Below are 576716 nucleotides of genomic sequence, written 5' to 3'. Positions count from 1 at the left end.
GCTGCACAGATCTGGAGAACCTGACTGAGAAGAAGGTAATTATTTAACTCATGCTGAGTTCTGCGCTGCTGCTCATTTAATGTTACAACACGATGGTCGACAGTGATGACAAGAGGGAAGGGCAGACACGACCTGCAAGTCGACAGCTCCAGGTAGACATGTCCTACAAGTATCAAAACCTCTCAGGATCAAACTACTAAACCAGCACACCTGGGTTTGCCTAGGCTCATACCCCAAGGTGGGCATGGGACTCTGAATTTGCACAACAGCTAAAATGCCTGGGAGTCTGCACACACTGCCAGAATATACAAACCCAAGTCTTCTGCTGGCATAAATCAGCACCATCCTATTGTCTTCTGTAGGGGAACCCAAGTATACACCACCTGGGAATCTTTCCCCCCCCCAAAATTGGGAAGAGGATTCATAGTCCTCTTCCACCACACAAGTCCAAGACTTGTGAGGCCTCTTTTGCTTGTCAGTTGGTTGTTAGGTGACTATAAATATACAGCCTGCAACCTCCTATCTCCCCTTTCTTTCCTTGGATTGGACAGTTGTCTCACTCCCCTTTCCAGTGGTAGCAGATAAGGACTATGTCATTTTAAAGTACTAATAGCCAGAAGAATGATGTGCTTTCCTCTCTGATTTGAAGGGCTGATCTTCAGGAGAGTAGACTGCATCATCTTGCATGACCAGGAGTGAGCAGGACCTTAGTCTAATGACCCAGAGGCAGCTTTCTAATACTCTGGTATGGGACTGATTATAAGTGAAGTGTAGGCTAGTGTGCTACCTACTTGATATTCACAATGACTTAGATTGCACTTAAAAACCCACCAGCAAAATGCTGTCCAAACCCAACCAGACTAGCTTGCAAGAATATTCTTCTTTGTTCAAGCAGTGAGTGCCCTTGCAGCTTGATGGTGACTGACTTAGGAAAGCAAAGTTTCTGAAGGCCCTATTTTGAGGAGCAACTTTCTCTGGCCATTATCATTATTAGTATGGATTTTTCATTCATTCATTATTCCACCTCCCTCCCCTTCCCAGATACACTGCTGGGCATGGATGCAGCACAGGGTTGTGCCTGGGAGGAAAGGGCTATCTGAGCATCCCCTCTAAGTCAGTGGTAGGGGCTGATGCCCCCTAGTTATGCTACTATGCTATGGTAGCCTCGCTGCTAGCTGTCCATGTTAGTTAGTGTGAAGCTAGTTTGGTAGGTCTACCCAAAGATCAGTCACAGCAACAAGTATGTAGGCATTACACCCACTGGATACACAGTGCCTGCATCTTGCATGTGGACATGAGTAAGACTGTTGTGGAGCCAGACGGAGAAGAAATTCTGTAGGAAGGTAGGACTTCACAGTCAGCTGCCAAGGACAGGGTTAAACCCCATGGTTATGTGCTTTATTATATTTGGTTTTTGTTTAGGGTAATTTGCTTTCATACACTGTTTTAGAGTTTGATCTAAGCCACTGAAGTTAATGGGATCCTTCATATGCAGGGACTGTGGGTCAGGGCCCTATAGAGTTTCTCTTGACAGAGAGATCTTGCTGAGCATTGCTGCTTGATAATATTGCTGTGTCATGGGACCATCCTTTAGTTCTCTGCTTGGGTTGCCTATCAGCAAATAGCCTAGCCAAGGAGTCTCCTAGCTGGATTATTAGCAGAAACAGCACGTTAGGCGAATATTACAAAAATGAGTGGGAAGAGAATTTGGATTTTGAGTTTGACAGTGTATTTTCTCTGGAAGCCTGATTCCAAAAATGAAAATTCAATTAGATAACATGTATATATTAAAAAAAAGAAAAAAGAAAGAATGAAAAAGAAAGGAATGTGAGCACAGCACTGCTAACCCAGCACTGCTAACCCTCGGCAGTCAAAAGTCATCGTAAGCCAACAGTTATGAAACTGCTTAAAACTATGATACTTTAAAAAACATTAGAGCTATTTTTATTGGCGTCTTTTTTTGAGCTTTTTATGTTTACTGCACATTTTCATGCTTTTCCTCAGTGGTTATAAGGATAATGTAATCTGAGATTCTTGAAGAGCTGGAAATGCAAGATGTGAAAGTCAACCACTGACAAACATGAGATCACATTTTGCCTTGTGACTACTGGATTTTTGCACCGAAATGTCCATGCCCAGTGGCAACTACATTGCTAACATTGTTAATCTTTTTTATTTCAGTATAATATTTTTACAAATTATAGTTTACCACTAAAAATATTGCCATCATTTTGTGATTAGGTGGGAGATTTCTGTGTTTGCATGTTATTCCAGCATTGCTTATTGCAGGACTTTTGTACTTTACTCTCAGACATCTTTTATAGAGCCCTCAGATCACTAGTCACTCTGACCTGGTATCCAGAGACAGATACTAGGTTAAATGGACTAGTGATCTGGTCTTTAGAATACATGTTGAAACAGAGACAACAGTCATTGGGTAATTATTTACTTTGACCTGGTGGTTCAATTCTACACTGCATTTGTAAATCTGGCCTTTGAAGGGATGTATATAACAACATGGAAAAAGGTGTCCACAGAAATATTCAGGGACACAAGCTGGAGTCAGTACCATTGAGAAACTTGAAATATTCCGTGCTGTTGTTAAGATGGAGCTGTTGTTCATAATACTGTGCAGCATTAAGTCTGAAATTGTCAGATTTAGGATGCTGCAGCAGGGCCTGGGGAGGAATTTCAATCTAGAGAACAGCTGTTCATCAGTTCCCAAATCATGAGCATCAGTACAATGCAGTTGCAGTGAGTAGATTCTAGGAAGTACAGTATAATCCAGATGTGGGACCTTACCCACGGTCATTGAAGTCAGTCAACAGAATCTTAGGCCTCTGACAGATGTAATATTTAAGATGTGATTAACTGGTTAATCATATGTTAAGGCATGACCTGATCACAAGTTTTATCAACTAGTGGTGTCATAAAATGAGGAATAAGCCACAAAGTTATTACACACAGGCTAGGTAAAGATATTCAGAAAGCCCAAGGCAGAACAATAGTTTCATAGATTCATAGATGCTAGGGTTGGAAGGGACCTCAACAGATCATCGAGTCCAACCCTAGATGCCTATCCAGCCTTCTCTTAAAGACCCCCAAGGTAAGGGAGAGCACCACCTCCCTTGGAAGCCCATTCCAGATTTTGGCCACCCTTACCATGGAGAATCAATCTAAGTTACTCTGTTTTCTGTAGGCAGCAAATTTTAGATTGACAGCAAACAAAACACACCTTCACCCTTCAGTGCGGGGGGCAAATCTCAGGGTGGGTTCTACCATGCTTAAACCAGTCTGTGTGTGCCAAACTTCTGTTATGAGTATAGATCAGTTTTGTGCGTCTAACTTCCATTCTTTTATGGATATAGATTGGTTTCTGATGACTCATACCGGTAAAAGTGTAACGTCTCTACTTGGCTAAAGTATGTTTAATAACTTTGTGGTTGGTTCCTATCATGGCTTTGATTGAATGTGTGAGCAGTGCCTTACTGACTTCAGTAGGCAGTGTTTCAAGGCCCAACCATCAAATTCAATGTGCAAAACACCTCTGCCTCCCGTAATAATTTGCTCTTTAACTAACGCAAAAACATAGTAAACTTCGTACTCTGTTACGAATGACCTAGGAGTCAATGGCAGTGTAAAAATCTTAATGCCAAGTATAAAGTGTAAGTGTAAGAGTAATGTTGTAAGAGTGTAAGACTGATGTTGTAGCTATGATGGTCCAGAACCCAAGAAATACTTGCCTCTCTAGTCAGCGAAGTTATGTTGACTGTATCATTTGCGTAGTTTAAAAAAGTTTAGAATCAGGCCTAAAATATTGACTGAAGCATTGGTCTACATATGATTCATACGTTCTTCATCTTTATGCATTGTGTTTTGACACGGGGACCTTTTCTACCATGAGAATTAAGGCTCCACTTTGGTTACCCTATAAAGGCAGAATGGCGATTGATTGATTAATTATTGCTAAAAACCTCATGGCTTCAGCAAGACTTTCACATACAGTATAGAAAGCAGGATTAGTCCATCTAAAGATGAACAGTACTCCTGAGAAATATTTATTCAACAATAGAGGGATGTGGAGTTTAGCCAGAACCACTGAGTTTGGATGTTAGCACTGCCTCTTGGCTAAATAATAGCCTTTCCTTCACTCTGGCATCATCTATTATCTTGTATGTAATCTAATGAATAATACTGTTATGGCCACAGTCCTCTATAAACATAATACATCTTTGTGAGCTTACAAGGTTAAAGGCGTCAGAGCTCACAACAGGTGTTTGTTTCCCTTTTTTATTTTGGCAAGTGGATTAATGATAGAACTATCAAGTTTTACTAACTCTGACTTCCTATTCAAATTTGAAGTGATACTAATAGCGTAGACTTTAATTATGAAGATTCCAAAACCAAAATAGGTTTTGAAATTTAGGGAAATATTACAATTTACCCCACTTTTTTTTTCCTGGACACAACTTTGTCTGGAAGCCCAGACTTAAAAACAAAACGCTATTATTGATGCACATAAATTTACTTACTAATGGATGTTCATAACTGTGACTCTGCTCTTATGCAAAACAGGTTGAAATAATAGCTTTAAAAATGACTGTACATGAAAGGAGGTTTCCCCCTTTAAAAACTATTTGGAACAAAATGAATGCTGTTCCATCTCATAAAGACAGATGATTGACATCATATAATGCAAGGAATTTTTCTTTTCAAAATCATGACATTTTATAATAAAAATAGCGATAATGCTGGGAGCCTAGTAATTATACGCTATACTCCCCCAACAAAAAAAGATCCACTGGGACAAAATGAAACAATATGTCTTACAAAGAATGCAATTAAGTAAAGCTAGATTAGAAAACCCACAGAGGATAAGTCATATGCCTTATTATCTCAAATGTGTAAATTTAATTTTCTTTTCCCCCTATAATTCTTATTTCCATCCCCCACGTTTTTTCTGACTCCGTGGAGATCAACTTGCAACAGCTTCATTTTCCTATTGATCTATTTAATATTTCCTACATTATGCATAATAAAATACTAAACAGAATCTGCTATCAATCAGCAAACAGGCTTTTTACTGCAGAAAGGGGAGAGAGAATACGGCTGTGGAAACCTTCTCCCCGGGGGCAGACATGACATTAACGGTTTTGTTAGGGGAGGAGTGGCTTGAAATTAAATCTTGAAATTACAAGTATTTATCAGAGCCATGCACAGAAGCGGGGGGAAGAGGCAGGATGATTTTGTTAGGATTGGTACAATTTATTAGCATTCATTGCTAAATGCAGTGATAAAAATGCATTCAAGTAAGAGGTCTGAGAAGCCTTTCCTGGAAATCTGAAATGTTGTTTGTCTTGGTGGTAAATTCAAAAGAGGCCATGCATGGCTGTACCAGGTGAGGTGATAAACATGGGATTAAGTTTTAGTTAATATAAAACTTCCCTTTTAAAAAAATGCATTAAAATTGAGGCTATGAGGTCTCCCCTTCTTGTAAGTGAAATGGTGCATTAAAGAATACAATGTTGTAGTTAGACAAGAAAAGGAGCAAGATCACTTGCTAAATAAGGTAAGTGGTCAAATGTTAGTGCACAATGTGTGTATGTTCCTACTCCCTCTGAAACCAAGAGCAAAATATTCTCTGTATGCAGCGATCGAGGGGCAGACTTTGCAAGCAAGATGCAGAACAAGTTGAAGAAAGGGGTTCTTTCTCAACTTTGGGTTGGTGCGAGATGACAATACTAACCCTTATAGGCTTTAGTACCAGCTGGATTTCCCACGCTGCCTCTTTGCAGCTGCAAGCCAGGTGCAGTCATGTAACTGAGGGCCTGTGAACAAAGAATGAAGTTTTAAATTTAATGGATTTTTTTCTTCCCCTTTGTGCTTGTTCGATGTGGAAGCCAATGCGGGAGTTCACAGAGAAAGAATCTTGTGACCTATGTATCTTATAAATCCTCAGATTTAAAACTGCAAGTCTGAGGATATTAGTAATTTGAGAGCCATCTGCAGGCCAAGATTTATTCAGCCAAGAAGCTGGTGAATCATTTTGAATTATGACTACAGCTGAAAACGTTGCAATCTGTTCACGGACAGGTTAACATTGGTTGAATGCATTCTTGGTAGCCGAGTTCCTCATTGACTGGTATTCAGTATTGCAGCACCATTGAATGGCTTTATCCACAGGGGTCATGATGAGGCAAGATGACTTTCTGCCATTATCATACTGCTTTCCCAAAGGGGTCTGGCATAGCAAGTGATTCTGGAATTTAAGTTTATAGCAGTGTAGCAGATAATAGCAGCACAAATCGTAATGGTCTCATTCATGATCTGCATCACGGAAATAATATACAGGTACCAGCTCTTCAATTTATCTAAGAATAGTTTTGGTACATTGACTTCTGCTAACTATGAATGTTGCATATTTAGTCCAGCCAGTCATGAATCTTGGCACTGAAAGAGTAACAGAAGACTTTATAAATGAGATTCATTTAGGCAGCATGTCTTCAAATGGCCTGATAACTAGGGACTCATCTGTATAATGATTACATTTTACATACTATTACAAGAATTGATGTACTATAAAAGAAGAGGAGTGAGCAAAAAAAAAATTAAATCTATATATGATTTGATCTGGCATAGCAAAATGCCTGACAAGATACATAGTCTGTGGTGTTCTCAAAGGACTGGGTTTTGACTCTTGTACTCAAACTGTCTAGTGCCTGTGCCAGAACCAATCCAACTTCCTATGTGGGGCCTGTGTACAAGGGCAACATGCCTTTTCAACAAGGATATCAGAGTCCAAAGAACTGCAAATCTGCTTTTATCAATCTGTGCCAAAATAAAGAGCCCACTGGGGGTGCTGGTACACAAAGTGTTCCCACTGCCTTAAACTGGTTTTCACAGACTTTAAGAAAAGGTCTAAGAACAGGGAGCTATGCTCATTGAAGCCATGGCAAGGCGTCCATTGATTTCGATGGTTCAGGATCTGGTGTCTTTGGCCATAGGAAATGTGTACTTATAGGCCAAAGAAAATACTGAGGTGATAACCTCCAAATTGGGCAAATCTGAGAGTCTAAGATGGCCTTTGGTCTATCAGAAAATAAGCAGGTGGTGTCCATCCTCATGGGAGAAGATTTGGGGCAACTCTGGCCACATTTCCAAATCCAGCTCCATACATCTTCAGTGGGCTCTAAACCAAACTATTTGCTTCATATGTTTGCCTACTCATCCAGACACCAAACTGCCAGCTTGTATTTGAATCCAAAGCTCTTATCTGATTTGGCTTACAGCCTTTGGCCAGTCTAATATGCCTTGATATTTGTTTTCCATAAATTAACAGGAATAAGCTTCTGTGAGTTAATGTGGGTTCTGCTCTACATGGGAAATACCTCTCCTGTAGGAATGGTTAGAAGTTATATAAATTAACATAGCTGTATCGTCCTTCTTCATGAGTGAACAAAACTGCTCCTGGTCTTTAGGAACCAGAGATATGAATGTGTCCCTCCAAATAAGGAGTGATGTACAGTATCATCTCAACATAGCTTGTGTGGAAAAAAATCTTGAACTGGTTATTTTCCGTTTTTGGGCTATGTCAGATAAACAAAGGCATATTTAATTGGCAACAGGCTAGTAATCCACAGTTGTTTTATGCACTCTTGTATTCCTTTATCTCTGGAGGATTTCTTCCATTCTGTTATGATAGATGATCTGACTGCTTTGCAGAATTGTTTGTTGATATTAGATGGGGCAATCCTTTGATAGCATTTGCTGTGAGCAATGATCAGATGTGTAAAAGCTGCCCTGGGTCCTCTCTTGAGTATAAACAACAGATTTTAGGTGACATACTTACCTTTTACTACATTTACTTGGAGAAATATCAAAGAAAATGTTATGTGATAGCTTTTTTCACTATTAACATCTGCCTAGGTTGTGTTTTAAATGAAAAGACTCCTTGAAGCAGTACTTCCAAGGTTTCTGTGTGGCTTTTCCAGTGATTCTCAAATATGGTAGGCATGGTAAAGACAAATGACCCAGAGTTGGTTTATATTGCTAATGCCCATTCCAAATTTCACCGCTCCCCCATCGGAATAGACCCGGAGATTTGCAAATGCCAATTTGCATGAAGCGCCCATGTTTCCAAAATGCCCAAAATACCAAAAATCAGTTCCAAAAATACTGTAATGTGTTTCCATCGTACTCGTGAGAATAAGTGATAGACTGAGTAGTGCAGAATAGCAACAAGAAAAGAGGCAGATTCTTTCCATCATACTTGTGGATTTTTAAACAGCTTTTCAGATATGTTTCTTTTAGCTAAGGCAAAAAGTGTGTGTTGAAATGCTAAAATCTCCCTCCCTATTGTGAATACATCCCCCCCCCCCCCCCCCCGTAATTATTTTGGCTTCAAAGCTCGGCGAAAGAGAGAAAAAAATTGAGAAACAAAGGCTGATCTTTTCTTGCAGTGCTGTCTCTAGGCTTTGTGTTACATAAGCAAGAACTGCAAACTCGCCCTGGCTAGAATTAGACTGGTCTTTCCTTTAAGCATTATATGTCATCTCCTGTGATCCACACCCACTGACGTTCTGGAGAGCATGTCCTGCGACTTCGGCAAGCTTTGTATTAGATTCACAAACCTTGGAGTCATACATTTGAATTAGGACACAGTGTAAAGAAGTTTTTTCAAAGGCTCGTTCTCAGCCACATGAGTTCAAAGCCATTCTGTTGCTAAGTCCTTCTATCACGTTAGTCGGTGGATTGAATATTGCCTTTGTTGATGTATACTGTATCTTCTAGATGTACAATTGAAATTTGTGACACTGATATTTCAAGAGCCGTGTGAAGTCCTTGATAATGTTCTATCTTCTTTATGACCCTCCCTGCTACCCAAGTGACTTCACTCTCATTCCTTTATTGTGTGAATGGAGCTACAGAAAAGCTGTGAAGTACTGTAGTGTCGCTTTTTATCTCTGTGCTTCTGTTGTCCTAACATGACTAATTCTGAGCAGTACGATTTGTTGTAACCTTAAAGTATATATTTGAGGCCACTTAGAAAACTGCTTGGAAACCAGGATTTTAGATTGCATCTTCAAGGATTCTTTGTATTTAAAATACAACCAAGGCAGATGTTAATAATGGAAAAGGCCAGCAAATGACCTTTTCTTCAGTTTTTTTCCGAGTAAATGCAGTATTGAATTTTTCATTTGATGTTTTCTTTCTAAATGCGAAAGATCGCATAAATGAAGGCAGGTGAATTAGGTTATATTCTCTACAGACATGACCTTGATGACTTAGTGGCATTTAGTGAATACTTGAGAATTAGTATATTTTTCTATCTATTTGTTTCACACCACGGCAGCATTCGTCTGTAGGTTGGAGAGAAGTAGTTGAGTGTTATGTCATTTTATTTGATTTTTAAGAAATGATGATGTCTTTTCTACATCAAAAAAGGCATCCTGGGTGATTACAAAACCTAATGATAGTCCAGAAATCCTCATGTATATTTAAGAAATTGCCGTTTGATATCACATGGCAATCGGTTCTTTCCTTACATTGGTATGAATCAGGAGGAGCTTCATTGAGGTGCTACCAGCCTAAAGTAGAGGAGAATCAGATTGATTAGTTGTAATAGCCAAAAATTGCTTTTATTATTCTAACGATTATGCAGATTTCTATTTGTAAGTTCATGTGGGGGGAAAAAAAGAGAGATTACCTAATTGTCTATTTAGTGGGCGAATATCGCTCCCCTTTATCCCCCTAAAAGCAAAGTGCTTTGTGGCTTGCAGGGCAGCATGAGATCAAAAGTTAAAAAAACTGAGTTATTTGGACAATTTCTCAATGAATACAAATCAAGCTGGCTCCACTGAGTTTAGTGGAGACACCCTAGTTTACATGTGCTAAGAATCTGGTCCTAGATTTATAGTTTATATTGAATTATTCATAAGCACTGCTTGCATCTCAGTAAGTGATCTCCCAGTGCTGTACCAACTTTCACTAATTACTCTTTATGACACCCTGGTGAGGTGAGTAAATGAGCATAAAGAAAAAAATTAGCAGCAAAAGCTAGTAATGCTTTGGCTAATGAAACAATTCTCAGTCCAGTAGAGTAGATTCCAGTAAGGAGGGGAGGTTGCGGTAACTAGCTCCTGCTGTGCACCCTTTTGCACTGCCCTGTATGCAGAGAGTGGTACCAGCTGCAGATTTTTGCCAGCCCTCCTGTGTGTCAGAACTTCATTGCAGCCTTTCATGTGTCCATCCTTTAGCCATAAAACATGACTTGATTGGACCAGCTGTTCAGCTCTCGTATCAGTCTGTAGGAGGGTTTTTAAAGCAGTAGCTTTCTAACTCGTTGGAAACATGATGGGGTTCAGTAAGTAGATTAGGAGCTTCTCATGCTGGATTGTTGAGGAAGAAGACTGGTTCGGCAAGGTGGCCTGTATCAGTACTTACTCTAGTGCTCCTCTCTGCTGCACCATGGAGGAGAAGCGCTATGAGCTGCAGAGGGGATACTGGCCACGCTTTCTTGCAACTATGGGGTATGGAAAGGTGCATAGGTGAGAGATAGATAGGCTGTCACTCTTGCAGCTTTTTCTTCCAACCTATTTGGCCTATTCTGATGAGTTACATACATTGTTAGCTTTTTGCTCCTTTTGTTACTTAATTTGTTTTCAAGTAAGACCTTAAATCAGTTCTGAACTCTGATTCCTTTTTTGACCCGCCTGCCCTTGGTGCCTCTGCAGCCACTTGCCTGTCCTATTGTCAGAAAGAAAAAGCCATAGGGAAGACGTGAGCAAGGGGAAAGAGTATCCCTTCGGCAAGCTTGTTCTTAGCAGCATGAGTTCTCAAAGCTGGATGTACTGCCTACTGCTTGCTGGTGATGAGTGCTGGTCAATAGGGAAGAAATGTGGCTGCTCTCGCTGAGATGTCTTGGAGAGACATCTTGGAGAGGATGTGCAATCACTCACTGAGTGATTGCACATGAGAACCAGAGCTCATACAAGGAAATCCTTTGTTGGGAATTCATCAACTTGGGTTGTATTATCATCCCTGAAGGCGGAGGGCTTCCTGGAAGGCATGCTGTTAATCAAGTGTTTAGAACCTGCGGCAGACTGAATTGGGAATGAGAAGAGCTAATCACTGGGCTGGTTTTTGATTCGCCAGTGCCATGCTTCACCAGAAATTTTAGGGTACTTTGCGTTTCCTAGAGTCGGAATTATGTGAAATGATTTGCTTCAATTTAAAGACAAAACAGTAAAACCACAGTCTAAGGCTAGGAACAGACATTCAAAAAAGCCCAATGCAGAATCAGTCTAAATTACACGGTTTTCTGTTAGCGGCGTAGTTCAGATTGGTAGTGAACAACACACACCTTGATCCTTTGGTGCAGGGGGAGCAAATCTCAGACCAGGCTTTGCCAATTTTAGACCAGTCTATGTGCACTGAACTTCTGTTATGGGCATAGACCAGTTTTTTTGTGCTGAGCTTCTGTTCTGGTGTGGGTATAGACCCATTTACAGTCACTTGTATGGGTAAAAATTTAATCTGGATTTATGGCACATTATAACCTGCCTGCCATCTGATAACCTCAGGAAACCTGTCTGTATTTTACCAGCTACATTTTATCACCTTCTCCCCCTACTCCCCCAACTGCCTTTCCACACCTGTTGTCTCCCACTCCCTCTGAAACACAGACTGACCCATATTTGCATTTTCACAGGCCTGTATTTTGCATTTTGGCTTCGGTTCAACCCAGGAAAGCACACAAAAACTAACAGATTTTCCTTATGCCTGAAGAAAAGTGTCTGTGCCTGAAAGCTTGCAAAGAACAACTTTTCCAGCTGTTTAGTTGGTCTAATAAAAGATATCGCATCTACCCAAAGAACCTTGTCTATCTATGTATGTACCTGGCCTAAGTGATTAGTACTTACATGATTGCTGAAAAAAGCTTGAAAGCATCATAAGCCAAAGAGTAAATACCGCTTCTTCACCCAACTAGTATGCTTTTAATAGAAAACCCTCTTGTGATTGCCTTAAGCCAGTCTTGCATGTTTTGAGGGCTTGGGGTGGGCAGTGCAAGTGTATGAAACTCAGTGGAGTTACAGCAACTTAAGGCCAATGTAAGGGGAACCAGGTCAGGATTTTTTTTTCCACTGAAGGGCTTGTATCATTAATAGTCTTCTTCCTTAGGGTATAGAATATGTACTTACAAGCTAGCACTGTCTAGCAACGTTTTCAGAATGGGTTGTCTGTATATTCCAGTTCTCATACCTATTTGAGAGTACAGAAAGACCTGGCTGCTGAGTTTCAATGGCCCCTAAAGGCAGTGGATGGAAGTCTATGGGAGCTGGATATTTAAACTGCCCTTAGGGTCTTGAAAAAGTACAGGTTTAACATCTTCACTTATATAGTTGTATTTTCAGTCTAGTGTTGATAGGACACAGCAAGAGAAAGACCCTTTGTTAAAAAGGGTTTGTTGTATATAAAGAACATTATATATCATTCTAATATTATTTATGGTATCTATAATATATATGTTTTTTTCAATGGATTGCCTTTTGAAAAAGCAGATGGGGAAGGGAAGGAAGAAGGGCCAGGAGCCTCTTCTGTGCTGGAGAGGGATTAAGGGAGCAGAGGGCTTCTATGAACCTTATGCTGTGGTTTCTAAAGCAGCGTGAGACTCGCATGCTTTGGGGTTTTGCTAGCTCAAGATGAAGGTTGGTTGTGCTTGGTTTTGTATGAGCTTAGATTCTGAAATAATCTAGTTTTCTTTGTGAGGGCGGCATTTAAACCAGGGAAGACTCAGTAGCTTTCACACATTCCCTTTCTTTACCTCTTTGCATTTTTGGGATTGTACAAAAATGACACGTACGGCATTTGAAGCTACCTCAAAGAAAACAGGAGGAAGTGTTTGCCTGCAGCCTTCTGCACTCAAACTACAGCTCGGAGAAAGAAAGGGGCAAATGCAAAGTCATCCAAAGGAAGGCTGGGGTCATTGTGTTTTGTGAACAAAGGCAAAACATACTGTTGAGGAATTCTTCCCCAGCGCATGCCCTTGACATCACTGTGTCTGAGATCATTTATCTAAATAATGTGAAAAGGTAACAAGCACATTGCTTGTCAGTTATTGGAAGTGATATTAGCACATTGCTAATACTTGCATGTTTGCAGAGGCCTTGAGCAAAAACTCCCAGGAAGCTCAGTGAAAAGCAGTGGTGACGCATAGGAAGTGCACATGCACCCCCTGGGAGTACTGGTGCATCCCCTGACCGGCTGCATTTTCCACCTAGGCACTGGGCAGGTGGGGCAGGTGGAAGCGCTGGTACCCCCCCTGCAAGCGCTGACTGATCGGTCACAGCGATTGGTCGTTGTGGGATCAGCCGTGGGGGGAACTCAGGCAGTGAGATCAGCACCCCCCAGTTGGCAGGACTGGTCACAGGGGAGGGGAGGGGGCAGGGGGCACGTGCCCCGCTGACTAAGGTGGCACCAGTCACCCACGGTGAAAAGATTTGCATTGATTTCATGGAGTTTTCAATCAGGCCTGGCAGCCGAATGCCTGCCCATGCTTTAATGAGTGGGTTGATACAACTTTTTTGCACCAGGTGCCATAGGTAGAATTCCCTGTTGCCAAATCCACTGCCAACAGTGGCCACATGATCAGCAGGCATAAAAGGATATATTCTGTAACTTATTGGTTATACTTGCATAAAAAGTCTCTTCTGATTCATCCCCCTTACCAGAGTGTTTCTCCAAACAAACTGTACCTTTTGCTTCCCTTGATTTAGCATCTTATTTAATATTCCCTTTGTTTGCTTTTTGGTATGGCCTTTATCAAACATTTTTCTTTTAAGGCTCTGTGGGCTTCTTATAACCCTTAACTTTCATCTCCAGCAATATAACCCATGCATTTTGATCAGCAGGAATAAAGGTTGTTTCTATCTTTGTGAAAAATGTGATCTCTTTGCTAGTTTACATCGGTTTCTGGAATGTAGTGTCACATCTTCCAAGTCATGTTGGTTGGGAATATCATAACAAAGCCATAGCGTTGAAACAGCTTCTGATATTTCAATGGAAATGTGTTAAATCAATTTTTTTTCAATGTCGTTCTTCAGCAGAATATTTATTTATTGAGCAGCATCTGAATCAGGTTATTGTCTTATCCCATGAATTGGGTCGAGGAAAATGGTAAATTCTAAGCTGTACTTCAGCAGTGCTGCATTGCCAAACAGCTGACATCATCCTTGTTATCATTGTTATTCCAGTAGTATCTAGGAGCTCAAGTCATAGACCAAGATCTCAGGGTGCTAGAGGCTGCACAAACAGGAAGAGAACACGATCTTTCCCTAGAGAAATCCCGATCTTAGCCTCAGACCAGAGAGACATGAAAGATGAAAGTATAGGTAGTGGCACGCAGTGATCACAGCACACATATGGCATAAACTTTATCAAATTTTATGAAAGCATCACAGCAAAAGAATCCCCAAGAAAGTTTTTGGGTGGGAACAGATATTTATAACTTAAATATTTTCTCTTTTTGCCTCTGAAAATGAACCTCCTGCTCTAGATGGGTGATAGATCAGAGATTCTGCCTACTTTCAGCTTTTATCCACAAGTTACCAGAACACAAGCTGACATTATTAAGTCCTTAGAAAAGAAGCAAAGGTCGAGACTCCCCCGTACTCTTTGGGTGCATCCAGATGAGCACGCACGTGTGGTTTGCGGTGTCTCAAACCGTTCATATTTGTGGTGCCTCAAACCATTCATCGTACATGCAACCGTTTGCCATGATACAAATTTGCAGTGTGGCACCAAAATTTGGCACTGGTGATCCCGGTGTACAAAAAACCCCCAACAACCTGCCACAAAAAAGCAGCGCAATGAGGTGTACATGGCAGCAGCATAACCCACCAGAAGCGGAGCCTGATCAGCCAGAGCCATGCTTTAGCTGCCGGTCGAGCTCTGTGCAGCTAGGTTGGTGTTGCTGCTGCCCCAGGAGGCCCCCCGGGGCCCCAGGTTAGGCTGCTGCAGTCAGCACAAGTGTTGGCCCCAGCCTTCCCTACCCTACCCACCACTATTTGTATAGGGGCACACCCTGGGGCACAAAGAAGTGGTACAAATATGTGCCACTACTATTTGTGCTGCGGTAAATGTGCACCCCTACAAATGTGCCCTTTGAGTCCTTTGTATTAGGTTCCAGTGACCAAAGCAGCCAGCTGCCCACCTGAACAGGCCATTCCTTCCTTTTATTCCTGTTTCTCATCTCAGCAATGATAGAGGAGTTAAGTGAAGCCTTGACACTTATTTGGTTTCTGGAGTCCAGTATTAACCAACTGTTTGGCCCTGACACCTTGGCTTGTAGCCCCAGTGCCTGGGACTCTAAGGTAGTCTTCCATCCAAGTACCAGTAAGGTCCACCGCTGCTCAGCTTCCAAGATCAGATGAGATCAGGTGCATTCAGTCTGGCACAGCCAAATGTAGTTGGCCCTGAAAGCAGTTTTGGATAGCTCCACATTATTGGAAGAGGCCAAAGCAGCTGCAGCCTTCTAGTAGATCTGGCGCAAACAGTGTTCATCTTCTCCTTCAGCCTTTTGGGGCTTTTCTTTGGGATGCTTCCACCCAGTGTGATGCAGAGCTGGGGAAGACTGTTGAAAACCAAATATGCTCGAGACAATTACAGAAAAGTTTGCAATAGTGCTTGTGCGAAACTTAAATATTGAAAGTTTTAATCATATAGAATCTGGATTTTAAAATTCATTATTTGAAAGCTGTTATGTTTGCTGAAAATTACAAAATACCTTAAGTGTTTCATGGAAACCGGCCTCTAATGATTTCACAACAAAATGTGAGACTCTTCAGTGAACTTCATTGCAAATATATTGCATGACTGTCACATAGAGGTCACTGCAGATCACCTGATTTAAGCTCTGATCTTGCAAACAGCAAGATTTAATTAATTTTAATTAATTTTATGCCTTGAGAGTACTCCCACCGGTTTCAGAAAGATACTATGCACAACGCAGGGGCTGAAGCATTTGGAGACTTGTGGCCTCAGTTTGCATTATAAATATTGGGATTCACAGCACAAAATATTGGGCTTCCTTCTGATTCTTACCAGGACTTTTCCACATAAAGAGTGATAAAGGAACTCTGTGTCAAATGTTAAAGGAGTTTGCGGCCTCTTTAAGGCCCACCAGCGACCAAGAGGTGTCTGTGTAAAGGGGACGTCAGGCTGTCTGTATTTTATTATAACTGGATTCTCAGCTACTTCTTTCATGTGTTTTAATCTTTCACCAGTGCCGTACTTTGGACTGTGTAATTGAGTTTGTGAGGGTTGTCCATCGTGAACAGCGTAGCGAGTTACAAACTTTCAAAGTCATGGCTGGGTTGTCAACTCAACAAAACCTCGCTGCTTTTTTCCAGCTCGTGGCAGCCACTGCTGTCATTCTTTTTTGGTGTTTTTAATGCAGCGAGATAAAAGCGTACTTTTAACACTAACATTAGCATACTCCTACACACTCCCTTACCTCATACATAATCAATTCACTCGCACACCAATAGCAGAAATGAAAAGGCCAAAGCTTTATTTACTTAACCAGATTATAACAACAAACCGACAAACTGCAATCACATCATTGCAGAAATGCATGCAAATCACTGTGTTTACCATCTTGCCCACAGTGAACTACTTTAACTTGGAAAATGATTCCAGAAATAGTGGAATTCAAGTGCTTTAACAACATTTTTAGTACAGTTTTAAGGGTCCCGATGCTAAAGCATCCTGAGCACGGATTCTTGCTCCCATGGATGTCATGTCTAGAATATAGAGAGGACACATCTGCAGTACAACATCTGCTTTATATCTGAAGCAGACAGCACTATCCATCCAACTGTTTCAATATGTGGGCAAGGCAGGGCTTGGACAAAGATAAATTGTTTGAAACTAAACCCAGAGAGCACAAAGGGACGTTGAAGAGATGGAAAAGAGGAATTATTCTGATGAACTAGCCAACTCCACACAGTTTCTTTTACTAAGACCATCTACCATCTGATAGATGAGGCTGCACATGGACTCCAAATCTCTTAATTTCAATAGGACTGCCATGATATCAAGACCAAATTGTTCAAACATTAGATCACTCCGTGAAGTTAAAGACATCAACACTAAAAAGTTCATAGCATCTTCCCACAACACATCCATTTGACATCAAAATATAGACATGGCTCAGTTGAGATTCTCACTTGAGACTTGTAATGTGAGGGGAGGAAAAATATGTCCATACTTCCGTCATACTCTAAAATAAGAAAAGAGAGTTGGGAAAAGTGTGTGACTAAAAGTATTGGGTGCAAATTGGTTCATTTGTAGCATTGCTTTCTGTTATTTCTTGTATATAGAAGCCTGATGGGTATTTGATGGAGTTATGAAGGACCATGGCAAACCCTATGAGAAGCCCCACAGTCCAGCCCCATACTGGAGAGGTAACACAGCGTCTGAGTCCAGTAGGAATGAACTCCAAAGGATTTCATGTTGCAGCCAATTTGGCAACTCTTCCAAGCACATCCAGTCCAGTGGCTAGCTTCCCAGAAAGCAGCACCTGCCAGCTATAGCAGCAAAACACAGAGACGCGTTGTCCAGGTACTTCTAAAACCAGAGAATAAATTATTGGGAGATGCTAAAAAAAAGTTGTTTTTTATATTCTGAAATGCAGTGGAACACTACTTGTAAACCAGTCAGTATGCATACCCTCGACCTCCTTGGAAGTCCATTTCTGCAAAGTGAAAGTGTTTGCATAGGTTTTAGTGGGTGAGGGTAAGGAGTGTGAAGAGATGTACTGAGCCGTCCCGTGGAAGCTCTCTGCAACTTAACTAAGCACCGATGAGAAGAATGGTGATAGCACTTTGCTCCTCATCCATTATGTATGCCCTAGGATCCTCAGGGAAGCTCAAGACAGGCAGCAAGCTGATTAATCACCCGCCCCTCTCACACTGCCCCCTGATGTTTTATTACAGAATGACTGGGAGTTATTAATGGCTTTTTTTTTTCTATAAAGGCAGTATCACTCCTAGCACAAACACTGCATTCATAGTACATAAGTGCCAGTAACTTGCCAAGTTCAAACTGCGGTATAGGTGCAGATGGTAGTTTTCCTTCATTTTAATGACTTTGATAATAACTCAGCTGTTAATAAGGTGCAAGAATGGTGAAAGTTGAAAGGTTTGTACTATAAGTAAGAAATGGCTAAGGATTTCCAGCACATATATTAATTGACATCTATCATTTTGAATGGCCTTTCAAGCTGTGAGAATATGGTGCCAAGAGGGATTCATAGGGAGAGCTGCATTATACATGCAGTTCAGCTTAAAAGGTTTGTTGGCGGAGCCCCACCAGTGAGGGATCCACTAGTATAGTTGTACAAATCCCCAGGGTATTCTTTGCACAAAAATCCTGTTGTTGTTGAGCTAATTTCACTTGTGGGATTATTCTAAATTATGCATGTAAGAGGACTGTTTTTCTGCTGCAAGCTCCATCTAGTTGCAGAGAGTTTGCTGGCATAGCTTGAACAGCAGTAGACAAAGCTTATGACCACTTGAGTTTTATAGTTTGTAGGGTCAGAAGGGATCTGAGCAGATCATCAAGTCCAACCCCCTGCCCTGGGCAGGAAAGAAAGAAAGCGGGGGTCAAATGACCCCAGCCAGGTGATGATCCAACCTCCTTTTGAAGACCCCCAGGGTAGGAGCCGGCACCACTTCTCTTGGCAGTTGGTTCCAGATCCTAGCCGCCCTGACAGTGAAGTAGCGCCTCCTGATGTCTAGTCTATACCTACTCTCCATCAACTTATGGCCTTGTTACTCCCAGTAGTGCTTGGGGGAACAGGAACTCTCCCCTAGCCTGGTGGTCCCCCTTGGCCAGTTTGTAGATAGCCACCAGATCTCCCCTCGGCCTTCTCTTATGGAGGCTGAACAGGTTCAGGCCCTTTAGCCTCTCCTCGTAGGGCCTGCCCTGCTGTCCCTTGACCATGCGGGTGGCCCTCCTCTGGACCCTCTGCATGAGGTCCACATCCCTCCTGAAGTGTGGTGCCAAGACCTGGATGCAGTACTCCAGCTGCGGCCTGACCAGTGCCGCACAGAGAGGGAGGATCACCTCTTTGGACCTGCTCGAGATGCATCTGTGGATGCATGACAAGGTGCGGTTGGCCTTCCTGACTGCGTCTCCACACTGCCGGCCCATGTGCATCTTGGCATCAATGATAACTCCAAGATCCTTTTCTGCCTCTGCCCTGACAAGAGGGGAGTTCCCCAGCCTGTAGGTATGGTGCCGGCTGTTCCTCCCCAGGTGCAGCACCTTGCACTTGTCGGTGTTGAATCCCATCCTGTTCTTATCTGCCCACCCTTGTAACCTGTCCAGATCTAGTCGCAGCCTGTCCCTCTCCTCCAGCGTGCTCACTTCTCCCACTTCTCATGGTGGGAGAAATGGGCACGTTACATGGGTTCATCAGAATTCTTCAAGGCTTGAAAAGCCAGGACTGATCTTTATTATATATTTACTATTCCTTTTCTTAAGTTTATTTAAACTTCAATGAAAGAAGGGGCGTGTGGTGACGCCAGTTGTCTTCCAGCAGGAACAGCTAGTACAGCTCGTCTCAGATTGTCAGGAGAAACTGTACCATATGGGAGAATTTACTTCTTGCTCTCCAGGTGGTGCACCTTGATTGTGCAAGCCTTGCACAATGGGCAACAAGGTTTTAGTGTAGGTGGGAGCAGGGAGTCCAGCTGGGCACATATAAGGGGAAGCTGTATTGAATTGAGTTTTCTGCACTGAATTAAGTCTTTAGCCCTGGGTGCATCTTGTTCCTCAGTCTGAAGAGTGTAAGGTTAAAAGGATACCAGAGAATGAGCCAGAATCCTAAACACATGGATGGAATCCTTAGCTACTGTTTCCCTTTCGGTCTTGAGTCTTCCTGCTAACTTAGCAGCAGTCTTCCCCTCAGTTTCCTTTCTGTTGGCTCAGTGGGGTTTTTTTGCTTGCATTTATCCGAGCAATGTTCACACCATCCTTGTGCAGGTCTGAGGCCACAAAAAGCAACACTGCTAATATAGCATTACTCAATGAAGTTTTACATATTAAAGAATGGATTGGTAGGTGGAGGCTAGCTGTCTGTCTGGCTCATACAGATGCTGATATGGAGCAACAGGGACCAGATGCTGCTGCCTATATTAGTCCAAATTTATTATAGTCAGTAGGAGTTTCATGTCAATGAGGGCTGCAGCACCAAGACTTAGTATATACAAGAGAGAATTGGTTAAATAGCTCAGCTGTCAGATCAACATGCCCAAGCGAGCAGGAGTTGCTATGATTTGTTTGAATTTGGTTAGTAATAATTGAATGAACGGTTAGGGAAGCCCCAGGACTCTGTCTGGGACAGTGAAGTTTCCATAGCTAGTGTTGAGAACCAGTGTCACCGGAGAGAAAGCGGAAGCATGAAAAATGGGTGTTGTGGAGCCTGGCTGTGAGCATGCTGGAAGTCTGTCTTCAAAACTTCTCTCTGGCTCAAAGTGACTCCCAGAGGCAGCTCAAAGATTGTGAAGGCAAGATATGCTGGAGGCAGCTCTTTATTCAGAGACAGGGTAGCATTTGTTGCTGTTTCCTTTCTTTTCTTTTCTGTTTTTTTTTTAGTAGTTTGAAAAGCACTCAGGGGACTAGGCTTCCAGCTCTTGTTGAAAGCCAGGGGGAGATGGGTGCATAATTGTTCTTCTCCTCTCGGAAAATCTCCCCCGCTTCTGGCGAGTGCATCATTTCATGCTGCGAAGGTACCAGTTTGTGCATCAGGCATAACAGTACAGTTAACAGAAGAACAAAGAACTTGAAGGATCACCCATTTTCTTTCAACTGTTGCCAATGCTTATCGCATCTTGATATGCAGATATAGATATGTCACTGCATGAGAGATGAGGGACAAGATACAGTGCTTCTGAAGGGCTGAGTGAAGCAACTGAACATTTCAGCAGTGGAGATTATTATGATTTGTAGTACCATAGCCTCCCCGTCATGGACCAGGACTCCTCTGTGCTGTACAAACCCAGAACAAAAAGTCTGTCCCCCAACACAGAGTTTACATTAATTTCCATGCTGAAAGAACCCAAAAAGTCCCAATAAAACCTGAGCTGAGATGGACAATGGACCAGATTTTGAATAGAAGAGTTTGCAGGGCTTGGATGCAAAACTATAAATGAACAGAAGTTTTCTTGAAAAGATTAAACATCCCTCCAGGAAGCGGGGCTGAGCTTTGCCTTTCTAGCAAAGCCCTGAGCCCGGGTAGCTTTATGGAGTTTTACGTCTTGCCATACCAGTTAAGTGCAGCTCTGCTCATCACTGCAGGGTCTCACTGCCCGTAGGGTTTAAGAGTAGGGAATCTTCTCAAGTGTTTACACACCTTCGCATCAACTGTAAGCTGCTGGTAAAGGTGGCTTTTAGTTTTAGTGTCTCCCTCTAAAACTTTGATGAGCGAGCAAAGTATTGACTCAAATAGCATAAATTCAGTGTTGAGACACTTTAAACACTGTAGTCCACTCCTATCAGGCAGAAAAGACGACGGCTTCCTGCAGAAGCAAGCCTTCTGCTCCCTAACGTGCTGATGAGGGAAAAATTCTCAATATGCCCCAAATCAGTTGGAAATTTTGCAGTGCCAATGATTAGTATGCCACTCCTGCATGAAGGGCCCTAGTCCTGATGGGATGCCTTCTATTTTTTAACTAATCCCATCCACAGTTGTTAAGCATGGTGCACACTTTCGTTTCCAGGAGAGTTAGCAGAGGCCAAAGCTCCCCATACAAATAAGGCCAACATTAATCTCCTTTATTTCAGAAAAAGTCAGGCAAAAAACCTCTATGTAACAGCTCCAAACCAATATCATTAATCAGTGATGACTGCAAGGTATTAACTAAAGCACTGGCTTTTTGCCTAGAAAATGTACTTCAAGGCATTTTTACACCAATAAAGTAGGCTTCATTAAAGGGCAATTAGCAGCAGACAACAATGGGGAAGTGTTCCACTGGATTCATCAAGCCCACAAACAAGACACTTCCACTCTTTCTCCCCCTCTAGCTATTATAAGTTTTTAAGTATTTGTATTTATAGTCCAGTATCCTACTCACTGAAATCTGGATATTGCTTGCATTTCAGTGGGTAGATTAAGAGTTTATGTTCCATGTTTTGGTTTTTGCAAAACTTCTTTGTATTAACTTCTTTGGGATTCTCAAACATTGGCATAGCGCAGGACACAAAGGGACACATGTACACATGCACTTCAATACTCATTAGCCTATTTTAATGTGCTTAGAGCATCACTAAAAAAGTGCTGTTTAGTTCATGTGCATTAAAATAAGGTAATGTGCATTAAACGTCACTTAAAAACTGTGCTCTTTAGTTAATACGCATTAAGAAAGGCTCATGCAAGTTTTCCTAGTACCTCATAATGGAGGGCATTTATACACATGCTTTTTCATTCCACGATGCATTGCAGATCTGGCGGGTCAGAGCAGATTGGATTAATCAAGTGTACTCCACACGTGAGCTGACGCACACTGTACTGCATTGCATGCAGTTGTATATGCGGTGAAATGCATGTCAGCGCACATAAAATGGCAGCAGAGCCATCAAAGGTGTTCTGCTTCAAAAGCGTGCTGCCTTCATTTTCTCAGTGCTGATGCATATTTTGCCACTTATACACTGCAGCGCCGGGAGCTTTTAAAAGTGCCGGCGCTGCAGCACAAACATGTACAAATGCCCAGAGGTACTATGCTTAATGTGCATTAACTAAAGCACATTAATGCACCTGTAGATACGCTCAAGGTAGTAGAGAAGTGACATCATGGATGCTGCCTCCCTTTTGCCATTGTAAACACTCACTCTCCTTCCATTAACTGTCATGTAACACTTGTGTAGCCAATAATGAAGTTGCTTGGATAGAAATATTACGTTAGCAAAGTAGCTGCATGGTTTTGAGTATACTCAATGCAATGAAGAATTGGGACCCTTTTACAAATAAAGAAGACGACCCAGTACTATATGATCAGCTGAACTGCCACAGATCACATTGCAGAACCTCTGACTTAGGTACTAAATATCTGGTAAGTTTTACTCTATTTTAACTTTTACTCTTCAGTCACCTGTATTGCAACTTCCACCTCTCCTAAATCAAAAGGATCCAGGACACACAAATTAAATATATGGCAGAAAAAGTCACTCGTTGGGAGTAATATTATGAACTCTAGTTCTGAAGGTGAATGCAGCTTTCCCCCAGTGAAATCAGTTTATGTGTCACTGGAGATAAGGGAGGGAATGAAAGAAAATTCTCACTTGCTTGACTCCATTTGGTCTAGTCAGCCCCAAGCATCTTTATATGAGTCACGATTTTGAGGGTGGAAGGGACCACTACGATTATTGAGGCTGACCTCCTGCGTAGAACAGGACACTGGATTTCTTCTGTTAGTCTGCAGAAAGCAGCACATTAAATTCCTTGCTAAAAGTCATGTTTTTGCTAGCAGCGGCTCTGAGCTGGTTCCCTCCAAGCATGAATCTGTTCTGCAGATGCATTTGGAGTTTTCCACTGAAGCCACAAAGGGAAGTGATAATATGGCATGGATTGCAGCTCCTTTTTTTCTGATGAGGTTGGTAGGTAGGTCATGTACCTGGGAAGGAAATGGACCTGGGTTCATCCTTTGCAAGGGCTGTTAGGGAGCTTGGTAGCTGCAGTCTGAACCCTGCTAAGGCAGGGGAGAGTACCAAACTCTGGTGCTAAGTGCTCTTACCAGGGAGCTGTTGGGATACAGCAAGGAGTGTTTCTACCAGTGACCTCTGCTGTTGTAGACAGAAAGGGGGTAGGTAGGTATTTCCCTTCTGCAGAGGGCTCTAGGCTGTGAATCCTGAGTGCTGGGAGGCCCATTCCTATACTGCAGGGTATGAAATGAAGCCCCAGAGACACAGCGTAGTCCATGTTGGCTGGCTCTGGGTTGTTCTTGATTCAGAGCCCTGTTTTTTGTAGATCCTGTTTTGAGACCCCGAGGTCAGTCTACAACAGTGGTTTTCAACCTTTTTTTCATTTGTGGATCCCTAAAAAATGTGGAATGGAGGTGTAGACCCCTTTGGAAATTTGGAATGGAGGTGTGGGCCCCTTTGAACTGTAAGTGTGGGTATTCAAATAGTTTTGATTGATCATAGTCATTTTTTGTGGACCCTGTAGACATAGTCAATTGACCCCAGAGGTCCACTGACCAGAGGCTGAAAACCACTACTCTGGAAGGAGCCCAGGCACCTAACGCAGGGGATGGGTGCCTAAGCCTGTAGCAGTAGCTATGTCCCATTTTTGATTTAACTCAAAGCCCTTTGTCTTCATGGTGTTTTATCTGAGGGAAGCTCACAGTCATTAGCTACCTCAAGGTAAAGAAAAAAAAATGCCATTTTAGCTGTGTATAGACAAGCCCATAATGATAGTGTCACCAACATAGATAAGTGAAGACAGTGTACAAATCCAAAAAGGAAGAGAAGTACTTTTGCTATGGTGGGAAGAATGGGACTTGATTGATCTTGATGACTCATTAATGGCCCTTTGTTTTTGTGGAAGATACTGCAGAGAATAAAGCACTAGTCAGTGCAACTATAATGGCAAGGGCTGTTGTTTTTTTCTGAGCTAATTCTCCCTTGACACCAGAGAGGGATTTGTCCCTTTATGGTATACACGGTATGCAATGCATGCACATCATATTTCAGAGCTTTATTTTCAGTTTCTTCCTATAAACAATACTGAAGAAATAGGAAAATCTCCCAGCAAGTTGCAAGTTTAGCCCAGAGTTGTGGACTGTAATCACTCTGTAACAATATCTGGTATTACCCTGTAACTTCTCATTTATTCGCTGGAACAAGATAGACGCCTACTACATAGGCTTAGTGAGAGCATTTCCTAGGGCAGGCTTACTAACTCAGGGAGGAAATTAGTCTTGATATTTCTGGTCGGAGAAAGTGAATATAATGCTCAGTTTAATTCATCATAGCCTGTCATCTGACTGATGCCCGTCATTCTTTTTCACTAGCTCAAAGTGAGGTTGAAAGAGAAGCTAACACACACATTACTTACATTTTTTGCCCCCAAAAAAGGTAATGTCTCACTGCACCTCGTTCCACTCCACAGCAGCTCAGAGGATGGAGCACATGGCTCGAGGAATGGTTGGCCAGCAAGTGCATTTGCATCCATCATTCCCAAATACACTCATATCTGAACTGTCGCTCCCTCCCCTTCCCCGCTTCTAGCTTAACTTATAGCCTTTCTACAAGAGTTTGAGGGGGGTCGGTTGGGAGGAGAGATTTTTAGAGCTGAACACATGATCCTAAGCCAGAGACAGGAAGCTAGATTGCTGGTTATGACAAAATTGCTTTGATCTCAAGTTGTCTCCAGGCACCTGCATATATCATCTCTGTGTGTATTATCTGGGGTATTTGTTTCCGTGAATTCTCGTAAAGCAAAACTGTAGCACCTCATGGAGCTCTACCATTGTTAATAGCAGTGCCATATGGACAAAAACACTGGGTATCCAGGTTAATATACTTGGAAAGAGCTTAGAATCATAGAATGGCAGAAAATAAGGGTGGAAGAGACCTCAGGAGGTCACATCTAGTCCAACCCCCTGCTCAAGGCAGGACTTTCCCCAACTAGATCATCCCAGCCAAGGCTTTGTCTAGCCACGTCTTAAAAACCTCCAAGGATGGAGAGTCCACCTTCTCTCTGGGTAACCTGCTCCAGTGTTTTACTACCCTCCTAGTGAGAGAGTTTTTTCGTAATACCTAACCTAAACTTCCCTTGCTGCAACTTGAGCCCATTGCTCCTTGTCCTGTCGTTTGCCCCCACTGGGAACAATCTAACTTCATCATTTTTGGAACCGGGTTGAAGGTTGCTATTAAATCCCCCCTCAGTCTTCTCTTCTCCAGACTAAATTAGCTCAGTTTCCTCAGACTTTCCTCATAAGTCATGTGTCTCAGCCCCCTGAACCGTTTTTGTTGCCCTCTCCTGGACTCTCCAACTTGACTAATTTGAATACCACATGGTTTTTCCATACAGGTGTGTCCTTTACCATCATGTGGCATTTCATAAAAATGTTTGGGTTGGCACACAAATGTTCAATGAGGATAGTGTTATAGATGGAATATTTTAACATAGCTTATTCTATCGAGTTGCACTTATTTATTTTAATATATCTTTACACAAGTTCAAGTTATACCATGGTCATCCTTGGTATTTTTTGCAGAAGAAAATTGTTCAGGGTAGTTTTGAACTCCAGGGAAAGGAGGATGCCGTTGGTTACAGTATGTAATAATGATTTTATAATGCATCATGTGGCACACGATCAATCTTTTTCTTAGTTTTCACCATCAACTTCAAGGAACCATTTTCAGTATGGTTGGCTGGTTTTTGTAAGAGGTTTATGAAAGGGTCATTTTCTGGTCATGGGATTCATTCTAATTTGGAGAAAACAAGGCCACAAGTGGCATCATTTTAAGCCTGGTTTCTTTTGCAGTAAGATTTAATAATAAATAAGTAATAAATAAATAAATAATAATAATTTTAAAAAATCACTCTCTTGTCCTCTTTTACCTGTTCATGTAAAAGGCCCAAGTTTGTAAAATAGGGAGGATTATTCTTCAGTAACAAGACTGACTTTTTCATTTAAGGGAAAAACCCTCAGAAGCTGGAGTTATTGTAACAAAAGTCCAGGATGTGAAAAGCGTCCTGCTTTAGTTAGCAATGGTAGTTCTAAAGCAAAAAGATGGCTTCTGTTTTGCAAGGCATCTGAAATTCCCAGGACATACAGTGGTGAGCAATGCAGCATTTCTGTAAGATCCCTCTCTAGATAAGGATGCATCAGACAGTGTATCAAAATATAGTCTTCCTTGATTCTTTGAAGAGCCTCAGGACTGTCTCTAATCTTTTCCTAAAAGACTGCTTCTTGGATGTATTTGCTTTGCAAAACTGATTAATGAAAAGGCAGAGGGTTTTCCTTCTGCCTACGTTTTCTATACCCACAAGAGGAGACTGATGAGCAAATCTAAACTGCATAGTTTTTCATGTGGCCATTAAAATTATTGCTGCGTTTTAGGTTCTTTGAAAACATATATATGTTTCTGATATTGTTCTCTCCTCCTCCCCCATCTCATTCCTGCCATATTATTTTTGCAAAGCTGCCCAAATGAAAATCCCAGTTTTTTCTTTGCATAAAGAATCGTCAGATATACAGTGAACTGTTTTACGTGCCAACAAATTACGTGCACGGACTGCGTTCCTTCTGTGGAAACTGTGCAACGGACAGCAGTGCGAACTAGTGTATCAGACAGGAGATGTTACATAAAGAAAAAGCAGGTAAGGTACAAATGTAGGAAACAGAACTGAGGTGCAGTAGTGGACTCGGGGAAAGCATTGACAGCTCACAGAGGCTGCCCTATTAGGGAGAAAACTATGTTTAGGAAAAGAACAAATAGGCCAGATGACAAGAAATTGCTTAGAAGTGTAAAGAAATATCAGATCAGAAGAGCACATCACAGTGATTCAAGGGGAAGCTGTTAGAGGAACCTATTTCTCATGAATGAGAGTAAAAGTTGTAAAGTGGTTATGCGGGTGGCATAAGTGCTGGTACAAAACAATCCCCATGTTAGTATGAGCAGATATATGGCATTGTTTATGTTGTTTTGGGTCTATATAGCTCATAGCAATTCTCCTCCCCTTGGATTTTTCTTTGCCAAGTGAAATGTTGCCTATTTCACTAAAACACCATAGTGTATGTTCTGCAATGCAAATCGAAGAGCTAACATTGTGCAGTGATAAAGAGGGATGAGGTGATGCTTAAGTAAATGGAGAAGTGTCGACAAGAGAAACTCAACAAAGACATTGGAACTACAAAAAAAGTCTTTGGGCAATAATTACTATGGGTGTGCAAAGCGGGCCCTATTCGATTTGGATTTGGATTTGGTCTGAATCAGGGACAGTGATTCAATTCATTGATTCGGATCACTGTCCCTGATTCGATTAGATTTGGCCAAATCCCAATCTGAAGATTCGATGCTGATTTGGAGAACTAGCGATTCAGGCATAGATACAACTTTAAATGTTTTTTCTACATACCTCAAGGTACCAGCATGGCTTGTGATTGGTGTGATGCTGGGGCACATGAAGCATCCCACAAGAGTGCGGGGGGCCCCTCCATGTGCTAAGCGGTGAATCCAGAAGTAGACCAGAAGTACTTCCGGTCCACTTCTGGGTCTGCTGGGGAGCATGCTGGGGTGCCTGCGCCTCCCTGGCTTGGCAGTTGGCCATGGGGGGGATCCTCGGTGCCCTCCCAGTCCCAGCACACGCCCCAGCAGACCCAGAAGTGGACTGGAAGTGTTTCTGGTCACTTCTGGGTCTGCTGCCAAGCGTGCTTGGGAGCCCTCCGCGTTGCTCTGGGACGTTCCATGTGCCCCAGCATCGCAGCATTCACAAGCCGCTTGGTACCTTGAGGTATATAGAAAAAACATTTAAAGCTGTGTCTACATCCGAATCTCCAAATCTTTCTGAATGTCTCGGAATTGATTCAGAGGGTTCCGATTCGATTCGGGGAGATTAAAGGATCCTCTGATTTGATTTGGATTTGGAGATTCGGGCACCAAATTGGGCCAGATCTCTGCCGAATCAAATCAGGGACTAAAGCTTAGCACAGCCCTAATAATCACCTCTATGGCTTGGGCTGTGTATGCTGTTGATTGAGGTATCAGACTATGAGCCTGATAACTGAGCCAGCACTGGAGCTCTGCTTGCTACTGGCAAATCAGTGGTAACCCTAACTCTTATACCAACCCCCTGGCTTGGCCTCAGGGCAATTTGCAGCTGCTTTAAATGACAGCAGCACTCGGGCTGCTCTTACCTGGGTTGAGGAAGATCAGCTGTGCACCACCTATACACTTGCAAGTGCACTCTCCCCAGCTTGCATTACATTATCCAAACTGCAGTGTGTGCTGCTTACCTTACCTTCAGAAATTCAAATTACATCTGGAAATGAGACACTTTCCCAGTAGAAAGCCGTGAACCAGTTTCATCATTGTTCCTGACAGAAATGTGTTATTTCTGTTAAAGGACTTCTTTGCTCAAAGGAAAGAAAATCTCAGTAACAGGTAAGAGCTAAGGGACTATGTGATTCACAGAAACTGCATTTCATCATGTCAGATAGTACTGCATAGAAACGTAGCTGCCAATGATAAAAACAGATTATGGGCCACTCTTGGTGATCAGGGCCTATAGTGCTGAGGCCTATAGGACTGAGATAGAGTGACACAGCTCGATTGGGACTTGAGCATATGCTTAAGTATGTTCAGTCAGGACCTGAAACTGCCAATTTAGAAATTGCTCAGCTAATAAGGTGAATGCTAGTAACATCAACAAGACTTAATTACATGTGTATAGTTAAACATGGGCTCAGCGGTGATTCGGATAAAGGGATTTTTTTTTAATCAGCTGCTTTGCAAAGTTATTTGAAGTTTCAGTTCATATGAGTCAAACCAAAACATAGTTGAAACTTGAATTTTGTGTGGTTTGGAGTCAAATTTGCAAAACCATTGAGGTTTCATATGGTTTCCATACAAAACTGAACATGACTCTTTAAAGTGAGGCAAATGCTTTTGCACTGCTTTAATGGTGTTGGTGTCTGCACGCGTTGGCAGCGTATTGCACAGTAATTCCAGTCACTGTAGCAAATTCGGCAGTTTAATGCCCCTTAAATCACATGGGGCTGCTTTTTACAGCCACGGAGTGAAGCACCGGGCTCCGTGCACCTTCACGGCTCTGCAGGAAGCCCATGCAGGCAGCCTGGCAGCAGCCTGGGAAGGCATGCTCTGCCCAGGAAAAATATTGAGACTGATCTTTTTTTCCAACCCCCTGGAGCCTGCCTGCCTGCCTGAGCTGCACGGGGCCCAGTGCTTCCCTCTGAGGCTGCAGTGCCCCCTGGGACTGCCCAAGCCTGGCATCTGCAGGCAGGTGCCGCCTGGGGCCAGGGGCTGCCACTGCTGCAGAGGGAAGCACCAGCATCCTTCCACCGCAGCCCAGGGACCACTCTGCCCGCCGGCAGCTTGCCCCCCCCCCCCCCCCCCCCCCCCCCCCCCCCCGCCGCTGCCAGAGTGGCAGGTAAGTTCAGGTGTGTGCACAGCATGGGAGTTTAAAAGGCCCTAAATTAAAGCGGTGTTTTTAAAAACCCACCACTTCAATTTAGGGCCCTGTTTCATCTACACATACCCCAACTTTTTACCTTACAGAGATCATGGGTGAAATGTGCTGTTTATGAAGCAGTAAATATTATGTTATCACTTTCATCAGGGCCTTCCCATCTCATTTACTGCTTTGAAGTCAGTGGGAGTTAAGCACATTTTTAAAGCTCAAGTGTTTTGCTCAAATCCATATTGGACTACTCCCAGGCTTAAAATAAAGCAAGTTTAAGTGTTTTGCTGGACTGGGGTTTAACCTACCCTTAAAAGATGGGACTGAAACCACAGACTTCTCAAATGATGTGACATTTCAGCAGGATTGCTGCCATCAGCACCTGGCCTGGAAGCGAGTCTATCAACAGAAAATCTTTCATTTGTTACAGTTCTCACAGTTTGGGTGTAGTGTTTCTCACCGTTTCATCTGTCATTTACACGGAAGATGCAGCTGCCCCTGAAATGAGTTTGTTGCTTCTGTTTTCCCTTCAGCTCTGTCTGCTCCTTGCTCTTCCAAACTGCTGAAGTGTCATCTTTTTGTTTTGGTTATTTCTTTTTTTTTTTGTCATTTTGTTTGGTTTGTTTTGCCGAGTGGCAAAGCCTTGCTTTGTCTTGCAGATATTTTAATATTTAGAGGATTGTTGATGCCCACGTTTTGTGTGGGGTGCTGTTATGTAATACACCGTATTACTAAAACTCTCAGTCACATCCCAGGCTGAGATGCTACCTACCTTGGTGTTAGTACAGCTCTCATTGGCACAGTGTCCAAGCACCCAACCAGTAGTGATGGGGCATTACCCATTATCTTCATTTGGTAGGTTAGGAACAGAGTCACAAGGTAGAGTAAAGGACTTGGGGAAGTTCTTGCCAGAAGTCAGTAGCTGACCCTGGGTGCCTGATGCCTACCAAATATCCTAACCATTGGACCATATTGCTTTTCCTTACATCGAAGAGGAATTCAGCCTAAAGGAAACCGTGCCACCACTGCCTACAGGAACGTTGGTGAGCATGCTGCTTTGCAGGATGGCTTGGCTCTCTAAGGAGCTCCTCAGCCAGTCCTTTAAATACAAAAACCAAGTTGATGCATCGAACAAATAAACCAGCACACAAAAGCCTTTAGCCCTTCTCCATGCAGTAGGAGGGGCCCTTTGGCTCTGGCCCAGTGTAGTAGCCTGGCCCCTTCCTAATAGGAGACCTATCTGGTTTTCAGTTCAGCTCCTCTCTAAAATCTTCTCTTCACCCAGGTTGCTTTCCTCTGCTCTCTTCTCTGGGGTTTTTAAGCTACTAGTGTGATACGTCCTTATTACCTAAATCCCCACAGCTGGGCTTCTTCAACAGGGCTGCCTGCTTCCTCTTAAAGGACCTAACAACCCTGTTACACTGCCATTCTCTTTGCTGCCAGGTTGGGATGCCTTTGAAATCTTCCTCAAGAAAAGTTTTGAGAGAGCTGCTGGAAGAGGGAAAAAAAACATGGTCCCAAGTTGCAGCAAGGGAGGTTTAGGTTGGATATTAGGAAAAGCTTTCACACAGGAGGGTGGTGAAACACTGGAATGGGTTACCTAGAGAGCTGGTTGAAGCTCCATCCTTGGAGGTTTTAAGGGCCAGTTCAACAAAGCCTTGGCTGGGATAATGTAGCTGGGGCTGGTCCTGCTTGGAGCAGGGGGTTGGACTAGATGTGACCTCCTGAGGTCCCTTCCAACCCTCATTGTCTATGACTCTATGTGACGGTAGGATCATATAAGATGGCTGCCTGCTCAGTGTTGTCTTCTCAGTGGTCAGCATGCAATGCTGGGGAACTTGTGCATCCAGGAGTGTGGGTCTGTGTAAGCCAAGAGGGTAAAAAATTGTTGGGCCAGCTAACTTGTTGGGTTGAAAGCTTAGATTTGATTTTGCCTTTTAGCAATTCTTTTATGCCAGAGGAGAAGGTCCTTCATAAGAAGCCATCCCCTGATGGAGGGAGGGATATTGTGGCTTGCTTGAAAGACAGGCGAGCAACAGCCTCCTTCCCCAGAAGTAAGAGTATGTCTGTGCTGGCAGTGTGGCCCCTTGGAACATCACTTTTGGCAGCAAAGGGGCTCTTTGCTTTGAGTTTCTGCTTCATGCCAGTGCAAGTTCTGAAAGACCTCGGTAGCTTTTGTTACTATATGGTCTCAATCCTCTTTATTAGCAAACGTGGATTATTTGAGACTCTCCAGTAAGTGCAGATCTTTTAATACAGCTTTTAAAATGATACCTCTCATATTTTTTACAGCTGGTAATGAAATTCAACATAGGCTGAATGGCTTCAAAGCTGTTAGCACCTTTCACTGAGTAGCCTGCCAATTTTCATCATCTCTAAGTCCAATAGCTGTCCTTTGGTTTTTTTGGTGATTAGCTCCAGATAGTATAAAGTTTGCACGTGAAATCGCTGAAGCAGTTTGCTTCCATGGAAGGCTTCAGTGCATCAACTTTTCTTGTGTCATAATTTAAATACCTTGGCTGGAGCTTTTGATCATCCTTAAAGAAGAGAATGACCTGCTTTGCTTTGCCTGCAATGCTTATTATTTCTGAGGTCTCTCAGTTCTTCAAGGGATGTTTACAAACCAAATCGCTACTGCTTTGGCTACTATCAATCAATAGACCATGGAAGAAGGATCGTCACATTTATTTACAAACGTCTAAATAGCAGGGCAATTATGAAGATTGATTGGAATTTCACTTGCTGTTGTACTACTCTCTGTAATTTTAATAATATCCTCTGGCTTTTCATTTTTAATGAAAGATGCAAACATATACTCACACACTGTCAGAGGAAGGTCTGATTTGCCTCCATGATAGAGGGAAGAGGAGATCAGCAGAACGAGAAGTTCTAAAAAATAAGTCTCGCCCCTAAAAGTAAGCGTTTTATTCAGCTACAAACATGGGAGTCATTTCTAAAGATCTGTGCCACTGAAGAAGAAAGAAACCTATAAGTTACAGAATGTGAGATTTACTGAGGGTTTGCTGAAAACTGTATACTCTATTTTTGTTGCCTTGAAATACTGTTCTGCGTGCCTGAACACATGCTGTAGGTATACAGGAGATGTCTCATATGCCATACTTCTGAATGCCTAAGAGAACTGTGCTCATGTGCCTTGCCAGTGGGTGGGTAGCTATGTGAGCACAAGTATTTGGGTGGCAATGTATTGGCAAGCAATGGGCTTGAGCCTGAACATTCACCGAAGAAACCCCTTTCTTGCACAAGCAGTGCAGAAAACAAATCAAGCGTTTTCTGAAGATGGACAAATCACATTCAGGTTCAAATTTAATCAGGTCCATGGACATCTGCCACCATTATGTCCTGTGTTAGTATTTATATTGCAATTGCTCCAAGAAGTCCCCAGGAGAGACTCGGGTTCCATTAAGTGAGGTGCCGAACAAACAATAAAGCAGTGGTGTTTGCCCCAGAGACTAGGAATCTACATAAAACATGCTTGAAACTATTTTGCTAAAATATGACGATGAGTGACACTTCAACGCTCTTAAATTGGCATTCTCAGCACAGAGATGCTGAGGTGGTGGTTTTGGGGAAGATTTTTATAGTCTGACAAAGGATCTGCTGTTTCCGCCATGGGAAATGAATGATGGTGCTTGCAAATTGCTCCCATTATTCATGGATAAGCGGGCACTTTCCTATTCAGCAATTCTTGAATTAACTGGGAGGTTATTTACAGTCTTTAAAACAACAAGATTACAACCATCGAGTGAAAAATATGCTGTTCCAATACAAACGCTGAAGGATAAATTTCAGGATGGTGGTGCACGTGTACACCTGTCTATTCCTCGTCCCTCGATTGCACTCTCTCTTCGTGGCTGAAGTGCAGGGTGTTTTGTAATGGACATTTAAATACCTTACATACACTAAAATACTTTATATATCTTGTTAATTTGTAGCAACACTGGCCACTATGAGCTTATCAAACCTGTGTCCACTCTCTAGAGTAGTTTCGATAGCATCAAGTTCAGGGTCTTGTTCCTTGTCTTTAAGGTACTGCATAGCCTGGGCCCATTATAATTAAGATTATGTGAGGATACCGGATGAGGATTGATTATACCTCTTTTGACATAACTTCCTGCACGGATAAGCGTTACTCTTTTGGCAGGAGATGACTTCCCCAGGACCACTCTGAGACTGCTCCCCGAACTAAAGACATTGTGAACCTCTTTCTGCTTGCTTTTGGCGTGCCTCCTCTAAAATAAACACATCGTGTCATACACAGCGAAAAACAAATGCTACCAAAACCAAACATTATATGGCAAACACATTTCTCTCCCGAGGGAGAGCAAGAAAAAAAGAACAAACATGTGACAGATGTTAGTCATGTTGCTTAATACATTACTTAGATGAACGCTCAGAAACGACCAAACCTGAATAGACCAGGGATGAAGAGGGGCCTGAACCAAGATGTAGAGATGAGGAGCTAAACATTACCCCTCCACAAAGTCTGGGAGTGTTCAGAAATGGTGTTTCTCCAACAGAGTGAGGGCACTTTTCCTATTTTCAGTTAAAAGAGCTCAATCTGGAACGATAATATGTTAACTGCAAGTAAAATTCAAAGTAAATAAAAACTTCCCTGTCATTAAAATGTAGAGAACTTCCACCACATTTTCTCAAGTGAGTCCCCTTTGTTCTCTCTTTACACCGAATCTGATGCGATGTTCAGTTGTTTTCATGCACTGTGAAGAGAGGCGGAAAATGATACAGCATAAGCAGAAGTGCCAAGAATTGAAGATGGATGTAAGATCATCAAAGGGTAGCAGAAGCATGGGACTGAGCCAGAAGAATTTGAAAGACCTGGAAGAGATTTGAACACTGGAAGACATTGGAGAGAGTGAAAGGGGATCCTGGAGATATCTGCAACATCACAGGATGATAAGTGCATAGAGAGGGCACGCAGTCACTTCCCCAGTCATACTCTTGGGAGGGCATGAGAATCACTGCAAAGTACAGAGGCAGTGGGCCTGTTAAAAAGAAGTTATCCGCAGTCCCTCTATTCAAGGATGATCTCTACCGCAGCTCATTAATGGGTCTTGAGATGACTTAAGGGTCCCATTCTTGAGCCACAGATCTGTCCGCAGTCAGGCCTTAATGAGCAATGCAGTTATACCCATTATAACATTACCCAGCAGATATTGTAGAGCTACAGTGAAGTTTCCAAGGTGCTCGTGTGTTCTGAGATGGCATTACAGATTCGTTCTAGTGAATCTGGTTTTTGATCAACTTGTTCATGGACTAAGAGCTTAATCTAATGCCCCTCCAAGTCAAGGGAAACATTTCTATTGATTTTGTAACATTGGATTGACCATGAACTTTTCACAAGAGTGTTTTCAACCTTTTCTATTAAAATATATCACTGCAGGCTGAGAATGTGTTCGGCTTCATGCAGGTACAGTATATTGGTAGTAAATAGCCTGCCTTTCCACGCAGGTAGGCAAGCAGTAGTTGTCTTAGAAGGGATCCTGCTTCTATTCCTTAAATAAAATAATTGAATAGAATATTGATCTCGCGTTGTTAACATATTATGGCGTATTGAGTGTGGATAACTTGGAGACAGTTTAGCAGAGTGTTCCTCTCCCTCCCTTTCACCATAGCTGGCTAACTTTTCCCGTGCTTCTTGCTTACACAAAGCAAGTTTGATTAGCACGTGGGTTTAATTGGGAGTCGTTAGATCGATGGTAGGCATCATATTTTTTTTGTTTTTGGTTTTAAATTTCATGTTAAGTTAAACCACAGTCACGTTCCCTTTACATTTGCAGTTTACTTATTGGAGATTTCTCCCCCGATCATTAGATTCTCCTGTTAGTCACATGTCTGAGAACTTCCTTCAATCTTTTTGTAGGGTTTTTTCACTAGGGTTTTTTTAATCTGCAAAGCCTTGAGGGTTGTGCCTATTTTTTAACTGCATATTGGAAATGAACCCAATGAATTCAAGCTTACTAGCTTTCTCTCTAGTCTTGCCTTATATATTTTGATTTTAAAGCTTTTAGGAATAGTCAGTTATCAGCTCTGCACTGAGGATTTTGAGAACATGGCTGCTTTCAATGTTAAGGGTCTGTCTTTCTGTTTAGTTGAAGTCAGAAGACTCTCCCAGATTGCTACCTTTACGTCTTCTCTATGTTAGTGTTGCCAGATCATCCACAAGGGATGCATTTTGACCTATAATGGGTAAGATTATCAAGAAAACAGTAATTTGACTAATAACATAAAATTGAAGGATACAGAGGGGAAACTGCTATCTTAAATAAGTGGTAGTTATAAAGAAAGAATTGAATTTGCTTTTGCTTTTTCTTTCTTGTTAAAGTGTTTGGCTTGATACATAACGGGTTTGGACTTCTTTAATGTATAACATTACTTTAGAAATATCAGGTCTTGTGTTTTCTGGAGGACAGATGTAGTCATATTAAACAATTGAGAGAAGAGCTTTCAGTAATTTAAAAACTTAAAAAATTCTTCAGTGAAATATTAAAAATGCCTTACTCTGTCATTTGAAAGCTGAAAAATATGTACATGAGGTACTGGTATTCCAAGAAATCCTCTAGTGGCAAAGCTGGCAAAGACAGAAAGCTGATATTTCTGATATCCTGAAAAATGAAAAGGACCAAATTAAAAGAAATATCTATCTAGGTTACATTGGACAAGCAAACTTTCCCTTCTGATTCTGGACCATTTTTATTGTAGACCACCTTTTTCATTTTTGATTGTATTTGGAATATTTCGGTGGAGTTTCCTCAAAATTATATACAACAGGAAATTCTGTTGAATGTCATTTTACACATGCATCTCCAAAATCAGAAATCTAAATGGCAGTATCAGCATTCAAAGGATTTGTGACACTTCTAGGGAGGTTTTTGAGACCCTATTTCAGTGAGATTTATTAAGGTCTTTACTGTGACAGCAGTATTTCGTCTTTGAGGGGTGTTTGTCCTAGTTCACAAAAATGCAATGAAATTTAAGAGTGGGCAAACACTTAACCAAGTAGAAATATTGGTGGTGGTTATAGGTTCAAGAATGCTGAAAGATTCAGAGTCAGGAAATATGCGACAATGACATCTTTAAAAAGACCATGGTGTGTTTAGACAGGACAGAGAAAAACCTCTGGAGATAATCCTGTTTAGCCTGCCTTAATTAGCTGACTGGACAGCAGGGTAGAGATAGATACTAACTAAACCAGAGTTGCATAAGCTTGTGTGAGTTCAGGCTCTGAATTAGTTCTCTACTTTGCCTTCTTCCTGACTTCAGATTAATATTATTAGTTAAATCATGTCAAATCACCCGTAAGCATTAGAAGATAATGTTGGGGAGCTAGATCACTTATGCCAGGTACAGATATTACTCGTTTACTGGTATAAGTGATCGGAAACCAGTCTACACCTATAACAGAACAGAAGTTTGGCACTCATAGACTGGTTTAAAAATGGCAGAATCCAGTCTAAGATTTGTCCTTCCCTACCAAAGGGCAAAAGTGTATTCTGTTCACTACTGATCTAAACTATGTCGTTTACAGAAAACAGCATAACTTAGATCAGCTGCGCCTCAGGCTTTTTGAATGTCTGTACCTAGCCTAAGCCTTGAGAACACTAGAGAGCACTGTTGGGCATTTGGCGACCTCTTGGTAAATAAAGGTGGTACCTGAGCCTGCATTTAATATATGTTAATATCATTTCACTATTTTCCTTATTATATATACTTTCTTATGAGGACTACAAAGTTCTTGCCTTTCTAGACTTCATTCCATCATGAAACATAAAAGAAGGGAATTTACTACACTTAGGAGGCTGATCTAAGAAAATAGCATCTTGATGGAAAATCTTTTTCCCAGCCCAGTTTTCTATTTTTGCTGAATGTTCTGATCACCTGCAGGAGAGAACATTTCCAGCATAGCAAGCTGACAGCCATGCCAGTTGACATTAATGGGCGATGAGCAGCTACCGTCCCACATGTACTGAACTGAGAATGTAGTGTGTGGCTGCATCCCAAAATATTATGCTGAAGATTTACTGGAGCATGCGGGGGATCTGTCTGGTTGTTAGAACTAGTTCATCGTTCCTAACCTAAACCTTTGACCATGTAGGGTTTCTCATACATGTGTCACTAATTGAAGCTAAGCATTCTTTCCATAAGATAGCTGCATCAATTTAAATCTACTCTACTGGCTTATGTACCCCCTTTAAAAGTCTATTTAGTTTGTTCTTTGGCGTGCGTCACTGTAGTAGGCATATAAATCAACTTACTGTATATTATCTTCTAGTAGTACTTGTGTTTAGTGGGTATATAGTATTTATTCACTAAATATTATGGTTGTAAGTGCATCGTGTCTATTTTTTTTCTTGAGTGAAATAAACAGGGTTTATTTTAAATTAATCGGGATGCCTATTATCATTGGATATGGCCTTGATGCTATGCATTTCATTAACCTATTTCTTCACAAATTCTCCAGTTGGTTTCTAAGCAGCCAGATATGTGGCTCATCGGTCTAGGGGTATGATTCTTGCTTTGGGTGCGAGAGGTCCTGGTTCAAATCCCTGATGAGCCCCTTGGAGACCAGTGGATATGGTGTCCCTTCATTTGCAACAGCCTCTTGCAAGACTGTTTCAGGCTGGGTGCAATGAAAAGCTTCTTTACTGTCTGAGCCCCCAAGGCTTGGAATAAACTACCTCCAGACGTAGTGCAAGTACCTACTCCAAGCTGTTTTAAGAAACATTTGAAATCCTATCTTGCTGGGATCCTTTCACCCTACCTGACTTCCTGCCCCTGGGGTAGGGGGCTGGACTTGATGATCTTCCAAGGTCCCTTCCCTAATGTCTATGAAATCTATGGGGCTATATCTCTATAAAGGAAAGAAGAGCTTGGCTTAGTGCTTTTGCTGATAATGTTCCAAAATTATCTCTTTGAACAAAAAAAGGAAGTAGTTGACATTTTCTGAATATTCAAAACTATTTTGATTCCTCTTGTCCAAGTTCCCCAGGGTCTTACACCAAGCCTGAAAGAGATGTTAAGCACTTTAGGCTTCATATTCATTGCTTAAAAAAATACTACCAGTACTACTCCTCAATTCCTTATGTCTTTTTTTTTTGGTGTTGATTGACCTACTACTATTACAAGGGGAAGTCTCTGCAGGAGTAGGAGTTGGGTTTGTATTCAGTTTTTCTGGAGTAGAGGTGCCTGTAGGCTCCAAATAAGACTTGGCCCCATTATTAGACAGATGGGCATATAAGATGATCCCTGCCCAAAAGAGTGAAAAAGACAATTCTCAAGACTATAAGGAAAATGGATTTACAGAAAGGTGAAGTGGCTTATACGCATTGTTGCAGCATATCCCTGGCCAAGCCTGGAACAGAACTCTGATCTCCTGACACCCATTCTTGTTACTAAAGTCTACTGCCTTCAAAGGAATATCTTTTGTGGTCTCACTTTAATGTCACCTTTCCACCTGCCCCACCCGAATAGTTGAAAAGAACAGAGGTCCCCTGAAGGATCAGCATATGTAGACTTTGATTAATCAATGTAATAAACTGTCATCATTGACAACCATTTGTCTTGGGAACCCAACTGCAGCACTCAAGAAATTCACTAGTGTCACTTTCCTCTTGGATAAGATGAGGGCTTTCAGTTGGAGCCCCTCAGATAATCCTAACAGCCATGCTGGAATGCGGAGAGAAGAATGCAAGAAGATGGTCACCAACCCTACATATGTAAAATGAGAATGATTATTGTAATGAGAATACTTTGATTTTTCTGCATGGAACTTGCTTCAGGTGAATGTTATTATTGGAGGACTACTTCTATCAAATGGTAAATCTTTGTTCTGACAGAGGAAGTCAAGGTCTTGTCTTATTTTGGCTGTAATCATATTCTTGGGCCATTTTTCATAGTGCCTGTGCATGAGAGAGAAACTTGTCCCTTGTGTATGTTCCTAGGAACAACTGGAGTTACAAAATGAATGAATTTAGCTCAAGCCATCTAATCTTTCTAATAACTTTTCTCTATCTGGAACAGAAGGGTCTGTAAAGATATTGATCCAGCAGAACAGTACATTATTAACTTGCCGTGATGGTCTTTGTGACTGACAAGATGGTGGTAATAAGCAAATACTTATCAGCAATCAGCAGGATGAAGGAAAGAGACATCAGGACCAACAAGTGAAGGGAACCATGCCACAACCAGGAAATAGGATTTCAATCTCTATTCCCATAAGATCCATTATGTGGATGTCATATATTACATTCTTCATTTTATGCTATGAACTGACTAGCTTGAGCTCAGGTACTTAGTTTCTATTCTGGAATATCTGTATTGTGATAAAAGCAAATGGAGTAGCCATTATCTGCAAACGGTTTACCTTGAATAATGGCTCTTATGCTCATTTATAGGATCCCTTTTTTCTAGTTGACTCGACCTTTCCTAATTCCTTGTTCTGTTCCTGATTCATATCCTCTTATTTTATTCCAGAGATACAAAAGAGTTAGCTACCTCTTGAATACAAGAAATGATTGCTTCCAGTTTCATATTTCCTTCGGGCATTCTCCAATTATGGAAGTCACAAAAGAAGAGGGGAAAAAATAATAAAGAAACTATTTGAAACAGCATAAGAGAGTATTCGTGTGACCTGTGGAAAGATGACCAAATTCAAATCTCAAATGTACTGCAGAGCATAAAACTTACAGCCTTGACTGAAAACTATTCCAGTAATGCTATGTGCTTGCCACGCATATAATAATAAATGTGCACCATGTTTACTCCATGAGGAATGGAGCTTCACCTGAATTACATATTAATAAATTGTGCTGTATGAGCACACACAAATTGCATCATTAGGAGAAGAAACAACACTGTATAGAGGCTACCATAATATGGCCCCATTGCGATCAGAGTTGTTAGGTGCTGCTCCCAGTAAAGACAAGATTTCCATTCACAAGAAGATGTAAGTGAAATGCAGATTTTGTTGATACTGGATGACCAGTGAAAACTCGATTCTAGGATAGCCTCAGGTAGGGTGCTAAATCATCTATCCCACTTCAGTAGATCCAGAGCTGGTGAGAATGGAGCTGACAACTTCTACTAGCTGTGGAGACACATGTTGGAATTTAACACCTATCTAAATTAGGCAAGATAAGTCAGGGTCCCTATTCTATACTTGCTTATTCCTACCTGAACTTGTGTTATAAAGGTGGGGTTTTCTTCCTGTGTTTGACAAAATCCCCTATATTAGCAGACACCAAACCAGCAGCTGGTGTGTTCTGTAAGCCACATAATTGTGCACTGTTAAATCAATGTGTGCCTCCTTCACTAACATGGAATCTCAGGCTGTTGTTAGACATTATCTTTCCCACATATAAAGTGTTCATAAGACAGGAATGTCCACATACTGAGGCAAGAAAAGACAAGCTAAGTGTTGTCTGATCATCTCAAATTCTTGCCTCTTAGGGCAAGAATTATCTCCAGCTGGTGTCAGGCAGATCATGTTGCAGTAACACTAGACTAAAATGTGCAGTCCTCCAGTATCCCAGGATGCACAGCTTCCAGCCCCCCTTTGGCATGTGAATGATCCATCATCCAGAACTCTACAGCCAGAGACTTAGAGAGATCCAGGCATTCATAGGTCAGTAGTGAACCGCCATGGGACAAACTTCCTGCTCCTAGCCACACCCCTGCTTGCCAGTCTTCTAGTGGCAAGTTGGAGCTGTGCACATTAGAGAGGGTATTCACCCTTAACACGTGACTGCTCACAGCAGTGCTGTAGCAAGGAAGTTTGGGGCCTGGGGCAAAGCCTGCAGCAGCTGCCCACCCTCACCCTACGCACCGATCTGGGGGGCACATGCCCCTCCCCATGCTTGCCTGGGAGTGCATGCAGCAGCAGGCATCTCTGTCCCTTTCTGTCCCCCTGTCCTGGTGCTCCCCGAAATGAGCAGCTCATGGGTCTGTCCCATGCCCCTCTGCCCCCCACCCCCGCAACTGGGCAGAACCTTTTGGCACCCCTTTGCTTTGGCACTTGGGGCGGTCACCCCGCTCATCCCCCCCACCCCTTGCTATGGCACTGGCTCACAGTATGTACTAAGATTAATCCTGCCTAACATACTTTACAAGTGTTCACACATGAATTGTAATGTGTAACAACACACTCATTTGGCTTTTGTTTACTACTTGTGTGTGTAAATACTAATGAGTTTCTTGGAGTGTATGGGGTAAGTTCTGCTCAGCAGACCCAGGGATAGAAGAATCAGGTGAAATAGCTATGGCTCGCTAGGAAGTGCAAAGAAAGTGAAATTTAGGCAAAAATATGTGAAGTAGCATTAATATTTTTTTGTAATCATCTTTCTCTGCAATCAAATATTATTTCCCATGGAAAAAGTATGGAAGTAATTCTAGTGCATCTCAGAGGTTGGTGAGACGTTGAATTAGCTAATGCCTATGGAGTATGTTGCAGGTCCTATGGAGTATGTTGCAGGTGTAAACTGCTATAGTGTACGTGTTAAGTAAGAAGAATACCTATAATAGTACTAACCTTGCTGTTTTGTTTCGTTAGTTTTAATATACCAAATAAAATCGTCTCTGGTTTCAAGGGAATTGAGAAATGCCAAACGCACTCCCAAGCAGGGAGCAGCTGTGGGTGTACAGTAACTGTGACATTTTCTCAGGTCTTTGGCATTTTGTCCATTTATATAGATCATCACCATGACTACCGTGGTAACATTTAAAATAATTCCAATGTAAATCTGACAGCACCTCCTTAGATGTGCTTAAAATCATGTAATTAAGTAAGAAAGGGCTGCTGATTGAGAAGGTTAGAACTGCCTAACAGGAGATTACAGCACATTTCATGATTAACAATGAGAACATTCTTTTCCAAACCTCTACCTAATTTAGCAGACCAAGGTTTCAGCAGAGAATAAGGCTTCAGTCTTAAAGCTACGAGGAGGAAAAAATTATTTCCCCCTACTTTTACAGTATTTGCTCTTTTTCTATTCTCAGGTCTCCTTGGTTTTGGAGTCTGTTCATATTTTGGGGCTGTTCATATAAAGAATTATGAAAAGTTAGAAAAGGTGAAAAGATCAACTTTGTTGATTATAGTTCTATGTTTTACCTTGCCCTCTTGACATCTCACAATTAGGAAAGAAAAATGGCAGAAAAATCAATTCTCTCTAGTGGCCAAAATTCTGCACCTGTTGGTTAAGGAGATAAAATTGATCCATTCCCTTTCCAATCCTCAAATTATAGGTTGCTCTTAGACATAGAGAAAAGGATGTTTTCTTTCAAGCAAACATATTTCTGTGAACCATGCAGGTTAGTTGCTTGAAAGGTATAAAAGAGCTATTGGGATTGTTAGTTTGCCTAACGATACAGGCAGCACTTCAGGAATTTATCTGGAGTTTTATCTTTTTGTAATAGATTCAAGCAAGACTAGTTTAACCAACTAATAGCTGTGAAGGCGCTCAAAAAATCTCTCAGACTGCTCTGTGAACTGGATAGTACACCTTCCTTTCTAGAATAAAAGTATAGCTTGACAAAGTAACCAAAAAATATTTCTGGGGCTTCCCCAGAGATAAGACTTCAGCAGGGATGGAAGATAAGGAAAGTAACTGGGAGTAGTAATATTGGCATTAAAAGGAGGAGGTTGATCCCAGACGATATTGGGATCATAGAGCATCTATTGGGAAAAAGACTACAGTCTAGCACACCAAACATCAGCCATCTTTACCCAACTATTATATCTCATTTAACAGCCTGACCCTGTAACCTTGATCGCTGTCTCTTATAATGTCAGCTTCAATTAGATCTGCTGTAATAGGGGCTGGAGCTGCTAACCTCTCTTGGGAAGTCTTCTGGGATTATGTAGTAATACCTCTAATATTATTCACAGTACCAAGCACTGCCACCTTCCTATAGAATTTAACATGCCTTATGGGTAGGATTAAAAATGGGCAACACATTCCTATCGCTATAGGCTTGGAAACAGTACAAATTTAATTTGTTGTTTCTTTGTTTTTCAAAGCTGCTTCATAGATCTCTGCATGTTGTTCTTGCTGGGAAGATGATGATAGATCTGATTTAAAAAATAGGTGGGTGGGGTAGGGGCTGGGTGTGGGAAGAGTAGAGAGCTATCGTAAATATTGTTACCAGGAGATATTAAATTAGTACAAAAATATTCTTTGCAAAAGCAACTTCTGCCAGCCTTTTCCAATATTTCCATTGCTGCAGGCCAGCAGGTGCAAATCAACATGAATATTCAAGTATCAAATTATTCTCACTATAAGGTGAAAGGTTTGCAGAAAATAGATGCTCTGTCATGTATCTGTCTACCCACCTAACTACGTGGTAAGAATGGTTTGCAGTCTAAAGGAATTATTGCCTCAGAATAATAGGATAAGAGCATGAATAGGCATTTTTAAATTCAAGCCTACAGTTAACTTACCTGAAGATAATGCTACAAGGTTTATATCACCAGAAGGCTGCTGGGATAGAAAGCTGACATTGTATTAGAAAGCAGCAGTCATACATCTTTCTTATAAATATTGAAGCTGAAGGGTGAAGCACATCAAAATTTGAGCTTTAGATGCCTGCAATGAAGTATGGGAAAAGAAACTACTCAACAGATCACAGAATGTACCTCTTTCAATTACTTCCAAAAACGAAGGCGCATGCGCTGTGTGGATTGACTGACAAAATGAGGATTGTATACTATCTCCATTCCTTATTTGGAACAGGGACAAACTTTATTTAACCAAAAAGTGAAAGGACGCCTGTCAGTGACACTCAAATGCAGCTCTAGAGGGTATATGTAACTCAGGAGAAATCCCATGGCTGTTTTTTTGTGAAAAAAGAATCCTGTATATGTATATTTTTAAGGCGAAACCAAGGGACTGAACAAAAGCCACAAGTGAGCCATCTCCATGCCCAAAACTTTGAGAACTAGAAAGTTGACAGCTGCCAAAATTGTGGCTATTGGTGACAGATCCTATCTGCTATGAGGTAAGACCAAGAGATCATCCTTTGGAAGGTCATACCTGGTGGTGCCTGGTTTGAGAGCTGGGTGGAGGTGCTTAACAAACTGATTGGAGCAGTCATGATCCTTCTTAGTAGGAAGTGAGGTGGCCATAAATGACATTAAAAACAATATTAAAAGAGCATTATGGTTGCAGAGTCAAACACTCAATAGTTGGGAATGTTTGTGCAACCTTAATTTAGCCTCCTTACATATACGCTTTACAAGACAGTCTTTAATCATTAGGTCACATACTGGTTCTTCCACAGGAGCCCTACCTCAGTCACTATATAAACCTCACAGTGCTTACTGCAGGAGAAGCTTCAATATTTCTTTATATTCTTATTATGGTGCCTAAAGGGATGTTTTGCCAAGGAGTGCAAAAATGTCCCACTCAGCTGGGACTCTCTTATTCTTTTAGGTAGTAACAGTGAGAGTAACAGATGTGAACCATTTGAAGTACAAAGGAAAAGCAAATGAGATGTGAAGTTCAGGGTTGCAAAGCTTGTGTTGAGTCTCATTTGCTTAACTGTCTGAATGGCGTATTCAAGGCATTAAATGAACTCTATGCCTTTGAATAAAACGTGTAAGTAACATAGTCATGATTTAATGAGCTATGCCTGGCTACAACATCTAGCCTCCTCAACCAGGCATGTCTCACTTCGCTGTTAAGACAAATGTTCTGGTGATGATGAACTTTTAGTTCTGTTTTCTCCATAATATATCAGGGTACACAGTCAATTCTGTTTGTAATTGAATTAGTACAGTTCCTGCAGGATTCCTGTCAAGGTAGAGTTGGTAGTTGCTAATGATGACTACTTGCAATGCATATAGCTGGTTCTTTTTAAGGTGACCTAAAATTAAGCAATGATCCAGCAAACAATCTGAGCACATAACTAATTTCAAGTGCATTAGTAGACCCATTGACTTCAGTGAGTCTCCTTACATACTTAATGTCACATGCATGTCTGTACACTTGGCTGAATCATGGTAATAAAATGAAGGTTAGGTCGGAGAAAATGTCTGTATACAAAATGTCCCTCTACCACACACCATATCTGTTCCGGAATACAAATGTATTTTCTTGAAGGTGAGCTGGAGGAAAGCTAATTTTTTGTGTGGGGAAAATCTACAAATCTGAATTTTTCCCATTCAGTAAAATTTGTAAAGTTTTTCTGGGTTCTTTTTTTGGGCAAAATAGAATCTGCAGTCTCCCAGAATTTTGTTTTAAGACCAGTTAAACATTTCATTTAAATGAAAGGTGCCTGGCACATGGTACTTAAACGTACATGGATAGAGTGCATGCACTTGGTCATTTGCAAGTAGGACACAACTTTTCATGAAAGTTTACAGCAATTGGGGAAGTGTTTATAATGACAGTTTCAAATGGCAGAGGCAAAATGGAAAGTGTAGAGAAATTAGACATTTAGGTAAAATTCTAGGCATTAACTTTTGTAGTCTGAATCTGTGTTGTTGCCTGGTACCAAAGATGCGCTGTTGTTTTGTACTCATCCTAGCACTCTTTCCTGCCCAGGGCAGGCGGCCGGAGCCAATGACCTATTGAGGTCTCTTCCGACCCCAACTTCTATGAATCTATGAATCCTGAAGTAAACTAATGACTACAACATAAATATGGTACATCACTACTGGTCATCCCTGCTGTCTTTTATTCTCTTGCAGAGTCAATTCTCATGTCTGGGACATTTTTCAATTTCTGTGATATTTTAAAAATTGAGACTCTCTGAAGGCGAACAAAGCAAAACAACAAAAAAAGGTTACAATGTCTCCTCATATATGTCCAGCATCTTCCCTAGGAAAAATTTCAACTCTGTTAATGATGCTACGCTCAGCACCTGTCCCTCTGATTTAGCTTCACCAATTAGCACAGGTTGGAACATTTACTTTATTTGCATTAAGATCGGCTAAATGAAGATTGGCTTTTCCATATTTTTTTTTCCTTGCTGCATCATAGCATGTGCTGGGTTTTCAGACTTCCTGGCTTAGGCCAAATCATTGTACTTCCACAGTCACTCGCCATTGGCCTTATTCTGTGCACATGCTCCTAATATATTCCTGTTTCTCTCTATCTCACCAGCTGTTGTATCAGTCGGGATTTTTTGTTTAATATCTGCAGCTTTGTTGTAGTATTTCTTTGATTTAATACTACACCCTGTGTGCAGCTGCAGTTGCTATCATCTCCTCTTTTTCATTACTATTTTTGCTGCCAAACACCCACCCAATATGGTCTACAGCAGTTACGACACTACAGTTGCTGGGAGTCCCCATCCCCCCACCTTCTTCTTGTATTGGCATTTTTTGTAGGTCATTAACACTCTTGCTGATGTTGTCACTGGTCTATTCAAGTGTAAATTTTACATATGGCACTTTCTTTAGCTAGAAGCAAATTCCCATGACAAGCTGAAGGTCACTTTTGCAATCTGTCCCAGCTGGAGAAGGAACAAAATATCAGCTCCAACCCTATATCATCTCAGTTTTCCATAGGCATTTCAATCTGATGGTTCTCCCTCCTCCCTAAACCCCAAAGTTTCTGAGTAGAAGTTTAGTAGCAACATTTAAATCTCTTTAGGCCTGACTCTGATCTTGCCAACAGAAAAACCTGAGTGAACCCTTGCATCTTGTGCTGGACCCCATTTTCTTTAGTGGGATTTGGTAGAAATGTAGTGTCCTTTGAAGGCAGTGGCAGGATCAGTGGCTAAGGGCATTATTTTGGCCTCCCTTTTTGCAGGAGGAAGTCCACGCATGATAAGGGTATGTGCTAGTCAGATATCTAGATGGGCCAAGTGACTGTCATCTGGATCTGTAATTAACGCCAAGAATTGGATTCTAGACCCAGGCAGGAGTCTGCTGCACTTCCAAACCAAACCCTAAATCTCCATTGGGCAAACAGTCTTTCCCCAACTGGAGTTTAGGTTCATAGGTAAGTGCTACTCTGAATCTTAATGTCAGCTGCTCTGTCAGGGAGTGGTCTGCGTTCAGTTTGGGCCAAACCCACAACACATGTGTGTCTGTTATGTGTATAGGGCCTGGCTTTCTAGCTTGAGTTGTAGAAACTACTTGTATGATGTTCTCTGTTCTTAGTAGCACTCAGGATGGCAGCAATCCTATTAAATCGGAGTGCTCCACTCTTACTAGTGTCAGAACCTATCAAGTTGGGTAAGTGTTTTAAGTAACAAAAAGAAGAGGCTCAGTCTCTGGTTTCTGAAGCAATGTAGCTTTGCCTTGTTAGGAAATTACTGCAGGCACATCTGCACTGCAGACTGACTGTGCTGTGCAGCTGCCTACTGGGGCATGTGGGGCTGCTTTCCCTGCGCCACCTCCTGCAATGGAAGTGGTGTAGCTGCTGTCTCCTGACACTGCAGTGGGATAAATTAGCACCACCGAGAGGCAGAACTAATTGGCCTGCCTGGTGCAGCCACGTGAATTCAGCTGCGCCGTTTCTGGTTCAGGAGGTAGCACAGTGGGGACAGCACGGCGCACTGAAGCAGGTTCTTGCCTCGCACAGTAAATTTGCTTTATAGACGTATGCTGTGAAAGAACAACTTGCTAATATCTTGTCTTTGATTCCCCTTCCTGGAAAACCACAAGCCTTTGTTTCTTTCGAAACCCTGCCCCTGCGTATCTCATGTGTGGAAGCTCTGAAGTTGCATGCTGCAGACAGGAACGTTTTCCCCTAGGATGAGAACTACATTGCATTGTGTTTTGTGGGACAGCACAACTAAGCGAGCCTTTGGCTGGTGAGTGCTGCACCTGGGAGGGCCTGGTAAGCACAGTGTCAGCTGAAACAGCCTATGCAGATATGAGTGACTGATGTGAAGTGACTGATTGTTTGGGGATTCAGCCACTGGAACAGTCCAGGGAGAAGAGGCTACTGCAACCCATTGCTCTGGTGCTCACAAGATATTCCCAGAACCATGGAAGTTAGGAGTGGTGAAACGGCCAACTGAATGATGGCTTTTTATGTATGTCTATAATATACACAGCTCTATCTAATGCGTGCCATTGCTATGATCTGATGCAAGTCCTTGCACACTTTGTAGTTTTAAGAGATGCATATTGTCATATATACTTGCATGGTAGCTTACTAGTTAGATGTAAAGTTTCCTTTCACCCAATTTTTAATTCAGAACCTGATTGTCTCCTCTTTCACATCTGAGTTCCATTTGTTCCCTTGCCCAAGATTAATTTCCCAAGTGGTAGGGGTTGCAGAGGTTATTCAGTGAATGTGGAGATCTCTGAGTTCTCCCCCTCTCCTCTGGTTAGAGTAGCCAGCTGAAAACGGGGTAAAGGGGGGCAGTCTGTTCTCCCGACAACCACTGAAATGTTCAAGACAGAGCAGGAGAAGTATGAGGGCTCAGAGGGCATGTCCACCCTGCAGTCAGGGCTGTGACTACGGCATATGTTGATGCCTTAGCTAGATCATTTTGTTCAAGTGCCAGTCATAGTCTAACTGGGCCAGCCTAAGCCAGCTTCCTGAACACTTGTCTGGGGTCTTGGGTGGGCTTGCACAACCTACAGCTGAACTTCACCCTCCAGGGATTCAGCACTGGGGAGAGTAAAGCTAGCGTGGGTATGCCTACCTTGTCTGCAGTCATGACTCTAATGTGTTGACATGCCCTGAATCAAAGCTGCTTTTCAGTTCTGCTCCTTGGGTACATAATGGCCTGTATTGGGTGTCGGCGGAAAAGCTTACTGATGTTGTTAATCCGTTTTGATACCAGCTAATTTCTCCCTTGCTTCCTGTGTGTTTGGGTTGTGCCCCAGGGCAGATTTGCCCTCAGAAATTAGAAGGGCATTTGGAGCAGGATAACAAACACCTGTTTAATAGATAAGACCCAAATCGACAAGACTCGGCCTAAACAAAATCACAAAGGGACCAGATGGCTGAGGATTACAGCTGAAATAAGGTACATTGTTATTACATGGTTTGGGTTTTTTTTAAATGCTATGAAAAAAATATAGACGAAACCTGTTATTTCTCAGGGTGGAGGACATTATAGAAGGATTATGCTAATGCCTGCTGCCTTTCCTAGTTTCAGTTCAAATCTGCGAAGAGGTAGCAAGCTATAAAGAAGTTGTTTGGCCCTCTCGCTGGGTCTGTGGGAGAGAGATAGAGCTCTTTGTGCAATAAGGTACATGAGCAATGGGCTATAATTAGATATGCTGGGCCTGATTCCTTTCTCTTTTGCACTGCCGTATTGACTTCAGCAGGGTGATTCCTAATTCCCTTCTGTGCATTTGGGACCAGAACGAGGTTTTCAATGAACAAATTCCCGGTGGAATTTCACTTAATGTTGTCAGAACAGTAGCTTGAAAAGCCCCAAGTTTGCAAAAGCTGTGTCCGTTTAGGATCTTGGGACGTTCTGGGTCATCATCTCATTACCACTGCGATCTGCACCGGGTCACAACAGGCACTTTTGTACTTTTTACATGAAGGTTTTGTGCTGAAAAAGATTTTTTTCCCTCTAACCGAAAGTGGGAGCTGTCCAGACGCTTCCCTTGAAAAGAAAAAAGGCTGCTGACTGGTTTTCCCCTGCTGTTTGTTTAATTAAAAGCTTTCGGGGGTTTATGGAGACTGTAAGCTCTGTCAGGCAGGGGCCACATTCTTGTCCCATGTTTGGACATGGGCTCCTGATTAGGCACTGCTGCCATTCAAATAATAGCGTATGTGTGTATCTGCGCGCGCGCGCGTGTGTGCATGGATTTGCATTGCCAAAATAGGTTTTCCTTGTAAGTAAAATATATCACCCTCTGTTAGCTTAGTATCTCAGTTCCTGGGAAACTAAGACAAGGGAGAGGGCATGCACCCCTTGAGAGGAGGAGGTTAGTAGCATCCCGGCGGGGGTGGGAGTCTGCTCCCCCTTCCATGTCTTGTCTTCATCAAGAGCTAAAAATATCCAGAAGGAGCAAAAAAACAACGAGTCCATTTTCTTCAAAGAAAACCAGGGCACAGCTTGGAGAAGGTCTGACAAAATAGCAGGCGCTACTTCCAGGCTAATGTTGTCAGAAAGGAGGGTCTGACAGGGCCTGTCAAGATCACTTGTTTCCAGTGAAAAGGACTTGAAACTCAGGCTCGTCCGGGGTGGATCTCCGAAGGCTGAGTCGAGACGAGTGTCAGGAGTATGTCAGTCTGATGTGAGCTCCATGTCCTCTTTCTGTGACCTTGGTCGTAGCCCTCTCTGTGGGCCTCAAGTCCTTTTCTCAAAGATTAGGAATCCGCTTACCCTTTCCCTTACCACCTACTCTATATGGCCCCATTGCCCCTCTCACCAGTGTATCAGATTCACCTCAAGAACCATGTCTGCCTATATTGTTAGACCAACACAGCTACAACCTACACCCCATTAAAAAACACCCAGGTTTTGAGCCCAGCAGGCACAAAATGTACACCTCTTTGGACATAGGGTCCTGTGTGCAAAGGCTTTGCCTGTCAGCAAGGAGAGCTGCAAAACAGGACACGCTACAGCTCTATTCTTCTGACTTTGGTAGGGACTTCAGTTGGAGCATGGCTTGCATCAAAACGTCAGGATCCATCCATTGGCAAAGCAGGTGCGTTGGCGTGACTCGTGACGAGAAGGAAAAAAGGGATTCCACTGTCACTGCACCACTGGTGAGACAGAGAAGATCAGAAAGGAAACCCTGCAATAAACAGGCAATTTGGTTTTCATTCCTCCACCTCTCCCCACTGCTTATGAGAGGTAAGAGACTAGAAAACAAAGGGGAATTAATAGGGGGGGATAGGATTTCTCTTTTTGTCACAGTGATTCCTAAGTGCTGTCCATGCTGTGCTTGTCAAACAGCATGAGACTTGCTGGGGTTGGAAAGTGAGTGAAGCCACTGGAATAATATTGTGGGTGTGAAACACCAGCTAGTGCATCTCTGCTGCGTCTTGAAGGTGAATGGCATGAAAATCCCGCATCCTCTTCCCCCACCTCATTGCTTTTCTTCTTTTACTGTCTCTGGACTGCCTCTTTGACCTGTCTCTGTCCTCATCATGGAAAAGTCTAACAGCAGCTGAAGCTGCATTGTAAACACCTTTCAGGGGAAAGCAGCCTCGTTCCTTCTCTCTGTTCATAGTTTTCTCTCCTGCTGCCAAGTTTCCTTCACCCTCCTCAGTGTGCCCCCTGATGACTGCCACACAGGCTGTATAGGGAAGGAGGAAAAACCCTGAAGAATTATGTACCTAGGGCAGTGCTTTTCAAGACTCCAGCAACATCCAGGCATTTCATACCTTTGCCTGTGTAAATGTATTCAGTCCTGGGCAGATCATCCTGTTCTCCAAAATTAACTCATATCCCACTCCTGCCTTGGATGATGTGAGTGTCCATTATCTTCATCACCTTACTAGGACTTGATCCAGAGCCCTTTCCCCTGGCTTGAGTTTGCATTATTATTATATCATAAGTTTGCATTACGATTCCCTACATGGTTCACAAAAAGATCTGTCAGCACTGGGGCCCCGTCCTATAGGCGGTGGTCAGTAGGGGTGTGTGAATCGGGCCCTATTCAATTCAGATTCGAATTCAGCCTGAATCGGGGACAATGATTCGATTAATTGATTCAGATCACTGTCCCTGATTTGATTTGGCTGAATTTGAAGATTTGATGCTGATTTGGAGAATCAGCAATTTGACACAGAGACAGATTTAAAAGTTTTTTCTGCATACCTTGAGGGAGTAGCCCAGCTCATGATCGCTGTGATGCTGGGGCATATGGAGCGTCCCACAGAAGCGCAGGGGGGCCCTCCACATGCTCGGTGGTGAACCTGGGAGTGGACCGGAAGTACTTCTGGTCCACTTTCAGGTCTGCCAGGGAGTGTGCTGCCCTCCCCACCCCCACCTCTCTGGCTTGGCAATCGGCCACAGAGGGACCCCAGGTGCCCCTGCCCGAGACCCAGGAGGCACCAGTCGCCAAGCCAGGAGGGCATGGGGGGGTCCCCAGCGCACTCCCCGGTGGACTGGAAGTGCTTCTGATCCACTTCTGGGTCTGGTGCCGAGCTCGCTGGGGAGCCCCCCGTGCTCTTGTGGGACACTCCATGCGCCCCAGCATCACAACATTCATGACCTGCCCTGCTATCTAGACATATATAGAAAAAACGTTTAAAGCTGTCTCTATGTCTGAATCTCCAGATCTTTCTGAATCTCTTTGAATCAACTTGGGGAGGTTCCAGTTCGATTTGGAAAGATTAAAGTGTCCTTTGATACGATTCAGATTTGGAGATTCGGGCTAAATCTCTGCCGAATCAAACCAGGGACCAAATCTTCACACAGCCCTAGTGGTCAGGCCCCACCTACTCCAAACCAAGACTCCCTAGTCAGGGAAGAAGCTTTCTTTTATTGCTTCTGGCAGCTGTAGATATTTGCCTAAGCAGGAAAACCCCCTTAAAGGGAATAGGAGGTAATGAGCTTCAGCCTATGGAACTTCCTCCACAAAATTCAGACCAAGGTTTCTCCGTTACTCCCTTGCGGTGGGGAAGGTAAGGGTATCACAGAGCATAGTGGTGAAATCTGTTCCCAATATGGGTGCTTGAGGAGCTAACTGTTTTAGGGGAAAGCTTACTAGAAAAAGGGCCTCTAAAAACCAGTCCAAACCAGTTTAAAGTGATCGGTGGAAGGTGTCAGTTACACAGGATTTAACACTGAGAAAGGTCTTTCTTGTCTCTGGTAGCAAGCGTGATGGCTTCCACTGGCCCATAAATTAGCTCTCTCCCTGCCTGAGGAATATATCTTAACACGTGTTATATTAACAAAGGTGAACAAGGTCATCAGCATTTCAGAATTCTGTGGGAGGATTTGGCCAATGCCATGCATTCGCAAGCCAGCATGAGCGTACACATGTAACACAGCAGTGCATCAGCCATCTACATCTGTATAATTCACTACATGTTATCACTGAGCTCCAAAGCAACACTGCGGCATGCATATGGTTTGATTGCCTATAAACATAGGCCCAAGTGAAACCCAGGCTTCACTGCTTCACCTAGTGAGAGTCTAGTCTATAGATTTCATTCAAGTTGTCAGCTCAGAGATGTCTAGTTCAGTGGGCTTGGGACTGTTTTCTGCAGGGTTCCCTCCCACTGCTCACTTTGTCCTATGCTACGATTGCTGTTAGGATATGTCTGAGTGTAGTATGCCCTCTGCTTCTCCTGGGAACCTTCAAAGTCATGGAGCTGCAACCCTTTGCTGCCCTTTCAGCAAGTCTTCTGGGTCTGGGACAGAAGTTTTATAAACCAGGTTGACTTGAATCTATTAAGTCTGATACTACATTCAACCAGGTTTATCTTCAGCCATTTTGAAACTGGTTTATGTGCACTGAACTCCTATTCTGTTACAAATTTAAACCAGATTCTGATCATGTAAACAGGGTTCCTGCCACTTCCCCACCTATGCCTGGCCTGCTCCTCCTGTGCATCCAGTTGCAGTATGGGATTCTTCTGCTGGTCTTGTGCTTATTTATTAGGCACCAATTTCCTTACCCTAGTCAGGCTGATTATTTACTCATAAGGGTAGTCTCATCGAAATCAATGGGAGTTGTCTAATGTGTGAGCACCGGTATAAGAAAAGAATATTTGGGCTCTTTGTTTATTAATTAAACTGAAGGGAGAATCAGTTAACTAGATGTACACATTTTTCTTCTCTCACCTGACTTATACTTAGAAGTAGGGGTGTGCGAAATGGGCTGTATTTGAGTCAGATTCGACCTGAATCGGGGAAAGTGATTTCATTAGTTGATTCAGATCATTATCCCCAATTTAATTTGGCTGAATCCGAATCTGAAGATTCAATGCTGATTCAGAGAATCAGCGATTAGGCCACAGACACAGCTTTAAATGTTTTTTCTACATACCTTGTACTAGGCATGGCTTATGAACACTGCAATGATGGAGCAAATGGGGCATCCCACAGGAGTGTGGGCGGGGGGCACAGGATTGGCAAACCCTCCCACGCTCCTGTGGGATGCTCCATCTGCCCCAGCATCTCAGCATTCACGAGCGGCCTGGTACCTTGAGGTATGTTGAAAAAATATTTAAAGCTGTGTCTATGTCTGAACCACCGAATCTTTCCAAATCTCTCTGAATCAATTCAGAGGGTTCCAATTCGAATCAGAGAGATTAAGGGGTCTCTTGATTCAATTTGGATTTGGGGATTCGGCCACCAGATTGGGCCGAATCTCCACTGAATCGAATCAGTGATGGAAGCTTCATACAGCCCTACTAAAAGTATATCTTTGCCTGATGAATTTTTTTTTAAGGGTAATACATATAGACTTTAAAGATCCTGACAAGAGCAAAATATGCATCAGTTTCCTTGGTACAGACCTTTCATTACACCTAATGCCTCATATCAGACTCTCTGTCTCCTTGCTGCTATTTTAGCCAGGTATTAGAGCAGGAAACTCTTGCTTATTGCTATGTAACTCTTTCCAAATAGCAACAAAAAGGCCAGGGCTTTGAGTGCTTTCTTTCACTTAAGGGTTTCATTAAGAATAGAGTTCGGTAAATCAGTTCAGAAAAGGATACCATCCCCACTGGATTATGCCTTTGCTGCTTTCAGCACAGCAGCTATCTGAGTGGAAACTGCTCCACTTTTTTTAAGGGTCTTGGATAGTCAGTTAAAGAAACACTGGGTGCATCTACACATGCCATTAATGTAGTCGAATAAAATTTGGTGCAGTTTGCCCCAGAGTTTATTGCTTCTGGGTGCAGTGTTTACATGTGTGTCTGGGACTGCATCATCTTGAACTGGGTTGAAGCAGCCCCAGCTGGCAGGGGACCCAGGGGGTCAGCCACATGCTGTGGAAGGGCTGGCTGACGCATGAGGGTGCTCCAGTGTGGGCCAGCCCTGTAAGCATCTATACATGCATTGTGGTGCACTAATGCTGCCACAGGATAGTACTTGCATTTACAAGTATTAATCTATGGCAGAGTTAATTAGTTCAGTGTGGCCTAATAGGGTTGCATATGTAGATGCTGAGACTTTACTGTGGAGCTAATTAGCCAACTCCCTTATAGATGTGCCCACTGTTAGGTAGTTTTGGAGCAGAATTTGGGGAATGCTAACAATAACCACAGATTGCTGTGCTTCACCCATTTTGAAATGTCAGAAAATGATTCAAAAGAAGTTAGATACTTAAAACTGTTTAAGATTTAATCCCTTAGGAAGCTGGTGATAACATATGTATATACCTTTTTTGGACAGAAATAGTTCTTAAGCCAACTGTGTGCCTTTTACTTTTTCAAGAATTTTTTTTTATTGTCACCCTGTGCCTGATCATGTTCTGAAAGTGTTGAGGACAAGAAGAGCCAGGATACTGTGTAACAGGCTGCATGTCTGGCTTATTTGGCTAGCTGAAAGCATCAGAATTTTCCCAAGGGAGCGACAGCTAGCTAAATTGTGTATACTGAAGCGGTCAGGATATAAGCATCCATACCTGAGCCGAAACTGTGAACCTGAGAAGCTCATCCATTGCCACTGGACTCCCCGCTTGTTCACTGTGGTGTTTTTTGTCATTTTATTTCAAACAAATGAAGAAATCCCCAAAGAGCTCCACGGAATGGAAAACCTATTCTTTTTCAAAATGTAACATTCAAACAGAAGCATCTTTCCTCCATACAGAGGTTGAGGAAGACGTGATCTTCAAGGGAGAACCTCTGCTGTTCTCAGTTTCATGCAACTTGCAACCAATTTGGAATCCTTATGTTGCTTTACACAGCCTTTGCTATGACAGAAATATAAAGATGAAGGATGGGTTAATCAGAAAATTGCTAATCTAGTTTGTCGATAACTTCTTTAGTAAGCGCATGTTATTGAAAGAGCCACAATAAATGGCTTCTCTGTATCCCATTACTACTCACAGCAATCAACATGCTTACTCCTAATAAAATGGATTGGAAGTTTATTATCAAGATCTTGGAATAAGCTTGTATTCACCTCTGACTTGAGTTATTTCTGTTGTCTTCAACTGATATGATAATGGGAACTGTTTTTAAGGCTTTGGAGCAGACTTTTATGCCAGAGACCAGAAGGTGAATTTAATTGACACTTTCCAGATACTCAGACTTGCCTCATCTGTGCAGCTTACACATGAATTTTCAATTCAATTTCAACCTCAAATGGGAACAGTCACAAATACGAATGCCTTGTTGAAGCAGCACAAAATGAATTATGTGGATAACAATATTTCATCAAGCTCAGAACTCAGCTGTGTTATGTCCAGAGTAGTAAAACTGTGTAAATGAATTGCTAAGTCAGAGCGATATTGATGACTTATATCTCATCCTTTATAAGCAGGATGACTAGTGGGGGAAAAAAAAATCGCCTCTCTCACCTTGGTGGAATTTTTCTTTTATTTATAAGTACAAAGAAATATCAAAAATAGCTCTATCCTTCTGCGACTTAAGTAACTTTAAATATTTCCTGCTGAAACTTTCCATAAATATGTAAGAGGGCAATAGAATTTGAAGGCATGGTGTGCGGATTATAAACACCAGACTCTCAAAGCCACCCTCCTTGTTGTAACGTAACTATGCCATATTTCTTGAATGCATTAGCAGTGGAGCTGCAGCAAGCTGTGTCTCAGAGACAAGAGCAAGCAAGTCTTCCTTAAGCTTCGCTCCCTGCCATCTGCCAAAAATCATGCCACCAGGCAGCCAGAGAATTCAGACTGTGCCCAGCGCAGGACTCACCACAGCTGCTGAAACCATAAGATAACACTCAGATTGGATATTCATCAATAATTTGGATTCAGGATCTGTTCATCAATGATTTTTTTTTTTCTAAACATCTGAGAGCCACCACCTGAATATCAGACGTGCAAAGGCAGGAAGGAGAGCGGAGCAGTAAGCGAGCATTACTAACGTTCATATTCTGGGGCGTCCTCTGTCTCCCGTATTGACATCAATGAGAAATATCTTGTTGACTTGGCTGGAAGCATGGCTGAGCCCCACACAGTATTAAATACTTTTGAATTTTAGAGATATTGGGAGTGTGGGCCAAACCCAATGAGAAGCGTTTGAAGCAGAGATGACCCAGAAAGCTCATCTGTATATTATTCAGAGGAAATATGGCACTATACCATTCAGTTGCATAGCATCAGAAATGTGCATGTTGATATGTTTTATGTTTAAAGGAAAAAGCCTTCTTTGCAGCACCCGAGAGAATATTCATCATGTTTCTCTGCAAGCCAGGCACATGGCCTACTGAGAGCAGGAAGGACACAGTGCAAACCTATAGGGAGGAATTACAAGTTGTAAAGTAACAACACATGTTTGGTTGAAGAGTCCCTCAAGTCCTCCTTTGATCATAGCTATTTAGCTATGACCTTCTCTCTTTGGAGCTGCCTCTGTAAAAGGCTGATTCAAAGAGCAGGAGGAATCAGGTTGAATTCAATGGGCTTTGGAACAGCCCTGTGATCTCCCAGAAGCATTGTATACAACTACCATTCCTGTCTTTCACCACAGATAGCTACTTAGTTGTTTAGCTTGGTGTTTTCTGCATATTTCTTCCTTTTTTTTTTACCTTTGTTATATCCAGTTTATCCAGATTGAGTTCTGGTTATCACTCGCGTCTTTGCCACAATGTTAAGGAAAACCTGTTTGAATAAAAACAATCAGGAGCTGAACAATATTTCTTTCTTTACACAGGAACCCCCATGTGTTTTGATGAGTTAATCCAGAACGCGTGCATGCAGTCGCAGGGTTCAGAAACACTCAATACTGGCCTAACTGCCCTGCCTAATGAAGTTGGTGGAAACTTTACCACTGCTTTGAATGAGAATGAAGTAGGGTCCATGCTGACTGCTTCTGCAAATCCCAGCTATAAAGCCTTCTTTGGGGCATGTACAGTGCTGTGCTGATTTAAATCAGCTTCTTGTCCCTTGTAAGTGTGTCAACGTGCCTTCATGTCTTGTGGCACACTCTTGGGACATACTAAATGAATGGGATGAACATGACAAGTACAGCCGGTTGAAGGCATTTAAAAATCTGCAGTTAAAATAGTTTTTTTTTTCTTTTCTTTTCCTCAACCACATATATGTTCAATATCACTTCAATAAGGTCCAGTCTCTGACATGGATATATTCTTTACTGGGTGATTTCCAATCCATACAAAAAGAGCAGTCTTTATTCTTTTAATTGAACCTGTCTTGCAGGCTTAGCTAAAAAGGTGTCTGAATGCAGAAGACTGCAATCAAATATATTCTCTCCTAAATTCATCAGGGGCTGCTCCTTCTTAATCCCTACTTTTTGCTGCATAAACCAGCTTATCCTCCCACTCCCCATCCTTTGGTTCGGAGCTGTTCATTTTGTTATCAAAGTGAGGCTGCAAATTCCTGAGGTGAGGCTTGCATCTTGTCATCTTTTTCATTTTGGAAGGACCATGCACACGAGTGGTAAGATATAAATAATAGCCACACACTGCTTGAATAGAGTGAGGAAATTATGGGCTTCTGGTGAAAACTCAAAGTGGTTTCCAACTCCTGCTTTTCAAACCTAGGTTGGCTTATAACATAATGGCTGCTCGGTGGGGTTGCACTTCTGTAAATGAAGACAGATGTGGCCCTGTTTTGTCACTGCACAGCTTTAAGGCATATATCAGCTTATTCAGATATTATGGATGGAAAATCCCAATCCAAATTCCTCTTACAGTGGGAATGCTGCTGCCACCTGGTGCTAGTCAAGAAGCTCTGTATTGGCAGCTGTTCCTCTTTTTGTGGCACAGGCTATCGGTGATTTTGACCTACTTTGAAAACATTAAACATTTTATTTCCAGTGATGAACTTTTCCCAGTCAGCAAGTTTTAAACTCTTTCCATGCCCTCCTGCAACAGGACATCAACTTTGTGGCTTCTCTTCCTAGTTTACTCCCTCATAAAATAGGTCTGAGCATCAGTTTGGAATATAACAGTTTCATAAAAACGTAAAATATTTCCATAAACAGCAGTTGCATGTTGATGTCTTCCATTCGTGGTGGCCTGATTTTTGTTAGGGGCCGCAGCCTCATGATCGAATGAAGTTAGCTGAAAATAGTGTGTCCCAAAGCATAAGGCCTTTTCAGTGGAAGCATTTTGAATCTGATTTGAATCCCCTTGCCCCCTCATTGTGTAATGCATCCCGAGGTAGATCACCCATGGGGGGGGCGTTGAATCTCAGATTTGTCAATCTACAAGCTTGACCTCCTGGTTCTTGACCTCCAGAAGCAGAGAACCCAGAGGGGAGCTGAAAGTTGAAATGAGGGCAAAGAGTAAGGGCAGATCTATACTTTTGGAAAGGGGGGTTGTGGATGGTGAAGTACATCACATATAACACAACACATATGTTTCTCCAGTTAAAAATACATGAGAAACTTTCCTAATATGCTGGGGACCTAAGGCTGTATTATTCAGTTTAAGATTGAAGCAAAAACCAGTATAACTTCATTGGAATGAGGTAAAAACAATCTGCATTGCTATGCAATAAGAGTTTCACTACCAGCAGCAGCCAACAGACAGCAGAATTGCAGAGCAATGGATAGCTTGATGGGTGGACCATCAAGGCCATTCAAAAGAAGAGAGGTCCTTAACACCTGTACAATGAAGAATTTAGAAGGGATCAGGTATGTTGTGAGCTATGAAGCCAACTGACCTCCTCAGAAATGGTGCTGCCACTTCCAGGCAGTTGTTTTAAACCTTGGGTTCAGGAATCAAAGAGGGCGTAAGTGCACCAGTGCACCCTGCTGGATCCCTCCCTTGGGTAGTGCTTCCCTACTAGCAGCATGGCTTCACTAATAAAGTAAGCCCTTCCCATTTTCTCCCCCCTTGACGTACCAGAGATCTGTAGCTAGGTCGAGTAGGTGACTCAGGAGCAGCCCCAGAGCAGCTCAAAATGGGCCTGAGAAGCCTTCCTGCACTGTCCTCGGGCTCTCCTGCCCTAAAGTTTCTCTTCAGGGTTGCTTTGGTTCAGGCTCATCCTAGTGTCTGTTGCTCCAGAGAGGGAGCAAGTAAGCAGGACTTAATTCGTCATCAGTGGGCCTCGGATCGGGAGAGGTGTACAGATGTGCTTTCAGTTCCTCAGTAGCCTAAGTTCCATTTCCCCAGTGACTTAGGAGATGTAGGCCTTGTATCCATTCATGTTTTCCAGTTTAGTTATATCAGTATAGCTAAGGTAGCGAAACCTTCTTTCTCCGTGTGCTGTTACATTGGTATGAAAGTGCTTATGCTATTGCAGCTTATGCGGACACTTCCATACAAATACAACCCTCTTCAGCTAGATATTTACTAAGATAACTATGCTGACTTAAATAAATCACACCCCTTAACTCATGTTTCTGTTCTAATGCAAGACAAGACTTTTTTGTTGCCTAACCACTAGAGATGGATAAAGACACGTTACCTAACATATTGATATAAATACAGCTGGTCGTACATTCTTTTGCCCACTGAACAGCTTCTACCGCTTGTTGAAAAACTGCTTTCATCCTAAAACTGAAATGCTCTTATTTTCTTTATCCGACAAGTCTTTCAAAATTTCCACAGAAAAGTTCTTGTAAGTCGAAAATCCCATTTCTCATTTAAAAAAAAAAGTTTTGATGGAAAGATTTCAACCATCCCTCATTATAATGGCAAAATTTCCATGGGCAATATTGCCCATGGAGAGAGGACTTTGCCCTAAATTATTATAAATTGTTCTCATTGTGCATTCAGCAGCATAACATTTCTAATGCTGGAGTTTTTTGTAGGATGGTAACTTAGAGGGATGAGTTCTTTCATTTGAAATTGTTATGATTTCAGGCAAATTATAGATTTCATTTACTGGTAAACAAAGCACTACTCACTGACAAAAGAAAAGTGATTCTCGTTTCTTGAACTGGTCTTAAAGTATTGTTTGTAATGAGCAAGAGTGAAAGGAGGAGGTCTCGTAATTGCTTGTTGCCCTGAGACTGGAGCACAAAGGGGGCTTGAAGTTAACATTCAGCCCTCCTGAGTCTTGCACTGAGTGTGAAACTTGAATAGAATAATTCCTTTAAGCTGTTTTGGACTTTGGGCTTTTAAAAGAGAAAAGGACTGATTGCAAGGAGATTTGTACATTTAAAGGTCAAAAGGGACCACTATGATACTTAGTAGACTGACTTTCCCCTTAACACAAGCTAAGAACCTCACCTGGTAATTTCTTGATGAAGTTTGTAAGGATAGCATATCTCACAGAAAGACTGTAAATGATGGAATAATGAATAACCTGTGCACTCTGAGCTTCAGTTCTTGATTCATAGCATTGCTGGTAACTTTAAATGTAATTCATTTACACATGCCTGCATTGTTGTCTGAGATCAGACTAGCTAAGATATTCCTAACCATGAAGCATACATGAGGTGCTACTTCACTGTCAGGGCGGCTAGGATCTGGAACCAACTTCCAAGCGACCCCCTGGGGGTCTTTAAGACAAGACTTGACAATCACCTTGCTGGGGTTGTTTGACCCCAGTACTTTTTCCTGCCATGGAAGGGAGTCAGACTTGATGATCTGCTCAGGTCCCTTCTGACCTTACCAACTATGAAACATACCTAAACTTCTTTAAATAACCACTTAATTAGCTGCTACCAGTTGATCATCTAGGCAGTTTGGGGGCTCTGTACTCCGGCAGTTCTACTAGCACCTACATTACCAGAAATCAAATGAGTTAGTTGTTTTTTTTGGGGGGGGAGGGGTTGGGGGAAATATATGCAGTCCCATGCACTGTGTGCTACATAACGACACAAGAGGATTTTATAATTCTAAAATCATTTTAAGAATGATTTAATTTTAAGAAGTCAAATTGGGTAATTGCCTATTGCCATTTATTTGTGGGACTAATGATGGATTAGACCTAGACCTGTTCATTAGTGTTCTTCTGTTCTTGGCTCTTTGTAAGCTGCCTGCTTAGTTTGGCATGGTCTTCTGCTTTTGTGTCCTGTCTGGCATTTTTCTTTTGGATTGCAATGGGCTAGCCTGAATCTTGAATGGCTGGTCCGTTAGTCCCTATGCTGGGCTGCCTATTATTGCTTGAGAAGATGTACTGTGAGGTTTAGCAGTGCTAGATAAGGATCTTTTCCTTTTATTTCACCTTCACTAACAGATTCTTCATTGCTTTCACTACTTACTTTGTCTTCCTGTTGCTTAGTGTTTCTCCTCCAGAAGAAGTCTTGAAGCTCACATGCCATTCTGGTACACATCATTTGCTTGCTGCTGCGGTATATTCTTAGCGCAGCATATTAGCTTACCTTGCCTTCAGTTTCCAGACCACAGTTCTTGCTGAGGGGTCCAGGAATGGGAGTCGTCATATACTCTGATCATGTCATTCCCATCATTGAACATGAAGAGTCCTGTCTGGACCATTTCCAGGTCAGGCTGGGCTTTAGAGTCCCTTTCTATTGCTAATCACTGTATTCTTTGTATACCTTGCACTGCTCCATGGATACTTTTAACTGTGCAGTTATGCATGGCAAGTGGATGCAATCCTTGGTTTGTCCCAGACGTACCTCTATTGGGAGGCTTGAAATAAGCCTCTGTCTCATGATGTCAGCTCTTTAATATGCTGGGATTAGTGCTAGAACCTATTTAAAGAAAATCCCATCTCTTGCACATGCAGTTCATGCCTCACCTGTGTGTAACCTCCTGTGGCACATCCTTCTGTAGTTTAGCCAGCCTTCAAGTACTTCATGACTTGATGTATGAATTCCACTACTGCATGTAACACCTGGTTTGGTTCAGTGCTTTGCTGGATTGCTCGGGATTTCCCAACAGAGATGCAAACACTTATTTGAGATACAGTGAAATAAACCAATGAGTTCAGTGTGAGCAGTGTGTGTGGAGGAGGGTGTCATGAGAAGGGGGAAGCAGGGGGAAGGTCTCTTTGTGGTTATTGGAATGAATTGCCCTTTTACCGAAGGCTTCTTCTGCAGTGCCACCAGTCCGTGAATCTGCTACAGATCTTCACACTGTAGATCTTCTCCTCAGAAGTGCCCATACCTTTAATCATTGTGTGTCCTGCAACTCTCTCTCAACAGTTTCACTCTGCCGGGGGCTACAGTACTCATCAAACACTTTTATCAGCTGCACAAGTCTTCAAGCAATAGTCCCGGTAACAGCATCTCACTGTCTTCTTGTATTTTCCCCCCAATGACAAAAAAAAAAAAAAAGAGAGAAAGAAAAAGAAAAAGAAACCCTTTATTTTCTCATCTCTTCCTCTCAGTGCCAGCTCTTGATCCAGACTCAGGTTGTGTACCCACTGTTTCCTTGCAAAGTTGACTGTTGGAAATAGAGCGTTCCCAGTGGGCTATCCATCCCCCTCCCTGTTGCTCTGCTCTGCTTTAGGTACTGCTTGTTTTCCTCCTGATCACACTTGCAGTGAGTTTCACTAGTCCATCTGCTACCACCATGTCTGATGGACTGCCTGCTGGGGGATAGCATGCGACGGTTTCAGGTTTCTGAAATGAAACTGGCTTTTTATTGAAAGGGCTATTTGCAGAAATGCTGCAACTTCAGTCATGTACTCCCAGGCTAACCTCCTGGTGCCAGTCTCCAGATTGTCCCTGAGCTCCTCGCACAAAACCATTGCCTTCACTGAAAAATCTTGAATGGTCTGTGGGCCAAACTTTGTGTTTTACATATAAAAAGTTATAGTCAATGAAGTTAACTCTGTGAGCAAACATTAGATTAATTCTTTCAACTTTAGCAACGTTTGCTTTTATTCCTCTTCTTTAAGTAGATCTTCATAGTTCTCTCTAAATTACTGCCTGTTATGTTTTATCAGCTTGTACAGTAGTACACTTTCAGATAAATACTGTGATGACAGACGCTGGACATGTGTTAATCGGATACGGGGGAAAGTAGCAGCTTGCAATGGTCATGGAATCTGTGCAGATTGCTCTTCAGGTTAATGGCTATCTGACCATAAGTATCATTTAAAATTTATAACATAGTGTAGAACAAGAGCAATTTTTTTCAGTCAAATGGTCACACGAGATATTTTACTTGAGATTAAAGTTAATTACTGCAAAGTAAGCATCACCGCCTACACGTGCAGATGCTTACTGTGCAGTAATTTGCTCTAATTGTGTGTAAATTTACTACCTATAAATACAAGTAGCAGATTTACTCCCGATTACTTACTGTGCAGCATGGCACATGTAGATGCCCGACTGGGAGCAAATGTGCTTCTGGCCAGCTGGGCAGCAGGGGGATAGATCCCTGCCCCTGGGAGCTGCCTGTTGCTGGGGTGGGCTCTACCACTGGACAATGTCCACCTGCCCCAGCATCAGGGAGCACAATTAGAGAGCGGGGGCTGGAAGATCTTTCTCTCTCAGCCTCAGCCCCTGACTGTGGAGCTTGGGCTGGGAGATAAGAATCACCTATCCCCAGCCCCGCAATTGTGCAGTGGGGGCTGGGAGCTCCATGCTGCTGGGGCAGGGGGACAATGTCCCCACCCAGGCTCCAGTGGCAGAGCCTGCCCCAGCAGCAGGCAGCTCCCGGGGACAGGGAACAGTGCCCCAGCCCCTGCCAGGAGGCAGCTGTCTCCTGGCCCTGCGTTCCCTGTCAGCCCCTGGGCTAGCACCCCGGGGGCAGCCTAAAGCTCTCACTGGCTGCTGCAAGGGGCCTGTGCAGGGCCGGCTTGGGTGGGAACAGATGAGCAGCAAATCTGCTCTTGTGTCCCTGCACATCTAAACATGTGCCTGGGGCGCATTTACTTTAGAGTAAATTACTGTAGAATAAACCCACCCCGGAGTATTTGCATGTGTAGATGTCCCTACTGATTCATATTATATGCCATGCGCCAGTACTTCAGAACCAGAAGATGCTAGGGATACTTACTGTAATTAGGCAGGAAGGTTCTGATCTTGCTATATTTATGAGATTGTTCTATCTCTATTTCATTTCCTTTTCAGTTTCTGCTATGGCTTTAAGTGCAGCACTGATATGTATCCATTTAAGGACATTCAGGTTAACCATTGGCTAGAACCCATAGTGGATCTGGAACTTTTAGGGATTGCACTCCAGATCCAAAGCCCTTTAAAGTCAGGGGAAGATCTCTCATTGACTTCAATAGATTTCAATGATGTTCCAAAACCCACCGTTTGTTGGAAAGGCTAAATTCTCTTGTATGATTAGCCTGGAAAGGTAAAATTAAAAAAGAGAGAGTTCTGCAAGTTCTATAGATGGAGGTTGCTATTTAAATGGAGATAGGCTCTTCTTTTGTTGCCTTTTTTTGCTCTGATTTCTGATGGTCACTATAGCAACAGGAACTGGAGAAATGAAGAACTGGAGAACATACACTTCAGTATGACAAGTTCAATTTACAGCCAGCTCAGCAATGTAACAAATCTATGTCATACTTAATGAGACTCTATGCAGTAGGTATCCGATCAGCTGAAGGTTGCTATGTGCTACCAAGAGAGGAAACCTAAGTTTGACTGAACCCTCTGGTCTTCCTCATTAAGGACACCAGTAAGGGCTAAAGCATTATAATTAAGACTGGACTTCTGTCGCACCTGTCAGAGGATGTCATGGATGACATTAATTTTACATGTGGTTTTTTTTTTTCATACCTGGTTTCTGACACTTTGGAAATCTTTGGGTATGAGTAAGTGAGTGTCAAACTTCAACAACAGCTGCAAAGTTGAACATACCGGACCGTATGGAAATGTGACTGAACACAACCTGAGTTGCAGAACTATGTAACACAGACGACCAGATGACAAGAATTTGGCAAATCAGTTAAGTTGCAAAGGGCAGAAAATGTTAAAAAATGTAGGTCGACGGCAGCTCAAGTTACATATGATAACCAAAGAGCAGAAATTCTCCTTGGTGTCTCACCAAAACTAGACAATCACAAAGTCCACCCACACGTATGTTGCATTATTGGTATGGGATTTACAATGCAAATTATATGATCCTATTATAATAGTATAGACTCCGCTAATGTCAGTGTTCAAGGTATTGGGCATGCTGAAGGAGGAGGAGATTTTTTTTCAGAAGCTTGAGCTTGCTGAGCAGAGAGACCGGTGTCTAACAGCATTGCTGCACCTTGCAGGGCTTCTGTGTTACATTTTTTTCCTAACCCAGTTCATGCCCATTATCAGGAGTTATTATAGGGTTTAGCTCCTGGTTTTACAAAGGGTCAGTTTGAGTGCACTGCAAATTCTGACTCGCTTTGTTCCCAGTTCCTGTGAGATATGCAATAGCTGTGACAGCAGTCCAGTGGTAATTATACTGCTTCAGCTCTTACTGGATCTATACAGCAGCAATCCTACATACAGTGAGATCCGCTGGGGTTTTATAGGGAGTAGGAGCCTGCCCTTGTGGAGCAAACTACAGGATCAGAGTTACAGATATCAAGATAACACAATATCAGAAATTGGCTAATGTGGGATATTGATGGACTGTGGCAGGGCTCTGCAGTGCACCAGAATAAGGGTCTTAACTGCAGGACTGGAAATTGGGTCACAGAAAAAAAGCAGGTGTCTGTGTATGTTGTGGGGGACTGGAAAGATGAAAATACTTAAAAGTGTAAAAGAACTCAGAGGTAGGCTCTTTCTTGTCATTAACAAGTGTGCTAAAGTTCACACGCGAGGACCTAAGAGTTGAACAAGAACCTACTGTTTGCTTTGATTGGCTGTTCTTGATTAGAGACTCTCTTCACCTACACAGTGACCAGAAAGGAAGGAAGATCTTGTCTGAACTGGCTTGCCCAGCTGAGTGAAATCATTAGGAAGTTGAAAGCAAGATGAAAAATTTCCCCAGTTTATGACCATACAACTGTAACGTAACTAGGTCAAAAGTGCCTTTAGTTTGATGGGTAGTTTAATGAAAGGCCTGGTCCTCAGGGATGTTGAGTTTTTCAGTTCCTACTTCTAACTGATGTCAGCTAGAGGCACACCTCCCAAAATCAGACCCTGGGACTGGGTCCTGCAGAAGGACTGCTGTGAGACAAAGCTTAATTATTTCAGGATTAAAACAGCTCTCAGTTGATTCAAGAAAATAAAATGTGACAATATGACATTTGCGTGACAACATGGAGCCTCTTGTGGCAGGTCTTTGAAAGGCAATATTTTGGATAAGGAGGAGACGGAGATGGTCTTAGGGACTGGGCTGAGACTGTGCGGTCTGTGGCAGACTGTGATCTAAATCTTCAGAGGTGTTAAAGTGCCTAAATCCCAGACACCTGATTAGCTTTGAGGGGCTGGATTTCATTGATGTAGTTCCTAATTGTGTCTTTGTATGCTGAATCCCTTTAGCCCAACTTTTGCCTCTGTTCCCCTTTAAGGTGGTATTAAAGCTAAAAGCCTGAACAAAGCTAAAGGTCTGTCTGGAGTCATCCAGGCCCTGACTGGGTCCAGCTGTGCTCGACCGCCTTGCTATAGCTGTGCACATCTCAGCTCCAAGTGTGAGCCCAGCACTCCCAGGTGAATGTTGGCTGCTAAATGCTTCACAGGTTTACAGCTGTGCTTGGACGTCTGAACTGCTGCCTAGCTTTGGGCTGCTTCTGTGTAGTCCACAGCTCCTGGCTACTGACACTTGGTTTATTAACCTCTGTGCAGTGCCCTGGTTTTGCCTTTGCTCAGCACATCCTGTCTCCTGATCTCTGCTTGCTGTCCTGGGTCCTCTCTGACTCACTTCTCTTGCCTAGGACCTCCCAGCTTGTGACTCCAGGGAAGTGTTGATTATGGCTTCAAGCTCCTTTCTTTCACCTTGATGTGGCCTCTGTCCTCCAGGTTCATGTTTTGGCTGTCACCACTCATGTGGACCCTCCAGGTGCAGGTAAGTTCTTTGGGGTAGGGGCTGCCCCTTATTTTGTGCTGGTTTAGCAGTGGAAGTCCTGAGCTCAGCTGGTACCGGTCGGTGCAGCTGTAATCTAGATCATAAATAATAAAATGGCATGCATTGTGCTTTTGTGTGGTCTACTGGGATGCAGGATTATGTGTGTAATCACAGGCTGATTTAAAGAGTGATTTCTATGCAACATTATGTTTCGAATGGTGCTGTTAGACTTTGGATTGTTTTGAGGCATCCAGAATAGTAGGCAGCAAAGTAGGTCAGGTATTACCCATGTAAGATTAGGGGGCCAATCAGCAGGAAATCAGCTGTTGCAAGGTAGCTATTAAGACATCAGTGCTTCAAGGGCTTGTAAAACTTCTGTAAGAAAATGAGCCTGGGTGGTTCCTAAATCCATTTGTGTAAGAACAGCTCTTTCAACATTTGGTTACAATATACTGTCAGCACCAATGGAACTAAGCTGTGCCATCATGTCCTATTTATGTATTAGGCCAGCAAACAGCCATGTCTATCAGATTTTGTGTCCATCTTGATAACGTCACACAATGTGTTTGCTATGGTACCATCACGCAAAGGGCTAGATTGTGCCATTTAGATATCACCCTGGGATGCATCAGCGTCTAATTATTAGTTTTGCACTCAGCTGGTGGAAGCTCTCTGGCCTAGGTGGACCCCCCAGTTCAGACCACGGTGAGTAAATGGAGTAATAATCCTTTCCCACCTCCGTGCTGTGCAAAGGCACTGCACAGATTACTGGTGGCATTTGCCCCGCAGCGTGGAGTTCCCTCACGTGCAGGCTTGGGCAGCATATGAATCCCCTGTCCCTGGGTAGCTGCTTATTACAGGAGGAGATTTTTTCATTAATTCTGCACAGTAATTTCCATCTGTGTTTTGGAGTGTCTGCACACTGACAGGTGGAGCATTAAGCATTTCAGCCAACTGCTGTGTGAGTATGAATACATTTTCCCGTGGTTTTGCATGAGAGTAATGCGAGCCGGATTGTACCTGTCACACGTTGCCAACCAGGGTTTGTCTGTGCATATAGTCTGTCCGCTTGAAACTCAGCACTCCGGGTGTTCATTTTATAACCTTGACCTTCACAGCCATAGATACAGGTTCATTAGTTTTTCTGGTGGGTCTGCCAGCTAATCAGTCTCATATGTGGTTTTTATTTTCTTGCACATAGTAAAGCAACTTGGAAGGTGGATTCCAGTGTGAAAAAGCAGAAGCAGTTGTGCCTATTTATAAAATTCAGATCTCTCCCTAGGTCCAAGAGCGGGGGTGGAGATCCTCATACAAAACATTTGCTTCAGGTCTGCTTTATTAAAGGGTACTTTCATCTTCACTTTCTTATTGGTTACCAAAGCTTCACTTACCATTTCCAGACATTTATTTTAAAGATGGTCATTTTTTCTTCTCTTTTGGGAAAGTACACCGATGATGTACATGCATGTGTGTGTGCAAACACCACCCACCCACACACACACACCCTACCATGAATCAGAATAAGCAAAGATTGCTGGGGATAAAATGACCTCAGCATACCTTTTTATTTTGGGCTGAGACCTGAAATCCACATTGCTTCTTGTACCAATTTTGACTACTCCACCATAGCACGATTCCCATGACCCATCAAATATGCCCCCTCTCCCCAAACACTCCCTGTACCATGTGGAGTCAGTAGAGATCAAGAGGGCAATGAGCTTGAGAAGAACATCCCAGCAGGTGGGAATCAGGCTATCTCCCCTGCAGTGACTCAGATGTGTGTTAGTTTTTTTTTTTTTTTGTTCAGCGACTATGTCTGTGGGGAGGCAAAAATAGATTTGTGCTTAGAGGGGAATTTTCAAAAATAGATGTTTTTCACAAACCCAAATTTTTGCTAATGCTGCTATTATGCCTTGAACTCCTGAACGCAGCTGCAGCTAGTGCCTCCATTTGTTGCTCTATCTAAACAGATTTTGTGCAAATAGATCAGGCTACATCTAAAATGCTGTTATAGCAACAATTAGTATAGCAGAGTGATTCAGTCCTGTAGTGGATCATAACATAATCTACAGTTAAGCATGTTGCTTGCTAGTTGAATAGCATTCGTGGAGAGGGTGGGCTTTATGGGATAGAGGGTATAAAGGGGGCATAGGAAAAGGGGGATTCAGTTAAAGCAGGATTAGAGCAGTGAGGGTTTGAAAAGTCTGCTAGTAAAGCAGGCTCTCTTTCTAACTATAAACCTATCAAACTTGCAAGCTGAAGGGTAAAATAAGCTGGCTCGAGCTAATCCTACGTATTGGCTTGTCTTTCTCTCTGATCTCTTGGCTGTCTTGCTTCATCATACACTTTACATCACAAAGCTGAGCTCTTTCTTTTCCTCTCAGAGTTTGCCTGCATCTCTGCCGCTGTTGATGACCGCACCCCGGAGGACTGTAACCTGGCCATCAGTCTCCCCTTGTTCTCCTGACCCTCATACCCATCTAAAACCTACTGCATCTTTCATCATCTACCCACTTCTTTCAGTCCTTACCCTTGAAATTTATCTCGTCTCTTGATGCCAGGATTAATTGTGCCCTCTTGCCTATACACACATCCTTTTAATACAGTCCACCCTAAATGCTAAGACCACGTCCAGGCCTCTTGCCCATTTCATTGTCCTCCTTGCAGCTTATCACAACAAATTTGGGCTATTTCAAAGGTCTTCAGAATACTCTCAGCTCCTACTTCGGTCTTGGGTCTCATCACACCCGCTATCCACTACCATTTGTCTCTTCTCCATCAGCGATGCCTCTCTTGCTGCCAGTTTTCTCAGCTTGTCCCATGAAAGTCTCTATGCTTCCCTCAGTAGTACTCTTATGTCTCCTTTCCAGTTTCTGCTCCAGTGAGGGTTTACATATTGTATTGTTAGAAGTCACTAGATGAAGTAGTCATTGGAACAGTTACTTGGAACCCAGGTCTTCCTCAATCCAGATGCATGTCTTAAGCACTAGGCTAGGCAGGCCTGTTTCTGGTCCAAGGTATCTTTAATTATTCTAGGCTCAACAAGGGTGGGGATTGAGTGTCCCCCACCCCCGAATAGCTTGCATCTATAGAGAGGTGAGAGAGAGGTTTGCATCCTCTCAGGCAGAGGAGAAGATGGAGTCTCGTCTCCCACTTTCTAGATATGTGGGGGCTCTAATCGCTGACCGGATTGAGAGCTTAGGTGCCTTATTCCAAGAGAGGGCCTCCACTTGTGAGTTGAGGGGATTGCCTCCTTGTCCTAAGTTTTAAGGGCCAAAGTCCCAAGAAGGGTTGGCATTATAGACACACCTCTTACAAAGATCGTGTGACCAGGAATTGCACAGGAGAGACCAAGGAAAGACTGTGTGGAGCTTCCCTGGGCTCTGAGAGCTTTAATGCAGCGATTATCCGGTATGTAGGAATTCAAACTTGGCATCCTGATGTGTCCATAAGGAGGTCAGCTAGTGTTGACACCAGCCAGCTGTTTTAAGCACTATTGGCTGCTAAAACCAAGCTTTTTACAAGAGAACCTGGTTGCTGCAGGAGACCTGCTCAGTGTGCTTACTGTTGTGGATCCTGCTTTGAGGTCCTAGTTCGCTCCATACGCTGCATTTGTGGGACCTGTCCCAGGGCATAAGAGCCCGCAACACTCCTCACTGCTGTGTCTACAACACCTTTTGGATTTAGACCATGGACAATGAAGGCATATGCTTAAGTGCCAAGGCACATCCTTTCTATTCCTTTCTTTTGTATTGTCACTACCCTCAGCTATTGCATCTTGTTTCATATATTGTACAAATACAATAGTACAGTAGAGAGCAGGCCTTGAATGCCTGCCACTATCTTTAGGTACCCAAATACTTTTATACATCTGGCTTTTAAGCACAAGATTATGCTCCTTTCCCTTGTAGTAATAATGCATGGGCTCCTTTAAGTTTGTAAAGTTGTGAGCAAGAGACTTCAGCCGCGCACTTTTTTTGGCCACTCAAGTAAATGGGAATCATGGGGCTGGAACTACACACAATGCTCTGACAAGCTGCCTTCCATATTTTAAGTTCTGCTCTGATCTTATCTCGGGTGCAAATTTTATCCTCCTCTCTAAGTCGCCATGATCCTCCACATAAAACCTTAAAGAACATTATGAAATGGCTGTCTTTGGCACTAACAGTCCTGGTTTGTCCTTGCTCCCGTTCTCTGAGGGCTTGCGGGAGTTTCCTTGCAATTGCTCCTTTCCCAGAGCAGCGATTAAAGAGTGTATTTTTATGAATAGAAAATGTTGAATTTCTCCCTGCAATGTAAAAAGAGGTAGTGTCATACAGCTGAGTTCCCCACTATCCTCTGTTCGCTTCCACAGACTCCCTGCATGCTACTTACTGGGTTCCAGGGAACTCGTACTCCTCCCTGCTAGACTGCCTGAATGGCCCTTTATCTCCTCTTTCCCCTTATATTCTCATTCTCTCCTTTAACACCTAATCCCTGGGCATTACTCTCTTGCAGACTCCCATGCCTGTGGTTCTGTGCATTATCCTAGCGCAACCAGCCCCATGCCACTGACCTCTTCTTCTGCTTTCCTTTCATACTAGGCATTGCATTTTCCTTATACGTACCTCCCTTCTGCCTCAGACCACATGCCAGGGGCTCTATTTTATTTAGATAATTTCAAAATGGAAAGTGGGAAACAAAGAATGTAACTCATGCTACATTTTCAAGATTTTAACTCTGTACAAATTCCAGATGAAACATTTTGAAATCTCAAATTTTTGAGACACTCGTAGTTATATCTCTCTGACACGGATTAGCCAGTTTACTAAGTGGCTGTAGAAAAGTGTTTATTTTCTTTTACTTTATTTTCTATTTGTAATATGGAAAGGTGGGGGGGAGAAAAAAATGTTATAAGATATCATTTGCTCTAAAATTGGCATTTTTGTGTTGTGAAGCCAATTTAACTCCTACATATATCCTAAGATCTTTCATGTTTCAGGTAACAACAGTATTGTAAAATAACTTGAAATGGAATAGACCACAACAATTTGATGCATCTGCAACAACACCTTTATCTCAAGATGGGTTATTTTCAAGTTAAACTGAAGTCACACTTCATGTGTCTGTCAAACACGGAGGATAAATACAGACAGTCAGCAAGCTCAAGGCTGAATCAATCCAGTCTTTGCAGGTTAGTTTAAGCTGCGTAGATTGAACTGATAAGCAGGTGAACAGACATTTACTTCTGATTCTCAAAATGCAGCCACCTGCCTGTAGTGTCCCAGGCCTGAAGCTGGGGGCTCTGGAGCACACCTCCCTGCTTAACTGGAGCAGACAGCTGGGGGAGGAGGGGTTGCATGGGTATGTGCAAAGGATCCTGGGGGAATGTGAGTTAACTTGAATCTGAAGGGGATCTGGGACAGAAGTTCAATAAACCGCTTTAACCTAAACCAGTTCAGTCTGATACTACGTCCATCCAGGTTTATCTTATACCAGTTTTGGCCATTTTGAAAACATCTTATGTGCACTGAACTTCTGTTGCATTACAGATTTGAGCTGGTTTCTGATTTATATGTAATTTCTGTCCCTAGCCAGACTGAAGGAGACAGCAGCATGTGGCTTAGGTTCCCTGGCTTCATTTTCCAGATTTTGCCCCAGTTTTGCCTGTGACCTTGGGAATCTAGGTCTCCTTTAAAAAAAACACCCCAAAAAGAAACCAAACCTCTGTCACTCCATGATGGAGCAGCCATTATCCCTCCAAACAACCTTTCCTGACTTGTGGTACCCTGTCCTCCTAAGCCCAAACCCAAAGGCCTAGAAAAGCAAATCATTCTTTTAGCATTGCTAGAGGTTGCTAAATCTAGACTTTGAACTCGGGCAGGAAGCACTTTAAAAAGAACATGACCTTTATATTATGAATCCCTCAGTGCTCAGACGCTTCATTTTTGCAGCATTTACAAATCCTTACTTTATACTTGTATCTTTGATCTCCTTTGAGAGTGGTGTTGTTTGTAGTTTTAGTGACAGTTAAGCAGTATCTTTGTCTCAAAGTCCATATAAAAAGAGAAGCTGAAAATGAGGTAAGGGAGCATGAAGCAGAATGAGAAAAATGGAAAGGTTTGTAATCACAAATAGAAGTAGAGAGGAGCATAGGAAGACAACGACTGTGTACAAATCGATCATTCAGTCAACCAAGCTATCATGCTACTTAATGGTATTCATCCAAAGTCACTTTATAAAACAGTAACATTAACAGCTTCAGTAATAAGCCGGGTCAAACAAGTGAGTCTTCGGCAAGCATGTGATAGCTAAACTTTGATCGGCAAGACAAATTGTCAGAGACCAGGAAAACCAGCTCCAAAGCAGATAATGGCCTCTGCGCCCACACTCTATCATTTCAAAGAATATGCATTTCTACTGGCATGCATGATTCTTTACAGATATCTAACAAGTCAGGCAGACTACCCTCAAGGGAAGGAAGGGACAAAGGATGAATTGTGGTTAATAGGATAATTTTATAGTCAATAATGCACTCAACTGCAGCCTAGGAGAACTGAGTTCATTTCTCAGTGCTGCTGCTAACTTTGTGTGCCGTTTTGGACAAGTCCAGTACTTCAGTTCCTCATCTATCAGATGGGGATATTGGGAGATAGAGAAGCCCCTTAGAGTGGTATGAGGATGAATTCATTAATGTTTAAAGGTTCTTAGATATGCCAGTGTTTGGAAGAGGAGAGCAGTTTTCCAGTGATCTATGGAAAGAGAAAGGGAGTTAATTAGAAAAGATTATGTTGAGTCCCTCTTCTGTGAGGGGCTGACCAATGAGAGCTAAAGATCTTTAGCACTTCTTAGTGAAATTGAGGATAAAGCAGAAAAAAAGTAAAATTTTGCAATGAAAGCTGGCAGTAACCTGTTAATAATAATAATAATAAAAAAAGTAATAAGTATGTGAATGAGTGCCCCTGAAGAGAGGTGTACCAAAGGACAGGCCAGCATTGCAGTTATAGTGAATTTTGGAGAACGAAGCATGGGGTCAGTTGAGGAAGAATGCATCAATGAACACCATGAAAGAGGCAGAGAATTACAAGTGAGAAGAAGACACAAAATGAATGCAGAAGAGAGGAGTGGGTGGAGAATAGGACATGAGAAGAGAAGCATGAGGAGATGAGGGGCTGAGATACTAGTAGGGTCATTGCTGTGCTGAGTGGTGCAGATGACTAGAAGTTGTGGTTTAAAGAAGCCAGAAGCCATGAGAAGTGGCTCCAGAAGAAGGAGAGGAGGATGAGTTTGGCTTACCTGACTGGGATAATATATTGAAACAAAAACTTGAGGCTGGATAGGACGGAGTAGTAGAATAAAACAAGGTTTTAGCACCAGGAAAGAAGAAAAGTGCTGGATTTTTGGAAGTCAAGTCTGGATGGGGAATAGAAGGGGGCAGATATGACCATAAGGTTGCTGGCCCAAGTGGTAGAGAATATTGTGGAGTTGTAAGTAATGCAGTGTGGCCAAAATTAATCACTTAATTATCAATCCTATGGTACTTTGTCTGTGCAAGTGTCAAAATCTCCAGCTCTGCAGTCAAGTAATTTTATGAGAATTGGATCTTTTTTTAATTGAAAAGAAATAGTAAGTTTCTAGCCCTACTGGCGACAAAGAAAAACCTGAAAAATTGAACCACTAGGGTTCCAAAAGCAGAAGACAAATTCATAGATTATAGAGTTGGAAAGGACCGAATGGATCATCATGTCCGACCCCCTGCCCCTGGCAGGAAAGAGGACCAAGGTCAGACAGCCCCGGCCAGATGATTGTCAAGCCTCCTCTTGAAGACCTTCAGGTTACGTGATAGTACCACTGCTCTTGGAAGCCCATTCCAGACTCTGGCCACCCTTATTGTAAAAAATGTTTTCCTAATGTCTAACCTAAATCTACTCTCCACTAGTTTGCAGCCATTATTCCTAAATGAAAAGAAGAAAAAGCATTAAAACCCCCTCAATATTCTTATATCAGCTTCATACCTTTTGGAACCTGAATCGGGATTTTTTTTTTTTTAATTCTTGGTATTCACCCCTACTCTGTACGGTTTTAACCACGTGGCTTCCATTGGCTTTAATTATAGCCATGAAGCTCAATTTCCCTGTACCAGCTTCAGCATTCTTTCAGCAAGGGGAATTTTAAATGCAATACTAGAGTTAATCATCAGCCAGTGCAATGATCAAAGTATTGAGGAAGGATGTTGAAACGGCATGATGTTTAGTAAGGACCCTGGTGGCTGCCTTATACGTGTTTTAATCCAAGCTGTGCTCAATGACCTTGCAATAATGAAGTCTGAAGGGAAACGGAGCCTGAATCATCACTTCTGAACCTAACCGATTCAAGAGAGGAAGGTGCTCAGAGCATGGCCATAACATAGTATCTGTTGTTCAAAGGCAAATAAATGGATTTGTCAGCATGCCTGCATTCCTAGAAACATCTGCAAACCTGGTGTGATTGCCTATGGTCAGTGTGACAAGGAAAGCCATGGCAGGTCTAGACCCAGGTGCATATAGTTGGAGTTACTGAATTTTGTGATGCTTTTATTTGGGACACCTGCGCGCCTGTTCTGGGACAGAGACTTGCAATGGAGAAAGCAGTGCTAAAATGGGATGTGTGCTATTGGGTCCTTTAGTCCAGACCACTGGGATATAGAAATCACTCTTCCATCCCATTTCAAACATGGAAGTCAGGAAGCAAAGCACAGATCCACCAAGGGTTTTAGGGGCCTCATTTCTTTTGACTTAGGTGCATGAGGACCTGGGCTTAAAGTCCTGGGCTTCTTTAGCAAAGTAAAAGGACTCATGGGGGGAGGAGGGGATTTGGTATTTTGGCATGTTTAAGGGCCCTGTGATATTGGGTGGTGCCTATATAGACTTAAAGAAAAATGGCTCTCTTGCCTCTTGACCACAAATGGCCACCTCCCACCCCCTTCTTCAGGAACTGCAGTCCTGATCACTCCCAGCAGCTAAAACTTTCTTGGCATTTCCTCAAACTGCCTTTCAGCTTTCCAGAATGTCCTCGTAAAAAGATGCAGCCCTTCGGCTCCTCTTTCCAAGATGAGACCTTAGTGCTCCAACTCCCTGCCAAGATCCTGCACTTCCTTCCAGCAGCAAACCCCCCTTGCTGTCAGCATCCTCGGTGCTTAGTGGCTCCATGAGGCCCTGTGCCTTCAGCGCGCTGTGCTTTTAGTGCTCGAGGTGCCCAGGCTCAATGAAAGGAGCAGAAGGGCAGGCGCTTGGGAAAGCAGCCAGTCTTGCAAGCACTGCGGGAAGGGCCTGGCAGCTCTTCAGGGAGAAACTGAGGACAGTAAGTTGGGAGTCATTGCTACGAGCCTGCCAGCAATCGGCCTAGAGAGAGGCCAGCTGTTTCTTTGGACAGCAATAAGCCAATCATCTCCTGGGAAGCCATCCAAATCCCAGACCAGGCAAAGAGGCATGGCAGTAAAAAGAGCTATCTTGGGACGCTAGCGACTGTTCTCAAAATTAAATGGCTAGCTCCATACTTTTCATAAGGCAGTTGAAAAATTTCAGCCGCTGTGCTTAAACAATTAGCTATCCTGTGGCTTAATTATTCTAGATGCTACTGTTTAAATAATTAGAGCTGTCTTGTTTACTAGCTGATTTTCTGTTCTTTGCTCCAGGGCAATTTGTTTTATATTGAATTAAGTACCGAGGGTAACTAGCATCCAAACAGACCCAAATGGCAGCAAAGAATTGGTTTTGTTTGTTTTGCCCCTAGGCAGGTTTGACATGTTTCCAGAATGGACACTGGCTGTCAAGTCCTTCATAACACCCCCCCCCCCCCCGCTTCCCACCCATACTGTCTGGATTGGATTTGGGAGGATATTAATTTGAACCTGTGCTCACATACTTCTGGCTTAACTTTTGCTGTCCATCACATACGCAACCCACGTGGTGATATTAGCAGCTCACTAAAAATACATTTTAACTGCTGTATTGGGGCGTGACAAAGATATGGTCTGCGGAGCTCCATTATATGGCCCCCAGGATGTACACTTCATATGGCGTGTGTCCTGGACCGGCGCTGCAGACACTGCAGCATTGGACTGCCCATAGCCTGCTCACGGAGTGGCCCTGCAGCACTTGCCAGGCCCACGGGGCCAGATGAGTTTTTCACCCCTGTGCTATATCATCGATACAGGCAATCAATTGTATTTTTAAGTTCTTAGTGGCTAGTGCAATTACAGTCTCTTACAATGACTCCTACAAAGAATCAGGGATTCTTTTTGCTTAAAGTATGGATTAATCTTCAAAATAGCTTTTTGAGTCCAGGATGCAATTGATGGAGAGGGACACCCACCCCTGAACAGCCCCGTAATTGTAGCAGTTGACTGGAATATTGATTAATGTTCAAGTCTCTGTTTCCTAAACAGCAGCTTATCGAGGTGGTAGCTTAGCTGCTCCTGTTGAAGCAGCAGTTTATGCTGTGCATATTTAATTATCATTCTGGGGTGGAGCTGTCTCTTTCTGGAAAAGCAGCAACAAGTGAAAAGAGCATTTATTAACAATGGCATTTCCCCCTGTCCAGCCTGCTCTAAAGAGAACTTTGTATAGGGGATTTTTTGGGGGTGGAACAAAGCGGATACTTTCAGCAAGGTTCAAAAGAAGTAATAGCTCATGAAGGAGCTTGTGCGTGGATGTGAAAGAGAGAGAAAGCAGAGACATGAGACTTGTGATATTCTGTCTCTGATAGTGGCCAGTACCAGGCATTTCAGAGTGATTTAGGAAAGCCCATAAAACAAACAAAAACCTGTTCCTCTCTACTTTTATCCTCTCTAATATAAACACAACCAATGTTCTCATTATCCATATACATTGTCTTCTTTTTTTTAAATCCTCTTAATATCCCGGGGACATGAATTCATAGGTTCATTCTTCACTGTGCTCAGAAACCCTTTTCTTGCTTGATTGCATGGTCCATTCACATTCTTCAGGTGTGATGCAGAGCTGCTTCTTTGTCCAACTGTGCAGATGCTGGCACTAACTCCAGCTTTTACAAGTCGCACAGGGAGACTTTTTGTAAAGGTTTCCCTTGGAAAAAACAGTTTACACAGAGCTTCTTCCCAATGCATCTTCCGCAGTCACAGTCTTCACTTCTGCCGCCTTCAAAAATCCTGTGCCAGGCATTGGTTTGGAGGGCAAAGCTGAATTTTAGGAACAATAAGGTTATTTTTACTTTTCATCTGACTGGCAGGGCTTGGAATTTGCTCACTTTGAGCCAGTACTATCAACATACCCCGAACCAGTCCACAGCCGTGATTGTGACTTGCAGGGGACTGTTCCTGACAGCACATTAGAGGGAAATTGGGACCCTTTTTGCAACATCTTAATTTTTTTGAATGAACTCTGCATTCACTTCCTGCACTGGGGCCTTTGCTCAGAGTCCCTCTTGCTCTCCCAGTTAATTGAGTTTCTGGGACTAACCCAAAGTTTCAGTGTACAGCAGTCTCCGAGGCCTGTGACAATATTTCTGGATGTAGATTTTTCAGTGCTGCTGTTCTCCATGCCAGGAACACTGTGCAGGGAGCGCCACGCTCCTCGCTAAAGAGAGACAGTGAGGCGTGCTTGAAAGTGGTTTTAAATACTCAAGCGCACGGGAGAAATTAGACTGCCACGAAAACATTTTACTGTAGAGCAATTTACAGTTCGGTGAATTTATGGAAATATATTTGACTCCAAGTTAGTCCTGAAAGGTATAAAAGTGAATTGCAAGGAAAGGGTTCATCAGGGGAAAATTAAATAGAATGACTGCCCCAGGGAAGGAAGATAACACAGAAACCCAGCTAGCAGGATAATAAGTATTGGGGCCCGGCGAAGAAGCATCCGCACATGTAGATTGAGTGGGGTAGGGTGGATGCCTCTGTTCTCCTCATCACCATTGCTAATGCTGGCCACAAGAATAACCTTCTGCAGGCTGAGAGCACCAGGCACTGAGAAGGTGTGAACAAGAGGGCTGGCACAAATGTCATTCCTCCTTGCACCCTGTGCAAATGCAGAAGTGAGATTTCCTTAGAAGCCTCCCCCCCTTGAAACTGGGCCAACTGGGAGATGAAGACGAGTTTTGGGATCTTAGCATGTGACAGCAACCAGCACACAAACTCGGCAGGGATCTTGGGAGGATACAGGGGTCGCTAGCACATGCTATTTTGCTTTTGCTTCACTGCTGCTGTGGTGTTTTGGGCCCCTTCTCCCTGAAGTTGGACCAGCACATGCAGGAGGAATGTAGTGCCTCCTTCATCTTGCTCAGCCCCTGGGAGGGTGGTAGTTTGAGAAGCCACCATCTGGTCTGTCACTTGGATTCGCTCGCATCGAGTGGATTTTATGTATTCTGTGCTTTCCGTTGGGTCTTTGGAGGGGAAACATTGCCTCTTATCAGGGCAAAGAGCTCTTATGGAGGACCAAGGGAACTGACACCAGCAGGAAATAACATTTGAACTTACTTGTGTATCTAGCAGAAACAGCCCTCAAAAATACTTAATCAGACCAAATGAGCCCAAATATTGCTTGGGCCCATCACAACATTTTTCTGTTAGCTCCAATGAAGCAATGTGGGCTTCCCCCTTCATTCTGGCAGGCTAACTGGATGTGTTATTAAGCAAATGTATGCTGTTAGCACGTTAATTCCTTTAAACCAATGGAGAGAGGCTGCATGGATTAGACATTTGCATCATTGTGCTTCATGATTGTACTTCAATCTGCAGTGCATCAGGGGTCCAGTTCAGACCCTTGTGAACAGGTGCAGTTCCATTGCTTTCAGGTCAGTGGCTCACATTTTACACCAGGTCTGTGTTTGGCCCGCTCTAAACCGAACCGATATTGCATGAGTGGCACATTTGGTATCCATGCTGCTTTGCTGACACAGGGCTTGCTTTCTGGGAAAGGGACTGTAGTAATTGCAAGCTGCTTTAGCAGCTGAAATTAAATGTATATCATTCTAAATGATAGACGGTCGGTATTTCTTTATTTCGGCACATTATGGAATTTATGGCGTGTAAAACAGTTTCACAACGGGCAGCACTGAAATGAGAAAACACCATCTCACATTTGAACATTGAAAGCAATGCACCACTATTTCCAGCTGGGCAAGGTGTTATCAATTCCTTTCCCAGCTGTAATGAAAAACCTAATTGTTGTGGCACGCGCTTTAGTAATAGTCCGAGCAGTTTGCCAAGTTGTGAGCAGAGCAGCTTGGTCAGTGTCTGTGAATTATCCAGTGGATGATTCAGATTTTAATTGGGTCCAAGCATTTAATAGCCTCATAGAGTTATGTAAATACCATGTAAACAGAAACAAACTCCAATAATCGGAGGTATCAGCAGCAGTTATGATTAGACCGCATTTACATGTAAACAACTAATTGCCTGAGCTCAGCTATGGAGCGACATACAGCTTTGAGTGCTCTGCATGTTCAGTGCCCTTCAGCATTTGAAATCTCCTGTCACTTCTGTCAAGGGAGGTGCTGGCTGTGCCTCCTTTCATGAGCACAGATACCACAGATACTTGAGATCGGACTAAAGTCTTGGACCCATATTCAGTCATCATGATGATAGTCCCATTTAGCACAAGGGGAACAGACTTAAGTGACAGATGGTAATATGGGAAAGGGAAGTTTAAACTAGGAGTCCACTGATAATACCGCTGACAACCTCCATACACTGATCTTCTCCTGCGTGTGACCATGTGCTACAAAGGCCCAGCTGTAGAGATATGGGTATGCATTTTGGAAAAGGTGGGCTCACACCCCCTCTACAAACCTGCAGGGCACCTTTGTTATCACAGTCTGACCTTCTCTGCTGTGATGAGATCAAGGGTTAAGAAGAGAAGGAGGAGAAAACCCTGCTGGGCTACTTTCTTTGGATTTGAAATGCAAAACTCTAGGACTCTTGGTTCAGAGATGATGCCTGTTATTAATTATTACCTTGTCTGGATTTGTACTTCTAGGGTGGTTGAGTTGGGCAGGGGCTAAGCTGTTCCATGTGAGTGGCCTTGCTCTCTAGTGATGGGCCCTTTCTATCACAAGGAGCTGCTAAAAGTGCAACAGAAGTACTGCAAGGCAAACCTCATGGTAGTTTTCTTTCTCCTTGGCCACTTGCCTAAGACTATTCCCACCAAGGCTGACTAAGCTCTTGGAGTTGTCTCGCTCTCTGAATGATTTGGAGCCTGGGGGACTGGGTTTTTCTTTGGTCTAAGTTAAGTAAGCACCACTGAAGCCAAAAGCACTGTCTGGTTTATACCTCTTGCCTGTGATTTGCATTAGTTAGGACTGGCAGGGTTAAGCCACTTCTGCTACTTTTTCTGTTTTATTCCATTGCGGAAAAATGGGAGTTCTTGGTGCAAAATAGAGCCACAGCTGGATTTACACATAGCTGTGGGTCTGGAAGTAGGTTTGTAGGAACAAAACTGGAAGTGGGGTCTTTAGCTAGGCTCAGTGCATAAAGCAATTTCCCCCACAAAGACAAGTCTGTTTCTTTTGAATGTTAAAATCATACATAAGCCAGCATATGACACACTAGGCACGTTAAATTGCACCGAAGCTGATCCATAACAGACTGGGGACTAAGTATTGTCTGCTAGGAGCTAGGAACAAATAGCTGGGATACCTGTCACTCTTACCTTGGCCTAATAATAATGACAAATAACATGCTAAGATATGGGGGAGAAATTCATTCCAAAAAGGAAGGGGGAGGGGAAGGAGAACTTTTCTCCAGTGAAATTTAGAATAACTGGCAGACAATAGCCTAATGGCACCAGCATCTCTGTTAGACAATAGTCAATTAGACAATAGCCAAACGGCACCAGCATCTCTGCTCAACCATCCAGGTGATGATGATGCAGTGAAAGATAAAACAGGAGCAGACTGGATAGGGGCACACGTCCACCTCCGTGGCAGCAGCAGCAACTGCTGCTTGCTCTGTGTGGGGCTGCTCCCTGACTTTGCTTCCGCACAGAGCCGAGACATCCGCTGAAAGCTGACTTACTCCTGCGTGGGTTTGAAAGAGCAGGGAATGGAGGGCTATGTTACACCTGATAAGCACCAGCTTGCATTGGGGTCAGGCAAAATCACAAAACGGCTCCTGGCTTGGCTGAGGGATCAGGACTCCTCCACGGGCCCTGACATGGGTTGTGCAGCCGCTTGACAGAAGACATGCTGCTCCCTCAAGGGGAATTAAGCAGGCTCAATTAGCGTGCCCCTTCACTTCCTCCTCAGAGGGTGCCAGTCCAGATGCCAAGGCAGCAAGTCTCCTTCCCTGTACTCTGTAGGGTGCCTGTGCCTCAGGGGATGGAGGCAGGGAGCAGCATCTGCAATCTGCAGAGAACAAGGCTGCCACTGGCTCCTTATCAGGAGGTAGGGAAGCAGTATAAGCCAGGAAGGCTCCCTGTAACTTAACCCTCTGAGTATACCATCTGTGGACAACCTAAAGATGCAATGGCAGCAAAATTAAAAACAAAAAGCAGTGGTAAGATAGTAAAAGAAACACCACAGATTTAAATAGCAGGGTTCTTTTAGCTTCAGCCATCTTTTATTGCTCCTCTCAGTGAAACAACAAGTTGGGGTTTTGCTAAGCTGGATAGACAGGAGATTTGATCTGTGTTATAATCTGGTGGAGAGATACATCAGCCAAATCCATAGATTCCTGCCAGTTTAAGATGCAGTCTGTGTAATGAAGTGATCGTGAGCGGGAGATCCTCTCCCCTTCCCTTATTCTCTTGAATTTAAGGTTATAGATAATAAAATGCGGAAATCCTTCAGTGCCGCTGGCAATAAAACTTTTGCCATCTTAGGGGATTTCTTGCACTATCAGAAACCAAGCAAAAAGCATTTCAGAAGACATGCAGAAGATCTGTCTAGAGTGCTGCGTACCAAAGCCACATCAGATATTGGAAGCTGGTTCAAATTTCATAGGAAGAGGGAGAGGAAAGGGGAAACTGCAGTTGTGCACGGGGTAGAACTAAAAAAAGACTCTCTTAATATTGCTTATTTGGGTATGTCCCACAGTGTGTCCTCAAGGACAGATTGGTGTTTGATATTAAAAAGGAGAGAAATCAAAAACAGTATCTGGCAGGGAAGGAATTTGAATTAGTGACAGCAAAGGGAGCAGGAGCAACCAAGTTAAAAGGATGATGCTGGGAGTGCAGGGAGAGTCGAAGCGATGGAGCCGGGAGAATGAGGTGCTGGCGGGAAGGGAGCTGGGCCCCTGGGAGGGATTGCCACTGTCGAGAGGCTCATTTTGCACGTTGTCTGAATTTGAGATTACCCCAGCGGTGGGTCCACTGGGAGGGCTTTGGCAATGCTGAGTGGCACTGCACTAAATTTCCACAAGATAGGAGTTATTTAGGCCTTTTCTGCAATACAGGCAGAGAGGTCTGCATTTAAGACTGGGATCGACAGCAGCAGCCAATGCAGTGAGCAGGAAGCCACCTAAATTAACCTATAGCAAACGCTGAGGTGGGGGCAGCATTTAAGCCCAGACCCTGTCAAGACATAGGCCTCTTTCTCTTTAAGATTCCCAACCCTGGACCCTCTCCTGGAATTAGGCACCTACGCCAACCTTGAAAAACGCAGCTGCTGCCAGTGCCACCCATATTCAATAGCCACCCATATTCAATAGCTCAGCCTATTGGGAGGGGGCACACACCCAGATTCAGCTGCCATTGCTCATGGATGGATGTGGACCTTCCCTTCTTGCTCTGTAGGTGCCAGCTCTAAGTACCAGAGTAATCTGCAGCGTGACTCCGGAGCTGTTACACTTTCCATGGAATAATTCAGTATTCATTGTGTTGGAGACGGTGTGCGCCAACGTGTGGGGAGGGCACCCACACAGAAAAGGAAAGGCCAGTCCCATGTCTCATGAACACTTAATGAATAGTCATTGAAGCAGGGGTCTTCTCTTTTCCCAAGAGGCCACTCTAACTATGAGGCAACAAGGTCACGTTTACCCTTTCTCTGGCCCAAGGACTGAATAGAGAACTGGACTCAAAGGATTCAGACTATATCAGTGAGTTCCTAAGCCCTGTCCAGAAGCAAGCAGGACCCCTATCTTTTGATGCACACTAAAGCAATTGTTGAGTTGTAAGACTAGGTTTGCTCACAGAGTGATATGCTAGCTCCAGAGCCCTTGCCCTTAGAAGCTGACCATCTGTTGAGCTGACAGTTTTGCCAGGAAAGCCTGAGGTAGGGATATCTGCAGAACTGCTGGACCAGCAGACCAGGAAAAGAGGTCAGCCGTGGAGAGATGCCCTCTTACGAGCGAGACAAAAGCACCTGCTTCAGTAAAGACTACATCAGGCCTATAAATGAAAAGGGGAAAAAATATTTTTAAGTGGTCATTGACAGATCTAAAGGGTTACCTGGAATATCACCTTTTCCTTAACTCCCAGTTTTTTGGTATGTCGTGATCTCCCGTGGTCCCTTCCAGCCCTAATGTCCCTGAAATCTATGAAAGTTATTTGGCTTTCTTTTCTATTTAAAATCCTCAGACTAAATAATAAAATGAATTTATGCATTTTTTAATGTTTCTGCTTTGCTGGGGTGCGGGCAAGCTTCCAGCCAGGAGAGGGAGCTCAAGTGTACCTATAAATATGAAATATGGCATTAATTGCTGAATCTTGCACTGTCGGTGACATAGCCTGATAAACAACAGCTGGCCAGTTATGAGCCTTTTCTGAAATGAAATCCCAGGCAGGAAATTTCTTTTCTCCAAACTTTTTACTGTCTTCAAGGTGTGTGTCAACAGTGCCTTTAAACCCTTGGATGCTCAAGTGAATATTCATAATTACATTTATAATGCAGATTTTAAATGGGGAATTAAGAAATGATTATAGTAAAAGTGGTTCAAAAAATCTGACTCGGAGGTGAAATATGGATGAGTCATACAGCATTTCTGTCCTTGTTTATGCCATCTCATTAGGAAGTTACTGTGTGGCAAAAAAGTGAACTTGAAAACAGTTACAATTGTAACTTTTCTTGTCACCGTGAGCTCCATGCACGACACAGTCCTCTGAACTCTCTCCCCAGCGCTAAGTGTATTTTATTTTCCAAGAAACTTCCTAAGCAGTGATCTCCTTCACTCGGCGAGAGTAGTATGCAGACACACGAGCTGTCCCACTCATTTCAGTGAGACTACTTAACTAGGGTTGCCATATGCCCATGTTTTCTGGGACGTCCTTTTTTGGGGTCCTCCCGTCTCTGGGTGATTTAAAAACAAAAACAAACCAACAACAAATGTCTGGGATTTTGCTCTGCCTCTGCTCTGCATTGAAGTTTTTTTCCTGGCACTTCCCAGCTTGCCCCAGCAAGGAGCTGCTTGGGGCTGGGGGAGTGGGAAGGTGATGGAGACAGGGGTATTGCATGCATCTGCACATGCACCCTGGCAGCTACAGGCAGTAGGGGGTGGGGGTTGGAGGGCCAGGACTTGGGGGCCATCCGGGGGCGGAGCGGGGGGTGTGAGGGGATGGGCATGCAAGGAGGGCAGGTGCCTGCCGGCCGCGGGGCTGTAGCAGCGCGGGGAGGCAGAGGAGGTGTCTGCCTCTCCAGCAAGGGAAGGGGGTGCGGCTCTTCGGGGGCAGCAGGGCTGGGAGGGGAGCAGGGGGCTGCGGGTTGGGGTTGAGGGGGGCTGTGTGTTGGGAATGAAGGGCACCAGCGGGGCTGAGGGAGCTGTGGCTTGGAAGTGAGGGGCAGCAGGGGGTGCGGGACCATGGGCCAGGAGTGCGGGGCACAGGAAGGACTAGGGGGCTTAAGATTAGGAATGAGGAGTATCAGCAGGAATGGGAGGGCTTCAGGTTGGGAGTGAGGGGCACCAGCATGGTCTGGGAGGTGGGGTACTGTGGGTCAGGAGTGAGGGGCAGCAGCAAACCGGGGTGGGGGAGTAGGGGATGTGGCTTGGGGGTGAGGAGCAGAGGCAGGGCACAGGCATATTACTGCCAGCACCTCCCTTTGTCCTCTCTTTTTTTCAAACTGGAAATATGGTAACTCTGGGAGTAACGTGCTTACCCTTTTGAGGAAAGACCATATTTGCCAGCCTGGAAGTATACCTCAGTGGAAGAAATATATTGCCAGAAGAGGAAAGCCTTATCCTTTAAAAAGCAACCTAACGTTCCATGTCAGCATGTGTTTGCTGACGCTCTGTGTATGGGTTATCCAAATATACAGAACAATGCAGATTATTCTTTTCCAGCAAACTGCCATGTGCCACTTTAACGAATGCACAAGAATGAGTGTAGTTCAAAATCAATTCTCCTTAAACTGTGGACAGAATCTCCTTCCTGGACCTCAGATAAAAAGACTCAGTGTAAGGGTTTAATAATTTACTCTAACTATGGATGTTGTAGTTGCACAAGGATATCCTAGTCAAAGATTACTTTTCTAGAATATGTGCAGACATGTAACAACAGGATGGTCCCTGCCTTAGAAGACTTACAAGCACTTTCTGCTGCTTTCCATGGGTTTAATGAGATATATTTGCTGAATTCCACTTTCTGTACCACAGGACTATACCCTGGGTGCTATTACTGCCAACGTTATATGAACTGGTCTGAAAAAACCCAGTATAATTTCACTAATTTTGAAGCAGTTACTCCTGACTTGGATCAGTGTGAGAAGAGAGTCAAAACCTACTTCTTTGATTTCTTTGAATGTTCATGTTGCTGCATTGATGTCTAGAAACTGTTGCTGCCTTTCTAAGAGCTTCATTCTCCACTTCCAGTGACATCATTGGGAGAAATCAGCTTAAGTATAAAACTCAGTAGAGAGTGCCGTATTTATAAATGCTATTGTCTGAGATCAAGTAGATGGAAAGTAACTGCCAGATGGGGGTTTTTTCCCCTATCATGCAAGTTGGCTTCTATAATATTTGCAAGTTGGAAAGAAAACCAGTTATAGTGCTATTCCAATCTCTGGGCAGCATTAACAATTTCAAGAACATGCTTCGAGGTGGTTAGCTATGCTAGTCTGAAATCAGGTTGGGCAGAGTGGTATCTTAGGGCACTTTTACACATGCCCCAGGATGGGGGGCCTGCAATTTAATTAGAATGGCTCCTAGAGCTGCTCTAAGTAAAGCATCACAGCGTCTCTTACATCAGCATCCCTGTGCTTCACAATGGCAGCAGAGGTGCTTAAACTGAAGCTTGTTCAACAAGGTTTAGCTCAAGTGACCCCGCTTCCATTTTGAAGCATGAGGATGCTGATACACAAGACACTCTGGAAGCTGTGATAATTACTACACTCCAGCAGACTCAATTTAATCGAGTAATTACAGCGTGTCGGAGCAGCCTCTGCACTCTTGGGGACACAAGTTGCACCTAAACCGGTTTAAGTAATCAGAAACTGGCTTAAATCTGTAACAGAATGGAAGTTCAGTGTACAGAAACCAGTTTCAAAATGGCTGAAACTGATTTAAGATAAACCTGGTTGAATGTAGCATCAGACTTAACTGATTTGGGTCGAACTGATTAATGAAACTTCTGTCTTGGACCTCTTCCCAGTTCGAGTTCAATCACAATCCCCATAGAATCCTTCCCAGCCTTGCTACAGCAGAGGAGGGTTTGGGAGGGGAGGCAGGGACTTCCCCCGCAGGCAAACCCTGGCTGGGATCTGGGACCAGGGAAGGGAGTTAAACTTCCCTTCCCCCAAGTACAGAGCATCCCTGCCCTGCTAAAAACTTACTTCTGGCTGTGACTCTGGACTACAAATCCCAGAGGTACCTGGAAGCAGGCAGAGGAAGTGATGAGCAACCCTGCAGAGTCCTGCTGTTGTGATTGTGGCAGCAGGAAGAGGAAGCGAACACACAGCCCATGCTGGTAGTACCACCCCCCAGCTTGTGGTCCGAACCACTGCAGCTATGTGGCTGCATTTCCTGAATCAAAAGTGAACGTCTATCCAGTTGTTTCTCAGTTTACTCTCTGCAGCTTAGACTAACCAGCAAAGACTGAATTGATTCAGCCTTGGGCTTTTTGACTGTCTGTACTTAGCCTTAGAGACTAACTGGTTCCTGTCATAGGTACTCTTTGCTGCAGTTCCTAAAGGCTAGAACATACAAACTGTAACGCAGACATATTTCTGACAAGAGGACAAGGTCTTCCTCTTCTGCTGAAGTTCACGCTGACTGCCAAATTTGAGGCCAGGAGGAAATACTTCCCCTAGATCAAAGCGGCTTTGATTGTGGGAGAGGGGTGATTGCTTTCCTCTGCAGCATGGGGTATGGCTTTTCCTAGGACCTTCTGAACATGTACACTAAATATTTCCATGCATTGTCACTACCTTTGTCTCCTCTGTTTATAACTTTAGCATGTTGTAGGGTTTTCTTTCTGGTCCTGGTACTTGTGGGTGAGGTTTGGCAGTGGTAATATGGGGGATGTGTTCAGTCAGTGATAATATGTGAACATAGGGGACTGAATGCTGGCCCTGAAGGCCCCTTCTCCTATGTATCTTCCTGTGTAAATGATAACTTTATTCATCCTGTAGATGTTCATTTGCATCCTTGATTTACTAAGATGCACTGATCACTTAGCTGTAAAGCCAAAATTTTCAAACATGCTCATAACTCAGCTATCTCATATATGTAATCACTTAAACAGGGCATAAATTACCATATCTTCTTGCGTATAACACACCCCAGAATAAAATACACACCTTGCTTTTCAAAGGCAGAATGAAGACAAAGGAATAGTTCCTTGCAGTGGGCATGTCTACATGTGAAATTAGCATGACACCATAAACTAGCATGGTTTGTGCCAGAGTTTATTGCTCCCAGGTGTATGATGTACACATAATCCTGGGACCACAGCATGTTGAACTGGGGTGGTGCAGTCCCAACTGGCAAGTCAGCCTGCCTGCCTGAAGCTGTTCTGCTCTGTAGCATCCTCGTGCCCCAGTCACAGTCTACGTATGTGCTGTGGCGGAGTAATAACTCCATCATAGGACAGTACTTGTATTAGGCAGTACTAACCCACGGTGGAGTAAATTAGTTTACTCCGGCCTAACAGAACTGCACATGTAGATGGAGATGCTTTACTGCGGAGCTAATTAGGCAACTCCACAGTTAAGCGTCACATGTAGATGCCCCCAGTAAGTAACAGAGTAGCAGCAGCAAGGGAGCATTGTTCTGTTCCCTGTGAGTTGCATGAAAAATGTACTTTCACTTTTGCCCCGTATTGCAATTCCCAGCAACTTTTTGGGGAAAAAAAGGCTGTGTGCGGTATGTGAGAAAATAGGGTTTTTTGAAATGTTGTTCCTAAGTATTAAGGGAGTAGCTGAAGTCATTGGGATTACTTGCAGGACTAAGGTTGCAAGAACAGACCCGATACTTGCTGTAGTAAATCTACCCCGAACTGCAGCTGGGTACCGTGCGTTCTCCAGAGACTCTGCTATCACAACTATTATGGGAGCCAGTTTGAAAAATCTGTAACAGCTCATATTTATCATTTAGTTTTCCAGTATGATTATATTAAGAACTATTCAAATTGTTTGAAATGATCTAGTCATATTGCACTGTGCACAAGCTATGGCACTGGTTACAAGAGCCTTATCCATAGAAGCAATGCTGAAATCAGTAGACAGCAATCTTAGCTGTGGATTGAAGCTTCGTAGGCTTAGGCCCCTTATTTCTGTAGCCAGTTTGAGAACTGGTGGCACAGGTATATATTTTGCTTGAGAGCTGTCATTTTCATATCGACCGTGTAATCTATGGAAAGCTTTGACATAAACACTATAATTGACGTGTTTATGACAAAGAATTGTAACACTCGCTGCCTGTGGGTATTAGCACTGCATCTAAACAGCAATTGTCTAGCATTACCATTTATTTCTTTCATTCAGATTTACCTTGTGTATTTGCTTTCTGAAATGTCAAGAACACTGAACTTTCTGAATGAAGGTTATTTTACCTAACAAGCAGAGATTTAAACAAGATGACTAAAAGCAAATCCTTGGGGGGCAAAGGGGGAGGGGGTCTGAATCTGAATTTCACAGAAGGCTATTAAGTACTAGGTAAAAATGAACCATCCTTCCATTTTTCAGGGTTTTGAAATCCGGATCTAAATGTTATAATGTGATCCAGGGATATGCAAATCAGATTTCCAAGTTGAAGTTGACAGGTTGTGGATAGGTAAGGAGATCCATGTGCTTACAGCAGGTCTGTGTACTGGGGGGTCAGAAGTTTGCCAGCTGCAGAGGGGTCAGAGGCATGAGCCACTTGCAACTCCCTCTCGAGGCAAGGGGCCTGGAGCCAGCGCAGCCCTAGGAGTGACTTGGTACATCTCCTCTGCTCTATGGCTTCAGGCCCTATGAGTCCCAGGAGCGTGTGCTAGTTACCCACCTTGGAAGCTCCCTTTATAGGTAAGGTTGTGAGGTGCAAATCATGGTTTGGGGGCTGCTATATGCCTGGCCTATTGCTTAGCATGCTCAAGGCAGTGGTCCTCAGCCTTCTTGGACTCGAGGCACTCAATGCTTTTGAGGCACCCCTCCTTAACTTTTGTGGAGTGAGTCACACCCAATTTCAAAACCTATTCCAGTGCTTGCTGCCTTCCAGGGGGCCAGGCAGTAAGAATGGAAGATCTGCCAGGTGGGGACTAAAGATTGGCCAGGCTTATCTGCTTTATTCCTCATGTCTCGCTTATCTTCTCACACCTCATGGCACCCTTCAAAGCATCTGGCAACACCCCAGGGGGCTGCAGCACCCTGATTGAGAATCACTGCCTTAAGGTGTCATAGGAGCTGAGGATTGCTGGGACCATTGGTCTCTTGTGCTGTTCTCCTGACTCTCGGCACTGTGGTGGAAGAGCAGCCACTACACTTGGTTTGTACCCACAGAAGATTCCTGTATCTGGAGCTCATCCTTGGGGGCTGGCTAAGATGACCCCAGAGCAGTTTCACAATAACTTTGGGAGGGCACCACAAACAGGACACCACGGAGGGTCCTCCAGGAACCGAGCTGGGGGAGCCAAGGTGGGAGGGGATTTTTGTACAGCTATATGCTACCCTTGCTGTGGGACAGTAGTATACTTTCCTTTACCCTCTGTATATTAAAAGGCAAACATCCCATTGGTTTAGTGTCGCTGTAAATGTATTAAAGAAAGGAATACAGAGAGAGAGACATGGCTTTTAATTTTAAAAGCGAAGTTATTGTGGATTCTGTTGGAACAATATACGTTTGTTTTTCTCTAACAACTGGGAGCTATTGGTGCAGAAAGCTCCGGCAAAGGGAGGCCAGTGAAACAAAAGGGATTTGTGCCCTGTTTTAGGTTTGCTAGGGTCCTTCTTTATAACGGTGACTCTTCAAGAGGGTTCTGCTCGTTAAATATAGCCTTCTTCCTTGGGGTGGATTTCATGTCACTGGGCATTTGATGCCTGATAGAGAGCCATGGGCTTTCTGCATTTGGTTCAAAGCTAAGAGACTTGGAGAGCATAGCATGCGTGGTGAAGAGGCTGCAGAGTTTTATCACCTTTTCCCCAAGAAATCTTCCTGCACTTGGGGGTCCAGGATAAATTGCTTAAGCCCAAGCTTTCCTAGAAGTGATACCTATTGTTCCCTAATTTATATTCTTTGAAGATGTTAATATTCGGCTGGCATCCTATTCAGCTCCCTGGCATGATGGGCCAAGGTTCTCTCGTTACACAAGCATTTGGCCCTTGAGTGCTACTGGCAGTTCTGCACCATCTTTATATCAAGTATTTACGCATCTTGTTAAACACCTAAAGCATCTTGTTTCCATTTGTCAGTAGGAAACAAAGGACTCCCCTAACTGCAAGTGTAATAGGTGCCCAGTGAATATCTATATGAGAGAACAGGGCTGCAAGGAACAAAGCAATTAGGTAAAATGTGGTACCTGTTGACTCTGGGATGAAATAGAGCAGAAACCTTAGTGCCACAGAAAAGTACAAATCTGAGTGAGGCCTGTCTTCAAGACACCTGCCTTGCCTGGGAGACCTAGAAGTAAGGGTCCGGTCAATAAGAGAGATTTAACGAAGTTTAATTACCATTTTTCTTTGTGTTAAGTATTCGGGTACACGAACAAAACAGATTAATCATTCCCCACCCCATCGGAACCCAAACTGTATACATCCAGTTATAAGATGTTTCATTAATCATACGATATCAGGTTGTTCAGCTCAGTATCCTTCATCCTGCGTGTGTTTATATCACTCTTTTCCAGAATAGCATATTAGAGGAGTGACAGTGATGATTAAGGATGGTCATTCCTTATGATGAGAGGCTTAGTCGCTTCATTTAGAAATTCCCCTGCTTAATTTTGAAGTACCCAGCAAAATAATGTTGCAGTTGCCTGTGTACTGATGCAGGAGAGTCTTGTACGTAAAACCAGTGGTAGTTAAGGCCTGAAAGATGGAGTTTCTGTTAGTATCGTTTCCACACTGGGGCAGTTCTTGAAGGGGACAAAATTGGTTAAGATGGCAATTTTCAGTGGTATTGTGACATCTGAAGGTCTCTTACAAGAAAGCTATTTGCTAGGTGAATGTAAGTATGCCTTCCTTGCACACACAAGGGAACAAAAGGAAGAAGAAAAACCTTGCTTATTAACTGGATCTGACATTTGCATATTGGGCTAAGACTAATAAGGCAGTTATTTATAGTAATAGCAAAAGAAATATGTGTTAGTTGCCATGAGATGCTAAGCTTACCTAATATAACAGAGTGCATAACAAGTTACAATAGAGCCATATTAATGTGCTTTCATACTAAGTAAAAACAGCTTCTACTAGGTTTTCAGAAGATTGAAAATCTGGGTTTCTTTCCCAGTGTTATTTCTTGCATTTCAAATATAAAAATGACAAGTCTTGGAAACCAGTGCAAGGGACTGTTGTAATGTAAATATTCTGTGAATCATTGCCACAAGGTAGTACTGGGAACCACGACCTGGGATTGAACAGCAGAAGGCATAATGAGACCTTCCAGAGTGACTTTAAGAAGGGGTTTTGTTAACAGTTGGAAGGAATATACAACGTCATGCTTAGGGCATAAATCCAATTTCTTTCTGTAGGGAGTAGGAAATTCTTTCTATTGACAGGTCATTTCACAACTTCCTAGATATGGAGCTCTTGTGCCTGTAGTATTTAGTGTTGGCCAACCTGAGACGTAGGATATGCCGTTGGGTGGGATAGAGTTCAGCCCTGGTCTGACCGTACCAATGCCCTCCTTTTGAAGGACAGGAACGTTCTGTCTCTGTGATGTTCAGATAACTGCAAAATTATTTCCTTCTTCATTGTCATATTTTCTTCTTCATAGTGCAAACAGAATAGTTTTCTAGGGTTATGCAACTAAAAGAGGGTCCCAAATTGGTTAAATCTGGGCAGTGAAGTCTAGATAGACAATTACTGGATCTCTTTTTGAACTTTTATGAAGGGTGTGTTTCCTTCCCCCACTCCCAGCAAATGCGCTGTTGTGGTTCAGGGGCAGAATCCTTGTCTGTCATGTGGGAGACCAGGGCTGATTCCTGGATGTGCATGTAACTACACCCGTTGAGGCACAAAATGTATGGACTCAGTCTCACCTTCTGGATTTGGTCTTGGTGGTCTGAAGGGCCGCCTCCCCTCCTTCCTTCAACAGTCCTGTCTGGGTGTAGGTGTTGAAGGTCTGGGTGACCTCTCAGGCATACACCCCAATCCAGAAGGATCAATGGTTGCCTACCACTCCTGGCAACAAATCCAACAGTAAAAGAACAGATAGCTGTAGGCATGCCATTCTACATTTAAGGTCACACCTTAAGGGAGACTGGTTTAAATGTGTAACAATAACCAAGAACTATAAAAGACTGTCAGTTATATTAGAAAGAATTGAAATTCAGATTGAAAACAGATTGAAATTCAAACCAGGAAAATCTAGGCTTTGTGTAGGTGAAAGATAAAAATACTTTTCACGCAGTGGCAGAAGTTCTCGGGTGAAGAACCATTTGAGTGATCTGAGATGCTGGTTAATCTTGGAGAAAAAGATTTGTGAGACTTATATGATATAGATAGGATCAAAGAGGTAGGTCTTAGGAGGGAGTTCCCATCAGGGTTTATCTGAGATAAAAACACTAGAGCCGCAAGAGAGATTTCAAAGATGAGCCCAACCAGGGTGGGCTCCTGCTCTAGCTGCAATAGCTGCTACCAAGGTGTGATGTCCAGTTGATAGTAAGGGGTGGAAGCCTCATTTGGCTAACTGCCATAGCTCCTGGGGTAGGTTTGGGTAATTAGGGAGCCTCTAGAAGGAAGATCAATAAGAGTGGGATTTGGGGATGTGGGAGGATGAAAAGCACCCTGCTTTTTTAGGTATCTCAGAGTGTAACTGCAAATTAAAAAATAGCTAAGAGCAATATTCCAGCTTGACGCATACAGGAACAGCTTCCATTGACTTCAGTGGGATTTGTTTGTGTGTGCAGCCAGTCAAGGCATGACTTTAAACATATAATAGATTAAATGCATATTTTTCTCCAGATGTTTTGATGTATAGCTGCAGCATTGGGGCGTTTTAAGAGTGGAAGGCCTCAAGGTTCAGTGCTAGCATTTTAAAATGAATTGTGTCCTTTTCTAAAGAGTGTCTCTTATTGTAATAGTGGAAAATAGAGGAAAACGATAGGGAAGAGCTATTAATGGTAAATATTGAGGTCAGAAGCTCAGTCAAGGCAAATAGCTCCCTGAAATTCAGTTGAGCTATCCCAATCCACACTGGCTTATGAACTGGCCCAAAATGTTAGTATATATACTTACTTCCTATGTTTTATACTCCAGGGTAATATGCGTTTAATCTTAGACAAACTTAGCTCACAGATCTGATTTTTTTTCCGAATTATCAGACAATCGTTGCAAGAACTGAAAAAGTTTAAACTAGATTATGGATGAAATACTTACTAGAGAAGGGATTTTTGTGTTGAGACTTCATGGATTATGGTTGTTAAACAACATATTGCTATTCTTTCTTTTAACAGTATCTTTAAATGTAAAATCATACAAAGTCTCCTTACTCTGGATAAGGATTAGTGTGTGCCTGGGTTTGGGCTCCAAGTGGACCAGGCAAAATGGAGTTAAAACATGTTAACCTGCATCTCCACAAAGAGGAAAGTGGTCTAGTCCACATTGGCTCTAGCTAGCTTCTCTTAGCTAAATGCAACCCAAAATCTAATTCTAAACTTGGTTGGGCATCCTGCCCAATGGTTCAGATCATTGTTCACCTAACTGTATACGGGCCCTGACTTTCCGATACTTTGCACCACATGCGATAGGACTGTACTCTGCACTGGGTATCAATGCCCACCCAAAATACAGCGTGGCGAGGAACTGGGTCCAGCTCTGACCTGAGGATTGTTCAGCCACAGTTTGATTGTGACCCCATTGCTTCCACTGGGGTCAATGGGATGACATGGTCTGAGTTCCTGTTCCTTAGTGTCTGTAAGTGGCTTACAGCCGAATGCTCAGCAATAGTTCTCATAAGGCCTATTAAAAATCAGAGTTGCAGGCTCTCAGCATCTCCCAGGATAAGAATTCAGACAGGTCACTCTTCAGGAAAATGGAATAGTGAAATTCAGTGACTACATATTAAAATGAATAAAACCAGCACGTGAAGTCACTGTAGCCTTGCTAATGTCAGAAGAGGTTATCAGTCCTTATTCAAAGCATAAACATGCAAAGTCAGAGGCAGGAAAAGTGAACTTGTGTGATGTAGTTTTGCAAATGCAACTGTAGAACAGCGACAGCTCTAGCCACTTAATGAAGCATTTGGCATTGTCTTAGGTATGAATTGGTCTTCACGGGAGGGGGGGAAATACTATGCTCCAAGCTAAGCTTTTCCTTGCAGCCAAACAGCTGGGTAATGCATAATACTGAAATAGTTGTCTTTTCTTTTCTTTGCCTTATTGATGTATTTATATGTCTCATGCAAAAGACTACAGCCATTTTGTTGTAGACATACTGCAACTATTTGGCTATTTTGTGCATGTACTGTTTTGCAGAATGGGTAATTGTATTTACCTGCTTGCAATAAAAAAATGGTAGGGATGAAAAAAATCACATTTATTCTATGTTCTGTTCCTTTCACACAATGTACTGCAGGCGAGATTACATTCTGGAAGTAAACTGTGACATATAAAAGCCCAAACACGAGCACTTGAATGCTTTTTCCTTACTACGATAGTAAATAAGAATGGAAAAAATTCATTTCTTTCTTTCTTTCTTCATATTTTTAATGAATATTATGGGTATGGAACATCTTGATAACAAAAGGATGCTGTAAACTGAAAAGAGAGGACAACTGGCAGCAGTCATCACTTACAAGTTTTAAAAAAATACGCATTTCAAAGAATGTATATAGAAAAATGTATGTTGTTAAACCGCAATAACCATTCATATTCCAAGGTAAATTAAAAGCTATAAAAAACCCAGCAACAATGTCCCCCCACCCTTTCATTGCACAAACCTCAGTAAAGTGGGGCTTTTAAGTATGTGCTTACGTTCATCTCCAGGCAGCAATGGACTTGAGCATCTGAAATATGTAAACACATTATCTAACATAGACACATGCAGAGCGGGAACATATGGGAAGGGTGTGCTTCAGAGAAGCTCTTCTTAATGCAGTGCAGAGGTGGTGGAGGTATGCCTTGGACCTCTGAAAATCATGAGCTATCATTTGTACACCTTTCATTATGCAAATCATGGTTATCCTTCATTTAGATGAGGTTGAGTAGTCTCATTGAGCTAAGTGAAACTAAGCACAGAAGTGAGGGGCTATACTTGCATGGATTAAGCTTTACAGGAATTATTTCAACATGATTTTGACGAGAGATTTGGAAATGTCCATTGTGAGATTGTATGCAAGACAATGGCAATTATAGAAAGTGATGAAGTCAGCAGATGAATCCAAAGATATGCCAGCGGTGTTAGATGAACATAATCTCAGTTTATTGTACTTCCACTGTTCTTATCAGGAAACTTCTGCTCCTGTCATCATGCCAATAAATTATCATTTTGAGATAATTCTCTGTCTGAACTATGCCTCTTGGTTGCTAATGTGGCTAATTAGAAAATCTATTACCAGTTTCAAAATTTGGGTTGATCTAAATTGGGGGATTTATTGGGTTTGACTTAATGGGCTATAGTTAAATGATACCTCTTATCCAAATGATACCTTTCTTGTCCGTGTTGTGTTTTAACATCATTTTTGCCTGACTGAAGTAGAGCTGGGGAAATAACAAATGCTGTTTCAGAGAACAAGGCTCTTCACTGGACTATCCCTTATGATAAATTCATACGTATACCAGCCTCTGAGCTGGGTAATAGCATTCTGCAGTTGAGGGTATAATTCATGTATTTTCTTCTGAGCTTGAAGTGTGACAACCTGGTTTACCATCCAGTAAAGTAGTGTTAATTGAGGATATTATAATTCTTAAATATATTTTGATAGATGAAAGATAAAATACAGAACAAAAAGAAAAAATAACTCCGCCCAGTCTCTCGGTATAAATTGGCATTGTATGTAGAAATTCACTGTTAAGGTGATTTGTGTCACCTGAGGATCCTGATTAAGCTACTATATGATTTCTTCCATTTGCATAATCATCTTTGGGGCACATAATTCCCTACAAAGGTGAATTTCTTGCAGATTGCTCTGGGCAGCTGGTCATTTGGGGAAAGGATCTGTTCTCCCACACATGAGAAGAAGGTTTCCTTCCCATGGGCAAATGCTCCAAAACAATGTAGTCACCATAAAACCCCATGCCTCCACTTTTATTACATATCCCCCTTTCAGGAGCTGCGCTTTCACAGGTTTTCATTGCCTCCACAGTCATGGTGAGACTGGGAAGAAGAAATGGAGCTATATTCTTCACCCACATACTGGGATTCCTTCTAGGAAGAGCACAATAGTCACCAACCCTGTACTTCTAGCCCCCATGGAGCCTGGACTCCCTCTGTGTACTGTGGGAGCAACAAGGAAAAGGTCACCCACATTTTTGCCATCCATAAAGTCTCCTCTTTTGTTTCCCTCTGCTTGTAACGGCCAAGAGCTGTCAGCCACTGCTTCCTGCCTTGTCTGCATATTTGAATGGACAGCTGCATTCCCCATTTACTACTGCCTATCATCAGTCTCTCAAAGATGCTCCATTTCTGTTTAGTTCTTAATTATTATAATAGTTAAGGCACTTACCATGTTTTAGCGATTTATTCCACTTAATTGGATGGAGCTATTAGAGTATCTTTTATATTATCCTTTACTGCAGATTTAAGATTATAATATTCTGGTCCTTCCCAGCTACCAGAGCCTTCATTTAGATGTTTTATATCTTTTATGATTTCATTATGTTTGTTCACTTTTTTCCCCCCTGCTGATTCCGTAAACACTTTTTTTGCTAGAATGAATTCTCTGGGAGCCCAAGTGCAGTTAGAAATTCTCTTTCATTTAGCATGGAGGTTAATGAATGAAAAAATATGAAAATGATGCATGAAACTATACTGGGCTTGTGAAAGTGTCTCCCGCTATTTAATTAATTTATTAGGCCTCAAAATTGTTACTTTGATTGGGCCTGTAGGGAGCATATAAAATAGTAGTGGTACAGAAAATGATAGTGTAACGTACTTATTATACACGTTGTGTCTCACTAGGAGGTGGTGCATGGAGAGATTTAAATACTTAGTACTGGTATCTGCTATATAAATTGCTGGTTTGGCTCAAGTGATCGCAACTTTTGCGTTTGAAGCTGAAGTCATTGGATTCATTCCCCATAGGTGACCTACATTGGAAATGGCTGCATTAGCCAGTACTGATGAGAAACACAGAAAGAACCAAGAATTGAGTTAGCATCCAAAACACCCCAGTCCATTCTTATATATAAGACAAAAACAGACCTTGCATTTGTCCTGGGAGAAAACATTTTACCAAGTGACAAAGTGTGATCATTCAGATGTCCGTGTCTGCTATCCTGAGACTATGCAGTAGTACAAATACTGAAGTAGGTTCTTTCCCATCCTGCTGGAGTACAAAATCATCCTGTACATCCAGCCAGTCTTGCAGGATTGCTTAGCCACAAATGCCAAAATATATATAACCTGTACTTTGTTTCTGCTATAATGATAAATCCTGATTGTCCTCAGTCACACATAATCCCTTTGAAGTAAATGGGCCACCCAAAAGATTGAGTATACATGCATGAGAATAAAAGTGCTTTACAGGGTCAGAGGCAGGGGAACAGCTACTTTCTAGCTCCTATTCCGATTTGTATTTGAGCAAGGGAACCATTAACAATCCTGAGGGCTTAACAGTTTTGTTGCTTGAGCTATGGCAGTGCAGTTAAACTGTGTACACAGTTATACTGACATAAATGTGCTTCTTCCATGGTAGGTTACACCAGTAGTGGAGGGGAGTATACCAGGATGCTCAACCTTTTTGCCTTTGAGGTCAAGATGAGTGGCATAGGGCTGATCTGTGAGCCAGATCAAGTCCCATGTGCCAGGACTAGGACATGGGGCCCAGCACAGCTCCCTTCCTGCCCTGTGTGCCAGGACTGAGCCCCAGGGACCCAGCATCCCACCTCCATGTGCAGGGATTAGGCCCTGGGAGCCTGGTGCCACCCTCTCCTGCCTCTGCATGCTGGGATTGAGCCTGACATTTCCCCAATCCCTTCTTCCGACTTTGGGATTGGGCCCTGGGGCCTGGTGCCAGCCCCGCCCAGTCCTGCATGCTGGGATTGGATGCCTAAAATACACCAGTAGTAATTATGCACATAGCAATTCAAAACTATGCACAGAAAAATTCAAAATGAGGTGCTGAGTCCCAGGGGTTGCACGTGGCAGTACGGAGCTGGCCTGGCCAGCGTACCTTGGAACCAGACTGGGCTGGCTCCGTGCCGGTATGTGGAGCTCATGGCAGTGCAGGCAGAAACCATGCACCATTGGGCTGGGTGGGCTCTGTGCCTCCACGCGGGGCTACCAGCACTTCAGTAGGAAGCACGGAGAGGCACAGAGTCGCATGCCGTCATGCTAGGCTGGCTCCATGCCTCCACTTGCAGCTTCCCACTGTAGTGCTGGGAGCCCCACATGGAGGCATGGAGTCAGCCGGGTTGGCCTGTCGGCACGCAGCTCCCACCTGCAGTGCCGCGAGCCGTATGTGCTGGCACAGAGCCAGCCCAGTTTGGATTGAAGGTGCACGCCAGCAGGCTCCATGCCACCATGTTCAGCCCCGGGGCCTGAGCCCTGGTGCACTCTGCCTGCCGTGGCCATGAGCTCCCGAAGGGCCCATTGCCTGCTGCTGGTGCTCCCAACAGCAGGGGCTGTGCACCATGGAGGGGGGAGCGGGCATGTGGTGAGGGAGCCCACACCTACCCACCAACCCATGCCCACTTGCCCCTCCTGCAGGTAGGAGCTCCCCTCCACAGTCACCAGCTGTCCAGTCATACACCCCCACACTCGGTGCCTCCACATGGGGCTGCCAGGTGGAGTGCTGGGAGCCCCACAGAGGTGGAGGCACAGAGCCCACCTGGGTTAAATTATGCAATTATGCATGGTCATACATTTTATGCACAATATTTCACGGGCACATAATTGCATAATACCCTGGGGTGCATTAAGACACCATGCAGGACCCTGGGCTTCCTATGGGTCTAGAAATTTGGCAGCTGGAGAGCAGTGCTAATTATCTGGAGTACTGTCTTGCAGGTAGTTCCTCAGAAATCAGAAATGATGAGTTAGTTATTCAGCCTGTTTTGTTGCACTTGTGTGCCAAAAGATGGCATCACATTATATTCACATGCGGTATGGATAAACATTATGAGTCTGATTATGAATCCTGAGGCCACATCCAAAGGACTTAAGTGCTACAGTGCCTGACTTACTCCTGGGGTAAATAAATGGTCTTGGGAACAGAACCCAGGACTCCCTCTTTTAGGTAACTGCACTAACCACTGGACTACATAGACTCTTTCTTGTTGCTTTGCTATCTGACCTCGTGAATCTTTTCATTTCTGCAGAGCAGCACAGGCTAAAAGAGGAGATATGGAGATAGGATGGATAGACCGTCCTTCTGGGAATTGGGAGATGTGGGCTTGAAACTCCTCTAGCTGAGGAGGATCTAGTCTCCCCTTCTAACAGACTTATGGCTTGAGGAAAAGGAAACCATTGCTACTGGCCATGTGGTGACAACTGCTGAGTTTTATTAGGTTTGCTCAGATCAAGCCCTTTCAGAGGACATTATGCTAAGTACTGTCTGAAGTGCAGTCCAATTTAGGCAGCAACTAGTTGTCTAGTAGCTTGGATTGGGGTAGGTCAGGGTATGCCCAGAAGGTAGGACTGCTGGCACCTAATGAACTTTCAAGCCTAAAGGGAGGTGTCTGAAGAGGTTATGTGGTCCCTGAGCAGGGATTTTTTAGCTTGTAGTTCAGGACTCAGGTGCCTAAAGTCTACCTGTGTCCCATTTTAGGCACTTATGAACTTCTTTCCAGCCTTTTAGTAGAACTTTATTCTAGGAAGAGTCCCAATGAAATCAATTAGATTAGTCATGGAGCAAGGTACTTCTCAGCATGAGTAGGAGCATCAGAATATGGCCCTGGGTGACCACTGCATCTGTTTTAACTACATATCTGTGCCTCAAAGTGCTCAGCAAGGAAAACTGAGACTTTTCAGTACATTAACATGAAATATTTAAAGGGCTCAAGTGTTTGGAGCTGCCGAGTATTAGGCCCATAATATGTGTCCTGGAGCATTGAAGCTGCTGTTACAAGAAAGAAAATATTAATAAATCATTGGTTATTTAAATTGTACAGCTTATGGCTCTTCTGGCTAATGAGGAAGAAACAACTGAACTCAACATTTCTTTTCAGTTTTATGGAGGAGTTTTAGATCATCTGTTCATTGAAAGATATCAATATACATAGCTCATTAGTTCCCTTGTGTTAAAATTCCGTATCTGCGTCTTATTAGTCTTTCATTAACTAAGGCTACAGAATTCAAGATTTTGTTAACTGTTCCCATAGCATGAGAATTTGGCTAATTCTTTTACTACTGCAAACAATCCTCGTATATTAAATTTTATTCTTATTCTGTTCTTCCAGTTATTTATTTCTTATTGCTGTCATGCATGGATAGATTTATACGATGCTCTGATGACCTTTAGAAATTCTTCTGATTAAATGCTGTTCTACTTCATTATGACATTTCTCTACTTGTACTACCAGATTTGATGTGTACAGCTTAATAACGCAACTAGACATGAATGTTAATAACTTTACAATTCATTTCATTGCTATTTTTTAATGTAGATGAAATTTAAAACAAGTCTCTCTGGCTGCAGGCTTACAGGAATCATATAAATTAGAGGGTAACAAAAGAACATATTAGCATTTGTTAGCCTGGATGCACAAATTTTGTAGTAACCATTTTAATATGTACTACAACTTTTCTACCCTCAAGTTGAATATGTACTACAACTTTTCACCCTCAATTTTTCAACCAACATTATAATTGAATTGGTTTCCTTCTCGCCTAAGGATAATGATTTTACACTGATGGAATCTTTATTAGATTCTAAGGATTATACTGATGTTGCCTGTTTTACATAGAGCTAAAAAAACTATCAAAGTCACACAACTCCAGAGTACTTTTTTTTTATTTTATTTTTTAACCAAGACTTGTTTTTAAAGTTTTAGAAGTCTCTTAGTCAGTTAATATGGGCACATAAATGGAGCCACTTTTTCAAAATGACTGAATGCAGCTCAAACTCTCTTGAAAAAGCGCTGCCAGTATCACAGCGGAGCTGCTTCAATGATGAGGACTTTTGAAACTGTGGCCCCATGATATGCCATGAGTAGGCTTTGACACTGAATTTGACGTGGGTGAGTAGGTGACACTTGGGCGCATTTATACATGCAAATAATCCGGGAGCAGTTTACTCCAAAATAAAGTACTCTAGAGTAAGCTTTCTTGGGAACACATCTACACTTGTAGGGACATGAGAATTCTAGCAGCAGACTGTTTCTGCTTCCTGTGGCCCCGCACCAGGCTCCTGCAGCAGCCAGGGGGAGTTCTAGGCTACCCCTGGGTGCTAGCTCAGGAGATACCTCCCAGGAGAGAGCTATTGGTCCCAGCTCCCAGGAGCTGCCTGCCGCTGGGGCGGGCTCCACTACCAGAGATGAGGTGAGGACCCCTGCCCCAGTGGCAGAGAGCTCCCAGCCCCCACTTTACAATCACAGGGCCAGGATGGGAGATCCTCATCTCCCAGCTTGAGCCCTGCAGTCTTGGGGCCCAGGCTGGGAGATGCTTCTTGTCTCCCAGCACCAGCTTTGTGCTTCTCTCCTTATCTCCCAGCCCAAGCTCTTCAGTCATGGGGCCTGGGCTGGGAGATCCTTCTTCCTTCCCAGCACCAGCTTCACACTTCTCTCCTTCTTTCCCAGCACTGACCCCATGACTGCAGAGCTGGTGTTGAGAGATAAGGATCTCCCAGCCCAGGCCCTGCAACCACGAAGCTTGGGCTTGGAGATAAGGATCTCCCAACCCCATTGCAGAGTGGAGGCTTGGAGGTGGGAGCTACTGGCTTCCAGGGCAGGGGGACATTGTCCCCGCCCAAGCTCTGGTGGCAGAGCAGCAGGCAGCTCCTGGGGACAGGGAGCAATCTCCCACCTGCTGCTGCCCAGCTGACTGGGAGCAAAATGTGTTCCTGGTCAGATGTTTACACGTGCTATTGTACAGTATGTAATCAAGAGTTAAATTGCTACTTGCATTTGCAGGTAACAAGTTTACTCACAATGAGAGCCAATTACTGTGCAGTAAGTATCTGCACATGTAGACAGTGACACTTACTTACTTTACTCAGAATTAGAGCTAGTTTCTGGGCAGTATCTTATGTAGATGTTGCCACTATCACAAAGATGAATTTTTGCAAGAGTATGACCATCCTGGGTTCAGTTTGTCCCTGTGCATTACATATCATGGTATCAGCCTTTACAGATGCAGAGGAATACTCGACAACAGGCCAGTGCTGTGCAAGGAGCATGTGGGGGGGAGAAGAGAGGATTATCAGGGATTGGATAGTGGCTAAACATCTCCTGCCCTGTACTAATTGTATCCATGGATTTTTAGCTTGCACCTTGTGCCCATCACTAGCTTACATGATCCCATCTGAAGTGTAAGCAAATGATTTTTTGCAAAAACTTCCCATAAAATAGCTTAGAGTTTGGGAGATGGGAGGACATCCACTATCTTGTCTGCAGAAATGCTGTGGTCTCACAGAGATGCTTTTCTTGCAGTGGTCCTTGATACGTAGTAAAATGGAGGCTGTCATGATGGACTGAATGCCAAAGATGAACTTGTGCTGGACATATAATATCTGCCTTCTACTGGCTAACATAGGTTATTACAATTTAGGCTGTGTACACACATTCAAATAATCTGGGAGAATTCTCCCAGATTTTTTCTCCTGGTAAAGAAACTTACTCAGAGCTGTGCATATAGACATTTAGATCCTGAGCCCCTGGAGAGTGGAGAGCTTTCAGTGTTGAAATGGTGCAGTCAGGGTGGCGGGTGAATAGGGGACTTGGGTGCACAGCTCTCATCATGCTCTGCAGGCTCCCTTAGTCTACCTGGCAATAGATAGCAGAAGTAGAGGTGCAGTCCCATATTGGATTGGCACCAATATAAGGAAAATTGACTGCATCAGCAATCAGCTTTTTTTGGCCAATGTGGCCTATAATGTGGCTGGGAAATGCTCCGTGCATGCACACAGCTGCAGCATGCCACACAGGCATCCAGGAGCACAACCTGGCAATGTGAAGAGCAGCTGGATCCAGCTGGTAAATCTGTTGTGGTGAAAGGGGCAATGGGGGGAGGGAAGAGGCATGGGGGGGTTGAAGTCTCTGTGGTGAGGGAGGGAGTGGGGCTGGTGTAGGGACAGGGTGGGACATGGGACAGAGCCACATGGCTTGTCTGGAGTGGTGTGTGTGGCTCCCACTGCTGCATGCACCTCAGAAGGGAATGGGGGGCATGTGCGCTGGATAGGGTAGGCTGGGGCTGGGGCAGTGCCAGGCTCTTCCTGGCAGTGGGGCTTGGCCAGGCTGTGCTTGGGGCAGGTGGTGGTGGCACTGGGAGGGGGCCTACAGTGAATTTTAGGGTGGCTGCAGCCCCCATCCTCCCAACATCACCACTGCCGCCTGCCCTGAGCACAGCACAGCCTGGCCCAGCACCCCCCCCCTACCCCCCCCCGGGAAGAACCCGGTGCTGCCTCAGGCTGCAGCAGCAGCCTGCCCTCATCCCACATGCAGATTCAGAGGCGCACACCCCTCATCCCCTCCTGGGGTGCGTGGAGTGATGAGAGCTACCTGCCCTTCCCTGCGTGCCCCAGACAAGTTGCTCATGGCTCTGTTCTGTGCCCTGCTCTGCCCTACCCTGGCTGGGTAGCACCTGCTTCTGGCCCTGCCTCAGTCCCAGCCCCACTCCCTCCCTCACTACAGGGGTCTCGATCTTCCCCCCCATATCCCTTCCCTCCCCCTCCCCCTTCCACCACAACAGACTTACCAGTCGGACACTACTTTCCACACTGTGGGACTGCATATTGGTCAGTAATTGGATCAGTATCGGCTGATATGGCTCATTAAAAATCGGCCATCAGTATTGGCCCAAAAAATCTCTGTCAGTGCACCCCTAGGCAGAAGTACACAGGACAGCCCTGAATGGCTGACTCAGACTGCCCATGGTCAGCCTGTGCATCCCTGTAACAAAATGTATTGATTGTGAAGGTGGAAAATTCTTTTCCCTGCTGGGGCAGCAGAGTCCAGCAAACAGCACATTGCCCCCCTTGGAGGGGCGGAGAGGGATCTTGGACCATGTTTTTTTCTGAGAGAAGCTACAGAATAGACAGACATTTGGTCTCCCAATTTAAACTCTTCTGGGGGTGATTTAACACTGGTTGTTCTCTGTTGTTTTTCTCCTGGAGTGGCCATTTTTACTCTGGGAGAAAAAGCATGAACATCTGTACACTTGTGGTTTCTCCTGAGAGATCAGCAGCTTTCCCAGGGGAAATGTCTAAACAAGTTGGACTGAAAACTATGTCTTGATTTTATAATTACTTTTTAAGAAATCCCATATGCATTGGCTACAATAAGGACTGTAAGCAAAGATCTCCCTTGAACAGTCCACCTCTTTGTGGCAGTTATCATAGGAAGGAATGGGCCAAAATTAGCATGAAATAATGTAGAATCAAATAAATGCCATGATTCCTGAAATTTAAGTTAACCAAGCTCCAGCTGAACAGAAAAATCAACAGTGTAGGTTTTCTGTGTCTTTGATGCCGCAATGTTGTTTTTTTAAAATAAAGAGCCCAAAACTGAAAGCTGATAAGATAAAGAAATATGTCAGGTTTTTTCCTCCCATTTTCATACACGGGCTGTATAACTCTGGTTTGGAAGTCTGTTAGCATCGAAGATCAGGTTACTGTAAGTGCTCCTGTAAAAGCAGCTTAAATTGTATGTGGTGTGCCAGGCAGCATAACTCAGATATTCAATGAATTGCTGGTCTATGGGATCTGAAAAAAACCCTTCATGCTTCATTAATGTAGATGGACATAACTTCTAAGGTCATAAAATGCAATTGCTTTCCTACACTTATCCTTTAGTTGGTTTTATTCACCATAGAAAACAAGGGCCAACTGCAGCAGCAATTGTAAACGTGCAGTTACTCAACTAATTGTGTATACACTGATCAATATGTGAAATCAAATGCAGTATCCACGGTGTGTTAAAATATTATCCAAGTGGTCTGCTTTTTTGGCTGCCTTAATGTGCCTTGAGGTATAGCATACCTCTGCAGTTAAATGTGGTTCAATAGCTTCTTCAAGCTGAGATGTAAACATGTCTGTACAAAGAAAGCAGACCTAAAGCTAATACGGCTGCATTAAATTCATCTACAACACATGTTAAATTTTGTTGACATCATTACCCTTTAATTGGGACACTTCAGCCTGTGAGATATGAGAGAGAGAGAGAACTGGCCTCACAGACTAATTCTATCCATTTCAACTCTCTATGTTGGATTTTCACAGCAACACGAAAAAATATTATCAAGCTTTTCTTAAACATTACACACTCCTTTTATACCATGCGCGATGCTGAGTTTCTACGTGCAGCAGTGCAAGATGATTAGGGTGGCTCTAGCTAAGGTGAATGAGCACAGCAATGGGAAAGACAAAACCTGAATTCTAATCTGTGCTTTGCCACTGATTTATTGGGTAGGCACTTGTCAATCCTCTGGATCATGAAGTATGCAGGAGAGATCCAGTTCAGTGCCTGATGAATCTGCGTGTATAGAGTCCAGTGACCATGGTACCAAGATCTTTGCATATATCTACGCAAGAATATGGAGTGAAGGCTGCCCAAGATCTTCCATCCCGCCTTTAGACCACTGAGACAGAATCCAAAGGCCAAATCAAGTCCAGGTGTCCCGTGCTCAATGGCTGTAGCTTCTTCCAGAGAGCAGTAGATAAGAACTGCTGCTGACTACCTAATGTATCAGCAAAGCTGAGTTTCTGGTAGGGTGATGTCCCTTAGCCTTTCTGTAACCAAGGAGTACCCACAAGGCAGTGGGGGCTTGGGTTTTTAGGTGGCCTATGCTCACCTTACTCTGGAGGTTGCAACACTGGTATTTTATAGGAGCTACCCTGCCATGAGTAGCTCCACCACATTGCCACCAGGCCCTCCCAGTCAGATGAAGTCTACAGTCAAATGCAGAATGGGTTGGGTAGTCTTTGATAATTTACTTAAGCTCTTTCCTGCCATTTCCCCATCTGTAAAATGGACATGACAATCCTTATTTATTTAGAGGATGGTCCTGAGGATTTATTGGTTAATGTTGGACAGAGCTTTCAGCATGCAGTGAACGATTAGCATCACTGCAAACTGGACTTGCAGCAAAGAAATAAAGTACAAAGAATCAATCAATTGTGCTCTTGCCTCACTAAAATAACCATCCACCAGTGAATGGTGGCAGTCGCTGTTTGCCCTCCAGACTTTTTTGGCTATAGAAACTAATTTTAGTGACTGTGTATACTAACAGTTCTCTTGCAAAAATTAGTGGAAGTATTATGATCGAGGCTTCATTTTATCAACTGCTATTACTTCATTTGGAGTCCAGTATCATCAAAACATATCCAATGGAACTAATCAGAATTCAGATGAAGAATGAGTGAAGAATGGTTTTTTTTAACTGACCCAATATCACAAGCTTTCTAATTGCTGTCATTATTACTGTATAGTCTTTATGTTAGCATGAGACCCATAAAATCTGTTAGGGTCAGGACCTTCCCATGCTAGAAGCTGTACTTGTATAGTAGATAGACACAATCCTTAGGAGAACTTGCAATCTAGGAAGATGAGGAATATAGAAAGGGTAGGGGAAACATTATGAGAGGTGTTAATATCCACTATTTGATTAGTGTTTATGGGAAAACTTTGCAGTAATGGTACTCCAATTATCACATAGTTACTGTAGGTACTGTATAATTACACTGTGGTTCAATATATAATTACCACTACATTATGATTTATTTACCTCTGGCATTCTTATGCATGTGCTATTGGAACCCAGCCATATTGGCTACAGTGTTTTTGCATTACAATTTTCTTGGTCATGAATTACACCTCCCCAATATATGAATCAGTAATGATTTCAGGTAGTGAAAGGCATAACCACAGTGTATCTTCATTGCTAATTATAGCATCCTTATTATACTGTGTGACCATGTTTATTTCCAGCTTAGTATGATATGTATAAAAAAAATACCTCCTGTAAACGTATGCCAGACCCAACACTCTTCATTCCTGATAACCTTGTTTCAAAGTGAGGAAACAACAATAGCAAAATGCATGCAAAACGGAGAGCTACCACAAGGAAGGGTAGCAGCTACCACGGCACCTCGGAGCACGGCTCCTCTGCATTTCAAGGTGCACTATACAGAAAGCAGAATGAAATTGGTGTGGCAACGTTAGAGATGAGATGGTCCAGACAGTCTTTTAATATGATCAAATGGAGTGCTGTACTTCATTGGCTCATGATACTCAGCGTGAAATTGTGCTTCCACTGGGTTGACTGGCAAAACTCCCATTGATGTCTTTGGGGCATGATTTTGCCTAATATTTTGTAGCTCAAATTCCAAATCCACTGAGAGAACTGAGCTGTTGTGAGACCCAGGCAGACCTGGAGAATTTCACATTGGCCTGAACCAAGATTTGTCTCCTTTTTTGGTCCCAATTGCTAACCTGCAAGCTGCTGTTCAAACTCTTCTGCCATCATGACATGTGTGGTTTCTTTCCCCCAAATCTGACCAAATTATAGCTCTCTGACTAAAGAGTTAAACTGTATTGCTCTTATCATAGAGCTTAGAAGAGACATTGGGGTCTACCTAGCCCACTTTCTGGGACAAAAGTAGGTTTTGCTATTTGTAACACATCATAAGCAGGTGCTTGTCCAGTCTCTTCTTGTGGCATCTCCTTCATTGGAGATTTCACACTTCTCTAGGCTGCTATCTCCATTGTCCTACTGTTCTTGCAGTTATAAAGCTTTACTGCAGTCCCTAGATGATCAGGTTGATAAGCATGTGTTGTTGCTCCATCAGTGAGGCTGAAGAGACAGTATGGGGAGAAACTTAAGAAAAACATGAGCTGGGAATTACAAGCTACAATTGTTTGAGATGTACAGTGTGCTGTAATTAAAGGGGCAATGGCATAATCAATAGACCTAACAATGGAGTTCCTGTGACAGCAGTCTTCTCTAGGTAGTCTCTTATTTAAGTTGTATTAAATAATGTTTTCAATTAAGAATTAAATGGGGAAAATTCAAAGGGCTGTATTCTATGAGATCCTAATACACCAGGCTCAAATGCTTTTCCCAGTTGACTGGTGTGGATGAAATTCTGGATGGGGTTATAGGAGGCATGACGATGTGTCCACTCCATTGCATATTGCCTTCTTTCCCCAAGCTAGCAGAAGCCTTGCTATGGCTGAACACATTGCCCATCTTTCTGTCCATCCTGAGCCATCAGGACTAGATATCAAAATAATAAAATGCCCTGAAGAAGGGTGTTTGTACCTGAAAGAACAATTTTCCCAGCTATTTAGTTGGTCTAATAAAAGATACTGCATTTACCCAAAGAACCTTGTCTGAACATCCAGGACACCCCATTGGAATCTCTTGAAGGTCTGCTAGTCTATTAATCACAAGACCCATTGCTCTCATTCTTCTCATTCTTCGATGCCAAAATCATCCTGAATTTCCACTAGAGATGGAATCGCAGCCCCCTTAGAGCCATCTTGCCCAGTACTAAAGTGTTCTGGGGCTAATGTAGTAGCGGTGGTGTAGATAGGTAGGTAGTAGGGTGGATAGCTCTAGCCCCTGGCAGACGATGGAAGATGTCTGCTAGGTGCTGCAGGCTGAACCCCTTGTCACTTTTGCTAAGGGCAAGCCTGGCCCTGCTTTAGATCTGAGAGCAGACTGAGGGTCACAAGCTCATGGAATTATGTGGTACCTGTTCTGGTTATTCTAATGAAGGGAGGCATAGAGCATTTGAGGTTTGTCAAAAGGCCTGAAAGGAGTTAAGAGGCCCAACGCCCAATGAAAATCAGTAAGAATTTGAAAATCCCAGCCTTATGGTATCCTCCTTTTACGACTGCAGCCACAGGTGATTGGTAGGGTGGGGCACGGGGGTGGGGGCACATGCTCCCCCCTGAGAGAGGCCCCCGACTCAGCACTGCTCAGGACAGGGCAGCTTTTTTTTCCATGTAGGCCTGCAGCATGTTGACCGAACTAAAAGAGAGGCTTTTGGCCTACCCCTGGGCCCATCCCCAGACCCACCCACAAATTTCCCCCCTCCCAGACTCAGGAGGCACCAGTCACCCCTGGTTGCAGCTCATCTGTTACCCAAACTAGCTTAAAATAGCAATGCAGCTGGTGTAACACAGCTCAGCATGCAGTGCAAAAGCATCCAGAGACACTGAGTAAATGTTCTGGTAGCTTGTCCACAAAGTTTGCATGGCTAGTACCCTAGCCAACTACCTTTAAATCAATGTAGGCATGTATACTGCAACGGTTGCAGTGTAGACATACTCCCAGTCTCTTGTATGGTAGAAGAGGTTTCAGGTGTGGCTGAGCTGAAATCCTGCTTTTTGATGATCTAGATGGTACCTTCCCTAGTAGAAGGGCAGTTTTCAGAACAGGTTTGTCATTTTGCTAATTACTTTTCTAAAACAGTGCTTCAAACAGTGCCGGCATTAGTATCGACAAGTATATTTTATAATTTGCAAACGAACATTAAGCTGAGATGGTGCATTGGTTTTTTTAATGTTTAATGCATATAGTTTGGATAGCTCACATTAATCATATTCCAATTTCCTTTGTTGTGTTAATGGGAGAAACAAGCTTTTTTTTTTTTTAAAGACGAAGGGAAAAAGTGGGTAGAATTTTTTTTTTTTTTATAAAAAGATACAATATATCAGCATCTAATGAAGAGGAAATAATGATGACTGTGCACTGTGAAATGTATTAGAACACTAATTAGACTACAGCAGAACTGCTTACGGATGTCTTTTAAACACCTGCTTGGTAATTTTCAAGCCCGTGTGTTATTTCATTTAACAGTGCATGCATGATCAGAAGACAGACTTAAGATCAAATAATAAAGCCCAATACAGCTCGGCATGCACTTTTTTGTTTTTAAGACTCCTGTGCTTAACATACTTTTTATGAAAGGGCTATTTCCATTCATGTGTGAAAACATGAGGTAGATTCACCTGACCATTGAATAGCTTCTTCTCATTGGCTCACTTGATCTCGCAGCTTCTTTCTGACCAGGCAGAAGAGAGGGAATATAGTGTGATTTCCTCCCATGCAATGGGATCATGATTCCTAGGGCCAGAACAGCCATTTCAGACCATTCTTTTGCATAGCCAGCAGTTTCTATGTCTGTCTCGGATTTAGAAGCTTTTATCTTTTTTATGAGACCATTAAAAATAATCCAAAAATAACATCGTCCTTTGCATTGGGAGAAGAAGATAATAGGAATCTGTAGCTGTCTCTCAGATGCATTACTCTTGTTGCTAATACAATTATTTACATAATGGACAAAAAACTAGAAGCGAATAAAATTAATTAAAGACCCAGAACATAAAAGCATGAGATTATGGGAATATGCATTAATACATAAATTATTTTTATTTATTAAAATAAAATAAAAAAAAAAAAGTGGTGAATTCAGAATTCTGTGATAGACTAATGCTTTTTTTTATTTGTGAGGGTTGCTAAAACTTGCATTTAAAAGGAGAAAAAGCTGATATTTTAAATATTGTATTTTAGTGTATGTGACAAAGGGTATTAACACTGCCTGCTTTGTATTTTTGCATTTTTATTTTCTCATTGGGGGAAAACAGTCAAAATCAGTAACACATTACAGTTTGCTGAAAACACCATCTGCAATGCAAAATGTTGGGTTTATAACATTATTTTATGTGGCTGTGAAGGCCTGATGCTTCCTCATGCATTCTGGTTTTACAGCTAGCCTTTGACTTCTGTGGCACTGCTGCTCATTTTGTATTTCTGTACACCATAGCAGAGTCTGTCTCAGCGATGTGAGCTTAAGTTTCCTTCACTGTTTTCAGAACTAACCCCTTCACACAAGGCGGCTTTATCTGTTTGGTCTGGAGACTGTTGGCTCAGGTTCGGATAATCCTTACATCTGAAACAGCAGAACACAGTACACAGCAATATTTTCAATCTAAGGCTTAGAAGGGCCTTAAAACGGCTATCGGATCCTGGTATTTTCATTGCTCTGTGTTTCTTTTCAGAAGCCTTGATCCACTGTGTAGGCAAAATACGTTGCGTTTTAAGCTGATGATACAAAACCACACAGGAAATTAACTAAAGATGTGCAAACATTTTAAAATGGATCTCTCTCTCTCTCTGGTGCGTAAGAACATTGTTTCAATGTTTATAGATCTTCAGTTCATTTTTATTTATAATGAGGCTGCTTGATCTCCTTGGGGTCTTCATATCTGCTTCTTGTACAGTGCTGAGCGTAGTAGCGGTGCTCAGTAATAAATACACCGCGCTGAACATTGACGACGAAGGTTGTTCTAAAACATATGTCTGTGTATTATCACATCTCGCCATTTTGTGAAGCAGTAGAAAGTAACAAACCACAGGGTTGTGTGTTGAGGTAATTCAGAGCTTGATGGCAAACAATACAGGACACCACATCCTACTGATTACCATTGCCAGGGCAGCAGAGAACCACCCAAAGTTCTGGGTGCCTCACTGGGTTCTCATAAGGGATATCGTTCTCCCTATGACACATCAGTAGTATTGACATGCAATGTTGACAGCTTCCTCAGCTCCCCGTAATAGCCCAGTGCCATAGAACTTCGAGGCCTACTTTTAAAAAATAATTTGGGTGTTCATGTGCATCTCCGGGCACCCACACTTACAAAAATGTGGCCCTCGGTCCTTAAATTGTACTGATGCTTAAAAAAAAAAAGCTTACTACACATTTTTGTATATTTCTGTAGGATGTTTTCACTCTATAAGCATAATTTTTCTTTCCCCGAAAGATAAATGATAATCCCATATCAACCGAAAAGTAAATAACTCGGGGGTGGGGGGTGAGGGGAGGGGGTTCCTCTGATCTTTTTATACTTGGGTGTCTTTGGCTTAGATTATATTGCGTGTGTCCCACATGGTTCAAGAGGGAGTAAAGCACATCTCTCTCTGAATTTTAACCCGTTTCATTTAAGTTTGAAAGAAAAGAAAGGAAGAAAGAAAAAATATATACTTTTGTATATATTATATACATTTATATTTGTATAGAAATATAATATTTGTACTATGTACTTTAATGTACATAGTACAAGTATAGCTATATGGGCTGGTGTCTCATTGTGAAATGTCTGGCACCATAAATGGTGTAATGTACTGTGATGTTGAACGTCATGTACTGTAACATTTTAATGTGACCTACAATGCCCACAAGCCTCCAGGGGACTGGAGGAAGGAACTGCAACATGCACTACAACTCCTGGAGGAGGAGGAAGTGGAAGGAGCAGCGTCAGAGTGTAGGTCTTGCAACAGTAAGGAAAGTGAGGGAGACGCGTGGCCAGAGAGCTGGAAGGAGCAGTGGAGCTAGGGCTGTGACCTGCAGCAGCGGGGCTCATATGTGGAGCCTGGGCAGACAGCAATTAAAGCGTTTTATGGGACCAGAAACTGGTTTGGAGTCCTCTGGAGTTCTGGGAGCAGTGTTTCAGGGGTGCTGGTTTTAGCCAAGTTGGTATAAGGACATAGGCAGACAAGGTTCTTTGGGTATATGTGATATCTTTTAGTAGAGCAACTAAATAATTGGAAAAATTGTTCTTTGCAAGCTTTTGGGTACAAACACCCTTCTTCAAGTGTTACTGCATATCACAGTGTTAGTTTTCGACCGGTTACCTGTGCTGGTGTGATTTCACCACAGTGCCTCCCTTTACTTCCTGTTACCCAGATCCTGAGTGTACGCACCTTAATGTTAACATTTATTTACTTGCGTCTGTCCTCCTCTCCTTAGCCCATTGGCTTGTGACTCCATATAAAAGTGGACTCTTCCCTTGCTGGCTTCCGTGCCGGTCTGGGGTTGCAGGGTTTGGCACAATGGAGATGCAGCATATGGGCTGCCCATTGTGGGCCAGGTTTTACCATCCTTTTTTCTACTGAATAGTACTAGCATAGTGCCATGCGCTTCATTTTCAGCCAGGTTGAGCGTGGTTAGAGGACCATGCCCTAAGAGAGGAAACAGTAAGAAAGGCAATGGGAAGCTGCACGTCCAGATTTGCAGGCACAGAGCTTTGCTAACACTGTAACTTGGAGTGAAGCAGGGGTTGCTTCCCACCCTGCAGTTACGCAGGCCTCAATTCGCCTGAAGTCACCAGAGTTGCTTGCAATTTTAAGCCACATCTGAATCAGGCCAAAGATTTTATTTCCTTTAAACGTTACTTTCGGGGAAGGTTAATATATTTGAATCAATATGCCCTGAAAAGTTTAGATAGACTTTTAAGGTTTTCCTCTTTTTACCATTCAGGTATTACACATGGTAAAGGAAGGATATTAGGAAAAATAAAGTCATCTGATCTATCAAGTTTACCCAAACACAACTGAGGCTGAATCCCTCACCCACGTGTAGCGCCCAGCCGTGTAACTATAAATCCATGGTACATTGCTGTGGGTAGAGAAACTCACGGTAGAGGTCCTGTTTCCCTTAATTGTTTCTCTGTTAAACATTGGTTAATATTAACTTCAGCATTTAAACTGTTATGGACAGACCTTCAGCTGGTGTAAAGCATCTGCCTATCCCATTTATGTTCCTGGTAACAAGTGGTTGAGTGCATATAAACTGGTGGGATAAGATCTCTGAATAAAATCATCCTGTAGGGAAGGATTTCAACTGTGTGAAGTCTTGAACTTTCTAGTGTGTGGAAAACCTTCAGTGCAAAGGTCTTAGTAGGGAAGCATACTTTCCTCCTCCTCCTCCTCCTCTCATGTCCTTTAACCAGGAAGACCTGTACTTGAGAAGACTTGTAATTTAGGAAAATGAACGTTTCAGCAGGAGGCTGAACTGTACAAAGCAAATCAGCTCTGAAGTCAATGAAGTTGTACCAATTTATACCAGCTGAGGCTCATTCGCATAAATTTTCACTAGTGTAACTACTTCCCCAAATATCTCAAGCCTGATTCTGCTCCCTTTTGCCTCTGGTGTAAAGGAAGAGCATCTTTCCTGAAGTAGAGGGGAAGTGGAGTTAATCCTGATGGAAGAGATACTAGAATTGTGCTCTATTGCTGCCTTTGTCACTTGGCTTTATTTTGTTCGGTAAACAAAACATTTTTGAGCAGAGCGCCTGTGACTGTTTGAGAGTATTTAGAAAGCATATGAATGCTCACTGATTTTATTAAATTGCTTTATTATTGCTTGCATCTGTTTTTGTAGAGATGGCTGTTTGCTCCCATTTGCTCTCCCATTGACTGGTAACAATGGAGGGTCTCCTATTCAAATACAAATAACGTGAGCCAAAGAAAACTCCACCTTCCTTCTAGGCAGGTCAGAAAATACTGTTTGTGAAGCACAGAAAAGCTATAGGTACAAGTGCCACAAAAAAAAAATTCCACGTGGAAATTAATAACTCTGCATTCACACTGGACTACATCACATGGGGAGATACATTTTACAATGACAATAAAACGAATACTGAACAGCTGCTCATTTATGAATCCCACTCCATCCTGAAGATTGAGACCGAGGTTCTCAGAAAGAAAATATATCATTTGCCAAATGTGGCTCTTACTAGACTAAGCTAATACCCTCTTTTGATAAGAGAACTGGCTTTATGAAAGTCAATAGATCAAATCTCTCTGGACTTCAGTAAAGCATTTCATGCAGGGCCACATGGAAAACCAGTAGTGAGGCTAGAGAACAGGTGAATTCTAAGGTGCAAAAGGAATTAGCCAAATGGGGAAATGACCAGCTCATGTTTAAAGGAAGACTGTTGGGCTGGTGGGAGGTTACTAGTGGAGAGCCTCGAGGATCAGGCTTGGTTCCAATCTTATTTTCATTAATGACCTTGATACACAAACTAGGAGTGTATTAATGAAACTTGCTGATGACTCAAAGTTGGGAGGAGTTGTCAGTATAGAAGATGATTGTAATATCATATGGGAAGAACCGAATGACCTTGATAACTGGAGTAATAAAAATGGGATGAAATTTAATAGTACAAAGTGCAAGGTCCTACAAGGACTAATAATAAGAACTCCGGCTATAGCTGGGACCTCATCAGTTTGAAATGACAGAGGGGAAAGATGTGGGTGTATCAGTCAGTCACAGAATGATTATGAGACACCGATGGGATGCAGCCATGAAAACGGCAAATACAGTCCCATGAGGTATTTCCAGCACAAATAGGTGTCACTAGAAGTCACTGGCAAAACCACCCCCATATATCTGTACCTGCATACACTTTGGGGCAAGAAAAATGAATTCAAACTGAAGCAGGCTCAAGCATAGCTATAAAGGTGTTCAGGAGAATGCAGAGCCTTATATGAGTAGACGGAGTAGATCTTGGCTTGTTTAGCTTGGCAAAATGGAGGTGTAAGGCTGGTATGGTAAGCCTCTATAAATATGTCAAGGGGGGTTGAGAGGTTACTATTAAAGAGGTGGCAGGCACACTCCCACAAGGTGAGCACACAACATATTTTCAGTCTGGGGTGCATGTAATGCTAGAGTTAGTAGACAGGACTCATTTCTCATCCCTTCTCTCAAGATCAGCATGAAGACTGAATAGGCTGCACCGCTGTGGGCCATAAAAAGTATTCACTTCATGAATAACAAAGCCTCCATGAGTGCTTTTTTGATAGGATCCCTGCAATTTCACATTCTCATGGCGATGCACAGTCATCCACACTCACCATCTTTTGTCTCTGATAATCAACAACGATGCTCATTTCCTCCAACTGAGCTGCTCCTCTTTGTCCTTCCCCACATGCTGTGGGGCAGAGGGAGAAGAGAGTCATTCTAGGATGGACTGGTTACAAATCACCTCCAAAGCTGGAGTCACAACAGCCTGACAGAGCAGTAAACTCCAAACACAACTTTTAAAAAGCAAGTGATTCCAATTCAAAACACATTTTCATCCAGGTTATGAAAATCTCCAGCTATGCATTAAATCCTGGGAAAGTTACTCATTTAAATACTTTGTCATAAAATAGGCATTTAAAGTAATATGCAATATTTCTACTTTTATAGGTATAGCAGGTATTATTTTTTTATGGTATTTTTGGAACTCTTGCCTTAGCCTCAGTTTTACATCATCATGTTTTCATGCAACAATCACAGCTTACGCAGGCTTTTGTCTCATGCACCGGGTCATTTGTGACTCGTACACAAGGACAGTTCTAAGTTATATAACTCCTTTGAGATCCATTGTGGGAAGCTGGAAACGTTGGGCAACTTACGTCTAATGAGAGCAGAGCAATTACAGTGGAGAGTTCCACATATGAATTACAAGATATTATGGTCGCATCCGAGGGGCCCATTGAGAGTAAGCCTTGTGGAGCAGAATGCTGTTATGGTGCCTGCCGTGATGATCTAAGTACCTGATGAGAGAAAATAGAGGCAGGTAACAAACAAATGGAAGCCCAGAGACTTAGTGAATCAACATGACAAAGACTGGTCCTGCTGCTGAACGGTTAATGAGGAACATAGAGGCACTAAGATGAAGTGAAGGTCATGTTTTACACAGGTTCTCAAGAAGACTGTGGGCCTAAGCCTGAGGTGACCAGGCACCCTGGAGATGTATGTGGTGTTACAAGGGACTGAATAGAGGAGGCAGGATAGGCATTTAACCTCTGGCTCTCCCACGGAAGGAGCATGTGGGAGCTCTACATCTAGGTTGGCCATCGTAGAGGACATTCTGGTTTTCTGCTACTTTGTCCTCTATTCATATAAAACTTGATGCCTTTACGTCCTCTGTTTTTCTCTTGAAGAAAAACAGAGGACATAAAGGCATCTGGTTTCGTATCAACAGAGGACAACCCGACTCTGGAGATATCACCGCAAAATATGAATAGATTTGTATTGGCAAGTCAGCTAGGCAGACCCTAAGCCTTTGAATGTCCCATGTGGAGATTCTGCTTTGCCAAGTCTTAAAAAAAGAAAGAAAGAAAAAGGCAGTGCTATTATGATGGTACAGCTTAATGTGTTTACGCCAGCAGAACGGCATAAGACTTGAGCTAATCCTTGAAGTAAACACGTCTAAGATTTTTGGGTGAGAAGTGCCCATTCTTAAAAAATGTTGAGCCTTCTAGGCTACTTGGTGAAGGAAGCACTCTGTCACCAATGCCATCGGGAAGGGGAGAAAGATATTTTGAAACAGACCCTGAAAAAAATCCCACAGCAAGCAGCCATTATGGGAAGCTGAACATGGATGGGTTTTGAAATCTCTGATCTTTTAGCACAGTACTTCATTTATCACTATAGTGTCTGAATATCTTGCCACCATAGAAACGACTGATACTAGGATATAATATCTGATGAAATCATGTCCTTTCTCAATACTGAAGTGATCTCCCTGTTATAAAGGTCTCCCCGGCACAATTCCTTCTCATATTTATCAGTGCTGGTCTTTGTCTTCAGTGGGCACCTATTCTGAATTTAGAGATGTAGGAGCCTTTGCCATCTTCTTTCCCTGCAGGACAAATTTGCTGCTGTATCTGTGCTTTCTACTGTGGGAGCAGGGCCAGGGGGTCATAGAAAACTCCTTCAGAAAGCCAAAGGTCAGAAAAATATGGCTTCTTGCAAATCCCACAATTCAAGATGGCAACCATCCTGCATTTCTGGCTCAAGGGTGGATTCATGAAAAAGGGGAAGGCATTGTGTGCTTTAGCAGCTTCTGACTAGTAGGTTAAGGACAGATATTTCACGCTAGATGGTTAGTGCAGGTTCAGTGTCTTTTAGACCCAAGGCCCTCCTCATTAGTAGCCACAGATATAGGTTACAATATTTGTAGCCCTACAGTGAGAGGAAGAAGGGAGCTGTAGTCTTCCCGCTCCACCCCAGCAGAAGTCAAAATACGTAACTATCATGCTCAGTAAAAAATCTACACAATTTTGTAAGATGAAAAGATAAAATTGCCTTTAAATGTCTTGACTTTAAAAATTCCCCCAGGGCCGTGTTTGGTGAAAAGGACAAATGGGTTTCAAGTAGTTGTTTCCTATTCACACTACATTTACATGGCTGAAATCATTTAACTGTCATATACCTGACAAGTGTTTAAATGACTTGTTAAGACTGCAATCCTGTGATAGAAAAGTTTCTTCTATAATGTCCAAGCATACAGAGTTCTCATTACTGTGAACTACCTCTGATGTCAGACATTGTTTGTAACCGACAACACGTTACGTTACTCAAGACATCCTGGTAATGTTTAGCCTTGAGATTTTTCATATAGATTTTCTGAGAGGAGATTCTTAAAACTATTTCATTTCAACTCAAAATCAGGAAGACATGCCTGACCTTTAGAGGCAGATTGAAACTCAGAAAAGTGGCATAGCTGAAAACTTGGAGTCTTTCATACTCAAGCATTCAGTGAGTAGGCATGGGCTTAAATGCAAACGCAAGTACAGTATTTTCTACAGGACATCTTTGGTTTTCACTATCTGTTTTTCCACACTGTTCCCTCTGCAACCCAATTTTTATTGAAAATAGCCCCTTTGAGGAGAATACGAATCTTCAGAAATCCAACTTCTCTAGTGGGTTGTTTTTTTTTTAATTTTTTCAATTCGCCAAAAAAATTAATTTTTTGTCCATCCAGAATCAAACAGCAAAAAGGACACTGGACATTTTCTCTGTTACTGATATTTATAAAAGCAACCATTTTCTCATATAGCAACTATTCTCTTGTGTGTGTGAGATTTACATCTATAAATATGTATAATATATAATGAACACACACATAGTCATCAGCTTGACTAAACCACCTTAAACTGAGGTATTTAATTAATTTATATCACTTAAGATTCTGACCCTACATTTATAAGGAGACATAACATGGGGCCTGAGGTCCCCAAGGCTCTTTGGCATTCGAATTTGATGCATCCACTTTTGTTTGTGCAATTAGAGAGACTGTATGCACAAATTAGGTGCTTTGCACATGCAGATCGGTATTTACATGTCAAAGTGCACAGTTGTATAAACAGAAACCTGATTGATGTGCATTTCCTATAAGTGTAAAGAAGTGAAAAATGCACAGGAACCCTCACTTCTAAGTGGCTGTTCAGTAGCTGCAAACTGTCATGTGACACCACAATACCAACAGAAGCCAATAACTGCCACAATGTTTGCTTAGCACAGCTCCTTCGGGCTCCCTGGAAAACATAATTTTCCTTCTTTGAACAGAGCATGAGCCATTATTGATGGGTCAGGGATGGAGAATATTTGACATTTATCCAGTACTTGAAATTAGCCTTCTCTAATGTTAAGGTCTTCTCTTCCTCCATCAACAACATTTAAATCAGCATTATGAACATATAACTTTCCATTTTATTTTTAAACTTGTCCAGCTTCATAGATTATGTCGGAAATTTCTCTCATTACAGGCTCCAACCCAGTGCTGTCCAGTTAACAGGAGCCTGACAGGGGTAAGCACTGGGTTGGAGCAAACAATTATGCTATACAATCCAGGAAATGGTATAGAGCAAACCACCCCTAAGCCACGTCATTTCAGGCTGATTTCAGACTTCAGCATTCAGACTCGGGGGTTTATTATAAAAACATTTCAAAAAGCATTAGGGTTTACACATTATCAAGACTGGTTTGGGGGTTAACCTCTTAGGAACTTCTGTAAGGACATAAAGGCTAGGGGCAGAAGTTACACATAAACCGGTTGAAGTAATCAGAAACTATTTTAAACCTATAGCAGAACAGAAGTTCAGTGCACATAAACCAGTTTCAAAATGGCTGCAACTGGTTTAAGATAAATCTGGTTGAATATAGTATCAGACTTTCACTTAACTAATTTGGGTCAAACCGGTTTATAAAACTTCTGTCCCAGACCCTCTCCTGGTTCAAGTTAAATCACAGCTCTCCCACATCCCAGCATGCTTTGCAGCCTTGGGTTGGTCTGTGTTGTCTGCTCCAGCAGAGCAGGGTGGGGAGGGGGAGGGTGGGACTGCCCCCACCCGGCAAAACCTGGTGGGGGGGTGGGGAGAGTTAAATCCCACTTCTCCCAGTTAAACCTCACTTCCCCCAAGTACAAAGCTGCCCTGCCCTGCTAAACTTACTCTTGGCTGCGACTGTGAACTGCAAATCCTAGAGGCACATAGAAGCAGGAAGAGGAAGTGATGAGCAGAGTTCTGCTTCTGTGATTCTGGACTGCAAATCCCAGAGACCTCAGGGGCAGCAGGAAGTGGAAGCAAATACAAAGCCCATGCTGGCTATGTGCCAGACAGCCATGCTGTAGTGCCCCCGGCTTCTGGCCTGAGCCACTGCAGGCATGTGACTGCATTTCCTGAATCAAAAGTCAACATCTGTTCACTTGTTACTCAGTTTAATCTCTGCATCTTAGACTAACCTGCAAAAACTGAATCTATTCAGCCTCAGGTTTTTTGACTGTCTGTACTTAGCCAGAAAGGTAGCCCTCCTGCTTAGCAGAATGAGTTACCATGCGTTTTGTGCACAGCATTGACTTTCAGTCCGCTTCCAGGTACTGCTAAAGGGGTTGCTTTGAATCTATGAAGCTTTCTATGATTTTGAGATCTTAGGGTCAGATAAAAAGGGACTTAAGAGACACAAGTAGAATATAGGCAGCACTGAAGTACTTAAGTCCAAAGAAACAATCTAGCTCTGTGACGTTGTTAGGCCACTGCTCTAGGTTGAAGGCGAACAAGCAGAAACACATCTGGGGATCTGGGACCAAAATGCTGGTAGCCACAGGGAGGCAGGAAGGAGTCAAATGCAGATCTCTGACTTCCTGCACTAGTACTCTATCCATTCTGTTGTTATTTAAAAGGAGCATGTGGGAGAGGGGAGCACAGCACCCAGCTGCTGTTGTGACTATGTTTTAATTCTCCCCACAACAGAATAGGGATCTCAGGGTCTTCACTCTGGGATATGAATTTCACTCCTAGCCCTTAGGAAAGTCAAAACTGAGTGGGAAACGAAGTGTAAATTTTCACTAGGCATGTGAGATCCAGCTCTGTGCTCATCTAATGCTGTTAAACCAAAGGAACGAAAGCAGCTTCCATCAGTGTTTTGCAATGATATTTGAATTCTCGGTTTAGTTGATAGCAGCAGCTTGGAAATCTGTCCTCCTTGGCTGCCTTCATGGAAGTGCTATCCTTGGGCTATACAAGGATACTGTCTTCTTTTTCTTTATTCTTTTTATGCTTGAAAATGGTTTTAACAGACTCTTCCCCTGCAGGCAGGAAATTTTGAAAACTCTTAAACTTTCAATTAGATGCATTACAAGCTAACTTGATTGCTAGTCTTGTCTCTCTTCCCTTCTACTAGCAATAAAAAAAATCCCTCAGATCAAATTAAAAATGGTATATCTTTTTACAGCTCCTTTACAAGCATATCAGTATGGTAGAAATGAGAACTTCTAGCTTATCTTGTTTTATGTAAAGTTCCTCACTGCTTCTGGATAAAACATTTTTTTTTGTTTGATCCTACTTTCCCCCAGTCAGTTTAACTTTCAAGAAGACTAAAAATATACTTGTTGAGAACACCCATGGCAATTATTCCTTAGGAAAGTTGGATGGAGAAAAGAAAGCTCAAATTTCCAGTATAAACAACTCAATTTTGCCAAGGAATTATAGTACTTAAGAAGCAGAAGTAATTTACATGATTTAGACAGTCTGAGCAGTTCACAGTGGCACGGTAATGGCGTCTGCATAGTTTCTGATGAGATTTTTTTTTTACATTTGGGTGACATTTTTAGCATCAAAGAATCATAGATGATTAGGATGGGAAGGGACCACCGGAAGTCCAGTGGTTTCAACCTGTGGCTCACCAACCCTTGCAGGTCCACAGACTACGCCAAAGGGGTCCAGGAATGATGACTATGATGAATCAGAAAATATGTGAATACCCACACTTACCATTCAAAGGGGTCTGCACCTCCACTCAAAATTTCTAAAGGGGGTCTGCATCTTTGAAACTTCTTAGGGGGTCCAGAAAGGAAAAAAGGTTGAAAACCAGTGACCTAGTCCAATTCCCTACTTGAGGCAGGATTATCCCTATCCAAGCCACCCCATCCAAATCTTTTCCACTCTAAAATCCTATTCTAAAACTACATAACCACCCTGTCCTGTAACTACAAGACACCGAAAGCATCCTAGCCTGTCACACTTAAAGCAGTGGGACAACAGTGATCAGTGTCCTGCTGCTGTGAGAGTTAAGCAGTCCATCTTTACAAGTGACCAGCAACGGTAGATACCCAATTTTAGACAGTTTAAAGGCCTGGAGATTACAGGGACCCAGGACACAGTGGTCAGAATGAGTAGCTGTTTACACAGACTCTTAGGGGACTTACAGATATACAAGGAGCTTGCTCTGATGGTCTGGAAATCCAGTGTGTTGGAGTAGGCTTGATTAATGGAGTCTGCTGCAGCATGTAAATTGATGTGCTCTGGCAGCCCCGTGCATCAGCGGCGCAGCGCATCTCTGCGCTGAGAAAATGGCGGTGGTGCTTTTCGAAATAAAACACATTTGATGTGCTCTAGTTCAAAGCACACCGCCACTATTTTCTCAGCATGGAGGTGTGCTGCACTGCTGATACACGTGTTGCACGGGTGCTTTTAATTAGAGCAGCTCACTAATTAAAAGTGACTGGCACCACATCAGGAACTCGTATAAAAATGCCCTCCTCATTATGGTACTGGTCTGTGGTCGTGAGAGCCCCCCCCCCAATCAGGTCTGCTGCTTCTGCGAACTCATTCTTGAGCAGAATCTGTTAGTACTTTGCGTATTCATTTTGAGGGAGCTAGGTTCATGGCCATCTCCAACATGAGGTTGGGATCCTATTATAGTTTTCTTGGTTGTAAGCAGTCCTTCAACCTCGCAACTTGGTAAGTATTTTACTCATCTCTCCATCGCCATGTTGTTGGATTAGGTGGTGCAGGCCCTCTTTTCCTGCTCTTACATATAAAACGGTGCGTGCTAAAAGCACAATGCAGCATGGTATGGCCTCTAATTCTTCCTTAGCTATATTTAATGCTGCATCAGTGAAGCTGTGGGGCTTTTGGGAAAGATAATATTTGTAGGTCTCAGGTCATAGGCAGAGAACTCACTTGTTTTGATTCTGTTTTCTCATTTAAATCAGAAATCTGATGAATCTGCACTCTGTTTACCCACACTGACCAGCTTAAGAGGTCTAGAAATTGAATCCTAGTGGGGGGTGGTTTCCGGCAGAAGACTGAAGCCATTTCAGTTGCTTTACTGGGATACAGTTTCTTCCAGTTTTTCTTTATGGCATTTATGTGGGTCATGATGGCTTCTCTGGTTTCACTGTGGTTGCCTTTTCTGCCTCTTTTGTAGCTAGTGCTATGCAGCTTTTTACGTGGCTTTGGCCAAGTTGGAGGGCTTGCTTGTCTATTTTCCTCCCCCACTGCCTAGTGCAGGGGTGGGCAAAATGTGGCCCGTGGGCCGGATGCAGTCCACCAGGCCGTTCTATCCAGCCAGCGGGGCCCCTAAAAAATTTAGAAAATTAATATTTAGCTGCCCCTGGCTGCTTTTCATGCAGCTCTCGATGGCTTACCAAAACTCAATAACTGGCCCTCTGCCTGAAATAATTTTCCGCCCCAGCCTAGTGGGTGAAAGTGAGGCTTTCTTTTTGGACACTCTTATCTCATTGACCCAGAATTACTATGAAGGTAGCCTCCTGCGTACAATATAACTGTTCAGACTGGGCATCATGGAATCGTGAGGCCTGAAGAGTGGGCCCCTTTAAATCTTCTCAAGTTGGCTACCCAAAAACCGGTGACAGCCAAACTAGTAATTTTTTGCATACATGTATATTCCAATTAAAATATTGATAAGTTTTCCTCGGCAACTTTTACTCATCAATATTCATAAAGATAAAGCCACTAAACCTTCAAAACATTAATTATCTAGTTGATAAGTCTGTGACAGGAACATAGCTATATATAACCTCTGTCAGCCTGTGGAGTCTTTTAGGAAAAAAATGTGCTGAAGAATTAGAGTGATTACCTTCTTAGGGTTTGAAAAGAGTAAAACTGCTTGTTGTACATGTAATCTGACTTCAGGGAAATCAGTACAACCCATCAGAGGTTCTGCTTTCTACAGATGCTCTTTAAACTGCAACAGCAGACCCTGTGGGATTAGACCCAGTGTATTTTGGGGGACATTTAAGTCAAGATCTAGGGTGAGATGTTTTCTAAATGACCTATGTAGGTTTGGGGTTGATACTTTCAGACATAAGAAATGTATCCCTATTAATTCTTTCATCCTCATTTTTTATTGGAGGAATTATCCTGGGGGGAGGTGAATTCACTGGCTCTTGGGTTTGTTTTGTTTTTTTTAAATTTTTTTTCAAGTTCCTCCATTCTTCCTTTTAGAAATATAAAGGTAGGTTCAAATATCGAACATCTAGACATCGAAGAACCGTATGTCATATTTCACATGAGTAGACAGTATTTGCATAGAAGATGAGAGCCCAAACTCTGCTCTTACAAATCCAGATTCACTTCAGGATAAAGGATTAACTTACCCCAGGAACAAACAGTTTAAATATTATGTAACTGAAAGTAAAATTTGCCTCTGTCCTTGCTTTTAAGTGATCTTCACTGTACAAAATGGCACAGTACCAAGCTTAAAGTAAGTAGGTAATGTGCGTATAACTTTACAACACAAAGGAGGCATTTTAAATATCCCTGCTTGCTCTGATAGGAGAGATTATGCCCAAATTTACCCCAGGGGCTTGTGTTACTTATTGATATGGAGGTTTTCAAATGTACTCACTCCTGAGATTCATGAGATGGAAAGGTAAGGGCATAATTAACATACCTTTGAGTAGGAGGAGGTGACTGTAGAATAGGCCCTGCTCGTTCTTCCTCTTATTTAAACAGCAAGGGCAATGTGGAAAAAAAGCATTTTGTTTAACGTCCCACAAGTCCGTCTCTTCTATATCTGACAGTCCTATTCAAATGTAATTGTAGAACAGTTTTATTGCAGAAAAGGAACAATTTGAATTAGCGCAGTTATCAATGACTCTTTTAATGAAATGATGTTTCCAGTGAATTACTCTTCTTAAAATGTTAATTACTCTTCTTTAGAAGTCTGCCAAAAGCAAAAGGAGCTTAGGTGGGGGAGATGAGATGGAAGTCACAGTGTCCAGGTCTTTTTATCCCTCATTAACCTTTTTTGTAACAAAGGCATCTGAAATAGCGTGTGATGCATTTCGCCTAAAAGGTCTATAATGGCTCTTGAAATCCATATATAATGATGCCCGTGTTCAGCACAGAGATTGCATTATAAGGATACCTGCACGTTACAGAGAAGCTGCGCTACTGGGAATGGGGTGCTTCATTTTGCGTCTGCCAATTATAGGGTCGGAGTGGAGCTGCAGTGGGACTATGAAGGACATGTCTACAGCCTGGGGGTTGCATGTCCCCTCAGCATCCGGCTCCCACATGTGCAGTCCAAACCTGCAAACAGGCTGGTGACATGCTCCCTCTAGGCAAATTGCACCTGAGGTTATAAATGGCCCCAAGGGTTTCAGTGAACCACCTGAGAAATACTCTTATTCCTACTGATGCAGACAGTATCAAAATGTAGCCCAAATTCTGAAATGGATGTGAAAATTTTACAGTTATGACAGTCAGCTTGATTAGCATTAATGAATGGAAGATATTTGGAAATTGTGCTTAGGTTAGCAGATATGCATTTTGACTAGCAGTCAGAATTTTTAATGGACAAAGGACAAGCAGTTTAACCTATAGAGTGGCATGGCTTCTTGAGAAAATTAAAAGGCTTTTACCAGAATTATTCCCTTCCCTCAAAACCTTGCTATAAAAAGTTTAGTGAGTACTCGCTACAGTGCTTTGGGCTACACTGAAACACTACAGGAACACTCTTTCCTGAAAAATAATGCAAGCTGGCTTGAAACTCTTGCAAAACAAAGGAGCTCCAGTCTCATCTTCACTGATTTCAAGATAGCTACTCCTGATTTATGCCAGGTAATAGAGATTAGGAGTTAGGGACAGAGCAAGTTTAAGAATAGGAAGGGGAAATAAAAAAGCAAATGAGTCTTCTCTGCTGAGTGTACCATTTTTACAAATGATTAGATAGAAACTATAAAAGACGAAACTGTTTGAGCAAAGAGAATGACAACACACAAGGTACACAATTATTTTTTTACAATGCCATTGTACCGAAATGCAAGAATTAAGATTTCCTATGTGAAGGAAATGCTGATGTGGGAGCTATGATCCACTACAGGGATTTGCATGGTTATATGGGTCACCCTGCCGCGTCTCTTTGATGAACCGAGGGGTTTACTTCAAAAGCGAATTTAGGCAGGAATGTTCATGAATTCTTTGATTTTGTTTGAGTTTGGAAAAGACCCTTCTGATCATCTAGTCTGCTTTTCTCCATAGCTTGGACCAGTGTTGCTCAATCTCTCTGGCCCCATGTGGCGGATGAGTAGTGCTGATCCTTTCTTTGAGGAGGATCGTGGCCTGAGGGTTGGTCCGAGGGCCGTATCCAGCATTAGGTCAGAAGAATGCAGGCGTGATCCAAGATGCCGTCTCAGGCCCGTGTGCCAGGTCAGGAAGCAGAGTGACCCTGCATGCCAGCTCAACAGCATGCGTTGGATCTGGCCACGGACCAGCCCTGCACGTTGATGCAAGCCAGCATGCAGGTCCATGGTATCCAGCCTGCAGGGCGCCTCACAGGGTCAGAAATTTGGCAGCAGGACTTGAAGGCATGGCAATTAATGTTGTCACCACTGCCTCAGGTGGGATCTTGCCACCATTTTGCCACCACAGATGGGCTCTGGCTGGCCTGAGACCTGGTGGGAAGAAGCCTGGCATGCCAAGCCCTTGGCTACCACTGAGGGAACAAGCCATGGTGCTGGGTGCTACTTTCACACGGGTGCTTGGTATCCAAGTGGGCGAGACCTGCAGTGCTGGAACCACAGCAGCACTGTGGCTTGTTCCCAAGGTGGTAGGGTGCTTGGGATTGCAGGCATTTGGCTGCTGCCAGAGGAAGGTCCCCCGTTGCAGTTATGGTTAGGGCAAAAGCTGTGGGCCAGATGACCCATCTCTGTGGACCAAATCCAGCACATGGACTATATGTTTGACACCCCTGCTTTAGTCCATGAAAGAGGATCGATTTAAGGAAGTGATGGCATTTGTAAAAAATATTTGATGCAAATAGGCTGGGAAAGTATGGTCAGATACCGAAGACTCGTAGAAAAGATGTGGTACTTACTTCAGTCATGATTTGGCTCCTTTTCAGATGGTATTAGATGCAGGCTTCAACCATCAGTGTCAATAGGAGAAGGAAGCCCAGAAATTTTCTTCAAAGGATCCTTGTTCAGAGCTTCCAAGGTAACCTCTGAAATCCTTCCACTGTTTGATGCTATGGACAATGTATCAGAGGGGTTCCTGGTGTTCATACAGGCTGTAAGTAAAAGTTAATCATCGTCTTGTGAAGCTTCAAATGGCTTTTAAAGCCATAAAAGGGAGAAGGTTCTTTGTTGAAAAAAAAAGAGAGAGGAGATTAGTCAAGGGAATCTGGAACAATCAAGCATAGTCAACAGCTGGCAACATTACAAGCGGGGATAGACAGTCAGAGGCAACGTGCAAGCATCGTCTCAGAGTTATTCATTCACATTTTTTTCAGACACCAGTTTTAAAAAAATCTTCTGGTTTTGGATTCTCTGGGGACACAACGTCCTTGGGAAAGCTTATTGCAAGAAACGGGTTCCTGCGAGACTTTCTGTTTTATGAGACTTTGTGTCAAGGGACATTTGGTTGGTCTCTTCCTTTGTTTTTAAATTTTTTTTTCCTATAGGGCTTGGCTCAAAGAAATCTCATGAACTCAGTGGGCGTCTTCAATGGGCTTTACATCAGGTGCATGAAGCCGAGCTGCTGCGGTAGTAGTTTCAAAATAAATACCACATGCCAAAATGTGTCTCATGTTTCCAGATATTTGTAGGGCAACACAAACCCCGTGATATCAATTTTAATAATACAAGCAGCAGGTCTTGGCACATAATTCTCCCTTTTTTGCTCTCACGTAGATGTTACATAAGGTGTGTATGCTTCCTGTGGTTACGATACATTTGTATCATGTATGAATAAAAGTAAAGCCACGCAGCTACAGCTGAAGGAACTCTCTATTCTCACTCCAGAGAAGCTCATTCAATCAGTTGAGCACTCTAGTGATCAAATAGATAATTGGTGTTGTGACAAGTGCAACTTTAAGTGCCTCGTTTTGATGGCAATGTTAGGAAGTGTTAATGACAAAAATTAAACTATTTGTGTTTTTTTAATATAACTCTTCTTGGATTGCTAATGATACTGTGTTATTTTAATGTGTAATGCCCTTTTTGATAGGTTTTGCTTCTTCAGAAGTCTTCAGGTGGGAAATTTTTAAAATTGGCATAATAAAGGGAGAAATTATTTTCTTTTCTTCTCACTTGGTTTAATCTTTACAACGCTTCCCAATATAACCCTTGTGCTGTAACGGATTATACAAAAATTCAGCAGTGACCACTGTTTCCACTGGCACTGATGCCTTTCCTGGATATCTGAGTCCAGAGACCACGGGAACAGACAAAGAGGCCACCTTGTCCCTGCAGATAGCCATGCCACATCAGACCAGAGATGTAATGGTAAAGCAGCATAGGGAATCCTAGTCGTTCTTGTTGTACCTCTTTTGTGGATAATTTTGTATTGCTTTGTGCTTCTTTCCTCCACCCACCCACACACAGATGCATACACATGCTTCACTTCTCCGTTGGCTCGTGTCCACATACTGTGAACGCTCTTCCAAGAGCCATCAGTTAAATGCTAAACTCCTCCTCAGATAATTGCCCAGTACGGTTAACAGAAATTATCCGTTCCATCCTGTTATGCTCTTCTTAGGGGTTTAGGAGAACAAAGGCCATGCAGGTTACCCCGATGGTCAGCAGTGTCAGTTAGACCAATGGTCACATCTAGGGCCCTTGCCTTCCAGCAACCTCCTACCAAGGATATAAGGGAGTGGTCAACTTGAAGCCACTGTGGATGTCATTGGTGAGGGCACTGCAGAGTGAGAGTGGGGTTGTCTCAGGAAGCCAGAGTCTGAGCTGTTTAAGTCTTTTAGGTCCTTCATTCCTTCTTAAAAAATATGGAAAGGACAGAACAGGTGACCTCTGTAAATTAAATGAGCTGCCTATGTTCTGCAAGGCGCTGAGATTCCTGAATGCACTCACTTGTGTGCACTTCTTTCCAGTAACCCAGTCGCAGGGTGATAGAGGAATGCACAACTGGCATTATCTGCAGCAGCGAAAAATAAGGTGCAAATATCTGGTCCAGCACAAAGGACGTTGGCATCTCACCCATTCTTCAAGGGCAAAGGTCTTCAAGGCCAAAGGTCTCCCCATATGTTACATCTAATAGGCATAATCCTTCTAGGAAAGGGACTGAAATAACTTGGAACAGTTTTTCCATGGGTATTACCCTATTCTTCGTAAAATTGGTGTCCCTGAGCTAGCCCTGCAGCAAATGCCTTGTTGTTCAGCGTCAATGCCATTGAAGAAAAAAAGAAAGATTCAGGTAAGAAAAACTCTTAGTGGAAGGAAAAGTCAGCTGTTACTGCGCTGTAGCTGGGTGATTCTAAAATGCTGTAAACCCACAGACGAGCTGGGTTTCTCCATTTGTTACCTGCCACAAGAGACGTTGTTCCAACAGCTTTAGGAATTGTTTGCCTGCTTTATTCCAGCCATTGCACTCTGAATGGTACTTCAGAAAAAACTACTATGTTGCTTTGAGGCTCACTTTGATAGGAACTTGTTTACAACATTATTGCTTTATTAGCCACTGGGCCCGTTTTGTGGCTGACAGTTTTCCTCTGCCAGACCCTCTCTGTTTTTCATTGTCACTGCTGATCTTCCGTTATCTTCTGGTCACTGGCCTTTCTCTTGCTCCCCTCACCTTCAACCTCTGGATGGACCTTTCGGATTTTGGATTTTTTTCCCCCTTACATATTTAAAAGCTGTTGAGTCCGTCCACAGCCCGGTTTGCCTTTTCAGTGGAATTGAGCATTCTAGAGGAAAACCCCCTGAAGAGCAGAACAGCTGCCCAGAGGAAAGGCCTGGAAGTGCTTTTTCTATTGCACAGTGCTTGCTGTTAGAGCTAAATAAATATGATTAGGTGAATTGCAAAGAAAATCATTTCATGGTGCTTCAGACCATGTATGGTCACAGATACAAAATGTAGGCTGATGAGATCCTGAATAGGAGTCTTTTAGCAAAAAAAAAAAAAAAAAAAAAAGAAAGAAAAAAAAGGTGAAAGGGCACAGTAAGCAAAGTCATTTAATCCAAGTCAACTCTGGCTATATTTTCTTCTGCCCTTAACAAGGTTGTGTGGGGGGGGAGGAAAACAAATTCTCCTATTGCAAGTCCTGACCTAGCTCTTAAAATGAAGGCTTCTGTTTCACAAAAAAAAATGTGTTGCAACAAAATGCCAAAAAAGAGCCCCTCAACAAGATGCTTTGAGTAACTTCACGTAACTTTTTCTTAAATGTGCGTATGGATGGAAAAGCCATGTAAACTGATATGAAGAGAAAGGAGAAAAAACTGATGCTTCTTTTTATAACTTTTGCAAGGAAAGGTGATTTTCATGGTGGCATTGTTGCGGGAGGAGGGGAGAAACAAAAGCCTGAAAATGAGAGATGGCAAGGACAAGAGACGGGAGATGTGAACTCCTCTATGTAGGTGTGCTGTGCTAAAGGCCAGTGCTACCCAAAGACTAATAAACACTGAGCCCTGCTGAAATCACAGCAGATTCACGGCATGGCTTTTGAATAGCGGCATTGCCTTGCTTGATATAAAGGGTTTTTATAAACCCAGTGGGCATTTATACACATACTTTTTTGTTTGGCGACATGCCAGAGATCCACCACTTTCAAGTAGACTCAGTTAATCGAGTCTGCTCTGCACGTGAACCGACGCGCACTGCGCTACGCCATGTGCAACTGGATAAATGGCAAAATGCGTGTCAGCACACAGTGAATGGTGACGGTGCACCTTTGAACTAAAGCACCTCCAAGGTGTTTTAGTTTAAAAGTGCACCACCGTCATTTTCTCAGTGCTGACATGCATTTCACCACTTATATCACTGCAAGCGTCACAGTGCCAGACTGCAAGCGTCACAGCGCCGGACCCTTTACAATGCTCACATGTGTAAAAAGGCCAACTGTGGTAACACATTAGAAGACGGAAGTACCTTCTACTTTACCATTGGGGTAAAAGGCAAATTGGTTCCTTAACCTCAAGAAATTCTGCCAGTATTCATTGAGTAAAGCCAGTATCTACAACAACATCAACACAGATTTTTACATTGGACCTCTGTGCCTAAAAGAGCCAGGAGAAAGGACTTGGGATATTTCAGACTGTAGCCATTATTTTTATGATGGGATTTCACAAGCTTGCTAAACTTCTCCCCTTTGAATAGAGAAAAGATGTTCTCTGAATGTGCCTCGACTTGTTTCTTTGGCAAACGCTAGATAGCAAATGCCAGTCATTGTGCATCTGCTGCTCTGATGAACTTGGCTATGGATGCAAAAAGAAACGTGCTGTGGCAAAACAAGTCCCCATCAGCTTGGTGACCCATAGGCGGTTCAGCAAAGGCAGCAAGGCTTCAGCTTAAACAGGAAGGCCCACGGTGGAAGGGGATGCTCTCCATTCCTGGGAAAGATTTCCAAGACAGTGTGCCTGTTTCCATCACCAGATTTCTGCTGGGACTTTCAAAGCCGTCAAAGGAGTTGTGATGCCCAGCCCCATTTAAATTAATGAGAAATGGACATCCAATTGCCTTAGGCAGCTGTAGAAGAAAATCTCATCCATCAAGTCAGAGGTGAAGCATTAATTGGTGCTCTGAGACTCTGTTCCCATAGCCGGAGGGTTTTTGGATTTAAATTCAGATTTTTTGGGGTGTGAATGAATCCCCCACAGTACACTGGAAAAAGGATATTGAAATGGAAGAAACTCAGAGATATACAGCTGTTTGCGTAGTGTACATTGGGTCCCACAGTGTGACCCAAGTTGTGTGTGGGCACAAATGTCTGTGAGGAAGCAGAGGGAAAATAATTATGAACCATAACAATTCCCCATAGGAAAATCCTTTAGTAAGAGGAAAAATCAATATTACAGATTTTAAAGGAAGCAAGTACATTTCTACTGAGATGCAATTAATCCTTGTACACAGTTTTTGCCTACATAGAAGCACGTAAAGTATATGCACTTTCAAACTGAAAGCCAGAAACTATCTATTTTTTTTTCAAGTAGACTAGATCAAACTGTGATCATACACTTTTGCTTATATGTGTGCTAAATGTAGCCTTTATAATGCTCTGCGCGGCTGGAACGCAATAGCATAAAACTGTAGAGGAGGTTGTTTTCCCTGAGAGAGTGCCTGTTTACAAACTCATTTTATTTCTACCATATTCCAATTGTTATTTATATCAGACAGAAAGCTGTCAGATAATGCACTCCTTCATGCAGGACGGCTTGGTTTATTGCCTGTTATTAAGATATAGCCTATATAACCTGCCAGTGCTGCCCACTTCTGCATTGCCTGGTAAAGACAAAGTAGAAAATGCAGATCACCCATGTTTCTTAAGGCTAAAGTGATATTAGTTTTAGTTATTTTGTATTCCAAGAGAGGCCAGCATTCGAAGAGCAGATCCGACAGAGTAAACTGGCCTAAGATGCAATATGGGTTTTAATTCTTATACCAGCCAGACCTGAGAAATTCATACCGCAGAATCCTAGATATCCTCTGTTCTTTATATATATATATAAAATAAAGCCGAGCTTAGCCAGAAGACATCAAAATGGTGCTTAAATTGAGCAGGGAAGGGTTTACAAAGAGAATTTTGTATGGTGATGATGCAGGACTTGGAAATTTTAGACCAAAGTTTTCTCTGTAACACCTGTGTACATTTGAAGTAACCGCAGTAATTGATTTCAAGGGAATTACAGCAGACTTGCACTGCTGGAAGGAGAACTGATCCTTTTGAACACTTCTTTAAATTGAGTCTGAACTGGGAACATTTGAGGGTTTATTTTTCCCCTCCATCTGTAATTGTAGTGTGTCGCTGACACAGAAATAGAGCACCTTTTACTTAGGGGAGAATTTAAATCACATTCCATCAAAACTCTTGCATGTTGAAAGACCGGTGCATTAAGACTCTCGAGCAGAGTCCCACGGCACCGTGCGTCTCTGTAGTTTTCAAAGAAATGGAACATTACTGCAGATGCATAACGGTAGCTCTGTTCCCATGGTTAGGCCTATTGCTCCCCTGAAAGCCAAGCATCCTTAACGCTTCAGACATGCCAGAGGTATGGCAGTGGATACAAGTGTAGAGCTCTGATCTTGTGTATCAAAGTTTGTGCACACTTGTGACCGGGTCTAAGAACTGATATACTTCTTCAGCAAAGCCAAATGACTCGCCTTGTATTCGTGGTGCCACAGCTGGATCCTTGATGCTCAGCATTCTTTGTTTCAGCATCCATCTCCAAGTTTCAGCGATTAAGCAGTCCAAATAAAGACTTCCATAAGTATATCTTTTAGCACTCAGTCTCCCCCATCCATATGCTCTTGGTCAGTATTTCTCTGAGGTTAGGTGTTAAATTTTGGCATATTAAATAGGTTAGCTGGATGGTAGGTGAATGGGGATTTTAAACTTCTTAATTAGAAAACAAACTGCCTAAATTAATAAATATGAAAGCTTTAAAAGCTATTTACAATGCGGCAGTAGTGAGGCTTCTCATTGTTCACATAGGTAGGATGAGCTATCTTGGAAGATGCATGGTTAGTGTCATTTTAGTCAACTACTTTGTTAATACTCACATTGTAAATACATTGTAAGTACCTACCATTAAAGGGCAGAAATACTTTCCTAGGCTTTTCATTAACACTGCACATTTGCAGAGGAAGGCCTGACTATGCACAGGTTGGAAATTTGGCTCATGTGAAATGCTTCAGTAAAGATTGAGACCCAGATTTTTCCTTCAGTGCTTCCATATTTCCGTTACCTGACCTGACATTCTTCCCTGCAGTACTTCCATGGAAACCCAATAGGCAGTTGTTCTTCAGTAAATATATCTTAACTTTTGAAGAAACTTAAGCTAAGCCACAGCTAGGGACAAATGGCGTTAATCTTAAATAGGTTTCTTGGAGCCCTTGGGGAAATGCAGTGCAATGCTTTTGCTGAGGTCATTTTTCAACGCAGGGCCTCTGGCAAGGCACAGTCATGTGACAAAATTGCCATTAAAAACAAAACTATAACCCCCCCCCCCGCCAAACAAACAAATTTGCTTCATCGAGACAATATTGCCTTTTGATGTCCTAGGTTAGGGACAGCAGTTGCACATAAACCTGGTTTAAGTGATCAGAAACTGGTTTAAATCTGTAACAGAACATAGGTTTGAAATGGCTGAGACTGGTTTTAGATAAGCCTGGTTGAATGTAGTACCAGACTGAACCGATTTGGGTCAAACCAGTTTATGCAACTTCTGTCCCAGACCCGTTCCTGATGTGTTAGATCAGAGTCTCCCAGCATGCTTTGCATCCCTGGGCTGGGCTGTCTGAGGAAGAGGCAGGGGACTGCAGGCACAGTAACATCTGCTTGGCTTCCCCCTGCTCACTGCTCAAGTGGGGATTCCCCCCTCTCCCACAGCAGGGACCCGAGCCAGCATCTGACCATGCCACCCCGCCATGCTTGCTAATGCTGAGAGATGTCTCTGTGTGCGTCTCTCTCCAAAGTTCACTGAGAGAAAGGCAGGCAGAACAGTGTCTACTTAGGGCTTTTTTTGACCTAATCAACAGATTAGCTGGTAATTACAAAAGTCTTAGAAAAAGCTGTTTAAGAAGAGCTTGACCTACTGAGTGAGGCTTTTGTTTTCTTGATGGACTGATAACCTCTGTGTTCTGCTAAGCTCCCTGCTGGGGTTGCTTCAAAGCCCGCAGTCTGTCAATGTTCAACAGGGGGCAGAAAGGTGTGAAAAATGACGTGGCTTGCAGTGAATGCAGTGCCTGTCAGTTTGCTGCAGACAGTATGAAGAAGCAGGGAGAAGGAGATTTGAAAAGCTCAGTATCATTAATAGATGCATGTAGTCCACACATGCAGTCCTCCCTGCCCCTTCCCTCCCCGCCCCCCACCCCAACTCCCCATTTGCCTCAGAGTGTTAGCCAGGGGCCAGGGTCTGGCAACCCCTCCACCCTTGAGCAGTGAGGAGGGGGAGGGAGTCCTCTTGGCCTCAGCTCAGCATTGTGGAAGGGAAGGGAAGGGAAGGGAGGGCTACTCTAGTGCCCCTCAGCTTCTAGTCAGAGTGACTGTCTATCCACTTACAAATCAGTTCAGGCTCAGGCTTTTTGAATGTCTGTCCCTAGCCCTGTTGTTCAAGCTTGTAAAATATGTGGCAATTAACAGCTTGTATTGCAATGTTTGGATCAGCTCCCACTACATAGGTAGTAGCTATGTAATGTTAGCTGGTTCATAATTAGCTCCTTCAGTAGGATGCATATACATTAGACTTCATAGTAAGGTAGACATGTAGGCAATGGCACCTAGTTGTGTCACAGGGTTTGAATGACAGACAAGTGGAGGATGGATCTTTCCTTTGGGGAGGGGGGGACGGGACGCTCTGGTTTTTTTGTGGCAGTGGCCAAATAAGCAACCCTTGACATTTGTGAGATCTGGGGAAGATTAAAAATGTGAGAAAAATGGATCTTGGCCAGAGCAAAGTAACTAAAGGGCATGGAAGAAAGTGCCAATACAGGCCAGTTCTGGGTTCAGTAGGACTGTTGCTGTGCACAAAGCTGCTCACTGCTCTAACTGGTGGCAGGACTGTAACTTGAAAATGTGACATAATGTGACTATAGTTCAGTGCCCGAAGCCGGGATTTATTTACAGGTTTAAGTCACTAATTATAAGGAAGTTTGGGTGTGCAAGGACTGGGCAGGTTATTGGTAGAGGGTAATAATTAGGGACATACGAGGCGTGTCATTTTTTGGTAGTTTGATAAAGTTTCCATCAATAATGGTAACAATGCTACTACTACCACCATTACCAATACATTTCTAGCTCCTTGTTATCTGTAGTTTAGTGCTTTACGAAGGTAGAAACCTTACAATTTTACTGACAGGGAAATGAGAAAGTCAGTGCTCTATGGCGCTCAACAGGACAGTGGGCAGAACAGATTAGCGGGTACATTATTGTCAACTGTTCAATTCAGTTGGTTTTTACTTCCCCTTTTAAAGGTACAATAATAAAAGTAAGATGGAAATCCGTCAAAAACAAACACGTGTTGTAATGAGGCCAGCTACATGTTTAACAAAGTAAGCCTATGAGCATCTACATCACAGAACACATTTGAAAAAAACCCAAGTGTGTGGGCCCAAACCAAACACATTTAAATTGATGAGAATTTTTCTTTAGACTTTACTGGGCATGGATCCGGCTGCCCTCTAGCACAGGTAGGGGAAAAAACAGAGATATGACAGTTAGTATTAACACTGCTAGAAATGTAGGTAAGTGTTTGGTTGGGCATCTTTGCGATGCGACTCCTGAGTTCATGCATCTCCAGTGAAGAGTGGAACGTATTTTGAAAGAGACCAGTAATCCTCACTGTTATAAATATTTTATTAGAATAATAGAAAAAATACATACAGATAACCATAGGATACACACACAGCTGGAAGTTTAAGGATACATTTCATACTTTTCAATATGAAACAAGGTACGCAGTACATATCTCATGGAGATATATAACTAGAAATTAAATAATACAATAGAATAGTAGTCATGAAAATGGCAGTACAGGAACATGAAGTAGAACTGTCTTAAACAAGAATAGAAAGATTCACCTTTCATTGCATGAAACGGAGATATACATTTACTAGGAAAGTGTCTTCCCCCCCATTTGTGACTGTTTGGAAAAAAATCACTGGTTAGCTGTACCGGAAAGCAACTAGCCATTTATGTTTCCTTATGATGTATGTACAGTATATACACGTCTTGCTTAGCTAGCTAGCAAATGAGTGCGTGTTAAACGAGAATGTTAATTTGCTGGCTGAATGCATATTAAAACATTTTTACAGTGATAGAATATTAATGGTCCTACTTCTCTCTTGAGGTTGACTTTTAATTTTTTGTGTATGTCACAGTAATATTTTGAGAAACTGTAAGAGAAAAAAAATCATTGCATGTCACATGAACGTTGATAGGGTGGAACTCGGTATTGGACTGAAAGCTGCATACAGTAGTAAATGTGGTTTGTTTAAGCTTTGCAACTGTAGAAAAATCAAATGTGCCAGGTTGAGCATGTCTTTAATATACTGCTAGGAAAGGTTTGGCTTATATAAATGTGTGTGTAAAGGAGATATAAATAAATATATATAAAGGCCAGCATTATGTATTGCCAGCATTATATGATGCCCATGGAATGCACTAGAATGCCAGCGCTGCTCCGATATGTAGAGCTGCTTAGCTATAGAGGTATCTTTCTGCGATAGAAAGGAAAACTCGTTGTAGCAGCAATGCCCAAGAAAAATCAGGAGTAACAGGAAACATGGAATTACGTATGCCTGGATTTAGGCAATGCAGCATGGCAGTAAATGGCCAGGATCATTTTGGGCTGCGTATCCAGAAGCACCACATCACAGAGCAGGGACGTAATAATCCCACTCTATAAGGCTATGTTGTACCTGTACCTCACATACGGTGCTCAGTTCTTGGCACTTCATATTCTGAAACTTCCTGGCAGGAGTTCAGAGAACATTACCAAAAATGACCTTTGAGTTAGGGGAGCTAGGTTATGAAGAAATAATTTAATGGGAACTATGGAGCTGGTACCCTGGTTAAGAAATGAAGGTGGCAGGGCATGTGAGAAAATTAAATATATTCAGACGGGCAGTGAGAATTATGTACTTCAAATAAATGTACGTTGACTGTAGGGGAAAAAAAACCCAAATAACCTTTGACATGCATCTCTGGCGTAATCTCCAAGAGAAGCAGAGGAAGTGGTGTCTCTTGGACAAAGCATTTGACTGGATGATATAGTAGGTCTTTTCCATCTCCTCCACCTCTACCAGGTGTTTTTGGTAGATTTAACATAGATATTATAAAACGACAGTATGTAAGCTTATCCAAATCTACTGGTAGAGACACCACTTTCTTAATGTTCAAGTTGATATAGGTTTTGTCACCAAACTTGCAATTATTTATGCCTGCAATTTCATCTTTTTTGTGGATGAGAGTGATTCTATCACAATGACACAAGACATGCTCAAACCAGTACAGTGTTGCTGCAAAAACGGAATTCGTCAAAGACCTCGGGTCTATATGAAGCTCTGCGAAACTCTCAAACCTTCGTGCCATTTTATTCACTCTTATTCTCTTTTATATTTGAAGTATGGAAAATGAAAACTCCTTTGGTTCAAGTATTAAGGCATTTTAGTTTCCTTTAAAAGGATTTGCTGATTTTTATATGGTATTTTTTACTTTAACTTACAATGGAATATAAAGTATTTAAAAACACATCAGAGTTTGAGAAAACCATGCATAACCACTGCATTTCTTTTTTTTTTTTTTAAAAGCACTTATTTGTTATTAACTGAACCATTGTTTCAATGAATGAACATGTATTACCACAACACTGCACTAAAAGTCAAGACGGGTACTATTGGTATGAAACTGGATAAAGTGTAGACATTCAAGACTGATGCACCAGAACCCCTTGCGTCCATACCTGTGATAAATGAAAAAGTTCAGGATTAAATGAAGGCAAAAATATAGGCTGTCTCTAAAAGTGCTACCTATGAGCTGTGTATATTATTTTCCAGAAGAGATTTTAATATAGCACTTCATTTCTGCTGCTAACGAAAATTATACCAAAATGTGATAAATATTTACAATATATTTAAATATATTAACATTTTGGGAGAATTCACTGAACGTTCTTTATATTTCGGGTTATAATTGCTAAGAGTGAGAGCCACATAAAAAGCAAAAATCAGATTTTTAAAAATATATACTACTGTCTAAATTATATGGCAATTTACCAGTCCAACAGAATGAAGTTTGTCATACATAAGGGCATGATAAATGTTAATTGCCTTTTTTATTATCTTATTACCATACAGAGTACAAGCATGGATTTTTTTTATTTTTTAAAATCAATAAGGACGCAATTCGTACAAAGGCAGGTTTTTTCAGCTGCCAGCTATGGCTGTCAGGTGCAAAGTCCTGTAATGACTTGGTAAACTAAATCAAAATAGTGCAACGTGTGTGTAATATAGCCAAATTAGTCTTTCAACCTTTTTATATATATAGCCAGTGCTGATACTCGTCACTGAAGTACTTTATAGGGTGAAATATAAATGATTAACAATGTCTTTATTAATGCCAGATTAGCCAATTTTTGTACTGTAGAACTTGATTAAAGTAAGCTCCAATAGAAGAATTTATGAACCTTAGGCTTCAGCGACTGCCTTGCATTTTGACACTGGGGCATAGATTGTTTATAAAACGTTCACAAACCAAAACCTTAAATTGATTTTTCATGAAGTGTGCATTGGACCAAATTTTTGTCATGGCTCAGCTCTGACTTTCCAGGATTTAGAGCATCTAAACATGAACATTCCCAGCAAACAAGCCTAAGCAAATCAGCCTTTTCCATTATTATCACTGCCCTTCCTTCTAGATGGCCACGGAGTCTGAGCTTGCCTCATCTGGCCGTGCCTACAAACCAGCCACCGTTTCCAATGCTGTGATCTGCATACAGAAGGTATGAGATAACTTTCGCCCTCGCACTCCCATTGGACCCAAGTACACCAAAAATCGTACTCATGAATTTGTGCTCCTTGTGCATCTCTTTCACCACTAGACAGTATCTCAGTGGTATCGAATTAGGCACAACTCTGCCACTGATGATCTTGGATGAGGTGCTTCCCTCTTTGTATGTCTGTTTTCCCCTCATCCACTGCCCGTTTAGATTAAGAAGGCAGCAGGGCATGCACCGTGTCCTACTAACACCTGGCATAAAGGGTTTTTATATCGGTTGGGGCCCCTATATATTACTGTAAGAAAGAACAACTCGTATCAGAGACAACATACTAGTTAGCCGGGGAATCCTGATCTGATCGCTGCTAGTTCCATCTCCACCATCAGTTGTTGCTTTTACTTCTATAATGTAATCCTCATTGAATGGCAGCAAAAGTTCGGCCCATGTCTTATTTGTGTTCAGCACATTCATATTGTTTTGATTGCTAGTCCTGTATAAAACCTGAAATACAAAACCAACAGTATTCTTTACAATGCCACCATGCAGCTCTTCCACTCTCTTCTGTTCAACACTTAATTAGATTTTTTTTTCCTGGATTACTTTTTTCTAATCCTCCTTTCCTAGCTTTTTGACTGGCTTCATATAAGCAGAATTAGACTCAATATTTAGAAACGCAATGAAAGCAGATAACACGAATCAAGCTCTTTCATTCCAGATTTAATCTAAAATGGCACAATGTACAATAACAAAAGAATAAACTATTCCACAGAGTTTCTTCGTAGTGTAATCTTCCATAAATTAGCCTAACATTTGGATGTGTTATTATCTAGATCAACCACTTAAAGCAATAAATAGTAAGAAGGTGCAGAGAAGGCAGCTAATTAAAACATACAAATTATGGGCTGTATTGGAAGAAGTTAGGCAAGCATGGAAGGAACATTACGTCAGGGAACTTAACTGCACAGGTGTGATGTTTTCTAACGCTGGGGTGGAATTCAATGTCCCTCGGTGCACCTAAATGGCAGTCTTTCAGCCACATGCATGCCTCAAAACCACTTAGGGAGGGGAAACAGAATCAGTGCCTGTGCCTAAGTATGCATGTGTAGACCGAGCACATGGAGGTGGGTATGCATGCAGCTACATATGCATTCGCATTATAGACGATCATCTGTGCCTAAGTCCAGAAAATACAGGCACCCAGGCGCCCACAATTACAGGAATAATTATGTATCTGTATCCCGCATGCAGCTTATCTCTATAATTCTCCATGTGTTGTGTAAGATGTAGATTTGGAGAAGTCTGTGCGCATTTGTACAATTGACTGGTGACTGAACTGATGTTACAGCTATTTTAGCAAGGTGCTGAAAGTTTCCCCACAATAAATAAGCTAGCTAAGATAGTATCAGTCTGACAGATGGAGTTGTACCAAATTCTTCCAGCCGAGAACCTGGACTACTTTGTTTTATTCCAAATGTTATAATACTGATAAGAAATAGAAAAGGAGCTGCTGTAGATTGGTTTGGGCATGGTATTGTACCTCCAGCGGTCAAGATTTATGGAAAACTGCTCTAAACTTGTTGCCTTGGAAATAAATCTGAAGAAAATGCTTACTGCAAAAAGCTCTGGTGCTATAAAGTATTCTAGTCCTACTCTTTTTTTCCCCTTACCTTATATCCAGTTACTTCAGATTCATTTTCCATTGCTCGCACTTGGTCCCAGTTCAGAACTATCTTTGAGTCTGTAACGTTCCACACAACATTTCCTGGTGGCTGACTGGGTGCTTGAAATACAAAATGAAAGCATGATTTTAATTTCCTTGGCATTACTGATTTATTCCACAGTAGCAAATAATAGTTCAGGTAATTGACTGTCATTACACGTTGGATGTAAAAGCAACTCAAATAGATCATTACTTGTACACGGCACGGTTCAGAGACTAAATTGCAAAAACAGAAGGAAGAAAGAAAGAGAGTGGCACATCAGTGTTATTTCCAAGGCTGATTTGTCTAAGGTCTTCATTAAATATGGCCAAACAAAAGCAACTGTTTTAGGGTATATAAAGAGTGAATTATTAGAATGATGAAGCCTATATCATTTATAGGCTTAACATTGTTAAGCAAATATTTTGCAATGAATTTGACACCTTTGGTCATTTTTTCCCCCATTTTATGGATATTCCTCAGATTTGTTGCTATTTCCTTGCATGTATTTTGTTGTGTAGAAGTATTTGAAATTTTTTTTCCCCCTACTCAATCCCCGCCTTTCAACTGTATGGCACGATTATGTCATGAGAATGATGTTAGGTGAGATGCGATTGGTCAGCAAAAACAGCTAAATCGTCTCATGCTTCCTGGGCAAAGCATTCTCTGTTTCCTGACAGGAGGATGCTGGTATTTTCCAAAAAGCCCGGTGAATTTTGAGTGGTCGGTTAGAGATACCTTTAAGGGAAAAGGAAAAAACAATTTTCAGCCACTAGAATCAAAACTTTTAAAAGCGCGTCAACAGGATTCCCAGAAAACAAGGCATCCAGGTTCACCAGCCACTGAAAAAAAATGTTGCCCCGCATGCCTAACCTCTTTTTGAAGGATACCAGCTTATTGCTACTGCCAGCTGGCAGTGGGTAGCTGTCACTCAGGTGTCACAAGTCTAGGATTTAATGGTGAAATTTCCATTACTGACCCACACTAAGGACCTAGGGTGGACTTTGCAAGGTCCACATTTCCAGTGCATATTCACATTAACACATTTAAAATATCTTTGCTACACATGCAGCCTGAGATTTTTTTGCCATGAAGAGTCATGTCAGTAAAACCTGATTGTACAGGAACAAAGCAGATGCAAAAAAACTGTATGTGCAAAGCTTAAGAGAATTAATCTAAATAGTCAAGCAAATACTTGGCAGTGTCAACTGGCTTCTACATACTGAACAGGATTTACCCTGATGCACTAATACTCAATTTCTGTAAGTACAAGGGGAGTTTGCCAGAGGAAGCTCTTTGTTCTCTCAAGAGTGGAGTATGTTGAATAGTTTTCACACATTGATATTAAGGCTGTTTGAGAAGGAAATTATCACTTTTATAAATACATAAAAAGTACTAATATGTCATCTACACGCATACGGAGAAATGAAAATAGTAACACATAAAGCATGCTGGTGTATACCATTTGACTTACAGGAGCAACCTCCTATGCCTCTATTTGCCTTAGTCACAGAGAGCTGCCATTTATTTTAAATGACCAAAACAAATGGATTTGGTTCACACTGTGCTAGACCCCACTATGATATGGTACTTACACAGATGCTGAACTCACTCTAAATCTGTGAACAGTCCAATAAGCTTTGTCAAGACCCCGATGCTTACGGTTAGCCATACATTAACTACCCTGCATAATCAGGACTTCTGTGCAGGCTATTTGTCAGTTTTATTGTTACATTAACTTAAAACTTGCAGAGTTGATTCTTTGAGCTTGGTCCCATAACACCATGAGTTTAAGGCAGAACAATACATTACATTTTTGGAGTTAGAATTCCTAATATTTGCCTTCAAATATAAAAACGTATAAAGTGGGTGGTTGTTTTTTTTGGGGGGGGGGGAAGAGGACGAGGGATAAAAGCAGACAGGACAGGGTTCAATCCTGAAAAGGACTGCAAAACTTTGTGAAATAATCTTAGAATAATAGAAAGTAGCGTTGGAAAAAACCCAAAACACTTGCTGCCTGCCAAACAGTATCCAGCAGTTAACAGGAAGACAATAGTTTGAGGTCTTGCTTTCACTGGCTTACTACTTAGGCAACAATAGAAAATTCTCACGGCTGGGGCCATTAATGTAACCCAACCTCTGTGAGCTTGGATAGAAAGTTTATAATTAATACAATTATGATAACTGAAAATGATCTTTGACTTCAGTGATTATATGATGGTAGCAAGGTAATTTGAACGAGGGCACTGTGCTGCAGGAATTATTACACCAACTGGTTTGTCCTTGTTTAATCTTCAGGATACTCATTACTAGTCATCAACCTATACAGAAACTTATATTCACATCTTTCTGTACCACATCAGGAAGTTACAATTAAGAAACAACTTCCCATCATTATAGGCTAACTGTGAGATAATTGGCTGTGATGAGAATTAGAAGTCCCATGCTGAAAGGAACTGTGATTGGTTGCCTTTCCCATAGCAACTTCTAATTAGGTTTAGTTCCAGAATGGCAGTACAGGAAGTGAAATTCACTATTAGATCTGTGAAACTGAGGACAGAATAGATGTGCTAAAGGAGCATTACGTGGTACCTTGGCTTTTAATTCTGTCTGATGGGACTGAAAACAATGAAACTCTCAGGGCGAGTTCTAGCAACGTTTCCCACGGGGTCACTTTCAGTGATGAAGGCAATTGCTTCTGCTAGGTTAAAAAACAAAAGGCGCTCTCCTAGAAATATGAAAGTGTGTCTGGTATTTAACTTGAACAAAGCTGGTATGAAAGGTGGTTGATACAAAGCCTATAGTAGAATCAAGCTAGTATGGCTTTAGGCACCATTTTCAACCTGTGCTGTCACTCCTGAGAAAGGGATTATGAAGTGCATTTTATTACAGGCTTAAGTGAAGTACATTTTATTACAGGCTTAAGGAAAGGAAATATTACTTATCCCGCATAATATAATACACACAAATTAATAATAAAGGCTTTGCCTTATAATTGGTGATTACTGTTAAAAAAAAAAACAACAAAAAAACCCCAAACAAACAGTGTGTGTGTATGGGGGAAATCAGTAAATGTCTGTCTCTGAATAAGGAACACCAACCTGAAAATTTGGAGAAGCAGCAGCTTAAGGCAGTTATAAAGTGGAAATAGTAATCAATGCTTTTCCCCTTTAAAAAACAGCACAACTACTTGGATGTTAGCATGCTGTAATGCTTTCCCAACCACCTTCTTGAAGTTTCATAGATGCTAGGGTTGGAAGGGACCTCAACAGATCATTGAATCCAACCCCCTGCCTAGGCAGGAAAGAGTGCTAGGGTCAGATGACCCCAGCCAGATGTCTATTCAGTCATCTGTTAAAGACCCCCAAGGTAGGGGAGATTACCACCTCCCTTAGAAGCCCATTCCAGATTTTGGCCACCCTTACCATGAATGAGTATTTCCTGATGTCTAACCTGAATCTGCTCTCTGTCAGTTTGTGACCATTGTTCCTTGTTACCCCAAGAGGCGCCCTGGTGAACAGAGCATCTCCGATCCCTTGCCGCATCCCCGTAATGAATGTGTAGGTGGCCACAAGATCACCGCTCAGCCTTCTCTTGCGGAGGCTGAAGAGGTCCAGGTCCCTTAGTCTCTCCTCATAGGCTTGGACTGTAAACCCTGTAAAGTTGGCACACTTCGATTTGCATTTAGTATTTATTGGGTACGCAGCACTGGGAAAAGTTTGGGTAGAAACTTGGGTAAGAGTAGAAGCCCAAACTAGACCGCAGCCCTACCCCCTGCCATCCAGTTCTGATAAACTGCCTCATGTAATGGAACTGGCTTGAAGACAGTCATGGTGCAACTACAAAAGTATGATATCAGAATCAGGCCAGAGTGTGGATCTGACCTTTTATCTGGGTTCAGTTGTACATTTGTTAGTTATTCTTCAACATTTGTGTCACTGATTTGGAATTGTGTTCCAATGTAAGAACATGCTCAGACTAGTTCTGTTCCTGCAAAAATTATCACTGCTTCTGAGTATTTGCATGTCCTCAAGAGTGATCAGTTTGTGGCAATCTTGTGAATAACTTGGCAAGAGGATACAGCCAAAATGAGCAATGGATCTGAAAAAAAATTTGGAGGCGAGGCAACACATCACCTCAAAAATGAAGACTTACAAATGTTGTAAAGCCCTAAAACATGCAATGAGTCATTTCTTTCAAATAGCAGTAGCTTTCCTTTGCATACGATAAATTGAAATCTGATCCGTTTTAATTTTTCCTGTCACTAAGATGCATGCAACTGGAGAGCTCAGAAATCAATAATCAAGGCAGGTGGTTCAGGTCCACTGCCACGCCTGAGTTTACACAGACATGACCCTTCTGACAGAAAGGTAGATGGCTTGAACTTGAATCTTTCATATAAAAAAAGTTCGGATCATTTTCAGGTGTTACGAAGCCTATTGCCATCAATGTCATTTTGCTCAAAAGTGACGATGAACCGTTATCACGCTCCCCTCTTTATAGTGTAAATACCTACGCGTCTTTTTTGTGGTAGCATTTACTGTGGCACTGAAGGGACCTGCTCCAGCAGTGTTATATGCCCGGACAGCTGTATAGTATGGCAAGTTACTCTTTAAGCCTGTAATCCTTATTGATGTTTCATTTCCAGCAGCTTTTACTCTATTTGAAGATTCTTCTTTTCCACCGTTATTCCAGTACCTGACCTAGTGAATACAAAGTATTACTAGTTAAAACTTGCTTACAATGAAATGTTCATCCAGAGTAGTATCTTGGTTCCTTTAAGTCCATTTTACTCTTTTAAAAGTGGTAACATTGCCTTAAAGTTTCAGAAATGTTCACAATATCCCTATTGCTTATTAGCCTTTGTCTGTCATATTAGCACTTCTCTTACTACAGCTTTAAAAAGGAAGCTGAAATATTAAATATTATTTGGATTACAAAGATGACTGTGCAAGGAAAAACATTAGCTTATGTACAAAACAAATGAGAAAGATTAGAAAACTGTATCCATCTTACAGATAGTCCCTTTAGAAGTAGAAGCTGCCGCTTGCAACGTATCAGTAGAGGCAAAGCCATGACTTTCCTCACAGAGAACAAAACACAACATGTGCTCATTATTCTGTGTTATCCGAGGCATTTAGAAAGAGAGACATCAAGGTGAGTCAGAAAAAAAGTGAGAAGTACAAATGTTCTTCTGTCTCTACCTGGAAACTGGGTACCATCTCTGCAGTCTGATAATACCAGCTAGAGTGTTTGAGATGTTTGATTTTTCAAAACCACTGAAAACCTCTCTCAAAAAGTAACTTTTATAATATTTTTGACCATTTGAAATAAAGGCAGAGATACTTCGCTCCAGTTGGCCCAACCTGGGGGAGAGAACTCTTCTGGCATATATATAAGTTTGGCATGAACAAATGACCTCCAGGCAAGTCCTTGGTATTTTGAAAAGCTAGGCTTATTGATACCTGGCTGTTCCACGCTCTGATTAGTCACTTTGATGACTGAGGCACAGCCAGCTGGGATGGTCCATGCTCATCACCCTCTTTCTTGTACAGAGGCCATAAGTCAGGTTAGTTGGCTTTGTGTGATTTGGGTCTCTGAATCATTGCATTAGTAATGAGAACAGGGTCACAACCAAACCTACAGGATCTTCACACCTTGAATATGTAAGTCGATATAATACTGAAACACAAGCACAACAAAGTGTGGCATCAAATGCTTAATCAGCATGAATGCGGAAGGGCCACAGTGCTCATTAGTTGGCCAAGTTCCCAAGCACTTATTGAGGTGACAATATTTTGTACCTATGTTCTAAAGAAGAATAGAATTACAGTTCCTGAATGAACTGGAGGAGCTATTTCAGATGCAGAGTGACTAGTATGTTTGGTAACTGGAAAAAAAAGAAAGAAAAATGAAAGGGCACTCTGCTAAGAAATGCAGACCTTTCAGATACTTCTGAAGTATTACAGGGGACGCATGTAACCATCCAGTGTTGAGGCCAATTTGTTCTGTACTCAGCAGTTTGAATGAGGATGTCATGCATCTGCAATTTCATATTTATCTGTAAAGTGGAAAGAATACAATCAGCTGTGCAAAGATGTAACATCCTTATTTTCAGGGCTTGAAGTATTGTATGGAAAGCAGGAAATAGTTTCTCTAGGCAAACAATCTATGAACAGCAGGAGGTCCCACAGGTACCAAGGCAGGTTGGTCATGCAGCAGGTACAGCTTCTGGACTGCTTTTAGGGCCTGGGTAGACAAAGCCTTGGCTAGGATGAGAGCTGGGGATGGTCCTGCTTTGAGCAGGAGGTTGGTTGAACTAGATGATTTCTTGAGGTTTCTTCAAACCCTAATTTTCTATGGCTCTATGTCTGTTGAAATCCTCATTCTGAATGCAGACTTAGTGAATTTACAGTAATTAGACTTAATAATGCAGATTTAGTAAACTGTCAGCAAACAAGGGAATGTGTGAGTTCTGTTCAAAGATCAGAGTATTTTATTCCTGTCAAGAATGAAGGGGTTTGGGAGGGTGGGGCTTGGTAACCCTACCCCCCCCCACCTCCCAGGAGTGGGAGAGGGGGAAGCTTGCCCTGCCATCCCCTCCGTGCCACCGCTGCCTCCAAGGAGCAGGGCCAGTCGGGGGGAAGCAGAGCTGGCCTTGCCCACCCACTCTGTTGCACTCTGCCACCTCCAGGGAGCAGGGCTGGGGCCAGCGGGCCTTGCCCCCCACCCCAGCCCTGCTCCCTGGAGGCAGCAGAGCGTCAGCCTGATGGGGATGGAGGGGGCAGAGCAGGAGGGTGAGGCCAGCTGCTGGCTTCACCCCCGCTCATGAATGCCACATGCCCCCAGACGCTAGGGGGGCACGGCGAGCTCCTGCAGGTGGCAGCGGGAGCGTGGCAGAGGCAAGTGGGGAGCTGCCACAGGGGGGAATTAATCAAGTCTGCCCCGACATGCTACAATTAAAGTGCATCAGAGCAGCCTCTGCGCTTGTGTACAGGCACCTATATAGTCCAGCCTTGACTAAAATGTCTCTCGGGTATCTTCCCCTCAAAAGGTCTATGTGATAACAAAACCTCACAGAATGACTGTGTGATTAGCTGAAGCAGCCACTCTAGACTTTGTGATTGCTCACCTGTAAATACATGATTAGGAGAGAGAATGCAGTAATTATGACCATGCTATCTGAGTGAAGGGAGCATATTCAGATTCATTTACCTCGTAACCCAGTAACCTTCCACTGCTCATTTTCCAAGGAATGGCAGTCCAAGAAACTTCAATGACTGAAGATGACAGGCTAGTTGCAGAGACACTGGAAGGTGCTATAGTAGGCTCTGTGTTTGGAAATAAACACATAGGAGATTAGACACACTGGTGAACCGGGAAATAAAAATGTCAGTTTCCTAATTAAAAATGGCCTCATTGATATCTTCTAAGGCAATAATCATTCAGCTGTTGAACTATTCTCATAGGTATTGCATGGTAAGAAAACTGCTTGAGAGATAATTCAATCACAAACCCTCTTCAGCAGAAAACACTGTGGTTACTGGACTAAATGGCCCTTCTCCTTTATTATTGTATACACCAACTTTGACTTCATATGGTGAAAATGGCAGGATGCTTTCGTTTCTAAAGACGTATCTTGGTGTATCAGGAGATGTTACTACAGTTTGTATCCACGTTGTAGTGCCAACAGGTCGGAAAGCAACGACATAGCCAAATCCTTCACCATTCTGCAGTTCTTCAGGAATGGGCTATGAAAAAAGCATGGACTATGGTTTATAAATGATGAACTGATCTTTTAATAATCCAACAGAGCATGAAGCTGCTTACTGGTATTGCTTCCAACTATAATACCATCCACTGATGTGGCTGTAATGCTAACTACATAGTACCTAGGAATATAACACACTTCTGATATTTAACCTTTTATAAAATGGACTCCTTAATATAAAGGACTACCCAATTTTCCTTTGTATGCCTAACTGTTAGCATGTTAAGTCCAAAGTTAACTGAAATCAAGAAGTGGCAAAACTGCACTGGAAGCTGACACAATTAAAGCTCAGTTCCTTTCCTTGACCTTTTGAACAATATTTTTCTTTCTTTCTTTCTTTTACATTTATGCCAAGCCAGAAGCAGCCTTGGCCACATTAGCTACATTTTCAACTGATTATATTCTAGCACAGTAACAAACAAGAGCAAAGAGAGAAAGCAAATTTGCATAGCTCGCATTACAGAATGTTAACAAGCACATATCCGGCTTCGATGAAATGTCACAGTGGCCAGAGACATTAATCTTTTAAAAGGAACTTGAATGAAACCGATGGCTTTGGGAAGAAAGGCTCTAGCTAGACAACTTACATCCCATGTTATGACCAGTTCAGACCTGCTGCCTCCTCCCCCACTCACTTCCGACGGGGGTGTTTCAGGAACTGCGGAGAAGAAAAATATAGCTATCTACAGAGTACAGACAAGCTGATAAATAGATACTAACCTAGAGCTGTTCCACGGGTGGCCGGCCTGTGAGTGGTTAACATGTGGCGTGTGGCTCCTGCCCATCTCTCCCGTGGCAGTGGGGCCGGGGTCTCCAGACTCCCACTCCCACCTCTGGCCTTTTGTTCTTGCCCCTGCTCTGGGGTGTGGGGTGGCACAACAGGAGGGGGCTAGGCTGCCTGTGCTGCGGGAGTGGTAGGGGCCCCCAAAAAAGGGGATCCGGGCTGCCCACGCTGCATGTTGCAGGTGGGCTTCCTGCATGATGGGCGCAGTGGGGAGAGGGGCAAGGGTCCTGTGCCTGTGGTGGAGGAGAAGAATCAGGCCAAGCAGGCTTCAGAGTGAGCTGCTCATCTGCAACGTGGCTGGGAAGGAGGGTGTGTACAAGTGGCAGGGAGGAGAGCTAGCCTGCATGCGTGGTAGGGGAGAGCTGGGCTGTGTGCATGACTTGGGAGCGCAGGAGGACACCCCTGCAGCATGCATTCTCAACTTGGGTCCATGGCCTGCGCCGCACGTGTGCCCGGAAGTAGGACAGCCCTGTACTAACCAGATGGCATTATGAGACATTAACCCTTGCTCTGCAGAGATCATAGGGTTGAGCTCAGGGTTTTTCTTGCAATTTTAACCCAGTCCTGGAAACTTCCAACCATCTCTTGCGTTTATGCTGCTCAATGCCTGCTGTGCTTGGCAGATCCTCTACAGGAGTACATCTATGGTTTAAATGTACCAGAGTACATTTGTGGCCTAAATTCTGAGCGACCCCAAATGTGTGGTGCATTCCAGCTTTCCTGGTGGGTAAGCTATACGAATCAACAGCTCTTAATTCAGCATAATTACCACCTTATTGGTATTCATAATGCATCCTCCTCTATCTAGAACGTGACCGGTAAACCCAGATTGAAAAGCCAAAAAGCAATACTGGCAACCAAGTAACCAAACCAGCCTGACATCAAAAAAGCCTAATGAAAACATAGTGATACATAATCCCAAGGAAAGCAAGTTAGTTTGTCAGCATGAAAAACATTCGAGTTTCATAAGAACAATTCTTAAAATAATTTCCCCCCACGCGCTGAGCATAAAACTGCTACTGCTTGATAATCACACATGCATTCTTTGTACTCCAGTTCTGTATATACTGCATAAACATTTATTGTGATGACTGCAAGGAAAATTGCCCCCTTCACTTGTATTCAAGACCCCTAGTGTTCTTTAAAAATTAACGGAACGTGTTCGAGGCATTATTTTTTCTTCTTTAAAGACTCCTTCGATACGTCAGTCCTGAAGAGTAAATGCCACTATCTAGTGACCTTCTCTAGTAATTCCATCCCGTGGTGACTGAAATTGGTTTTCCTTATCTTAGCATGTAAGCACCAGAGTGTCTGCTTTGTTACCCATCACTTAAGAGTGTTCAATGGTGCTAACAGCCAGAACATTAATGTGCGAAGAGCAGACTGTGTTAAGGCAGCTCTCCCATCCTGCACAATGAAAACAACTTGTTACTGTCTAGTACAAATGGACAGATAATGGTTTTTTTTCTGGTTGAACAGAGTTCAAATGTGAAGCAGTCCGTGTTGAGACTTGCACTTTTACAGTCCTTTTAATAAACAAGAGATCCCCTCAGCATCCAGTGAAAGCTTTAGACCCTATGTAGCCGACTGAGCGCGTGGAGAAGTCAGCACGCCGTAGCGTGTATCTGGATGTTTTGTTGATGAGAGCTGTGCGGGGACACAACCCATCTGGCTGCATGGAACAATCACAGACTAATTAAGTATATGCCCGTCTCAAAACGTGTATGGAAAAGGATCCACGGGTCCAAGCACTGCAGTTTAGTCAAGACACTTTGATTAAAAACAAACAGTAAAACCCACTAACCTGCCTCTTCAGTTCTTACTTTTTCTGAGGGTAAACTAGGCTCTCCACCACCAATTTTGTTGCTGGCAACTACACGGAATTCATATTCAACCCAGGGGTTTAAATCCACGACTGTGGCTGTGAAAGTTTTTCCATCAATGACTTCAGGAACTATGAAAAAAGACATTTGAAGGAAACTGAGGACTTTTCCCTACACTTGAAAATGTAGGGGGAAAAGGCACTCTGACAAAGGTTTTTTCGTTTTACCTGTTGTGACTCTCTGCCAACCGACTGAAAAAGGTGTTCTTGCCTGTATGGTGTAAGTGGTGACTGGGCTGTGATTATCTGTGCCCTCTTGCCAGGAGATCTGAGCTGTAGCATCAGTTATTTCATCCACTTTCACACATTCAGGGGGGCCAGGCGAGCCTAATACAATGAGAAATCAGATTGAGAAATAGGTGGTATGTTGTGAAGGTAGCAGAGTATAAACCACGACCACAGCATCAGCTGATTTCTATTTCTTCAGCGCTGTGGGGGGAAGAAAACAATTTAGCTTGCAACAAAAGCTTTATTTTATTTTATTTTTTTTATATTTACTAAACTTCTGCCTGGTAAATTATAGCTGTTAAACCAAGTTCTGAAATAGTAATTCCCAAACTATAACAGGCGATTGATTCTTTCAGGGGCCTTTGTTCAGCACTAGTCCTCTCTCATTCCAAATTCAGTGTCTTTACTTTAGACCCCAATGCCCTGTTTTAATCTACTAATACATCGCTGTAGTCTGCCAATTTGTCATGTAAAGCTGTTTTACTGTATGATGCGCTGTAGCAATTTTTCAGCACGACAACTGATCAGCATGTTGGACAGCAATTCAGCGAGGCAAGCTTTTCTGCAGCACTCTAGTAAATCCTGATCCTCCATGACCCTGTGAAAGAGGCTTCTTTTGCCACGTAGACAACAGCAAAGCTAATGAATCGTTCAATGGCTCAGCCATAACTGGAAAATGCCACGTACATTTTAAAATGCACACAATGAGTGCAGATTTGCAGAATTGTCTTCAGTGGATTAGAGCAGTTTGTCTTGCAATAAATCCGGCTGGAGATTCATTAATGAAAGTTTATCAGACATGAAAGCTGCAGTTCATCTTCTCACAGCTAATATCCAAACTCCAAAGCAAAATAAATACCATCAGCTTATGTAACTGTATTAGGCAGTGTATGCTGGAGAAAAGCCTATAAGAGGTGCTGGCAGACAGCTGCTTTATATCAGGAGTGAGACTTTGGCTCCGGAAACCCCAAATCCCTAATCTCTGCTTGGGTTTACAACTGAGTTATAGGGGCTGCGTCTACATGAGACACTGACTGTGTAGTTGTTACCGCACAGTCATTTAATACTTGCACACCCAAATACTAATTGACTGTACAGTAACCGGCGTTACTGTGCAGTAGTGTCTCTGTGTGGCTTCCTGGTGATGCTGATTGCACAGTAACTTGTTACTACTGTGACCCAGAGCGTCACATCACAGTTCGTGCCCCATGACACTACTGAGCAGGATTAACGAGCTACTGTGCAGTAAGCATCTTGTGTAAACGTGGCCATTGACTGCAAGTTGCTAAAGCCCCTTCCTCTCCCCCTAACCCGCTCAGCTTAGCTGGCCTGTGTAAAAGCGGGGGGAGGCCAAGTCCCTTCCCATTCCACACACCTCCTGCGAGAGAGTATGTGGGTGGGTGGGATACGGACAGACCTATAGGGAGCAGGGATTGCATTCTTTGCTTATGCACTTTAGTGTATATAGTGGGTGTCACAATCTTTCAAGTGCTGTATTTTACACTGGCAGCTAGAAACAGTTGTTAGACTAGACAAGCGCACAACAGAAGCCCAAGTTTACCTCGTACTATGAGGTCTGCTGCAGATGATACACTGTCCACCTCCGTCTTCACCGTGCAAACGTATTTTCCACTGTGTTTCAGCTGGATGTTTCTAATCATCAGGTCCCCAGATGCACTCTGTAGAAAATACAGTTATTATTTTCTAAAAGGACCTAGTTTGTTGTTGTTAATAAGACCACTGCTGCCACCAGTAATAATAACAGAAATTAATTAATAATAATACTAATACAAAGGACATGTCTTAAAAGCAAATTAACCAGGCTATCCAAAAGAGTCCAAAGTCTGCTTGCTGAATATGAAACTTGATCACGTGCTTTAATTAACATGCCTCTAGCAGATTCCTCATACAGCCTGGCTATACAAGATGCTTAGAAAAGACAGCAAAGTGGGATCTGGATGAAGGAATTCAGCTCATTCTGTAGCTGGTTAAAAGAATGCAACAGTACAAGATACGAGTACCCTAGTGTGTCAAATTCACTATTAAAAAACAAAAAATTCAACACAATGAACCTCTGCTTATAACCTTAAATCTGCTAAAGCTTGCAGCGAGGTTTCCTTCTGCAGCATTTGTTTTAGTTATTCTGTGTATTGTATCACATGAGTACACTTTTATTTAGGGGGTGCACATTTGTAGCTCTTCAGCTGATTTGTTGCAATTGCAATACTCCCTTGGTGCCTTTGATTTTTAATTTGGAAAGCATTCTTCTTTCTTTATATTGCCCTGTATGTGGTAGCTTGAAATTGTGTCCTCCTGTGTCCTGGGGTGTGTGGATGTGAATTTTGACTAATAGCTGTCATTTCCTGGACGTCTCAGGTTTGCATAGGTAGCATTTATTTCAGCAATACTGTTTTGGAATTTGAACCCGATTGCATAACGTAGTGTATCCCCTTTGCTCATTCTCCCATTCTCTTACTTATTCCATTGCATACAGATTCTTGCTCTAAGTAGGTTGCCATTTTGCAGAATGAAGATCTGGCACTTTTAAGGGAAAGAGACCTCCTGGAAAACCAGAGATATTTTTTTCTTCTTGCATCCACTCAGGCATAACATGAAGTCCATCTAGTGAGACAACTACAGGCAGCAAGCCCATCTAGTGGAGGTTTCCATCAGTACCAATTGCAAAGTGTGTGATTCAGTGATATGTGACAGTGCATGAGGATGGGGAAGAACTTGCCTAGCATGGTTCTTATTTCTTATTATGCTTTCAAGTGTACGTCAAAGGTGCTCAGAAAGCTGCATGGGTTCCTGTACAGAGCACAAGTTGTGCTCTTTTACACAAAGGGACATGAGCAAACAGCTTGCAGGTGGCTGTACTCCCAATCAGGAACCATTAACCGACTGGGAACAGGGCTCCAAGCAGTATAGCCTGCAGTTTGCTGCCAGCAGCTGGAGAGAGAGCATCACCCGGCTGGGCCTGCTGCTCATAACATCTTGGAGGTACAGGGAAGGAGCTATGGGGAAGGTGGAGGTTCCTGATCCTGAGGAATGACCTAGAACTATACCCTACTGGGGCTGGATGGTGTGGTGGGACTGTTGGTGGCAGGGAAGTCTCCAGGAAATGCGATATCTGTGCCTTCCCAGTGAAGGGCGAGTACGTGGTGCTAGAAAGCCTCAGCCCCCGCTGCCTTGCGGCATACCCTGTGGAGGGGAAAGGCTAGGGGAGCAACCCTGAAGACAAAACCAGAGTCCAGGATCACAGAGAGTCCTGAGGCAGGGCCCAGGTCAGGAAGAGACCTGAGGCAGTGCCCAAGCTCACTCCAGGGCCTGAGGTGTATGAAGGAACTGGGTATGAGGCTTCAGGGGGGTGGGATCCTAAGCCTATGGGGGAGCTAGGTGTGAAGCTCCTGGGGCAAGGAGATTAAGGGGATTGAGGCCCCAGTGTGGGGGTGTGAAGGGACCATGAGGGTTCCCAGCTGGACAGGGAGCCCAAGGAAAAGGGAGCCCAAGGAAAAGGGAGCCCTGGCTGATTGAGTGAGAGCCCAGAGTAAGGGCACAGGGATTGTAAGCTCCAGTGTGAGGGCAGGGGAGTGAGATCCCAATGTGAGGCACTGAAGTGCAGGTCCTAGTGTGAGGCATGGGCTTATAGGCTGGGCATTAGGCCAAACAAGCTATGGGATGGGTGTAAGGCTATGGATGCCATCTGCGAGGCATGGGACACGGTATAAGGGGAGGCTTGGAGCTGTGTCTAGGTCCTTGGCACCAGGACAAGTAAATGGGCAGCCTTTTGCCTTGCTATTATCTTCTAATTAATATTAGCAGCGGTGTGGCAGATGAGGTCAGCAGGCAGTTAGCCCAGAGACAAGTGCATGGGCCAACAACTCTACTGGCCTCGAGACACCCACTTGCTACAGTGCCTTTGTTCTACGATTCCTTTTAGACCAGCATTTGAACGAATGGCAAACACAACGCAACTCTGCTTATTTTATGCATTTCACATCCACATGCACTTGCACTTTATTCCCTCCATTTCAAGGATCACTTGTTTCCAGAGAGACTGACCATTTAGCCTAAAATATAATAAAATACATCTTGTCAATTTCTTTGTAACATTTCTTTCAGCACCTGCTCCTGCTCCAATGGAGGAAATAGAAGTTTCATCCACTGACTTCAGTGGTAGCAGGATCAAACCTTTCATTTGAATTCTTAAGCGATGGTCCTGGCTGAAATCATGGGTTGAGTAAGGTAGTGTCAGCACTGACCGAAATACCTACAATATACTGCGAACGATAAGTGCAGAGGCAACACAGAATACAACTACCTGATGGGAAGTGCACATTCAGCAGCATATTGTCAACAGCAATTCATCTGCAGAAACTAATCCTGTACTAAGGATGCTGAACATACATTTACCTGGAGGATTGTCAAACAGAATAATTTTCCTTTAAATAAATGTCTGACTGATCTCTGGATGGCAGGTCTGAATGGGCTAAACCACTGACTCTTCAATGGCAGTAAACAACATGGTGCTTTAGGGTAAGTTCCAATATTATTTATATTATATATCACATCTAGAATGTGCTGCTATCAAAGTCCTGATATTTCACATAAATCATTCTTGCCTAACTTGAAATGCCTGAAACAACAGCATGGTGGAATGCTGTTGCAACATAGCTGGCGCTCTTCAGCTGTCAGTGATACTCAGACCTAGCAACAATCACGTCCCTGGCCAACAAAATTAAATCTCTGCTAGTCTGGACAAGTTGAGGTGACAGCAAGGTCACCTTCCCTGTTGCACACCACGCTGATCTACAGAGCACGAATAACCACTAGCCCTTGCAGTATGAACACCTGCATTAAAGCACTGTAGCTGCTTTTAAATTAGCTGTCTGCATACCAGTTTCAACTGTTGCTGGGTTGTCTGAACAGGTGTATCAAAAACTGTTTACACGCAATCTGGTCACAATTTTGGGAACTGCTTGGTTTGCTGTGCTTTTCCTATAAATCATCCGTCTAACAGGAAAGGAAAGGAGAATCAGGTTCTATCCTGGCATTTTGGTCCGTATGGAAGGCCAGTCCGCTGCACAGGAGATGCCCCCAAAACCTTTTCAAGAATTGCGAGAGTTGCTAGCACCTCATTCCCCTCAGAAAAGTTCTGGGAACTGGTCTCCACAACACTACATCATTCCTCGTGTCAAAGGGGAACCATTTCAATGGAAAGGTGAATTTCCTTTTGTTTTGGAGTCAATAGCAGCTCCCACCCAAACTGGTCTCTTTAACCATTTTTGCATATGCATTTCAACTATACTTCTAAATTTCAGAGTAAGCACTGCAACTTTATTTTCTCACTGTAGACTCTACTGAATGCCACTGAATTAAATGGGAGGGGGATAACATTTGTGAGATATTTTAGCTTGGTATATGATAATCCAGGTAGTCCTCAGCCAGGGGAATCCCAGTGCTTTCTTTGTAGGTGCTTTTTTTTCTTATTTTTGGCGGTCCTTTCTTAGGGCAAACATTGCAGGAGGATGCTTCAGATTGAGTTCAGATTGTGGGTTACCTTATAAAGAACTGCACTGAGTTAATCCTGTGAATTACTGAGTTATTAGAAACAATCCGGCTGACATTTTTTCAAAGTATTTTCCTACTCAGTGAAAACATTTGCAGAAAATTGTTTTCTGAGAAAGCTGAAAACCAAAAACATTGATTTTTTTAATTTGACAAATGTAGAAATTTTCACTGGGGGGCGGGGTGGGGTGGGGAACTATCTAGTATTTTTCACTAAAAACAACTTTCCTGGAAAACTTATTTAATTACATATTTTTAACCTTTGTCATCATTTTAATATTTTTTTCAGCTGGCCAGTGTTTGGATAGGCACTTTGAATAAATCTCAGTAAATAAATGAAGACTATATGGAATGGTAAAAGGGCTATGGAACGAGAGGATTTACAGCATAGCAAGACAGATGGTCAGCTCATAACTCCAGAGTGTTCACAAATTTACAAGATACAAAGATCTCTCTGCTCTTCCCCACAAAAAAAAAAAGAAAGGAAGAAAAACCCCTCATCTTTTTTGCAAGCACTTGCATGTAATCCATTGCCAACTGTAGCCCAATCTGTCAATTTCGTGCCTGCTGATTAAATGCTGTGTCTTCTGCAAAGATTTTAAAGGTACAAAAGGGTAATTAATGGGATTTAGGCACCTAACTTTCAATACGCATTGGGCATCAACAGCCCCCTGATTTTGTTAGCTGTGAGAAATGGGGTATGCAGGCAAAGCTGTAGGAAAAAGAGACCACGCCTCTGCTTTACATGTACAGAAGACACTGCTAAATGCTGAGCCTCAACTGTTTGCCTAGCAACCCCCTGGCATTGGTATGCATTGCTAAGTCCCCCCAGAAGGGGAAATTGGGGGGGATTTGGCTGCTGCTGATAGAGTTCATTTCCCTCTCCTGGTAACAGCTACCAGTCTATGTAAACATTCCCCTTCATGCACTGATTAAAAATTAGTCCGAGGAACAGTGTTAAAAACCTTTATGCTAAATAACACGTTAGAAAATGTTAGCCCTATGAGGAGATGCAAGTGCAGCTCCTGGCTGAGCGACAGAATGTGTGCGACTTTGGGAATGTCACTTAGTGCTAGGATCCGAACAAAGGCTTAGGCACCTGAGGTGGGACTTAGGCAGGATTTAGTCAAGTACTGTAAATCCAAAACTGTGGCCCTAAAAACTTCTGCTTGCGTGCCAACTAAACTTAGCGGCATCTAAACCTCTTAGGTGCCACACAAGGTTCTTTGGGTAAATCTCTTTATTATATCTAACATATCTAATAAAATATATCAGATGTACCCAAAGAACCTTGCCTGCCTATGTCCTTAGACCAACACAGTGACAACCTACACCCCCAACCACTTAGGCTTCCTATAGATCTGGGGGCTTCAATAGATGGCTAAATATTTGAACACTCCTTTGGGTTAGGAAGTTTGAAGATTTTACAGTTTCAAATCTCAGACTCGCATTAGTTAAGCAATAGTCCTAGGCCTGGTTTGCTTGGAAGCTATGTAATGCAGCTGTGTATTGTCTGGAGGCAAAACCAGGTGCTACTCAGCAGTTTTAGTTAAGAGCTGATGTAGGGAGCAATTTGTAGCACATGGGAAATTAACCATTGTTACAAAATGCCAGTTACTGGAACTTAACTCTTTACAGACCAAAAGCTCATTTGCAACAGCTGCGTCAAAACTGTGTGTGAAATTTGGGATGATACAAATCTACGAAACTCGGCAAAACATTCATATAAGCTCCTGCAAAGGAAGACTGCCTAGATTTCACCATGGTAAAACCGCCTCAGATTCTCTCCCTGTCTGCAGACAGCATCATGATGTCAGGAAAAATGGAGATCTCTTAGTTATTAATGCAGGCTTCAGCATTTTGTAGCTACAAATCAGTAAAACAGCATCATTTAGAAAAATCATCAGATGATTCAGTCAGTTTGTAGATGCCTGTGGCAGTGACAGGAACATTGGAGTTCATGCACAGTCAAAAAATGGAGACAATGCAAAGATCAGGCTATGTATACCACAAAGTATCTAGCTGAACAATGTTTTTTCTTTTTGCTTGGCAGAAAACAACTTATTTGACTTTATCAATGTTATCCTCTTAGAGAGAGATGTGGTTTAGCTCTAAATAGCTTTCTGGATTTTGTATCACTTCTGTATTTTCACGTTTCAGGCATCTAGTATCAAACACGGTTGTGGAAAACGCAGAGAAATCAGCTCTGATTGCTACACCTTCAATTACCTGATGTGGAAAATATCCCACTATGGTTACATATAAATGTTCAAAATTCTAGCAGTAAAAGTATTCCGCCGCTAGAACTAATTTTGTGAGAGTGAGCAGTACAGATGTTTAGTCTGAAACTGTCTCCAGTCTCCTGCTCTTTTTGCCTTCCTGGGTGATCCAGGTCTGGGGAAACCATGGGCTACTCCTGTTCCTCCTGCCCGCTTCTCACATCAGGGACTCGGATGTGAGAAGCAGGCATGGGGTTTGCACTGATTTCTGTGCTTGGTTCCTGGTACTCGAGCTGAGCGAACATCCGGGCAGCAAACCCCGCTGCATGCTTCTCAAAATTGGATTTCTGGAGCATGACACAGGTGGACAGAAGACGGTGGCTATTCCACCCTCCCCATCTACAGGAGGAGGGCAGCAGCTACCCCATTGCGTCTTCTCCAGATCAGGATGATCCTGGCCTTGGGAAGGCATGGGTGTCTCTCCTGAGGCTCCCCTCCTCCTGGTCCCTGAGAAGAGTTAAGCCAGGGGAAAGTGTAAGACATTAGGTCTCCCAACAGAAACTTTCGTGAGACTGACATCTACCTCACTGTTCTTCTCTTGGAAGAGCCATCTTCACACCAGGAAAGAAAAAAAAAAAAAAAGGTCAAATGTCTGCACACTTTTGGTTTCTACTGGGAGAACAGCAATTCTTCCAGGAGAAAGGGAGTGCTGTATGTGGCTTCTGCTAATCAAGGAAGTACATTTTTTTCCTTTGATTAATTAAGGAAGTGCTCAGAACTAAAGGGTCCTCAATATTTTCATTTTTAGGCAGGATCAGGCTTTAAGCTCTATGCAGCTATAAGGTGAGAAAGTGTAAAGTAACTTACCCCCCCAACCTTCTCAAAATGAGAAGCATCTTTTTTGAAATCCGTGAGTGTTCCATTGAAATACCACGTGAAGCTAATGTCTAGTAGGGGATCATGCTGAACTTGGCAGGGCAGGATTACACTTTCTCCAACAGTAACATCCATATTGGAAGGGGCCAAAGTTATCCTTGTTGGCTCTATTGAAAGTAGATAATATCAAGTTAGGGTATCTTGGCAACAATCTTTTTATGCTACTATGACTTCTTCCAATGTTAACCTTCTAAAAAGGTGACATTAAACCATTGACCATTAAACATTACCATAGATTAGACACATTTCACGTTGTAAATGCCATTAACTGACCTCTGTTCCTGCAGTACCAGTTAAAGTGCGTTTTAACCATGGGATGCAATATATATAATTTATAATGGATATATAGTATACCTTTCAGTGTATAGATATACCAGTTTTAGAACTGTGATGTGTTTTTCATCAATGATTCAAACTTGTCTGGAAGGAAAAGGCTGGAGTGGCAGCTGTCAGTGAGGTTTGAGCATGCAATTAGCAGCGGAGAGTGAGGAGGACATGTAGGGCAGGTTGTATTGTCTAACTGGATTGCATATAGGACATCAATAAGCACTTTCTGAAGAGGAGGATTAGAGCACCTTGCTGATGTTGCAGCAGGCACGCCATACTCTGTGGGAACATGCAGCTGCGGTGGAGACTCAATGTAACCAAACAGAACACAGTCCCTTATAAATAGTATTTTACAAAAAGGGAGAAGTATTCAAAGGAGCCTAAGCCCTGATACTACCACACACACTTAGTAATTCACAGAAGGAAATATCCCAGGCCTGCTACATTTTAGTTTATTTCACAATATGTGATATGTAACATGGCAGGGTATTGGATGACCTCTAGGGCTTGAAAATATTTCAGTGCCCTCCTTTTAAGAGGAGCCTTGCTTCTGCATGGGAAAATACTCTCTAGAGGGGGAAATCCTACCACACGGGCCAGACCAGTGCTCCATCTGCTCCAGTAGTCTGTCTCGGACGGTGGGCAGCACCAGATGAATTAGAGGAAGAACTTCTCTATTTGCGACCCCCATGGGGACAAGAACCTCCAAAGCAGACGGTTCTGAATGGAAACTCACTTAAAAGAAGTTGTGACTGATTTTACATTTTCCAGTCCATGTAATTTTAAAGGTTTGAAATTATGAGTTTGGTTTTTCTTCCATAACTACTTGCTCATGCAAATAATACATCATTGTCTGGAACATTAATAAGTCCTAAGATTTTTTTTTCTTAATTATTCCTAATGTATTTTATTCTTATTTGGTGTTTAAACTAAGTTTAATCATAATGACATTACTTAATATTCAGGTTGAAAAACAGTATTCATGAAAAACAGCATTCATAAGAATTCATTTATTAGGGAGATAACACAATTCTGTAGAAAAACTAATATTGTTAATAATTAAGGAAAGGGCTTCCTCTCCTATTCACATCTCAGATTTCTGTCAGGCAGTCTGCCTTCCTTCTGCATTATCAGTAGAAGATCTACTGGATAACCAAGTGCGAAAAAGGGAAAAGCTTAGTAATTAATGGCCGTCAGTCTGAAACCAGTTTTCCTAAAAAGTAAGAATGGGGGGAAAAAACAAGGTTTGAGATTTTTGGTTCAAAATTATAATGTGCCAGACAGAGCAAGGAGTATTATACAAAAGTAGGGGTGCGCTGATAGAGATTTTGGGGGCTGATACCAATAGTCGATATTTAAGGAGGCATATTGGGCAATACCGATTCGATATCTGATACAGCTGCCAATGGTGGCAAGTGTGGTGTGGTGGAGGCGGGAGGGAAGGGGCATGGGGAGCAAGGGGGCAGAGGCAGGTGCTGTGCAGCCGGGGGGGGGGGGAGGGGGGATGCGGCATGGAGGTACGGCTTGTGCAGGGGGTGGCTCCTGCCATTGCTTGCACTCTGGGAGCGCAGGGTGCATCTCCTCAGACCCGTTCTCCAAAGACAGGCATTGCCCTTTGGTGTCCAGACTAGGATTTCTGATTTTTTTTCCTGCAGATTCTAGTAGTTGCATTTAGTGCAATTCAGCACCACTTCAAATCATCTTGAAAAGGAAAATACAATATAAACCGTCACTTACCTGTAACTATTAAGCTTGTTGTTCCACTGGCTGTTCCAAATTGGTTTCCTGCCAGGCACGTGTAACTTCCAGCATCTACTTTAGTTAGATTAGCAATTCTTAGGCCTCCATCTTTTAATAATGTTATTCTAAAAAAATTATGAAGAGATGAAAAATGTATCATAAATGTGCAAAAATATATAAATTCATGAAGCACTTTGTATCTATCTCCAGATGGGCATTTTAAAATTTAACTGATAATATGCAACAGAGTCAAATTTATCACAGAACTTAGCTTTCCTGGAATGCTAGCAAAAACATTTTTTTTTGGGGGGGGGGGGTTAAAATCTCCATTTTATTCAATCAGGCTATATTTTACTATACTTTGGGGTTTATCTCCCAAAGACTTGCATGGTAGCTAGTAAGTCATTGCATGATGACTATTAACAAACGCTTCTCGTTGTGCATCTCTGACATGGGCCTTATCCCCAGTTCCATTGAAGTGTAAGGGAATTTTGTATCACTGACTCGAATGTAGCTATGCTGTAGCACACGAGACTCTCAAACACTTGCTGGTGGCTGGGAGCTTTCCAGGGTATACTGCTTGTCTCTTTAATTCGTCGCACTGGCTTGGGGCATTGTTTCTGTTGTGGTCCATTTTGCTGTCAGCACTAAATATGGCCAAGTTTTACTTTTATTTATTGGTTGTGTTAGTAATTTTTCTTACTGTAGCAACTACAAGCCTCAGGCAAGTAAATACCCCATTGTAGCAATAAAATAGCATTTTGATCTAACCCACCACTCAGCATGGACTGTTTGTCCCCTCCTCACCCAATCCAGAGGAGGCAAGTGCATTGCATCTTTCAGCCGAAGGGCCTCGCAAGTAAATTTTAGAAAGGACGGTCTGGGGAGACTGGAAGGAAGGCAGATGGGAAGAGCAGACGAATTAATAGCAGCACAAACATGATTCTTCATGGACTTGCTGGGTGCACAGTATGTAGACTAATGCAAATCTACATACCATGAAAAAAGAAATCTAGTTTCTTTCGTGCTCTGAGTGGAGTTCTGCGCACTGATGAGTAGCAGCTGCCTTGCAAACCCAAAGCCAGCTCTGACACAAACTAAAGATACAAGTGCTGTGCAGCTGACCTCTAAGTCAGTGCAGGATTGCCATGATGCATCCATGCTCCTATTAGGGGTGTGTGAAGCAAGCCTTATTCAATTCGGATTCAGCCCGAATCGGGAAGAGTGATTCAATTCGGCCAAATCCGAATCTGAAGATTCAACACTGATTTTGGAGAATCAGTGATTTAGACATAGACACAGCTTTAAAAGTTGTTTCTATATACCTTGAGGTAGCAGGCACAGCTCAAGATTGCTGTGATGCTGGGGCACGTGGAGCACCCCACAGGAGTGCGGGGGGGCCCTCTATGTACTCAGTAGCAAACCTGGAAGTGAACCAGAAGTACTTCCAGTTCACTTCTGGGTCTGTTGGGGAGTGCACTGGGCGTCCCCGGCTCAGCAATCAGCCACAGGGGGACCCTGGGTGCCCCCCCGCCCCATCCAGGAGGCACCAGTCACCAAACCAGGGGGCTCAGGCAGCCCTCCCGCACACTCCCTCAGCTGACCCAGAAGTGGACCAGAAGTGCTTCTGGTCCACATCCAGGTCTGCTGCTGAGTGCGCTGAGGAGCTCCCATGCTTCTGTGGGATGCTCCATGCACCCCAACATGAGCATTCATGAGCCTCTGATACCTAGAGGTATGTAGGAAAAAACTTTTAAAGCTGTGTCTGTGTCTGAATCTCAGTCTTTCCGAATTGATTTGGAGGATTCTGATTCAACTCGGAGAGATTAAAGGGTCCTCTGAGTCAGAGATTCGGCCGCCAAATTGGGCGGGTCACTAGAGGTGCAATGTCCAAGTGCAGATTTCCCTAAGAGGGAATTCACTGCTGGGCAACTGGTGCCAGCTTTCATGTTCTGAGCAAAATGAAGCATCCATCCCATAGGGATTTGGGTTTGTTTGGCCTTTTGCTTTCCATCAGGTAAAGGAGACAACAAAGCTCAGTACCAGCAGAAACAGCTTGTCACCTGGCTAGTCCTCAGTTGGCAGTGATCTATATACACAGTGACAGAAGTTACAGGAATTTCAAGGAAGAATTTGAAGGAGAAGGAGGTACTAGTTTTATGCTTTTTTTTCTAGGAGTGGGCAGTTGCATAAAAGTGACAGCATGGAAGAACCATAATATTGCTCCTAGGAGATACGGACAAATGGGAAAAGGAAACTGGAAGCATTGATGAAGAAGAGGAGGTGGCATCTCTGGCAGTTCTGAACGTTAGGGTCAATTTGCCTTCTTTTTCCCTATATGGGCTCCTTCGCTCAGTCATGCTCTGGCTGCCACACAGCAAAATATGCTCCCATTTCTTCCCTGAGTAACCTGGACCAGCTAATGAACTGTAAATAGCATTCACTGAACAGTAAACAACATCTTTCTGATAAGCCAAAGTCTCAAGAGCTAATATCAAATCACATTAAATGGAGAGTCCTGCACAATAATCAGAATAAGCATCATCTGAGAAGAAGGCAAATGTCACATATCTTTACCCTTGTTTTCTCTGAGACCTTACCTCCTAGCCCAATAGCCAATTGTGTTATTAGTGTCCTCTCTTTATTAAGGGTAGTAGTTAATTAAATATACTGCTGGGTTTTTTCCTAAATATGCTTTGGGGAAGCTGATGTCAGCCACTCCTATGCTGATTTACCCCTGTGTAGTTCTTTGTTTAAATACACAACACAAAACTCAATGAAGAAGTATGCTACTCCAAAACAAAATCTGAACTCCCATGCTATGCTCCACATCTGGCCCTGAGCCTATTTCAATGATGAATTCTGTGACCCTTATCTGTTGTTCATGTGCTGCAGTAGGTGTTCCTGGCATAGTGCTGAGCGTGTGGTTTGGGTTTGTTAATTCAGGGCCCTGTATAAGTGGGGTCAGTGGATACAAGGGGAAGTTCAGGCTTGAAACTGCAGCTATGGTCACAGAGCAGCTGTGCTGCAAATCTAGAACTTGGAGGCAGCAACTGCTTCCTTTGCATAAGTTTTAGGATACAACTCTTTTAAACCGTCAGAAGGCAGAGACTGTTAAATAGATTACAAGCAAACAATTAAACTAACTTATTTATCCATTATTAAGGTAAACAGCAAGGCAACTTTGGATGACCAGACACACAACTTTTTTTATTTAGAGTATTCATGCAGTACTTGGAGTGCTGTAGTTGAAGAACAAACAAAACCTACTTCTGAGTTTAAAAGGCAAATTTAATGATAGCATCACATAAAGGAATACATACCTCAGGAAATTAGAGCATTGTTTATCAAGCTGACATGCTGCTATATGGATCCTTCTTCCAAGAAGATAAAAAATTACAGCAGATTTCTACCTCCAGTGAGCTGACAACTTGCCAATACATGTTTTGTCACATCTTTTTATTTTGTATTGACTCTAAATTTTAAACAATACTACTTGCTTAAGCAACTCATTATTGTTCTGGCAGATGCTTTCACCAGCCAGAACCCCCCCCCCCAAAAAAAACACACCCACAAACAAACAAAAAACACCCCCCCCCCAAAAAAAAACAACAAACAAACACACCATGCAGTGGACAGGCACTTAAAGACACGAGGGGCCCTATGACATTATATAATGTGCTAGGAGCATGATTTAAAAAGGTATTCAAATCAGGAAAGGACCCAGCGCAAATGACATATGAAGGCACTAATTATCTGAAGGCTGTAGGGATAGAAATTACACAAACTGGTATACGTGATTGGAAACTAGTTCAAGTCTGTAACACAACAGAAGTTCAGTGCATGTGAACCATTTTCAAAATGGCTGAAACCTGTTCAAGATACACCTGGATGGATGTAGTATCAGATTTAACTGATGTAGGTTAAATTGGCATATTGAATTTCTGTCCCAGATCCCCTCCAGATTCAAGTTAACTCACAGTCCTTCAGCATCCCAGGATGCTTTGCACCTCCCCTGCAAGCTCCTGCCTCGCAGGGTGGGTGGGTTAGCTTTGGCCCAAGTTTTCTGCCCTAGCCTAGCAGGGAGATGTGCTCCAGCACCCCCCTGCCCCCTGGTTTCTAACTTGGGCCACTGAGAGCATGTGGCTGAATCTCCAGAATCAAAAGTGAATGTCTGTTCACCTGCTTATCAGTTCCATGTACACAGCCCAGACTAACTCATGAAGACTGAACGGATTCAGCCTCGGGCGTTTTGACTGTCTGTACTTGGCCTAGAAGAGGGAATACATGGGTATATACAGCCAAAGGACATGTTATACCAGTCACCCACAGAAGACATCTGGCATTACCCAGAGGGCAGTGTGGGAAAGAAGAAGGAAGAGGAGGAGGAGGAGAAAAGCTGCTGCTGTTCTCTAGGATCATATGCAGGTGATTCAAATTTTCCTGTCACTTTCTTTCCTGTGGAAAAATTGCCTTTTTTGTCAAAATCATTTATTTCAAAGGAAAACATCAGTTTCTGTTAAATTTTCCAATTCTAACTGAAAAACTGAACAAACAAAGAATTAAAGTGAAAAAAAGGTTTGTTTGGTCTTTGAAAGCTATTTTTATTTTTTTATTTTTTTTGAGTTTTATCTTCTCAGTAGCCCCCCTCCTCCCCCCCCTAGTTAGGATATAACATCATCAGCACTAAAAGCGATTTACATTCCTGTGGCATAACTTGACTGGAGACTGCAGTAAGTATGCTGAGCCAGTGCAAGTACCATTGCTATTTCCTATTTGGTGGCCTGTCCATTGTTAATTAAGGGCTTGTATGTGATTAATAGATGTTTTTAAGCATACCACAGACATGATTAATATGGGTTATAGATGATTAGAAGAACATCAATATAAGAGGTTGTTAGAAGATTATCAATTATGGTTATAATGAACCTACTGGACTCTATAACAATCAGAATTGTCTACAGGGGTTGCATTGAATACATCAGGACAGTCATCCCAGTGAAAAAAGAAAAAAAAAAGTCCAGTGCTGATGGGGCCTTAGATCAAACAAAAGGGAAAATGGGATCAGTGCACAAATTGGGAAATGTCTGTTGTTTAATTTTTAAAAATGGCATTTGGAACGCTCTGAGCTATTTGCAAGTCAAGCTTGTGTGCAATAATGAAGGAGCAGGCTTATTAAAAAAAGGAATGTATTTAAGAATCACATTTTTTTCCCCAGAATTAAATAAAACAAATCAATTCTAGAAAAATAGTATTGTCAAAATAAAATCTTTATTGGTACATTTAAAAAAAAAAAGCAACTCTTTCCAGTGAATGTGGTTCAAACGATAAAGTGACCAGACTTTGAAATATCTGCTAGTCCCTCCTTGCCCTGCCTCCTCCCCCACATTACATTTTAGACAGACAATCTAAAGACCCAATAATCTATGCATTCTAATAAAGCAAATCATTTCCACGCTTGCTTTGTGCCAGGAAGTGACTTAGATTTCTAACTATGAGCTTGTAGCAATAGGAAAGTGTGAGATTGCTTTTAATGTACTTCATGTTTTTACTGCATTTCAACGTAGCTGAATAAATGCTAGCTCCTAATTTGCTGAGGCTTGCTTTTTCAAACACATGCATCCTTTCGGTGCATCAGGAAACATAAGAATCATTCAGCTCGGCACATGCTCGTATTCCTACTTGCAAGCTTGCACAGGTGCACTGGGCAGCTGGTTTGAAACCTCACTGATATTCCAGTCCAAGAAGTCAAAGTAGAAATGGCAAAATTTTTAACAATCAGGACTTGTAGTAGAGAGGGTATCTTTGATTAGACCAACAAGATTTTTGCAAAAAAAAAAAGTCTTTATTTGCAAGCTTTCAGGCACAAACACCCTTCATCAGGCATTGGAGAAACGATTGTAAAAGTTCTCCTGGGTAGCAATGAAAGTTCATATTTCATAGGATTTCACGGAGGAGTCAATAGACAGAAAGCTCCTCTGGGAAGTCAGTTCATAGCTGGTCTGGAGCCTCTCACCTCTTGTGAGGATTTATGATGATGCAAATTACCTTGAAAGAAAGGCAGGAGCAGTGTCTCAGGTTTCAAGTGGTCACAGTTGCTCCCTGCTTGGGAAAATATGAAGATTTCATTTTTAAAAATCGCCTAAAATGCGATATCTTCTATGCGTCAGGTATCCAGCAGCCACTGAAGTCATTGGCCTCATGGAGCTTTTAAAAAATCTTCCATGCCCTATTGGTCTAGAGGAAAAAGCAATTGGGACTCATAGTAGAGATTATATGGAATTTTAGTGGATTTTTAAAAATAAAAACTTCATATTTTCCCCAAGCAGGATGCAAGTAAGTAAAATCTCCATTTTATTTTTACCATTCAGCACATGTTACTCATCAAATTGTAGTTAGGTCCAAATTAACTGATCAAAAGATTAGAGACCAAAGCCGGCTTCTGTGGGATCTTACCTCTTTTCAGAGTTCCAGGCCTGAAATTAGGTACCATTAAAGTATAAAGTAGATAAATGTTTAAATCTTCATATCAGAGCGTCTTGTTATTAGAACTGGAATAACTGCTGTATCACAAGTGCTTGTTATATCTGTCAGGTTATTCAGCAGAAAAGCCAACACACACATGGCTTTCCAGTTCACAACACTTCAATATAAAAGATCAATACAAAAAAGCAGCTTTGACCTAGTTTGCTATCTCAGTCAAATTCTAACTAAATTAAACCAGATTACTCAACAAGAAAGCCTGCGAAATTAAGCCCCTATTGAAGTCCTTGTAAGTAAATGCAAATACATTTTCAGATAACAGAGTTTTATACCATAAAACAAACTTAAGTAAAAATTACTTCAGTTAAATTCTTGTGAAGATGAATCTAGTTTCTGACCATCATCAGAATCATTTAACTGTTCATTAACAATTATTCCCCCCACCTCCTTAATTTGACACCACTTTATCATGGTTAAATGACAATTTTTACTATCTTTCAAGACACTAAATATAGCAGGGAAAATAATAGGTGTAGCAAATTCTAGTGATGGCAACTCTCTGTGGCATCTTTCCCCTTTCTCTAGTCTTAATGAGTCTAGAAATAACTGGGAGAAAGACTAGACTTATTTACTGCAGTAACACTGTTCTTCACGGTCTCACAATGAATTAATCGACATTAATCCCTTTCCAATAAAAAACGAAAATCGAAGTTTAGAATAAGGATTTGCATGACAGCCTTTGAGTCAGCTAGAAGTACTAAAAAGTGTTAGGAATCTGGAAATATATATCTATTTTTAAACTTGGTGAATTCTTAGGAACAAAAGAGGTGGGGTACTTGAATTCATTTTCTGTATGGAACCAGGAAATGCAAGAACTGTGGTATTTCCCTGCACTATTTTATGTGCCTCTATTTCCACTAGATAAGTAAGTTATCCTTTCATAGGATGCGTCTGCTCAACTTCTCTGGATGAACTTGTCGGAACTCTTTTACAGACTCAGATGTAAAACTAAGCTGATAATCTTCAGATCTGGAAATAGGGGAACGATAATGTTCCAACAGTTATGCCTCAAAAACAGGAAAGAAGTGTTCAGGAGGTTGAAGGAAAATCAGGAGCTGGTATTGTGAAAGGGTCATTGGTACTCTACCAGAAGCACTACCATCAGATGCGACTGAAAAGAAAGGGACGGAAGCCAACTTATGAATTGGGCCCTATGGGGGAATAATTTTCTGGATCTTGAATGGGCCACCTTGGGAGATGAACTGAGGCAGTTCTAGGCATGAACAGAGGCAGAATGCCTGGCATGTGGGGAAATGTAAAGTAGGGGTATGCGAAGTAGGCCCTATTCAATTTGGATTCAGATTCGGCCCAAATCAGGGACAGTGATTTGATTCGTTGATTCAGACGGCTGTCCCCAATTCCATTGGGCTAAATCTGAAATCTTTTCTCTATGTACCTTGAGGTACCAGTGTGGCTTGTGAATGCATGGAGTGTCCCCCTGCCACCACGTGCTCAGCAGCAAACCGGGAACTACTTCCAGTCCACTTCTGGGTCCACTAGGGAGCATGCTGGCCCCCTCCCCCCCAGCACCCCCTTGCCCAGTGATCAGCTGCAGGGGGACCCCAGGTGTCCCCCCAGACCAAGGAGGCACCAGTCGCTAAGCCAGGAGGATGCAGGGGGGCCTGAGACCCTGGATGCCCCCCCAGACCCAGGAGGCATCAGTCACCGAGCTGGGGGGATGCAGGAGGGCCCCCCCATGCGCTCCTCGGTGGACCCAGAAGTGGATCGGAAGTGATTCTGGTCCACTTCTGGGTCTGCTGCCGAGGATGCTGGGGAGCCCCCCATGCTCCTGTGGGATGCTCCATCCGCCCCAGCATTGCAGCATTCACAAGCCGCCTGCTACCTAGAAGTATGTAGAACAAACATTTAAAGCTGTGTCTATGGCCGAATCGCCAAATCTTGCTGAATCTCTCCGAATTGATTTGGAGGATTCCAATCTGATTTGGAGAGATTAAAGGGTCCTCCGATTTGATTTGGAGATTTGGCCACCAAAATCAAACCGAATCGAATCGGTGACCAAAGCTTAGCACAGCTCTAATGTAAAGGTCAATGTGGTGAAACCTGACAGGCTGACGTGTCACCATGATGAAGGTGTAGCTCAGTGGGAGCCTTCTGGATCACAATTTGGCTTTTGGTCCTCCAATTCCAGGTATATCCTTCTGTAGGCATAAAAGTCCCTTATTGGAACTAGCCCTTAATCGAGCTGTTGTCAGGTATTTACAGAAACCATTCTATCAAGACTAATGCCCATGTCAAATTGGCAGCCTCATCAGAAACGATATCAAGTTAGTTTGACAAGAGAGGGTGTCGAGTTCAAAAGGTAAATATTATACCAGAATGGAGACAGGAATGGTGGCAAGTTACAATGGGCCTACATGTCACTTTTGTAAAAGTTATGTCAATGATTTTACTTAAATCATTTTTATTCAATGTGCCCCATCTTCCCTTAGCTGCTAATCTAAGAGACAGGAAGTAATTCTACTTCACTTCTTTTCTGTTGAGCCACATTTCTATAGAAGGTGAAATTTGGCTTTTTTTTTTTGCAGCCAATACATTCATTGGCTGCAATCACACATTATAAATGCTTACCCTTTTGCTTCACAGGCAGCACAACAGGATACTTTCCTCAATAACAAGGTTATGTTCATGTGTGTGCGCATGCATGGAGGGGAAGAAAAGGGGTTGAGAAGGAGAACTATAAGCCTGCTCTTTGCCCATAGAAGCTATCCCAGTGAATTGCAAATTACACATTTTATTTGTAACGAGGCTTCATTTCGAATCAAAGCACCTAAGACTTTGCATAATTACTCAGCAGTTGATATAATGGAATATACACAAACGTTAAGGCCTTGTAATGTGAAATGACTGGGAAAGAACAAATTAGCCATATACTGGCTTCAGTGTGGTGGCGACAGTAATGGGGAATAAGAACTGACCAGCGCTGTTAACTCAAATACCCACAAGCTGACCAGACTTCCTACTTTCCTAAGGTCTGATTCTGCACCACTGAAGTCAACAGCAGCCTTATAATTGATTTCAATGGAAACAAAATCACGACCCTTATCAGACCCAGTGTGAAATGGGAAATAGGAATCATTTGATCCAAAGGCCTGTGACTGGGCAGGGCAGGGCAGGGCAGAACTGCACTTTAGAAAAAGAGAAATGGGTTTTGGGTTAAAAAGGCAAACTACATTTGTATGCTAGGAATACTACAGTATCATATCTTTCTTCTGATCCTTTCATTGGGTTCATTCTTCAGTGTTGTGTTAGTTTGAACGAGTTCAGTCTTGCCTTTAAACTTCTCAAACTCTGGCTAGTTTGTCTACGTGTGGAGTTATTCAGGATTAGCTAGTCAAATACAGTAATTCCAGAATAACTCTATGTGTGGACACTCTTTATACTAGAATAACAGTGTTTGGCTCAGGTGTAGATTCATCTGTTTTCAAAGTAGATTATGTTAAACAGGGATATGGCAAAGCAAATTCCAGATTAAGCTTGTCCATATTCATTGCAATGCTGAAAACTTTCCCAGCTGCAGGTGTGAGCCCTGCCAGTCTCTTTTCACTTCATTTTAGAAAGCTCCATCTTTTAAGAGACTCAAAGGAAGTAAAGTTATTCTCCCCCATTTTGAGCAGTTTCTCAATCTAGAACATACACATTCATTTCTAAATCATGCGCTCCTTTCTCCAAGACGTTTTTAGCTCATTTAATTAAACCTACTGAGTCATTCTCCAAAACTCCCATGAGTTGAAAATGCAGCAACAATTTCAGAAAAAATGTAAGCCATAATGATATCAAAGCAACAGCCTTTCATGTTTTTTTTTTTTTTTTTAAAAAGGAGTAGGGCTACTACACCCAAAGAAATATAAATTGTTAAAACACAGCATTCTGGGAACGCTTTGAAATAACATAGTAACTGCATTTTATATAGAACTTTCATTATTCAAGTGATAAGCTTTCTTAAAAATGGATCGACTGTAAAGGATTTACTGCAGATTTGTGCAAGTATAACTAAGAATGGAATTTGCTCCAGTATACCCGCTCACCTTCACTCAACATAGTTTCATAGTTTACAAGGGAAGGGACCTGAGCAAATCATCGAGTCCGATCCCCTGCCATGGCAGGAAATAATACTGGGGTCAAACGACCCCAGCAAGGTGTACATCCGGCCTCCTTTTAAAGACTCCCAGGGTAGGAGCCTGCACCACTTCTCCTGAAAGTTGGTTCCAGACCCTAGCCGCCCTGACCGTGAAGTCGCGCCTCCTGATATCTAGCCTATATCTACCCTCTGCCAGCTTGTGACCATTACTCCTGGGAGTGCTTGGATAGCTCTCTTATCCAACAAATAACTCCAGTAAAGTTGATGTGATGAAGGTACCAGTGGGAGTGGGTGGATAAGGAGCACCATAATGCAGTTACTCTTACAAGACAACTTGCTGTAAGCATGGCACTATGTAAGGGGTGAAGTATAGCTGCGTCCCTCCCAGAGTGGTCTAAGGAAGGGGAAATCACTTATTGCGCCCCGTGAAAGAATTAGCTTACTTACCTGCTTGACGGTGTGTGAGGAGGGGTCACAGCGCAGGCCCTGCTAACTCCCCCTGCCTTCCTTACATGTGGGGAGGGGGATTTAGAAAGCAGGGCAGAGCTCTCTACCTTTGGGTCCCAAGCCTGTGTGTACCCATTCAGTGAGGAGGGCAGTCTAGCTGATATTATCCTTATCCTTTGTGTTTGATCATTTTAATAAATAGACTTTTTTATTTGGAGACCAGTTAATGAAAAAAAAAAGAACCATTAACACCAAACTTTCCTGAAGTGCAATTTTTGTACAACTGCTGCAGATTCATGAATTGCAATTATTCACAGGCAACAGTAATGAACTCAAATGTTTTCTTCAAAGATCCACAATTCTGTTTTACTCAGAAGGCAAGCACACTTCATTTAGATTAATCCAGGATTATTGTCTTATTATTACATTTGTTCCATAAGTCATTTATAGTGTGTGTCAAAACTACAGCAGCAGTTACCCTGGGCTATATCTGAAAAACATCTGCACACAGTTTGCATGATTAAATACCATAATTTTGAGTTTCGAGTACGTGCATCGATCTAGGCAGGCAGCAAGCACTTTGCATGCTCAACACATTTGCTCAGCGAGACATTTGTATCGTCTATATTGTTTGGTCTTTCCTCCCAGTGAAATCAGTTGCCCGCTTCCTAATGGAAACAAGATCAGGTTTTATGGTATTTGCGCAAGCTGCATTTTGTAAGAGCAAGCAGGCAGGTGAGAAAATAGCAACGACTGAAATACGCTACGTTACAACACAGATCTCGCAGGTCTTGGTGGACACTGTCATAATCTCACGTGTCAACGGGATGCTGTGACAGGTCAAGGTGAAGGGAAACTGCACGTGAAAAACATCTACTAGCCAAGCAAATTCAGGGGCTGCAAGAAGCTATATAAGAACAAAGAATCAGAGAAGAGTAGGGCAGGAAGGGACCTGTATAGGTTATCAAGCCCAACCCCTACCTGAGGCAGGATCATTTCTATTCAACCATCCCATACAAATCCTTTGTCCAATTTATTAGTAGAGCTACACAGTCAAGCCTTATATAACCACAAGACTCAACACCCCAATCTGCCACAGGTAAAAGGTATACTATGGCTGCCAGTGTCTTGTTGCTACAAGGGTTGTTAAAATACACTTGAGAGATCCAAGGAAGGGTGGCATGTCCTCTACTACCAAGGAAGGCAACCATCCCCCAACAGGTACCCATATCACCATGGGGTAAAATTCCTTCTTGACCACATATATGGCAATTGGTCTGACCCAGAGTGAAGGGACAATACTTGCATGTCTGTGGCTAGAAGGTAAGTTGGAAGCACCCCAGTTGAAACCCCCAGCCTTCGCTGCAAGAAACCCCTAAAGCTTTTGAGGGAGGCGACCCTTCCCAGCTGACATGCACAGTATCAGGAGGGGAAAAAGAGGTTCCTTCTTGGCCCTACATGGCAACCAGCAAAGTCTGAAAGCATGGGAAATACCCAAGAATCGGGGGACATGTGCATCATTATTACAGCTGCTTGGAGATGTTAAAAAACCTCCCAAAAATGTTGCTTTATTTTAAGCTCAGCACGCTCCCTCACAGAGCCCAGTGTGTGCCCAAAAGAGGCAGCATGCTAATTGGACCTGACTAGCCCAATGTCTGTATAGATCAGGTGCTTTAGCGGAGCTTTTTTGGTGCTTTTATCTAATAGTCGATTGACTCAGTTTTAGATAAAAGCGCTAAAAAGCCCCACTGAAGCACCTGATCTATACGCATGCTGCAGAGCTAAGTCAAAGTAACACGCTGGTGCTTCCTGTAAAGCACGTGTGGTTTTTTTTTTTTAATGTCTGCAAACAACCCATGCTCCAGAATAGGTTTTACCACAGATTAAGCACAAAATACTTGCAGTTTTAAAGAGAATCCATAACAGAGCCAGCAAGTGCAAACTGATTTACTTCTGAATGTTTGGTCTTGGGGGATTCTTTAAATATCTTGAGAGGCACACTGGTTTCTTGAAGAAAATACATGAATCATCAGCTTTTCACTGGTGAAGTGTCAAAACTATATTTTTCCCCTTTTAGCTATTTACATTGTACTGCCTGGTTATTATTAGTCTTTTGCATCTTGTACGAGTAGCATCTCGTACGGCTGGGTGGGAGTGGGTAACTCACTGTTTCGGGCTATTTGCTGAGCTACCCCACCTCACCCCAGTAAAGCAGACTAGATGTCAAGTGTTTGTAAAAGTGTCTGTTGCTTCCAGACAGCATTCTTGATAAGTCTGCATGCAGTAAGCACAGCCCATTGTGAGACAGGGAAAATACTGCCTCTTAAGTAACTCATTCAGCAGATGCAGTTTCGAAGTGAGAAGAGGCCTTGATGACTTAAAATCCCACAAATCCATTTCAACCTTCTGGATGCTCACCAAATAATTCCAGGTGAAAACACAGATGGAAGACCTATCTCCCCGACACTGAAACAAACCCACCTAAGGCCACAGAGGTCCATCTGGAACAATATCTATCAGACAACTGTAACTTCTCATTAGTGTCAAATTTATTATCTGGGAAATGGAGAATTTAACACAAAAGTTGCCGTTCTAGAGCAGAGCACTGCTGTATCTATCCCAGTATTCAATCTTCACTCATGACTAGTACCAGGTGCTTCAGAGAAAGAGACAACTAGAGAATAACTTTCATTAACTAACTGGTTGGCATCTAGAAGCATGAGTGTTTTTATCCCTTACACATTTTTCAGTTGTATCTAATGTACTGGACATGCTGTCATTATAAATTTGTATGGATATAAATGGATATTTTAGCCATTGATAGTGATGGCTTAACTCCATATCAACTACTGCTGACTTTCAGAAGACAAAACCTAGCTCAAAATTGAATGTTTCTATACATCCCAACTGCTAGTCTTTACTTAACACTTATTAAAGTCCTGCCTTTAAGGCCTACTTGTAGCAATGAGTTTCACAGACAAATCAGACTTCCAAAAAAAAATATATATATATATTACTTGCATCAGTTTTTACTGGGCACATCTGCACGAGATGCCACAATGCACAGTAGCCTATTCTACTGTGCATTAGCGAGCGCATCATGGCAAAAGTGTGCTAATATGCTAATGCATAGCAGAGTTAGGCTCATTAATGCATGTCTACACACCCACTATTGCTTATCATTGTGGTTTGACAAAAGATAAATAAAAGTGCTGGATAATCCTTTGTCCATAATTCATTATTTCATGTCATTCTATTGTCTCATCTTATTTAGTTCTTCTCTAAACTATGCGGGACTAATCTTTTCAGTCTCTGTTAATATTGAAGCCTTCTCATGCTTCTAATCATTATAATCGGTCATTTCTCATCCACTGCTATTTCAGCTATGCATCTGAGAAAAGGTGACCAGCACTGATCATGGCATTCAAAGTCAGGCCATTGCATCAGTTTTGATTTTCTATTCCATTCTGTACACGCCATAACACTTACTTGGACTGACTGCACACTGAGCAGACGTTTTCATTCACCTGTCCACAGTGATACGCAAGTCTTTCCCCTAAATGATTGGAGGTAGTTTTCAACAACACATTGTGTATGTGTAGTTCAGTTTTTTTCTCTTTCAATGGACAATTGCCTTGGCATTTGTCAATATTGATTTTCATCTGCTGCTGTTCTCGCCCAATCTGCCTGGCTTTATTAGGTGCAACCTCATATTACCTGAATAATTTTGTGTCATCTGAAAATGTGAACTATACCAGTTACATATTTTTCCAGATCATCAATACATACATTACAGCAACCACAGAGCTTGGGTTGCCACCCTACTCTGAATGTTTAGCCGTGGTAAGAGTCAATCATGTACTCACTCCTCCCCCTATTCTTTTTGCTGTTTCCTAGACAGATTCTCATCATGGCCCAGCGTTACTTGAGAGAGGTAGTTAGCCATGTTAGTCCGGCATCAGGCAGAAGGTAGGGTAGATTTGTATCTTTACTTCCCCCACATCACAAGTCCAGATTTGTTTCCTTCACAGATTCCCTAAATTTTTTTTTAAGCCCAAGTATTTCATGCTACATTTTGCAGTTGCATTGCATGTCCATGCTGCACTTCACTGCCTGGTTGCCTCTGCCTTGGGCCAAATTCTGCTCTTTTTTTTTTTTTTTTTTTATTTCTGTGAAACTGGAAGCCAAAGCTGGCTATTGACTTCAATGGACACTATACGGGGGTTTTTCAGGGGAAGGCTCATACCTCAGGGAAGAATTTTCTGCACAACTATTCAGATTTGAAAAGCCATCATTGCATAGAAATCCTGGCAAAGGAGTTTGCAGGTTATAAACAAGCTTTTAATAAGATCAAAACAAAACCATTATAATACCTTTCATTTTCGTGTAGCAGCTCACCTCCCTTCTTCCAGGAGCATTTTGCCTTAGGGGAAGCTTTTGGCTTGCATTCAAAATTAACTGTGCTGCCTATTTGAACCTGAATCAATTTCTTCATTGGGTTCTTGGAGAAATCTGGAGCAGAAGCTAAAACAGTGGGAATATCAACGGTGAAATAAAACTGGTTTATAACTTTTACCAGGCATTTTATAATGTAGCACTTCCATGGCATTTCTCAGCCTCCAAAGTGTTATTAGAAAGCACAAGTTTATTAGCTCATTCAAACTCCATTCATGAGGACCTGATATGCCAAAATTTCAACTGTAAGAGGGAAGAATTTTTGTGGGTGATATCTTTTATTGCACCCAGTGCATGGTTGGGACAAACTCAGATAAGCTTTCAAATGCAGCACATTCTGCAAAGCCTGTTAGGCCACGCTTAACTTGAAGCATGTGCTAACAAGTCCCAGTGACTTCCTCTAGACTGAAACATGTAATTAAGTCCTGCTGATGTCAGTGGGATTTAGACACAGGCATCATTTGAAGGACATGCTCAAGTGCCTTAAAAAAAAAAAAAAAAAAAGAGTTCAGGTTTAAATAATTTGCCGAACAGAACTAAGGAAATCAATGCTAGAGCCTGCATAAGAACCCAAGGGATTTTTGATAACTAAACTGGAGTCAGCTCACCGTGTGGATGGCAGAGTTACTTCTGTATTTGTTAACAGTTAAATAAATATGCATGACAGCTAACCGTGTTAATCATGGAACCTTAAATAGAAATCCATATTTTTTAGGGGACCTAGGATGGACGAACCGTCTAGTGATTGACTCATAACCTTCTCAGCAGAAGGGAACTAGTTTGGGTTCTGAAAGCACACCGCTCTTTCTACAGACCCACTTCCAATTAAATTTCCCAAAGACTCTTTCTGCATCATAAGGAAAATGAGTGAAAACATTTGAATTTACAGGGCACTTCGCAAATTCAGTGTTTCGCTCTAATAAATGGTTGTCATTTGTTTTAAAAACAAGCATGCATTACCTGGATGACTAAATGGCAGACCCTTGTCCCCTCGATCAAGGAAGGTTGCACGTAAAATCAGTTTATTGCTTTTAAATGACATTGCTCTCCGGGGGATGCTGGAGTCATGATGCAGAAGGTCAGAGCCACTGACTAATGTGCTGAGCCAATGTTGCTTCTAGATCGTGTGATTAGTTTTAATCTTTGGGCCTGCATCCAAGCCATTGTTTCTGCTCTCCCCCTAATTAATAATTTATCTCTGTGTCCATTTTTAAAGCAATGAGTGATTGTACTGAAAGCACAGTGGCTTTTATTCCAACACATCCTCTTAAAGCAGGTGCGTTAACTCTTCAGCATTGAAGCTAAGAACAAACATTATGATAAAACATTTCTTTTGTTGCGCGCATCTGGACAGGTTAAACGTTTGAGATCATTAACATATTACTAGTAGCAATAGTAGAGGCACTTTTCTGTCCTTAGTAGAAAGGAAAAATAATCTTACCTACAACCTGGAGCTCGGCACTGGAAGAGATCACTCCATGTTTGTTTTCAGCTATGCATTGGTACGTGCCAGAATCTGTCAGATTTAGATTTGATATTATAAGTGCACCATTTTCAATTTGGATCCTTCCCTGGGTATTAAGAAAAATACCTTCAGTGACAGTGTACATTAAGTCTGACAGGAAATAAGAGGTTGAATTCATCTCTGCATAGCGGTCCCAATAGGGTTCTACATGAGACTTAGTAGAGCATGTGCTGTCTGCACAGGGGTGAAAATCTGTTGTAGAGCTGAACCAGACACCAGATTTAAATCCTCTCCTACATCCTCCAGTTTGTCACTTGTGCTCTAACTAGCAAAGCACGTCACTGCTCGTCCCAGACATTCAAAAATCATGACTCGGGCTCACGCAGACCTTAAGTAGATCTTTGAAAAGGCGGAGAACAATAACTCTGAGGCTTAGGGGGGAAGTTGCTTTATATCTTCAAAATTACCCTCTAATGCCTATGAGAAATGACTTCCTTAAAAATGCAACAGCTGAGGTTTTTAATAATCATTATTCTCCAAGAGTTGGGGTTTTTCACACCAAATATTGGACTTGTGATAAAATCATGAGAGTTAAAGGCACAGAAATTATGGAATCAACCTGCTCTAAATTTGCAATTTGCATTGGTTTCCAGTCTAAAGAGGACTTTTGTACAGAAAACTGGACACAGTGTCACAGGTGAGCCCTACCAATGCTGAGCAGAGTAGGTGAATCGCTTCCTGTGACTGGCCCACTTCATGCCTTTTAAAACACCCCAGCTTGCTACTAGCTTCTTCTGCAATAGTATCATATTGGTGACTCATCTTAACCTTGCAATCTGCTTTAACCACCAGATCCTTTCCTAGAGTACTTCAGCCTAGCCAACCATTCCCCATTTTGTATTTGTGCATGTGATTGTTTCTTATAGTACTTTGTAGTTGTCCCGATTAAAATTCAACCTATTGATTTCAAACCATTTTTTCCAATTTATCAAGGTAATTTTGAATCCTAATGCGGTCCTTTGAAGTGTCAGCTACACACTCAACTTGATGTCAATAACTTCTCTACTTCTACTTGATATTCCCTTTCAAGGATCACACTGACCTTTTGATCACAGCGCTACAGTGATAGCTCACGGTAAGACAGTTATCTATGATGATGCCAAGTCCTTCACTGCTTTCCAAGATGTAGTTTCTCACTCTCTAAGTACGGCCTACATTCCTTGTTCCCAAGTGTATTATCTTGCACTTAAGTGCATCAAAACACTTCCTTGTTGGAATGTGACCATTAGGTAATTCATATCATTCTGTAAAGGTAACCTGTCATCCTCTTTATGTCCCCACAAACCTGTCACTTCTGTAAATTTAGGCAGCAAGTCATCTAACTTGCTGATAAAAACGCTGAATAGTGTTGGACTAAGAACCAGTTCTTGGGGGATCTCTTTATGGATCACTCACTGATGTCTTCCCATTAAAACTGCATTTTGCAATCTGTCAGTGAGTCAGTTTCTAATCTATACAGTGCGTGCCCTGTTAATTATATATAGTCAAATGTCTGGCCTGCAAGTTGTTCAATCAAGATGCTGTATGGTACTAAGTAAAATGCTCTAGGGAATGTATGAGAGCAGTAATCTTTTCAAAAAAGATAACAGTTTGCTTGACAAGATTTACTTTCCATGAAATCAGGTTGACTCATGTTAATTATATGTTTAACCTCTTATTCTTTCTTAATAGAGTCCTGAATAGGTTGCTCCATGGTTTTGCCTGAGATGGATTTCAATCTAATTTGTCTATTGTTCCCAAGCTCATCCCTATTAAATGTCAGGGTTATGTTGTCAGTCCTCCCAACCTTTGGAACTTCCCTGGTTTTCCAAGATTTTTTCATAAGAGTTTCTTGGCTAGGTCCTTTAAAAATCCTGGGATTATTGATTTGAAAAAAAATGTATTTACTCTTTAATTTAAATAAGCCGCCTCAAATCCTGTTTTGTCACAGATGGCAAATTTTCAGTGTACATCATCTGGGATAGCTACAGCCTCCTATTTTGATCCCAATACAAAAACATAAATATCTATTCAAGATTTCTGACTTGCTCTTCACAACATGTATAAAAATGCTTTCTTTCTGTATTTAACTATTGGACATTAATAGATCAAGTGTATTAAGTTACACGCTACTTTTTATTCTTGCTATATTGATTTTTTCCATGTCATTAGCAATGCTTTCATATCTCCTTTTAACTATTGCTCTCCTTTTCTGGTAGAACAGTATTTTTTTGTGAACTGTGGGTCTTTGAGCATCCAGATAGATGTTACTGCATGTCCGTAAGACATCTCACAGGCTCTTTTTGATAACCTCACTTAACTCATAATTAACAGATAGCAATTATTGCATATGACTTCACTTAAAAAAAAATGGACATTACCTCTAATGCTAGAGGTTCTCCATTCTTCATCCACCTGTAGGACGGTTTGGGTTTCCCACTCGCCTTACAATCCCAGTATAAGGTATCCTCCACTGCAGTTTCAACATCTTTTATAATCTGGACCCAGTGAGGTTTTGCTGCATGTAAAAATACAACAAAAAACCCAACAAAACAGAACAAAACCCTGGAAGTTACTGGACACTTTAAGAACTACAGGGGTGACTGATTAGACTTCTCCATAGACTTTCTTGTAATAGCAAATACGCTGTTCAAATTGTTTACTGAAACCAATATAATTTAACATCCTTTTTAGAAAAATGATGTTAAAGACAAGAACACAGAAAATAAACCCATTGCTAAGGCTACGCTCCTGAAAGAATACAAGTTAAGTAAGGGTTAAACAATGCCACTTTCAAACTGATGTCAAAATAAGATCAAAGACACAAATAAGGCATAGTAGTGGAATTACATGACCAATTTCGTCACCACATTATGGAATGTAATCAATGTTTACAAGGTCTACAACAAGAAATTTAAAGAGGTGAAGGTCCAGTTAGTTCCAGTCTCCAATGAAAGGGTTTTCCCACCACTGTCCAAATTAACACTCAGCAGTGTATTTCAATGAAGAATACAAATGATCATTAAATTTTTAACTTGGTTGTAACTTGCTACAACCCCAAAAGCCAATTTTATTTTTAGATTTAGTTATTACATGTGTTGACAACCCTATTGCTATTTTCCTCAAACACAAACGCATGCATTAAGCCAATTCTCTGAACAGCCAGTTTCACATCTGTCATCTCTTCTCGTGTAGCTGACATTTTGGCTTCTCCACATATTGTTTCGAGACTAGGAACATACTTTTTCAAAGATTTCAAAGTAGACTTTGGAGGGCTGTGAAAATTGAGGAGCTTATGCTGTGGTACCTCACCACATGGTATTTACAGGTACTTATACACACAGGTGCATATGTACACTCAATTATACATTCACACCTAAAATAATCAAAAGCTCCCAGTCAGTAAAAACAAGTGACAAATGGAAAAGGAAAAATATGAGATACAAGACGTGCAAAGACTGGAATTCACCAGAGCCTGAATTTCCAAGGCTTAGAAACTCTTAACTGCAATTAGTAAGCAGTAGGGATGTGCAAAGCAGGCCCTATTTGATTTGATTTGGCCCAAATTAGGGATAGCGATTCCATTAGTTGATTCAGATCACTGTCCCTGATTCGATTTGGCCAAATCCAAATCTGAAGATTTGATGCTGATTCAGAGAATCGGCGATTCAGACATAGACACAGCTTTGTTTCTTCTACATACCTCGAGGTACCAGGCATGGCTGGTGAATGCTGCGATGCTGGGGCACAAGGAGTGTCCCACAGGAGCATGGGGAAGGGGCCCTCCACGTGCTCAGCCGTGAACCCGATAGTGGACCGCAAGTACTTCTGGTCCACTTCAGGGTCCGCTGGGGGAGCACACTGGGGGGCCCCCTGCATCCCCCTGGCTCAGCGATCAGCTGCAGGGGGTCCCTGGGTGCCCCCCCGCCCCCGCCAGACCCAGGAGGCACCAGACACTGAGCCAGGGGATGCAGGCTCCTGCCCCGCCCCCCATGTGCTCCCTGGCAGACCCAGAAGTGGACTGGAAGTACTTCTATGGGACAGTCCATGCACCCCAGCATGGCAGCATTCATGAGACACCTGCTATATAGAAAAAATATTTAAACTGTGTCTGTGTATACACCACTGAATCTTTCAGAATCTCTCCAAACTGGGCAGAATCGAACCAGGGACCGAAGCTTTGTGCAACCCTAATAAGGAGATAGTGATGTGGTTAACACAATACCATGTGCTTCTTAAGGTGCTGAGATACTGGTCATGGCTATTGTGCTAATGTGACTTTCTTTCTAGAGCTTATCAAGCTCATGGTACCAGACTGTCAATATTTCTGAGTTGGTTTATTGACCACGAAGATGAAACTTTCCCTCTTTACCTTCATCTTTATGGCTAATAATTTCATCTTGATCCTCTACACCTCTTTTCGGGTATTTGGAAACCCAATGTAGTTCAGCAATTCTCAGACCAACAAGCTTTGGACTAAACATCAATTTGCAAAGTTCTGCCGAGACCAATGGTTTTCTTGAAATGGCTTAACCACATCCTGTGAGAACCCCCAAGATGCTGAGAACAGGAAAAATTTGGGGAAAGTTTTAAGAAAACTATTTTCATCTCTCCCTCTGACATAAACAGCTGTGGGCAGCCATATGCTGCCATGTCCAGAAGGCAGCCCCATAAAGGTCTAAAACATGAGTAATCACTTAAGAAAAGACAGGAATTCATACTGAATCACACATCCTTCAGCATTTCTTGAAATAAATATATGTAATTCATGATGGCTGTCATTTTTTTCCTTTGCAAACAAGAGAAATGGGGAACCGGCAATTATAGGCCAAGTGAATGAAAACTTGTAACAACTTATCACTTTAGTAGCTTTCCCTAAAAAAAAAAAAAAAAAAAAGAATCAGAAGGCTACTTCACCACTAATAATATTAATTCTATTTTAAACAAATAGTTTTAATTTTCTAGGCTTGTATTCATATATGCTTTTTCTCTCTCAACAGAGAAGCCCTGGACGTTGTGACTAGAGATGAATTTTAAGATGTTCTGCAATTACTATTTCTTTCTGAAAAGAAAAAAGAGAAGACTTTCTGGAATCCAGCTCTCTTGCTCTTAAATTTCTGCTAGAACCCAAGTTTACAACATTAGTGCGTTACACACTTGTCCACTCTAGCTCTGATTGACTGCTAAAGGGAAAAGGATGAATAATTTACCGTTGGAAGGTGGGTCTCAGTGATAAATCAGGAGCACTTCTGCTTTTAACATCTGAATGTATTCCCTTTTCCTGGATGACAGCTGCATTTTAAGAAGCAAAGTACCTCACTCTTTCCTCTGAGCCTCGAACTCAGAAAATACAAAATGAATCACTTTCACCTTGTTAACCCAGCCTTGTAGAAAACCCATCATTACTGCATTCTTCAGCATAAAATAATGATGGATGAATCTCAAAAACATTCTAGCAATGCCAAGAAAGCAGCATCTCTCAAAGTAGTCACATATTTTCATATTTCCATGTTCACGCATTTCCAGTTTGTTGGGAAAGAATGGAAAAGAATTGCCACCAGCTTTCTGAATGCTTACCAGAAAGTCAGAGTATAATGATGTTTAAAGCACCTGAATGAGCTCACTTGTGTAAAACCCACTTTCAAAAGTGACTAGCTGCATGTCTGCATTGCAGTCAAAGGTGTGACTGTAGCTCATGCAGGCATACCCAAACTACTCCACTGTCTGGTAGTCAGTGAAACTTTCTGAGGCCGTCTTGCAGATCAGCTCTGCAAAACAAGGGTTAGTGGCCAGACAGCCCTTCAAGATAAGATTCTTATAGGAACAACTTTGAAAGAAGGGAGGGGTTTACCAGATAAGCAAGCCAATGGCTGGGGATAGGAGCAAGGAATAATGAGTAGTGTGTCTACGATGACAAACATACTCTCTACTCACTGGGAGTTGGCTTAAAGCAACCTGATCCAAATGAGTCACCCCCTCCTTGCCTATCACTCACAATATGAGTTCTCCTAGGATCCACTCTGTAGTGTACCTGTCGCTCCTGTGCTTGACTCTGGTTACAGTTAAAAGAGACAAGAAGTGTGTGGGGGGGGTGCAGTGCTAGAAACAAGGAACAGGAAGCCAAGAGATCTGTGACGGTGGATTTCCTGTTTGGGGCTCCAATGCTCAGGTCAGTTTCAAACACACATGGACAGGAGCACTAACGGAGACAAGCTTGACTTTGGACCCCAAAGATCAGCAGAGCCTGATACCAGAGATCCATCAGAAAGGTTTTCAAGGTAGGTGGTCAGCTGGAATGGCTTTGAAAATGGCCCCGAACTTGACCCTTTGTAGCAGCATAGACATGCCCTGTGCATTTAAGCAGTGAAATTATAGCAGAGTCCAAGCAAGTGAGAGATCCAAGAAAAATGCTTAAAAGAAACAGAAGCAAGATCCACATTTAACTCTGCTATCTCATTAGAAATTCTTTCATTGACCAGCCCCTTCAACACACTTTTCTTGTCCCTTTCTATCTGGGGCATCCCGCAAAACACAAGAGCTCACCTCTTCCTCAGAAAAAAATCAAATATCTTGCTACTTCCAATCTAATTTATTCACATCACGAAAGCTAAATTATTAAATTGAAGTTGCACAAAGAGCCACTTATGCCAAAGCTTCTGCATTATTTTTATGGAGTGTTTGTCCCACACATGTCAAGGGGGATGAAAGCTCATGCGTAGATGTCAGCATGGTTCCTGCACTTTGCATACCTAAATATTTATGCAACAACAGGCAACAGTACTTGCATTATTGATAGATCCATAGATGTGCAATATTTCACATCTGTCATATAACCTCATTTGAACACACGCTTGTGAAGTAGGTTAACGCTTCAGTGGTTCAAGATAAAGAGTTTGTGACTTATTCAGTTCCACCAAAAGGGGAAAATGCATCTGACCTATGAACTTGCACCCTCTGAGTTGGTCAGTCCTCACTGTGGGGCTTTCCCCATGGAAACCAGATCTTAGCTCAGCATCCAGCCCTAGCTTGGTACCACCTCTCAAGAGAAACTGCCGAGAAATGCAATTTCCAAAGCTGAAAGTTACAAGTTACAGCAAAACTTAAAAGTGCTATTCAACTCCAGCCGTTTGCAGAAGAGCCCTGACATGATTTCCTGGAGGAAATCTTCCTTTTCAAAGTACTTAGCAAGCAAGCAGGAGAAGGGAAGATCCCTCGACGCAGCAAAATCCTCTGAGGAAGGGTAAGGCTGACTGACATGGAGGGTCCTGGAATGAAAACTCACAGGTAAGGTAGAATTTCCTTTTTTCAGTCTTTTCCATGTCAGGAAGCCGTAACAGCAGAAAGCAGTAAACGATCCCTAGGGAAGGAGAGACCATTTGACTTACCCACGCATGACTGAAAAAAGAATGTAAGGCTTTCCTAGGCACCCTTGTTGACATCCTCCCCCTTAGTGATCCAGGGGAAGGGTGTCATGCAGTTATGCAGCGGTTGTGAAACTGTGGATGGAAGGCCACTTGGTAGAACCTTAACATACTTCCTCAGAAGTGGAGCATGAACTCTTTTCACAGAGTGCCTGTTCATGCGAGGAAACGTACCTTTGAATGCCTCTGCTATATACACCTTTATGTTCCTGAAAGCTCTGCTTACAGCAACTGGAGACATGTTATATCTTTAGGGGGGTTGGATTCATCAGAAAAGACAACAGTACACCTTCCTATTATGTAAGAAAAAAACCAACGAGACCTTAGAAGCGAGGCCTGGTTAAGTGACAGAATAACCATGTTCGCTGAAACCTTCACCAAGATTAATATTTAGCATGTTTCCAACTCCCAAACTTCTCTGGATAAGGAGGGGCAAGCAGACAATATATTTTCAACAAGATGGAAAGACCTACATCATGGGAGCTGAAAGGTGATTGGTTCAGGGCTTGCAGCATACAGATTGCAATGCTCAGCACTACATATTGCCAAAGGACTGATAAGATCAGTCATCTTCAGGAATCTAGTACATGACGGCGATGAGAGATTTTCCTGGGTTTCTTACTGTGCAATAGACCTGCGAGAGCTGACCTGTCTTTCCAACAAGTGTTAGTCCTGAGCCCCTCGATAAGAGGATTTTGTAAAAATGTTCAAATATGCTTTCCTTCAGCTGGTTTTGCCCTGCTTTATCCCTTGTACTACCAAGTGGTAGAGAGACAGCAGGTAACACATTGACATCATTATGAATTTCCTCCAGGCTAGCAGGGCTTGATCTCCTCCTTAGAGCGAGTGACTGTAAGTCTCAACATGCCTCCTAGCTAATGGGTTAGGCAACAGTGCATTTTGGTTCATGACAGGCCCATGTTGCGCCATGTTTTGTATGTGTGCACTGGGAGTTTGAGGAGGTTTAACTGTAAGTGAATGTGGTCTGAAAACCAAGACCTGAGGATTAGTAAGGAAATTATTATCACTGTGGCTGTTCTTCTGCAATTTTCTTTACTGCCTTTGGTGTGAGTGACAGTGGTAGAGAAGGGCTAAAGGAGGCTGTGACAGCAATTACCAGGTATGGGGGCAGGGACAGAGATCAGCTGACTCTTATCACACACCTTCATGTTCCTTGCAACTCTGTATGCGATGGCTCCACTCTGTTGTCATGAAGATAAAGTAAGAAAAACACCTGGTATGGATGAAAGTCCTGCCAATGCTGTTGGTCCAGGTGTCAGGCGATAAGTTACAAGCACAAAGACCATACAGCAATTCAAAAGGAAGTTAAGAACTCATCTTTTGGGGGGTGTTTATGCTGTGCTGTAAAAAAAAAAAATGGATAGCAACTCCCAGAATCTTTAGCTATGACCACAGCTTTCAAAATAAGTTTAGTTGTTTGTCTCTTCTGGTAAAACAAGTAAGCTTTGTTAGACCCCAACTCCATGGGGTGCCCAACGACTAGGGAGGCGACGATCCAATCGCTCATGAATCCTGTTACTCATTAGCCAGAGCAAGCGGGGAGCAAACGCTAGTTGCACACATTGCTCACAACAGCTTTGTTCAGAATGGAGACAGCTTCAGACAAAGGTCCCCAAAAACCAGCTAACTGGAGACCTGCATTGAACAATAGTTTTTTCCCTATATTTATACACTTTGGTTTAGGTTCATTAACATTCACTCCACCTCCATCCCTCCTTCTGTTCCACCCACTTCTCCTCCTATCTCAAGCTCCACCTCTGTTTACTGTTTGCTTCATTAACATGGAATTGCCTATGCATTTCATTCATTTACATGTCTTTTTGCTATGACCGCATGTCTAAGACCTTGACTCCATCAATGGGCGGACTTTGACCAAAACCTGGAAGCTGCTGGAGATTTCTTCAATAATCACCATTCACCTTTTTGCAAATGTTAATTTTGAATGCTGTTACCCATTACATGTTTTTTCACATTCCAATCTGTTTTTGTCTCAGGTTGTACTATCTCCACCCTTTTGGGCCCCTGTATCTTATCTTGTTCTTTAATGTAGCTGGTTCACAGCACACCAACTTCTTTGCTGCTTTTTCCAGAAAAATGGTTAATACAATTAAGATGGTTACTTAACATGAGCACTCATAACCAAAATCTTATATATAAAAGCTATATATCTCACAACAATACTATTATATGGTTAAAAACTACTTGCCTAAGCATTTGCAAAGATATATATCTATATCTATATCTCATTCTGCCTTGTGGTCAGCAGCTTTGCTGAGACAGATTAAAGCCTTGTTCCAGCTGTAGGTCTAATGCTCCCCAAAAATCCACATAGAGTTACTCTAAAACGCTTGGGCTACTATCTGCTGATATCCCTACCCCTACGTTCAAAAGACCCTCAAAAATTTCACAAATTGCCTTCAATACCTGTGACAGCTTTTAACATTTGTATTATTGAGGAAATCAGTAGTAAATAAAAAAGTACGCACAGTGTATCAATAGCAAGGCAATTAAGACATTTGACAACACTGATGATTAAGCTTCCCATTGATCAAACAGCAACTCACTGATGTTAATTTACATATTTGCTGGTATATTTTTGTAATGAATATTTTGAAGAAATCTCCGTGAACAGGACAAATTTGCACTGTGTAAAAAGGTGCTGTTATTGTAGAGAGTATATAGCACAAGACTGCCCTAGCAATGGGCTATGTAAATGTATAAATGTGTATGTATGTAAGCTATAGAAATGTAATCGTTTCACTTCTCATTCAGAAATGTTTCCATTCTTCCAAACATATTCACTGAGCTTTTCTTTTTCAGGTATAACTTTATATTACGGGCGACTCAAAGTGAACTTGTAAGGGCAAATTATTTACATGTGCCATGGTTAAATAATATAGTAAACCAATGTCTGATCTAAATTTTCAATTGTTAGGATATGCTGAATGCCAACAGAGAGGAAACAGATATTAAAATAAATGTTAGAACTGCAGGGAGGAAAACAGGTTGTTGGTATGATGTTGGATTGTTCCTTAATAAACTCCTTCAGGACTGGAATAATTAAGAGGATTAATAAGATCCTAGTGATATTACGGAAAAGTCAAGAATATTTGTTTTAGAATCTCTCTTTTAATTAACTGCAGAAATGTGTTGAGAGTAATAATTAAGGACCTGGAGATAAATGAAAACAGTAAGACCTGCTCTATTATTTATACAGTGGCACTGGTGTGTGTGGTACTTTAAAAGGCGTCAGAAAATAGGGTTAGTATTGTCAGCATTTATTAGTAAAATGGAGGCTGGGGTGGCAGGGGAATGAGGCACAGGGTTGACAGTCCAGAGGTCACAAATTCAAGGCCACAGCAGAAAGGCCGCAGCCTGTCAGATGCCAAACAAAATCTGCAAATTCTGCTAAATGCCTTGTTGCAAGGGCATGAAAAAGGGACAGTTAAAACAGGTCCAAAAATCAGGAGGAAAAAAGAGCACAAGCTTAAATGAAAGTACCTGTCCTGTCCCATTCAACAAACCACCTACGCAAGTGACAAAGTACTTCTTCAAGTACAGTTGGAAGTTGATGCGAATTTAATACGTATTTGAAGTTAATCCCACGATTCAGTGCTTTGATGAATCATGGCTGCTGGGGGCTGGAAAAGGAATCATTTTAATTAACAGATTTTTTTTTTCTGGTTTGTTTTTACTTGTTGTTAAAAGGGACAATTAAAAGGGGGAAAGAAAACCTGTTATGGTCAACCAAACTGTTCCCTTCCCCCGCCCCCCCCACTATGTTTTCAATTAGTTCAGCAAATGAAAAAGTAATTATTTTCTCCAGGGTAGCAAAACACAGGCAAAGGAGAAAAATGCCACCCAGGATGAAAATACAGATTTTTCATTTGTTTCGTGTATTTGAAGCATCTCAGACTCCTTCCAACGGTACCTTGAACCACCAGCCAACCCTCTGTGGCACTTTTTCACACACTCCAATAATCTTTTATCAGCAGTGGAGCTTTCTAGCTGGTTGATTTGATTTTAAGTCTTTTGTATATTGAATTAATTTTCCCAAAATTTCTTATTCACTTCTTCCCAGAATAGCTTCTTCTGGAACTCCAGAAACATTGACATTTTCCTGGAAGATTGATTTGCATATACTGTAAGATTATATTGTTGTCCCAGACAAAATTTTCAGCTGTGATAGTACACTTGGTGACAAGTTAATATTAGAGGCACATCTTCAATTATAGCAGAGTATTAATCTGCAAACAGAGGAAACATTCCCCCAGTTTGTGCAAAGAAAAAACCCCATAAATACACTTTCCTAAATAGAGGCTGTTGGTAGGTGACATTCATAAGCAGAGCTGATAACAAATTAAGAAAGATTAGGTGGGTCTACTTAATTCTGTGGTATGGATTTCACTAAACAGAACAAAAAACCAGACCTGTCTAGCACAACCAGTGTGCATATGGTTGTTATTTTTGGATTAAGCTATCATAATAGGCATAGGCCTATCTGCAGCCCTGATCTGAATGCTCACAGCTTGTACAGAATTCAAATTCCCCCAGAAACGGACATTGCAATGAACATTTACTTAGAAAATTGCTTTTTCTTACATTAAATCAAAAATTCACAAAAATGTGAGCAGTAGCCCTCCATGGACTCTGTCAATGAACAAGTGTTTGGAAAAAAGAGTTTTCTCCAACTTTCCTCCATATTTACATGCTGTCCTTGTATTCAGAACTTTTTGTATCTTTGTTAAAATAATTCTATAGGAAAGCCAGCAGAGAATGAAATATTCTTTAAATTGCCATTTACCTGAAGAAAACGACATTTGCTGAGATTTGACTTCTATGAAAATTGTCAATTACCAGCATCCTGGCAAATCACTCCAGCTTTAAGACAACACCAATATACATTCATGCATTGCTGGTATTCAATTGGCTCAACAGTGTTAAGTGCACAAGAGACGCTTGTTATTCTCTAGCTATCAAATACTACAGTTCTTCATTTCCAGGGTTAGATTACATTTCCTCAACTTTACTTATCTTAAAGTTGCATATAACACAAAGCAGCACAAACCCAAAAGGTCCTGGCAATACTTCGGTATCTGTTTTTTAAACACCGATAGGAGGGAATTTGATTTCTCCTGATTTTATGATCCCAAAGGATTTCCACCGCCATGTCCAAACCAACCCATTTAATTTCCTGGAAACAGTGGCGGTCATTGGGAACCTATGACTTATGCATCAAGGACTGAGAAGAATGTGCATTTTAGGTAATTATCTATTTTGCTATAATAACCATTTTTTAAAAATACAGTTCTTTTAAATTCAGTTTTTCTCATACTATTTCCAGCTTGAATAGGGTCTGTTCTCAGAATGAGAAGGTCCTTCTCATTATTTAAACCTTTAAAATATTTATTATCCCTAGAGAGGAGAAAAAAGCATAGCCTTCAGAACCGAGTTTGGACATCTTTTCCCTCTTTCTCTGGGAGCAGACAGAAGGGCTGTGAGCAAGTACTCTATAGCATCATGTTAAAATGTGCACCCACAGCCTGCCATTAGCGAATCACAGTCTTATGTTGTAATGGTAAAAGCTTCTTACCATAATAGGTGAGACGCCCTCTGGCAATGTTTTTCCCTCTTGAGTTTTCGGTAATACACTCATAAAGCCCTGCATCTTCCTGCTGGAAATTGGGGATTTCAATCATGCCATTAGATTTCCTCAGTTTTACTTTACTTGGAAATGGCAGGCCATCAGTCCTTCTCCAGTTTATCTGAGGCACAGGACTTAAAAAAAAAAATCATGGGATTATGCACGGTTTGTAACGGCTAGTAGAATACTATAGTAAATGATCTGCAAATATGTGACCTTTTCCCATGTATTATTCCTTATGGCATCAAATTATTCAGTACTCATGAGTGAAAGACCTCCGTTTTTGCCTGCAATGGTGTTTCAGCGCTTTGCCCTTAATTGTCATGGGATAAAATGGATACACAGTAGCAGGACAGCTTCTACCCCACTGGAGAAGGTGGAAGAACTCAGGGCCCCCTCCCCTGCAGGGCAGTGTCCATCTCTTATTTTCCTCCTCCCCATATCTTCCCCTTTGGCTGCCCAATAAGCTAGTTTTAGCAGGAGGTGTGGAGGGAGCTCTTGGCTCCCTTGTAGGCAGTGATCTTTTGTTCAGGATCCTTCACTGGGAAGTGAGTAAGACTCAAGACCCTTTCAGGGGGGTGTGGGGGAAGGTAAGACAGAGGGCATAATTTGGGTCTTCTGCTTCCTAGCCAAGTGCCCTAACCACTAGGCTACTGGCCTAATAGCTAGGAGAGTCTGCTTGTTCCTCCATTTTGACACTTACACAGTATTAGGTGTCATTTTAGGGGAACAGAATCAAAATGGGTATAAGTGACACCAAATACTACTAACACGGCTAACTCAGCTATGCAAGTTCTCTAGGCAGAGTTGAGTAACTTTTAGCCAAAAAAAATTCTTTGTATACCTGGTCTCCTGTGTATGCATGGAAGCCAGCGCTTTGCCCACTTCTATGATCCAGACTGGGTCTGAGAGACAAACTCAATACTTAACTCTTGATTCTGATTCCTTAAGTGAGCTCGGAGCCTGTCAGGCAGTTGTTTGACGCTAAGAGCATGCATGCAGATCAACAGAAAACAGAAGTTGTGGTGGTGATAGTGGCCAGCACTATTTATGTTTGAGCACATCAATGAATGTTGAATGTAAAATGCATAAATAGTTCTGGCAGTTGGGGCTGTAACTCAAGACTCTCCCTTCCAGAGGAGTGCCACAGCTACTAGGTCACAAAGTTACACTCCTTTTCATACGTTCACCTTCTGCCCCATAAATCCTTCCCAGTTGGCTAACCTTCCCAGAAGGGGTGGTGGGGACTCCATCACTCAACCTAATGTAGAGCTAGGTGGTTATGGCACTGCCCTGGAACATGGGAGATGTGTATGTGTTTAAATCCCCTCAAAGTGAGGAGAGCCTTGAGATCAGGCATTGTACACACTGTCTCTCACCCTGTTCTCATTAAAAAACTGGGGGACTATGGTGTCGATACCTACACAGTCAAATGGGTCTCCAACTGGCACCCAGAGAGCGGTAGTGCATGGGGCATTTTCGATGTGGAGGGATGTGGGCAGTGGAGTTCTGCAGGGCTCGGTCCTCAGGCCCGCACTGTTCAACATCTTCATCAGTGACTTGGACAAGGGAATAAAAAGCAACCTGTTCAAATTTGCTGATGACACTAAGATGTGGGGGGATGTGGGCGGAGAACAGGATGGGATTCAACACCGACAAGTGCAAGGTGCTGCACCTGGGGAGGAAGAGCCAGCACCATACCTACAGGCTGGGGAACTCCCTTCTCGTCAGCGCAGAGGCAGAAAAGGATCTTGGCATCATTGATGCCAACAGGAACATGGGCCGGCAGTGTGGGGACGCGGTCAGGAAGGCCAACCGCACCTTGTCATGCATCCACAGATGCATCTCGAGCAGGTCCAAGGAGGTGGTCCTCCCCCTCTATGCGGCACTGGTCAGGCCGCAGCTGGAGTACTGCGTCCAGTTCTGGGTGCTGCACTTCAAGAGGGATGTGGACAGCATGGAGAGGGTCCAGAGGAGGGGAACTTGCATGATCAGGGGGCAGCAGGACAGGCCCTACGAGGAGAAACTATGCGACCTGAACCTGTTCAGCCTCCACAAGAGAAGGCTGAGGGGGGATCTAGTGGCCGTTTACAAACTAGTCAGGGGGGACCAGCAGGCACTGGGGGAGTCCCTGTTCCCCCGAGCACTGCCAGGAGTGACCAGGAATAATGGTCACAAGCTGGCAGAGGGGAGATTCAGATTAGACATCAGGAGGCGCGACTTCACGGTCAGGGGGGCTAGGACCTGGAACCAACTTCCAAGAGAAGTGGTGCTGGCTCCTACCCTGGGGGTCTTTAAGACAAAGCTGGATGGTCTCTAAGAGAAGGCTAGACAATCACCTTGCTGGGGTTGTTTGACCCTGGTACTCTTTCCTGCCATGGCAGCGGGTCAGACTTGATGATCTGCTCAGGTTCCTTCCAACCCCACTATGAAACTATGAGACACTTGCTATGCAGTGGCCTAATAGCACTGTGGAGTATCATGCCAGTCAGAAACTGTGCTAATATACTACTCAGAGGTCTTATTGGGCTGCTGTGCAGTGTCACAAAAAACCCCCACGCACCATCACTACTGAGCAATAACTGTACTTATTGCACATTTAGTTAGTGCTTCATTAAGTGAGTACTAAATTGAATGTGCAACTACTGTGCATTAATGAACGTGTAGACATGCCCACACAGTAGCAATAGGTTGTGTAAGTTCAATGTCCCATTGCAATGATTTTATTCAAGATACTTTGCATTCGCATTTAAATTGTGGTATTGTCTGCATGCATTCTGAAATTAAAATAGCGTCTTTTTAATTGCCTTATGTCAACAACTGTGAGGGCCAAATAGGAACAGCAAACAAATGATGCCCAGAAGGATTATGGTACCTCCTCACCTGCTGTCTAATTTAACTGTGGCATTCCTAAGGACTGCAAGGTTAATGAAGCACGCAAGGACTTACTTTCCCAGGGCAAAGCATTCCAGTTTCACCGTTGAACCTTTAGCTGCAGGCAGTGTCTCAGGAAACTGAACTTCTATTTTAGGTTCATATTCACCCATCACACCTGTTTATTACAGTGAATGAAAAAGGCCAGTAATTTTTATTAGTATTGCTCTGCCTCTGTTTTCAGCATTACATCAAGTGTGGTTCAAAATAGCCACACATCCAATGCACACTGCTTAAAAAACAGCAACTGAAGAGCCAATGCATGCTTCCCATGGGAAAAATTCTTTAGGTGTACAGTAGTTTCTAGTCAGCACAAATTGTTTGATTAGTAACTACTATTCTTAATGTGTGCAACACTGCATCGTTTGTGACAAACACGTATTGATCAGCAGCTCTATATGCACAGCTGCAGTTAGCAGTTTTAATGAGAACCACTAGAAGAACAAAGTCCTACCATCAGTGCGCAGCACCAGAGGAGTCGGGGAACCAAGCACCCTGCTGTTCGTTACGGTGCTGGTCACCACGCAGGTGTAATTTCCTACATCTGAGGGCTCCACTTTGGCTATGTAGAGATGCCCCGTCTCTTGGGACACAAATCGTCGACTGTCCTCTTGCACAAACGATGGATATTCATTGAAGATCCACGCAAACGACAGTTCTGAGGTATGTTAGAAAAAGAAATTGGTAAGCAGGATCATCAAGGCACTAGGTGACTTCTATCATTTCTATAGAACTAAAAGGCTATTATAAAGAGCCTCACAACTTATTGTCCATCACCTCAAATATTTCTATGCCTGGATGTAGGGTAGAGTCTTTATACAAGTACTTACACTTTAATTTAGTCTGGCTATATATATAAGTGGAGTACTGCGTCCAGTTCATCACCTTCAGTGGTCTAAAAAAAATGTACCATCAAATAATCTGCTATTAACTGCTTCAGATACATTGTGTATGAACTGATACTATGAACTACTCTGTGACTGTAAATGCTTTTACAACTGGAAGCTCATATGATGGTTTCTCCCTTAGCTTTTGGTGAACTCTGAGTACCAGGAATATACACACTTACAAAGAGAAGTAAAGGAGATTCAGCATAAGCATATACATTTCGGAAAATAAATACAAGTATCTACATATTAAAATAATGCCAGAGAACAAGCATTTCAAGAGCAGCTGATTCTCCTGTTAGTCTTTGCTTCCCAATGACCTGGAATGTATGGAAGGAGAAATGGCAACCAAGAGAAAAAAAGGAAACAAAAACAGCTAAACAGTAGAAATACTGTTCATTCAGTAACGTACAAAATATGGGCCAGCTACTTAACAAAAGTAAATTGGCATTGTTTTATGCAAATAAAAAAACCAAACCTGACGCTAATTTACATTAGCTAAAAATCTGACCCAGCTACCTCTTAACTAGAGAATACCCACTTATTGAACAGGCAAGACAGAGGGCTGGTAGTTTGAAAAGACTTTTTTTTTTAATAGAAAGGTAAACAAATTTGATGTGGAATTGCTCCCATTTTCAGAGTAACTTTAAAAATGAGCTGCATTTTAAAGAATAAATTTAAAACCAAGATTAGTTCTGACAAAAATTACAATTACAATGTAATTCACTTTTACCGATCACTGCTCATAGAGAACAGGCAGCTGTGTAAGAAATTTCACTGTGCAAAAGCCATTTTCCTATGTGAGCTGCTGTGCTTGCCTTTCACCCATACCCATCAGAATCAGAAAAGGAATAATTTTTTTAATGATGTTCCAGGCAAGAACTAGTTTTTACCCTCCTGAATGCTGCTCACCATTTTTTCTTTTTTTAAATGGACAGCTTCTGTAAGTGCTAATTAGAGCCAATTATAGTTTGATTGACCTGTCTTGGTATTAAAATATCTTGCAGCTTTTTCTTTGCTCTTTCAAAATGGGTATTATCCCTCTCTGCACTTGTCAGTTTGGAAGGCCATAGTTGTGTAGAAAGTTAGAATGGGAATTTTATATAAACCTGATTTTGAGGCTGTAACCAGGAAACCCACAGCACAAGGTCACAACATGTAAGATGATGTGCATGGGAAAACTTGTAATAAAATAAACTATTAATATATTTATAGACTGATTAATTCAAAGGCAACATCAAACTATGGAAACATCATAATTAAGTTAAATTTCCTTTATTACTGTTTAAACTCTTTTCATTAGCAAAGCCATAGCAAACATTAACAGCACCACCTTTGCTTTCTATTGAGTCTAAATTTGTTTGCAAACATTTGGCCTGTGTTGTGTTGGGATGTGTTTGCTACTGGAAATATGTAGCCAAGAGTCCAAAAAAACCTTCAAGTCTCTTTAGACAATATAAAAGTTTGTTTAAGAGCTTCCTCTTTCTCGGCACGATCCTGCTGTGTGAAATTAAACCAATATATGTGTCTTAGTGTTCCTAAATGGACACACTTAGGCCAGTATAAATGTCCTCGCAGTGAGGATTATACTGCTATTACTCTATTAGTATACCTGGTCAAACTTTTCTATACAGCCGAATTCAAAAGAGAACGATACCACGGATTTCAAACGGAGTAAATCCTATGAAGTGTGGCATGGAAGAAGTCAGATTAGATACGTAGATTAGAGCCTAACTCTGCTCTCAGATGAAGCCAATGGGAGTTTTACCAAGGAACTGGAGCTTCTTAACAGTGAATACTTTTGAAAAATGTCCCCAAAATGTATTAGATAATTGTTCTGTAAGACAGAAATACCTCTGCACCTACCTGGTATTCAGAGTCCTAGAGGATAAGTGCAGCAGTCACCCTTAACAAGAGATGCATAGTGGGGGAAGGAGATGGGGGAAGCATTGTTATTATAATGTGTTAAATAAGTCGATGCGTTCCCCACCTGTATATTTTAATAGTGTAAACTATAGATACTGGTAAGTTCAACAAGCACTGGCTGTACGAGGCCATTAAAGGGATTTCTACTTAACAGAAAGGTAAATGGAAAGCTGTTCTGGAATTCAAATACTCTGTGCAGGAGGGGCTTTAGCTAAGTGTCTTTGGGAAATCGTGGGCGAGACATTGCTCAGAGGACAATGAATAATAACGTAACTTTAAGCAGCTACACAAGACAGCATCAATGCATCCTGAAACTTATTTTTGTATTTATTTGTGCATTTTTATATGCCTGGCGCATGACCCTAGCAGATGTCTGAACAGTGGGGCTTGGGGTCAGACGGCTAGCTGAAAATGGTATGGAGCAATGAGCAGGGAAACTGTCTCTAGTTGTTGGAATCCTTTTATGTTCACAAACCAGTACTTTGTACCATCTTGGAAACGAACAGAACTACATGAAAGGCACGTGACCTTGTCATTAGTTTTTCCTCCTAACTGGAACAGCCTACTAGAAATTTGGCCAGCTCCGTGTGTCAAGAGGGTAATGTTATATTAAGGTAGGGCTAGAGTAAACCCATTCTGTGGAGGGTCGGGTTACCATACGTCTGGCTTTTCCTGAACATGTCCTCTTTTTTGGTCTCCTGTCCTCCATCCAGGTGGGTTTGTAAAATGCAAGAAAATATCTGGGTTTTTGCTCTGCCTCTACTTTTCTCTGGCACTCCCGGCTTAGCTGCTTGGGGCTGGGGGCAGCAGGGAAAGGTGATTGGCTGTCGGGGATCACGTGCTCTGCACACAGCTCCTGGCAGCTGCTGGCAGGTGACAGAGAGACCGAGACAGCTGCAGGTTGGGAGGGAGGGGCCCGGCAGAGCTGGGGAGAGAGGGGGCTGTGGGCTGGGAGGGGCATCGGCAGACAGGGGGTCAGGAGTGAGGGGTGGCAGCAGGGCTGGGGGGATGTGCCTTGGAAGTCAGAGGCGGGGGCAGGGCATGGGCATATCATTGCTCCCCCTCCTCCCCCCCCACAATCATATACCCCTTTCCCCTCTTCTTCCCCATCCCCTCCCCCACATATTGCTAGTATTAAAAAAAAAAGGGATCTTAGAGGGCCTTATTCTGCCTCCTCACCCACTACAAAGCATCACTCGAAGTGGCAGCATTGGGCCCGTGCTAATTTCATTTCCTTTGCCATCTAAGACAAACAGACATTTGCTTTATGTGAACTACTGAAATCCACTGACATTTATTCCTCAGTACTGTGGCTTTTTAAAGCCACTCTGGCATTTACATATTTTAACAATGACTAGCTTTGTGCTGGGTTTGAACTACATGCAACGTGACCTTTTCTGTGGAAAGCAGTGATCCTAAGGAGAAAGTGCATCCATTCTACTGAGGGCCTAAACGATGCGAAAAAAGCCCAACCAGAGCAGACCGAGGGCACTGGCACCTTTCCAGAAGCCAAAGGGTTAGGTCTGTTTACGTATTGTGATGCGTTAAAAAAGGAGAAACCCTTAGTTCTGCTTTGTGCTCACTTTATTTTTTCATTTCCCTTCTTTCTGGGTCTGGTTTTCATGATTTCCTCTCATCTCCCCTTATGTCATTTCCCAATCTTTTATTCCATCTCTTCCTTTACCCCCTTTCCTATTAGGACCTGTGGTAAATTGCTGCACAATCCTTATCTAAAATAGGAGAGAAACCCTGTTTTATTTTTTTCCCTCTCCTTTTCTTTCCTTTAATCTCAGCATATAGCTCAGTGCTAGAGAAGGGCAAATGGCACAGAGTTTAGATCAGACTCCTCAATTTATCCAGAGTTCAGGAGTGCCATCCTGTAGAATGGAATAAACTGGTGACCTTTCTATAGCTTATTTTTTAAAGCCTCCTCCTCAAGAGCTCATGGAGGACAAAAGTAGTCCTGGAGTACCGGGGAAGGGCAAACACCATACCCATCTCTAAATAGGGGAGAAAAGAGGATCTGGGGAATTACAGACAAGTTAGCCTAACTTTGATTCTTGGAAAGATACTGAAACAAATTATTAAACAATCCCTTTGTAAGCAGTGAGAAGATAATAAGGTGATAAGAAAAACTAACAAAGTTGTCAAGGACAAGGACAAATCATGTCAACCAGTAGATATATGTCTATGTCAGCAAGACTTTTGCTGCAGCCCCACATTACATTTCAAGCAAAATAGAGAGCTACAGCCTAGATAAAACTACTATAAAGGTGCATGCACATGGGTTGGAAAGAAACCCCAAACGCCAGGGCAATTATCAATGGCTTATTTTCAAAGCCATTGATATATATCTGATAATGCCCCACAGGGTTTGGTAGCAGAAACTATTTTCATTAATAGTTTGGATGATGTGTATATTACATGTATATTAGATACCTATTTCTATAATATTGGAGGGGTTGTATTTGGGAGGACAAGATTGAATGATCTTGATATATTCGCTAAAAAGCCTGAAGTCAACAAGATTAAATTCCAGAAAAAAACCAGCACAAAGTACTATGCTCTGGATGCATAAAGTCAGAAGAATGGACTAGGCAGCACTGCTACAGAAAAGTTCTGGGGATTATGGTGGACTACACACGACATGAGAAGATATCGCAAAAAGGGCAAATGTATGAAAATGTGGGAGATTATTTCACTGTCCATAGAAATAGTGGGGTTTTAGGCAGAGTACTCATGTGTCTAGTGCTCTAAGATGTAGTTATATGTTAATGAAATGTAGGGAAGTCAGAGTGAGTCCAGGAGAAAGCATCAAGAATAAGAAGAGATTTAGAAAATATTACCCATGACAAAAAGCTGAAGAAATAGGGTTTGGTTAGCCTAGAAAAAAAGAAAAGCAAGGTGGCTTTATAAGAGTCATCAAATATGTAACAGGTTGTTAAAGAAAGACATTGATCTAATATGCTCCATGTGTAGTATAAGACAAGAAAAAGTGGCTTAATTAGCAACCAGGATAATTTAGGTTACATGTAAGGAAGAATCTTTTTAACTATAAGGATAATTAAGCATTGGAATACAAATCATTATGGATCCTATGGCCTCCCCATAGCATGCTTTTTTTTTCCCCCCTCCAGAAAATTTTTTGGATATGAATTACTGAGAAAAAAACCCAAAGCTTCAGCTATACAAAGGCAATATAACACCTATTGTTTTAATAGGGATAAGGGCATTTAGCTAGGGTAACAGCAGACCAGTTAAGCATCTCTCGGCAAGCTATTCCCATGGTGATCAATCTTGTAGCCAACCAAGGAGAAGGTACAGGTATAATCTGCCCAAGACCTAACAGCTTGTAATACAGCTGACCAAAAATGGAAAAATACATGCCCTCAACACAAAGATAAGAAAACAACTGGTGACCTTTGGCCACAAATAAGTCTATGGTCTCTAAAACCAGGGACTGGTAGCATAGAATTTAATAGGGAATTTGATGAATATAAAAAAAATTCTACAGGATGATTCATAAAACTGATAAGAAATTGTTCCAAGCTCTATTTTTAAGCAATTAACTTCTATAGATCCCAATTATATTTCTATACAGGAATACTGATTTCAGTACTATTAAACACTAAGTACTATATAGGGCTTGTTAAGAGTTTGTAGTGTAGGACAATTTGTATTTAACAAAGGAAAGAAGCATAAGAAATCTTTTTGGGGAAAAACAAGTTTATTGCAACTTTGTTATTAGATGCTAATTGTATAAAATGTGCATTATAAAACCTACTACCAGTTTGTCTTGGACTAAAACACGCATACGTTAATTAATATGAATTGTATAGTCATTCTGAATAGTCGCTTTGAATGTGCTTATTTCCTTTTAGCTGATACAGAGAAATTCAACACAGCCACCCAACTGCTATCTTTAAAGAAGTGTTGTTTCATAAATGTTTTATTTTTCCCCCCCAGAAAAAAGGCGCTTTCAAGGGAAAAATATGAATCCGGATATTTGGCTTGAAAGGCTTGATTCTGCTATGTAGAATTTGACATAATTTGGAATTATTCTTGTGAGTTGCAAGGAGAATCAGTTCAAGTATTTCCCACTTTTATCAGATGTATGGACAGCCTGTGAGAAAACCCTGAAATAAAACATACCTTTAAAGACTTAATCCCCCATTCAATATAAATTCTCATTGATTATTTTTTAAAAAAATGGAGTACAGCCCTTCTTTCCCAGAGCCCCATAACCAGTATTTCATTTTATATTTACACTGTCTAACAAAATTGTATTCTTATCTTCCAAATAAATTCATATTAAACAACTTGTTCTGTGACTTATTATGTTTACTCCATTTGCCTTTTCCTGCTCTTTGTGTGCCCCAAGGGGCAGAAAATTGCTTCTTTTCTGTCAATTACATTTCTTGAGTTGATTTTCTGTTATAAATGAAAGTAATGAGCTTTTTTGGTTTCCTTGGAGAGCCAATTCTCTGCCTTCAATTGTGTACTTTTTGTTTCTTTGTTGAGACCAAGAGGTACATGAGATATTTGGAATTATAGCTATTACTCTTTTATCTTGGTTGATTCCTCAAACATTATTTACATGGCAATTCAGGAACCCCACTCAGAGGTCAGGTCCCTGTAGTGTTGGTGACTGCCTATATACATACATATATACACATATATATGTATATGTAATACATATTATGGAGGGTGAGTCCCACTGATTTTTAGTGGTTTCTTAGTCGGTTTTGGAAATGAGACAATTTTCTTAGGGTTCATCCACATGGTAGACTGGCTGTGTCCTGAAAAAGGCTGTTACTCTGGTAGGCTGCAAACTAAACTGGTCCAATCTCTGGGATTGGTCTAATCAACACTGAGTACATCCAGATGTGCAATTAATGGGGCTGAATAAAATCTGGTACAGTTTGTGTTAGAGTTTATTACTCCTGGGCACAGTTTTTACACATGCACCCAGGGCTGCAGCAAGTTGAGCCGGGGGCTGCAGCCTCAGCTGGCAGAGGGTCCCGGGGGTCAGCCTGCCAGCCTGGGACTGCTCCAACCTGCCCCAGTGTGCTGTGGAGGGGCTGTTTGGGGCACAAGGGTGCTCCAGTGTGGGGCTAGCCAGCAGGCAGCCTTGTGCCCCATCAGCATCTACATGTGTACTGTAGCTATGTAAATAACTTCACCAGGGGATTGTACTTGTATCTGGCAGTACTATCCTATGGTAAAGTTAATTAGTTTACTCCATCCTAACAGCACTGCACATGAAGATAGTGATGTTTTACTGTAGAGCTAATTAGTCAGCTGCAGTAAATGTCTCATGTAGACACACCCATTGTCTCTCCAGAGCAACAATAAGCCCATACAAAGTTTGTTGTAGCCATGATGGTCTATATATATATATATATCTCTCTCTTATATCAATATTATCTGAGATCCTCTTATGTACTATTAAGTAGACATAACTATTTCCTTTTAAGTTTAGCCAGTTAATTAATCAACTACTGATTGATACTTTGCACAGCTACACATTCATTACTGTGCCGCAATTACGGTGCATTAAATTAGTTATTACAGGTGCTACTTTAATGCATCATAATCAGTACTACTGAGCAGTACCACTGGTACACGTGCGTTAGGTGATGCTAAGGTGCAGTAGACTAATTCTACTGCACCTTAGCTTTTGCTGTGACATGCTATTAGTCTACTGCGCTTGTAGTGCCTCTTGTATTTTTCTTGTATGTAGACGTCACTATGCTCACTTCCAGCTTATCTGCACTGAGACACTTGGGAAAGTTAAAGCAACGTAACTAATACGTGAAGTGAATGTACATAAACTGAATAACAATGCAGGAAGTTCCCTGTGGCAACTCTTCTTCAGAAGCAAAGTGGTCTTAGTTACCTGTAACTTAACCCTCAAGGGTGGGGACAGACGTTCCACATAAATCAGTTTAAGTAATCAGAAACTGGTTTAAACCTGTAACAGAACAGATGTTCAGTGCACATAAACCAGTTTGAAAATAGCTGAAACTGGTTTGAGATAAACTTGGTTGAATGTAGCATCAGACTTAACTGTTTTGCGGCAAACTGGTTTATGCAATGCCTGTCCCAGACCCCTTCCTGGTTTAAGTTAAATCAGATTCCTTCAGCATCCCAGATGCTTTGCAACTCTGCAAAGGGCTCTCCTTTCTGCTCCAGCCCAGCAGGACTGGCCCCTCCCCTCTGCTCCCTGGCTGCAGCTCCAACAGAGACTGCACTTATAGCGGCATCTTCCTGGTTTCCTCCTCCCCCTCACCACTCCCTGCTCAAGCAGGGATTCCCTCCTCCCCTCTGCCTTACGGAGACACCTCAGCATTAGCTAGTATACCACATGCTGGCTATGGTCTGTGCTGTGGGAGATGGGACAAAGGCAGACAGGACAGTGTCAGCTTGAGGCTTTTTGGAGCTAATCAACAGGTAGCTGGTAATGTCCCTCCCTTCGTTCTTTGGAAAAAGCTGTTTAAGAAGAGCATGAACTAATGACAGACTGTTGTTTTCTTAACGGGCTGATAAACATTGAGTTAGCGGTGATAAACACTGTGTTACTAACTGTCTGCTGGGCTGCTTGGGGGGGGAGGGGGAGGGACCCCTCCCTATTTAAAATGTCCTGCCAGGGCCTGGCCACATGCCCCTCAGCTCAGACAGATAATTCTATCATGGCTATTTCACTTGGTATACAGAATAAACCTCATAAATATATTATAAAGATAGAGAAATTATAAAGTTTAGTCCGCTTAGTTTTTTCACCTTCTTCAACATAGGAACTACCCTACTGTATCAAACTGATCCGTATTCTGATTGTCAATCTAGGCCACTCTCATGTCTTTGATGGTGATCAACACCAGGTACTTTGGTGCAAGAAATCACGCAGTCAGCAGATCTGCTCCTCGTGAAGTTTATATCTTAATCTCTAATTTGCCCCCAAAAATCTAGATAAATCATGACCAAAAAAATAGAAATTATCTTCTCTCAAATCATTGTGCTAATATTAACTATTATAACCCTGGATAATCTTAACATCAGCATATTAATACCACTTTAAATCCAGCTATATATTAATGTACTAGTTAGGTAAATCCTGCATCTCTAACCAATAGCTGAAATTCAAAAATGTGAGTAGATCTAACTCTGCAATTTGACCTTTTAAGAGGTCAAATCACATATCAGTGGTTGGTCAGATGCTCTCACAGGATTTATGATGTCAAGTCTATAGAAGAGAGTTTTATTTCAGGTTTTTTCACCAGCATGGTATCATGACACTGCTTCAAGAATGAATAGACCAAGTTTCAAGATGGATCAGTGTGTTACAACACAGGCTGTAGTAGGCATTTGGAAACAAAACATAACACATGCCAAGGAAGCAGTCACACCTTAGGGAATAGCAAACTTCACAATTTATTAGAAAGCAAACTAGACACGGTAGAAAAATCAAGTCAGTCTTGACACTTTTTCTTGACTACAGATCCTCCCATCTCCATGTTTGTCCCTTAATACTTAACATCAGCAAAACATCTGCTAACTGCAAAATAATCACACTGCTAACTAGAGAAACGATAGGAATCAGATTTTTCATGGAAGCTAGCAGCTCCAACTGAAACAGAAAACAAAAAATGTCAAGGGTAATTGTCTTTTTGAGTTACTGGACATAATGTTGATGACATACTACTGACATGAAAGAAACTGTGACTTCTGTGTATTTCTTGGAAGTCATTAAAGGATTATTCCCCAAATATAAAATTGTAGATGCAGGCACAAAGGAAAGTTTCATAGATTTCATAGACATTAGGGCTGGAAGGGACCTCGGGAGATCATCGAGTCCAGCCCCCTGCCCAAAGGGCAGGAAGTCAGCTGGGGTCATAGGATCCCAGCAAGATAAGCATCCAATTTACTCTTCAAGGTGTTCAGTGTAGGTGCTTGAACCACCTCCAATGGCAGGACTGTTCCAGACCTTGGGGGCTCGGACAGTAAAGAAATTCTTCCTTATGTCCAGCCTGAAACGATCTTGCAGGAGTTTGTGACCGTTTGACCTCGTCATCCCTTGGGGCGCTCTGGTGAACAGATGTTCCCCCAGATCCTGGTGGTCACCCCTGATAAACTTATAGGTGGCCATCAGATCACCCCTGAGCCTGCGCTTTTTTCCGTGGCTCTCAGCCTGTCATCGTAAGATCTGTTTTCCTGACCTCTGATCATGCGCGTGGCTTTCCTCTGGACTCTCTCAAGCTTCTCCACATCCTTTTTGAATTGTGGAGCCCAAAACTGGACGCAGTACTCCAGCTGCGGCCTCACCAAGGCCGAGTACAAGGGGAGAATGACGTCCCGGGATTTGCTCGAGAAGCATCTATGGATGCACGCCAGCATTTTGGTCGCTTTACTAGCCGCAGCATCGCATTGGAGGCTCATGTTCATCTTGTGGTCAATGATGACCCCCAAGTCGTCTTCTTCTGTAGTCCTAACCAACGTAGCACTGCCGAGCCTATAAGGGTGCTGCAGGTTTTTCCTCCCAAGGTGGAGAACGCTGCATTTTTCGGTGTTAAACACCATCAGGTTCTCATCTGCCCATTTGCTGAGCTTGTCCAGGTCAGCCTGGATCACCCGCCTATCTTCTGGCGTGGATGCTTTGCCCCAAAGTTTGGTGTCATCGGCGAACTTAGCCAGTCCACCCCTAACTCCAATGTCCACATCATTAATGAAGATGTTGAACAGTATGGGTCCCAGGACAGAGCCTTGAGGGACCCCACTGGTTACAGGGCACCATGATGATTGACTGCCATCAATCACAACCCTCTGGGTCCGACCACGAAGCCAATTTCCCAGCCAGTGGATCGTGGTGGAGCCAAGGCCACAACTGGGCAGTTTGGCCAAGAGGTGATCGTGGGATACCAGATCAAAAGCTGTTTTGAAGTCAAGATATATGACATCAATCTCTTCTCCCTTGTCCAGGTGATAGGTCACCTGGTCATAGAAGGAAATGAGATTGGTCAAACAAGACCTACCCGCAACAAACCCGTGCTGGCTGTCCCTTAGAATGTTAGCCTGGGCCAGTCCCTCAAGGATGGCTTCCTTAATAAACTTTTCTAAGATCTTCCCCAGGATAGAAGTCAGGCTAATGGGCCTGTAGTTAGCCGGATCCACTCTCCTCCCTTTCTTGAAGATCGGCACCACACTGGCCTTCTTCCAGTCTTCGGGCACTACACCAGAGCGCCAGGAGTTTTCAAAGACCCGTGCCAGGGGCTGGGCTATGACGCTCGCCAGCTCCTTGAGTACCCTGGGGTGCAGGTTGTCAGGGCCAGCTGACTTGAAGGTATCCAGCTTCTCAAGGTGTTCCTTCACGAGGTCAGCATTGATGGAGGGTAGGGGATCCCCCTCACCCAGATTTCCCTGTCCCATAGCAGGGACAGTTATATACTCAAATATTAGATTATCCTTCTCCCCATCTCCCCTCCCCCACAACACACAGGGTATTTAGAACTTAATTACATGTGACATAAAAATATAGTTTAAATGCTGAAAATCTCCATAAAGGGCACAGTTGTTACCACTAACAAGTTTTTGTAAGATACAGTACTAGGTCCTCTCATACAGCTTTTCTTAAGGGTGTGTGGAAATTGCCTGAAGGGATAAAACCACTTGGTCTGCATATCATCTGGAAAGCCTTTTGTGACAAGGAGACGCTCACTGTCACTAAAAAAGAACTCGCGGCATGCTGTGTGCCAATGAAGGGCATTTCCATTAAAGATCTGCTACTGTGCTCTTGAGCACCTGTGACTTATGACTGACAAAGAAAAATGGATTTCACTGGAAACAGAATCTACAAGTTTCTAATCTGGTGATGGATCCTGACATGTTCATACACACGGTTATTTTAGCAACAGTAAAGCAAAATGGACACCCCCTTACAGATGCTAAACATTAGGCCTGTGCGAGTAGGCAGCTATTTTACCCAGCTTTGGATCCAGCCAGTTTGGATGCCAGGGATTTGGTCCAGAGCTCCTGACTGGGTTCCTGCTTTGATCTGACCGAAGCGGTTCCGAAGCTGCGGAGCCGCCTCTGAGATCCAGCCATCGGGTATAATGGGGAATCAATTAAATATCTATAACTTTGTTGTACTGTGTCTGATTTGGATTAAACTTGCAGGGGTGGTAGCCTCTGCTGAGTGCATGAAGCCTACCAAGTTTAAAGAAAATCAGGGCAGGGGTTCAGGGGGAACTGTACCTCAAATTCTTGAAAGCAAAAACTCATGCCACATGTATGTATTATGCCACAGGGGGGTGAAAACTGCAGGGGTAGTAGCCCCTGCTGCAGCCACAAAGCCTGCCAGCTGTTGAGGAGATAGGTGCAGGGGTTCTGGGACCCTGCACCCCTAGCTGCTGATAGACAAAACTCATGACATGGGTGCTTGTGCAACTGACTGTCTCTGTCTTGGGGCAGTTGATTATCTGCACTGATTCTTTCCTCTCCCTAGTCTGTGGTTTTGTAGGTGTTAATTGTTGCTAATTAACTGGTACAGGGCCCCAGAACTCCCCTGAACTCATCTCCTTGACAGCTGGCAGGCTTCATGGCCACAGCAGGGGCTAGCATCCCTGCAGCTTTAACCCTGCTGCACCTTAACACATACAGTGTCACCCACATCACGAATTTTGCAGGGCTACCATGTCTTCAAATTTCATCCAAATCAGACAAAAAACAAAGTTACAGATACTTCATTGATTCCCCATTATACCCTATTGCCAGATCTCCAACGCGGCCCTGAAGCTTTCCCAAAGTGCTTTGGAAAGCCTAACAAAGCCAGTGTTTTGATCTGGACGTGCTGCTTTGGATGCCAAAGGGTCCAAAGCTTCTTCGGATCCAAAGCACGGTCCGAAGCCTCTCACAGCCCTACTAAATATTAGCTTCTCTAGAATGAGATACCCAGCTCTGAACTGGTGAACGAAACATAAATCAAAATGAAGCCAAAATCACCCAGTTTGGCCAACTCTACAAATAAACACGATTTCATATAGTTCGGCAATGGGATAAGAACAGGCTTGTGATTATGGCATCGGTGTTTAATTACGACTAAAGCTGCCCTTTGAGTGAAAATGGGAAAGCTATGCACCTTCCCAAAACAGGACTGCTTTCTTGAGGCAGGATGCATATTTTTTGGCCATAGGGATATGGATAAATATCCAGTAGAAAGGGATCTGGGCCTAGAAATATATGGGGAAATCCTATGAGGATGGGTGGCCACAACAGCTGTGCCGTACCTCTGCTTCACTGACATAAATTAAATTTAAGGAGTTTGTTTGGGTTTTTTTTGAAGACTAACAGTCAAAACTATCTGTAGAACTCTTATTTTGGTTGCTTCCATATGCATTTTAGTTTATGTACATTATTAATTGAATGATAGGAAATTCATATCTGATGAGCCTGAGAACATGAAATAAGGGGACTGAAACTCATTTTACCCTGGAGTGGTACAAAACATTTTGATTTGAAACTAATGTAAACCATTAATCTTTTTGGCATAAAAGGTGAATTATGTTGCAGATAAAATGTGAAAGATGAAATTTCAGCATGCTGTGCATGTAATTAGGCATCCAACTCTGATAAAAGGGGGGGGGGGAAAAACCCCTAAACAGCTATGCAAAAACTACCCATAAAATATATTGCAAGTTTAACCTTACACATCTTAGTAAGGATGCTGAAATGCAGGTGGTTTGGTTGTCATTGAATGTTTTGCTTTAGACTTCAGCTTCATTTCCACTTAAAGAGGCCTTGACGAAGCTCCTAGTCAGACTTTGAAATGAACTGGAAAGATGTGCAAAGAAGCGTGGGTTTGTTTTGACCAGCTAAATGGTAGTGTTAGCCATCCTTCTTCTAGCACTTTTCCACTTTCCCTTGATGGCTGTAAATAGGCTAGCATGATAGAGCAGCTGGTCGGCGGCTATTCAGGGGAGGAACAAGGAAGTCAGTGCTCACAAAGATCTAATGCTTCAGTTCCTGCTAAAAAATAACCCCCGCTAGGGGAGCTGGAGGAATATATGAGGAATGGGTTGCAGTGTAGCCTCATGTTTTGCCTAAAATGTGCCACCATCTCCCTACTTTCACCCAGGGCCGGACACAGGCATGGGCAAACCGGGTGGCCGCCCAGGGCCCAGACAGAAAGGCGGCCCAAAAAATGGTAATGTTAAAAATTATTATCATTATCTCTGGCGAAGCGGGGCTCGGTACTAAAAGTTTGCCCACATCCATCAGGAGCCTAGGTCTGGTGCTGCCTTCACCCACACTTCATTGAACTGGGAGGCAACTTTCAAATGTGAGCTATTGTGGTAGCAGGACTAATTCTTAGAAACCCTTGGAGACCATTATACCTTCAGTACATACAGTGCTTAATTTTAGGAATGCAAAGACCTCCAGCAATGTTCGCAAGCCTCTGCAAGATACGGGGACTTGGCTGGTCTACTTATACAGACACATGACTTGCTTAATTATTTTGTTTGTGATGGTAGTACTTAAGGACCAGGCACAATCAAGACTCCAATGTGCTTGGTGCTGTACCTGCACCAAGCAGCAATCAACTAACTTGCAATGTAAACAGCCAAGGTAAAGAGAGGATGGATGGGCAAGGAATAGCTGCAAGCATCCTGTTATTAGGGGCAGGCTGGGAATGGGGATTTACTAAGTAGAAAGACAAGGGAGGGCAGTGGAAAAGCAGGGTTTTGGAGACTCGGGGTTTGGAGAAGGCATCCAGTCAGCACTGGAGAAAGACTGTCCAGAGTGAACACAGAAAAGGAGCTTGATGACACATGCAACATCTATTGGACTCTGTTATAAAAGCTTTTGAGACAAGTTGGTATCCGCTTTGCTGGAGAAGACGGATGTACTTAGCTATGAACTGAAGAAAAATGAGGCAATCCCCAGAGTAATAATATATACATGACCCCCCCCCCCCGACACATTTTCTAAAATGCTTTTGAAGCACAGCACGTGACTGCAATGCACTTTGAATCAATAGGTTTCTAAGCTTGCCCTCACGGTGTGCTGATCTATGGGAACTGCCTTTTTATTCATCGAGAACATTTATTAACGTAACCTGCATATAGCTCAAGGTAAATACAATTCCACACAGCATAACCACTTGGAAAAAAAAGCCTGCCAATTTATCGCCACTTAGTCTCCTCCTCCTCTTCCAATGCACATGGGATTTGATAGTTAACAAGCATTAGGTTCAAACTGCATGCCCCAAACAACATCCTTTTCTTGTATTTTACCATAAGAAACAGATCTGTGAGTTTTCAGCACTTCTGCTGCACTCATTTAGATGTAGGCTGGGAGTGAAAAATCCCAAAGCGGGATGAAACTTGTGACCTTGTAATATAAAAGTGCTCCTTAACTGACAGGTTAAATGTTCCTTGCTGCTCTGAGAGAAGCCAAGATGCTAATGAAAAGTTCTAACAAAATGCTTTTATACATTTGGGTTCCGCTGTTGAATAAAAACCCAATTTCATTTACCCCGTAGCTGTGAGGGCATGATGGATTAGCTTCTCTTTATCATATTTCTGAACTAATTGTTTCAGACTAGCAACGTAGTTCAAAATGTACTGGCTCTGATCAAATTATTCTTACCCTAAAAGTGTGCACAAAAAGTAAGAAACTGCTTTGGGAAGCAGTATTTAAACACATACCCATTAGCCATATCCATTTCGAATGACAAATTGTTCTTTTAATCACCTCCCTGGAACTTTACATTTAATTGCTCGGAGCATTTTTTTTTTCCCTTAACAACGCTGTTGTGATTTTTCAATGGCTGAAAGTATTTTAAATTGCTTCCTGCCTAAAATTTTCAAGATAAAAGACAATAGTTTGGCTTATTTCTTAACTAAAACACATCTGAATTCTTATGAATGTTAAATGTTAGTTGTAAAAACTAATGAAAAGTACCTAAGGCTACATTTTCAAAGTTATGTAGTAGAATATAATAGGACTTATATGGTAAACTTCATTTAATAATCTTACACTGATTTAGTAAAACCCTAATAGACACTGCTGTAGTCCTCAGCAGTAACCGCTGCCCTAAAGGGGGAGCGTGGGTAGTAAGCTATAACGTCCTGACTTTTCCTACAGATTGGTCATTGCAAAACATGAGACTAAGACATCAGAGGTGCAAAGGATTAAGAGATGTTGGTTAGAAAAACTGGGATGGAGGGGGCTCTGAGGAAGGTCCCTTCTCCCTTCAGAAAGAAAATCTGAGGCAGATAACAGCAGAGGGCAGGGTAGGAGAAACCCGTTTTTATCTGGACCTGTAGCTTATGGGCATCTTTGCTCTCCATTTTGCAAACTCTCCCCCTCTAGTTCTTATTCTAATGGCTTCCCTTACTGTCTTGCTCACTCTTCCCCTGTCCACCTCCAACGAAACGACCGAGGATCAGAAAACCCGGACATAGCCTCAGACCTCTTCTACCCTCTACTTGATACGCACCATGGGGGGGCACAGCACCTCATTCTCCTCCCACTGCTCGGAAACCACCCTTCCCCTCTCCTGAGCTGAGAAAGGCTTGGAAGATGCAGGAGGAAAAGACTAGGGTGGTTGTTAGGCAGACCTACAGTTTCTCTGTTTGTGTAACCAGGATCCAAATATATTTCCCCTTCTGACTTTTCCCACAGAATTAGATGCAGAGCAGATGGTGATCCCTGTGGTGTGCAACCTCCTTCAACTGTAAGGAAGTTGCACAGGGGCAGGCAATTATTTTGACTGGGGGGGCCACTTAAAGACTTGTGGAAAGCTGCTGGGGGCCACAAGGGTAGCCCTTCCCCTTGATCAGCATCTTGGGACCACAAGTCCCACCCCCTAACCCCTGATCTTTGCCATCAGAAGTCTCCCCCTCCCCGCCCCTTACCCATGGGGGTTGCCATCTTGGAAAAACACCAAAACCAAAATCATATACTAAAATAAATCAAACATCTACTATAACATATTTTAATTTTATTTAAAAAAAAATTGTTTGGCCCTATTTACATGCCTTTCCATAGTGTATATAGAGGTGACTGCATAATAGCTCAAAATAAAGTCTTACTGGTGTGTGTGTGTGTGTGTGTGTGTGTGTGTGTGTGCGCGTGTACACACACACACACACACACACACATATAGATAGAGAGAGTGTATATGCTGGATCTGTTGTGAAGGGGTGGGGTTTGCGAAGGGGCGTGGTCTATAATAACGTGTTACAGGGACTCTTGCTAGGGCTCTTTAGTAGGTACCTGGTGCATTTGACCTCTGAGGCCTTTGGCAGCTTTAAACGAACACAGATTTTTAGTGTGTACTCTAGTTGTACTTAAAATGGTTCTCTATATACAGGAAGGTCAGAATACTTGCTTAGGAGGAGGAGGAGAAGATTTTCATATAATCATTTGGGTCTGGATGTCAGGGCTTGAAGAAGAACATCTATGGTGAGAGTCCCACCAAATTTAGAAGAGCTTGTAACACTGAGTATTTACAGGGGAGCTTAGCACTATTAGCTTCTAACCCCTACCTGTCCCAAAAAAGCATCCATTACTATCTACACATGCCTCCCAAACAATGTCTTACAAAACACATGCAAGGCAAACTATCATACGCTCCTGTGTCCCATGCACTGGACACCTTATGTCCAACTTTTTAAAATAAATGTAAAAAAATGACCCAAGTCAAAAGCAAATTCTGAAATCTGCGAAGTCACACTCAGGACAGTGTGTGGCTGTCTAGTCTGCCTGCATGGTCAATCCTAAATTTGGGCAAGGGTTTGCATCTTCATATCTGAGTAGGAAATGACTGTCACATGGTGGCACAACTGTGATCCAAATACATAACGACACTGGTAATGCTTTTGGTCGGCTCTCCCGCATTTCTGCTCAGTGTGGTTTTGTCAAAAGAAAAAAAGTGACAGAGGATTGCATTAGGGCATGGCATGAATGCAGCTAGAATGTGTCTGAGGGACCATTTCTCTTTGAAGACATTGATTTGTTACTGGCAGGGAGAATAATGCAGTGACAGATAAAAATCACTGTACATTCCAGCTATGAACATCTATTAATGTCCCTTCTTTGGACAAATATAAATGTATATTTGGTCCAGTATAACTTCAGCCCATTGTCTGAAATTTGTGCAGACACTAGGAGGACTGCTACAATATTTATTTTAATAAAGCCCCCAAATTTGTCCATGGCAGATCCAGACCAGCTCAAGAGCACTGTGGAACCCAGTTCTGAAGGCCCTATGTTTTAGTCCTCATCTTTGATTTTTATATTTCTCAGTTTACTAAACACATAAGAATGACCGTGCGTGAGTTTTTGTTCTTATCAACTGAGTAGCACCTTACCTTAAGTTTTGCATAGGACAACTGTTGCTCACTATGGACGTTTCCCCACACGCATGCACGTGTGGTTTGTGGCACCGTAGGCTGATCTGCGGTGCTGCAAGCAGCACACATTGCACATGCAGGTGCTTACTGCGCCGCAAATTAGTAATGCAGTGGGTTTCTTAAAACACCGGGTGATCCTGGTGTCAAAAAAAACCTGCCCCAGGATCCCAGGTAAATTTGTCCATCTCTGCTTTAAGGGAAGGAGTGGCTGTGAAGGAGCAACTGCTTTGAAACTAGCTGAACTTTGACCCTTAGAAATTATATCTAAAATATAACACCTGCATTTTAAATACATTTGCTTTTTATTCTGGAGTTCTACCTTATGATAACTCAAGAGAAAGATCAGAGTTATCTGACGTGTAACTGATTTGCACGTACTCCAACTACACTTTGTTGGGAAATGGTATTTGTGCAGTCAAAAGTTTTGTAAAATCAAGACACCAAAATATTCTTGGCATAGACTACAAAATGAGAAAGTTTCCACACTATTTTATTCATGAAGAACAGTTTTGTTGCAACTGATGAGTCTCCAAATGGCAATATGGAGACATGAACATCAATTTGCATGTGGAAATACTAATTTGCAATAGACACGGCATTATTCATTGAACAATTTGTCAAGCTAACCAGTGAGCAATAAATTATGATCTATTTTAAGTGATCTCATATCATTTCAAACTGGCATGTCAACTGCCTTTAAAATAATAAGCCATGAGCGAGACTGATCACCATCATTCAAATATACTTTCATTTATCAATTAAGATTGCATCTCTCAATGCTTGAAGTGAGACTGAGGGCAAATTCTTGCTTGCCTGAATCATGTGACTTCCAACTTTGGTACAGCATACAAATTAAGAATACAGATACCAGCAGCGCCAATCAGAGGGGTGTAAGGCAAGCAGGATTTGGCCCTACAATCTTTAGCATAAGTAGGCAATTGAGCCGATTTATGTTTTAGCAATTCAGCAGTCCAGTGAATTAAAGGAACTGCAATCACTGCTGAAATGCTAATTGGAGAAGGGGAGCAAGAGACAGCTCACCCACCAACTTCATATGCAAGCATACGTCTTGTGATCCTACAGGTATCAGCAGATTTCTCTTACTGAAGCCACTGGCTGCAAGGCAGAAGCCCACAGGCTAGTGCACAGAACTGTCAATGCCTTCCTGTACACATTTGCTGGTTCCGTCATGCCCTTGTCACGATAAATAGAGGGAGATAAATAAAAGAATAAAGTTCCTTTGGGTTGCAGAGATGCTCCACATATTAACAAAACCATTTGTCTAGCTCTAGCAATAAAAAGGTTATGCAGAATTATTGAGACATTGCCATACCCTCCAACAAAAGAATGAACCCTAAAGCCTGCCTGCTTCATGCCAACACACAAATTCCTAGATGAGGTTTTGCAGATGAGGCTGGGGTCCTTTAATAAATAAAAAAGCTAATTTAGGATGAAACCATTTGTATTTTATGTTTATTGATGAGGCCATGGACTCCCTGTCTGTAAAGCAGGGAAAACACAACAGAGCCTACTGAAGAAATACCATGTCCAGTTTTGGGCGCCCCACTATAGAGAGGATGTGGATAAACTGAACAGAGTCCAGTGGAGGACAATGAAAATGGTGAGGAGCCTGGGGCACGCGACTACTGAGGAGATGCTGAGGGAACTGGATTTATTTAGTCTGGAGAAGAGAAGATCAAGAGGGGATTTAATAGCAGCCTTCAGCTACCTGAAGGGTGGTTCGAAAGGATGGAGTTGGACTGTTCTCAGTGCAGGCATATGACAGAACAAGGAGCAATGGGCTCAAGTTGCAGCAAGGGACGTTGACGTTAGATATTAAGAAAAACTCTCATGAGGAGGGCAGTAAAGCACTGGAACAGGTTACCCAGAGGCTGTGGACTCTCCATCCTTGGTGGTTTTTAAGACCTGGCTAGACAAAGCCATGGCGTGGATGATCTAGTTGGGGTTGGTTCTGCTGAGCAGGGCGTTGGAAAGATGTGACCTCCTGAGGTCCCTTCCAATCTTAATTTTATATGATTTTATGAAACTGCAGCCTCACCACCCTCAGTGACATGGGCTATGTTCAGAGACACAGGGCTCATATTGAAATATTTTTATTAGCCAGGATCAAATAGGGATTACGGATAGATTAAGATTAATTTGTTCAGAAATTCTGTTTCTAAATTGCATGAGTCTGATATTCCTTTTTCTTCTTTTTTTTTTTTTTTGGTGGACTGTTTATATCCAAGTTGCTCTGCGGTGCTGTGGAGATAATCCACTACAATCCAGATTTTTTTGACGCCATCACTGGCTGTGTCTGTGTCTTCAGAATGGAGACAGAAAAAAACCAAGAGAGGACCTATACATTCATTTAGTTTTGACTTGACCTAACCCTTACATGAAAAATGAAGGAAAAACAACTTGTGCACAAGAGAACGGCTTGAGTGAACACCTGAGATGCATAAAACATTAATAACTGCATGTAACATAGCATGTGCCAGCTCATCCATTTCATTAGAAAGACTTCTGTTTGGGACAGCCTTGTCAGTTCTATCATTTTTTTCTTTTTAAGTACTAAGAAGCACTTTTCTTTGTAAACTCAAAACAGCGGCTCTCTGTCCCCATCATGTTTGTTTCTCAAAACAAAATGTAACTTGTATAAAGTAGGAAGGAACTGAAATGGCAAAGCTGAAATGGCAAAGATGCAAAGCCTATACTGTTGGGAAGAGTTGTTTGTATTCTTGTTCTAAAACTGCTAAGGAACAACGTAAGGCACAATGGGTACATCTACAAGTTTATTAATGTGCTTTTTCTACTGTGCATGAAATGTAGTACCTCTAATGTGAAGTACTAATTAAATGTGCATTAGGCTGCTCCAATGGGCACCAATGAAAATGCACACTTTTTCAGTGATGTTTAATGAGCAGTCACCTAATTTTACAGAGCGTTAGCGTATTAGCACAGTTTTTTACCATGATGCTCTAATGCAGGGGTTTTCAACCTTTTTTGGTCAGGGTAACTACCCCCAGCAGCCAGTCAAGAATCCCCTGGTGGCCAATCGACATTTGGGGGGGGGGGCGGGAGTTGCCCAATGGCCAGTCGATGAACGGGGAGTGGGGGGGGGGGGATCACCTAACACGGCACGCAGCATTGAACCCAGAAGTGCCGGTGGCTTCTCTGAGCCACTGCCGTGTAGTCCCTTGGGACTTCCAAAGTACTCCCAGGGGTGCGCATACCTCCAGTTGAAAACCACTGCCCTAATGCACAGTAAATTAAGCTACTATGCATTAAAGCACATGTGTAGACATGCCCATGTGCTACATACCCAAACATATATACATGAGTTTAAGGTTTCTTCAAGAATCATTTTCTCTTGGAGAGCTGTAGGATTTGTCTTTTTAATGCTTATAACTGTTGTTGTATGACCAAGAGAAATCTCTCTCATGTAAATACATTTGTAATAAAAAGAAAGGAGTACTAAAGTTTGCGTGGTGCTAAATATTTCTTCAGATTAAATACATTTCAAAGTTCCAAAGAAAGTTTTCAATCTATTCCTGTGCATTACAAATGTACTTCATTAGAAGCACATTTTTCAATTCTCCTCTTTTTTTTTCCTACTGGGAAGAAGTCTTGGGTGTTTTCTTGGTGGTACATTTCTATTGTCCAGATATTCTTAGAACTCGAAATTCGACAGTTCTAGCGGTTTTGTCAATTTCTACTTGAAACCTTAATCTTTTGGGGTTTTCACAAAATGTGAAGTTTCCTGTTACAAAATACTCCTCCTCACCCTGAGTCAGTTTACAAGGAGCAATAACGCTATTTTCTATACAGAAATTACATGAGAGAATTTGAACCTTTGAGTCTATGTGAAAAGTCCTTACCAAAGAGCAGAAGTGCACACAGGATTAATATAATATTTAAATGCAATAGATCCACTGTATCTGTTGCTGATATTATCAAACGAGTAGAAGAGAGCTGTTAACTGGTCAATTCTGTGATATTCAGGGCAGATTCCCTTTACCAGAAGAAGAGACAAGATATAAAAGATATGCAATATTCCCTAAAGGACAAGATCATTGACAGATGAAGTAAGATTACAGTATACAATACAGACAGATTGTGCAAATCATAAGATACTCCATGATACATATGCAAAAGTGATAGCAGGGAATGCTCTACATCATGGATGGGCAAAATACAGCCCAGGAGGCCAGATCCAACCCACCAGACACTTTCATATTGCCTGTGAAGCCCTGCTAGTAAATTGTATGCTGCCCACCCTTCTGGCCACAAGGGTGGGAGCAAGGCGCCCATGTGTACAACCCCCCCAACATACCCTATTGGGTCCTCTTGGGTGCAAGGACTCTGCCCAGCCAGCAGCTTCCAGGTTGAGCTCCTGCTGCAGCTGGAACCTGCTTACTCAGGGCAGCAGGAAGGGAGGTGGCAGGGCTGGTGGGGGCAGGGGGGTAGAGGTGCAGCTGGGTGGAAGCAGGAGTGCATTGTGAAGCCTGAGCCCTCCCCAGTGTGAGCACAGAGCTCAGCTGGGCAGGGTGTGGGTTTGTGTGTGAGGGTGAGGGATGTGTAAGGACCCCTCCCTCACACTCCGCACATGGTGTGCAGCCCCTGCTGCTGGCAGCAGAAGCAGGCAGGGAGGTCAGGGTGCTCGTGCCTGGTGCAGGTGCCTGGTGGAGCACAGCTCTGGCCAGTGCTGCTTGGGGGGAGGGAGCAGAGGCCACCCTATCACGGCAGGGATGGGGAAGTCCTGCACTGGAGCCTGCTGCCTCCCCTGCTCCCTGCTGAGCAGGTCACGGCACTCTGTCACAAGTGGAGGGAGCCCCACCCCCTGCTTCCCTGTGGAGTCCAGTGTGGGGCTTCCTCACTGCTAGTGCAGAGCTGCAAGCATGAGGTGCGGAGTCCTGGCGATAGAAACACCTAGCGCTGTGCTGGGGGAGAGAAGCATACCCCCATGCAGCCTGCCCGGCCACTTCTACCTCATGGGCGCTGCGCCACATGCCTGCAGCTCCACACTCACAGTGGGGAAGCCTCACCCTGGACTCCACATAGAAGCAGCGGGTAGGGCTCCCTCTACTCCCAGAAGAGTGCAGGGACCTGCACAGCAGGGGAGACAGCAGGCTCCAGTGTGGGGCTTCCCCCACTGCAAGTGTGGGACCTGCAGGCATGTAGTGCCGAGCCCTAGCAAGAGGGCAGGCCCCACTCCCTCCCCCCGCGCAGTGCTGGCCAGAGCCGTGCCTGCACCAGGCACGAGCACCCTGACCTCCCCACCTGCTGCTGCAGGGATGCACACCATTGGGGGAGTGTGTGGGGGGTTCCTACACTCCCCATCCTCCCTCACACCTTACACCCTGCCCCCACAACCCCCATTGGCATATACACATACACCCCAAGAGAGCCACACTTATGCCCCCCTACACAGCCACATCCTCTCACAACCCCCCCACACTCCCAACACCCCCCAACATACAATACATACAATATGAGTGATACTTTATTTTTGAGTTATTATGCAATCCCTTCTATATACCGTACACAATCACAGGTCACAATAAATATTTCTGTAATAAAATTAAGTAGCTGTTTGACTTCTGGTGTATGATTTGGGGGTTCTTTTTTGGTTCTAAGATGGCAAGCCTCCCTCCCAAAAGGAGTACTGGGGGGGAGGGGCAGTAAGGGGAGTGACTTCTAGTGGCAAAGGTCAAGGGTTAGGGGGCAGGACTTCTGGTCCCAATGTGACAACCAGGGGGGCAGGGCAACTGTCAAGGGGCAGGGCTACTTATGTAGCCCCCAACTGCTCACCAAAACTTGTTAAGCTGCCCTTTGCCTGCCATAATTGCCCTTCCCTGCGCTACATGAACCTGGAAATGGCATCTGCTTGATAGGACCATGTGCCCATATTGCTGTTCTAGTAATTACTATTTTTAGAACAAAGTCTACAATATAAGGGGGAAAAAAAAACATTTTAAGCTCTCCATCTGTCTCACTCTTTCCATACCTGTCAGGAAAAAATTAGCATCCTATTAATATTTTTAAATGGTACCATATATTAAATTTGTGTCAAATATTAACATTTTATGTTCACTCCAGATGTCTGATATACTGTTTCTCCTTTAAAACTGTCAAAAACATAACAGAAAGATAGTAAAAGGTCAAAAAAGCTCTCGGGATTTGAATGCAGCTTAATGGTTATAATGACAGAAAAAGATAGTTTTAAGTCTCCATAAATCACAACTTTAGATGTCATGTTACCTCCCGTGTACATATGGGGAACATTTTCTATTGGATTAGTGAAAAAAATGTTTTTTAACAGAATAGTTGATAACAGAATGAAAATTGCTACAGTCAGAAATGTGGTTATATCTTTTCAAAACAATTATTATAGCTGAATGATAGGAAATCCTAATTTCCTCCCCAAATACTAGTCAGTTATTATTATAACAGATCTTATGAGAAGTGCACACGGTTTCATTAGCAAAATATTTTATTTCAGTTTTATTTAAAAACCTAATCCATTATACACCATCACAAACAAAGCTAACACTTCTGTTTTATACACACATGATTTATGCCCCCCCAAATTTCAAAAATAAAGCATTTGGTTTCCATCAAAATGAAGATCCCTCTTTAACTGCTCTCATAATCCAAAGGCAGATACCAAATATCAGAACTGCTCATAGCTATAGTACTAAACATCTTGCTGTTTTCCCAATCCATCATAAAAGAGTCATGATTAAGTATGCTGGAACACAGGTGGGCAAAATACAGCCCGTGGGTGAGATTTGGTCCCTTGGCCCTGCCCAGCCCAGTCATGGGGGCCGCCCGGGCCATAGCACATGCAGCCAGTCCCACCACCTTGGGCACAAGGAGCAGCTGGCGCAGGGGTGGCAGTGTCTCTGGACTTGACCCTACTAGCCAGGCACCTTGGCCCATCCACCCTGTACCCACCACCGGGGACACTGGACAGAGTGGGGTCTCCATGGAGACTGGCCTGGGACCCCTGCAGGCAGGGTGTGCTTGGCCGGGCAGGTGGGATGGGGCCACAGGTGGCCTGGGAATGGCATCCAGGAGTGGGACAGGTGGGCAGGGCCAGGGCTGAGATTGTGCGGCAGTGACAATGTAGGCTTGCAACCTGCTTCCCCCATGTCCCTGCCCACAGAACCGGCGCCTGTTGCAGGGACATGCGGGGAGTGGATCAGGGCTATGCCCTGGGCCCCAATCCTGCACTGTCATCACCCTGCTATCCTGGCCCTGCCTGCCCATCCTGCTCCTGAATGCTGCTCTGCAGCCTCATCCCATCTGTTGGACTGAGTCAACGCCTCCTTCCTCCCTCGCCTGTCCTGTAACAGCTCACCAAACCTCCTTACATGGCCCTCTAGCCCAAAGAACTGCCCACCCCGTGCCAGAAGTTCATGATCTAGCTCAGCTTATACCCTAGGTACAGGCACATAGAAAGGTTGCACAATCAGTAAGTTAGGAGTATTCTGAACAAGCATGCTCAAGCACCAACATCCACCAGAACGGCAGCTCCCTTCTGCTCTCTCGGCAATCAAATGAATTCTTGCTACTGACTTCCACAGCAGCTCAGCCCATGGTCAAGCTGAGTTTGAAAACACTAGAGCACCTACATAATTCTGAACATATGAATAATTCTAAAGACTTTTCGGGGGCTATTCGCAGTGGTAAAACTGCGTGCGCACGTTCGCAGAGGCGGATGCGTTGTTTTTCTGAAATCTGAGAGATGTGAGGCAGAAGCTGTTCTGATATCTTTACCAAACTATGGACTGCAGCATCTTCTAGGATGAATTCGTTTTCCAATCATGCAAGTCAATGCTGCACTAGGGGCATGGATGTATATCCCCTTTTCATGCTGCTGGAGCCTTGAGGGACTTTAAAGAAGTCCCCAAAGCAGGTAAGAATCTCTTCTCCCCTCCTTTCCCTAACCCATCCTCTAGAAGACATATTCAGAGGCATATCCATTTTCCTCTCCTAACCCCTGTCCCCTGCTGCTCTGGCTGCTTTTCCTACTGTCCCAGGGATGGGGCAATCTTCAGAGCTCCTCCTGCCTGCTTCAGCTGGGCTGTGCAGGGGCTGGGCTCCGTTAGAGCCACAGTCTCTACACTGCCCTATTCAAAGTGGCAGTGGCACATTGAGCCCAGGGACAATGCTTTGCCCTTCATCTCAATGACCATCTTGGCTCAGCATTGCTGTGTGTTCAACTACTAGCAGTTCCAGAGATGGGTAAAAAAAAACGACCCCAAATGATTACCACACAATATTTGGTGAAGATTTCTAGAGCCAGCTGTGTGTGTAGCGTGGCTGCTTATCTCACAGGGCAATGCAACAAAAATGCTAGCTGAGACATCAACTTTTGACCAAGAGGGCTGGGTTGACCTTTAGTGGAGTACCATGAAATGCAGCCATCCTGCTCCTGTTACCTGAGCTAGCTCATTAATTCAGAGCTGGCTGAGGGAGCTTTTTGCAGAGCACAGCGTTGTTCAATGTAGAAATGCTCTCAGGAGTGACATCTCCCTAATTAGTGCTAAAGTATCCTGAACTGTGTCATTCAAATCAGTAGTGCTCCACAACTAGCCCTCCAAGCCATATCATCCAGCCTCTGGGGCTCCCCATGGGTCTGGAAATGTGGTGGTGGTGGGGAAACAGCAGCAGCATTATCTGGTCCCAGAACCATTGCAATTAATATTGCCACGGCTCCCTGGCCACCAAATTTCTGGACTCACGGGGAAACACACAGTCTGGATGGCATGGTCCTGCATGCCAGATTTCACCAGTTTGTCGTCATGCTGTGGCCAGATCTGACCTGCAGACCTACCCCATGCAGGGTGTCCGGCCAGCACACCAATCTGGTGCCAGCCCTCTAGCCTGTGGGGCAGGAGAGGTTGCGCAACACTGATTTACAGCACTTTCCATCCATCTCTTTTCTTTTACTGATGGAGGAAAATGAGAGATACGACTGCTGCACTATCTTCTCATAACCCAAAACCGCTGCAGCCAACAAGCCTGGGACTCCTAAATTAATTTCAGTACCAGCTCCCATTCGCACTGTGGTAACTAATTGACACTACAGCTGCCTCTTTTCTTGCATTTGGCTGAATAACATGTTTATAGCGTGGGTGTGAGCCACATCCCATCTGTGGAGGATGACAAAATTCTCACCTTTTCCACGTGCTGGTTTGGACAGCGATTTCTAGCAAAACCATCTTGCCTTGTATATCACCTTCTGCTTGACACCTCAGACTTGCACATTTTTGAATTACCACAATGCTGTGAAAGCCAACACGCATGTACATACGCATACGGAGGGATGATATTGGTAGCATGGACGTTGAACTAGCCACAGCGGTGGATTTTCATCAATCTCTTCCTATAGATAACGAGGGGGATGACTTATCTCCTCAGCAATAAGCAAGAGGAAGATGTGGGGGGGACACAGAAACTTGAATTAGAAATACATATCAACTGGGAGGGGGGCGGGAAATCAGGAAGCTCAGCTGGCTGTAAAATGGCCCCTTTCACATTGTAGCTGCTTAGTTCTGCTAAACTGAAGAGGTCACAAAAGCCACATCACTACAACCCCAGCCTCAAACTTTTCCCCAATCTCTTTGCAATGCCATCCACGTTTAACACAGCAGTACTTTGGAAACATGACTGTACAACAATAATTAAGACAAACAAGCAAACAAACCTAGCATCTTTCAGAATGCTATTTAAGGCCCAAAGCCAATTAGTCAAAGACATTTCAGAATACAGAATGAATTATCAAATGTAAACTCACAGCTCTTCACCCCTGAGATTAAAAAAAACAAACCAACAACCCTCAACTTCACTCTTGTGCATCTGCCTGCTAGGTTCATCCAAATATTTGCGTTTTAGCTTCCATGAGTTTTGCTGCTTAATAGTTGCTCTTCACTACACAGAGACAGATATTAATTCTTTCATCGTGAAAATAGGCACATCCTAGTAACGTGGAGGAACAAAAATGCGTTTCCTAGTAGACACAGCTATGCAAGGTTCACTCATAGACAAAGGAAGAATTTGACTCCAAAGGTTATCAATCAGTAATAAAATTACTGTGAAACTGGAGCCATCGAACGCCAGGAATTAAACTGGAGATAGGCACATAATTCATAATCCAGGGAAATCCCACTATCTTTGTGCGTCCCTCTTTTTTTTACACACACTCACTCATGGACCCTCAGCTTCACTTGATTTCTCTTTTCAAGATCTCTGCTTCATAAATGCAATCTTTTCTCACTTATTCAAAGGGGAGTCAATGTGGAACCTACCCTTTGAAGATTCAGCATGGGGCGACTCAGAAACTGGAATTTTAATTCATTTCACAACATACCCACCCACCTCTTAATAGTACTGAAGTCTTAATGGCCTTCAGATCTGGCTGGAAATCAGCCAGGTAAAAAAAAACAACCAAAAAACAACACAACTTAATTGGTTCTTGTTACCATGACCCTTTAAAATCTTTTCAAGGAACTGGTCTTTAAACAAAAGGCAAGCAAGTCTTTCACGGGACAGCAGTGTGTCCACAAATGAATGTGTATTTGAACTAAAAGTTCAGAGTTTCAGCTAGTTGGGGAATTTTGCCTCTCATAGAGCTCATAAGAAAGGCTGCAGTCTAGGGCTATGTGAATAATCGATTTTTCAGGTCAACGGCAGACCTAGACAAAATAATCAGAAAAAAAAACAGTGCTCTGTGCCAACCTGAAAGCAAGATGTTTTGGAAGTTTTGTCCAATGAAAAGAGGCATGCTGTGTTTCAAAGCAAAACAAATCAAGTTGTAGGTTAATCTGGGGTTGTCTCTCTACCCTGAAACTCATTCCAGTTTGTATAACTGATGAGGCATTGGGCCCTAGAGAAGAAAATTACTGTATAGCTTTGAGATTACAGTGCTCCCCTGGAGAAAGGAGACTTCAGTTCAACTTCCCATACCGAATCAGACAGAAAGGGGATATGAACCTGTCCCCCATATGCCAGACTGTGAATTTAGAAGAGTGGCTGCCACCATCCCTTTGTCCTTGCTGCTTTTGGGGATGATACTTCGAGTCCCCTTGTGAACTCGGCTTGCAAATCCAACTCACATTTGTGAAGCAAGTTTCAGATTGATAGGAACTGGCTGAAAATAATTCACCCAACCCTGATGCTAACCTGCTACCGAGTGTCCTTGTCACAAAGAACTTCACTGAAAGGCCCCCAACTCGCCCATCTGGTTATTAAAAGAGAGCTCAGAGAAGAAAAAAGAAGTTAAACAAAAAGCTGAATGGAAAAAGATTACGGACTTTGTTGCAAGGAGAGCGTACATTTTGCTTTCTCTGAGTTAGGTGTCATCTGCCAATCAATGTAGTAAGTGTTGATTGCATGATGGGCTGCAATTACTGAACACAAGTGGGAGAGACACTGCACCATTTTATTTATTGATTTCATGTCAGGCTAAACCTGATCCTCGTGCCCGGCCTCATCCAAGCAACTCTGATTGACATATGTTTGCACTGAACATGTGGGAAATACTACACCCAGTGAGAAATACTATTTGCTTCTGCAGCTTTGTGCTGTGCTCTCTGTATGTTGGCAGAGAATAAACGGGGCCAGCTCCTGCCATTTTGGTACTAGGAGCAAGAGAGCCCAAGGGGTCCTCAAAGGTAAGGAATGAGAAGGAACTGGATAATCATTGCTTGAGTGAGAAAGGCACTACTTTGATAACCACTGCTTGGGAAGCCACCAGCATGCAGAGAACTGATGTGGAGGACATGGGCCTCTGCATGTTGTGCAACAGATCTTATGACAGGACTCTGGCTGGGTCCTTTAAGGAGGGGTGCACCCAGCCTGAAGACCACCCCAGAGATCGCTGCCCTGGGACAGGCCATATGGGCTATGTGTGTGCTAGTCACCGAAATGGATATCAATTAGTTGCCTCGTTGTGGCAAGAGATGTAGACCACTAAGTTTTCCTGAGATAGCAACACCTAGTGCCATCCAAAGGCAGATTCACTGCACCTCCTTCGAAGGGCAAAGCATGTGAAGTGGCTTGCATGTGCTTCGCTGTGGGGAGCAGGGCAGAAGTGTCCCGAGATCCCACCATGCTGCCGGCTTCGGCGTACGAGCTACAGCCTGGCATCTGTTCACGTTAGCAGCCACAGAGCAAGCGACTGAGCCCGAAATGTTTCTTACCTCCAGAATGAGGCGGCGTCCCACAAAGCAGCACCACTCCCTGCCCTTCTCGAACGGACACTGTGCTCCTCATTTTAGTTTTTAAGTTGTCAAGATCTGTTTTGGAAAGAAGGGGAGAGCTGGAGATCAGAGACCAGACAACAGCAGAGGAACAAACAGAGGACACTGTTTTGCCACCCTTGCTACCAATGAGCAGTAATGACTATATCAGGGATTAGCACCTAGGGGCCACACAAGGTCAGCACCGTTAGGTGGGCAGATACCTACGATTCATCAGATAAACCCAGAGATTTCAATGAAGAGTCCAAAGCGTCAAAACGTTTTGACCTGTTGTGGTCTTCCCGAGTACTTTGCAACACAAGAACCGTTCTGTTGTTTTTTCCATTGTCAAAATAAAATAAAATAAAATAAAATCACGGAAGCTGAGACAACATTTTTTGAGAGGGGCTCCAAACTCAGTTGAGCTTGAAGCCATAGTATATAGGCAACCTCTATACTATGCCACCATCCCCACTGATTTCAGTAGACAGCTGAGAGAGGAGACGTATGCTCAACAGAAGTCAGAGTGAACGACAGATCAGGACCAAAGCAGCAAGCATTTTATAAGGACACAAGATACCGGGTGTGATTTTTATCTGACCTGTGCTGGTTTTACTCCACCCCAACTCTTTCAATGAAAATGAACTTACCGATGGATTTCTAGGCAGCAGATAGATTTAAATGGTTTTACATTTTAAGATGCTATAAAAGAGGTGCAAGGCTTTTGGTCAGGAATGAGCATCAGCTGTTCCAGTGTAATGGTTATGTCTGTCCACCTATATAGTGAGCTAAACCACTATGACTTTGATCCATCTTTGTTCTACTTATACTAATATAGGACTGGGCAGATGTAATAGGTATACCCGTCTGTTATGTCCACCCACACCCTTTGTTAGAATGGAGTCTTCTATTTCTCACCTTTTGGTTACCACGTTTTTATGTGAAACAACAAATTTGATTATGAGGATTAGCATCAAGGATCAGAGCCAAACAATCCCTCATCACCAGCAAATGCAAAATTGTTCAGACGTTGGGGAGTTTCGTTAGTGGAAAAATAACTTCTTGAAATAGCCATCATTATTCAGGCAAGCTTAGTTATGCCTTAGTAAAGCAGATTGGACTTTTTCTACCCCCTTTTACCAAGGTTACTCAACTGTATCTGCATACAATGCTACCACCTGCCTGTGTAAACGCAGAATTCTTGGTCAGTAATATTTTATATTAACTTTGCATAGCTGTACAGGATGACAAGCGTCGGTGGAGAGTCTGGCCTCATTATCTCATTGTATGATGCCAGAAACAGTCAAGTACAAAGCAAACAATTTGGGACTTCATTCTCAGAGAACAGTTCCCCTCACCCCAGAAACCCTGAAACACGCCGGAGCAGAGCTGTCAGACGTAAGCCTGCAGAAACGTCAAGACTGGGTTTTTGAAACCTGAGCTCGCAACGTGTGGCAGCTTTCCTCTAGCAGACTCGGGGTCTGCTCTCGAGATACCCATTTGTGTGTTATTTACAGTAATGAAGAACTGAAGTGCACTGCTGCAAATTAACAGGCCAAAAAGACGACAACTCGGAGAGCCACAAGTGGAATGGGCAAAAATAAAAAACAGTTCTTGTTTACAACTTTGGGTCTGGGCATAAATGTTACCATGTGCAGATGCTCAGTGACACCCCCAGAGGGCCTTTTAAAGCAAGATGTCTTTACAGCTCAGCACAATACAAATAACAGGTCGACCAACAATGGCTGCTTTCCAAAGTATAACTTCTTTATAACATTAAAAAGCAACAGATGTTCACCCGACCAGTCTATTCAACAACAGCAATTAAGCATCTCAATGCCACAGTTCTAACAGGACAAGCTGTTTGCTAGATGCAACAATTATAATGTGTTGCTCCATTACTCATATCATTATTCTTTGAGAGAAGTTTCTTTTTTTAAAGTTAAAAAAAGAAAAAAAAAAAACCTTGAAAAAGGGAAAACATCTGTGAGCTCTTAATAGTATATTAATACATGCACCTGTCCATCTCTCACTCGATATTGGTACGTCATTATAATCGCCATACTCTGACTTGGGTAGTCAGCGGTTTCTCAGTCAGAGCCCTTCCAGCCTTACTGCCCATGTAGTGACCCCCTTGAACGCATGGGCTTGGTGGCATGTACAAATATGTAAGATTAAACTGTATGAAGGACTCATAGATTCTACTCTAAATTTACCACCTGATATGTAGACAAGCCAGCGAGACCTCAAATTTTCAGGGACATCCAGCAATTTTGAGGTCTCCATCGGGACACCCGTAAGAGGTGCAGATCAGGCACTGCTCCAAGTGACTACCGCAGGAGGTCAGAAGAACCTGGCACCAACTCCACTGCGACTCAGTCCGGTTCCTCACAACCAATTTGACACCATGATTCATTAGCCGCCATTAACGTATTTGGACCTGACTTCTTCCAAAGAGAGGGGACACTACGGCGTGAGAGTTAGTACTACTCTGAGTGTCAACTATCGCTGTCTCCGCTAGCTCTGGAAAGGCACACAGAGCCATGTTTCCCTGTGTAGGTAAAGAACATGCTGCATTGGCCTCACTCCTACATTATGACCTTTTCCCTGCCCTATTTTACTCCCCTGAACATTCACACTCTGCAGTAGAATAGGCTCTAAATTATTGCTCTAGAAGTTAATATCATTAGAAAAAATAAATACCTATAAAAGCAGAGGAACTATTTAACATATGAGTTGTATTTAGGACTCAGCTTTGCTCTTTCGTATCAGGGCAACCCCATTATTAACTCATAAGTAATTATATATATTGCAGTACTAAGACAGTCAATCTTAATTATACATAGATATTTACTCATTAACTATTGCTTCTGAAACTAAATAGTTGTATCCTGTGCTACCTTCCACTCTGTCAAAGGGAAATTGTACAACACCATGCATAATAAAATTAGACCTATTAAACCAACAATATATACAACCGCCCAAAAAATGGGACAAGTCTTGATTATTCTGTAGGAGTCCATCTACCTTATATCACAATTCTTCAGCTCAATCTTCTGCAATTTTGCATTACAGAAGGTATTTATTATGGATTGCAAAAACAGACAAGGGAGTATAGCTGTACAAGAAAAATCTGAGCCACATTGAGAACTTCCTGGTAATTACTGAAAAATGGCTTTTCTATGGCAATCCCAGACTTACAGAGCATTTTATAGACTGGATTAATCATCCAGATGAAAAAGGACATCATTATAAATCTTTAGGTTTTTCTCTCGTACTTTTTGTCCAATACCACTTTGCAAACAGCACTAATTAAAAACAATCACATATCATTGTTCTGTGGAGAGGAGGAGAGATTTGTATAGAAACAGCATGCTGGGTAGCGATATCAGTGCATGTTACTCTAATTTCTAACAAAAGGGGGGTATTAAGTGAATTTAATAAAATAATAATTAAAATGGAATTTATTATTTTGTCCCTCTCCCCAACATAAGATGTTACATTTCTGGGGGGAGGAAAAGGGCTTTTGCACTCACAGAAGATAGAGCAAAAGAGAAAGTTTGTCTTATCTTGTAAGGGCAGCATTCTGGAAATTTTTTAAAAGCCTAATATGCTTTGGATCTGTTCCAGTTGCTTTCCTGGAAACATAATTTACTTTCTTGGAAAGAGGATATTGATGGCAGAGAAGAAATACTGCCCATTTTGGACATACAAGCGATTGCATATGCACGGTCATTAATGGCATTCGTATAATACAGATGCTGTTTGTATGTCTGGGGACAGCTAAGGACAATGGGACTTTACTATTAATTAGGGGTATTAATCTTACATTGAATAGGAGTAAGTATTTTATACAAGGGTGGGCTGGGCATCTCTTTATAGGGCTGAGAAATAAAAAAGTTCTCCAACAAAAACAACAATCTTCACGGCGATGCCAACATGAGGTTTTGTCGATATCTGTAGAGTTACTTTGGAGTTAACTTCACTATACACAGGAACCATTATCGCAGTGTGCAGTCTGAGCAAGGAGCTCTGCAAAGGAGCAATGACTTCTTCCCATCTGGTATTGCATTGTGTACTGGCAAAACTTAAATAATCCACAAACCAGATAGTCTGCTGCCGCTTTGGAGTTCACCTTTTACTTTACCCTCCAGACCAAGGGTCAATACTCATCCAAGTGCAACTAATTCCTTGCGGCACTAGTTAAGGGAAGGTGGGAAACTTCTGGCACAGGGGAGATCAGAGTCATGAGAGAGGAGAAAGACAATGACGAGCAGTGGGTGAAAACTGCTCTCAGAGTTGGTCAGTCTTACTCCCTCTCCTTGTGCATGGAAGCACAGCAGTGCTGCCAGCTTACGGGGATTTCTAGAGCCTCACAAACAAAAGCAGCCTCGGGCCTTTTGGTTGCAGCCTCCTCTAAGCAGCTCGGAAGGAAAGACGGCTACTTCATATCCCTACAGCTAGAAAAGCATGTTAAAGAAACATGAAGGTTGCAGAGTCAAGCAATCAAATTGTAAGAAGTGCCTGAATCAATCAAGGCTGTGCATGCAACTTTAATTGAGCTTCCCTTATTTCCCTGTCCCTTCCAGCCCATCTCTGCCACTTCTCATTGCTCTTCACAGCTTCTTATTACTCCAGTTCCCTCTACGAGACCTCTGATAAATTCTTGACTCCCTGCCTCCACTGTTCTGCATCCCTCTTTGAGGCTTGGTCACAGGCTTGCCTAGCCTGTCCCAGCCTCCCACCCACAAACTACTCCTTCTGCTGCCCCCCACCCCGATCCAGCTTTCTGGTTGGGATCCAAGTCTCTTTCTCCTCCATGCTGCCCGTGTGCCAACAGGGGAAGCAGAGAACATATGTGCACCGCCAGCAGAATTTCTCCCAGAGGTTGGATTTATATACGTCTCCTGGAAAGAAATACTGATGTAAAGACTTCAAGTGATAATGAGCCAGCCACTTAACCCAGGTAGCTCTTCCAGTGTTTAATTACCTATGTTACTAGCAAATTGCATCTAATTTCAAGGTTGAGTTTGTCTGACTTCAGCTCCCAGCCACTGGACCTCATTACTCCTGTTTGCTAAATTGAAAGCTTCTGCTCACAAACACAGTCGTATCTCTTTGCATGTCAAAGTACCTATCCCCTCTGAGAGAGCCGTGTTTCAGCCTTTATGTTGACATCCCGATTACATTATACTCTCATCCTAAGGCTTTTTCCTCCCCTGATCATAGCCCATTTTGGTAACCTTCAATTCTCTCATGTATTTCCACATTCATCTTGAAATGTCGACACCAAACTGGGACACAGAATTCCGCGAGCGGTCTTCTCTATCTGTGCGCAGAGGCCACATCACTTCCCTGCATCTGCTTCATATCCCTCTGTTATTCATCCAAGCATTGCATTAACGATCTTAGAGCTGAAAGCCAATGTCGAATCAGTACCTGTTTGAGTCTCTCCTCCTGACGGTATAACCCCCACTCTTTTTCCTCCTGCATGCATCAAGTTGCATTTGGGCATTAACATAGTTGGTTGGACTAAACTCGTTTCACCAGGGTTTTCGGATCAATCTGTAAGAGCAACCAGCCCACTTCATTATTTACTGTCCCACCAATCTCTGTGACATCTGCAAACTTCAGCAGTAAAGATTTTGCATCATCATTCACATTCTTGATAAAAATGCCAAGAGCATTGGACAAGAGACCCATGGGGACCCCGTAGCTCCTCATTAACAACTACATTTTGGACTGCATCAGTAAACTAGATTTAAATCCATCTAGTTTGCCTTGTTAATTCCATATAACGAACATTTTCTAATCAAAATGTCTTGTGGAACAAAGTCAAATGCCCTGGAGAAATCTCAAGGATAATATATCAACAGAGTTGCCTCTATCAGCCAGTATTCTTGTCAAAAAAAGATAGAAGGTTTATTTGAGAAGACCTACTTTCCATCAAACCATGTTGATTGGCATGAATTATAATCAAACTGGCCCAAAATTGTATCAAGCTCAATAATTTATAGTTCCCTAGGTCATCCCTTTTACCCTATATCAATAGGGGAATAACAAAGTTATTCCAGGTCTTGGAACATATGCCTCATTTACTATTGTCTAGAGTTGTTTTTGTCTTTAAAATGTTTTTAACATGTTTTCTTAATTACTTCAGCCCTACTGACCACTGTTATTTCATTGATTAACTTGGTTTTCCTTATGAGTGACCCACATTTTTAATTTATTTTACCATTAACTTGCCTCCCATCCCTTTCCCCAGTTTTATTTGAACTAAGTTATACACTACTTGCACTTGTATAACCTACTTTCAGAATGCTCGTGTCTCGATAAAGGTCAATTAATGATAACGTTAATTTAAATGTCTGTTTTGTAGAATAGAATGATCTTTCATCTGGCTTCCAGAGGATCCCTGCAGGAGTGCAGGGACCACATTAGGTAAGGTTCAAAAGCCTTAGATATTCCTCAGAAAAACCTTTCAGGGTTTCTATACATTTTGTAAGCTTTTGCTCCTTAGGACTAAAATTTTCCAGGCTAAATATGATTTTTTTGTTGTTGTTATTTTGGTAAAAATGATTCAGCCAATTTTGAGCAAGAGATAGGTAAAATGCATTGTTTAAAATCCAGAGTGCTAGAATTGGATGACTGTCAAATAAAACAGTATTACTGCCTTACCATTTCATGATAAATAGAAGTATAATAATCCCCAAGTTAAAAAAAAGAAAAAGAGAATTTTTTTAGCTTTCTAAAACGCTCTTACTTTCCTATTATTGCATTAGCACCAAACATATACATTTCTATCAGCTAGAACATGTGCCATTGCAAAAGAAAGATACAAAAACTGTAATCTAGCTTTACAGAAGAGTCTCTGAACCTGCATGGAAAAATGAACATAGACAAATACATCTTTGCAAGCATATGAAAATGAACTACGTATTCTACTGGTTCCTCTCTTTCCATGTAGTAAACTTGGTGTTTAAGTCCCAAGTACACTACATAGAAAGCATCACAAAGTATGGACTAGGACTAAGAGGAACACAACCATCACTTTCACTGCCTTTATGGATGAAATAACTGTTCATCTGCTTAGATCATAGAGCATTAAACAGTTTATGCGATATTCATGATAATTAACTTATGTGGGTTTGTGAGCACTAAGGGAAAAACAGCGATATACTGCAGTATCTGAAGCATTTTACGTAAGACAAAACAGACACGCTGCCCATATTTCCTCCTCTGACATCTGCTATGAAGGGGAAATAAAGGCTTAACTGAAGATAGATATCTATAGATATCTATATAGAGACAGAGAGAGACTATCTATCTAGATATAGATCCATCTATCTCCACAAGTTCCCTAAAGCTTCCTACTGAAATGTTCCAGGCAGAACCAAAGGATGACATAACACCAGTTCAACTATCAAGACTTTGTTCAAAAAGTCAGGTGGCACTGTTCCTTAGGAATCCAGATGCAGTCGTTCTTTAATTATGAAAAACTTGTAGAAATTCGATTCAGTTTAACCTCCTGACTGGCTAAGACGGTAAGTAATGGCACTATACTCTCTGGCCAGAAAACCCACGTGGCCAAGGAGTCCCCCTCAATATATTCATACATAAATTCCACTCCATAGGGGTAACAGAACTTGCCAGGCAATTTCTTTCTGGATGATGACTGTACTACACTGATGATTAAAGTTACAGTACTTCATTCAACCCCTAGGAGAATGCATTTTCCCATACTTTAAAAATAGATATTTTAAATGTACAGAAACACCCCAGGAACACTGGAATTTGCAAAGTTTGCTCTCCAATTCCTCCCAAATTGTAATGAAAACCAGGCACCTAATTCACTAAGGATTTTTAAGCTTAAGTTCTTTGCTAACATTTAATATTTCTACACATTTACCAGCTGTTTTACTCAGGTTTGATACTTATAGAATAAGGTTGACTTACAAAGATGAAAAAAGACATTGAAAGAAATGCTACGACACATTGCAAAATCTTACAAATTCTCCTCAAGGCATGTTATTGTATCTTCTTAACTCTATCCTCCAAATCAAAACACTAGAATAATAGGTATAAATATTTATACCACGCTAATGACCTTGGCGATATGCCCACCTTTTATATTTCATTGCGTTTCTAGTCTAGGGAGCAAGAACAAAACCTTTAAGCTTCTTTTTAACAAACTGTTCTAAATGAGAGATGTTAATGTAATTTTATTCTCTACAAGTACCCTATAACTGATACAAAATTATGTGCCATTAAGCTGGCAAGTGCTCTTCCCCAAAGCAAACAACAGCTTTCATGAAAAAAATAATTAATTTTGAAAAGCTTAGGACCAGCATTTTCTAATGAACTTGAATGAGTTTGGCACCCAAATCCCACTGAAGTTCAGCATGCCTTGAGATACCTACATCAGCGGTTCTTAACCTTTTGAGACTCGTGGCACCCCTTAGAAAATGCCAGCTCTTAGTTTTCACTCTTTGTTTTTGACTACAGAAAGCAAAAGCTCAAAATGGCCACAATTATGAATTCCTACGTGAAATCTCTGGGTCTATAACATGAATCATGTTTGCAAACCTAACAGTGCTATTGTGTAGCAACATCAATGACAGGATTTCAAGGGTGGAGCCCTCATTGAGAATCACTAACTTAGGCTGTAAGTGTAGGCAAGAGATGTTCTTTTGTGCTAGTACAAAAAGCCTACCAAAAAAGAGGATTTTGTTGTCCTAGCTTCTCAATGCAAATAAAAAAAATCCTAAATAAGCTGCAGTCACTATCTTGATAATGATGGGTTCTAGTGAAAAAAAGTTAAACAAGTCTCCAGTATATTTCAAATCTCTATTTTATCTTACCTTTGCATATACAACCTTTACATATATAAACTGCACCCCCTACAACATTTACTTAGTCAATAGCCAGGGTGCCTGCTTACAATATATTTGGCATAATTTATAATTTGACATAATTCATAAGTACCTTTTAAAAATAAGAGGTTATTTCCTCATATGAATAGAAATAATACAAAGACACTGCCAATTAACCAGACATGCTGCATACAAATGTACCACTGTTAAAACAAACAACAACAGCACTATATAAATAGACAGTGAGTCTTTCCGTTGACTTGAAGGGGTCCTGTAATATACTAAAAGAAATAACTAAAAGACCCTAATAAATTATTCAAATATTTTCCCCCTTAAACAAATGCTTATAAATGCAGAAAGAAGAAAGTGGATGGAAATGGGGAATTCAGTATGAACACACAATAGACAAAAGCCTCAGTGAGTGTCCTAAAAAAAATTAGGAAATTTACTGGCAAGCTTTTAAAGTCCATTTTAGTTGAACTGGCATTACTGGGAGATCATGTGAGATCATGACAATTCTAACAAAAATGTATTGATAGATCAAGAAACACTGCAGATCCCATTATACAGGAAAACGTCTCCATGGAATGGTGACAGTGCAATATTTAGACTGCCATTAGGCAATTTAGTTCAAATATTGTAACAGTTATAGTGAGAACGGTCATGGTTACAAAGCAACGATCAGTCCTGTCAAGACCCGACCTGGTTGCCTTTTATGACCAAGTAACTAAATCCTTGGATGGTGGCATTGCCGTGGATGTAGTCTTTCTGGACTTCAAGAAGGCCTTTGACACTGTCTCTCACCCTGTCCTCATCAATAAATTAAGCGACTGTGGCATTGATGCCTACACAGTTGGATGGTTAAAAAATTGACTGATCGGGTGCACCCAGAGAGTAGTGGTGCACAGGTCGTACTCAACCTGGTGAGATGTGAGCAGTGGGGTACCCCAAGGCTTGGTCTTTGGGCCCGCACTGTTTAACATTTTCATTAGCGACTTGGACGAGGGGGTGGAAAGCACGCTGTCCAAGTTTGCTGATGATACTAAGATGTGGGGCGAGGTGGACAACCTGAAGGGAGAGAGAGAGGCTGCAAATAGATTTAGACAGACTACAAAAGTTGGCAGACGAAAATAGGATGGGGCTCTATGTAGACAAATGGAGGGTGCTGCACCTTGGGAGAAGGAATCCACAGCACACAGACAGGCTGGGGAGTTCCCCTCTTGCAAGCACAGAGGCAGAAAGGGATCTTGGAGTCATTACTGACTCCGAGATGAACTTGAACCACCAATGCCAGACCGCAGCCAGCAAGGCCAGCCGTACCTTGCCGTGCATCCAAAGAAGCATCTCAAGCCGGTCCAGAGAGGTGATAACCCCCTCCCCCCGTGCGGCTTTGGTCAGGCCGCAGTTGGAGTACTGCGTCCAGTACTGGGCACCGCACTTCAAGAGGGATGTGGCTAACCTGGAGAGGGTTCAGAGGAGGGCCACCCGCTTGGTGAGGGGGCAGCAGGGCAGGCCCTACGAGGACAGACTGAGGGACCTGAACCTGTTCAGCCTCAGCAAGAGGCAGTGGAGGGGGGACCTGGTGGCTTCCTACAAACTCATCAGGGGAGATCAACAGCAAATAGGTAGAGCCCTTTTCTCCCCATCACCACCTGGGGTGAAGAGAAACATTGATAATAAGCTGATGGAGAACAGGTTTAGGTTAGAGATCAAAAGGCAATATTTTACAGTTAGGGTGGCCAAAATCTGGAACCAGCTTCCCAGGGAAGTGGTCCTCGCCCCTACCCTGGGCAAATTCAAGAGGAGGGTGGATGATCACCTGTCTGGGGTCTTGTGAACCCAGCATTCATTCCTGCCTTGGCAGGGGGTTAGGCTAGATGCTTTGTTCAGGTCCCTCCTGACCCTAGCTACTATGAAACTATGACCCATCCATCACCTCTTTCAGCTATTGGTTTTTCCCTCACTGAAGCCCTGCATTTTATCTGCAAAAAAAATAGTACAACTATTTAAAATGATTTATGGGGATGTTTTCTGAAGCCAAAATGATACATCGTAGCCTTCACAAATGTAGCAATTTTAGTCCCTTTGAATAGAGATTTCAGGAAAAACCCAAAAACTTCCAAGAGGAAAAAAACGAACAACTCTTAGAAAGCAGGAATGAGCATCGTGGGTCTTTCTTCCGCCTGTACCTTTCAACTACAGGTGGATTTTGGGGTGGAGACAATGTGAGCCGAAGAGACATAGCTGCTGCCCTGAAACTTCTGCTGTTTTCAGTGGCCCAGTGAGCAGCCCATTCCTCCTAGTGACACCATTTCTCCTTCACTCAAGCAAAGAAGGCCTGTCAAAGGAAATATGAACTTCTAAATGCTACCAGGATGACCACACACATGGTTGAACACATAAAATCTCCAGCTGACATTAACAACTTCTCCACCAGTGCCAATGAAGGGCAAGAAGAACATAGGATAGCTGCTGGCAGTGGGAGCACTTCTAACAAGTGCTCTCTATTCAGGAGTCCTCCTGCTATTGGGATGTTACCCTACAGAAGTATTGCATGTTCAAGTTCAGCACTTGAGCCCTAGAAAAACAGGCATCTCAACCAATAAGCCCAAGAGACCCTCACAATAACTTCATTTGTAGACAAGACGATACCTGAAAAATCAACAAAAAATTGACCAAGCAACTCACAAGAATAAGATATACTTCTGGGACTCCATTACCAGTCAAGGAAAACAGTTATTGGCAGGCAGCATTTAAACTATTAAGTCAACCCTGCCTGCCACCCAGCAGACATTTTTAAGCAAGTCTCTGCTGCAGTCAGAATAGGAACATGTACTGCAAACTTTGGAAGGGAGAAAAAAAAAATCAATGAAGCATTTGGTCTGGCAGTCCTTCCAGATGAATGAGCAAATTGCACGGGGACAGAAGGAAAACTTTGTGATAATCTTTCAGCCAGTGTTTTATAAGGCCATTCAAATAGGCATGAAGGGACATCCTAGTAGTGAAATATGTGAGGTACCAGAGAAGGTCGCAAGTGGGGACATATTTACTCTGCTGACTGACATGGCCCCGTAATATGAAAGAAGCCCAAGACATTAGAATGGAAAAATAGCCACATGTTACTGAAACGAAAGATGCTTCCCACGGCATAAACCAGCTACTTGAATGACGAGAGGAAGCTGAGAACATGTCATCTAAAAATGAGCAACAGAAGCTTCAGCGCACATGAAACCCTCACTGTAGTTTCAGTCTTTAGGAAGAAACAGGATGGAAAGCATGGCTGGAATAAGATGGCAACACTAACCCTTTGCTAGGAAAACAAGATGGGGAAGTGGGATCATGTTGTTTAGTTGGTCTAATAAAAGTTATTGCATTTACCCAAAGAACCCTGTCCGCCTATGTCCTTAGACCAACACAGCTACAACCTACGGCCCTAAATCACATCGTTTGACCCTTTATGAATAAACAAACAACAAACCAACCAAAACGCAACCAAAACCCCTCCATAGGAAATAGCTAAAACTGATAGTCACACATATAATACACACGGCTTGAGACTGGACAGAGGGTCTCACCTCCCTTCTGCTCCCTCACTTTCCAAGGCCATGAGCCTGAGCTGCGAGGTGCACCAGGGCCAGACTGCTGGTCTGATGTAGCCAGCAGGAGTGAATGGGTGAGACTTAGCATGCGCTAAAGACTCAGGTCCATAACTTGGAGGGAGTAGAGCTCATAAACTGCTCTACGTGATCTAGTCACAAGTGGAGGGAACAGCAGGAGAACATTTGTCTCTATCTTCTGTAAGGACTATTAGGAGCTCAACATCTCCAAGTGGGCACCACAGCCATTTCCCGTTCTAAATATGGTAAAAGGGAGCATCGCTTCAATACAATCTGGTGATTATGGTAACTGTTAATCAACCACATCTCACTGAATATGGGCTCCAGTTTTCTTAAACAAGATGTTATTAGGCAACATGCTTGTGTACCTTTATCCCTAGCTGGGGTATATGGCCATGCTTGTATTTATGATCTTTGTAATGGCTTTTATATTAAAAAGGAAAAATAAATAAATAAAAATCAATAACACTTTTTATGACAAAAATTTAAACGTGAATTATTTCTCAGAGGGATTAGCTCATCAACAGAATAATCTCCCTCTTCCCATGAAAGAGGTAGGAACAAAGGAAAGATTCAGAAAACATCATGACTATAAAAATCTTTCAAAAAAACCCAACACATCATGATTAGAGGGTAGGATTAGATGGTAGGATGAAACAGAAGCCATTTCAAAAGGCTAAAGGAAGATATATCACGAACATCCTACACAAGCAGAATACAAGTGCAAGTGCAGGTTGCTGCCAGGGAAATACCAGGATTTGCTTGTGGCTCCACTTTATGCCCATCGCTCATCAATTATGAAAGGTCAGTCTCTCTCGTATCACCCCGCTTCCTGCCTCTCCCCTGTGGGCCAAATTCCCCTCATCAAATTCCATTCAAATCTATGTAAACTGCACGTGTATATTTGTGGAAGGCATCTGCTGCGCGTGGTTGCATGTGCGTGCACGTGCTCACGTGCATGTGTACATATGCAAGTCAGGTAACAGGGCTCTGATGGTTAAATGCGAGATATGGTTCCCTCTATTATGGTAGGCAAACATAAATGCTGTTGCACTGACAGTTTGTCACATCAGTTGTGAAATTTATCTTTTGAATACGATAAGTTTTAATCTAGCAAAAAAAGAGCGTATAGCTTGAGATAAGCACTCACCAGAAATTAAAATAAAATGTATTGAGTGTTGCTCTATCACTGCTAGAGAAAAGCCAATAATACAGCTTCCTATGTAAGATGTTCTCAATCCCCTGAACTTTTGGTTTCAGGTTAACACCTCCCTTTCTGGGCTTGAGGCTTATTTCTACCTGGTAGCATCCACAGTGGGCTGGGCTTTATTTGTATGAGGAGGGTGGACGTAATACTCTCTCCTCCAAAGAGCTCACGTGCTCAGATGAGTTTGCCCTCTACCATCTGCCCGAGCAGAGTCTGAGCTCTGGACAGATGGTCACACGGACGCTACTGGTGGTTTCAGCACAGGATTGATCTTACGTGCGATTTTAAAATCTAGGAAATATAATGCGTGTGGCAGTAAAAACATGATGCATACTGAACGCTGGATTTTTACAGAATTTCTGAGTTTGTGCTTGGACAACGAACACGGAAGCAAAACCGTCCAAACCTCTGTTGTCACCCTCCACAGGGACTTTAGGGAAGCTGGTTGGTTTGCTTTTTTTGAGCTAGCATCACAGCCTTTACTTTGTGAACCTCTTATTCCCAGGTGCAGGACAGTCACATCTCCTATCTGATGACTTACTAACCCTGCTTCCAGCTCCCTTTTCTTTCAACTGCTGTTGAATAACAGCTGTGATTCTTGCCACTCTCCTTTGACTCTGCAACCCGTCAGGAGTTTTGCTAGGACCATCTAGGGAGGTTTGTGGGCGTTTATTCACATCATTACCTGCAAAAACTCCCTGGACTCTCCCACCTCCTGCACTGAACCCGAGCACAGGCTGAAACACCCAAGTGGGAGTTAATCAAAGGCTCACTGAGGAAGGGCCATTTTTTTAAACCTACAGCATAGTAGGGCCAGTTTGCCTACTATATCCACAATGATTATGCCAAATCCTTCTTCCCTTAGGCCATCAAACCCCCAAAACCAATCATTTTTAATTGTGACAACTGCTCTGGTTATCCCCTTGACTGCAGTAAACAGCTCCTTGAACTTTGATTCTTAACCTTTGCCCTTTTCAGAGCAAGAAATATGTTCTACTAACAATTTATCGACAAGAACATGCTATCAACTTATTTCAGACAACATGCATAAACATGAGTATATTAGGTCTTGTCTGAATGGGTATGTGGCTTAACCCTTAATTATACAACACCGACAACACTATATCAAGTTTAAATAAAATTGATTGAACCAGGAATTAGGAAACACTGAAAGAGTGACTTTGGTTGAGGGCAGTAGATATTTATGCAATGCTATGCAGACCATGTTTTCAGCAGAATTATGTAACTTTCCAATAAAGACCTGGATTTTTTTTAAAAATTGACAATAGATTTCAGTTCTTTGTGTTCAGAAAACCTAAAAAGCAACAAACACAATAACATTTTATTATGGAGACAGCCACTGGGCTATTATCTGGTAATGAATGCTGCCTTTCTGCATGCTTTGTCATAACAACAATATTTACAATATTTAATATCAGTGGTAGATCAAATTCATTTTTCAGAGTGCCACTTTCTATTTGCACTAATGTCTGCCTTGTGAATGCCTAGCACTGGAGTGACGTGCATACTTTGAATATGTACCTTATTGAAGGAACAGCTCTAGCTAGTAAGGTACCTCCAGAGACAGCAGCATGATTTCCAGAATCCAGATCCCCCTGGAGCCTCTATATCTTCTAGTTCCTTGGCAATAAATCACATGAGCAAATGGTGACATTACAACACTATCAGGGGCATCAAAAACTTCTAATTAACTTCAGTGGGTAACCACATTTTCATTCAGTTATAATATCAGGAAACCTTTAATTAGTAGGCAAACAAGCCACATCTGCCCATTGTTCATCTGAGAGGTCAATATTCAAAGTAGCTGCCACTGCCACTCTGGTGCAGTTACTTTGCTACAACTGGTGGGCAGGTGGCATGTGCACTCAGTTCCCCTGCCCAGATTCTTGGCTATGGTTTTTTGCAATGCTTTAGCATCACCAAGCAGTTGCACAGCTTTTTCCTTAAGGAAAAAACTAAGGATTGCCAGAAAGCCAGCCCAGCTCCCGATTCCTATGACGGGGACAGATGAGAAAAATATGTACAGAATCCTGCTCATCCTGGACAGCTTTTGAGGGAGAGGGGAGGAAGGGATCCTGTTCATCCTCCCACCTTTTGAGGGAAACGGGCATTTTGGTGCCTTGAGGGCTCCAGGAGTATGGGAATTGAAAGGTGGTTTCTCCCCATCTCTTCTTACTGCAAACTCAGTACAAAAGGCAATGAAACTGTTGCAGTTAAAATGTTCCCCTATTCATCATAGCAGTTTACATGATTCTTATCCAGCAAAGTCTTTTTAAACAGATAGAAGCACAACAGCCCCGCTGCACACAGAAAGAGAAGGAACAGCGCTTGCGAACTGCTTCTGTTACACTCAGAAGAATTTCTATTATGATGTCTCGTGAATGAGTCATGGAGGGATTAACAGATGGTATGAACTAGGAGCTGTGAATGGTAACAAATAATAGCAACAAATTGTTATTTATAAAGCATTTTCACCCTCCAATTCCACTGTGCCACTTGGGGTGCAACAAAAAAATCCAATTAAATGTGATCATAATAATTAACTGAAAAGAATTAAATTAGCTAAAAAAAATGAAGTATATCTTATGCATCCACTGTATTAGAAGCCAAATAAATTAGCATGAAGACATCAGAAATGCCTGCACTCAATATCATGTCGAGGCAGGGTGGTAGGTGCAGAGTGAGAGAAAGGGAGAAATTTCTGTAGACTACATAGTATGACCAGATAGAGGAAGATGAAAAAAAAAAAAAAAAAAAAAGAGAGTCAGGGTGGGAAAAGGGGAGCCAAGAAATGCTAGAGAAAAGAAAAAAGTCATGGAGGCCTCACTAAGAACAACAGATGGGCTGAGAAAAATATTAGCTGGCCTTATGGTATGGGGGAAGTCTCCACTGCTGACCCTTGGATTTGTCTGCATCTTCCCATTCCACATAGTACACTGAAGAAATGAAATGGGGATGGGGCAATGTGGAAGAAAACCTTACCTTGGGAGATACATTATCAAATAATCCTACCCCCACTTCTCAAAGAAGGAGAATCAGTTCAAAGAAATGTTTCTTAAGTCAGCTCACGGAGGTAGTTGGGTCAAAGGATGTGGTCATCATGGGTGACCTGAACCTTCCAGACATCTGCTGGGAAGAGCAGTCAGCCAAGTCTGACCCCTCAAGTAGGTTTCTAGCCAAGATACAGGACCTCCATCTAACCCAGGAGGTGCACAGCCTCACCTTGTTGGACCTGGTGCTGGCCACGGGCGATGACCTGGTGAGGGGCTCGACCACCTGGGTGACAGCAATCATTGCCTGCTGGAATTCACCATCCAGCGCAAGGTGTCAAAGGCCTGCACCAAGGCAGCAGCCCTGGACTTCAGGAGGGCGGACTTCAATGAGGTAAGGAGAATAGTTGGGAAGGCACTGAGGTCCTGGAGGGGAGGGGAGGGGAGTTGGGGGAGGGGGGTCCAAGAAGAGTGGTTGCTCCTTAAGGAGACGATCCTCCAAGCCCAAAGGGAAGTAATTCCAACATGGATCAAAGGGGGCAAGAGGGCACAAAAGCCCCCATGGCTCACCAAAAGTATATGGGAACATCTCCTAGCTAAAAGGGAGGCGCACACCCAATGGCAGGGAGAGGCCATCCTCAGGGAGAACTATACCTCAGTTGCATGGGGCTGCAGGGGCGTGGTCAAGGTGGAGATGGAACTGGGACTAGATACCCAGTTCAAGGACAACAAGAAGTCCTTCTTTAAATACGTAAGAGGTAAAAAGAAAGTACTGGGTAACGTGGGGCCTCCACAAGACACGCTAGGAAATCTGGTCATCGCACCAGATGACAAAGCTAACCTATTTAACAATTTCTTTGCCTCCATTTGCCTGAGCAGGGACCGGGTCACCCCCTACACTGGGACCCCTGCAGGCCCCAGGGGAGGCGCACCCAGGCCTAGGGTCAGTGAGCATCTAGTCAGGGAACTTCTGGAAGGACTGGATGTATTTAAATCAGCTGGTCCTGACAATCTCCACCCCGGAGTGCTGAGGGAATTAGCAGAGGTCATTGCAGGACCATTGCACAGCAGAGGTCATTGTGGGTCATTGCACAGCTTTATGAGCACTCGTGGTGCTCTGGTGTGGTGCCAGAGGACAGGAAAAGGGCCAACGTGATTCCCATTTTCAAAAAAGGGAGGAAGGAGGACCCAGGAAACTATAGGCCAGTTAGTCTTACCTCAATCCTGGGTAAGCTTTTTGAGAAAATTATCCCGGCACATGTCCACGAGGGGCCAGCAGGGGCGATTATGCTTAGGGGCAACCAACACGGGTTCATAGCGGCAGGTCCTGTCAGACCAACCTGGTGGCCTTCTACGATCAGGTTACCAAATCCTTAGATGCAGGGGTAGCAGAGGACATTGTCTTCCTGGACTTTCGAAAGGCCTTCAACACTGTCTCTCACCCCGTTCTCATTAAGAAACTGGGGGACTTCAGTATCGACACCTACACAGTCAAATGGGTCACCAACTGGCTGGAGGGCCGCACCCAGAGAGTGGTGGTGGACGGGTCATTTTCGACCTGGAGGGATGTGGGCAGTGGAGTCCCCCAGGGCTCAGTCCTTGGGCCCCCACTATTCAACATCTTCATCAGTGACTTGGATGAGGGAGTAAAAAGCACCCTGTTCAAATTCACAGACAACACTAAGATGTGGGGGAAAGTGGGCATACTAGGAGGGACGAATAGGCTACAATTGGACCTAGGCAGGTTACAGGGGTGGGCGGATGAGAATAGGATGGGATTCAACACTGACAAGTGCAAAGTGATGCACGTGAGGAGGAACAACCAGCACCATATCTACAGGCTGGGGAACTCCCTTCTCGTCATTGCAGAGGCAGAAAAGAATCTTGGAGTCATCATTGATGCCAAGATGAACATGGGCCGGCAGTGTGGGGGTGCAGTCAGGAAGGCCAACCGCACCTTGTCATGCATCCACAGATGCATCTTGAGCAGGTCCAAGGAGGTGATCCTCCCCCTCTATGCGGCACTGGTCAGGCCGCAACTGGAGTACTGCATCCAGTTCTGGACGCCGCACTTCAAGAGGGATGTGGACAACAAGGAGAGAGTCCAGAAGAGGGGAACTTGCATGATCAGGGGGCAGCAGGCCAGGCCCTATGAGGAGAGGCTACGGGACTTGAACCTGTTCAGCCTCCACAAGAGAAGGCTGAGGGGGGATCTTGTGGCCTGTTACAAACTAGTCAGAGGGGACCAGCAGGCATTGGGGGAGTCCCTGTTCCCCCAAGCACTACCAGGAGCGACTAGAAATAACGGTCACAAGCTGGCAGAGGGTAGATTCAGGCTAGACATCAGGAGGCGCTACTTCACAGTCAGGGTGGCTAGGGTCTGGAACCAACTTCCAAGTGAAGTAGTGCTGGCTCCTACCTTGGGGGGTCTTTAAGAGGAGGCCGGATGAACACCTTGCTGGGGTCGTTTGACCCCAATACTCTTTCCTGCCATGGCAGGGGGTCGGATTGATGATCTGCTCAGGACCCTTCCAACCCTATCAACTATAAAACTACTTCAAAGGCAATATTCTCTAAGAATTAAACAATTTCCTCAAGGCAAATATTACAACTATAGGCTCAGGCAGAAAAAATTCAAGAGATTCTACAATGAAGAAGAATGCATCCTTCAAGTCCCATCAAACTGGGGGCTGAGACATGTTGCTCTCCAAGGCTCCCACCTCCTAAAGCCCAACTGAAGCGTTGCAAGCGATCCCCTCTTGCCAAGAACAGAAATTCAAAAAACCAAGAATTAATGTGATCTGAACATGGGACTACCCACATGCTAACAAGTATGCGCAGGGTGTTTTTCTACACCTAAATAACTAAATGTCTTACAAAAGGGCTATAGCCCTGAATCAAGAAATTCTTCATGAGAGGCTTCATGAAGGAGAACAAGATCTTACTTAGGGGACTCCTCAGGAGAAATCCTGTCCTGTTGAAGTTAATGGAAGTTTTGCCATGGACTTCAATGTAGGTAGGGTTTCACTTTTTATCTTTCCAAAAAAGGCCATCTTCTTTAAAGCAATAGGCGACACCCGACTTTTGAGATTTCAGAGTAGGGCCACTTGCAGCACTGCCGACATATGGCCAACGAGTTATACACAGACGTGTCATTTTTTGCCACCCAGCTTGATACAGAATGCCTACCAGAAAACAAATCTGCTTCGACTAGGACTGAGTATAGCAGATGCACATGGCAAAACATCCCTATCAACAAATATCCTACAACATCTGTTGCTTCACAGCTAAAAGATATGATCAACTGGTAGTCTGCACAACAGAGTCCAAAAAAAGAAAAAAGAAGAAATAGATCCTGTTTCTGTAGTTTTAAGGAATATCAATAGTTCCAGTCTCAGAGAAACTTGTCATACAGCTGGGGAAGAAAATCATGCAAATATGCCAGCTTATCTGGTACCACAACAGGATATATAATACTTAGAACTCTCCCTTGAATGCTTGTTAGCTCCCACCCACCCAAACACAACTCAGCCCAAAAAAAATGCCCATTTCCTAGTGCTGCATGTAGGTGCAGTAACAGCCGATAGCACTAGCGTCGTAGTTGTCATTAGGGGTCTGCAAAATGGGCCCTACTTGATTCAGATTTAGATTCAGCCTGAATCAGGGACAGCGATTCAATTAGTTGATTCAGATCATGGTCTCCGATTTGATTTGGCCGAATCTGAATCTGAGGATTCGATACCAATTCTGAGATTCAGTAATTTGGACAGACACAGCTTTAAATGTTTTTCCTACATACCTCAAGGTACCAGGTGTGGCTCGTGGACACTACAATGGTGGGGCGGATGAAGCGTCCCACAGGAATGCCGGGGGGCCCTCTGCATGCTCGGCAACAAACCCAGTAGTGGACCAGAAATACTTCTGGCCCACTTCCAGGTCCACTGGGGACCATGTGCCCCCCGCCTCACTTCCCTGGTTTGGTGATCAGCTGCAGGGGGACCCTGGGTGTCCCCCCAGGCCCAGGAGGCACCAGTCAGCTCCCTGGCAGGCTCAGAAGTGGACCAGAACTGCTTCTGGTCCACTTCCAGATCTGCTGGCAAGTGCGCTGGGGACCCCCCTGCACTCCTGTGTGACGCTACACCTGCCCCAGCATTGTTCGCAGTGTTCGCAAACCACCTGCTACCTAAAGGTATGTAGAAAAAACAGTTAAAGCTGTGTCTATGTCCAAATCTCCAAATCTTTCTGGATAGATTCGGAGAGATTAAAGGGTCTCCTGATTCAATTCATATTTGGAGATTTGGCTACCGGATCAGGCCAAATCTCTGCTGATTTGAATCAGCGACCAAAGCTTTGCACAGCCCTAGTTGCCACCGCAGCACTGTAAGCTTTCCAAAGTCTTTCTGCTACAGTACTTCTTGTAGCACAAGGTCTAGGCACTCATTTTTTATATGGGTGAGCCTTGTGGATCCACAGGCTGGTGGCTCTGTCTCTGACTATAGCACCATGTCTCATTATGCTCATTTGTCTGGGCTAAAAGAGCATAAGACCCCCCCCCCCCCCCCCGTTAAAGACTGTACCCATTTTGAAATGATACAGCAACACAAGCCAGCCTCCCCAAAACAGGCCAGCATTTATTAGTGACGTGGAGTGAGCAGGTAGGGATCTCTGACAAAAACAGCAAAGCAAAACAGCTCTAGCCCTGCCATACTCCACCTGTCTGCTTTACTTGCCATTTCCTAGTGTCAACCACCACTGCGCAAAGGTACCTGGGCTGGAAACAGTATAGCTCATCTGACCAGTCACAAGTAAGTAACATAGCACAAAACAGTGAAGACCAGAGGTTCTCAACCTGTTGAAAAAATGCCAGTTGGTTTTCACTCATTTTTTGATTACAGACAAATAATAGAAAACTTGCAAAGAGAGCAGAAAAACCACAACAGGTCAGAGTGTTTTTAATTCCTATTCATCTTTCTCTGGGTTGACCTTGCGAATCATGTTTGTACCCTAACAGTGCTAAAATCATGTGGCATCCTGCAGCAACCTTGAAAGGCTCTTAAGGCACCTCAAAGGCACCCCATAATCCTGGATGAGAATCACTGGCATAGAACGAGTACCTACATGGATCGAACTGCAAATTTGTCCAGACAGCTTTGAAAACACAAATTTGTTTAGTTTTTAACTTTTGAATTGAGGAAAGTTTTGGCATTCCAAGAGAGAAACTGCTTTCTGAAAAGAAGAAAGAATTGTTGCATACATTATTCATTCTAAATAACTTGTTTTAATGCAATAAATATAGGAGGGCCTGGAGGGGGAATATTTATAAAGTAACAAAGACGTATAGCTGCTGTAGTACAAACATGAGTCAAATGCACATTAACTTCCTTTTGTATAAAGCACAAGTATTGTATGGAGAATTTCAAAGAAAATTAAAGCTTCTATTTTTCTGACTAGGTGTCTGTGAGGTATTGATAACTGTCTAGGTGTCATGGATTCGTGTCTGTAAGGAATATAAGATATTTGCTTTGCAAATTAACTGCTGAGTGACAATTTTCAACAGGTATTAAGTGAATTTTCACATTTGACAAAAAAAAAACTCCTTCTACTATATGCCATGAAAATAGCATATTGTACAAAAAACACAGAGGCATTGAAATAAATTTAAACAACATTTCTCAAATGGGAAATTAATAGTCTCTCTCTTTGGCTGCCTCTAACAGAATGAATAAGAAGCTCCACTACAATGGCTGCAATATCTAGCTGACTACAAAGATGTTTCGACAGCAAAAAATACACGGCCTGGAAAATCGCAGCAACCACTTATGGCTATAAATCTCTAAGGTTACCAGCTAGGATTAGACTGCATTAACAGGCTCAGGAGGACAGGATAGATAAGAAATATGATCTATTTTCATGAAGGCAGCATAGAGCAATACCTAAATTGTAACTTAATGGAAATGGAGGAGAACATCAAAGCCACTCAGAATATATTTTGTTCATTTACCTTTCAGTAACATAAATTGACTACACCATCTAGCCCATACTGCACTTTTCCCTCACCAAAGTTTTCAGAAAACGGGAAGGATGCTGAAGGAAGGGGTTCAAGTGGACTGGAATTCATCAGTAGGTCAGCAACAAGTAGAGTAGATTTTTTTAAATGATTATTACTGAACAAGGGAATGCCAGCTGACAAAGGCCTGACACTGATTATTCTATAGTATTTAAAATCAAAAGAAAAAAGAAACTACCAAGATTTCAAAATGTGACTTTCCATTTTGGGCACTATGGGTTCGACTAGTGCACAGTAAGTACTGAAGGCGAGTGTAAAACAAAGTACTGAACAGCTGAAGCTTTATTCCTGTGCACAGAAAAGTACCGACTGGGGGTGGAGAGAACGGACAAATGTATGCGACTACCACACTGCACATGGGGCTGAACATGGGCTGCACACACAATCTTAATTCAGGGATTTTCTAACCTTTGAGTGCTTCATTTTGGACCATTAATAACTTCTTTTAATTTTTTTTTTTTTGGGGGGGGGGGGGGTCCTTTTATGAGGAAATGGAAGCTATGGGTCCTGATATTATCCCTTCTGTATATGAAACAGAAAGCTGCCTTTTCCACACTGCCTGGGAGGACAAACTCTCTGCTGATGAATTCTTACAGAAAGACTCACTACATCGTCACAATGCTTCGTTCCAATGTTTTGCTATACTTCTTCCAGGTGGCCTTGGGGAAATTCCACCATTTCTTCTTAGAGCTTTTGACAATCGGGAGCTGGAGTCCAAGTTGTCCTACTGACAGCCTGTGCTGACTGTGCAGGAAGTCATCCAAGACCTGGCCAGATGTTGCCTGTGGGGGACTGTGCGCTGAACTGAGCCAGCACAAGTCAGGAGAGTAGTCGTGGTTCCATCTGGAAGAGGGGAACGTGCCACGCTGCTTGGGGCTGTGAATGACAACAAGATCATTTTGTGAGGTCCAGTTTACAAGTTGATCACTGTTGGCATTTACATCCATGTACTAGCTGTGTCCTCAACAAAGCTAGCTGGATGAGGCCCAGTTGGTACAACGCGTTTGTCCCAGTTGACTTTGGGAAGCTTGTAGACATTCGCAACCTGAAAACCACTAACCTGAATGGCATCGCCAAGGTCAGTGGTCGTCAGCTGGACTGCGTCTGTGGTGTCAGACCAGTCATATGCGAAGAGACAGAAGTGAAAGTTTCACTTATCCCAAGTGACTGGGGACATGCTTTGTCACTCTCTGGGGATGGGGCCTACTTGCAGTCTGGTGACATGTCGGAAAAGCGAGGGCACGGTACGTGCCTCATTTGTTTAGCACTAGGTCCTTTCAGAGCCTTCTAGCATGGTCAGCAGCAATGAAACCGATTAAGACCGTGTCTGCAAAGTTTGACAAAACCACCAAGGAGCATGTGGTGGGATTATATAAAGGTTAATAACCTGGCCAAATCTAAGCAGACTGATGGGGAGAGGAAAAAAGGCATGGCCCTAGCAAAAAGGCCATTTCTGCGTGTCGATTTTTAAGATTGATCCAATGGATCCAAATAAAAAGCTGATTCTGTCTGTCTGTATAGATAGATATATTTTTAACATACGCAAAACAACATATCTTTTTCAGCATTTGATCCTGGGAATGGCAGCACCTTTTTTGAGTGAAGGAAAAAGATATCAATCTCAGGCAAAGAGACACATGGCATGGAAAATTTCAACTCTAATAGTTCAAATTTGGCAAACCCACAAGTAATTAAAAGCAGGGTGATATAAAGTCAAGTCCTGGGGAACCTTGCTCATAAGGCATCATTGCTTATCAATCTATACCATCCCGGCTGTGAAAGCTAAATCAGCAAGGACAGGGGCAAAATACTTTACAGTGCAGTAGTTTCAGGATTTTAAATAACATTTCTGACATGAGAGGGATGATGACTGTAATTAACAGGATTCTAGCCCTGGGGTTGGGAAGACGAAGAACTAACCGACTTCCTGAGGTCCCCTTCCGCTCTGTTTTCTTTGATTCTGTGCTAGAGTTCACATGCCTGCTGGATCCTGTCCTGCCAAGGGTAACACAGAAGTTCAAATGTGCATTTTGTGGATATGGAAGCTGCTTAACAAAAGGAACAAATGATTTGTACCTATCATAGGTTCCTGCTGCTAGAACAGACAGCTTTCTGTTTCAGCCTAAAACCTTTCCCCTTCCCTAACACTGCTACACTAGTTAATTGGTTTTCAAGAGCCTGAATTGTCAGTGTGAGATGCCAAATTATTTTGCACCTCATATTGCTGGCGTGTTCCAGCAGGGATGGGAAATACTACATTACAATTCTTATCCAGCATTGGTTTGTATCCCCTCATTGACTCTTTAAGCAAATGTGATATTCAGGGGTCCTTGCAGACCAGCAAGCCCTCAAACAGACTCAGCAGGCCTTGCTCACATGCACAGCAACTGTTACGCTCATTCCAGCCAAAACTTGGGCAGAGCACAGACATTCAAAAAGCCTGAGGCAGAATTGCTCAAACCTACGTGGGTTTCTATAAGCTCCCTAGTTTACATTGGAGCAAAAAGAACAGAAGTTCACTGCCGTTCAGTGGGGGCAGGGATGGACACGAGATGGCCTTCGCTGGCCAAGCCAGCAGGGCTGGGGCGGCTCAACAGGCCTCCTACCATGACCCCAGTCTCTTTGGGCTGCCGGGGATTACTGAGTGCTGCTGACTTAGTGACAGGCATCTTCAGCCTGTTCTGCTTCCTGTCACCGTGTCTACTGAGAGCAGGGACAGCGACAGGGAGCTGCGCAGGCTGGAGATGCCCGGCACACTGACTGCCAACCATGGGGGGAGGTGGAAGAGAAGGGCTGCGACAGCATGGTGCCCATGCATAGGCCCAGAGCCACCACCCGCAAAGAGACGGGGAAGGGGGCACTTGCTTTATTCTTGCTTCAAAATGAGGCACCACCTTGCCTAGAAAGGAAACAAGGAGGGAGATGCGGAGCAGTCACATCTGCAATGGAGAGATGGGGAGAGGGGGGAAAAAAAAAATACCCCAAACAGTGACTCACGTGAATCTGACACCCTAGGCTCACACACACAAACACACCCCAGCCCTGCTTCCCAGGCCCTTGCACTGCAGCACGGAGAATTGCAGAGGCCAAGTGAGGTGAAAGGCCACTCCAGCTGGGTCGTGCTAGGAGATGCTTGCTGAGGGAACACACTGGGGCACAGAGCCATGGCACGGCAGGAGTGGGGCAGGCAGGAATCATTGCCATAGTAGAGGCAGGGAGGGAAAAAATTAAAAAGAATTTAAAAGAAATTAAAAAAAACCGGAAAAGCCCAGTGTGGCTTGATTATCCTGTGGGGAGACAGCGGTGATGTCTCCATCTTTCCGTGGTGGCTAGAGCCTTACACAGCCCGAAGAGCTTTAGAGAGAAGCAAAGAACCAAGGGGAGAGAGCAAAAGAACAAGGGAAGAGATTTGAAAAGATCATTTTTCTCTCTAGCCCGCTCTTCCTATTTCCTATCTACGTGTCTCTCCCCCCCTCCCTCTCTCTCTCTTACACACACACACACACACACACACACACACCTGCCCCCTTCACACTGCCTTTCCCCTCAATCCCTCTCCTAATGACCATTGAGGGGGCAGAAATTAAGGCAACAGCAGCAGCTGCTAATTTTAACCTGGATCAATACATCTATAACTAGGGACGTACCAAAACTGTGATTTTGTGATTTTCATGGAAACCACAAAATGACTGGTAGGTCCCCGGCAAAAAAGCCCAGTGCCCATGAAAAAGCATGAAAACAGCCAGCAAGCTGTCAAAGCAGGGGGGGGAGCTGCAAACAGAAAAAGGCATGAATTCCTGGCATCCTGAATTAAATCGGGGGAAAGTGTGTGTGTGGGGAGGGGAGATTTTCATGGTGGAGCCTGCCCCCATGCCTCTGATTGGTCAAGATGCCCTGGAAGTCCTCCCCTCCCCTGAGATTGACAGATGTCCCACTGTCAGTTTCCAGGGAAGGGAGGGACTTTTGGAGCCCCTCAATCAATCAGAGGTGTGTATGTGTGTGTGTCGTGGGGGGGTCCCCTTGTACTCTACCATGAATATGGCACCCAACCCTGCACTAGGACTGCAAAATGGGTGGCAACCATTCTGAATTCAGTAGGTTCTTATGTATAAAAAACAAAAAACCAAAAAAAACGGGGAGCCAATCCCCCTTCCCCCATCAACAATCAGCGTGGCAGGCTTCTCCCTGTAAAAGTTATCCTTTAAGCGTCTTGTGTAGATGCACTCATTGCTTTTAAAAGCATAATGCTCAGTAGACCAATTCTACTGTGCATTAGTGCGTCATGGCAAAAGCCATGCTCGTGTGCTAATGAGCACCAGAATTATTCTACTGCACATTAATAATCCCAAAAAGAACGTGTGCCGGCATTACCAGTTACTGCACATTTAGTTAGTACTTCATATTAGAGGTGCAATTAATGGAGCATTGATGAACATGTAAATGCACCTAGTTACATCTGCATGTGAGGACATGCCTGAAATATGAAATATAAAAAACGCCAAACCCAAAAAACCTTGGCTGAAACGCTGACTCTAAGGATGTTAATGGAAAAACCCCATTGCCTGCGATGGGGCCAGAATTGCAGCCCCTCCATTGCATGCCTGCTTCCACTCCTTACTCCCAAAGCAATCAATATTCTTCATGGACTTTTTTAATGTAGTTTCCAGAGCTCCAGTCTGGCTGCAGAATCTACCTCCTAATAACGACCATTGCTGTAACCCAACTATAATCTAGTTCCATTTAAAAATCAAATAAGGTAATCCTCTGTCAGAGAAGTACTCCCTTCAGAAACGCAAAAAAAAAAAAAGAATGAAAGGAGAGCCTTACAACAGATGACTGATTGAAGTGGTACAGCCTGCCACAAGATCCTTTCTTTTATAAGCTTAATTAATTCCATTTATGCACACACTGGATAAAATAAGGTAATTTGGCTGGCAGAGACCCCTGGACAGAAGTGCTAGAAAGTAAAAGGGTCTCACGAGGGACAAAGAATCCTGGAAGGCAATGTGATATTAATTCCACTGAATCCCCAGAAGGACAAGAAAGCAGTAAGCCCAGGAGAAATAAGGCAGGATTATGTGTACTAAAGATGAGTTAGAACAGCAACAAAAGACCACTGAAAGTATCATACATGGAGTTAAAAAGGACAAATAAAAGCACTGGCAAAAAGCTATAAGGAGAGCAAACTCTGCAGCAATAAAAATAGGAAAGAAACTATTGCATTTTGTTTGCTAAAGCGGTAAGGGATAATAAGAAAAGTCTTCATAAATACATAACATGGAAAAGAAAAAAATATGGAGAGATGGGTGTGTGTTAGAGAGAGGGTAGATCCATCAGGACCTTGGGAATAGCCAAACAATACTTTGCTCTAATTTATAATGAGAGGTATAATGAGAAAGAGAAATTGTTTGGGAATTCTATCTAATTGCTGACCAAGCAAAAAAGAGGGGCAAGTGATCAATAAGGAAATGCAGGAGAAGAAAAAAGCACAACTGGAGAAATTAGACATTCATAAATCAAAAGGAGCAGATGTTAGATCCAAGGTTCCCAGGGAGTGAGCGGGGAAGCCCGCAGGGTGGCAAGCAATCGTGTCTGTGAGTTCAACGAGGAAAAAAGTAGGTGAATACAACTCTGTCATAGTACCAATCTTTAAAGAGAGAAACCCAAGGAATTACCGACTCATTTTATTGTTTAACTTCATTACTGGATAAAATATTGGAACATACAGTACAAGGAATCAATAAATAAGCCGTTGGAAAGCACAACATTATGAGTTATAAGGAGCATAAGTTCATAAAGAGCAATCACAGTAGACAAAGTGGGCAGCCGCCTTCCTTCATGCAGAGAGTTGGGATAGGTGGCCCAGGAGGCCAATTGCAGCACATCAGCTATAAAATTTCTCATTCTCTCCTATCTCTTGATTTCTCGTCAGCTCTTCCAGGTCCCAATTCGGCAGTAATTCCAGTAAGAAGCAATACAGGAAGTTCTGCTTCTGTAAGACCCTGCTTCTGGAACGGCATCTCATGAATGCAGGTAAGCATATAAAAGCCACATGGTTTCAACTGTCGACTGCACTAGTCTTTTTCTAAGCCTTGGTATTAAAGAGAAAGGTTACCCAAGTTTTTTGCAAAAAGTACAAGTAGAACATGGACACATATGCAGTATTCTTAGCTATTTAAAAAGGCATAAATATAGTGCATTTGATGTAGGCATATATGGGTTAAGGGATTACCTGCTTCTGTAGGGGTTTGTTAGAGATGGTTTTCTCCTGGTTATTTGATTGCGATTGTTTTCTTTAAAAACAAAAATGGCAGCAAAAGGGGAGAAAGAAGAACCACACAGACAGAACGTGCAACTTCCATTGGTGAGGCTGACTGGCTTGCAACCACGCTGCTGGCGACATGCAGGCACAGGCTCTCAGCCATCGCTCAAGAGACCTGGCAAATTTGCACTTGCATTCAGCAGATTAAGACACTGATTTCAGGTGCCTCTCTGGTTGCAGGTTCATAGCAAAAGAAACAGTATTTATGAGCTATAACAAGCCAGGTTACTTTTTAAAACAGAAAGCAAAAATGAAATGCGGTAAGAAAGAAATAAGGAAATAAGGTGGAGAAGGAAAAGGACACATGAAAGACAGAAGAAACTCCCAGTGTTGTTCAGGAGTTATCTTACACCGGTAGAAGCGATAATGTCATTAATTCCTGCTCTTTGGTCAAGTTTAGTTACAACTTGATGCAACTAAACTTGTTGCATTCTGCCTGGTGCTTACTGCAGCTGCCCAGGGCCCGGGCTGGCTACAAACAGCTGCGCCGGGATCATCACCTCTGTGCCAGGACCGGGGGAGACTGAGGCTGCGCGGCCTCAGGCCCTGCCCCCACCACCTGCTCCTAGGCGTGCCTGCATGTGCTGGAGCCCAGTGCAGCTGTTTGGAGCCTCCGGGCTCCCGGGTTGCTCCCAGCAGCAGCTGGGATGTTGCAAGCCCTGCTGGGAGCAGCCCAAGCTCCAGCAGCTACCAAGGCCGAGCTGGGGGGCAGGGGCAGTAGGACTGCAGGGAAGGGGAACAAGCAAGGCATCCTGCCATGCATGCTTTCCCTCATTTTGTTTTTCTGCCATGCCAGCACTCTGGCACCTTTCGAGGTAGGCATTGTAGTGTTTTTCAGCACTCCGGCCAAAAAACGTTGCCTACCCCTGAACTATATGCTACAGGTGGGCAGTGCTGGCAGGAGCGGCTGGGGGGGCAGCCTGATGAGCCCTGGCTTGAGCCGGCAGCCCCGGGAAAAGGTGTGACTTGTCCAGCTGCCCTGCCTCCCAGGACGACGCAGGTAGTGCGAAGCTGCAGAAAGCCCCTGTTCATTCCTCCCTGCCCCACATCATTCCCCCCAGCTGCCAGTTCGATCCCCAAACTCCCAAATCATTCCCCCCAGTTCCCATGGCTGCCAGCACTGCCTGCCTCACCCCAGTGTGGGGTGCAGGCAGGGGAGCAGCTGGATGAGCCGGAGCTCGTCTGGTTGCTCCCGCTGGCACTGCCTAGTGCCTACCTGTACAGTCTATAGCTGAATCTCCAAATCTCTCCGAATTCATTTGCAAACGTCTGATTCAATTCAGAGAGATTAATGGGTCACCCGATTCGATTCGGGAATTCGGATGCTGAATTGGGCCAAATCTCCTCCAAACTGAACTGGCTACCAAAGTTTCCCACAGCCCTACTGAATATCCATTAACATTTATACTGGGCAACCTAAAATACAGGGCTCTGAAGGCCACATTCCTGTAGGAAAGAGAAATGGGATACTCAGATTCAAACTCCCCTGTTGCTCCTTGTAAGACAAAGAAAGGATAATCACCTTGGCAGGGAGCAGAGGAGGGAAAGAAACAGGGATTCTGCCCAACAGGTTGATCAGTTGTTTCCACTCCCCTTCACCTTGCAAATTGCTGCTGATAGATTATGCCATATACTTTTTAAAATTTGCTTTCTTCCCCTTTTGCACTGGAGAGGATGGAAAAACAAAAGGACGGGATGAATCAAGTTCATTAACCTCTTTGGATCAGAAGGGAATGAGACAAGGTCGTCAAAGAACTGCATACTCTGCTTATGCAGTAATAGCATTAAACCTGAATAAAAACAAAATTATCCAGGAGATTGTGAGTTTACTAAAGGGTCAGAGAGCTGTGCCCAGCCTCGGGAAACCTTTAATGTACTGTGTTGGTTCTAATGTGTAAACTCCTATGTAGCCGAATAACAGAGCTCACCTGACTAAATAACTGTGCAGATTAGACAACTAAGAAACTAACCCGTCTAAAACAGAAACTTAGGGAGACAAAAAGTGTCCAGAAATATGCATTTGGTCCTTTGTTGTTTTGTTAAAAACAACACCTGTGAGGAGGATCTAAAGGCAGTGAGACATACATAAGAAAGAAAAACACACGCATACAGACATCAAATCTTTCTTTCGGTATCTAAACAGAAACCTTCAGTGACAGGTGCGGTATGCAGTGATTGATCTTCAGAGTAAGCCAGGTTGCTCCATGTAGGGCGCCTGATCCGAAAAAGAATAATGTTAACTACAATTTAATAAAAAGCCATGGGATGAAGAAGATACTGTTTCATAAAAAAGAATTAAGATCTTTTACTGCGCAGTGTTGAGAGGTAATAACAGAGAGAAAAATAAACACTAGGTACTGCATTTCTTGTCATAACCAGTGAGACCTCCCTGGCTTATTAAATGATACTCCTGACAATTCAGAGTCTGAGCTGCTCTCCTTCTCTTTTGCTGTATTAGAAATTCTATTAAGAACATTTATGTTAATGCACTGTCAATACAAAATACAACACGAGCAATCCAATTTAGCAAGAATGGCTTTGCAAAGATCCATCTCTAATATTAAAGCATCTATGTTGGTTATTAAGTAGTTATACTGCGAATAAACACCTAGATAGTAAAGCAAGGCAGGTCAGGAGAAAATTCAGCGTTGAAAACAATTATACGTAAGAGGCAGAAGATAAAGAGCAAAGACACTAATGAAAGAGCCACTCTTGGTTCCTCCTTCATGAAGAACTTTTTTTTTTTTTTAGAATGAGCAGTTACTTAGATAGGGGTAACAGCATACTTTCATTGGCGGTTCTTGTAAATCCATAAATTATTACCCACATCATAGTTAAGGATACAAGATTGCTGCCATGTTTAGGAACGCTACCCAATTACTTCCAGTCACGTTTAGATTAATACTCTAATTGATACTCTAATTAATATGTAAAACTTAATGCTCTTAATACTCAGTGAATGCCTCCCTCCATGGGGCTGCTAACACAACTTTTGTAACTTTTACGTTCCCTGTAATGAAAAAATACACACTGGAAAAAAGGTTTCAGAGCAATTATTTTGAGAAAGATCCCCACCAGCTGTTTTTCACTTTTAGGAGTGCATGTGTGGAGAAGCGTGAAGAGTTGCTGAAATTTTATATTTAAGACTTGTTGACTTTATAGTTTTCAAGCTTAGGCCCAGTCTAATGCCCAGAGAATTCATAGGAATAACTCCTATCCACGATTAGGGGCTTTCTGGATACTGAATTAATATAAATGGATGCAATTACCATTTTACATTTACTTATGTTCCAGATGTACACAAAGACCCCATTAGCACAATTCTAGCCAAAAAAAAAAAGAAAGTTGACATGATTTCCCCAGCTTCAATCAAGTTGTCTTTTTGCTGCATATTAATTCAGGCTCGGCTTATTTCAGGGGTTCAAGCCATTCCTAAAGATTAAAATACTTGTGTGTGGAATCAAGTGGGGTGCACTAAGTGTTTGCTAAAACATGTGCCTGTCTTACTGTTAGGTTTCCATACCCCTTTCTCCAGCATGAATTCCGTTTCCACTCCAATCCCCAGTCCCAATGATATGTGCTGAATACTGCATTATATCATTAATGCACTATAAAGACTCTATTTTCTTTATCATTAGGCTCTCTAATTGTTCTGGTGAGAACACACACTTTTTCCCCAGTGAAAACAAAAGTAAAGTGAGTAACTGAAGTTACCTCTGACTTTGAGTCCCTTTGCATTAATGAGAGCTGGGTAGGTCATAATTAAACCCAATTATTTTCAGGAATAGTGGGTGGGTTTAAATGTTAATTATTGCACCATAGTTACTGTGCATTAAGTTTAGTCCTTGCATAACCAAGTACTAAATCAATGAGCAGTAACTGGCGCTACTGTTACGTTCTGCTTTTTCGTGATGCTTACTGCACAGTAGCCTAATACTAGGCTATGCATGTATTAGCATGGGTTTTGCTCTGCATGCTACTGTGCAGTGCAATTAGGCTACTGCAGTTAGCGTCTCCAGTGTAGGATTAATCCCAAAATTTGCCTGAGCACCAGTTAGCCTTCTGAATACCTCCTTCCTCAATTATAACTGTTTCCCATTTGCAAGGAAGCTGGCATTTCCTTAGAAATGCTCCTGATTTTCAACATCAACAGTAAAAAATAAAAGAGCTCTGATTCAAGAACTTTTCTGTGAAAAATGATCAAAAAAGCTTTCAATGGAAGTTATATACCATGTTTTTAACCACATTTAGGAAGAAGGTATTTAAGAAACTCAAGGCTAGGCAAAATGAGAGGTGTGTGTGCACACCACTTTAACATGAGCCAAATGCTTTTGCATCGCTTTAATGGCATCAGCGTCTGCATGCCTCAGCCGCATATTGAGCATTAATTCCAACCTCTGTAGGAAATTTGGGAGCATAATGCACCTTAAATGACTTGGGGAGCAGTAAACTAAAATTCCTTCCAGGAGTTTCAGTTTGCTGCCCTACAGCTGTGGAGCAAAGCATCGGGCTCCATGCACCTCCATGGCTCTGCAGGAAGCCCCTGCAGCCAGCCTGGCAGCAGCCCAGGAAAGCAGGCTCTGCCCAAGAAGAGTGATGAGCTCTTTCCCCCGGCCCGTGTGGAGCCTGCCTGCCTGCCTGAGCTTTGAGGGACCCGGTGCTTCCCTCCATGGCTGCGGTGCCCCTTGGGACTGCCCAAGCCAGGTGCCTGCAGGTGGGTACCACCTGGGTGGGGGGATGCCCAGGGACCGCTGCACCCACTGGCAGCTCGCACTCTCCTCCCTGCCAGTGAGCCAGGTAAGTCAGCGGGCTATGTGCATGACACAGGGGTTTAATCAGCCTTAAACTGAAGCTGCATTTTTAAAAACCCACCACTTCAATTTAGGGCCCCTGTTTTGTCTACACATGCCCCAAGATATCAGCTATGTATCATTCACATTTATACAGCAACTTCATACCTGAAGAATTCCCAAATCCTTCACATCTAGTGACACTATCAGGTCACATTTGATTCAAAGGTATACTGAGTGTTGCAAACCAGAGTAGGGTAGAAAGGAAATTTTGGCCATGGAAACCAGAAGACTCCACTAGAGTGCACTGTGCTCTTCAGCAATTACTGACCTGTACTTGATATGCCCAGAAATAAAATGGGAAGTGATTTTTTTCCAAGAAAGCCAGCTATGAATCTTCCATTGTTACTGATGCCTAAAGACTACATTTAATTCTAAACATAATATGGCCATTCCTTTAGCAAAAAAACTAACTTCTCTCAGCAAGACCGACTACAGATAAAGTTGCAATGTGCCAGAAGTTAGAAGTAATCTTGTTTGTAGACACCGAAAGGCAGCTTTAATAGACATCAAAGGCACTTATGTTCAAAGATAAAGAGATACAATTTATGTTTTTCGCTACACACTTAAGCTGCAGAGGGTATCATTGCCTCAAGCTGCACAGTAGGAGGCACTCATTTCTTGTGGCACCATGATCATCACTAATTAAGCTTCTGTAATTTCTCTTTTCACATGTACAGTAATGAGCTATGCTGTTCTACTTAGGTTCTTAGGCTATGTCCCTCACTTTAGCACCCAACCTCCAGTTGGGACAGGAGGATTTCCCCACAATTTTTGGCTGAAATATGAAATTAACACGGTGATTTTTTTTTCCCAAGGAGTTTTACAGCTCACATACTGTGCAACATAGCCTGCTGCCAGGTCTATTGTTATTTTCACAGATTTTTTTTTAATGCAGTGGATAAGTACTATCCTGTTTAACTTAGAGATAGGCCAATTTTCCATTGGGGGTGGGGGTAAAAGAAAACAAAAATGATATGGGAATAAATGAATCAATATATTCATAAAGGTCCAGTCCATAAGGTATTATTTGAAGAGCTAATCTGACCTCCTATGCATCAGATGCCCTTAATTTTCATCCCATGCCCCTGTTCTGAACCCAGCAATCTGTATTTGGCTAAAGCACATATTCCAACAGTGTCCCTAGTTTTGATACCAGGAGACTGATAATTCACCATTTCCCTCAGTAATTTGTTCCAGTGGATAATCCTCCTCATAGTTAAAAGAAGAATAAAAGGGCCAACATGAATTTGTCTGCTTTAGCTTCTAGCAACTAGTACTCTGCTGGATGAAAAGGCCTTTAGTACCTGGCATTTTGTCTCTTAGACACTAATTAAGTTGCCTCTCAATCATCTTTGTGATAAGCCGATTAAGCTCTTTAAGTCTCTCGTTCTAAGACATGCTTTTTTTCAATCCTTTAAATCATTTCTGTGGCTCTTTTCTGCACTCGATCCAAAATTCATCATCCTTTTTAAAATAAACTACACTCAGTGCTTTAGTAGTGGACTCAGCAAGGTAAAATGTAGCGGGAAAAGCACCTTCCTAAAATAAGTCATTTCTCCCTGATGCATACAGCTCCTTTACCAGAGCTCTGCACTAGAATCTCTCATTCTGGAGCTGTGACCTATACGAGGTACCACACCCATGCCGTTACCTTCATCAAGCAAACTCATAGTCTCCCGAAAGGATGAAACAAGTTTGTCTGCTCTGCCTATCTGCTATGAAACCATGGCACCATGAATTCATGGTATAGCTAGCCTTTCATCCTCTATTAATTAACTCCTGTAACAGCTTTTCCTTTCTTTTGTCCAGGTTTTAAATTATGTTAAGTGTCTTGTTATCAATCCCTCCTACCCTTTTTGAATAAGGGAACACACAATTTGGATGCACACTTTGCTGGGGTTATTTGACCCCAGCAGTCTTTCCTGCCCAGAGAAGGGGGCTGGACCCGATGACCTCGCAAGGTCCCTTTCAGCCCTAAACTTCTGCAAACAGTAGTACAGCTTCCAGTCCCCTCAAATTTCCCTTCTATTCCAAATGGGTTTTGTTCCTCTAAATAAAAGAACATCAGTTCTTGGCCCCGAGATCTCCTCGGCCAGCTCTTTTGGAGGGTCTAAGGTGCATATGAAGGTCTGCTGATGTAAACGTGTTTATTCCTACTAGATACTATTTAGTATCCTTTACAGATACTCAAGGTTTGGAAACGGTTTCTTCCAACCTTGTGCACATCTACACATTAAAATAGCGCAGCAAAAAACTCTGGTGCAGGTCATGTTGGAGTTTATTGCTCCCAGGTGCCACGTCTGCATGCACACCTGGATCTGAAGCACGTTGAGCCAGGACAGCATGGCCCTGGTTATCACGCGGCCTTGGGGTCAGCCTGCCAGCCTGGGGCTATTTTGACTTGGCCTGAAGTGCTGTGGAGGGGCTGGCTGGGGCATGAGGGTGCTACGGTGTGAGGCTAGCTGGCAGGCAGCCCCCTGTACTGAAGCATGCGAGTGCCCCAGCCAGCCCCATCAGTGTCTACGCGTGCACTGTGGTAAACACCATAGCTCCACCATAGGATAGTACTTGTTTTAGGCAGCACTATTCTACAGTGGAGTTAATTAATTTACTTGGGCCTAACAGCACTGCACATGCTGCTGTTTTACTACGGAGTTAATTAGTCAGCTCTCCAGTAAACATCTCATGCCCCTTCTGTTATAAAAACTGAATCTGTATCAATAAAGAAAGGGTGGACTGAGCCTAATTCTGATTAGTATTAAGGGTGTGCAAAACCGGCTACATTTGATTTGGATTTGGTCCGAATCAGGGACAGTGATTTGATCCGTTGATTTGGATCACTGTCCCCAATTCGATTCAGCCAAATCTGAAGATTTGATGCCGATTGGGAGAATCAGCGATCTGGCAACAGACATGGCTTTACATGTATTTTCTACATACCTTGAGGTGCTAGGCACGGCTCGTGAATGCTGCAATGGTGGGGCGGATGAAGCATGCCACAGGAGAGCTGGGGGGGGGGAGGGGGGAGAGTACTTCCAGTACACTTCTGGGTCCACCAGGGAGCATATTGGGCCCCCCCCGCGTGCCCTCCCAGCTCAGCAATTGGCCATGGGGGGACCCCAGGCTCTGATTTAATTCAGAGAGATTAAAGCTGATTCAATTTGGATTCAGAGATTCAGCCATTGAATCGAGCTGAAACTCTACGGCATCGAATCAGTGACCGAAGCTTCGCACAGCCCTAATTAGTATACTTACGCATTTTTACTTATTTGTTGTAAACAATTACAAATCTTAGCACAGGGCTATACTGCATGAGAAAAAAGGGGGGAAAAATCAACATAAAACATCTACCAAGTCTCTGATCCTAAAGCAATTATGCACATAAATAATGTATGCAAAAAGTTCATTTGAAACACAATGCCTCCCAAAATGACTACTCAAATACATACGTATTTGCAGAATCAAGCTTAAAGAAAATTTTAAATACAGAATGCTAAGCACACTGTACTTTTTAAAATGTGTAGGTGGCAAGCATGAAAAAAATGCCATTTCAGTGATGAGGCTCACTGAAATTATAGCTGTTTTTTTTGTCTAGCAGATAAATCATCTCTACTCGAGCTATAGATGGAAGAATTTAATCCACTGTCTTGATTCATGTACAGGACAGACAGGGTCAAAAAGCAAGTCCAGGAATGTTTAGTTCTATGGCATGTCAGCAAACATTATGCTTGCCAGAATCTGCAGCTTGGCCAGCTAGACGTATTTTGACAATAACGATTCCTGAAACATTTACAGAAGGAACAGCACAAAGCGCTGTTTATTTGCATTATGTATTTCCCACCTATATTTTTTATCATGGCTTTTTCAAACTCTTGAAAACTTTCAAGCAAACTGAAGTCTGGCTTCTCTAGGGATATTCCTTCCATGCAAATTTGTTTCCAAGCAGTGGTAGGCACAATGCAACATTCCAATTTTTATTTGGAACAACAGCCATGACAGTATTTTCCCCATTCCAATAAAGCAACTCTCAGTAATTAAAAATAGGTGTTGCTTCCATTGAGTGATCACCTATAAAACAGAGACTTTTTCTCCTAGTTTATACCAAGTTTTCCTAAAGATAACAAAGAAAGAAGATGAAAGTTACAGAGTTTTACAATCCTGAAGAGAACTTAAGTAGTCCAAGAGCTCTTAAAATAACTATTTGCTCCATTATAGATGGCTTATTTGCTAAATTAAAACAAATGCAGGGCTATAAAGGACCCCTGAGACACCATCTAGTTCAAGCCCCTCTAAAAAGGTTGAGCTATGCTTAGACCATCTTCCATAAGCTAGATTCCAAAAAACACTTAAGTAGCCTGTCTACATAGTCAAAAAATTTTCCTCATACTCCATTTTGCTGCAAACTGAGTTGATTTCTTTTTATCTTTTCCCATTGGATATGGAAAACAAGTACTCACTTTCTTATTTGCAGAAAAAAAATTACCTACTTGGAAGAAAGTTTTCATGTCCAACCTTCAACCTTCCCTGGGTTTTTTGGGGGTTTTTTTGACAATCCTGATTTCTTCAACTTTTCTTTACAGATCACATTTCCTAAACCGCTATCATTCGTGTTACTCTCTTCTGGACTCTTTCCCATTATCTCCTTCAAAGTAGAGTGCCCAAAATTAGACATGGTATTCCAATTGTGTCCCAACTCAATGCCAACTTGAGCAGAATAATTACCTCCCAAGACAGAAACAGCACATTTCCGTTAAAGCCTTCCAAAATCAAATTTGCCTTTTTTTTTTTTTTTTGCAACAGCATTAAATCCTCAACTAATATTTAATTTGTTACCTGCTATAGCCTAACCCTCACCAAACAAGACACTTACTTCCCATTTTTAATTTAATCATTTACATTTTTTAATTTGTACATTTGTTTTCTCTTTCCCACATTTAGCATTTGCAGTTGCCTTTATTCAGGTTTATCCATGAACGACGTGGGCCCCCAGAGGCTGGGGAGGAATGGCATGGGGGCATGGCTGTGGCGAGTGGGGAGCTCCTGTAGGCAGCCACAGTGGTGTTAGCGGTGGGGAAGAGGGAGCTGGTGATCGCTGAACGGTGGTCGGTGACTGCCCGTAGGTGCCACTGGCAGTGTCGGCAGCAGCTAATCAGAGGGGGTGCACGGCCAATCTCATGGGGTGCACGTGTACCTGCGTACACCCATTATGCATCGCTAGTGGGTTTATCTCCCCAATTTAATTGAGATCACTGAGTGGGGCTTGCAGGCAGGACAAGAGGAGAATTCAGAGTCATCTTCAAATTCTCTTGCCTTCCATCATCCAAGCATTGAGTACAACTGGGTCCTGTCTACTTAAAAATGCCTTACCATCTTTACAAGGAACCAGTTACTACTACACTTGGAAACTGAGATTTCAACTAGTTGTAAACCCACATTATGGTGCTTCAGACAAGACCATGTTTCTCTGGTTTATTTATGAGAATGTCATGGGAACGGGACAAAAGCCTTACTGAAGTCAAGATATACATCATATTAATTTGTTTTCACTTAATCTGCTAAACCAGTTACCCTGTCCAAGAATGAAATTAGATTGGTTTAACATAAGTCTTGACACATCCATCCTGTTTTAACACCTTATCTTCTAGGTATTCATAAATTCTCATTCTGACACTTGGTTCCCAGTCCTCTGCCCCGCCCCCCCCCTTTTTTTTTTTTTTTTTTTTTTTTTAAGACAGGCAATATTTGCCTACTCCAGTGCTTGGAGCCCCCATCCTCCATGAGTTTTAAAAAGATAATCTCCAATAGTTTAGATATTACTGAAACCAGTTTCTGAAATACAGTTTGTTGAACAGGCCAACAGGATTACAGGCTTCTTTTCTAAATATTCTTTAACCTGTTTTTAACTCTTTTGGTCTGCGTTCTTATCTCTTTGTTAAACTTAATTTTGTCAAGTTTAGATATTACTGAAACCAGTTTCTGAAATACAGTTTGTTGAACAGGCCAACATGATTACAGGCTTCTTTTCTAAATATTCTTTAACCTGTTTTTAACTCTTTTGGTCTGCGTTCTTATCTCTTTGTTAAACTTAATTTTGTCAAGTTACGATTTTTGTAAAGACCAAGGAAAAAAGGGTACTAAATAATTCAGTATTAGTGTTCCTTCAACAATTAGTACCAGACCTCTCTCTCATTTCCTCCCTATAATTTCTAATGTATTTATGAAATCATTTCTTGTCTTCTTGCTAGTTCCAACTCATCCTCTGCCTTAGCTTTCCTGATTTCATCCCTACACGCTCATGCTATTCCTTTATACTTACCCTTAGTCAAGTTCTTATTTCCACTTCTCGTGCAAATCCTTTTTCTATTTTAAAGCATTTAAAATCTCCTGGTGAAGCCATTTTGGTTTCTTATTCGGCTTCCTATCTTTCCTCCACATCAGGATATAGTTTGCCATGGTGCATTTAATATAATCTTTCAGTAACTGCCAGCTCTGCTGCCCTCCTTTATCCCTAAGATTTTCTTCCCCAGAAACCCAAGCTACCACTTCCCTGAGGTTCATGAATTCTGCCTTTATACATCTTTTTTTATTTTACTGGTTTTGCTCCTTTCCTAGTGACCCTTTTCACTGAAATTACCAGATGCTTTGAATTCTCATCAAGTCTAAGTGCAGACATTCTGGGGGGAGAAAGTTAGGGGGAGGTTACATCATGTTAAAAATGGCCACCTGATCCAACTTACTTCACCCAAGTGTGGACCTGACATTTAGACCTGGTCTCCGTGATCGGAAATCAATCTAGACCCATAGCAGGACAAAAGTTCCTCACACATACATCAGTGTAAAAAAAAAAAAAAAAAGTAGAAGCCAGTCTAAGACAGATATGGATTGATGTACAGACAAACTTAAAATTGATCTAGATTAGACTGATCAGACATTAGTACAGTTACCTGTGCAGCCCCAGGGCTAGGAAAGCTCATCCACTTGTTTGAACCTGAGTCTTCCACATCCAAGGCAAGCACCAAAGCCAGACTACCGGCGACTCTAGGGTTAGTGTGTACATGTCTGTCTCCGACTAGAAGTTCCATTTTAGAAACCTTCCTTACTAAAACTAGTTGAAAGAGATATATTTGATGAACTGGCATTTTCTGGCAAAAATGTTCCATTAAAAAGTTTCCAACCAGCTCTCAGTAATATACATACTTTAAAACACATAGAAACATGTCAAAGGGAGAAAAGCATTAACTATCAATAGCATAACCATCTCCCTATCCTCCCATTAAAATAGCCACAAAAAGGGAAGCCTTTTTTTCAGTCACAGAAGAATATAACAGTAAGATACTCTTTCCTTCATTTTCTTAAATGAGGAAAATCTTTTTCCCCCCTCAAAACCACCAAACACACAGCACACCAACATGGAAAAATATTCAATACATCAAATTATTCTTCAGCTCTCCTTGGACCTGATAGCTCATACTTATCTTCTGCTGAAATCCTTCAAAGTAACTATTTTTTTTTTTTTTTTTTATGTACAAAGAACATTGACTTTAAAACACAAACTAGAAATTATGGATTTATATAGTAAGCAAATTCATCACATTAAACTCTGCTCTAAAGAAAAAATGGTGTAAAAATGGGACAAAGTTGGTTTCTACTATCAATAAAGTTGCAGGACCTAAAAGGCCGCATTAATATCTTCCACCTCCCCCACCCCAATATAATGCCTATGAAAGGTGCTGCACCAAAGACTCCTAACTAATTAAATTCCATATTTTGCCAAAGCACATTTGAAGGGCTGTACAATTTACTATCTGAGCTACCCAATCCTACTCAACCAAGTCCTCACCTCTGGCTATAAGCTTGGAAGGTCTCCATCTACAAGGGATAAACCTCCATTGGGAGTTGGCTAAATAGCCCAGAGTGCTGAAGGAAGTGATTGAAGTAATGCGTTTCCCCTTGAGTCATATATTGAACTAATGCCTGAGGAAAATATTAGGGGAAAAACTTGTTCTACCAAAGATATCATTATCCAGATGAGATTAAAATTATGCAAAGCTGTTCAAGTTTCTAAACAACTGGCCTTTACCACTGCTTTGGGTATGTTGGGTAAATACACCAAGGTGTATTCAATTGGTAGGAGAACCTGATACCTTTACACTTCATATTTGTTATGACGTGAAAATAAAAGGAGCACTGTATGTGCACCTGAGGACAGCATCTGGAGTAAAGTGTGTTATACAATGGTTGTTGAGCCCTTAAAGGCAACATCCTTGCAAGAAGTTTGCTAAACATTCAAGGTATCATTTACTAACTCCCTACCCTTCAGAAAGAGGACACGGTTTTATCTCACTGATTCTTGTTGGCTCAAGAAGAGATCACTAGTCAATTAACAGACTCCAGTTCCTAAAGAGGTGATGAGAGAATGACAGGTTGCAACAGGCAGATGCCATATGGTTAGCCTGTATATAATCAAATATTACATCAGTTTTCTTCTTCTGCATATGGACTGCGATCTAACCTGAACAGGCTGAACTCTATAAAATGCATACGCCACGTTGCATATCAAGCTCTGAGAAACACCACTCTTTTTTAGCAATGCATTTTCCAGAAGTGGTGATTATCCTTGAATGACAAGTATTCTGCTGCCTGGGGACAGAAATGAGCAATGGGTCATTCATGTCTGCTTATTTCACTTTAAGAAACTGTTGTTATTCAGAGATAGTCTTCAATGTACAATAAGGTTAAATCTAGAGCTCAATACAAAATGACAAAGTTAAGGGATCGATGTCTCTTTGGCTCAGTGGTTGGAATGCAAAAAAGAATCTCAATTTCAAAAGTAGAAAATAAAAAAAAAATAAAATCAAAAAAGTTTAATTCAGTTTTCTTTGCCCAGAAGCCATGAAAACCATTTATATTACTTCATTCAAGGTCTTTGACATGTTGAAATTTGTAGCAGTGCAGAATTTAACTAGGATAAAAATGCAACCTTGCTATTGTAAAAGGATATCTTGTTTGCATGAACTGTCCATCTCCTGGGTTCCCCTGCCACTCTTATTCAGGCAGCTCTGGTTTTCATCTTCCATGCCAAGCCTACTTTTGTTCAGGAAGTCTGTCTCATGCTTAAAAAACTTCCAAGAGCTTTTAAAATTCAGAAGGCTGCTGCTGTTTTCAGTTACAACTGAAATCAGGAAGTCAAAGAAGTCTTTTTTTTTTTTTTTTTTTTTAATCTGTGTCTTTAAAACCTATTTTGTCATTTTCTGAAAGTTCAATATTAACCCTTCCTTGCCACAACTCTACTAAAATGGAATTTAAATGCTTGTATGCTCCCAACCACAGTACCAGCTCACACATGATCGTGTCCATTTAACTACTTCAGACAAGATGTTCTCCAACTTGGTGAAATATGGCTTGATTTCCAAATGTGCTTTCAGTGAGTTGTTAGTGCCCAGCATTTCAGGAAAAAAAATAAAATAAAAAATCAGGCTACTTATTTAGAGACCTAACTTCTAAGAATGAAAAGAAATGAAAATGTTGGTCTCAACACACATGTACTTTCCACTTTATGCACAAATACACAAGTCCATTTATAACCTTTAGTAATCACGGAAGAATATAGAGATTTTTGGGTGCATCTCACCAAAGAATGGTTACCAGCTTCTCCGATTTCCCAGGAACTGAATTGTAAATTTGGGTTTATGCAATATTTCTACGTAGAGAGGTGAAGCTGCAGTTCAGAAGACACAATTTACCATGTTTCTCATGTTTCTTAAAATAGAGCTCAGATCACACTATGGCAACATTGTTAATACTCCATATTTGACAGAAAACATTTGTAGCTTATACAAAAAAGATAACTTTTAGCACTGAGCCTTCTTCAAGTTAACACCCAAGCACTACTGCATATTTACTACCATATTTATTGAAGTACTAAAAATAAATGACAGCTCCAAAGAGTAATGTCTACATTTGTATATTTAATATTTTTCTCCAAAAATAAAAGGCTAGGAGTTGTCAATAATCACTAGAGAAGTAAATGAGTAAGGAAGACTGGAATGATAACACTAGAAAATGGAGTTGGATTAATGTGTTTCTTTATGTGAATAAACTATTTTTCCTTCCTCATAGCACAGAGCAAATAAATGCCCATAACAAAGTCCTGCTGGAGTTGAAGCTGGTCTCTTCAGGAGTCTTTGGTGCTAACCAGACTTACCAGCAGTAATGCCAACTCACGAGACTCCTGATTTCCAAATCAAATTAACTCTGAATCTCCGGATAGAGCAATCAAATCTCAGGATTTGTTCTTCTGGCACATGCAGAGAGCATTGAGCTGGTAGGCCCTGGGGCCAGAGCGAGTGATGCAATGCCCTCCGCCCTACACACTTCAAAAATAGCATCTCATGATTTCCATTCCAAATCTCTTGATTTTTAAGAGTTTGCTTCATGATTTTTGACATGGAGGGGTTGGCACTACTGCATCAGATGGCAAACAAACAAAAGCACACATGTGGATAATGTGTGGGGGGAAAAAAGGATTCAGTGAGAGATGATCCTTGTTTCTTAATTTCAACTACAGTAACCAGACTACATCTCTGCTTTAATGTAAACGGTTGCCTACAGAGGTTAAGTAAGATGGTATAAATGTTGGATTGCATTCTGGCTAGATACAAGGTGCCGACTCTAATCAATTTACGTGCACGCAACTTCTAAAGCACTCTCATAAGTCAAGTCCCAGTTCAGATGCAGCTTGTTAAATTTGGTACCTCTGGTCAAATGAAATATTTAATTTGAAAAACAAAAGAAGAACGGCGATCAAATGGCACTGCCCAGTTTCAGCCTCATTTTAATTCTGTTAAAAGAGAAAAAGGATGCAACTAAAACATTCAAAAAACCCCTACAAAACTAACTACATTTGAGTAGCAGACCTTTTCCTATTCCAAAGCCCCAATGCTGGCCATGCTAAAGCCCCTGTATTCTTATGGTATATAATTCTCCCTACTCTATTGTTAACTACTCAGAAAGGGTCTGAAACCATTTCCATAAGGAAATCCTCTGCTGCAATGCAGTTAATTTAAATGGAGCAGGGCAAGTAGTTACTCTAATAGCTGCCAGCCTATGGAAATACCAAGGAAAAGAGGGACTATGGTCACACACAGCAAGACTGCTATGAAGTACACAAGGGGTGTGGAAGTTAGAGGTGAAGGGATTCATAGAAGAAACTGTCCCCTCCACATCCCCCACATTGTTCTGTTCTTTCTTAGAGATGCAGCTCAGAATCAGGATCCAAGTCTTTGCCAGTGGTTCTCCTTGTAACACATTTCAAAGCAAAAGCTTGAGATTGGGGTTACCTGCAAAATCTGAGACAGCTGGACCTGAGTCCGGGCCTCCAAGCTCAGATTCACTCTTTCCTTCAAAGCACACAAGAGAAATCAAAAGCCGGGCAATCTCAAGATACTATCGTCCCAACCCAAATATACGGTTCAGCTTCATGTAGACCTCGACTCACGATACTATCCTTCAACATCACCTGCAGTCCTGCTGTGACTATATCCTAATTAACCGATGAAGATAAGCTCCCAGGCAAGAGTGGGAGACAACAGAGTAGTGAGACAATGAAACATCCAATTAAAATGCTTAAAGGGGAGGCCCCTCTTAAGAACCCTTGAATTTCATCTGGATCACTAAACTAGCCAATTAAGACTTATTTTCATTCAAACTGACATCAAGATAAGTTACGTTATGAGCCATGCTATTACAGGTCAGTACATTTGTATTTTAGCTTCTGTAGTCTGTAGGGAGCTCTGGCCTTTGAAACACATTTAAATTTTGCTCCAACATCCTACAAAAAAGATGTAGACGGCTTTCTCTCTCATGAAGCAAAAAATGCTCTTGAGCAAAAAAATGTTGCAACAAACGGGGGGCCTTTGGAGAACATCTTGGGTTTATTATTCATCTAACACATTTTATGAATCTACATTATTTGTTACTTTCTCTTATGCAAAGTCTATGCCCTTTCCTCACCATATCCTTCTCTTCTTCACTTGCACATGTTATTCATGTGCAGGCTTTGAAAGATAATAAAAGACAAGACAAGCAGATTTACATCAAAAGACATAGGGTTGCTATGGGAATAAGATGACAAAAATTGTTACTTAGTCCAACATTAAAAAAAAAAAAAAAAAAGACAACAACTGGAAAGAACTCAGATGGAATTGAAACTGGGCCCAGCAGACAGAAAAACTGCTCTCTCTCCCTGGTTTATTCACACCCTCTTGTACAAATTTATATTTGATTTAAGCCAAATTTATAGAATAGTCAAAAATGGCAGTGAGTTTAAAAAAAAACAACCAACCAACCACAATTCACAATTTGAAAAAAAAACAACTGGAGCCAAGCTGTAATATTCTCCAATCTGTTGTTTGCTACAGAAATGTACTTGAAATCATGACCCTAGGGAAGTAAATGGCAAAACAACTACGGACTTCAAAGAAGTCAGGATGTCAACCCTGATGTTCCAATGCAGCCTTAACACAAATGGCTTTATTTGTAACTACATTTTTTTTCTGTTTATAAGCCAAAGTCTTTGCTTACAATACCAGTTCCAACCAGTGCATAAGCATTTCTAAAGCTACCTTCCAACAGCTATAGTCAGCAACAGTCACATTTGAAGGCAACAGGCACAGTGAGTTATCCATACATGCTGAATTAAAAAAACCCCAAACTGAGCCATTGTGTCACCGGGTTATCTCAAACAACATTGCATTTTTATCCGAACTTGCTGGAACCTCCTGGTAGTTGGCACGGTGGCACGCTAAAGGCTGTATCTTTCTTGTTTTTAATCAGCCAGCAGTCGCAGCACAGATAGGTGCTTAATGTCAAAGAAGGATATATGTTGAACTTTCATCCCCATTTAAGAAACAAGGACAATATCTCATGATACATGCATACGATGGGTTTGATTCATTGCACCTTAAGCCACATGATTTCCTATGTAATAAATCTAAAAAAGGCAAGAAGTATTACTGAAGCCGTAAGAGGTCTAATTCACAGACATGCTCTTCTCATTGAATGATATCTATGAGTACGTAAAACCAGAAAGCAAGGAGAGTGAGAGAGCTGGCAGTGACAGTTTTTACAAACTGATGCTCACTTACACTTCAGATTTTTGACACGGCACCCACTTTATGACACCACTACAGGATTAGCATGAGGATACCTTAGGGCCTTGTGCACACTTCTGCTAAGTGCCGACTGGTGGGTATAATGCTAACTTTACACTTTGCCTGTTCCTTGCACTTTTATGATATTGAAATGTGCTTCTTTACTGTAGAAACGGTTAGCACCTGAAACATTCTTAATTGGACTCTTCCATCAAACTATTTTGGGAATCTCTGTATTGATTCCAGGATTATACAGATATTTATAAGAAATCAGGATAAAATATTTGCAACAGATAGTTTTCTTTTTTATTAATAAGACGCTTCATTTTGGTTTAGAGGATTAGAAGAACATTTACATTTTTGGAAACTTGGAGCACAGCAGCTGTCAAGGACAAATGGAGTGTGTCTGATGCTGCATTTTTCTTCTGCACTGACATTTTCCTTCAGCTGCAGAGATATGTGAAGGTGCAATGGATTATTTTGCAAACTACAGCAAAAGCTCTGTTATCCGGCACCCATGGGGAAAGTGGGGTGCCAGATAACCAAATGTGCTGGTTACCCGAGAGGCACAAAGAGGCGTCTTTGCCTGTTTGGGCCGCCGCCCTTCCCGTGGCATCTGGTGTGCCAGGGGACAGGTGGGGGCCCCATGCAGGCTGCTTGCCTCAGGCCATGGGGGCTCAGCAAAACCAAAATTGCCATGGTGGGCACTTCCAGTTTCACTTTTGCCACACTGGACCATGCCAGTTACTGAAGTGCCAGATAACATGGTTTTTACTGTAAATGTCTTTTATTAAGAGTGGCTATATAGGGGATAGGCTGGCATCTATGCATTCTCCAATTTGTAGGAAGTCGGAGGAAGACTACAATTTTTGCTGCTGGTATGACAAGGCTTATTGGCATGCTTTTTTACTGACCCCGCTAAACAAAAATGTTGTTTTTGAACTAGTCAACTAGTTGAATAACACTTCATGTTGCACTCCTGCCAAAAAACTGCTAACAAGGTAACAGTTACGAGAGAGGTGTATCAACAATATATTTAGAACGGTGTTAAAGGTGACATCCTACTGCCATACATTTAACCTCTATAACAAATCTTCTCAATTACATAACTCTTTTCAGATAGCTCCAAGATAACACAAATGTTGTTGTTCCCTCTTTCTTTGTACAGTGAGACAGGGAAACTATCAAACGGCCAGCTATGCTCGTAGCGAAAAAGGCAGGATTACAACGCAAAGCTTCTGACTCCCAGTCCCGTGTCCAATACACAAGCACATACTAGGTCTCCAGTAGGCCTGTGCAAAGTGATTAGTATTCGCTTCAGATTCAGCTGATTCAGGGGACAATGATTCAATTCAGTGATTTGAATCACTGTCCCGAATCCGATTCAGAGATTCAGCTGCTGCCAAATCTGTGAATCACACAGGCCCCATCCCTGGCCAGTTCTCCCATCCCTGCCTGCCCACAGCTCCCACAAATCTTTGGGGGAAAAAAGTCCCCACTCACTGGCTGCTGCCAGGTGTGGGAGGGCCATCCCCACTGCCCCACAGTGTGTGGGGGGCTCTGTCATGAGCCCTCTGTCCCTCCGCCACACTCCCAGCACGTCCCCCCTCCCCCATGGCTGCCCCAGGCACCTCAGTTCCCAGCCCTTAAAGAAAAAAAAGCCCTGACTCACCGGCTCCTGCCCTGTGGGGGGGGGTGATCCTCGCTGCCCCCCACTGCATGGGGGGGGGGGCTCTGCCATGAGCCTCCAGAAGCCCCAAGGCCACTGCAGCAGCTGGTGAGTTTGGGAGGGTTTTTTTTGTTTTTAAAGGGCCACGAACTGGGGTGGGCAGGGAAGCTATGGGGGGGGGGAGTGTTAGGAGAGCAGGCAGGGTTTGTGGGGCTCATGGCAGAGCCCCCCCATGCAGCATGGGGCAGCAGGTATCACCCTCCCCCCCTGCCTTACAGCAGCCAGTGAATAGGGGCTTTTTTTAAACAACCAGGAGAGGCCAGGCAGGACAGCCATGGGGACAGGGAGTTGGGAGAGTGGGGTCCCCCCATGGTCCTCTTCCCCCTCCTTCAGCCCCCCACTCTGCCCCCTACTTACCAGCATAGAGTCCAGGTCCAGCTCCCTCTTGCAGCCAGCGGGGACTGCCTGAATCGCCAGTGCTCTCCAAATCTTTTCTGAATTGATTCAGAGAGCTTTGAATCAATTCAGACCTTTTAATGGGTCCCCTGATTCAATCTGGATTCAGGGATTTGGCCACCATATCAGGTCAAATCTCCTCTGAATCCAATCAGCACCTGAAGCTTCACACAGCTTCCAGGACCCCAGTGTTGGAAGAAAGATTTGTCCTAAGAGTAAAACCTCTCTAAAACCATCTTAACATTAAACTGTATATATTACTGAAGTTTTCTTATCTTTATTAGATTAAAATATCCCCGACTGTTACAGTGACTAATTCAAATCAAATTCTTTTTCTCTTCCAATGTCTTTCCCACTAACTTGACAGTTATTGAACCCGTGACCCCGTGAAGTTTTGACAAAAAAAAAGTAATGGATATGCAAGCACACGAAAGTCATGTCTGCCATGTCAGAATAATGTTTCATTTTCTCTTCCATGACAGCGAATAGGGCTTGTGTACAGAAACGTCCATGTTCCTGACAAAACATGCGCCTGAAAAGCTTTTTCAGCTTGCTAGAAGGCTGCTAAAAAGTTCTCAAAAGTTAGTACTGTTTGTTGGATCTGGAGAGGAAAAGCCAACAGTTTCACTAAAATATGGTTTTTAAACATTCTGTTCTTTAGTATTGAAGTAACTAGATTAATTTAATTAAAAATAACCTGATTGTGAGGTAAAATTGGGTTATGGCTGGACTTTTGCCATACGTCTATTGTGTTTCCATATCCATCTTCAAAGCCAATTGAGAAAATGACATTTGGCTCCCTGATGAACATCAGTCCTTGAAACACATTGCTACCGATCCATAGAGGGTGCATCCCAATGAGCACGCACGTGCAAGGGTATGAGTTTCCTGTGGGACAAACAGCAGCACCACATATTTGTACTGCTATTTGTCACCGGGCACATCCCCGCACATGCACTCCAGCATGAGGCAAACTGCCCTGAGTGGGGTAAGGGAGGTTGGGACCAACACTTGTGCTGGCCCCAGCAGCCTTACCTAGGGACCTGAACCAGCCAGGGGTGCTGAACCTAGCCAGCAGCCAGAGCATGGATCTAGCCAGCCAGGCTCCTTTTTGGGCAGCACATGCTGCTGCCACATGTGCCACATCACTGTTTTATAGCAGTGGTTTTTTGATGCCGGGATTCCAGTGTCAAAAGTAATTGCCACACTGCAAATTAGCAGAGAACAGGTACACGTGTAATTTGCAGTTTGCCATGCCTCAAATGGGTTTGCAAACTGCACGTGTGCACTCGTCGGGATACGCCCAGAGAGTCTATTGAAAACTGTCTATTTTTATTCCATTTTTAATTAATCTGCAAAAAGGTGAATTACTGCTCAAAGATGCTTCAGTAAAAGATGACAGAAGCCTGATTAAGTTGATTAGACACTGGAATGCCAGGTAAGCACATTGGTCACATAAAATAAAAAGGACTGTCTGGAGTCAGGGCTTCTACTGCAGGATAAGCTGTTTTTGGTTTTGGCATTAGATTTCAAACTCCTGATACCTGCCCCTCTCTCAAATCCCTACCTGCCAGCATGGAATTTATTATTCCTTTTCAAATCTCTTGAACTATACTACTAAATCAGGACATGAATACCAGCCCTTGATTTTTGCTTCAATTCCCTCCCAACAGCATACAATAGTAGGATCCATTTTGATTTTTTTCATCTCTAATTTAGCATTTCTATAACTCTGCAAGGGAAGATCTCTAAGCATTTTAGAAAAGGAGGAGCATCATCACCTCTACATGTGAGGAATGAGGAATTAAGGATGTTATGACATAAGCAAATTGGCTTGATACCTGTTGTCCATTTGTTCAGTATCTGCACAACAGGGACCATTAGCAAACACTGCAGAGGAACAACTTCTCAATTGGTAATTATGGAGTAATTTGCCTTTCCCTGTCCCCTTCGCAAAGTGGTTGTGCGGTGCCTTAAAAAATGCAGGTTTATGTATCTTTTAAAAAAGGTTTGATCTATTGTGAGCGAATCCAAGAGACCTGCCTGAAATAACACAGGATAGATCTATATTTAGATATTCACCAAACTTCAGGTGACTGCTGGCCAATTTCACGGGCAGATCTCAGGACCAGGCCACTGATTGGCCAACGGGCCCTGGTGACCCCCAACCCTCACCACTGATTGCTGCAAAGGCTGTCTGTCACGTGGCCCTGCCCCAAGCTGCTGATTGGTGGAGAAGGGCAGGGCCATATGATGGACAGTAGGCCTATAAGAAGTGGCTAGTATTTGCTTCAGATTTGGCTGATTTGGGAGACAGTGATTCGAATCACCATGTCAAATCACTGATTTGATTTGGCCAAATCTGATTTGGCGATTCAGCTGCTGCTGCCAGATCTCTGAATCAGCCCAGCCAGGCCCATCCCTTGTCTGTGCTCTCCGCCTGGCAATGGCTGCCCCACCCGTGCCAGCTCCCAGCACCTGGGGGGGGGGGAGCCCCGACTCAGAAGGTGCTGCCAGGCAGGGAGGCAATCCCCACTGCCCCCCGCTGTGGGAGGGCTCTGCATGAGCCCCCCAACCCCCCTCACTTCCCCAGCCCCTGCCACCTGGCCCAGCTCTGGTCCTTTAAGAAAAAGAAAAAAAGAACCCAATCCCCCTAGACTCACCATTCCTGCCAGCAGGGGCTGATCCCTGCTCCCTCCCACTGCTCCACACCATGTGTGGGGCTCTGCACAAGCCCCCACAAAGCTCCACGGCCGCTGCAGGAGCAGCAAATCCCCGGGCTTTTCTCAGGTTTTTTTTTTTTCTTAAAGGGCCAGAGCTGGCCCGGGTGGGGCACCCATGGGGGGGCTCATGGCAGAGCCCCCATGCAGCATGGGGCAGTGGGGGGCAGCACGGATCCCTCCCCCACCCAGCAGCATCCACTGTGCACTGGGCGGGGGGGGGCAGCCATGGGAGGGCTGGGGAGCGGGCAGGGCCCCCCCCCATGGTTCCCTCCCCCAGCCCTAGTAGTTACCAGCTCAGAGTCAGCTGCAGCTCCCTGCTGCAGCCAGCAGGGACTGTCTGAATCAAAGCTCTCCGAATGTTTTCTGAAGAGTCAGAGAGCTTTGAATCGATTCAGACCTTTAAATTGGTCCCAGTTTGATTTGGAGATTCAGCCACCGAATTGGGCAAAATCTCCTCTGAATCAAATCATTAGCCAAAGCTTTGCAGAGCCCTAATGGACAGCCCTCAACCATTCAGTGGCAAAGGGTAGGGACGACAGCCATTTTTCCATGCCAGCAGCACCCTCCCGTCTTCCTTCCTACTGTGGGCTGCATGGCCACAAGGACGGTTGGTTTCCCAGGGAGCCAGCATTTTATTTTCAGTAAGCTCTTTTCTTTTTTTTTGGTTTCCCAGAGCCTGTGCTTTTGGGGGGCATTCCGTGCTTTTTCACAGAGCCCACCTGAAATCACGGCTTCTGAAAAAATTGCAAAGTTGAAATTTTGGTAGGTCCCTGTCTATACTGCAGTTACCAAAGTGGCTACAGAGTAGCATATATCCCAAAAACTGGTTTTCACCTAATTAGCTTGGGTCCTATTAGTAATCTAGACATACCAGAGAAGCGCTCAAGCCGGGGTGGGGAATAATTTACCGCGTTTCTTGGGCTCGCTCTGATTTCTAAGACACTGGCCTGGAAATCAGGGCTCGAGTTCTACTTCTGACAAGGACACCAACCCAGTGTGGCAGGGTAAACTAGCCTGCACTCAGCAGGCACCCATGCTAGACTGGTACCCAGAATTACCCTAGTTACTTTAAAGCCTGAGAACCTCTACATTGCAAACACACACATCCACCCTGAGCTGCTATTCAAAGCCAAAACATGAACATTTCTTTAAATCCAGGAGTGCCATTAGTTGCTCCTATGAAATGGGTGCACTCCAATTTCTATCATGCGTTACATAAAATTGCAATGGGAGTGTCTACACCATTTGTATTTGCATGGTATTTTGAACTGCAGTGGAGAAAAAGTACTGATGCACAGCCTTGATTTTCAATACAGCTTGTAATCGCAGTATTTCCCGGAGGAATAAAGTACTAGTTTTTCTCAGAACAGTCCATGCGAAATTAAAAAATTGCCCCTGACCAAAACCACTGCATTTATTCTTCATAACATCCGTGAAGGGAGTAATTAACGAAGATGGATATGATGCATTTGGCAGGTTAAAGAGAACATATGAAGCACTTCAGGGGCATCTATTTAAGAACTGGACGTGTAGTGTAAACACAAGTAACTGCCATTTCTTTTTAAGGAAATCAGATTTTCTTTAGATCAGGGAAGTAAGTAGATGGAGTCTTCACCCGGCGGGGGGAGTGGTTAGGGGGAAGAGGCTATTAAAAAGGCTGGTGTTTGGTGAACTTTAGCGTGAAGCTGCACCTGAGATTGCATGGGATTTTCCTACACTTGAGAAACTACAATATGAGCATTTGAATATGAAACAACTCTAACGCTGCCTTTTTCAATGGAGACTCCTACAAACTCCAGAAGGCTGATCAAAAGCTCATTTAAGTCAATGGGAGGTTTTTTATTGACTTTAATTGACTTGGGATTAGACACGATAATAGAAACAAAAGGCAAAGGAGATTCACATGTACTCCGTAACCTAGTTAGAAGTGAGCCAATTCACGTCTCTCTCTCTCATGTCCTCTCCCTCAGTGAACAGAGAGGCAGAAAGAAAATGAACTTAACTAACCCATGCTGGGAGGAGAATGTGTCCTTTAAACAGAAAGAAAATGCATATTTGTTCCCTAAGTCTGCAAGACTGAGATGAAATATGAGCAAAAACAGATGAGAAACTGTGTCAGACAATGATGGAAGGAAGCAGACAAAAGTACAGGCCTGGTGTTAAGCAGCAAGGAGAAGAAGTCAAAAGGACTGGCTCTTGTCAGGGTAAAGCAAGCAATAGCTTCCTCCAACTCCAAAATGTCTGTTACTTTAGACCAGTTCGGGCCCATCTTTTTGGTAGGGATCACACAAAGCAGCTCTGTGTTTTCCCCAGATACAACTCCAATCCCTCTTCCCTGTCCCATCTGCTACTCTGCTTTCTGTTCCCCGCTTGATCTGCTGCTCTGCTTTCTCCTGCCTGCCCTGTGCTCCCTGCCCAATCTGGGTTCATGGCTTCTGCTTCCTTCCTTCTGTGCCGTGGCACCGCCCGTCCCCTCCCTGATCTGCCAGGTGCCACACACAGAGGCGACCTGTGCTGCCTGCAGCATAGGTTGGTCACGCCTGCCTTAGATAAAGAAAGGATGAGATGCTTGCCTTGAAAGCTTCTTGGCTACCCAGAGCTCAAAAGCAAATGTCTTCACGTTTAGGAGAAAGGCATTGAAGGGAGCACATCCCTCTCTGCCCCACTGGCAATATTAAATGTTGTTAGTTCAGGGAAAGGGGACATCTGATATGGATGCATGCTCAAATTCACTGCAGCAGCCCTACATTTCACAGCCCAATATCTATGCTGCTATTTGGGCTAGGTAAAAGCCGTAAATGCATGTTCTGAAACAGACACGTTCTGTAGCCCAGGCTTTTGATATAGGCAAACAAACTTTTGCACTGCTTTATATTTTTATTCAATAAACAGAACATCATATAAGTTACAGAAAAGGTTGCCAAGCTCACTATTAATGCATTTATATACAGAGCATATGCTTTTTTTTTTTTTTAATGAAACAAGTGCTTGATATTGAAAAAGAACAATAGTATTAAATTTGCAAAGTGTCACGCACAAAGATTAAAGACTGCTGTGTGTTCAGTTTAATTCTTTAACGAAAAATAACTTTTAACCAGAGAACGGTTAAAGAGTTTTTAAGGAATTGACTGTGTCAACAAACTGGGATTATTTTTAATGAAAGTCACCTCTTCCCCAGGAAGAGAGAAAAATGTACCGCCATGGTCCTAATGGCCATAAGAAAGTACATATAAATTACGTGCAGGAAAGCTGCCTCGAATGCTTCCCTACCCCAAGAAACACCTATCTAGGTGTTCCACGTGTATGATTACAGATATCCCCCAAGCAAGCACGATCTCAGCTTAAGAGGCAGGACTCACCTAATATACCCAAGTTATTCTTCTGCTGCTCTCACACGCATATTAAATCAAAAGCAACTTTTTCTGCATCATTTATTTCAGGGAAATACTGTAATGCACAAAACAAAGCTATTGTGCCTCCTGAGATGTATAACTAAGAGGGAGCAGCTCTACAACAGCAGCTTTTACTGTTTGCTTTGTACCTAACCATACACACCCAAGGACATCAAGGGGGTTTGTGATTGAGTTCATGAGGAAATTAATGGGAAAGGATTGTATCTGTTATGGTGACTGGATGCTACAGTGAAATGCCAGACAGACATCTTTTCCCATTAATTTTAGATATGGTATGGTGCTGCCTCTAGAAACTGCTCAGGAAACAGTTTCCTCTAACAACTGCTGGCTAGCTAGCCCTCCATGAAATGCAAGTCCTCCTCCACTATCTCTCAGGTTGCTGGATGGAGAATAGTGACTCTCCCTGCCCATTCACCTTGCAAGAGTCTTAATACAAAGGATGAGTCTCTACTAACCTCTTCATGCTCACAATCAGAGACAGAAGCTTGTGTGAGGGTACGTACATACATATGTACCTACACACAAGAGAGAAAGCCACTTCGGTATTTCTAAGTGGTCCCAGTTTCTCAAATATTAGCCCTGGAATATTCTTCAACACTGAAACAACACCTCAGGCATATGGTCATAATACCCTAAAAAAAAAGTCATGTTTCTTGCTACAGAATAATATCTGCCTGAAAAGATAGCTTTTGAAATTACAAAAAAGCTTCAACCTTTTCTATCCATCCCTATAATTTTTTTCTTTCAGAGACACAATCCGCCCATGCCTTGAGTGCCAAGCTTTCTGACACCCAGCAAGTTGTGACATTCAACACAAACCGAGCTGTCATGGCACGTGTGGTACAGATCGAAAATAAGCTCTGCTTTTTGAATGTGGCCTTTGAAAAAAAACAAACAAAGGTAGTCTAGTTCTAGGACTCCATTTTAAATAAAAGGTATATAACATTTCAGAACAAAGCCCAAAATTCAATCCTAAAATAATTTTGAGTACCCAGAGGCTGCCAGAAATAGCTGCCTTTGTAGGAACTACAAGCGTTACACGATTCTAAGGTAAAAGAAACAAATAAAAGATCAGCCACTGGCAGATCAATTCTAATGGAAGCCCTCAACAATTTTTACAATGACAATGAAAAATAGTTCTGGGATCCCCAGAGGTTGCTTTTTTTTCCCCTCCCAAACAAAAATAATAATCCTCAGAGAGGAACAAGTTTCGTTATTAGGGAAGGGATGGCAGAAGAAAAAAAGGAAAGAATCCCACATGTGTTCTCTGACACAGTGAAGTTATGAATGCCAGTCTGATTTTAATGAACTCTCTTTTCATCGTACCTCTCTGGTTAAAGTGACGGTGCCGGCCCCTCTATGTCTTCTCCTAAGGAATGGTAGTTAAGAACCGTTAACCACTGTGTAAGGGCAATGAGCATCACACGTTGGCGGAAATCTGAAAACATGCAAGACCTACTAAGAGGCTTGGGAAAAATAATGCTAATTCCATGGCTTGGACAACCCAATGGTTTTCTGGAGATCCAGACCTAGAAAGGTAGTATCTATACTCTACCCAGTCCTAGCAAGCTAAGAGCATGTTGGGCCTCCCAGGCTAGGTACAGATGGTCAACAAGCCCGAGGCTCAGTTGATTCAGTCTTTGTAGGTTAGTCTAAGCTGCACAGATTGAATTGAAACAGAAGTGAACACACATTTACATTTGATTCAGGAAATGCAGCCACATGCCTGCAGTGGCTCAGGCCAAAAGCTGGGGGTGGGGGAGGCACTAGAGTATTCCTCTCTGGCTCTGTGTTCACTTCCTCTTCCTGCTGCCCCCAAGGTCTCTGGATTTGCAGTCCAGAATTACAGCAGTAGAACTCTGCAAGGTTGCTCATCACTTCCTCTTCCTGCTTCTAGATGCCTTTGGGATTTGCAGTCCAGTTATAGCCAGCAGTAAATTTGAGCAGGGAAGGGGTGTTTAACCCCCCTCCCTGGCCCCGGACTCCAGCTAGGGTTTGCTGGGGAGGGGGGACCCCCCCTGCAGACTGGGATGCATCCCCAGTCAGGCTTGTCCCCCTGCCCCCCTTGTCAGCCAGCCCTCACTGCTCCAGCTAGGGAGCAGAAGGGTGGGGCCAGCCCTGCTCTCTGGAGCAGCCAGCACAGCCCAACCCAGGGCTGCAAAGCATGCTGGGGACTGTGATTTAACTTGAACCAGAAAGAGGTCTGGGACAGAAGTTTCATAAACCGGTTTGACCCAAATCAGTGAAGACTGATACTACATTCAACCAGGTTTATCTTAAAACAGTTTCAGCCATTATGAAACTGGTTTATGTACACTTAGCTTCTGTTCTGTTACAGATTTAAACCAATTTCTGATCACTTAAACCCATGTATATGTAACTTCTCTCCCTAGCCCAAGGTTTGGATCTAGTATAGAAGTCTGCTGGGGAAGTTTATCCAGGACAGTAACAGATATACTGAAAGAAATATAATTTTCTCTGCTACAAGGCCTTGCTTTGTGCATTTAATCTTGGTCAGCAAGGTAAGCTCCCCCTTCGTGGTGTGCTTGTCTTTTGAAGATAATTATTAACACTGTCCTGGGCAACTGGTTTAATAGCAGCATCTGTAGGAGGCCACAAGTCATGCGACTCTACTCTCTACTCTTCTCTAGAAAGAATTTAATAGCAGACACAGTGCATGTGTTGCGGGGGGTAGTGAGTATAGAAATCAATCAATAAACTTATTTACTCATAAAAGGGAAGGGGAAAAAAAATCTACCAACTGCCTTTCAATTACTATGCCATGCTCATGTGTCAGAAGGTGGAAACCAATAAAGGTATCATGACTCGTGAACTTTACTGAAAAGATTGCATCAATCATCCCTATAAACCCTTCTTTTCATCTATATCTTTGCAATGCTTTAGCATGATTTCTCATTTTATGGTTCATGCTCTTTTGTAGTAGTATACAAGTCAAGTCTTTTCAAGCAATCTGTATTAGAATGACTGCTAGTACCGGCCACATTGTCAAGGTTACAAAACAGTTTTCATTATATCACATATTTATAGCTTTCTGAAAACTGTCATTTGGGTGATACTTGCCTGTCTGGATATCTGACATGGACATATATAATGTAATGATTCAACCAAAGTCTTTTGCTCAAAAGTTTCTAGAAAGTGGGAAAAGTATTCTTTTTCCCTCCCCAGTTTGCTCTAATTCTAATCTGGTATCACCACCTTCTTCTGAATTCAGAGCAGAATCAGTAAGAGGAACTATGCAGCCCTCCTGAAAGACAAAATGTGGGTCTAATGGGTTGGGAGAGAAGATGAAAGGAAGAAGTACAATTGTTTATACCCAACCCCTTATAGAGCATCTACCTTTACTTCTCATAGTACAAAAACTCCAAGGAAGAATGGGGAATGGCAGGGATGTGGGGCCCAATCCTGACAGCTGTTCTGAATTAGCACAGGGATGGGCTCAAGCATATAGATGTTTTTGTATTGCCAATAAGTGAGAGATGAGATTCACACACAACACAATACAAAAACCAGCCTACCATGCATGCACACTGTTCACAAGGGTGCATAGGAAAGTCCAGTTTTTATTAGAGATCTCATGGAGCGCACTAGATTTTACAATTCCCACTTGCCGGTAACTAAGGTTCCTTAGTATTTTAATAAGTTTAATGAAGGAACAAAAAAAAGCTGTGCCGAGTTGCAGAATTTATTTGACCACACCTCAAATTAGACCACAAGGTCTTCTGGGTAGGGTTTGACCTCTGCGTGTTGCATAAAAAAAATCGAATGCATTGTAGGTTTTATACAAGTAATAAATGGCAAGAAAACTGGTAACTAGAACAAATTCATCCTCACATACCATGACAGGAGATAAAAATGCAACTTTATCCTAGCCCAGGGGTAGGCAACCCTTGGCATGCATGCCAGAGTGTGGCATTTTGCTTGGCATGTGCACTTTGGGTAAGGGCCAGGATTCCACTGCCACAACAAGGATCGGACCCCTTGCAACTCCCCTGGCATCCACCCCTGGGGTGCAAAAAACCCACCTGCAGTATCTTATAAAGTTGAGGTAGCAGGTGTTTGGGACACTCTGCCCAAAAGTGTTGCCAACCCCTGTCATAGCATAAATTTTGTTGCCCCAGTTATGGAGATGTATTGTTTCACCGTGTTGGTTCTGAACTAGGTAGGACTCTCCACTTGGAGTCAGTACCAACTTTGTGGCAGTGAAAAAACATTGGTCAGTCCCTGTGCCTGCTGCAAAAGTTAGAGCTCCTTCCTTTAAGTCACAGCAGGAATCCATATTTGTAGCTCTAGTGCAATTCCCTATCCTGGCCAATACAGCACCTATTTTATATGAGGCCATTTATTCAGAATTCAAATCACTGGATTGTTTAGGGTACCCTGGAGAAGCTGGGGAGAGATTTTTTTTTTAAAATCCCACATTTCCTTTGTATTATTATGTTTCCAGGAAGCGCCACCTAGACATCCTTTTTCAGGTAATATTTAGGCATGGCTTTTCCTCAGGAATGCAGCACGGGATTCAGCTCACTAACTGCAGCAAGCATGATTTCACAAGTGAAGAGGCAGACCCAAGACAAGACATCATTCTGGTGTCTTGCTCCAAGGAAACAGAGCAAGCATCTAGCTTTATACATCTCTTTCTATGAAAGCAGAGCTTGCCTCTGATAGGCAATGCAGGTTAAAATACCACTTGCCCCAACAACGGCCAGCATAACAATGGGATTCTTAACAAGCATTAGCTACATCTTTAACTACCTCCCTCCACTGCAAATAAACAAACCAACCCCAACGTTTACTTTAGTGTAGACCTGTGTTCAGTGGTAAGTGGACTCCCTTCATCCACCCTCTCACTCCATGCTAGAACAGCAAGGGTCAAATAGGGCGAGGTACTGAACAAATTCCACCCCCAACAAAAGGGGCTGCGCTCCAGATATTTGAGTCCACGATGTAGGTGACATACAAGACCACAGGGCTTGGGACAGACATTAGACATAAACCATTTTAAGTGATCAGAAACTGGTTTAAACCTATTACAGAACAAATATTTAGTGCACACAAACCAATTAAAAATGGCTCAAACTGGTTTGAGATAAGCCTGGTTGAGTGTATTACCAGACTTAACCAACTTGGGTCAAATCAGCTTATGCAATGTCTGTCCTAGACCCTTTCCTGGTTTAAATTAAACCAGAGTCTCCTGGCATGCTCTCTGGGCTGGGTGGGGCTCTCTGCTCCACAGCAGAGCTGGCCCCTCCCCTCTGCTCCCTGGCTAGAGCTCGGCAGAGACACCAGGTCTCTGCCTGGCTTCCTTCTCCTCCCTGCCACCCCCTCTACCCTCCCCCCTTCTCTCTCCATCCCCTCTGCATTACACAGGCAACTCTCAGCATCAGCTAGCTGACCACATGCTGGCTACGGTCCCAGCTGTGGCAGATGTGACAAAGCAGATTCAACATGTAGCCGGTAATGTCCCTGTTTTGTTTTCTTAATGGGCTGATGAACACCAAGTTAGGGGCGATAAACACTGTTACCAGTTCCCTGCTAAGCTAGTCAAAAGCAGGGGGAGAACCCCTCCCTAATCAGAGTGTCCTGCCAGGGCCTGGCTATGCCCCCCTCAGTTCAGCACGATAGAAGGGGAGGGAGGACTGCTCTAGCACCCCCTGGCTTCTAGCCTGAGTCACTATAGGCAGGTGTCTACATTTCTGGTGCAGTTGCAAACTGATTCAGCTGAGCCAAGTTAGACTAACCTGCAAAGATTGAATCAATTGAGGCTCAGGGTTTTTGAATGCCTGTCCCTAGCCCAGAAGTTCAGTCCCATTCAGTTCAGGTATATATGCATATGTAGTCACTGCAGGAGAATTAAAAGTGTATTTTTAGGCTCTTGCAGAGCCTCAGTGCATCCTGTGTATGTGGCAGCGCCAAAGCACTGGCTGCTGATGCAGCAGAGCCTACTTGCCTACTGGCACCTTACAGGGTCTCCAGTGGGTGGGGGTAAATATGGAGCTTGCTTTCTTTGCAGAACCATATATGCTATGATCAAGGAAACTCTTGGCACAGCTACTTGTCTTGCTGCTTCACTGATCTCTTTCCAAATGATGAATTTTCTCAATTCCAGGATGCAACTTCTTGTCATTAATGATACCAACAACACTATCAGATCTGTAGTCTTGCCAAGCCCCAGAGCTTGGCACATTCTGCTAATGTCTCTTTAGAAAAAAGGTTCCTTTCCCTCGCTCTCACACAGAGATCGCTACCTTTATGTGAGGAGATGCCAGCAGCCCCCACATTATTCAAGGTTTTGGAATACTGTTAGAAGGAAAAGCAAACTCATTAGCCTCCAATCACCATATTAATTTGTTGGCAAATGAACACATTCATGAAAATGACAGGTTATGGCAAAACTCGCACTGCTGTGCTGTCAACTGATAGAGCCACATGCTTCTTGACAGCACACCACGGCCATCATTGCTTCTGCAGAACGTAACATAAGGATTTGGTTTGGTAAGAAGATCTTTTACAGGGAAATATCACGTGTTGCTATGTTATATTAGCACTTCAGTCAGCTCTGCAGCATGTATAAAGTCTGTCTCTTAACAAAACTGATATGCAGGCATTTCCAAGGGTAATACAGTACTGCTAGAAACAAAGTGCAGGACTCCTTTGGGATTGTTTGCCAAGTTCCCATGATCAATCACTTCATTTTATATTGTGCCCTTAGCACTGCAAAAAGCTTTACTACAAAGAATTACAGTACAAAGATTCTTTGCAGAAGGGATGATGTGAACGTCTGCAATTTGTACAAGGTCACCACCCTTTACTACAGACTCCACAAAAATATGAAAAAGCAAGCTGAGGAAATCTGTTCTTCTCATGATGCATTTTAGATTTACATTTGGGACATTAAGATAATGGCAGCTATGATCAGAAATCCCTTTGCAAGTCAGTAAGAACACCAAGGGTGTGATTCCTGTGCTTGGGGACAGGGGAGGAAACAAACCTTATACTGTAAGAGGACAGCTGTATTTGAAAATGAAAGCTAACAAAATATAATATTAATAAAAAAAAAAAAAAGATAGTCTGTACCTATCACAATTACCATGCCACCGTGGGTTGCAGAGGTTACTGCTGAGGCCAAATGTTAAAACAGGATTTTAGAAAGGGTTAGACATTTTTATGAATAATGAGAACATTGGGTTGCGCATTCAAGACTGCATTCACTTTATTTAAATTAATATAAATGATACTGAAATCAACTCGTGGGGTTATTCTGTAATAGCTCATTATAGAAGGCAAGATCCTGGCCTAAGTAGACTACTGGTCTAATTGTGTACTCAAATGGAATCACATTCCTCATACTGTTCATTTTGACAGATCGGTGTTTAGTGCTATGGACAGAATCGTATCAGTGCTTTGGGGAAACGTGATCAATGGTGAATCTCTATACACATATTTTAGCATTCGGAAGCAAAAAAGAAATTACAGTGTGTATATGTGCCCTAACCAACAACTGGGAGGGCAGAAAAAAGCCTCTAGAGCAGGTGAGCTAGTCAGCATCCTGGCCCATGCCATGGCACGTGTGTTGTATTCTTTTAAACGCATTTATTTCTTTAATTATTCAAGACAAGTGCAGTCATTACAATAGTTTACCTCATGTTGCACAGGTCTCTCTTCAACATGCAATACTATGCACTTACTGTGCTTTATTAGTTGCATATGGACTAAGTATTCAGATTGTTTTCCATTTGTTATATTTAACAACTGTGCTGGTGGCTATTTTTCTTTGCTATTAAACTAAAGGCTATTGAATCCTATCCAGCCAACATTTTGCAGCACTTCAGAGAGCAGAATGGAAGGTTAATAGGTAAATAAATGGAACATCTGAAAAGTATGGTGACAAAAAAATTTAACAATGTATAAAGCTTTTACTGATAGTGAATCATTCTTGCCTAGAATAACATAATGCTTGATTCCACTGAGCCATGATAATTTCCAATGCACTCAGTTACAAAGAAATACTTTGGCAACATGGAAGGTGACAAAGACAAGTTTGTATTACAGGTACTGAACATCAAGGCTAATGGAAAGACCTGAAAATTCTAGCTCAAAATAATCCTCGTGAAAAAGCAATGAATAACTCAAGGGACTATAAATGAGACAAACTTATTTCCATCTTCACAATTCAAAAGTTGCTCCAGGTCAACAATGGCGGAAAGCATGATTTAATGTTTTGAGGCCAGCTAGGATAAAAACCTGACCCTAACTGAATCAACAGGAGTTTTTTTGTGTTTTGAGCGCATCACAACCCTTAATATATTTATCCTCACAACACTCCTGAGAGGTAGGGCTGGGTCATCCATTACCCTGGTTAGACAGATGAGGAAGTATGACACTGAAAGGCTATGCAACTCACTCAAGACCACTGCAACTTACTCAAAATCATACAGGAAGTCTGTTGCAGACTCAGGAAATGAACCCAGGTCTGTCACTCAAACAAGCAACCCATCCTCTGGGCCAATGTTGCTTTCTTGCCCCTTTCTCAGCATGGCTTATTTAGTTTACATAGCTGTTCCTTCAAAAGGTTTTTTTCTTCCTTTTAAACATAATCAGGACACACAGTACAAAAAACCCCCTGTGCTTTGACCATCTTTATTACAGAAAGGAAGTATGTGTCTCATTGGTTCATAATACATCACAGACACTTAAAGGAAGAAAAAATCCTCTCTTCCCTCCCCCAGGTAAACTGCAAAAACAAAAACTTGTGGTCAAGGTTTATATGAATATATATATATTTTTAAAAAGGAATACATGCCAAGACCTCTTTTCTTTCAGTCAGGCACTTGTACATCCCTACTTTGATAAACTGTCAAGACTCAAATGTGATAAACCAAAAGCAATTCAAGATATAGGATATTGCAATCATGGAGCTAATTTGAAATGAGTTTATCTGTAAGAACATAGAGACTGTCAAGGTTTATAAAGCAAGATCAGAGACATCTCCATTGCTTGAGAATTGATGCTATCACATAACATTAAATTGCAAACAAACCTTGAAAAAAATTGCAGTTGTTCGAGTTTATAGGCAGAGAATGCTTAAAATAGTTTCTTACAGTAACACAGTCAGATCCCCTCCAGATCTATCTTAATGATAATTAAAATACATTAAAAAAAAGTGTTTAATCATTTCCTTGACTCTTGCTGTGCATTCCTATTAAAAGATGGCTGTAAATAATGCAAACTGTAGCTTTACACAGTGGATTTTACGAAGTTCATTTTTAAGACTTATCAAGGCTTTTCAGGCAATTTAAAGTAACATCAAAACTAGCTTATGCAGGGCTGAAAACATCAAACACCAGATGTACATCAGAACCAAGATTTGACTGAGCTTGGAGGGTGGAGAGGACCGATCTTCGAGTGTGTCTCGCTACATTATGCCTTTTGACCTCAAAGAACATGGCTTATTCACATTAGGTCATGCACCCCTGCTGTGGGTATTCAATAATCCTAGGGTCTTGCTTTATAGTAAATTGTGCAAGGCCTGCAGATAGGGACTAACATTAAATGTCACTCCCCAAATGACTGACATTTAATGGGACATGATGCATGGCTGCCTCCCCCTCAACCACTGCACACTCCATATTGGAGTAACAATTCAGCAGGCAACAAAGCTAAGGGGCAAAGGAAAGACTCATAACAGAGATCATTGCAGGAAGGTTCAGTGATGGGTGTCAGAAAGGAGAGGGAACATGGGACTAGGAAGAGGGAGAAGGAAAAGGAGATTTCCTACAGTCCTTCTTGGCTTTCCCCACATATTTGTCTGTACAATATTTAGCCTTAAATTATGAATGGGGGTGGGGGTGGGAGAAAAGCCCTGCTTTCTAACAAGCAAATGCTACATCAGCAGTCTCCAAACTTTTTTTGATCGTGCACCCCTATCAGTAAAACATTTTTGAGCATGCACACCCAATACATGTGTATTTATATAAATATAAATAGAAGTTCTAATATTTTCTTCCCACGCCCCAATGGATTGTCTTGCGCACCCCACTTTGGAGACCACTGTGCTGCATCATACTCACTAATGGCTTTATACAATTATATGAAGTCTTCTGCATTAAGATGATAATTTATATTAGGATAACATGTACCAGGCCTAATAAGCATCAAAGACCCCCTCCCCTCTGCCCTAACAAGATGCCTTTTAGCATTAGCTAGCAGACCACATGCTGGCTACAGTCCGTGCTGTGGGAGATGGGACAAAGGCAGATAGGAGAGTGGCTTAGGGCTCTTTGGAGCTAATCAACAGGTAGCTGGTAAAGTAGCAGACTAATGTCAAAGACTAACCTGCAAAGATTGAATCAATTCAGGCTCAGGTCTTTTGAATGTCTGTCCCTAGCCCTAGGTGTTAAGGTGCATAAGTACTGAAACGCTTGTTTGCAGAGTTCTTCAGCTTGTTTTCTCTATAGCCTTCTGCATCTTTATGCTGAATGAAGTCAAATAAAAGATCAATACAGAGTTGCAAGCTGACACAATCTGAGGAAGTGTAATGAGTGACCCTTCCAGCAGACAGTCACAGGCTGCTGCCCTGGCAGGATGATTAGCCTGCCTTGAACACATCTGCTAGTGATGTGGCAGTCAGGGGCCCCAGTACTTTCCCTGCCCTCTGGCAGCTTTGCTTGGTTTCTGATCAGCTTGCTTTTGAAACCATCAGCTCCTGTGCCTTGCTCCTCGCCTCAGTTCTAGTCTCTAACTCTGGCTTCAGACCCTGGAATGATCTGTGGCTCCTAACTCTGCCTTTCCAACCCTGGCTTGACTCATGGCTTCCTTGACTGTAGCTTCTCCTATTACCCCAGCTCCCCCGTGCTCCTGACCACCTCCTTCAGCCTCTGGACTCCAACTTGACTACAAAATCATCATCCAGGCTGCGACCTTGACCTGAACCCTGGCCCTGGACTCAGAGCAGACCTAACCACATAGATTCCTATCATAACCAAAATGTGTGTACAACTTACAAATTCCTATTCTGCGAATTACCTTTAGACACCTGGACTGGCATAATGAGTTCTCACTTTCAACTCTTTATGCTATGGAGGCAGCACAGTGGTATTGGCACATCTGAATTGAAAGAACACGCTGATAGTTGATTAATGCCATCCAATAATAGGAGCCCGCTGAGTATCCATAAGGGGAAAAACATAACATAGGAACTCCCATTTGTTGGGTCAGGCCAGGTTCATCAAGCCCAGTATCCTCCTGTCCCTCTCAATGGTAGGGTGGATACCAAGGAGGGGAGGGTGAACAGGGTGCGACCCACATCTTCCACACCATGCTTTTCTTCCATACAACCTTCCAGACATTTAGGAAGTTCTGATTTCAAGGCTGTATCCTTATATATCTTTTTCCATTACTGATCCATGTTCATGATCCTACTGGTGGATCTTTTCTCCAAGAATTTGGCTAATCCCCTTATGAACTAGGCTAAGCCACCAGCCTCCACAACACCTTGCGGCAACCAGTTTTACAAGTTAATTACTTGCTGTGTGGGCAAAATAAAAACATCTGCTTGTTAGTTTCAAGTCTACTACCCCTAGTCATTTGACCCCTAGTTCTAGCATTTTAGAGACTGTAAATAATGAATCTCTAATGACCTTTTCTGTGCTATTTAATCTTTTGTAGATCTCTATTCTGTCCTCTTAAGCATATTTTTTCTACACTGAAAAGTCCTAACCTATGTAACCTCTCATCTAGAAGTCCCTCCATACCTCTGATCATCCTTGTTGTCTTCTCTCTACCTTTTCTAGTTCCTTGACATCCTTTTTGAAATCTGTGCCCAAACTGCACACTATATGGTCCAAACATGCATAGAATACAAAAGGAGCATGATGCCACCTTTTGCTTTGTTTACCATTTCTATCTTATTTGCATTTTTGACTACTGCTGAACACTGAGCTGATGTTTTTAGTGAACCATCCATACAGAAGGTGACTTTAATATTCAGAAAATTAGGACTAACACACAAACAAAAAAAAACCCCTGCAAAAAACATCACCGAAAACCTCATAGCCAAAAAGCAGACAAGAACTAGAGAACAGGAAGGCTTGGTGTACCTCAAAATGCCAGGATTTAGCCGCAGAACTATTCTTACAAGTACAATAAATACACTCACAAATGATATTCATGATGCTGCTACATATTAAGTGTGATTTATGGCAATAAAAACATTCACACACTGCTTGTATTTACATTAAAAAATCCTAATGAGAAGCAAGATTAATATCCATTAGGAAAATGTGGCTCAAGCACAATAACACTTTGACAAAATGCTTAGATTGCTAATAAATATGAAGACACAATTTTGGTACTGACTTGTTACTTTACAGTAAAGCTTTTTACATTGAAAAAACAGAAAATAAACAATTATTATTATAACAGACTTCAGCATGAATATTCTACTTGTCAAATGATAAAATATTGTGCCTTTTCTAAGCCTGCTGGACAGGGGTTCACTAATATATCAATGTACAGACCTAAAAAAAATATATAGATCAACTATTCAAACGAGCATTTACACTGCATCAGCAAAACCCTTCACTTCACTTCCATATTGCAAGTTTTCACCAGGACACTAATTACATTTCCTTTTTGTCCTGCAAATTATTTTACCCAGTGGTAGTGTATTCGTCTTGAAAATCGGGAGCTGGTGTGTAACAACCCAGAAAATGAATCTTCAAGATGCCTGTACAGAAAAGGCTGAGACAAATCCTACAAAGATAACATGCCTATAGGAAAGCCAGTTAACAAATACTGTTACATCCAAAAGGTTAACATTTTATTGAAAATGTGAGATTAGCTTTTTAATGAAAAGTAGTAACTCAAAAAGTTTCCCATTCTTGTTTTGATGAAAAGGGAAAAAAACCCTGGAAGAGAAACATTTATAGAACATGTTTTTAAGTCACTGAAAATCTAATTTCTAAACACCAGTGTCAAGCAAACTTCCAGGACCACTCATAAACAACATCTGCTCAACAGGGGAGCGCGCTAGAGCTAGCAGAAAATTGTATTCCTGCCACAGGAAATTTTGACTTCTCCTCATCCCTCTCTCCCCCACCCCCATTTTCTCCCCAGCTTCACTTTGGCAAAAACTTGGGGGGGGGGGGCGGGGAGAAGTGGTAAAAGAAAGATGGAAATAAAAATCAGATTAGTTCAGTGTTTTGTTTTTTTTTTTAAAGGTAAAGAAGAGACAACTTTCATTCCTCCCTCCTGCCCCACCCCCCAATTAAAAACTTTAAAAACCTTACCCTTTTTCAGCTAGGTTTGGAAGAAAAAGATGGAATTAGTTTTCTCTCCTTGAGCTCTCATTTCTAATACATGGGGAGGAAAAGGGGGGTTGGGGGGCGGTTTGCATTATGGAGACACAAGATAACTCAATAGAAATGTGCCAACACAGAGCCCAAACCTATCCTGGGGTTGCTACTAGGAGTGCTTTCTAGGGTAAATCCTCCAAGCACATCATACAGAAGGGCAATAGCATCAGATTGCAAGTTCTCAGGGAGATGCATGGATTTCACAATCCAGCAATTTTACCATGCAATTCCTAACGGTGTAAGGGTTTCCCCCAACTGAAAGATGCGAGCAGCAGAGCAAACTTGTGTCCCCTAAACCCCAGTCATGGGGACACAGACCCTTCCACTTACCTGTTTCCAGCACCCCTCACCCCAAAACAGCTGTTCTGCAATCTTGGAGCATCCTTTACCCCCAGCATTGACTGGAGTACCAGCTGATGTAACTCAACTCCTCAGTAGCCATCATTCAGATCACATGCTCTATGGATGAATCCTGCACTTTCTTTATACTCCAGTAAGCATTTTTTTTTGGGGGGGGGGGGAAGAGAGAGGGAGGGGAAGAGGACAGGCTTAATTCCATAGGAAAATCACAGCCAAATGTCATTTTTTGTGGTGGTTGCGGAGATCGCTGGTTTTTGCAGCGTCCACAAAAATCACAACACTGCAATTTAAATGCAGATTAAAATTTTCTCTTATTGCAGATTCAAGTCCTTCTGGGACCTTTATTGAATGAAGTCACAATAAATCAGACCACTAACCTCCCTTCCTTGGGATGAGCACTGCTACAACAATTAAAAGCATGGTAATAGCTGGCTGAAGAACATGGGCAGGTATCAAATGGGCATTCTCAGCCAAGTCAGCTTTTTGACATGCCCTGGCTTCATTGGGATTTAATCCTGGGTGACAGAATCCCCTTCTGATATTATTGAAGACTAAAAACTAGAACAAACACCCAACACATTAAATGCAAAGCAAAGTTTGGGGCTGCTGCTGCCACTACCAATGACCTTACTGAGTCACTAGTAAAACAGCAAAGGAAAAGGTAAGGACAAGAAGAGAGGAGTTCCTGACATTGCGACTGAGCTGTGGTACTGCCAGCCACACTGAGAAGAAACATCCTAGGAGTTGTGAATTAGCATAGAGTTTTCTCCTTTAGGAACAAGCCCATTCTGAAATAAACCAAGACTTGTAACAAAAGATAAAGCAACCAGTCTGGGTAACAGACTCACCGTAAACATTTCCCCAGCTAAAATTTAATCTGCACCCTATTTTATTTTTTCTTTTAAATTAGCATATCCACAATGCAAGCCTCTGCAGTCCTATCACATGACCTCTATTAGCTTTGAAAGTACAGGCCTATGCAACAAACAAAAAAAAGGAGAGAAATTATTTTAGTACACTATTATTATTTTAAGCTTTTCAGCGTAGGTTTAGTTTCTAAATGATCTGTCTCAGCTCATTAAAAAACAAACAAACAACAGAACCAACAACTACAAAACAGTGTACAGAGATTTGAGGTAGCTCAGATTTGGAAGTTAGAAAACATGTATTGTTACCTCCAAGGCAGCCAACAAACGAAAGCAGGAACAACTGTATCCACAGGAAAACCATCTTCAGATGTCAGAAGTTTATAACTCCCGTTCTGCCTCAGATGAAATAGCAGATTGAGTCTTCTGCACAAAACCTTTAATCTGTTAAAAACAACATATTCACAGTATAACCATAAAATTCAAAACCAAAGGCCAGTATCCCAACAAAAACATGTTTTAATAATAGTAGATTGACAGTTGCTTAGATCCTTAGGAAATGTTCTCTTTTTCTCTGGCTCGTGAGTCGACTGATCCCTGAATAGAACAGTACGAACCTCTAATTAGAAGTGCAATAGAATGTAGAATTGACTCCGAAGAAAGAAAATCACACCGGCGGGCATATATTTCTTTTTCCTCTTGTTCAAATAAACGGGAATACTGCTAGCTGCGTTGTGGCCTCTATCCAGCAACGTCCCAAAAACATAAGCTCAAGTTTCAGCACCAATTGTGACAGTGACACACTGATTCATGGGACTACTTGTGCATCAAGTTAAGCATGTACTTTAGCTCTACTGGGACTAAATATACACAGAGATCAACAGGATTAAAAAAAAAAAACCCCAGCAGAACCACTCAGTCCCAGTGGCAGGCTACTGGGGGTTTTGCTAAATTAATAGATAACCCAAAATCTTCCTCTCAAATATTTCCACCCCTTTCCTTTTTTTCAGTTGCCCCACTCCTTGCTTCAAATTCATACTTAGATAAGAAGCAGGAGAGGTGAAAGGAGCTTGTGTTCAAGGTGCACTTACAAGCACAGCTCTTGTCCCATATTTACTGCCTGGGGTACATTTAACATATGGAATGGAATTAGTACCGTCGAGGGCTTTCTTTCAGGTTATAAATGAATTCTGCATGGAACGTGCACTGCAGAAATCGGGGCGGAACTCACCATTTAATAACTGAGCAAGTTACTTCAGGCACAGGATACCTGGAAAAGCAGCATGAGATGCACAGTTTAGCTAGCTATGGGATAAAAGGCTTGCTTGTTAATGTCTACATGTATATTATCTGCTTTGGAAACCTGCAATTAACAAGCCTCCAAAGCTGAAGCCTAGGGACAGAAGTTACAAATAAACTGGTGTAAGTGCTCTGAAACCAGTTCACTTCTGTAATACAAACAGGGGGGGTTCAGTGCATAAACTGCTTTCAAAATGACCAAAACTAATTTAAGATAAACCTGGACGGATGTAGTATCAGACTGAACTAATTCAGTTTAAATCAGTTTACTGAATTTCTGTCCCAGATCCCCTCCAGATTCAAGTCAACTCATACTGCCCCATCATCCCAGGATGCTTTGCACCTCCCCCGCAACACTCCCTCCCCCCCACAGGGTGGGTGAGCTAGCCTTGGCCCAAGCGGTCTGATCCAGCCGAACAGGGAGGCGTACTCTAGCACCACCTCATCTTCTGGCCTGGGCCATCGCAGGTAGGTGGCTGCATTTCTGGAATAAAGGTGAATGTCTGTTCACTCGTTTATTAACTCAATCCACACAGCTTAGACTAAACTGTGAAGACTGAACTGATTCAGCCTTGGACTTTCTGACTGTCTGTACTCAGCCAAAATGTCAAGCTTCCTGCAGCCCAACACATATTTTAAAGATCCATAGTCTATAGCAGGGGTTCTCAATTGGGACCCCACAAAACCCCCTCAAGGTGCCATTGCCCCCCTTGCAACAGCCAGATAAAATGGCCCCACGCACAGCACTGCAGCATGCATCCTTTCCAAAAACCCTAAAGCAAGCCGGTGAGCTCGTTAGGGCTGAAGTTAATCCCTCCCACCTTTCATACATCTCCCGGAAACAGAAGCTTGCAGTGAAGTTCAATATGGTTGCCAAATTAAAACAAACTCAAAGTTTGTCTGCTTCCTCAATCTGGAGTCAGCCTTAGGTATATACTTTATGGTAAGTCTTTAATGACACTACTTTTCCGCAGGACCCTGGCCTCACGCACTGCATTAGATGAACGGAATTCACTCAGTGGCGCTGGGGGGGAGGTGCTGGTTATCTAAAAATTCTGGTCATCTGAGAGTTACACTCAAGAAAACAGTGCCTACTTGTAGTGCAAATTTTCAAAGTAGTAGTGTTCCATACATTACAGTAAAACGTACTGTATAAAGAACAAAATAGTATACAGATAAAGATTCCATCACAGCCACCCCAAATGCCGGGACAGCCTGGTTGTAGCAGGGGGAGGGGCGCGTGCACTCGGATAACTTGCGCAGGTATCCTCAGAGCAGTGCAGCAGGCAGCAAAGTGGAGCAGTGCCGTGTGCATCCCACCACTGAAATTCTAGTTAAGTATTCTGGTTAGTTAAATGCCAGATAACAGAGATTTTACTGTATTATGTTTATCCTCATTGTTCAATGTGTTACCATGTCATATTTGCTGCACTGTTTAAACTGATCTGAATATAACATATTAAAGTTTCCTTATGGATAAACTCAAAGCTGAAAACTGAAGTATGAATATTTTACAAACACTTATTTCATCTTCATAACACGCTTGCAAGATGAGGGAGCGGTGCTAGCTGCATTTTATACAGCTACAGACTTGCATCCACAATCCAAGCAAAGCAACTAAGAGGAGGATTAACTTGAAGAATATAAAAATGTTAATATTTCTAGTAACAAACAGCTTAGAAGAGAGCCAAGGTAATGAAATGAGGGCTGACATTTCATATGAATATTAAAATATCGTTTAAAAGATCACAGGTCAAACATATGGATCAATGAGCTAATTAATCTGTGTGGGGGAGGGGAGGAAAGTGATAGCATGAGTTGAGAACTATTAGAGACCATCAAATTAAACTGGAAAACATGACGACTTACTCCTTAAGCAACTGTGTGGGTGCATCTACACGTGTGCTTGAATGTGCCTATTTTAATGCACGTTAAAGCATCACTAAAAAGTGTGCTATTTAGATAGAGCTGTTGGTTGTAGTTGTACTGATTTAAGGACATAGGCAGATAAGGTTATTTGGGCAGATGTGATATCTTAGACTAAATAAATAGTTGGATAAATTGTTCTTTGCAAAGAACAATTTATCCAACTATTTAGTGGGTCTAATAAAAGATATAAAATCTACCCAAAGAATCATGCCCCGCTATTTAGTTAATTCACATTAAAATAAGCTAATATGCATTAAGTGTCACTTAAAAACCATGGGGCACTTACACACATGGAGAGCCAGCTCTCCCACATTGGAAATCCAGTTGCATCAGAGCAGACTGGATTAATTGAGTCTGCAGGAGCGGGTAAATCGATGCACTCTGGCAACCTCGCACATCATGTGCATCAGTGGCGCAGTGCATCTCTGCATGGAGAAAATGGTGGTGGTGCACTTTGAACTAAAACACGTTTGATTTGCTGTAGTTCAAAGTGTCCAGCCACCATTGCTTAGCATAGGGACGCACTGTGCTGCTGATGCATGTGACATGCAGGTGCTTTAATTAGCGTAGCCCCTTAATTAAAAGCGCCTGGCGCTGCATCAGGACCATGTGTAAAAATGCCCAGGCTTTTTAGTCAATGCGCATTTAGACAGGCTAACGTGTATTTTTTTAGTACCTCAAAATGGAGATACTAGATTTAATGCACATTAACTAAAGCACATTAATGCACGTGTAGATGTGTGTTAACAGAGGAGCATTACACTGGACATCCTGTTCAGACAGAAGTAAACATCCTTAGAGTGTCTATAATTAGAGACGACAATTTTCTTAGCCAAGAGACATTACATCTAGTGCAAGGTAGCTATTCTGAACCTCATTACGATGAATAAAGATGAATTAAATAGCTGGACTGAAAGTTGGTGGTTGCCTAGGGACTAGCAATTGTGACCTAATTACATCAATATGGGCAAACAAAAGGACAGTGCCCAGGCAGTAACGTACACACTTGGTGCTTCAAAAAGCCTAATTTTACTTTACTTTAGCAAATTATCAGCAAAATGGACTGTGAGGAAAAAATTCAGAAAGAAAAATGCAAATTAAGACTATGAATTCTTTAAAGAATTGTTTATTAGATGGCCATGAATCCACAAGAGCTCATCCAAATTCAGTAGCAAAGCAAGACAGCTAATAGGAATGTGTACGTATGTACATATGTCCATATTATAGTTATTATATGCTACGCTGTATAAAAATAAGAAAAAAAGGAAGGGAGAGATAGCAAATGATATAAGTTAGAAGATACAAAAAGTGTAGGTGATTGATAAAAGGTAGAGAAAAGGGCTGGCCGAAATCAAAACAACAAGTTTTTAATATACTGGGAGGAAAAAAAAAGATACTTATAACAATTGGACCTGTTCCTAGATAGAGGTAGTAAAACAGTCAGTAATGACTCCGAGAAGGCAGAAGAATTTGATAAACATTTCTGTTTTAGGGAACGTACATGAAAATGGTTCCATTTCAGATCCAGAGTCTTAGTCATGGGTACAGGCTGAATGTCAGATGACAACCTTGATCAGGAGCCATCGTCTGGTTCAGACATTAGGTCACACCAAGAAAGGTCTGACGTGGACCAATGTCAATCAAACACAAGGCAGACAACCAGGTCACAGGCATGGAAGGATGTCATTTACCAATGTGTAAAGGTGGAGTCATGAAAGTACTTTCCAGACCACTACTAACCAAGCAGTAGGGGTGTGTGAAGTGGGCCCTATTTGATTCGGATTTGGCCCAAATCAGGGACAGTGATTCAATTCTTTGATTCACATCACTGTCCCTAATTCGATTCAGCCGAATCTGAATCTGAAGATTCGATGCCAATTCAGAGAATCGGCAATTCGGTCATATACACAGCTTTAAAAGTTTTTTCTACATACATTGAGGTAGTAGGCACAGCTTATGATGGCTGCGATACTGGAGCACGTGGAGCATCCCACAGAAGTGTTCGTGCTCGGTGGTGAACCCAGAACTGGACTGCAAGTACTTCTGATCCACTTCTGGGTCTGCCGGGGAGCATGCTGGGGGCCCCCCGAGCCTCCCTGGCTCAGCGATCAGCCACCGGGGGACCCCAGGTGCTCTCACCCAGACCCAGGAGGCACCAGTTGCTGAGCCGGGGAATATGAGAGGATCCCTCTGCATGCTCCCTGGTGGACCCGGAAGCAGACTGGAAGTGCTTCTGGTCCACTTCTGGGTCTGCTGCCAAACGCGCTGCGGAGCCCACCATACTTCTGTGGGACACTCCATACACCCCAGAACCATAGTATTCACAAGTCCCTGCTACCTAGAGGTATACAGAAAAAACATTTAAAGCTGTCTCTATGTCCGAATCTTTCCGAACCAATTCAGAGGGTTCTGATTCAATTCAGAGAGATTAAAGGGTCCTCCAATCTCATTTGGATTCAGAGGTTTGGAATTGAATTGAGCCAAATCTGCACTGAATCAAATCAGGGACCGAAGCTTTGCACAGCCCTGTCAAGTAGGACATTAAGATAGCTTTTTCATGATAAATGAGAGTAACCCGGTAGCTCAGAGATCTCTAGATTGGTGATGACTTTTGGAATTAGCCCAGTATTCTAAAATTGTACTGGAAGAGTTGTGCTAGCAGTAAAAAAAAAAGGCCAAACAGGATGAATCAGGTAGCCATAGGCCAGTTAGCAGCTTTTCATTATTAGCTCAGCAGTGTTATCAGGCCATGAGGTTCATTTAATAAAGAATTAAAAGGATTAAAAACCAAAATTATTAACAGTCAACATGATTTTATGGAAAATAGGTCAATGTCAAACAAATTGGATTCGTCTTTGAGATTAAAATTTTGGCTGATAAAAAGGGGGCTTCGTGGATGTCAGATTTCTGTATTAAATTAACATCACACAGCATTCTCATTAAAATTAAATCAGCACTACACAATGTCAAGAGAGCACACAGTAAATGGATTAAGAACTGACTAACTCAAAAGGTAGTTGTCAATAGCAGTCTGCAAGGATGGGTATTTGCATCAATATTAGTCAACATTTTCAGTATCCTGAGAGCAGTACACCTGATAAAATCTGTAGACAACATGAAAAGATAGTCAGAATAGTAAAGTATTTTGAGGGTGGGGCAGTCGCACAGAACAAATCTGGACTGCTTAGTCAGCAGGAACCAAAAAGCTGTTTGATACCAAAAAAAGAAAGAAAAGAAAAGAAAAAGTTTAGATTTATAAAAGTCTGGATGTCTAAAACACTAACACTAGGGTGGATAGTATATGTCTATGGCAACTTTTGGCCTTACGGGCCAGTTAAGTAATGTGGGGCTGGTCTGCAGGCCAGATCAGATGCTGTGTGCCCAATCTAGTGCACAGAACTATCCTACAGGTGTGGAAATCTGACAGCAGAAAAACAGTCATTACCTGCCACTATTCTCCTACCAAATTTTTGGGCCCATGGGGAGCCCTGCAGGCCAAATGACATGGCTCTGTGCGCTGGGGATTGAGCACTCCTGTTCTAGCCCAACACAAGTTACTGTGGTCAATGACAGGTAGTACAGCAGAACTTAGGGGCCTGTGATTCACAAGTTAAGACTGGATGATCTATTTTGTTGGCATGCATAAGGTCAATGAAAGTGCAGAATATGAATGCCAGGGAACTAAGATCAAAAGGAAATCTAATGCCGTCAAATCAAACAAAAAACAAAGTGGGTAAGACACCAGATGCATTGAAGCAGAGAGCTTGCCTAATACTGCTAAAATAACCTAAATGAATGATATCTATGATTGGCACAGTAACTGCTGCTCTAAAATGGGTGCATGTTTTGTCAGCAAAACAAATGCCTGTAAGACGTAAACCACTACTGTATAAAAGGCTGAGGCAAGGCCATGCATCTTTGGAGTCGAGTTCCCCATTTCTCTCTTCCTAGACTCACCACAAAACTGATCACTTGTGGTAGCCTAATAAAACAACTTTTACTTCCAGCTTAATCTGGTTATTTCATCAAAGACAAAAGAGAGGACCCAAAGTGGTGGTCCCATATGTTGGTTCTATCTAGCTTTAATCTCTCCAAACCACTGAACAAAAAGAGCTGCTGCCTGTCTTCTCGCCAACCTTTACACCAAAAGATAAACACACACTGCGTGCATCTACACATGCATCTTAAAAGCAAAGCAATACACTCCAGCACAGTTTATCGTTCCTAGGCACTGCATTTAAATGTATGCCTTGGATCCCAGCATGCGGAGCCAGGTTGAAGCAGCCCTGGCTGCTGATGGCTATAAAATGATATTTAGAGGTTTGCTTTTAGGAATTGGCTTGTAGGTAAAGTAGCTATGCATTACAATAATGGTCCGGGGGATTGGCAAGGGTTAATTGGTTTTACAAACCTGTTTGTGACAAACATTCCTTCAAGGCCCCTGTGTCTGGAGCCGGCATAGACAGGCTGGGAAATCGAAGACGTGTACCACACTGTTCCATAATATGAGATAAAGAACTCTGCTGCACTGGCCAGGTCACAGTGACTAGTTGCAGGACACTTAGGGATTTCTAGTTTTGGTGGATGGACCAAATTAAGACACTGGTAAAAAGACCAAATTAAGATGTGTGCATGTGATGGGTTTGTTGCAACAAAGGAATATGCTGACAGGAGAGAATGTGGATGGTAGGAGGACCACAGGAAGACCAATCAACAGTACCCAGGAATGAAGAGTCAGCAGAGGGGAGAAACACAACAAAAGGAGGGATTTCAGAGCAGCAAAGAGTCCCCAAGCGGAGAACCTGAGGCCACCATAGACAGAGGACACACCACCAACCTATCTCACCCACCCCACCAGTGGGGCGGGCCTCAGTCCTCAACCTCCAGGCTGCTGACATCTGACATTCAAGAAAGAATCACAGGGTGAAACTCAAGTACTGATATAGAATGGGGGGGGGGGCAGTATTATTGTTTGCCTTGCCTGTATTATTCTTATCTGCTATCACTCTGTATAAATAAAATTTGCCTATTATCAAATGGAGGTCATGGTTGGTCCAAGAGTTTGGGTCCACCTGGAACAAGCTATATGTATCATAAATCCAGTGCCAACACCTGGCAGGGAACCCGGAGGGGTCAGCTTGCCAGCCCAGGGCTGCTTTGACATGGCCCAATGTTCTGTGGAAGGGCCGGCTGGGGCATTAGGGTTCTCCAGTGTGGGGCTAGCCAGCAGGCAACGTCTACACTGAAGCACCCTCATGCCCCAGCCAGCTGGGGCAGCACGTACATGTGCACTGCTGCGCACAAACAAACTCCACAGCAGGACAGTACTTGTAGGTGCTGAGATGTTTACTATGGAGCTAATTGGTTTGCTCCACAGTAAACATCTCATGTACATGAACCTGCTGTTCTTGCATGTTGGTCTGGAAAAAATGCACTAATCTTGGCTGAATTTTTCCAGCAAACCACCAGCAGGAAGCTGTCCAATGAAATTTCAAAAGCTGGTGATGAAATGTCTTGTCTTGCATTGCTCTTCTAACATAGACCAATCAAAGAAATTGTATTTCAAGATCATTATTCAGCTCCTTCTATACAAGGGGCAGCTTTTACACCATGTGTTCAGATCTGAAACATCAACACAGATGAAATTATGCTTCAGGAGGTGACTGCTAAAGAGAGTTAAAGTGGAAACCTCTCCTGTAGGCTGGTTAGTCTGTAACCAGCTTCTGTAGGGTTTCTAGTACTCTTCTCTCTGAAGTATCTGGAGCTGATTGCTGATGGAGAGAGGAAACTAGACTTGATGGAGCACTAGTCTTGTCACGTCTGACTATTCCTCTATTCTTATTAAAACTTTACCTTTATAGATAATGTAATGCTTCAGGGTTTAAGTGCGCCACAAAAGCTTGCGTTTGCCCTCTGCACATTCATAATATCTTTCCAAAAGTGAAACTCAAATGACCAATAAATGTGGAAACAGCATGGGCTGCATTAGTTATCTCATGTGCTATGCTTTCTCCTGTGGAGAAGTATTTTATTGTGGAAATCAATGGAGCTACTTGTACAATAAAGTGCTACACAGCATGAGTAAAGGAAGCAGAATATGTCCCTTCATTCATCTGGGCCATACAGTAATCTGGTGGGAGTATTTTCAAAGTGCAAATATATGCTTCCCACCAGTTCCTAAGTAGTTAAACAGTCCCATGGTTGGCCCACCACTAAGTTGTCCCCTCGAATCTAGCTAAGCTGTTTCAAAAAGGTACCACACATCCTCACACTGCCAAGTTTGGGAAACCCACAATCCAGTCCTTTTGGCAGCAGAAAACTTTTCTATAGATTATTTTAAATACTTGTGGTTGGTTTACAGAGAAATAAAGAAAAAACAAAATCAAGAGATTTCAGCAAGAGCAAAACCAGTAGCTAAGAGAGAGGACTGACAGGTCCTGCTTGGCAGTGAGGGTTAAAAGGCTTTGACAGGACCAAATGTTTTGTACCCACTCTCATTTACAGTGCATCTATTACAATATTCATACTAAAATGTCTTGAGCTAGCTTAAAATATTGTACTCTCACTAGGTCATGTTGTACTTCAGAGGTTCAGTGGTGTCTCTCACAGCAATCACTTAGCTACTATGCTAGATTTTGTAGGATTTGCCATGGAACACATGATCTCTCTGTAATACCGTCTGGACTAATGCAGACTTATCACGAGAGATTTTTTAAAAACTTGCTGGTAAATCTCTTGAAGTCTCATAGCAACTCACCAGATCCTTTCCATTTCTGGGTCATACCTGAACACCATTCTTCTTTAGCCAATTATGTCTGAATACTGGATAGAGAGGGAAAAAGAGAAGGGTAACTTGATACAATTTAAGAGCCCGCAGTCTCCAAGTCAGACTAGCTCTAATGGTCTCTTTGGCACTAACAGCTGTGAACCAATGCAGAGATGTTACAGTTTTATTAAAAAACACCAACACCTTTCATTCTGTAGACCCAATTTGACATGTCTGGGGCCTAATTTTTCAGGCTGCTTAACTTCATATAGCACTTTATGTTCAGCGCTTGAACAGGAGCCTCTTCCCCTGTCCCTGCCTTCAAAATTACATACATCTGTAGCAATTGTGTACATAAGTATGGACCAGATCCTCATACTTATAACCCTTATGCTGAGCAGCACCTTGTACCCTATGGAAGCTACTCATTAAACAAACAATGCTGTTTAACATGGCAGAGGAAGATAGAATCTTTCCCTAAAGTAGCAAAATTTATTGCTAGCCTTTTAAGCTAGGTACAGACATTCAAAAAAGCATGAGGTGGAATTGATCTAAGTTAGGCGGTTTTCTGTAAGCGGTGTAGTTCAGATCAGTATTGAACAGAACACACGCTTGCCCTTTGGTGCCAGGGACGAAGTTTAGACTGGGTTCTGCCATTTTGAAACCAGTTTGCATGTGCTGAACTTTTGTTCCGTTACAGATCGAGACTGGTTTCTGATCACTTACACTGGTAAAAATGTAATGTCTGTACCTGGCCTTGATGGCTGCCTATATACGTGCTTGGGGGTGGGGAGTGTTTTAACTAAAGTGGTTTCTGGATTCAAGTCTGCTCTGATGCATTCCAATTAGAACGTGAATGAGCATACATGTAGGCAGCTTTTACAACAATTTAGCAGCTTCAAGCCAGGTACAGAATTTAGCTAGGTACTCGACCTAGCTTTGCTAGATGACCAAGAGTCCATGGACCCCAGTTTGAGACTCACCAGTTCAAAGTTATGGCAGATATTGTATGCAAGTTCCTTAGGGTAAGACCTGAGGAAACAGTCTGTCATAAAAAGCAGCAATGAAAGTCTTAGGCCTTACATTATACTCAGCTCTGTGGTATCACAAAGCAGCCAGATAAATATTATAAATTCTGATTACTCTTGGTGAAACAAAGCACTATCAGCCTGGCAGCATTACAACTCTTCCTACTGCTGAAGCCGTAAAATTTAAAATCAGAAGCATGCACCAAAGGTGTCACAAACACACAGAGATCAGAATGTCATCAATCCAGGATTAATATTTGCTATTTTATAGCTAAATAATAAAAACAGATGCAGGGAGGGGGAGCATAAACTCCTTTTAGGGAAAACTTAAATTATTTTGACCACAAGAATAGAAGTATGTATTCACTGCATGTCTCCCAGGACTGCCTTTTGAGTAATCCTTAAATTAACTGTATCTGTTGTCTATTGCTTCCTTCTGAATGCCAATCAACAGGAAAATCGATAGACCAAGACGCAAAGCCCAAACCACACTGTTCTAGGACTTCCTGTTCCGTTGCCGCAGATAGACAATTTTCTGTACTTATCATACACCATATCTTACTGAACGTACACTAGGGAAGGCATGTTTTTATAATATATTGAGATGTATTCATAATTGCAATGATGTGAAAGGAATCTGAAATGCAACACAGGTGAAAACTCAAATGTTTGAGCTTAGTTGACTTAGTGCAACTAAGTAAAAATGAGCAAAAGGAACAGGTTTTGCTTAAGTTCTATTGATGTGACAGCTGCATGATGAGTATTTTTCATATGAGCCAAAACCCTGAGGCAACTGTGTGTGGCAAGAGAGTTTAGCACACATTTTACTATTTTATGTCAACCAAAGAAGTCTCCAAATGCTACAACTGAGAAATAATAAACTTAATATCTCTAAAAGTATTTTAAAAATGCATGTTCCAAAGAAAAAACACTCTAAAGCCTTGAACTTCTCGAACCAGAAGAAGTTCTAATAAAAAAAGTGAGGTCTGGATAGAAGAATAGGAAGGGCAAATGGAGCCGCTCTGGCAACTGGAAGGTACAGCAGACCTAAAGCCATGCTTCCTGCAACCTGTTTGCATGGCAGTGTTCCCTGGCTCCCTACTGGTGCCCGGAAGCATGTTATCTGCAAGAGTGTAAAGCAGATTCCTTAATGGAAGATGAGACTTGGAGATGGGAGGAGCGAGTCCACTGAAGGACCCTAGGAAGGCTGACAGAACAGAAGTTAAGCCTACCATGCCAGTTGTCTTTGCTTTGGGAGGTAATCCTGACATCAAAACTCCAGTGCAGGCAGCCAGGACACCCCATTGTGCATTTGTTCTGCCTGCCCGTTCTGTTTCTGCAAATCCAGACGGCACCGAGTTGGAATTTACAAGAGCTCTATGCTCCAGAACTCACTCCCCTGCCAAAAAAACAGAGCCAACAGAGAGCAGGGCTCAGGAACATTTAAATTTGCATACTGCTCATGCTAGCAAACAAGTTTTGTCCTTGCTGACCTACTTAGCTGAAATTATACATAGGCCAGAGCCTCCCTTGTGCTTCTTCAGGAAAAAGTCTTATAGAGATTGATTATGGATTTTGCCTTTAACTTTGAAAATATCCACTTAGCAATATTAAAGGGCTGGAAGCTTATTATGAAATCATTTTATCACTAGTCATGGACATACTAACTGTGCAATTACACACACACACACACACACACACAAATCCTGAGGTGATGAGGTCAGTGTGTTAAGCCACATAAATGCTGGGAAAGCAAACCTTGAGATGGAAGTGGTTGCATCAATTACAGATCTTGTTCTATAAAGTGTTTGGGACAAAGCAAAGCATCAAAGGCTTTTCGTTTCCCAAAGTAGCATTTTGAAGAAGCTAAGAAACTGAAATAGGGTTTTATTGAAAAGACAATGGCAATTTGAAGCTTGCCTTTAGAGATGCTATTATGCAGCCCAACACTAACAAGGAGGTAACCTACCAACTAAGTAACCTTAAGGGCCAAATAACTCTTTCATAATTCACCAAAATAGTAAAAAGGCTGTTAATCAGGTGATCAACTCAGTGCATCTGACCACTCAAAACATGATGCTTAAATCTAACAAAACACCCTACCTCAAGGCTATAAAATCATATCTCTATGGCTAGCAATTAAAGCATTCATTGTATTGTTGTTACTATGCTCAGTCTACTCATACAGATCACCATCTGTTAATAAAATTAGACATGTTGGTTGACTTGTCTTCACAAGATTAGCGGTTTCCACATTGCTTTAAAAAGACTGCTCAAAGGAAAAACCACATTCTGTTTCAAACTCTCAGGAATGCATGTAGACATCTTGGCTAAGTACAAACAGTCAAGAGGCCTGAGGTGAAATCGATCCAATCTTCACAGGTTTCTTTAAGCTGTGTAGATTGGACCAATAACCAACTGAACTCACGTTCCCTTTCCAGTTAGGAAAGGCAGCCAGATGCCTGCACTGGCCCAGGCCAAGTGGTGGGGGGAGCTAGAGCATGCTTCCCAGCCTGCTGGCCATTGCTGAGGCCAGCTGAGTGTGAACCTTCCCTGATTGGCTGCCTAGCACCCCCAAGCCTGTGCTGTCCTCCAACATGGGGAGGGCTGTCCATGTGCCAGCCTTCACAGCTTGGCATCTGCCCACATGGGGCCAGCCCCACCCCAGAGGGGGTTTCTTCCATCCCAGGCCAGGGTCCCTTGAGTCCTTATCTGTGGGATCAGGTGGAGGATGGGATGCAGGTGGAATCCGCCTCTGGTCCCTCAGCAGGACAGACCAAGGCTCATGAGATCCCAGGCTGCAGGGAACCCCCTGAGGTATGGGGCTCCTACCACATGGGGGGGACATGGCACTGATCTGAGGGGCTCTTCCCCCCACCCCCACCTGTAGGGGTGGGGTCAATCTGTGGTCCGATCATGCAGGGATGAGGGAAAATTCCCTTCTGCTGCTGCTGCCAGGCAGACCAGGCCTCAACTCTGTGACAGCCCTGAGGCAGGGCCAGCCTGGTGCTTGGCTGGAGCAGCGGAGTTTGAGCCATGGTTCTAGTGGGCCACCCTGTGAAGAGGGGCTAGTGAGGAGCCACATATCATCCTGGGATGCCAGGGTAATCTGTTCTGGGAGGGGATCTAGGACAGAAGTTCAATAGACCACTCTAACCTAAAGTGATTCAATCTGATACTACATCCACCCAGGTCTATTTTAAACTGGGTTTGGCTATTTTGAAACCAGTCTATGTGCAGTGAACTTCTGTTCTGTTAAGCTAGGGGCAGAAGTTGCACATAAAGCAATTTAAATGATCAGAAACTGGTTAAACCTGGAACAGGTTTCAGTGCACATAAAGCAGTTTCAAAATGGCTGAAATGGTTTAAGATAAACCTGGCTGAATATAGTATCAGACTTAACTGATTTGGGTCAAACTGATGTATCAGACTTAACTGATTTGGGTCAAACTGATATATGAAAAAACTTGTGTCCCAGGCCCCTTGCTGGTTTAAGTTAAGTCACAGTCTCCCAGGATCCCAGCATGCTTTCCAGCCCTAGGCTTGGCTGGGCTCACTTAACCGCCAACCTCTCTCTGCTGGAGCAGATATGGGGGTGTGGCAGGGACTCCACACCCCCCCGCCCTGCCAGACAAACCCTGGCTAGGGTCTGGAGTCAGGGAAGAGGATTAACCCCACTTCCCTCCAAATGCAGAGCTGCTCTGCCCTGCTAAACTTACTGCTGGCTGCAATGGTGGACTACAAATCCCAGAGGCACCTGGAAGCAGGAAGAGGAAGTGATGAGCAACACTGCAGAGTCCCACTCCTATGATTCTGGACTGCAAATCCCAGAGACCTCAGGGGCAGCAGGAAGAGGAAGTGAACACACAGCCCATGTTGGCTATGTGCCTGTGCATCAAAGAGCTGTGCTGTAGCGCCTCCCAGCTTCTGGCCTGAGCTACTGCAGGCATGTGGCTGCATTTCCTGTATCAGAAGTAAATGTTTGTCCAGTTGTTTCTCAGTTTAATCTCTGCAGCTTAGACTAACCTGCAAAGGCTGAATCCACTCAACCTTAGGCTTTCTAACTATCTGTACTTAGCCTTACAGGTTTAGAATGGTTTCTGATCACTTATATAGCAGTTTATGTGTAATTTCTACCCCTGGCCCTAGTAACCGAGTGATGTATCTGTATCAGTAAGCTAACTTGCCTCTCCTGCTTTCCACATCTCCATGGCAGAGAAATGAGTATCCCTAGACAACTTTTTTTTTTTTAAATTGGGAATGAAATTGCAAATGGCTCTTCAAGTCACAGATACACAAGGGTCAAATCACCATATATACGGAACCACTACGATTTAATAAAATAAAGAGGGCTTTCTATGCCACAGCAGCAAAGACTACAAAATAAGACAGAAGCATTCCAGCATAGATCAACACATAACACTATTTCAAGCCTTGAGCCAGTTTCAACTGATTGAGCCTCATCAGAATCACCCAGGAGCATGTTAGATTTACACCAGTAAATGAGAGAATAACCACTCGCATCTATTTGTTCATCACTTCATTTGTTCTAATCTAATGTTCCCGAGCACTCAACTAGACAACCGCATTGGTTTAAACATTTTTCATACACTGTCTAAAGAAAGGAGGACTGGGAGAGGAGGGAAGTGTTGAAGTGATTGTGACATTCAACTAGTCACAGCTGTAGCCACAGCTGTCATTCTCCCCAGCCTTATCTCTTGTCCTCATCTGAGAAATCTCATCCACCTGACCCTTATTGTATTCCCTCTCTTAGTTTGTCAATAACCAGGGCTTTTAAAAGATGGCAGGAGCCCAGAAGTCTTTGTCAGTGTCCCTCACAGGCAGCTGATACTCACTTGCTGTGACCTGGCTTCTCTGCCCTCTGCTCTCTTCTTGGAAGGAAAGACATGCCAATGTAAAAATGAATCCCGGTTGGTCACTGTCTTTTTTGGTACAGTTGAAAGCTTGTGAATATGAATCCCATTTCATACGATGACTCTTTGGAGCAAAATGCCTGAACAGCACGCTTCAGGAAGGTATAGAGTTAGGGTACCCAAGAGGACCTGCTGAAAATAAGTTAAATTTTGCTCCATAGATCAAAGTGTCTGCTAGTTTCCCCTCTCCATTACAATACTCGTACATCCAGACTCCCCTATTTTGCCAACCAACGACAAATCGGCTTTGCCTCCATTCTCAAAGGTAATGTATAATAGCTAATGTAATGCTGTGAAAAAGGATTTCACTTGGCATTTTTACTGCAATACAGATGCAACTGAAAATCATTCACTGTTCATTGTTTTCTAAGTGTCAAGGTGTTTTGAATGGTTTGCAGTCAGTTGTACCCAACATTATGTTGATCGTGTAGCTTCAACCCAACTGCAGAGCCCTCATTTCACCTCCTATCACTTCGCCTTTATTGGCAATTAATTGTACTGAGCAGGTACTTGCTCATTAGGAAACAGTGAAGTAAACCTGTCATTAAGATGCCACTGAAACTATTATGCATGCAGCTGACAGCATCTGTGGCTGCAGTTTGGAGGAGAGTGGGGAGATTTAGCAGATTCAGGAGTAAATAAAATCAGAAAAAAGCAGTTACAGATAAGGTTATGACCAAAGCAGTAAAAACAAGAACATTTAAGGTTATGGTTGAATTTTTAAATCTTTCATTATTTGCTTTTGCATGGATCTGATATATGTGCACTGCCTGCACACTCCCTCTCTCTCTCTTGCCCCCCTCCGCCCTCTTCCCACAACAAGGAAAAGGCATAAGAGATGTGAAAGAGCATTGTGGTGAAATCAGAAGTTATATTTCACACACTACTAAATTTCTTACATGGATCACAGCTTTGTTATCCAATCCTGTTTCTCCTAATTTAGTATGCTGTCATTTTGGTATCTCATTGTCAAAACTGTTTTCCACACTTGAGTTTAGAAATTATTCCATAATGTATATTTTATGCGTCACGGTCAATTGCTTTATAACACTGCATGAGGACACTTGGGGGGGGGGGGAGGACATATTAACCCATTCTCATTTTCGGAAAGATAACCAACTAAACCCTTGCTCTTCTAGAGCTTGAAAAATATGACCTCTAGAGATTCAATGAATAGAAAGCAACTAGAAAGCCAAAATGAATCTTTAAAAATGTTCATGCACTAGGGGACCTGACTCATCATGAGATGAGCTTCTTTCCTTCCCCCGCAGGAAGAATAAATGCATTTAAATACTCTAGTAAAACTACACCAAAAAAGAATTTTAGATTGCTCTCCATTAAGCTAGCCATAGACAAGATACTTTATCAGACAGTCTCTGAAGTGGATTAGTGCAACCAGGCTTCTTACAGTACCTACAAAGTCTGCTCTTTATCCTATAAAGCGGTCTTCAGCCAGATAAAAACAATCCCTCATTCACTTCCAACAGGTCTCACCTAAGAATCTGGAACTCAATGAATTAAAACTTACAACTCTCTTTTGGGACAGAGGTAAATAGTACTAGACCTTAATGGTCCCCAGCAGGAAGACTTGCTCACTCACACGGGCAGAAAAGTTAAGTGGATTCTTAGCTTTAAGCACATGTTGAAGTCTTATGGACATCAATAAAACGGCAGCATTTTATTGTCAACCCTGCTGCATAGTACAGGTAGAACGAATGGCTCATCTGGAGACTGAACAGAGGAGCTCCAGGTCCTCTGCTCTCATGACCTCCCAGGGCATCAAGAAATCTTGTGCTACCAAGTGCCACGTGCACACCCCACTGCCCCTGCCACTGGTTTTTTGGGGGGTTAATTTAGGTGAATTCTGCCTATCTCTTTGATGCTTTCTGCACATGCCCAGATACGTTCCACAGCTGGCAAGGTGGGCGGAAGGTATACTTTATGCCCTCCCTGGGCCCCTTCTCTGTAACATCATTCCTCCACTATTATTCCAGCACTGAGCTTGAGGGATGTGTCTCTCACTTTTTTTTTTTCCAGAGCTGTATGTGTATCATCAGATTTTCTATATTCTTTCCCCCACAGAGTTTTAAAGATAGCAGGTTTAGCTAATTTACATAATGTTTCTATCTTCACCCATCATCCCTTTAACAGTCAGTTTATCAGGTAGTAACTTAATTTCTCCAAGAGGTTTTTGAGTGCAGCTGTTGATGCACGGCTGAAGACAGCTGTGTACAAACCCAAGCACAACCTGCCTTGAAATAACTCTCAGAAATGCCTCCTCTACAGGGAACTATTTCAAGTTACCAGATGCTTTGCAGACTAGCGCTTGTGAGACTTGTGCCTGCCCCAGTCACTGGTTAAGTAAACTCATCACTCTGCTTTCCTTCCACACTCCATCAATTCCCCCCTTGCCAAATGCCAGACAGGATCTTTAAAATAACTTTGTTCAGTGGCCACTGAACTCTATGGCTCATTCTCCCTTGCCTTCCTGTCTAGCCCAATCATTTTGCCTATCAAGACCATATCTTTTATCCTTTCCAGGATCACATTCAACTGGGGTCATCCAAACAACACCAGCTAGTATCTGGTAGGTACCAATAAGGGCAACCTGTTGGATTAAATAAAAAGGCTTCGCTGCAATGAGGGGCAAAAATCCCCAATGATTTCAAGGGGGACAGGGTGAAGACCCATTGCCTTTTACTGTAAAACAAGCCAAAACTTTAACAATACAAAAGTTAATATTATTCCTCCCTCTGCTACCCGAGTGAGTTTTATTGCTCTATGCTATTCTGTTTACGGAGGTATTCATGACTTTTAGTTTATTTTAAAATCCATTTGCCATCTCATCGCTTTTCGTTTCCCCTAACAATAATTTAAAGTCACCTGCAGTACTATGTTACAGGTTGCTTTCCCTTTATTTTAGCCACTCGATCAATGAAGTCTCCCTTGACATTCTCCAAGTGGTTTCTCTAAACTTTGAACATATTAACCTTGTTCTTGCTGTTTTACACAGTATACATACACAAGTTCAATATCTAAACAGACACCCATCCAGAGAGCAAAATTAACCAGCTTCGTCTTGCAACTTGTTTGTGTTTCCTAGCACAATACCGTGTCTACATTCTGTTTTAAGTAATTTTATCGGTCTGACCAATGTTTAAAACAAACGGAAAAAACGTAATGCTGCAGTAATTCTTCTAGATTTAGCATTCCATTCTCCTTTGTCCTGAAAAAGATTCCATTTTTCTCGTACGTCACCTAATCTAACTTGCATCCTAAAGAGCAGATGAATCCCCTTCGCCTTTAGCATTCCTTACAGACAAGAGAAGCAAAGAGCTGTGACCCAACATCACCAAAACCTACTGCTTCCTTCCAGAACTATTTGCCACATCTGCAGTTGAATCTCTGGGCTGGCTGACTGATGACTTTCCTACTGACTGGAAGACTATTACCTTCATATCCAGGGGCTGCCAATGATTGTATAAATCATTTGATTCCCACCCAATGCCTTCTGAATTCACTGCTTCACTAATTGCTCTGTTCTTCTTGCAGGTGTCCCAGTGTTATAGAGGTAAATCTAAGCCCTTCTCTAGGTCCTGGGTACCTGGCAAAGAGTGACTGCTTGTTTCATTACATACTCCCCACTTTTCCTTTATGGAAAATTCCTCAGGGTGCATCTTGCTTGGTAAACAGCATTAACCTTGGGGAGTTTTCACCCTCCGTCATCAACCATACTTCTCCTGCCATCAAGAAGAGTCATCTTACGGCACAGCCTTGTACAACATGTCTACACTGGACTCACAGCAGGTCATATTGTTATGCAACGGCTTTACGAAGAGGACCGCAGGCCTTTGGCAGATCTGTGGCTTGACTCTTATGATCCTGCCCACCTAAAATGGCAAGCAACTGCTTGTGCCTCTAGTGGCAGAAACTAAGCAGCCACTGAATCTTTCACCCAGCCACTGCCTCTTGGCCTTCATGTTCAGGCCTCAGGTGTGGATTCTTAGTCTGAGAAGCCTGCAGTCCAGCTAACCCGCTTCCCATCTTCCTAGTCACTTAAAAGTGCAAAAAGCTCCACCCTTGGGGGTAAATACTCCAGTTTACAGTTTGAGTTCTTGGGAACATGCCCTAGTTAAAGCAAGGAACACAAGGGCCTTGCAGGGTAATTTTTTAATGCAAAAAAAACCTTTAGTCTGGGAAAACGAAGATATGTGAAAAAACCCCACTAAATAACTGCACACAAAATCCCCATCTCCAACATCTATCCAGAGCTCTTAAGGTTTTTCCCCTTTGTAATCTTGCTTAAGGCAATGGGCCATTTGGAAATTAGAAGTCGTTCATTTCTACCATGCATTCTACCCCCAGGCTGGAGAGCTACACAGTCTAGGGGCACAGGAGGGCTGGCCCTTGACCTCCCATGCCGTTAGGGGGTCTACTCATTGACAGCCTGCCCTCTCCCCTTCCTGGGAAGGGGCAAGGCTGTCAAGTGGCACTGGCAGTTGCTGGAAAGCAGTAGCTGCTACTGACAGTACCAGAAGGCTTCTAGTCCCAGGAGAAATCTCCCTCCCAACTTGTTAATCAGCTCTTTATTGGCCGGGGGAGGCAGGCATTCTCCCAGGGATGGAAAGCCTCTCGCTTCTCTCCACAGGCAAACTGCCACAACTACAAGGTTGTCCAGGTTGTAATAGCCTTTCAGCTGTGGGATAATTGTCCCCCGACCTCCAGCACACCTCCTGGAGGAATTGATCCCAGGCTGGAGCTCTCTTCCCAAGGCAGGAACTTTCTGGGGACTCCGGGATGGTTCCCATCTCAGGAGAATGCCCCTCCTGCCCTCCAATCAGCTGACTAGTAAGACAGGACTGGTAACCCTATAGGGTTCCCTGGCAGCTTGCTCCCCAAGAAGGCCTTGAAGACAGAGGAGGAAGAGCAGAGGATGGTGGGATACTGGCTGTCTTCAACACCTGAGAAAAGCACACAGTCATTCAAGTTAATGCCAGAGGGAAGTAATTTACTTGGTTCAACAAGGCAGAACTTTCTTGGGGAAGAGTCATTTTTCTTCTGCAAGAAAGCCTTTGAACAGCTCCACTCCCTGTCTGTGCCAGGGGAAAAGCTGTTCCTCCAGCACAAATGTAATGCCTGTACGTGGCCAGTGACAGCATGAAGAACAGACCCTTCCAAAACATCAAGACACTGCTGTTGTTGGATCTTCTGATTAGCTCCAAAGCCCCCTGCAGGTGATCTGTTTGATAGTTACTATCCACCTCAAGCCCAGACTCAAAGTATAGAAACCCAAAACCTAGTTTGGTCAAAATAAATTACGTGCCCATGGCTTGCCAAGGCAAAAGTCACTCAGTGCAAATAATCAGTGCGTTTTTCACCCTCTGACAACACCGGCTGGAATTTAGCCCAAGACGGAGACAGAGAACATAGAGAGGTGGGGAGTCAGTGGTTAGGAACCCACATGCTGCCTGGCCCCCTCGGGCTGCAGGCTGGCCACCCCTAAACTCTGGAAGAGAAAAGAGTAAAGAGCAAGAGAAATAAAGAACAGGTTTTAACTGGAAATAGCTTTCAAGTATTGGACGTATCAGTAGCATTAGAATGATAGCCTGGAAACAACACTTGAGGAAAAAAGAAGAGAAGGCGCCGCCCTGGGATGAGGGAGTTTCACACAAGTGTTTCGATAACTGTTTTACACTCACAGAAAAGTCAGGTTTAATTTCTTTATTACAGATCGCTCTGTCAGTTTTGGAGAGCAAGATCCTCCACAGAGGAAAAAAAATTTCTTGAGTAGTCACAAAGAAGAGTGAAAGAATTGATGAAGAGATTGTGGGCAACAGATGTACCCACTTACAGAATTTTTTCCTGGTTTCTAGAGTCTGATATTTTTCTCTCTAAAATTAGCCACCCAAAAGCTAAGTTTCTCATTCATTTATTTTGTACAGTTTGAAAGGACCTGAATGTGGGAGAAAGAAATAAAAAGTTTGAGAGAGACTCAGGGTCAGTCAAGCAATTCAGTTCAAAGCCTCTGAGGATATGACTTTGGGTGGCAAAAAATAAGGTCAAATACAAATGCAGTAGGTCCTCATAGGTGGGTTTTTATATATATCAGACCTGGCTGACAAGTTCAAGTTAAACTTCCGGCTTGTGCTGGAGGAATTTGTAGAGTCATTGAGCCTAAATTAATCAGAAACTCCTGGAACTCAAGAGAGCTGTAGAGAACAAGAACTGATTTTTCTATATTGATCACAAACCACAAAGCAGAAAATAAATTGAGGGACTGACACTAGAGGTCAGCAAGTCTTTGCAAAGGGAAGGCATTACCAGAATCTCATCTTGATAAATTATGAGATGAACTTGCAACCTAATCGTAAAATGAACTAGACAGAACACGTAAAAATGAGAGTCACCGATTACTTCTCTGACAACCACCTGGCATTAAATTAGCAGACAGCTACCTTTAGGTATCAAATAAACCTTCACATTAAAAAACAAAACAAAACAAAAACAAACTTTTGACTTATGAAATTAAAGTTTTTCTTTTGAAAACTTTTTAAAAATTTTTCTTAAGGGCAATTAACACAGTGCTGAAAGCTTACCTACTAAACCTTGTTTAAAAAAACTAAAAAAACAAAAAACCAAAAACAAAAGTCCATAGTGCTGGACTGAAATTGAGCAATCTTCCAAGGGACTGCCATGTGGGCACCCCAAGTCTCCAAGTGCCCCATTCTACTTAAACCTATACACAGCAACACAATAGTGGGTGCAGAAAAAGAGTGACAAATTTTGTCTGATCTGGCTGCTGAAAACACTATACAGCCATGACCAAACACAAGTGCACAACTGCAAAGTGCTTTAAAAGGGCCCAATCCCACAGCAATCCGAACCCTCATCAGATGAAGATGCTCCAAAATGGAGTGCCTTCATTAACATCTGTCTGTGCATGCTGGGAGCAGGGCTGGGCTGACACAGCTCAGCCCCATCCCTGGTGCTGTCTTCAGAATGAGGCAGGGGGGAGGGGTGGGGAAGGGCGTGGATGGAGTTTGGTTTGGGGGTTTTTCAGCCAGTGTTGGAGCATGGGAAAACCCCAGACCAAACTCCCTCCAGTCTCTTCCTCCCTTCCCTTCTTAAGACAGCACTGGAGGTAGAAAGAAGGAGGGGCAGGGCTAGGGGAGAGTGGCTGCAGACACCCAACTGGTCCAAATTGCAGCTGAATCCCTTAACCCTTAGGACCCAACACTGAATATCTGTTGCATCTGGGGGACTGCTGTAACTCACTGCACTTCCTGAAAGCACTAAGAGTTACAGCAGGGAGCTGCACTTTTGTCTGTGCCACATTGTCAGTTCTTGAAATAACAAACAGGATTTTGTTGCATGGGCATCCATGAGTAGAAAAACAATACCTTCGGCTTCTAAGAGAGAGATTCCAGAAGACAGCCACCACGTATTAGTATATAAGAATAGATCAGGTATATTTACCACTTGAGTAAATTAATACAGATTTGCAATAAGTAAGCATTTCATATCGGTACAAAGATAACCTAGTCCTTTGAAGTCACAGTTTCCACAGAGAGCAGAAAAAAAAGGAAGCCAGAAGTGCTAAGCAGTGCCTGAAAAAAAACAATTAAATCAAGGCAGCTTCATGGCTTTCTTAAAAAATAAAGCTTTATAGTTCTGAATTGCTAAGAGATCCTAGATTTCTGACCTCAATTCTAGCTATCACTCCCTTAACCGTGTGTGATCCAAGTTCGATACCTAGAAGATGATAAACAATTCGTCTTTCTTGGGTAAGGCAGTGCATAAAAGGCTTACTTCACAACTGGGATTGTTCCACCTCCACCTTAATGCATGGAAAATTATTTGTACAATATCTATTCTTCCATTTCTCCTTCCATCCACAGCCCAGATACTTTGAAGACAATGCAGTCTCCACTCCTTTCCCCAGTCTGTCATCCTACAACTTAGTAGATCTCAATACTAGGACTTTTACCCTGTTATTCAAGCTACTTTTCTTTTGCAGATTTCTTCATTTTGTTACACTACTATATTAGTTATAGCTCTTTTCTCAACTCCAAAAAAATCCTTCTTCTTCTTTCCAAATCGGTTCTCTTCCCCACGCCATTGTTACTTCTCACTTCGCCAAATTATATATGCTGCCCAGACCCTTAAGTAGTAGTGACTCCAAGGCTCTTTTAATATTTTTCCATAAGTCAATCCCTCTTCCTTTTAGTTTTTGATTTCCTCTAATCTTCTTCCCCCCCCACTCCCACTGAAAACTATGGTAGGTAAGCAATTTCTCCCTGTGCACATCCAGGAAGATTACACTCAGATTAGTTCCAGTGAATAGACATGATGCAAGATCAGGAGATGGAGGTTCATCATGTTTTTTTTTGGGGGGGGGGGGTTTCCCAGAAGAGGATTCAATCTCTTGACAAGAAATAGTTAATGAATATTTTTAACTCCATTCGACATCCATCTGCAAACAAGCAAATCTGGAGATAAAGGAACACTAAACAGCCAACACTACTCACTGCTGAAGGAAAGACAACATAATTGTACTGCTGAGAAGCTGAAGCACCAGGACTAAATAAGAATTAACCTGTTACAATCTAAACAGTCGGATGAAAGCTACCACTGATGTTCACAGCAATATAATGACTACTCAAAAAAAGGGGAAGGAAGGGGAAAAGTGACAGGAAGGAATGGCGGTGGTTCTGATTCCTTGGGGGTCTCATTAGATCTTTACTCCTCAAGTTCAGGCAGTGTCACGTATTAGCAACCAGTCCTTGTGGGGAGCAGTTGTGGGGCAGCCTGTGGCTTACTTAGTCTGCCTATCCCAGCAGGGATCTTTGCAGATGCCAGGTTATCTTGATGAAACTGAACAGCAAACATAAGAATTGGGAGGTGGGAAATCTGAGAGCCTTCAAAAACAGAAAAGGACAGAATAGGAGTTAAATTGTCTCCAGTGTGTTACAGACAGATCGTCAGAAGCTTCTTTGCAGAACTTGCTATTTATACAACCTCAAAAACCCACTCCAAAACCAACCAGTAAATAAATAAATTTTACTAGAAGTTGTCCCATTGCTTTTTTTGCTGGGTGCTTAATGCTTGCTCCAATGCCTCTGCATTATGTTGACTCATCTTTGCCTTGTTGGTCTTTTCACTTGTTGCACATTGCTCTGACTTTACATTGTCAGCTCTTGGAGATGTGAACTGTTGGTTAGCTGTACAGTATCTAGTACAATGAAACTCTAGTCCTTCTTTGGTCCATCAGTCACTCCCACAACTGAAAGGAGTAAAAGTTTTTAATTAGCAATAGTCGCGCCTTGGATTAACCTCACTGGCTATGATACATACTAACGCAACATGCGCATCCATTATTATCATGATCTCCCTGTATTTAGCGTCATGGGTGCACATCTAACTCTTTCTTGGATTTCTTCAGGGATGCCCACAAACATGAAGACTTTGCATTTTTCCTGTCTAGAGTGGAACCCTGCAATTCTCCAGCTCCAAGAGCGTGTACTAGACAACAAGTACCCTGTATTCCCCGGCAGGGCCCACTGGACTTAGTAACTACAGTTTTTTGCTGTGGGCACGGTACAACCAGCTGAGAATGAAGGCTGGCTTTGAGGCACTTCACACACATACAAGAAATGTTGGTTTTTTTCCCCTCCAGCAGTAGAAGCAAAGCTTAATAAGCTCTCTCAGCAAATAAAGTGTGAGACCTATCCTACCTGAAGTTTCAAATCTCTGGAGGAGTAGATGTCAGTCTATAATGCCACCAATCTCTTTCCCCAACCCCCAATGTTGAGGGTCTCTTTAAATCTAGCTAAAGGTCTGTCTTCCAGCCCACATGCTGGAGACAGGCTACCTAAAACCAGTTTGGTGAGCTCATCTAATGGCTGAGCCAGAGCACACTTTGTTTAAATATCTATGGAAAATAATGCATCCGATTCTACCTGCCCTCCTCTTCCCTGGGTGCTATGGAATCAACATGCTTACAGTAGACACGGAGACCACATGACAGTCATAAACCAACAACCCCAACTCTATCTCACATAGAGGATAACTTCTGACCACAAGCAAATGATAAGTTTCACAACACTGGTTGCCCTCCAGCAGTTGAAAGCTAAGTTATGGTTGCCTTTGTGCCAGTCAGTTGGTAAAATTAACTATAGCTGGGTTAGTACTGGAAGTAATATTAAATTCAATTAATACCATCCAAGTAATAACCCAGTTTGTGAGAGGCTTTTTATTCTTTTTGAATCAGTATTCAGAGCACAAATTTTGCAGAAATTGAAAGTCTGCAATGTTGACAAGAGAAAGCTTTGCATAAAAATTTGTATAAAAGGTTCACTATGAATGATTTCACATCACTACCTCGAAATTCTTTGATCTTCTTCCTCCCAACTAGGCTGCAGAAACCACGGTTTTTAACAAATGACCAACTGTGTGACGTGAACAACAAGGAGTATTATCCAGACATAATTAAAGTAAATGACTTCTGAAGAATATCTGAACATGTTCAGAGAAGAGTATCCCAGATAGTTAGAATAAAGGAACAAATGTATGTGCATATCAAACTATCAGAAATATTTTGAAAAGGACACGCATACCTCAAATAAGGTATTTGCTTGGACTACCACAGTTCATTTAGCTTAAACAAAGAAAGGACAGCATTTCTCCTTGAGCTCAATACAAGAAAATTGGGAACCCAGGTTTTGGGAAGCATCAGAAGTACAGTACATGAAGTGTTGGGTTGTTTTTGTTATTCCCAGCAAAAAATCCACCTTAGTTATTTCCTTATAGCCAACTACTAAGTCTTAGAAACAGATCTGTTGCAAGGCTTAACTATATAAAAGACTTCCTGTGCTATGGCCAGAATATAGCTCATATTCATTTTTTCAAGCAGAAACAGTGTCTTTATTATGTAAATATAAAAATACACAGTTGATTCATCAGAGTAGAAAAAAGGATTTTCTGCAATTCAAGAGAGTAATGCCCTCCTCTCCCCACTCCCCCCCCCCAAAAAAAATTAGAAAATCTAAACTCCCCTGTCATACTTAGTCAAGACAGCTCTGTGAGAACACAGTTCAATCAGCTGTCTTTCACGTGCGCCATTATCCCAATTACAAAAAAAAAAATCTAGCCATAGTCTAAATAGCCTAAATCTAGCTATAGTCAAATTAACAGCAGAAACCACACAGAACCAAATTACAGTATTTCCAGTCTCAAAAATCATGAGGTAGAGCCCCTCTTCTCTCCCTTTCCCATCTCACTAAGGCTAAGGACAGAAATTATACATAAGCCAGTAGAAGTGATTGGAAACCAGTTCAAATCTGTAACACAAGAGAAGTTCAGTGCACATAAACTGCTTTCAAAATGGCCAAAATTGGTTTAAGATAAACCTGAATGGATGCAGTATGAGACTTAACTGATGTATGTTAAATCAGTTTATTGAACTTCTGTCCCAGATCCCCTCCAAATTCAAGTTAATTCACAGTCCCCCAGCACCCAGGATGCTTTGCACCTCCCCTGCAATTCCCTGCCTCATAGGTGGGGGGGCTAGCAGTGGCCCAAGTCATCTGCTCCAGCTGAGCAGCAAGGCATGCTCTAGCATCCCTGGCTTCTGGCCTGGACATTTCCAGAATCAAAAGTGAATGTCTGTTCACTTGCTTATTGGGTCAATGTACGTAGCTTAGATTAACCTGCAAAGATTGAATCGATTCAGCCTTGGGATTTTTGACCGTCTGTACTCAGCCTCTAGAACCCAACACAAAAATAACAGCCTCTCTTCAGGGTATTGGACAAATATATTAAGTAACAATCCCATACATGGGCCAGCTAGCCACTATCAAACAGGAACAAATTTCAGTCTCTATAGAATTTAGCAGGAGTTTAGCTGGTAAAAGGCAACAAGTGAAAGGCTCGTTAAACAGTGCCAAGAGACACCTAGTCCCTAATAAATGCTAATATTGCAAGCTTTCAACAAGTCCCTCCCTCCTTCTCAAGAAAGAAAGTAAAGCTTGTTAAATTGAGTGCTGACCTTTCTGGAGTTCATACAGGCAGAAGCTTCCAATGGGCACACAGGCAAAATATCTCCAGTTTGTACCAGAACAGCACTACTAATTAAATACAAACACTCAAATCATTCAACAAAAGTGCAATTAATCCAGGTGGCTTCATTTAACCTGCAGAGACACAAGTTTCTCCTCATGGGGTCATCAGCAGAGTTTGGACCACCAACCAATCTTCTTAGCACCAAAGAGTTCCCCTCTTGCAGCCACCAGGCTAGCCAGGAAGGGAGAACAGCATTACCTTTTGGTAGGGTTCAGCAACATTTCAGCAACTGCTGGCTGAAATAATGCAGCTTGATCCGAAGGCAGGACACTTGCAATGAAGCCACCTCTTCCCACTGGTGCCAAATTGCTACTGATTTTCAGCCTTTCCGGGCATGGTACAATTGCTGGATCGGAAGTGAACGAAACTTATGTTCATCCTTCGGTGGGGGAGAGCACGCAGAAGCCAGCACTGGCCAATGCCAGAAGGCAGAGGGCACTCCCACATGCCTGCCAGTGTGCTACAGATTGCTGAAGGCAGCTGAATGGCTGTGCCATCCCTGACTAGCTGCCAGGCACATGCCTCCCACCATTGCCTGCTCATCTTTCAGGGAAGGATCAACTGCAGGCAGCCAGCAGAGGGAGGCTTTGTCCAGGGTGCGGGGGTCCACCCCAGGCAGGAAGGACACAGATGGGGAAGCAGTGGGGCTTGCATGCTGCTGGGGAAAGGTAAAACAAGAGATGGACCTTGTGTTTCCAGCCAGGGTCGATGGGGACAGACCTTGCCTCCCCTGCCCCAGTTCTGCCCAAGCCTGAGCACTGTGCACTGGTTCCCCCCCACCAGAGCCAGTGCTGAGTTTGGGGCTGAAGCTGCTTCCCATGCGTGGCAGCCTCCCTCCCACCAGGGACCAGAGTCCCACAGCTGCATGGGAAGCAGTTTCTGCTGCTGCCACTGCCTCCCCACAGCAGCTCACAAGTCCTGCTCCCTGCCCTCATGTTCCCTGCCTCTGTCCTGTGGCTGACAACTAGAGAGCTCGGGAGTGGGTCTGGCTAGGTGCTTGGCTTGAGCAACCAAGGCACAGCTCCCTTCAAGAGGGGGTTAGTGGAGAGCCAGGAATAGCCCCTGGGATGCTAGTGGACAGGGACCTACCTTGATTTGTGGGAGGACCTGATATTGTTCAGTTCACCAGTCTAACCTATACTAAGCAAGTCTGATGCTACATCGATTCAGGTTTATCTTAGACTGCTTTAAAAATGGTGGATCCCAGTCTATGTGCCTCAAACTACTGTTCCTTTATAGGTATAGACTGGCTTCCAACCACCTCAACTGGAAAAAGTATAATGTCTGGATCTGGTCACAATGGCTTGCTCACCTACTTATGATATACATTTCTGACAGAGTGAGTTTCTAAAGTGCCAGCCTCCCCTGCCTTCTGCCAGACTCCCTATTGCTGATATAGCAGGGGTTATCAACCAGGGGTACATGGGAAGGCCCTAGGGGGTACATGTGGGAGGGCAGAGACTGAGTTCCACCACCCTGCGCCACTGCCTCCCAGGAGCCAGGTCAAGGGCAGCAGTGCCCCTCTGTGGGCTGCACAGGCACTGCCCAGCCAGTTGGATGCAGCGGGGGAGCTTGCATTCAGCAGCAGCTGCTGCCATCATCCACCATCCCATGCTCATTCAGCCACGTGCTACCCCCTTTCTCCCCACCCCGCTCTGCATCCAGTCGTGCCACCCCTCCCCCCCAACACACACGTTCCCCATCTGGCCACTGGGAGTAAACTTGTTAGAAAAGGTTGAAAACCCCTGTGATATAGGAATGAAACACTGGGCGTCAGGATTCCTATTTTCTTCAAGAGCAGAGTAGTCTACACATAAGTGCATGAATCAGGATGCTTTTTCTTATTTGAAAAAAATAAAAATAAAAATCATGACTCTACTATACTGGACACCGGGGTTTTGGTCCCAGATTTTTCCCTTGCTAACCTTGTGCAAATTGGCAGTTACCTTATCAGTGAAATGGATGAATAAGAAGCTTATTTTGATACAGGAACGAGGGCCTGGCTAATAAAAAGGGTTGTGAAGGACCCTGGCATCAGTGAAGTTGAAATACTACAGGGCACAATTCAGAGCAGCCTTCAGGGCCTGAGGCTGACCTGGATCAAGCATCAAAGAAGTGGCCCAAGACATCTCTACTCATGTCTTCTATACCAGGCCTATAACCTCACAAAGTGGATAGGATCACCTAGGCCTCACGTGTTACATTAATCCAGCATATTTTTTTATCCTGGAAGCTTATTTATTTGCTAAAGCATCAAGAACAGACCTCTGGCCACACTGTTGTATCAATACTTGATGTGCATTTACATGGAAAAAAGTAATAGTGCGTGTATGTAAAGAACAGAAAGAGGTTATGTACCTCCACCAAGGCCTCAGCACTGTAAATAGCTCCACATGGAAGCAAGAAGCTCACACAAAACTCAGAGTAGGATTAAGGCCCAAGACTTTCAAAATGAGCATGAATTGTTGAAATGGTGCTTTTAAAAGGACATATTCATTTAAGGCACATTATTGTACACAAAGGGGTTTTCCAGGCTCCTACCTCCCCAATAAAACTTCATGTTTCTGCCTCCCAAGCCAGTACAGAGCTAATGAACTGACTGATAGAATCACATTCCTGTGGGATTTGGTCTATCCATAACTACAGTCCAAAAGTCTTTCCTCCTAATCATCTACTTTGTCAAGTAGTGCAGTAACCTCCAGCTGGATGTTATGCCCTTCAGTTGTAGATGTGGTATGATTGTTCTCCAGATCAATAATCCTTTGCTGTGTTTTTCCCTACTTGATGCTGTATTTTATCTAACGTAGTGTCCATACCAGAAATCTCAGAATCCACGTCTTTAATTTGCTTGGCAAGACACTTGCTAGCATGTTTTGTTCCCAGCAGGACTTCACTGATTCCTACCACAATGGCACTAACAACATTAAGCGTCATCCAAACACTCCAACTTTGGCAGGTGAGCAAAGTAAAGGTCTTTAAGATTCTACAGTAGGATTCAGAAGCTTCCCAAGCTGTTCCTAAAAACTGAGGGTTGGCAGACTAACATTGATATTGGAAAAGTAAGATTCTCACACTGGTAAGTCAGCAACACTGAATAGTGACACTTGAGAACTGCAATTACTAGATCAATTAAAAGCCTCTCTTTCAAAAGATATACTCAGACCCACTACAGTTATTTCTGAAGGCTGAATTCCAATACAAACTTTATAGCAGTAAAAGAATTAGATGTATAGACATAGCCCTCCACATCTTGTAGTCAGCACATCCTTGTCTAAACAGCATCTTAACTCTGGCCTCATAAGACTTGTATAACCAAATACCACATTCTCTCATGTGACTCATGCCAATATGCTCATTTCATAACATGCACACAATAAGCCAGTATCTGTGCGAGTTACAGAGCAAGTGATGAACTAAAAATCATCATGCACCTTTGACACTATCACCTGTACTTTGTCCACTAATCCCAATATTCTAAACCACAGATCAGTTTCAAAGAGCTTTATTTTTTTCCAATCAATCTGCCACAAAAAAAAAAAAAAAAAATATTGCCTCTGTTATTTCTAGTCCCTATTTCAATCACTCACATGCCTCAGGCTTTCCCCATGCAACTTAACAATTTTAGACAACCTTTTGATAATGCAAAAGGGGTATCACCTTTGAGTGGGTGCCCCAAGATGCAAACCATCAGAGGTCAGGAATTCTTTCATCTCAGAGAATGAGATGCAATGAATTATTCCAGAAACAAATCTAAGACGCAGGAAATGTCCTAAATAAAATCAAGGTTATTAGAAAAGAATTGGAAGATCAAAAATGAAGTACGATAAGTTATACCGTATGAGCCTCATCCTGGAAAGCTCGAGTTGCTGAAGATAATAGAAATTAAAATGAGTTAATATTATGCCTGTATTTTTGGCAGTCTCTCTTGGGCTGCCTGAGTCTATGCTGATCTTTAGCGCAGCAGGTCTGAGACACAGCCCACAGTTTCAGTGAGCTTTTCATCTATAAAGGCACTATGGATATCTATCAATTACCTACTTCAGGTTACTTGGATATCATCTTGACTGTGCCCATACAAGCATCCTATGCATCAACATTTACACAATGAGGTTTGCTCCTCTGTTCAGTTGCAGAAAACAGAGTTTAAGTCAGGGGTGGGCAAAATATGGCCCAGGGGCTGGATCCAGCCCACCAGGAAATTCTATCCAGCCTGTGAGGCCCCTAAAAAATTTAGAAAACGACTATGTATTTACTCCTGGCTGCCTGTCAAGGATGACAGGAACCAGGGGTAGTAGGACCCAGGAGAAAGCAGTGGCAGGACCCAGCAGCAAGCCCTGCCCAGCCCCACCCCACCCTACCTCCCCAACCAGAAGACCTGCCTAGCAGAGGCTTCTGGCTTGGGACTGTGGGGATGTTCCTGCTTCCCTGCACTGGAGAGGGAAATGCAGCCCTCAGCAGCTTGCCAAAACTCGGTAAGTGGCCCTCTACCCGAAATAACTGCCTGGCCCTGGTCTAAGTAATGTTTCTTGGCTTCCCTGAGCAGAGAAGCTTGGGGTCCCATGTCCCATACGCCAGCATTTCACAAGTTATTTTTATTTCACATAGGTATCAACACACAATACAGATCTGCTTCTGCATACATAATTTCCCTTTGATATTCTGTGGCTAGAATGAAGTTCATTTGTATATCTTTTCTTGTCCCAGCCTGAATTAACATCCCACTTCCCTCAGGGTAACTGTCTTCCCCTGGCTGAAGATTGCTTAGCATGCTGATTAGGTTTTTTACGGACCTGGCTCAGAGGGTTACCTAAAGCAATTTGTAGTTCTCTATTCAGAATAACTTTTAAAAGGACTACATACTCAATCAACTCCATAACACTCAATAATAGGCTGTAGTTCAAAAAGCATTTCTAAGAGTATATCCCAGTCCTTCTCATGCATCTCCCTGCAAAAAATGGAATTCATCCTAATATTACAGTCACTTACCATACTGAACAAGCAATAGACACCATGGACTTATGACAGGTTTAAAATTCCAATAATTGGAAGTGATGTAGGCTAGAAATGAAAGGTTTATGGCATCAGGAAGCAAAGAATTATCATTTTCCAATAGGATCCAAGTTCTTGAAATAATTATTCTAAGGTAACAGATTTTGTAGTCACTTCATCACATATGGAAAAGCTGTTTTATTAAAGGTTCTGTGAAGGCAGCTCTTTTTTTCCTTTCTCTCTAAAGCTCCCATAAAGAGATTTTTTTCAACCACACTCGTTACTGCTACAAGACACTGTTGTGAAAAAGACTATGCAAACCCACTGATTTACAGCAGCTGAAGAGCTGAACCTAGATATCTAGCATTACAAGAGGAAAGATATGAAAAATTATATAAAAAATGCAAAGATTAGTGGCATCATCACATAAGCTCTTAAAATATCTCCATTGGGCTAGACCTACACCTGCCATAAACTCAAGCAATTCCCCTTAAAAAAGAAAGCCATACTGATTTATAACAGCCGAGGATTTATAACAGCCATCCATTCAGCATGAGAGATTTAAAAGAATCCATCCAAATATGCTGCATTCTATGTAATTACAGAAAATTGCTTTAAAAACTCAATATTAAAATTATAAAGGAACCCAAGTTGAAAGTAGGGATTGCAACGTATATTGTAGCAATTCATAAAGATTTTGCATTTTATGGTCTGTCGCTCTGTACTTGCAACATTATTAAGCAATCAGCACATTCTTTGGCTGAAAAGATTTGATTAATTTCAGGCTTATTAGGTTAAATGTTTAAAAAATATATAGCAACATTTTATTTAATAACCTAATAATGAAAAGGAATGGCTCGTGTATATTAAACACACGCTTATACTTGCGGAAAGATTTCCCCCCCACTCCCTCTGAATCCCCCCCAATTCAATAATACTAATGTTGAAATAACCATGGGGAAAATGACATTACTATCATTTTATTATATATGACAAGGATGTCATAACTCAAATAATGTAGTCAAGAAATCCCCACTGCATGAATGTTGCTTCTCTGGTTAATTAAAATGCCTTACCAAACATGAAATGTAACCTTTGTGTTTTATTAATCAGTTACCAAAAAAAAGAATCCGTTTTCTATTAAAAGCAAAAAGCTACTTGTTTCTTTTCTTGCAACAGGGAAAAAAATATCCCTATTTTGTAACAGTGATTTGAAGATGAAAGCACACAAAAGTGCTTGGGCTTCAATTACACCTCTAAAGTCAGAATGCCACTGGGGCCCTTCAGGCACTCCCTGACCATTTGGACTTGACTTCGCTTTTAAACGGAAAAAGCCTCCCGGCTATATAATTTAGAGATTTAATACATTTTAATGCTCACTTTAAAAAAACCACACACACAAAAAAACACAACAACTTGCTCAAAAGAAGGGAGATCTTCTTCCTGCATTTTGTTTCAGAATTTCGATGGACAATCTCCGTACAAATCCGGGTCCTTTCAAAGACCTTAGAGGATGCTCATCATAAAGGGGAACAAAATATTTTGCCAGAATACTACATTGGTTCCCTGTATTCTCTCTCAGAGGCTGGGTGTATGAGAAAGATTATTTGGCTTCTTCTGTTCATCAAAAAGTATGGAAAGGATGCCTCCAAAGATGTTCCCATCCAATGCACAGGCTGCCAAGACAGTGCATGGACAAAAGACCAGTCCAATAAACCCAGAGACTGAGTTGGAGCTGCCAAGAGGAACATCCAGTAGAAAACATTAAACATAGGGCTGTGTCCTACTTCTTAGCCCTCCGCTGAAACATCAGCACCCGAACTGTGATCACAAAGGAGAACCAGATGTCCCCAGAGGATCCAGGCATCTACAACTCCTCTCTGGAAAAAACTAGGGCTTGCTCCTTTTAAATACAGATGCGGGCTGGGTAGACCTGCTTTTTCTACAGTGGTCTAGGGGATAAACCATTTGTCCAGAAAGTGGCATATCTAGGCTTTAGGGCCTGTCCAACCAGAGAAAAAGTAGAAGGGAAGTAAAAGAGGATGGGAAGACTGTAATTCCACAAGGTAACAAATGCACAAGTTTCATTTTCAAAGTATAAAGCCTCACAAGATGTCTCTCCTCTGTATAAAAAGAAATGTATCTAAATGGCTTAAACATTTTCTTGTTTTGTGAACAAGAGGGGGGAAGGGGAAAGTAAAGTATGTTGCGGGAGAACCTGAATTCTAAGTTTCAGCTAAATGCAATTAAAGAAACAGCAGAGATGTTAAGCCCAAAATGAGTTTTTAACAGGAAATACACTTAAACTGAACTAGCAGACAGAATAATACCCACTGGAGAATATGATAAAGCAGATGTTCAGTCAATTAGTTTTCCCGATTAGCTGAACATTCCAGTGCACCTTATAACAGAAACGGATCATTTTGTGGTTACAGCTGAGTACGATTACAGCCGTAGGATTTTCTTTTTCCCAAACAGAATAATCCCCATGGCGGTTTCTAGCTTTTACCCTGCCCTCACGGCACCACTTTTCTCACTCGGGCTGCTCCCTCTCTCCCACATTGGTCTTTTCACATCTGTCACTGGGAAAATAATTAAAGATGACTGTTAATTTAGCTACACATTTGTTTAGCAAATTCTTCTGATGAAAGACAATAGCTCAAGACATATTTTCTTAATTCTTCATGGCTAGGTCTTCAGCCCTACCATACCATGACTATGCATTTTCTTCATAACAAGCTAGGTGATTCATCCCTGGTTCTTGGACAGTAGGAACTACTGATGCTTCTGAGGAGGAAGCTAAACCCTTGATGAAAGGCTATAAATTTAGGACAGCTTAGTTTGAATATTCTTCTCCCACCAGGTAGCAAGTAGTACGCTTGGGCCTATCTACACCTAGACAAAAAAGAGAACTGTATAAATTATAAAAAAAAATAAAAAAAAATCACAAGCTTTAACTTTCCCTAAGCTTGTGATGTACTCTGGCTGAAACAGCCAAATGCATTTTTAAATACCGCTATCTTCATCTACACGAAAGTGCTAACTCATGTTAACCAGTATAATTGTGAAACATCTTATAGTCGGTGTAAAAAGACCTTGCTTTCATACCATGAAAAGCAATGGACTTGATGCTTCAAGCAGTGTTGAAATTACTTAGCAAGAACTCTTTAAATATCAGTACAAGGTTAGATGTGATAAACACTACAGAGGCTGTGCTTGATAAGCTCAAAAGCTTTGGTATAAAATTGCAAGAAGCTAAGAGCTAAATTGAAAATATGGAGATAACATTCAGTGGGTATGAAGCTGTTCTAGTGAAGGATGCCTAAGACTAAGGTATTGAAAAATCAATTTGTTGACCTAGAAAGTAAACTCAGATTAGGAAATATCTAGCTTGCAGAGATTCTGAAAAGCAGAAGTTGAGATTTTTTTTTTAATTGGTTTGTAGAGTGCTAAGAGTAAAGACTTTTAGACTCCACATCCAGGATACGGTGGTAATGGCGAGTCCTTGTCAGGAAATACTAGTCAGGCTCTACAATGAACGATGTTTGTAAAAGCATGGTTTCAAAAGTATGAATTTGACTCTAGTTTTCAAGATTTGGCAATTTTATTTCATTCTACCCTGTTCTGAAGTCATTCATAGTTGCTATAGTAAGTCTGAAACATATAGCATTTTAAGTTACCAAGATACAACTTCACATATGTAAAGTAGATTTTTTTTTCTTTCTTCCAAAGTCACTTGTTTTTGTCTTTTAATCCTGGGGGGAGAAAGCACAAACTGCACGTCTGATGGTAGGCAGTTGCAAATTCCAGTTTGAAACATCTGGAAAGAAGTGGCCCCCTTCTTTGCTAGCACTCTTGCAGCAATACAGATGCATTATGCTCATGCCACTAAAAAAAGTTGCAGAACTAATGCTAAATTGAGGGGGGAAAAACCCCCACAGTGCTGGGCAGGTCTGTCCAGATGTGACAGAGGTTAATACTCATTCCATAATCTTTAAAAAATGAAAAACAAAAACCCAACCTGGAAACCATCACTATCTTGCTGACTACATTGAAGAAATGCTTTTCTTTTAGTGAGCCTATGTGCCACTGGAGAGCAGGGCTCACTACAACCTTTCTTTTAAAATGTATAGGGTGAAAAAGGTTTTACCCTTGAGCCAAGCCACCAAGTTACAACAAGGCATGAAGCCAGGCGAGGTCTCCCTAACAAGCAAAAGGGTTGAGAATAACCCTAGCTCTCAGCCACCGCTAACTCATGCGTGACATGTTTATTTAAAAGTTTATGTTATATGCTATAAGAATATACACATGCCACCATGCTTCAAAAGCAAGGATTTACTGGGCCAAGGAATGCTCTGGTATTTTTCCCCTGAATGGCACACTTGCACGAGGGCACAGATGATTTAGCATCATCCAGACCTATCGCCAAGCCAGCCACATATAAGTACTTCCATCATCTGATTTAATAATATGTTCCTTAATATAGTAGCTCTGAACATTTAGGCCAAGTCTCTTAAGTAGATTACCCTACATGAAGAGATTTAACATTTTTTGCAAACAGTGTCCGACTCACCTCATGACTTAGAAGAGGCAACTTTTAAATATCTAAAACATTTCTACAAAAGTAATTAAGATCCTTTGCATTACACTTGTCAGCATCTCTAAAACCAGCCTGTGTCAGAGGATACTTCGCCTTGATGCAAGGCAGAGAGACATGGACCTGTCCAATACACATGTTAAACTGGTTTTATGCTCTTCGGTAAAAAGTTATTTTAAGTTGTCTAACCAATCTGAATATGCAGACAATTGACATTAGGGATAAAAAGTGCTAATATAGCTATGGTATCTGCATCCCTGTATGAGAGAGAATGGATCTATATTCTATATGGCCATAAAACAGGCATCATTAAACATTTGAAATGTTGGAAAAAGAGGAAACCCAGTGAGTCACAGATAATCTAATACAGGCACCAAAGAGCATGCGATTGCTAGAAGGGATGACATAAAAAATGAAAAAAAAATATCACAAAAATTATTTGGAGGTTCTCAGAGTTATCTTTATGTCTTGCAGTCCCTGACAAGGTCTTACAGGAGATTTCCAAGGCCTCTCTTTCTCAAGCTACACTAGCACTATAGGAATCAGCAGGTATTCTGACCAGGGCAGAGTGCACCTAGACAAATGGGGTCAGGTGATTACAGGACCTCTTCCGGCATGCTTGAAAGTGACGTCCTTTGGAACGTAAGAGAAACGACGGATAGAAAAACATCTCTAGGTCGAGTAACTGAAAAGACTGGGGTTTTTTCTATTTGGAAGAAAGCAAATGCAAGGAGACAGGATAAATAACAAAATAGTATACAGGGAATAAGAATACCAGTGCCTAGTCTCATTCATGATGCAAACCCAGGAAATAGTCTTTGAAAGTGGGGGGGAGGGGGGAAGGAAATTTAAAACCATGTAAAGATCATTTTTTCTCTATGGAAATATGCCACTACTACTTGTAACAAGCAACCCCTGCCTCTGTTAGAAGAAAGGCCTGAAAAGGTGAGAAACTCGAAGCCAAGGGCAGTAAGCCATAGCAGGCCAGGTGGAATGGATCCAGGATTAATAAGGCCATGGGGCTAATGAAGCAATTAGCTGCACCTGGTCACTGGATGCAGGAGACCCAGCCACATGGCCAGAAGGGGCGCTTGTATACATGCTGTGGGTTTAGTCCTTCAGGTTGCATCCTATGTCCCCCAGATTGAAATGGTGAATTTTTTAACTGAAACCTATCCCATCACTATATACATGAGTGTCCTGGTGGCCACAGGTGCCTGCTGAAGGCAGAAGTAGCGAGGGGCCTGATCCTTTGTTTTGCTTTTTTCCTGGCAGAGCCTGCTCGCCCCTCCTGCAGCCAGGGGGACCATTAAACTGTCAGAGCTCAGCCCCCGGCTGCAGGAGAGGTAGGCAGGCTCTGCTGGGGGAGGGAAAGGACTGAGCTTTCAGTTTGAAACACTGCAGTTTAAAATATTGCAGCCATTAGTCAGCTTACCCCCGAACCATGGGAGATGCAGGCACACTCCATGGAAAAAAGGAATCAAGCCCTTCACCAAGCTCCTACAGCCGGCAGGATGCCTGAGGCTGCCCAGGAATGGGCTGGTTTGCCCCTGAGGTGGTGGGAGGGAAGCTGGGTTGTCTGGTGGCCAAAGTGGTGGGGATGGTGCACAGGGCTGCCTAGGTGGGCTGCTAACTGGCTGGGTGCTGCCCCAGCTTGGAGGCACTCAATGCAATGGTTTCCTGAGCCAACCCCAGCTTCCAGCACCCTGTGCATAATTCTCATTACCTTCTCTGGGTGCCAGCACACCCAGCGTGCCCCTGGGGCAGCACAAGAAGGTGGCAGGAGGATGACTGGGGGTACTAGCGGTCAGATAAGGTGATGGAGATGTTCACTAGGTGCTGAAAGCCTGGGTAGCCTCAGGAAAGCACTGGATCGACCACCTCGGAGTTGGGGCAGCAGTCGGCCAGCTAGCAGCCTGCCTGGGCAACCCCGCGCCCCATGCACCATCCCCGCTGCCTTCCCTGGCTGCCAGCAAACCCAGCTGCATTCCTGTGCTGCCCCAGGGGCAAATCAGCCCATTCCTGAGTGGTGCGAGGCATCATGCCAGCTGCTGGAGCCTGCTGAAGGCAAAAGCAGCAATGGGCCTGATCCTTTTTTGCTGCGGAGCCTGGCTGCCTCTCCCATGGCTGGCGGGTGCAATGCCTAATGGCTGCAACATTCCAACTTGCAACGTCGCACACTAAACTACATTGGACTGTAGTTTAGTTTGCAATGATGCAAACTCATTTACAACCCCCAAAACTCAAGTACGTGTAATGTGTGAGGCCATTAAGCTACACGCATGGAAATTTTCATCACATGTACATTGTCACATTGTCACATGTACAAGCATCCAAGGAGACCAGGGCCTGGGGATATTAGTCCCATCTCTGGCTATGTACGAGGCAGCCAGTGACTGTAACAGGGAGAGGGGCTCTCATGAGTGAGAGGCTGCTGCAAATGGACAGAAAGACACCCAAGCCACCCAGGGGAGCCTGGAGGAAAAGGCTCCTATGGAGGTAGGATGTGGGCAATGTTTACCCTGAGGAGGGAGATTATTTGTTTTATGAAGCAACCAGCTTGTGCTTTTGTTCTGTTTTAGTTGGATACCAGAGGACTGGATTGTGGCTGCAAGGATGAAGGAGGCTACAAGCAAGGGTGCCTGGGTGGCACTCCCCTGCTATTTATGCCAGGAGCTGGCCCCAAGATTAAAGGGGTGTGGAGACTGGCATGCCAAAACTGAAGCCCCAGGAAGGGATGCCACCAAGGCGGGGCCGATAGCCAGGCACTGAGGTCTTAAACAGCAGACTAAACAGCAGTGTGTGCCCTGAGGCAAGGGGGGCTATGGGTGCAACAGCTGAGCCCTCAAGTGCCCAGAAGCCTATGGGAGCAGTCCCTTAAAGGGGAAGCAGTCAAGAGGGAGTACAAGCCCCAGGCAAGGCAACCAGGAAGGTTACTGCCAGACCCAGCAACCACCTCCCTCAGCAACAGAGGAACCACCTCCCTTGGCCATCAAAGGCATGGCAGGAAAGAGAGGTGGGACTCAGGGTGGAGAGCCAGAAAATAAGTTGGACCCGGGGGGGGAGGGACATGGGAGGAGGTGAGAACCAGGTGCCAGGTTAGCAACCCCTCTCCTCCCACCCCCCCCCCAAAAAAGGTACACACTACTCTTCCTGCCAAAATGAACAGAAAGACCAACAGCTCACTCCAGATTAGTAGAAGAGGGGAAAAAATAGATAGCCTTAATGCAGGTTTCATATACCTTAACTTAATACTGGATGAAGATATTCCATAGAGTCATTTTTTAATTCAAATATATTGTTGCTACTACACAGTCATAATATCTGAATGCAATTAGCAATGTATCCTTTCAGTCAAGTAAGGGTAAAGCTATATTTAGATAGGTTGCATTCAGGACCAGCTAATTCTGTTTTTCAGAAGCACTAGACAGTTGGAATCTCCAATGTAATATTACTTCATCACAAAGATTATATGAAAATTAACACATGCTGATAAGGTAAGTACCAACTTCACTGATCTTGCAGAGCAAGTCACTTCATACTGTTAAAAGGTGGGGAGAAGTTTAGTACCTCTGGAGGTGCAGGACTGAATGCATTTGAAAACTTGCTTGCAAGGTTCAAAAGGTAGGATGAGAGGATTTCTTTTCCCTGGTTCTAATCTGTGGGCAGAACTGCAGGAGGTGAGATTTTAAGGAGGAAAAAGGGCATACGGGGTACTTGGTCCCTCTTCTGGCTCCTCTACAAACCACTTTGTGGGTGGAACTAGATTGTTACATGCTGTATAAGTAGAAGACTGGGAGGAAAGTTCAGTTACAGATGCTGTGGTTCCCTAATCCCAATGGTAACAAGCAGGGATAAGCAAGGCAGAAAGAATTGTATGTTTAGAGCACGGGTTCCCAATCTGTGGTACACATACCCTTGATGGTACACAAGACATCTCTAGGGGGGTGCATGGGAGAAATTGTGTAATGGCAGATTTAATTGTCATTATTATAATAACTGGCATTTATGGGGTTCAAACATAAAATGTATGCTGGTAGGGGTATGTGAGCAGCTGATAAATCTGGAAGCAGGTATGCAATATAAAAAAAAACTTTGGAAACCTCTGGTCTTCACTAAGTTGTATTCAAACTAGAGTATTTTGGTCCTATTGGTTATGCAGTCAGTTTCCATTACAGCTTTATGATGCTAGAAGCACTGCTGAACAAATTAATGCTAATAAAATGTGAGTGGACTATCATTTAATTCAGAACACGTCCAAAATCATGTAGATATTACCAAGAACTGGCTGGATGATACTGTTGCATTTGTACTGCCATATCCAGCTGGATATTCGATGCATCATGGTTTTGAGGGAGAACAAAAGTAAAGTAGATGGTAGCTCAAGTTTCAGCACACAGTCCGAAATCTGGACTGAATGGCATAGCATTAACCTTGTATGCAATGAAACGGATAAACTGGCACTGGCAGGAAAAAGACAGTATCTGGTTGTCATAATGGACATAAATGTTGACACAATTCAAAGGATCAATCCCAGATGGTGACTGTTTCAAACTGCATACAAAACCATAATCTTCATCTTGTGCAGGGGCTTGGATGGGAATCTATTAAAAACTTCACTTTATCCTTCACTAAATTATCCTTCACAAAACAATATGGCATGCCTGTCCTGACAGTGGCTTAGTTCTCATTGCTCTGGTTTCATCAGTTGTGAGGGTCAACAAGAGTGCTTCACTACCCTCACAAGTCAGCTGACTTGTGAAAGGTGAAGAGGAAGGCAGGACTGCTAGAGAACTGCTCTGGCATACCAAATCTGAACAAATGCAAGGAAATTTGGGGAGCGAGTGGAAGTGGTGCACTCTGCTACTTTCTTGTGTCAAGGCTGTGCAAGAGACCAGAAACAGCATTTGCCTCCACTACATGTGCACAAGCAGTTAACAGTATAGACATGGGAATACAGGAAGTTAGAAGTTTAGGTACTGGAAGCAGGAGGAAATTGTAAGGTCAAGTAGCTCAACAGCTTGAGGCAAAGGACGGTGGAGATTTACAAGTGCCTCAAGCTGCTTAGTTCTCAGTAAAAGGAGCTTACGTCAACGTTGTTAAAGTCTACAGCAGGGAATAATAAGCAATACATACAAGTGTTACCAGAGCAATTTGTAAGTCAATTCCAAAAGCCAGATGCCACCAACCTGTCCATTTTATAATACCAGTAGGTCTCAACCACATTAAACTCTACGCACCCCTCAGAAAATGCCAGCTCTTAGCTTTCACTTGCTTTCTGACTACGGAATAGGAACAGAGCAAGCCCTCTACTGCAAAGAACACAGAAAGACCACAACGGCCATGTCCGCACAAGTGACACCTTGTGCCATTGCTAATTGTCCCTGGGAAACACCTGTGTCACGTGCCCTCTGGCTCATGGCACGTTACCCTGGATGGGGTATGAGAGTCTGGAGCAACCACTGGGCTGGACCCAGCAGCCTTACCTGGGGTCCTGGTGGCCTCCTGGGGCTGCAGCATTGGCGATTCTGCTGCTCTGAGCATGGCTCTGGCTGGCCAGGCTCTGGTTTTGAGCACTGCATGCTGCCCCCACATGTGACACTCCACTTTTTTTTTTCATGGGGTTTTTTGATGCCTGGATATCCAGGGGTCAACACCCACCCCCCCACCACCCACACACACAGCTCCCTTGCAGTGCAGAGAATGGCTGAATGTGCAGTATGTGTGCAGACATGTCTGCGGTGCAAATACCGTACTGCTGTGCTCCTCTGAACGTGGTCCAAATGTTTGTGATACTAAGATTTCCTATTTGAAATCTCAGTGCTTATTTTGCAAATCCTATATAAATTCAAAGATGACCCCCCCTCCCCGCCCCCCTCCATTAATTAGATTCTAGACATGGAAAATTTACAAAGTTTTGTTATAATTTTCTGCCTTTAGACTCTGTTTATTTGAAGATCTTCTTTAAAATTTGTGCCCCCCCCCACTGCTCTGGCAGACCCTGGCCCATTCCCATATGGTAGGGAGGCGGGACTCAATCTCACAAGGTCCCTGCCAGCCCCTAATGTCTACAAAAGCTTGCAACTTCCTCGAGACAGGATCCTTGAGGCTGATTTCTCAACCTGCTGCCAACCAAACTTTAGAAGACACCAGAGAGTTGTGTTGGCCTGCAGGTGTGCGTGAAGAATTCACGCCCTCCCAAGCGGCAGCCCCCCAACACCGACCCCAACACCGACCCCGGCCCATTAGATCCCAGCCAGGGTCTGTGTTGGGGGGATGCCGCTTGGGAACAAATCTGGCAGGGGTTGCTTCCCCCTCCAAACACATCCCAGCTTGGGACTGTGCAGGCCACGGTTGGGGTTTAAACCCCACCCCAATCATACTCAGTGGTCTGCCGGGGCCTGGCCTGGCCATACTGCCACATCAGCTCAGCTCCCTCCAGCCACCGTGCATGTGCCTGCATTTCTGGAATGAAAAGTGAATGTCTGTTCACTTTCTTCTTGGTTCAGTCTACCCAGGTTAGACTAACCTGCAAAGATTGAATCTATTGAGGCTCGGACTTTCTGAATGCCTGTACTTAGCTCTGGGACAGACCCACGTGCAGACAGGTCTGGTTTGCCAACAAAGCTAAGAGGGCGTGAATTCTTCACGCACACCTGCAGGCCAACACAACTCTCTGGTGTCTTCTAAAGTTTGGTTGGCAGCAGGTTGAGAAATCAGCCTCAAGGATCCTGTCTAGAGGAAGCTGCAAACTTCTGTAGACATTAGGGGCTGGCAGGGACCTTGTGAGATCGAGTCCAGCCTCCCTGCCATGGCCATATGAATCTTTGTTTTTGTCAAAGCTGGGAGTCCAAAGATCAAAGGGCAATTAAAATCCAAATCAGGAGGAAAAAGAAAGGTGTCTTGTCAGGACCTGGCAAAAAGAGGAAGAGCTGCGGAGAAATTTTTGAGAGGAAATTGTCCGCAGATTCAGCATGGTAAGCCTCGTGGAAACAGGCAGATGTGCAGACCATTTTGTGCTCAATAAATCTCTCTGAGAAAACACAATATACAATACGTTGGCCTTAAGAAAGCTGCTTGATCACTGTGTTTACACCGCAGGCATTGCTTACAGAGGCTTACAGAGGAACTTCAGTGCTAAACTAGGATGAACACAGCCGACGGGCAGGAAACTGATCCTCGGGGGTGAGAATCGTAGGACTCCACCTTTAGCCAGGTCACAGCTTGAGGCCTCGTGCATTAGAAAGGAATGCCCTTAACAGGACCAGGGGCAGTGAGGGGTACTACATACCCAGTAACTGAGTGCTGAGCAGCAAATTCCCACCGTCACCTGTATCCCATTTCACTACCAACAATAGGGATGAAAAACCAGGATTTAGGGGACAGCCGTTTCTGCCTTGCAGGCACTAAGCATCTGGCTGCAGAGAATAATTACTGAAGAAACATTGCAACTTTAATGATTCTGTGCAAAAAATAAATAAATAAAATTAAAAAAAAAAAATACAAAATCAAGATTTAGATATTACAGCTGAAACAAGCGGCGCATAGCAAGATATAATATGTTCAAATGCAACCGCCGGAAAAGCTGCCTGTGCTTTTCCCAAAGGAGGACAAAAAGAAGCCTGTCTGCGTGTTCCTCACAGAACAGCCTGCATGAGGCAAGGATGGATAAATTTAGCATCAACCTCTCGGATATAATACCTCCTCTGACTATGTTTGGCAAGCCACAGAGCGGTTTGGACTTATTCAGGAAGTAGTTAGAGCGTGCGAGTAGACCGAACCATTGGAAACACAGGTCTTTACCAGAAACGTCTGGATTGCTTTACCTTTTTAAACAGTACACATGCAAGACAGTCAATACGAAACTCAAAATCCAATACAGTTACAACAATTATGGTGAAAGACTGATAAGCTGCAACATCTATAAACAGATTAAGCTAAATGCATAAAAGGGAAAGCATACTGTATGCATGCTGCTATTTCAGTAATTGTATTTGATTCCACAAGTTATTTGCTGTTCTTTGTAAGGCTTCATCATTTCTTCCATTATCATTTCAACAGAGTATTGGAGAGCAAGTAATATGCAAGACAAATAGCAACAGAGAAAGGAATCCTGCTATTCTGAAGGGGTGGGGGGATAGCTCACCTCTCAAAACAAAAATAATTTAATTTTATATGAATATGGAACCTGGCATGGGGAAAATCTAACTGAAGAAAGTAGTAAACCTTCTTCTGGCAGAAAGAATGAGAGTCTAAGCTACTGGTATCAAAAAAGCAAGGTTTTCCTTTGTGCATGACATCCAGTACCCAGGTGCACAGCGATTTGCAGGCATATCTAATTATGCACACACAAACCTCACCTAAGGTGTTCAGAACAGCTGGGGCATGCAGGAGCCCCACTCAAAGAAAAGCATATACACTTTTGAAAAGTGAGGACTTCAAGGCCCCCACAGAGAGATCATACAACCTATACTCTTTTATTGAGACCTCGCATGAAGATTTTCAAGTGCGTCTCAATGATGCGTGCGCTCAAATCAGGGAAGCCTTGCCCGGCAGGAGACTTGCTGACAGCTCTGTGTCTGCATGAGCATAGAGCCAAGAGAGCTCTGCCCACTGCAAGCGCAGGTCTCCTGGCCCCGTGCACTTCAGGTGCCCTCCTAATATGCATGGGGCCAGGACAGCGCTGCCACTGCAGCCAGCAGAGCACTCCCGGCCCGGAGTCCACTGGGATCAGTCCTGTGCCCCTTGCCAGCCCCTCGGCTAGCAGCAGGGGTAGAGAGGAGCCTGGAGTTCCTCCTGGCTGCTGCAGGTGGACAAAGCAGGGCAGGAACAGTCCTGTACCAGGCTACTCCCATTGGGAACAAATCTGCTTCCAGAAGGGAGCATGTGTAGACGTGCTTCCGGGAAGGCTGCACAGTACAGTAAGCCTACTCTGAATTAACAGCATGTGTAAATGTGCCCACGGTCTATTAAGAAGTAATTTATATTTAAAACTGTACTTTTCTTCCTTTTCCTTCCTTTTCTCACTCTTCTCTCTGTGGTTCCCTCTCCAATTGTCTCTCTCATTTACACCTTGTTTAAACCAATAATCATATGTACAAGACACCTAAAATTTCTTCATGTCCTCTACACGTCCTGAAAACAGTCTTTTTTAACCATGAACCTATTCACTAACTGCAAAATTCTTACTTGGAACTTGCATTTCTTTAGCAGCAGCAGGTAGCTTCAGAACTTAAGGGTGAAAAGGGAAGAGTGATATTAAAGCAGGGGTGGGTAAAATACAGCCCACAAGCCCAATCCCGCCTGCCAGGCCATTCTATACAGCTTGTGGAGCCCCTAAAAAATTCAGAAAATTAATATTTATCTGCCCCTGGCTGCCTTTTAAAGATGACAAGGCACCAGCAGCAGTAGGACAGACGGGGAGCCAGCAGCAGGACCCAGCAGCCCCAGCAGCAAGGTCTGAATGGCCCCGCCCCACCCCCACGTTGTGCCTAGCAGAGGCTTTGGGGCTGGGACCCTGGGGCTGTTCCCCGCGTCCCTCTGCTGGAGAGGGAAATTCAGCCAGGAACAGAAGGGGAGGAGGCAGGGGAGGACTGCAGGCAATCGCTCCAGTCCTTGGGGCCAGGCTGGGCTAGCTCCTGCTAAGTCCTATGGTCCGGTGATGCAGCCAAAAACTACATGGTGCCAGAGCATCTGGCGGGCAGGTAGGGAGGCAGGGAGAAGTGGTGGCAGTGGGCAGGAAGGTGGGGAAATGGCAGCAGCAGGTGGAAAGGCGAATGGCAGTGGGCGGGTTTGAGTGCAGCGACAGCTGGGTGGGAGCCGGCCCAGCCCCTGTGCGATTCTTGGCTGGCTCCATGTGGAGCTGGCTGGGTCAGGATGGCTCCTGCTGCATCCTGCAGTTTTGGCTGTGCAGCTGGGATATGGTGTTAGAGCGGCAGGGTTGGGGGGTGTAAGAGGTCAAAACCCTGTTACTATGGATGTACCTCTACATACAGACCCAAGACCTAGAAGGACTCACCAAAGGCTTGGGAACCAGGTCCTGGGATGTAATGAGTCTCCCAGCAAGGAAGCCAACACAGATGTGGTGATAGCCATGGGGGTTTGGGGCGGGGGGGAGGATAAAAGATGCTGAAAGCAGCCACAAGGGCCTGCACCTGGCTGGAGCAGGCTAGCTATAGCCTGGGGTTGCCAGGGGTTAAGCAGCCACTGGGAGGGCGGAGAACAGGACGCCCTTCTGTTCATTTGTTTGTTTGTTTGGTCATTCGCTTTGTTTGCACAAGCCCACAGGCTCTACAAAGCCTCTGAAAGATAAGAGGCAACCAGATGGTGAAGCCTGGAAGAAGGCTGGAGGACAGCTAAGTGATAGTTTATTTGTTTAACTTCTTCTGTTCATTTTGCACTGCTGACAAGTCTGGGGTGGCCTCTGGGTGTTATCTACTAGCCTGGCTGCAGCAGAGGCAAGGGCCCCAAACAGTGGGTCCTTTGCCAAAGCCAGCAGCAAACGTAAAATTGGTCAGCTCTACTAGCTTGGCCAAACATACTCTACTGTGATCCACCTGGAATCTACTCGTAGCAGCTTAAAGCGACGGACGGGGAAGTGGTGGGAGGGGGAAGTGGCAGTGAGCAAGAGTATGGGGCCCATGCCAGTGCCCTGGGGCTAGAAGCAGCAGGAGCACAGAGCCCTGGCTTAGAGGAGTGTTGGCAGGGGCTCTGCCTGCCATGTCAGGGGCTGTAGGCAATGAGGGAGGGAAAGAGAATGTGTGTGTTGGTTCACAGGGGAAGTCCCACACACACTCCACCATTCACACCCCCCTTGCACTACCATACACACAGACCCCACACCCACAGCCCTAAACAACCTCAGCCACCCTCACCACCACACTCACAGCCCCCCACAAACCCTAAACCCACCCACACTCCACATACCCACACCTACATGCTCCCCCATCCCATACATATACATCCCCCCATCTAACCACCCCCAACACACCCACACCCCACCCCCACAAACCTATACCCACTCACTTATACAAGGGTAAGACTTCATTTTAAGCTATTCTACAATCACTTCTATGTACACTACAGAAACATGTAAATCAGGACAAAAATATTTCTTGAAATCACATTAATGAACGTTGTAGTAGATGCTTAATCTTTAGAATATAATTCTGAATTTTTCTGGTTCTGAGATGGGAAACCCCCTTGCTGAACTGAGTATTTCCAGGAGCAAGGGGAGGGACCTCTGGTGGCAAAGGTCAGGAGTTAAGGGTGGGACTTCTGGTCCCATGCTGGTGGGGGAGCGGGCACCTGTCAAGGGGTGGGACTACCCTTGTGGCCCTTGCTAAAACTCAGTAAGTGGCCCTCCGCTTGAAATAACTGCCCGCCACTGTGTTAAAGGAAGAGCAAAAAATGCTAAATGCTAAGAACTGAGGCTTAGAAGCTGCAAATCTAAAACTATCTTGCTGATAACTATAGCAAGAAGAGTTTTTGATTGTTTGTTTTAAATCAGATTGAAAAAACACAGGTGAAAAAAATTAAAACAAACAAAAAAAAAAAATCAATTGACTCCTCAGGTGAAAATGTATTTTTCCATTTCAAATATCCATGTTTCATCAGAAAACAAAACAGGAGAGGATCCTGAAGAGAGCCATACAAAATGATAAAAATGATGAAATCTTTTACTGTCAGGCTTATTTTACAGTTAGCTCAATTTATCACAGAAATGGTTAAGGGCTGATTTGATCTGTCTATATGTACCTACAGAAGAACAGAAATTTGATAAGAGGGCCCTGCCATCAGGCATGCTCAGGTATTGCATTATCTAATAGCTGAAGCTAAAAAAATCTCAGATTAGCAGTAAACTGCAAACAGCATAGTGTTAACCATGGGGAACAGTTTGCAAAGGGTTATGGTGACCTATCCATTATGGACAATTTTTACAGTAAACTTTAGATGTTTATACAACCCCCTGTCCAAATTTTACAAATTCAGGGAAATGATGTACCCTGTGAAACCCAGACAAGGTAATTGCCATAGTTCCTTCTGTCTTTGTAATCTGAACTTGAGGTGGGGGGGGGAGGATTTTTTTTTTTAGCAGCCATATGTTAAGTATAAGCAGCAGCATGCTGCAACATGCTCTGACGTAGAGGGGGTGGGAAATGAAGAGGCTGCCTCTGTGATTTCTCATGGGGGCAAAAATGGCAGTTCCCCAGGGGAGAGAAGGAAAATAGTTTCTATTTAAGAGCATAATATGATTAAGGAGCTGGAATCAAGACAGTTACTGGACTGGCAGCGTTAAAACCTAGAGCTGTTCTCTCTAATGATGCTGTTTTCCAGACCACGGTGGGGCCAGTGAAAACAATACTGTAAGACAGCCTTGAAATACAAAAGAGTAGGCACAATACATATGTACTGGAGAGGCTGCGGACTCTTCATCCTTGAAGGTTTTTAAGATGCAGCTAGAGCAGACGGGATGCTAGAGCAAAGCCTTGACTGGATGATCTAGTTGGGAATAGTCCTGCTTTGAGCGGGGGGTTGGACTAGATGCGACCTCCTGAGGTCCCTTCCCACCCCCATTTTCTATGATCCTATGGTAAGCATCTGCCTCAGAGAAACAAAAGACAAAGCAAGTAACCCTAAAACAGTGCCTCTCTCTCTGCTCCAGGTTCTGCCAAGGATGTTCTGCACATCCCTTCTTCCTTTGCTTCCCTACTTGTAAAAGCGCATAATGACGCTGACCTTCTTTTGTAAAGCCAGCGAACTGCAGATTTAAAAGCTGTTTGAAGGCCAAATATCTTTACTAAAACTGACACTTGTATTGGTCTAGTAATTTGCTACTAGTGTTTGTGTTCTGAATGTCTGTCACATGTAACAAGCACTTGCCAAAGAATTCATATATTCAACATGCATATTAAACCAGGATCTCCTCACATTATAAACATTCATGTATTTACTCACTCAGCAAACTATACGAACTCCTTCACTGTGACCGTGTACAATCACTACTACTCAGTAGAGCTTTCTTAAAGCTAACCGCACTCCCATGGACATTCAAGAACTCATTTTCAACATCACTAGTCATTAACCATGGCCTAAATGTTACAAGAGCCCATGAATACACAGCTGCTTCCTCTCAACAAGAAGTCCCTTGCTAAAAAGTTGTACTGGAATGCTCTTTAAACACCTCTCTCCACCCTTTACAAGAGGTAACCAGAGGCACACTGAAAGGAAGAGTAATATTTTATGCTTACACGTTGCTCATGAACTGAAGACTTTTCTTAACCATTAGTTAATCTAGGCATGTATTTCCATTTATGGGAAAATGCTAAGCACTGAGACCAAGTCGGGAGTTTAAGAAGCTATGGTCTTGATTTCTACATTCCCTCGTTAACTTTCTATTGTTCACACTTTTAATGGAAGTCCAAAAAAACAAAAAAAGAACATTGACGTAATTCTTGTATTGGTCAGATTTTTCAGAAGCGCAGAACAACTTTACCTGCCACTACAGAAAATAGGAACTAAAGATGTTCAGCAGTTTGGGGGGGGGGAAATACGTATGGCAATCTGGGTGCAGAGCATAAGATGAGAGAAACCATGCATGCAAGAGCTTTTCCATGAATCAGGGAACTGAGGTCTATGCTCCTCTGTTACTGCTTGCTCAGTGGAGTCTTAGAGTAATGACCCTCTTAAAATTACTGAGGCTTGTGGGATTTTTAATTATTATTCAAAATGCCTTAGTATTAACTTGTCTGTTTTTTAAAAAGAAGTTAGACCGCACACAAGTATAAGTGGTTTCTTTAGGGGAGCCACTTATACTTCCATATGGCATGACTTCCTTTTAAAAGATAGAAGAGGAAATACTAAGGCACTTTCAGACTCTGAATAATAATCTAAAAACCCACAAGCCTTAGTAATTTTAAGAGAGTCATTACTCTAAGACTGTGTATTATATATTTAAAATGCAATAATACAATTAAGGGAGAGCACAGTTAAAAATATCGTCTTTCATGGAACTTTCCCCAAGAAGGTACTCATTTTCATTCATTCATTTGAGTATTTAGTCAACACAAGCAGAATTAGGACAGATGGGAAGGAAGGAAGTTGGAGCCAGCACTAATAGAAAATGACTGCCAATTCATACACAGGAACATTAGAACGTTTCCTAAAAAGCCAAAAGCATAGGCTATCCAAAGACAAAGACCAATGCATCAAGCTTGCATTCGTGTCAGAGGTAACCCAGCCCAATACTTTTCCAAACAGGCAAGATCAGTATTTTATTTATTCAAAAAAGTGTTCACTGGCCTTACATTTGCCTTTGTATTGGTTCACACATAGAAGGAACACCTCTTAAGGATTTAATGTTTGTATATTAAATTATATTAATGTGTTCTTAATGTCAAACCTAAAGAAAATCTCTCTGCATCTTCAGTGACTTCATACAAGTACACTAATGCAACAATTTGTGGCAAGAGATATTCTAGCAAGATGTGAAATGGCTGGGAGGTCATTCGCTCATGCAAACTAGGATTTTGAAAAGGGTGGTCCATGCCACCTAAACAGTAAGTCCCCTTTTCCCTCTTCCTCAAAATTCACGCAAGTGGCCCAGCAAGGGCATTCAGCAAGCTGAAGTAGTACACGCTGGCTCCTTGAACATTCAGAGAAAGGAAGTGAAGTTAAGAGACCACAATTAAGTTTGGCTGCAATGACTTCCCTACACTTGTCTGCCCTCCCTTTCTCCTTTTACCAAGCTGTAGTTGGCAGTGTAACCCAGGCGGTACTTCAAGAGGTACCGCCTCTCCAACTGAAGGGATCAAAGCAGGTGCACAAGCGCTGTGGGAGGTGTAGGGACTCTCCTCCCCCTAGACGAGACCCAGACCACCAATGGGGACTTAACCATATACCTTTTAATACTGGGAACATAACAGGTATAAATCAGAGGGTATAGTGATCACTACAGTGCCCCAAGGGGGCAGGATTCACCAAAGGTTAGACACTTACAATCACTGACAAAAAACAGGGTTGACAAAATATAAGACACAACAGCAGAACAAACAATATGGGTTGGTGAAATATAAAGAGGCACAAAATGCAAAATGTCAAATGACAAGGAAATATAGGACCTTGGTACCTGGAGGAGGAGAAAGTGGGGGGGAACACAATGGTCCCTTTCCACTGCAAGAAGATTGGCTTCTTGTTAACTCACTCACCCCAAGTCACCTCAGCTGGGACTTGAACCCAAACCTCCCATGTGGTAGGCAGGCAGGCTGCCACACAGCCACCACTGGTGTCACTGCTCCAGCCTGCTAGGGGTCTTGACCTTCCCAGATCCCTGGTCTCACATCAAGCTGCCTGGCCTCTGATTGGAAGAGCTGGAAGCAGAGCTGGGAACGTCTCAGGTCGCTGCTCACACCCTTGCTGGAGCGGGAGCCTCTCATAAGGGATCCTGGAGCCCAGCGGGGAGCCTCTCCTGCCGGCCGCACACCGCACTGTTGAGGGTCCCACTGCTGCCTGCAGGTCCTGCTCTTTCAGGATTTTCTGGGGCACTGCACCTGCCCCACTGGCTCAGCTCTTGCCAGCTCTGTGAAGCTCCTTCCTTGTTGTCCCTCCCTGGTCTCTCCTGAGTCAGCCCATGCTGCCCCTTTTATCCCCCTCCAGGTGACCCAAGGAGCCAATCAGGGGACGGAGGGGGCGGGGAGAGGGGTGTCCCTTTCCATACCAATCGGGCCCCAGAGAATCCCAAGTCCTCCAATCATCTTTTGCCCTTTCAAAACCCCTGGGCTAGGTCACTGCCAGCTAGCCCGTCACAACAGCATCAGAGAAAACAAAGAATACCAGCTGTTCTCTTGAATATATTTTAGTTTCTATAAAGCTGTAGTTTCCTTCATTATTCAAAGTAGTACCTTCAAATTTTACAACAGGTGGGACCAGAAGCAGTAGATGCCTGTGGCCTTAACATCCAAAGTACATAATAGTAACTAAGACAATATCTTGACAGCCAGTGACAAGTCATTTTAAAACATCCCTGTTTTCACAAAAGTAGGCACACTTTGGATGGTTTCAGAGGGTTTTGTTGGGGTTTTTTTTGTTTTTTTTTTTAATAGGAATAGGAGATTGCACAATGCAATGAAGTTGTATTAGGACAGCAGCACAGAAGACCTCACTATACAAAGCTATCTGTAGTAAGTGAGATTTCTTTTCCTGACACTGATGAACCCTTTCTTGAACACAGTCAGTGAGAGTAACAGCTACAGGATCAGGATTGGGGAGTATAATACATTCTTTTTTTCTGACTGTGCAGAATAATACCTGGTTGGGTTGTCCGCAGGAAGGATGGAGCCCAACATCTCTAGATTTAAAAAGGAAGAGCCTCTGTTCCCTAAGACACAAGTCACATGTCAATTAAGTTAATAGTAGCAGCCACCACACAATAGAGATGCACAATAATTCTACCCCGTCTCCTGTATTATTGTCATAACATGTACTCACTTGTCTACACGACCATTTCTTCTTCCCTGAGTCTGCAAAATCCACGATTTCTCATTGAGTGAAAATGAGTTTATTTTTACAAGTTACTTAACTCAGGACACTACCCTCTACTTTATACCTCAAAAGATGTTATTATTCACTGCAATACTCAGATTTCAGAACTTGTCAAGGAAATCTCTTTTAACATGAAATTCTTTATGCTTATCCCTATCGTTTGAAAATGCTGAGAAAGTGTTCTGTATGGAAGTTAGGGGTGAGGGTGGAGAGGGGAAAAGGACCCCACCACTAACAAGGAACACATTTTTGTTTATCCGATTGCCAAGAAAAAATCTTTAAAAGTTTCTATTTAACACAAACTTGACAAATACATCATGTGCAGTATCTTCCACTAGTATGCTCACACAGATACAGTGTGCATCAGTGGCCACTGACAGTCTGCCTATGGCTTCTTCTTGATCATTCCTTTTCTTCATATGTCCTCGAAACTTAACGTGCAATAAGCTGCACAGTCAAGTTCTTCATATTCCAGAAGTGTGTGCAGCAGAGCACATTACTCCCTACAAAGTGCTTAAAACAGGAGACAGGCATTGACAGTACAGCGGTCAGGCAGGGACCCAGCAGAAGAGCCAGATTTCCTATGTTTTCCAAACAATTATAGTTTTCGCCATGCCAACAAACATAGACTTTGTTGTGTACTGAATCAAACCCAAGGATAGGCACTTGCATTAATGCAGCTTTACACATATGGTTGGGATGCTACAGATTTAGAAGTCAGCTGCTGCAAAGCTGTTTTTATTTGAACCATAAATCCAACTGCCCACCTACACTGAGCAACACTATACATCTAATGGAGAATAATAAGTTATATCAGTGGTTAAGAGCAAGCACCTAGCTAGTGTTGAATAGTAACCATCAAACCATAAACTGAAACTTCAGAGACAATTCACAAAATAGTTAGGCCTATAAGTAATTTTGCTCATGTGAGAAGTCCCATCTTTCTTTTGAACACTTGCACGCAGTCATGTTTGCACTCGTAGGCTTAGGCTCACTACGATTAGCACACTGAGGTACGCTACAAACTATTACATTTTGCTAGATTCAAGAGAAGAGAATTATGGTTGCATTCGATTCCCTAATTTCTTCATTAAAAGCTCCAAAATAATGTGATACTGACCTATTATTTTTTCCATCTCATATATTTTACTTCTAATTCTAGAAAAATTAGAGTTGAAACAATGGAAGCCTTTACATTCTGAGCAACACAGTTTTCCTTCTGTAAATGAAGTGGAAATCATTAGCCCTATAAACTCATGTACTGACCTGCACTGGATTAGATTGCTCCTTAAGTATTCAAGGAGTGCTATACATTGCAAGTGACTTCTTCAACACCCAGAAAAAGAGGAAATATAATGGCCATGCTTTGTGAGACTGCAGAAAGCTGATTGATTGCAATAAATCAGCAAGGAGAAAGAGATCTACTATTATAATCAGCCGTGAATGATAATATTTTAATTCCACAAAGAAGCTAAACAGGTGTAGCTATGGCACTGCTTTGGAGGGTCAAGCTCTTTTGAACGGAAACATCCTCCCAAAATTACTAATGTGGATGTGTAATTTTGGGAGGACCTTATGAGTTAGGGTATGTACACTGAAAAAGCACAGCTGTTCTTAAATCAAGTTGACCACCCTAGGTCTCAGTGAAGTAAAAGTAATTTGGGTTTTTATCTAGGTCAGGAGCTCAAGTTATCTTATCTTAACATATTTTAAGTACTATCTGGGGGTAGGAGGGGAAGGAGAGAAAAACCCACCAATCACCCATATACAAAACGCCCCCAGGATCTCTCCATCCTAATTCAAGTATGCATTTCAAGCAGGGTTTTTGCAAGATGCATATGCATTCTAAGAGCAGCACACATACATCTTAGTGGACTCCAGTGAGGTATAATGCCTAAAAAGTGGAATATATTCTACTCAAGTTGCATAAAATAGGGTTTTGATTTTAAAAATTACCTCACCTTCTGAGCAACATCAACTATACTTTAAAAAAGCCTCATTCAGTTCTTTATTTGCAGCAGTATTCAGAAGACATGGATGAAAAGAATCCATTCAAATCAATTTAAGTATTTGGGGTTTTTTTCTTCCAAGGCAATGTTGAAAATGAGCTACAGTAGAATAAGCAGAAATGGCATTCTATTACAGCTTTGCCTTGCTATGCAGATACAATATAAAAAAATTGTGCTCTACCTGTAGCTTCCTTGTTAAAATTACAATGTATCAGGCAGCACATTGGCCCACTGGGAGAACGGGAAAATTACTGGCACCGTCTTGGCATTCAGACTTCGTTTGCACGTAGATTTTAGAAGCTGTGACAAGCAGGTATAAATACAAAATGTATAACCACAAAATGCATTTCTCAATTGCTATTTGAGAAGAAAGCAAAGAATACGCACTGTATGATAAGGACGTCATAGTCCCCATCCTCTATTTATATATCACCGGAGTTCACAAGATAGAATTTTTCAAGGAGGAAAAAAACCCACAGCAGCCAATATATTCCTGTGCTGTTACTTCACTTTCCTAATTATCTAACTCCACATTAGTCATTTCAACATTTTGTCACAAAAAAAGACGAAAGAAAGAAAGAGACCCCATTAAGAAAAACAAAACCTACTGCCATAAGATTACACAATAGCTGGAGAGAATGACAATTTAACCAATTGTTAAATTTAAAGCACACTTTTCATAGTAATAAATGTCGACTTGAATATTTGTAGCTAACTCTCCAGTCAAATTTGCATATTTCCATTTTAAAGGGAGACCAAAAAAAACAAACAAACAAAAAAACCCAACCAAAAACCCAGTGCATTCAAAGAACCTAACAGCAAGCTAGCTAAGAGAAATATATTAGTGAGTTTAATGCAATTTAATGCAAAGTAATGGTATAACTTTCTGTAATATGGTATATATGGTATGACTAATGTTATTTGCAGCTTGAATTACTGTACAACAGTATCTATAATGCAATCTTAGGAAGGATCTCAAGCATCCCTTGTTAAACGATATGAAATAAGTTTGATTTTGATTTTTAACATTCAGATCCACCTTTTCTCTTCTTGTTCTTGTTTTCCCTGAGCAGTCTGGCATATACTCATGAGCACATGCTTGAATCACATGGAAAGGATTAAGGTTAAGGTAGGCTTCCGGGAAAGCAAAGTTGTAAAAGGCCCATTACCGAAGGACAAAGAAAAAACACACTGGGGTATTTGAAATACTTCAGGGGGGTAGGAGTCCAGTGAGTTAAGGAACCTTGTGCTACACTCGGGCTAGGTACAGACATTCAAACAGCCCAAGGAGGAACAGATCTATGCTGCACAGTTATTTGTAAGTGGCGTAGTTTAGATCAGTAGCGAACAGAAAACGCATTCGCCCTTTGATGGGGGCACGGGTGGGAAACTTAGACCGGGCTCTGCCATTTTTAAACCAGTCTATGGGTGTCTACACAAAACATTTACTGTGGAGTTGTCCAATCAGCTCTTTAGTAACATCTCTGTGTCTACATGTGTTCCCCCATTAGGCTGCAGTGAACTAATAAACATCATCATAGATTAGTACTTGTATTTACAAGTACAATCCTGAGGTGACATGATTTACTGCGTCACAGTACACGTGTAGACGCCAACAGGGCTGGCTGGGCACAAAAGCGCTTCATTGTAGGGGCTGCCTGCCAGCCAGTGCGCACTGGAGCACACTTGTGCCTCTGCCAGCCCCTCTACAGCACACTGAGCTGGGTCAGAGCAGGCTCCTGTGAGCCGGGGCTTCTCCAGCCCAGCTCAATGTGCTGCAGTCCCTGGTGCACCTTCAAATATGGTGCCCAGAAGCAATAAACTCCCATGCAAACTGCGCCAGAGTTTAGATCACATTAATAGCACATGTAGATGTGCCCTGTGTGTACCAAACTTTTGTTCTGTTATGGGTAGACTGGTTTTCGATTGTTAGGGAACTCCATAAATCATACTGGAAATGCCCCCACAGTGGCTCCTTTAATGCTTTCATCTTGTCACTTGTCTCTCCACCCTTGACTTGGCAGAGGGGCCCTGTCAGCCAAGCCATTTGCCACTGTTTTAAATAAGCCACACTTGTGACTTCCCCTGCAATCAGTGGAAAACGGCCCAGCTGGCAGGGCCCCTCTGCCAATCAAGGGTGTGGGGGGAGCAACATCAAAATGAAAACTTTAAAGGAGTCGATGCAGGGGGCACTTCTGGCACAATTTCTGGAGATCCCTACCGATCACTTATACAGGCAACCCCCCACTTAACACTGTTTCACTTAGCACTATTTTGCTATAATGCTCATTTCAAATTGACCCCTGATTTCACATAGCGCTCAGTGAGTTCTGTTATATTGCTTGCAGTTGCCATCTTGGGCCATTAAAAACAACTGCAGTCACCATCTTGGGTTGTCAAATACATTCGGTTTCACTTAATGCTCGTTTCAGTTAACGCTTGGTTTTTCAGGAGCCGTCTGTACCTGGCCTTGGTGTCATCTTTTTTAAGAGTTTGGGTTACTGCTGTGGCTCTGAGAATGTTAGTGTTTTCCTTTAAAGTTTTATAGTCTTCAAAAGTAAAATTCAGAATAATGGGGAAATAGCAACACCCATTTCACTGATGCAGGTTGCAGCAACCTATACCGTATGGACTCCATAGTTCTCAGTGTTGTTTCATTAATGCAGCTGGGAAATTGTGCAGCAAACTCATAGCTTTTATGTACAAATAGCACACCTCTTGCTGGCACATCTGGGCCAGTTTCACAACAGCCCCCCAAAAAGTAGAGACGAAAGTTCAGATTTTGACCTGAACCAATGGAAAGCAAATTATGCTCAAACCGACACCCGCAAGTAGGACTGTGTTAATCATAACCTACTCTTTAAAATCGCATTGGAAGTCATCCCACCGCAGCAGCGTCTTTAATGTGTTTTAAGTTCACTGCTTGCCCCTGCCCAATTGGCAGAGGTTTTAAATATACCATGGATTTTACTTCCCCCGTGATCAGTGGCAAAAGTCCTGGCTGGCAGGGCACGTCCACCAATCGGGGCGGGGAGAGGGGCGAGAAGGAAACAACAAAATGAGAAACATTAAAGAGAGCCAGTACGGAGGCCACTTCCAGTGCAACTTATGGAAATCCCAGCCTCTAAGAAAAAAAAGACAAAAACAACAGACCAGAATGGCTACCAGGTTGTGTTTATGATCTCCTACACAAGCAATTAATCAAATTCCAAGTTTTTAAAAGTTGTTTTAGAGAATCTGACATCACTTAATACATTTAGGAATATGTATTAACTTACCACCACACCGCTGCAGAGGAGTTTTGAATAAATGCATATGAAGGAATGCATACCGGTTTTCAAGATGGCAGTAATTTACTTGGTAACTTACAACCGTTTCTTCTGTGGAATCTGTTATGGAAGCCCGTTATAGATGGCTGATATCTGATATGGACATTTCTCGGAAAGTTTATTCAATCCTGTAAATCTTTCTTCAATTTTGAATCAATGCCAGAGGAGTGCCAGAACAGAAAAAGAAGGCTTGTCTGAGGGCAGCAGAAGCTGACATGAAGCAGCAAAACCACAACACCCTCTTTCTGGGCCACTGGGGTGATGCAGATTTCATATGCCATTCTTCTCTATAGGCCAGGCTGACTCCCATGAAGTGCAATGGAAGCATTCCTAAACTGAAAGAGTTTGATTTTTTAACTTTAATTTTATAATATTTATAGATATTATCCATATTATATACATGGATTATATGGCATATAATGTATATTATATATTATCCATAATATATAATGCCATTATATTATATCTATCTCTCTATCTATCTATATATATATATTATGGATAATATCATATTATAAATATGGATGGTTAAAAAAAGCAAGCGTTCAGGTTTTATATAGATCTATTTTTAGTGAGGCTTGAACCTGGCCCCCTCCAATACTTTTCAATCAGCTCTAGAAACCTCTTTCCTCCCCTCTTCCCCTTCAGCTGCCTTTCTTTTTCCTCCTTCTCATCTAAATACTCAAAGATTTCTTGCTCCACAGACAACATGATAAATTGTTGTGTGTAACTAGGACAAATGTAACAAGGAAGTCATGAAGACATTAGGCACTGGGACCACAAGACCTTATGGCAGAAAGCAGGTCCCTGATATTCATATTCTGGAATCTCACTATTAGGTGTGGATATGGGCTTCCAGCATTGTCCAGCTGTGCAGTCTCTCACAAGGGGAACTCCTTTGGTGAGCCAAGAATGAACTTTTTGCTCATTGCAAAAAAATGGAACTGCACAGAAGTAAGAATCAAAATTAGTAACAGAGACAACTCAGAATCCACCTTCTATGTTGAGTGAAATTATTCATGCCATTGATCGGTAGATTTATTTTTTAACATATATCTTTCAAAAGATCAGCCACCCTCATGCAAAGAAAGGTTTGTCTGCCTATTTTAATGTAACCTGTGTTTCTTCAAATTAATGAATGATTTAAGCAAGAACACACGTCCATGTAAATGGCACTACAACTTTTTAAATTAAATTCCTTCTTAATATTTTTTTAACATTCAATGATGTCAAAAAATGTCATACCCATGAACTGCATTCTTCTTCAGCCTAAGTGCATTTTATCTGAGATTAGTCATATTTGGTCAAAAAAAGGGACAGGTTTCACAAGTCTTCTGAATTGCTACGTGATTCCAGTTCTTTGTTATGAAATTTGATCAACCTACATTTCCACAGAGCTCATGAAAGCAAATGTCAGCTGGTTACATTGACAAGTCCTTCCAAAAATGTTTGTAAAATGTAGCAAACTCTCTCAGGAAACTGTTGTTGTATAAATTAGGTGTTACGTATTCAAACGTTCTCCTCCCTCCCAGTACGACTTTCGACACACTTCTGATAGCTGGATGCAAACCAATGCAATCTTCCTGGGCATGCCACCAAGCGTCTGTCATTGAGAAGCTGGGCTATCCATACCTCTTCTTCCAGCGAGTCGAACCAGGAGGCTGATGGTGCGTGCAAAAGACTTTGTGAGCTGCTGCCATTAGCTTCAGAACAGTGGTAAGCACGCCTTTCTCCAGATTATATAATGCACTGAATGGTCACGTACCATAAATCAAGGTTGACTGCAGTTAGGAAATTTGCCTCGGTTTTGTCATCCAATGACTTCCTTTTCACATTTTTGTCTGCATTGGACACAACATATTATTGCAATTCCTCTTGTTGGACACACAAATCAGTGTTTCAAATATAACAAATTTTTCCCCTGCATACATGTCTTCAGCTTTTATCTGTCCCTTTCTTCTGATCGGCATATCGTGTTCTTATCTGTTAACTGCCAGTATGCAGTAAAGGGGCTGCAATTCTCACTGGAAGACACTATCCAGGCTGGCATGATCGACTAATTTCTTTAATACTCATTTTGTTGTCCGTTAAAAAGGCGATATTTCTAATGTAATAGACTTCTACTTGATCAAGTTCAACAAGATTTTTTTTCAATAATACTTTTTAAATGACTGTCATTGGTTCTTACCTTTTTCCGTTTGTTTGTTTGAAGGAGACTACTCCTAGCCAAAAATAATACCGAAGACCTGAGACAAAGTCATCAACCATACTTCCAGATGTTGCCATATGGTAGATCATCAAAAGCTCCTTTTTAATTAACCATTTCAGATCATTTCAGTGTAATATTTAATATTGATGAACCTAAAGAAATGAGTTCTTATCCTTCTTGACGTGAAAGTGCATCCTTTTCATCTTGTTCTTTAACGATGTTTACACAAATTACCTTAGATGAGTTATCCATTTCTATTGCAACTTTCTATTTGAACATTTCTTCCTTTCATTTTAGGAATGTGGAACCAGTTACACTCATGCACTAATATTTGCAAACTGCTCAATTTTAGTCACTTATCCACTATATAAGGTAGCAGATTCTACAAATTAAGAGAACTCCACTTACTAAATTTAGTACTAAAGAAGGATGAGAAAACAAAGATAAAATTGGCTTCACAGAGAACTAGATAGCTTGTTTAATTTCCAAAAATATTCTAGAAAGTCAACCAGTCCCCTAGCAGGTTTTCAGTCCTACTTACTCTCTTCTTTTTCATGTCCAATGAGAGTATCCACACTAACTAGCCTCATCTATTCCCAATCACTAATGGCTACATATCCCCATACCCTCCCACTCTAGGCCTACCTAATTCCTCACATACAGTGAGTTTAGCAGTCCTCATTGCCTCCCCATTTAACTTTGTAGAATACTAAAAGATCTTGTTTGCAGACTGTAGTTAGAGTTTGATATGTGTAGCATCAAAAATGACATTCAACTAAATGGCCAAAAAAAATCGTTAGCTTGTGATATTCCTTGGAGGGAAGGGCAGGGGAAAAAGCAGAGGAAGCAGAATTTCAACAACCGTCCTCAAGGAACTGCACTCAAATGAATGTATTCAGTGCAACAACACTAAGGTTTTCAGTCCATATTAGCATTGCAGCTGTACAAAGTAACCTGGCTCACTGTGCAAAACTAGTGAGACTTGCTTCAGGCCAGTGTAATTTCCGCTATAGTTAATGGCTGCAAACATGTCTGTGTAGAAACAAGATGTATTCCAAGTACGTCAGATGAGCAACATCAAGATACTATGGCCTGGGATAGCTATACTGGCTTATTCCTCAGGAATTGAAAGGGCAAGGTATTTTGGCAGATGCGTATTCCAAATCCATAACAACCGTGTGTACCCACCAGCTAGTACATGTTACACATTGTTCTTGTCCCTGATCCACAGAGGATGCAAATCTCTGTGAACACTCAGCTACAGAGACGGTTTCTTTAGCTTAAGAGACACAGGGACTCCCAAAACCCAAAGTGTGAATTAACCAGGATGTGGAGCTTTATGTAATAATTTAAGAACACAAAGATGCAATGATTTTGTGAACTCTGTATGGGCACTGATCAGAGATGAAGTCACTGTATATTGGGTTACATGACTATCTTGTAGACTACACTCATCTATATTAATAGGGGGCACTTGGGAAAGCAACACAGGAACTGTTAGAGAAGCAAAACCAACAACTGAATAGGGCCAGTTACAGGACAAGGATACACCTCCAACCCAAATGAAACAGCTCTTCGGTTAAACAGGGAGCCTCACATCTTTAAAAATAAAAGCTAAAAATCCCTCTTGGAAGAGAAGGGGAGGTATCAATAGGTCAGGACAAAGCAAAGAGAGGCCACTCCAAGAACCACGAGAAGTTGGCCCTTCCTGGATCCAGGGAGTGGGTTTACAGAGCAGACACCGTGTATTCAGACCATCAAGGGGACAGAACGGTGGACACTGAAGACAATCCAGGTCTACCGTGATAATTGTGGCTGATCGCTGGGGAATGAAACAAAGCCCTCGGTAAGAAAGTCAGAGAATCATGCGATTCCACCATAGGAGAAGCTGATGGCTTGAGGCCCTAAACAAAGAGCAAGACCAGTAAGGTCACGGGAGCAGCTAGCTTGGGATTTGACAGAGTCATCGCCACCAGCACCACCAAAGCCGAGGCGTGGGGAGCAACTGGGAAGTTTGTCTTGGGATCATGCATGCCAGGGGGCTCAGACGAACCTTTTTCTTTTTTTTTAAGAAGTTCACAAATGGCTTTACATGCAAGACTTAATATTCTTTCTTTTGGACTTAACACTGCGACGGGGCAACACTCCTGTGGCTTAAATGCAGAATGGACGTTTAAAAAAAGAGCTTTGATTGTAAATTTAGTAGCTGCAATGAGGTACACAAACCACAGGAAGTAAGGGAGCTTGACAGACAAAGTCGCCCCAAGCCAGCAGCAGGGCAGGCATTGACCATTGCGCATTTATGCCCAACATCCTAAAAACTTACTAGCCAAATGCTGCAATTTACAGTTCACATCAACGGTAAGGAGATTTTTTTGTCTGACCAAATGCCCATGGGTTTGGATCCAGGAGTTAATTTTGCATGTATGACATTAAAATAAAAAGAGAGAGAGAGAAAAATAGACCTCTTAGTTGTACTAATCAGGTGCCAGATTTCATTCTTTACATCAAAGCATTTTTCAGCTGTAGAAACAAACACATCTTTAGAAGACAAAAAAGAAAAATAGTACTTTTCTTCTTTTCATGTTTGATCAGAAAGCCAAATCCTCATCTAAGTAATAAAAATAAAATTGATTCTAAGTTATAAACTTGTATATCTGGTTTTAGCTTAAAGTGAATGCCCCAAGTGAATTATAATATTTATCGCCTTTAGAGCTTCCTGAGCTCTAGTAACTCGGAACAGAACGGTTTACAGTGTCATATATTCATATACTTCACGCCGCCCGATTGTGCCCTCAAATGCACATGTGCAAATCTTTCTTATGCCAACCTAACTGTCTGAAAGCAAAGTTAGGCTATTTAGTGCCGTCTCAATCCAACACTAATTTCTTCTGTATGAAGAATTATATATTTCCAGTATCTTTTTCAAACTCCCCTGCAACAAGACTCCTTGAATAATGAGCAAGCTTTCTAGGAATGTTTGCATGCATTGCACTCATGCTATTTGCAGTGCTATAAAGTTCCTTCAGCACTTCCATTATAAAACACTTGTATCTTGTTTCTAACTTATCCATTAAAAAAAAAAAGAGACAAAAAAATCACTTTAGACTGAGACTTGGCTCATACAGTTCGAAACAGATCAAGTCTCTCAGTAACAAGTTTCCAAACCATTGACAGCTTGTTCTTTACCAGCTCCTAATACTTTTCCAACTCCTATATAATTTACAGCATCTAGAAAGCTAGAAGCAGTGCATTTCAAATTGAGCGAGACAGCCCACGTTGAGTACAATGCATTCGATAACATACTGCTTTTTGGTATGCTGGATGTGGCTAGCAAGAGGGCAGTACTGGGAAAGCTGCATACCCAGATCTTGCTGCCATTGCAGAAAAGCTGAAAAATTAGGAGGAGGTTAACAGCCAGATGCTAGGAATGCAAAAAGTGGAAGCAAGGAGTCAACAGAAGTTTCCCCCAGAATTTAAAACCATTGATGAGGGAATCAGAAACACAATCTGAATTTCAGGTGCAGTAATCCTAGCAGCACCTACAAGCACCACTGTAGCAATGCCATAGCAACCTCACTAGGTCGTAATTACATAGAAGACGACCCCAACTGGAGTAAACGGCATTAAATGTAGCAAGAATAATATAGAAAACAACTCTGTATAGGAAGGGAGACAGACTATATAATCAAATCAGCCTGTCTCTAACTGCTATGATGCTGGGTAAAATTACAGTAATATCTTATGAAAGGTTTAGGCAGTACTGGGCACCGGTAAGAACATCCACGATGAAAGCATAGGTTGTGCAAAAAAAAAAAAAAAAAAAGTGGCAAGGACGTGAAATTGTGATTTCCAGCTTACTTCCAGTGAGAACTCTTATCCGCTCCCATTTCATCTAGTAAAGGGCGAATGAGAAATTTGAGTACAAACTGGCTTTTACAGTCTGTCTAAGAAGAGCCAAATATTTCTTGCAAGGCACTGAGCAGAACATCCAGGATTTTGTTTACCGTCTAAAACGTTTCAAAACCAGAGAACGTCATTCTGCTAGTTAGACAGATGCGTACAATTAACGGAGACGGGAAAATAAGCGTTCACAAGAATTTTGGAGGTCTTTTCCCACTCCTACGGCTCGTCACTCTCGTCTCTCATTAGCATCAAAAGCCACATGCGGGGTCCCTTGAACTGTTAGCTGACACTAAGCCCTCAGGATACAGATGGGAACGAAGCCAAATTCAGCACTTGGTACCTAAGCAGATTTCAAGTGATGGATGAGCCACAAACCAAAGCTTTAGGAAAAAAAAAAACCCAACCCAACAAAGGGTGAAACAAGTTTGAGTTTTCTACGGTGTTTCCTTCTGTGCACAGTGCCAAGCGTGCTCCAGCTGTTGCACGACCGGGGCTTTAGAAAGCTTGGCGGGCTGGGGAGGGGAAACTCCCGAAAGTATTTAAGCAACTTAGGTCCTGAAGTCCCTCTTTCGAGAGCGACAGACTGCATTTAGACACTTGGGAGCCGAAAGCCCAGTGCCAACAGGATCCAGCTCCTAACTCACCGGGGCACGGCGCAGATTTGTGTCCTTCGGTGGGTCCTAAGAGGAGGAGCTGGCGCGGATGGGACGAGCTGCGGAGCAGGGACAAGTTCGCCCAGAGCTCACCCGGTGCCTGCAGAAGGGACACATTTCCGGGCAAGAGCAGCCACAGCTGCCACCCACCCCAAGGGCTGAAGGCGACTGTCCCACAAGCGCCATGCCCTCGTCCGGGGAAGTCTGTTTCTCCTTTTCAATCTCTGGGTAATTAAGCACAGCCAAAGAGGCCATTAGGTGCGGAGCCACAAGACGGGGAGCAGCGCCCACCTCCGAGCCGGGCAGAGCCCCCTTCCTGAGGGGACCCGCCGGCACTGAGCTCCCCGCGCCCAGCCCAACTTTGCTCCCCCAACTCGCAGCCCTTCCCCCGCGCGGCGCCTTACCTGCGGCCCGAGGCGGCGGCTGTGCCCGCAGCGGAGGGGCGCCCCTGAGGGCGACGGAGAGAGAAGGGGGGGCGGCGGCTCCGCGCTTCCGTCCTCCGCGGCGGCGCGGCGCGGCGCGGACCAGACGCAGGTGGCGGCGGTTGCGCGGGCGCGTGAGGCGCTGAGGCCGGCGCCGGGCGTCTGCGAGCCGCGGAGCGCGGGGCGGGGCGGGGCCAGGGGCGGGGGCGGGGCAGCCCCCGGCTCCTGCCTGAGCCGCAAACCCGGCGGGGGGGGGAGGGGGTGGTCTCGGCTCCCTGAGGAGAGCCGCCGTCGCGGCGGCTGCGGTGGGGAGCTGCCGTTCCTGCCCTGCCAGAGCCCGGGGGCAGCGGAGGCGGCAGGTGGAGCACAAGGGCCGCGGCCGCGGTAGTTTTGGAGCTGGGTTGTCGCGTAACCCCCGCCCCGTGCGCACGTCAACTCCTGAACCGGGTTTTAAGGGCGTGTGAGGCAGGAGGCTGTTGGATCCGCTGCTCTGCCCGGCCCCCCGCCGCGCCCATGGGGCTGCCCCTGCTCTCCCCCGCGCGGGCCTGCCCAGGGCTGCCACCGTGCCCAGCGGCAGTGGGCAGGCAGGTGAACCCTTCCCTGCCTGCTCCCTTTGCACGGGCACAGCAGGCACACAAGTGAGCAAAGGCAAACCCGACGGGCGATGAGGGGAGCCTCAGGTGGCGGGGGCAACCGGGGGATGCGCAGGACGGGACGGATCCTTACCTTCCAGGCCTCTGCCGGCCCGAGCACGAGGTTGCGCCAGGCTTGAGCTAGCACGGACACCCGTCAGCCTCCGGGGGGCTTGTAGTGTAACGAGTAAGGCGGCCCTTAGGCCAGGTGGAATAAGTACCCGCCGCGAGAGCAAGGAGAGGCGAAAAGCCTGCCAGAACGTAATCGCTGTTATGGTGAAAAGCTGTTCAAAAAGTAGCAGAAGCTGTTAGGGTGAAAATGGTGCTTGGCCGTTCTCCACGTTCGCTAGCGAAAGCAAAGCGGGTGGGGGGATCAGCTTAATTTCCAACGAGGACTTGGGGTGGCTCTTGGCAAAACCGTTCTTTTAGGGGGGCAAAATACTGACCCGGCCTACTTAGGGATGCCACGGACTCGACTCCCTTGGGCATTTGAAAGAACAGCCCCAAGGGCCTTGTTACATGTCACAGTGAGCCACGTAAATATTGATCGGTGTTAGTGTTAGCTCGAGTTTGGAGCAGTCACACTTCAGGCCAGCTGGAGCCTGGAGGAATGAAAGGTAAACCCCCCTCCCCTCCCCTCTAAACCCCCATCCTGGGATTTCCCCCCCTTCCCCAGGCCTCCCAACCCCTGCACACCTACTTGTGGCTGCAGGTGCTGCCTGTCACAGAGGAGCAGGCAGGTAAGGGTTAACCCACCTGCCCACCCCCCCATCTCTGGCCTGAGCAGGGCCCAGAGCACATCACCAGTGGTTAGGGTTGGGCAGTAAGGCTACCTGCCTGCTTCCTCGGGACAGACAGACACAAGTAAAGGGGGGGGGGGGTAAGCAAGGGACATGGTGAGCAGGGATATAGGTGCTGGGTAGGGCAAGGATGAGTCCAATCCGGGGCAAAGAGGGGCATTTATACTAAGGTGTAGCCTCGAGTGGCTGCACTAGTGTAACACGGATCAGAGATAATCTTGCCTTGGAGTGGCATAACTTTAAGCCACCTAAAGAGTGCTTAAAACTAGCCTCAAGTGTTAATGTGTGGATAATCCAGGGGTTAAAAGCTCCAGGAGCCCCTATCATTAGCATATAGCAAGGCCCTAAGTCTTCCAGAATGTAAAAGTTGTTATGAAAATGGTGCTCGATCCTTTTCCACATTCGCTGGCGAAAGCAGAGGAGCTTCATTTGCAGCAAGGACTGAGGTTGGCTGTTAGCAAAAATGTTCTTTTAGGGTGGCCAGATACTGACTGTCATAAGGATGTTATACAGCCTCCTCTCTTGGAGGTTTTAAAGAACCTCCCTAGGTCAGCCCTGACAGATCTTTACTTGATCCTACCTTAGTCCAGGGGGTTGGCTGTAGAAGATGTCTCGAGGTTCGTTCCAGTCCAATATTTTGATAAATTCCTATTAGTAAGAATCGTCCAGGACTGAAGCGCAACCAGCTCTGCAATGGGAGGCACCGCCTGCACGACGTGAAACACACTTTTTAGAAGAGGGGAAGTAAAAAAGAATTAAAACTACAGGGTGAATTTTAAGTTGGCAGAATGTGTTCACTTTGTGTGCCTTAGCTTCCTTCTTCTTGCACAGGGTCTCATGAGATCTCCTAATGGATACAGGTGACCAACAGGTCACGGTTTTACAGCAAACCATTCAAATACAGGCTCTTCAGGTGGCCAAAAACACATCGCTAGTGTTGATTCTGTACTGTCAGGGGGAGAAGATTGCTACCTCCTGTGTTTAAATCATAACTGAGTTATCTCCTTACAGTTCTCCCATCCTAGTCAGCATGTCTCGCTATTTTAGGCTTATGAACTCAGGTGACACTACAGCCCTTTGCCCTGTGGTTTTTAGCATGGAAACCTTCACATCAGTCTTGCATGTAGATTGCCAATGGAAAGAATATTCCTGCCGTTCATGCCCAACTGGTTACAGAAGTTGTTGAAATTTTGATGAAAACATCTCTTATAAAGTCATTTGAAGCTTCCCACACTTAAAATCACCTCTATTTTAGTGGGGGAATGCCCACCCCATAAAACATTTAAAAAACAATCCTGCTTGTCTTTTGTTGACTCTCTTTAATAGACAAGAGAGTCCCACAGTGAGAACAAAAATTTGACTCTATCCCATGTAAAGGCGATTAAAAAGGGCCTACTAATCACAGTGCTCCCTCACCATGTGGAAACCCAAACACAAAGAGCTAGTATTTTAGCATGCAATTTAACTTTGCTGTTCGTATGCGCTGTATCAAAGTATATTTGTTGAGGATGATCCATTTGCAGACTGTAAAGTCATTGAGGCTGGATGCCATGTTTTCATCCAGCACCTCCTGCCACATGGGGCTTCTGGACACTACTGCAATAAACACGTTTAATAATAAAAATAACTTAATCGACCGCCCCAGCATTCCTCCTAGCTTCATGATTTGTTCATTTCTGCTTGTCATTCAAGTGTCACTTTGGACACATCTCAGAAATTATCTGAGCAGGACAGCTTTTGCTCTAGTGCTTTCTAATTAATGCATGCTAAGGATAAAAGTAAACATGTAACAACAGGAAAAAAAATAGCAGCTTTGATTTATGAGCACTACTTGGGTGCGAGCTGGAAGTTGATGAGAATCACAGTACTTAAGTAGATCAGTTAAGAAACTCTCAAGTTTAATGAGACCAAACTTTTTGAAAACACTGTCCCCAGTGTCATCTGTGCATTGAGCAAAACCCCCCATTAACCCAATACCTCTCAAGTTACACCCGCCGTATCATGCAGCCTGCACAACGGAGCCTACAGGATGCAGCATACACAGAACATACCAGGTCTAGAAGGGATCTGAATTTTGACTGCTCCTATACACCTTTCACAAAGCCTCCTCTTTCAGGTTCAAAGGTTGCACTAGCCTCCAATGACAAATACGCTCAGAGCTGCCAGAACCTTCCTCGTGAATACGACCACAAATTTTCTCTCCAACAACCTTGAATTACACATGCCCCTGGCCAACAGCCCCTTATCTGTCACTGTCTCCCCTCCATATGCAGAAGAATAATACCCCTTCCACCCACCCCCATTCCCAAGTCTGAGTTGTTTCTTCTCTTCAGTGTAGCTCACTGTCAATATGGAAACGTAGCACCAGGCTAGTGATCTGTCTAGTCCAGGCTCCTGTCATTGACAGCGACTATTCTTTGATGCTTCAGAAGGAGATTAATCTATTGCCTCCAGTTTCAACCTGGCCTTTGAAACATGATGCTTCTTTGGAAAGTTTGGGCCTCTTTCTCTCTAAGTATCAGCTTCCTCTTCCGCAAAATGGTGGATAAGGATGATACACGTTCACTTGTTTTGTACAACTCTAAGACAGGTGAATGTAAAGTGCTATAGAAGTGCTAAGTCTACCCACAATAAACACAGGGCTCTAGATGTGCTCAGCAGGTACATTTAACACATGCAACTAATGTGACTGAATTTGAGCCAGAGTAAACTAATCCTAGTGCCATTGTCTACACATGCGTTTAAGGGCAGTAATTTACTGCGCTGCTGGATACCACGTGTATCTGATGGGCTTATCTGGCAATGCAGGACATTTTTCTGCTGCAACCTAATTGCAGCATGTGTAGAAGGTGATAGTTTACTGTGCAGCAAATTAGTCTGCTGCGCAGAAAGTATCTCTGTAGACACCCCCACTCAGTGGCAAATCCCCATTTTTTTTGCAATGATAATTTAGTTTTGCAATTACCTTAAAACGTCTCTTAGTTAAATCATAGTCTTTTCTATCTGGAAGAACATTTACTTCCACATGTATGAAGAACAGACCGTGCATTTTTCGTCAAATCCAAGTTTCGTGTTGGCCAACCGGGGTAACTAGATTGGTAGATTGAATGTACAGATCTTGACAAGATATCATGTTAATTTTTCATAGCACAGGGGGACCTGGAGGCTCTGTAAAGTAGCAGTATTGGGAGCTGCCAGGAAAACAAGCTGCAGTCCTAGATGATCTGGTCCACAAAATCATTTTGTATCATTGTTCCCACTAATGCTGCAAGCAATGGCGAGAGTGCTAGTGTGAACACAGTGCCTGAAGCCAGCCACAGTTTTGCCACCCTTTTGTCTAACTCAACCTATAATAAGCCAGGAGACTTTATGTTAAACACAACAGCAGGGCTGGATTTTAAAAGCACTGAGCCCATGTCAGATCCTGCTTTTATTGAAGGCCACCGTAAGGCTCCTATTGACATCGACGCGATAACTTATTGTCAAAAGCTGCCCTTCGAAATTCCACTCCTTTGTCTCCCTAGTGCTCCCATGCTTCCTACTACCAGGTTAACTACACTGGTGTTTGTAAGGAGGAGACTGAAAGGCAGGGAAGACTAATGAGAGGCTATTAAGAAAATTAATTATGTTCTTGGATTAAATTGCACCACCGTGAACCCTGCTTTGCTCTGGGGCAGTCTGGCTACTCTGGGGTTTTGCACCAGTGTGATAGCTACATCAGCGTAGTTACACTGATGCAAATTTTCCTAAGGTTGGTACAGCCTGGATCAGGCCAGAATGACTAATATGAAAATGATGAAAGAAGTTGAATTATGCGTAGTTGTACTGGTAGAGCGTGAGAGAGAGAAAGAAAATGATAATGGGAAGGTTAAGTGCCAAGTGACTGCATACAAGGTCTCGAAACCATGGAGAGAGAAAATTAAAATGGTGGGATGATTTCATGTGTAGTTAGATGGAAATATAGAAGTAATCTGGGAGCTATGGGAGAGAGAAAGGGATGAGCACACAGCCTTCTAAAATTTGTGACCGTTTGGCTATCCAGAATGAATAAGTGGTGGAAAGTGAACCACAATGGGTGTTTTTAGGTCTGGGTATTTATACTTTGGCCAGCTCAAAGTTTGCATGTTAGCAAATGCTCTCATTTTAATACCAGTGTGTAAAGTTAACTTGAACATCAGCAGGTACTGGGCATTAAAATATGATGCATTTCATACATATCAAGTTATTTTCACAGAATTTCTGGCTGCAATTGTCTATGAAATACAAGGATCTGTTCGTACCATTAGCTATTAATTGGCAACCCTGAGCTGAAACTTTAAGCAGATATAAGCTTGGTGCCTAGAGCTGGCCGGCAGTCCAGCAGAAGGCACACACATTTTACGGCTGTCCTAAAGGCTAGATGAAAGCTCACGTGACTCTTTCCTAATCTGATAATGTGAATTTTATTACAATATTCTGGTTTTCCTCTGCTCTTCTCTTGTGCAAATAGACTGCCCATCAGATTATTTAAATGTTTGCTAAGTACAAAACAATCTGGGTTAACAGCTTCATTTCTGTACAAATGCAGCCCACATTATAAGGGAAGCTGGTATTAACACTGGTGCCGGAATATAGTGAGGGTCTAAAAAGGGAGAGGTGATGCTGTACGTTAGCACGACAAACTTTTGCTTTTTCTAATTTTCTTTTGCCCTCGTAGTAGCTTGTAAAGGGGCGGTGTAGCTAGAAGATACATCCATATACAAAATATTCTTCTGTACTGCGTGTTGTTCAGGGTTAGGAAGCAGGAAACGAAAGCTGTGGGCAGCCATTGCAGGCAGAAGACACGGTTAGTAAATTCTGATCCGTGAAAAATTGTTCATGGATCTGTAAAAAGCAGCTCACCCAAAAATGTGATCTGTATCCTCAGGGGATTCCTTCACTTGCTATAGAGCAAAGGAGTAGACCCAGCAGGCTACCCTTCCTCCCTTGTTCTTAGCCCCCTGGTATATTCACTGATACATCATTACACTAAAAAGCATTGACCAGGGACCATATTGTTATAAGTATTTCCGCCTCAATACAGTGCTTACTTCCAAAAGCAATGGTGATTTTTAAAGGTAGAACTGAAAGTCTGTTAAGATAACTATTAATCGTGTGCAGGTGATTTATGAAATATGGGGAATATAAGTATTGGGGAGATTTCTTCCTCAGTTCAGCCAATCAAGCAATTAATCATCTCTGGTTCTTATTATACAGCATTTCCTATACAGCCATGGAATGGTGCTTTAACACTACAGAGCAGCACATAGCAATGGAAAATCAGCTGACAGTCCAGCTTTCCACATCAAGAAGGTCATTATAAAATAGACCAAATATTCTGCTGGGTCCGACCAAAAGGCATAAACATTTAAAGCTAAACTTTCTATTATCCATGAACATACTGTGCTTCTGACACAGAGCATAAGTAATCCTGACCAGTGGGAATATGCAATGAAAAACCACATTAATCCCCGGGGGGTTCGTGCCTCAGAAATGCTCAGGTTTAATAACAGAAGATGACGACCCAAGAGAGCAAATCATCAGTTCAGGAGAACGTTTAAGCATGTGTTTATGTCCATCCCTATGAAAACAGATGCTCAAATTCTGTCCTGAGAATAGGATGCTTTTTATCAGGATCTAATAATTCTGGAAATCGTACAATTATAAAGGGAACAAATCTGTGCCAGCAATCTTAAATACAAATTGCCTGGTGCAGAAGGAGATTGTAGTCAACATTAGCAAAACCCTCTTCAACAGAGATAATAAGGAAGACGGTATATTAATGACCTGTGTGCAAAACGTCACTGCATCTCAGTATGAGGGTGGTTTTGAAGCTGTGTATCAGCAACTAACATATTACAAGCAATTTAAAACCAAAATCCTCAGGAAATTCAAAATACAAAGGCACCTTAGGAACAAAGTGAAGGTTGCTCACAGCCCTCTTGCCCATTCAAACACCAGGAAATCAATTATACAAACTCCAAACAGCACTTGAACAAGACGCATGCTTCTCCTTACGCAGGGCGTTCCCAGTGTAACTCGCATAGCTCCGAGTACAACAGAAATTGCATCCTTAACTCTGACCATAGTTCACAGACATCCCTGCCTCATGTCACTTGACATTTAAATGATAAACACAATAACTACCCACAACTCACATTTCCAGATCATCTTTGGACTCCCTACAAAAAAAACAAACAAACAATTAAAAACGTGAATTAAGTTCTATTTGTTACCTTTTGGATTGGTCCATAAGTTTGCTAGTGCTGCCCACAAACACTTACATATTATTTTTTATTCATGCTTTGCAGATGCAGGACACAGAGTCTTGAACAAAAGCCTATGGATGTCACTGTAAACAGTCCCATGGACTTCGGTGGGACTTGATTTAAGCCCTGGAAAGGGACAATCAATTCCAATTTGGACCTTGCCTAATTAGAAGAAACTTGCTGCTCGGACCTACACCTTCTTGCACTTCTCACAAGCGTGCTGGAGGCAGGGATCTTGATGGCAGGGGAAGGGGTGGGAAACCCTTGAGGGTGGTGCTCCCAAGAGCTCCACACGAGTATATAGGACTCGCTTTCTTTGCGTAATTGCTTCTAGAGCCTGTTGCCATAAATGCTAGCCCAGTCCCAGAGCACACACTTATCTAGTCTAAGGGCTGTTTTCAGTTAATCAAAGTCAACATCTGACCGGACTGAGCGGTTCTCTGGCTATTTATCAAGGACTTTAAGGAGTTACCATGTTTGCTGCTCTATCAGCCTTACATGACCTGATGACTCCCTGAATTTCCAAGGTGCTTTCTAAGTCATTATATTGGAGTCGTGTTGTATCCAGGCAGGGTCTTTATCTTACTTTAATTTACTATCTGCAGACTTTCCTTTGAGGGGAGCCGAGGCTCAAATAGCTCTACTTAGACATGACAGCTAGGATGTGGAATTTTAGGACAATCTGGGGACATAAGGATGCAGAGAAGCTGAAATGCTTATAAGAAAAAGCTCCAACTTCAACCATGAAATTATGCTCTTGGTCCCTTGGCAGATTTTGAAGTGCAGCCATGGTAGTCAGAAAATGACATTCATTTGAGCCTGATACCTCACCTTTGCTCAGCTGAGGAGCACAGGATTAAACTATGGGGGCAGGAGAAGTGCGATGGGGAAGAGACAAAATCCATACACTTAAATATTAGTTTGAAAAGCTAGCACCGCCTTCATTGTGGCAGGGCCAGCTATCTCCTAGCACATGCATTCCTCACTCTGTCTGTATTTTATCCTTATTATCCATTCTAATACCACTGCAGTGCCCAGGGTCTCCCTGGCACAGTTCGTGCTATCCTGCTGAACAATTTGGCCAGATTCTTGCTTAGCATGGCTTGGCAAAGTCTTGATACTTTTAGCTATGTTGATCCATCCTGGGACCTTATCATCAAGGTCCAACATAGCCAGATCTGCCAATTCCATGCCCTGTTCAGTAGTTTTGTCAGGGGGAAGGGTTTTGCCAGTAGTATGCTAGCCAAGAGATAGCATCACTAACTTTAGGGTCAGAATAAATCCAATATTAGGTTTTCTCCTCACTGATATCTTGCACATAGCATCTTCAAAAGTGCACAAACATTGACCTGCCAAAGGGGAAAAAATGTTGCTGTATTTCCTGTATTTCACTGAAATGCTGAGCTACTTTCTATTCTTCTCTTCATGTTAATTATTTGTTTTCTTTACAATAGCAATTAAGCCATTAATCAGTTGAATTTGGTGTCCTTTAAAGCCTTAGCCAAAGTAAACACAGAGAGACACTATAATACATGCCATTAACAAAATACAGCTGTGTTACTGGTTGTTTCACGTACATCCAGGGGTTCTGGCTTACCACTGCCTCGCTCCAGTTACAGAGGGGTCAATCTGGGGGAATATAGTGTGGAATTAAAGCCATTATCTGTTCCCATTTGCAGAAGAACCACCAAATTACAGACCCTTTTGAATATTTTTTGTGAAGTCTCTCTAATCCTAAGCCTTTAAAGGCAACTAATGCATGTTTTATGGCTTCAAAATAATGATGCAATTTGTCTTACTCTAATCATTGTCGTTACCGTATCTTTATTTTAATCTTCCTTTCCCTTAATCCCAGAACCCAACATGCTGCTTTATGGAAGTGAACTCTACTAATTCCCAACTAGTCCTGAAGTTCAGAAATGCAAAATTATTTAAATAACCTTTCTGGGTATTAGCAACTCACTGATAACGCAGTCAAACGCCATGAAATGTTCATTGCCAGTGATGGATGTGGGTGGTATTTTTTTTTTTTTTCTGATGAATTTTATACAGCTATTCACTTTTAGGATCCTCTACATGGTTCGCAATGATCTAAACATTTTACGCCCTCTACTGGCACAAAACGAATAATGAGCAAAAGTAACAATACCTTCTCTCTAGATTCTCCATCAAAATAAGATTGCCAGTAAGGTCTGAAGCACTGCAATGCTGTTTTTTTTTCATCACGTGACGTTAGCCTATTTGAGAGCTACGCAATGTGAACATGCTGCTGTAGTATGGGACAATTCTGTGAGCTTACACAAATGTGATTTTAAAATATACATGGGCCTGCTTTTCATTCACACGAAGACCACCTTAAAAGTAGACGTAACTGCATGCTAGAGTGACACTGAGTGACCTCTGTGGAAGTGAAAACCAGCCCTTTTATTTCTGCTGGATTTTTAGTTAAGGACTGCGTCAAGCAAGCAATGGAGGATTAAAGTCCAAATATCACAAAATCCGTCAAAAGTTCATAGGAACTTCAGAGAATTAAAGTACTTAAAAGAAAGTCTGTAGGAGTTGATGCATAATGTGCAGTGGAATGTAGAATTCCACATTACAGGAGAATTAAGACCTCGCTTTCCACTGAAATGCTTCTAACCAATCCTTCATCTTCCATTATAAAGAAACCTTGTAATTTTCTGCCCTATCCCCTGCTATTGAAGTTGTCAACTGGCATTATACTTGAATAATAAAGAAACAAAAACATACCCTCTGGTAAGAAATTCACAAACTGTAACTTCCCAGCGTGGGCAGGATTAGTCACAGATGCTAATTGAAATACTAATTGACATATTTATACCATCATACAAAATCCATTCAACACAGTGGCAATAATGTTCTTATCTAAAATAGCTGTAGCATCCATGTGGAAAACAGTGACACATTGAAAGGCTGAGCTCTATATTCGTAGTTCAGTAGAAAAAAAAAAAAAGGTCCCTACTTTTCAGCCTCATATGCAATATGGTAGTTGTAGACCTTTGAAGGACATAACCAAGCTAAATTTACAGGAGAACAAAATAAATGAAATATCCAAAATCCTGATTTTCAACAAATTATAAATCAATATATTGCTGCCCCTTCTCCTGACACCAGTATCACCCCTCTGCCAAGTAGTACAAAGTTTGTTCCCCAGTGGAGAAATCAGAAACAGAGTTTGGAGATACTTTGTGTGTAACTTGCTTTATTGATGCATGGATTTCTATGGGTAGTATTTTTTATTGGACCAACTTCATAGCTGGGATAGACTTTGGCAAGTTTCCAAATACAATGCATTCTTCTTCAGATCGATGTGAGCCAAACTACCAACCCTGGAACAGAAGTGGTCGCAAACAGCATAGAGGATAGCCCTTTCTTTCAGGAATCTCAGCCCAACACCGACTGGTTTTAATCAAAGCAATCAAGCTAGAGGGTAAATACTCCTGCTATGAAAACAGCTCTTCCTCTAAAAACCCGTGAAGAACCTTGCACTGGAAAAATTAACATCGCAGCATGTCTTTCTCAAAATGAACAGACATCCTTGTCACGTTAAAAAAAAAAAATTTGGCAGACTGTGTGCAACCAATGTCACCCCATGACACCACCGATTGTTATGTGTTGCCTTAGACACTCCTTGAGCCCATGCTGGAAGTCTTTCTATTTTGGATAAAAATACAATTTTGTTTTTTACTTTTTAAAGTCGTGTTTTAAGTTACAGGCTCCCTAAATTCTATTACTCCTCTTTGATGAGCCAGCTGGGAAGCAGAGATTTTCATATGCTAGTTGATTAGCTCAGCGATGAGTAATAGTTCAGCTGCGCTGAAGTTCAGTAAAATCCATTCATTTGCATAGGTGATCGAATTGGTTTCTGTTACGCTGGGCCTCCTTTTTGCTCCCACCTGAGATGGTAAAACCAGAAGACCGTAGACTAACCGTACGACCCTCTTCATCCATTCATGAACTTTTATGAGTCGTGAAGCTTCTCTATGCTGCCTCAGTTGTCCTCGTGGAACCACGGGATAACAGAGAGACACCTTTAGAGAGGCAGACAGGGTCCTTTGAAACCTACAGCTGGAAGACACGATTAAAATCCCACGTACTGTCATTTGACCAAGGGGTGTACTAGATATTGTCTGATTGACCTTCCCAGGATGCAGCCTGGAAGGTACAATAATCTGTATATTGTCAAAGAAGGTAAAGTCACTTTTATAATCCGCTGAATAAAAGCACTCTCAGCTCTGCGCCTTCAGGAACCCCACCAACCTGATATTTGCTAATCTTAGGTTATTTTCTAGGTCATCAATTCAGTATCTCAGCACCTAACAGTTTCTGGTATTGTCAGTTAGCATCTCAGTTCGCACCATTGACTGTTATTTTTATGACATAAATTTTCCTCTCAGCTTCTTGCCATTTGAGACTAAAGTTTTCAAATACTATATCCATTGCAGCCATAGTACCCGGAGTCGTGACTCGCAAGTTCTTTCCAAGCAAGTTTGACAGCACTTGATAAGTCAAATGAGTATCACCTGCTGATGTCAAATAAAAAAAAAAAAAAGAAGGGAGAGTGGCTTAATTCTCAGTTAGGAGCCTTGAGAACAGAACAGTGAATTCAGATTAAATTTTCAGTTCTGCTGATGACTTTCCTTTGCATGGCTTGTTATCGCAAATAGACATCACTTTTGAGCAACACCAAGCGGACACAGCATGCCGTCAAATGATCAAACATCTTGTTACTATTTGATAAGATACAGTAAATAAAAAAAGAGCTTTCAGATTCTACATCCAAGGACATTTAATATATTTGACCATAAGCAGCTGGATATATATTATAAGGGAGAATTGACACCTGGTAACTGTTAGGCTAGGAAGAAGTTTTAAACACTCCAAGGTGTAACCAGCCAGGTGTTCTATTATTCTGTTCTTTCACACAGCATGAGGTCGGTTTAACAAATGTTAATGTGTGATGTGATTTACACTCCAGGAATTTAAAGCTGGGACATGCATGGATGCTTAATAACCCAAATAAATCTTTTGTTTGCTGGATCAGGCCCTTAGTATTTTATAGGTAACACAAATATATAGCTTAATAAATCAGAAATACTTTGTCAATAAAAAATGGTACAATTTGTGGCATAAAAATAAGTTTATTGTGGACTGACAGGTAGCATTGATCAGTCTGGGTGGTTGGCATGGATACTACCTAAAATCACATCAAATTTAATGCCTTTCTTAGAAGAAAAAGAATATCAGTGTTGATGGAAAGAGCCGTGAGATTTCCTCGGGTCTGTCCACTGGTCTTCATCACTTTACGCACATTTTTTAATCTTCAGACACAATCAGAAGCAAGTCATGGGGAGCAAATAGCTGATCAGTTATTTCTAATACCAATTTTCCAAGGATTTTTTTCCCCCATGAAAAGAGACAATAAGTGTTGGACATGGAGGCACACTTCAATTCTGTCTTACACCTTTGCATGGTTATTTTTTTGTGAATGTTAGCAAGGATAATTCCTATCAGACCAATATACTCTTTCCGCAGCACAGGTTTTGGAAAGATAATATATGCTCCTTATAAGAGAAAACTATCTTGAATTATCACCTTGAACTTCTGCAGGGGGATGAATGTTCAGTTCTCAGGTATGCCTCTTATATAGCATCAACTTGTGTGAATTTTGTGGACATCTCAACACTTTATGATATCCCTGTGTTTCTATGCAGTACAAATCAGATCTATTCTCTTGGAAGTAACTCTGATTAGCATAGATCTGGCTTCCCATTAATACCACAGTTCAAAGGTAATTGTGTCAGCGCATCCCTGTATCTGTTTCTCTCTGTGCAGCAAAACCGATTTGTCCAGTAAAATGTCTTTCGCCATAACTTTTTGCTTTCAGAATATATGTTTTATAAAGTAGCAGCAACACCGTTACTACCCAGACAGAGATAGTCTCTTTAAAATGGTCCAAGATCTCTTGTTGACATTAATTTTTATTTAAGCTTTTCAAAACTTGGGCAGAAAGAGGAATTAATTTTTCTTTAGCAAGTTGTGTAGTTGTACAGATCCGGTAGCCGGATTGGCAATAAATTTACTGTAACAGTTGACTAAGCTCAGGGAAGGATATGGTTATGTAATATCTTGAGTCTCTGGTGCCTTTTGAACCTTTTAAGGTGATGTGCTTCATGGATTATAATGGCACAGAAGTCTGCAAAATCTACTAGGCTATTTTCTTCTCCCGTAGTGCTGCAGTCTGGATACAGCTCCCTGTGAATGTTCAAAGGAAATGGGGTTGTTATTACCAGCAATCAGAGTTATTGTATAAAGAACTGCCTGTGGAATAGTTGCTCAAAAGATGATCAAATAAAACGTGGGTGAAGGGACAAGTCCAGGTTCTTCTTCCCATTTTTCTTGGTTCTATTTTGATTACACCCCTCTCATTTTCATCTGCCTAGGCTTCTCTTGACCTATAGTTTGGGCACTTCACAGACTAGGTGTCGGAAGAAGAGCTGTGGGTTTTCCACCTGCATGTCAGCAGGCCATTAGATTCAAAACAGATGTTTATTCCAAGACCCCTCCTTCTTCTGCCTCTTGCAGTCCCTTCTGTTGGGACCCAGAGACCTTCAGGCCTGGGTTTGACCTTTGTGATCACCAAACTGTCTGGGGCTGGCATGAGATTGTCATACCCTCAAGGGCATGCTTCATATTCAACTCCAACAGAAGGATTTGAGAGAGGTGGGTATTACCTTCTGATCACACAGAACAGAAGAGGCCATAACTGCAAGCCACCTCAAGCTGGCCTGCCCAGGTTGAAATTTTGCTATTCCTGTCTGTTATCAACAAAATCAAGGGGTCAGGAAGGAGTAAGATGTTGACAGTGTGTGGTAATCGGTGTGCAAATATACGTGTATGAGCTTATACTCTGGCTCTGTGGATGCCGGGAGACAAGTAGATGTGATATACTGAATTTAGCAAGACTTTTGAAACCGTTTCCCACAACATTGTTGCAGGCAAGTTAAGGAAGTACAGGCCGGATAAATGGACTGTAAGGTGGACAGAAAACTGGCTGGAGAATTGGGCTCAGAGACTAGTAACCAATAGCTTGATGGCTAGTTGGCAACCCAGTATCAAGTAGAGTGCCCCAGGGGTCAGCTGGTTTTGCTCAACATCTTCATCAACGGGCCAGTTTAGTTTGATGTCTTCATCAATGGCCTGGAAGATGGCACAGAGTGCACCCTCAGCAAGTCTGCAGATGAAACCAAGCGGAGAGAGTAGTAGATATGCTGGATGGTAGGGCTAGGACTCAGAATGACCTAGACAGATTGGAGGATTGGGCCAAAAGAAATCTCCTGAGGTTCAACAAGGAAAAGTGCAAAGTCCTGCACTTAGGACAGAGCAATCCCATGCACCGGTACAAGCTGGGGGCTGACTGGCTGGGCAGCAATTCTGCAGAAAAGGACCTGGGGGTTACAGTGGACAATAAGATGAATATGAGTCAATAGTGTGCCCTTGTTGCAAAAAAGGCTAATGGCATTCTGGGTTGCATCAGTAGGAGCACTGCCAGCAGGTCAAGCAAGTGTTTTTTCCCCTCTATTCGGCACTGGTGAGGCCACATCTGCAGTACTGCGTTCAGTTTTGGGCCCCACTACAGAAAGGATGTGAACAAGTTGGAGAGAGTCCAACAAAAAGCAATGAAAATGGTTTGGGGGCTGGGGCACATGACTTATAAGGAGAGTCCGAGGGAACTGGGCTTATTCAATCTAGAGAAGAGGAGACTGAGAGACGATTTAGTAGCGGCCTTCAACTACCTGAACAGGAGTTCAAAAGAGGATGGAGCTGGACTGTTCTCGCTGGTGGCAAATGACAGAACAAGGAGCAATGGGCTCAAGTTGCAGCAAGGGAAGTTTAGGTTGGATATTAGGAAAAATTCTCACTTGGAGGGGAGTAAAACATGGAAACAGGGTTACCCAAAGAGGCTGTGGAATCTCCATCCTTGGAGGTTTTCAGGATGCAGACAGACAAAGCCCTGTCTGGGATGATCTAGTTGGCAATGGTCCTGCTTGGAGCAGGGGGTTGGATTAGATGTGACCTCCTGGGGTCCCTTCCAACCTGAATTTTCTATGATTCTATGCTGACACAGGTATATGCACCCCGAAACACCCCTATGCAGACATTTTGAGAAAAAACAAACAAATGCAACTTAGCTACATTTGATAGGCAGCCCCATCCCATCACATGCTCATAGAGCACCATTCAGCTACTTGCCTTTCACAGAGTTGTCCCAGAAACCTCTCCAGGCAAATGCCAATTTGGTGCTTGTGAACTACAAGCAGCCTTTTGTAGAAAACTGGAAAAAATATCCAATGTCTTCTTGTGTAGTGGGGATTAGCTTTCCAATGTAATGTAATAACATATTTGGTGTGCAACAGAGCTAAATTAACAACATGTTAGTGCAGATGTAAAGCTACTGCTGCTAAATCCTACAGTAGACAGATTATCGGCATGTCCAAAACTGCATCTGCAGTACTCTGTAAAATTGATGCAATCTTTTTACCAGAAATAATCTAAATTTAGACAAAGCCTAAACATATGCAGAAATATACCATCTTGAATTTTATGAGGACCCTTGGGAGATTCTGATTACTACTTTGCTGTGAAGTGAAATTTTATATATCTATACATACAACAACAAGACACCTCCATCTGTGTGGAGTGGTGATGTGTATGTATGTACACACCACATATGTGGTAATATCTTTGTGATAAACAGCAACGTGTGACATGAATAGTTCGCGGCTTTGTAAGGCTTAAAGCCCATCATCTTCTCACCAAGCCATATTTTGCCTTTCTGTTACCTGGAGTACTTTCAAATGTCCATTTAAAAACTTCATCTTACAAGGGAATGCTATTTCCTTATATCCCTAAACGGAGAATCACCTTTCCTAGGAATACAAGGTTAGAATAAGCAATCTAGGGCCATTAACTTGTCAGGGTCACCCATCTGATGGCTCATGGTTAAACACAATAAACACAAGAGCTTTATTTCATTTTTTTTTTTTTGGAAAAGGGAGCTTTGTGGCAAGACCCAATCCATAATTAAACTGTGCATGGGTGCAAGAAGAGGGATTTAAAATTCATGGCGTGTGCCTGAATAAATGTTATCTATAATGGTTCTCCCAAGATTTGAAATGCCGGGCTCAGCAATCCTACACCATTTTCACACTAGTGTCTGTCCCACACCTGTGTGACTCTTGGGCAGGGATGCTAGGGAGATCTCTCTGGAGCATCTTAACCACCGTGTTTGGTGTGAACATCCCTCCAAAAACACCATGGGATTTGAGCCGACATACCTGTAGTTTAACACATATGGGAAACAATCCCAATATAAAAACCTATCCACAGCATCTGAAAATAGGTCTTTTGTAAGGGATTCAGCTCTGGAGAATACAGGTTGGTTTGGGAGTGGTATAAAGCAAACCCAGATAAATCACTCCTGGATTTTCTACTCAGGAGTAATGTGATCATGCCAAACTTGTGCTGTCACAACCTTATCCCAGGCCATTGTATCACGTGCTCCTTACTGCCTACTTACCCAGGTAATGTATTTGATTGTATGAAGAACAGAAAAAGCAAGTACTGATTTACTGTCATTGCACTGTAATCTTTCTGCATCATCTTATCTTGTGTGGTTTATTGTGTGCACAGCACAATAGGGGACATTGCTTAGCATTTCTTCCTGTTAGAAAAGCCCCTTTTTTTCTTAACTACCATTAGCAGGCTGCTCTATATGAAGAGCAATTCCTCCTATCCAAAGAGGCAGCGAGACAGTGCTAAACTGTTGGCATGTCTCCAATACTATTGTTAACAATTATGACATGACTGTCAAACCTCATTATCAACTTGTAGGGATCTCTGTGTCACTGCTGTAAGCTCAGCTGCTTGGCTTTTCTTTCTTTAGCACCACATTCAAAAGAAAAAGAAAGAGGGAACAGGCTCTCCACTTGTCACTTGCTCAAAGCCAAAGCAAGCAGCTTTTGCGTAGGTCCACAACCCACAGACCAGCCTGCCACTCAGCTGCTACTAGGCTAAGACTGGTTTGCCATGTAACAATCACAAAGTATTGTTATCTCCTTTATGATTTTGGCCAGTAGGCGCCTTCTGTTGGAAGGCTTAATGCCACCTCCATTTCTCTTAATCTTTTCTGCTCTTAGGAGAGCTGCCATTGAGTGGGATCCTCCTAATTAGAGGCTTTGGAGATATCTACACAGTACAACGTGTATAGAGATGCCTCCTCTAGCTCCAGTGGAGCACCTCAAGAACCTAAAAGCAATGTGGTTGCATCAGCACAGCACTCTGCCAGACTAATCAGCAGTGCCATAGCAAAGGGTGTTGGGGCAAGCGGGATAACTGCCCTGGGTGCCGAAGCGAAGGGGTGCCAACAGGCAGGGCCCAGCCGGGGCGCAGGATGGAGAAAACAAGCAGCTCATTTGGGGGGACGCAGGGACAGGGGGAGGGTGGCTTTTGCTGCTGCGTGCACTCCTGAGCAACCATAGGATCTGTGCAGAGGGCGGGGGTGAGATGCTACTTCAGGCTTTGCCCCAGGCACCAAACTTCCTTCCCACGGCGGTGCTAATAAGCATTTCAGGACCCATACAGAGCTACACAGCTCTGTATTAAGCAGTGTAGACATACCGTATGCTCCATACTGCCCCCTCCCCTCAATCCTCTGCCCTGTTGCATGGAAGGCCCACCATTTCCATTTAGTTTTAGTCTTATCTAATTCTTTAATGATGCATACTTATTCTTTTTACTATCTAGATACTATAGTACCCTAGTTATGGATCGGGACTGGAGTGTGCTTGGCACTATAAAAAAAAAAAACAACAAAAAGATTTCTCCTACATCAGAGAAATTAGGATTACAGAGGGTAACAGAGGGAACCGGACAGGAAGAATAAGAGAAGGAAACAAGAAGATACTTTTGGTCCACATGACAAGCAACGATCTCAGCAGGCAAGGTGCCTAAGCATTATCAAGTTTTATTCTGTAAGTCCCACAGCAAAGGAAAGGTCTAAGAAGGGATTTGAAGGAGGATAAGGAAGTAGCTTTTATGCTGAACTCAAGCACGACGGACATCATGGGAAAAAGCACTAAAGAGTTTGCTTGAAAATGTAATAAGTGGGTGATTAATATATTATGCTATTTTGGGGGATGATCATTATTAATCTTCCAATTAAAGTTAGTGGCGTGGCATCACTGGGGCTTATGGCAAAAAGTCCGGAGTACTGGATTAACTTTCTACCTCTAACAAAAAACCCAAAACATAATAAATACAATCCCTGTAAAACTCCTGTGGTAGTCCATAAATTACAACTCTAGTAGGAATTATGGCCAAGAAATACAGAGTCTTTCAAGTCTTTACATTTCTAGCTTATCAAATATTTTATGTACTTTAACATTCTTAGAAACACTTATCGAAAGTCACTAGCAATCTGGAAACATTTATGAAGATTTCTCATGAGTCTTAAGTACACCAATTAATTCCAAGTTTTCTCTTCACTCATTTTTGTTAAATTCTCAGTTTTAATGTTGTTTTAGCTCTGTGAAGTTAAAAGAGTTCAGGCTTTTCTTGGCACACTTCCTTTCATCCTTAAAAACTAAATTAAAATTGTGCTGCCCTTTCCAAGATTTTCCTTATTAACTGTTATGCATATTTAAGAATAAAAGTTTATATGAACTTTTTCATTTGTTAGTGTTAAATAGCTAGTCCAAGTCAGTTGTCATTTTTTTTAATTGTCTCATTTATTACCTGCCAAATACTAATATATTAGCTCTCTATGCAAAATAACAATATTTCTGTGAGATTTTCCCCTCCCAAATCAAGCTGTCTCTGCAAAAACTTCACATGAAAACTAGGGTGCGGCACGCTTCCTCATAACAATTCTATGTCTCACCTATGAAATAGGTTAACTTTGGACAAGAGTTTGGTCTTTAGCTGATCTAGTTTTCACTCATTTCCCTGGTTCTTTTACTGACCCCAGCTCAGCTGGATCTAGGAATACCGTCGTTAATGTTGCGAATTAGTAACCAGTCCTGCAAGGCTTTCACATGGAGAAGTACTCTCTGAAGTCAGTTCCATACAGAGAGAGGACTTGTGCCTAGATTTTACGTTGTAATGATAGGGCCTGTATAAGTCCCCAAAGATATAATAATTCAGAAAAATACATTAGATAGGAGTAACAGCAAGTAATTAGAAGTGAAGAAAAAAGAAGATTTTGGACAACAAAATAAAAAAAGGAAATCTATTACCCAATTCTTAAAACCAGGGGCAATGAGAGAATCCTGATCTTTGAGTACACAGTCCTGTTCCAACTGCAAAAACCCTGTTCACTTCAATGGTTCAAGACTGGACGCTGAATACTTATTTCAATGGTACTGTTTTCACTTGGATTGCAGGTGATCAGAATTTTAGTTCAATTAAATGGGGAATTTTGGGGGGAAAAAATGGAAAATTTTTTTTTTTTTTATGTTGTTAGTTTTTTTAATGAAGACTTGCCGTGGTTTGATGAGATACTGAAAATTCTGGGGACTGAAAAACTTCAGTTATTTATCGACTTTGAACCCACCCCAAATCTGTTGATTTTCAGCTTTTCATCACAATGGGAAATTTGCAGAAATTGTTTTGAAAGTTTGTAAAAAATGTTAATTTTTTCCCAGTTTTTTTTTTTTTTTTGTTTGTTTGTTTTTTTTACAGGGAAAATCCTTACCATTTTCTGCCTGGAACAATATGACTTTAGATAAGTCCTCCCCTACCTCACTAAGGGTTGCAAGACTGCCAGATTTCACTGTTAGTGCTAAAACACACTTCTTGCTTATTCTCACTTTCCCCATTAATCATACATCATGTGTAAGAATAACCATTCTTTCCACTAACAGCTGGTTAAATCTAATTGGGTAAAAGAGCAATTTTATTTTAGCCTCATGAATAAAGCTGATGCCATCCTCACATTTCAGCTTATCAAGACTCTAACACCCTTAATTATTACTACAACACTACATACTTCACAGCCAGAAGATGCCACGCTGGCATTCGATACCATTAATCTCTCTCGCAATAGGCAGCTGTGATATTTGAACACTGAGAGCTATGGCATCTCCCAGATGACAAGTCTCCATGTTTAACTTCAAGAATGTCATTCTCCCTCCTTCATTTTCAGCACCAAGGCTTTCTTGACAGTTAACAATGAGATCTCAAAGTTGCAATAAAGCTGTCAAGAAAATAATGCTAGAAAAGTGGCCCACCTAACTCCAAGGCTACAATTACAGTCCTGGCAAGCTATACTTTCCACTTTGGGATCAGAAACTGGAAAGGAACAAGGCCTTTCCACATTGGTAGTGCTTTCCTGATTAGGTAGGCTCCCAATCACAAGGGGGAAAAATGCCACATGCCAGTAATGCCATAGCAACAACTCTTACGATAGTTATTTCATACAGTTTCAAAATTCAGCCATAAAGACGGAGCTTGGAGGAAGAAATGGAAGTGGTTTAGCTTTCTACCTTGTTGTTTTCCTTTCATCAATTCATTTTCTTCCATGAAAGTATCAGAATAGGAAGTGTGCCATCTCTGTCACCATTTCCTTTTATTTTCTCCACAGGCAGTAACTCGGGGATGTGAGACTTCATTAATGAGGAACAGTGAAGGATACAGGGTTTAAGGCACTATCCTGGTGCTCAGAAGTCCTGAGTTTCATCTTCTGCTGTGCTTGTAGGCAAGTTCTACCAATGGGAGGATGGACTGCCAGAGGCAGTGCTGGAGAAGATAGAGGGCATGGACTCCCAGGAAGCAAAGTGGAAAGCTTGTCACCTCTGGCAGCAAGCAGAAATTTTCATCTCCAGCTGCAGCAGTTTGCCAGGAGAATAGATGTGGAGCCCTAGAAACAGGAGGAGGAGCCAGTGGCGATGCGGTGAACGTGCACCCCCTGACAGTGCCTGTGCACCCCTTGACCGGCTGCACTCGCTGCTTAGGTGATGGCTAGGGCTCACAGGCGGGAGTGCCAGTGCTCGGCCCTGCAAGTGCTGGCCAATCGCTGTAGCCACTCCTAGAAGCAGCCACAGTCACCCCTGGAAGTGGCTGCAGCTATTGGCTGTCGTGGAATCGGCCACAGGGGTTCCCACGGGCAGCGATATTGGCCATGGGGCACCCCTCCATTTGGCAGGATTGGCCATGGGGGGACCCCCCAGTTGGTAGGATCAGCTGTGGGGGAGCACCCCCAGTCAGTGGGACTGGTTGCGGGGGGGGGGGGGGCATGTGCCACCCCTGACTAAGGTGGCACCAGTTGCCCGTGGGAGGAGCATTGGTGGAAGGGGGCAGGCCAGGCATCCTCAAGCAAGAGGAAACAATATTTGGTAGCGGTTGGAGACTCCCTTCTGCAGGGGATGGAGGCATCCATCTGCCAGCCTCATCTGTTGGCCCAGGAGGTAGCTTTCACTAATGGAAAAAATCACAGAGCAGTTCTTCTCCGAGTTTACTTTCTGAATGACCTTGTTTAGGTGTTTACACTCTAAACAGTGTTAATATTGTGAGGTAACCTGTGGCATCCTCAACCAGATCTCTTAGCACGCCAGAGCACCATGATACCCTAACTGCGAATCACTGAACCACACCCTCACAACAGGACTTAAGTGATGCTTAGGTGGGATATAACTGGTGCATGAGTCTTGTCCTGGTTCTTTGCCAGGTGAATTATACTCAATATGAAGAGCCTAAAGGATCACATCAGGGAGAAGAGCAGCAATCCAGTGGCAGCCTGTGGATTAGAGGGTCACCATTTGTTGCGACACACTGTGTTTCACGTGCAGACCCCACATGTCAAAAAAACTTTGGCAAATCCTGTTATGGCACTTCTTAAAAATTGTTCTTTAGAACATAAATTAAATATATTTAAAAAATGTCATAGAACCACAGAAAATGAGGGTTGGAAGGGACCTTAGGAGGTCACATCTAGTCCAACCTCTTGCTTTAAGCAGGACCATCCCTAACTAGATCATCCCAGCCAAGGCTTTGTCTAGCCAGGTCTTTAAAACCTCCAAGGATGGAGAGTCCACCACCTCTCTGGGGAACCTGCTCCAGTGTTTTACTGCCCTCCCGGTGAGAACGTTCTGATATCCAGCCTAAACTTCCCTTGCTGCAACTTGAGATCATGGCTCCTTGTTGTGTCACCTGTCACCACTGTCTAGCTCCATCCTCTTTGCCAGGTAGTTGAAGGCTGTTATTAAATCCCCTTTCAGTCTCCTCTTCTCTAGAGTAAATAAGCCCACTTCTCTCAGGCTCTTCTCATCAGTCACACGCCCCAGGCCCCCAAACCATTTTCATTGCCCTCCACTGGACTCTCTTGAACTTGTCCACATCCTTTCTGTAGTAGGGGGCCAAAAACTGGACACAATACTCCAGCTGTAGCCTCACTAGTGCAAAATAGAGTGGAGCAATCACTTCCCTCATTCTGCTGGCAATGTTATCCTCTCTGAACCTAACCCAGAGACTTTCAACAGGCTTCTCTCCGGTCTCATGCTGGAGCTCTGAGCAATCAAACAGCTCCTTTACATAAAGTGCAACTCCTCCTCCTCTTCTCCCCTGCCTGTCCTTCCTGAACAGTTTGTATCCATCCATGACCCAGAAAAACAGAGCCTGTGGACAGTTTGCACTTTGCAGTGCTTGCAATCAGCTGTGTACAAATTACATGGGCATTTCTACAAATCAGGTCCTTAATGGGGAAATAGTCTTTCTAAGTGTTGTTTACTGAATGCCAGAATAATGGGGAATTGAACATTATTCCAGTGATTCTGGTGAGGTAAAATAAAGCCTGCAAGAAACAGATCCTCTTTCTGTAAATGCAGGCCCTGTGGATTCACACCCTGTAATTTCCTTATAAAACCTAATCTTTTATGTTAATCATCCTAGCCTTTGTAAACAGAACCCTGTTCTGAATGATGGCACTGTACAACATTTCTTTTCTGCTTCCCTGGTCATTGTTCTGCACTTACAGTGTTTACTGTAAGAGGCTTATCAACTCTCATTTGTCATACAGTCACCAGCCAAATCTGTCTGGCGGTGGTTTAGGATTACAGTAGCGTTACTGCCACTATAGGCAGGTTATCACTACTATGCTCTCACTTAAAGCATTTAATTTTTTAGGGGGAAAGCACCTCTTTTTCCACAGGGATAGAAGTCCCCAAACATTAGCTGATACACTTCTGCTGTGTAACATAGTGGAGACAGTTCAGGGGACTGGCGTTCTTTGCATGGTCTGCAAGAGTTCACTGAATCTGAATACAAGGTGAGATTTCGGGTAGGGGTGTAGTAGTACAATTGAGTCACTAATGTGTTGGGCACATCTTTCTCTAGATACGAAGGTAAGGCTCTGGACATCTTACACCTGCAGAAGGAGGCGAGGAGTGGTTCTCTCCTGCAGCTTGTAGTAGAGGATTGTGTCTCATCTATCCCTGGTGGACTACCCTAACTCAAAGGGTGCTTACTTCAACTAGGCATTGGGCCCAAGAATTGCAGCTACATAATAAAATTTAAGACTTTGAAAGTGCTTATGCATGTGCCTAACTTTAAGCCTGCAAGCCAATACTTTGAAGACAACGGCACTAATCCAGTGCAGCACGTTAAACACATACTTAAGCTCTTTGCTGGATCTGGCCTTACCCATTAATTACATTCACATTCTAAAAAAAAAAAAAAAATGATCTTGCTTTTTAAATATATATTTCACGAAAACACAACTTGCTTTTCATGCAGAGGCTTTTTGTTCTGTAGGCACAGAGGGAAATCATTAAAAGTTTTCTGTTATCTGTCAGTAACCAGTAGCAAATCATTGTAATCTGCATTACAATACTTGCCTCATGACTTTGAAGAGGCTCTGTGCTTCTTTGGATGTCTGTGCATCCAGAATCACTTTAAAGATCCCATTTCTGACACTCAAGGTTATCTATGGTCTTGTTCCAATTTATTTCATTTTAAAGTGAATTTAGAGCTGTTAAAAAGATGTCAAGCCAACAATGCGAGGACTGAACCACCCTCCACCCCCTTCTCCAAATATAATATGCAATGAGCACAGGCAGCAAAGGCTTCTTGGCATTGGCCTGCAATGTAGCTTTAAGCCACCTCTGTTGTGAATAAAAAGTCACTGGAATATCTACCTGCTACTTCACATGGATGTCTGAAGGGCTGGCTGATCCAACAGAAAAGTCCTCTAGGATTTAATAGAAAGTGATAACTTGACTGTGGCTTATTACTAGTCACTGTTTAGACTCTTCTGATATCTAATATCCTGCATCTAATATCTGAGCACATTAGATGCAGGATAGACATTATTATTAATGCCCTCCCACCTCCTTGATGGACGGAGGACTATATTAACACCTCTAATTTAAAAGCTAAGAGGGCCAAATACATGGATACATTTTGCGTTAACCTAGGTCACGCTGGAAATCAATGGCAGAGAAGAGAACAAAAACCATCTCATCTCAGTCCCAATCAAATGATTCAGTCCCAACACCATCTTTTCCTCCCTTTCTGTACTATTCTATAGAGTTTGATATAAAATCTTATACCTTACAGGAAACGTCTAACGTGACTGAAAAATTAAGAGCCACTTCTACTTATAGGTTAAATGCTGTAATTCCAAATTATTTGGATACAATTCTGGTATCTTTCTGTGAAACCCTTTGATTGCAACCTTTTACAAATTCGTTTAGTTACTCATAAGCTACCAAGGAATGTTTTAAGGCTCCGTTTCAGCTCAGGATGGCTGATGATATGGTAAGTTTACTCCAGAAATGCTGCAACCATGGCAGCATTACACAAGCGAAGAGTAAAAACATGGGAGACGGAGCAACACCCAAGGGGAAGAATCAGACGTGCATGAGCCCACTCTCTCCCATGGGCAAACCTCTATTCCAGGAACCCTTGTCTTGTGATGCTAATGTTTTTCAGGAGAACACTGCATTGCTTTCGTGTAAATAAATTCTGCACCGTTTTTTTTTTATATTTATAGGCATCTGACAGCACTTACCATCATACTATCTAACCACCTTTAAGAGGCAGCATTAGGAAAAGCAATCCCCATTGGGTCATTTTGCTTTCGTCTTGCAAATTATTCACCACAGGAAAGTGAGATGCTAGTGATGCTAGGGAATAGTAGGAAAGGGAAGACACAGAGGAACAGAGTTTCAGAAGGTCTGGGGGGGCACCTGGGGTCCCCCCGTGGCAGATTGCTGAGCCGGGGGGCACCCCAGCGCGCTCCCCCGTGGACCCTGAAGTACTTCTGGGCTACTTCCGGGTTTGCCAACAAGCATGTGGAGGGCCCCCCTGCACTCCTGGGGGACTCCATCCACCCCACCATTGCAGTGTTCACGAGCCCCTCTAGTACCTCGAGGTATGTAGAAAAAAACATTTAAAGCTGTGTCTGTGTCTGAATTACTGAGTCTCTGAATTGGCATCAAATCTTCAGATTTGGATTTAGGCAAATCGAATCAGGGACAGTGATCCGAATGAACTAATCAAATCACTGTCAACTAATCCAAATCACCCTGATTGGGGCCCAATCCGAATCTGAATCGCACACCCTAGCGATCGACTATTTAGGAGGACGGTGTTGTTCGATTGAAAATCCCAGTCCCTCTCCCAGCTCTTTCATCCTAACTACCCGCTTCTCCTTTGTGTTAATAGTCCTGCACACAACTGTGCATGAGAGACTTTACATATACGAATACGCTGGCTGTGCTGCAGCTATTCAATATTCCCATGTGTCAATTTATTTATATATACACACATTTCCAGCACTGGGGCTCTTAGTGGTGAGATTTAGCTTTATCATTCACTAGGAGCACAGATGCCAGTATTCTACTGTAATATAGTGTTTTCTCATCAATAAGAAGTTTGAGAGAAGAAAATAGAAACGTATCTTTAACCCCCACTCCAATGTATCACAGTAGAGAAATATTTTTGGTGAAATAAAGTATAGAAGTGTAAAGGCTTCACTTAATAAAGCTCCCAGCTATCCTCTTAAAAAGTCCTGTTTGCCTGTATCACTGCTTGATCTGCTTCCAATAAACAAGCTAAACTTGACCTTGTTAAGCCAGCTCCTTCGGTTATTATCTTTATGAAGAGCTGGATAGAACCAACTGGTCTCCTCTATTTACGTACATTACAGTGGATTTACTGAGGCTGCAAACCCTTCTATTGTCCCCTCTTGGTTGAGTCAGATGTATTAAAATGGTAATTCTCTCCTATATTTTAATCCTCTCAACATGCTTCCTTTGCATATGCAGTACCAACCAAAGATAGTAGGATTTAAGAAAACCGTTTGTAAATTTTATTTTGGCAAATTGTCTAGTAAAAGTTCAAGGTGATGGAATATATTACAGACCCCCGAAGGAAAAGGAATGTTGTCATTTCTGAACCTTGAATGTAATAATTGGGCATCCCAATTATGTATAATCCTGTATGAATTAGTAACTACAATAGTCTCATTGAATAGGTCAAAACGATTGCAATGAAATAGATTTCTGGCTGGCACTAATTTATCACTGTTTTCAATGCAACTACATCAGGGATAAATTTGGCCCACTATTTATAGAAGTACCTTACTATTTTTTTTCCCTGTTTTTGAATCACAGTCCTCTAGTCAGCATGCTCTCCCATTTCGTTCAAAAAAATCTTGCAACCTTTTGTTCATCTTTGCTCGTGCATGTATCGTTCTTATTTCCTATGGACTCAATTATATCAGTTCCTCTTGCCATCACTGAAGAGTGGTGGTGTCCAGTATGAGTCTGTAATCATATAATGCTGGATGCCAAAGCTCAACTGGTTTTACATTCTTATTCTTATTTATGGCACGGGGGTCCCCTAGCACATTTAGTTTTATTTCTTTATCACAGGATTTCATGTTCCTTAATTGTCTGGAAAATACCGATTGGTTATGAGGGCAGCCCAGTTTACAGAGTTCTTATGTACCATGCCTCAAAGACCATGATCAGGGAGCAGCATGAGCGGGAGGGAAGACATCAGAAACTGAGAAGAGAGAGGATGAAACAAGACTTGCCGTTTTCTGCTTTCTAGCCTATTGTCTCGAATGCTGTGCTTTGCAACAGAGATTATGAACTGGGTTACAACTTACTCTTTGTACTGGGTATCTGCTGGAGAACAGATCCCTTCATGCTCTTATTAACCCAAGTGATAAACACTTTACCTGCTGAAGTCTAACATGGGTAAAACCAATAATTTGTCCAGCTCTCAACTACATGCTTTCATACTCAGTCTTCTAGCCATGCCTGCCCATTTTGAAGGCACACTAGGAAGCCAACGTTAGTTCAAATTAAAAAGTTAACTAAAATATTTCTGCATGGCAATTTCCGAGATGTGTTACAAGGACATTCTGGCTGCAACAGTCAAATTCGCAAAAGTTCAGAAAGGCAGAATTCAGGTCTCAAAATCTGGCAAAGCTAAAAACAACTGGAAATAGGGTCTTCTAATGGGATCTGTTAGGCAACCTTAAGTATAGAAAGGACAACCACCTCTATCTCTAATTCCTATGTTCTATTTCTATAAGTATACACATTTGGAAATAACAGTAGAAATTTAAGCTTTCTAAAACTATCTTGAAAGCTTATCAAATGAGAAATACTGGTAATTGCAGTGTTCAGCAGTTAATAGTGCAGTTCCTATGTTTTGATGACCTCAAAATACTATGGAAACATTCATCTTTAACAGTCCACACTTTATCTTTATGAAGCCAGTAATTATTTTGCTCATCATCATTTAGAGGAAAAGTAAGGCTAAAATATTTGAAGTTTGATGCTCAGAGTACATAGTAATTTTATATACTGCATGGAGACTCAGTATGTTGCCCCAAGTGACTTGCTGAGACAGAAATTGATGGTAGCAGACAGTAAAAAACAGGGCCTCCCCTACAATTTGAGCTGATACAGGGAGCACAAGACATGCAAACTGTCAAGTATCCCCTCCCACCCCCCACTGACCTTCTTCAACTTCTTTTCAAGCAGCCTCATACTCCACCTGCTTACTTACATAGGTCTGAGTGGTGATTTTGAATTTATGAGACTCAAAGTGCCTTAAGTTTTATTCACTTTTTTCCAACTCTATGTACCTCCTTAACTATTCCTGAAGCATTTTGAGCAGCTATCCACAAAATGAATTATTTGGTGTCTTCCAAAAGCTACTTCTGGCAGACTGGTTATCTGTTGAGAAACCTGTGGGGTCCATTCACTAGGGATGAGTGCTTACGGACTCTCAGGGGAACTTGATTCTTTTCCTAGCAAGTATATGTTTTTCAATAATGGATATTCCTTCACCCTACAAAATCCATCAACCAGTTTGCTAGGTGGCAGTTATCTTCTTTGTGCATTCATACAGAACATCTGAAGGCAAACTTTTGCCTAGTGAGCAGAGAGGTAATGCTTCAAGGAGCAGTCTATTTATAAGAGTGGTCTACAACTTTTTAAAGTAGGAGATCACCTTTGGCATTTAAAAGTGACCCACAATCTACCATGCACCACTGCTCCCCTGCCCCCTGTTGCTCAGCAGCTAAGTCTGTGGGGAGAGAAGGGGAAGAGGGGGGGCACAGATTGAGGCAAAGGGAGAAAAAATTGTTTGGGGGTGCACCTCCCCAGCAGGTAGGTCCCACCGAGCGAGGGCCCTACTCAACTTACCCCTGCTCCTGCCTCTGCGGCACTATCTTTCACTGTGGGGGCCTCGATCTAGCCCCCTGCCCCTTCCCTCCCCAACAGACTGACCTGCTGAGCTGGGGCACGTGCGTCCATGCACGTGGGCACTCAGCCCCCCCATCCCAGCCGTGGATCCACTCCAAGAGGCTCCAAGATCTACTGCAAGAGGCTCTGAGATCTACTGGAGGATCGAGATCCCTTGGTTGGTGACCACTGATTTATGAAGACAGAAGACTGACAGAAATAAAGGATGGGTAGAGAGAGCTTTCACCGAAAATGAAAAGCATGCTACTCGCAACTCTGGGTCGAAATATGTTCTAGGATGACTAAGACAACTGCAAGAGGTAAGAGGTCATTTGTTCATTGATATAATATAAATGTTCAATAAGCCAGGATAAGTAAAGCTTCAGTTCTGCTAAGTGTTAACCATGTGCTCAGCATGAACAGTCCTACTGGAATCAGTAGATCCATGAATGCACATCAGGCTGGGCACGTACCTAAAAGCTTTGCTGGGCTTTGGGCCTGGATAATCTGGCTCCAATCCAAAACACACAAATCATCACGAGAACACTTATTATATGGTCTTTTATATATAAAAAAAAATGTTGTATAGTAGTTTAAACATAGCTAAAAAGAATCCAAACTCTGAAATATGTATGCCTGTAGATATGTACATGTGCGCGCGCATGTGTGGGCTGGGGGGGAGGTACAGTCAAATTCTCAGCTTTTTTATTTGAAGGGATGTGTCCCTTCTGTATGTATTTAGGCCATCCCTAAAGAAGCTTCCCTATGAAAAAAAATCTTTTTTATTCTAAATACATGGTTTTGCAAACATTTTGGAACTTCTTCCAGGTTTCCTAAGTTTCCCTTTTTCCTACTGTTCACTAATAATATTCTATTTAAACCATAGGATACAATACCGAATTTGATCCATTCATTATTGTTTGTAACATGTCATTGGCACTAGCTACATTGCTTTCTGATCCTTCCCGCTCAGGTGCTATAAACATGTGCCATCAGAATGTTTTTAAAATAGGACAGATCTGATTTTGTAAACTTCATGCCTCCTGCCAGTTCAGCAAATAAATTTTATGGTTTTGCAACTGGATACCAATCCATTTCCAAGCAGGGGTATATGATGAGTATATACTCCACACAAATACTTACACTCCCATCACTTTAGAAGCACACATAATCATTGCAGCCCATTCATTGAACTCTCCAGGTGAAGTTATTTCCTGCTTCTGCAGTTCTTTGAATTACTTTTCAACGGCATATAACAAAGCATAAGGCACAGGATGCACCTTTAGATATTTAGCAATGGTGTTTTTAACTGCACGTTGTTTGCTGCCTGCCTTTCTGTAAATCAATGTTTGTATCAAAAATCCTTTTTTCTTTTTCTTTCATCTTCACCACTGTATCTATAATGGTGGCTGGTATTTCGGTCTGGCTTTATCATGTTAAACAAAACTCTGCCAGTTGTAAAAAGACCATTCTGTTTGTTACAGAAGGAAACAAACAAGGTAAAAAAACAACTTCTCTTCTATTTTGCATATGTGTGTAGGCATCCAAGGCTCTCCTCCTCTTAACTATGCCTTTGTGTTTTTTCCAGTGCTATATCAGTTTCTCTTAGTGTAACAGTAACAATTTTCCTCATGTGTATCAGTCAAAATATTACAAATACTGGAAGAACTGCATCTGTTTGCATTTTTTAGATTTACAGTAATTCTACATGGAATATCAGTGTCTCACTTATTCTGCATGACAAGCTATACTGAAAAATGGAGTAAGTCCTCAACTGCTTCATTGCTGAGTGGCACAGTTTATTGAAAGTTAAATGTTGATGTGCTGTTCTTATATAATGGAATTGGAAACCCCTTGTCTGTAGATTGGGTTTTCCTTCTTTTTTGTGATACACTGGCATCATGTTTTTCTTATATGAAAATACCAGTGGAGAATAGAAATGGAAGACTTCGCAATCAGTCTGAAAACTGCAAAAATCAATACAATATAAAAGTTTGAAATTCCCTATGAAAGAAGTTTCTAGAAAGAGGTCATTTTGGATCAAATATTTCAATTTAGCAACTGTTTCATTTTGGCTTTGATCTTCTAAATCAAAATAAAGTAAGAAAAATGGAGCGAAGAGACATTTTGAAAAGAAAAATAGAAACACCCCAGTAAGAACATGTCAAAATGTCCCATTTTTGACAGTCATAGGCCTTCCCATTTTTTGTCACTGAAAACAAATGTCAGTAAAATTAACATGGTTTTGCAAAGTGTTTCGGTTTCAGCAGAACTTCATTTTTGATGAGAAAAATGTTCTGTTAAAACTTTGTGACCAGTTTTAGTCATTAGATATGCTGGACCTCCACCACCGACACTGGCAGTTACCTAACCGGGGAGTCAATTACACTGCCGTAATTGATCAGGCCATTACAACACAATCCCTCAGCCCAGCACCACCCCCACATTGTCACAGGTATCATTCCAGTATCTTTCTTATTATCACAGTTACATTTTTCCAGTGGTGAATACCCAGGGCTGTGCAGGAATTAAAGAAGTAATACAATTCTAAGCTGTATAAAGTCAATTTGTTTAGCTGAAGAGCAACTATTGGGCTTTCTTCTTGCCTCGCATTGGATTTAAATCCATTGGCATATACTTCATTTACTTTGATGTAATTACACTTGAATTATACCAGCATGAGAGCAGAATAAGGATAAATACTTTCTGTGTAGATAAACTCCACGCAATATCTGTCAGCAGCAGATTTTTCTGTGCTGCCTCCTCTTTCACTCCTTCTGCCCTAGGCTTCTGAATTTTGTCCTCCACATCATCATATTTCTTTCCATCCTATACATGCATTTTAAGAAATGCTGTAAAAGTGGATAAAAACCATCTGTTGTGGAAGGCCATGAAAAAAAAATCAGGTTTTCTCTTGAATATCATTGGAGATCTCACTTTTGCAGATATTTCAAGTGCCTGTAAATCTCTAGTACTTGCACCCATTGTTAACATTAAAAAACCCCACAAGATTTATACTGAGGTAAAGAGGGTACCCTAGGGAAAAAGATACTGTAAATGTCAGGCCTGTATTATCGAAGTAATGTATGAGAAAGTCTTTGGTGACAACATTTCTAAATGTGTTACATGAATAAACCTAGTGCCTTGCTGGTAGAAGGCTTTTAACTAACTCTATCCTTGCTTTGCCTGCATACCTCAAAGAACCATATCTTAAAAAGGAGCAAATTGTAAGGCATGTTTCCATAAGCCAGCAAAAAGAGGATGTTTCCCTATTAAAAATAGCAAATTTCCAACATTAATGCCCCCTACAACATGATTCCTAGAAGAAGTGTTTTAGACCAGTAATATGAAAGACTTTGATCACATTTTTCTAAAAAGTAGGCTCTTAAATCCATATTTAGGCACCAACACAATCAAGTATTTTTCCAGTGTTTGAATGCACAGCTCCTATGGAGTTCAGTGGATTGAATTCATGTAGCAATTTATAGTCATTATCTTATTGTATCACTACAATTTTTTAGTTATATCTACATGATGCAAAGGCAGCACCAATCTGAGACACACCAGGCACTTCTACATGTGCACTTTAATGTGCATTAGCCTATTTTAATGCATATTAAGGTGCCAGAAAAAATGGTGGATGTCTGTGCACATGCTGGGAGGCTGCTGTGACATGCTGTAACTAGCAGATTAATTGAGTCTGCCGGAGTGTGCTAATTAGCATTCTCCAGCCTGCCTTTGTGTCTCATGTATCAGTGTCCCCATGCCTCAAAACAGCAGTTGGGGTACTTTAACTAAACCAGGTTTAGTATGCACTCTGACTCCATTTTGAAGCATGAAGACACTGTTGCACAAGGCACTGCAGGAACTTTAGAGTGGCTCTTGGAGCTGCTCTAATTAAAACACTATCTCCCAACCTCAAAGCACGTATGAAAACACCCCATGTACTTTTGCTTATGCACATTAAGCCAGGGTTTGAATTAAACTTTTACTCTTGGGGTGGGTCTGCAAAAAAAAATTGGACTGCCCATCACAATACCCTAATAAAATCTTAAAGCGGGGGCTCTCATCTCTTATGGGGAGGGTGCTCTGCCCTCCTGAGCTCCCCTGTAATTTGAACCCTGGCTAAAGTACCTTTTCCTAATACGTCACCATGGAGTTACTAAATTTAATGCACATTAGCGAAAGCACATTCATGAATGTGTAGACATAACCACTATGCCCACTCTGTTCACAGCAGCTCCCCCAACAGCTGTACCGTTACAGCAATATTGTGCATGCACCAATAAGCTCTGCCTTTCAGAAAAGTAAAGCAGAGAGCTCTATGGAGCAGCACTATCGATATGGGAAGGATTGTACGAAAGTTAGGACCATGGTGTTTGTAGCCACTTAGGAAGAGGTAATGATTTATTGCAGACTCCTATCCAGCAAAACTATGGCTGATTGCTGGCTTCTACACTGGTGGTTTAGAGATCATAATCACATCCAGCATTAGAGCACTGTTATCATAAAATTCCAGCAAAAAATGCACATTGGTTTACAGAATTTCAGAGGACCTTCTCTTCTAATTTTATGAATTGTTCTGCAGAGGGTGGGAGATATTTGCTGAAATCCCTTCCCTGATGAAAAATGGAAAAAAACTTCATGAACAATATTGTACAAGAAAAAAAAAATGTATTGGGCCACTACCCAGTTGTTTGTTTGTTGGGCAACCACAGAAATAGTTCATATTCAGTACATTGTAGTTCCTCAAAGAAGGTGCCAGCAAAAACAGACCAAGACCATGCAAAAGTCGGGTCTTCAAACACCACCAGAGAACAAAACAAGCTGCTAAAAGGGTACGGTTCTGGAATAGCTTTTTAAAAGGAATGTTAAAAGGGGAAGAAATCAATCATGTTTCCGATGCAGCTTGGTAAGTTTGTTAGTTGGTTTTCACGCTGTGGTTACTCTGATAGGGTACTGGACTTGATGACCTGGAAGGTCCATTTTTGACTGCTAACCTAGCCAATCAAGTCACTGAAATGCAGTTTCTCTAGAACAAGATGCAATGACTGTAAACAAACATAAAGCCTGTTTGGGACAGAAAGTGATGAAAAAAATCTCAAATGGTAGTGTAAATTTTAAATAGGCAGGATGCAATCCCCAAATGGGATCCAGATTGGGATCCTAGTTTTTAAACTATATTTTATGGCTGCATAAATTGATACTATGGGAAGATAAGAAACATTCAGCATTACAGTGATTAAATATACATTCATGCAATAGCATAATAACAAAAAATCTCTCTAATTTAAAGGGGTCCTACCTTAAGCTACAAAGGGCCTCCTTGCAATATTTAGGATGTGCTTTTTCAAGTAATTTTATTAAATGGAATCGAATTACTGACTGTTTTCATATTTATCAAACCAGTTGTGTTTCTTGAATGTTAATACAAAAAAAATGAACAGGTGCAGTGCTTTATCTGTAGGCACAAGTACTTTGCCTGAGTACTGAATAAATAGTAACCACACATCTAAGTACTTATGTGTCCTCTGTTTATTTTACTGAGTGTGTAATTAAGGCATCAGTTTTTCCATAATTACACCTTCTCTACATTTCTCTAGTTTTAGACTATTTTTCTTTTTTCCAGTGAGAGCAGATCAGTATTGAACAGCGACTAGCAGATGAGAGATTAATTTTCCATTTGTTTGAGTACGACTATTTCCATGAGGAAGCCTCTGAACGATGGCCAAATAATTCTTTGCTAATAAATATCAAAGAACCGGTGTCGTAAGGGCTTGTCTAGACCTCGTTTTTGCTCAACCCAAGAACCCTGTTGTGAAGCATGGTCCACTCACAGTCTTACTGAATCCTGGAAATGAGTCATTATAGCTACTTTGGAGTAGCTTTAAGTGCAAAGGATAGCAAAGCGTAGCTCCAGGTTGTGCTAAAGTGACTACGTTGTCTCACTTGCGGGTTTTGATCCATTTGGATCAGGTTGAATAGGGAGTTACTATTAGTTATCATTTTTCTCTTAGACAGAAACCATGGCTTCCATCAAAGCCTAAATGGAAGGCAGGTACCATGGCAGAATGTTCCAGCTAAGCCAGAAAAGTTTCTTTTATGAATAGTAGCCCAACTGTACACATTTCATGCCTTCCTCTTGCTCCCAGGTTCATAATTTAGGTAGTTTATTTCTTTCTGGGATAAAATCTGGACTGGTGAGGGGAAAGAATTTATCTTCTTTCTAGTTCCTTTGCAAACCCATAGAGTAGCCTTTTCTAAATGCTGTGGTTACATCTCTGGAGGACCTATATCTTTATTATTAAGCCATAGCAACCCACCACGGTTTACGTGTCTACAACATCCTTTTTCAGTGGAAACCCAATATTTGGTAGGACCCAAGCATCCCCAGTCCTCCGCTCCTTTGAACAGCCTGACTTAATAGTCCTGTAAATATAGTTATATCATCATTTGTGGTTGGCTATAGCCACTCAAAAACATTTGTCTTTCTAATGCTTCCCCGGAAATCAGGAAAGTGCTTACTCATGGGATAGGTGATGTCAACTGAATGAGCAATTCAGTTCCTGGCATTTCTTAAAAGTCCCTCAGCAAACAGCTTATCAGGCCTGAATCTACTTCATTTATGGGATCAAACAGGAATACTTACTTAGTCTTACATGCTCCTTTTTACTGTTATTTTTCTTTTCTTCTTGGCCCTTATAAAGCATTCAGATCACTTCAGTATCTGTGCCTTCAACACATTTTAAAACAGAAACACCACTGCTATGTGGCACGAGCTAGCATTCAAATAGCATCGATCAACTGTTTGCATGGGATGAGAAAGTGTTAAGAAATGATATAATTTCTAAGTTTCCCTCATGAGGATGTTTTATTTATTAGCTCCTTTTGTTTATCTTGTTCAGAGATGATGCACATTAATGAAGTGCAGGCCACATCTTTTAAAGATCTGTTTGTTTTCTGAATCTCTTTACATGCCATGCAGAATCATCCCCTTTTCTTGTTAAATAGCTTTCTGCTATTTCAATAATCCATTACATGTCATTGCAAACACACACAACTTGCGATGACGATATATAAATAATTGTTAACTATAGTTGACTGTATAAACAAAGATTAAAATCCAATTCTGTGATGTTTTAATGATGTAAAACATACGCAGTGGAGGTGGTCTATGCTATTAATAATTACGTTTTTTGGCCTTCCTTATTCATTTTGCTTCCACTAATATTAGCTATGACCACAGCAGTGTGCAAGAGGAAGGAGGTTACCTCCTTTTTCTGCATGGAACCTAAAGAAAAACCTTCAGTGGGTTCACTGGTATGGATTCATTTTCATAGAGACATAAGGATGTGAAGTCTCTTTTCATAGCATTCACTTGCTCTCCACTTGCAGTTAGGGAGCAGCGTTGAGGTTCCAAATCTGCACCTTTAGAAACAGTGATAGTTTTCAACTCGGCTTACATGGGCATGGGAGCTAAGCCTACCGGTCCTTCCAAAACAGTGTCCTCAAGGAATGAAGGGTGTACATCTGGATGTGGGCTGACACTTAGTCGTACACTTTATTTGCTTTTTGCTTTGACCTGGAATTCAACTTTGTTTCCAAAGGTAAATGCAAGAAGCCTGAACTTTCACTCTCTTCCCCTTACATGCTAACATGCAAAGTACCACCTTGGGGCATTGTCAGGTTTCCGCCTCATCTCACTTCTCAGGGAAGAAATCCATGTTTGCTTCCCTTGTTGACTCTTTCCTAGTGTTTGTAAAGGCCACCTGCCTCCAACTTCAGGGAGTCTGAGTTGCAAAAGCCAAACTGCATTTTTCAAATCGGGATGAATAACATCTCTAGCCTTCACCGTGCCTACTGGTTTCATATCCATTTCACAATATATTATATCCAGCTGGCTTAAAAAAACCCACAAAACACCCTTGACAGAGCTGTATCTTACTTATTTCAGATTTTACCTCAGAAAGAAGTTTTGGCTTTTTCATCTGCTCATCATCTCTTCTTTTTTCAGGCACCTGGCCTTCATTACAGCGGTCTTCACCTGCTCCCATCTATCTTGCCACATCATTTTCCCCTTGCTCTCTTGTACAGCGGCACCTACTTCATCTAATAAGTTATTCCACTTTGCCCCTTTGCAAAGCTTTCTGTGGTTTTTTTTTTAGGATTTGCACAATATACATAACTTCCTAGACTTATGCAGAAAGCAGGGAGGAGGGAACTGTAAAACAGGACAAGATGCTGTAATGTCAAGTCTAACAAAGTTAGGAATAATCTAGGGATAGGGACCCTATTGGCCTACTCCTGTTCCTTATTCCTTCTTGGAAACAGGATTCTCATTTGTCTAGCAGAGAGCCACTGCTAACTCCTAAGTATCAGTAGAATACAAGGAAGATGAAGGCTTCAAGCCTGCGCTATAAAAATATACAAACCCTGATTTAGATTGTCACCTATAAGGAAAAGTGTTAAACATGTAGGAGGACTAGACCATCCAAATTCTTAATATAATAATGGCTTGAACATGCCTCAGAGCAGGGCTCCTTGCCAAATGTTAGTTCGATTCTTAAAGTCTGCCTACCCGGTAATTTTTTCCCTTCCAGTTATGCAGGCTTGACAGAGATCTAACACAGCCAAATTATGGCTGAAAGACAAAGAAAAGAAATTAATTAATTAATTAATTAATTAATTAATTTTTACCAGCCCTGAATTTAAATCCTAAAGCCTTTAAAATCAGAGAAACCCCAGAATATAGCTCAATGCCATTCTTGGGGCCATGTCACCAACAACACTTAGCATGTGTTTAACCTGTACTGAATGTCCCATGTGACAAGGCCCTTCAGAGCTATGATTTGCCACATGTATAAAAAGGAAACTGGTCCTATACCATCATGCGTTCTTGTGTGAAGTGCAGAGGCAAGATGAATCAGGACAGAGAGGAACATGACCACAGCAAAATGTAGGGGGTCTCCAAGTAGAAATGGAGGAAATCTGCTGCATGACTTAAAGGTGCAATGCTGAACTTGTAGCACAAAATATGCCATGCCAATCTTGGTCTTCTTCAGAGGTTTGAGAAACTCCCTAGTATATTTGGACAGTCCTGGGGACCTGCTTTATGTTTATCCAACTCTGTGCACCATCTCCACAGCGATGCACAGTGTGGTCCCAGCCATGATAGTCACTCTCACTGCCAGCACAGACCCTAAAACCTACTGCACACAGGCCCTTTGGAGGAGCTCCTCACAAGACAACGTTATGGTGATCTCTGCCATTCCTACCCCCAGATAAAATCAAAGATTTTTAGAGCCCTTTTCCACTCCTCTGGCCTTTTCATCAGGTATAAAGAGGCCATAGTAGGTATAAGGATCTCATCAACTGAATCTAGTCTGTTCACTAGGTTTGCTCATCTAGAATGTGAGGCGGAAACATTTCATTGATCTCTTTGATTTTGTGCTTCCCAGAAAAAAATGTCAGGTGTCATGCCCTTTGCCCTCTATTGTGGCATCCAACCATTCTTTGAAGAAAGCATTCAACATTTGTGGTCTTAAGATAGTGCTACCTAATCTTTGTTCACGTTTAAAAAGTTACAGGCGATGGCTTGAAAATCTAAGTAAAATTTGGGGACATGTTCATTTTCATTATGGCTCCATGGCCCACTAGAAACAAAGGGCATTAATGCGCTCTAGAGAAGTCCATCACAAGCTGTTTCCAAATAAGATGCAATTAAAAGCACACACAGAAACATAACACATTTTTTTTTATCCTATGGTATTTCTCACTGCTAGCATAGGTGTTGGTCCAAGCAAACAGCCAAAAGACCAGCTGCTAGCAGACTCCCTCCAGAAAGACTGGAAAGGTAAAGTCTTGCTTCCTTCAAAGTTAATTTTGTAACAAGAAATCTCTCTGAAATCTCAAAAGGTTCCTCTCAGAGTAGCCAGGCTGAAGTGGGGATTCCCAGCATAAATTAATATGTTGCTAGTAGTAACAAGATATGTTGTACAATGCCTGTTGAACCACTACTTAAATGAACAGATATTTAAGACAGCGGTTCCATACCATCATAAAAAATAGACAAAGACTAAGGGTTCACCCTTTCAGAGCCAAGATGAATGTATGGACCATAGTGCTGAAGGAGTGTGTTTTTTGGGATAAGGATAGGGGACTGGGAGTGGATTTTTGTATACAGATGTGTATAGGTGTAGCTGGGTAACTACAAGACCAGCTCTGGTGACATGGCTGCTAACACTTGGCATTATTACAATGTCTTGCCATGAGGTGGCAGGAAGCTCAAAATGCCCTGGTTTGGACTGAGCAAACAGCTACCCTGAGATGAAGATGATGTTGAGCAGAAAGATTAGTTAGCTTGTTTATAGTCATGCAATGAGATTCAGGAATTACTGTGTCCTGAAGTAGATCAACCCTTCATCTACTCTGGCATCAGACCTCACCAGAGACCAATATAATGACATTCAAAAAAGGGTGAGTTCATTTTATAGTACAAAATTTAACAATTTCTTCCTGACACCAGGTTTATATATGAGCTGAGCTATTTTCAATAAAATCCAGTGGCAATGAGTTCCAGGAGGTGATTAGCTACACGCTAACAAACAAAATCTATTTTCTTACTCAATTTTTTGTTCTAATTTAATTAAGTACCCTCTTCTTATTTGGGGAAGGTATATGTAGGGGTACATAACTGGCTCTCTCTACACCATAATTTCCACCATCTCTTTTTTTTACAGTTCTCCTTTTCATATTACTTTTCACTTTTCTCCCTTTCCTATTACTAATCCTATTTTTAGTCCCCTATATAGATGTACTATTTTATAGCACCTGGATCTTTCTTTTTTGCCAAGACTTGCAGCAAGTTCAGATCCTGTGTATATGTTTAAATAATTTAATTGTTCCTTCCCTGGTGCACAGCTCTGTATTTGTCTACACCAAAATGTATTTGCTGCAGTTGAAAACATTCAGTTTTTAATAGAACCTCCTGAAGTTTCTTGCAGTTCTGAGCAACTCCATGCCCTCAGAAAATGTTGTAGCCTCACTATTAAAATTTCTTCAGGCACCCTGTAATTAATTTTTTTTCCTATAACAGCATCTCTAGTGCACCCTTATTTCCCATAAAGGACAGCCTACTACAAACCCAATATCCAAAACATCACTAAACGGAGGAAAGCAAATCCAAACTAAATGTTTCAGTCGAGATATGTGACCGATTCTAATGGTATTTTATTGGCACAATCTTAGTGTAGTCTATGGAGCCTGATTCTACTTTAAGATTAAGGAAGGGGTGGTGGGAAAGGGGTAGAGGGTTGTTGAAATAGGCTGTATATTCCTGTAATGAGTAGGCGGAAAAAAGTGCTGGAATCAAACACCTGCAGATTTTGGTGGGGGTTCAAAATTGAAATCCAAAGTAAGTGGCTTGGATCCATCTTCAAATTATCAAGAGCCTCAACCTATGCCTAGTCCCAGCAAGTGTCAGCAAGCACCATCTGTTAAACTAATACAATTTAATTAATCAAGTTAAATATTTTTTACACTTATTCACCTCTATATCTGGGTGTACATTAATCCTACACACTGGTATACTGCATTCCATTGAACACCAGAAGAGTTCAACATGATTAATGTGTTTACAGTGAATACTCAGCCAATGCAAATCCTGAGTCGCAAGATATATGGAGAAAGTTTGCAACAAATGGTAAATATATTGCAGCAAACATTTAATGCGTGATGGAAGGTGGTGAAGGAAAGGAGCAAGGCTCCTTTGAACCCTCTCCAGATCCTCCGTGTCGCACTTCAAGAGGGACACGGAGGATCTGGAGAGGGTTCGGAGGATGGCCACTTGCATGATTAGTGGTCTCCGTGAAAGACCCTATGAGAAGAGATTGAGAGATCTGGATCTCTTCAGCCTATACAAAAGACAGCTGAGGGGTGACTTTGTAGCCTCCTATAAATTTATCAGGGGAGGGCAGCAGGGAATTGGAGATGCGCTGTTTACCAGAGCGCCCCAGGGAGTAACTAGGAATAATGGCTGCAAACTAGTGGAGAGCAGAGTTAGGTTAGACATTAGGAAAACGTTTTTTACAATAAGGGTGGCCAGAGTCTGCAGTGGGCTTCCAGGAGAGGTGTTGCTGTCACCCAGCTTGGAGGTCTTCAAGAAGAGGCTTGACAATCACCTGGCTGGGGTTGTCTGACCTTGGTCCTCTTCCCTGCCAGGGGCAGTGGGTCAGACACGATGATCCACTGGGTCCCTTCTGACTCTATAATCTATGAAATCTATATCTACCATCTTGACTGACGTATGGGGCACAGATCAAGGGACTCCCAGAAATAAAAACAGACAGAAGAACTTAGGTGTATATTGCTTCATGTTTGTATATTTGTTTCATATTTATATATTTAAAATATCAGAGGCCTCATATCTTCCCCAGAAATACTTACAGGGCAAGTTGAGATGGGGGAAATACCACTCTTTGCCCCTGTCCTGGAATGAGCAGCAATTCTGCACTTAAACCCCTCTGATTCTCGAGGATTCACTCTGATAACCAGATTTGCTCCTTGCAAACCTATTCATTATGTCAGGTCCAGGACTGCCAGTGCCTGTCCTTGGCTCCAAAGGTTTCGAGTACAAGGAAGGCTGTGGTGTTAAGGTGGATGCCATCACATATGCACAGAGGCAGGGGAAAGCAAGTCTATCAAAATTAGATCCCAAGAATTGCTGAACTGATCTACAATTCTCAGTTGTTTGTACTGCAGCCATGCCTGGGAGGCCTGGTCATGGACCAGGACCTTATTGTGCTTAGTGCTGTAGACATGTGTAACATTAAAGCCACACCTGTACCAAAGACCTTACAGTGCAAGGGTGACTTTATCATCCTAGAGGATAATTATCGTTTACAGACACCCCCCCCCCGTTATATAAAAACTAAGGCTTGTCAGTGAAGGTCTGTCTGGTACCAGAATCTGAGGGCGGGGGTTTAAGCTAAAATTTGGTGCTTGGCTGAAAGAGAGGATTAATCATGTCACATATGCCAGATGCCTGCTTTTTACAGTTGTCCCTCTAGTACAACTGCTAAGTTGGAGAGTAGGGTCAGACCATACCTGCTTTAAAAGGCTCCACTTTTGAGTGGTATATTAGAGTGAGAACAAAGTCTTTTCTATGCTGTGTGTTACATGGGAGGAGATGGCTCCAGGGAAGGCAGAAGGGTAAATACAAGCAGAAGAAACTTGCTATTGGTGTGGAGGTTCTACGTGAAAGCAGTAAGTGCAGTAAATCCAAAGGAAACAAAGGAGAGCACAAACGAATTACACCATCATATGTAGGAAACGACTCTATCCAGCTGCTCAGGGACAAATCCTGGCCCTAAGCAAAGATGAGGAAATAGGTCTTAAGCCACTAGAGTCACCTGAGGTTTGCAGGAGATTTAGTCCCCACAATTCAATTCAATCAACATGAAGGTGCATGAATGCTTGCACGGCAGGGCTGCTGCGAAGTTTGGGAACAGAAAAGCAGATACAAGCCATTACTCCCAGTACACAGAGGGTATAGTGGACAGCAAATCTGCAACAGGCAGTGAGTGATTCATTGCTCATGCCTGTTGCCACCGGGGCAACCTGCTGTATATAGAAAAGAGAATCTGACTATCTCTGACACTGGGATATGGAAGATGTGAAATTTCTCTACATTTCCTCTGCTGCCTGGTAGCCTATACAGGGGAAATGCGGTATTTCTTGTTAGTAGCAGGTCAATGGGGAAACAATCAGAGAATGGAGGCTAGTTACCTAGACTTACATGCCTTGCTCGCCTAATTGCAAATCCCATGCTGTAGTGATGCTCAGGGTTTGAATTACACTCCAACTCTTGGGAGGTCTGCGGTGGAGCTGGCAGAAGGACCTGCCGCCACCACTGACCACTGCCTAAGTCGCTTAGAAAGGTGTGGGGTGGGCTCATTTCTTATTCCAAAGCCCTCCCCCCCAAGCCCTCTCATATTTTGAACCCTAGTGATGCTGTCAGACTAAGACACTTTCCTCTTAGAAAGGATATAGCACATTCTCTAGAGCTTTATGCAACTATGCCCTTAAAAAGAGAAAATCTGGGTTTTATCGGGCTTTTCCATCTCAAACAGAAAACCTGGATCCCTGGTTATCTCTGAAGGGCAGCACTGATTCCTTGCCCAGCAACTCCCTCAGTTCTGAGCCCTGGACATGGACAAGGCCAAAACGAGGTTGCATCCATTAATGGAGGTTTTTTACACTTAGAAATACATACAAACAATGTTGGGACCATTTGGTACAACCACCTGCAATGCAGCTGCTGAATCGGGGCCATTCTTGAATGCACGAATGGGACTGGGCACAACCACGCGCATTATACATGCGCAGAGCAAGATTCTCCACCCTTCCCTCCCACGGCAGGAACTAGTCCAAAGCAAGCAACCTTTTGCAACACCTGTGAGTTAGTGCAGAAAACATTTTCAATATATTGCTGCTTCCTGCAGCTGTTTCTATAGGTAGAGCTGTGCAAAGGATCGTTTTGGTTGGCTTCTTTTGCGCTGTTCTCAATTGCTATTTTATACAATATGGAGGAGGTCCACCAGGAAGGAGTCAGGGGCACCCAACTCCAATGGCCAACAGTTAGAGAACTCACCTGGGAAGAAAGATCCAAGTTCATACCTTTTCTCTCTGCTTGGTGCAAGACTAGTATTTGAAGCACTTCCCTTCTACCCAAGTAATCATCTCACACAAAGTGGAACAATGTCGAAAGAAGACATAATAGGCTGTGTGTAGACAAAGTAAAATGCATTAAGTTATCTCACAGCCTGGTTAGGACACACTGAGAGGGGAGAGTGGGTCCAAATCTGTACAAGCAGAGGAGGGAGTCGAACCTGGGGCCCTCATTTGTACCTTTCTTGGACCATCAGGGCTACCGTGCTCTAACTCTGCTATCTTCTTCATGAGTTTTTCCACCATTGAACTACTGTGTAAAGTGAAATGAGTGGCAGCCATTTCTCCTCTGGCAGGTTATTGCTTCTAACCACCAAAATAGTTCACATTAAATGTTTCATTCCTGGAAAAAAACCCCCCACAATCCCTAAACTAAAATAAAGCTTTGTTTGATACAAACCAATTTTTTTCTGAGGTTAAGGTTAGCTGCCAAACAGGGAAATCAGATGCTTGCCCAGCCCTGTCTGCACTGCTGTGAGGTCCAGCTCGGTTCCCTGGGTTATCCCTTTGCTGCCTTGTACCTTGTGTAGCCCTTCACACCTGCACAAACCAAGTTTAACCTACTCTGACTTCTGAACTGCAGCAGTTTGCACAAGTCTAAATGACAGCCCAATGCTCAGAGCAGCTAAGTGTCCAGTCCCCACCTACAGTTTTTCTCTGCACAGGACAAGGCCGGCTGTGAGCACACCTGAAATGATTCACACAGATTGCCCTGCCAACTGCACGTCAGAGAGGATTAGTGGAAAGCGCGGAGAATCTCCTCTGGGGACACCAGAAATAGGTAGAGGGCAGGCTCTACCTGAACAGTTTTGCCACTTCTGAGTTACAGCTCTGCTTCCCTGCCCACAGAGTTGGTAAACAGGTTCTTGCTCTTAAAGAAACGTAAGGCTTTGTTAGGGTAAGGGGTTCATTCCCAAGTGGCCTAATGACTCAGGGCTTCCAAAAAACAGAAAGAGAAGATCCATATCTCCTTTCACCCCTAAGCGAAGGGAGCTCACTCATGAGTTACTCCACTATAAATGAGCAGAAAAGGAGCAGACCAATGATTGGGACCCCAGCCTGGGACTGGGGTGACTGGTCATTCCCTGCTCCACCACAGACTTCCTGCATGGCTCTGAGCAAGACATTTAGGTCCAGATCTTCAGAAGTTACTTATGTGCCAGTTTCCAAGCCAAATTTCCTCATCTGGAAGCCAGGTACAACTGTACTTCCCTACCGTACAACGGTGTTGTGAGGGTACATGTATTAGATAGTCTGAAGACCTCATACGCTAACAGAATGGGGTTAATTAGTAGCAGAGAGAGTAAAGATCAGAACTGGCTATTTTGTAAGTACTGGCACATGGTGGTGCACTTAAAAGGTTTCAGCAAAAGCTGAATAGGGAATGGTCTCTCTCACATGTCTCCTGCATTACACAGTGTGTCGCATTTGCCAGCAGCTCAAAAGATTAAATTGCAGACCCTGTAACACACACTTCAGGGAGGCTGCTGTGGTCATTACGTTCCAGGACTCAGGCCTCTGTCTAAGTCACACTGGCACTGAGCTAAGATGCTGGCACTTTTCTTTAGATGCTGCTTCTGCTGCCCTTCCTACAGCATTGTTATTTTTTCCTCCATCCTACTAACTACCAAGCCGATCTGTTTGCTGTTTTCTGCCCCATTTCTCATTTTCTCTGCATGTCCAGTAATTGGTACTGAAATTTGCTAAATTGCATGAGCTTTCACATCTGCCAAGAGCATGTGAGGATTGTGCACAGCCTTAGGAAATGCACACGCACACACACACACAATTCTCTATTCATACATGTACATACACATCCGTATGGATCACAGACTAAATTTACAGATGCATAGACAATGTGCTTGCTCTCAAAACATACTATATCCCCCCTTCCAAAAATCAATATGCAGTATGCAACATACTCTTCTAATCTTTACAACTACTTCTTTTAATTTGCTTTTTTGCTTTAAAGAAAAAAATTCTGCTACTATAGGAAAGCGACCAATTTCATGGCTTCTACACACACACAAAAATAAATAATAAATTAAAAAACAGTGCCCCTTTAAATGCAGGATCTCTCTGCATCTCTTCTCTTCCTTTTTTCTGTGGTTTTATTTCAGACCCTCTCTTAATGGCTATCATTTCATTTCAGAATATATTATTTCTCCTGTGGTGACCTTTTTATAGAAGAGTCAAAAGGGGAAGGGCAGAGGGTTTCTTTGATTAAATCTGTTCAATTTGGCATGAACCCGAAAGAAACTCCCACATAGACATCACATGCCCTGTGATGCAACAGGTATTAAGAGATTTTTTTCAATCAAACCCATCCTATTTCTGAATGTTACAAGCCCAGAAGTATATTTTACCCTCATATGGGTTTCTTTTCCCCTTGTATAGTCATTAGCAACTGGACAAAGTGGGTATAAAATGAAACCTAGTTCAAATAGCAGCGTTTCAACCTTCACTTTGTATTTGCTTTGAAGATGTAAAAGGATGAACACAATCAAAGACAGTATAGAAGTAAGCCCCCATCATTCCCCATGGCTACTAGTAGTAAGATAAAGCTCCTTATGCAATTTGCCTCCACGGTGCTCCTATTTGTCTGAATTGACTCCGGTTAACAAGGTGCGTGGACTTATACTTTGCTTAGATAGTGTTAGAGTAACCTTGTAGTCATGAGGGTCTAGCAATTATGCAAGAGGCAAGGATTTCTTAGGGTGATATATTTTACTGTACAAGTATGCACAGTACTTGGGATGGCTAGACAAGCGTTCAAATGCAAGACTTTCTTCATTAGCTTATCTATCTCTATCCCGGCTACAAAATTGGTCCAATAAAAGATATCACCCTTTTTAGAGACACATGAAGCCTGATTTTTGGAAATGCTGACTGCCTGCAGTTCTCCTGAAAGTGTGGGAGCTGAAGGTGATCATCTTCTTTAAAACAAAACAAACTCACCAGTAATAAGCTAATATTTAACTGGTGCATTGTTGGGGAAACAAAGATGCACTCGGTTAAAATCTGCTTTCCAAGCCACAGTGACTTTTTTGAATTTTGTCTATAGTTCTCTGAAAGACTCCTTCTATCCTTTTTAATCCAAGAGGCACCATTACAGGCACATTGAAGAATATGAATGGAGTCAACTGTGCTAGTAAACATGAGATAAAAATAGCCCCAAAGCATTTACTGACAGGTGATCTTTGTGCCCTTTGAAGAGGCCAGGTGAGTCAGGCACTGAGGTCAAAAACAAGAATTATTTATAATCCGTTATTAGTTATCATCGTGCACTTTTAATTTCTAAAGCATCACAGTTTACCCGGTGCCCAAAAGAAAACCACAGGGACCCAAGGAGCTGTACTAGCTTGGATATTAGCATTCGGATCAAGCCTACTTTCAAAAGCTCTTGTTTTGTTTCCTATATGATGTACTATTGTGTCACAGGTTTAGGATGGATTGAACACACTGAAATCAAAGGTGAAGCACGATTAGGCTTTTTTCCTAGGTGTTCCCATGGACTGGATCTTACCAACCGTTGCTCACATGTAGCATTTTAGTCATGGGAGTAGCGATCTGTAGGACCTATGTTTGTTCAGTGAAGGCCCTGATACTGCCTATATTTATACACATGCATGCTGGGGATGAAGTCTTAGCTCTACAGACCTTAAGGAAATAAGTATTTCCATTTATTTCAATGGACATAGAATTGCATCCACTGACCAAGGATAGTGCAATAGAGTTAAACAATTGTATACGTTTTTGCAGGATTAGGAGAAGACTTACTGTTTGTCAAATTCTAGAGATTCAGTGAAATCCCACAATAAAATTGATAGGCAAATCTGATGGAGAGGTCGCTTGCTTAGCTTCTGATCTTGCTGCTGAGGACAAGTCCTCTGTGTATAGTATTAATAAAGGATGGGTTAAAGGATCATGTATTTTGACCTCTAGCTCACTGATATTGTCTCTTGTGTCACCAAAAATAACAACACTTCTGCTCCCTGCACCAATAGGCAAAATTCTGCAGTAGTGTTCGTAGGTGCAAGTCCATTAAGTCCATGGAGCTGCCCCTGCCGCCATCATGTCCTTCTTACATGTGAAGTGCTGGTAGGATGTCAGACACTCATAATATGCAGGTTTTTAAGGGAACATCATGGCAGAGCTCTTCGTTATTTACCAGTTTCATTAATGATCAAACTGGCACTTGCCTTTCTTTTGGATTAAACCAACAAGACTGAGAAGGGGACACTGTTTCCAGATATACTGTTCACCAGGCTTTTGCACCCTGAAGACATCACTTTAGCTTCACTTCATCTTTCAAGACAGGATTACGTTCAGTGAGCTGATGTCTCACTTGGCGTAATTCTATTATCTCGGGAGACAGAGAGATGCCTACTACTACGTGTTTTTCTTAGAGACTGGTGAGCATCTGGCATCCACAGAACATCTCAAGAAGGAAGATGATATTTTTTATTCCTCTGTCTGGGGCAGTAATACTGTTAATCACATCAAGATGTGGCAAGGTGCAAGGTGGCAAAGCGCAAGGTGGTAAAGGCATGTAGTAAGGCAGCGGCCCTAGATTTTAGGAGGGCAGACTTCAACGAGCTAAGGAGGATAGCTGGAGAAGCGCTGAGGTCCCGGGGGGAAGGGGAGCCAGGCGTCCAAGGAGAGTGGTCGCTCCTTAAGAAGACGATCCTCCAAGCCCAAAGGAAGGTAATCCCAACGAGGATCAAAGGGAGCAGGATTGCACACAAGCCTCTGTGGCTCACCAAAAGCATCCAGGAATGTCTCCTTGCTAAAAAGGAGGCTTACACCCAATGGAAAGAAGGGGTCATCACCAGGGAGGGCTATTCTGTAGTTGCTCGGGGATGTAGGGGGGAGTTAGGAAGGCCAAGGCAGAGATGGAACTGGGACTAGCTTCCCAGATTAAGGACAATAAGAAGTCTTTTTTTAAATACGTAGGGGGTAAAAAGAAGGTCCCGGGTAATGTGGGGCCCTTGCAGGATGACATGGGTAACTTGGTCGTCACACCAGATGGCAAAGCTAACATGTTTAACGATTTATTTGCCTCCGTCTTCCTAAGTAGGGACCAGAACAGCCACCTCCCTGCTGGGCCCCCCTCAGGCCCCGGGGCAGGCACACCTGGGCCCCGGGTTAGCGAGGATTTAGTTAGGGAGCTTCTGAAGGGGTTGGATGTATTCAAGTCAGCCGGCCCAGATGATCTCCACCGTAGAGTTCTAAAGGAACTGGCCGGGGTCATTGCAAGTTCCCTGGCACGGCTTTACGAGCACTTGTGGTGCTGTGGTGAGGTATCGGAGGACTGGAAGAGTGCCAACGTGGTCCCCATCTTCAAAAAAGGCAGGAAGGAGGAACCGGGAAACTATAGGCCAGTTAGTCTCACCTCGATCCTAGGCAAGCTGTTCAAGAAAATTATGCTGGCACACATCCAGGAGGGGCCAGCAGGAGACTACATGCTTAGGGGCAACCAACATGGGTTCATCAGTGGAAGGTCCTGTCAGACCAACCTGGTGGCCTTTTACAATCAGATCACCAGATCATTAGACGCAGGGGTAGCTGTGGACATAGTCTTCCTGGACTTCCGGAAGGCTTTTGACACTGTCTCTCACCCCGTTCTCATTAAGAAACTGGGGGGCTGTGGCATAGACACCCACACAGTCAAATGGGTCGTCAACTGGCTGGAGGGCCGCATCCAGAGGGTGGTAGTGGATGGGTCCTTCTCAACCTGGAAGGATGTGGGCAGGGGGGTCCCCCAGGGCTCGGTCCTCGGGCCCGCACTGTTCAGCTTCTTCATCAGCGATTTGGACGAGGGGGTAAAAAGCACCCTGTTCAAATTTGCTGATGACACGAAGATGTTGGGGGATGTGGGTACATTGGAAGGATGCAACAGGCTACAATCAGACCTCGACAGGTTACAAGGGTGGGCGGACGAGAATAGGATGGGTTTCAACACAGACAAGTGCAAGGTGATGCACCTCGGGAGGAACAACCGGCACCATACCTACAGGTTCGGGAACTCCCCTCTTATCAGCACGGAGGCAGAAAGGGATCTGGGGGTCATCATTGACTCCAAGATGAACATGGGCCGGCAGCGTGGAGAGGCAGTCAGGAAGGCCAACCGCACCTTGGCATGCATCCACAGATGCATCTCGAGCAGGTCCAAGGAGGTGATCCTCCCCCTCTATGCGGCACTGGTCAGGCCGCAGCTGGAGTATTGCGTCCAATTCTGGGCGCCGCACATCAGGAGGGATGTCCACAGCATGGAGGTTCAGAGGAGGGCCACTCGTATGATCAGGGGACAACAGGGCAGCCCCTATGAGGACAGGCTGCGGGACCTGAACCTGTTCAGCCTCCAGAAGAGAAGGCTGAGGGGGGATTTTGTGGCCTGTTATAAACTAGTCAGGGGGGATCAGCAGGCATTGGGGAAGTCACTGTTTCCCCGAGCACTGCCAGGAGTGACCAGGAATAACGGTCACAAGCTGGCAGAGGGTAGATTTAGGTTAGATATCAGGAGGCACGACTTCATGGTCAGGGCAGCTAGGGTCTGGAACCAGCTTCCAAGAGAAGTGGTGCTGGCTCCTGCCCTGGGGGTGTTTAAGAGGAGGTTAGATGAACATCTTGCTGGGGTCATTTGACCCCAGTACTCTTTCCTGCCATGGCAGGGGGTCGGACTAGATGATCTGCTCAGGTCCCTTCCGACCCTACAAACCATGAAACTATAAGATGGAGAAAATGAAATCCAACGACTGGAACTTTTTGTATCATTACCAAATGACAACCTAGTTGCTGTGCCTTGTTCGTAAGAACAGAAATATGACCACCTTTATATGGATTAAAGTGTTGGGTTATAGTAAGTGGATGATCAAGCCTCAAAATCCTTTCCATGGCTAAATAAATTGGAAACAGGTAATTTTCATTCTAAACATAATGGGTCTAATATAATGAGCCCAACATGCATTTGTTGTTGATGAAACTTCTGCTTATTTTTATGAGTCCCCCCTCTACCTCCGTCCAGTCTGGTAGTGACGGAGCACAAGCAGGGTATTTACAAGCAGGAAGAAATGAATGGCTCGTCGGATTCTGACAAATTATCCCTGGAGAAGAAAATACCTCCTTGAGAAATATAGCTGGTGTTAAATTTAATAAAAGCAGTGCCTGATGGATTCCCTTTGGAATTCTGAAAGACCTTTCCCATGCATTTTATCCCCATTGCTGTCAAAGAGCTTCTATGAAGTTTTAATACCTGGAGATATTCTTTTTTACCGTTAAAATATAATTATTTCCCTCAACTTAAAAAAAAAAAAAGGGGAAGCTGGTAGGCAAGCTGCTATCTGATGCAGGAGGTGCTGAATGTGTCTATTATTTGTCTGCTGAAAATGTGAGGAACTAAGGACATGTTTTCAGCTGCCGGTGACTCAACTAGATGTGTTAAAGCTTTGGCTGTATGGTATGTTCTGAGGAGATGCATTTATAGTAGACTGACCGATCAAAACGTTTGTGCCTTTTTGGTGTCACACAAAGGCATTTGAAAGAGTTAAGTGGAGATATTGCATATGCTAAGCATGTTTCTGTATACACGTGTCATTGTGCAAAACGTGAAACTCTGTTATAAAGGAAATTTTGGTAGCACTTCATGTTAAGGGCTACTTATCGGTCAAGGGGTGCTTATCACGGGAATCCTACAGACTATTCATGTGAGTAATTGCTCTCTCCTGGGGGTCTCAAAGCTATAACCTGACCCTTAGAAAATGAATTTCAATTCTGCCTGACAACAGAGGGTCATACAAACAAAGGTCATTATGACCTTCTGAAGACTGGAAAAATGTTGGTAAATGCTGGGGAAGTTGGAGAGAGGGAAAGAGTGGCTTGGGTGGAGTTTGTGGGCTACCACTTTTGAAAGTGATGGATCATGTTAGAAAACTTCCTTGTATGCTGTGTGGTGCAGGAGCCAAGCCTTTTTATGTTCTCATTCAGCATCTGGCCAACTTGGGGCATCATATACGAGACTCTGGCTGTCCTGGGACAAGATAACGGTAAAGGGGAACAGACAAGGAGCGAGATAGAAACATTTGTCTAGATGAAGGCATTGTTAACCCTTTTGTCTTCACTAATTGCTGCACATGCTTCCTTTATAGCTGTGAACAGGATGAATAAAGCCTTCACAATGTACATGAGCAAACCCCACTCACTGTAAGTATTCATTCAGCATCTGGCCACCTTGGGGCATCATATGAACACTGTGCATGTTCATTTGAGAGAAATAGTTGCCCTGAATAAATATTTCAGGCCAGAATGCAACCCTAAACTGCACATCCACACAAGGGAGTGAGATCCTCTTTTATTTTCCGGTTCTTATTTCTTGCATTATGTTGCACTGAGCAGCTCCTACAGGGAAGCTATCTGGGAATGTGGGTACAGGTCAGCAGGGATGGTGATGAGCAGGGCCCTGCCCCTGCACCCTCAGCTTTGCAGTGGCTGTTGGGGGTTCCTCTGCTTGGACTTTGGAGAGGTTATTTTAATCTCCTCTTTACAGGTAATGAAACAAAACTAAGCACTTCCTTCCTGCTGTGCTCTGTGTTCCCATGGGGTCTGTAATGTCACTTCCATGGTGATTGATAAACCATGGAAACAAGTATCTACCTGCCATGAATACTAGCTGACTTACACCTCACTTCCTCCTTAGAGTGTATTAAACCCTGTTAAAATTGTGTAAATTTAGCTCCAGATCTGTAGTGGGAGAAGTCTCTTTTACATGGTTTATGGAGCTTTGGAAGGATTAATGTTTTTCTATCCAGAAGTTTTCACTAACGCTCAGAGATTTACAGTCCTCCAAATCCGGGAAAAGTCCATTCCTCACTTTATTTGAATACCTGCTGATAAACTATATTTTTTCTACCATGAAATCTCAGCTATGCCACTCACATCCTGGCTTATGGCAGATCCTATGCGACTACTGTTTGTTGGAAAAAAATCCCTGCCTGTATCTTACTATACCTTGCTTTTCATGGATTCAGGAGGCAATTGCACATCTAGCCACAGAGAAGAGTAGCTGCCTTAGCTGAGATACTATATTTCAGGGTATCCAGTTCCATATAGTAATTTCCTTAGGTCAATTGATTTACTTTTCTGCACAGTTCATATACAGAATGTTGAATTCTAGATTACCTCCCTACCAAAAATTTCAGGCTTATGCTTGCTGATAAATACCTAATAGTATGTTATACAATACAATACAATACTGCTTTTTCTTCAGTTTTAAGGGTTTCTTTCTTCCTCTGTTAGAGTAAAAAGGTGATATCTTCTATTTCTAGATCTCATAGATACCTCATAGCATTTAGTAACTGGTTGATACGTTACTTTTTCATCTATTTTTCATGATGTCACTTTGTGAAAACAGGATTTTATTATCAAAAAATAATCCATTATATCCAACAGACAGGCAAAGACAGGATGAAGGTGCAAGGCTTGCTTAAATGCAAGAAAACATGCCAAGTCAGCATTGATCACTAAAAACAATACAAAAAAGAAAACTAAGCATAAGGTATTGTCCGTTCTGGAAGTTAAGTTTAGCATAAAAGAACTGTATTGCAACCAGTAAGACTGATTCAGGAAAGCATTTAAGGTGCCTATACATGTGCAGTGAGGCTGCTCCAATGCGCTGTAATTACAGCATGTTAGAGCAGACTCAATTAACTGAATATGCCAGAGTGTGGTAATTACTATGCTCCAGGAGACTCCACCATCATGTGCTCCAGCATCCCTGTACGGAAAAATAGTGGTGGGGGCACTTTAACTGAAGTTCATCAAATGAGCATTGGTTAAAGTGCCTCTACCACCATTTTTCAGTAACGGGACGCTGATACACATGATGCTCCAGGTGCTTTAATTAGAGTGGCTCTTGGAGCCACTCTAATTAAAGCGACCTCCACTCCCACAGCACGTGAATAAACACCCTTAGGTGCCTAAATACCTTTTACAAATCTGGACTAATCTCCCACTGATTCTTCGATGAGCCTTTACACCAGAAGCATTTAAATCTGCATATTACAGAGATTTCAGTCTGAAAGAATCTCAGGGACTTAAGTGAGCTGTATTTTTTATTGTTATAAATTACCAGCAATATATTTTAAATGTTATTGGGGAGGGATATGGTGAGGAGCCCGTAACTAAAGAGGAAGCTAGGCATTTTGGAAGGTCAGTGGAAGAGGAATATTATCAAATATGAGAAAGAGGGAGTGGAGAAATTCAGATAGTCTACTGAAAAGCTTTGGATGCCTCTCCAAATGAAACATAACCCCATAGCCCTCTGCCCATCACTTCTCCAAAGACAGCCCTATAATTTTTCCTAGAAAAATACCTCCCGTTGAAATTAGTATATGGTTGACTCAGTAACCTGGTCTTAGTATACTACATTCTGCTCACATTCTACAACATCATGCACAGTTATGTAAAGCTGATTGAAGGTTGTGCCAAGTTCAAATGAAATATCCATTTGTCAATTTTTAGGTTTCTTAGCTGGAGCTCGGAGCGCGAACCATTAATATTAAATAAGATTAATAAGGATACTCGGGTTCCGAAGCAACCTTGACTGATTGGTGACAATCCCGAAAGAGAGAGAGTTATTTTGAAAACGAAGTTCAACTGAACTTGACATTTCACATTTAAAAACTACCTGCTTAATCTTCTCTCGCTGCTTTAAAGTATTCCTGTGTGCACTCCTTTCCATACTATCACAGGGAGCACTAGCCGAGGGTCTCCATCAGCACCTCGGTGTCTGTAACAGCAGAGGACAATTTAGAGTTGTTAAGCTCTACTTCTTATGAGCCTTCCCAGGCCTTCTCGCGAGCCTAAACCACCACCAGTTAGTTGATTTTCTGACATCCATGGTAGAAGAGCATTCTTCAGTGATGAGAAATACAGCTGCTCAGGTCCTATAACAAATTTGATCATCATCTCCTCACACATTTTCATGAACTTTGGAATGGGACAGATCAAAAGTTAGTTATTTTTTTAAGTCCATTTCTGAAACATGTTTTTCAGCTTATTCCAAGCACCTGGTATGTCCTGTGGACTAAAAGTCACACAGTATATGGATCCTTTCCCATGTTAAAGAAAACACAAGTTAAAGCTTGGATAGTGCTAAAACTTCTGTGTGTCCTTCGTTTTATACCCGAGGACTCCCCGTGGATTATCAAGCATTAGCAGGATTGGGGTAAATGGAGACATCACCTGCAAACATAATTATTTTTGCACTTGGAAGTGCGCATTATGAATGAAAATGGAAAGTGGAAGCCGTCACTTCCATGATAACAAAACAAACATAGATACCCGCTCTTCATAAAGATAGGCTGGTGCACTCAGAAAACAAGTTCGGTAATTCTGCTTTCCAAAAAAAAAAAAATTATATATATATATATTGCTGATGTCTTAATACATTTTATTTGTCTTCAAAGAGCAATCAGGAGACTGATAAGTCTGGTTTGTTCAACTGCAGACACTGAAGCAAAGGAAAGGAAGTTCAAGCAAATGACACCAGTAAATATATCCCATTAACACACTTACTAACAAAACTCGGCAAAACGTACAGACGGGTAGCATTAGGAATATCTCCCTTTTCCCTATGCTGCTCCTACTATACTTCTATCAATAAAAATAGAGTCCAAGTTGCAAGGAGGGGAGGTTTTGAATGAGGCAATCAGGATACTTCACGTACATGATGTTATTACATGATGTGGAAGGCCACCTAAAAAGCCAGGAAGGCAGGAGTGGATGGAGAAGCACCAGGAAGATCAGAAAAAATGGGCAGAGCAAAGGAAGTGAAGTGGGGCATGAGGAGACAGATGGGCCAACGGAGACTGAAGGCAGGTCACAAAGCAGGTCTGCTGCAGAAGTAAGCAGCAAACTTTGGTCTCCTAAACTGGCTACTACAATGTGTTACAGGCTAGCCTAAGTCAGTTATGGGTGCCTGAGGGACTTTAGCATAATCACAGGATTGGACCCTTAATTCAGGTGCCAGCAGCTGAGATGTCAAACATCATTGTGCTCCCACGCTTCCACGTTTAATTTTACAGTCAAAGCCTGCAACATCGTGACCTCGCTAGACTCCTGTCATTAGCATTTAAAAATAAGGGGCTGCATCTTGAGCTGGTATGTACGGTCATAAGTACATGACTATCAATAGAACCAGCCTGACTTGTGTCAGTGGAGGAGCTAGCATTATTATCCTCTGTCTTTATTTTATATCACAACAGTTAGATCTGCTGATCCTAACTTCTAAAACATATAGACCGATAAAAAGGAGAAGCAGAAGCTGAAAGGGATGGGGGCAGGGGTTGGAAATTCCTCTGAATGAGCATCAGAGTTTTGGTTCATTTGCTTGTTGATGTCTTGCTGTTATGCAGCCAGGCAACTTGCTTGGCAAATCTCCCCCTCTCACACACACATACACATATTGGAGCTAGCTAAAAGGAATAAGAAACATGAAAATCTTGTTCTTTTTTCATTCAGGATTTCAGTCTGGCTTAATTCAGGTCTAAATATTGCAGCATGCATTTGTCTTTGACTTTGAACTATTGCGTATTGTTTGGAAAGAGAAATGGGCTGGTTTTCAAGCCCTGAAAAGATGGAACAGGAGAGTAAAGCTTCCTAGGAATGTTTTATCATTCAGGCTGTTCTTCCAAAACACAATTAATGGAAACACACAGTTGTAGAAATACATTTACTACCCCAAAAAAAGCATGTTGGGCTTCATTTTCCTTTTATGTATACCGTGGTAACTCAGGAGCTTGATCTATGTAAGCTAAAGGTAAAGCTGATTTCAGGGGAACTCCTACAGTTACAATTTGGACCTGTGGCACAAAACAGATGGAAGCCAGAATCAGGCACTTTCCAATATCTGGGGTGTGCCCTTTCACATTTAAAACTGGGATATTCTGTTAATGACACATTTGTATAATTAAAAATCATTTTACTGCATGAATCCAAAGGACTCATTTTTTTTTAAATTAAAAACTATAAGATGTTTATAAGCAACTCTTCCCTGTATCCCTCATTTTTTATCGGAAAGCTTTCAGGTATGTTGGCTTCATAGACCCTGTCAATATTTCCCTAACATTCTCAGATAGTATTGCTTTTTATTAAATTACCAGATACCAGACATGGCTCTGTCTCTGAGGCTTTCTAACATAAATTCAGCATTAACAAAGGGTGGAAGAAGATCAAATGAAAAAAAAAAAAGCAGTAAATCCAGCTGTCATTTCCACTTGATAAAGGATTCCTTCAGGACCAACATACTGAATATTGTGAAAGCCACTTGCAAAATTCAATCCTGTAAAACTCAGGCAAAATTATTTTGACATGTCTGGTTGCAGGAAGTAAAACTGAAAAGAATTTTGCTTTGCTATGTGTTTCAGTTTCATAGATTGCTATTATTATGTTTATATGCTTGTTTCTCTTACTGTGTATTTTGGGAAACAACCTTTGATGTTTCAATAGCATCTCTAGAAAGATGTAAAACTCTCTGAGCTGAGACTTTACAGTTGTTATCCTAGATTCAAATCTTCCAGATTTTTTTTATAAACGTGATTTTCTCATTCTCTTCTTTCTCTTACTAATGGGCGGGATATTCAGAGAAGCCTACAGGAACCAGATGCCCATTGCCCATTTAAGTTCAATGGGTCTGGATGACTGTGTTTCAGGCTCCTTTGTTAATCCCAGTCACCTACAAACCCTTTCCAAAGCAGGGTGAAACTATTTGGATTCCCAACATAATAACAGTGTTTTCTTTCTGTTAATGCAGAGATGGGAAAGGCTTATCAAATTACAAATCTAGTAAACATAAATTGCAGACAAGAATTGCAGACAAGCAGAGATGGTCCAGTCCTTGAAGACACTGAGGGTATAACTGAGGGACAGCTGGGGGATAAAGGTCATTAGCATTTCCTAAACTGAATTCAAAGTAGACAAAAGAAGGCCCATTGAACCACACATACCCAAAAAAGGACTGGTTCGGAAGAGTCACTCTTCAGTTATTCCTTGCAGGGGTAGGACACTATCAACACCCTTGTCCCTCTGCCTTAACTGTGACAGGTTAGACTGTTCTTGGTGTCTTTGGGCTGTATGCATTGTCATTGTGTGGCAGAGCTTTTTGTGTAGTTTTAGGAATAGGTTAGACAACCACTGTATGGGATAGTTTGCATAGGGATGGGTCCTGCCTTGAGCAGAGGATTAGGCTAGATGACCTGAGATCCCTTCCATCTCTACTGGTCTTCAGTTCTAGTCCCCAGTCTTTAACTGAAAGGATTCACGTTCTGGAAGAGGGAAGACATGGAAAGTGACTGACTATTCATTATTTGCTGAGGCACATCAAGGGTAGCTCAGCAGACACACTTGCATGGCTGGCCTGGAACTCTATAAATGTAATTCTGACCTTATCAAATACCCTTTCTTACTAGTGAGAATGCCTCTCTATCCTTTTAGCAGGTTTACAACAAATATTGAGTCCATGTCAGCGTTACAGGGTGTGTCATGTGTCTTTAAAAGCCAGAAAGACCAGAGGGTACATTTAGTTCTGGACACCTATTTTTACATTTCATCTTGGGGGCGCCTGAGTCATCCTTTCAAAGGTTGGAACTCAAAATCACCCTTGAACATGGGAGACGGTACAAATTATCATGCAGGTGGTGGCAACAAACTGAAGAGAACCTGTCGAAGACTGTGAGCGGCATGTATAATATTCTGAGCAAGCCTAAAATGAAAAAGAAAAAAGAAATATAGGCATACTGCAAGTAGACAATAATTGGTGCCACCATAGGAAGTCAGTGCTGCTTCTAGAACAAGTTACTCAAAGCCTAACTAATAGTACCTGAACTGTGCATTATACTGTCTGTGTTTTATCTTGGTAGTCTTTTTTTTTTTTTCAATGATTTCTCCTAAGTATTAGGCATAAGTAGTCACAAGCTTGCAGGCAATGTTCTAATATTTCATTCATAAACATCATTATCACAGATAACACCAACCTCCCTCCGCTTTATATTCTTTTCTATTCCTCCCCCTCCTGTACAGCATCTTATTGATAGCAGGGCAGCAGGATATCTTTTCCTACTTTTAAGAGCATTTTAAGGATCTCACTGCAAGACTAATGTTGGGAAGGTGCAGCAGCAATAAATACTTATTATTAGCCATAAAAACTAAATGTTGTTATAATCTTTGATCCTGTGCCCATTGGTAAAATTGCTATTGATTTTTATCAGCCAATACCAGAGATTTTTTTCTTCACTTATCTTAAAGCTCCCTGCAGAGAAAGCGAAGGAGAATTATCCCTAAATGTCCCTAACTAAATACATTGCAGTTCAACCTGTACACCTTGGTAAGAATTAAAAAATGGCCATACCTGGTGCACTGACACAGCAAACATGTGGGCTCATAAAGCACCACATATCCCTTGCCTGCACTGCAAGAAAGGCTTTTTTGAAGCAGCCAGATAGCTAACGTCCTCGAGGCTGGGTTTTGTCAGAAACTTTAAGAGGTTTTTAATCTTGGCCTTTACCCACTGCTTTGAGTTCAGAGTTCCCTTTGCCTCGCCGCTACTCGAATCCTTTAGGTAAGCTCACTTGTGGTAGCCATCCAGATCACTCATTTGTTGTAGCCACAAACCCCAACCTCTTTTGAGGCTGACGATGTGGCCCAAAAGACTCAAACATCTCATTTGTGTGAAGAGTATGAAGTGCCTTATTTGACCTACAATTGTATTTGCACTAGCTATCACACTTTGAGGGTGTGCCTTTCTTTCTAGTTAAGGCCCACCAGTTGACCTCAACAGACCTATTTGTGTGTGTAAAGTTACTCACATACACAAATGACGGGTAGACCAAGGCATAAGCAAATTCAGTGATTTGTTAGTACACAGTTGCAGAAGTCATATTAGAGGATCACAATGGTTCTGAAAAAGCCCATTCTTCCAGTAAAAGAAACTAGCTAATTATTGCACGTGCACAGATTGATTTTCGAAGAGGAAGTGGGAAAACCAGAGAATTTCCAAGAGAAATTCAAACATCCCCAAAGGTTTGCAAAAATAGGCAGCTTTACATTTTGGCAGTGTAACAACTTTCAGCCCCGCTTGAAATCCAGATTACATAAAATTTGACAAAATATAAAGCCTTATAAAATGAAAGAGCAATGCCTTTGACGTTCCCATGCTGCCAGACCACAGGCATCTTTTTTCTGTCCTTTAATGGGACTTCAGTGCCACATCTTATTATTATTATTATTATTATTAAGAGGCGATGCATGCTGATTCTCCTGATCTTAGCATGAGAAGATCCAGAATGTGCATTTGCCCCCAGTCCTGCTTATCCCATTTCATTAACTGTATAAGGAAATGAGAGCGGTGTGGTAAGATTCACATTATTAGGTTAACGCATCAGCCTGAGAGTCTTTTGATGGAAAGCAGAAGATTCGCAACGATTTCAATCTCTTATTTAAAAAGAGTTTGCAGCATGCTGCCTTTTATCGTAGGGCCTTGTGCGCTGAAGTCTGTATTCTCCTCAACTGGTATTCTAGCAAATTAAACCACAACTCACCAAGAGAGGATGACCCCTTTCTGAAAGTACAATGAGTGCCTATCTCTAAAAGATAACAGAGTAACAGTAGACTCTGTAGTATATAAATACCACAGTATCTCATTTACAGCAGAAGGAAAGTAGCTCCAGGGAGATATCATAGGCTTACCATCCTGGAGCAGCCTCTAATGGGTCTTCCTGTCAGCTCCTCTCTTTCAAGGTCTGACTCCATGGCCCAGTTTCTTTCATGTCCTATCCTGGGTGAGGCAACAGCTCTGAATTAACATTTTCCATTGGCATGAAAACAAAGATGGCAGACTCAAAAAGTCTGGGACTTTCTTTTGGTCCACCCCTCTGCCCTTTTGTCCAGTCCTTTCTCTCAGGAGAAATGCTTCTGCTCTTTCCCTACTCAGGGCAGCACACGTTCCTTGGCCTCCTAAGTGCATGCTGCCCTTCAGGGTGGCCATGTGCCAGATGAGGGTCATACAACTTTTAGGATCCCTTTCTATGCCTCACAGGGGGCATTACAGGTGGTAACCAATTGTTTTATATTCAAAATTCAATAGCTGTTGTAATAGAGTATCTGAACTGCCTTCCTAAGGCCTCCCAAACATTTTCAAATTAAACTGTATAGGTAAGGGTCAGAGATTCATTGATTTTAAGGTCAAACCATTCTAATAAACCAGTCTGATCTCCTGCATAAAGATGACCAAAGAACTATAGCCAAACCCTTGACTTCTGGAAACACAGCCCGCCTCCACCTGGCAGACAGCCTAGCATCTACCTACATAAGTGACTCTATGGTTAATTATCTTGCCTCTTAAAAATGTGTACAATATGTGAATGCATCTGAATCTGAATTTGTCCAGATCTAGGACAAGACACACCAACAGAGGACAATCCCAAGATGTGCAACTTGTTTAACTGTGCACAACCACATACAAAGATGACAAAAATGGATGCGATTTAATTTGGCAACTTCATTAACCAAGCTCATATGGTAGCTAGGCAACAAAAAAAACCCCTTGTACAGTGCAAGACAATTCCTTCTTTAATGATTATGCTTTCTGGAAGACAGCCATCAGTCCCCAGCTCTCCATGCTGCCAGATTGGCCCCTATCTTTGAGGTTTAAGGGGATGGGCAGAGGGACTTGTCTGCTTGCCATACCAGATTTCAGGAGCCCCACCTTGCTTAGAGGATACCTTTTCCCCAGTCCACTTCCAGCTCCAGTTGATCAGAGAACCAAAGCTATACAATAACTACTTCACTGGACAAGTGAGCACTAGCCCTTAGCTTGATGGGCTTTCTTCATCTTCAGTTACATTTCCAGGTAAATGGTGATTCTTTTTCTAATATTGATCAAAAATGTAATTGTTTTGTTCTGCAGTTGGAAAGGCAAACCTCGTAGCCCCTCTCTTTGGCATTCTCCTTTCCTAATACCGTAGGGAAGGCAGACCCTCATGGGACCCACTGCATGTTTTTCTCTACTAGACCAAACAAAAGCTACCATCTAGGAGACTACAGGGACTGTGTTTTGCTGAAGGGTAGTAATGGAAAGTACAATACTCCTTTCCTTGAAGTCAATGCGACTACTTCTGAGCTCAAAGTCAGGCACTGACCTCAGTGCTCAGTCGGATTAGGGCCCACAGTGGCTGGACTTTCTAGGACTATACCTCTGAAGATGCTACACACATTTATTTTCAGAGAAGGGAACTGTGCTGAGTCTCTGCCATTATCATCTGTATGTGGCAGGCAAGCTCAAGCCTTAGGGAATGCCACGTAGATATAACATTTTCTTACTCTGACACAAAAATACTGGAAGGCTCTGCTATCTAGTAAAGAGAGAGAGAGAGAGACTGTGTGCTACGTATGTGAACATATGCAGGATAAAGATACATCCTATTTATTTTAATTTAAGATGATGCATTTCTATTTGGAGAATGGATCTTCGTTCTGCAACCCTGCTAATGTGTGAATTTGCTTTAGATAGCTTGCAACCTGGCTTAAGTGGCACTTAAAAAAACAATGGATATTCATTTAGCTACTCCTGTGTACTCGTTGAGAAGAATAACTACAGATGTGTACAGGAAAACAGAGCTGGAAAGATTTCAGCAAAAAAGACTGGAAGTGGACTGTTAAAACAACAGCCTGCAAACCTTATTCACATAAATGCAACAGCATTGTTTGTAGGCGCAAATGCAAAACACTTAGACATTTATTTCACATTCATAGATCAGATAGTTTGGTGTCCAGACATGCCCATTTGAACTTGCTAATAATTGCCTGTCCAATTATTTATAGGCAGAGGCCTTCAGGAACAAAACTCACTTGTAGAAGAGACTGAATTAAGACATCTTATAGAAACAGAAGTTATCAAACAAGAGGCAGGCCAGACATACCTACAATGAATCAATCAGAATTTCTCACAAACAACATTCAATGCATGTTCTCAATGCCATTTTGTCCCATTGCTTTCATGTCACACTTCCCCCCGTTTCCTTTAACTGGCTGGCTTACGCAAGTGACTCACACATCAGATATACTTTGCTTAGCAAAACTGACAAAATCATGGAGAATACTATAAAATACTGACAAAGGAAATGTTCTCTACAAGGTTTTAATATTGACAGCACTGATTTCCAGGAAGCTCCACACTGAAGATCTTAACTTTTTAAAATTCTGATTAGTTTTAAGTGTTGTAAATCATTAGGCCCTGCTTTTAGGAGACGTAAGAGGATGGCCATAGACTGTAGCAAACCCTAAGTTTAAACAGTAATATCTTGCATTCAGCATGTCATGTTTAAATAGCCAAGTCATTTCCCAGTTTCATTTTGAACTCTACATTGCTGTGTATTTATTTCAGCTTAGGATGATGCATCTCACCTATAATATATGTTTCAATCACATTTAGGCATGAAACACAGCCACAGTCTCTGAACTGAAAGGCTCTTTATACTCCATGGAAGTATCTAGAATCATGAAACATTTCCCCTGTTAGAGAACCCTTTTCTAATTTCTATATTCAGGCAAAACTCCCACAAGAAATCAACTATTTCTCGGTAACAATGATTGAATTGATCCACGTCTCAGTAGGAGGAACCTGAAGGCCATTAAGATGAATGCAGATTTTTCCATTTTGATCAGTTAAATGCATAATTACTTGGAAATTTTTGTCCTGTTTCATGAGAAGGCTTTATTAGAACTATACCAGTACTCTTTTTACATACATATAGGTCAGATCCTTAGCTGCTTTGAATCCAAATAATGCCACAGAGTTATGCTGAAAGCGAAGTACCAGGTAAAGAACTTTAAAACATGACATTATATGAAAAAAAGATTTTTTTTTTTTTTTTTTTTTTTTTTACATGCGTTTAAACATTGGGCCCTTGTACACATATTCAGCATTTAGTTGCTGAAAATATTCCTGGTTTAATTTTTCTTTCTTAGTTTAAGACGGCTAAATAAGTAATATGGACGTGATTTACCACACAGTGGCTTATTATGCTATAACCAGTAAAATGCACTGGGGGCACATCAGAACAATTTTAACTTCCTGCCCCTTCAGTACTACTTTACTGCCAGGTGGTATTTTAGGACAAGATGTCATATTTTGGTTGGTTTATTTCCTTGGGTCATGCCAGGTTGCTTTTTGGGGGGGGAACTGTTGGCAGCTTTGCTTGAGAGAGACATTTTTGGGGGGTTTGAGTTCAATAGGCAGTGCTGCCCACCTCCCCTGCAAAGCCTCCCATTTTTTTCTGGGTGCTTGTTGCATGGGGCAGGGAATCTTTTCAGGCAAAGGTCTGCAAGAGTAAGCCTGCCTGCTTCTCCCTCACAAGTCTGGATTGGCATTAGGGATCTGTACCACAGGCCTCCCGAGGGGACTGCCCCCCTACCCAAACCTGATCCCAAAGCAGTTCTGCCCCCTACTTTTTCTACACAGGAAAAAGCGGTAACCAGGAATAAGGACCTGGGACTTAAAGGAACAAACTGCAGCCTCATGAGCCATAGCATATAGCCTTGGTGCTGGGTGCCCCAAAACAGTAGATGGTGAGAAGGCCAGTCACCGACAGCCAGGGGTCCCTGCCCCACACCACCATGGGCAGAGGGGTGGGGAAGAGGGAGGGGTTGTGTAGTGCAGATATTCCTTGACCTTCAGTAGAGGCAGGTGGTTTAAAATTCAGGCAGCATACCCTAGCATGTGGCCTGGGGTGCCCCAAAACAGTGGATGGTGAGAGCACGACACTCACTGCAAGCAGGGGGTGCAGAGCGGGGACTGGCAGGGAATTTTGCAAGTGAAATGTTCCTGGGACCTCAGAAATGTGGCCAGGGGGTGGGGAGGGGGGTGGTGACTGCTGAACAGAGCAAATAAACTGCATAGCTTGCCAAGCGCAAGTCATAGCTAAGCAGGCTTTTGCCAGTTCTGGAAGAGACCCCTAACATGTAGCATTGGGTGCATGTAGTATGGGTCAGGTAGCTCTGGGTAATTAATTATGGAGTAGGCCTTTGCCATACTGGAAGGTACTGCAGGAATGGGGATCTGTCTCTGTGCACTGCTTGCTAGGGCAGGGCTTCCTCTATTCCTAATGAGGCAAGCGACAAGAAAACAATCATATTGCTGGTCCTAGAACAGTCACATCTATAGGAAACTATATGGTATATTGAACTGGGCTGGTGTCTGTTCCAGCTCCTGGAAAGCCAGGTTTGGAGGTCTGCCTCAAGGCACAGACTGAGGAGAGCGGTAACCTGAGCTGCAGGGGAACCAGAATTGATATGCAAATCGTGTTACTGTGAAATGCTGATAGGACAAAATACACTGTCAGATTTCAAGTCTCCCTGCAAAAAGCAGACCCGGGGTCCTTGGACTCTGCAGCATAACATGATGAAACCATGTAATAAAATAAAATTGCTCAATCAAAAAAGAGCGTGGTTACTGATTTCTCATGCTTTGGGGTGCCTCTCACTTCCAGCCTGCAGCCCCTACCCCCCCAGCACTGCCACTGCCCTTCACTCCCAACCCACAGTCTCTGCCCCCCAGCCCTGCCAGTAACCTCATCCAGAAAGTAGCTTCACTGGAGCACTGTTAATGCAGACAAAACAATTCAAAGGGGGTATGGGTTTTTGGCTGTAGCCGTGTTGGTCTAAGGACAGAGGCAGACAAGGCTCTTTGGGTAGAGGTGATCTCTTTTATTAGACCAACTGAGTAGTTGGGAAAAAGTTCTTGGCAAGCTTTTTCAACGCTAATCTATACCCAATACAAGCTCCTTATTAATGAACTACACATTCTAAAGAGAGAGAATTTCATTAGCTGTGCACAGTTACCAAATAATATGTGAATTAATATCCTGCATCCACCATGCCTGTGTACTTTAATTAGCCTGAGTCTTGAACTGCCTGATCCACAGCAATTTGATCTTTGCCACGAAGTTCATATGAACACAGGGAGATTTTATTTTTGGAATCCAAAAAGGTTGTATTTTTCATTAATCTGAACCTTGAACTAAATCACCAGTAAAAATTTGCAAGATTCGCCCCTGGAGTCTTGTTGAAGTATTACAATAGAGATTCTATGGATTTCCATGGATTACCGAGTGAACCCAGTGGCACCTGGCGGTGGAGTAGTTGCAAAGCAGGGAAAATTATGTTTTTGGGCCATGTCAGATCCATGTTGAAAACTTAAAACGATAAAAAAAAAACCCATGCAAGAAATTCAGGAGCTAAAAATAAAATGTCAGAGGTGTTTTAAATTACCACTATAAAAAAAATCTAAAACAATAAAATCAGCTGACAGCATGGATACATGGACACTGGCCTACTGGCGATTTTTGTCACGTCGATACAGGAAAAATGTAACGTGGTAATAGAAGAGGTGTAACCTGGGCAAGCATCCATTTATTATATGTACTTGCTAACGAATGTATCAGTCAGTGAGCTAGAACTACTGTCTTAGGCAGGGATTGAATCGAACTTCGACTCTTGCGGGGGGTCTACAAAAAAAATTGGGCTGCCAATCACGATGTCCTAATAAAATCGGAGACCCTCCTAAGTTATGATTTGCAAATCTTACAGGAGGGTTCTTCTCTCTTATGTAGGGGCTCAGCCCCCCCCCCCGTAATTCAAACCCTGATTTTAGGATATAAATATTGCCAAAACAATAGCTTAAACATCTGTATTCATTCGGAAAGAGCTGTACTAAATAATTGTTTTCAGGACAAGCTAAAAATACCTTGACGCTGCTTTAATTTACATGAGCTACACACAGCCCTCAAGGGGAGTGGAAGAAGATTGTAAAACTGGAGGACTCTAAACACCAACAAAAATCCTGGTTTTCTGCTCAGTTTCTCCAGCTTTATACCAGTGTAAATCCACCATCAGGTCAGAGACCATGAGAACTACAAAGAAAGGTTTGAATGTTTAAAAAATGAATTTGAGAAGTGGAACAAATCTGGATTGTAGTGTTTCCTGATTCAGCTTTAGAGAATTAAGTGCTGACTCTTTCTTGAGACCAGCACTGAAACTAAGATAGCATGTGTACCAAAAAGCAGGCCTTCATGACTATCACTAAAGAGCTATGAAGAGTACCTGGGGTATTCCAAGGAAAAGGATACCAATAGTTTGATCGAAATGTCTTAAAACCCTTAAAAAAAAAAAATATTCATCAAGTTTTCTTTAAAGGTCAAGTTTAAAATGTTGAATTCTTAACGCAAACACTGGCGTTTACTTTACAAGGGATGTGTTCCCCCTAGGAGTTAAATCCCAACCCCAGTGGAAATAAGTTTTCATGCCAAAACAGGCCCAAAAGATGTAAAGAATATATATATTTTTCTGCATTAACAATGCTCCTCTTATGAATCCCCATTAATCAGGCACCCTGCAAATACAGCTTTTCCATTAAGCCTTGCGGAGTGCAATCATAGACTTCCTGGCATTGCTGCGCTGTGCGGCAGGCCCCTCTCATCTATCCAGCTAGGGTTTTTTATTAATATGGAGCTCATCACTGGAGCAGCTGAGCTGTTCACTGACAGCGTGCAGCTAAAGAAAACTCAAAAAGAAAGAAAGAAAAAAGAGCAAAAGAAACAATCCTAGTCTAAGTCTCTCTTTCTGTTTTTGTTTCTCGTCAAGCAAACCCAGCAATAGCAGCCCAGTGAATGATAACCTTCAGTGCACAGGCTCACAATTTTCTTTGGGCCACAGGTTGGAGTTTCCAGAAGTATGTCAAGTGCTGCTGCGCTGCTTCTAACTCTCACTTTTCATTATCAAAATGACATCTGGATACTTTGCAAGCTAGATCTATTTTTTCTGCACAAAGAGTAAAATGAGAAGTGGCAGGACTCACAGTGAGGTATAACTGGAAGCAATGTTTCTACAAAGATGTTTTATTTTTCTGAGGCTTGCTTTATTTCAAGACAACTTTGTATTCTCCAGTGATATTGTTGGAGGGAAGAGAAAATGTGGGAGTAAAGGGAAAAGAAGGAAGCCTTTCTGAATCAGGCCTTATAATAAACACAATGAAGCGCTATGCGATAAAACAACATGCTTTTCTTCCCAGTATCTTTTCTTTGATTAAACTGTATCCCAATTTGCCTTAGAGCGCTAAATATAGTCACAGGCCTGGATTATGGATAAGAAAAGAGCGAGAGCAATTAGACACTATATAAGTTCTTCCCTTCTTTGCCTTCATCTCCTCTCATGGTAAGGCTCCTCAGCTCTAGTTCTTCATCTCTAACCATTTCTGATAAATGAATCCTCCAGCTTGAGACAGTAATGGAGAGTATAAAGAAACCTAGTATCAAACTACCCTTTTCTGGGTCTCCTGCAAGTTTTTAAATCCCATAATATAGTGTGCGTCTGGCTGTCTCATGTGGCTCAGCCATTTCAACCAACGTTCCCTCATCACGGCTCACCTTGCTTCATTGCATAAACGATTTAGCATCCTGACCAGTCTCATTCTGGCAATGCCAGGTAGTTACTCTTACCTCCTCCTCATTGCCTACCACTGACCTGTGTGCTACAAATGGTCAAAACATGATTTTCTATATATTTTGCTCTTTGGTTTACCTGGCATAGTCCTATCCCAGAGAATTCCTGTCAACAACCTGTATTTGCATTGTGCTCCTTAAATGTCCACATTACCACCATGCCTGAGTACTGAACTGAGGCATTTAAATTATTGCAGAGACTTTAATTCTACACTATGTAATTTCACTAGTTCCCGACTGCCCGTCTCCACTGGGCATTGCAAGCGTTTCAGCTTTTTTGCCATCTGATTCATCATTATTTTTTCTAGTGCAGCTTTCCATTACTCAAAATCTTTTCCTATTTCATCTTTCCCTATTTTTTTAAATTCATATTGTGGGTGAAATGCATGCTTCATATAGCCCTTCTTCCCCCACTCCCACCCTCCCCTGCAATATAGCATCACATTTAGGAATGAGCTCAAGGTGGTTAAGGCTGACCCTTGGCATAGATCTACCCTTACAAGAAATAACTAACTTCTCACTGCTATTGTCCATGATAATCTCACATTGCAAAAGAGTGCATGACGCCTAGCACTACCATACTGATCTTCTTGGAAGTTTGTATTAGCACTTCTCCACACTCACAACCTATGCAGCTCCTTGCATTGCTCCTAGTACTTCTGCAATGTTTGGCTTGAAAGTACCAGATCTGTTGTTAAACTTCCTGGCATAAACCCAAATTTGTTGTCACCTATTTGATGCTCCAATAACCCTCCCTGACCATTTCATCACATAGTCACTACATACATACACATCTCCCTTGTGTATTAAAACTGGGACCCGTTCTTATCTTCCCATTTTACCTTTTGCATTCTTGTCTTTCCATTTTACTTTCTAGAGATGCTATCATGGCTGAGTAAGATTTACAGACAAGCCCTCCCATATGCTGTGAGTTATTTCTTTTATTACACATTGGAAGGAAAATAAATGAGGGCATTCTGATTTTTTTTTTTTGTGGTTGTTTTAAACAAAGCAGAAATCTTGTTTTCCAAATGACAAATTGTACTTTCTTTCCTAGTTAAGATGCATAGGGCATTTAAATTATCTGTATCACAGAAAAGACCAGAAGGCTGAGGCCAGGGCTAAGGCCCAGCTATGCTAGGCTTTGTATGCACCACAAGAAGAACCTTTGCCCTAAAGAGTTTTCAAGCTATTAGCTTACATGGTAATGATTTCTTCCATGTAGCTACCCTCTACCAACAGATAACTTTTGCACACTGAACTTCCTTTTTTTTTTTTTTTTTTTTTTTAGCTACAAATAACTAACCCCCTTTTACTAATGCTTCACAGCCTCTAACGGCCATTTTCTTTGCATGGACTGCTTTGACAAGCCAAAAAACTGAAGCAAAGTGCAAGCTACATGATGAAAGAATTAAGACTACTGGGGCAGTATTTATGGGATGCAGATGAGAAATTAAGCATGAAGCTCTGGTTGTTTGCAGATAAGTTTGTGTGGTACAAGGCTCCGTGTAACACAGCTTCACGGGCTTAAAGATGTGAACATTACCATTGTTATGTGAAATACAGTCGGAGGGATGCAGTATAAAATATAACAGACACTGTGGAGAGGTCAGAATCAATTTATTTTCCCTTGTTGAAGATGATCACGCATGCCTGGCTCATATCAGTGCTTTGCTTTACCACCTGTGAGTTGTATGTTCACCCTTCAGTAGCAAAGCTATTTATTTAATCCACCTTCCATTTTATGTATTCTGCCTGTGTATGTGTGTAGACAGTCAAGCACTGATACTGATAGGCATATAAAATGTTATATACCCACTCTGTTAATGATTTAGCAGATCTGAGCTTGACTGTCTAATCTAATATCATAATTATTGCCATCAGGCATAATCACTGTAATGCAAATGGATTTTTCAAGGAAGGGAATTTCAAGAGGATACGAGGCTGAACAATGATTAAATAGAGTCCCAGCATCTTCATGGATGAAAATAAACTTTTTCCTTTCCTTTATTTTCTCTCCCTACTGTGCTCATTACTGTGCATGTTTTGTAGACTGATATGCAGAGAATAAGGCCTCAGGAAGGTACCCGAGTGCATTGTCTTTACAGAGACTGCCCACAAGAAGATGGTTAAAGAAATGGAGGCCCTTTCTTATAAAAAAAGAAAGTAAAGTGGGGTGGCTTGTTTGCTCTAGTTTGTGCCCTCATCGCCCCTCTCATTGCTGACGGCAGTTCATAAAGTGTTTTTTGTTGTGTATTTGGGGTTGAAATGGTGATTTGGGGGATTCCTTTGGTTAACAAGTGCCTGCAAACATAGGGGATGGGACCCGATGGCGCAGAAAGCCCTTTCCAGTCCCCTGTTCCTCTGAGACGCCTTCCAAAGTACATTGAGTTGGGGCCTGCTGCTTTCTACGACAAATTTTATCCCTTTCAAAATTCCTCCTTCAAAGCTAAACATGCTTTTGCAGGATTACATGGCAAATGCAAAAAGTTATCAGACCACTCCTTGTAGCAGTGCGTTTGTCTTCCTGAAGTGTCTTTGTAAGGCATTCAGATCAGGATGAAAACATGTATTGCCAGCATGTACTAACTAGTTACTGCTGTGTAGACCACATGTGTTTAGTGATCATGCTGAAGCCTAGGATCCCTTCAGAGGTTGCATCTTTACTAGGGAAAGAGGCACTGGCAACATGTAGAGGGTGCACGTGGATGCATGTGCACCCCCTGCGATCAGCCACGCACCCCCTGGAAGTGCCAGCTGCGAAGCTGGAAGTGCCGGTGGAAGTGCACTTGGCCGCTGGGGGACCTCCTGCCCCCCCCCACCTCGGTCAGCGATCTGGTACCCACCCAGACTTGGGAGGCACCAGTCGCCCATGGAAAGAATTATGTTCTTGTCTACATTAGTGTATCTTGTAGCACAGAAGCAGTCAACAGACAAAACAATGTCCACAAAGCCATCGTGTCGACAATCCTGATGCATGCATGCAAAACCTGGACAGACATCACGCTATGAAGCTGAACCACCTTTACTTGGCTGTCTGAGGCAACCAATGAGGATAAGATGGCAAGACAAGGCCCCAGACACTGAGGGTGTCACATGGGCAGGCATTCTGATCATCCACTCTCTTGGTGAAAACACAGATGAGATGGGCAGGCCATGTCACCAGGATGTCAGATGAGCAACTGCCAAAGACCTTTTTATGGTGAGCTAAAGAAGGGCAAGTGTTCTCAGAGAGGCCAGAAGAAATGCTTTAAGGAGTCCCTCAAGTTATCCTTGAAACATTTCAACACTGACAATCTTGAAGTCTGGGGAAGAACTTGCTTATGATCGTTTCACCTGGCGAAGCTCCATCCATACTGGAGCTACAGTCAACGAGCAGAGGAGAGCTTTTGAGGCCGGGCTGAAACAGTGTAAAACTCGCAACAGCAGCATGTCCACTGTTGATCAAGCAACTCTTGCTCAGTGTGCCACAGACAGTTTGAAGCACAAACTGGCCTGATCAGCCACTCACGTGCACAGAAACCAACCCAACAGTTATGTCAGGGTCATCTTTGAAGGCAAAGGCGAACAGCAACCACGTATCATGACCGTGTTGGCTACAGCACACCCACCTTCTAGCAGCACGTCCCTAAGTCTAGCAAAAAGCTTCAGAGTTTTTGCATCTCTCTCTCCCTCATTCCTCCCATATCACTTTTTCTACTTCTATGCAACTGCTGCAAGGGATTATGCCTGGTTATAATTCTTCCTTCCCCCTCACTGATATTATAAGTCCATGATCACATACTTCCTTCACTGTCTGTGGAGATGGATATCAGATGCTGGCATCTGTCCCTCACCATCCCCTGTGAACGATGAAGCAAATAATTCTTTTAGTTATTTATTAAGGGTTGCTTCTCCTGTCAATAAATTACCTTCCCTTGTCTCCAGGAGACCTTGCTTTCTTCTTCATTAGGTTCTTCCTCTGTATATACATGAAACATGGATTATTATTTATCTTAATCTCACACAAGCTGCATTTTCTACCATTGTTTTTCTCATCTATTTTGCACTATTTCTTTCTTTCATGCTGTGACATTTTAGTTCTTTTTCCCCCCTGTGCCTAATATTTTACAAGATATATATGACTTGACCTTTAATTAACTGTTCAGCCACACTTGACTTTCTCTTCCTTTTTCTTGTCTGTACATTGGAAAACAAGGTTTGCATTTCTATTATTTTAATTGACCAGAGACATTCCAATTCCCTCTCTAATGTCAGGATTTGACTCGAGGGGAAAACTGAATTGTTCAGAATGAAACTTCTCCAAATAAGGACTTTTTCAGTAATTTAATGAACTATTTTACCAGCCGCTGCAAAATAGCCAAAGAGGTGAATATTTTCATGCTTGGACTGCATAACAGGATGGTAGGTGGAGAGATGTCGGGAACCCTTCTTGCCATATTTTAGCTGTATTTGTGAAATTAGTAGGCTAATCTGTTAAACGTCACAGTAGTGCTCATATACTGGTAATAGGGTGGGCGAATAAGTGGGGTTTCTTTAGCTAGCCAAACTAGGGAAAAAATAAATGCAAACCAACATTTCTCAGCACTTTTTTATTTATTTTTTTATTTTTTTTAATATCGGGGGGAAAAATAAGGTCACATTTCAGGTTAAAGGAAACATGACTCCTTCTGGCACTCCGGTGAGGCCCCTATGTCTTAGGGGAGTATTTTGAATTCAAGTCTCCCTCTTGGATTTGGACCAGGAATTTGAACAAAGGCTTTCTATATCCCAGAAGTGGCTGCTAACCCCAGAGCTTTCAGAAATTTTGGATTTGGTCTCTCCCCAGTTGAAGCTATTCAGTTTTATATCAAATATTTATAGGTTGACAAGGTTGCCAACTCAAGAACTGTTTCTTTTTTCTTTTCTTTTTTTAAACTGACAATCTGCAAATTTTTCTTTACTGACATACTTTTTCTACTGATACAATTTCCCTCTCAGTAAAAAGAATATCCTTGAGTTGGCAGCCCTGTGCAATTACAACACTGATTTTACACCCTGCTACCCGAATTAGAGGGGTCCCACACTCACCCCATATTATGACTGCACTTAATGCACCTTGCTGCCCACCTCCAACTGACCCTTCAGTTTAATCCCCACTAGACCCACTCCCCACTGTCCCAGCCTAGACCCCTGAAGAAACCTACTTGTAACCCAGCAGTATTAGAGCACCACAAGCAGCAGCACCACATGGCTAGGGGGGAGGAATCTGCAAAACACTGAGAGAATACTTCCTGCCGGGTGCTGAACTCCATCTATCTTGGATACTAGGTGGCATGTCTCAGCTTGCTCTGTGCCTCAGTGAAGCTCCAGCTATCCAGCTTCTTTCCATGAGAGAGCTTCATAAAGTAGCTGAAGCAGCTGGAGCATACTTGTTTTTACAGAAAGCTTAAAATTGATTTACAAGCTTCACAGATAGGCATTTTTAGCTTGAATTTTTATTGATTGTCCATAAACTCATGGACAGCTAGCAACCCTGAGTGACTGTTGCATCCACTGAACTACATGGGTACAATGAATAAATGACGTAAAGGAAGTAAAATAGCTTCAACAGGAATAACTGCTGTATCCTGCACTCCTATCATCCCTCAACAGCCCATATCCCGTCACTTTTTTTTTTTTTTTTTGGTGAGGGGAGACACCAAGTTTCAAATCCTTTCTTTGAATCTATCAGAAAAGGGATCTGAATCCAGATTTCACATATCCCAGTTTTCTAACTCTTGGCTTCAGGACATGAAATGGAGGAAAACCAACTGCATCACTACTTCCTCCTCTATTTTTGGCGCTTCACACCCTTTGTGATTCTACTAGGGGGAAAAAAGGAAAAGAAACAAAGAAAAAAAAGCATAAGTTCATTTTGGGAATGTGGAAGTGTTCCCTTTTGCCATTGTTTTAATTCAGTTTCATTCAACCTGATTTCTTCGATGTTTTTTGGAGATCCAGAACTACACCTTTTCTATTACTAAGTCTACTTGCTGAAAGAGCCAGGCCCTGAACAGTAATCCATACCTCTCCTTACACATTCTATATCTTCCCTTGTCTTTACTAAATCATTTAAGTTATAAAACTTGTTGAGGCAGGCATCTTTCCTGTATGTCCTCTCCTCTCCCCTCCCTCCTGAGAGACTCCCATGCCTGCAGAATGCCGTAGAATTATATTATTAACATGCATGGGAGGCAAGGAGGAATTGGCCATCAGTGTCTGACCCCTGAAAGGGAGAGACAGAGGATGACAATTAAAAAGAAAAATGCTTCTAGAGCTGCAATGAAGTTGGGTGTCTTTGACAGCTTAAAAAACCAAACAACCTTGTGGGACCCAGGAAGATAAATCAGGTGTCTGTTTTCTGGATCCTGTTTTATAGGTTTCTGAGGACTAGATTGTCTCCAGACTCCACAGTGGGCACATCTCCATGTGCATTAATGTGCTGTTGTTACCGCGCATTAAGTTTAGTACATTTAAGAAGAGGTACTAATTAAGTGGGCAGTAGCCGACCTTACTATGCAGTAGCAAAGACGCACAGGCTTTTTGGGATGCCTAATGCACAATAGACTACTTCTACTGTGCATTAGCATGGCTTTTGCCATGATGCACTAATGCACAGTACAATTAATCTACTGCGAATTAAGCATCTCTTGTAGACATGCCCAGAGAGTAGAACAAGAAGGGACCAAAATGGTTCTCTCTTCTCTTTCTCACTGAAGTTATACTTGGAAATAGTACTTCCTTGACTCTTTCTCCTACCACAAGGGACATGGAAATAGCCTTCCCTCCTTTCAGCCATTGCATGGGACAGAAAGGTTGGTGACCCTATCCATAAACCTCATTTAAATATAGTTTGAAAGGTCAACAAGGTGTTATTCTGTTAATCTAAGCAATTTACATGAATGATAAAACACTGTTAATTATTTACCATTTCTGCAGGCTAGACTATGCTGCCATTATATTTGAGCTGGGGCAAGCATATGGGGTGCAGAATATTCCTGCTACATGGTAAGCTAGGTCTATATGATGGGACACAGAGGGAATACATTCATTATTTCTTACCCTGCTATTGCTGGGTTTACAGCGCCTACCTTGCCTGAACTGTGATATCCTTAATAGAGGCTGCACAGGTGGGTGAAGTCCTTATTTGTTCCTACATCTTATTGTTACAACACGGTTTTAGGATCCAAGTGATTCTTGAATAATTAATAATCACTGAACTTCATGCCGTGCCTGCAAAGATTAGGCTATTTTCAACTCAATATACAAATGGCATAATGTCCATCTCAAGCTCTAATAAATTGAGCTGGAGCCCTGGGGTCTCAAGGTCCACTACAAAGTTATGTGACTTAACAGTGCTGCTGTTATGCCTGTAGCTCAGCGTTTCCCAAAAGAAGGGGTCACAGCAGTTGCAAGCAAGGTCAAGAGCCCTGCAGTGCTAGCTCCAAATAACCTGCATCCCTGCAGTTAACAGGAAGCAGGGACTTTGTGTGCCTCAGATGCTCTGTAACTGTTCCTGTGCCCAGAGTTTCCATGCACCAAGTTAAACTGGCAAGTTAGCCCCATTTTACTAGGGGCAACTTGAAGTAATTGTGGGCATATGGAAAGCGACTACAGAATAGGCCCAGGCATTTTGAAACCTTCATTTCCTTTTTAGTCGTAGGCAGTTCCCACTATATGGGGGCACATGAAGGAGCCAGGAGCCACAATTCAATCCCTTGTGGGCTGCATGCAGCTGGTTATAGCTATATCTACGGCTGTATGCAGCCCACAAGGGGTTATATTGTGGCTCCTGCATGGCCACTGCTCCTTCACCGCAACAGCCAGCGTCTTGGGGCTCTCCCCCCACTCCACCAGGTGCTGTTTCCTGGGACCCCAGGGACTGAAGCAGTATGGCAGCTTGGGAGCTAACAATGATCCCAGGGCATGCAGCGCAGCTGGATGTGGGGCGGTCAGGGGCCAGTCACAGAAGAGTTGTTCAGTGGCCAGGTTGAAGACAAGCAGCGTGTGTTGGGTGGAGGTGGTATTGGTGTCCATGTGCTGCATGGCCTGGAGGAGGTCCCATGGTGCAGCCCATGTAACAGCCCTTTTATAGATCATTAAACAAGGTTTAATTGGAAAGAAAATTAGGAATGGTGGGTCATAGACTGTGCTGTTTTAATCAAGGTTCATAGCAATAATTCAGCATGAATTATGTTCCGGGCACAACATGCTTAATTTTATCATCATTTCCATGTGCTGCTTATAGGCTTCATTTCTTTGGCTCAAAATCCCACGCTGAATTATAGAAGCAGTCAAATTCAAGCATGGACAAAATATAAAGTTAAAGTAAATCTTACAAATAGAATACAGCCTCCTAAGCTTTGTCTACATCAAAAATAGTAAAGAAATTAATTACACCCCCAAGAATAATACCATCTGTTTTAATGTGGCTGATTCTTTTAATCATACTAATGTCAAATCTTGTTAATAGAATTTCTATATTTTAAGTAAGGTGGAACCATATCTTCTGTTATCCTGCTAAGAGTATGGTGAGGCTAAGATAAAATATCTCACTGGTTTTCAAAAACAGACCATGAGGTTTTTGAGCTATGGTTAAACGGAAATGTGAGAATTAGCTTGTACCAACTTTGCTGGTGTATTCAGATGCTATTTCAGTTAGTGCTAAGCTATGGTACAGAGTGCTTTTATATTAATCTCCAGCTACAAGTATTTAGTCAACTTTCTCAAGTAGTTTACTGTTCAGTAAGATCTAGGCAAGGTGACTGTTCGAAGTAATCACTGTTTACTCTTTCTTTTATAGAAATGAAATGCAGCACTATAAAAATGAAATAAATATATAAATATCACATCACTTTCTACAATACAGAAAGCTTGCTTCCACTCCCCCTTTAAAGGAAATAAACACCAGCATTTTAGAGATTCTGACCTGTTTTTTTTGTTCGTTTTTCTCAGGGAATCCTCAGAAGAAAATAGAAAAAAGAAAAATCGGTTAGTGTTGCAGTCTGAATTCAGTGCGTGTGATCAGCAGGAATCGGGTTCAGAACAGAAAGACAGAAGATAGCCAGGGGGTGGTGTAGAAACTGTAAAAGTGTACCCAAGAACACATTACAATGTATATGCTCTTGTATGGGTATAAAAACCTTACTTCAAAATTTAAACCGAGGAGACAGAGATAGTGCTTAGCAGAGTCTCCAAGCACAGAAATCATTTCACTGAGGAAAGAATAAATAAAAAGAGATTAAACACAAAAGGCTAAATTGAGCCCTTATGCTGAGGAGGAAAGTTTTTTCAAATCATAGGGCATCTATACACATGCTCTGGGGCAGAGGGGGGCACTCTAATTTCACAGTTACTCTAATTAAAGTGCCTGTAGTGTCATGTGTATTCAGCACCCCATGCTTCAAAATGACAGTGGGGGTGCTTTAACTAGAGCTCTTTGAGTGAACTTTAGTTAAAGCACCCCTGTTGCCATTTTGAAATGCAGCAGCACTGAATACATGGGACACGGAGGCTGCCAGAGCGTGCTAATTAGCGTAGCACACATCAGCGCAGAGGTCTGTCACATGTATAGGTGCCCATAATGCCTATTATTAATTGTCTTGCAATTGTGACACATTGGTGGGGCAGGACCTCCCGTTGAACAACCAATCCGCCCCACACCTGCCCCCCATCAAAACAAATACGGGTAGTATGCAATAGGGTTGTGCAGAATTTTGCCGCCGTTTCATTTCGATGCTGTTTTGACTCATTTTGAACTCGAAACAACAAAATAAAACGAAGAGCTTCAAATCATCCTCAAAACAAATGAGGGCAGTCAAAACATTTTGAAAGTTTCAAAATGTTTCGGCTTTCAAAGCTGAAGCTGGGCTTGCCTGCATGAAAACAGAAAGTAAGGAGAGGGAAGGGGAAGTGGGGGGCAGGAAGGACACGGTGAGGGTGCACCTTAACATGCAGGCTGGAGAAGAAGCTCCTGCGGGCGAGGAAAGAAAGGCTCTGTCATAGTTTGGCTGCCTGAAATGCCACTGTGATGCTCCTCAGTTATTATTTTACCTGGTGTTATTAAAAGTGGTGGACCAGGCTAAGGCTGTAGGGGAGGAGGAGACCTCACTGGGGCATACTACCATGTTGCATAGAGGCCGCAGTGCCAGTGAGGGTGGGCCTTAAGCACAGACACACACGTCACAAGTTTTGCATGTCAGCTGTTTGAGGTACAGTTTCCCAGAAACCACTGCACCTATTTCCTCGAAGCTTGGCAGGCTTCATGCCTTCAGATGGGGCTTCCATCCCTGATGTTTTCATCCAAATCTTCCCCAAAACTGACAAAGTTATAGGCAGTTTCATGCTTCCCCATTATAGCCTATGGGCGAAACAGTTTTGATGAAACGAAAAGGAACCGTACTTTCAAAACGAAATTTGAAACAAAACACCGTCCCATCAAAACGGCAGTAAAAACTAAACAGTGCTGTTTCGCACAGCCCTAGTATGCAAGTTACTTGCGGTAGTGATCAATCGCAAAAAAGAAAAAAACCAGATGGACTCAAAACAAAGGGAACTAGAAGGAAACAAGTACTATGTCTCTATAGTCTTCAATGCAAGCCTGGGAGTACCACTGAAAAATAAGACCAATGTACTTTTGCCTGTTCTACACATGCCCAGACTTTCAAGTTAGGTAGTGCAGGGAGCTCAGGAGCATTGCTCCATGGTTGGGAATAGCCCCAAACACCCTTTCCAATATTGGGCTTTGGTTCGATCCAGAGATTGTATAGACATAGCTAATGAGACACTATTGTTCAGCGTGATAGACATGGCTACCCAGGCCACTCTCCAAAAGAATCATTGCCTTATTTCTAATTGGAATTTGCCTTTAGATATGGATTATTAATTGCTAGGACTCTAAGCAAGATTTTGGAGTATGGCTTCCTTATGTCTGTGCGAGGCCTCCATAAAAATAGTACTTTTGTCAGTTGATCAAGTGCTTGTAGCAGGAGACGAAAATGGAAGTGTGACCTGCCACTGCCCTTTAACTTTGAGAGGAATCTAGTGGGCCTCTTTGGCCTATCAGATGGGGGAAGAATGCTACATGATTAGGACAGAAAATAATCTGGATTAACAAATGCAAGTTTTTTGTAATCATTTGCATTGTTTAAATGGAAATAGCTTAAGATTTTCTGTAACATCACTGTGTAACTGCATCTGTATTTCTTTCTTATTTGGAGGTAGAACACTAATATATCATTGTTGAATATAATGGTTTACATAGAGAGATGATTAAATGCTCCCTTTACCTGGGGTTATATTTTCATAGGGATTTCATCTAATTTCCAAATTTGTACTCATTTACTTGCATAGCCAAAGCCCCAATTTTCTCTATATAAAATCAGTGGTGAAGTGCCTTTCTAACATACACATTTAATTAATGCCAGAAGAGCACTTGGAATATATACAGTGTTGCATGAGCTAGGTATTTAAGCAAGCTTGGGGGCTTGCCTGTGTATGACTGGTTGTAGGTAGGTCTTCAGCTGATTCAATAACTTCCATGCAGCAAAGCATTACTAGCTTTGGCAGGACTGTCTGTAGAATATTGGTTGGCATGCATGGGATACGTATCAGGAACAGGCCATTAGAAAGCACTTCTAAATATGGGTCTCCCTGAAGTTACAGCACCGATTTTTCTTTTTCTATTGTTATAGAAATATAAGGATTGTGCCAGCAGTACTCCCATTACAGACCAATAAGATCTGTAATAGCCGCTTTGAATACACCTACCATAGGAGCACATGCAAGTAAATATTGAAGAAATTCTCAAACCTGGTATGTTTTCATTCAAAGACCAAAGTATTTAAAACAGTCATTCTTGGCCTTCGATATGCTGACGACTTGCCATCCTTGCACACACTGAGGGAAGCCATCTGAACTTTGGGCCTCTCTCTCAACATTAAGAAGAATAAAGCACTCTATGAGTCTTCCTTGGGCCATGAACAGCCGAGACCCCCAAATTACCATTGAGGGAAAGACCCTGGAGGTAGCTAAGCACTTCCCCTATTTGGTAGTCACTTATCTCAGAGAATGAACATTGAGGAGGAGAACCAGTACAGCAGCCAGTGCACAAACACCTCCTTTGGGAAACTGCTTCAGCGTGTCTTTATTTATTGCAGTTTTTTGGAAAGACACCAAGATCCAGGTCTACATCCTCCCCACTCTCCTTTATGAATGTGAAACATGGGTGACTTACTGTCTTCATTTCAAGAGCCTGGAGAGGTATCACCAACAATGCCTCCATAAAATCCTCCACATGGTTTCAGCAAGGATGTCGGCATGAATTCAGTGATCTTCCAAGTCAATGTGCCAGCACTGAGTCGGTGATCCTCAAACACCAATTTGTCAGACCAGACATTGTGTATGGGTGCCTGACTCTCAATTCCGAAAACAAGTCCTCTGCTCCTAGCTTAGTAATGACCTGGGCTCTCACAGCGGCCAGAGGAAATGCTAGAAGAACACACTAAAAATATTCCTCAAGAAAATAGATATGCTGACATCAAGAGTTGGGAGAACATAGCTGCCAACTGACCCCAGTGGCACTGCAATCTTAATCAAGCAGCAGCCTGTTTCAAGGTAAAGAATCTCACCTTTAAAAGCAGAGAAAAGGAAGTGGAGGAAGGAAAAGGAGAGGAATTGCAACCAGCTTGCAACCTACTTTTCCCTGTGGAGATACCTGCAACTTCTTTAGATGGACTGTAGCTTAAGGATCAGACTCTTAAGTCAGGTGAAGATGCATCAGTGAGCCATGGTAGAAATCATTCTCAAATCAAGGAATTGCCACTGCTGCCAATTCTCAACCAGGGTGCTGTGGTACCTGGGGCGTGCCTTAAGATCCTTTCAAGGGTGCTCCAGGGTGCTAGGCAACTTTAGCACTGTTAGGTGTCCAAACAGGATTCACAAAATAAACCCACACATTTTCAATAGGATCCATAGTGTTAAAAGCATCCTGACTCAAGGGTCTTTCTAAATTTGTAGCAACAGAAATATTAACTTTTCATTTTTCCGTAGTCAAAAAACAAATGAAAACTAAGAGCTGGCATTTTCTGAGGAGTGCCTAGAGTCTTAAAGGTTAAGTGCAGACAGCCAAAAAGCCCAATGCTGAATTGATTTAATCTTTGCAGGTTAGTCTAGGCTGTGTAGACTGAGCCAATGGAAGCCATTCATTTTTTATTCCAGAAGTGGAGCCACATGCCTGCAGTGGCCTAGGCCAGAAGCCAGGGGGCATTAAGCATACTTCCCTGCTTGGCTGGAGCACACACCTTGGCCCAAAGCTGGCCTGCCCACCCTTGGGGGGTGGGGATTTGCAGGAGAGGTGCAAAGCACCCTGGGATGCTAGGGGCTGTGAGTTAACTTGAATCTGGAGGGGATCTGGGGCAGAATTTCAATAAACTGATTTAACTTAAATCAGTGAAGTCTGATAGTACATCCATCCAGATTTATCTTTAACCAGTTTGGGCCATTTTGAAAGTGGTTCATGTGCACTGAACTTCTGTTGTGTTACAGATTTGAACTAATTTCCAATCACTTATACAGGCTTATGTGGAATTTCTGTCCCTAGCCGAAAGGTTGTGAAACACTTAACTTTTGGCTCGAGTCATCAAGGAATGAGGAGTGTGGGCTCCCTCATTTGCATTCTTGAAAAATCAAGACTTGATATGAAATCACAGTCAAAGTTAGTAAGGGTTTTCATATCACTACTATGGATTCAGAAATTTATCCTCTGGCAGCATGTCTACACATGCTTTTTTGCACACCTAAACTTAATGCACATTTGCCTAATGCGCTTTAAGGCGATTTAGGTGTTTGCCTACATGTGCACGTGCCAAGGTGCATTAACATGGTGTGAGGACCAATTCGGGACTAAAGTTAGTCCCAAATTGGTCAACATATAAAGCGTAAATATACCTTAACAGGTCTATATATGTGTTGCATTGCTTTAGGTATTTGCACCTAAATTTGGTGCTTTTGCAAGCATCAAATTTAGGTATGAATAGCATAAAACTGCCCATTTTAAGGTGCATCAAGGGCATGCATGTTTAACCCGCATCCTTAATGCACCTTAAAAATGGCTAATATGCCTTAAATTGGCACATGTAGATGCACCTTGTATCTATTATATATTTAGACTCCTCTTCAACCATGGGCTGTTGGGGTACATGGAGCAATTACAGGGTAAAAAAATCTGTGTGTTATCCAGGAATGCATAACAGATCAGTCTAATAGTCACTTGGACTTCTATGGCTACCCCAGTACTGAATTCTTTCTGTTCTTTGCTCCAAGAACCCCCCTTTTCCTCTAAACACAAATACATTTAATGGAAAACAAATTAAGAAACAATTCACTTGATATTACCAAGGTGTGTTTTATCAGGTAAATGTGCCTCACATGCTGCTGGCTATTAATTAGGTCTCAGGATATAAAATTCATATTGTGGTAATGGCAGAAGAGCAAATAGTTTGGGCTGTCATGGTGTGAGGTGCTATACAGCCATAGAAAACATGGAAGTCTCTGCCCAAAGAGTTTTTAAAGAGGATATTTAAGTTAAAGATATATCAGCCTTACCTTTCAATTCAGTGGAAATTGTGAGTTTGTGCCATAACCTTAATATGACGCAAATGTACATTTTTAATATGGAACTTTGGTAAGTCATTGTGCTCTCTCATTTCAAATTATGCCCCTTGTTCTTCCAGATAAATAATATCTTCTAATTAAATCTTATGCAAGATCCACACAGCTGCAGCCAGTTACACAAACACTATTCAATCATACATCTCTTTAGTCCTTTGTGGATGAATTGGTAAGAGTCTCCACACAATCTCTCTTGGAAGGCTACACCATTTCTAAGGCATTGCAGATGTTTAAAGGACCTTTGTAAACAATTCAAAAAGGTCTGTAATGTAATCTTTTAAAACAATCTAGTTGTAATGAGTGGGCTAGACGGAAACAATCAATTATGCTACTTTGGCACCCCGTTCATTCACTCAATTGCCCTTTCCTAGATCATCGTTTCCAACTCTTTCTTCCTCCCCAGCTGCATTTAGTAAGCTGCATGTATTAGTAGCCACAGAAACAAGTGAACGCTGTATTAGTAATATTATTTACCACAACTAGGATTCACTGCCATGATTTTAGATGTACTTCTTTCCAGTCTACTTGTTTTATTCAAAAGCGGCTGCTTGTAATACTTGAACAGGAACTAGGAATGGGTGCAGGTTTCTCACGTGAACTTTTTCCATCAAAAGGTTTCTGGCAAATGCTACATGCTTTCTTCATTTCCATCCATAATACTTGGAATACACACTCTGTAAATACCCATCAACTGCCTCAAACTTTAAAATAAGTAAATGTTAACTTTTATTCTTCTGGCCAGCCAAACTCTTAAAATGGCAAAGCAGATAGTGTACTTTGACCTTTGCTTATCATATGAGGTAATTTTGTTCCATATATTTATTTTGTGCTCCCCATCTAAGCACTTGGAGAAGAAGGTAAGTAGGCAGTCAGCATGGATTCACTGAGGGCAAGGTCATGCCTCACCAACTGGATTGCCTTCTACGATGAGATGACTGGCTTTGCAGAGGCAGGAAGGGCAGTAGTTTGTGATATGCCTTGACTTTAGCAAGGCTTTTGATACCATCTCCCACAATATTCTTGCAAGCAAGCTAAGGAAGTACAGGTTAGATGGATGCACTGTAAACTGGATAGAAAACTGGCTGGATGACTGGGCCCAAAGGGTAGTAATCAATGGCTTGATGTCTAGTTGGCAGCCAGTATTCAAGTGCCCCAGGGGTCAGGCCAGGGGCTGGTTTTGTTCAATGTTTTCATCAATGACCCGGAAGATGGGATGGCATGCACATTCAGAAAGTCTGCCGATGACACCAAGCTGGGGGGAAGAGCAGGTACACTGGAGGATAGGGTTAAGATTTGGAGGGTGCATCTACATGGGCCATTAATGTGCAGCAATAAACTGTGGAGCTTACTGCTCCCAGGAATATGGTTTACTCATACACCTGGACTGCAGCACATTGAGCCAGGTCAGAGCAGCCCTGGATGGCAGGGGGCCCAGGGAGTCATGTTGCCAGCCTGGGGCTGCTGCAGCTGGGTTCAGATGTGCTATGGAGGGGCTGTCTAGGGCATGGGAGTGCTCTAGTAGGGGCTAGCAGCAGGCAGCCCCTTCACTGAAGTACCCTTGCGCCCCAGCCAGCTGGATCGGTGTCTACATGTGCACTGCTGCACATGAAAAAGCTCAGCAGCAAAATAGTACTTGTGTTTACAAGTACTACCTTACTGTGGAGTTTATTAATTCCCCTGCTGTGGAGCTAGTCAGTCAGCTTCACAAAAAACACCTCACATAGATGCGCCCAGAGACAAATTGGAGCATTGGGCCAAATGATAAGTTCAATAAGGACAATAGCGAAGTCCATGCACCGGTACAGGCTGGGGACCGACTGGCTAAGAAGCAGCACTGCAAAAAGGGACCTGGGGGTTAGAGTGGACAATAAGCTGAATACGAGGCAACAGCGTGCCCTTGTTGACAAGAAGACTAATGGCATACTGGGCTGTATTAATAGAAGCATTGCCAGTAGATCAAGGGAAATGATTATTCCCTTCTATTTGGCATTTGTGAGGCCACATCTGGAGTACCGTGTCCAGTTTTTGGTCCCCCACTACAGAAAGGATGTCAACAAATTGGACAGTGCCTAGCAGAGAGCATCAAAAATGATTCGGGGGCTGGGGCACATGATTTCTGAGGACAGGCTTAGGGAACTGGGCTTATTTAGTCTGGAGAAGAGGAGACAGAGGAGATTTACTAGCAGCCTTCAACTACTGGCAGGGGGTTCCAAGGAGGATGGAGCTGCACTGTGCCCACTGGCAGATTGCAGAACAAGGAGGAAGCTGCAGTAAGGGAAGTTTAAGTTAGATGTTAGAAAAAAACCCTCTCCCACTAGGAGAGTAGTAAAGCACTGGAACAGGTTACCCCGGTAGGTTGTGGCATCTCCATCCTTGGAAATTTTTAAGACCCAGCGAAACAAAGCCTTGGCTCGGATGATCTAGTTGGGGATGGTCCAAATTTTAGTAAGGGGTTGGACTAGATGCCCTTCTGAGGTCCCTTCCAACTCATTTTCTATTATTCTTTGATCTGTTTGAAAAAAAAAAAAAATTCAAGATAATGCATAGATGTTGAAAACAGCGGCTCCTTTAATTAATACACTGAATGCTTCTTTATAAAAATATCAGACTGTTTGACTGTGACAGAAGCATTTTCATCCAGAAAAATCAGATGTTTAAATAAACAATAAATAGCAACTACCCTTAATTATTAAAAAAAAATATATACAAATAAACATAAATACTAGAATATGATTTTAATATTTTGACCGGTAGGTCATAATATAATAATCATGACATCATATTCCATCAGTCATATTAGTACATAATTATGTGATAATATGCTTCTATTATTGAGATTGTAAAATTTAAAAATGAACTAAGATGAAATGCAGAGTATGTAAAAAAAAAAATGTTTTTTAAATGCAATTCTGGATTTTCAGTTTAACGGGTCATTTCAAAGCCATTTAATTTTGCTGATATTTCTTTTCATTTTAATGTTTAAAATCTTCTGCAAAAATGGAAAATCTCTATTTTGACCAGTTGCATCTTCAGATCAGCTATAGAGTCGAATCCTGTGCTGCAGTTGATTGACTGTCTCCTGTTGACTTCAGTGAGTGATTATTACCATCACTCCTAGGGGCCTTAAAGAGCCAGTGTCCCACTACACGACATGTTATTCAAACTCAGAATCAAAAGATGCCGGAAGTTCCCATTGCTACTTCTCATGCATCTGGGAAGCCTTCATGTATTTCTGGTAGTTGCAATCAATTCGTTTTTATCCCCATTTGTAAGGAGGCCGGATTATTTCTTCCCCAGGCCTCAAGGCAACCCTTACATGACCGATATCGAGGAATCACCCCTTTGCTGCTGTGAAGTTCATTTCAAGTCCCCCAGTCAATCTGATCACTCCGTCAGCAGCTCATCCCGATCTACCCTCTCCAGGACAAAACCCTTTTCTTACTACAGAAGGCTCCCTAACCAGCTTTCGGCAGCCACAACAAAAGGCTACTAGAAAAAGCTCTGCACCATCTCCCAAGGCAAACAGCGCTGTGATGAGTGACAAACTGAAACAATAGGTGCAGCTCCTGTTACCATGGAAATGTGCCTTTTAGTTGGAGTGGTCCCTTCCCTGGATCCAGAATACAGAGCTCTGGAAGGCATGGTGGCCTGTCCCCCCCCCCACCAGCTTGCACAGTCCTTCAAGACAGATACTGCTGGGTTGACTGACACACAAAAACAACAGGGACTACCCTCATTGCTATAGTAACACAGGTTTGTAGTAATTTACTTTGATGGCATGTCAGAAGACAGGAACGGGGCAGGAGCGAGTGGCTTGCAATAGTGCAAATTAAACACGGCTTAATGGGATGAAATGCACTGGGTTTGATTGGAACACAAACTAAAACTTGCTTCCCGAAGTACAGTGGGGAAAGGCATCTCACATAGAGTCTATTTAATACCCGACAGACTACCACTTTCTATAGTGCCGAGTATATGGCAATTAACCCTATTTTCCCCTCAATGTAACCCAAACAAGTCGTAGCAGGAAGAAGATTATTGCACCCGTATAGGTTCAGCTCTGCCACGCAGTGCCTAGAACAAGACATTTCTAGCTCTGCATTATTCAGTTCACACTTACTGATGCTCACCTGCTTCCCCTGTTACCCAAGGGGCGCCCCAAATTTTGATACGTCTGTAGGGCGATACTAATGAGTGCCGGTTTTAGTTGGTAAACTGGCCTGAAGGGAAGATTCCTGTGTTTTTCTAATGCTAGTAAAGGGCTGGTGTTGAGCACTGTGTTGGGTGTGGGTGTGTGTGTCTGTAGGGGTGGCGGGGGGGGGGTGGGAATTGTGAAGATCTGACATTAAAAAAAGACATCTCATCTTTCACTGGAAGGAGGAGGAACTGAATTGTTAATACTCGCTGCTCTCCCACTTCAGCGGCTGGCATTACATACGACTAAGAACTGAGCATTCAGGCCCTATCATCCTAGGATTTAAAGACGTGAAGCTAATATATTTTTAAAGGCTACTGTATACAGAGGCTATTTCCTGTAACTTGAATAGCTCAGCACAGGTCAAAGTGCCTTTTCTACATGAGACCTTTAAAGTATATTAGACAGAACATCCCAGCTCACAGGTTCTGATGGCACCCTTTATACCCTGGCCTGACAAGGAAGGTCTCCAACTGATTTGCTCTTGAATATCTCAGCTGAAGTTTTTCTTTCCTTTCAGCAGTTCTTCTTTTGTTTTAGAATATATTCCACGTGCGTCTAAAGATGAGCTCGACATCGACTGGGTAGATCTAATTATGCAAGGCACACAGTGAGAGAGGAGGTGCAAGCACAGGACAGTAGTGTGGGGAAAGGGGGCGGTAGGGAAACACAGAAGGAGGGAAAGAAAATGGGAGTTGTAGATCAGGGTCCCCACTGCCCAGTCTTCAGAAACAAGGGAAGGTTGAGGATCCTTCTCTGAGAGCAATTTCTGCACCTGGCTTTGTCCGAGCCCCAAGCATTTCTGTTTCAACTAAAAAGAAAAACATGTCTACTTAGGCTTTCCTCTTTCCCAGAGGGATGGTCTGGCTCCTAGAGGAGTCTGTTTGAAATTGAAAGCACACATTTCTTTTTATTTGTTCACCGGGAATGAGGTAACATATTGCAGCTAACAGATAGGTAATGGGCAATCTCCCCATACAGCTGCAGTGATACCTCTCATCAGGGAAAGGTATTAAAAGTTAGCTTTGCCCGTTAACCCCATAACATAATCATATCCCAGTGCCTCAGCCTATAAATCAGGGGCTGGGATGGCATGGGTGCTAAGACACATGGCTGACAGCACAGAGGTTGCAAGTTTGAGGCCACAGCAGACGTGCGGACTGAGCAGCCTGTCAGATTCCAACAAAGCTGTGATTTTTGCTAAATACCTTGTCACACAAGGACATGAAAAAGGAAGTGAAGCCCATATATCTACTCGCTGGCACAGTGTGAATCCATAAACCTGTGATCTCGGAGCACTCCACACTCTTAGAACATTATACTTTGTCATTTTAGTACCACCATTTGGAACCAATTATTTTTTCTGGGTGGTATTTTAAACTTCTATTATCCTGAGTCAATGCAACTCCAGACTCTCTGGGCGCTTGTACAGGTGACGAAAATAGCCCACTTTTGTGGTTTAATTGCACCACACTGTACACACGCTGGGTTTTTTATCTTTATTTTTTTACAATTAAATGAGTTTGCTGTTGCAAACTAAACCACAGCTGCATGTAGGTTAGTTTGGAGCATGGCTATTTGTAATGTTGCAGCCTTTGACCGCTCTCCCCCGCCCGCCATGGGAGAGGTGGCCTGAAGGCAGAAGCAGTGAGAGGTCTGATCCTTTTTTCCTCCCCCCATGGAGCCTGCCCATGTCTTCCATGGCTGGGTGGTGCATTGGTGGTGGACTGAGCGGCCCCTGAGCTGTGGAAGGCCCCAGTCCTTCCTGCCATGGCAGCAACAGCCCCTGGGGCTATCCACGTGGGCTGCTACCCCAGATCCGGCTGAGGGAATAATTGGGTTGGGCTGGGCACTGCCTCCAAGCTGGGGCAGCACCCGTGCAGCTAGCACCCTGCCAGGGCAGCTCCAGGGGACACCACCGCTGCGGGGTGGGGGGAAGGACTGGGCCCCCCTACAGCTCAGGGGATGCATGGCTTGGTAGCAGTTTGCACTCAGATTAAAAAAAGAAAAAGTGGCAAGGGGCCTGATCCTTTTTCTTCCCCTCTGTGGAGCCTGCCTGCCTCTCCACTGGCTGGGGGGCTAGCTGCCAGTGGGCCCTGGGACTTCCCTCCATGGTGGCAGGTCCCCACGGGCAGCACCTGCCCACTAGCAGCCCCAGGGGAGTGCCAGCACCACAGAAGTAAGGACAAGGGACCCTGGCAGCTCAGGGACCACTTGGCCCTCCAGCAGCTCACCCCCTGGCTGAGGGGGAAGTGAGCAGGCTCTCCAGGGAGGTGAGGGGGGAATTTAGCCCCTCACCATAATCGTGAAATGGTGGGTTTTTAATCATCACAACTAAAAATCTACCATTTCTATTTAAAGGACTAAACCCTCCTTATGTGTACAAGAGGCCCGTGTTGACAGAATGGCCCTCATGCATAATAGGTTTTACTGTTAACAGCTTTATAATGGTAGGCAATCCAGAGTTGTACAATGGTCCACATTGATTTCCAAGGAGCAGAAATAGGCTCTAGATTTAGTCTGCATAACTCCTGTGGCTGCCTCTCTCTCTTTTCTTTTTAAATCCCGATAAAATATTACAAGATGGATGAAGTACAGATTCATAACTTCAGCAGGCTATAGGTCACTGTGGATTAACATTAGGGATTCCAAGCTATAGCATAAACTTCAGCTGTATTTTTCCATGTTGGCTTTGTAGCGTTTTTAAAAAAAAACAAAAACACAACTTTCCAGTTGCCCAGGTCTTATTTACATTATCTACTTGATGACTTAAGTAATTCAATTTTTAATCCAAAAGCAATCGGCTGTATTTCCTGCGAGTAATTGCAGTAAAGAGATGTAATTTCATGAGATGCTAATGTAACTTATGCTACTCATCAGAATGCCTATAAGAAAAGCACATCTTGAGATCTTTCAGGCTTACATACGCAAATGAGATGCACTGTCCACCATCCATTTACATTACAGCAAACAACTGGCCCTGTAATCTACCTTATGTCTTTTGCAGTTTAAAGCTTTTGATCAGAGAGTTCAAGGTAAGAAAAGAAGTTAATGAGAGAGGATAAAATAGTAGGTATTTTAGATATAATTCTGCATACTCTTCTAATTGCTGCTTTTGCCTGCATGAAGGTCTTAAGAAACAGTGTCATTTATGAACAGATTTTGCAGAACAAAGATTGAACTATAAAACAAGCAAGCACAAACATTGCTTCCCTTATAATTAATAGAAACCACTGATGCTTTTTTCAGAACTTAACAGCATGTCTGTGACTCAAATTACTTTCTCTCTCTCATACACACTTTTTCTTATTGTGTGCCCTTTTTAAAAAAAAAAACCTTATGCTTTTCAGATGGGATAGATTTTTGGATTACATTTTTTCTTTGACAAGATAGATGAGACTACTTTTCACACGAGACTAAGAAAAGTAATGAGGCTGTAGACTTTGGATTTGAAGATATCTATCTTTTTTAATTACAGGTAGATTATCCTTATATTGGCCACCATGGTAAACTTCAGCACCTAGAGGCTTATTGAAGCCTGGCTTCATTGATTCTCAGGTGAACAAGAACAGGTTTTTTGGTTTTTTTTAAAAAGAGAAGGGATGTTGGCAGGAGGTAAACTTTTTCCATTTCACTTTTACTTTAAACATTCCGGTTATGTCTTTACTGGGAATTACCTTGTATTATTCAGTCAACAGGCAATTTACTATAACTATTCTTGTGATAGCTAGGTCCTCATTAGAAATGATAAGGAGATCAAAAATATGATTCCAGTATTTTAATGTTTCCCCCCTTGGGTTTTGGCACACTCCTGCTGAGATCTTATGAGGGGTGCAGAAATCACAATTCCATTGCAATAATTTAATCCATTGCGTAAAAAATAATATTTATAACTTTCGCTATAAAGCGCTAAATTTTCCTTAAAAAAAAAAAAAAAGAAGAACAAAATACCACCCTGTCATCCTCCTATACCTGGGTCCCCCAAAAAGAGAACATTGCCTTCTTTCTGAAAAAGTCAGGATTCTTCCATGTATTGGAATTGTTCTTTGCTGGCATCTGAAAATAAGTTCTTAGCTTCCCATACTCTCATGGGACAATCCTCTTCCCCTGTGACCTTACATTTGACAGAACACTATTTAAGGCAAGATCCCCTGTTTAATCCGTTTTGCAGCAACTACTTCCCTATCGAAAAAGATCACAGTATGTTTGGGATGAACAGATCTCTACATCTTGTTTATGGTAAGGATTTTAGGAGCTTATTGACAAAGACATTTTCCACACAAACACATTTTGGTTTTCCTACAAGTCTTGATGTTCCCCATATTACCGCATACTACACTAAGAGCGTCGTCCTGTCCATCGCTCTGTGTTGAGCCTTCACTTTTGATTATCCCTCCAAGCAGTTGCACTCAACTGTCAAGAGTAAGAAACCTCTTCCTCACTGAGGAATTGACCCAGCACAGTGAAGGTGTCAAGTGGAAACATTTAAACTGCAGGGTGGATGAGTTTGGTGGAAAGTGCTTTTGTGTTTTAATGACAGTATTGCTGAGGGACAAAGTCACTTGGCAGTGGGAAAAAATTCTAATAGGCGAATGCTCCATCCATGTCTCTACCTGGTTTCATGCCTTTCTTCCTAAAGGGACGTATAATCCTTTGAAGGAAGTCCCATTTTAGAAACTGTTTTCTTTTAATAGAGTAGGATGGAAAGTGGTTTTCCTACCATGGAAACATCAATGCATCAGCAAAAATGCAAAAATATTTGATTCAGAAATTATGCTAGTGTCCTGCATACTCCCATTCTTGCAGACTAAATCATCTGTTCTGGCTCCAGAGAAAGGCAGTGTGCTATGCAACATGAAGCGCAGCAAAACACCCTGGTCCAAAAAATAATGAAGACATAACTAAACCCAAGGGCACTATGGTAAGACACAACTCATAAAATTATTGTGAGGGGCCAACTATGTCAGATTTTGGGTGGGATTTTTTTTGGGGGGGACACATTTCAAGTATTTTTCATGAAAGACTATATAGAAATTTCCTGGAAAAAACATTTCAATCTGGAGTTTTTCCACTAATCTGAATCTTATTATATTTACTTATCTATCTTTTAACTATGGCAGGCTTTGATGGCAATACTTCAATTTTGAAGAAATACTTGAGTTCACTGAATTGAGCCAGGAGATAAGCCTTGGGGCCTGAATGTACCGATTAGTAAACAGAGTGGTGGGATGGGCGTAAAACGATTGAAAGATTTTATGCCCTGATGAAACATAGGAACGAGAGGAGAGAGACAAGAAGAAGAAGAAGAAGAAGAAATGTAAAAAATGAAAGCGAGAAAGCAAAACAAAGTAAAAGAAGTAAAATCAGATATGGAGACAGGAAAATGCTGAGAGAGAGGAAGAAAATTAAAAATAATCTCAGGAGAAGGTGTTCCATAATGGAAAACCTCTTAGGTATACCATGCGAGTTACGATCAGTTAAAGAAATCAGCGCTTCTGTACCAGCAATTTATGGATAGGTTCAGAAATAAAGATGAAAAGCACAAGGCTGAATCTTTGAAAACTCTGTTCATATTAAAGGAACCCTTTAACAAGTTTGTTCTTCCTGTATTGCGCCTAACAGGTTATATAACTTTACATTTAATGGATATTCTCAACTGGGGTCCTATTTTTGAACTAGAGGGAATGCTATTAGTATGCTAATCAGTTCTGCAGAGAAAATTGGCTAAAGGAGTGGGGGACTAGGGAAAGGTACAATAGGGGAACATTTTTTAATTAGCACACTATGAAGTCTATTCTCCCCTTGATGCCTGTGCATATCCCCTATTGACATTAATTTCAGCCACACAACTGCTATTAAAAATCAATGGGGGTTGCATGACTAAGTCTTTATGCAATCTTTGAACATATTAACCGCAAGCGATGATGGTCATTCTGTAATGCACAGTTCAAAAGTACTGATAGATTGCGAAGAACATCCTTATACTATTGGGCCTGGATATTAAAGTTGCTTACCTCCTATTAGAAATTTTCATTTGAAGGCATGTCAGTTATATGCAGCATACTTGTGACAGCTTTACTTCTGTTTCAAGCAACTTTTTGTTTCCAAGGCAAACACCAGTTGGGTTTAGTACTCGGACAGACTCGGCCATCAAGTTCAGTGACATGCACATTATCCTGCAGATTACCTATACAAGTTCATTGCTGCACCCTGGAATCCTTGGGAGACTAGGTCCAGCAAATAATCTCGATGCTTTAATTCCCCCCACCCCCCCGCTTCTCAGGTTCAGAAGTCTTAATGAACTTTAACCGAAGTCAATGGAGAAAATAATTAAAGCAATAAGAAACAGGGTGTTTTGGGAATCGCAACATAAATCCAAACATGATATGTCCAATTACAGTGGCTTCGTGTGTGGATGTTTTATCACTTAATACCATACTCCCTCCCTCTTCTCTTCTCCTTCATCAGTCTCCAATACCTTTAGGAATAACTTTAAAAAAAATGCTAGTTTCAGTGTTTTGGAAATCATTGCATAAACCCCTGACTTCAATCTCCCATATTCTCTCTCGTTAATATTAACCATTATATCTAGACTTTTTTCTGATGCCCCCCCCCCAGATTATCAGACATATTCTATTTACCGTGATGTGGCCAGGATTACATCCTATAAATTGAAAAAAAAAAAAAAATTAAGAATTGACACGGACTGATATACTAGCGCAACTTTCTTAAATGTAGCCATGTCGCTTTATAATATACTGGGCCAGATTTTCAAAATAGCTCAGCACACTGTGATTTCCTCTCTAGCAAAAGCCTGACTTTCAATATCCTACATTTCATATAGATCTTTTGAATTTATCCTGTGAACTAAAAGGGCTCAGAAGGGCATATTTTCACGTGCTCCGAGGTGGGGATGGTGGGGTGGCATGCTTTAATTAGAGCAGCTCTTGGGAGCTACTAATTAAATCTCCTACAGCGTCTCATGTATTTAGCACCTTGCACTTCAAAATGGTGGCAGGCAGGGGCACTTTACCTAAACCTCATTTGACAAGCTTTAGTTAAAAGCGCCCCCACTGCCATTTTGAAGTGTGGGGGTGCTGAATACATGAGATGCCAAGGCTGCTGGAGTGTTTCAATTAGCAGGCTTCAGCAGACTCTATATTTCCAGTTGAATTTGTCTTCAATGTCCAGCCATTAGATCTTATAACTTTTGCTTCCTAGACTGAGAAGTCTATCAAGTTTTGTTGCAAGTCCAGGTACTTTCAGACTGTGATCAAGTCGCTCCTTAACCGTTGATAAACTAGTTTAAAATTCCTTCTGTAGGTTTTCCAATCTTTGATTTTTATAGCTTTCCTCTAAACCGTCTCAAGCTTTGCAACATCATCCTTGAACTGTAGACATCACAAGTAGACAGCGTCATGCAATAGCTGCACTACTGCCAATTAAAAATTATTGAAATTAACCTCTCAACTGCAACTCGAGACTTCTTGATTTACACATCTTAGAATCATACTAGCCCTTTTGGCCACAGACTCGCACTGGGAGCTCATATTTGCTCACAGTGTGTGTGTCTACATAAAGATGTCTACTGCAGAGCCACCTAATGAGCACTGCAGTAAAGCTTCTGCGTCTACACATGCAGTGCTATTAGGATGGAGCAAACCAATTAACTCCGCTGTAGGTTAGTACTTGTAAATACAAGTACTATCCTATCATGGAGTTATTTCCTCTGCTGCAATGCATGTGTAGAGGCTGATGGGGCTGGCTAGGGGATGGGGGTGCTTCAGTGCAGGGGCTGCCTGCTGGCTAGCCCCACATTGGAGCACCCTTGTGCCCCAGCCAGCCCCTGTGCAGTACGTTGATCTGCGTCAAAGCAGTGCTGGGTCAGCGGGCTGACCCCCTGCCAGCCAGGGCTGCTCTGACCCAGCTCAACATGCTGTGGTTCCAGGAGCACTTGCAAATGAGACACCTGGGTACAATAAACTCCAGCATGATATGCACTGGAGTTTATTGCTTCACATTAACTGCACGTGTAGACGATTACTGTGACCTTCAATTCTATTTCGGAACACCTGTTACTGGGACAGAGTCCACCATTTGAAAATGTGGCTGACATTTTTATTCCGAGATACAGCTTTACTTTCGGTTTCATTAAAATGCTTGGCCTAAGAAGCTACCATTTCTTCAACTTGGGATCATCCAAAGCTTTTTCCCAACCTTTCCTTGAGGAACCTTATTAGGAAAAGCACTATCTGAATGATGAGTCCAAATGTACCATTTCATTTTGACACACACAAAGTTATCCAGCATGTTGCTTGCTTTGCGTCTTTTGTATCATCCTATTTCCTTAACCAAAATGTCCTGTTGTTCCAAATCAAATTATTTATAGAAGTTATATCAATGGTACCTTTTAACAACCAAATTTGTAACCTCAAAAATATTATGTTACAACATATTTCTTATAAACCCATGCTTACTGGCATTCGTTCTATTTCTCTTTTCAATAATAGGTTACTGCAATTCTATATCGACTGTTCTGTTGTTTTGCCTTGAATTGATGTCAGACTGATGGAACAATAATTACCAGCATTGTCTATTTTTCTCTTTTAAATATTGAAACAACATTTACTTTCTTCTCATCTTCTGGAACTTCCCAAGTGTTTGAAGAGTCATTTAAAAATCAACATTAACAGCTGGAGGAACTCAAGCACAGTATACAATCTTATTGGGTACTTTAAGGCTTGGCAAACTTGTGCTGGACTGTTTAGGGCATTGCTTTCAGCTCTCTCAGTATCACAGACTTACAGCAGCATTACAAAAACAAAACAAAAAACCACCCAAAACCCAACTTTGGCTGGTTAAGCCAATCTTCTATTATAAAATAAAGCAAAAAGGAAGAAGATAAATAACACAGGGAAGGAAAAAAGACACCGGAAGTCAGCGTGACATCAAGAACTCAACAGCTCACATTTTAGTTGTAGTTTGGTAGTCTCTACCAAACCAGCAGGGATGAAAAAGTCATTGTTCCCCTTTTTAACAGTCTGGTTAAGTCTCCTTTCAGAACCTTAACAATGAAAACCTGATCTTATTATGGTAGATTTCTGGGACAGCAGCACGTGGTAGCCACTACGATGACAAGCATCTGGGGTCATATTTAGAAAAAACATTATGCAGAAAGGAATATTAAAAATGTCTGTTTTCCATGAGAGAGCCCTAACCATCAGATTACAGGGTCATGCTTTCTCTTGCTTCCGCTTTCTAGCCCAGTAAATCCTGAATTATTTTCTTCATGGTAGCATGAATTCAAGAGGAAAGGCACAGAATGGCCTCTAGCTTACTGATTAGGGTATTTTCTCGGGAGATAAGAGATGTGGATTTGAGTTCCCCCCAAGTAAGTACTCTTCTAGAAACTTGCCTTTGATCTCCCTAGGCTATGTGCATCTCCACTGGGACAAAGACAAAGTGGTAATGAGACATGTGAATAACTCCTCTCATCATTATTTTGTCAACCAATTCAGTCCAATTTCCAGGCCAACAATGTTGGTCCATTACTTTCCAATTCAATTCTTTTATTAAAAAAAACCCAACAAAAAACCAGTCATGATCTTAACACTGTGTGGTCTCAGTACCATACATCACGGTGCACAGGTCAATATGGTATATAAGTCGACCCCATTTTTCTGATCCAAAAAGTTAGAAATTTTGTAGAGCTGGTGTATAAGTTGACTTAACTTTTTGGATTAGAAAGATGGGGTCGACGTATATTGGCCCCTGCACACCTCACTGCATGCCAGGCACCCAGGGGGTGGACATGTGCCATAGCACTGCTCGCAAGGGATGGGGCCAGGCTTGGCACTTGGCTGGTGTCACCCAGGCAGCATCGCCCTCATGGGATGGGGCTGCACCAGCCAAGTGCCATCTTGACTTATACACTATGAAATACAGCAGATCTTTTTGTATAGTCTGATTAATATGGTCTCCTTGAAGGGAAAAAAGAAAAATCAACATTTATTGTTACTGGTAATTGTATAAATTCATGAACTTTCCTTTCCTTTCCAACAATTTAGCTTATGACTGGGGTTGGTCTGACAGACATCACTTAGTGCAACATATCCTCTTTGGGTTAATGGTAATGTCCTCTCTTAACATAAAGATAATTTTAATCTATGAAAAGGTACAAGATGAAGATAGATCTTTGTCTATTAAATTTCAGCATGACAGTCCATTAAGTATCTACTAAGTACTGCTAAATTAAAATGAAACACTGATAAAAGTACATATGACAGCCTACTGTATATTAAATGGATTCATTATACTGATCTAATGAATTCCAAATGGTTTCAGAAACTGATGCAATGTTTTCAAAAAGTGAGCATGTTAAATTAAGATATAGAATTAGACAGAATTTATGTTGGCATCTGACAATTTTTTCCAATATATCACAGCAACCTCTAGACCTTAAATGTCTGTTTACCTACATTTTTGAAGTATTATTAAAAATCAGCTGCTCATATAAAGGAGTGTTTGAGAGAATACTCCACATTAAATCAGGGAAACTAAGGAGGATAAGAGTAAAGTATCTGAAACAGATCAGCTTGAAAAAAAAATCTCTCTGATAAAAATGGACCTGAGAGTATATGTTTTCAATTTAAAAACTTTACTAATTAGACATTAAAAATACCCACTATTATTACGGATTATGTTGTGCCTGTATGTTATAAATAAATATTCATGAGGCAGAGCCTTGATGCCACAGTAACCAGTTTATAGTGCATTATACCTGAAAGATTGCCATAAATTAAATTTTGTTCAATAGATTTTACTACTGAGCTAAACTATTTAAAATTCTCCATGAAATCTGCAAGTGCTTTTAAAATTTATGGACAATAGCATACAAAGACACAGGAAGATAAAAAAAAAAAGTGCAACTTAGCACAAAGTGTTATTACTAATAACACTGCAATCAATCACCTTTCTTATCTACTCAAATGTCCCAAGATTAAATCTAAAAAAAACCCCAAGTTAAAAATAAAGTTTGCGGTATTGGACTTCACATTATGGTTGGGACTTCCAAGAGAGATCATGGAAATAGTTTCCTGTGTATACAACTTCTTTAGCTCCTCTGAAAATAGCAGACCATACAGAAAACAAGTGGAAATGTAACAGCAAACATAGCTGTTAGAACAGGTTACCAAAGGATGTTGTAAATTCTCCATAAATCTTGAAGAAGATTCCCAGATGTCTTTCTAAGATATGAAAGGTGCTCAAATAACATACTGTCAGGTAATAACACAAATGGCATATATTACAAAGTAAGTCAGATCACGTGATTGAAATCTGTGACACGGCTCTCATAAGAACCTGTTTTCATAAAGCAAGGGTGGGCAAAATATGGTCCGCGGGCTGGATCTGGCCAACCAGGCCTATGGGTGCCCACCAACCAGTTGCATCTCACCCAGGGCCTCTGCGCATGAGGGTGGGAGCGAGGTGCCTGCATATACACATATCCCCTAAACATACCCTGTTGCAACTCGCTCACATGCTCACATGCAGAAAGGCCCAGCCCAGCCAGCATGCAGCTTCTGGGCAGGGCTGGTGCTGCCACTGCTGCAGCCATCAGGGGGCCTGCTCAGCTTCCCTAGCATCCCACTCACTCTGGGCACCAGGTAGGGAAGTGATGGGGCAGAGAGAGAGGGAGCTGCGGCTGAGTGGGAATGCAGAGCATGGGCCTGGCAGTAGCGTGGAACCGGGGCCCAGGGGGGTGGCGAGAGCATAGATCATGGGTGGGCAGGGTGTAGGTGTGAGTGAGGATGGGGGGACCCCCTACATACTCCCCTCCCTGGCACACAGCTGCTGCCATGGTGGGGGGGGGCAACATCAGGTGGCAGGGGTGCTTGGGGCGCTTGTGCCTGGTGCGAGTGCTGCCACTGGTAACGCACAGCTCTGGCCAGCACTGCACACAAGGGTGAAAAGCACAGCCTAGCTCCATCGCATGGGGCTCCAGCTCCCAGCACTACACGCAGCTGGAGGAAGCCCTACATGATGGAGCCAGCTACCTTCTGTGCAGGTCCCAGGACCCACAGGGAAGTAGGGGACAGGGCTTCCCCATGCTCTGCACTCCCCCATCTGCTGCTGCTAATGCTGGTGGGGACTGTGTGCCCTGAGGGGGCGGAGTGTGGGGGTTCCTTATATATGTTTTCTATTTTCCCCCCACAACCCCCCCATATACACACACCCCTTCAACATACTCTATTTCCCCCCACGCAGCCACACTCTCTCACAACGCCCCCAACACACCATACACAATATAGAAGAGTCTTTTTTTGGAGTTATTATGCAGTTATCTCTATATGAACTATGCAAACACAAGGCATAACAATATTTCTTGCAATAAAATTAAAACATGTTATAGCAGGTGTTTGGCTTTTAGTATACAATTTGTTTTTTTTCTGGTTCCAAGATGACAACCCTCCCCTCCCAAAGAAGCATTTCCAGGGGGCAAGGGGAGGGTCTTCCAGTGGCAAAGTCTGGCAGGTAGGGGCAGGACTTCAATGGTGACCTGGCAGCAGAGCCCCTGTGGTGGCCCTTGACAGCTCACCAAAACTCATTAAGCACCCCTCCAGCTAAAATAATTGCCTTCCCCCATCACAAAGCTTCTTGCTTTCTTTGGCTTATTGCTATTGACCTTTTACTTTAGTAAGATGACTATTATCAGTGAAGAGCTACAAAGTACATGAGCCAACACCTTCCTACAGCAAATAGCTCTCTCATCTGCCGATTCACATTAGAGGGCTAAGTTTTCGTTTTGCTTTTGTTTGTGTCCAAGAAACCTCGCTGGTTCCTTAATTTTTCCCCAAATGTTTGCTCCATTTCTCAATGAGAAATTGAAAATTTGGCTCTGTGCAAATAAATCATTATGGATTTCTCTCCAGAGAACTTGGAAGACTCATTTTATTGTTAATAAAATACCTCCCCCACCTCCCAAGAAGTGCTCTTTCATTTTACAATCGCAGAGGATATGGCTCAAATTAGTTGCATTATTCCCATCTTTGGGATAGCAGACAGGTGGATGTGCTTTGTGATATTTTGTGCAAGGTAGGCAGGAGGACCCTAGCACTTTGAGGTCCAGAGTCTCTCCATTCAGATATCCTTAACAGAATGAATCAGCAGAATAACTGCACATCTATGAAAGCTCTTAGTCAATAGGGCAACGGCATAGTGTTTTCTTCCATTAAAAAACCTCCCCACTTTACTTTCAAGTCTCATATGAAGTTTCAGTGTGTCCAGTTGAATTTAAGAGAACTGGATGCAATTATTAGCACTTGTGATCTGGTCTTTCTTTCTCCTCTTTCACGATTACTAAGGTCTTGATAAGGTAACTATATTGTGTTTGGCTAGGAGAATACTAATATGAATACCCAAGGTATCTATGTGTCACTGCATCTGAAGTTAGTGCTTACTTAAGCAGCTCTCCACCTGTCTTCCATGGGAGCTAACCTGAGTAAGAACTGATTACCAGATCCAGCTGCACTGGGAAATTCAAGAGAAGCTTGTTTGGGAATAAAACCATTTCTGTTGCATTTGTATTTATGGATGCACTTGCTGGCTCTTCTTCAGCTGTTTTTCCAATTTAGGACTACTACTGACACTGCAAACAACAAAGTAAAAGAGGTGCTGAAATCTCCACAACTCTTTTAATACATTTCTCATGGATCCTGATATAGTAGGAAAAAAGCTGTTGACCTTGCAGCTCAATATGCTGAGCCTGCCCATACATTAGTTGGACATCAGTTGTTGGACAGCATGAGAGGCATGCTCAATAGTAAAGAAAAGGAAATACATGCTTTATCCTCCTTTCCGTTTCCTTATCTGTTAAATGGGAATAATACTACCAACTTTTGTAAAGTGCCTTGAGCTATAAAGATGATGCTATAAGAGCTAGCTTTTAGTCTTATGGTTTTTTCTCTGGGTCAACAGTTCAGATAACATGTAGTAAGAGGCAACCATTGATCTTTCTCAATCATGGTGTATGTGTGAAAGGTCACCAGGACCTTTGACTTGTACACCTAGGCAGGAATATAGAGGAGTAGAGGTTGCCCAGATCTTCCATCCTTGCTTTAGACCAGTATCCAAAGACCAGAATGGGTGCATCCCCATATTTATGCCACTCCTAGTTGTCCCCAGGGAATGCCCCTGCATGCACGCTCAGGATAGCAGCCTTAGCTGGGGTCCTAGGCACCTCCTGGGGCTCTGGCAGTGGCAATCCAGGCACATGGAGCCTGGCCTGCAGCTGAAGCATGGCTCTGGCTGGCCAGGCTCCAGTTTTGGGTGGTGCAGGCTGCTACCACGGCATTGCCCTGCTTTTTTTCTGGCATGGTTTTTTGAGACGTCAGGCTCTCCCCATGTCAAAAAAATCCACTACGCTGCAAAGTAGCAGTGTAGCAAATGCCTGCATGTGCAGTGTGTGCAGTTCATGGTGCCACAGACAGGTCTCAGGCACCAGAAACCACACATGCATGCTCGTCAGGATGCGCCCAATGAGTCTGGATGTTCAGTGCCTCCATGGCTGTAGTTATATACACGTCCAGGAATCGAATCCGAGTCTCCCAAGTGGCAGACAAAGACCACTGAGCTACACCATTCTCATACAACATGCAAGTAACCAAAGGGGGAAAAAAAAAAAAAAAAGAAGATGGCAACTGCAATCTGAATTAGCTAAGTGAGACTTAAGAAGAAAGTGCTGCTGATGCCAGCAAAAAGAAAGAAGAGAGGAAAAAAAAAGCACAAAAGTCTTTGCATATAAATGAACATAGACATTTACTGGAATTAACTTGATAACATTCAGTAGATAGATGGGCATTTAGTCTGTGCAGCAATTGCCAATAGCTAACCTACCCCTGCCAAGATTTTGGAGCCGAGTCTGGCTATGTGACCAAGTCCTTTCAAAGGGAAGGGCAGTACTACCAGGAAAGTCTTGTTTGTTGTGAAAAACGGTCAGAGATTCACTTTGAAGGTGGGCTTTCCAGCCTGCTTGTTGTTACAATTTAATCAAGGCTTCACTTTGATAACTAAGTCTCATTGGAACCAAAACGTTTTTTTTTCCCCTCAAATAAACATTCAAACTATATGAAATGCTAATGCTCCTTCCCCAAATTCTTCACTATTGTACCTTCCTCGTTCAGCAAATGTTAATAAGCAACAGGATTAAAAAGGGAGGACTAAGAACTCCTTAATCCACAGCAACTCAGGAGGAACTAGAAAGTATTTACTGTTGCTTGATACCGCGTGAAAAGGTCCAAATAAATTACATTTTTAATCTCTTGACTGCTTTCCTTTTCCTCCTCCATCCCCCTCTACTGTAGATCCTCTGTGAAAGGGGTGGGAGATGCCATACGTTCAGGGCACACGAAATACTCGGTTAATCCAGTTAGTTCCTTTCCAAATTTTTATGCTGTTCTATGGACAGGACTGCTGCCATTTACAGTTCGGTTCCTTTACTACCCTGTCTTTCATCAGACTAGCTGAATATCTCTCAGCGTCATTGCAGACTATATTGGATAGAGAGAAAACACCACATTTCTCTCTCTCTCTCAGGCTACATCTGTGTGACAAAGCTGTGTCTTGAGAAAGCAACAACAGATATCCAGTGGCTCCTAGATCAGCTCCCCGCCTAGGTCAGTTCCTGATCATATCTTTACTCGACTTTTCATTCTCAGACATGATCCTTCCCTTGAGTACTTACGGGGTTACCAACATTGCTGTGAACGTCTCTCCAGAGATGACTGGAGCAATCGCTACGGCTGCAGAAGGGGTATTATTAGAGGCATCTTTTCTCTTGTACTTCACTGATCATTAGCACTGCACTGTACTTGGACGTCCCTGGACGAAAGGCATTCAGCAACTGGTCAGCTCTTAAATCACCGAGTTGAGATCTGGCTAGAAGGGCTTGACCCTAAAGCTAGAGAGGCTTCGGCACATTTTTGTGGCTTTGGGTGGATGTAAAACTATGTGTGACCAACAAATCCTCTGTTTTCCCAAGGGGAAGGGGTCCAAAACTGCCTCTTCCAATGGTAGGAAAGCATTATCATTAATGCTCAGATATTTTCGTTCCAATTGTTCAAGCAACTGGCAAGCAGCTACAGGGTATGCACAACACACTGTCATAGAAGAATATACGGTGCAGCCAGAGCGACGGGAACATAAATAATGAACAAGTATAATAATATGAAAAAAAACACGAGCAATTGCATCAGGCACATTATTTAGATGAATCATGCTGAGAAAGGACATTGCAAATTTCTTACAAAAAAGTAGAGATAATACATATTTATTTCCTTGTCCATTAGAGTTAGTCATTTATCCTGCTCCCTTTAAGTACCCGAGATAATTCTTTCCTTTCTTGATTGTAGGTATATTTTAGGTGAGGTAGGCAACTGTTTAAGATCTCACTTTATAGTCACCACTAGCTAGAATTGCTGTTGTCAATCACCTTCCTATTGCACACAAGAGTGTCTTGCATTTCATTTAGGATCAAGAGTCCTTTAATTTAGGACTAAGAAGCTTGGATTATGAATTTTGTTCTGGAGATGCTTTGTTCTAAAGAGAGCATGATTTATGACAGTCAAGCAAACAGCCTCAGTATCAGCAGAATTGCTGTAGCAGAGGCAACATAATCCACGATAGCTTTATAGCATCCCTGTTTATTAGTATAAAGACAAGAGTCATCAGAGGTCAGTTAGACTGATGTGATGAGAAAAGGTGTCAGCGGGCTATAATCGGCAATGGTGAACAAGAAACAGAGCAGACATTAAAAGTGGAATTTCAAGGAGGCCTTAAAAAACTTAGGAGCATGAGACAGTGGGAGCCAAATGGACTTTTGTTCCACGATTAGGATCCAAAATTAACTAGATGGAGTTCAGTTGGCAATGTCCAAGAGACTGAGCCACAAAAAAGGCATGCTTATATCTGCATGGCCACCTTGGCTGAGAAGAGTAGCTTAGTGCCCAACTCCCAGACCTGACTGGGATTCACAAACTAAGCCCCGAGGAACCATCAACATAAAGCAAAATCCCTTTAGCAGGGACTAGAACCCGGGGTCCCTCCTTATCTGTGGACTACAGAATCCTGCTTCCTATTGCTTTGCCTTCCTCTCTCTCTCTAGCCCTAATCATTTACCGTTCCTTTCTCAGCAGTGGCAAAATTTAATCAAGAGGGGTGATGAGCGAGTCCATCCCACTTTTGCTCCTTTTGGCTAATGGGAAATGTGGACTTGATTTGTGTCCAGCTGAGGAGGACCTTAACTGCAGGTCTTCTGCTTCCTCAGGGAGTACTCCAAGCCCTGGGCTGTTACTTAAAAGCTAGGTTCAAGAGGCAGGAGACTGTCTACTCCATTAGCAAAGAAATAGTTTAGGAAGCTGAACCCTAGGAAAGGTTTTCAGCCTGTGAATCCCAGTCTCGTATACAGGCTTAACTCCAGGGTGCAGACAGAGACCTAATCCTGGGCAAGCAGGCAGATTTGGGACATTCCCCTTTTTGCAGTATTTGCTATTTGCAAATCTCTCTGTGGATCTTGGCCCAAGGATCTAAATAGTTTCTGAAAATGGGCCTTATACACTTACATAACTTGTGAGGATATTACTTGGAAGGATTTGTGAGACTGCTCACCCTGAATGAGAGGGCTGCCGGGACTCCATCTCAGCCTCCGGCTGCTTCTCAGACTAAAGAGCATCTTGCTCCCCTTTCCCACTCAAATTTGGGACTCCTCAAATGCTTCCATTGATCTAAACTCTAGTCAGAGGTTGCTGGAAACCAAGGAGGCTGCAAAAGTGTGCTCTCCATTTTTTGTTATTCATTAACTGGCTTCAACTCTTTAGTATGCTGCTGTACCCTTCCTGTTCTAAGAGCCAGAGGGAGAGATGACAGAGCAAAGGGCAACACAGACAACATCAGGAAGCAAGAAGAGCAATGAAAGTGGAGAAGTATTTCATTTTCATTCCTTTGTAACAGCAGCAGCCTATTCCCAGCATGTGGGCTACTGAGATATTTTATTTGGTATTCTCTACAGAAACTATGGAGGCTCTCTCTCACTTGACTGATTAGTGCCAAAGAAGAATGACCTGGTGGTGTTTCAGTGGACTATCTGATAAGAGTGCACTATGACTATAATACTTATCTGCCAGTGAAAGGTGAGGAAAAGAGCCCTCCAATAATCAGAGGCTTCAACTTTCAAGTATAACCTGCCTGATGCGTGAACTATTTATATAGCTAGCTCTCCACCTTGCTGGCTTCACGGTGCAACATGCTGAGCACCCTCCTCTCACTATGAGGTTGAGGACACATAAGGGTGCTGTAACAGTCCACATGCAAAAGTCACCACATCAGAGAAAGAGCAATACGTGCAACAGTTGATCTGTTCACAGGTACCTCTTGATGCGACTTTTAGAAGATAGAGCTTTTTGAACAGGGGTAGCAAAGGAGGGGGCAGAAATGGAAAGGAAGCTAGGAATGCACATTGGGAACATGGGCTTCGTCTAGAAGACTTGTTGAAAAGCAGTCATTACCTCAGACTTAACTAACCATTTACATCCTAGAATTAATATGTCCTACAATGTGATAATAGCTCATTCCTTTCTGATCAGTCTACATTGAAGTGCGATACATTCAGGTATGGTAATGGTAGGGGGTATAATTGCACCATAGATAGAAATATAGTCTAGTATAAGCTATTACATCTATAATTGTCTAACTTTCCAAGAGAAAGCTGCTCTCTTTCCAAGCACTTGTCTTCCTTTAAAATGAGCTAAACAAACCTAAGTGAGGCAGGAATCATACTGCACCCTGATACTCCTAAGGATCATCTCCCTTACGCCCCTCCAAGGGGTTTCTCTTGAGCATAACATGGTGAACAGCACGAGACGTGTGGTCAATAGCTTTTCAATTCTCCCCAGCTCACTCGCACAGACACTTCCATTTTGTATGTGCATACACGCTAGGCCTGTGCAAAGCGGCTAGTATTCACTTGATCTAGATTCAGCTGATTCGGGGGACAGTGATGCAATTCGGTGAGTCGAATCACTGTCCCAAAACAATTTGGTTGAATCTGATTAGGAGATTCGGTCACTACCAAGTCGGCTGAATTTCCAAATTGAACAGGCCCCATCCCCTACCCACTCTCCCAGCCCTGTCAATGGCTGCCTTGCCTGGCCCCAGCGTACCAGCACTTTAAAAAGCCCTGCACTCACCAGCTCCTGCCAGGCCGGGGGGAGGGGGGGGAAGGGCAAGGGCACAGATGCATGCTGCCCTCCATTGCCCTGCACTGCATGGGGTGGTGGGGGCTCTGCCATGAGCCCTCAGAGACTCCAATGGCTGCTGCTGCAACCAGTGAGTGCGGAGCTTTTTTTTTAATTATTATTTTTATATATATGCGTTAGGACTCTGGAGCTGGGCAGGGCAGCCATTGATGGGGCCGAGGGAGCGGACAGGGGGAGCAGGCAGGGGTTGCAGCCTGGCAGGGGTCCCCCCATGGTTCTCTCCCCCAGCTTCTAGCTGCCCCCTCACTGCCCCCTACTTACCGGCATGGAGCCCTAGTCCAGCTCCCTGTGGCATTGAATGGGGACTTCCCAAATTGCTGAATCTTTTCCAGATCAATTCAGAGACTTTGAATCAATTTGAATCTTTTAGTTGGTTTCCTGATTCAATTCAGATTTGGAGACTTGGCTGCTGAATCGGGCCGAATCTCCTCTGAAGCAAATGAGCAACTGAAGCGTTGCACAGTCCTAATATACACATACAAATATGGTAAAAATATATGCATTTTTACAAGGAACGCCCATGTTGCTCTGCAAGCGACTTCATGAAGAAGTGATAGAGTTGAGAAGGAGGTCGTTAAGTAGAAGATTAACTGTGATCCATAACTTTTTTTCTATTTGTGAATAAATAGCAGTATAGTCATGTCATACCATATTTCCCTCACATAAAAACAGTATAGTGGTGTTTGCATATTCTCTACTCATCTACTTGTGTCTTACGGCCATGGCTTCAATAGCCCTTTTATAGATTATGCATCTGAACATTTAAAAAATAATTGAGATAGCTGCTGGTAAAGACACTGGTGAGACTGCAAATTATTTGAATCATTATACTATAGACAAGTTTCCAACCCTGCGCCTCAGTGGAGCACAAATCAAAGTCTGGCATGTTTTGCTTCCAGTCCTAACACTGGAACAGATTTCTTCCAGAAACTCTGGCAAATCATTTAGTATCACTGAATGGCAGGCCTTGTCTTGTGGTTAACACACAGGAAACTTGAGGAGAACCTGGTTCAGAGTTTCTCCTATGCAACCAGCCTACCCCACCCAATTTCATTATATCCCGTATGCCTAAAATAGTCTCATTTTTAACGGAATGGTCTATTTACCTTCACATGTGCATATTTAAGGTACTATTGAAAGCAGTGGGAATTTTGCCTTCTATGGTTTGCCATAAAGCCTTCATAATCAAATCAAATACATTTCTGCTAACCCTTTAACTACCATTTAATACCATCTTGAAATTCGGCATGAAATGGAAATTGCAAGTATTGACCAGTGCTAGCTAGAAGACTTTTTCCTTTGCGGTCTTTAGGGGCTGAGACTTGAGAAGTATAGTCTTCAGTCCCAGACATCCCCTCATTTTCCAAGGTTGGCTGGCTGATCTATTGGGGTTTGGAAATCTTTTGCACTTCACCCACCACATACTGCATTTGTTTTCCTACGGCGCTAACTGTCCGGGGGATAAACTATTGCACATTCCTGCCTATTTCAAATAAGAGATTTTCTTCAGTTCCTGCATATCAGATTTAAATGCTAGCCCCAGTGCACATTGGGATACAATTTGTGCAAAATGAACGCATGCTGCGCTAACATTTATACATTACAGATGTGATTAATAAAGCTTAGTTACATACCTCTGTCAAGCCTTGGTGCCTTCATTTTAGAAGCTCTTAGTAATAAAACACACAACAATACAGCTGCTATCTAGTAACCGGTCTCTTCTTTTACTTTTCAGAACACACACAAACCATCCTCTGTATCTAGGTTTATCTCTTGAAATGTATGCATGTGTGCACTTTCCGCTTTCAAACTGAAAATTTCATTAGTATTTTGAGAACTAGCTGAAGTCCTGATGAATGTTTATTTGGCATCATGTTCATACTGTTATGCACAAATGCATAGAATTAAAATAATAATTTCTAGTTGATTTCATGCTTCTGTGGCTTAATGGTCTCTGATGTTTTTAGCAGATCCATTATACATGCTTAAATATAGAAAAGATGTACTGCAAAAAAAAGTCAGCTTCTGAATAAACCAGTGACCAAATTTACTCCAAAATTAAATTGAAAAGAAAATTGGAAATATGACTTTTAGAAGGATTTACTACTATATCTTTTACTACTATATCTTTTCTGGGTAATTTGACCCTGTGGTATTCATAACAAGTCAGTGATGTACCCAGGACAATTTTCTACAAAAATATGACACTTCCGGCTACCCGTTTAAGTGCAGTTGAAAAGAATTAGCAAATAGTGCAAGGACTGAATTTATAAGGTCATTTTATGAGGGTGGTATCCTCTGTTCCTTCCCTAAAGCCATTTGCTAGCAGGTCAGCTTTATTCATCTGTCAAAGATTTCTCCTTATTATATAAAAGGGAAAGTACTTGTTTTCCTACTTGACAGCATCCACTGATTTCAAGTAAGCACACAGAAAGTTGTGAGCACCCACATCATGGAGGATATGAACCGAGTGTCTACCATCATGACTAAGGTTCTGTTCTGGATGCCATTCCCAAGAGGACTCCCTGGAAAAGCCTTGCTTTTGGGAGTAATGCCACAGAACACCAATTGGCTGACATTGCACAGGAAGCTTTACTAGTGCAGGGGTTCCAGAGAATTAAATGCATACTATGACATCGAGATGCATCCGGGCAGCAAATTCTTCGTTATTCCATAAATTCACGTTTTACAGAAGTTCGCTGAACAGTTGCTCAATATTCATTAAGAATTCTGGCTAAGGTTGTAGGTAAGCGGCTTGGTTTAAGCCGCTTCAAGTTCAGTCTAATTCTGGGGCAGGCAATTATTTCAGGTGAAAGGCCACTTAACAGGTTTCGGTGAGCTGTGGAGGGCAGGATGGGTAGCCCTACCCCTTGACAGCTGCCCTGTTCACTTTTTGCCATCTTGGGACTAGAAGTACCCTTAACCCCGACCTCTGCCACTGGAAGTACTTCCCCTTCCCCCCCACCTCCCCTTGCAGAAATAACTGGGGGGACTGCCATCTTAAACCCCCCCAACAAATCATGCACTAGAAGTCAAACACCTATTATCACATGTTTAAATGTTATTATGAAAAATATTTTGTCATGATTTGTGTTTGTGTACTGTGTATAGAGGGAATTGCATAATAACTCAAAAATATATTCTTGATCTTGTATATTGTGATGTGTGGGGGGGTTGTGGGGGAGGTGTGGCTGCGTGTGTGGGGGAGCGTAGGGTATGTATATGTGGGGACTCTCTCTAAGTTTTTGACATCCTTTCTGTAGTAGGAAGCCTAAAACTAGACACAGGACTCCAGATGTGGCCTCACCGGTGCTGAGTACAGGAGAATAATTGCTTCCTTTGACCTTCTGGCAACACATCGACCAATGCAGCCCAATATGCCATTAGCCTTCTTGGCAACAAGGCCACACTGCTGGCTTGTATTCAGCTTATTGTGCGCTGTAACCCCCAGGTCCTTTTCTGCAGAGCTGCTGCCCAGCCAGTCAGTCCCCATCTTGTTCTGGTGCATGGGATTGTTGTTTCCCAAGTGCAGGACGTTGCCCTTGTCCTTGCTGAACCTCAGGAGATTAGCTTTGGTTCAATCCTCCAATTGGTCTAAGTCGCTCTGAATTCTAGCCCTACCTTCCAATGCATCTACCACTCCCCCCAGCTTGGTGTCATCTGCAACTTGCTGAGGGTGCACTCTGTGCCATGTTCCAGGTCACTGATGAAGACATTGAATAACACCCACCCCAGGACCAACCCCTGGGCACTCCACTTGGTACCAGCTGCCAACTAGACATTGAGCCAATGATTACTACGGTCTTAGCCTGATGCTCCATCCAGTTTTCTTTAACTTGTCTGCAAGAATGTTGGGGGTGATCATATCGAAAACTTTGCTAAAATCAAGGTACACCAGATCCACTGGTCTCCCCACATCCAGAGAGCCAGTCACCTCAGAGAAGGCAATCTGGTTGATCGGATAGAGCACAGAGCTTGCCCACTGTACGCGGCTTCTGCTGAGATTTATGACACACAGCTAATTCCACTGTCCTCAGTACCTTTGTTTGGTTTTTTGGTTCCCCTCCCCCATATGGAACACAGTCCAGTTTTCAGACTCACATAGGGATACTTTGCAGATACTCAGGCATCTTCCTCCATCTGTCCTGCTCTCTTCTTGAGATACTTTGTGTTTGTAGAGGCATTTGTGTTTTTGTGATAAAGATCCTAAATGTGTGAGAGGGCACTGAGTGATGTGCCTTTGAGCTCACTTGGACTTAATAGTCCATTTGACATGACTGGTTATATTTGTAGGGGACTGGACTTGGTGAACCAGATGGTTCCTTCCAGTCCTGTGTTAATAATGCATGTTGGCTTGTATTGCTTTAAAAATACCTTTTATGACTATGAAGACAAGCTTACCCAGTCACCTTCCTCTTCCTACTGATTAATGTCCCCCCATCACCCACCCCAAGTTCTTTCCATGCACCACGGTTCCTTTCCCACTCCTCCTCATAGGGCTTAAGCACAAAAGCAGCAGCAGTATCAAATACATTAGTTGACTGAATTTGTTCCACTTCAGCTTTACCTTAAACTAGCTATTGCACCCTAAAATTTCCAGCTTGCTTTGCGTCCCTTATGATTTTGATACGATAGTTTACGTGTACTATAAATACAGATGCATCCCGAGCCCCTGAGCTTTAAGAGCAGGGGAGCTCACAACTAACACCTTTTTGGTGAAGGGTGAAGAAATGCAGCTCAGGGCTCCCCAAGGTGGAAGGCCTCTGCCAGTGCCTGCTGGACATCCACTGGAAATGAATGGACGGACCAGGCCTCATGTGCATTTCCCCCATCAGTAAAAAGGCCAGAGCCTGAACCTTTATTTTGATGTTTCTAGTGCCGAGGAATACTGTAATAAACAGTGTTTAACTATTATTTCTTCTTTGTCCCAGTATGAATAAAAGCTTTGAAGAATTAATACCGTTTATGAAAGCATGGGACCTTTGGCAGTGTTGGCTTTGCGTGGTTTGTTTACAACCAAAATAGAAATCAGGCTCGTCCCTGGGAAAAAAAAAAATATTCTAGGGAACCATGAGCTTTGCATATTTGATTATCACATATGCATTTCCTGTGCAGTGTTATTCCAATAAGTCTATTTTCTACTGGGTCTCTGATGGTTTAAAATAATAAATGTTTGCTCAGCAGCAGCTGGTCTCAGATCATTATCCTATCAGGAACATATTTTATTTATTTATTCATCTTCATGTTTAAGACTTATAAGTTTTACTTCCTTATTCTAATCACAACTGTTTATCTGGAAACAAGTCCTGCACTCTTTCAAATCGTTACTTATAAATTAAAGGTCAGTTGTTTGAATAATGCAGGTGTTACTTAAGGTTTGATCCTGAAAGGCATCTACGCTCAATGCACACTGGCTTCCCTGGTAGTGAAGGGAGCTCTGAACCTCTCATGAGGCTCTCTGCATCTTGCAGGATGGGTTCCTCGTTTATTGAAAATCATTCTAATTTCTTGCATTGGCATAGGGCTAAAAGTCCTTTCACCGAGTTCACCGTGTGCTGGTTTGAGCTTTGCAGTTCATCCGGCCAGATAATTGCAAGATTTCACTATGCTTTGAACTAAACGAAATGAAAGACGCAACTGGAAGACGGTGGTCCTACCAACTTTCTTCCTATCAACAGGAAAGCAACATCATAAGCAAGAGATGGATATATATATCAATCTAACTGAACCATCTTGACTTAACAGCGGGTGAAATAATGGGGAAAGCATTGGTTTTCCATAAAACAAGTTAGAGCAATTACTATTGTTATCATTTATGGAAAAACATTAAGATGCTTTTATGTGCAAATCAACATAATCTGAGGGGGGTGGAGGGAGATGAGCCAGTGCTCCAAAAACCAAAGCCTGACACTGTATTTGGAAAGACACATGGCCTCGTGTGAGAATCAAATAACCAAAATAAGTGACTAAGTTACTGAGCTTAATTTATTGTGGTCAGAGCTCACCAGGTTTATATAGAAGATAGCAACCTCACTGCCAACAGGGACTTGTATTTAAAATGCAAATTTGAGATGAGAAATGAAAAACAAGCCATTTTATGCTTTTTCTCCCTTGCCATTGTCATCTTCTTCATCTTGGCTTCAAGCCAAGACACTGTTCCACATGGCTGGATGCCTGTAACTAGACAGAAAATCCTGGATAATTGGACTTCTAGGCCATTTTCACTATCACAACTATGTTCCTTTTTTGCTATTGTATGTTATTCTCATGATGGTGCATTACTTCTGGATGCATATAGAAGTGCATTGGACAGCAGTGTAATTTTCACGTCTTTGATATATGAAAAATTATAACAGAATTCAATTCATAGCCTATAAATCATTAACTGGTTAAATACATGAAAACTATGTATTAAAGAGGAGTTCTGCTGTGCAGCTTTAACATGTGTATCACATGGTGTACAGTCATCATTTACATATAAAGAAAACTACGCACCTCTTTGATCTTGTAAAAATTCATAAGCAATTACTAAAGTGTCTATTAACCTTAAAGCTACGTATTAATATAGGGACAGCCAACCTGTAGCTGTGTGTATGGCACATGACAGATCAGGGAAAGAACAGGCAGCACAGCATGAGATGGGGCAAGAAGCAGAGCAGCAGCAAACTGGGTGGGAGCACAGGACGAGAAGCAGAAAGCAGAGCAGCAGACCAAACAGAGGAAAGGAATCGGAGTGGCACTCGGGGGAGGTTGCAGGGCTATCTTGTGACACTCGCTGAAAAATGTTGCCTCCCCCCCCCATATTAATAGAATCCCAAAATCAAATCACTCGTGATATAAATTTGTACACATACACATTTCATGCCATTAAAACGCAGGAGGATTAACGACAGACTGAAAATAGTGCAGAATTTTACCTGAGATAAAGCGTTTTACTTTTAAAAAGGGAAACTAAGCAGCATTACTGCACATTACTGTTGTAGTACCCCCTGTAGGAAGTCTGAGCCGTCTAGTGGCACACTTACTGTTAAAGAAGTCAGCCATAGCAGCAATGCACATATGCAGGTCAGCCTTGCCTATACTGAATAAACATGATAATTTGAACCTGTCTACGGCCATATGCTGTTTTTTGGGGTTTTGTGCTTCCCACGCCATTGTTGTATAAAGAGCACAAGTCGTAATAGCAATATTTTAGGAAGACTGAACACATGGAGGGACCCTATTTTGCATCTCCCTTGCCTGTAAAAGGCATTAGAAGTTACATCCATAAATGGGCAATGAATTTGCAAAGTCTACTTTTGGTTGCCTGGCTTACTGGATACCACCCACAGCATGGGGGAGGAAAACCATGCAACTATATAATGCGTGGGAGTGACTGCTTGCCTCAGAACAGGTTGCGTAGCAGCCAGCAGGCTGAGCAGGGACCCACCTCAACTAGCCAGTAGTAAGTGTTGGAGAGAGGGAGGTAGCCTAAATCTGACCCACTCTGCAGAGCATAGTAACCCAAATCTAAGATTCATTGGCCCCTTCTCTGGGGCATTAGCAACCCTACTTGTGCCTTAAAAATGCAATGGTCAGGAGTTGAGGAGAGCCATCCCTCTTGTCTAACAGCTTAGTGTTTGGATTGGGGTTGTCTAACTGGCAGCCTCTGGGCAGCATGTGGCCCCTGAGAGGTTCACCTCCAGCCTCCAAGTTCCCAGTCTGGGTACTACCTCTACTATTGCTCCCCAGCTGCTGCCACCACCAAAGTCTCCGGGCTCTCCACGTCTCCTCCAGCTTCCACAGGTCAGGAGAACCCGAGGGCACTGGCGCTGCTCAGCAGGGCTTGCCCATGGCAAGGTGTGGGGGTAGGGAGTTGCGTGGCACGATCTGGGGCCCAGCCATCCAGAAACCGGACAGCTCTAATTTAGACCACTTCCCTAGGTTGTGAAAAAAGTCTGGAGTCAGTGCTCCAAGTCTAACAGGACTGGGATGGGTTGGGTTTTAAAAGAAAGTGGTTACTCTGAATTGCGACACTCACTGCAGCAAGCACTTGCACTCTTCTCCAAGGTGGAAATGCAATTCCATCAGAGATTCTGTGTCGGTGTAGATGTCAGAGCACTACTGTCTTTTCCAAGTGACACCAATCACATTTATTTCCACCACTGGGCTTTTGGCTTTCCAGCCTCTCCCTAGTACATATATTGGTAACTTCATTCTCATCTTACACGGTTCTTCAGCATGGAGTTCAGAAGTTCAAGGCTCTAAATTCTCAGAACTACCATTTGCATCAAGTGTCAAAGCGCGCACAGTTATTTTCCAAGTGACTTGTCAAGTCTCCTTTTCTTTTCCTTCCTGTCAATCATAACTCATCCTTGAACAAGGGCTATGGAAAACTGGGAGCTGCAAGGCATTGATGGCACCACGTTGCTTTGCATTTTCCTGCCAGGTCTTTTCTTTTTTTAAACTCTACCGGCATTATACGCTCAGCTCCCCAGCACCATCTGCTACTAAGATTCCCCACTGAACCATTTCCTAGGCATATTGTACAAGGTTCTCTAATAATACTGAAATTCTTTTCTTGCGGAGCCTCGGCTTTAGGTTTCTTATTCTGAGCAGTGCCAAGACCCAAGTTGCGATGGCTTGACTTTGAGCCATACTTTCTTAATTTGCCTTATGTTCTGCAGCTAGTGTCTTGGGGAGAAAGTTCATGCTGTGTACAGTAATATTGGTATACCACTATAACACCAATATTACTGTGATGTCAAAGCCTCAGGTGGGAGAAGGGTTCACCGTGGACTATACAAAAGAGTAAATAAAATAAGAATCAGACTCTGTCCTTAAAAGTGTTACGCTCTGTAGAGACAGAAGGGGGGTAATCTAAAACTGGGAGGGGAAGCAGACTCATGGGGGAAGAGCAATTTGCCTTAGTGAGTGGTAGGAACACAGTGCTCTGTTGAAATTACCTACATATTTGAATGAAATTTTCTTCAAAAGTAAAGCTCAATGAATGCTTTAACCATTTCTTACTTCTTCTAGTTTATGAACCTCACAATGTCCAAACTTGAGCGAGACAAGCTTTTGTGTTTAGCCAGTCGTTAGGAAGTCATCATCTGATTGGTTACATTAAAAGGCATTTGCTGAGTAACCAGGAATCAGGTTAGATTTTCTTGGGAGTACATCCTTTGACAACTAGAGCAAGGACAATATTTTCAAATTGTTGTGCCAACTTCAGGGGAGCATCCTTCTCAGATAAACATTAAGATATATGATGGTGTACCTGTGCTGAGCAGATAGGATAAGGGGAGTTTTTACATGCAGAAGATGAGCATAAAAGAGCATAACTTGATTAAAATGTATTGTTTGGTTTGTTTTTATTGTGCTGTTATAAGAACAGCTCAGAAGTATTCTAGATGTGCTCTGTTAATAACAAAGAGAAGCACATGTTAATATTTCAGTTTGGTAAACCCAAGTCAGATAATGCGAGAGAAGATGACTTACAAAAGGTCAAGAAGCTTGAAGCTGGTGTGTCAGAATCTAGTGAAAATACAGATTCACAATGAGAGCATAATGATAATGACAGTGTGGGAAGGGAAGATCATCTCAGAGAGCTTTTTGAGGGCACTGGGCAGGTTACACAAATAGTGAGGGAAACTAGAGCAGACAGAGTTATGGAGGTAAGACTCTCCTCTCAGAAATGGTTTTAGGCAGAAAGACCAAAAATGGACAGATACTGGAATTTTTTGTGGGGGAGAATAAGTGGGATTTTTATATGGCTTGAATGTATGGGACAAAAGGAAGTAAAGATGTCCCAGTCTATAAACAGCAAGTCAAATATACATTCTGGTTTTCAATGGAGACAGGTTTGGGGAAGATATGAAAAGACAGACAGAAATGTTGGGCCTTTTTTGTATTAATAGAGAGACTACAGATGAAGTGGCAGTGCAGATCATCTTCATGTTACAATTACAGCACTGCCCCCCCTTTTTTTTTTTTATGTTTCTCACTTTACCTGTATATAAAATATCCCTTACTGATCCTTTCACTGGGGATTAAATAAGCACAGATATTACAATACCCCCTTGCAGAATCAACCTTGCCATGAATTAGTAGAGATATTGTGTAGATAAGGAAATGACAGAGAACATGGCAGGCAATGGCATGTAAACTCATCACTGGCTTAGTACTGCTACATGAATGTGGCTCAATCTGTTCCCAAAAGACTTGAGTATAAGGTTTATTTTATTTAAAGAAGTATATACCTCTTTAGAAAATTCTCACGAGATGCTAAGAGACTGACACATTTATAGAGATTTCTTCTGAAGACCTTACGGAGGTTACCTTCGGTAGCTTTGTCAATGACATATAGAATTAAAGTGTTGCCACATTAGACTGTGATCCTCAAATACTAAGTATCAGTAAACTGTATCTTGCCTCGGCAAGTTTTAGAAGTTAGTTCAGACAGAGATTTCTCTCTCATTAAAATTAAAAAGTTCATTCTTGTAAGAAAACCCCCAAACAAACCGGTTTAACGTTTGCTGGCACCTGGGAGGTTGTGCGCCACACGCAGCGATAGTCCTGCAGCTTTGAATTTTAATTCTACTGGAAAACCATCAGGCGCTATCTGCTAATGTTACAGGGGCATGGGCAAAGGTTGCAATAAGATTCATGCTTCATGGAATACCAATGAGTCAAGCAGATACCTTACTTAGTCACAATAGACAGCTTATGCACATGTGGAGTTTAATCCAAAACCTACCAAAGTTAATGAAGATACTCCCACGGGGTTCAAATAGAGCTTACATAAGCCTGTGGTGGAAGGTTTTAAAATACCTGTAATGATGAAGCTCCTGAGACTAGTACAACTTCCTATCTGCCATCATTAAGACATTATCCAAGTACTTTATAGTCATAAAAGGACCTTAATCTTCCCAACTTCCCATGAGGCAGGCAAGCTGCTGTTGCCATTTTGCAGGCAGAGACCTGAGGCACAAAGTAAATTAAACAACAAAGGCTGTGGCTAAATGGAGAATTGAATCAGATCTTGAGCTTCAGACCAGTGCTTTGTTATACCAGTGGCTCTCAGGGACAGATGCTGGGGGTAAGTATCCCCATAGTCCCAGGAAGCCTCATGCCGAGATGCTGGATGGTCCCCGAGTGCTACCTGTCAGATGGGAGGTAGCAGAGTCACCACAGTGCAGTCCTTTTGTATGGGCTGACTAGCTCCAGTGCAAATCCACATATAGGCAGTCATGCTTCTTCTGCTCAAGAGCTAGTGCATGCAGCGGTAGCTTGGACGTCCCTGTAGGATGCTTGACAAACTCATATAAGGGGGAGGTTATGCATGGAGCGGGGGGAGGTTGCCTTCCCAGCAGCAGGTAGTATTGGGCAGAATGTGCCAGTGAATCAAGATGAGAAGCATTGCCCTAGAGAATGCTCCCTTCCTGGCATAGTTAAAGCTTCCACTGAAAAACAATTCAGCTTTATTTAAAAATTGCCTCTCCCACCTTACTATAGCCTCCTCTGTTATGGCAAATAAAATTCACTCATGCACACTGCTAAGAAATATTTTCCATTAAGGGAGCAATCAACTACCCTTGTGAATTCAATGGAAAGAAGATTCAGATGAATGCTGTGGGTGGTGTGCATATCACATGGCAGTACCATCCCAGCTACCAAGCACAACATACATTATAGCAGGAATGCATCTCATCAGATTCACAAACACTTGCATTAGCCCATGTTGCCCCTTGCCACAGGAAAGGGCCTGTGCCCGTGGTGCTCTGCCCTACCCAAACATGGGGCAGCAAGGACATTTTGGAAGCTCCTACTGCCACTGACCAAAACCCTCTGCAGCTACTCAGTCGGTAGCAGCTTCCCTTGAGACATGGCTAGAGGTCATCTGGCTTTGAAGAAGCATTTTAGAGCGAGTTTTCCAAAGCTATGACGGTGGGGGTGATGTGGCCGTGAAGCTAGTTAGATCTCTAAGGGGAGATCCATCTTTGGAGCAGACATCCAGGCTTATTCAAAGGACATGGAATACCATCTCAGCTGTCAATGCATATTTATCACCAAGCTATATGCCTTTAAACGAGGGATAGGGTTCACAACTAGCATGCATTTGCTTGCTAAACCATTTACATTTTATATAGAACTCAATGCATGCATTTTAGTGAAATTCAGAGGAAGCTGAGAGGATATTGGTACAACCGGGTTCACCATCTTTCTTCTCCCAAGCACGACGTGCTCGTCTAACGTTCTCTTTACCTCTTCAGAAGCATATCAGATTTTATTTGAAAGCCGAGCCAAACAATACATTTAAGAAAAGCCTATATCTTTTTTATCTTAAAGCCATCTGTGTCATTGATTGTTTCTACAATACGAAAGTTAATAGGATGAATTGCAAGTAGTTGCTATAGTAACTACTATTGGTCTCTCTCTCTCTCGAAGAGAAGGCGTACAATTAATTTGTCTTTTAACCTACTTTATTGCTGAAAAGTCCATATAAACGCTGTTGCACGGGTCTGGGTTCATTATACACTCTTGTGCCATTGTCCTCTGAAATCTCTTCAGAATTTTTTTGAAATGTTAATTGGAAGAATACTTTTCAACTTACACATTTTTTGTGGTCTAATTTGCTTAAGATAAAAGCAAAATAGTTCAAAGGGCTTGGATGTCACCCCCCCCCCCCCCGCGCGCGCGCGCACACACACACACACACACAAAACTTTCTATTAGTTGTCCAATGCATGGCCATTGATGCTTCTCTCCCAACCAAGGAAACAGTCAAACAGACAGTATTATTTCATTTGACAGAAGGCATTAGATCTGAAAGTTAATAGAGCACATATTATTGCCAATGAGATCCAAATGGTTTTTCTAACAGACTCCTGAAACAACATGATCATGTTCTGTATAGGGCACACTGGACCTGGCCATTCTGGAATTATTAATGTACATCTCCCACCGGAGGACTTCAGCATGAGACTCATGGTAGGTCATGTCCAGCTCCTGCTGAGTTAATGGCCACATGCTCGTTGGCTGCCCTATGCGTTTTATTTGGTGCCATTTCATTAGCAAACAGCAAACCTCGTTTAGGGAAGATGAATCCAATTCTGATCTGATTTGTACCATTTTATACCAGTCTAATTTCACTGACATCTTCCAGCATCTCCTTTGCAGCCTTAAATGAGACGAAAATAGCTCCTAATGTTTTTCACTAATTTCTCCTAATCTTAAAAGCAGTACATTAAAGTACCTGGAATTTAGTAACATAAACATGTAAAAATGATTCACTTTGGCAAATGTCTAGGTATGAAAGGGACAAGCATATTCATCAATAACAGGTGTTTTACATTTGAAGGCTTATTTTAAATAATGGCTGTGCTTTTTTCTCTCCTCTCCCCCAGTGCCTACACTATTTTTTTAGTATTAAACTTCTGAGTTCCTGCAGTACTTTTTGTCATAAACACAATTAAGTATTAAATGGCCTCATCCCCATATATCACTTATTCTTGTCTTTTACTTGCACAACAAAAAGGGAATTTATTAAAGGAGTAATAAACTGTTGGCACATTCCCAAAATGCTAAGTTTTAAACAACTGTGCTTAGGTTTTTGCATTTGATGCCATACTCCTTAGATTGGTGCAACTCTATTGACCTCATGGGTTAAAACCAGTATATAACCAGACCCAGAGGCAGCAGGCCAGTTATTAACTAAAATTAACCCTGATCAATTTTCCACCCTGCTGTACAAGCCTAAGAATCAGCCAGTCCAACAAAGGGCTTAAGGGAGAACAGAAGAAAATGGAGGCGTGCTCAAAGTCACACATTCAATCAAGGTACAACCATAGCCCATGTCTCCTCATACATAATCTAGAAAGTGGTCAGCTAAACTGCGCTGCTTCTGGTGTTAACCCCTAAAACCCTGCTAATGAAATGATTTAAAGAGAATACGATGCATGACATAATAAACAGGGAACGGCTGCTTTAGCACATCATAGCTAAAAAAAAAAAATTTAGAGAGTACATGTATGAAGAAAGGGAGATTTCAAGAAGTGGGGAATGTTTGCTGATGCTGATCAAATTCCCTCTAGACGGTACTAAAGAAAACAGGAACATATCTAAGCTTTCTGATGCACTTTTTAAAGCACATGTGTGACCAAAGGTCCCAGTGGCAGATTGTCAGGGTTGTAAAGGATGAATGAACTTTCCTCCAGCTCCTCTGCTCTTTCTGACTGTTTGCACAGAGAAATAGCCAAACAAGTCATCCAGGAACAATTCTGCCACCCTCCTAGAAAAATACTACACTTTCCAAAGCAAAGCATTGAAACGCTTTGGTGTTCCAGGGCCCAAGGCAATAGCCACTCTCATCCCAGAAGAGACTTCACCTACCTGTGGGTCAGGCTGTATATGAGGACTGTCAAGGATGCTCCTGACTTATAGGTCCCCTGATTCCTTAGTATGGGAATGAGGAAGATCATATATAGGGATAACATACCACCAGATACTTGTATGATCTCTTGGTTGGATCATTGCCAATTCCATTTCATTAAATACAAGGTCAGCTTGTGTTCAGGTTAGTCTCGCAGGTTCAGTAGAGAAACCCATTTGCTACACTGACAGATGAACACAGAGAGAAATAGCAGAGCAGGGAAAAGACCTTGTGAGGCAAGCCGGAAAGGAGGCCGAGGGAGGGTTGGAGGGACTGAAACAGTAATAGCAGCTGGATAACTAATAGTCCAGAGTCAGGTAAAAGGACCAGAGAACTGCTAGTAAGAAAGAGGTATTTTGAGCAAAATGCATTTTGTTTTTTCATGAAGGCAATCTTTATAAATAGGTCATTTGTATTTTGCTAGTTTCTACAGGATTAATTCCTTATCATTAAGGGGTTGTCATTTATCTGGTCGGTTTATACATAGATATGTCCAGTATTTTCTGAAAGTCGCATTTGAGCCAGTAAATAAAATAAATAAATCCTGTCCATCTTAGAGTTGAAGCCGAGTTCTCTCCCCCTCTAATGAAATTACTGTTTCCAGAGTGAAGGTTAGTCAAGAAAGGTTCCCTGTAAAAACAAGCTCAAACTTGAAAGAAAAAAAGACCTAAACTAAAGATTAAAAACAAGTTGAAATGAATGGAAGCCTCCTAATTAGGACAATCCGAAGATTTGGACATGAAAAGACGACTTAGGGCAACTCGGATGCTTATAATTTTTTTTTCCCCTTTTAAGACAAACAACATTCTCCCCCCCCGCCCCCCATTGCAAGCCTAAAGCATTTTCTTTCCCCTTTTACATCAAAACTGGTGGCAGTGGCTCTATTCATGTTTGTTGACAAAAGTGCTTTGACAGCTTGAAGGAAGAAGAAGGGTTTTAAAAAGAAAATGTCATTCACTTCACTGCAGTACTGCTTAGTGATACAAGAGTAAAATGGAACAGAGTGAAAAGATGCTTAATTTCAGAACTTCGCTCTCGAGAGCCAGAAAACAAAGTCACCCCGGAGCCCATACTCCATGGAAATTACTACTCAGCATGTAGTAAATAAATCTTGAAGTCATTTTCCCCATTTCAAGTCAAGCTCTTTGTTGGTATTCCTACACTGCAATCAGGCGCTAAGATCACAGCACCTGTAGACATGCCTGAGTTGGCTTTAATCTATCGGACTCAGGTAACAATAGTTACCATGCCTTCACTACGCAGGCTACCGCGTGGGCTGTGCAGCACCACCGGGCTCTTTGCTACACATTCAGGCACCTGAATCTCGCACAACTTTTCATTACTATACCTAAGTGAGGTAGGTAGCTGGGGTGCACCTCTGCTTGCTACAATCATACCTCTGCCGTGCAGACAGTCTTAAGTCCATCATTTTCCTACTCCTTACTTCCTTTTCTAATTTCCTTTTCAGCATGAAAACAGCCCCCGCTTGTTCTATGTTCTCACACCCCTGTCCCATCCCTCTGGTAATGTTCAGGTTGATTATTTCCAATACCGCAGGCATCCTGCTCATTTTTTTTCTCCTAGAGGAGGGGTTTTCAATCTTTTTTAATAAGGTGGACCCACAGCGGCCAAATGTGGAATGGGGTATGTGAGCTCTCCCACCCCCACTCCAGCCGCTGCCCTTGCCCCCTGCCCTCCACCTGGGAGGCGGTGACATTAGCACAGGGAGGTGAGTGGCTGTGCTACATCCCTACCCATGCATACCCCCTAAGGCCTTCCCACGTACCCCCGGTGGACAACCCGTCTTGGAGGACAATGACCCATTAAACATGTAGAAGTTCAACCCAATGATACAGCATTCTTCTTTATTGTGCACTTCCCAGTGCTTTTTTGCAACCTGCTTTAAGGATTTCAATCCAAGAGGATGCCACAACGTTCCTTGAGTCTCTGTTATTTGCCTACGTGTATAAAAATACAAGCAAGTGGGGGAACATAAGCCGCTGTATCCTGCGTGTTTGACACCACTGATGTGGCAGGCAGAGCACAAGCTAGACATCAAGGTCTCAATGCTCCCAAGGGTGTGGGCCTAAATTCAATAACTTCTTGTACTTAGTCCTGGTAAGTTTGAGTTCTCTCACTATGTTCAGTGTGAAAAAGTTTTGAAATGCTGAAAGTGAAGTGTAATATTTAGTCTTCTTTCTGTACCCCAGCTTACTTTTCTGAGGAGGGAGACCATAGTTTAGTTTCCTCACAATTTTGAAGTTGCTCTCTCTTTTACAGAGGAGTTAAATCTCAGCTAAAAAAAAAAAGAGTAACACCAAGTTCCTGAGGGAAAGCGCTCACTAGACCTATACTTAGCTGTAATGAGTTAATACATAGCAGTTTGCACAGACTCTTCAAGACAAATGCAAAGGTTGCCAGGAACAACTCTCAATCTTTAAGGAAGGATACCTCACTTTTAGTACTTGGTCTTCTTCCAAGTTGAAATGCAAACTATATTTACACAAACATTCAAAGTGCCTTAGGACTTTTCTTGGGTGTTAATGGGAACGGGCACTTACCGTTCTTAGTCCCCATGGGACGACAGTCAAATTCTCTGGAGGACATGCAGTTGCTTAACGCCTGTGAAACAACAGATGGTCCCTTAAGATTCCCAGGGTCAGTCTGAAGAAAGCAGCCTGTTGTAATTTCAGGTAGCCTCTTTTCCAGTGCGCTGAAAAAAGCTCTATTTTAGTCCATCAAACTGATAAAGTCCTGAAGTCCCATCTTTACAGCAAACTGTAGTATGACTGCTCTGGCTTCTACTTCTATTTATAAATTCCAGACCCTTTTCTGTCTTTCCTGTGGCTTCAAGTGTGAGTCTGGGTGTGTCCTGACCATCCATTTCCTTCAATGGAAATTAACTAAGAAGGTTTGAACAACTAACGAGCACTCCCAATCCCCACCATGCTAAACAGCTGGAGGTTTTTTTCTCATCCCCCAGAGTCAAGGCACCTGACTCTGCAGAACCCCAGAATTCTCCAAAAGCAAAACTAGAATCCTCTTGCTTCCCACCATCCCTCCCCTTATTTAGAAGACCAATGACCTAATGATCTCATGCAACCCAAATGCTTGCCTAGCATCCAAACACAGCTGTGTTATGGAGGAAACTCTGCCTCCGACCACATCTCTCCGTCTCACATGGGGATTCCTGATTGTTTTTAATCACAAGCTAATCCATTTATCACCACTCTTCAGAGTGAAACCCCTTCGGATTGTTCAGGGCATTTGTTTGCCCAAAATGTTTGCGAGTGTAACACCAACAAACAGCAGTGGAGCCATCCAGGAGGTGCAGCAGCCTAAATGAGATCAAAATCACGTTCCTTCAAGGCAAGGGTGAATTTAATAACTTTCATTAGCATTATTCAAGCTGTTAAGCTCTCTGGATAGAGGCTTGAAAATCAAGTAAGGTATCCATCCTTGTTATTATTGATATACCATGTTGCTCTTTTTGCTTCTTAACATTTAAAGACTTGTTCTGCCACCTGTTCTGGAGACTAAGCAAGGAGATGCCCCCTTATTAAATAATTTACTACCTTTGTTGGACTCCCATATCACCACCATCGCAACACAACATTATTATTGTTATTATTATTATTATTATTGTTATTACTACTACACTCAGAGGCCAGCTGGGAGTGGGGTGATTGTGCTAGGCACTCTACAAACTCGAATCAAATGCAGAACAAAGAATTACACTAGAGCAGTGAGAGCTGGGCATGTTGAGACTGAAACCTGCAAAAAGCTGTTTGAGGAGCCCCATTTCGATGGATACCTCCTCCCCACATGTGGCCATACCAACTGAATTCATCTCTGCAACTCCCAGCAGGACATTTGCCTTAGGTCTTACTTCCCCACGCTCAGCAGATCCGTTCTGAAACTCATTCTAAGATGCTGCAAATATAAGGCTGGATGTGAGCAAAGTCTCAGGATATTATTGTGCTTTTGCTCAAATTTCAAATGCAAGCCCATTTATGTTTCTCAGGCATTCAAAACAGTCATAACACTGTCATGGAAGGCCAGGCTAGGATTGTTCCAGTGCAAGAGAGAAATCATGTAGGTGCATGTGAAGGAAAAGCACATGGCTAACCCACGCTGAACACCAGAGCCAAGCTAGCCTCTGCCTGCACTAGAGAATAGAGACCAGACAGTAGCAAGTAGCAAACACCCTCCCTCATGCTTCTAAACTGTGCTGAGCACAACTTGGGGACAGCTGGGGTCCTAGCCCACACCATTTAATTAACAAAGAAGAAACATCTGTCTTGCCCATTAACACAGCCAGTCATGATCGGTCACCTCAAAAGTCTTGTAAAGAAGCTGGAGTGCACAAGGTGTTGCAGTTCAACCTTAGCTTTGGACCTGACAGCTCAAGCTCTGAGGAAGGCATGTGCAAGAGGCTTGTAAACATTATTGTTAAAAACCCTAATATTTCTTGGCGCCCTAATGACAAAGCAAGCTGTTTATGCACGTTATGAGAGAAACAGAGGGCTGCAAAACTCCCACTAAAAGAGTGGTGCTGCTGCCAGCACTGACACATATGTTTGAAATCATTATTTTGCTAATGCTATTAATGAATTTGTACAGCTAGCTGCAGCAGTTCAGCTTCATCATCATTTTATTCCCGGTGGGGGGGGAGAAGCAAAATGGTTAAAAGGATAAGCTGGGGAGAAAAACTCAGTCTGATTTCCAGCCAGAGAAAACTATTGCATCTAAATTGTACATTAACTGGGCTATGTTCCACATAAAAGGAACATGAACTTCTGCTTCATCATTTTTTTACGTCCTGGATAATTATGTATTTGTCCTTGCCTTACTTTGTTCTTTTTCTGCAACTCTTGTTACTTTTCCTCCTAGCAAGAACTCATTTAAATATTCAGATTAGTAAGGGCCTGGTCAATGCAATGAGTTATGGAAAGTAATCGTGGGCTTAATCTTCAGCTGGTGTTAAGTAGCATGTCTTCACTGGAGCTTTGCTGATCCATGGTAGCTGATGATATGGTCTTCTTTCCTTTGTGATGAATTACATGTGCAAGTGTAATAAAAACAGATGTAAAAGCATAGTCAATGAGCCACATACCAAAGTGACAAAATACCACTTTGGACCCTCCACTGGAGGTTCACAGCATATTTTACAAGTATGGTGACTTAGCATTACAAGAACACCTGAAGGGAAAGGTATGGATTAATGTCCCTAGCTCAGAGATAAGGAAACCAACACATGGAGAAAATACATGGGTCCTGCACATTGGAAAGTGCCCAATGGAAGTTCCTGGCCCAACTGCCCCCCTGTCAACTCCCAGTTTCCTTGTTATCCCTGTGTTCAAAGCCTGACATGTATTCAGTACCTGTAGGTTTGGTCCTTCCAGGACTTGTGGCTAATACAGTGACCAGGAAGGCTTGTTCAGCAGAAGCACTTCAGAGAAGAAGCATCTTAAAACAAACAGTAAGCAAATATTTTTCCAGCATCCACATGGGGATATTGGCAGGTCAAAGCTGGAAGGAGACACTGCCAGGATCTGGGGCTAGTTTCTTTCCTTCACTTGAAACCATTTTTCTCTTCATCTGCTTTGGGGAGTGTCACTTTACATCATGCTTAGTGCTCTGATCCTCTTTTCTTCTCAAAGACTCAGTTGCCTTTTAACCATTTGATCTGTGAATTCCTAGAGCTACTAAAGCAGACTTGGAAAGTCAAGCTGGAGTCAGAAACCAGGGAAACTATTGTTTCCCTAACAGTTTTTTGAGTAATCTGCTATTAGACCAGACCCTTATGCTCTTATAAGATGCAGAGCTCAGAATCCCTACCACTCTTGGCACGGGGGGGAGCCAGGGCTCAAGAGAAACCGTATAGTTAAGATGGCTATTCAGGGGGCCAGGATGATTCCCCCCCAACTACATGACTTCCTATACCACCCCAGTAGAAAAGAAACCCTATGCTACACCTAATACAGTTGGCTCAGTAAGGAATGAGGAGCTGCTTCTTTCCCTAGTAGATGGAAGAGGTGAGAGCATGGCTGATTCGGGCATTTGTTTTAGGGTCACGTGAGGGTGTGCGTGTGAAGCTTAGCATACCAGGCAAGGTACCAATACGTTTTAAAAGCACTGTGTATAAAACAATATGGATGTTTTTTGCTATGATATTATTTTCCCAGCATGTTACTCTGCAGAGAGGAATCCTATCCCCTGTCTGAAGGTGCATGATACTGCACTGACAGTCTACACAGTGCTCCCCTGCCTGGTGGAAGTAGCATTTTTTGTCAGGAAGGATTTTCTTCTCCGCGGATAGCCATGGATATTTGGCATCTTCCCTCTGTTCCTCCTGGGAGCAGGTACTGGAGGCAGGGTATTATATTTCTTTAAATGGCACAGCATACCCTATGCTTCCCTGACAAGTCCATGTTTGGATTCATTCCATTAATTGCTGCTTGTCAGGGATCCACGCACCTCATACATTTCAAACAACAGTGAACACAAAACCAACCACAATGCAGTTTTGCATGAAAGTACCTGGTGTGCTTAGTGAAAAGCAGATTACAGAGCAACAACAAACACAAAACCCTTGAGCATAGTCCACAGGGTAAAATTTACCTTATTCTTTTACGGATAATGATAGAATTGTCATGGCATGCGGGGGAAAAAAATGGGAAAGCCTTTCTACTGTTGCATACACTTTCCCTTTTTCTGGTTTGTCTCAGGACCACTGAGACAAATCCTTACGCCTGAGAAAATCATTCAATGTGACTAGGCCTTGGATTCCTGCTCCTTGATGAGCCTACAGGAGAATGTCCAAGATCCTTGAAGCTGAAAATTGAAAAATGAATAGCAGTGAGAAGCTAGATCTCACGGAGCTCATGTACAGCATTTCAGAATGCTTCGCGGAGCTTATGTAGAATTCCCATTGACATATAAACTTCTTGTCTGGTTATGCTGGCTTCCCTTGCTGTTCCCCTGCAGCTGGTGAAGCCGTGAGAAAGTCAAATCGGAAGCGCTTTTTAACCTCCACACTATGCATGCCTTTAAACCTGGAGGAAGCCATCACCCATTACATCAGTACATGAAGGCATAATAGCTGATCATTTCTACATGAAATTTGAGGAAAGCACAATTGCATTTGGTGATTACTGCAGGAATTAATCGAGGTGCAACGTCACCGTCCTGGAGTAAACCCAACTTCATTGTTCCCACCTTGGGAGGAATAAAGGGAGATGAACCAAAGGGCACGAAGAACTTTTCTACTAAAAGAAGTCCAATGGATCTGGTCCAGCCACAGTAAATATGATTCGGTTCGCTTTGCAACATCTTAGGTACATCCTCTTTGAGGTCCTAGGTATGGGCAGGTAAAGAGAAAGAGGATACAGGAGGTGGAAGGTTCTTAGTCTTCCTCATGCAAGCTCTTTCAATTAGAAACTGCTGATGGGAGTCCGCTGTGATGCAGCGCCTGATTTTGCCTCTATCCCGAGTGACTCCAGAAGCCTTTGCAAGAAAAGGTGACACTTGCAGTGCAATCCCAGGGTTGAGAAAGCCAGGCTTTGGTAGAGCAGTGCAGACCCACAGGTTGCACCTTGATTAATTCCTGCAGTAATCACCAAATGCAATTGTGCTTTCCTCAAATTTCATGTAGAAATGATCAGCTATTATGCCTTCATGTACTGATGTAATGGGTGATGGCTTCCTCCAGTCTGGACTTAGGGAGCTCCCCCAAAGAAGGTCCTGCCAGCAACTCACTCAGGAAGTCCCAGTGCAAGCATCACTGCTGCATTCAGTGGGACAGTCTGAGGAGGAGGGGAATAAACTAGATCCTAATTGTTAAGGGCCTGAAAGGTCAAACACAACAGATTGAATGCCACCTGGCACCTCAAATGCAGGCAGCTCAGCTCATAATGAACAGCGCAACATGCTCTGATGAAAGACTTCTGCCATTCTCAGCTTCCAAGTGGCCTTGAAGGGGACAGGTCATTGCAGTAATCCAAAGTGACAGAAGCCTGGATGAATGTGGGAAGATCCCCATCCAAAACAGCCTTTTCCAGAAAATGAAGATGGAAAAATACCACCCTTGCGATGGCTGCATCCTGGGTATCCAAAAAAACCTCTAGTTTATTAATTTATTTTACAAACCAGAGCCAGCCATGCTTGGATTCTTGGTTTGATACAATTCTGTCCAAAATTTTTGGACCTTAGATCTCTTCCCCATAACTTCTAGCACTATCTGAATGTAGAAGAACCTTGGCCAGCCAGCCTGTATCCCGCATCCAAGAGATTTGTTCCACTTCACTAGTGGGATGAGTTGCAATGGGCATATAAAACTGGGTATTAGCCACATACTACAGGCCCTGAAGAAACTGTAACTCATGTTTCTAATCCTCTCTGTGCCCTCCTGAACATGATGTCTAAAGAAGGGCCTGCAACAACTAGCACTGGAAAGCTAATTCTTCTTTTTGTTTTGTTATGCTGGCCAGCCTGCCAAAATGGGGGTTTGGGATGACCCAAATGTTTCACAAATGCAAACCAAAATGTTTTGTTTTAACACTGTGATATTTTTCTTTTTTTCTTCAATGAATTTGGCAAATGTTTTAGTTTTCCCAGAGGAAGTTTTTTCATTGAATAAACTAGACGCCAAAATAAATAAAATCAGCATCCCTAATATTAATATGCTGTTGTACCGTGGTGGGGGAGGAGGGGTGTCAGTCCTTGAATTCAAAAAATGTCTTAGAATGCAAAAAGGACATACGCTGAAGCTGCCCCCAAGCCCACAGTTTTTACAGCTACAGCCTATAAATGACATTGCATCTTTTTTAGGTTATTTTTGCTGGTGTGAATGTATAATGAAGAAATGTCCCTTTAGCACCATATTTTCATCCTCTCCTGGTGCTAAGTATCTTTGACAGTTCATTCTCTGTGGTTAGCAAAGTCCCAGGATCCATGAGTGTTAACCTCTACTTTTAGCTGCATACCTTTTTTAACAAACAAAACCCCCACAACAATCCCATTGTGTGACAGTAATGGGGCCCCTACCCTATCACTAAAGGCATTGGGATGCTTGGGCTTTCCTTTACTACTGCACCCCATGCTCCCCGGCCTTTTCTCTAGCTCCATCCCCTCCTCGGGTAACTCCTTATGTCCACCCATTGCATGTCACACGTTGCATATCCATGCTATTGCATATCACACATGCACCTGCCTTTACTGTGGCATGGGCTTTACTGCAGCACGCTGGCAGGCTGCCAGGACAGGAGTCAGAAAGCCTCCCAACACAGGCGCAAGCTGCTTCGGAGGACCAGGGGAAGTTCAAGGGTCTGTTGATGAGATGCTCCCAATAAGGAGCCTGGCCCTGGACCAGAGGAGGGGAGGTGCAGGAGGAAGCTAAGTCCCTGCAGAGAGGACAGAGCGGAATTGGAGCCTGAAAAGCAGGCTCAGCTGGCAGTTGGGTGGAGGCTGCCATAGCAAGAAGGAAGAAAATTGCAAGACACGCTTTCTTGTTTCTGTGGACTTAATGAGATTACCCCAGAATGAGGCTAACCCATGACAGGGTATTCTTTTGTGGGGGGGGGGGGGGGGGTTGAGTCCAGATGATGCGCAGGAGGGGTGGTCCTTGACCTGGTAGACCAGGCAGTGGCTAAGGGGTGAAGGAGGCCATGGAAAGGGGGTGTTCAAAAGGTACCCTGAACCCTAAGCATACATGAGATATGGAGGACTGAGAGATGGACTGTGAGCTCAGCTGGGCAAAGTCAGCTGAAACAGAGGAGAGGTGAGAGAGAGAGACTGCCTGTAAACTTGCTGGAAAGGGGATGATGGAGAGAGAGGGGACAGCTGACCTGAGGCTGACAGCCTTGAGCCGAGGTGCAGCCCACTGTGGTGGAAGGCTGCGACCCTGGATAGTGGGCCCAGAGGTAACCAGGTACAGCTAGAATAAATTTGGCCAAGGCCATGGTGACCCCAACCAGACAAGGACCTACCACCCAAAACCTATTTTGCCCTCTGGGGGCAGCCTCCCTATCAAACAACAACTTAAAAGATGTGGCAAGTGAGATAAAAGAGTAGGACCCAGATGGGGCGTGGGAAGGGGCAACACCATGGGGCCCAGGTGAACTTCTAGAGAAGGAGATCTGCCGTACCAGAAGCCACTCTGTTACAGCAACACATAGCTATCACACATGGCGAGCCGAATGAAAAGTGAGAATTGAAAGGATGGGAAACACACAGCCAAACATCTGCTTGCCATTCAAGGTTTTTAGTAGCCAAAGTCTGGGTTTCAGGTTCAGAACAATTAAGATGTGGAGTGTGCTGAATGCGAATCATGTGGGACTAGGCACGTCTTACATGTAGGACAAGATTAAAGTGTTCATGACGGCATAAATAGTAAGCCTGCCATATGTTAGAGCCGGACTGTGGCATAATACTATAGGAAACATGTCACATGTGTGCCACATATAACGTCTTTGTGGCTCATTTGGTTCACACCTTAACTGGAAGTGTAGCATGCTGGGGCTGACCCATGACGCATCCCAATGCTCAGCTAAGTGTCAGGTTCCAGCATGGGGCAACCCCGGGGTCTGAGACGCATCTCCCTGGAGTCAGGCTCACTGTGCCCTTATCCTTTTAAAAGTGAGCATGGGGCTTTGAAGGCAGGTGTGCTTTTGAAAGCCTCCCAGGCACTGGGACCCAGAGACTGGAAAGCCATCTTCCCACCTACATGTGGAAGTGGCACCTGGAGAGCAAGGTACTCCCAACTTCCCAGCTGCTTCTTCCATGGACTTCTGACTCCCAGCTGCATGCCCACATTTTAAAATTGAGCAGCACTGAGCCTAACACTGGGGTGAGGCTCCCTGATATTGTGGTCACGGCACCCTGTACCTTTTAAAACAAGGATACAGGTGGGAGCCTCAACTGCATCACCAGGTGCCTGTGGAAGTGCCCATGGAAGCAGCAGCTGGGGGTGGGGGCTGCGCATGCAGGTTCAAGCCTCTTTGCCCTGCAGTTCATGTACAGACTGCAGAGCAATTTGGGAATCCTGCTCATTTCGGGAAGCCCTGTGGGCTCACACTCCAGGGCTCCCTGGGGAAGGAATTGTTGATTGAGGAATTGTATGCCCCATCAACACAACTGTGCAACCCACCATGCATGTCTGGTGTGGCAGGTTGCATGATTCTGGCCATAACATACAATGGCCTTAATGCAGGGGTGGGCAAAATGGCAGCTCTGGCCAGCAACCAGATGCAACGAGATGGGGTATGTGTCTAATTTTCCAGTTGAAATGAACTAGCAGCATGGTTCCAAACTGACTACAGTTCAATGTACATGTTGCCGTCGCAACCACAGTGCCTTTAGATGCTGTTTATTAGATTTAGAACAGTCTGCTCTTCAGACAATAATGATGATCCCCATCTAACGACTGTGCTCAGCCTTTCATTATGGAATATATCAGAGCTATTGATTCAGGAGTGCCTGCTGGTAGAAGAACAAACCAGCTGGTGGAAGTCTGAACTGTAGTTAGTTTTAATGGAACACACAGGAAGTAACAGGGACGGTTTGTGTCTGAGGATGTTAAATACCCAACAGCGATTGGGTATCGAACACCCAAACTTGACCACAGTTAAGGAGGTGGTGTGGTTAGATCACCAACTAGCATGCCGGCCAAGCTTGTCTCATTACTTTCTTGCGCTTCTTATTTTCCTGTTGATACCCACTTGTCATCTCTGCCTGGGAGACGTATGACCTTGATCACAGAACATTAAGTTGACTTGGGCACCGAATCGCAATCCTATTTCACTCTGAAAATCCATTAACTGACTTTGGTAGCACACAATCATCTTACCCTTAGGACAATCAAAACATGCAGGGAGGGAGAGGAAAAGCAAGCCAGCTTATATATAAACAGTTTTGCAAGGGCTTGAGCAGGGTAGAATAGACTTGTTTTTAGGCACCAAAGTCCATTTATATGCCTAATTGTTGGAACAAAACCTGGCTTTCAGGGTCTAAGTGCAGCCCTGTTCCATTCTACTTGAGTCCTAGGAGTTCTGCTGCTTTCTATGACTTAGTCTTTTGGGTAAGATAAAGATATATTACAAAAATGGATAAGCTAACAGATTGTCATGTCTATAATGAATTAGAGCATTCTTGGGAACACCATAAAAACAATGCCCTTCCCACTTGTTCCCAGACAACCGCTGTGTCCAGTGTTATTCTCAGACCCACGATGAAGAGCTTAAGGACAGTAGCAGGGGAAAACAAAGGGCATAAGTCAAAAAGTGGCTACGTGACTTCTTTTGGGTTTCAGTGCAAGTGGTGTGGGAATAAGCGGGCAGGGCAGCACTTCATAGCGCTATCTGATGTTTAGACTCTGCTATAGCCACCTAAAAGTAGAATAGGATCTGGCCCTATACCTATACTTGTACTGCAAGTATCTTGTCAGATAGTGATATGCCAATTTAGAGTTATATCCACTGTTCAATTAAAAAATTAATAATATCAAGGAGTTGCTTTATGTTTATAGGTCCCTTCCAAACACATCCCATTATTTTATTTTCAGATTTTCCCATTACTATCACTGATAAAGAGATGGAACTATTAAAAGTTATTAAATATTTAAATGCTAGGAAGGCAGCAGAACAAAGATGTGCTGTATAAGAAGTCATATCACATTGGGGATAAGCAAATGTCCTCATTAAAGCTTTATTGCCCCCATTACGTGTGATAAAGTAGAGGGGCAGATCTTCTGTGGGTGTAAAAGCCCACCAAGTTCAAAGCATTCGAGTCTCTGTGTGAGAACTCTTTGTAACTCTGCCCAAGGCAATGTAATTATGCCAGCATTACACCTTCTGTCATGAGGCATTTGTTTCGCAACGGATAACTTTCTTACCACCCAATTTCTAACTTCTTGTGCTGGCAAACTTTTCCTGTGGGCTGCCAGTGCATTCAGACAACTCAGTGCAGACACTCTCTACCCACACAACCTTGCAAAGGTTGACTCCATTAGATGCCCCACCCTATTTCTAACACCCCTTTTTTATCTCTGTAGGCGTGATACAGTTATTAATCCAAATGCAAACACTGCCAACACATATTCCAAGAGCATTCAGAAGGACTCTGAAATATGCTGTTTTCTAATTTAGAACTGCCTGTATACCTATGTCTTTTCCAGGGCCCTCACTTTCTCTCTCAGCATTTACTGACGTCTCATTTTTAAAGAAAGAAGAGTATGCTAAATCATAGAATCCTAGAAAATGAGGGCTGGAAGGGAGCTCGGGAGGTCACATCTAGTCCAACCCCCTGCTAGACCATCCCCAACTAGCTCATCCCAGCCAACTGGGTCTTAAAAATCTCCAAGGATGGAGAGTTCACCACCTCCCTGGGTAACCCGTTCCAGTGATTTTACTGCCTTCCTGGTGAGAGTTTTTCCTTGTATCTAACCTAAACTTCCCTTGCTGCCACTTGAGCCCATTGCTCCTTGCCCTGTCATCTGCCACCACTGAGAACAGTTCAGCTCTAAATCCATACATTTAAAAGACTTCAGTTCTAGCGATTTTCATCAGGACATTTGCCTAGTTTGTATTATTCTATTGTTTGTTAATAAAGAGAAAAAAATAGTATCAGAAACTCAAAATACGCCCTCAAATACTTTTAAAAGAGTTGGTTCCCTTTCTCTTTACAGGGGGCAAATCAGGCTTGCTTCCAGTTGTGAGATAATGTCTATAATGTAGCAAGAGTCCTAGACTTATTGCCAGGTGCTTGGTTTATCTCCAAAAAAAATCACTATGAGGGAAAAAAATGTGAAGTGAAGTGGATTTTAAAAAGGTAGGGGTTGAGTTTTGGGCTTGTTGAATATATGTTTACTGTATTAGCGAAGATTTGGTTGTGAAGGATTTAAAAACCAAGATGTCTGAGTGGTTGAGGAATGAAAGGGATTGCAAGGGAATTTGACAATCAAGCCTGCATAGCTGAGAAGAAAAGATTGGCTTTTTTTATTAAAAAGATCTGTCTGGGTGGCAGGCTGCATGTGTTTGAATACTGAGCATTTCTTCTATTTATTTGACATATACCAGTCGGTCTTGTGTTTTTTTTTCTCACGAGTGATTATTTTTCTTTTAGTTGATCCTATAAATGCTGCATGTTTTTCTTAATGGAAGTCATTACATAAAGTTAGAATTAGTCTAGATACAGTTGCACGTCAGGAAGAAAAATCCAAATACTGCTCAGCTGAAGTGACATTGGGTTATATTGGAGAGAATGAATAGCTGATGGTTTAAATGCCCCTCTGGAGCATGAATACTGACATTTTGATTAATGTCTTTGTCATGGGGAAAGATTATTTAGCTAATGATTTGCACAGTTTCCTTTTTCCCTGGCTCTGGGACAAGAATGACAAATCCCAGGCTGAAGGAGAAGAATCAAGAGGCTCAAAGTCAATGTTTAAGAGCTTTCCTGGATCAGGCCCAAAATGTGCAATACCTTAAAGGACTGAGGCCACCATGCGCCAGAATGAAATGAATCTAACTTATATGCTGTTATCTCCTGTAAGATGTATAAACAGCAGCAAAGGATGTACTTATGTTGCGATGCGATGCCACGTAGCTGGCTCACTCCATCTAGCTCTAAGGGTATGTCTGTGCTGATAGCTAGACGTGCTACTAATGCCCATACTTACCACCCATCTCCACTGTTAACCCCTCTGTCCAACCCCTGTGGTCTACCCAGGGAACCGGAAGCTCTGCCTATTAGGTTGTACTCTTGCCTGTCCCTTTATCTAGCATGTCTGGTATGTATGCCTAGGGCACAAGTAGCTGGTCAGCTGCAGTCCCACAATTCTCTGTCCCTGACTTTCAACCCCTCCATATTCCCCTTGCTTTCTCTGTTGCCTAGAAAAAAGAGAAGTTCAAAAGGGAGAATATAGGCCACAGATGGCATCCCTGAAGAGCTATGCTTTGTAAATAAGGGTGACGTTACATGTTACATTTAGCCATACTAAGGGCACTTAAAGCACAAGCTTTAACATGAAGAAGCTTCTTAACTCACGCTAAGTGCTCTCTGAGCACCCCAAAGTTATGGCACTTCAGGTGAGGGTTAACTCTGGGCTGTGCTACCTAGCTTGTGTTAGGATAATTTAGCTCTGCTCTATGGAGATAAAATGAGCAACTTGCAGTCCTCCAGCATCCCAAGGTACACTGCTCCTAGACCCACCCTGCTACCCAGAGCAGGGATAGAGCCTGGGGGCACGTCCAGGCGAGCGCGCATGTGCTGTAGGTGGCGCCAGACACTGCACACGCTGCACATGCAGGTGTTCAGCACAATACTAATTTGCACTGTGGGTTTGTTTTTTAATTTTAACACTGGGAGATCCCAGTGTCAAAATCTGTGCCTAAAAAAAATGAGACAGCACATGTGGAAGCAGCATGCAATCACCCCAAACCAGAGCTATATTCTGGCTGCCAGCCAGCCTCCCTGCTGCCGGATCGCCATGGCTGCAGCCCCCAGGACCCCAGTAAGGCCCATGGCTGCAGCCCATAGAGGCCCACAGGACCCCAGGTAAGGCTGTTGGAGCCAGCCCAGGAGCTGGCCCCAGCCTTCCCCACCCCACCTGGGGTAACGTGACATACACCAGGGGCAACGCATGTTCTTGCTCATAGGGTTGCACCCTGGGTGTCCTGGCTCTTATCCACATCCTTGCTCACCAGCCCTCTAAAGACAAGTCATAGCTACACAGGGAAAAAAAAAAACCCCCTTAATATGGGACTGCTTGCAGCAAGTTCCAACTTTAACACAGCTTAACATCCCATGGATTTGGCATGGTCTAAGCGTAACGTGTAAGGAATGAAGTTAGTGTGGGTTGCAATGTATGAAACCAAGGGGAAATGATGGCTCACATAGCTTGGCTTAACTGAGGGTGATCTTGGTGTCAAACCAAAATATCAGTGTAGATTTATATTTAAGCTGGGTCATGTATGGGAAGTAGTGTAGCTACTTTTAGAGCATATGCTGGGATATTTAGCCCTGGTTGAGCACTGTGCTAATGTGCTCTCCTGTTTTTGTTTGCTGAGCCAGTTGTCCTCTAAACAGCACTGCACTGTGCGCTGCACAAATTCCCCTAGTCTTATGTTACCAGAATATAACTCTGAATATGTACGCGGAGCAGCTCTGCTGAGGGGGAAGTTGCCATTTTTAGTTACCTTTCAAACCCAATTTAAAAGGACTAACTGCTTTTTATGGAGGATATTTGTAAATATTTGTGTCATTTTTCCAGTCCTGAAGTTTACTTCCTCTTATCTTTTGTCATATTTGAACATTATACTCCTTTCCCCTCTTCCATTCACAGGTTTCACAAAGACTGAAATGGAGGAAGCTATTTAAAGTTTAAACAACTTAAGCAGCTACTTTTAAATTATCTTAACATGCTCAAAAACCTTGCTAGATTTACCCTTTGGAAGGTAGTAAAATAATTTGAATAGAATGTGACCAGATAAAATGAAAATGATTTTATTATTCATGAATACTTTAACCTGAATGCTTTAGTGCCTGCATCTCTCTATTATATTAAATTATGGTGAAACATAAAACTGTCACACTGGGGTTTGCAGATTGATACTCCCTGTGGATTCCCCTTATGTTTTTCTTTTAGTCGTCCCTGCCAGTGCGAATGGTGCCAGTCCTTTGATACCTTTCCTGTTCTTCTTCTTACATGTTACTTCGATAATGACTCCTTCCAATCACCTTCGTCTTTGGTTTGGAGGCTTCTAGCTCTTTTCATACTAATGCACAAATAACCTTGTGTAGTCCCACCTACATGTAGTACTTTTCTATCTAGTTTGCTCTTTCATATTTTCCCTTTTTTATATTTTGTCTCTGGGCAATTTTTTCCCCAGGCCTCGTACTTCAGGGGACATTTTCTATGTGATGTTCCAATAGGTAGGTGAGACTCCTGTTAAAAGTTAATGAGACATGTGGCTAAATGCCTGTGCAGAACTACATGATACAATGTACCCTTTACTGTTTATTATCTGGCTTCAGAGAAAAGGTCACATTGGTTCCTAACTTATGATCCTGGTTCTTTACTTTCTGCTGAAGAGATGAAGAGCCACTATGAAAAACAAGAATGTACTGCTCAAGGACTCGGAGATATTATGTGTCAGGTGGCAAACCTGTTCCTTTATCACCATTTGCTCCCCGCCCCCCTTTTTATTTTATATATATCTTTATCTGTAGAAACTGGTTGGAAGTGATTTCTTCTTTCATCAGGAGCTCAACTCAGGTCAAGAGCTCAAGTCATCAGGAGCTTAATGATGACAAGGTCTTCCTGAAGTAGTAAAAAAAGTCCTTGTACCATTCCATGTAAACAGACAGTGATTTCACTGGAAACCTAGCAACAATGGAGTAATTAAGACTTCTAGGTCCTACCCCAGTGCAAACAGTAAATAGGACTGTTAATTAATTTATGATTATGATGATGATAATGCAGTATAAGCACATCCCCATGCAAGTGCCCAGCTTGAGAAGGTGTTGCATGGGTATAAGGTTGAGCACAAAACAGAGGCAGGATGTTGCTGTTGGCTAAAGTTGCCGTCATGAAGGGCCACACAATTGGAACTTCTGCCCAGTAAAGGATCTTCTGAGTCGTTTCCTCATCTACCCTCTGGCTGCCCCTGCTCCTTTCCCATTGCACTACTTTGGCTTAGGGAACCTCCAAGGCAGCAGAAGTAGGAATAAGATTATTTGAGTTATTTTGTGGATCCTGAGCAGAGGAATAGGAGCTTGGGCTCCCTTCTTGATTCTACTTGTGGCCCAGGATATGACCTCAGGGATGTAACTTAACCCTTTGGGAAATAACAGGTAAAAATGGTTTAAGATCCTTATATGGAATGTACTCTCAGTGTTATTTTGGGAACACTGAGGTTACCTTCCTCATCGATCTTCCTTGACCAAGATGGATTTCTGCACCTTAGTACAAAGGCACAATGTACAGGTTGGCTCCGTGATAACCCTCATCAACAATTTATTTTAAAAAGTTTTCAAACTCAGCTGAAAACTTCACTAACTACTATGTGGAGTAAAGGAGCTGACATACAGCAAGGTTAAACTCTGCTTCTTAAAAACCTGCATAAAAATGAAAATGAGACATAGATAAAAATTCTAGAGTAGAAAAGGGGTAGATAAATACATAGTAGGGAAATGAAACATTAAAATTAAATGACTAGCATGGGTGGGTGAAGTTCAATATAGGCAGGCATGCTTAAGATGAGAAGGCTTTTATCCCAAAGCGAATTGGTTGATGATAATGCTAATGTGGGATCCTACAGTTCATTAGGGAGGAGTATTTTTGAAAGCAGGTTACTATCCTACTGTGGCCTCTTTAAAAAAGTGTAATTATAAAGAAGAACATGCTATTCATCATTGTATGTCATCTATTATCGCGCCATACTTTTTCTTTTGTTTCTCAAATTTATATTCCTATTTAATTTTTGAGAGCACCTAATGTTAGGGATGGTATACAATAGTTGTACAGAACGCTGCTTTAGAGGTGTCTGTGGCTCAGAATTCAACAAACATCTTTCTTTGCAGCTGTTCCTATATAAAGAGAGAGAGAGAGAGAGAAAAAAAAAGCAATACAAGAAATACAGTTGACATATAATAAGTGCAGGTGCTTGATCACTGCTCACAGAGTTTTTAATTGAAGATGAATGCTCACCAACTTTCCCTGGCAGCAAGATGAACTGCAGTTGCTCATCTGCAATGAACACTGGTATAGGGTTGACTAGTTGGCTCTGCCTCATTAGACAGGAAGAACAAAATTATTATTATTATTTATTTATATTGTAGAGGCACCTGAAGACTCTAATTAGAGATGAAAGGTCCATTGCACTAGGCAGTATCCAAGAGCATTATGAAAAGCAGGCTGAAAATACACACTCAAAATAAAATACCCTAAACTGCTGGAACTCTTTCTTTCCTAGATATTTCCTATGGACAAATGTGGCTTCATTGCAAAGCCCTCAAATTCTGTCTCCTCCCTTATAGCACTGAACATTTGTCTGGGGCCTTTGAAAGATCTAGTGAGAGGACATGGCCTAAACACCAGGAAAATGAAGATGGCCAATAGTTGCATTTCCTTGTTGCACCATGTCAGGTTTCTCAGTTTCTAGCCTAAATCAGCTTTTGTTTGAAGACCAGCCAGTTACCGACCTGCCCAGCAAGGCTGATCACGACTCAGAAGTTTCTGCAGAAACTCTAGTCCTCACCTATTAGGTGGCATTTGAGAAGAGACTTAGACATGGCATCTCCCCAAATCTTTTTAGTACAGGCTTGCTTTTACTCTTAGCTTTAGATAATTTATTAGGCATGAGGTATCTCTTATTCTTTCTCTTGGCCTGTGCAGTATCTACCTTAAGGAGTTCTGCCATCATATATATGCTAATATAATACAGCTTGGTTAACCAAGTACTAAAACAATGCTCAGTGGCTCATGCTACTGTGCAGTAATAGTGCTGATGCAAGGCTTTTAGAGACCTTTACTGTGAGGTGGCCTAATACTACTGCACAGTAACATATTAGCACGGTTTTTGCCTGGCATGCTACTGCACACTTTTATTAGGTCACTGTGTAGTTAGCGTCTGTAGACTACAGTGGAGGTAGTAGATTTAATCAGCATTAACTAAAGTGCATTAACACATGTATTTGCACCCAAGTTGGGGCTATTTTGATGATCATGTCCCCACACGTTCTACAATCACTACAATTTAATTCTCCAGAGACTGCGAGCATAGTTCTGAAACTTTCTTCCTTTCTCCCTAGTCCTCTGGTATACCTTGATCTCTTTCTTTCTCAAGAAGGGGGGAAGAGATGATTTGTGTATTATGAGAGGATGTTTTTATTATGAGTCAAAAGAAAAGGACACATTTTCCACTTTAATAAGTTTTATGTGTCCTGAGACATTAAGGAAGGGTGTGTCATAGATATATAAAATTAATAAGTGAAAACAATAAATAATAAAAGACTAGTATGAAAGAAGCATTAAAATATCCTCAAGGCAGTGTCTCTTCGTGTAGTGTCTCTTTGTCTCATGAGTCTTGGTTAACTGAATGGTCCTATTTGTAACTCTATTTTATCAAATAATTCTTCCAGATAAAATGTTTCCAGGGAGTTGAGGAACTAAACATTACCATCTTTGGACTCGCAAATAGCAGGCAAAAAGTCAGCTATGTTTTCTTTCAGAAATAATCGGTCAAAAGGCATGTTAGCTCCTCTCTTACTCATCTCTAGCATTCATTCCATCAATCTTGCATTGCCTTCCTGTAGATTTATGCTCTAAATTTTAATTTATTTTCCCAGTGGGTGCAATTGCTCATTATTCTCCCTGCTAAGTGCTGGCCAACTCAGGGTAGTTTGGTCTGGAGTTAGGCAACCCAATCAGGCATGAGTTATAATATTTCAGTAGAACAAAACTTTTGTTATATCCTTTTAAGGGCTGCACTATGCATTCCCCTCTATTGCCTGTCATTTCCACCTCCTCTGTATCCCTTCTAGCATGGATAATATCCCTGTGATCTAAAAGTCCTTGCTTTGGAACAGCAATAGTGAATAGTGGCAATATAGTGTACTGATGCAGACATTGGCTACAGTCTAACCCTAGAGTTTAAATGCAATGTCATTTCCCTGTTATTACCAGAAGGTTGTTAAATTAAAGTCATATTCCACACAGACTTATGACCAATTCCATTTAGAATCAATACATTATTTTCCATGGTGCCATTGTTCTTAGTCTCGTACAGGTTCCTTAGAGCTTTTTTCTTGTTGCTCTTATTCATCCATTTAATAGCTCAAATGGATGTTTTATGTAGGACCATTCACTTGAGCAAGGCCAGCAAGACCAACCCCTTAAAGACCAACCAAGACTTTGGGCTCATCCTCAGATGACTAAATATGCATAAGCTCCATTGGCTTCACTGGAGTTATGGCAATTTACATCAGATGGTGATCTGTCCCTTGACTTTAGGCTGGCTTGAAAATTAATGTTTATGGCAGTTTTATAGCTAAAGCATTTTTTAAAAGGTACAATTCTCCTCTTGATAGGAGTGAACAGGCAGGCAGAGCCAGCAAGGAAGAGGGGAGGAACGTCCCACTTGCACACCCTCCCTTACCTGCAGTGCATCTGGGATTCACCCAGATAGTGAGAACCTCCAGGATCCAGGAGAACAGGGATGGAGCCATCCCTCACTCCCAGCTGTGCTGGAAAGACCAGTCAGGGTGCACTGGCATGAGCGGGTTTTTTGATTGGGGGTGGGGCTGGAGTCCCACACCAGCTCTGCTACCAGGCAGCTGGCCAGATAATTGGAGGCCAGACATTCCCTTGACAGTAATTACCAGCCCCAGCTGTGCAGTGGAAGTGGTTCCTAATTGGAGTGAAGAACCAGCAGGAAAGCCCCCAGAACTGAGACACAGTGGCAAGAATACTCCAGAGCAAGGGAAGTACCAGACAGGTACTTGTTATACTTATTTAGAATGGACCCTTGGGAATTCCAGGAGCCAGACCTGGTGCCTTCAGCTATAAGGCTGGGTGCAAATAAGACTTTAAATATTGACATTGGATGATTGAAGACCCCTCCTAAGGGTCTGAGTCCAAAGGACTATATTAAACTGGAGGTTCACGGCAGGAGTGTAGGGGTTGGAGGATCTCCCATTCAGGCCCCTAAGGCCCACTTACTTATGGTCCAGAGGGCCATAGTGGTATAAGGGACTGGTGGTCTCTACTGCCCTTCCCCCCATAGGTTACAGCTGTTCCCAGGTTGAACACCACCTCTTGTAATTTTTTCATCAAAGTCATGGCAGGCGAGACCAAGTGAGGACAGGAACAGCCTCACCCTGAGGAGGGAATACCTAGTGCCCCCTTGTCAAGGTTTAGCCTACCCAGTCACCAAGATGTTCACAGCCTACCCCTGGAGGTCAGCAGTGACTCAGTGACATGGAGATAAATCCTATCCCACTTAAGCATATACGTTACCTCTTTATTTTCATGTATATTGATTCTATCCCCCACACCGACAGCATTGGCAGCAAGTTGTTTATGGCTACAGTCTAATAACTACTGAAAGTGTGATTACCATGCAGCATAGTTACTATGAAATAGGAGGTGTTATTTTGCAGTAAATTGGAAACTATAACTTGTGCCTCAGTGTATCTCTGTGTGTCTATGAAATATGAAGGTCATCCCTAACTCCCAGATATTTTTGTTCCACATGTATATTAAATTTCTAGTAGCCTGGGGTTTAATTCACATTTTCTCTGTGTTTCATTTCCACAATTAATGGTTGTAAGACAACAAAGATAAAAATGCAAATGAACAACTTATCTCTATTCTATTCAACTGAATGTTTACAATTGTGGTTACAGTGTGCTTTTAAAACTGTCCAAATAGCTTCTCCAGGCAACTTAAAAAATTAGAAAGCTACTTTTATAAATTACAGCTTATAAAAATGTACTGTCTTTTTTTCAAGGGCTGCATTCTTTTACATTTATGTAAGTCACTTTGAGTGAAAATGCAGCACTTCCCCCCTCCTTGTCTTGAACTCCAGTGTTATAAACCATAACCATCTTAACAAAGAGAGAGGCTTTACTTTTTGTATAAATATATAAACTTTTGCCTTCCAGCAAGATTTTAGAGTAGAGACCTGTAAAAGCAAGCAATACTAAAAGTATAATTTGCCTCTTCTTAGATGCTTTGCTATGCCAGCACGCTGGAACAAACAAGCAAAAGAAGACCCAGTTGTGAGTCTTGTCAAAGACACAAGGCTGTTCCAGCTACAGCATGAAGGTGGCACTGGGAAATTAAAACTTTTTAGTTTTCTGAGTGATCTTTCCACAGCTGGTGCTGGGAGCTTAATTGCTGGTTATGTGTTACTTAAAAAAGAGATGAGCTGGTCCAAGAAAAACAGTTCATACAACCAGATTAAGTTTTCATTTACATTTCTAAAATCCAGACAAGAATCAAACCAAGCTTAAACTATTGATACAGAACTTACTATTTTAAATCCATAGTCTATTTTTAAAGTGTGTGTGTGTGTGTGTGTGTCAGGTGGAAGGGGTTCCTTTTCAGAAACAGACTCATTTTCATTTAGAACCAGATTTTGCTACATTTTCTCCCTATGGAGTTTTGCCATTTATTTCAACAAAGCCAGACCTTCCTTCTAGACAGCCCAAGGAATTTCTTGTGCTGAAAGCAGAGTCATCAGAGGGAGCACAATACATCCTAACCCTACAGAAACTGATGGAGGCAACTATGATGGCACTTACAGTACTCCAACACAAAGTTTCTTGCCTTCAGTACGCCTAAGGAATTTAGCAATACATATTAGTATATTGCAGCATAAAACTACTCCTGCAAAGACAAATACTTAAACCAGTTCAGAAAACACGTTTGTTATCCTATGTTGCTTTGTTCCTCCAAATATCTGCCTTCTTTAGCTGAGAAACAAGTAGGTAATGTATATTGTCTCACTGTGAACAGTCAACTCCCTTCCCGGAATTTAATTTTTTTGCCTGCATTTACCATACAAGGCAAAGCAGATCGATAAGACCTACACAGACCTAAGAAAATTTTCTTATAAAAATCAGTGAAACATATTTGTGAATGAGCACTTACTCCTAATGACACCAGTAGGTCTACTCATGAGTAACTACTCACTAGTGAGAACTCAAGGTTCATGATTCAAACAATGGATATTTATGAAATTAGAATTACTAGGATAAATCATTGCTTCATCTACTCCTGTAGTTATCCCTTTATGGGGTATTACCTAGGCCAACATTTGATGTGCTGTTTTATTGTAAACCATTTTCCAGGAAACGGTACTGCTGCTATCAGTCATCCAGAAGATTAATTATCCTCGGTTGTGTTCTCAATGTCTGTGCATTTGCTCATCTTACCCATGTGAGGGGTTTGTACTAACTCCACCCATCACCACAATTGTTGGAAATATTCTGATGTCTAAGGTATTAGTACATAACACCATGGAATAGTTTATCTTCGATTTTTTACTCTGTAGTAAATTTACTCCATTGTGGGTGTGTCTATACATGCATATGCATGTAAGAATCTATGACTCTATTAATATGTATGTGATGCAATAAACTCTGGTGCTTATTGTGCCAGAGTTTATTGCCCCTAGGTGCCACATCTACACACGCACGTGGGACCACAGCATGTTGTTCCAGGTTGAAGTAGCCCCAGCTGGCAGAGGGTTCAGGGGCCAGCCTGCCAACCCGAAGCTGCTCCAACCCAGCTCAGCCTGCTGTGGAGGGTCTGGCTGGGGCACGAAGGTGCTTCAGTACAGGGCTAGTTGGTAGGCCGCCCCTGCACTGAAACACCCTCATGCCCTAGCCAGCCCCATCAACATCTACATGTTTTCTGCTGCTAAGTAAAAAACTCTGGAGCAGAATAAAACTTGTGTTTACAAATACTACATTATTGCAGAGTTTATTAGTTTACTCCAGCCTAATAGCTCTGTACGTGCAGATACAGACATTTATTGAGGAGCTTTGAACCTTCCTCTCAAACCCTTCCCTCACAAGGTGGGCTAGCCTTGACCCAAGCTGTCTGCTTCAGCTGAGCAGGGAGGCATGCTCTAGCACACCCTAGCTTCGGGCCTGGGCCATTGCAGGCATGTGGCTGCATTTCTGGAATCAAAAGTGAATGTCTGTTCACTTGCTTATCAGTTCAGTCTACACAGCTTAGACTAATCCATGAAGACTGAATCAATTCAACCTCAGGATTTTTGACTGCCCATCCTTAGGTGACAGAGGAGTCAGGATGGATAAGGCTAATGACTACACCAGGATAAAAGTCACTTGGGAGGGGATACACTACATATATCATTTACGTATGTAGTGGCATGGCAAAGTTTCTAAACTTTTTTCAAAGGTTTGAATGATTTATTTTGCAGTGGTACTGAGTGCATTGTCTCCTCTTCACTTTTACTTCTAAGTAAAATTGATTTACTACGTAGCGAAAAGATTGTATGCCTCACACCCCAAGTATGTCCTGGGAGCTTTGTGGATATAAAGCCAAACACAGAGTTAAGACATTAACATACATCATGTTTATGTTGCCCCAGCTGGAATGCATGATCCCTGTTGAAGAGGAATGAATTAAAATGCAGAAACCTTATTCCAGAATAGAAACTGTAAGCAAGTTGATGTTTGAATGGAGGCAATGAAAGGACAGAAAACAGAACAAAATAACTTTTCTCTAGACATCTAAGTGGCTAGAAAAATGCAGGAAGGAGTGCACAGAAGAAATAGTGGCTGGGGAAAACAGAAGTGCATGACAAGCACTCACAGCAAGCCGCTTTGTGGAAAGAGAAGTAGACAGTGAATTTGATGTGGAGTACATTTCTGTGGAGCACTGAATGGCGCAGCATATTTAACAGTGCTCTCTAACAGCACTTTCCATAGAAAATGAAACCCAACCAAACTCTGCAGATTCTTTGTCTTCAAATAAATGTTCACACCATGCATTAATGCCACAAATAGGCTTACCATGTATCTTACCCTGACTATAGGCAGTTTTCAATAATTTTAGATCAATGCCTCTACACAGGCTCCAATTGTGTCTGCACTGGCAAGTTGAGGATAGCAGAGAGTCACCTTGGCATCAAGTGGTGGTGTGTACTATTTACCTTTGATTTATTTTTGGTTTTGAGATGTGTGTTGAATACTACATGACTATCAACAGGGCTCTGCACAGCTTTCTGACCACCTAATGCTGCAATTTTGCTTGAACATTGAAAGGAATGTTACCCACATTGCTTACTGCCACCAAAAGAAGATTCAAATCCCCTGCTGATCTATGATTACTGATCACAGCGATCATGAGTCTCCCTAACGGTATTTCCAAGTTATATCTTGGTGTGAACAGCTTTGTGAAAGCCTCGATATTTACCTAGGAGTCTGCTGAGGGATAGAAAATCAGCACCATTTGCAGCACTGAACACAGTCATACCACTCCTTTCCTTAAGCGTTATTTTCTTTATCCCATACACAGTAGAAATTAAACTCATTTCAGATACTGAAATCACAAATGTGCTTCTGGTCTTGTGTTTGCCCAAACACAAAGCACTGATACTGTAAAATCCATAAAAACTGCATTCATGAAAGGTTATATTCCAATGACTGATATAAAACAGAAAGACAAGAGCAGCATATGGACAGGAGAACTATGCTGTCCTGGAACAGACAGTGTAAGTGCCAATGAATGGTGGTTACAAGCACTAGTCTGGCACTTAATAAATCAGCACCGATGCTTCTGAAAACACAGTGGCATGCAATGTAGGAGACAACTCCCCAGAAACAGAAACATTTTTACTTGAATGGATCATTTATAGTTTCATAGATCCCACATTTTAACAATCCCACACTGAAACCAAGCTCTGGTGAAGCAAAAAAATTGGGCCAATACCCATAGGCTATAAAGTAAGAAGGGGCAGCAATGACTGCATACACATGTACTAACTTTTTGACAGTTAAGTCAACTTAACTTTTTAAAATTGACTTAACTGTCAGAGCATACACATGTATGTGGAGCAAAGTTGACTTAAATGTGGTGCAAAATAATACACCTCCATGGTGTATTATCTTAAGTTGCATTAGTTAAGTCGACTCTAACAGGTTACTGCAGGAGAGGGCTGCCACCATGTCAAAGAGCTGTACGTGTGGCTTAAATCAACTTAGTTAAGTTGACTTAGTTAAATCTCCTTAATTTAATTTGACTTAGACATGTGCACTCACAACAATGCCAGGCCTGACATTATTAGCTACCCCAGGGTGAAACACTTCATTTATTCCACTTACACCAAGCTCTTAGTTACAGCACACGCACTCTGTGTAACAACCATACCAACCCTGAAAATGCAGCTGGTGTGTACTTGTGGTTCTCCCCTCAGGTATCTGTGACAACAGGGGAAATATGGTTCCCAGACACAAACCTTCTTAAACGTTAATATTATTTTAGAAGATGGAACAAAGCATTTAGAGAACAAGAGTTTTAAAACGAGACGGTCTACACAAGTGCTTATCTTACCCAAAGGCCATGACAGACTAGCTTTTTCACACCCAGAAAGTCCTTGTGTCTCAACACAGCTCCCAACAAGCACCTTTCCATAGAAAGTATTGCCTTATAAACCTTCCAGAAGTTTTTAAATACCCCACGTGTGAGCTTTAACATGTCCTAGTTTAGCCAGTTTTGAAAGTAAGTTGGAGAGAACATCTTCAAGTTAATAGTTTTGCCCTTGTGCCTCAGCAGCCCTCAAGTGCTTTTGGAGCAGCTGCTTATCTCCGTCACCCTTTCTGTCCCTACCTCTTTCCTCACTCGTCTTAACAGGCTCCCAGTGTGCTAAACCAATACAGTCATGTGGAAAGGATCTCAGTAACCAGATCAACATACAGTTTTCATAAATTATTACAGAGCAGTTCAAATTGCATCACAGTATGTGCAGAGCTCCTCTAGGAAATAAGAACATGACTGAAATTCTGTTCTATACATGGGCAGGCTGGTATTTGCCATTATTTGTGCATAAGGACCAATTGGGTGGGAAAAGTCGGGATCAGATAATTAAATCCCAATACCTGCTTCTGCGGTGAAACTTGAAACTGTTTTTTTTTCTCTGCAGTGCAACATTTGCATACAATCTTTTAGCATGAAAGGCAGCAGGAAGGCTTCCTGATATAGCAACACTGAGGAACCCTTAGCTGTCACAAAGCTCATCTGTCTTTCATGGTTCCCCAGTAGGGTTTGGGGGGGCCCACATTTGACCTGAAAAATCTCACAAAACCTCCACCTCTTCTACAGTATCTGTTGTATAACTGCCATAGCAAAAGCACTCATGTTGCAGCCCTAAATTCTGCCAAATACCCATCGCCAACAATCTCAGACAGGACACAAGAAGAAGATGGAAGAAAAGCACAAGGTTGGGAGCTTTATGCTACTTCTATGCACATCCCTTGACTTCATCTTTTCTAAGAATACCTAAGGGTCAGGCCTGGGACAGGGTAATACATCCAAATCTGGCAAAAAGGACCACATTATTTTCCAAAATAAGTTTTAAACATTACATGTATTTCCAAGTGTATCAGAGGCTATTCAAACTTGGTGGAAGAACCATTTGTTTCTCAGAGGTTGTCTATCTCTTGGTTATAAAGTCTCTCATTTCTACCCCACCCAAAATACTTCTCCAATGGGGTGAAAAGAATCTTTTAAATGATTATGAGGAAGCCAGGGACCTTTTTATTGCTCAGATGACAAATAGTGACATAAAATGAGTCTGATTCATGAGAAGATTTATCTCATTCTTTGGTAACTTGGCTGTGAAATTTTTCACTTCACAATCTGTGGCTTCTAAGGCATCTTTAAAACCATAATAATAATCTTTATTTCACAATAAGAGAGGGGAAACCGGTTTTGGTGCCTTTAGATATAACTTCAAAATGGTACATTATTTATTCTATTTGAAATGCAGGATGTCTTAAGGTCTTTGTTTAATCCTTATGAATGCAATTTATATTTTGGTTTATGTTAGACCAGACTGTGACGCACAGGGGGTCTTTTTTACAACTCAAATAATCCCATTGATCTTCAGTGAGATTATTTGAAGAATAAGGAACTTGTGCCTGTAGGTGTGGAAAAGGCAAGCTAGTCTTCAATTATTAGAAATATATTTCTCCCCTTTGCATAGGCCTAATGGACATCTGTCAATTTTTCACCAAAGTGGCTAGAATTCACTTCGGATTTGGCTGATTCGGTGATTTGATTCAGTAATTCAAATCACTGTCCCGAATTGATTTGGCGGATGATTTGGGCAGTCCCCAGTGGCTGCAGCAAGGAGCTGCAGCCGACTCTGAGCTGGTAAATAGGGGGCGGGGGGGCGGGGGGAGCAGACAGGGGCTTGGGGGCTGGCAGGGATCCCCCCATGGTTCCCTCCCTCCCCCTTCAGCTCCCACTTCCCTGCCCCCTACTTACCAGCTCAGAGTCAGCTGCAGCTCCTTGCTGCAGCCACCGAGGACTGTCTGAATCATGGAAGCTCTCCGACTCTTTTCCGAAGATTTGGAGAGCTTTGAATCGATTTGGACCTTTTAATTGGTCCCCTGATTTGATTCAGATTTGGAGATTCGGCCACTGAATCAGCCTGAATCTCCTCTGAATCGAATCACCACCCAAAGCTTCGCATAACCCAAATGTCCATGTATCAGAGTCAAGCACTAAAGGGAAGTTTTTTTCAGTCTGAGTAGTAGACATTGAGTTTTAGACAAAGGTTACATTTGCTGTTATTTTAGCCGCACTGATTCACCGTCTTCTCCTGTTGGAGGTTGCTCCATCACAAAATGAGGAAGAAAATAAATGTTAATGAAGAAACTGCAGTTTCCCTCCCCCCGCCCCCATTAGGGAAAGAGAAAGAAGTTAAAGACCTAAAATCTTGTTACATGGCATGTTTTGCTTAGCTCTCTTTCCTCATTCAGTGGCCCACTTTAATGGTTTATCAAGCTGTGACTATTATCCAAATTGCAGTTAAGATGTTTTCAAATTTAGTTTCATGAGTGACAACAGATCTTGGTAGATCTTAAATAACTTTATATGAACTAAATGTTGTATAACTTTCATTTTATGTCTTGTAGCAATATATAAAATGCCAGACTGCAAGGGGTCACATTTTGCTGCCTTTAATAATTCTTCTTACCATAATGTAAATCTAGACTCGTTCTATTGATTTTTTTTCAATATATGAAAGTTAAACTTCCATTCTCTGAAAGAACTGTTTTGCAAATTTTGGCTTGTTTTCTGGCCTCAAAAGCCTTTGTGGGTGAGACCAATTATCTGGTGTTTGAGAAAGTGAAAGAACAACAAGGGGAGCAAACAGAATCTTGTAGAGCATTCCCAAAGTATCTGACGTTTGTATGCTCCTTATAGGTGCGTAAGGAGAAAAAGGGCCAGAAAAACAATGCAGCCCTGATTTCAGTAAAGAAGAGCTTAATTTCTATTTATAAGGCTGCTGCTGCCGGTGTTCCTGTCGAATAGGTTTCTTCTCTTCCAAAGGCAGAAATATTTACACACATGCCTGTAGTTCAACCAGACCACTTACAGGATACATAGTACAGAAATGCTGAAGAGTCTGGGGTGCTGTATGGTGGCATCCCACCTCTCATCTCCAACATTTGACCCTCCTGAAGTGTAACTTAGGTCAGATATTGGCCCACTGCCTCTTGCCAAATGATATGGGAACAGGTGGGCGTTTTCTAGCAGGAACAAGGAGAAGTGTGGTCTTCAGGTTAAAACACCGATGTGGTGATCAGGAAAATGTTGGATCATTGCTGATCTGAAAGGCAAGTCACTCTATCTTTCCTTCTCATCTTCAAAATGGGATACCGCTTCTCCCTTTGTCTATTTGGACTGTACATTCTTCAGGGGCTATCACCATAGGACAAACTATATACACCATCACCATAGTATAAACTACAGCACTGTGGGACCACTTTCACAGCAGGATACCAGAAACGCTGCTCCAAGACAAATAAATAATACTGCAGTCTGTATATCAGCAAACTCAGTGCCAACGTGGTTTCTTTTTTTTACAAATGAAATAAAGAAAAAGAACTTTTAACAGCAGATAAATTGTTTTTCTTCACATTTTGATGTTTTATTCCAACCTGCCAATATTGGTGCAATCCCAGTTTGTGGGGATCAATGTTTCTCAATGTATCCTTTCTACTATTGCCGTATGTCCCAGCCAAGGTCCTTGCCCTGTTCATTTCCATTCTCTGTTTCTCTGCCAACTGTTCAGCATGCTTTCATTTACCCCTTTTGTAGGGTCCATGCTGGGCAGAAAAGAGTGGATATAACATAGCAGGGAGAGTTTTAGCAGAGCTTCATTTTCTTGGAACAAAAGTAAAATGTCCAGACATTATGCAACACTAGAAGAGAGCTATATTGCAGCTAGAGTATTATTACATTATTTCCATCGTGGGCCAGTCTCCCCTTTGCTGTTTGCCTCCAGGGGGGAATTTGTTTCACCTTTTGTATTTAGTCATTTTCTGTAGTCAGAGAAAGCAGTCGAAAGATTCACGTCTCCCCTGATGCTATAGCTCATTTTCAGGACTTGTTAACAACTATAATGAAATGGCTGCTGTTCCTCTCCTCTTCCCCTCCTTTTCATATCTCTTCCCCGCTGTTCTGCATACAGGGAAATAATACATGTTTTCTGAGCTTGTATTGGTCTCTCATCTCCTTTTCCACAAGAAAAAGGAAAAAAAACCCCAGTGTGATAAAGCTGGATTTGCTTATGCACTCAAGGAAAATTCCCATCACATTCTGTGTTGCTGAAGAGCTCATCTGAGAACTGGAGTGAGCGGGGGCAAATTTCCTTCCCCATCTCCACATGCTGGGAAATGCTGGGAAAAGGACAAGAGGAGCTGATACAAGACAGCTAGCCCTACCCCTCTTTCCTGCATTACCCAAAATATGCCTGTTGTGCAGAGATACATTATAGATGAGGGGGATATCAAGTGATCCCAGTATCAGGGAAAGTGACTCTTACTGGAGTTAACTGCAAAATATTCGTTAGCCTCAGAGACTAGGATTTGGCCTTAAGTTTTGTATATATTCATTCAGTTGTACTAAAATCCATAGTGATGTTTGGAGTTTTGCTATAGCTTTGGAAAAATAAAAAACCAAAAAACAAACAAAAAATAACCCCCCGCCAGTCCCATACTTTGGCTTTTTTAATGGAAGAATAAGATGTTAACAAGGAAAATTAAGTTCTCACATTTCTACAGGGTGTTAAGATGCTCTGTAAATGCTAACTCAAAAGTATTTTCTAGACAATTATACCTTTGCCTTTTGCTTTCTATTTTTGGTTTAATATTTTTTGACAGATGGTACTGTTAGCAGCTGAGAAATACATTGCATCAAGCAAAGAGAATTACTCACTTTCCTTTGATCCAATTCACAACTACAAAACAAATTAAATTAAAAAAGAGCAAATAATAAAACAGAGAAGTCTGATCTGGTTGCATCAACCTTTCTATCCATTATCTATTGCAGGATATAATGAAATCTGTCATTGCTCAAAAAAAAGAAGTGACACTGCTCTTTCATCTCATATAACATATACTTGTGCATATTGCTTGTCTAAAGCTGTTTTCAAGGTTTGCAGTAGAGATCATTATTACTTATCTTCCTACCAATGTTTGGGGGTAATCTTCCTACCAGAATTTCATCTACAGATGACAGCACAGCCTTGTCTAGGTATTACTCTATTCTTCCCTGCCACTGGATTGCAACCTGAGAAGACAGACAAGGGTCTGGAGACCTTCCAGACACAAGATTTCTGTATTGCTTGTGTATCAGTTCTTAAACTGGCTTCCAAGCTTTGTGATGCTTTTGAACTTTAAATAGGAAATAATTCTATTTATTCCTCAGTGTCGAATCAAGCTTCCAGGTATTTTACAGTATGCTATTGCAAACACAGTGGGCGCGTCTACACCAGATGCTTCAAGTGCAGTAGATTAATGCTACTGTGTATTAGTGCAGTGGGCAAAACCCATGCTAATGGGCACTAGAATTAGTCTACTGCACATTAGTGTCACCCAAAAAAGCATGCGCTGGCATAATTATAGGTAACTAGCAACTACAGTTAATTTAATGCGCCATAATTATGGCAGATTAATGAATGCGTAGATTAATGAATCTGCATAATTATGTGCAGATTAATGGCTGCGCCCACAGTGTTCCCCTCTCTACCGTGACTGCAAAGGTTTATAGCGATGCCCAGATCCTGAGGCTATGAGTTTGCTGGGAAACAGGAATAAATAGAGTGAAGCAAACAAACGGATATGTTTCCAGACCTCTTTTGCTATTGAATCCAATTATCTGGTAATGACTACTTGTGAAATTAGAAGAAAACATTAAAGCAATGTCTAAATTAGCTTGAAACCCAGAATAATGGCACGCACTCAAAAGCTAACTGACTTAAACAGGATGGGAATGTAACAGTTTGGGATATTCGGAGTTGCCTGATAAACCAACTAGAAAGGATCACACTCTTCTCTATTGGATATTTTTATGAAGATGAGGTCTTTGACTAACAAACATAAGATTTCAAGTTCAAATCTTGCTTCGACTTTTGTGTTTACTGCTCTCTCTATACAATGTAGCTTAGACCCCAAGTGATATAATTCAACAACTGAAATACATGCATCATCTTATTCGCCACACAAAATCATTTATGCCACTCATTGTGATACCCTTGCTCCATAAATAGTTCATGACAAATACACTGCATGGCCTAGACAGGAATACTGACATCCATTTTTAAGAAATGGCCCTTGTTGTTTCAGTGTTTCCATTCCAGGCATGTATTATCTGTAGGTTGGAAATGGTGGTTTCCATCCAAAAGCTCCTTCCTAGCAGACAACCCTGTTAGTAGAATAAACAAACCAACAAAATAATTGACTTCTCTATTTGAGAAAGGTTGGGGCAAGGCAAGCAAAACAAGTGGAAGTCAGAACTGAGCTCCGACTACAGAGATGGGCGACAGGAAAGGGAAAGAAAAGCGACTGGGCAGTAGGAAGAATACTGAATCCTGACACTTAAGTGCACGCACCTCTGGACACCTCTGACTACAGTCAGGCCTCAGGCTTTTCTCTTAGGTTTCTTTCCTCCTGCAGCCTCCATATGGCAAAAAGGATGCATATGGGAAGAAGTAAGCAGTTCTTAACTTACAACACCTCTTGCGAGCAGTATTGTCATTTATCTCCACAAGCATCTCTCTCTAGTTGATACTTGTAGAAAAGAGAGTAGGACATGCAGACTGGCAGAAGCACCCCCTGGGACGCCTGCAGAAACAACTTCTTCCTAGGCCAGTGTCACAGAAGGGTAGGGCTTAACGTGAAGCAGAAGTGCACAGAAGTTTTTCTCTGAACGTTTTGTTCCTAATGGCAAAAATCAAATAAGATTTTGGTTTTAAGAATGCTGCATGTTATGTCAATCAGTGGTCGCAGTCTCCTGGAAGGAAGCGCCACAGGTGCTGTTTCTAGTCGGTATTGGCAGCTGCTGTCTAATCATGGTTGATTAGACGCAGGATACTAAAAACGAGGGACTGCTGTACGTTCTACACAAGAGGGCCAAAGACAAGAGGCCTAAGATGTAGAAACCAGGGAAGAAGAGACGGGTGGATCCAGAGGGGGTGCAGGGGCACGGCCGCATCTCCCTTTTGGAGTGGACTGCACCAGGGGCTTTTAAAAGTTCCTGAAGCAGCTGAAAACACTCTCTTCCTTCCTCTTCCTGACCAAAGAAATGCCCTGTCCCTGCCCCTTCCTCTCATCCCTGTCTCTCCTACCCCACCTGCTTTTCCCCACTGGCCCAGGGATGGAGAAGCACCAGAGCCATTCCTGCTGGCTGTTCCAGTGCTGGCCTCAGCTGGAAGGGGGACAAAGGCAGCAGGGATCATATCATAGAATCACAGAGTCATACAAGTCGGGTCGAAGGGACCTTGTAGATCTTCAAGTCCGACCCCCCGCCTGCGCGGGAGAAAAGACTGGACTCAAATGAGTCCAGCCAGGTAGTCATCAAGCCTCTTCTTAAAGACCCCCAGGGTAGGAGCCAGCACCACTTCCCTTGGAAGTTGATTCCAGCTCCTAGCCGCCCTGACGGTGAAGTAGTTCTTGCGGATGTCTAATCTAAACCTACTCTCTAATAACTTGTGTCCATTGTTCCTTGTCATGCCAGGGGGCGCGAGGGGAAACAGGGTCTCCCCTAAACCCTTCTGGTCCCCCCTAGTGAGTTTATAGACAGTCACCAGGTCTCCCCTCAGCCTTCTCTTGTGAAGGCTGAACAGGTTTAGGTCCCGCAGTCTTTCAATGTAGGGTCTGCCCTGTAGTCCCCGGATCATGCGGGTGGCCTCCGCTGGACCCTTTCAATGTTGTCCACATCCCTCCTGAAATGGGGCGCACAGAACTGGACGCAGTACTCCAGCTGTGGCCTGACCACTGTTGCATAGAGGGGGAGGATCACCTCCCTGGCTCTACTTGAGATGCACCTGTGGATGCACGACAAGGTGCGGCTAGCCCTGCCAACCGTGACCTCGCATTTTTGGCCCATGTTCATCCTGGAGTCAATAATGACTCCAAGATCCCTTTCCGTCTCCGTGCTCTCAAGAAAGGAGTTTCCCATTCTGTAAGTGTGCTGCTGGTTTCCACTGCCCAAGTGCAGCACCCTGCACTTGTCAGTATTGAAACGCATCCTGTTTATGTCAGCCCACTCCTGTAACCTATCCAGGTCTTGTTGCAGTCTTTCCCTCCCCACTAGTGTGCTCACCTCACCCCAAATTTTGGTATCATCAGCGAATTTAAACAGGTTGCATTTCACCCCGTCATCCAAATCGCTGATGAAGAAATTGAACAGCGCAGGCCCCAGCACCGAGCCCTGGGACTCTGCTGCCCACTGGCCCCCAGGTCGAATATGACCCATCCACCACCACCCTCTGAGTACGACCCTTGAGCCAATCTGCAATCCATCTGACTGTGTAGGCATCAATGCCACAGTCACCTAGTTTTTTAATGAGGATGGGGTGGGAGACAGTGTCAAAGGCCTTGCTGAAGTCTAGAAAGACTACGTCCACGGCTACACCTGCATCCATTGCCTTTGTGACCTGATCATAAAAGGCGATCAGGTTGGTCTGACATGACCTGCCCCTAATGAAACCGTGCTGGTTGTCCTTGAGCATATGCAGGCTCCCATTCGCCCTCCCATCCTGACCAAACTGGATGGGAGGAAGTCTCCGGACACCCTGTTTGCTGTCCCCTCCCCACCTGAGCCTGGCCCCCTCTCAGTCTGGCTGCCTCTGGAAGATGCTTGCCCCCCAGTCATGGAGAATGCAACAGAGGAGGGAGAAGGGGCCACCTCTGAGCAGGAAGGAGAAGAGAGGCACTTGAAAAATTCCCCACAGGGTCCTGCAGCATGGTCTGCCTAGTGTGGTGGGACAGAGGAGGATGGGAAGAGGGAGTGCAGCCACCCCTGCAGTGTGGGTGGCTGCTCCTGCCCCCCCCCCCCTTTTCGGGAAAGCCTGGATCCACGCCTGGGAACAGACATACTTGATACTGGCCATAGAAGTTCTTCTGAAAATACAATTTATGCCAGTTCCCCACATAAAATCAACTATATTTGCAACAGGATTTTCATGCCAGGATAACTGCATCTGTACAATATCTTTTGTCAGTACAGAAATGTCATGAGGAAAACTTACTGCCTGACCTGAAAATTGTGTAGCAGCAAAAGTTTTTAGTGTAGACCTGGTCTTAAATTAGGGGGCATTTCTGTTCACGGGCATCTCCTACCAAGACTTTGTCACCAAAAACTGATTTTTGTTCCAGCATTGTATAGGCTCTGTGAAATCTTCTCTGTAACTTCAAACTGCTTCTTTATGACCAGCTTATTTGATGCCAAAAATATGTTGCACTGTTTTTTCAACAGCTCCAATTGAGAAGTTCAAAAAAAGTTAGTCCTTTATGTTGAAGAGCACATGTTACATAAGTACCCCCTGGTATTATCCCTAGATTTCTAAAAGATAAATGGGAACATATTCACAAACCAGACAGGTCTACTTCTCTGCTCTTCTCTGGTCTAGACTAATTGCTAGACACAGAGTTTTGAAGTGTGTCACATGGACACAGGACGCTGTTTTGTTACCTACCGGCTACTATCATCTACTTTGCCTGTGATGGAATAAAAGCTGCTTCTGCAAAGAAGAATGTATCCTTTAAAAAGTCTACCCTATATAACAAAAAGTGGCAAAACAAGCTGTGGCAAGTTGTTCATCTGTAATGCAAACAATCCTACAGAAAATATGGCTTTACCTTTCTGTTCACTCTTTATAGCTGCACTAGACCTTATAATTTGTACTGTCTCTATAAATCACTCCTGCTCTGACCATTGTATCCATCCCAATATTCCAGTTTTTAAATGAGGGGGTGTTTTTGACTGGAGATGATGAAAGGCACTATTGAGAGAGGTCAGGTTAGTGAGTACACTGGTATTACCAATAGTTTTTGAAATAATGATTCCATGGGAGACTCTTTAGCCTGCCATCCCCCACTTTTTTTTTTAAAGCCCTCTCCCGTTGTTCACAGGTGGGAGTCTGGTATATTTTTAAATGATAGGTTTAATATCTAAGTAGAAACTTCCACAGCATCTTTTTCTTATCCTTGTATCACTTGAGACATCCCATTTGCAATGATACAGCTACTTTTCTTTAGCCATAATTTTGAGCTAGCAAATTCTCTCTCAAGCACAACTACAGTTTCAGCTAAAAGGGCCAAGACCTTCAGATCTGATGCTTCCCTGTGTTTACGAGGAGGAATTGCCTTTCTTTTTCTATTCTCAAATATATTCCTACCAGTAGGTGCCAGGGGAAGCTTTGTCTTGCGCATGAAGCATTGAGCAGAGACTCAAAGTTCCCCATCTGTGCCACAAGCCTCCTTTGTGACCAAAGGCAAGTCACTTATTCTCTTTGTGCTTCAGTTCCCTATTGATAAAATGTAGATGATAAAACACCTGGTGGGTCTCTTCTGAGCACCAGCAAATGAGGCTGCTTTTCAGGTCAGTTTTTCCTGGAAAAGCAATCAGGGACATGGAGCCTAGGTATATTCTTAGCTTTGCTACTTTTATTCACACATGTGCACCGGCTCTGGGAGAGGGGCAGTCATAGGCTCTGTCAGAGTACTCAGCTGAAAATCAAACCTCCTGGAGAGGTTGGGGATGGTCCTGCTTTGAGCAGGGGGTTGGACTAGATGACCTCCTGGGGTCCCCTCCAACCCTCATTTTTTACGAGTCTACGAGAGAAACTGCACACTAAGAGCTGACTCTGGGTAGGGAGGTTAAGACAGTGAGCAGTTCTCCTACTGCTTGCCCATAGCTGGTGCAAAGCAAGCAGGTCACAAAAAGTTAATGCAAACTTTCCTCCCCAATTGCTGGGAAGCTAAGGAAAGGATCTTATAAGATCACTTCCTTAGATTTCCCCGTGTCCTCTTTGGCAGTCTTATGGACAGCAACCGTCTCTCTCGCTAAGAGCCTATAGAAGTCCTAAAAAACACATTTGGGACCTCTAGGTCTGAAAGCCACCCCCTTGGGCAACATCAAGGACTGGTCTGAGGTCGTCCTGAGCTAAAAGCATGAGCATCTAGAGTCTGACTCTTGCCCTTAATGGATCAGGCAGGAACAGGAGCACTGTGGTCATTGCTTTGGGTAATCTCATTAGGATGGCAGTGTCAGTAAGCCCTGTGCGAGTGTGTCTACTATACGGTTTCCAGCCTAGGAGGCAGCCCACCCTGAGTACTACACTGCGATTGAGAGTGTCACTGCTGGGTGTAGGAATTTTACTGTGCAGACATGGTTTTATACTACCATAGTGAATCGACTGCATCTCTGCCTTAGACACTACAAAAGGAAGCTTCTCTCATGAAGAACTGGGTTTCATGTAATTAACTGTTTAGATTTTAGAGCTTTTCTATGGACGGCAGTGGGAACAGGACAGGAGTCAAGGTCAGCTTTTGAACCTTGTATTTGTGGGGTTGTGTTGTAATGACAAGCTGGGGAGCCAAGGAGCCAAAGGCTGACGGTGCTAGACAAGCAGAGTACAAATGTATTAATGGTAGATGACTTTGGGTCTCTAGTAGCCATCACTAAGGGCAAAGGGGAAGGTGGCAGACTCTGGAAAGCACCTCTCAATCTGCCAAATCCAACATGCTTGATGAGATGCATGACGTACAGGTCTAGAAGGAGGGAGTTAAAAATAACAATACAGGAGTCTTTGAATGAAGCAAAGTCTTTCTTACATGTATTACATGCCTTTATTTGTATTATTCTTAAAAATAATTATAACACCTGTTTTGAATGCAGTGGGGAGGGAATTTAAGTGTAAAACTTCCTATTTAATATGAGAGAGACAAAATGTATTGGGCGGCAGGACTGAGGTTAGTTAAGGGGTCTGAAAGGCAACGCTAACATGGCTGGACTGGATTGTTTGAAGGACAAAGGGTCTCTTTGTCAGAGACCTAGACATAAAATTTCCTTGGCTTTTTCTGTGGGATCTTGTTCTGATTACAACACTTGAGAGAAGACTGCTGTGTCCTGTGAATAGCAAAAGAAAACATAACCCTTTAGACCAATTAGTGAGAGAACTGAGCTAACGCAAAGTCCATGCTTTATGTCTGAAACTATGAAGTAAATCAAGTGATTTTTGTGACTCACATGATTTTTTTTTTAACTGCTGATTTACAGAAACTGGCAAAGCATATAATGAGGCCCTGTTAATGTGCACAGGTCTTAACTCCACTCAGCTAAACTGCCTCAATTATTTCAAGCTTTCCTGTTTATTTAAAATAAAACATATTACAGAGCTCCTTTGACTTCCAATTCCCTCTGCCCCTCACCAGCAGGAATTTATAAATGACTGATTAATGTTATAGACAAACAGGGAGGCTGGTTTGTGCAGAATAATCAATGAAAGTTTTAACTAGACTTTTTCTACCCAGTGTCTTCAACTGTTTATCCCTGCAGAATATATCTAGACACATGGATTTGAACTATTTTGCCAACAACATGGAAAATGTTTTCAAGAGGTCCTTGCTCCCTATCATCTAGGTCACCCATGAAGATATCAGCAGATTTTGCATTTCAGTGATTTAGGCCTAGATCCTGATGTGCTGATCCCATGGTAGTCTTAAGATGCACAGTCTCTTCCAAGCACAATTCTTTAATGGTGACCAAAGCCACCAGCATGAGACACTTTCCATGACAGCTTAGCTAAGGTGGCCTTTGAATAGGATAAGGAGAATGGAACAAAAATTTAATCCATTTCCTGTCCTTTCACACCCAACTATTTCAGGGAAGGAGCATGCAAGGTAGGCCAATACTTGAACACTGCTTAACCTGTACAGTGATCTGGCTGGAGGGGAGGAGAGGAGGGAGAAAATGGGGGAATTTGCCCCTAATCAGCACCTAGGCTGAATCACAATATAGCCCCCAAGGGTTTGGTTCCTGTGAGCACATCTATACATTCATCAATGTGCCATAGTTACTGAGCATTGTGTTTAGTATCTGTAATTTTAAGTACTAATTCAATGGGCAGTAACTAACACTACCATGCTGTACCACCAACACGTGCCTTTTAAGTGACATTAATGTGCAGTAGGTTCATTCTGCTGCACATTAGCGTATTAGCTAACAAACCCGAACAGATCATCAAGTCCGAACCCATGCCCTGGGCAGGAACAAGTGCTAAGATCATAATACCCCAGCCAGATATCTATCCAACCTCCTCTTGAAGACCCCCAAGGTAGGGGAGAGCACCACCTCCCTTGGGAGCCCATTCCAGAGCCTGGCAGCCCTAACTGTAAATTAAAGCCTCCTGATATCAAGCCTGAACCTGCTCTCAATCAATTTGTGGCCATTATTCCTTGTTATCCCAGGTGGTGCCTGGGGGAACAGAGCCTCACCTATTTTCCACTGGTCTGCCCTGGTGAGTTTATAGACAGCCACCAGATCCCCTCTCAGTCTTCTCTTGTGGAGGCTGAATAGATTCAGGCCTTTTAGTCTTCATAGGGCCTGGCCTGCTGCCCCCTAACCAGGCGAGTGGCCCTCCTCTGGACCCTCTCAAGGTTAGCCACATCCCTCTTGAAGTGCGGCTCCCAGAACTGGACACTGTACTCCCAACTGTATTGAGTCATTAGTCTACCAAGACTCCCAAGGCCTTTTCCATAGAGCTGCCATTCAGCTCCCTTTTCATCAGTCATTTTGTATTTGCAAGGGGCAGCAGGCCAGGCACTACAGAGAGAGGCTAAATGGTCTGAACCTATTCAGCCTCCACAACAGAAGGTTGAGAGGGGATTTGATGGCCATTTACAAACTCACCAGGGGGGACCAGTGGGAATTGGGGGAGGCTCTGTTCCCCCGGGGACGACCAGGGGTTATTAGGAATAACGGCCACAAATTGTTAGAGAGAAGGTTCAGGCTGGACATCAGGAGACATTACTTTACAGTGAGGGCTGCCAGGCTCTGGAGTGGGCTCTCAAGGGAGGTGGTACTCTCTCCTACCTTGGGGGTATTCAAGAGGAGGCTAGACAGACATTTGGCTGGGGTGATATGACCCTGGCACCCATTCCTGCCTGGGGCAGGGGGTTGGACCTGACGATCTGTCTAGGTCCCTTCCAACCATAAGCACTATGATACTATGAAACTATGATTTTGATTATTTCTCCTGAGGTGTAGCACCTTGCGTTTATCCTCATTGAACTTCAGCCTGTTAGACATAGCTCAACTTTCCAATCTGTCAGTTTCCTTCTGAATTGTGCTCACATCCTCCAACATGTTTGCAATCCTTCTCACTTTTGTGCCATCCACAAAGTTGCTCAACAAGTTTCTATGCCAAATTTTTAATAAACCAGTTGAACAGCACCTGGTCCATACAGACCTCTGTGGATTCCACTTGAATGCTCCTGCCATTCTGAAATGGACCTATTAATAATTACTCTTTGCTTAAGACCATCAAGCCAAGGTGGATACCTTGTAGACGTTTTATCTAGCCCATATTTCTTCAATCTGTTTATGAGACGGTCATGCGGGGCCTTGTCAAAAGCCTTGCTGAAGTCCAGATACGTCATGTCCACAGCCTTCCTTTCATCTGCTCAAGTAGTTACTTTGTCAAGGAAGGAGTTCCGGTTTGTTTAACATGATTTGTTTTTCATAAATCCATGATGGCTGCATGGGATCATTGTTTCCTCCTCCAGGTGTTGGCAAATAGCCTTTCTTGGGATATGCTCCAGTAACTTCCCAGGTATTGAAGTGAAGCTAACCAGTTTGTTCCCAGTTCCCTGGGTCCTCCTCCTTGCTTTTTTTGAGGAGGGGCACTACGTTGGCTCTTTTCCTCTGGTACCTGGCCCATCTCCCATGACTTCATGGAGATCATTGCCAATGGCTCTGAGATCTCTGCTGGTTCCTTCAGGACCCTGGGATGAAGCTCATCTGGCCCTGCTGATTTGAATTCATTCAGACCCAACAAAAACTCTCCAACTATCTCTTTCATCATTTCCTCCCTCAGCTTGCCCCATTTCGTATCCAGATAACCCCTATTAGTTATCTGGCAGCTTAATTTTTTTGTGACTAGGCAAAGTAAGGAGTTGGCTCTGCCTTCTTTGATCTCCAGTTGAGTTTCCCCTGGCTTGTTGAGAGAGGACCCATAGGTTCCTTGGTCCTTCTTTTCTGAACAGCTGCTTCTTCTTGTCCTTAAGCTCCTCTGCCAGGTGCAGCCCATTCTTTTTCTTTGCCTTCCTGATTTTGTCCCTGCAGGTTCTTGCTATTTCCTGGTACATGTCTTTGGTGATTTGCCTATTCGTCCATTGTGTTTTTGCTTTCCTTTTGCATTTGAGGCATTTTAGCAGCTCCTTTTGCAGCCACATTGGTCTCTTGCCATCCCAGAAGTGCCTGGGAAACATTTGCCTCCTATGGCAACACTTCTTTCCTCCCACATCTTTTACCAGTGGAAACGTTTGCCTTAAGCGAATGCTAACCCTGCTGTTTCCCTGTGTTAATGTGCAATTCCTTTCAGGGGAAGGGACTCAGAGGAAAACAGGAGGCTTTTGGGATTTACAAGCCTTGCTTGGATGTTAGGAGAACCTTGACAATGATTGCTTATGTTCTGCTAGGAAAGCATGTAAAGGAAACTCTGCCAGGGCGAGCTTATTGAGATTCTGAACCACTCCATGGGAAAAGCCATGTAGGGGAAGCATCTGGCTCTGAGTGAACAAGTTAACTGCAAATCCCTTAACTGCAGAAGTCTATTTTAAGCAAATGTAAATCTGGCTGTGGCACAAACTGAAGTTACGGGCTTAAGTTTTACTTAGTAATAGAATATATTTTTAAAATAGTCTCTCTCAGGCATTATTCCACAACTGGGATTTGATTGTTTACCCAATAAAAAGGAGAAAAAAGGGAAGGAGGGAAGAAAAACTGAGAAACTGAGGTTTAGAAAGCAGAAATACTTCAATATTATTGATCCGCTATGAGCTTTTAAAGACCTCTTAACACTTTGAAAGAACCAACACCGCATATTATTTGTTGTGAATGCAAATTTTAGACATACAAACACGTACACAAAAGAGCCACACCAGGTTGATATTGCAATAGTGCTCAGTGCCTCATTCAGGGTTAGATCCCCATCATCCTGGACACAGTACAAAAAGAGGCCTAATACTTTAAACATAAACACAAATAACTACCCCCATGAAGTCTAAATGGTTGCAAAATTGCCATGTGTCATTGCTTTTGCAAGGTCAGAGCCCACAGAGACAGGATCCTTGTCCAGAAGAATGAGAGCACACTAGAACAATGTAGGGCTGTGGTAGATTCACCATTATAGATAACTATACAATTCAAGGATCACAGAAAAATAGGGTTGGAAGAGACATTAGGGTAGGATCAATTAAGGCATCCCAGGCAAATGTTTGTTCAACCTGCCCTAAAATTCTTCAGTGATGGAGAGTATGCAGTCTTTCTAGGTCATTCAGTGTTCAGTTGTTAACTATCCTCAAAGCTAGAAGATTAGACAATATCAAATTTCATCTTCTGCCAAAAGTTACACCCTTGTTCCATCATAAATTAATTTAGGAAGGTTCCTTGGCCTAGGTGATATAGGAGGTCAGACCGGATTACCCCTGGTCTAGTGAAGCTGGTATTTCTGATCCCACAGTATGTGAATCTTTTAGTTTACAGTCTAAGAAAGCTTGGGTTAATATGTTGTGACAATGGCAATGAAATGAAACATTTTATTTTAGAATATGGAACATTTACTAAATGTTGCAGATAATAAGGCATAAAATTACTGAACTTCAGAGTCTGTAATGTTAAGCCTAACACTAAAAAGTTAGGTTCATTATGCATCAATGGTAATTTATCAAATTACAATTTAATATTACATAAACATTTGAGAGAATCTTTATGGCAATAAAAGTGAGGAACCAAACACATCAGACACAATAGTTTTCGTCCCTAACTTACTGAGCAGAGGGCTGCAATTTATCATGGCTAATGTTCTTGTTCACTTCAATACACTTTAAGCTGAACATCGTGCCACATGCTTTTCACTCCACCCACTAATGATTTGCAAGGTTTTGAGAAGGGATTTTTCTTTTTCTAGGTTTGTTGAGGTGCCTCTCTCTCAGTGTCCATGCTGGATACTGCTGACAATGCCATTGGATAGGATCTCCTAATGGAAATGTCAGAAGAAGAGCTAAGCAAACATTTTTAAAGGCTACTTCAAATATATTTGTTTAAATTGCTTCTCTTCTTCTTTGCTTTCACCAACTATCCATGGGAGAAGAAAAAAAAAGTCTTACCTCATGAAAATAGTATGTTCCTTTTTCTTTCAGAAATGGATACATTGAGCTACTGGGGACTATTCTCTAAGGCTAAGTACAGACAGTTAAAGCGCCTGATGTGCAGCTGATACAATCTTTGCAGGTTAGTCAAAGCTGCGTAGATTGAACCAATAAGCAAGTGAACAGACATTCACCTTTGATTCCAAAAGTGCAACCACATGCCTGAGATGACTCAACCCAGAAGCCAGGAGGCACTAGAGTATGCCTCCCTGCTCAGCTGGAGCAGACAGCTTGTGGACCAAGGCTAGCCCGCTGACCCTGCGAGGGAGGTTTGCAGGGAAGGTGCAAAGTATCCTGGGATGCTGGGAGAATGTGAGTTAATTTGAATCTGGACAGGATCTGGGACAGATGTTCAATAAACCAGTTTAACCTAAATCAGTTAAGTCTAATACTACATCCATTTATGTTTATTTTTAATCAGTTTTGGCCATTTTGAAAGCAGTTTATATGCACTGAACTTCTGTTGTGTTACAGATTTGAACTGGATAATGATTACTTATACTGGTTTATGCGTAAATTTCTGTCCCTATCCTAAATGTCTCTATTTCTTAAAACCTCTTCAGACCACAAACAGATATACCCAGCCACCAATTTATAAATGTAATCATCCTCTTTTCCACCATTATAGTCTTGTAGTTAAAGTGAATCACCTTTGTTAGTGTTACAGGGCTATCGTTTTGTACTATGTACTTTAAACAGTGGTTCTCATCGGGGTACCTGCTGGTTGTGAGATGCACACAGTGATGGAGGATGCCTGACAGGGTAGTCAACTGATCCTCCAAGACATTCCCATGATGCCATGCTGCTCTGCACTTGCTACTTTCTGAAAAGAAAGCAGTATAGCTGCTTCAATCCAGCTATACTGGACTAAACAAGATGATAAACTCTGGGTGCATCTACATGTCCATTAATGCACTATAGTTAGTGTGTACTAAATTTAGTACTTGGATAACCAGGTACTAAATCAGTGCAAAGTAACTTGCACTACTGCACAGTAGTTCATGGGTTTTTTGGATGCTAATTGTAGCCTAATACTACTGCGCACTAGCATATTAGCAGAGGTTTTTCCTGGCATACTACTGTGCAGTGTTAATAGGCTGCAGTGCAGTTAGTGTCTTGTGTAGATGCATCCTCTGAGAGGCAATATTAATTAGTTCACCTTATGAATTAGTTCAGCTAACACAACTACAGTGCTTCTGTTTTGGAGCGTGGACAGCTCAGTGCTAGCTTGGGTAACTTCAGGCGCATCTACACATTACCCTATGGTGACGTAGTGACACGTCACATCTCCGTACAGTGCTCTACGGCAATGTAGTGATCACATGGGTCTATACCTCATGTGATCGGCAGCTACCTTGCTATAATGGTGTGCTATGGCAATATAGTGGCAAAAATCTAACCGCGCACCACACACATGGTGCAGTAACCGCCCGTACTGTGCTGTGCTTTAGTGCTTCCAAAAGAAATGACTAAAGCAGGTTGCCATAGCAACATTGCCATATGGCAATGTGCAGATGCCCGCTTCATGACACTGTTTTGCATTCAAGAACACAACACCAGAAAATCTTTAAATCTGGGTATTATGTTCTGAAAGGTCATGGAGACTGGTTCTATAGCATGGTCGACCTCCAGGAAGTTGGTAGGAGTTGGGACTGTTTCAGATTTTTGACAACTGAGCTAAAATATTTTATTTCTCTTAAAAAAACCTGGACAGCAATACTTTTCACAACTGCATTAAAACAGCCTGATGGAGGGGGAAGGGCAGAAATCAGCAGCCAGTCAGATTTCCTGATACATTCAACAGCTTGGCTGGAAGGTTTTGGCTATATTTACTAGCACATTGTGGTTGCAAGGGAAGCTTTGGGGACTTTGGGTCAGATTCCCTGATCAACTTGGGGCTTTTTTATGACACTCAGTATCGGACTACTATACTCTAGCTATTTTCAGCTGGAGTACAGTGTCCTGGGAGTCATTATTAGTTGCCACAGGTTGGTAGAGATCCAATGTGCTTTATCATATGTGCTGCCAGATTGTATCCAGAAAACTATGCAGCTTTTGGACAGCTCCCTCATGCCCCTGGACACAGCAGATAATCGAGGCCTTTCAACTTTATTTGTGCTTCATAATGCTTCTCCACAGCTATGCAAAACATGTGACCGTATCTAAAGTGTTTGCCTTAATTGGGACAATAGAATCAGGGGTTTGTTTAGGGGTTTTTTTTGGGTATGGTTAGCTTTTTTGCCTGCCTGCATCTGATTCTCATGAAACCTTACTATTATTTTCTTTTGAAATATCTGTTCCATTTCATTTGTCAGTATCAGAAGCTAGTCAATTCCATAATGCATACAAAAAAGAAAATAAGATCACAACTTATTTACATAGATAGGTTGACATAATCATGAAAGCCATGAAACAATTCCTTTATCTAAATGTTTTTGTTTATTGAAAACCTGTTGCTTAACATTTTACTTTTCAGACAAAAAAGTACTGTCACTGCATTTAGCATTTCCGCAATCCCAATCTTTTCCCCCTCCCGCCTTTGCAGAAATGTGCAGTACTACATATTCTTCCTGAATGAGGAAAGCTTCTCTTTGGGGCACCATAAGGACAAATCAATGAGACAACTGTGGGCAATGAATCATCGGGGGTTTTAAACTGCCTGAAGATGTATTAGTTCAGGATGAATTATAAGATATCCATTCTGCTAAATATCTGCCAACATGAACACTGGATAATGGCAAACAATAGAACCATTTCTGTAGTCCTTATAGCAGTACTGTATTATCAGGGCCGGATTTATCAAGTTCAGTTGATTTTGAATGCAATCCTTTATAGAAATCACAGACTAGTCCAACAATTATCAATCACATACAAAGAGAGCATCTGAAAACAAAAGACTGAACAATTCAAATATTCATAAAGTTAACACCATGGTATGGTGTTACTTACGCAGCCTTCTCCATTATGTATACATTTCTGTTAGGGTGTCTTCCAAGAACAATATCCTTAAGGATGATTTCTAATCATTTTCAATTACTAATGTTTACCAAGTGAGCCATCTTCCTGAGAAATAACCCATTCTGCAAAGATTTACACGCAAGTAACTCTGCTCGATAGGGGGAAACTCATACTACACAGAAAACCAGTACAAAGACTATGAATCATTTAAGGCTCACCATTTAATATCTTAGTACCAACCAAACAGTCCACCAAAAATACTCCCAAATCAGTTTCTTTAGGATGCACCACTCCTTCCATTAATCCCGGAGTGAAATCAAATCTTATAGCCGCTAATATATGAGACTAATTTTGCATTCATGAGAATATAGGAACACAGGACTGGAAGAGACCTCTTGCACCATCAAGGACTGTGCTGCTTTGGAAGACAACCATTGTCCAAAACAATTGACAAAAGCATGCAGTCTAGCACTACTCCTACACTACCAGCCCAAAGACCCTGAAAAAGTGTTGACATACAATGCACCACATGGAGAACAGGAGAGATAAGGGTGCTATCAATGCCTAGGACTGTGCAACATTAGGAAATTTGTTTGCACATTATTCTAGGAAGTGGACAGTGCTTTGTAGCATAGAAGTAGGGGTTCTTGCAATTGAATCTTATTTTTACTTGATAAGCGTCTTCTATTACCTTGTGCTCAGGGTGGTGTAAGGAGCATCTTTTCAGCAGTGTGAAAAGAGTAGACATCATGATTCTTCATTATTTTTGGGATTCAATGCAAGTACCTTTTCCCCGAGATATTCAATAAGCAGTTATTCTGTACCATTATGCAAAGAGGCCCCATGTCTTTCATTCTATGTAACAAGTCCAAATTCTACCAAAGACATTTTTGTCTTTGGAAGAAAATCTTTCAATAAGAGATGGTACCATCTGCTCCATCTATTACCAACTAACATCCTAGGTAAAGGATCGTTGGAGTTCTGAGTATTGGAATAAAAAAAAAAAATGGCATTAAGCAAGCCCCTAATGTGAATTTCAGCCTGGCACAGAGGACTAGCACAAAACCCTTTTCTCAATTTAAGTTCCATTTAAGTCCTCAAAATATGGCTAAAGTGGGACTCAAGTAGCAAATAAACCTTATGCTGGTCCTTCTAAATAGAGGTGAATTTTACCCCTGGTGAAAATGTATATTTCTTAACTATTACACACCTCTGTGGGGACTAGTTTAGTGCAAACTCTGCATGACAATGATATGCTAAAGGAGAATGAAAGACAGCTACAACAAAGACGGCTGGTGCAGAACTCAGAGAAACAACTTGGCATTGCAGGCTTAAGTACAAGCTGTGTATAAAATAAAGAATATTAGCCTAACCTGATGGCAAGAGCCTCATTTTGTACAATGAGCCATAATAAGCAGCTGGGATCACTTAGGCTTTTACCAATCATAGAGATTTATTGCCTTTTTGAATTTCTACAGTGGCATAGGTGTATTTTGGTGTGAAACACCATGCACAAGGCAAAAATAAATTAAATTATCAAGGCCTTAAATTCTGTGTACATGAGTGCTAGGTGCTGTTGGCACTCTGTTAAGTACTAGATGTTTTCAACTCCCATTGGCTTTAAAAACATCAGGAAGAACAGCAAAAGCTACAACTTAGTTAAAAAAACCCATAAATTATAAGTACTCCTGGATGCGAAATGGATCATTACTGGTGTACAAACTGTTCTGGTGTTAATTATAGTGGTTTTATCTATATACCAATTTAACTATTTAGAATTGACTACAGCTAAATGATTATAAATTAGTATAACACCAGTCCTAAATTTGCTGTGATATTAAACACCCAAAGTAGTGTATTGTGGTGTTTCTATATGCCAGTGCCAATTTAAGATATGAGCTAAAAATCAGACATTCAGCATATCATACATTTCACATTTGGAGTAAAAGGATTGCAGCTGTAAACCTCTACACCAAGGTATCACATAAGTACCTTAGTAAGGAATAGTTTACTACTATATAATAGAAATATAATGCAGAAAGACAATGTGTAGAATGGCTCCTCATAATCTGACAGAAAGAGGATGATTAACATCCACAGTTACTATTCCAAGTTAATGGAGAAGAAACAGGAGGTTTTTCCTTTTAAAGAAAGGTAATTCTTCATTTAGAAATACAGCCTTTTCTGTTTTTCCTCCCAGCATATATTAAGTATAGGTATATTATGTGTTAAATCAGTCGATTTATAATCCGTAAAATTAATCATTCCACAAAGTAAGCCGTAAACACCATGGGCTAGATGGTTATCTGGGCTTTATGCCTGCTAATAGGAGTAAAAACCTCTCTCACTGTACTCTTTAGTGTTTGGGTAGACAGGAGTAAGTAGGTGCTACATACTCATTTACTCCACAGAAGTTCAGGGGTGTTGGGTGGAGAAAGGAAAGCGAGAACTGGAATGAGTTGGACCTAACTATGCCATCCTTTTGCTCAACACCAGAGCATCAAATCAGTAGCTGTCTGGAGTATGGAGGAGTATCTTAAGACCATCGTAAGGCTGGAGTATCTTAAGACCATCACCATGGGCTGAGAGCCAGAGACACAACCTCACACAACTGTAAACTTGCCAAGGGGGACCAGCAGGCAATGGGAGAGTCCCTGTTCCCTTGGGCACTATGGGGGGTAACAGGGCACAACGGCCATAAGTTGAGTGAAAGTAGATTGAGGCTAAATATCAGGAGGCGCTACTTCACAGTCAAGGCAGCTAGGAGCTGGAACCAACTTCCAAGGGAAGTGGTGCTTGCCCCTACCCTGGGGGTCTTCAAAAAGGAGGCTAGACAGCCACCTAGCTGGGGTCATTTGACTCCAGCATCCTTTCCTGCCCATGGCAGGGGGTCAGACTAGATGATCTGCTTAGGTCCCTTCTGACCTGACCAACTATGAAACTTTTCCAATACCTAGCTACCTACCGCATTTTCTGGTGGGATGAGAATCCACAAAATAGGAATTTCACATCTCTGTCTTGTAATGGAAAGAAAGCAAGTTTGTCTGAACAATAATTTATGGTAAAATGCAGCTCGTTTCAGTAAAGAAAGCACAAAAGTTATGTTACAAAGGTCCTGATGATAGCCATGAGAATTTCTCCATGTTAAATATTCTTACCAGTTGACTTGAAATCCTAAGGTGAAGATAAAACCTATTCAGGTGAAAACTGAAAAGAAAGCCTACTGATTGTTGGAGAATGTTTAATATTCCTTTTTAAAGTTCTGGGTGAAGACTCGCACATCTTCAGTGTTAAAAAAGATATTCCAGCTAGAGTGGCTGCTTGGGAGTCAGACATTTCTCTTGAAAATGTGCTGTCTCCTTCCAACTTTCAGAGGAAGAAATTTTGCATTCTTTAAAATACTGTATCTTCTCAACTGCAGTGTTATTATAAGTCTTACGCTAAAGGATCAAGATCCCGTCTCAAAATGTAGAAGTATTAGCTTTGCAAACAACAGTCTACTCGTTTTCAATTTCCAAATGAATGAATCACATTTTCACATAGTTTCCTTCTTCTAACAGCCTTTTAGAGAAACTGTAGGGACTTGTAGTTAAGCAGAGTAAAGGTCACTTTTTTCCTCTCTCTAGTATAAAATAATCTTCAAATAAAAATGTTCTGTATTTTTTTCCCAGTTTTGATGAAGGTATCTCCTCTCCACAGTTTGTTAGCATTTCTGTGAAGTCATCTAAGAAAGAACTGGGAATCAAGATTCTCAGACTGTAAGAATATTAGACTTTAAGCAAATGCCTTTATCACTGTATTACAGTCAACATTCAAATAAATGAAAGGATATGGATCAAATATTAAATTAGAAAACATTTGGCTAGCACTCAAAAAAGACTCCCTCTCTCAAATGCAATGAAAAAAATAGTGTTAGGTTTCAAGAAAACCTATTCTATGTGTCTGAGGCTGCAGAAAATATGATGTGAATTCATACATAAACATAAAATTCCTTTAGTATTTGTGGTTTTGGTGCCATTATGTTTAGTCAGGGGAGAAAGAAATATGAATTGTCTGTAATCTTAAATATCTTCATTATTTTAAATCTTGGTGTGACTAAGAGATTCAACAATAAAATCTGCCTCTTCCTCTTATTTTCTCTTCCCAGTTTGCACTACAAATATTGTCATCCTAAAGGAGGTCATTATCATCTCTGGCAGAATTTCTGCTATACAGATGCACTTCTTACGCTCTCACTTTACTGCAGGTTTTTTGGATTCGAACCACTGTGATTTTCTGTTAATTTGCCTATCCTGTAGAAGGCTCTTCTATAAAATTGCTGCCCTTAGGTATTTTTGACCACACATTTCCATCCTGCAAAACTGAGAATACAGATGATTGCAAAAAAAGAAGAATACACATTGCATACAGTTTGAACTTACTGTATAATACTGCCGTATACAAGATTCAGCCCGTGGCTTCACTTAAAGGGCTAAGGGGTTCAGAAAAAAAAACTTCTGGCTGTCTTGCCATTGACACGGCCAGAAAAGTTAACTGTCAGGAAGCCATAAATGTGTCAAAAGATCATATTCTGTCTTGGCTCCGCTATGAAAGTAGAAGCTGTGGGTTGTCTGCTTATACTATTATTCAAGGAGAAGAGAGCTCCAGAAGGCTGAGGAGTGAGGTACACAGCACGTCGTATGCAGATTACTTGTGGATCATGAAAGTATAGTGATTGTCATTTTTGGGTATTGAACCAAAGAGCTACAGTGAAGAGCATGGATCTGTATGGCTTGTCCAAGAAGGGTAAGTCCATTTAGACGAGAGCCAGGACAGGCTGTCATCTCTTTGGGCATATAAACAACTCATACAAAATTAAAGGTCAGAGAAGAGGTGACTGAGATATAGTCCAGGCCATTACCCCATGCCAGCTGATCTTTGGTAACTATTGTTTCATGCGTTTGGTCTATCCCATGGTAAGCAGAAGCTGAACAAGGGCAGTTTATTCCTGAATGAAACAACTGCTAAATTACTACCATTTCGCTTTTATTTACCATCAGATAAAGAAGACACATGAAACTGCTGCCGCTGATCAGCTAACCTGAAGTAAGTCCCATCCCTTTTGATGCCTTGTAGTCTGACTGCTTCCTCCTAAACAGAGGGGGCTGCTCAAGGATCAATCAATCAGTGTTTAAAACAAGAATCATAACTAAGAAATTATTTCTATATTCCAGGCACAAAGCTTACATTTTGGCTGGTATGGATCATGACTCCAAGTATCTTTTGCATGTCTGAGATTAGCTTGACTATCAAACAAGTTCAATAGACCTGTTGATAGCACAGGCTATGAAACAGTTTTCTATCCCTAGCTTTCCAGTTCCTTAACACAGCATGAAGTGTGTCCTTAGGAGGTCATCCCAGTGGGAACAGCTACTTGTTAACGTGTTAATAGGCTAAGTAAGACTGTACATGTGGCTTGTCTTGAGGGATCCATTTACTTTCTTGCTGGTCACATAACATTTGGATTTTCTGAATGCTAAAATTACCTGTTTCAAGGATAATCTTGTATCTGTGTTTATTTAACTGAGCAGTTCCATTTGTACAGAAGCCTGATTTGTATGGATTATTCTGGCAGTGTGGTTTTAGTGTTAAGCTTCTTCCCACATGCATATTCCTCCTTTATATCAGTGTTATTTATTACTTTATTAGAAAGACTGCCAGAAAAATTTGCCTTGATGCTTCCATGCTTACTTAACCTTGCAAGAGTCTAAACACTGTAAGACACTGAACAGTAAGAACTCCTTATGGCTGGACGGGGGTGTTTTGTCTAGTGTATGTTATGTCTAACGTTGTATCCGTACTATTTCTTGATCCCTAGCACAGCTGCCTTACTCTCTCCCCCGACAATCGTTTTGTTTCCTCTTCAGAGTTTCACCTGGAGTAGACCTCTCTCTGGTAGTAAGTTACTTCACCCTCAAATAAAGTAACTTGGCTCTCTGGTCAGACCACAAAGTCTACCCTTCCCAGAATGAAGTCTAAATGGGATAAAACAATTTCTTGTTCCATTCTTACATTTGTTGCTGCGTAGTCCAATAGTCTTCCTTCCCTTCCCAAATGAAACAAACGTTCTTGTAACCTGTGTAGACAAGGCTCATTCTAAGTTTCTTTATGTGGCCTAGACTTATCCATGGAGACACAGCTTAGTAGCTTTTCCTCCCACCATCACTGAAAAATCTGACCCTTTTAAAACAAGGACCAGCTACAAGACTGAACACCCAGTCCACAACAATATGTTATGATCTCAGGACTTCCTTTACTCTTTTGATTTGATATCACTTACCTACAATTTTTTTTTTAATAGTTTGCATATCCATAGGCCTCATAAGTCACTTCTTAAAGTATCGTGTAGCCCCTTTTTCAGCAATTTGATAGCCCTTTTCCTAGTTTCCCACTGGTATGAGAAATAAGTAATTTTGGGTTTGTTTTTAAATACCTTGGCCATCACCTGAGCCAGGTACCCTTATCTGGAAGGAAAAATCAGGCAGAGGTGGTGGTGGTGGTAGGGTGGGAGGAAGGCTTCAGTGGAATGCTGAGATGGAAAATTGGTGTTGAATTCTCCTTACAAGCCCATTTCACTCTGTGATTGGACTTTTAAAATAATATTGTTGTTCAATTAAGAGTAGCATGGGGAAATAATTGGAAGCAATTATAAATAGCAAGCTTTACACTGGGATGATGCAAAGGTCATTAGGCCTGGCTGACCAATGGTAATTATATAGATCGAGTTCAGAATATTACTTGAGCAAAAAAAGTTTCTTGGAAAAGCTTAGGAATAATTACTACTTCCTTTGTCTGGTCGTGTTGTTTTTATTTGACCTGAACACAAAAGTGAGATAGTAGCAGATCTGCATTAAAACACTTGCCTTTCAGGTGAACATACCCATCTGCGCTTGCAAACATAATTCTTTTTGCCTCATAAGCTCACACTGGAAAAAAAAAAAACCGGTTACAAATTCAGTCAATGATCCAACAGGAAATTAAACCTTTTTTAAAATGGATGAACCAATGGAGCAAGAGGAAATGGAAGGAAATGCACAAGATGAGAGGACTGAGTCATTAACTTGGTCTAAATATGATTTTTTTTTTGGCATGCGAGACAAAGTCTGACCCGATTTCTTTTTTAAAAACCAGAGAGATAAAAGCTGGGTGTGAGAATAATAACAAGTTATCTTTTTCTCCTGTATTTTTTCCTTCCAAAATGAAAAAGTGTGGAAGAGGAAAAATACATTTGTGACACTTAGATTTAAGTAAAAAGTCTTTTTTTTCCCTTTTAAAAATAAATTTCCTTGTCTAGTGGTGAAGGTAAAATATAGTTGTGACTTCCCAATTAGAATAAAACATTAGTTTTCCATGTATTTTTCTGGTGGGTGGTGAGGTCACTTATCATGGACAGAACTTATATCAAGACCGAACTTTTATTTCGAATATGGAAGAATATTGATTTATTCTCAATGTAGAAATTTAAAAAATGCAGAGACTCTGTAGCAGGTATTACTATTTGAGTTACAAAATCACTATGAGATGCTTTGCAGTGTCCAGCATTATTATTAAAAATTATGAGATGAAAATAACAAATTGCTAATGATAGAATAATACTATATACACATACACATATATATTAGAAAAGTACATTTGCATTCGAGATCAGAATGAACTCATTTACTTTCCACTTAACCAAAACCAAACCAAAAAAAAATCCAGCGTGCAGGTGTGAAGGGGAACTATGTCCAATTATTCACTAGAAACTCGTTAAATTGTGGCAATCCTGAAATTCATCGCATCAAGTTTGTATTTTATCACTAACTGCAACACTGACTTCCACTGCTGCTTCTCTGTCTTGGAGTCTACCAAACTGACAAGCCATCAGTTGGGGAACAACAAGGATCACCTATTGGTTTTCCTTACCTTCCCATGGCTTGAATAGCTTTAAGAATTAGAGACCAGCAAATAAAATAAAATAAAATAAAAAATAAAAAAAAGAGACAAGTACTTGGAGTTACTTCAGCACCCCTAAGGTCAGAAATTGTAAAGGGTCACTACTCGGAATTTCTCAGCACTATGCCTTCTGGCAATCAGCGCTACTGCCGACCACATGGGTAAGGACTCCAAACAATTATGAAATTGGCTGAAAAAAAAATCAAGGTAACTTTGCCTCTCTCTATTTGCTTTCTAGTTTTGAATCTTTAGGCTAGACACTTTCAAAAAAAATGTAAATGGTAAGAAAGAGCATGGTAAGCAATCACATGACTCCTGGATCCAAGGCTTTTACAAAAAAGCACCAGATGTTGCAATGAAAACTGGTAAAGTTTTACGATGGCACCAATGCTTAGCGATGCAGGACTGCAGGGTTCCTCTCAACAAAGCCTGCTTTCTGTTCTGGGTTTTTGGTTGTAGCCCTGTTGAACCAAAAAAATTCTTAGCAAGCTTTCAGGCTATCTCCAGAGAGATAGATCACACTTTTGAAAGAGCCACCCAGATACCACATGAAGATTTGCTGCAGTACAGAAAGAAAATCCCCACAAATTGCACACCATTAATTATGACATATCACTCTTTCCTAGAACCTACACGGAAAATCCTCAGACAATGGCAACCCATACTAGAAGACCCAATTCTTAAAGAGATCTTTCCAGACACACCCATCCTAGCCTTTAAACGAGCCTTTAAATGTCATTAACCTCATCACCAGAAGCAAATTCCCCATGACCCAAACCGCACCTACTGGAGCCAGACCATGTCAAGACAAGAAATGCAAAACCTGCCAGTGCATCCCCCGCCGCCCCCCTCCCACACACACACAATAACTACAGCCCACAAGACAACTGTCACCATTCCTGGATCTTACACCTGAACCTCCAGAAATGTCATATTATCGCATCCAGTGCGCCAAATGCTGTGATACAAAATATGTAGGAGAAACCAAACTGTGCACCCTAATGGACACACACTGAAAATCTATCAAAGACAAGAATACCCAATTACCTGTGGGTGCACACTTCTCACAGGACAATCCCTCCCTCTCTGACCTCTCAGTTCTAATCCTCAAAGGGAACTTACTAAACACCTTTCGTAGACGAGCTACGAACTTCACTTCCTCGATCTACTGGATACAAAAAGTGATGGACTCAATATAGACATTGAATTTATTTCACATTAAAGCCCGCCTGACATCTGATTCACCAGGTTCCTGCCAGACCTGACCTCTTCTATTTTTCTCCCTCCCCCCACCCTTTGCTCTCATTCCCTCCCCTACTTTTCTAGCCTCTGTTTTCCAAATTTCCAGCAATTCCCTTTTTCACAGACAGCCTCTTTTCTACCTTGAATTACTGCCACTGTAGTGCCTCCCTTACTCACATTTGGCTTTTTTCCCCCTGCTTTCCCACCCCACCTCCCTTCCCTCGCTGATCCCTTACTGATCTCCTGCCATGCTTTTAGCTTCTCATCCCTTGAAGTCTCAAACCAGCAGAGGCTCCCTATGCCTGAAGAAGGGCAATTGTGCCCAAAAGCTTGCTAAGAACGTTTTTTCCAAGGACTCGGTTGGTCTAACAAAAGATATCACATCTACTCAACGAACCTTGTCTGCTTTCTGTTCTGGCTTTCCTGGTCCACCTGTGACCAGTTCCCTCTCTACACACTTTGTCCATTTCTCTCATAGCCTTTTCCACCACTGAAGGACGAGGTGCTGGGCAGGTTCTCAGACCATCCTCTGAAGCCAGTTCGGCCTCTTACTTGCTCAGCTTCTCTCTGTTCTGGACTTGGTGCTTATCTGAGGAAGAAGGGAAGAAACAGAGCCAGCTCCAAAAATCAGTCACCTGCCTGCCCAGCGGGGAGACAGCTGCCAAGTGAAAGAAAACTACAGTTATTTTGCCACAGCATGAAAGAAGTTCAATAGCTAATCAGTTGTGGGTGGGGTAGAGGAGGTGGGGCAATGCACCGAGTGATTGTGAAAATGAAGGCATTTTCTCTAGTCCTCCGTTGAAATAGTTTCATAGTTTCTAGGGTCAGAAGGGACCTAAGTAGATCATCTAGTCTGACCCCCTGCCACAGCAGGAAAGAGTACTGGGGTCAAACGATACCCATGGACTCGTAATGCTTTGTCCTAAAAATCCTTTAACATGTTTTATCAAAGAAAAAAGAATACATTACCTGAAAAGCCTTGAGCTCAACTCTACAACATTGGGATTTGGGATTAGAAACCAATGGTCTGCGTTGGAGGATTCTGAAAAACTGTTTCCTGTTTATATATCTATTGTAGTCAAGACACACACACGTACAACCCTTTCCCCCTGTTTGTTTAAGCAGTGCCACAGTCCATACTTCAACATATTGAATGCCTACATAGGCACATGCGGCACCCTGCAGTTACTGCAGAAGTCATTTTTGCCCCTCATCTAGTGTTTCCAGCGCTCTCACTTCATCACATATCTATTTGGCCATATAACAAGTTACACAGAAAGACGGATGGACAATTTTCTACTGTTTTTAGCTCATTATGTGGGAAGACAAGCTTGTTTTGTACATGTGACAGATGTTCTCCCAGACAGTCAGACATATAGCCGATATGACTGTGGGGAACACATTTGTCTCAATGTAGCATTTAAAGCTCTCTCACCCACCCTAGTGAGAACTGCCAACACACTGCAAGAGTGATAATGACAGCAAACTGTCTTTCAGCGGGAGCAGTTTTAGTCATCTTATTGCCACTGATGCTGCGTTTGACTTGCCTGACAGCGATGGACAGGTAAGATAGCTCTGCTAACAAAGAAGTCTATGCATCTGAACCACCTGACTGTCACATGCTTGGAGATTTAGCTCCTAAGGTTATGCCCTGCCCTAGGACTCCTACATGACAGCACCATAGCACGCGGCCAGCTCGGATTTTTTGTTCATCTGGAATTTTTGTTCATCATGGTGTTGGAGCCAGTGCTTTTGCTTTTGCCAATAGGATTACCCAGTAAATGAGACACAGCTGTACATTTTCAGAGCAGTAGGCAGAAGGATTCAGACAAATCCTATTAACAAATAACAGGATTTGTGCTTGCACCGTTCCTCCTACTCACCACCTTGAAATTTACCCCACGCCGTTTGAATTGTCATTTTGCATAAAGTCAAATAAATTATAGGCTATTTAAAAATAAGTGCAAGAAACAGAGGAATGAACCAAAGTTTGTGTGATGACTCAACAGGCATCGGCTGCGGTTGCCATAAGAAACCAGTTTTCAGAAATCCATAAAATACAGAAGGGACAGAAATGCCATGAGCAACATTAACTCAGCAAAACTGGAACCAGAATACAGTTTTGTTTTCAGGGTTGACTCTTTCCCTCTGCCCTCTCCCCCATCTTCCTCAAATCAAATCCTAGGGTATTGTATAAGAAACTTCTTTTATTTAGCATGGGGTGATACACTGATCCCAAAGCAAGGAACATATTCACAAATTTATGTCCAAATTTTGCAGCCACCTGATTGCCTCAGGTGTAATTCCCTAAACCAGATCAGGACAGGGCACAGCAGATGTGGATTTCTGTTACATTGATGGGGATGGACTAGCTCACCGAACTACAACTGCAATGTCCCTTTTCAAACTCCGAATCACATCACCTCTGAATGTCCTCTTTATGCATTTAATGGAACTCTGTATATGAAATGTCCTCTGCAGACCCTACATGTGAGACAGGGCATTCAAGATGCACTGATTAAATACTTGCATTTTCAAGATCCTAAGTCTACATTAAGTGGTTTAGGTCATCCTTTCTTATCTGCATTTGAAGGAGGCACTTCTTGGTTGGAGTCCTGCACAATTTCTGCAGATCCTGGCTCTCTCTGTTTAAAAATTGCAAATTTTCTGATTAAAAAAAAATCCCAAATTCTCTGATTAAAAATCCCAAAATTCACATTTTTGTGTGATTCAAGTGAAATGCCGTTATACATATACACAGTTGAACAGAATGTTTTACTGATATATTTATAATTTTAAAGCAATTTGGAAGACTACCAGCACTTTCATCAGTATAATAAAATAAATTATAAATACCTATATATTCTGAGATTCGAGTTTGGATTTTTTTAAAAATAGGAAATCAGAACTTCCCCTGCCTCCTCTGTTCACCAGGATGGGCAGCCACCTGCAGCTGTCCCCGTCCCCCCAACCCGCCATTTTCTGGAATTGGGAAGCCTTGATATGCCCTTGCTGTTTCCCTTCACTCCTGACCCACAGCCCCCCATCCCAAGTCCTGCCAGTGCCCTTCACTCTTGACCCACAACCCTTTGGCTCTGCCAGTGCCTCTCACTCATGATCTGCAGCTCCTTGTCCCTCCCCTCCGTGAACCCTGCTGGAGGGGGCCCCCAGCTGCCAGGGCTATTGGACCAGGGCCCACAGCTTTCTGCCCCCTGTAGCAGTGCTTGAGCCCTGCCTGCTGTTTGCAGGCGGCAGTGGTTGTCATGGCTGGAGCACAGCGCAGAGCCTGGCTCACCCTCCACCCGCAGGTGGCACAGCCAGAGCGGAGCCAATGGTGGGGGTATAGGCAGGCCTCCCTGCCCTGCCGCCCTCCCCCTGGGGTGTCTGTGGCAGAGCAGGCCGGCCCTGGTGTGGGAGGGCAAGGAGGTTTAGTGCTGCTGCTGGGAGCCCCATGCTGGCCATGCTGCCATGACAAGTTGCCTCCTGCCCACCCAGCAGTGGCAGCGTTAGTGGCATGGAGTTGTTCCCCATGCTGTGCTAGCAGCGCTGAGCCTTCCCACCCTGCTGTCCTTCAGATGCCCTGGGGGAATGGCAGCAGGGCAAGGAGCTCCAACCCTGCAGCAGGCAGCCCACATCTACCCCTGTCCTATGCATAAATCTGGGTAGGGCACATGCCCCCCCATGCCTCCCTCCCTGGGAATGCATGAATGGTGGGGAACCACCCTGCCATCTCCCCCCCCCCCCACTGAGCTTCCCATGGCTCCATCCTGCTCCTGGGCCAGGTGTTGCAGCTATGCATTCCCACCCTGGCCTTGAGCCCCATGCATTGCCCAGCTGGGCAGTGCCCCCAACCCTGCCCTACTTCCTCTCTCTCCCCCTGCCTCCCCCACTGTGGTGGCCTCAATCGGCACCCCCCCAACATACTTTCCTGAAGGGAGCTGTGAGAGCTGCTCTCTATGCTGCCTGGATGCCACATACAGGTGCATGTGTTCATGCACACATATACCTGGTATCCCCTGCCTGAACTACCTTTCTCCTGCTCCCCACGGCCCCAAGTAGCCCCTTGCTGGCTGGAACTCTGCCAACCTTCAAGGGGAAACCAACCATTTCTGGAGAAGCAAAATCTGTTATTTTCTCTTTTAAAAGATAAAATCCACATTTTTCTCCTTAAAAGGGGAAAATCCACATTTTTCCATGTTGAATAGAAAGCCTGGATCCTTGGCAATTCGTAACCAGAATTAGGAAGGCAGAGATACAATTTAAGGAATTGCTTTTAAGTCATATGCCACTTTGATTGAGTAAGATACAGTAGAATGTAATGCAAAATGACATAGCCAAGGTGCAGGTATTTGTAGGAATTAAAATTTGTTTGAAGTTCCAGCACAAACCACCATGGAGATATGAAGTTAGTCTATGAAAACAGGAGCAAAATGTTCAACTTTTCAACATCAAACAAGCTACCAGCTAGCAGTAACACTAATGACTGACCTGATACACTTAAGGCAGTAACCTGTGGTTTTTCTTTTTATGTCTTGGGGACTTATTATTTTTATGGAAGGAACAATTGGCTTCTTGGAGTAATACCACTGAGAGTTTTTGTATGTGGAGAGAGGGCAGTACACAGTCCATAATTAAGTTAGAACAATCAACTGTATGTTCACAAGTATTGGGAATACAGTATGGGCACTATATTGTATAGTGTCATGAGGGCAGTGACAATAAGATTGATTTTGCAGCAATCACAACAGCAGACAGCCGTAACTTTCCGGAAGTTATTGTCTTTATGATATTTTAGAAGACTGAGGGGGGATTTGAGATCAGTCTTAAATACCTGAAGGGTGATTATAGAAAGGATGGGAATGGACTTTTCTCTGTGGCTATGGAGAATTGGACTAGGAGAAATGGCCTTAAGATGCAGCAGAGGAAATTTAGATGAAAGATTAGGACGAGCTTTCTGACTATGAGGGGGAGTCAAGCACTGGAACAGGCTACCTAGAGAAATTATGGAATCTCCATCCCTGGAAATTTTCAAGACCAGATTGAACAGACGCTTGGTTGGGGTGCTTTAGTTAGGGATCATCCTAGCCTGGAGCAGGGGGCTGGATGAAATGACTTTGTGAAGTCTCTTTCAGCCCTACTTTCCTGTGATCCCCAAGATAACGTGAATGCAGGTAGAAGGTAGAAGTGTAACCAGTAACAAAATACGCCAACTACTCAAAAGAATTTATCACAGATAGCTGGGGAGGAAGACAGGTCTTTTGAAGTACAGAACAGTTTGTTGAACACATGATGTCCCTGTAACAGAGGGCCTGCTCGGGGCCGATCTCTATGTGGCCTGGCCACCTGTTCCTGGGCTTACTGCCTGCATTCCCACCCGCCACGCCTTGATGTTAATTAATTAGTTAAAGATGTAATTAAGCAGGAGGCCCTTTTTCTCTCTTTGAGGGTCCACCCTCTGGGCCCTCCAAACAAAGGGGTAACCCACCAGGTTGTGGGGGTTAAGGCACCCTGACCCGCCTTTCACCGGGGTAGTAACTGGCCTGGCATTTCCTGGGGGCTCCTGCGCCACTGGGAGCCCCACCAGGCCACCCACTCCCAGCAGGGTGCAGTTTTAGGTCATGTCTAGGACCAGGAGCCTCCTTACCATCCCCTGAAGCCCACCTCCAGATGATAACAGCAGCCCTCCGGCCAGGCAATGCTGCTCCCTGGCCTTCAGCAGCAGAACTGCCCTGTTCCAAAATGGCTGCCCGCACCTGGCAGCTGCCAGCTCCAGGCCCTTAAAGTGGCAGGCACACACCGTGTCCTGCCACAGTCTCCCAGTTACAAAATCATGACCTTAACTGAGAAGGTGCACAAATGCTGGTCTTAACTTTTCAAACTTTGAAGGCCTGTTAGGTATATGTGCAGTATAGGTTTTCTACAAAGCATCACCTGGAAGATATGTGACCGAGTTTTCCTCAGATGTTAACGTTCAAGAGAAGTCCTAATTAAATTTAGGGTTGGCCTTCTTTAAAGGGAAACACATGCAAATTAATAGAGAGAGGAGATGCAATGCTTACCAAAAAATGCCTTGCAGAAATATTGACCAATACATTTGTAGAAAGAAGCAACATTTTAGATAGTTTCTCAACCACCATTGCTAGTACATTTAAGGTTTTTGTGCAGAAATGCACAATAATTTCCTTAGTTGAACTTCTTAATGGGAATGGACCAGATATTTAAGGAGTTTAGGAGTACAGTTGTGTGTTTAAGCAGCTTTCTTAATTACATCGATGTGTACCTAAATTGACTAAAGAGCACCACACTGGTTGTGTACAAATCTAGAGTTATCGCATATTCATTGTTAAGTACAATATATATTGTGCAAAGAAATGTTTCTTTAAAGCTGAAAACACTGTATTAATATGAATTTATTACACTATCCTTGCATTCATGTAAAGCTGTTCCCAAACTGGCTTCCACTTCTCTTAAATCCCCTTTCAGACCTCTTATTAGAAGCAGCACGCAACAAAATTACTCAGTTAAGACTTCTATATATTTTGCTATTAAAAAAAGCAAAAACAACAACCACATTCTATTATATTGAACTATGCATATATACTTTTTGGCAAGTAAGACAATAGCCTAAATCTCAAGTCAGCAGAAAAGTTCCCTTTTGATTTCAATGAATTTGAATCATGATATCTACACAGATTGGCTATGTAATCTATTTTACATTTATTTTCCCTCCCTTCAGCTGCCATAAGAATTTGTTCTCCCATTCCTTGTATCAGGTCTGAAATTAGGTTTAAACTCTTCAGGTCCAGGTTCAAACTTGGACTGCAAGTTTCATAGCCTACACTTGATGGATGCCAAGTAATTAAGAACATTTTACAGCTTTGATTTTAATAGCAGTGCTTCTACAGACCTCTGCCACATGTACCCTTCCTAGTATGTGGCAAGATCAAAATTCATAAGAAACATCAAAGAATTCATTTTTAGATACACAACAAACATAGGAAAAAGAGAGCTCAACTGTACTTAAATGTTCTCTGCTCCATTTGCTAATGACTCTTTTGGATATTTTTCATTCCAATCTTTCCATTCAATTTAATGTGGATCTCTTACTACAGTTTCCTATGACCATTCAATAGAAATTCATGAAGTGTTCATAATCAGTAACCTAGAGGAATAATTTATGTGTGTTCATTAGATGTTCCTGAGCAAAAAATATAAACAGTATTCATAAAGGCTAACATTTTATGCAGATCTTCATTATGTTATGAGAAATAAATCCTTTTAAAGACTTCAACCAATGCCCTTCAGATCTGAAATCAGAGATTCCACTACTGGAGGGAACAGTGCTTTCATTAAGCAGATAGCAGTAACAGATATCATTTTAACATTTTCTAAGCCACAATTATACAGCTACTAAAATGCTTTTAACTTTAAAAAAAAGAGGTGGGTCATCAGTATATTATATTTTAAAAACAAACAAGCAAGCAAAAAAAGAAAAAGAAAAAGAAAAAAACAAGCTGTAATACATTGCGTGGAATCAATTCTGAATTTTGGAGATGGTGTAAATGACTTGAGCTCTGTGCTTGTACTTTATAATGTCCCCAGCATCCTTTGATGGAAATATTTAACCATGTTCTATCCATTATTCCACACATACACAAAGAGAAAAACTCAAAGCTCTCATTAGGAAATACAGAAATAAAGCTAACTGGGAATTCATTTACTTTGACATGGTGACACAATGGACACATCTAGCTAGAAACATATTTCACTACAGGCAGAGACATGCAGTTGTTGTTCATTATTTCTAGAATCTGTAATTCTTTTATTTCCTGTAGTTTGAAACCAAAATTAATGTTTACAATAGAAGTAAGTGAAAAAAATATGTTGTGGGGGCTTAAGTAATGGAACAACAAAATATCTTTATAACAGCTAAAATGATCATTTTAATGAGAGTAAAATGCAAATAGGTAGCTGTGCACTTCATGGGCACCATCTTAGAAGCACATTGGCCACAGCTCAACAGCAAGGGGGGAATGCACACACACAAGTTCACATGTCTGGATGCAAGCACATCCACCCATGTCATTTTGTGCATAATTTTGGCAGATTTATGGAGGCTAGTGAAATGTAGCCCTTTCAAATGTATTTACTATCAAATGTTTCCATAGTCATTTTCAATACTCTGTTTGCAACAACTCTTGTTTTCTTTTATTTCCTGTCTTCCCAGAAATTTCTGCCAAACAAAACAGACAAAAGCCCAAGTCTTCTCTATAAACTCCACTGTCCTAATTTGGTGTTTTCTATAATTGGTGAGTACAAGTCCCAGAAAAAAAAATAGTATGCCCTGTTTTTTTACTAGATAGGAATAGTAATGTATCAGTTCCCCTTTATATGGATGGTTTCCTTGGTCTCGTTCCCCAAGGAACCCTGTAATATATTTATACATAGATTAGCTGTTGTGACATTTAGATCCCAAAGTTATGACCTGCTCTAGGACTTCTACATGACAGCACTATAGTGCGCAGCTTCCGTGGTAGGCTTGCCGGTAGCAGCACAACTTGATGGCTTGAACCAGATGGCTCAAGCTGATTGGTGGGGGCATTTCCCTTCCCTACCAATCAGAACAAGGTGGGGAAGAGGCTTCCCCCTCAGGGTTTCCCATTGTTCCATTTTCAGTCTGGGGGCGGAGCCTCCGGAAAGGATAAAAACCCACATGCCCAGCACACAAGTGGCTTTGATGAGGGATAAAAAAGATGGGGCTGCAGAAGAGCTGGTAGAGCCAACCAGTGGGCTGGAGCAGTTTCCCTAGAAGTGCCCTGAGGATGCCATCACTGAGCAGGAAGCAGCAGGTGGCTGCATCCCAGCTCCACTATGGAAAGTGCATGGGTCAGTGCCTGGAGGGTCTGGGGAGAGGATGGGACCCCAACCCTGCACGAGTCAGGGGCCCTTAGTGCATGGGTCAGTGCACAGGGCTGGTGGAGCTGACGGGATGCCGTGGCTGCACAAGGCATTGGGGGTCCCCATCCTCACATGAGGCAGGCACCCCCTCAGTGCACAGGGTGGTGCACAGGGCTGAGAGCTGAGTGGATCTTCCAGGACGCTGTGGCTGCACGAGGCAGTGTGGTTCCCCATCCCTGCATGAGGCAGGTGCCCTTCGGTACACAGGGTGGTGCACAGAGCTGAGAGAGGGCTGACAGGCCCTGCAGCTGCACAAAGCAGCTCGGGCCTTCCTGCAGCAGGTGGAAACCAGACAGGTTGACCACCCTAGCAAGGAAAGACAGCCCACAGCAAACCAGACAGACAGAGACGAGCCTAACCCACCCAAGCTGCTGGGAGTCATGAGTCACCCGGGAAGATGATCTCCACAGGGAAGGAGAGGCCCTCCCCATTCGGGTGACCAAAGGGAAGCCCTCTGACTGGGAGGGGGATAACCCACCCTTGGGTATAGACAAAAATCAAGGGCCCCTGTTTGTTAGGCAGGGGTTGCACAGTTGTGGGGTCTCTTGTAGTCATGTGACCCAGAAGAGGGTGATGGTGTTCCTTTAAGGGAATGGTTCCCTTCCTCTAGTACCACTTCTTCTCAGGGCATAGCTGATGTGCCACAGTTGCGTTCTAGTTCCTCGTGTTGTTGGAAATTTTATTGTAAACTTGAGTCCTTATTATATTATGAAAGGGTTATAAGCTGCTTTACTGATCCTGCTAGTAGGGTCTGCTGATACAACCCTGCCTCAGTACCTGAATTCATTGTATGGGTTATCTTTATGCATTCATTTCCCATTTGAGGTTATTGTCCCATCACTGCCAGATGCTTTTTGTTGATTTGCTGTCTAACCTGTGTTTTATCATTGAGTGGTCCCTTGCTTGCTGCCTGGAGGGCCTTGTTGAGGCCAGGGACTGCACACTTACTGGAAGGCCAAGGAGGATCAAGGCCTGTGCTAATGTATCTGGCTGAAATTGCCCAGGTTCAGGGTTAATAAGAGTTATTGTCTTTATAAACCTATATTTGTACATATTATATACCAGTGTGTGTGTGTGTGTGTAAGTATATGCTTATAAGTTTGATATAATATTGTACAATTAAACCTGTAAATAGTTAAGTGTCACTGAGTGTCCATAGTTTCATAGTTAGTAGGGTCAAAAGGGACCTGAGCAGATCATGTGGTCTGACCCCCTGCCCTGGGCAGGAAAGAGTACGGGGGTCAAACGACCCCGGCAAGGTGTTCATCTAACCTCATTTTAAAGACCCTCGGGATAGGAGCCAGCACCACTTCACTTGGAAGTTGGTTCCAGATCCTAGCTGCCCTGACAGTGAAGTCGTGCCTCCTGACGTCTAATCTGAATTTACCCTCTGCCAGCTTTTGACTGTTATTTCACTCCTGGCGGTGCTCGGGGGAACAGGGATTCCCCCAATGCCTGCTGGTCTCCCTTGATTAGTTTGTAAACAGCCACTAGATCCCCCCTCGGCCTTCTCTTGTGGAGGCTGAACAGGTTCAGGTCGCATAGTCTCTCCTCGTAGGGCCTGTCCTGCTGTCCCCTGATCATGCGAGTGGCCTCCTCTGGACCCTCTCCATGCTGTCCACAGCCCTCCTGAAGTGTGGCACCCAGAACTGGACGCAGGACTCCAGCTGCGGCCTGACCAGTGCCGCACAGAGGGGGAGGACCACCTCCCTGGACCTGCTCGAGATGCATCTGTGGATGCATGACAAGGTGCGGTTGGCCTTCCTGACCGCGTCCCCACGCTGCCGGCCCATGTTCATCTTGGCATCAATGATGACTCCAAGATCCTTTTCTGTTTCTGCACTGATGAGAAGGGAGTTCCCCAGCCTGTAGGTATGGTGCTGGTTCTTCCCCCCCAGGTGCATCACCTTGCATTTGCCAGTGTTGAAACTCATCCTGTTCTCATCCGCCTACCCCTTTAACCTGTCCAGGTCCGACTGCAGCCTATTCCTCCCTTCTAGCATGTCCACTTGCTTATCAATTCAATCTATGCAGTTTAGACTAACAGGGAAGGATTGAATTGATTCAGTCTTGGACTTTTTGATTGTCTGTACTTAGCCTAGAAGAAAAGATGCTTATGTACTTTAGTAGTTTACACAGCAAAATAAAAAGTCTCTCTCAATATAAAGCCTAAACCTGGAACCCTTTTGCTGGAATTAGGTATTTAAGCCCAGTTTTCCTCTTCAAGAAAAAGAAAAAAACCCACTCAAGAATATCCAATAGCATGATGATTAATTATTTACCTAGAATATGGGAGACTTTCTTCATAGTTCTGCTTGATTTAATTTGAAAACGTATCTAGTGTAAGTAACTCCAGCAAACATCTGCAAAATTGCAGTCAAGAAACTTGGTGGTGACATTGCTGGCTTACTGCATGTCCTCCGGAGCCTACTCCTGGCACAGATATGTCCTATTAATTAATATTGTGACTTTTGCTTTTCAAGGTGATAGGCTTTCCAAGTGCTGGAAAGTTAGTCTTTCTTCAGGTGCTCATTGATCCCAAAGCAAGTATTTTTGGCCTTATTCTTTATTCTTATAGTTTGTTACTTCAGCTCACTCTATGTGCCAGTGCTTCCTAGTATGGCCTTTGGTCAAATTAGATATGAGACTATAGTAGGAACTCGACTGAGCCCTGCATTTACTGAGACAATGACTTTGGTCTGTAGACTTCTGGGCCATCCCAATGAATAGCAGTGAGTCTGCAGGCTGACAGCACACCCCCTGACACACCTGCTCCCTAGGTGGGGTGGGCAGACAGTGGGCAATATGCTCCACATGGGCCCATTGCCTGGGCAGGGCTGAAAGCTGGAACCCTGCGCCTGGGGCCTAGCCTGGGAAGAGAACAAGTGGCTGGCACCTCTGGTGCTGCCCAGAGCCTGGAGGCTGCAGCTGCAGGAGATCATGAGTCTTTCAGTTGCTCTCAGCACCTGATGGTGGCCACAGGGCATGTGGGGACATGCAGGCCAACCCAGAACTTGCTTTATAGGGCAGTGCTAGCCCCAGAGGCAGGGATGTGCTGGTATAGGTGCTGACCCACATGTTTCCCTGCACCAGAGCCAAGCATGTCCAATTTGAGATCAGCTCAACCCTAGCTCCCTCCACAGCATCCTGACTGCTTTGCAGATTCTGGAGGTCAGATACCTACAGGGGCTCACAGCAGTTCATAATGCCCATGGCCCCAGACTACCCAAAGGGTATGGCTCCATGCAGGCCTGCCCATTTGAACTAGGCTCAGGATGGGGTGAACCCTGGAGAGCCTTGACTGTCTAAAGAAAGGTGGCCACATGCTGCAAGGCTGAGGCAAGGCCTGAAGCAGACAAGTACATAGGTATTTATGTTATATCAGTTTATTTATTTCTACACAGCCCATACACCATTGGTCATAGACCCTTACCAGGATATCCAGACTTGGCCAACTCATGCTGACCCCAGGGCACTTAGTTTTCTTCTTTTAATGGACCTTTCTACCCAGCATGTGAGGTCAGGTGCCTAGGAAATCCAGGCATCTACCCTGATCACCAGTGGAACACCAAGTGGAAAGGGGTCGGGTGTAGGGGAAGTAGAGCCCCACAAACATATCCTAGACATTGAGACCTGCACCTACCCCAGTGAGCCCCATACAGTCCGGCATCACCTCCTGATATCCTTTAAAGTTACATCAGGCCATGACAGGCAGGATACAGAAATAAAGGGACAAGATACCCATTGAGAGTGTGGTACCAAGGCCCCACCTTGGTGTGGTCCCTCAGCCTGGGCCCCACTACAGAGACAATTCAGAGTCCTGCAATTTGGCTCAATGAGGACAGTCTCACCTAGCATCAAACTGGAAAGGTTTTGACAGTTTAATATAGTTCATGTTTGCATACCATAGAGGCTCTTAGACCGTGATCCTGCAAAAGTACAAAATATAGGATCACCTTTGACAATTATAGCATGCCCTTTTTTGAAAGAAAAGGCCTTGAGCAGAACTGTATGAATAAATGATTTATCAGAATAACTGATTTATAGTTATGGCTGAACGGGAAGAAAATTCAGAAAATACAAAACAAATTTTTCATTTGAGTTTAAATAGACCATTTTGGCTTTAAAAACCATGAAATCAAGCCAGATGTGAAATGAAGTTTCATTTTAGCACATAAACTAAAATGTTTCATTTTGAAATTATTAAATCAAAATTTATTTTTTTTAAACATCCCTCTTCCATTATTTTCAGGTGAAGCTCTTCCCTGAACCAAATTTGCAAAGAATTATTTTCAACCCAAAAGTGCATTTTATGACAGATAAGCTATTAGTGTAAAAACAAATCCATCACTAATCTTTAAATAACATCACCTGGTTGCAGAAAGTTTGGCTAACAATCTCACCCAAATAATTGATTGAAATGACCTAGCAACAGACAGCCACTCAACATTCATTTATCAGCAAAATTAAAAATAAATTTAAGCATCTTATGACCAGATGTCTCAATTCTTCTTGCAAGACATGGCAAGCTGGTAATCTTGATATTTTGGAATTAGGCCATCACTCACAAAGCTTATCTTTAAAAGTCCTCATCTTGATGAATAAGTTATTTTAGAAACCTCTCAAGATTGAACCCATTTAAAATACAAATAATTAACATGTTTCTAAAGTCTGTATGCCTCTATGTACCTTTTCTCCCCCAGGTCTTTAGAGCAATGTTTAGGAAGAGGCCCATCACCTCATGGTAAATAACTAGAAGCAAGTACCGACAACCTGTTCTTGTATTAAGCAGCATGGCTCCAACATCTTTGAGGAGCAACAGGGAAAATGCAAGTGTTACAGAACTCATTTGGAAAGCAGGCAATTGTACCTGGCAAATCTGTACTTTCCTTGTATAGCTGATTAAGGAGTCCACTTCTTTAGTACTTGTAGTCCACAAACCAGCTTGCCTTAATTATTCAGATTTAAGAATCTGCCGCTTGGTCCCACAATTTAGGCAACTGCACACCTTTTGAAGGGTATCCTAGGGGAAACCTTTTACTCCACAGTGCCCTAGAACTGCAGCCAGGACCTCCTTTCTTATAAACACACCTTGGCTCTATTGTATGAGGTTGCATGGGAGTTGTATAGAGGGGGTAAGTCCCTGTTCACTTCCATGTTGTCTAAACTGAGTCTCATCTACTGCAAACCTAAGTGTTTATGTAACTTCGCTTTTTAATGATAAACATATTGGGTTTTCTGGGTTAACTTAAGCTTCTGATGTTGTCACCTGGAGCTGTTTCTTAGGAGCATGCGCTGGCATTCTGCTGAGCAAACGTCCAGTCACAACAGGCTACCGTTGTTATACCGGCGAGCTAAATTTTAAGCACAAATCCTATTTTATGAGGGAACTGAATGATGCAGGGAATTTTCTGCATATATGGTTATTTAAGCAAGGTTAAAAAACAAAGCTTAGATTCAGCAGGACACACTTCTAACATATTGGCTTGCTTTGCAGTCATTTATTCTTTTGTTCAGCTTATGTAGGGGTACAGTTGGGCTGAAACTTTCACCATAGGTTGAAAAACCTAATGCAAAATTCAGATGAGTAGCTTATTCACATGTATCTATCTATGGCAGATCTATAATTAGTTACCGCTAACCCAAATGCTCTCAGCATGAACATTTTAACATCAACACATTATTCCGCTGTTCCATTCTCACTTGTTAAATCTTAAAAATAGGAAAGTACCCTGTTAGACTCACTCACACAGTAGTTTAATTATGGTTGCTATATATTTACCAAGTGAAATTTAGCCCTGGTGCGAAGAACCAGTGCAAGGTCTTCACATCACATAATAAATACCCTCTTCTATCTCACCCTGCTCCCTACACGGGGAATTTCACCCTCGATGAGCAATTTGTGGCAGGGTATAATATAGAGCAACCTTTTCCCTTCCACTTGAAATTGGTTTAAATGCCTTCCAAAATCTAACACCAATGAAAGAGGTGTGCTGTAATTGCATTCAAGGGCAGCATTAAGTTTATTCAGGAAAAATCTATTCAAGATACAAACTGCTGTAGTGTTTAAATGAACAAAGGTATAATAAGCACCTAATATGTAGCATCTGAAGGAAGAAGCTGACTAATGAACTGGACTTTTAGGAGTTTATATTTTTAAGTGAAAGTCTAGGAGGCTATAGTGAGGGGATGGAGTCGCAAAGAAGAGGGTTGTGGGAGGATAGAGGCTGGAAAAAATAAAAAAGGAAGATTCTGGAGAACTACATTAGTTAGTATCCAGTACCCATCAAGAGTTGGTTTCCTGTATATGTCAGATTGAGGTTTTACTCTGATAAACACTTACTATGGAAAGTAAAATAATAAATGATAACTGGGAACAGCGAAACAACAAAATGCGCTTGTGGTCTCAGCACAAGATTGAAAGGCATTGCTGTTACTGCAGAAGTTTCCCATACCAAGTTGGTGGCCTCAGTTACATGTTCATCATAATTATAGTATAACAATTATTTTTTAGAAGCTATATGCTGGTAGATATTTATTGCCTCAAGAGGTAGAACGACAAGGCCACTGCTTTCCATACAGCAGTCATATGACACTTACCATTCTTAACCCTGACAAACTCGTCAGAAATAAATTACTTTACTAATAGTTCATAAGATCCTGGTCTTGAAGGAGAACTAATCAATAATTTGGCATCAAACCAGCAATTCAAATAGGAGACATTACTCACATTGATTTTCATATGGTCAGCATCTGTATCATTAAAAGAGACAATAACAATATGTTACCTTACCATCAATCAATATTATGATTAAAGTTTCAGACCAGGAGACATGATAGCTTCTGACCTATTGTGATGCTAATTCCTCCTTAATCTCTTTTGATAGGTTAGCTAAATGAATTTTGACTAAGATTTGAAAGGAAGACTAAGTGGAGTGGCACTTTATAAGCTACTTACAGTTTAAAATTAATAATCTGCCTGAAATTCCATGCTAAAGCTTGTTCTTAGAGGATTTCAATAGGAAAACAAGCTCTCAGTCTGAGAGTGTCTGTGTTTTTGAATGTTTACTGTAAAACCCACTTTTCTTTTATTCAGCGATTCAAAAATTATACAGTCGGTGTGACGGTGAAGCTATAATGCATATGTACACAGATGGGAAAATGGTCTAGGATGCCATTAATATTTTATCAGAGCTTCAGATGATCAGGATATTTGCAAGTATTGACAATCCAGCACTGCTAGATCTACTATAAGCAATCCCAGCCTCTGAGAGGCTTCAAACAAGAGCTATATATTTAAAAAAGCCAAAAATATTTCCTTCTCTCTCCCCTGAAAATAGGAATTCTTCTTAAATTACTCAGTCCCAGGGTCTTGGTATAGAATACAATCAGTGCTGGGTCTGTAAAGACTCCAGGTGCGATATCCCAGAAGAGCCAAAAATAAGAGCTTTATAAAGCCAGAAAGCCAGGAATCCAGCCTTTAAAATAGTTTTGTTACTGGCCTTTGACATCTGAAACTAGAAATGGATATTGAACTGAAAAACTGCAAATTATGTACAGGAAAGGCTGTGTTTTAAGGGGCATAAGGCATCCCTGCACATACCGATGCATTAATTCACCCCTGTCTCCAAGCTCACGAAGTCAAAGGCAGTGAGACAGAATGGCTGGTACTACTGTGGCTCTTGTCTCATCAGATGCAGAAACTGGAAGGTCTTTAATGCACTGCTCTAAATGGGCCGCCTCTGCTGGGTTTGGGCCTTAGAGTATATGTGGGTGTTGCATGATTGTAATTATTTCTCTCATAGCCTGAGGACCGGGTGGTTAGACTTCTAATATCAAGGCAGCCCTCACATAGCAGCAGGAGGAATAAATAATTATATTAAGTATATAAGTGTAATAATATTGTATATTACTCCATATTGTTGTAGTATATTATACATACTATGTTAGCATTATTACTATTCTTGTTATTAAGTAGTACTAATAGCTACAATAACTATGATACAACTGAGAGTATGCAAACCCATTGAACTCCATGGAGATGTAAGGTGCAGTATAAGATTATTATTGCCATACCAGCAAGCTATAAAACCATTGCGCAGCTTGATGTGCAAAGTTCACATGGCACTGTGAGGGATGCTATAGAAGGCTAGGTATGGACGTTCAAAAAGTCTGAGGCAGGATCAATCTAAGTTACATGGTTTTCGGTAAGCGGCATAGTTTAGATCAGTAGAGAGCAGACACCACATTTGCCCTTTGGTGGTAGGGAAGAGGGAGAGGGGGGAAGAAGAGTAAATCTTAGACTGGGTTATGCTGTTTTAAAACCAGTCTATATGTGTCAAACTTCTGTCCTGTTACAGGTATAAACTAGTTTTTGTGTGCCAAACTTCTGTTCTGTTATGGGTATAGACTGTTTTCTGAACACTTATACTAGTAAAAGTGAAGTGTCTGTACCTGGCCTAAGAGTATGGGCAGAAAAAAGAAAAGCAGAACTTCTCGGGGCCACATTGTTGCACCATTATGGAGCAGACCGTGTCTGCAACGGGGCTGTTTGATGAGTAAGGCATTACTTAGCATAAGAGAAGGTCGTGCAATCCAGACCTTATTCACTAATCATATTTTAAACTCAAAGGATGAAAACCTGTATTGCAGGTCAGCTCCATCCCAGCACGGAAGTCTTAGCTCAGGAAGGACTCTACCAGTTTTGCTTTACTCCCTCTTGGTGCAATGGCTGGGGAGTCTCCAGTGCACTTAGGCCATGTCTCTGTAGTAAAAACACTTTGCCTGGCAGAGCTACCATCAAGCACTCCGGGTTACTCTGTGTAGGCTGCCTTCTGAGCTGAAAGCACCGTGTGGCACGTGGAGAGGATGATGAGTGTGGCACTGCCATCCACAGTCCTGTCCCACCTCACCGCAGCCCCAATTGTAAGGCTTGCAAGGGAGTCCTAAAATGGCAGTCTTACACCTTTCTCCATTTGAGGTCCATTCTGTGTTGCTCAAGCCCTTTGACCAGGTCCAGAGTATGGATCTGAAAAAAATCTGACCACTTGTCTTGGATCCCAATGTTCAGTCGTAAAAATGGTGGGGGAGAATTGAAATCTCTAGAGGCATTTTTGAGACCTTAACTTCTCTTCACTACTCTTGAAGGATCTGTAGAAGTCTTACAATTTACATGATAAAGAATAAGTATTTTTAATAGTATTTACCCAGCACTGGTTTTGCCAGAGACCAAAAAAAATCCAAAAATAAGCCCTTTTTAAAGTAAGAATATGATTTTGTCTTCTAGCTTCTGTGGCCTTAGAAAAATCAAGGAAGATATAGATCTTGCAGTCATTAGATAAAATAGCCACTTTTCTTTCCTACACCTTTTGCATAATTCTAATCTAAATTGAGTCAAGCACTATAAACAGAGTAGAAGTAAAAAACCTTGATCCAGCAGACTTGGATGTTAGTGAATATTTTATTTGATATCCTGAAGATCATTAGTATCTGGAGAGAAGGCTTAAAAACAGATATAGAATTAAAAAAAAGAAATCAGATTAAAACAGAAAACATCTCCCCTTGAGATAGCCAAGTAAATCCCTATATCCTTATATTAGTTGCTTTAATATAATTTTCAGATAGCTTGATCTCACTGTGGATAAAGGAATTATCTTTTATTAACACACCCATAAAGTTATACATACTGAGTTGCTCAAATCAATTTTTTTTTATTAAATTTACAAAAACATTTCTAAAATAGCTGTCCTGTTAAATATGCAAAATGTACGTGAATGGCATAAAGGTTTTAGGTGGTTGCCCATCTGGAATTATATGAATAATTTATTTTTGAATTATTCTGGTATGAATAATGCTGTACACTGTAAATACTCCAATCCTACCTGTGTTGCAGCTATATTATTCCCCCAACCTACCCTGTACTCAAAGACAACAGGTGCTTTATAGTTGACAGCCAGTAGAAGTAGGATTTGACCCTTATGCAACAGGCATTGGCTTGAAACAGTGTTTTATAATTTACACAGAAGAAAAAAAAAATCCCAACACCTTTGGTTCCCAGTCTTGCAAATGTTTATGCCTGTGCTTCGATTTATGTAAGTCAATAAGCCCACTGAACTCAGTGAGACTACTCATGCACATAAAGCTAAGCAGATGCATGTAAGGGACTCCAAGGATGTATAAACAGAAACTCAGCTGGTAAAGAACAGCGTAACTTTGATACCGTGTTTCATTTTTGTAGCCTTAAACTCTTTTTTGTTTATTAGTTTAGGTAAATATGTTTGGGGCATATAAATTGGCAGGAACCTTCATAATTAGACTTATTTATTATTAAAAGACAATACTTTTTATTTGATTGTTATGAAACGTTGTGTGATATGAAGGAGCCTTGGTATGAATTAGGAAATGTGCTCTTTTTGGCCCCTTTGATCATTATAATATTTTTATTTAACTTGTTTCCCAAATAATCCTCAAAGTGCTGCTGTATTTGTGGAACAAGATGATCTCCCTCTGGTGGCCAAACATATATATCCTCCATTAGGCTTGACGATCTTCATTCAACAGTCCCCATGCTTGAGTGAGTATTGTTGTGACAAGAGTTATATATTTAACCCCCAAAGCTTTATTTTCTGTCAAGTTCAGTGACACTGCATTTGTAAACCTACATTTTTCATGTCCAAGATGTTCCATACTTCAATAGTGTTATACTTGTAGCTGCACAATAATGAATAGGAGCAAATTAGCCTCAAGATGGCGTCTCAATTGCACCCCCCTCCATGCCCTTCCCCATTATAGGAAAAAAAATCCCACAATAAAGAGCTAAAGGGAAGGAAACCTTGTGAGGTTCTTCCCTGGATAAGTCTGCCTAATTTGAAGTAGAATAGGGTATCTGCACCTCCCCACCACAGAACGTGTCAGGGCAACCAAATATCTTGTTCACATCTTGCCTGCCTCTGAATCTAGTTACAACCCTGTGCATAATATATTTTTATTATGCTCACATCCTACCCCACAAAAAAAAAATTTCTTCCTGCTCCCACGTTCCTTTTTTTTTTTTTTTAATTGTATCCTACTCCCACCTACAACAGCTCACATCCTGTTTGAACTCACAGCAGGGATAGATTTCTGCCTGTTTATGACAAATAAAGTGAAGTCTCTTCTCAAAAATTCCTGAAGGGTGAGGTTTGTTTTCCCCCTGTACTGTTATCACTCACATCAACGTTTATTTTGCCCCACTTCCAGTATCATGTCATTGGGTCTCACAAGTGCCAAGTGTAACCTCCTGCAACAGGCTGGGGTGCTAGGGGCAGCTGTGATGCTCCCTGGTGGTCCTGCCCCAATCCGCCTCTAGGGCACTGGTTCCCAACCTTGGGGTGCGACCCAAATCAGAGTCCTGGGGGGTCCTCAGTAGGGTTGCAAAGGGTCTGCATGCACACATGCAGGTGGGGTGGGGTCACCATGTAGAAAGGGGGCAATGGCAACTTCCCCGCCGCCACTGCCGATGCACTCTGCTCCCAGCAGTTCCTGTGGTGCTGGGTCAGGAGGTCCTGTTCTTGGCCAATTTAGGGTTGCGGTAAAAAAAGGTTGGGAACAGCTGCTGTAGGGTATTTTCCCCTCCATCTTGCCTACCAGGCCTTGATATAATTATTGGATTGAAAGGGAGGTTGCCTTGAGAGTCCTAGAGTGGGCCTCACTTGATCTACTAGCCACTAGGTCCCTCCTGAACACCCTCCTGAAAGCCTTGACCCTGCTCTTGAGCTGCATGGGTGCTCTCCGCCCATCCATGCCCCAGTGCACCTATAAGCTTTAAGGGCTAATTACATGGCTCCATCAGCCCTTATACCACGGAATGGAAATTCCTCACAGGTGTTGCTATACCATCAAACTCCTGTTGTGGCTTTGGTTTTGTCAGCCGCCACCCTTTTTCTCTAGTCTGGGCCCATGGTGCTAGACCTGGTTTCTAAGCACTAGCTCCAGTCTTGCCCTCTTGCTAACCCTTACAGTAAAAAGCCTCCTGCTATACCGGCTCCCATTGTAAGAACCATTGTTTTCAGTCACCCTCATCACTCTTCAACAACCCAGTTATTGCTGCCAAGTGGAAAGGCTTTCTATAGTTTGGGAAAGAAAAGAAATCCAGAAATGGGAACAAATATTAAGCCTGCTATTGCATCTCTAAAGGAAAGGGGGTTACATCAACAACACAGGGCATGGGAGGATTCCTGTACCATCATTTCAAAAGTGTTAGGAGCACAGTTAGAGCACCTTACTATATAGAGATATCACTCCTATGGAGCCCATCCTTTCCTTGCTTCATATGATATGGAAAAAAATTACTTATCCAAAAGATTTCCCAGGCACAATTGAAAAATTATGGTTTTAAACCATATAGGTATACAACCTTTCCCACTAGAAATGAGTCAGTCACTTAAATGATTGGGTTAATGCAGAAACAGTTTTGGCTGGGATATAAAGCTTACACAGAGGGAAAAGTAAGTTAAGTAACATCCTTTGAAGCAATTTCCAAAAAGTTTCAGAATTGTTTTCTCTTTTATGCTTTAGCCCATCTCAGTGCTTTATACAGCATGTAAAATTGTTTCTTGATAGGCCTAGCCTGATGATGAGCCATAATGAGAATACTTCACAGATGCTAAAGATACTGATGAATCACAGAAACTGTGAACATCCAGCCCCACATCTTCCCACGCGGCATATCAGACTGTGTAAGTACAAAGGGCAAGAAACACCTGTCTCAGAGTTTGCTATTACTTAACTTGCTTTCTAGCAGACAACACTCCTCTGAAGCAAATATGCTGTTAATAAGATGAGGTTTTTCTCTGTCACTTAGGCTCTTTTTGTCAATTTACTATTGTTATTATAGCACTTGTATCACCACATCATTAATACCTATGCTAAACAGACCAAACTAGCTGAAAGCAGTCAAAAAATATAACTTTTGCCTTGGTTGAACCTGGCTTTGTGAAAAGCCTTTAAAAAGGAAAATTAGGCACACTGCTCAATAAATGCTAGTTGTAGAACAATGCATTATTTCACCACATATCAATATTATCACAGCCAGAGATAACATATAGAACAGGGTTCTTCTGAGTGTTGAGAATATCTTTATTCACCATGACATATTCAAGCCATTCTTAGTCAATAGCTCCCTCTTTAGTCCTGCTGCAGAGATCAGAATTAATTTGTCTTGGCAAATAAAATTGGTTGTTTTGTGTGAACAGAGGCAAACACGTTCATTAGTCCTTGCACTGCAATTTAGTCTGGAAAAGCTAAACAAAAATGCTCTACTGAGAAGTGTAAGCTTCATGGCAAACAACACTTATAGCCTTCAATTGCTATTTATCCTCTGCTGGGTTGTTTTGTTCTGGGTAGCATATCCAGGATCTATATCACCTATTTGATCTACAGACTACAAATTGATTATATGACATAAATGGAATAATTCAAGTTGAGGAAAGTGCAGAGGATAGAGAAATATATACACTAATATACACTAAATACACACAGCATGCATTAAACCAAAAAGGGCAAAGTGCTTCATTGTAAAATGCATTCATGCTATATCCATATGGGAAAAAGCCACAGAAAAACACATGCAAAATATTGTCATGTGGTGAGAGACTGCAGGGAAGTCATAAAGTACCAATTCATTCTTTTAGATTTTGCTGTCCTTTCTTTTAGGACCAATATTTATAGGACAAGTTAATAGATCTGTCCCTATCAGTAAGAGAATGCAAGGCACAAGACCTAAGCATGTTGTGGCAACTAACCAAGGTGTCCTTGCCTTCCTAATTCTTTACAGCAGCACATTGGGATCAGTCACAGACTATGATTGCATTGTACAAGTGCTGTATGGAGAACAATGAATGATACTTGTCCATATAGTAGCACCATGCTCAGAGTCCAACACCAAAAAAAAAAAAAAAATGGTGACACGAAAGAGATAAATGAAGGAGTTCAAATAAGTAACGAGTCAATATTGACCAGCATGATAGATCGTGTTCTCAATAGCAAAACTTATTAAGTATTTGGCAGACATGATAGCCAAGGAGAATTTTAGAGGATAAACAGGTACTTTGGAGGAGGCTTATGGAGAGCTGCCCTTCTAAGTCTAAGCTGCAATATGGGAAAATGTTCAAAAGCACTCACTGGAAAATGTAACAAATGAGTTATGAAGGCTGGCACCATGGGCTGACTGGAGTGAGTGCTGGCATCCAGATAATGGATCAGAGCTAGTAGGTGCAGTAGCGATATACCATGAAAGGCCTGGCAAGTGGAGGCAGAGTACTTGTGCTTGTTGTGATACAGAAGCGGGGCAGAGAGCATGGTATGGTCAAAGCAGTAGGATAGGAGAACATTTTTTATTTTCATAGAATCATACAAAATTAAGGTTGGAAGGGACCAACCCCCTGCTCAAAGCAGGACCATCCCCAACTAGATCATCCCAGTGAAGGCTTCGTCCAGCCAGGTGTTAAAAACCCCCAAGGAAATTCCCCCACCTCTCTGGATAGCCTCTTCCAGCACTTTACTACCTTCCTAGTGAGAAAGTCATTCCTATTATCTAAGCTAAACTTCCCTTGCTGCAGCTTGAAACCGTTGCTCCTTTTTCCATCATCTACCACCGCTAACTCCATCCTCCAATGCTGCAGGGAGTTGAAGGCTGCTATTCTCCAGACTAAATAAGCCCAGTTCCCTCAGCCTCTCCTCATAAGTCATGTGCCCCAGTCCTGAACCATTTTTGTTGCCTTCCACTGTACCGTCTCCAATTTGTCCATATCGTTTCTGTAGTGGGGGCCCAAAACTGGATTCTTGATGTGGCCTCACCACCGTCAAATCGAAGGGAAGAATCACTTGCCTTGATCTGCTGGTAACACTCCTACTAATGCAGGCTAGTATGCCGTTAACCGTCTTTGCTTTTGTTATTTTAATGTTCTGGAAGCCCAGCTAATCCCCGCTTTACTTCTCCCACTCTCAGTCTCCCAAATCCTGGCTTTCTCTAGCCTTCTAGAACTCACCCATGTTATCCTATAATCACCTGGTGAAGTCATCATAAGACCTGTGTTGTTTTGCTTGAGAAAAGGCCATCATGACTGTTATGAAGGGGTGGGGGGGGTATAGCAAAGGAGGGTGGTTTTAAGGGAGCTTTGCACTCCCACAGGCTTTGGGCCTGAGCAGTCTCCAGGGGAAATTGCAGCCGGTGCAATTGTTGCTGCACTTGTACCACTCCTGAGTTTGCCATACCACCTTAGGAACATCGCCTTTACCAAGCACTAAGGTCATGGTTAGTATAAAATTCATCCACTCATCAGGAACATTCTTGACTCCATCTTCCTATACAGTGAAACAATGGTTTACAGTGGCCTCTGCATAACAACTAAGGATGGGACCCAGTATGTGGGACAGGGGCTGAATAGTTTTCATGTTCCTAATCTGGCATCAGCTGGAAGGCTCCAGGCTGTGTGTGTGTGTACAACAGAAATGAGGATAAGTAGCCTACTCTATCACCAGCATTAACAAGCCCCTCTTTAAGTTAAAAGGAAATGTGCATCTTTTTCAAAGAACTATTGCCCATGGGACAATTTTTCAGTATCATTGCGGTTTGACATATCTAATTTAATTCCGTGACAAGCATTAGAATAACAAGAAGAAGCAACACTTTGTTAACAATGAGGAGCAAATTCACTTTGTGCTGCTCTCACTAGCCATTCTTTCTCTATTTTTCACATTGACCTTTAAACACCGGTAGTACTTGACTTGAGTACGTTGAGGCAGCTTAAAAAGAGCTAATGAAATGCACTAACACAATCTGGGTATTAAAATGAAATTTCCACAGTAAATTCTAAATGCTCCAGATGTGCTAAAACCATCCAGACTAATTCATATAATTCATGAACTGGGAACCTGCCAACATCTATCTGAATCAGTGTTATGTAGCAATGCTTTGCACCTGCTTCTAAGCTGATGGAAAGTAACAACAAATGGAGCAGGATGCCTTGTGTCCCATTAAGGGTTTGTTGGGTTCTTCTTTTTTTGTTTTTTTTGGCTGAGCAAACCCTATACATTCACATGCACAATGTGTCCCTGTCAACCAGAACTGGTATCAGAGGTAACATGCTTTATTATCAGAAACAAAATAATTCAAGGACCATCCCACTGAACATTTCTTCTATGCCTTTGCTCTCGGTCAGGAAATGATTCATTGTTGGGGCTAGCACACACCCAACATTTCAATCATGGGATGCCACATCAGATGCTGCCTCTCATCAGCAATTCAATTGGGTTTTGCAATATCAAAGGAAAGTGAAGAGGGCAATCAATGACCCATTTAAAGAAAAGGACAAAGTCACAGGGCTGCAAGGCAGACAGGCATCCTTGGTAATTACATCAAGGTGGTGTCATTTTCCAAGAGATTTACTCCCCAAGGGCTAAGCACTACAAGACCACCATCAACCTGGGACCATGGGGAATTTTCATTGAAAACAGATCTAATCAATTGCTTTAAAGAAATGTCACCATTAAATTCTTTGCTAACGGCCAAAATGTTGTAAACAATTTACTCAATGAATAGGACATGAGCATACAAGCAGTAGGCAAAATGGTGTGAAAACATTGTTCACAAATAATTCACTTGCTAATTGATGGGGGAAAGGAAACATTCAGTTAAATTCTGTGTGAATAGTATTCCTGTAGATCTAATTGCAATTTGGCTTAGCCTCTTAATGGTTTATACTAATTAGTAACACTTTTTTGTGACTGCCTATTTTATGCCAGAATAAATGTAGTTTCTTTGCAGTAGAGGTATGCATAAAATAGTTATGCTTCATTGGACTTTGTATTCTTTAATGCTATAAGGATTGAATTACGCAAACAAACAACAAAATATCCCTGAGGTCTAATCTTTTCACACATTTCAATTCCTGGAAGGTGCAAGATTCTGTGGGAACTTTCTGCACTGCAAATTACTGCTTATGGCCAAAAAAAAATTAAACAGAATAATAAAAAGGCATAAACACACAAATATTGCGTGTTCTGATTCATACAGGTTTGTGTGCACCCTGGGACCCAGTTTCCATCAGAAGTCCAACCAAAGTCCCTAATGCATGCTGAGAGTAGGCAGCAGAGGCCCTTTTTCATTCTTGGCATTAACATGGTAAAGGAGCAACTCACATAGTTCAGTTTCTGTCCGGCAGCCAAAATAACGAGCTGCTTTCCAAATGTATTCCAGTTAAATCCTGTTTCTGTTCTATCATTCTGAGAGTACTATGCTTATTGGGTTGGGCTTTGAAAAAATCTATAATAAAAACCATGGCAAATCATGGCAATCTTTTAGAAACACTGTAAAGAAACAAATGATGCTTAACTCTTCCAGATTGAACAGCAGCCTTCAACTACCTGAAATGGGGTTTGAAAGAGGATGGAGCTGGACTGTTCTCAGTGGTGGCAGATGAGACAACAAGGAGCAATGGGCTCCAGTTGCAGCAAGGGAAGTTTAGGTTAGATATTAAGAAAAATTGTCTCACTAGGAGGGGAGTAAAACACTGGATCAGATTACCCAGAGAGGTGGTGGACTCTCCATGCTTGGAGGTTTTTCAGACCCAGCTGGACAAAGCCTTGTCTGGGACATCTAGTTGGGGATGTTTTGAGCAGGACGTTGGATTAAATGTGACCTCCTGAGGTCCCTTCCAACTCTAATTTTTTATGATTCTATGATTTTAAATACAAGCAGTCCACAAATGTATTGGCTTTTTCCACCCATCTCCTTATGGCCAAGAATCGAATGCCAGCATCAGATTCTCCTGTGTGTTATAGCTGCACTGCCCTGCATCCAAGTATGCAGCGGTCATCTCCTACTTCATAGGTTGTGAGGCACCTCTTAAACTACATGCTACTTTTAGCAAGCATATGGAACATGGATAAGAAAAACAGGGCCTAAATAGGGTTAACATACCCTGCATGCCAAATTTCAAAAGCCAGCATAGCTTCAGGCTGCTTACTTAATAGATGTTGGTCATTCCCAAGTTGCAATGTACAGTGAGGATCAGGATCAGGATCAGGACCCTAATCTTTTATACACTAGACCAGGGGTGAGCAAAAGTCCAGCCCACAGGCTGGATCTGGCCAGCAGTGGACTCCATTTCCCAGTAGTCCCTGCTCACGTAGCTGGTTTCCACGGAGAAGCAGCCATGGTGTCACAGAGCAAGGCTAGCATTTCCACGGACACTGGCCCCAGCAGCACTGGTAGGCAGCCGCAGCACCAGCCTCTTCCTGGTGAGGGGATTGAGGGGGAGATGTACTGCTGGCAGGAGTGGGGTGGGCACAGCTGCCACTGCCTGTGCAGGGCAGGGAGGGGTGGGCCACAGGAGGCAACGGGGAAGTTTTGGAGGGCTCTAGCTCCCCCAAATCCCTCCCATCACTGCCTCTGCTGGCAAGGCATATGGCAGGGTGGGAAAGCTGCTCTGGAACCAGGCTCAGCTCTTGCAGCGGTGACACCATGGTCCAGAGCCAGGGCAGAGCCACAGTCTGCAGCCTACATGCAGGGGTAGGCAGGCAGAGGATTGTGGCTCTGTCCTGGCTCCAGACCATACTGTCACTGCTGCAGGAAGCTGGGGCAGAACCATGATCTGCAGCTTGCACATCTCTGCTTGGGGACCCAGGGGGACTCCTGGATCCCAGGACCCCAGCCGGGCTCCAGGGCAGCTCTGCACTCTGCCACATGCCCTGCCAGCGCTGCTGGGACCGGTCTCCAAGAAACTCCAGCCTCGCGCTATCACAGCAGAGCTGCTGCTGGGCTCTCCGTGGAAACTGGTCGCAGCCACCTGAGCAGGGGCTGCTGGGAAATGGAGACCTGCCACTAGCCAGAGCTGCCAATTTGCCCTCCCCTGCACTAGAGTAACACTCCTGGGGCAGTTCATGTGCCACTGCCACTTCTGAGAATGGATTTTTAATCCAGGCCCTGTATTTGGAGAAGACATGCAAACATTGCCTCTCCACCATTTCCAAGGTCTAGTCTCCTTCACTTAAGTCGTGGGTTGACAACATGAGGTTTGTGACCCAGATCCCACAGAACCACTGGATCCAGCCCACGGAGCTGCAGGGCTTTACCTGAGTCCACACCCGTGATAGGGCTGAGCAGTGAGGAGTTGCACCAGGACCAGGCAGCCATGGATGGCTACGCTGTGGGTGTAGCTTCCAGCTAGTGGGGAGCTCCTCTGGGGAGGGAAAGAGAGAATTGCAGCACAGCTTCCAGCTGCCCGGCCCTAGAGCAGGTATAGGCCAAGCCCCGTGCTGCTGATATGCCACTGAAGCCTCCCAACCAGTGCTGAATCAGAGCCAGGTTGTTCTAGCCTGTGGCTTGTAAAGGTTGCTGGCTGCTGATTGCACCGTTTTGTGCTTTCATCATATTTACCTGGAGAAAGGGACCCTGATTTCTTCCCGCAAGCTTTGCCAGTACAAATAGAAATGACTGTTCTCCATGGGTTAACTCATTGATTAGATTTCTATTGTTATTTTTAAATCAAAAGTAGGTGTTACACACAGCACAGAAATATAAATCACATACATTGGTATCGCTTGAGATAGGTGTTTTATATTGGTATTTAATTTGCATTTAAAAAGCATTTATTACAAGTTAATGAATCAATTGGTTGCTTAAGGAGTAGTTAATGAGATTTATTACCTTATAAAAGAGAAAGTTAGCAGCTAAATAACTGAGACTGTAATTGTTGGTACAAGTGTCATTAAGTTGAAGTTAACTCTGGAGGTGGCACAGAGATAAGGCAGGGTTTGTGATGCCTGTTGTGCACCCATTTACTGGGACATCCATAAAATAAGGTGAGTTGACTTAGGAATAAGGTATGTTACTGTGAGGTATGTTTGTTGTTTCTGAACCCATCGTGAGCTGGGTCATGAGCTGGCCTATATTCTAGGTGTAGATGAGGCCATGGGACAGTGCAAATCATACAGCTGTATCTGGCATCAAGCCAGATGGGGTCCCCAGTTGCACAGTAATTATTTTTTGGGATCCATTATACCATATTAAAAGGTAGTGCTCACAAGGGTAATCCCAGAAATAGCTGGACGGAGAGGCCCTAGATGGGGAGAAAGCCTTCTTCTATTGCAGATTTGAAATCTATGGGCGTTCATCTGGCTAAGACAAAAGCATCTGCATCATTATAGGAGCTACTCAGGGAACTGGAATGCAAAACCACGCAAAACTCTTCCTCCCTGGTGCAGCACAATAGCACTGACTCTACTTCCACTTCAGTAGAGCAGGCTTGTACAAGTCCCCAGTCATCACTCTCCCAAGCTGTTTCATTCTACATCTCCAAATGTCTCTGCGCTGCATACATGAGCCTCTTAAATGTACATTTCCCTTGTCTTTCTCTCCCAGCCAAACAATAATAGCAGCCAACTATTTACATTTATGTAATACAGACTATCCAGTATTTATAATTAGCCTACTAACTAAGTCTCACCAACAGTGTTCAAATAATTGCTCAGATGCCTTACATTATAGCTTGGACTTGCAGATCAACTTTGGGACATCAGTGCTACCATGTTCAGGAGGCAATAAGGTTAATTGTGCATTACCTTGGAATTCCTGTCTCTCAATCTGCTCTGTGTGTCGTCTATCTGAAATTTTCTCAGGCAAAACGGCCAACCCTATATCCCTTCTTAAAGGTGAAGATGATATCACCTCCCTCTCCTCAAGATGCATCTGCTTTGCTGACAACCTTATAAGACAATTTTTCTTGAATCTGACTGCTGAATTCTGGATTCTGACTGTAGATGTGCATAGTGTCACTTTCTTGCAACGGTCACCATTTCTGGGACTCCACATTATGTTGATTTACTTTTGTTTGGCCTTACCTGTAGCTTCATATTTCAACAACCTCACCCTTAATTGGTTCTACCCTAGATGGCTGAGCTGCCATCAGTTTCTAAAATTACATGCATTTCATAGTTTTATAGTTTCTAGGGTTGGAAGGGACCTGAGCAGATCATCGAGTCCGACCCGCTGCCATGGCAGGAAAGAGTACTGGGGTCAAACGACCCCAGCAAGGTGTACACCTAGCCTCCTCTGAAAGACCCCCAGAGTAGGAGCCAGCACCACTTCTCTTGGAAGTTGTTCCCAGATCCTAGCCGCCCTGACCGTGAAGTAGCACCTCCTGATGTCTAGTCTGAATCTACCCTCTGCCAGCTTGTGACTGTTATTCCTGGTCACTCCTGGTAGTGTTCAGGGGAACTGTTCTGTTCTTGACTTTATTAATTGCCTGTAAGTGATAGCCCATACTTCTGTGGTAACATCCAGGGAGTTAACAGTGCATCCTTTGTGAGCTAGTGGCTTATTATTCCAATACCAATTCTACCAAATCGCTGAATTGGAGACAATGGGTCCCAATAGTTGCATGCTGTGGTGGGCCAGTAGGGGGTGCTTCAGTGCTGAGCGACCCACCTCACTGCTCCTGACCAAAAACCAAGCTTTGACTGCCTCCCGTGGGGTGCCTATGTCCAGCCAATCCCATTCCTGGTGCACACCTGCAAGCCTGGGGTAATCGCTGCCACCACCCAGGGTCTGAGTTTGTTAGGGCTCTGTGTCCCCCGGGGTATGCAGACCTCGTAGACCTTGAGGGTGCATAACCCACTGTGGGATTCTGAGGTGCTTCCTTTAGCTGGAAGCATCCATGAGCTTCCTCTTGTACGGGAGGAAGGTA

The 576716-nt window shown here is 42.6% G+C and overlaps 1 protein-coding gene and 1 long non-coding RNA gene across 3 annotated transcripts; both read right to left on the bottom strand.

Annotated features, from left to right (window-relative positions):
- Window positions 1-116286: 116286 nt before the first annotated feature.
- Window positions 116287-120169, bottom strand: LOC149855919 (uncharacterized). The gene is made up of 3 exons (XR_016438596.1): window positions 120035-120169; window positions 119489-119565; window positions 116287-116812 (listed from the first exon to the last, which is right to left on the bottom strand). It is a non-coding gene; the product is annotated as an uncharacterized LOC149855919 (long non-coding RNA).
- Window positions 120170-140442: 20273 nt separating this feature from the next.
- On the bottom strand, window positions 140443-368368 carry CNTN3 (contactin 3). Of its 2 annotated transcripts, XM_090022819.1 has the most exons (21): window positions 367970-368353; window positions 301568-301702; window positions 231259-231354; window positions 200276-200479; window positions 199837-199939; window positions 196837-197021; window positions 186183-186319; window positions 183739-183868; window positions 182216-182366; window positions 166751-166878; window positions 164618-164793; window positions 157525-157642; window positions 155904-156062; window positions 155658-155807; window positions 153657-153727; window positions 152815-153049; window positions 152514-152629; window positions 149815-150001; window positions 145266-145378; window positions 143931-144099; window positions 140443-142563 (listed from the first exon to the last, which is right to left on the bottom strand). In XM_090022819.1, exons 2-21 carry the CDS (start codon window positions 301620-301622, stop codon window positions 142460-142462), a joined length of 2787 nt encoding a protein of 928 aa, XP_089878945.1. In that variant the 5' UTR covers window positions 301623-301702; window positions 367970-368353; the 3' UTR covers window positions 140443-142459. The 2 variants fall into 2 exon arrangements, with proteins under 2 accessions (XP_089878945.1, XP_089878946.1); XM_090022820.1 differs by lacking the exons at window positions 140443-142563; window positions 143931-144099; window positions 145266-145378 and adding an exon at window positions 151241-151359 and having other exon boundaries at window positions 149821-150001; window positions 367970-368368.
- Window positions 368369-576716: the final 208348 nt, after the last annotated feature.

Source organism: Crocodylus siamensis, chromosome 11, assembly GCF_052110815.1.
Source record: "Crocodylus siamensis isolate JL-2025a chromosome 11, ASM5211081v1, whole genome shotgun sequence".
In the NCBI taxonomy this organism is placed as follows: domain Eukaryota; kingdom Metazoa; phylum Chordata; order Crocodylia; family Crocodylidae; genus Crocodylus; species Crocodylus siamensis.
Note: the sequence above shows the minus strand (reverse complement) of the source record. Positions and strands in the feature narration are given on the sequence as shown.

Bases quoted from the DNA above. Each gene is read 5' to 3' on its own strand.
- CNTN3 (XM_090022819.1), bottom strand. From the start codon at position 301,622: ATGGTTTTCCTGTGGATACAGTTGTTCCTGCTTTCGTTTGTTGGCTGC. The intron at 199,940-200,275 runs GTAGGACTTTGT...TGTAATAAACAG, and splicing joins TCTGGTGCTGCGCACTGATG to GTGTGATGGGTGAATATGAA. The intron at 166,879-182,215 runs GTATTATAATGG...TAATTTTTTTAG, and splicing joins CTGCTACACGAAAATGAAAG to AATAACATTATTAAAAGATG.